Source organism: Schistocerca americana, chromosome 4 (assembly GCF_021461395.2).
Source record: "Schistocerca americana isolate TAMUIC-IGC-003095 chromosome 4, iqSchAmer2.1, whole genome shotgun sequence".
In the NCBI taxonomy this organism is placed as follows: domain Eukaryota; kingdom Metazoa; phylum Arthropoda; class Insecta; order Orthoptera; family Acrididae; genus Schistocerca; species Schistocerca americana.
This window is the reverse complement of record NC_060122.1, coordinates 345,383,927-345,896,235: the sequence shown is the minus strand read 5'-3', so window position 1 is coordinate 345,896,235 and position 512,309 is coordinate 345,383,927. Positions and strand designations below refer to the sequence as shown.

The following is a 512,309-nucleotide window of genomic DNA, read 5'->3' as shown; positions in this document are numbered from 1 at the left end:
ATTTCATACATGAGAAGAAAATATTTCTTTTTTTTGTTTGCTCTTATTGTGACAGGCACTTTCCTTGACACTTAACTACATTGTAAGGAGCCTAATATTTCGCAAGTCTTACAATTCACTCGGCTTTCTAATACATAAAATATTTGTAAATGTAATTACTTTTGTTTCCAAAGTGAGTTTGTTGTAGATTCCTGCAGTTTATGGCTCAGATGAAGCAACTATTATGGTATGGAACTGGTTTCTTGTGTGTTGGGAAACAGCTTTATTGCTTTCGTTCTTTTATTACCACAGCTATATGGTTTTTCCTTCAGCTGCTGCTGTGGTTGCCTATCTGCCACGTTAAATAATGGAGGTATTGCAACCCATACACGTTTCCTATATTCCTCAGTCACTGATTTCAATGGAAGTGTGGTGAAGAAAACGTTTCTGACTAGATATACGACGCCTTTCTCCAAAAGTTAGGTCTTCTGCTGTTAACTAGCAATTTTCTGTTCATAAAGAACACAGTATTCTGCAGTAAACACCTGTAGGTTACAAGAAAATCGTAAATGAACTTGCAATTAACTACATAGATACTCTCATGTGTAGGTACGTCATGTTTCCTAACACATGAAGCAACAAAAAAAGTTGAAAATAAAATAGTTGTACATGTCAAGTCATACTGATACACACTGCCACTGCGCTTGTTGATGTTATGTGAGCTGTACATTACTCTCCCCCGCAGTGTTAAGTATCTGAGGTTGAATCAGACATGATGTCCAGCATGCATTGTCACTGTTTTCTGGAAACCAGATTTTTTATTATGGAACTCTGTGGTACTAGCACAGTCTAATATATACAGTCGCAACACTCAATGCTGTGAAAGTTGTTAACATTTGACAGTTCAAGTGACACTAGCGCCCCTAGCGGCCAGAAAGCTCGACATCCTCTGACGACAAATGCGACGTAAAAATAATATTTGTGTATTTTTGCGTCACAAGTGTTAGGAGAACAGCGAGAGACGTAAATGATCGTGAAATATAGAGCACAAACTATTGAATGAAGTGACATAAGCTGCAACATATTCTTGAAGAAATACTTAAGCAGTAGCAAACAATCACACTTATTCCACTGTAAGTAAGAGAATACACACTGTATATCCCACAAATGAAGTATATAGATGCTCTTCCTTGTGTAAAAATGAAGCGACACATCACTTTTCATTATGTTCTGCTTTGCAGGAAGCTTGCTTCGAAAAATACAATTTCCATCTTATTCTTTGTGCTATCAGGCTATCTCAATAAAAAGTATGAATGTTTTAAAACTTTATTATATCCAATTGATACATTTAACGAAAATAAAATTAAATGAATGAGTCAGTCCTAACACTTTAACAACCCAAATGAGCCAGCTTCGTCACTTTTTTATTTCTTCTCTTGCTCCTACAGACTAAGTCTTGATTCCTGAATTTAATAATCTAAACGACCCTCACGTTCACAAACAGTCTTATTAACAGCAGCTTCGTTTCAGCACAGCACCCAGGTGGAAAATTGGGAATGTCCATCAGCATGTTCACAAAGAAAGCGCCACAATTACTTATGTGAGCATATTCATCAAAAGTAGAAGTCATCGTAGTCTCAAAGTGAGTTAAAAATTCTTTGACATCTTCTGTACAAATAAATAGGCTTCCAAAGTTGCCTTCATAACTTTTAAAATGACAATAAACATTGTCATTTGTATCTAAGTCTTGGCTGCCATCTACAAGTACTGTCCTACATTTATAACCGTCATAAATTGTAAGCAGTTTCTTTAATACATAACCAAACACATATCTCATACTGTTTGCCTCTCCGAAGTCTGTTTGGACTTCCACATTTGGTAGTCTGATCACTGAACTCCTGTCACTGATGCCCAACAGTGGTGAAACAAGTAATTTGGATGCTGCTTTCATATCCACTATTGTCTGACCCAAGTCGATGCCCTCACAATTGGAGGTAGTTACACTGTGTGTGTTCATTAATTTGCTTAAAGCACAATTATTAAATGCAGCACAAAACTGTCGTCGTGATGGGTTGCTATAAAAACCACCTTTATGCCTTATCACTGAGAAAACATTTTCCAGTGGATCTTGATTAATTTTGTGTGGTAATAAATATAACTTGGTTCCATCCAAAACATCACCAACAAACATGTTCAAAGCGCTTATATTACCCAGAAATCCTTTAACACTCTTAATCCTAAATGAAAAATCTTTCCCATCAACATCTACAAATTTCCATGACTGTATCCGTGGCTTCAGTGTCTTTAATATTTCCAAATGTCTTGAGGCACTTGTAATGCAGTTCCTTAAGGATACAGGCCCTTTGATACTATATGCATAAAATATGTCAAAAATATAGTTTACTTTTTGGCAAAAATCTGCAGTAGCAGATAATGATATGGTGCCACAAGTAACAAGTGTCTCAATGCCTGCTGTTACTGTATGACTCAACACACGAACTGCAGTGCTTACCTTCATTTTTGAAAATGCTGGCTGTTGGACAGTTCTTTTGGTGAGCTTGGGGACCAACTTGTACTTCCTTTCACAATCACTTGAGTACAACTGACAAATGTTCTTCCATGAAGCAGTGCCACTCCATCCTTCATCTGTTGTGTGGATAATGTTATACCTGAATAAATTATTACATATGTTTTTTTATCAAGTGTAGGGTGTCATAAAAACTTGGATCTTACTCCCTTCGTGTACTAAGCATAGACTAACTGGTGTGATACCCAGTCTGTGCCTCCTCTCCACAAAATTCATACCTTGGTCAGTTACACATGTTTTTACAACCAAACAAATCTCTGTGAGTTTTTTGACAATTTCAAAAAATATGCACATCAGATGGGTGGCTCCTACTGTTCCTTTGGAGAAATAATATGCTAATGGCTGTCTAAAATTTGAGAAGATGCTGTTAATTATTATAACTAATGCAGTATTGGCAACCACAGATGTACGTATGAAACCTATGTCTTCATATCCAATAAAACGATCCCTAGAGCTGTCATATATCAAATTTTCCATTAGTGACATCTCATCCATATACAAATTAACAATTATATCAGTTTCTGGTAACTGCTGCACTTTCTGCTTTAAAAGATGAAATATGTTATTATTTATCCCACAGTTTAATTGTATATCTTCCACATACCTTTGTAAGGTACATACTGATGGAAGGCTATACAGTGTGATAAAAAACTGTATGCCTGAGCACTATAATACAACAAATTAGGTGCAAATAATTTAGTTTCATCTTTCCATCTCGCACCACGTTTTACATTCAATGGTATACTGATTTGGCTTATCAATAAATCGGGAGCATCTTTTTTCAAGTATCTCGAACCAATACTTTTTGAAATGAGCTTCTTCTTTTATACTTGTGTCCTGTGACGTTGTGGTTGCAGTTTTTTCTTACGATGGGCACTTTCCTTGTCACATAGTAATTTTGTATGAAGTCTAATGATTTGCACGTTTTTACATTTCACACGATTTTCCAACACGCGAATAATTTCACGTAATCTAAGCATTTCATCTTCAAAAGATGTCTGTGTTGCAGATTCCGTTGTTAGTGATTTTATATATGTCTCTCGTATAGGTACACTTGTGGTAGCTGTTTCTTCTGTGTCAGGAGACAGTTTTAATGTTTTTGCAGTAACACATTCTCGTTTGTATGGAACTTTCTCTTCATCGTCACTAGTTGTGGCTTATTCGGCATGTCAAATAACGTACGAACTGCATTCCATATCAATCTCTCTTTTTCGCCCCCATGAACTTGTTTGACTCGAAATGTAACGCACAAAACTCCACGTTATTGTGCAAATAAAGGACATCTTTTTGCAGCAGGTCCTGTCTTCTACTATTTATTAACCATTGCTTGCTCCTAAAAATGAAAAACAAATTCAGTAATTCAATACAGTTTAGAAAAATATCGTAAATAAAGAGCGCTCTAATGTGATGTTTCATACCTCTCAGGGTCCTTATGAAATTCTGAAGAACGCCAAATGTGGTGTCTTCTTCCTATTATTACTGCAACTGACTGCGCTACATACGCTGCCGTTCGTAAAAACCATGTTAAAAATCAATATAAACGATACTGTTTACATTTACTGAATACTGTATTCAGCAGCATGGCTTCTCCACCACTTCGGACACTGTTGTCACGGTATATAACAAAAATCAGCGAGTGTCGCGACTGTATACATTAGACTGTGGTTCTAAAGTGCACGTCATTTATGTTGGCGCCGAGTTTAGGTTCGTTCTGCGCATTTGACGTCACAAAACAGTCAGCCAATGAACAGAGAACGACGTTGCCAGATTTCGACTGCAGAGCAGAGCAGGGACGAGTGTCTTCAGTTTTAGAAACATTCAGTCATAAAAAGAGTAATAGAACAAAAGCAATGTCTTGATAGCAGACTTTCTTTTATAGAAAGTTTGGAAAAAGCATTCTTTATAACAATTGCTTCATATTCTATTAATTAATTTAACCAAACAAGCAATAAGACTCCTTATTCAGGCGATAGCAAGGAAAGGTGTTTGTATCAATCTCACGAACTGCTTTTCCGCAATAAAGAACAGCGGTAATTGTTTATTTCCTATTGTACTTCGACGAAGTATGAGTAATTCATAGTCATACCAACAGTGTTTGTCAGTATTTTGCGAGACCTGTTAGAGTCCTCATGGAGTTACATTGTAGGACGAGCTGCGTTAGTGTAACGGTTAAGGCGTTACACAACCGGCAGGGTGGCTTAGTGCGTGTGGTGAGGGAGCTGGTTAACCTCTGTAATAAAAAACTGAGTGGAAGGATCAACAAAACGAACTTGACTGGATGTCGTGTGACGTCCGCAACGATCAAACACATCGATCAACAACGAACAAAATGCAAAAAAAAAAAAAAAAAAATAAAATAAAATAAAAATAAAATTAAAAAAAGGCATTGGGTTGGTAGGCGGAAGATGGAGGGTTCAAACCTTGTGCAGTGCTTAATATTTTCTTTATTTAAAAACAATATCGAAATGTCTTACTTCACGAATTTTATTCGTTAGAATGCAATTTTTTGAAATTTCTAGTGCTTTGTCTCATCATCAACCATTTTGCTGCTGCAGACACTTCCTCCTCGCATTCCGCACTGTGGGCGATTTTGTCATCACTGCACTGCTCGCCTGTGCAGACACATGGTGTTTCCACTGCTTTGACACACTTATCATTCGATTTCACAAAAACTATTTGGCCCAAAAATTAGATTTTTACACATCTTCTTGACTGATACCTTTCCCCCATAAATGACTTAATTTTGTTTCGATGTTCAACCTAGTTATTGTGCAGCATTAAACGTAGTAAACCATTGCACGAAATTTTGAAGAGTTTGCAGAGGTAAAAGTCCATAGAGTATACTTTCCGTATGGTCGATTTCAGTTGCCACAATGTTGAGAATGAAATTTGGACAAGATACCTAAATTTAATATAAAATTTACTGTATAACAATACCTCATTTAATTTAAGTACCACATAGGTGTCGTATGTAATATTGAGAAATATTCCGTCTTTCGCGACTGTAATAAAAGTTTTATTTACACCCAGCGCGTTTGGCTTTATTTGTTACGGGGGAGCACGTCTCTGTAGCAGCGAAAGGGTTAATGCGGCCGTGGTGGCTGTACTTCATGAACTGCGCGCTGCCCCCTAAACATAAGCTTGCGAACTATACTATACTATGGCGCTGCTTCTCTTGGCACGTGCGTCGTGTGCAACTGGCAACGCACCAATCTCCCGCGTCTGGGCGGGCATGAGCGAGCTGCCAAGATAAAAGAATTGAACTATAGCTTATCATGGGGAAATCTCGTTCAGCATCGCTTTCTACGTTACCATACCTGTTGGTTGTCATATGTTGTTGGCATCCTGTTGGACATGTGTAATTTCAGATACTGCATCCTTATCTTCATGGGGCCAGGCATCTTCATTGCATCTTGTATATTGTAGGATGCAGGTTTGAGTCTGTCAGTGGATATGGTGGTAGGCACACCTTTGATGTTTATCTTAAAAGTGTTCTTACTTCTAACAAGCACTTTACATGGCCCTTCATACAGCAGCTGCAACAGTTTGTGCACTTTGTCACTCCATGGAGAGGTCTTTGAATATGAATAGGTGCCATCCACCTTGCTCTCTAGGTGTTACTGGCCAGAGTTGTCGGATGATGTGAAATCGTAATTTGGCGACAGACTCTGACACATCAACTGTATCATCTTTTACGGTATGTGTGAACTCCCCTGGTATACATAGTGTTTGTCTGTACACTAATTCAGCTGCTGTAGCCTTCAGGTCACTCTCAAATGATATACAGAGCCCAAGGAGCACAGTGGATAACGTGTTAAGTGTAATTGGTTATGTGTAGTGTGACACCAAAGGGCTGATTTCAGTTGGCAATGAAGGTGTTATACTCTTCCATTTGGTACTGGATGACAAGCAGTAGTACAAATGTTCTTAGTGTCCAAGAAACTGGTCGCTTCGGGTGAAAGAAACTGGCCAGTGCTTTGAACAGGTACGTGTCAAACTGACGCCCTTGATCTGTTCTAATGCGAACTGGTAAGCCAAACTGGGCGACCCATCCACGAAAAAACGTTTGTGCTACTTTCTCGGCTGTAATGTCTTTCATAGCGAAAGCTTCAGGCCATCTTGAAAATCAGTTCACGACTGTGAGACAGTAGCTGTAGTTTTCTGATATTGGAAGAGGACCCACAATGTCTGTATGAAGATGAACAACGGCCGCGCGGTCTTATGGGCGCCTTGTCACAGTCCCCCCCCCCCCCCCCATTGGAGGTTTGAGTCCTCCCTTGGGAATGGGTATGTGACTTCAGCAGTTTGGTCCCATAAGACCTTGCCACAAATTTCCATTTTGACTTGGCGGCAGAAATTTACCTAATGGTGGCTTGACATGACGAGTTATCTTATTTTTCTGGCACTCCATGCAATTTCTGACAAATGTTTTACAGTCTGCATTCATTCCTGGCCAGACAAAATTCTGTTCGACTAATTTCTCCATGGCTCAGGCCTGGGATGAGCCAGGCTGTGAATTGACACAATTGCTTGTGAACGAAATTCGCGAGGTATGAACAGTCGTATTTTTGTGCCATGCCACAGTACAATACGACATTTATTTCTGGTACAGTCGTGCTTTGTAACTTTAATCCCGCTGGGTTTATCCAATAACATCCGTAGGTCATCATCGTCCTGCTGGGACTGAGCTAGGAACTTGTAATCAATAGCAGTGGTTATAGCTTCAACACATGACAGAGAGTCTACTGCCACTTTTGGCTTTCCTTGCACACAGAGTGTGTGAGTCATAAACTGGCTAATATTGTCCAAACGTCGAAGTTTTCTTGGTGATGCTTTCATATTGAAAGCATATGATAGTGGTTTGTGGTCCACGTATATATGGTAAAGTGTTGCCTTTTAATGAATACTGGAACTTCCTAACCGTGGCATAAGCAGTGTAAAGGTTTAGATCGTAAGTTGCCTAGCGTTGCTGTGACAGTGGCACCTCGTGACTCAAGAATGTGAGCGGCTCGCAAACGATGTTCTTCTTATTGCTGAAGTACAGCGCCAATTCCTGTAGATGATGCATCTACCATGAGTGCCAGTGGGTATCGTGATACTGGATGAGATAATTGTGTAGCCTCTGCTACCGTTGTTTTTACAGCTTGGAAAGCGGTATCCATTTCGCCTGTACAATACATTTTATTATTTGGCTTCAGTGCACCCTTCAGAAGTTCATTCAATGTAGCAGTTATTAGTGACGATTGCATATAAATCGATGATAGAAATTACTGATGCCAAGAAAACGACGTAGCTCCCTAATTGCAGCAGGATGGGAACTCTTGGCTATGGCACCCACCTTATCTTTAGGAGGTGTCGTTTTGTATCGGTTTCAAAATGGTGAACCCAGGGTTCATCACCTGTCACCATCCAGGACAAGAAGGCCTCCCGCTCAGCTTCAAAACGTTGCAACAAATCAAGATAAATGTCTTTTCTTTGCGATTTGTGATGCACTTTTAGACACCATGGGACCCATCTTGCACACAATTTTGAACACGCACGAGTGCAGATAATTACATGCACACTTCCTTTGCTAAGTGACAGATGCAGTGCCAACTGCCAAGTCGTAATGCGTCTGTCCTCGCGAATGACAACTTAGTTTGCTGCATCATGTCAGGTGTGACAACCCCGACCGATGCAAATCGTGGAGCTCCACTGAACTGCCTTCTGATGACCTCACCTTCCAAGCCCAGAGACTAATCGACTTCGGTCGACAGCAGATGCTCCTTAGACTTTGCACAAGCGTTTGTGAATATTCTCCACAGTTCCTTCCTCTCCAGTGAGATATTCAATGATGGCACATTGCTTGTAACGTACATCACCTCCAGACACCATTTTGTAACTGTCCTGCAGCTACACTGTCTGTCGGAAGTGATGGAAACTTGGCGCGCCTACCCAGGAGACTTCAAATTGTAGCACTGTTTTCGGCTGAGAATTAAAAAAATGCAGTGCATTACTTTCTGGACAACCCTCGTACTTTTGTGTCGCGGTCCATGACGAAAAGGCAACGTCTCCTATTGCCATGAGTGGCTGCTGCAGATATGCACTCTGCGTCATGTTTCCATTTGGATGGTGGCGTACATTTTCGTGCGTCGCTGCCGAACTTCTTATGGTACCATCAGATATTTGGCGTGGCAGATTATATTAGATTAGATTAATACTAGTTCCATGGATCACAAATTTGATATTTCGCAATGATGTGGAATGAGTCAAATTTTCCAATAGATGACATAATTAAGTTAATTTAACAACATACACTCCTGGAAATGGAAAAAAGAACACATTGACACCGGTGTGTCAGACCCACCATACTTGCTCCGGACACTGCGAGAGGGCTGTACAAGCAATGATCACACGCACGGCACAGCGGACACACCAGGAACCGCGGTGTTGGCCGTCGAATGGCGCCAGCTGCGCAGCATTTGTGCACCGCCGCCGTCAGTGTCAGCCAGTTTGCCGTGGCATACGGAGCTCCATCGCAGTCTTTTAACACTGGTAGCATGCCGCGACAGCGTGGACGTGAACCGTATGTGCAGTTGACAGACTTTGAGCGAGGGCGTATAGTGGGCATGCGGGAGGCCGGGTGGACGTACCGCCGAATTGCTCAACACGTGGGGCGTGAGGTCTCCACAGTACATCGATGTTGTCGCCAGTGGTCGGCGGAAGGTGCACGTGCCCGTCGACCTGGGACCGGACCGCAGCGACGCACGGATGCACGCCAAGACCGTAGGATCCTACGCAGTGCCATAGGGGACCGCACCGCCACTTCCCAGCAAATTAGGGACACTGTTGCTCCTGGGGTATCGGCGAGGACCATTCGCAACCGTCTCCATGAAGCTGGGCTACGGTCCCGCACACCGTTAGGCCGTCTTCCGCTCACGCCCCAACATCGTGCAGCCCGCCTCCAGTGGTGTCGCGACAGGCGTGAATGGAGGGACGAATGGAGACGTGTCGTCTTCAGCGATGAGAGTCGCTTCTGCCTTGGTGCCAATGATGGTCGTATGCGTGTTTGGCGCCGTGCAGGTGAGCGCCACAATCAGGACTGCATACGACCGAGGCACACAGGGCCAACACCCGGCATCATGGTGTGGGGAGCGATCTCCTACACTGGCCGTACACCACTGGTGATCGTCGAGGGGACACTGAATAGTGCACGGTACATCCAAACCGTCATCGAACCCATCGTTCTACCATTCCTAGACCGGCAAGGGAACTTGCTGTTCCAACAGGACAATGCACGTCCGCATGTATCCCGTGCCACCCAACGTGCTCTAGAAGGTGTAGGTCAACTACCCTGGCCAGCAAGATCTCCGGATCTGTCCCCCATTGAGCATGTTTGGGACTGGATGAAGCGTCGTCTCACGCGGTCTGCACGTCCAGCACGAACGCTGGTCCAACTGAGGCGCCAGGTGGAAATGGCATGGCAAGCCGTTCCACAGGACTACATCCAGCATCTCTACGATCGTCTCCATGGGAGAATAGCAGCCTGGATTGCTGCGAAAGGTGGATATACACTGTACTAGTGCCGACATTGTGCATGCTCTGTTGCCTGTGTCTATGTGCCTGTGGTTCTGTCAGTGTGATCATGTGATGTATCTGACCCCAGGAATGTGTCAATAAAGTTTCCCCTTCCTGGGACAATGAATTCATGGTGTTCTTATTTCAATTTCCAGGAGTGTAATTAAGTTAATATAAAAAGTTTTTTATTTTTTATTTTTTTTAATAATTTTTTGTTTGTTTTTTCTTTTTTTTCTTAATTTATATCTAAAAATTCCTCTATGGAGTAGAAGAAGTTGTCATTCAGAAATTCTTTTAATTTCTTCTTAAATACTTGTTGGTTATCTGTCAGACTTTTGATACTATTTGGTAAGTGATCAAAGGCTTTAGTGACAGTATAATTCACCCCTTTCTGTGCCAAAGTTAGATTTAATCTTGAATAGTGAAGATCATCCTTTCTCCTAGTATTGTAGTTATGCACACTGCTGTTACTTTCGAATTGGGTTTGGTTGTTAATAACAAATTTCATAAGAGAGTATATATACTGAGAAGCTACTGTGAATATACCTAGATCCTTAAATAAATGTCTGCAGGATGATCTTGGGTGGACTCCAGCTATTATTCTGATTACACGCTTTTGTGCAGTAAATACTTTATTCCTCAGTGATGAATTACCCCAAAATATGATGCCATATGCAAGAAATGAGTGAAAATAGGCGTAGTAAGCTAATTTACTAAGACGTTTATCACCAAAATTTGCAATGACCCTTATTGTATAAGTAGCTGAACTCAAGCGTTTCAGCAGATCATCAATGTGTTTCTTCCAATTTAATCTCTTATCAATGGACACACCTAAAAATTTTGAATATTCTACCTTAGCTGTATGCTTCTGATTAAGGTCTATATTTATTAACGGCATCATACCATTTACTGCACGGAATTGTATGTACTGTATCTTATCAAAATTCAGTGACAGTCCGTTTACAAGGAACCACATAGTAATTTTCTGAAAGACATTATTGACAATTTCATCAGTTAATTCTTGTTTGTCAGGTGTGATTACTATACTTGTATCATCAGCAAAGAGAACTAACTTTGCCTCTTCATGAATATAGAATGGCAAGTCATTAATATATATTAAGAACAACAAAGAACCCAAGACCGACCCTTGTGGAACCCCATTCTTGATAGTTCCCCAGTTTGAGGAATGTGCTGATCTTTGCATATTATGAGAACTGCTTATTTCAACTTTCTGCACTCTTCCAGTTAGGTACGAATTAAACCATTTGTGCACTGTCCCACTCATGCCACAATACTTGAGCTTGTCTAGCAGAATTTCATGATTTTCACAATCAAAAGCCTTTGAGCGATCACACAAAATCCCAATGGGTGGTGTTTGGTTATTCAGATCATTCAAAATTTGATTGGTGAAAGCATATATGGCATTTTCTGTTGAAAAACCTTTCTGGAAACCAAACTGACGTTTTGTTAGTACTTCATTTTTACAGATATGTGAAGCTACTCTTGAATACGTTACTTTCTCAAAAATTTTGGATAAAGCTGTTAGAAGGGAGATTGGACAGTAATTGTTGACATCAGATCTATCCACTTTTTTATGCAAAGGTATAAAAATAGCGTATTTCAGTCTATCAGGGAAAATGCCCTGTTCCAGTGAGCTATTACACAGGTGGCTGAGAATCTTACTTATCTGTTGAGAACAAGCTTCTAGTATTTTGCTGGATCTATTGCGGCTTCGCGGCGATAGACGACATAGCCGACGACGAGTGTGCGTAGTGTGTAGTGTAGCATTTGACTGCAGAGATGAAAAAGTCGCTGTGGACACGTTACCTTGTTGTAAAACTAATGTTAACATACTCGAAGACGGATACGTTTCCATTAATCTGTCTGCTGTCTGTGCTAGCGAAATCAAATCACCGACGCAAACTGTTATAATTTTCTGCGTATCGGAATGTAGGTGTGACAACCAGATGTTTCGTAGTACATCGTCAATGACTGTACCACTCACAAGCGTTCGTAGTCGTCGTATAAGCTGCGATCGCCGAGTTCTTCTGGTCACAGACGTTTTTCCAAATACTTCTCCTCTGACTGAGAGAGGCATGTCACTAAAACGTTTTAAATAGACGTTTTTCGTTCGGTGTTTGGCAGTTCAGTGAGGATGTTTTGCACTTCTGCAGCTAGATCTTCATTTAGTGCTGCAACAACATAACTTTATTTGGTTTCGTCTGACGATATCTGTGCTAAGAAGAAAAGGAGTTCCAGTTCAGCGAATCGTAATATGGGGTTATTTGTAATTTTTTTGTCCTGTAGATCATATATTGTGTGCAGACAAGCACATGATGGAACAGGACAAGTCAAAAGTGGAGATGATGCACGATTAAAATGATTATGACAGAGATATTATAATGATAAAAATGTTCATGTAATACATATGTAATGCCAAGAAACAGAAAAACATATATGTGGATATCCTGTAAAAAAAATCTGAATTGTACAGCATTTCTAAATATGATGACATAACATAAAAATTCGAAAGTACGCTATTCATTTAAAAATTCATTACTAAAGTAAACAGTAAAGGTGATACACTTCTGTACTAAAGTGTTCAGGCTTACATACAAAGTACAGAACATGGACAGAACAAGTATCATGGAAATTCAAAGGTATACATTTAAAAAAGCAAATAACATGAAAATACAAAAGACCACATATATTTAAAAATTCATAACTTAAGTAAGACAGTAAGGTGCTCGGGATTACATACAGAGTACAGAACAAACAACATGGAAATTCAAAAGTATATTTTGTACAGAGTTTCAGGGAGAGCATAAGGGAACAATAGACAAGAATGGGGGAAAGAAATACAGTAGAAGAAGAATGGGTAGCTTTGAGGAATGAAATAGTGAGGGCAGCAGAGGATCAAGTAGGTAAAAAGACGAGGGCTAGTAGAAATCCTTGGGTAACAGAAGAGATACTGAATTTAATTGATGAAAGTAGAAAATACAAAAATGCAGTAAATGAAGCAGGCAAAAAGGAATACAAACGTCTCAAAAATGAGATCGACAGGAAGTGCAAAATGGCTAAGCAGAGATGGCTAGAGAACAAATGTAAGGATGTAGAGGCTTATCTCACAAGGGGTAAGATAGATACTGCCTACAGGAAAATTAAAGAGACCTTTGGAGAAAAGAGAACCACTTGCATCAGTACCAAGAGCTCAGATGGAAACCCAGTTCTAAGCAAAGAAGGGAAAGCAGAAAGGTGGAAGGAGTATATAGAGGGTCTATACAGGGGCGATGTTCTTGAGGACAGTATTATGGAAATGGAAGAGGAGGTAGATGAAGATGAAATGGGAGATATGATACTGCGTGAAGAGTTTGACAGAGCACTGAAAGACCAAAGTCGAAACAAGGCCCTGGGAGTAGACAATATTCCATTAGAACTACTGACAGCCTTGGGAGAGCCAGGCCTAACAAAACTCTACCATCTGGTGAGCAAGATCTGTGAGACAGGCGAAATTCCCTCAGACTTCAAGAAGAATATAATAATTCCAATCCCAAAGAAAGCAGGTGTTGACAGATGTGAAAATTACCAAACTATCAGTTTAATAAGTCACAGCTGCAAAATACTAACACGAATTCTTTACAGACGAATGGAAAAACTGGTAGAAGCTGACCTCGGGGAAGATCAGTTTGGATTCCATAGAAATGTTGGAACACGTGAGGCAATATTGACCCTACGACTTATCTTAGAAGAAAGATTAAGGAAAGACAAACCTACGTTTCTAGCATTTGTAGACTTAGAGAAAGCTTTGTCAATGTTGACTGGAATATTCACTTGCAAATTTTGTAGGTGGCAGGGGTAAAATACAGGGAGCGAAAGGCTATTTACAATTTGTACAGAAACCAGATGGCGGTTATAAGAGTTGAGGGACATGAAAGGGAAGCAGTGGTTGGGAAGGGAATGAGACAGGGTTGTAGCCTCTCCCCAATGCTATTCAATCTGTATATTGAGCAAGCAGTAAGGAAACAAAAGAAAAATTCGGAGTAGGTATTACAATCCATGGAGAAGAAATAAAAACTTTGAGGCTTGCTGATGACATCGTAATTCTGTCAGAGACAGCAAAGGACTTGGAACAGCAGTTGAATGGAATGGACAGTGTCTTGAAAGGAGGGTATAAGATGAACATCAACAAAAACAAAACGAGGATAATGAAATGTAGTCGAATTAAGTCGGGTGATGCTGAGGGAATTAGATTAGGAAATGAGACACTTAAAGTAGTAAAGGAGTTTTGCTACTTGGGGAGCAAAATAACTGATGATGGTCGAAGTAGAGAGGATATAAAATGTAGACTGGCAATGGCAAGGAATGCGTTTCTGAAGAAGAGAAATTTGTTAACATCGAGTATAGATTTAAGTGTCAGGAAGTCGTTTCTGAAAGTATTTGTATGGAGTCTAGCCATGTATGGAAGTGAAACATGGACGATAAATAGTTTAGACAAGAAGAGAATAGAAGCTTTCGAAATGTAGTGCTACAGAAGAATGCTGAAGATTAGATGGGTAGATCACATAACTAATGAGGAGGATTGAATATAATTGGGGAGAAGAGGAGTTTGTGGCACAACTTGACTAGAAGAAGGGATCGGTTGGTAGGACATGTTCTGAGGCATCAAGGGACCACCAATTTGGTACTGGAGGGCAACGTGGCGGGTAAAAATCGTAGAGGGAGACCAAGAGATGAATACACTAAACAGATTCAGAAGGATGTAGGTTGCAGTAGGTACTGGGAGATGAAGAAGCTTGCACAGGATAGAGTAGCATGGAGAGCTGCATCAAACCAGTCTCAGGACTGAAGACCACAACAACAACAACATGTTAAAAATACATTACAAAGCAGAAGACTCACTTCCGTATTGCAAAGTTTAGGTTTGCATACAAATGCGTAGAGCATGGACAGAAAAAGTAACAATTTGAACAGAGTCACATTTTATACAAGAAGATGAGCTTTTAAGGAGAAATTAGAATTTTTCGCTAAGAAATGCAGTAACAGAGGAAAAACAGTGATTTAATAATTTTTTTTAGATTTTGTTTCCATTTTTTTCAGATTACTTATAGTCATGCTCTTTGATGGGAGATGCTTGTCAAATTTTATGTCCATATTTTTAACACTGTCAGTATAAAATTTGGTGCTGTGTGCTATAATTTTTAGCTGAGATTTGTTTTACAATGGTGTGTGTGGCGGTCTAGATTTCTGTGTAGGGTTACTACATGCTGAGCTACAAAACAAACCAGTTTTGTTATATAAAAGGCATAGCACTAGCAGGATTGTAATGCTTTAAACAGGGGTTTACAGTGTTCAGTTCTGTTTTTGATTGCACTATTCTGGCCACTTGTTTTTGTAATTTGAAAACTGTGTTGGTTTCAGAAGTATTTCTCCAGAAAATTAGGCCATACCTAATAATGGATTCAAATAGAGCATGATATATGAGTTTCAAAGTGTCAATGTTGGCTGAATTTTTATTGATCTGAGTAGGTAGCACATTTTGCTGAGTTTCTTTGCAACTATTTCTACATGCAGTTTAGTGTACTACTACTGGTTAGCCCAAGGAATTTGGTGTCCTGCACATTGACAGTTTCATGTTTGTCAATATGAATGTCTGCACTGAAGGGAGTAACATTCTGCTTTGTATGAAAGTTCATGCTTACAGTTTTCTGAGTGTTTATTAGTGTTTGCCTCAAACCAAGATTTTATGTCACAGGTAGTTTAACTGACTGTTTCTTGAAGTACATCTTCTCTGTTGGAAATTAAAATATTTGTACCATCAGCATACAAGAAAGAATTAGCATTAGGGGTATTTTCTTGGAGATCACTGATGAATCCATTGAAAAATGCTAGGCCAAGAACAGACTCTTGTGAGACACCACAAGTTATATTTTTGCTATCTGACCAGCAACAGGTAGAATCCTTGGGGCTTCTGATTTCTACTTATTGTCTCCTTTCACTTAGATAGCTACTGAGCCAACTGTGGGCAGTACCCCTGATAGCAAATTTCTCAAATTTTGTGAGGAGCAACTTCTGGCTGACCATATTAAAGGCTTTGGGTTGGTCAAGTAATATACCAACAACAGGCTGTTTATAATCAGTTAGACTTTAGCACTTCTCTAAAAATCATACAGTGCATTTATAGTTGATCTAGTTTTGCAAAAACTTTATTGAGAAAATATTATAGTGTTCTTAGTGTCTTAGCTTTCTAATCTTATGGAAACAAACTGTTCAATTTTTTTAAAAAATGCGTGTAATATTGCAGTAGGCATGCTCCTCTCCTTTCTTATGTTGCCAGAACAGTGGTGTTTGAACGCGATTCTACTGATCTCGCTACTTGCAGCTGGTTCTACATTTATTGTTGAGTATGTCATTTCGAGCGTGAAAATAAACGCAACGTGGCTGCCGCAAAAGAAACAAGCCTGTGTGCTGTGATACGATACGCTGAGTTGGAGCTGGTGCGGTTGTACTGACGTAATATCACTTCAACGTCACCAAAATATCTGGTTAACTTCTGAGAGTTAATGATTTATTTCCTCATATTAAATTGCATTAAAACTTGCATGGAAAAGCACATCTGATTCCCTAATATATGAAACGTGGAATACTAAAGTAGTTGAAAATAAAAGAATAACATAACACATTGAATTGTACATGTCACAGAGTATTTATGCGCACTGCCTCAGCGCTTGTCGTCGTGGTTCAATGCTGTACAAACCATTCTACAGACCAAAATGAACAATTACGATTTGCCTTCGTTTCCACAAGATCTCCCCCCCCCCCCCCCCCACCAAACTCAACAGTATAACTTCCTTGCCGCTTGCCATGTTGCAATCGAAGTGGATAACAAAAAAAGAGATGGAGTATTGCGACTGTTTATGTTAAGGTACGTTTAAGGTGCGTTTACACTGCGATTTATATTGGCACATGTATGAGATACATGTAAAGGTACGTTTACACTGGGATACATGTATCGCGACATGTATGAGCGACATGTCAATTTGACATGTCACAATACATCACCTCATACAAAAATTCACGGAACTTGTATGCGGACCCTCGAGCTCATTCATGTCGCGTATACAATTTGTGTATCGCTTTTTGGCCATATACGCGACATGTATGAGCGACATTTTAAGAACCCGCGCATGCGCAGTACTATCATTTCCTGTCGTCTTGTCGCCTGCCGCTTATTTTGACGATTAGCGCATGCGTAGTACCAGGCTCTTTGGCAGCTGTTTGAGTTTTGGAGGTGCCGACTGTCGTTTGTTGTGTAGTTATTTGTGTATTGTGTCGTGTGTTGTGCCCGCGTGTAATACTTTAAAATTTGCCATGACTTCTCGGTCCAAACAAAATTCACTGCATTTTATAGAGGCAGTGCGCAGGCATCCCTGTATATGGGATGTGAAACTACGAGACTATAAGAACACTCAGAAAAGGTACGATGAGTGGGAGGAAATTGCCAAGGCATTTAACGTGTCAAGGAAGGAATGTGAGGACAAGTGGCATAATTTAAAAAGCCAATATAGTCGCGAGTTAGCGAAAAGGAAGAGCAGCAAAGGAACTGGAAGTGCTACAAGCAATGTGTACCACACTTCATGGTATGCTTTTGAAAGTATGCAGGTCATAAGAGACAATTACAAACCACTCTCTCATAGGAGCACACATGAAGCAGTACTAGTAAGTAAATTTGTTATATTATTTTATTAATCATATATTTGGCAACATTTTTTCGTGCTAATGCTTTACATAATGTGAATATTTACAATTTCACTGAAAAACATGATTCTCCATACTGCTATGGTTTGAAGTCCTGAATACTGCAGAAGAATAGAGCAAATTACTTTATGTCATCATTTAACGATGATGTGGAACTTATTTTCCATACTGCCATGGGATGGAGCCCTGAATACTGCAGAAGTATTCAGCCTATTCTCTTCTGTTGCCATTCAGCAATGAAGTTCTTCGGCCAGTTCTGGGCAGTGGCTCCAGCACAGTAGGGGTGTCCCTCCAGGACCCAGGTATTACGTTGCCATCATCTCCCTCTCTGTCGTATGTTCCTGCTGGACAATAACTTTGAGATTTTCTGTTTTGAAGAAAATTATGTAAATAAACACAGGCTAGTGCCACCACTGTAGCCTCTTCCGGCCTGAGAAGCATTTGCTTCCTCAGCACTCTGTAAACAGCACTTATAATCCCAAATACATTTTCTATTACTCTTCTTGCCCTGCATGCTCTACAGTTAAAAATACGTTGCCAACAATTTTTTTCATGCAGACCTGGAGATGGTTTCACAATATTTTCCTCTAGGCCAAAGGCTTCGTCAGCAACGAAAACATATGGAACAGGCTTTCTCCTGCCAGGAAGAGGAGTTGATGGTGGTATATTAAGAGTTTTGGTTTCTAACATTTTGTAAAATGTGGTGTCTTTAAGGACACCACCATCTGAAATCCTCCCCTGCGTGCCAACATCAGCGTAAATTATTCTATAATTAGCATCAGCAATTGCTAGCAAAACAATGCTGAAGCGCTCTTTATAATTAAAATAAACTGTTCCACTGTTGGGTGGTGCCACAATGTCAATGTGCCTCCCATCTATAGCTCCCAAACACCTGGGGAAATTCCATTTTTTTCATATTCTTCGGCAATTTTCAGCCATTCCTCTGCAGTAGCAGGAAGCTGGAAAGAAAATTGTTACTCTTTTAATTTAATTTTCGCATGGACACTCAAAAAGTTCTAAATACATTAAGATACTTTGATTATAATGTATGTATAACATATAGCTCACTTTACCTTAGAAATGTGTTATGTATGGAAGCCCCAGCCACATAAGGAGATGGTGAAGGAGAAGGAGAAGGAAGCATTAGTTTCCCTTTCGATGTCACAGAAATGGAGGAGGTGACATTTGCCACGCCCCCAGAAGACATTGTGGAAGTGGAAACCACTCCAGTCATCTCTGTGCCTCCACATGAAAGTGGATGTGCAACCGTGTCACCCTGTACCACTCCAAGTCCAAGTGGAAGTGGTAGATCAAGTGCACTGAAGAGAGCCAGGAGAGACCTGGATGAAGACCGAGAAGGTCTTTTACAGACCTTAAGAAAAGTTGGCGACAATTTAGCAGGTAGAAAATTGGACCAGTTTACCCACTTGGGTGACTTGGTCGCCAATAAGCTCAGATTTCTTTATGAAAATGGCCATACTAGAATTATGGCAAGACTTGAGAACGGAATATACAGATGTTTGCAGGAGGCAAACGATGAACTAATAGATGCAAATGCATCATAATTTATGTATTCTTTAAAAACATGTATAAATGTTGAAATATGCATGTAATGTGCTGTCAATTACTACTTAATAAAACTAAATACAAATTAATGTTGTTGGATATCTTTACTGTGAAGAAAGTGTCCTCAGAAATTGTGATATTGTATTACTGAGTGAAACATGTCAGTCGATCCAAAGAACTAAAAACTAAACCATTTCAGCAAAATTTGAGAAATTTATGCTGCAAAATGTATGTGCCATTAAAATTTTAGTTCCTATTCCAGCATCCTGACGTGGTTATGTTGGCAACATCAACGGCGCAGTAGGAAATTTGTGATGCTGTTCCTGGTTGACAGTTACTTGTATGTACCCTCGTCCACTCGTTAAAAGTAATTGCCCTCGTAAAACGAAGATTTCATGACAAAACATTTGCATTGTCGCGCGATTGCCAATGCCAACGTCTCACACACGATTGTCGGCATTAGCATCCGTTGTCAACATAATCACTCGAGACCGCCGGAATAATAGCAAAAAACTGATATACGTGCCAGATGCATGAAAAAATTATATAATGTATTACATACTCTGATATATATAAATAAAACTTTTACCTTCACTTCTTGGGATAAAACTTGCACAATGGCCTCGCAAACACGAAAAATAATGTTGCATATGGCAGTTTTTGATATTCTATGCAGATACATTAACGTCGAAAAGGAATCCCCAGTGGCCAAAAAACGGAGTGTTACTGCCAACTGATCCTCTGGTGGAATCGCTTCCCGAAAGTTTGGGTTGGTTTTGGACACAAGAGGAGCAACAAGAGATAGCAAACAGCGGAAATCCTCCATACTCATCCTAACATAACTTCTAAAATATGCGCCATACTCTAGCGTCGCATATACATGTATCTCATACATGTGCCGATACAAATCGCAGTGTAAACGCACCTTAAAGCGACTTTGCGACATGTATCGCGACTTGTATGAGTTGACAAGTATCAATTTCATACATGTATGAGCGTGCGTTTACACTGGTTGATTTGTATCACTGTGCGATGGCTTCCGACGACGATTTGGAAGATTTCACATTTTTATGTGCTGGTACACTTGCTCTTTTGGAAGATGATAGGAAGAAAAGGCGGAGGATGCGTAGATGGTGGCAGAGAGAGTTTCTTCGCAAACGCACTACTCACGGAGCTTACGCAATGCTCGTTCAGGAATTAACGCTAGAGTATGGCGCATATTTTAGAAGTTATGTTAGGATGAGTATGGAGGATTTCCGCTGTTTGCTATCTCTTGTTGCTCCTCTCGTGTCCAAAACCAACCCAAACTTTCGGGAAGCGATTCCACCAGAGGATCAGTTGGCAGTAACACTCCGTTTTTTGGCCACTGGGGATTCCTTTTCGACGTTAATGTATCTGCATAGAATATCAAAAACTGCCATATGCAACATTATTCTTCGTGTTTGCGAGGCCATTGTGCAAGTTTTATCCCAAGAGGTGAAGGTAAAAGTTTTATTTATATATATCAGAGTATGTAATACATTATATAATTTTTTCATGCATCTGGCACGTATATCAGTTTTTTGCTATTATTCCGGCGGCCTCGAGTGATTATGTTGACAACGGATGCTAATGCCGACAATCGTGTGTGAGACGTTGGCGTTGGCAATTGCGCGACAATGCAAATGTTTTGTCATGAAATCTTCGTTTTACGAGGGCAATTACTTTTAACGAGTGGACGAGGGTACATACAAGTAACTGTCAACCAGGAACAGCATCACAAATTTCCTACTGCGCCGTTGATGTTGCCAACATAACCACGCGAGGATGCTGGAATAGGAACTAAAATTTTAATGGCACATACATTTTGCAGCATAAATTTCTAAAAATTTTGCTGAAATGGGTTAGCTTTTAGTTCTTTGGATCGACTGACATGTTTCACTCAGTAATACAATATCACAATTTCTGAGGACACTTTCTTCACAGTAAAGATATCCAACAACATTAATTTGTATTTAGTTTTATTAAGTAGTACTTGACAGCACATTACATGCATGTTTCTGCATTTATACATGTTTTTAAAGAATACATAAATTATGATGCATTTGCATCTATTAGTTCATCGTTTGCCTCCTGCAAACATCTGTATATTCCGTTCTCAAGTCTTGCCATAATTCCAGTATGGCCATTTTCATAAAGAAATCTGAGCTTATTGGCGACCAAGTCACCCAAATGGGTAAACTGGTCCCTTTTTCTGCCTGCTAAATTGTCGCCAACTTTTCTTAAGGTCTGTAAAAGACCTTCTCGGTCTTCATCCAGGTCTCTCCTGGCTCTCTTCAGTGCACTTGATCTACCACTTCCACTTGGACTTGGAGTGGTACAGGGTGACACGGTTGCACATCCACTTTCATGTGGAGGCACAGAGATGACTGGAGTGGTTTTCACTTCCACAATGTCTTCTGGGGACGTGGCAAATGTAACCTCCTCCATTTCTGTGACATCGAAAGGGAAACTAATGCTTCCTTCTCCTTCTCCTTCACCATCTCCTTATGTGGCTGGGGCTTCCATACATAACACATTTCTAAGGCAAAGTGAGCTATATGTTATACATACATTATAATCAAAGTATCTTAATGTATTTAGAACTTTTTTGAGTGTCCATGCGTAAATTAAATTAAAAGAGTAACAATTTTCTTTCCAGCTTCCTGCTACTGCAGAGGAATGGCTGAAAATTGCCAAAGAATATGAAAAAAATGGAATTTCCCCAGGGGTTTGGGAGCTATAGATTGGAGGCACATTGACATTGTGGCACCACCCAACAGTGGAACAGTTTATTTTAATTATAAAGAGCGCTTCAGCATTGTTTTGCTAGCAATTGCTGATGCTAATTATAGAATAATTTACGCTGATGTTGGCACGCAGGGGAGGATTTCAGATGGTGGTGTCCTTAAAGACACCACATTTTACAAAATGTTAGAAACCAAAACTCTTAATATACCACCATCAACTCCTCTTCCTGGCAGGAGAAAGCCTGTTCCATATGTTTTCGTTGCTGACGAAGCCTTTGGCCTAGAGGAAAATATTGTGAAACCATCTCCAGGTCTGCATGAAAAAAATTGTTGGCAACGTATTTTTAACTGTAGAGCATGCAGGGCAAGAAGAGTAATAGAAAATGTATTTGGGATTATAAGTGCTGTTTACAGAGTGCTGAGGAAGCAAATGCTTCTCAGGCTGGAAGAGGCTACAGTGGTGGCACTAGCCTGTGTTTATTTACATAATTTTCTTCAAAACAGAAAATCTCAAAGTTATTGTCCAGCAGGAACATACGACAGAGAGGGAGATGATGGCAACGTAATACCTGGGTCCTGGAGGGACACCCCTACTGTGCTGGAGCCACTGCCCAGAACTGGCCGAAGAACTTCATTGCTGAATGGCAACAGAAGAGAATATGCTGAATACTTCTGCAGTATTCAGGGCTCCATCCCATGGCAGTATGGAAAATAAGTTCAACATCATTGTTAAATGATGACATAAAGTAATATGCTCTATTCTTCTGCAGTATTCAGGACTTCAAACCATAGCAGTATGGAGAATCATGTTTTTCAGTGAAATTGTAAATATTCACATTATGTAAAGCATTAGCACGAAAAAATGTTGCCAAGTATGTGATCAATAAAATAATATAACTAATTTACTTACTGGTACTACTTCATGTGTGCTCCTATGAGAGAGTGGTTTGTAATTGTCTCTTATGAACTGCATACTTTCAAAAGCATACCATGAAGTGTGGTACACATTGCTTGTAGCACTTCCAGTTCCTTTGCTGCTCTTCCTTTTCGCTAACTCGCGACTATATTGGCTTTTTAAATTATGCCACTTGTCCTCACATTCCTTCCTTGACACGTTAAATGCCTTGGCAATTTCCTCCCACTCATCGTACCTTTTCTGAGTGTTCTTATAGTCTCGTAGTTTCACATCCCATATACAGGGATGCCGGCGCACTGCCTCTATAAAATGCAGTGTATTTTGTTTTGACCAAGAAGTCATGGCAAATTTTAAAGTATTACACGCGGGCACAACACATGACACAATACACAAATAACTACACAACAAACGACAGTCGGCACCTCCAAAACTCAATCAGCCGCCAAAGAGCCTGGTACTACGCATGCGCTAATCGACAAAATAAGCGGCAGACGACAAGACGACAGGAAATGATAGTACTGCGCATGCGCGAGTTCTTAAAATGTCGCTCATACATGTCGCGTATATGGTCAAAAATCGATATACAAAATGTATACGTGACATGTATGAGCTCGAGGGTCCGCATACAAGTTCTGTGAATTTTTGTATTAGATGATGTATTGCGACATGTCAAATTGACATGTCGCTCATACATGTCGCGATACATGTCTTTCAAATATTTTAGCACACTTACATGAGAAATACGTTTGCTCCAGTATCTCGTTTTATTAATATGTATGTTTTGAAATATTTTCGCAATCCCTCTTGTTTACTGTTCAACAGTTGTGGGTCGAATCATTCCTGAACACTCGTAAACCAAAACCTGTCTATAAAGATTTGCTCAGAGTGATATCATGTTTGAGATCATTGTGGCACATCCACTGCGCAGAGCAAGGCATCTCCTTGGACGATTCCTACCAACTAGCATATTTTCTTTTATGTGGACCAGCTACGCAGCATTGCATTATGGAACGCTCTTATAAAAAACTACTGGGTAGAGCTTCTTTGATTCTGTGTAAAACACCTGAAATGGCCAATGCTTTAGAACGCTTTCATTACCAATATTGATGAAAGGCAGAGTTCTGTCCACAGTGAGTGGGGTACTGACATGTGTGGCAAAGGCAGTAACACATTTGGTTTGTTATCAGCCTCAGCAATTGATTATACAAGTACATGCTGAAATCTCTTTCAGCGCTGTTTTGAACCTGTGGAGGTGAAAAAATATTTTCTCTTTCATTTGCTAAGCTCTCCAGCATGTTCCTGCATTAACAGTAGTCGATTCGTTGAAAGTAACTTTGTCAGTGTCCCGTTAAGAACGAATTCGTTGTACAGCTACTTTGATGTCCACATCTGCTTTGGTAACAATTTTACTTTTCTTTTTGGACATCAATTTTTCGACTTCGTCTACATGAGTTCGGCGCTGCAGCTCCAACTTTTCTGCGAGTATGGAGTTACTGTCAAACACACCAAAGTCTGAATCGTCATTCTTCTTCTGTACCTCAGTGTCAACAAATTTTTGTTCCAGTTCCAGACACCTAATGTCTTCCAACAGTTCTTTTCACTTCATCAGGGAGCTTGTTGCACACTGATTGTGGTTCTGAAACATCAGCCTGAACTGTAGATATGGTCATAGCTAGCTCGTCATATGCAGTTTGTAAATTGTTTTCCTTTTTTGTTTTGGTCAGCTCAACTAAACTACATGTAGTTTTCTTTTGTACTTCGAGTAATTGTGAAAATTTCTCATCAAAATCGTTTCACATATTTGTAAATTTTTGATCAAGTTTCTGATTTAAATCTTAAAAAAAATTGGATCATCTTTTTTATGTCGCCTGGCTCAGACGAAGTAGTGTTTCTTAACAGCATGATCAGTCATTCACATCGGTACCCACCACACATGTAGTCACCAGTTGTATAGATACATAAGGAAAAGCCCCAACACGGTGCGATAAAAGTTATTACCAATGACAATAAACACTGGTACGGCCACTGTAAGCGTCGGCAAAAATGTATTTTGCTACCCTGGAAGGCGAATGACAAATGATGGAAACTCCATTCAGTTTTTTTGGATGCACTCTGTCTTTAGTTCTCCTGGGGAGAAGACGTGTTCCTGTGACAACTGTGTGGTAGACATTGTGTTACCTGAATAATAAATATTATGAAAACATGAAGTGTGAGAGTTCTTTTTAGTGCAAAACATGGAAAGTTTTCTTTTCCTCCTTGCATTATGCTAATGTCATGTCACTATAGCTGCCTGCATCTGAAGAGGAAGTCTGATAAAAATCAGTATTGTATTCACGGTCAAAAATGAGAAGTAATTATGGTGGAAGAAGAAGCATATAACCAAACTGCGTAAATCACAACAGCATACAAATACACGAATCGATGTAAGTTTACCTCACCACCAACTTACAATGTATGAAAATTTGTGAATTAAAAGTGAAAGACAATGCATTAGCTGCAAAATCTATAAAAATCGCACATAACAATAGTATAATTAATTTGTTTAACTATATATATATATATATATATATATATATATATATATATATATATATATACAGGACATTGAGAAAGCCATGAAACCAGCTGCATAAATTGTTCAAAATTATTCATAACATTGTATTAAATTTATTGCATGTACTAATTATTTTTAAATCTTCATGTGCAACATCATGATTGGGAGCAAAATAACCAGAACCAAAAATTTTTATGGATAATGCAACCAATTAGAAAAGGAATCAAAAGTGAAACTGGAATTTACGGACAATTTTGGAAATACGTTTTTTTTACAGTGCAGCAAAGGTAGAACCACTATGCAATTGCTTGCTTAGCTATGCTTGGCAGTGTCAAATGGCTCTGAGCACTATGGTACTTAATATCTGAGGTCATCAGTCCCCTAGAACTTAGAACTACTTAAACCTAACTAACCTAAGACATCACACACGTCCATGACCGAGGCAGGATTCGAACCTGCAAACATAGCGGTGGCGCGGTTCCAGATTGTAGCGCCTAGAACCGCTCGGCCACTCCGGCCGGCTCGCACGGTTCCAGACTGAAGTCGCGCCCGGGTTCGATTCCCGGCAGGGTCAGGGATTTTCTCTGCCTCGTGATGACAGGCTGTTGTGTGCTGTCCCTAGGTTAGTTAGATTTAAGTAGTTCTAAGTTCTAGGGGACTGATGACCATAGATGTTAAGTCCCATAGTGCTCAAAGCCATTCAGACTGAAGCGCCTAGAACCGCTCGGCCACAGTGGCCGGCATGGTAGCGTCTCTTGTGTAGTAATTAGACATCCTTTTCCTTAATTTCCCTTCCAAAATGTAGTGTAATGAATTTTTCAAAAATGTTATGTAATGATTAGCGAGAGAAAAGTTTGAAATTTTTGTGTCATAACATTTCGAGCATCATAAAAGTAGCCAATTAACGCTTTATGACACGTAAATCGTATGTTCAAATTTCCAAAAATAATATATTTCAATTTCCTGTTTTTCAAAATTTTAATTTTATTATTCACTGGAAATGGCACTGAAATCGGATTCTATTATTGTTGAGAATGACGATAACACAATGAGCCAAGATGACATAAAACTGCACGACAGAACATCTGAAGTACCAGCGCCATGTCTTCCACATTCAGAAGTATTAAGTAGTTCAGAGATAAACATAACCGAAGTAAAAAGTGCTAGTGAGCTTTCACAGAGCTCTCACTTTGATGATACGTTGATGACAATAGATGAAACTACATCATGTATCTCTAGAAGCAACATTCTGATTGCACAAGAAAACATGGAAAGTGAGGATAATGTGATTCTTGACGACACTTTACCGTCACCCCTCATACGAAATCCAAATGTTGATTTACAAAGTACAGTTGTTAACAGCCAAACTACATTAGATAGCAACCAAAATAGCGCACTTTTCGCAATACTTCAAAAACTCGATAGCTTGAGCACTGTAATAAGAAATACGAACACCAAAAACACCAATTTGCGTGCAGACATAAATACAAAATTTGACAGTTTGTCACAAAACCTTACCATAGTCATACAAGACACAAACAACATAAAACAAGACCAGAAACAAGTTTTAAAATATTTTCAGGATACAGTCACACAACAGATCAGTGATTTGACTAAGGATTTTCATGAGGAAATGAGTGTAAAATTTAAAGACATGGAAAAACACCTAAGACAAGATGTACTTTGCGAAGTAAACAATGACATCACGGAAATAAAACAGAAATTAGACACTCTTAACGAGCAGAATGATACAGTAGAACAGCAAATAAAAGCGATTAAAGACACATACACAAACCTGGAAGCCACACAAACAGAATTAACTTCCAGAGTAAAGAACATCTCTACCGTAGTGAACAAACTGCATAAGGATAACGAAAATATACCAATAGCAATTGATGAACTCACTTTAAAAGTAGCATCACTTGAAATCGAATCAGTCTGTGCCTAAAAAGAAAGAGACAAATTAGTGAAAATTTATCTGATTTAATTTCACAAGCTGAAGCAGGTACTTTGGACAAAACCAGGACCACAGTAGGAAAGGTAGTGAAGGTTGTAAATTAATCAGTGATGTAGTTGAAAAAGTTATTCAGCAAAAGGAAAATGACATTATCGATAAAGTGAACACCAATTTGCAAGCTACAGAGCAGAGGATACGTAACTACTTAGGTGAAAGTGTTACAGAGACACAAGTTGTACACATAAACAAGGAGCCAGCCACAGCAAACCAAAGTAATACATGCACACAGATCATTGCAAACCCTACAAACAATGCCAGTAGTAATGACAGACTGCAGAGTGGAAGTTTACATGGCATAACACCAGAACCAGTACCTACGAGAAATGTAAATAATTATGCCAGTTATGTAAACACAGGACAAAGTGCAAACATCTTGTCCACTATATTTGTTGAGGAAGGTCTATTAAGACATCGTTAATTTCCAACGTTTACGAGTGAAGGTAAGAATATGAATCCTGATGTATTTATTAGTGCTTTTCGACATGTATTCCCTAGAAATTGGACAGAAGCACCGAAGATCAGGTTTGTTCTTGGGTACACGCAAGTCGATGTACTTTTGTAGGTGACCAAGGACGCTGAGCGTTGTGCCACATAGTTACAATTTGAACGGGCATTTCTTGACAAAAACTGGTCAGAAGCCATACAAGAGAGACTTTGGCGAGAGGTTTTTCAGCACCGCCCCTTTTAATAGTAAATATGGTAGCTTGCGAGGGTATTTTGAGAAGTGTCTCAATAGAACACGTTATTGGACGAATCTTATTTCTCATGTTGATGTTTTAAAAACTTTAAAAAGTCGTTTGCCATCACACATTCGTGAAAAATTAATTACTACACCTGAGCATGACACAAAATATTTTCTATCCATTTTAGATTCAATCAGCCTAATATATGAGAAGAAAGTAAAAAGAAATAGGGCGTCAGACAGCCAAACACCACAACAACATAACTTGAATGGTCAATATAAAACGCTAGATGTGAACATACAGCAAGGCTGGTACACACAACCGCAAGGATACATTAACTGTGGTAATGAACACGGGAATTGAAATGGCAAGAACAAAAGATTCAAACAAAACTTTTTATATAACAGGAATGGTTACCATCCACAAGCTAATTTCAATCCTGCCTCTCAAAACAATGCACTGCGTGTAAATAAAAACAGTCAGCCACACCAATGGCTAGCACGTGGCAACAACAATAACTTGCCATGCGCTGTACCGCAGCCAGCCTTTGCGCAACAAAATCACAATACGGCTACATTTCACAACAGCCATAAGAACATACGATGCATTACGTCAACAACTGGTAATGATTCAAACTGGAAAAACAGTCACACAGTACAACAGACAGAAAGTGTTCCATGCACTGAAGTAGATCAGACTACACTGCAGGAAAACCCGAATTGGTTATAGTTGAGCCCCACACTATAGATCTTACAAGTGATGGGGGCAAGCCAGATTTTCAAACATGTTTCTTACGATTCGATGAGCAAGGAGACATAAAAGACGATCTATACCAAAATGAACTATAATCGACGAAAAATACTCTAGAAGAACAAATTCAAGCAGTAATCAGGTAAGTAGTGTCATAGTTTTATAAGTAAAAAAATATTCTTGTGTGCATTTTTGAATGACATATGTATAGACTTAAGTAATTTCTTGTTTTGTAAGCAAAGACAAACATTTGAGAAGAAGGAAGTGTAAAAACACAACTTTACGCAAAGCAAAGTTCAAATTGGAGCAGTGTACGACTCAGCTGTGTGCACTCAACAATGCATTCTTACGTCAGTACTAGGGAAGAGACACTGACCTTTCCCAAGAGCAACAGGCTAACTCATGGCACAACCAAACAGGAATGCGAAGCTGCACAAATATCAAACTCAATTTCAAAATAAATAATAGCAAATAACAACTATATTTATTATCAGGGAATGAATAAATATAATATTACATCAACATGCAAAGTTGTGTCAATACTAAGATATACACATTGTAACCAGAATTAAAAGAAATCATTACAATGAAACATACAGGACGTGTTAGCTAACAAAAGATAAGATACCGTAGGAGATGTCACAGTAGCTTTCTTTCTAGGGTAAATGAACAAAATGAATGAAAGTGCAAGTGAATAAATATATAAACAAATAAGAATGAAATATGAAAAATGTCTGTGAACGAATGTGATGACCGAGTATATGAGTTGCCTATGCACTACGAAACACAATTAGTTTTTAAGTTAGTCATAAGTTTTTCTTTTACATACTGCAGCGAGTGCATCGACACGGTGTAGAAGGAGGGATTTACGATGGGTGTTATAAGTACCTAATGAAAACACGAGCCACACCTCAAAGAAATGATTTAGTTACTAGTATGTCTATGTGTATATTTTGGTCATCAAGCAAATGAAGAGCAAGAATCTACATCATCACAGTGCAACTACAAAACATTTACCCATACCTACTGACTACAAAGTGCACATAAACATGAAAGCATGTGACCCCCAATAAAACTAATCAATTCATATCGCGTCACATGTGAATGTAAACGATAGTATTTCCACGTAATTGTAAAGAGACAAGTATCAGATAATGCAAAATCTTATGCATTACAAACACAAAGCTACATGTAACCAAATATAAGCAATGCTATGGTATATAGTACCTGAGTCGTTAATATGTTTCGGTTCTATGAAAAAGGAGTTCCTTGATAAGTGATTTAAGAAAGGACGAATAACATTTCCTTAGTAATCCATAAACCAGTAGAATAGTAATTCCTTATTCCCTCCCCAACGCAGGAGGCGGCGCCAAAGTGTATTTAAGCCAGCTACACGTAATATACAATACTGATGTAAATGTGTTTCTCTATTTCTCCCTTGGAAAATATTAAACTCTCATAACTGATGTATGCATGACTGGAAAATAAAATGTGGATGCATTAAATGCATATAAAATAACACAATGTAATGATATGTAAGTAAGTTATTTGTATTTACGTGCAAAGGAATTTTTTTTGAAGTGAACAAACAAACTATGCTAACCAGTAACTGTAACTGAAGATTTAATTTTGCAATGTTCTAGTATTTAAGAATTTTCTACGTTTGATACAAATAATGGGTGGAATGTCAGCCTTAGATGTAATCCATTGTAATATGCATTGTTATGTCAAAATGTCTATGTGAATTTTTAAAGTATATCGAGCCATATGCAAAAGATAAACTTGAAAAACTAACAAAAAAGAACAAACTCAAGGACTAAAACGATTCTCCCGACAAAGTGAATGGCGTAATATATAGCATTATCCAAACAGATGCAATAGTGCAACAAATCAATTTTGGTAATGTTATTCTATGCAACATCTGATATACTAATCAGCAAACTACAGTCATGCAAGCATCACTTTCTTTGACGTTGGGAGTTGATGTGTGGTATTCATCCCACTGAAAATATGGATACGACAGAGAACATTTCTGCCTGGGCCATATCAAAGACGAATTATCTGCCACACCGCACTCAGTGTGAAAATGACACTAAAAGCGCGAGTGGAAGCGAGAACGACCATACACAATAATACGTGGAACATTAATGGCTCTTGCACAGCCAACAAAGATATTTTGTGCACATGCACAGAGACTGACAATGTTGCCAAAAGAACAAGTAGCTGCTCTCTCAGCACTCTCATGTAAATACTTAATGAATTATCATGCCATATGTAAGTTATATATTTCCTGTAAGACAATGTGTAAGCAAGACAAACTGACATCTCCAACCCAATACACAAAGAAAAATAAGCCCACAAATAAAGGTCATTGTACCCCTTTCAGCAAAATTTAAATTTAAGCTGTACGAGTGTATACAAAACACTGTCACTCCACAGTGCGGGGGCAATTGTATAGATACATAAGGAAAAGCCCCGACACGGTACGATAAAAGTTATTACAAATGACAATAAACATTAGCACGGCCATTGTAAGCGTCGGCAAAAATGTATTTTGCTACCCCGGAAGGCGAATGACAAATGATGGAAACTCCATTCAATTTTTTTGGATGCACTCTGTCTTTAGTTCTCCTGGGGAGAAGACGTGTCCTTGTGAGAACTGTGTGGTAGACATTGTGTTACCTGAATAATAAATATTATGAAAACATGAAGTGTGAAAGTTCTTTTTAGTGCAAAACAAGGAAAGTTTTCTTTTCTTCCTCGCATTATGCTAATATCATGTCACTGCAGCTGCCTGCATCTGAAGAGGAAGTCTGATAAAAATCAGTATTGTATTCACGGTCAGAAATGAGAAGTAATTATGGCGAAAGAAGAAGCATATACCAAAATTGCGTATATCCCAACAGCATAGAGAATACACGAATCGATGTAAGTTTACTCCACCACTGACTTACAATTTACGAGATTTGTGAATTAAAAGTGAAAGACAATGCATTAGCTGCAAAACCTATAAAAATCAAACATGACAATTAATTTATTTAAATTATATTTTTTATACATTTGCACACAGCCCCACTCTAGTCTTCCCTGCAGTGCTCTGAACTACTACTGCAGCAGGGCGGTGGGAGAAGGCGCTCTGTGGAAGCATCCACTGCGATACACATCACTGATGTATGATAAATAGAATATGTGTGACTTAACTGCAGACTATAGTGCGATCTCAGCTTCCAAGTAGAACAGATGTGTAGGTTTCGTAGTGTAAATATTTGCTCAAAAAAGCATTATTATCGTTCAGTACTTTGTCATACCCCATTTATGTCGTATCTGCACTATACTCTCCCCACAAGTATATTTCTTATTTAGTTATGTATTATAGATTATCAGAAATACAGTATATCTGTCGAAAAGAATCGTTTTGTTATTATTGTTTTAGCGTTTATTCTTTCAACAGCATTTGTAATTATTAATCAAAATTGGATTAGTTTGAGATGGTTTAGTATTCGTTTCTTATTGTTCACTTATTTACTAATAAAATTTAATGTCTTATAGAGCGGGTATATTGCTTATGTTATCTAATCGTACTGATGAAATTGATATTTCAATTTCTATTGCTTCTCTATAAAATTTTTGTATTTGAAATTATATTTATCACTAACATTTTATTTCTTATTTTCGGAAATAAACCTTACTCTTGAATCAGGTGTTTGGCTGATATAACTGAAAGAGTTCCTCATTGTCCCTAGCTACCTGCAGCTATGGCTGCTCCTATTCTTGTAACTACTCTGGTTCATTCATCTACCCAAATGACTGCTGGTATCTATTTATTAATTTATTTTGGCCTCTCACTTCATACTCTTAGTTATGGTCGATTTTTATTATTAACTAAGTGTGTTTTATTGTTTATGGCAGGTGTTAATTTTGAAACTGATTTTAGAACTTACTACCCTTTCAATTTTAAAACAACTTCGTTTAGTATTAATAATTTTATTTCTTCATGCACTTTTAAGGTGCCTTTATTTTTCTATGCAGGTTAAATAATTCAGGAGAATTCGTCGCCATTCTAAACAGACAGTGTATAAAACGACCGAGAACATCAAGCTCGCCACAACAGCTGGGGACAAGAAGAACCGCATCCCAGTTAAGAGTGTTGCTGCTACTGCACTTGTCGACGGACCTTGTGTTTTCTGTGGTTGTAGACTTAATTTTAGTATTGAGATTAATCATACTTTTGATCATGGTAATGGTTGGCTCACTGTAGCCATTGTACATGGAGGTACGGGAGTTCCTAATGTACCTGGACTTGAAAGTTTTGTCAGTAGAGATGTAATTGCCTATTGTACCGACCATATGGCAGAACATGCAAATAAAGACTTTGGTAAATCTGCTTACATGTCCTCTTCTGCATTGTCTTTGTATACTCGTAATAAGAGAAAAATTTCTGTAAATGAGTCTGTATTCATTTGGGTTAAAGGTAAAGGAGTATGTGAATATGTGAAGTTTATTGGTGACTGTACTTTGTATTTTCATAAATAAATTCATCTTTATGCAAACTGATCTGTAGCGTCAGCCATTAACTGGACAAGGGTACATCACGAACCGGGGGACTCAAGGATGCAACAGTTTTGTTCTATAAATAGACTTATTGCTTGACCTAGCTGACCTCCCGCAACAACGTCTGGCTGACGCAATCGTGGCGGCGCGCCAGCGGACGCGCAAATCTAGAATATATTCATTTTAAAAGGATGCTTGTTTAATTTATACAGATAACTTCTATTTGTTCTGATGTTTCTAAGTTGTTTTTATGTGGAGTATCGAATCTGTCTGGTTTTTATTCAGAAAATTCAATTCTAGAGATTAATTGTTTAAGGTACTGTAGTGAGTCAAGAATTTCTGTGTAAATTCTAGAACCTCTCAGCCATCTAGCATGTCGAAAAAGATATTCTGGATATGTGTGTGGGATGGTAGAATGCTTCCTACTGTGCGTCACATGTTTGTGTGCAGGTGTAAAATCAGTTGCGGGAAGAAAGTCGATGTGAAGGGCAGACGGCACTGACAAGTACCTGTCAGGAAATCCATAGATATTTTAGTGAGTGTGTAAGAAAGAACCATGGAGTTTATATGCAGTTATGTGCTTATTGCAACACTGACAATTGTTATTATAACAAGAACAGTTGAAAAACTACTCTTGTGGACTCTTGACGCAACCTTGTTACAGGCATGACTCATTTAATGATTCATATTAAGAAAGGTCATGGTATCCAAGCCAACTTTCTTTTAACTGCAATTCAATTTGTTTCTCAAGTCTGACTGTACGAGAGACTTGCAGGAAGCTACATATTCGTGTCGAAAGTGAGATTTTTATTGTCTATGGAGGTCAAATACATCGTTAGTTGACAATAAGTAAAGTTTGTATGTCTACTTAATTCATAAGTAGAAAGAGTAAAAAAATTCCTGTACCTAGCGTTACTCAACAGAGTAGAAGTGAAGAGGGTTTCCAGCAGCCGGCTATTCAGTAAAGAAGAGTGGCTGCAAGTTCCAAGTAAGTCATCTTGCAAGGAAGTGGAAGGTAGTTTGGGGGAACAAGCCGCTATAACCCAGATCCACACTCACACTTTAAGTCGTCAGAATGTTAGAATACAAATTGTTTAATCTTTTATTGTTTTCTCTGCTGGTTTAATAGAAACTTTTTCTTTTCATTTCATTTGCTATTCATTACCTGATGATAATATTGTTCTAGCCTACGTTTTAATGATACAAGATAATACGTTCCTCTTGGTATAATTGGTTTATTATTTTTTTGTGTCTCTGGAGGTAAAGTTTCATGTGGATTAACTTTATTACTTCAATTAATATAACAGGTTAATGGTACATTTACTAAACTTACAGATCTAAACTAACCAGTTCTTATTCAATGCAATGTAGACTGGTTAATATCAATACTTTTCTAATGCAACTCAGATGTTGTATTTAAATGCAATACTTTATTCTTCTCACTGAAGATACCCTTAATCTCATTCCCTCTTCCTGCAAGATGAATGAAAGATTTATGTTTCTGCCAAGTAATGATGTAATAAAAGCACCTGCTTGACCCGGAAGCAATAAAGGCAGAAGGAGTTTAATGGCCACCTTTCATACAAGCAGTGGTGTTTGGTCTATGTTACACTTTCTACTTTTATATTAATTATGCTTTAAAATAAAGCCAAACGCATCTGGTGTAAATAAAACTTTTATTACAGCCGCAAAAGACAGAATATTTCTCAATATTACATACGACACCTATGTGGTACTTAAATTAAATGAGATATTGTTATACAGTAAATTTTATATGAAATTTAGGTATCTTGTCCACATTTCATTCTCAACATTGTGGCAACTAAAATCGACCATATGGAAAGTATACGCTATGGACTTCTGCCTCTGCAAACTCTTCAAAATTTCGTGCAATGGTTTACTACATTTAATGCTGCATAATAACTGCGTTGAGCATCGAAACAAAATTAAGTCATTTATGGGGGGGAAGGTATCAGTCAAGAAGACGTGTAAAAATCAAATTTTTGGGCCAAATAGTTTTTGTGAAATCGAATGATAAGTGTGTCAAAGCAGTGGAAACACCATGTGTCTGCACAGGCGAGCAGTGCAGTGATGACAAAATGTGGGGAGCATGTGTCTGCAGCAGCGAAAGGGTTAATGAAGAGACAAAGCACTAGAAATTTCCAAAAATTGCATTCAAACTAATAGAATTTGAGAAGTAAGGCACTTCGATATTGTTTTTAATAAAATGAAAATATTAACACCGCACAAGGATTGAACTCATAACCATTTGCGTAGAAGCACAACACCTTAACCATTGCACTAACACAGCTCGTTAGAGTACAGAACGTCATGAGGACTGTAGTACGTCATGCAAAATACTGATAAACACTGTTAGTATGACTATGAATTACTCACGCTTCGTCGAAGTACAATAGAAAATAAACAATTACCGCTGTTCTTTATTGCGAAAAAGCGGTCCGTGAGATTGATACAAACACCTTTCCTTGCTATCGCCTGAATTAGGAGTCTTATAGCTTGTTTGGTTTAATTAATTAAGAGAATATGAAGCAATTGGTATAAAGAATGCTGTTTCCAAACTTTCTATAAAAGAAGGTCTGCTATCAAGACATTGCTTTTGTTCTATTACTTTATTTATGACTGAACGTTTCTAAAACTGAAGACACTCGTCCATGCTCTACACTGCAGTCGAGATCTGGCAACATCATTCTCTGTTCATTGGCTGACTGTGTTTTGTGACGTCAGATGCGCAGAACGAACCTAAACTCGGCCGCCAACATAAATGACGCGCACTTTAGTTAGTTTTCAGGGATTGACTAAGATTAGATTACATACGATTCTGCATCACTGGACACTGGTATGAAACATGTTGTAGGAATGTACCACAAAATTTGTATAATAAATTGTCTGACAGGAATTTAAGCTTCTATCAGACATTCTTTAAGTTGTTTTGTGCCATACTGATTTAGGTACACTCAGGTGGGGAGACTGCCCCACTGCACAGGTGGACGCTGTAAACAGGAAGCTTACACACATTCACATTAACCTGTTGCTTTTGACAAATTATTCATTCATGTATCACATACTATTTAGAGATGTGCTGTCCCCTTTTCTCTATCTTTTGCGTTGTGTTTGTAAAGGTGTGTGCTGTATTATTACTTAATACAAGTTTTCCACTCTGGATAGCTTCATGAAGTTATTGTTGGGGCGTTATATTTTCATTCTGCATATCAGTAAAATTATCAGGGTATATTTATCACTACCTATAAGAGTAATCAATGCTTCTTTACATATTTAGATGTACACCTTTTATATGTAAGAAGTGTTAATGATGGAGGTAAAAATCAAAAACTTATATTATTTATTCATAGAAATGCCATATCTAGTGCTCTACTTATTAATGATATAGATCAGTATCCAAATCAGCCAATTATAGTAGGTAATACTGTAAAGGAAATTATTATAAATGTATAGGCTGAAATAATTACATCATAAACTCAGTCATCTCCAATTACATAGAAAGGTTCTCCTAGCTCAAGATGTGTGGATATTGTAATTGTTTTTTCCTAATATTCCAGGCCTTGTTGCAAATAAAAAGTCTATTACACCAGTGTCCCAAAGTGTTCAAGACAATCGTTTTTGTGGTAAGGATGCTTAAAGGAATAGGTGGTGGACAGTAAATCTATTTATGAGAAATTTTCTCTCTTACCAAGATTAAGTCTTGTATTGAAATTAAGTCCTTAATGAAGGACATTAAAAATAATAGTAAGATTAATCCAGAAGCTGGAATAATAACTTTATTGCGAAAATAAAGTGACTTCCGTGATTTAATTTTAACTGCCCATGAGTTATTTGTATAAGGTATAATTAGACACCCTACTGAATCATGTTGCAAAATATGGGATTTGGCATCACATATTAATTTTTATCATCACAGAGATTGGCCTACAGTAGATTAATTACGTAAGACGTTGCATTAGACCAAACTTTTTGAATTCATCAAATCAGTGTTGCTATTGGTTCTATAGGAGAATTATTATAACATGCTAATGGTAAGTCCCACAAAGGTTAAGTTAGAATCCTGATATGGAGAATATTGTGAGTACAAATCTTGTCTGTTGTTAGAACATAAACTGTTACGTAATTTTAATTGCATTACATTTCCAAAAATAGTAACAGAGAAATAAATGTTGGTCATGTAATAGATGACAGAATTTTGGTAGGTACAACCATTTGCCATGTATTTAATATTAAAAAATTAATTCATTTTGAAGCTCCCATGTGTTCTGGAAATAAAAAGTAAAATTGAGCAGCTCCGATTTTTGTTAATAATCTTGATCTGAATTTATAGATTTAAATTTCCTATCCTACTGGATATTTTATTTAAATAAGTGTAATTGAAAGTAATGATATTATTGATGCTATTGCTTGAAAAATACATTGGTTAACTGATGATTCATTTATTATAATGTTTCTATTATTTGCAAAAACTGGGATAAATGAGAATTTGATCTCCAGTCATTCTCAAAATCTTAATCAGTAGTTTGATGAAATGGAGAGGAACATTCCTATCATTAATGTTGATATGAAGAAACGTTTTGTGTAGTAGTTGGTCATTAAAAAGGAGAGAATTTATGTCGGTATAAAATGGATATAAACTCAATAGTTAAACTGCCTTATCTTTTTATAGTTTTTCATTAAGGTATATGATACACATTAATTTTTGATACTTAAGGAGATAATCTCATTGTCTATTATGTAAATTTGATTGAGGTGATTTAATTTGTTTCATTTACTATATCAAGGAAATCATTTAATCATGAACTCCCTTATTTTTATTATTTAATTTCTTAATTACATTTTTTGTTTGTAGTTTTCTCTTACAGTGGTCCAACAGTTTTTTGGCAGTAAAGCACTGCAAAAATCAGAGGCAGCCATTTGGCACAGTATGCTGACATTCCACATGCAGCAACATAGCTGCTTACAGATTATGAGATGGGCCAGGCTCAGCATCGCATTCCTGGCACTACGACAGAAAAGGGTTGCCTTGGCAGACCAAGCCAGGCAATTACCACACTTTCAGACCACAAAATTGTTGTCCTGTATGAGGCCCAAAGTGGTACATCATCATAATAAATGAGCTACTGATTTGTGTATAAACTCGCAGATTTCAGTTAATGGAAGAGCAATCCAGCAGTGCCATTTGGGATGAGGGGGCTACGTTGGGGGACAAGGGGGCATGGACCAGCTATCAATTTGGGCCTTTGCCATCATGGAGTTATCTCCTGGTACTGTTCTCTCTCTTGGGATTTAGTACCATACCACTGGGGGGGGGGGGGCCTCTTCCTGGCCCACCCCACTGCAGGCTCCTGCCAAGAGGACAGTGGTTCGACTTCAGAGTGATGCCCCCTCCTACATATGTTTGCTGGTGCATGTGTTGTGGTGCCTCACACTACTGTTTATTGCGGTGGAACTTCTTATGGAGAGGCCCTGCAACTATTCTAGCCATCTGCAGCATCACTGATGACACTGTTTTGCCATGTGGTCTGCTATACTGGGTGATATGTTGCGAAGCTGGGCTTTGATACCAGCAATCCAGGGCTCATGTCACAGCCACAGGCCATGTTTCCACTGTCAACACACTGCAAGAAGCGACTGACCATGTGCTGAGAGGGGATTGGCCACTCCACCACAGTGACCATTTGTAGCTACATGATTTATAATAACGAACTTCTCATCTTATTACTGTTTCACAGAACCCTCCAGTGGTCAGTATCCTCACCTCGCCTCCCAACCGCCTTCCATCCCAGCACAAGTAGTACAACACCCCAGGTCTACTTCAGTTGGAGTCAAAGTGCTGGTTTCATCTCCAGTGGAAGTCAAACGATCTGATCTGCACACAGTACTATACTGCAAATGCAACAAACAGTGCTGTCACAGTGAGGTGAGCAAGAAGAATATTATTCTACTTAAGAATGTGGAAGAAATGGTGGTGTGGACGAGAAGCACATTGTAATTTGAGAGTTAGTTTGTTCAGGACAGAAGAACCAGCTGTTGTATTGCGGTTTACCGGTAACTGTAAGGAAGGTTACTTACAGCTTAATGGATACCACAGTGTAACATTACTAGGGCATAGCATCATGTGTCGAATCTATGTCAGTAATATGTGTGATATGCCACCATTATGGGCACATAGTCAGGCAGTGTACGGAGTCTAAGTGGTTGATGATTAGGAATAATTTAGGAGCAGGTTCTAAGTCGCAATGTGTGAATGGTTTTCGACGTGGAGGGTATATATTTCATTGGGAATAGTGGTTAAAGGCTTCACAATGACAGAGTCAGAGCCCCAGGGCATACCCAAATCAGAGGCAGTATGACTGTTACTAAGTGAATCTGAAACGTCCCCTTTGAACAATTATACAAGACTGTGCTTAAACTGACATACAATATTTTTAGCGCAACGCAATCTGGCTTTCAAAAATCCCTGCAAAAGAATGGCCCTGAGTAACATTAAACTATACCTTTCAGAAATCACTTACCTCACAAAAATCTTCATTACTCGAACTACTGCAGTGCAGCGAGCGCCACTACTGCCAGCTAAATAAAAGATTCAAACTACGGAAGGCACTAACTACTGATAGGGATAGTTAGCAAATGAAAGATATTAATAGAGAACAAACAATGTATTTACCTTAGTATCATCAAAAGTCATAATATATATAGCAGTTCATGACAAATTACAAAACTCCGCCATCTCTCTCCCCACATCCACCACTGCTGGCGGCTCACCTCCAACTGCACAGCGCTACGTGCTGTTCACATCCAGCTGCCCAACACTACAATGGCGAGTACTACAACAATGCAAAGCAGCCACAGACTGCACACAGCACAGCCAGTGATTTTCATACAGAGGTGGCGTTACCAATAAAAAAAACCTAAACAGCCTACTTACATAGCCCCCATGCTCCCCACAAAAAATTTTACAAATTGTTTTGGGCAGTGGCCGATAATGATTTGATAAAATTTTTCATAATTACAATAACAAAGATATCAAATGCACACACTTATTGATACAATGTTGGTCAAAAGCTAAAATTTTCTTACAGTCTATAAAGACAGTCCTGATTCATCACAGTAAAATTACAGTGTTTTTTTTTTTTTCAAAGTCTGAACAGTAAAAGAGAATGCACACAGAAGTAGTGGATTTCCATGCAGTCTTGAAGAAGTAGTGTTGTCCTTCAAAAGGAAAGACAGTGCTGACTCTTGACATGCAGACAGGTAATGGGCCACAACAGAGCAAACCCACAGCAGAGTCAGTCGAAGTTTTGAAGAATATTGGTAGGTAGGTCATCACAGAGTAGGCCCACTGTAGTCCTGGTAGAGAGTATGGTATTGGTGGGCCACCAGAGGTGCAGACCCACTGTAGTCCTTGTAGAAATAATGGTAACGATGGGCCATCAAAGATGCAGACCCACTGCAGTCCTTGTAGAGACGGCCAGCAGCCATCTGTTGCAACTGTGCAGGTACACAATCACCATTGAAGAGTCCTGCGGATAATGTAGCAAGTCCATAACCACCACTTGTGCACTCACAAAGATATTGGAATTGTCCTCAGAACCAGCAATGCTGTTATCCAGTCCCTTGCTGAATTATTAACACACATGCAAACACTATCAGTCCCTACTTCTCACATATTGTCCATATACTATGACCAACAGAAACGTGTGCAGTGAAATGTAACTTACAAGTTAATAATATGATGAACTGGTGTCAATTACAATTTTATAACATAAGAATAGAATTACAAAGGTACAAAATACATCATTAAAGAACATAACAATACAGATAACATTTGTAGTACAGGCTTTACAACAGAATAGAAATAAACATATACATCAATGTTACAGGAATTATGAGATAAGTAGATACATAAAAGATCAGAATAACTTTTGGAACATCAACTTTACGCATGAGCATTAAAACAAAACAGAATAAATAATGTCTAAGCATATTTACAAGGTAAATAACATATTATTAATGCCAATTATATTTGAGGATAACAGTATTCCTCATCATAGTGAATGTAGCTTAGTATTAGAAGAAGAAAAAATCCTATGAAACTACACAGAGACAGGAAGAAAACAAATACACAAGGGTACACAAACATATAGTGGGATAATACAAAAGGAAAGGACAGAGTTTGTTTTACTGCAGTATTTTGCAAACAAAACTTTCTTTACTTCTCGGAGATCTCCCTTCATTCTTCATTATTTCCAAAAGTCCTATCTATACCTGCTTTCTGTATTCTATTCATATTTCTTTTAAAATAATTATTTCTCAGTGTACAATACTCATTTTGGCCCAAATCTTTTTCATATAACTTCTCAATGCATTTTTTCCCTATTGTCCATAGTCAGTTTCTTATATAGTCTACCCCTGTTAAGCTAACTTAAATCTACTGAGCTCAGATACTAAACTAAGGAACGAGGCAATGCAGCAGCACAAAACAATTAACACAAACATCAATGACAAAAAATTTAAATAGGCAAAGCAATTGCAATATTACAACTAATGTAAGGCACTGTGCAGCAAACAAGAAAAATAAATGCGTAGTAAACTGGCTTAACAGCGTAATACAAAGTCAAATTCAGTAACATTATGCCTGGCAAACAACAACAGAAAATGAAATAACTTATACCTAAACATGACAAAGCTCAAGCAGAAAAAATAGTACACTAAAAATGGCCATGTCTAATACCTATGTCATATCTTAATACTAGAGTGATGCATCACGAGAACTTACACTAGCAGATAAGTTACCAAATCGTAAAGAAATTATTTATGCAATTCCTGTGAAGGGAAATGTCTATTTATGTGCCCTCGTTTTCTTGGAAGTAGATCATAAATTTCTTATTGACTGGACCTGTAGGCATAAAATAACTATATTAGTACATATAAATTTTATTTTAACCAATGCTGCAGTGCAGCTAGAAACTAGATATTAAGGAAAATGAGCAAATATGTACAAAGGACGGCATGAAACATCATTCATTAGCCATTAGGCATTTCATAAGTTAGTAGAAAAATCTCTCAACTAGAGAGACAGTAGTCATAATCAGGTGTATAGACATAAAAATATTTCTTGTCATTTCATTAGGCATTTCAGTAAATCATAAATTAAGAGCTCCACAGTGTTATCATATGTTTCCAAGTTTGAGCGTGTCGTATTTGCGATGCTTTCTACAAAAGAATGCCAATAGCGAGGATAATGGCCCCCCCTTTTTTTTTCACCTTTGCCTTTAAAGGCACTCACTAATGACTTCTTTCCAGACAACTGTCGCCCATCTGCGTGCCCACGACGCATTACGTGCAGGTGGTCACTTAACTTTCTTACGGAAATATTTACGACAGCAGTTTCCACTACAGTGACAGTCTCACATAAAAAATTTCAGAGGTCGAGAATTAGCGTTGCAAATGTTTAGATACAAAATCTTATGAACATAACAGTGTCCAAAAAATTTTCGCCGGCATTGTGATACATTCACGCATTTACACACATTTCATAACTCTTAAAGTACGATTCTTGGTTTCCAACATCCTTTTTCGCAAGTCAGAGTCCCTAACCACTATTCATTACTCCTTACCTTATTACACATATACATATTCGTCGTCGTAAAAATAACATCAAAACACCTCAGTCAACTCTCAAAATCGTCGTAGCTTCCTCCAATAATTTCAAAACCTAAAAAAATTCTCTGCTCATGTCAAAAGTGTCATCTGCCTCAAACGTACTTTAAAACTCATGATCTCATACCAAATACATCATTCAAAGCTCTCATAGTATCACAATGGTTCCGAAAAAATATGAACAGTTCACAAAGTACAAACAACATACAATTTTGTAAGTGTGAAGATATCCAACGGTGTAATTACGTAAACGTCTGTCACTGATGTAGTAAAATAAATGTTTGTCTCTCTCAGGTAAATAATCAGATAGCTGTGTAATTCTGTGTTAGAGAAATATGGTACCGATGTGTAAAGTTGTATAAGCAAATACCATATTAGCTAGGGCTCCTTGTGCTTGCCAAACACATGGTACACAAAGTAGGCGTGTACCCCCCTGAGGATTAATGTAATTATACCCTCAGGTGTTACAGATTACAGCAATGAAATGAAATGTATCACTGAAAACTTTCTTTGTAATTCAAAAACCTTTAAAAATAAATGTTTTAAGTATAAAATTAATCACTCAAATACATGTACTGTAGCGCTAAACTGTGCGTCTTGTTGTAAGATAATCTCTGTGGAAGTGTCGTAGTTGTCGTCCTCCAAAAGCTAAGTTCTGCAGAAGCCAATGTACTTACCTCATGATAAACAAAAGTGAAATGCTTTGCGTATAGATATCTTAGTTATTACGCTTATTGCCATGATGAAGAAAGTACTGTGCTGTAACGTATTGTTGTGCTACGGAAAAGGCAGTCTCATTGTAGCTATACCACAAACGTTACTACTAAAACATGTTTTACTTTCCAGAAGAATTCAGAAAAACTGTGCAGATATAAAGCAGATACAGCACAAAAGCAACAATGTAAATTGTGTCACACATTAGTAGCGTCGTGATATAATTGTGTAGCTGTCAAAGAAACCAAGTGCTAAGTCATCTTTAATCCCACAGAAAGTACTTCAAATAAAGAATGTCTTTTCAAGTAAACCAAAATGTTGCATGAAAATCTCATTAGCAGTGCCAGTATATGTTCTAAGTATGTGAGCCTTATAGTCGTTACGTAATCGTGCAACTAACAAGCAAGAATGTACAAATACAACACTGTGTCGTCTGTTCACTATAACAATGTAATCGTAATTTCTGTTTAAAAATGTTCCCTAGGTTCTAGACTGGATATTTAACTTCAAACATTGTTGCATGTTAACAGTTTCTTAAGTCTGACAAAGCATACTGGAAATGTAAAGTGAAAAGTTTTATGGCCAAGACAAAGTTAAAAAGCAGATTATCTCTCAATAAATGGTTTTACATGTGAAATGTGGTGTAAACCTTTACACTTCCTAGTACGCAGAGTTTCAACTTCAACGCAATTATCATGTGGTATACGTCGGATTCTGTATGGTCCATTGTAAACTAGAAAGAATTTGTGACTCAAGTGTTTCTTCTTATGTGACAATGAATGAGCTTTAATGAGAACTTTCTGACCAATATACAATTTCTTTGCATTTGCTTTACCGTGTAGTTTTCTCCTTTTGTCTGCTGCAGATTTTATATTTTTAAGAGCCAAATCAATTATGTCTTTGTGTCGAAGTTTACGTGTATTCGGGAAAGGTACAAGCTCTCTGATTCTGTTCGGTGGTTCTTCATTCTTCAGTACAAGAGTAGGTGGTAAAGCAGTGGAGTCGTGAGGCATTCCATTCAGCACGTTTTGAAATAAGTGTAAATATCTGTCCCAATGCTGATGCTTTCTGTGACAATAAAGTCTGCAAAGCTTATTGATTTCTTTCATAATCCGTTCAGACGGTTACAATGTGGTGAGTACAATGAAATAAAAACGGGTTTGATTTTATGATTCCGAAGCATGCGTGACCAAACAGCAGATCTGAATTGAGGTCCGTTATCTGAAATGACTTTGCTAACGTGTCCAACTTCACGTAAGAAATTTTTAACAAAGGCGTTGGATACAGACCGTCCAGTGGCTTTACGTAACGGTGTGAAAGAAACAAATTTTGAAGTAAGTTCAACAGCGACTAGAACGTACGAAAATCCATTAGATGTTCTGACAAGCGGTCCCAAGAGATCAACAGCAGCAAATTCTTCTAATTTAGAAGGAATGATAGGAAACAACGGAGCACGATGTGAGATAGTAGATGGTTTAGCCCTTTGACAAAGTTTACAAATAGACAGGACTCTTCGAATTCTCTTTTCCATATTGTTAAAATAACATGTCGTTCGAAGAATATGATAACATTTTCGTGGACCAAAATGTGCGTAGCTGAAATGAATGTACCAATTGACCTTATTAACAAAATCGTCTGGAATGCAAAGTACCCATAGCTTGTCATCAACAGTGCAGCGTTTTAAGAGTATGTTGTTTCTAACCAGGTAATAATGCCGAATCTGAGTGTGTGTCTTTTCATGCCATTTACTTTTGATGTCTTTCCAAATCGGATCTTTATCTGGTTCATGAGCAATGTCCTTTAAAGATGTGGTGATGAAGTTTTCAAAGGCGACTTTCTGAATGTAAAGAATACTGAAATTTTTCTCGAGGTTGCCTTCTGTGTTACTTTTCTCAAGCCCAGCCGGTGCGCGTGACAGTGCGTCCGCAACAATGTTCTCCTTGCCGGGAATGTATACTATTGTGAAGCGGAATTCTTGCAGAAACAATGCCCAACGTTTTAATCTGTCATGATTTAATTTTGAAGACATAAGAAATTGTAATGCACGATGATCACTGTATACTTTTACATGCTTACCAGAAAGAAAGAAACGGAATTTGTTAAATGCCCAAACGATAACTAAAGCTTCTAATTCAGTAACGGAATAATTTTTTTCAGATTTTGTTAGCTCTCGGCTAGCAAAAGCAATGGTTTTCTGAACGGTAGTGTCATTTTCTATGGCTTCTTGAAATAAATGGGCACCAAGACCAACTTTAGAAGAATCCGTGCTAAGGCAGAAATCTTGTGACAGATCTGGATGAGCTAGAATTGGCGCGTTAAGTAGCGATTCTTTCCAAGAATGGAATTCCAACTGTGCTTGTTCATCCCACTTCCAAATAGTATTTTTTCCAGTGAGAGAACAAAGTTTTGGTGTAACAAGAATTTGCATGTTCAGAAAACGACGGTAAAAATTTACGAGACCTAGAAAACTGCGGACTTGTCTTTTTGTGGATGGAACTGGAATGGCTCTGATTGCTTCTAACTTTTCAGGATCCGGCTGAATACCTTCAGAAGAAATAATATGTCCCAAAAACCTCACCTTTGACCTACCGAATTCAGACTTTTCCAAGTTAACTGTAATTCCAGATTCTGCAAAAATACGTAACAAACTGTTGAGGATGCGATTATGTTGCTCCCATGAAGCTTCCGCTATTAGAATATCGTCCACATATAAGGTGATGTGACGTTTTAAGAACTCAGGTAAAATGGAATTTAGCCCGCGAATGAATGCTGCCAAAGAAATGTTCAAACCAAAAGGAAGTTTCCGAAACTGATAACAAACGCCGAAACAAAGGAAAGCTGTGTATTTTCTACATTCTGGATGAAGTTCGATCTGATAAAAGCTGGATCTGAGATCAATAGAAGACAACACTTTTACGCCATTACAATTTTGAAGAAGTTCTTCCAACGTTTGCGGCCTGTCTGTTTCAGGAATGATGATAGTATTGATTTGTCTCGAATCTAAGACAAGCCTGATCGATCCATTTTTCTTCTCGACAACATGTAATGGATTGTTGTATGAGCTTACTGCAGGCTCAATAATGCCCTCATTAAGCATAGATTGTATTTCTGTTCTAACACGGTCCCTATAATGTGCTGGAATTACGTATGGTCTAACACAAAATTTAGTATGCTCACGAACACGAAATTGGTATTGAAATCCCTTGATTGTTCCTGTTTTGTGAGTAAAAACTAAGGAATGTGCTTGTAAAATCTCAAAAAGGTCCTGCCTATCAATGTCATTACAGTTCTCAATTGTTTGAATTTTATTTTGAATTAACTCATTAGTATCAAATATGTCGTTGATATCATCCCTGTCAGTACTTGTAGAGTGATTGTTAGTGTCTAGTTCCGTAGAAAACTCCGAACTGTTGTCTAACAGAAGGTAAAGCCGATTAATTTCCTCGTCATGGTTTGAGAGCCAATCTTCAAATTTCAAAGCTATTGACTTACCTTCTTTCTCTAAACTTATTTCAGCATCGTGAAAGTTTAAGATTGCTTTGTATTCATTCAAAAAGTCTACTCCCAATATAACTTCCGTCGACAGTAATGGAACAATAAGAAAGCTCATAGAGAAGCTGTGGCTTTGACAAAAGAATTCTAAGTTGGTTTGTTGGCGTACATCTACACTGTTTCCAAAGATTGCACCTTGTAATTTAATCTTACGTAACGGAAGTGTGGGGCAATCGTTCGATTTGTTACATTTGCTAAAGGCTGTTTCACTAATTACTGAAATGGGACTGCCAGAGTCAAGTACTGCCTTAAATTTTACGTCATTTACTGTAATGTGAATCACAGGATATGCAATGTTGTTATGTTTTACGTCGTGTTCCTGGAGTAAGATGTCCCTAATGTCTTCCATTTTTACGTAATTACTAGTTACGGCAGCTGCTTCGTCAGTTTCATACGTACGTTTCGTGGCTGCCAGCAGTATGAGTCATTGCCTATTGTTTCTTTGTTGGCGCGCGTCGTTATTGGGATTTGGAGACCTAACGTCAACAAATTCACCTCCTCGAGAGGGCCCTGCTCTGTTTGAATCCCGCCAATTCTGGTGCAATTCAGGTCTGTCGTTACGATCATATCGTCTGTCGTCATGTCGGTAGATGCCATAGTTTCTTTCTTGTCGGTCACGTGGTGGAGAATTTCTCCCTGAATCGTAACTGCGCGCTGGACCGTTGCGTCTAAAGTTATTTTGTCTCCCTTGATAATAATTATTTTGGTTCCCAAATTGTCTGTTTCTCTGATTGTCTCTGTGATAGTCACTACCGCGGAGAGGTGATCTTTCCCTGTAATTATTACTACTCTGCCAATGGTTGTCATACGGGTGGTGTCTGTTTCGTTCACGATTTATGTTGAAAGAATAGCCTTGTCATATATTATTTCTGTCATCGCGGAATTGTGACGGATGTGATCTGTAATTGTTGTGCTCCTGTTTCCGCGTTCCCCGATTGTCAGTGTCAATTTCCAGTTCTTGTAACAGTCCCTGTAAAGCCTCAATGTCTTCTTTGCAACGTCCTGCTAAAATAATATGTCGTAAATGTTCAGGTAATTTGATTAAGCAAATGCGGATGAGTTCTGAGGGGCTGTATGGGTTTGTCAGGTACTGATTCTTGTGCAACATGTCTTCAAAATATTTCACAAGACTGGAAAATTCAGATTGTTCGAAATGTTTCATCATTATGATGCTATGTTTTACTCGGTCTTGTGTAGCTTGAGACCAATATGCTGAGAGGAAGGCATGATAAAATTCTCCTTCACTGTGACAGTCGTGAATGACCGATCGCATTCTTACAGCTGGTTCATTCTCTAAATAGCCACACATAAATTCTAATCTGTGTTCTAACGACCAGTTGGGAGGAAAACAATGAGAGAATTGATGAAGCCATGCTTGTGGATGAATGTCGTTGCCAGAATTCTTAAATGTTTTGAATTTACGTGTAGTAATGAACAGCTTATAGTCAAAATCATCATGTCGGCGAGTCGCATATCGGTCATTGTTAGGTCGTGTCGGCCGTTCCATCTCAAAATTCGGTGCACATTGCCAATTTCTTTCATAACTTCCGAAATGCCCTGTGTTATTATTTTGCGGCTTTTCCGTATTTCTAAGTCCCTCTTCCCGTGTTAGAGCGCGAGTGCCCTCTGAAATTTGTAATTTTTGTATTACTTGTGCCAACTGATCTTGTACTTCCCGGATTTCTCTTTTGTACTGTATATTGATTTGATTTTGATTGAATTTCCTAATTTGTTCGCACTCTTCTGTGTCATTAAAGACTACCGGTTTTGTGTCATTCAGATTATCATCTACCTTCGTAGATAAATTAGTGAACTGATCCGAAAGTTCGGCTACCTTCTCCGATAGTGTACTTATTTCCTCAGTGTGTTTTTCTGAACAAAGTTTCAGAGTATCTACTGTGTCCTTTAAGTTTTCCTGAGCTTTTGCAAGTTGCGTAACCGAATCGGTAGATGTAAGTGAATCAAATTTAGCTTGCAAGGTCTCATGATTTTCATGAACAATAATTTGCAGTTCTTTTATGGCTGCTTCGTGATTCTGTAATGCCGCGAAAAAATAGGTTGGAAATGCTCACAAATTTGTGTTTTTACGTCATTACAAACTTTTTGACATTTCGATTCGATGTTATGTAGCTCAGTAGTTAAATCTTCACGCGTTTGTTCAAGAGTTTGTTCCAATGAGTCTAACTTTTGAAGCTGTTGCTGTGTTTGTCTCTGGTGTTGTTCCATTGTGTCTATCTTTTGAAGATTTTGTTCCATTGTGTCTAACTGTTGCTGTGTTTGTCTCTGGTGTTGTTCCATTGTGTCTAACTTTTGAAGCTTTTGTCCCATTTGTCTCTGATTTTGTTCCATTTGTTGCATTAATTGCAATAATAATGTATTAGTGTCTGGAATCTGTTTCTCTATGCTTTTTGGCAGTTCATTTTCACCGGCAACATTCACATTTTGACAAGCAGAATATGTGTCTTGACTCATTTGAGAAAACGGTGAGGACCCAAAACCTAAGTCTACAGTATTTGCAATATTGTGTTCTGTCATTTCGGATTCCTGAGGCGAGCTGTTGCCGACCGATCGATCGATAATGCTTCCCTGTTCACTAATTGTTTCACTGTCTACAGCATTGTTTGCAGCCCGCTCCATTTCCCTATGCACAATTACCAAATTACTACTTTGAACGTCTGTTAATTCATTATACAGTGGTGCTGGCAAGCTACGCTCGTCGTCACTATTATTTCTCAGTTTACTTTGGAGCCTAGTGTTACGTTTTTCACACGCCATAACTGTCACAATATTTCACACGATAACACAGAAAAGCACAATTTGAAGAGCAAAACTAAGAGAACACATTAACATAGTACTGAAAATAATATCTCGTTAATTGCAAGCGCAGCAGCGAAATACTTGGTGCAAATTAACATGCATGCCACAACAACAATGAAAGACTGCAACTACAAAGGAGATTCTCTCTACAGTTACGCGCTAGCAATAAACAATAGCTACTCTAATTACACAAACTACAAGAAAAAAATCAGAAGATTCCAGTTAGGTATCCTCGGCTAAGGGTCGACATATGAAACGTCCCCTTTGAACAATTATACAAGACTGTGCTTAAACTGACATACAATATTTTTAGCGCAACGCAATCTGGCTTTCAAAAATCCCTGCAAAAGAATGGCCCTGAGTAACATTAAACTATACCTTTCAGAAATCACTTACCTCACAAAAATCTTCATTACTCGAACTACTGCAGTACAGCGAGCGCCACTACTGCCAGCTAAATAAAAGATTCAAACTACGGAAGGCACTAACTACTGATAGGGATAGTTAGCAAATGAAAGATATTAATAGAGAACAAACAATGTATTTACCTTAGTATCATCAAAAGTCATAATATATATAGCAGTTCATGACAAATTACAAAACTCCGCCATCTCTCTCCCCACATCCACCACTGCTGGCGGCTCACCTCCAACTGCGCAGCGCTACGTGCTGTTCACATCCAGCTGCCCAACACTACAATGGCGAGTACTACAACAATGCAAAGCAGCCACAGACTGCACACAGCACAGCCAGTGATTTTCATCAGATAAGTCGGATTTATAGCGACAAGCTGCAGCTAAGGGTGAACGGTTAGCATCTGTCCTACTGTGATTCTTGAATTTTTTCTAATGTAAAAAGTATTCCATTCATTTTCAGGATTGCAGTGATATGCTCGATTCAGCAATTTTTTACTGAATAGGTTCATTGGAGATTGCTGGTTCATATCGCTAACTTCATACCAAAATTGGCATGGAGATGCATGCAGATAGGCTACAGCTACATGAGTGACCTCTGTCGACTTTTATGCCCCCTTCAAATATTGCTCTATCTATTGTGCGTAGGCGCACGGTATGCACGCTCTCTGTAAGAAAATGGGCTCACAGGGTCAAAATTCAGATGTTAGGTTAATAAAAGTAACTGTTATTGGCGGTGTCATTAGTCATAAAATGTTTTCTTTCTGAAAATATTAAAGATATTACAAGGTCAAGGACCTTATGCAGTTGAAAGACCGCGATCATGATTACTAAGATCTTCCATCAGACTTATTTCCACCGATTCCTTAATGACTGAATTCCAGAAGGATCTAATCAAGGCCAAGATTTCTGTGCAAAATATCCATGGAATGTCCTGTAGAGATGCAATGCTCGACTATGGCTGACTTACTGGGCTGTGAAAGGCGAGTGTGGCGATTATGTTCAACACACCTGTGGAAGATGCATTGAATATGATCAACACACTTGAACAATGTGCGTGTTATCTGACCAATGTCGACTTTGCCACACTGGCAAGGTATTCTATAGATGCCATCTATCTGCAATCCCAGATCGTCATTTGCTGAACCAAGAAGAGCACTTTCCGAAATATGGTGTGAACACCCTGGATTTGAACCACACCTTCTCATCTTGATCTTGTGGGTGTTCACGTTTCTTCTTCGTTAAAACCGTGTAGTTCTGATGTGGAGACTATCCATTATCTTTGAGCAAGATTGCAGATGTTCCAGCTCCTTTGCAAGGCCCCTCCATTAGATGCAATATATGCCTGGCATACCAAAATTCCAAGGACGCCCATAGTTCGAAGTGGATGTTGATAGCTAAATGCTTGCAAATACAGGTCTGTTTGTGTGGACGTACAATAATCAGAATGCCCCAGTGATCCATCCACTTTATTACTCACCAAAACATCCAGAAACGGCAGACGACCACCCTTCTCCACTTCCATCGTAAATTTGATGTTCTCATGGACTGAATTCAGGTGTTGCAGAAAGCGTGACAGTTCTTCTTCACCATGGGGCTGTGTTACAAAAGTAATATCTATATATCACCAGAAGACCTTTGGTTTAAATTCTGCCAAATCAAGTGACCTTTCCTTAACGTTTCCCCCCTGGTAACAAGCTTGGGTGTTCTTTTGCCGTTTCTGAATGTTTTGGTCAGTTGGAAGTGGATATGTCATTGGGGCATTCCGTTTACTGTAACCCCCACATACAGAACTGTATTTGCAGGTGTCTAGCTGCCGCCACCCATCACAAACTATGGGCATCCTTCAAATGTTGGTTCAACATGCACATCTTGTATCTGATGGAGACATCCTTGGAAAGGAGCTGGAACACATACAGTCTCTGTTCGAAGATAATGAGTACCACATGCATCACCTTTAACAAAGAAGAAAAGTGAATACCAATAAGGTCAAGAGAAGAACGAGCGGTTGAAGTCTAGAGTGTTCTACCCATATGCTGGCAATATTTCGTCGAAATTAGGCAGAATCTAAAGAAAACACCATGTCAATGTACTCCTCCACCCACCTACAAAGACTTGTGCCCTTCTTGGTTCAGCAAAGAACGATCTGGGATTGTGGAGAGCTGGACTCTACAGAATACCTTGCCAGTGTGGCAAAGCCTTCATTGGTCAGACAACACGCACAATGCGTGAAAGGTGCATTGTACATGATTGCCACACTCGCCTTTCACAGCTGAGGAAGTCGGCCCTAGCCAGCCATTGTATGTCCACAGGACATTCCATGGATTATCCCGCACAGAAATCTTGGCCTCGACGACACCCCATCTGGGATTCGTTTGCTAAGGAATCACTCGAAATACCTTTGGCAGAAGATCTTATTAATAATTATGATGGCTTTCAACTGGATAAGGCGTGGGACCTGGTCATTTCTTTAATATTTTCAGAAAGAAAACATTTTATGACTATTTTGTTAATTTGACGTATGAAGTTTAACTCTGAGAGCCCGCTTTCCAATAGAGAGCGTGTGTGCACTATCACCATTAAGCATGCACCTGTGTGTCATACATGGAGCTGACAGTCGACAGAGGCCACTCATGCAGCTGTTGCTTTTGCGTTGTGTCTGCAAACCAATTTTTGGTGTAAATTTAGTGATGTAAAGTAAATGTCATCGGCTGTAATTCTGAAACTTCCAGCTGTCTGAATCTAGCCTCTGCCACATTCATCATCCATTTTTCTGGTAGGACAACTGATGATGTGTCCCGTTGGAGGATCTGAAGATGTTGGCAGAGATGGATAGTTGGTCAGATAGCCAGTTACTACAGGTGAAAATATTGCCATTGGCAGGTGAGACAGAAACGTTTGTTAGATATATGGAGGTGTTAAAAAATGGAAAAACGTTTGAGCCATTGAGGCAGGGCCCCTTGAAATGCCAGAAAGCGAAAGAATGCAAGGTACTTTCAAGAACAGTTCAGCGCGTTTATGAATAAAAAGAGGGAAAGATAGACGAGTTTGCTAACAAAATACCTAATGTTAACATACAGACATATAAGTTTGAAAAGAATGTCGAAATGGACAAGATAATACTGCAGGAAACCGAACATAGATTGCTGGATGCATTACTGAGGGGCCTGTCACTGACAACTCGAGGCAAAAGTGGGCAGGTACCTCAGAAGATCTGTATTATCCTGTTAGATTAGCAATAGAATTGAAGGAAACTGGTATAGAAACTGGTGTACAAGATACACACAGGGTGTTCTCCAATAATGTGAAATGCTATAAGTGTGGTCAAACAGGACACATTCAGAGGCAGTTGTCAGCAGCCTCAGTGGTATGAAAGATGGTTACCACCAGCAAAATAATGGGAACAGCAGTAGGTGTCAACATGGAGGTAACAGGCAAATGTTAACCACCAAAGGGAATCCCAAGTCCGCTCAGCAGCATTCCCAGTAAATTCTGATGCAGCAAATATGAATGCAGATGCTGAATGTGCTATAATAGTGAGTGTGAAGGGCATCAAACTTAAGGTTTCGTTGGACTCAGAGACATACTTGTCGACAGCGAGTAGAGACCTTGTGGACCAAAAACGGTTGAACCCAGCGTATTATAGTTTGTGAGGTAGGAGATAGTGATATGAGATCATCAGATGGTTAAATTAAGTTTTGTAATCGGTATGGCTCAGTTTGAAGTGGGACCTCATGTAGGTGACAGCTTTTGTATGATCCTAGGGATGGACTTTTTGAATGAGCATCATTACAAAATTGACATTCAGTGACACATAGTGGAACTCAGTGGCAGAAGATTAGTCCTAGGGAAAACTGTCATCAATGGAATAGTATTGTAAGGATTGTCTACCTTAATGCTTTCATGGTTAAAATTTATTTTACATACATTTGAAAAGTAAAAGGTTGAAAACGTCTTCCTATGTGATAAATAATTCTCTTTCTCTTCAAACGAAAAAAATTAAGCTGACTAGTTTTGAAAATTGCTGAAGTCATATGCATGTGTCCCAGATCTAATTAGATCCATATTTTCTTGTGAACCTAGCATTTTCACAGCTAAATTTTTAATTTTAGAATTATTTTATCACGATGGCTGCTATAGAACAAAGTGTAAGAAATCTGTACCAAAACACATGTATTGTCCTGGCAATGAAAACATGAAATATTACACACAAGTTTTAATGATAACATTTGAAGATGACCTTGAAATACGACACACTAATGTTTTCTGCATCCTATGAAGTTTTCTGTAACATGTACGTCCCACCACACACAAATTATTTAAAAACCAGCAGAATTACTGAGATGTGTAGAAATGTTTCAAAACAACGTCGATGATGAATAAGAGAACACAACAGGCCACCTCAGACATTCTTGGAATATAGAGGATGATGTTTCGATCTGATATTCGTGAAACGAACGCAATTTCTTGTCTATAAATACACGCCATCCCATTTAATACCTCAAAGCCTTTTTTATATCCACCCATTGGCCCGTATTATTTTTTTCCAATTTACAAAGGCATCTCGCTATATGCTAACACCAGACAGATATTAGGTATAGATATCCTAACGCTCAAAACTTCGTATTACTTTAGTGGGGAAAAAGCATTCCATCAACCACGAAAGGATTACAGGAGAATCTGTCTAATCCATAATGTGTGTAATAGAACTACTGAAAGACTGGAGGTGTGTTAAAGCACAGTCGAGACACTGAAAAACCCATTAATACTATGTCTAGTTATAATATTACTAAACTATCAGATAGAGTTTGTACTATTATGTAACAAATCCAATCAGATATTGGGGTGCATGTTGAGCTGAGAGATCAATGGCGAGGAATGTCCAATAGCTTATGCTTCATGTCAACTGAACAAAGCAAAAAAAACCTATTCTATTATGGAAAAGAGATGCTCAATCTGACATTGGAATTACATATTTTCGGTGTTATTTATATGGGGAAAAATTTAAGGTAGTTACAGATCATGCAGCCTTAAAATGTTTACTAGGTCTCAAGGATCCAATCAGTAGGTTAACAAGGGGGACACTGTGTCTCACAAGGAGAGGCCATGACATCCGGATCACAGATTACATTCAAACTTTGTACATATAAATAGTCCATTAAGAAGTTATGTGAAAGTAATACGGCATACTTCATAAGTGATTTCGAGAAGAATCGTACTTTTTGTAGTCCCTAGGGCAACCTAATTTGCAAATAGTGGGATTTTGAAAAAATCGCAAGAGAAGTTTTACTTGCCAGTGATGTGCCAGTGCACTGTGGCCCTGAGCATCAGCTGGTCGCTGTCATGGGATTAGCACTCATGCTCCATAATCGGTGGATCACTGAACTGAGTCACACTTACTTTTTTTTTAATTTACATTTTTTCAACACTAGTCTTATTATTTCACACATATTACATTTGAAAGGTAATACATGTGTATTTACATGAACTTTTATTGAATTTCCAATGTTATTTGACTGTTTACTAATTTTTATTGCTATAGTAGTAGCAGTAATAGTTTATTCATCCAGCAACAATGTACATTGTATGGATTTCGTCAAAGAACATAGTATAACAGAAATAAGATAAGGCTGTAAAGTTTCCTACTTAATACAATGGTTCATTGTACCCATCACAATATTTTTGGGCGATACAGTTTTGATTACTGTAATAATATATAAGTATGAGAAGCATCTTTTACATGAAATACATTAAAATTAAATAATTCATTTAACACTTTTTTGGGGCCTTTTACATGGAATACAGTACAAGTAAATAATTGATTTAAGACTTTTGTTCAGAAAAATTAACATTGAGGCTGTGGCACACATTTGATTTATGGTACTATTACCACATAGTAAATGAATGTAGTTACTTGCTACAATGTTACTGCAGATATTGATTTATACTAAAATAGCAGCTGGTCATTAAGAATTTAAATATTGCTTCCTTGAATGTAGACAATGTTTTTATTTCTTTTAGCTGAGTTGGAAGTTCGTTGTACAAAATATTACCCAGGATGTGGGCTTGTTTTTGTGTTTGAGCCTTGATTACTATTTTTATGTGGATATCATTGCACATTCTTGTATTGTCGCAATGAAGATCTGAGTTGATTTTATTATTATCAATGTGCATTTTTATATTAACAACACTTTTTTATATAGGGTATGGTAAGGGTAGAATGTTTAGGTGTTGAAATAAATGTTTGGAAGGTGTTAGCCTTGTCTGTTTGAAATTATTCTAGCATCTCGTTTTTGTAAGGTAACGATTGTTTTCATGTTTGCCTTAATATGACCCCTGAAGGTTAGGCCATAGGTGATACCAGAGTGGATGTAAGCAAAGTAGACATTTCTGCTACACTCTCTACTACACACAGTACCAACTATCCATAACTCAAAGCAAGCAGAGCTTAGCTTGTTAGTGAGGTATAGAATGTGGGATTTCCAGTTAAAATTTCCATCAATTTCCACACCTTAGAATTTTGAGGCAGCTACCCTATCAATTGATTTATTTTGAAATTTGATCATGTGACTTCGTTTTCCTGTAATGTACGTAATTAGTTTTTGAAATATTTAATGTTAGCCTGTTCAGTTCAAACCAATTTTGTATGTATTCCAAAATTCTGGTTGCAGATGTTGGCAGTACCCTATTTATGCCTGTTACAACAATATTTATGTCATCAGCAAACAAAGTTATGTGAATACCACTGATTGAGATCTTGATATCATTAATATATATAAGAAAAAAGAGAGGACCTAGATCGCTGCCCTGAGGTACTCCATTTGGTACAGTCTGCATGTCCGATCTGTACACAATGCTTTCGTTTTATAGTTTGCTGAGGTAATTTCTACTACCTGTTTTCTATTGTGGAAACATGACTGAAACCATTTTAATACAACTCCTCATATACCTATAACTTCTAGTTTATGTAGCAAGATATCATGATCAATGGTATCAATTATCTTCAGTAAGTCCAAGTTTATTCCTACTGATCTGCTATTTCTGTCAAGTCCCATTACAATGTTTTCGATGGACTGGGTAATTGCTGTTTCTGTACTAATGCCTTTGCGAAAACCATGTTGATTTGCAGACAAGAGATTGTATTTTTCGAACTAATTTCTAATTATATTTTTCATGACAGTCTCATGACAGCTAACCAACCTATTGGTCTATAGTTTCCCGTGTCATATATATTTCCCTCTTTATACAAAGGTTTCATTTTTGAAATTTTTTATCTTTGTTGGGAACGTTCCTTCTGATAATGATATGTTTATGATTGTGAGAGTGGTTCTGCTACGACACTAGCGCATTTAATTATGACTGAACCTGGTATCTCATCAATTCCAGAGAACATTTTATTCTTCATTGTTTTTATTATCTTAAGAACTTCTAATTTATTTGTAGGACATAGTAATAATGAATTACCACTTTGCTCACTTTGAACTGTGGTACTTCTATTACTAGCAAATTTTTTACTCAGATTGACTGGAAGGTTTATGAAATAGTCATTTATGTAATTTGTTAGAGTACTATTTCTGAGTAAGACACCACGATCACCTTTTAATACAGTCATCTTACTTTTTAACATTTTTTTGTTTCCTTTTTTACTATATTCCATATTGCTTTTGACTTGTTTTCTGTCCCTATGATATCTTTTGCATCATGCATTGTCTTGTCTGTTTTAATTACTTTCTTATAAATTTTCTTATATGTCTTAACATATTCTGCAAAGTGTTCATTTTGGTTGTCTTTTTTCAGTTGATTGAAAAATTTTAGCTTTTGACTGGTTGCTTGATAGCAGGTCTTATCCACTGCCTGCTGTTCTTTGGCATGACATTGAATCTTGTCAGTTTTTTGGAAAACACATCTCAAATATGGACATGAAAGTTTTGTAAAATGTGTTGAATGATTCAACAGCTGATGATTTTGAGCATTCATCTTCCCAGGTTTCTTTTGCTAACGACTGAATAAAAATATTTTCTGGGTATAAGTGCCTTTTATTTTCCCAATTGTATTTAACCACCTGAGGTACAGAAGAATTTATGCATGTTACTAGTCTGTTGTGGTCTGAAAGACCTAAGTTTTCGTTTTTGCCTCAGTAAAATCATTTTCGATAATTGTAAAAGATATTATCTAATAGGGACGAAGATGACTCTGTTATTCCAATGGGATCCGTGTAGAGTGGTTTCATGTAAAAGCAGTTTAGGATACTCAAAAGCTGTCTTTTTTTCTTAATTTTCAATTAACAGGTTGATGTTAAAAAAACCCTCATAGTAATACATTCACTTCATTGTTACATAAAATGTTTAACACTACTTCTAAATTTTTAAGAAATATGTTCGTCACCTAGTGGTCACCTGTATATTGATATGAAAATTAGTTTTTCACACTTCTCCTTAGATTTTAGCTCTATGGCACATGATTAAAAATGTTTCTCGATATTTAGATGGTTTGTTTCAGATCTAACTTCATACTGTAGTCCATTCTCCACCATTTTTACAAACACTGCAGGAATACTGAAATGAGAATTCAAAATTGCTTATATTTATAAGACTTAATTCACTGACCCTACACCAATGTTCTGATAGACAAATATAAAAGATATGTACAAAGTTGTTTATGGCGACTTCTAATTCTAACACTTTATTCTTGACACATTGAATGTTTTGACCCATTATCTTGAATGTTTTGCAATTATTTGTTATTTTATCAATACCTGGTGAAGTGCTGGTTTGTTGCTGATTTTTGACACTTACCTGCAATTTTTCAGGCTGATTTCTCACAATCTCTTCTTTTTCTTAGTTTGGTGCCATAAAAAATCATCTCTAAGTGAAACAGCTGTGCCTAGCCTTTGGCTCCTCCTCAGGCAGTGTTGATCAGTTGCTACTGTTGTTGGAAGTTCAGTGGCTGCTGCTGCTGGTGCTGTGTGTGTCGTGGTTTCACGTACAGTGACAGTATTTCCTTTTTTTACTGACGCTTTTTGCTGAAAGTGGGGCTGCTGCCATAACTGTTGTTGGTTTTTCCTCAGCTACTGATGGTTCTTCTGGTTTTGATGTAGGTTTAGTTGTTATTGTTGTTTCTTGTGTTGTTGTTGTTGTCATTGTTTTTGATGATTATGTTGTTGGTGGCGGAGGGGGGGGGGGGGGTGGTACTGCTGCTGCTGTCATTGGGGTTGTACTTGCTACAACTGGTTTTGTGATTTTCTTTATACTGCGATTGGTGTTGCAAATATTTGCAGGTGCCTCTTGATTTATTCCAGTAATTTCTGGGTCACAATTCCCTGCACTGTTCAAGTGAACGCCATGTGATGTGTGAAAGCTGCACCCAATGTCGCTATTATCAACAATATAAACGTTTTTGAATTGCTTGCATATACCAGAAAGAAGGTCGTTGGCTGCTCTGATCTCGTTGTTTACACATGGCCAATGTGGCAATTCGTAATAGTGGGGAATGGTCACAAACAGAATGTTTGTGTGCGACATATGAACCAGTTGTTTCCTTAATTCTGAGCAATCTGTGGATGTTTAGTTTTTACATATATCTTTTGGGCCGCCAAACAGAGCTATAAAGTCGCTTGAAGAGAACTCCATAATTTCTTTGTAATGGATAGCATTCATTATTCTTGACAAAGCTCGTGACTTTAACAACTGCTGTCTCAATAACAAGTGAGGCGATTCCGCGTCCGTGGGTAGAATATAAAGTTTCATCAAGCGATCACGAATTTTTTTTTTGCGACATAGGTACATGTTGTCGTAGTTTGCGGGTCTTCAGGGGTGCCGTAACGGCTGGTTTAGGTATCTGAATGTTTGCAGTAGCATTTTCTGATGCAGAGTAGTCACTTACTGTACCTTGGACGTCATATCGGTTTTTTAAATGAATTGGTGAACTAGGTAACTCTCTGCTGTTACCTGTGTCTCGTTTCCATTCCGACATTGTTTTCGGTTGTTTTTTTTGCAACGGACTGAGCTTTTCGTACCATAAATTGAACTCCCTTTCGCGTACATTGCATATGACGACATTTTTGCCACCTCTTTCGTAGTTTTTTCACACGCTGTAACTTGTTTTAGTGTTGATACAAGTTCTTGTATCTGAGTGAAATTTACTTGCGTTCTGTTGGGTGCATTTGTTGCAGTTGTGTTTTAAAACCTTTATATCCTCGACTAACACTGAGATAATTTCGTTTGAACAGTTTTTTCGTTAAATCTGTGAACTAAATCATCTGTGGGATATTTTGAGCAGAACCATATCTTATGTTTTGGATATGTATTTACACATTTATAACGGAACAAAATTTTACATACCGCGCACGTTCCTCGCAGATGCAAAGTCCGAACGTATTATTTCACTTGATTCGTCGTATGACGATGTGGACGCTCCATATGTGAAGTTTTATTCATACTCTTTTCTTGCTTCATTGTCCTTTCCGTTACTTTTCTAATGACGGAGCACGAAAAACACAAATACTCGCGATACACATCGATATTATTACTCATTGAACACTTCCCATCGTTATTTTTGTACTTCTGTTCAGATCTTTATACTGCCAATCTACATTCAGCATCATGTTAACTGCAACAAATGCGAATTTATTTTCTATAGCAAATTAGAAACTTTATCCATCGCCTTCAAACTTGTTCATCTTTGATTGATAACAAACGAGATACCGCTTCTTGTGAAGATCTTGTACATCCAATCGCACATTGCCAATTTTTGGTCCAGATAGTTACGAAAATGTTGCGTTACGGTATGCATTGTTTGTATCCAATTCGTCGGAAGAAATAGAAATTTTTCAAAATGTCAACAAACTTTGTTTTTCCTTTGGAATTCAGACGATTCCTTGAGCATGTGGGAAAACTGCATTCATTCAAAATAGCAGCTGCCATTTTAATTTGTTTTCCATGTGAAAAATATCTTCCTGCAATTTGTAAAGTGGAAAGCACATTCGATTAATTGTACATTACCCTCATATTCTGGCATAATATAAGTCGTCGTATTATTGAATGAAGTTATTTACACCTTTATTTACCGTTTTTTCAGTTGGGCTTTCCAAGCCTCCTCCTTGAAACCTGTGTCTGCAGATTGTGGCATCTAGGTGCAAAGCAGTTCTGAGTTACCTGATTGCAGATATAAGGGATTTCGGAAATTACGACAGGCAAACATTTATGCTTTTGGTTATTTAATTCTCTATAAATAATTATAAATATAATATTTGTTATGATAATAAAAACTATGAAACAACCAAATAAATTGGAAATGCAATAAACATTCATGCAAATACATGTGTCTTTTCATCATATTACCTTTCAAATTAATATGTACGAAATGATATGACTAGTATTGAAACAAATATAAATAAGATAGAGGAAAATATGTGCGGGACTCGATACTCTGATCCACCAATTACGAAGCTTGAATGCTATCACATGATTACTGTCAACTCAGGCTCAATGTTGCAAACTGCCATTACATCACTGACACATAAAACTTCTCTTACGATTTTCTCGAAATCATCTAAGTAGTACCCTTTACTACTTGCACATTATGTTGTCTTAATGGACTATTTCGAATATACAAAGTTTGAAGTGAATCTATGTTCTGAACATCCTGGCTTAAACTTGTCAGTGAATTTGATTACGAAGTTGTACATAGGTCAGAAAAGAAACATGGGATTGTAGAAGGCTTGAGCAGAGGAGAGGCTGGAATACAAACACAACGACTGGGCCTTGATGTATGGCAATCGATGCAAAACTCTGATGCTGAATGCAAGCTGTGTAGGACACAGCCATAGTTCAGTATGTGTAATGGTCTGTTGTGTAAGGTAACGAGGTTCGGGCCACGTTTGGTGGTGCTGGCTGAACTCAGAGAGGAAATGCTAAAGGAAGCTCAAAGTACATGGAGATTGTAGGGCAAACAGTCGGAGGGTAGCAGAGAGGTATAGGTGGAGAGGTGGAAAGAAAAATGTAGATCAATATGTGAGGAATTGTGTGTAGTGCACATAGAGAGCAGGTATCAGTCATAGAGTAATGTTATTGCAGAGAAGGGGAGGGATGTGTACAGTCCTTTTAACTGGACGCCTGCAGCGAACCATTTGGTGTTGACAATTACTGGTCATTTTTCTAGACAGCTGGAAACGGGTGCAGTTCCTAACCAGCAAGCACCAACAGTGGCGCCAGCCATTGTCAACAGTTGGATAATGAAGTTTGATCCACCAGAGTCATAATTGTGTACCAGGAGACAAATTTATTGTTCAACTTAATGTAACAGTTATGTACTATGTTATAGATTCGGAAACTACGAACAAGTACACTACACTCACAGACAAATGGTAGAACAAAGAGGTTATATTGTGTTATTGAAAAGATGCTAAAACAAGATGTGAACTCACACCATATGATTGGACCATGTATTTTTCATTTGTAGTGAGAGCAAGCAACTCGAAATTTCACACTAGTACAGGACCATCCCCATACTATCCCCACACCAGGTAATATATGGAGTGAAAATACTATGGCCATTTGATATGATTAAAAAAAAGGGTGTCAGTGACAGACAGGGAGTCAAAGTGTAATTTTGCAAGAACATTGAGAGAATTGCAGAGGCGAGTGCAGGAGGCAAACACAAAGGTTTGTAGCACTGGAACACAAGGGAAGGTTAGCACACTATTGGGCAGGGCAATGGCTAACGTTATCTTACCTATATAATGCAAAGCGTAAATGAAAAGTTTGTGAGAAGTTACCAAGGACTGTATCAGGTGACAAAGATTTGTGTCCAGTCGAAATTAGTTTCCATTTCGCTCCACAAAGTCGTATCTCTAAGATCACAGATTGTAACTTGGCAAAAATAGAGTAAATGTCTTGTACCCACAAGTACTGCTTGTAGTTATAGATGCAGCAGAGTACCCCTTCTCATTGGTGAATGTCTTGCCTTGCTAAATACTAGATGAACATTGAAAATTATCTCAGGTTTGCGATTGGAGGCAAATGGCAACACACTGCATACATTCAGAAGCATCACAGAACATACGGAGTGGGTTAATTGTTGTAGATGAGTCGTGAAACAGTCAAGCTTGTGAACTTCGTGGAATTCTAGAAGTCTGCTAGGTTGTGGAACATTGAAAGATGTTCAGTTGTTGTTAGACTTTGAAATATATCTGACAATCATCGTGTGATTGCGTTGAGTAACTGATAAATGTAGTAACTGAAAAATGAAGTGGATTGATAATGCTAACTTATGCTATTGGACAGTGGAGACTACATGACACTTCGTCCTATGCATATACATGTTACAACATAATTGTATCAGAGGGCCTTACATAAGAACAAACTGAAAAGTAATACCTCCGAATTTTTTACTCTGTTCTCAATACTTGTTGAAGTATTAATGTCACACATTTTATTCAGTCGACATATTCACTTCTCTGACGCAACATGCAACACCTGCTGCTAGAGGGCTCTGAATTACAGCATATGCCATGACAGTGTGGCACATAACTACGTTGGTGTTTGAAATACAGCATGCTGTATTCGAGTTTATAACTGCAGAAAACATGCTTCCAATTGAAATTCATAGAAGAATGAATGCTGTGTACAGTGATGATTATATCAACATCAATAATATGAAATGTTGGGTTATTTATGCTGATAATGAAGAAAACGTTGATGCTAACAGCAACGTGTGTGACAGAGTATATAGTCGATGGCTACACATGGCAACCATTGAGATGTATTGGAATTACTCAAGAAATAAATATACCTAAGAGATCAGAGCAAAAGTTAGAAGAAGCAGAAAATGATGTGGCAGGAAAGAAGACACCATATAAGAAGAGAGAACTACTTGCAAAAAGAAGAATAGCAACTCAAGCTCAAGGAAAGAGAATGTCAACAGGTGGAATACAGAAGTCAACCTGAAGAAAGAAACCACAACCAAGGGACCAGGATTTTTTGTGGGATCAGCAGTGGTTTCACAGAAGAAAGCAGTTAACAAAGTGAGTCATCAAGTGGATGAACAGGTATGTGACTATCATAAGACAGATGATCACAGTGCATCAAAATTAAAGACATTAACTGAAACTACAACATCAAGTACAGAGTCAAACTGCTCTCAGAGGAATCCAGACAGAGACAAAGTATTTACTTTTCTACAAGTTAACATCCATTGTATTAGAAATAAGATTTTAGAATTAGAACATTTATGTAACAATGAGCATGTAGATGTTATATGTGTATCTGAGCACTGGTTAACCCAAGAACAAGTAAATATATCTGTTCCCCAAGGGTATGTTGTGGGAGCCATGATATGTAGAAAACAGAGAAAGAATGGTGGTGCTGGAATTTTGTCAAAGAAGGAATAAATTTTTCCAGAGTTGATACATCTATGTACTCCTCAGAACTAGATGGGGAGTTTAGTTGTGTAAAACTAATGAATGAAAATATAGTGGTAGTTAGTCTACATAGGTTGCCAGATGGTAAATTGGTTTATTGAAAATTGTGAATTAATAGCTAAAAAGATATTGAAGAGTAAAACAAGAATTGCTATATGTGGTGATTTCAACATAGAAGGCCAGTTGCTAGGACATTTTTGAATATGATAAGATCATTAGAGCTCTGTTGTACAAATAACCGTGCCACACGTAAGAATGCCTGCATAGACAATATTGTTGTGAATTTCCATAGGGAAGATTTTAGTCAGACTTGCAGGAATTGGACTTGCAGACCTTGAGCCACCACTACTTAAACTCTGTAAGAGGCAGCCAGTTAAAATGAAAGAACCTAAAGCAGTAATGGTACAAGGACAGAGGGAAGAATACATAAGTATGTTTGTTGATAGATTAGGAAGTCCAGATTGGGACTTTATATATAATTATCAATCTGGAAAAAGGGAAGCTGAAATTACCTTTGATAACTTCTTTAAAAAGTACACAGATTTATGGTATTCTTGTTCAACAGTTAAAAAAATTAGATATCCATGTGAAATTGAAAAGAAAAGTCTGGCCTGGTTTACAGAAGAGCTAGCAGAAATTAGAGGAAACAAGCATATGCTGTACCAGATGCATAAGCAAGCCGCTAACCAAGGAGCATAACAGAGTGTGAACATTCATAGGTCATATCTGAAATGCAAAAAATACTACAAAGCTAAACTTCTTCTGGCAAAAAAGCAAACAGTGGAAAACTGTATAGAAAGGGCTCTCAATTAATGCAAGGCAGTATGGCAGATAATAAAACAAGATAATAGACCAAAACGCACAGAAACAGCTCTGCCTGAACCTGAGAAATTAAATCATTTCTTTTTAAACTCTGTTAAAGAAATAAGTAACAGTATTAAAGCCACAAATTCATCTGCAATGGACCTTGTTGGAACACCACTGCCTTTTAACTTGGTATTTCAATGGAGGGCTGTCACACCTGCTGATGATATAAAAGCTGTATCCAAATTTTCAGGTTCTAAAAGTATGGACTGTTATTGGTTATCAAATAACGTAATTAAAAAGACAATACACCCAATAGCCAAATCATTAGCTTTTATTTTTGTTAAATGTGTATAATTTCGAGTTTTTCCAGATGCACTTAAGGTACTAAAAGTTGTCCCAGTTTCTAAAAAAGGGGACAAACAACTTCCCCAAAGCTACAAACCAGTCTCCATTGTTCCAATATTCTCAAAGATATTTTAGGCACTGATACACACATGGAGGTAAAAATAAGAGGAGTTGTCATGACGTCATAAACTTGAAGCCGACCCAAATGAAGATCCGCCATGTTAGTTACCCCAAAACATTCGCTTCCGGTAGTTTGATACCGTGTAGTGTTGAAGTGTTTTGATAAAAATACCGACTGGCGTCACTTACGGGTGTACTAATCGTTCTGATTGTAGTCTAAAGTTTAAACAAATAGCATTTCATTCGTAAGTGGACTTATTTAAGCGTTATTTTCTTATATATACTTGAAATTCTGATGCATTGTAAAGTTTTACAGTATGATTTTATTTCTGTGATTTGACTTTAGATTTCTTATCAATCCAACCGCGAAGAGCTCTCTGGAGGTAAGCAATACACTTGGTTTTCATTGTTTGGTTATTCCCAAGTAACTGAAAAGTCCTCACAAGAAATATCCTGGAAATGGGGACTAATGTTTTAAAATACAATAATTTAATATAAAAGTAATGTAACTACATGTAGTTAATTAAATCTTAAGTAAAATATGTGGAACACCTGTTACAGTGGTTAAATTATATTTGTTAAAGCAAAGTTCCCTATTTAAGTCCAGGCTTAGATCATTACATTAGTCATTGTGTTGTCGTGTTACCCTGTAAATTGCTGTTATTTGCCACACTGAATGTCATTTGGTAGGTACAATTTAAAAACAAAGCAGATGTGTAAACTACAGTGGGCCTGACAATCTTAAATTCAGTTCTTTTCCTTCGTACTTTAACGAATCTTTCACTTTGTTGACATGACAGCTGGCTTGTTTATATCATCTCTGCATACATCTACGGGACATCAAAGGAAATAAGGTAAGTTTCTTGCAACCTCGAACATTTAAAATTTGCATTTGACTTGAAAATGCAACGAATACAAATTGGTGCCTCTAAACTATCAACGATTGCATTCGGAGTTCTGGCTTTATCAGTTATCGACACAAACACAAGGAAAGTGAATAGAAATAGATTACGAAAGCACGCTTTTCATAGCACATACTTCTCTTCTCGGTTATTCGAAGTGTATAAACAAAAAGGAATTACAGTACTGAGGCCAGAAGCGTCATATTTTCGTGTCGTATTACTGTTTCGAATACGCATTTAAGACCAGAAAAACGTTTGAAGTTGCGTTCCTTATGCAGCGTTGTTTACTAAAATGGTGTAACATTTACTATATAAAACAAATATCACGTGCACACGACAGAGTTAACGAACAAGACGCAATTGTAAACACTCGTCTGCTAATGTTTTGGGGGATCCAAGATGGCGGCAGGCCCAGCCTACTGGCTTCAAAACAACGTACAGCAGAAGTCCGCAGCGTCATCTCCCCTTATTCTACCTCCATTGATACACATGCAAATAAGCAGCTTCTTTGAAAAACACAATATCCTATGTAGCAATCAGTTTGGTTTTCACAAAGGGAAAAACACAACATGGGCCATTTTGGAAATCATTGACCAAACCTTAACAGATTTAGAAAACAATAGCATGTTATCACTGCTATTATGTGACCTAAGCAAAGCTTTCGATTGCATTCCTGTTGACGTACTACTGGGGAAACTAGAGTTTTATGGGGTGAGAGGGAGCACTTTAGCAGTGATAAATTCTTATTTAAGTAACCGAAAACAATTTGTTTCAGTCAGAAATGTCTTTGGACCCTTCTTCTTCATTGTAGTTATTAATGATTTACCTAAAAACATCGCCCACCCTGCAGTGTGTTATGGTGACCATACAACACTACTTACCACACATCATAACATTTCAGATCTGAATAAACTAACAAAAGAAACACTTGTTAACGCCCTGGACTGGTTGCAGCCAATAAGCTCCTGTGCAATCGTGATAAAGCCCAACAAGTTTTAATGGGAACATCAAATGAAGTAAGCAGTAAGTCGGTAAAACTCTTAGGTATTCACATTGACTCTAAACTCTATTTAGAGGAACATGTCAATCGCATATGTGAAAAAATATCTCAGGTTGCATATCTTATCTTGAAACTAAAGGAGGTAGTGAGCTTAGAGTACCTTAGGGTGACATACTTTTGGCTATTCCAGTAACATATTTCATATGGTCTGATTAAATGGGGGCACTCACCTCATATGAAGAACATCTTGAAATTACGAAAAAAAGTCTTATGCATAATATGCAAAAGAGGTCATAGGGAGCACTGTCGTCCTCTTTTTTCCAGACTCAGAATATTCACAGTTATAAATTTATACATCTATGTGTCTGTACTCTATATTAAAAATAATCTTTCAGACTTTATTGCCAGAAGGGAAATACATGAACACAACACCAGGGCTGAGGGTAATTTAGACATACTGCGCCACAGATTAGCAAAAACAGGAAATTCCCACAAAGTTAACCCACTCAAAATGTTCAATAAACTGCCAATTCATGCTCAGTCTATGGATATAATTTTATTAAAAGTAAGTGTTACAGCTGGCTGTCAGATCATCCATTCTATGACATTAAAGAATTCTTTGAGGTGCCAGAGGAGGATATTAGCATTTAAAAGTTGTCTTTAGTTAAACATATTATTGTGTGCTGTGGTTAATCGTGTGTAATTACAAAGTGTATACAATAAACAAAACAATAGTATATTATATTAGATTATAGTATACTTATTGCATTGACTTTTAGAAGCTATCCTGATGTAATTTGGAACACTGCCATGCTTGAAAAGTATTCTATAATGTACTAACATTTCTTTATTTTATTATTCTGTATGTACTGGTACATCCTGTATGACTAAGCCAATATCATAGTAAAATGGTCTATGGTGAATAAAATTCTTGATTGGCTTGATGAACTAATCAGACAAAATCGTTGGATAACACAGACAAAGCTCTTAGGTAAGTGTGGCATATCATGACAATGCAAGACTGTCATTGCAGAACTGCAGTACAGGAAACAATGTTCACAGTGGATGCCCTGCATGCTCACTCCTGGCTTGAAACAGGGGAGACTGGACATTTGTCAATAATTTCTTTTGCGTTTTGATGTGAGGGTGACAGGTTCCTTACCAACACTGTGACAGGTGACAAAAACTAGTATCACGATTTTGACCCCAAAAACAAGAGTGCATCAATGCCACAAAGAACCAATGGCGCCAAAAAAGTTCAAGACTGTGCCATCAACAGGAAAATTCATACTCACAGCGTTCTGAAATGTTCAAGGTGTGGTGACTTTCTAATTCATGCCTAAAGGCACAACTATAGACCCTGAAAGATGTTGTGAGACCGTCAGAAAACTGACAATAAAATTAGAAGAGTTCATACGTGGAGCAACCTCCCCATCAGCATGACAATGCCGAGCCACACACAAGCGATGCAACATCTGCAACAATGCGATGCCTTTGGTTCACTGTCATTGGTCTTCTTCCATAAAGTTTCGGCTTGGTCTGATCTGATTTCCACCTATTTCCAAAATTTAAAGGACATCTAAAAGACTTAATTTTGATAGAGCTGAAGCAGCACAAACAGAGGTGAGATTGTAGCTGTCAACAAACCCAACTATGCTACAGTGACGGAATTAACAAACTCGTCTTTCGGTGGAAGAAATTTGTTCATCACCAGGGTGACTGAGAAATAAACATGTAGACATGAAGAATAAAGATGTAGATTGTTAATAAAGTTTGTTATATTTAAGAAGCTTAAACAAACTTCACATAGAAAGTTTGGAGGCATTACTTTACAGCGTATCCTTGTACATCATCATGTTACTGGAAAATGTAACAAGTTAACTCATGTCACAGAAAAAATGTAGCAAATAGTTCAGTGCCACAGCAAAATTGTAACAATACAGCAAAATTATAATTAATTGCCCATGCTGCAGTGAAGTTGTAATTAATTGCCATGTTGCAATGAAAGTGTAACAAATTGCCCATGTTACATCAACATCTATACTCTCCAAACCGTCGTGAGGTGCATGGCAGAGGGTATGTGCCATTGTACCAGATATTAGGGTTCTTCCTGTTCCATTCACGTATGGAGTGTGAGAAGAATGATTGTTTGAATGCCTCTGTACATGCAGTAATTATTCTAATTATATCCTCCTGATCCCTGTGTGAGTGATATGTAGGGGGTTGTAGTACATCCCTAGAGTAATGATTTAAAGCCAGTTCTTGAAAATTTGTTAATAGACTTCCTCGGGATAGTTTACATCTGTCTTAAAAAGTCTGGCGTTTCAGTTACTTCAGTATCTCTATGACACTCTACCATGAATTCAACACACCTGTGACAATTTGTGCTGCCCTTTTCTGTAGACGTATCAGTGTAACAAACTGACAATGCTACAATGAAATTGGAAGAAATTGCTTATATTACAGTGAAATCGTAACAAATTGCATCCATATTACAGCAAAATAGTAACAAATTACCAATTTTCGGCCGAAAGCAGTGAAATTTGCGTCGAGTCAGTGAATTTGGAGACGAAATGAGTGACTTTCACATCAAACTCTGTTTGCATAATACTTATGTTATTGGTTTGCATTTAGTTTGCCACTTTAGCAAATGAAAAATCATTAAATGTAGTGATCCCCTCAGTTTCAAACACTGAAATTCAAATATTTTAAATCAGAGAATTTGGTACAGAATCAGTGAATTTTGTGTCGAAATGAGTGAATTTTACATCGCAATCCTTTGTGCAATACTTACCTTGGAATCTGTGTTTTCGATTTTCGTATAGTTTACAGTAGATTTCACCATTTAACAAACAAATGATTGTCAAGTGTAGTTATTCCATTACTTTTAATCACTGAAATTTAAAAAAGCCAGGAAATTCAAAATCCAACTGAACTTGCACACGTCCAGTTGTGCGAAATGTAGAAGCGGAGATGATTCATCTGGCCTCTGGAGTGTAATTCTGATTACATGTTAGGTACAGACTTGTCCATGACAACTATCAATGCATCTGTTACCATTATGGTGATATTAATAAGTCATAATATCTGACCTAACAGTACCCATATGATGGCAAATACGAGACAGTCATTGCAAATCTACTTGATGTTGTGGGAGGTATTGAACTGTGGATCAGTAGATACCTGCAGTAATACATGTTATGTTATTTAGTATATCTCTTTATTCTTATAACAGCATCATCTACTACACAATGTCACTTCACTGTTTGTCGAAGACATTCCTCTCTGCACCATCAGTGAGGTTCCCATAGTGGTTGAGGTCAATATCTCCACAAAACCTCTGCTGGGAACGCAGAGTAGTCAGCAAACCACTTACAAATTTTCTAACCAAAATTTTACTTTCTGCCCACGAGCAATACACGAGAAAGGTCTGCTACAGTCCCCTACAGGTATGCCATTGCAAGGATAGGAATCGCCTAGATGCATATCTACATCTACATGGATACTCTGAAAATCACATTTAAGTGCCTGGCAGAGGGTTCATCGAACCACCTTCACAATTCTCCATATTACAATTCCGCATAGCGCACGGAAACAATGAACACCTATATCTTTCTGTATGAGCTCTGATTTCCCTTATTTTATCTTGGTGATCGTTCCTCCCTATGTAGGTCGGTGTCAACAAAATATTTTTGCATTCAGAGGAGAAAGTTGGTGATTGGAATTTCGTGAGAAGATTCCGTCGCAACGAAAAACGCCTGTCGTTTAATGATGTCCAGCCCAAATCCTGTATCATTTCTGTGACACTCTTCCCATATTTCGCGACAATACAAAACGTAGTGCCTCTTTCTTTGAACTTTTTCGATGTACTCTGTCAGTCCTATCTGGTAAGGATTCCACATCGCGCAGCAGTATTCTAAAAGAGGATGGACAAGCGTAGTGTAGGCAGTCTCCTTAGTAGGTCTGTTACATTTTCTAGGTGTCCTGCCAATAAAAGTCAGTCTTTCGTTAGCCTTCCCCACAACATTTTCTGTGTGTCCCTTCCAATTGAAGTTGTTTGTAATTGTAATATCTAGGTATTTAGTTGAATTTACGGCTTTTGGATTAGACTGATTTATCGTGTAACCGAAGTTTAACGAGTTCCTTTTAGCACTCATGTGGATGACCTCAGACTTTCGTTATTCAGGGTCAACTGCCACTTTTTGCACCATTCAGATATCTTTTCTAAATCGTTTTGCAGTTTGTTTTGATCTTCTGATGATTTTATTAGTCGATAAATGACAGTGTCATCTGACAACAACCGAAGACGGCTGCTCAGATTGTCTCCAAAATCGTTTATATAGATAAAGAACAACAAAGGGCCTATAACACTACCTTGGGGAACGCCAGAAATCACTTCTGTTTTATTCGATGACTTTCCGTCAATTACTACGAACTGTGACCTCTCTGACAGGAAATTACAAATTCAGTCACATAACTGAGACGATATTCCATTTCACTAGAGCCGCTTGTGTGGTACAGTGTCAAAATCCTTCCGGAAATCCACAAATACGGAATCGATCTGAAATCCCTTGTCAATAGCATGCAACACTTCATATGAATAAAGAGCTAGTTGTGTTTCACAGGAATGATGTTTTCTAAACCCATGTTAACTGTGCATCAATAGACAGTTTTCTTCGAGGTAATTCATAATGTTTGAACACAACATATGTTCCAAAATCCTGATGCATATCGACGTTAACGATATGGGCCTGTAATTTAGTGGGAGCCGGTCGAAGTGGCCGAGCGGTTCTAGGCGCTTCAGTCTGGAACCGCGCGACCGCTACGGTCGCAGGTTCGAATCCTGCCTCGGGCATGGATGTGTGTGATCTCCTTAGGTTAGTTAGGTTTAAGTAGTTCTAAGTTCTAGGGGACTGATGACCTAAGATGTTAAGTCCCATAGTGCTCAGAGCCATTTAAAACATTTTTGTAATTTAGTGGATTACTCCTACTACCTCTCTTGGATATTGGTGTGACCTGTGCAACTTTCTAGTCTTTGGGTACGGATCTTTCGCCGAGTTAACGGTTGTATATGATTGTTAAGCATGGAGCTAATGCATCAGCATACTCTGAAAGGAACCTAACTGGTATACAGTCTGGACCAGAAGACTTGCTTTTATTATGTGATTCAAGTCGTTTCACTACTCCGAGGGTATTTACTTCTATGTTTCTCATGTTGGCAGCTGCTCTCGATTCGATTTTTGGAATATTTTTTTCGTCTTCTTTTGTGAAGGCATTTTGGAAGGCTGTGTTAAGTAACTCTGCTTTGGTAGCAATAGCTTCGTATGAGCAGTTGCCAGCAGGCTCGTGCGCATGCGCATAGCCGAATTCGTGTATGAGCAGTGCCTTCCTCCCGCTTCTGGCTACTTGGAGCGTGGCTGTTTGGTGTATGAGCAGTAGCAGCAAGTAGCCAGAAGCTACCCGGAAAAATTTTCCTGGCGCGCCCAAGCTGCCAGATTCGCGCATGCGCAGAGCAAGCTGAGTTATAGTGGGGGGTCCTTCCCCACGTGACCCGTACCCGTATATATGTTTCGTGTCTTCAGCCCGGTCCACACGCAACGATCTGTCTGCGCAGACATCGGCGCAGATGTCTGTACATGCAAAAGATCGCTGCAAATGTGGTGTGTTCACACGACACAAACCCCAATCTACTACTCGCCCGCCATCTGTCGGTGTAGAAAAGAAATATCAGTGGCAAGCGACTACGCTCCCCGAAAACTTCAAAATTTAATTCAGTTATTTTGAAAAATAGAAATGGAGGAAGTTCTGTTGTGGTCTGTGTTCGCAACTTGTGTTGCAAAAAACATTCAGACCAACCGCAGGAAACAGAGAAAGCGGTCAAAATGGTGCAGACAGTGGCTGCTAAAGCGAAAGCAGTTTTGTCACGTAAATTTACTGCGAGAGTTGCAGGGCGAACCTGTTTTGTTTTACATAACCTCGTGTTCCATTTCCTCGCACATTGGCACTCCAATTTCATCTTCAATTGTACTCCTGCTTGGTCTTAGCGTTTCTTGATCACTAAGAAAGCCAAGTAGATCAAAATACCATAACGTTGGCTGGTATACTTGATCTACTCCTACACCAGATCTTCTAGATTTCTGAACTTTGGATAACTCTTTTCGGTAAACAGTTCGCTGACAGACTAATTTACTTGACTTGCCTTCATGAACTCATCTTTCAGGAAAGCGTAAATAGCTTCACATGTGTTGGGTATTATTTCACTCAATGCTTGTTTCGATATTGCAGATGAAAATTCCAAATCATTGTAGCTCCTTCCTGTTGCTAGGAATCTTAATGTTACTGCCTGGCGTTCATGAGGAGAAATTTCCCTTCTCATACAAGTATTTTTCTCATAATATGAGGGGTTACATGCTTTAAGAGATAATTATAAGTTTCGACATCCATCCGCAAATAATTTCGCCAGTTCGCAACGAAATTATTTTTTTATTACCGTTTCTCTGTTTGCCGAGGTGCCAACTGCCCGCAATTTTTCAATTAGAGCATTGTATGCTGCTGTCTTTTTGTCTCGGTCACTATATTCTTTACTTTTAATCTTCCACAAACATGGGTGGTTTCTGTATATTTCAATGAATTCACTTACAAACTCTCGAGAACACTGACGAGTATCAGCCATTTTAATGCCCTGTGCACACAAATACAAACACTAGACTGAGCAAACAGCTGTTTCGCGCCAGATTTGCGACGATCTCCTGTCCACACACTCTAACTTGTCTGCGCAGATGTGGTTTGAACCGACAGATTTGAGAGGTTTCACTCAAACCTCCAACTCCAACTTCCAGGTTTGCACACACCTCAGGTTGGTGCAAATCTTCTGTTCACACGCAACGATCTGTCTGCGCAGATGTGATGTGCGCAGACATTTGCGCAGACAGATCGTTGCGTGTGGACGGGCCTTTCGTTTACAGTTCCCACGTCAAATGAAAACAAAACAGATTTCTGTGGCCGGTAGCCATCAAGTGAATTAATATACATTCTCATAACCGTGAAAGACCAAAATAAGTTAGAAGTTTCAATTTTCTGATTTTATATTATTTCCACGTTATTAGCAATCAACCATTAATGTCTTAATGAAGCTATTTCTGTCTGTTTTATAGAGAAATTTGCTTCAGTTAATTTTTTTTGCGCTGAGGCAGTTAGTTTATTTGAAACGAAGTGTTTCATTCCGCGCTATTGGCTACTTTCAACCTGGTTCAGTTTAAAGTGCAAATTTTCATTTTCTGGGACGAATGATGTTATACCATAATAAAGAACCAAACATGAGAATACAGTACGGGACCTCCAAGAAAATTGGTCTCACGAGAACCACATGAAAAGCTGAATATCAGGTACTTCAGAGTCCATCTGGACATAGAAACGTGCAATTAGAGCGGAATGAAGTATTTTAGAATGGTTTATGAAATTCCGGTGCTGCTGGAGTAGTCTCTGATGTCCTGTTCCTTTTATGACACTGTAAGATCTCTTAATGCTATATACGTACGAACATACGTAAACATTGATTTGAAGCTAAGTAGGCAAATTTGGTCAGTATTTTTGAACTAAATATTTTGTTTCAAATATAACGACAGGTGTAGCAGAATTTTATAGATCTGCCTTCTGTGAAATTTTTTTTCGATCACAAGGCACTTGTCTAGTACTTCCTCTGGGCCTGAAGTTATTTCTTAATTTGTGTTTACGTCTTAAATTTGTAGAATGCCATTCTATGCTAAATTTTAGACTGGCAGCCTACCATGTTTTATCGTTCTAACTCCCCACATGGCTTCATATTTATTCCTAGGGTAGAATATAAACTGTCAGTTGTACAGTTTCTTTGCCTCACAAACAACCATGTTAATTTTTTCACATTTTAAAATAGTCATGAAATTTATTGTCCTTTATTCCGGTATAAGCTACACAAGAAACTGTCTCTTTTTTTGTTGCAAGTAACTTGTATTCCATACTAGTAGCTTTTTGCAATGCTGTGTAGATGCAAACCTGTTGGAAATGCTGCATAACATTATTGGAGAGCACGAATTAAAAAAAAAAAATATCTGTCAGTCACCCCTTAGCAAAATTTTATGGTGCTTCGAGCTGTGGAGTCTAATTTTGAAATGATATTTTGCCAATAACTGCTTCCTTATTTGCATCCTTTATCTGTGTGGGATATGATAAAACAATTGCTCTAAGTACAACTCAGTTGTCCTCTAGGTGCGTTTACACTGCGATTTGTATCGGCACATGTATGAGATACATACGACTTTGCGACATGTATCGCGACTTGTATGAGTTGACAAGTATCAACCTCATACATGTATGAGCGTGCGTTTACACTGGTTGATATGTATCACTGTGCGATAGCTTCCGACGACGATTTGGAAGTTCTCACATTTTTATGTGCTGATACACTTGCTCTTTTGGAAAATGATAGGAAGAAAAGGCGGAGGAAGCGTAGATGGTGGCACAGAGAGTTTCTCGCGAATTAACGCCATATTTTAGAAATTATGTTAGGATGAGTATGGAGGATTTCCGCGGTTTGTTATCACTTGTGGCTCTTCTTGTGTCCAAAACCAACACAAACTTTCGGGAAGCGATTCCACCAGAGGATCAGTTGGCAGTAACACTCCGTTTTTTAGCCACTGGGGATTCCTCGTAAAACGAAGATTTCATGACAAAACATTTGCATTGTCGCGCGATTGCTAATGCCGACGTCTCACACACGATTGTCGGCATCCGTTGTCAACATTATCACGCGAGGCCGCCGGAATAACAGCAAAACATTGATATACGTGCCAGATGCATGAAAAAATTATTTAATGTATGACATACTCTGATATATATAAAACTTTTACCTTCACTTCTTGGGATAAAACTTGCACAATGGCCTCGCAAACACGAAGAATAATGTTGCATATGGCACTTTTTGATATTTTATGCAGATACATTAACGTCGAAACGACAGTCGGCACCTTCAAAACTCAAACAGCCGCCAAAGAGCCTGGTACTACGCATACGCTAATCGTCGAAATAAGCGGCAGTCGACAAGACGACAGGAAATGATAGTACTGCGCATGCGCGAGTTCTTCAAATGTCGCTCATACATGTCGCGTATATGGCCAAAAAGCGATATACAAAATGTATACGCGACATGTATGAGCTCGAGGGTCCGCATACAAGTTCCGTGAATTTTTGTATGAGGTGATGTCAAATTGACATGTCGCTCATACATGTCGCGATACATGTATCCCAGTGTAAACGTACCTTCTCAACAACATGCCACACGGGCGGCACGGCTACACATGGTCACGTGATGCCCCACCAGAAATGCGACGAAAAGCGTATGAGCAGAGCAAGCACCAAGCACGGGCTGCCCACGTCATCGTAGCTGCGCATGCGCGGTACAGCCTGTTGTCTGGCGCTTTCTGGTAACTGCTCAAACGAACCTAATGTCTTCGGTAGTATCTCCATTGCTATCGTGCAGAAAAGGCATTGATTGTTTCTTGCCGCTAATATACTTCACATACGATGAGAATCTCTTTGGATTTTCTGCCAGATTTCGAGACAAAGTTTCGTTGTGGAAACTGTTATAGGCATCTCGCATTTCGAGCTTCTGTAAAAGATCGTCAATCTCGGGGATTTTGCGTCTGTTTAAATTTGGCATGTTTGTTTCGTTGTTTCTGCAACAGTGTTCTAGACCGTTTAGTGTACCAAGGAGGATGAGCTCCGTCGTTTGTTAATTAATTTGGTATAAATCTCTCAATTGTTGCCGATACTATGTCTTTGAATCTAAGCCACATCTGGTCTACACTTATATTATTAATTTGAAATGAGTGGTGATTGTCTCTCAGGAAGGAGTTAAGTGAATTTTTATCTGCTTTTTTGAATAGGTATATTTTTCGAGGATTTGGGGATTACAGTGTTCAATCTCGCTATGACAACTCTGTGTTCACTAATCCCTGAATCGGTTGTGATGCTCGTTATTAACTCAGGATTATTTGTTGTTGCTACTCGCGTGGGCTCATGAACTAACTGCTCGAAATGATTTTCAGAGAATGTGTTTAGCACAATTTCGGATGATATTTTATGTGTATCTCCGGAATTAAACATGTATTTTCGCCAACATATCTAGGGTAAATTAAAGTCATCACCAACTATTATCGTATGAGTCGGGTACGTGTTTGAAATCAGACTCAAGTTTTCTTTGAATCTTTCAGCAACTGTATCTTCTGAATTGGGAGGTCGGTAAAAGGATCCAATTATTATTTTATTCCGGTTGCCAACAATGACCTCTGCCCATGCTAACTCACAGGAAGTATCTACTTCAATTTCACGACAAGTTAAATTACTTCTGACAGCAACAAACACCCCACCGCCAACCGTGTTTATCCTATCCTTTCAGAACACCGTTAGGTTCTTCGGAAACATTTCGGCTGAGCTTATATCCGGCTTTAGCCAGCTTTCAGTGCGGCTCTGTACCAGAGGTCTGCAATCAGTCCTGTCAACTATGTTGCAAATGATCAGCTCTACTTTCATCTTGCAAGCAAGACTGGCAGCCTTTACCACTTCTGTTAGCCACTCGAAACCAGAGAGAATCTGTTCTGATCCAAACTGACACACATCATTGGTACCGATGTGCAGCTGGCTGCACCCTATGCTCTTCATGGCATTCGGGAGGACCCTTTCCACATCTGGAATGACTCCACCCGGTATGCACACGGAGTGCACATTGGATTTCTTACCCTTCTTGTCAGGGAAGTCCCTAAGGGGCCCCATAACACGCCTAACGTTGGAGCTCCCAACTACCAATAATCCCACCCTCTATGACTGCCCAGATCTTGCAGGCTGAGTGGTTTCCTCTGAAACAGGACAGGCGACACATCTGGATCTGGCTCAGCGACAGTGTCAGCCACAGACAGCACCTGGAATCTGTTTGTCAGACAAGCCGGGGAGGTCTTACGTGTAGCCGCCTGGGAAGTCTATCGCCATCTGCTTCACCCTGGGGCGATCTCCCACCCGACCACAGGTGAGCGGTCAGCGTCAGTGCGAGCAGTAACTGGGTTGGCCACCGGTGAGAGGACCGATCGGAGGACTCGGACGTGCTGGACGTCCGTTGGATCCCCACGGCCAGCCTACAACAGTGGTGTCCATTCACTGCAGCCTCAAGCTGTGTAACCGAAGCCATCGCAGCATGAAGCTGAGAGCAAAGTGTCACCAACTCAGCTCGCATCCGCACACAACAATCGCAGTCCCTATTCATACTAAAGGCCGTGGAAAACTAAATGATGCAGATAAACGGACTATCGGCGGGTGCTGCGCAACCTACTGTAGACCCTCACGAAAACGCACGAACTGTGTCTAGTAATACGCAGACATTCAGAAACCTATCTACCAAAGCACTCCGGTGAAACTAAATAATTTGCCCTTCTGCAGCTAATGTGAGCATCATATTAAAATAAGCCAGCCCAATCAGAATGTAGTTTTAATAAATAAATAAATTGATTAAAATTTTGTTTGATCAGTTGTGCTTTGTACCCCCACTTCTTCTGCTTGTCTCGCCAGTCAGTCATGGCATAGTATTAAAATGGCATATAAATATATCATCAGTTTTAAAGTTATGCAGAAAAGAAATTATGTAATTTTGCACATGTTAATGTCAAAGATATTTGCCTCTGAATTAGGTGCAGATGCAAACACACATGCATGCATGCATGCATGTAGCCACACATCTTCATAACCAGTACTACTACTGCATGCTGGATGGATTTGCTGGCATGTTCCTAAATGTAGAGTCCTGAAAGTAAGGGCAGTGTGCCTGGTATTCTTGTTTATTTTTACTGTTCTTTGTTGGTTCCCAACAAATATTGTATAGCAATGCAGTAACAATGTCAGTGTGTGAAAGACAAACAGTGCAGGTATTTGTGCTGAATTCTGACATAACTGATACATTAGAAAGCAATGAGGACACTAATGACACCATCAAATGCTCTCTATGTAAGAAACATATATCACCTTCAAGGAGGAGGAGAGATGCTGAAAAGTGAGGAATTTCTGGCAAAAAGTGAGGAGTAAGTACCATAGAAAAGAGCATGTAACACAGGCCAAAGTAGAGCACCATGCACCAATGAAAAAGCAAGAAAGAAATTTCTGGCAGAAATTCAGAACTATGTGGTATAACACGATACAATGTGTCAGTACACAACCTGAGGATAATACTGTACTACCTACAGAAGTAAAAGGAGATTGCCAATGCAGGATATGAATCTGGAAAGAAAACAGTATGAGCCTGACAGCCAGGTCCGACAGGAAACAAACACCTACTACAGAGACACAAACAATAAAACACAGATCTGAGACAGATTTAAGAAAGCATAGGGAACATGATGCAACACACTATGCTGGAAGAACAGATGGGGCTTACTACAGTGTTGAGACATCTGGTAAGGAATATGTATCCAGAAGGGGAGTATTTTCTTGCTTCAGTAACTGATTTCATAGCTAGAACTTGAGAGATCTCATATTGGATTTTGGTGTTTTTAGTTGAAGCTTGTCTTTGGTATGTTTTGTATTGTAATGTATTTTCTGTGAATGTGTACTGTTTCAAAACATCAGAACATTGAGCATGTCTTGAAAATGCACTAGTACTGGATTATTTTCCTGTAATAAAGTGACAAAAAAGTAATACTGATACTTACAGAATTTCTACATTTGATTGTTTTCGTATTATAGCTTGCTTACTATGAGCCATTTCAAGGCCACAAGTCACTGAATATTTATCACATCATTCTTGATATGGTTTCTTATAATTAAATATCATGGTTAAATCCTTCAGGAGATCTAAGACAGACGATAGCTGTCTCAAGTTGCACATGTTCACCACGGTGTATGGTTAGAGGTGTGGAGACTATCTTTCCTCTAATATATTCATTCCATGACTTTCATTTACAAACTGTAAACATTATAATCTCGTTTTATGTCTGTGGAAAGATTGCCTGTATTGCCTGAATGTAGTTATTAAGAATGAAGCAGTCTGTTGCAGAGGTATGTATAAGTGTGTACTGTGTGTCTGACTAAAAATTCTGTGACTTCGCTGTATGTATGACTGGAAACAGATCTCACATATTGTTTTATAAATCATTGATTTTATGCATGAACCATGGACCACTGGTGGGGAGGCTTGTGTGCCTCAGCAATACAGATGCGGTGCAACCAAAACATAGAGGTATCTGTTGAAAGGCCATACAAACAAGTAGTTCCAGAAGGTAGCAGCCTTTTCAGTAATTGTAGAAGCAGCATTACAGATGATTGACTGATTTGGCCTTATAACATCAACCAAAACAGTCTCGATGTGCTGGTACAATGGCTGAAAGCAAGGGGAAACCACAATATAATTTTTCCTGAGAGCATGCAGCTCTACAGTGTGCGCTGATATGAAACTTCCTGGCAGATTAAAACTGTGTGCCCGACCGAGACTCGAACTCGGGACCTTTGCCTCTCGCGGGCAAGTGCTCTACTGACTGAGCTACCGAAGCACGACTCACGCCTGGTACTCACAGCTTTACTTCTGCCAGTATCTCGTCTCCTACCTTCCAAACTTTACAGAAGCTGTCCTGCGAACCTTGCAGAACTAGCACTCCTGAAAGAAAGGATATAGCGGAGACATGGCTTAGCCACAGCCTGGGGGATGTTTCCAGAATGAGATTTTCACTCTGCAGCGGAGTGTGCGCTGATATGAAACTTCCTGGCAGATTAAAACTCCGCTGCAGAGTGAAAATCTCATTCTGGAAACATCCCCCAGGCTGTGGCTAAGCCATGTCTCCGCTATATCCTTTCTTTCAGGAGTGCTAGTTCTGCAAGGTTCGCAGGAGAGCTTCTGTAAAGTTTGGAAGGTAGGAGACGAGATACTGGCAGAAGTAAAGCTGTGAGTACCGGGCGTGAGTCGTGCATCGGTAGCTCAGTTGGTAGAGCACTTGCCCGCGAGAGGCAAAGGTCCCGAGTTCGAGTCTCAGTCGGGCACACAGTTTTAATCTGCCAGGAAGTTTCATATCAGCGCACACTCCGCTGCAGAGTGAAAATCTCATTCTGGAAACATTCTATGTTAACAGGTGGAGTGACGATCATCGATTCCTGAGTTGTTTTTGGTGTTTTCCTACACTGAATTCCCTTCAAATCTTCAACTATTCTGTAATCTATTAGTAATCTCTTAAACTATCCTATCATGTTAGTATTTAAGTGACCGAATATGACTACAACATAGTGACTAATTTAAGAGAATCACGAATAAACAGTGATCTGTAAACATAAAATGGAATGAACAGAATAATAATTTAGTGGAAAATTAGTATGATGGTACTAGGTGAGCAGAATGATATCGAGACGACGTGGACCGAAAATAGTATTTTATGTGGGTATAAAAGATAATATAAAGTGACGAACTAGATGACTAGTTTATATTATAGTGTATAATTTTCTATTTAGTATAGAATATTTTATACCTTTTATGAGATGTGATGTAAACGGGGAGGGTTTATATCGATTTTGAAAGGGGTGAGTAGTGTAGGTACAAACATGACTAACACTACACACACACACACACACACACACACACACACACACACACACACACACACCGCAGGCAAGTGTGACTGATTCTTCGCCATTTTACGTGCCATAGGGGTTGCTAAGATTCTTTCTTCAGGGACTTTGAAGGTGAAGGTGAGAATTTCCATTCTGCAGGAGACGTTTAAAATCGTACCTCCTCTAGCTTCTCACTCAAGTACTGGCAAAGTAGGGATCCTGGGGAAGGGGGGTGGGAAGGGTTTCCTGTCTTTGGGGCTATCTGCTTTCACTTCTTCAATCTTAGCAACAGTTTCTATTTTTTCCGTTCTTACTTCTCATCTGAGTACTGGTCTATCTATCCCTCTTTCCATATGCATATACTTCTATCGCTGAAGTCCTAATCATTCTTCATGGTTTCCTATAGCCTTCAACTTATTTCAAATAAGTAGACCGAAGAATGAGGCTGCATGAACACACATCGGCATATACACAAAATTACACATAGACACAAACATGAAAATTATGAGCTAGAAACTTAAAGCAATGTCAGAACTGCCAAGGGTTGTGGGGGAATAAAGACATATGTTCATCTGGGTAGATGCACATATTGTATGGTTGATATATGATGGTTCTGCATAGTCCCTTTTTTTTTATCACTTCTTATATATTTACACATAGGTATAAGAACAGAGACAGTTCTATATCGCACAAGGAAGTGTGAGAAATGAATAACTAATGAGCATAATCCAGGGAGGAACTAATGATGATAATTATTTAGGAATATCAGTTGAATCTTTGTTCTGATGATTTGTAGGATAGTGGGACAAGTCTAGAATAAAGAAAGGTATGGTATAGTGAATTATATATAAATATGAGGCCTACTGAAAGCGTAGAAGCTGAAAAATAGTGGAGGACTCTAGGGGATCGAATAAGGTACCAAGAAGTAAGAGAGAAGTGTGAAGTAGAATTGAATGTTGCCTGGTAATATTTAGTGACAGTATACATAAAGATGTATACTAGGGCAGTGAGCTATGAAGCCCTCTCAGGAAGGAGAAGGAGGCGCACCCAGCATTTATTGGAGGGAAAGGGTAGATAGGCAGATCCAAGAGAGGCTGACCTATACTGTGCGGGCAGGGGCATCAAGAAGGGGATTGACCTGTACCGTAGTAGATTAGGAGTTAAAAGGGGTGTACCTACCAAAACGGAAGGAGGAAGAGCATTCGTAATATCAACCCGTATGTAATGTATAGATACTGTGCCTAAAAGGAAAAGGGCAGTATCATGACAAAAGTCACACATTATGTAGAGATATTCTGGTTAGTTTGAATTCTCTATTCCACTAGCATAGTCATGTTTTAATATTTATAAGTGTCAGAAAGAACCTTTTCACTTGCCCAGAGTTCCTCCAGACTACGAGAAATGGTAGTTAATATGTACTAAAGAAAAAACAGTACAGAGGAGTAGAGTACAGAAAGACATAATTAAGTGTCTATGACACCTGGAGTCTGTGATCGAAGAGCTATGATGTCATGTGTGAACATATTACTCATCTCCATTTGTCTGCTGGTTGCCCAGTGTAAAGCCCTCTCCTACCATACATAAAAAGTATTAGATTGCCGGCTAGCTCTTTTAACAACAATGACAGTACACCTGTTTATGTGTCAGTGCTTGTAGCTATATGAGGAGTGGAATACATTTAATTTAAGAATCTGAATCTGGTACTTATCTAGTTGGTATGCCAATGTGTGCAAATGGCATAATTCTTACCCGCATTCCATGTCAGTGTTCTGTCACAGTTAGTTAAACATGTTTTTCCGCACCACCTTCCCAAGCTGCATTCCCTCAATGTGCAGGTGCTTCTATTGACTACAGGTGTACAAGGCCTAATGCCAGATGTGTGGTTTTGTCCTCCCTGTATCAGCACTTGGAATAATTTGTGCAGTGTAGTGTAATTAGTGCAGTGCAGTGCATGCCAAGAATACCAGGCCATTTATTACTATTCCATCCTGGCCAATTTGACACTCCTGTTGCCACCAAAATGCCTCTGAAGTGAGTTTTCCCATGTCACCAGATCACACCAAACATAGGCTGTAAGTCATTCATCATCCTCCCTGTTCAGAGACTCCACCCTGGGCGAGGGCCTCCTTGATTACGAGGTATTATCTCATTGAATATTACGGTAGTTGTTAGCTTTTAGGAATAGTATCTCAGAACCAGCCCACACAGCTGTGTCAGCATGGCCTGTTGTTTATTGTCATCTTCCATAATTAGTGCCCCACTTCGATATGTATGCCTCTTAGGAGTATAGAAGGGACTCTAAATCATTTCTTCAAAGGTTACCCCCTTAAAACAAGAGTGCTGAGTCCCATTACTGAAACATGCTGATTCTTCTTTCTTGTTATTCTGATTAGCACACCCCACGTGGTCGCGAAATCAGTTCCTGTTCCTATACCCCCCACACATGCCCTCCCTTCATGCACCCCACTGCTCCCTAGCCACACCCTCCCTGCACCCCTCCATGTATGCAATTCCTCCCACATGCACGACCTTGCCCCTCCGCTCCCCTGGCACAGCTGACAGCCATGCGTTCCGACAAGCCACAGTGTTACCATGCAGCGTACTGAACGCTCCTTCCCACAACAACACGTTGTGTTGTGTGGTCCATACTGTGTGTGACCCACCTACATTCTTCTCCGAAATATTTCCAGCACCACCCCACATACCATGACAAGCTGCCCGCACTGTTAAATCATAATGTCGCTGCCACATGTTCCCCCTATGGCAGTCACACCTGACAGGCTCTCTCTGGCCCAACGGGTTCTCTGGCCAGCAGCCCCCCCCCCCCCCCCCCCAGTTACCTCTCCCTCAACAGCATCACTTTGGAGGTGCTGGAACTCCACACGCAACTGTCAGCACTACAGAACCACTTGTCTCTTCTGATCAACAGAGCAGAGTGCCCACTACAAGCCAGCTCTGCATACCCTCCTCCCGCAGTCGCACTGCTGCTCACTTGCCCTCCTTCAACCCACGAGATGCATGCCTGTGGTTTGCTTCCAGTTTTCGCAGTTTGCTCTATCACGAGTGACGTAATGAAATTCGGGATGGTTGTCAGCCATCTTGACCTGACCACTAGCACCCAAGTCTGGGATGTTATTTCACACTCACACCCTTCTGGCAGCTACACTAAACTAAAAGAACACATCAGCTGCAGTTTTGCACCTTTGGAGCACAATGGGCATGTAATTTGTTATCATTCAAGCAGTGCGATGACATGCGCCTGTCCCTGTTGCTGGATCACATCTGAGCACTCGCTGAACCGCACGTCTTTCCCAAAGGCCTGCTCCTAAACTACTAGCTTATGCACCTTCCCAACCTCATAGAGGCTGATCAAGCCTCACACATGCATTTATTGTTAGGCAACAGAATGGTCTTGGCTGATAAACTGTTTGAAACCCTGAAGTCCTTGCCCGCCATGGCTGCAGTGCGGAACACTGGCCACCACCCCGTGGCTCTGGCTGGTTATTCACCCACCCCACCAAAAGCCACTGCATGCGCAGTGTCACTCGCACCATGTGCTGCTAAAAACCCTCTGCCAACATGCAGGCCCCAGACCTCTACAAGATTCTGACATGCCTGAGCTCCAATATGGCAGCACTTACTGCCAGCGTCACCTGCCTACACCTCATGCACCCACTGACAGGCACTGACTGCCCTCACATACGCGATGATGGCCCAGGCAAAAAAAGCCACCGCTGCCGGCGCGGTTCTAACTGCCCTGCTGACAACCACAGCCACCATGAACTAGGCACACCTTGCTGTTACCACCAGATATTTGATGAGAATGTGACTAACTGCAGATCTCTGTGCTTCTGGTCCCCAAACCCCAGCAGCCACCACCAGTAGGCACATAGGCAGATCCAGCTGCTGTACCACTTCACAGCACCTATTCATGTGGGATTTGAAAGACGCTAGTCCCCATGCCCACTACCTCATTGACACCAGCTCTGACTTACCCATATTACCCCACAAACTACTCCTAAATCCTATCCCTCCCATCCACATTACCACCAACAACAACTCAGCCATCCCTATTTATGGGGTGCATATCCGATCTCTCACTCTAGTCTTCCAGCATGAACTTCTGTGGACCTCCATAGTTGCAGATCTTACTGACCACATTTTGGGTGCCGACTTCTTCGGTCAGTACAGCCTACTGGCCGGTGTAGCGAAGTTCAGTTTAGTTGACCGCACTGTTGGTAGGACCATCCATTGTAGCTTTTTGCACCCTGCCAAATGATTTGCCATAAAATGGCTGCCAGTTTCAGGCCCATATGCTCAGCTTCTTGCACAAATCCCCTTCCTCGTCCAGCCACCCAGCACTCTGGAGTGTTCAGCACAACATTGCAACATTGTGCATTACATTGCCATTGCCCCTGGCCACTTGGATTTCTGTTGTGCTAGCCCCCTCTTCCCTTGCAAGTGCAAAATCGCACAAAATTAGGTTTAAGAGCTGCTTGCCACTGGCGTGCTTTGCCCTTCTATAGGCCCATGGGCTTCAGCTCTTCACCTCGTCCCCAAGAACAACGGTTCCTGGCAGAGCAGTTTCAGGCCCATATGTTCAGCTCCTTGCAGAAATCCCCCTTCCTCATCAAGCCACCCAGCACCTCGCTGAAAGTTCAGTGTGATACTATGCATTACATTGCCACTACTCCTGCCCCTCCCCCACCCACTCCCCCCTCACAAGCACAAAATCACACAAAAGGAATCTGAAGAGCTGCTTGCTGCCAGTATACTTTGCCCTTCCAAAAGCCCGCACCATCCCTAACCACTGGTCTCATTTCTCTGCACCTACAAAAACGCCATCTTAGGTGTTACTATCTTCTGTAAGATAGATTGCACTAAAGCCTACACACAAGTCCCAGTCACCCTGGAGAACATTGAGAAAACAGCCGTATTCACACCTTTTGGTCTGTTCAAGAGTGCATTCATGACGTTCGGCCCCTGCAGTGCCACACAAACGTGGCAGTAATTTTTGGACAATATCCTTCAGGGTACACTGGTGTCTTTCACCTACGTAGATGATAAACTCATCTACTCCAGAGATCCTGCTGAACATCACCAACACCTACATGAAATTTTTTCCCACCTATGGAAAGTTGGAGTGCTCCTCAACATGGCAAAACGCGTTTTTGGGGTGAGTGAGATCTGCCATTGGCCCCTATCCTCTCCTCAAGATAGTACAGGCAGTAGTGGACTTTCCACACCCTACGACCCTACTACCTACAAAGGCCTCCAGTGTTTCGTTGGTCAATTTTTTCCATCACCACCTTAAGGGTACCACTGCCACCCAAGAGGATGTCACTACAGCATTCCATGGCATAAAAACAAAGGCAACAAGTTGGGCATTTGGACCCAGGCCATGACGAGAGCTTTGAAAAAACAAAATGGGACTTCATGGGACCTCACCAGTATGGTCCTTTTGCCCCCCCCCCCCCCCCTCGCCACCACTCCCCCTGAATGCCACCCTCACAATAATGGCAGATGTGAGCCATATAGCTATCAGGGCCATCGTACAACAATAAGAGGACATCGTTTGGCAACTTGTTGCCTTCTTTTTGTCCAAGCTCTCTAATACACCATTGGGGCGCATATGAGCACAAGATGCTCGCAGTCCACGAAGCCGTCTGCTGTTTTCCATCTTCAGTCGAGGAACACGTCTTTATTATCTTCACAGACCACTGCCCCCTCTGCCCCTTCACCTCTGATTTTTGCAAGAAAGTCATAGACCAGATCTCACCTTGACCGTTAGGCTACAGGAGCATATTGCACAATTCACTACTGACATCTGGCATGTTGCTGGCACTGATAACATTGTGGCAGTTTGTCTTAGCCACTCCTGTGCCCTCACCCAACTCTTTAGACTACAGTGCCCTGGCCACTGCACAAGAGGGTGACCTGGACCTAGTTCACACCCTACGGAATGTGGGCTTTGGTCTCAACCTCCAGCTAAGATCTATTCCCGGGTTCTGACCATAAGATCTGGTGTGATGTCCTTGTGGATCCTCCACAACTTGATGGTTCCAATGATTGCTCCCACCCCTTTCTCCCTCCTGCTTTCTGAAAACTGGCATTTGACCCCATTCAATGCTTCGCACACCCAGGCATCCACACTTCTGCTACCCTCATGAAACAATGGTTCATATGGCCCGGCATCCAATATGACTCAAGCATCTCCCTGATTCTGTGTTTTGTGCCAGTGCGCCAAGGTCAGATGGCATGTTCTCTCCCCTGTGGCCCCCGTAACCACCCTCCCCCCCTCAACACTGGTCCACTCATATTCACCTCAACATTGTTGGTACAGTACCCTCCTCCAATGGATATCAATGTCTGCTGACAATTACTGACAGATTTACTCGCTGGCCAGAGGCCAACTCTATCCCCAACTTTTCAGCAGAAACTGTGGCTGTAGGTTTTGTTTGGACCTCAGTGTCCCACTTCAGTTGTCAACACGACAGTTTCCCTTGGCCCTATTTCAATTTTTGACAGCCACCTGTGGCTCCAATTTCCACCATACCACCAGCTACCACCCTTCAGCTAACGTCATGGTTGAGCGGTTTCACCACACACTTAAAGCTGCCCTCATGTGTTATTCTTTTGATGGTCTGCTGCCCTACCCCTGGTACTTCTAGGCCTGCAGACTGCACACCAAACTGCTTTGGAACTTCTGCTTCCAAGCTGATGTAGGGACAGCTGCTCAGTATTCTGGTGATTTTTTGGAAGCTACCCCACTCCCTCCTGATGCACCATCCCAGGTTTCGTGCAGTAGCTCCAGGGCTTCATAGCCCAGCTGACCAACACCTCTGCAATGTCATGTCGTACCTACATCCACCATGACTTCACAGCATGCACACATCATGCTTTGGGTAAATGCATAGCAGCTACCGCTCCACGCTAAGTATTCCAGCCTGCACTTTGAGTTGCAATGTGGGGACAGGATGATATCCTTTCATCTGAATGGGCTTTCAGCAACCATCTCCGTAGACTGGTGCAATCCGGCACAGCACCACTGACGTGGAGTTGCCACTGCCTACCACCAGCCCAAGTTGCAGCGCCATCAACACTGTAACCGATACAATGCAGGCCAACACCTTCCCCTCCACTGTTCCCAATGTGCCAGCAGCCGACGGCACCCCGAACACTGTGTCTGACACACCACCAGCCGACGCCGAACATCTCTGGTCCGCCACCAGCTGGCTACATGACCAAGTTCCCCCCCCCCCCCCCTCCCTCCCCTTCCCCACCTGCCTGGAACCCTGATGTCGCAAGCGCATACCCTTTTCGCAGTCTCCAGCCAATGCAGACAGTGCCCCGACGCTGTAGGCACCCATCACTCCCAGCAGAGTATTGTCACTGCAGCCACTAGCACCTGGCCCATTAAAGCAGCAATGCTGCTTCACATTCTCCCAACACCATGCACAGGAGTTGCCCATTACCCACCTTTCACCGGAAACCACAACATGAGCACAGTAGCGATAACTCATGCATGCTCCCCAGCAAGCATCCTCAATGAGCTTCAAACACTTCTCTGCATGGTTGGCACCAAAGTAAAGAATTTAGTCAGTTATGTGAAGGCATGGGCAATTTGAAGGCTGAAACTACAAAAGTAGAGAATTTTAAAAAAGATTTGAGGGAGGAGTTATCTAGTTTGTTAAGTAGTCATGCGAACCAACTGTTCAGTGACCTTAGTCAGACAGAGTAACCAATTTCAGGATTTGGCAAAGAAACTAGAATTTGATATTGAAGTTAAATGTAATAGTGTAGAGTCTGAATTGAGCGAAAAACTAGGATCATTTCAAAGTGTATGTAATGTTACATTTGATGAAGTAAAACAAATATTACATACTTTCCTTTTAAAGTGTTGAAAAGCAGGACAAACTAATTCCTATAGTCCAGTCACAAATTGCAGGTGTTAACACAGAAGTTGATAATGTGGAAAGAAATCTTAAAGAGAAACTGTCCACTTCAGATATAATAAATATCAGTAATCTGGAGGAACAGGTAGAAGAGATGATAGACAGAAAAGTTGCCGTGAGAGTAACCTCCAACAAAGTATCTCCAATCTTATCTTCCGAACTTAGTAATACCAAGAAGAACGTAGATGAACTGTGGAAGGAATTCAAACTTATGCAGGACAAAGTAGATAACAGAGTGACTTCTCCCAATGTAGTATTAACTAGTGAAGTGATGACAGATTCACAATGGGGAGCAAATTCGGGGTTATTTAGACAGTTCTGTAAGTTTAAGCCAGATGGGGAAGTACATCCAACCCATTTTCTGAAACGGTTTAACCAAGCCTTGCCAAAAAACTGGGGAGATTAAAAAAAGATCGAATTTGTGGTAGGATACCTTTTAGGAGAAGCTTCAGAGTGGGGCACAGTGAACATCGAGAACTTTTCATCTTGGGCACTCTTCCAGAAGAAGTTTAAGGAGAAGTATTGGTTAGCTAGTGCTCAGGTAAAATTAATATCTGATTTGTGGTATCCTAAGTATCATAACAGTATGTGGGGTATGATGAGAAAGTATTTCAACTGGCATTTAACATGTGCAAAGTACTTAGATAAGCCCATGGAGGAAGATGGGCTAGTTCGAATTCTAATAAGACGTTTATCCATTTACAAAAAAAAATGGTTCAAATGGCTCTGAGCACTATGGGACTTAACTACTGTGGTCATCTGTCCCCTAGAACTTAGAACTACTTAAACCTAACTAACCTAAGGACATCACACACATCCATGCCCGAGGCAGGATTCGAACCTGCGACCGTGGCAGTCGCGCGGTTCCGGACTGCGCGCCTAGAACCACTAGACCACTGCGGCCGGCTATCCATTTACACCAGAATAGATATACTGTGTAGTGGGTGGAAAACTGTAGAAGAATTGTTGTCTTTTGTAGATGTACTTGATGCCTTAAACAAAGACCTCAACGAAATTGTACATCAAAGTGAAAATCAGAATTACAGAAGAGGTAGTAATAGTAAAAGTAATTTTAAGAGACATGAGAGCAACTTAGCTAGAGTACACCAGTGTAACTGGAATAAGTGTAGTGAAAATTACCAAAAGAAGCACCCAAATTCGTGTATAGGCCCAGGGGCGTTGCAAGAATTTGAACCTAGCAGTAATAAAGGATAAAGTGGTAACGTAATACCCCGATTCAGTAACCAACCAGTGATTACCAATATTGAGAAAATGTAGTGCGATCTGGATCCAGGGCTGAGGCCCAGGTCGTAGAAATACATTAGGAAACCTAGTCCATAATAAGTATGTTAATTTCACGCATAAAATACCAACCAATGAATGGTTATTACTGGAAGAACTGAGCTTAAGTGGTTTCTTTAGCACATTAAGAACTAAACATCAGTTACTGCTATTACCAGTAACAGGGGTGTACATTGTCGGTATTACTGGAATGAAGAGCAAAGTCATAAAACACGAAACCCTGGTGAACTGCAACGTTGGGAATATCCCATTTCGTCAGACGCTGTCAGTAATAGAAAATATCAATAGGGATGTGTTGTTTGGCCTAGACTGACTGTCAGAATTTAACATCATATTGAATTTTGAGGTTTATCTTCTTTATTTTGGTAACTACAAATATTTGGTAAATATGAATATTGTGTACTATTTGCAACAGACAGCTATATTGGTAAACAAGCAACTGAGAGTTAATGTTTACGATTAACAGACAGCGCAATTGTCACGATATTGAAAAGGTAAGTCACGTGTCACATCGAGTTGACGTACAGGGCAAAGTAAATGAATCACCAATATTAGCCAGTGAGCAAAAACTGGATTTATATAAAAATGGGATATGAAGAAGTATTTTCCGATCATCCCAGTAGTATTAGTGATTATATATGTAAATTTAAAATCAAAGTTAGTACTCCATTTTTCTGTAGGCCATATCCAATACCAGTAAATCTAAAAGAAGCAGTTAAGGATGAAATTGACAAGATGATTGACAAAAACGTAACAGAACATAGCTCTAGTGTTGTGAATAATCCCTTGGTAGTAGTAAAAAAGGTTAGAGGAGGTGTGCGATTAGTGCTAGACGTGCGTACTTTGAATAAGCATATAGAGACAGAACAAGACAGACCAATTAACATCGATGAATTATTGTCCAAATTTGAGAAAGTGAAGTATTTTAGCACACTGGACCTGACTAAGGAATATTGGCAAATTAGGTTACATCCAGAATCAAAGAAATATACAGCATTTCTATTTGATGGGAAATCATATCATTTTAATGTGTAACCATTTGGACTAAATATCTCGGTATCCATGTTTATACGTGTGCTGGATGAGGTGTTAGGAAGGGAATTGTTAAATGATTTGATAATATATGTAGATGATGTACTTGTAATCTCATCTACCTGGGGAGAGAATTGCCTGACGTTGAGTAAAACCCTGAAAAGATTTAAAGAAAAAGGTATTACAGTAAAATAGTCCAAATCACACTTTGCAAGGCAAGAGGTTAATTTTTTGGAGCATATAGTAGGAGTGCAGGGAATTAAACCTGATCCAGAATGCATAAAAGCTATTAAGAAGTGTCAACCACCTAAAAAGTTAACACAAATGAAGGGATTCCATGGGATGGCCAGGTACTATAGACGATATATACATAGTCAAGAGCTGAACGACCTAAGACTTTTACATTTATTAAGGAAGGGTATACTGTGGGTTTGGGACCAAGAGGCCAATGATGCATTTGAAAATGTAAAAAGAGCACTGGTAGAATCACCTATATTACACCATCCGGTTATGGGTGAGCCATTTAAAATATCAACAGATGTGTCTGACTATGGTATAGCAGCAGAACTTTTCCAAGGAGAGTGGGGTGTAGAAAGTACAAATCACATATCTATAGCTTTTGCTAGCCGGAGTCTTAACAAACATGAATTAAACTACACAGCCACAGAAAAAAAACTATTAGCAGTAGTTTGGAGTTTCCAAAAATTCCAAACACTAGTATGGGGGTCATAGATCCATGTATATGCGGATCATCAAGCTCTGTCCTTTTTAGTGAGTGGCCAGTTATTACATAGTAGATTAATGTGGTGGATATTGTTCCTACAGGAATATGACATTAAAATACAGCATGTAAAAGGTTCTAAAAATATTGTACCTGACGCTTTGTCTAGGCATGAAAGGCATGAAAGAGTTAAAACTTACGGAAGGACCCAGCGTAATTTTTGTGGTTAATTTTATGACAGTAGAATATCTGCATAACAGGGTACAAGAAATGGCTCAAAGATTAACCGATAACATTCATCATGATTCCTACTTCACAGAAATATATGCAATGAGGGGCGTTTGAAAAGTCTGTGCAAAGTCCGAGAGATGGCATCACTGGAGAGTAATTGAGGTGATGTTTAGTTGGCAGCATCTTTGGAAAGAATGCACACCAAGTTTCAGCCATATTGGTCTATTGCTTTTGTTTGACATTCGTGAATCAAGGAAGTCGTGTGATTGTCAAAAAAAGGACGAAAAAGAATTTCCTGTGGTGACTAAACATTACTTTATGAAAGGCAAAACACCTCAGGAGACTGATGAGAAGCTATATAAACATTACAGTGACTTTGCACCTTCGATTAGAACAGTTTATAACTGGTTTCAAAATTTTCAGAGTGGCCACATGGGCACAAGTGATGCTGAACATTCTGGTCGCTCTGTGGATGTTACGACTCCAGAAATCATTTGTAAAATCCATGGTATGGTGATGGATGACAGAAGAGTTAAGGTGCGTGAGATTGCTAGTGCGGTGGGTATCTCGAATGAACGGGTACATCATATTTTGCATAAACATTTGGACACTAGAAAGCTATCCGCAAGATGGGTTCCGTGATTGCTCACGCTTGACCAAAAACAGAATCATGTGAAGTGTTGCAAGGATGGTTTGCATCTGTTCAGGAAGAATCCGCAGGACTTAAAGTGTCGTTTCATCACTGTGGATGAAACATGCGTACACTATACTCCTGAGACCCAACAGCAATCCAAACAATGGGTTTCCAAGGGAGAATCTGCACCAAAAAGGGGGAAAGACCGTTCCTTTGGCCGGAAAGGTTCTGGTGAGTGTCTTTTGGGATTCGCAGGGGATAATCCTCATCGACTATCTGGAAAAGAGTAAAACTATTACAGGTGCATATTATTCATCATAACTGGACTGTTTGAAAATGAACTACAAGAAACACGCTGGCGATTAGACTCCAAAAAAGTCCTTTCCCATCATGACAATGCATCAGCAGACACCTCAGCAGTTGTGCTCACAAAATTAATGGAAATAGGATTCCAACTCATTTCATGCCCTCCCCCCCCCCCCCCCCCCCTATTCTCCAGACTTTGCTCCCTCAGACTACTATTTGTTCCCCAATTTAATGAAACGGCTGGCAGGACAAAGATTTTATTCAAACGAGGAGGTGATTGCAGCAACTAATAGCTAATTTGCAGATTTGGACAATTCCTATTATTCAGAAGGTATAAACAAATTAGAACAGCATTGGACAAAGTGTATAAGTCTAAAAGGAGACTATGTCAAAAAATAAAAAAAGGTTTACCCCAAGCACGTAAGTAGTTTTTATTTTTGTACGGACTTTTCAAACGCCCCTCGTAAGTGTAACAAGAATTCCTTACCTCTTTATCAAGTAGGGAGGTAGAAAATTATAAGGCATAATTTATTTTGGAGAGACAGTATAACATCTCGACAGTGGCGTTTATGCATCCCGAAGTTGATGGAGGACGAAATTGTGTGGTATGTCCATACAGGATATGGACACTTCGGAACAAAAAAGTGTATAGCTCATATGAACAAGTTCTATTATTTTAATAAATTAGGATGCAAGGTAGCATCTTTAATTAGAACTTGTGAAACCTGTCAGAAAGTAAAAGAGAGTAACACTAATGTTAAATACAAAAGCTATCCAATCACTCCTAAGGCATTACACGATATTACAGCAGCAGATTTCTTCGGACCAATTTCGAAAGGGAAGGGAGGAGTATTGTACATTTTTGTCCTCATAGTGTTGGTCAAAGTATGTTGAATGACATCCTATTAAGAAATCAAATACTCCAACCGTGATTCACTGTCTGCAACAATATTTTCTCGCGGTCGGCAAAACAAAACGAATTTCTTACAGACAATGGGCCACAGTTTGTGTGTAATGAATTTAAAGAATTTTTAGCGTGGGGAGACGTTTGTCAAGTACTAATATCCAACTATAATCCGTCTTCCAATCTGTGTGAAAGGGTTATGAAAGAGATTGGAAAATTATGCCGCACCTATTGCCATGAAAAACATACATCACGGGCATCGAAAGTTAAAGACTTTGAGCTTATTTTAAATGAATTACCGCATTTATCAACTGGATTAACACCTTTGGAAGTAATAGGCAAACCCTTTGTGGGAGAATCTCTTATTAAATGTTCTACCTGGCCGGAGCAACCTATTGTTGATGACAAACTTAATCAAACAATAGTTTCTAAGAACTTGGTTGAAAGGGCACGACAACAAGTAAGTAGACAGAATGAGAAAGCTAACAAACCTCAATTCAAGGTCGATGATTGGTTCTAGTAAAACAGCATCTTCAGAGCTCTGCCTTGAAGGAGACACATAAATTTTTCCAAAAGTATGAAGGATCTTGCCAAGTACAAGTGGTGATATATCCCAAAGCCTTAGCTTTAGTAGATCCTATAACAGGATCAGAAAAAGGAAAATACAATGTTAAAGACATAAAGTTGTGTATCTCCCAGCGATGTTAACGTTCTGTGTTAACAGGCGGAGTGATGACCGTCGGATCCCTAGTTGTTTTCAGTGTTTCTTCTGTGCTTTTTTTCCTGCACCGAATTCCCTTCAAATCTTAAACTATTCTGTAATCTATTCTTGAATTCTTAAACTATCCTATAATTTTAATATGTAGAAAACTGGATATGACGGTAAAGTAGAAAACTTAAAGAGAATCACAGATGAACAGTGATCTCTAGACATGAAATGAAACGTATAAAATATTATTTGAGTGAAAGGTATAATATGATGATACGATTTAAACCAAGTGATGTCTAGATGACATAAACTGGACAGAGTATTTTATGTGTGTATAAAATATAGTGTAAAGTGATTAACTAAACAACTATTTGATTGTAGTGTATAATTTTCTATTTTTATAGAACATTTTATACCTTTTATGAGATGTTATGTAAAGGGGAGGGTTTGTACTAGTTTTGGAAAATGTAAAGGGGAGGGTTTGTATTAGTTTTGGAAGGGGTGGGTAGTGTAAGTACAAACATGGCTAACATAGAACACACACCACACCTTCCAAATGACCCTTGCAAACAAGTGTGACTTCTTCTTCACCATTTGCCGTACCATAGTGGTTGTTAAGATTTTCTTCGGGAACTTCAAAGGTGAAGGTGAGAAAGTCCGTTCTGTAGGAGACGTTTAACACCATGCCTCCTCCAGCTTCTCACTCAAGTACTGGCGAAGTAGGAATCCTGGGGAAGGGTTTCCCGTCTTTGGGGCTGTCTTCTTTCTCTTCTTCGATCTTAGCAACGATTTCTACTTTTTCCTTTCTCACTTCTCATCTGAGTACCAGTCTATCTTTCCCTCTTTACATATTCATATACTTATATTGCTGAAGTCCTTCTTATTGTCTGTGGTTTCCAATAACCTTCAACTTATTTCATATAAGAAGGTCGAAGAATCAGAATACATAGACACACTTACGCATACACACAACGAAACACGAAGATGCAAACAATGAAAGTACAAATAAAAATGATGTAAGGACCATCAAGTGTTTTAGGGGGAAAGAACGTGCACATAGAGAAATATGCACACATGGCTGTTTATTGTGACGGTTCTAAATTGCCTAGTTACTTGAGAAAACTATCAAATAGATATTTATTAACACGTATATATAGGAAATATATGTATAAGAACCATGATGATTCTACATCGCGCATGTACATAAGGATATAAAAATTATGAAATTTCATATCAGGGATACATAAGAAGGAAGTGTGAGTAAATACACAAGAAGGAAGTGTGAGTTGTTAAGGAGAGCATAAGTCAAGGAGGAACGAATGAGCATAAGCCAAGGAGGAACTAATGAGCATAAGCCAGGGAGGAACTAATTGTGATAATTACTCAGGAATGTTAGTTGAACATTTGTTATGACGATTTGTAGGATAGTGGGACAAGTATAGCATAAGTAAAGGTATGAATATAATAGAGGGAAACATTCCACGTGGGAAAAATATATCTAAAAACACAGATGGTGTGACTTACCGAACGAAAGTGCTGGCAGGTCGATAGACACACAAACAAACACAAACATACACACAAAATTCAAGCTTTCGCAACAAACTGTTGCCTCATCAGGAAAGAGGGAAGGAGAGGGAAAGACAAAAGGATGTGGGTTTTAAGGGAGAGGGTAAGGAGTTATTCCAATCCCGGGAGCGGAAAGACTTACCTTAGGGGGAAAAAGGGGTATACACTCGCGCGCACACACACACACACACACACACACACACACATCCATCCGCACATACACAGACACAAGCAGACACTTGTAAAGGCAAAGAGTTTGGGCAGAGATGTCAGTCGAGGCGAAAGTACAGAGGCAAAGATGTTGTTGAAAGACAGGTGAGGTATGAGTGGCGGCAAATTGAAATTATCGGAGATTGAGGCCTGGCAGATAACGAGAAGAGAGGATATACTGAAGGGCAAGTTCCCATCTCCGGAGTTCTGACAGGTTGGTGTTAGTGGGAAGTATCCAGATAACCCGGACGGTGTAACACTGTGACAAGATGTGCTGGCCGTGCACCAAGGCATGTTTAGCCACAGGGTGATCCTCATTACCTACAAACACTGTCTGCCTGTGTCCATTCATGCGGATGGGCAGTTTGTGGCTTGTCATTCCCACATAGAAAGCTTCACAGTGTAGGCAGGTCAGTTGGTAAATCACGTGGGTGCTTTCACACATGGCTCTGCCTTTGATCGTGTACACCTTCCGGGTTACAGGACTGGAGTAGGTGGTGGTGGGAGGGTGCAAGGGACAGGTTTTACACCGGGGGCGGTTACAAGGGTAGGAGCCAGAGGGTAGGGAAGGTGGTTTGGGGATTTCATAGGGATGAACTAAGAGGTTACGAATGTTAGGTGGACGGCGGAAAGACACTCTTGGTGGAGTGGGGAGGATTTCATGAAGGATGGATCTCATTTCAGGGCAGGATTTGAGGAAGTCGTATCCCTGCTGGAGAGCCACATTCAGAGTCTGATCCAGTCCCGGAAAGTATCCTGTCACAAGTGGGGCACTTTTGGGGTTCTTCTGTGGGAGGTTCTGGGTTTGAGGAGATGAGGAAGTGGCTCTGGTTATTTGCTTCTGTACCAGGTCGGGAGGGTAGTTGCGGACCAACAACCTGAAAACAGCTTTCGCATCCCGCAATGTACCATAGGAAAACAGGAATAAAGAGGGGCGTACCTACCGAAATGGAAGGAGGGAGTGCACTCATAGGGTCAAACCCATATGTAAGGAATAGGTACTGTTCCTAGAGGGGAAAGGACAGTATCATGACAAAAGTCACAAAATTTTGTGGAAATTATTCTGGTAAGTTTGGATTCTATATACCACTAGCTTTATTATGTTTTATGAGTGTCGGAAAGAATGCTTCCATTTTCCCAGAGTTCCTCCAGACTACAGGCTATGGTAGATAATGAAACTAATACGTACTAAAGAAAAAACAGTATAGAGAAGTAGAGTAAAGAATGACATAATTGTCTATGACACCTGAAGTTTGTGATTGGAAATTAAGAATGTTGTCCGCACAGTTCCTAGATATAAAAGTACTAACTCCAATAGTGGGTGAAATGCTCAGATAGTTATTATCAAAACGAAGAAAGAAGAGCTGGATATTAAGTACATGATTACTAGAAGAAATATAATATATACTGATTAAGATGTGAATTAGCATTATGGAAGATATTAATGTACATAATGAATATGTATAAAATATCATGTGTTCGAGCTAAGGGGAGGGATATGTAGTGCCTAGAGGATTTTTGGGTAAATTCTAGAGACACTCGGTCTTCCTCCATCTTCAACACTCGATATTTTAAGTATGGGTGTGGGAGAGTGGAGATGTGTCTACGGTACCATCGGTTTTTGTGTGTGCAGAATGGATGTGTATTGGGAGAATACTGCAATCGTGGCGGTCGATTGGCGCAGATGAGTGTTTGCCGCTCATGCCATAGAAGCTGTATGTGACATACAAGGAGCAAGCATGCATTATTTTTTGATGGTGTAATGATTGTAATTGTTATGAACAAATGAAATGTGATTTGACTAGAGACATTTAATTCGGGCGTTAGACTTGATAGAATCAAGAACTGTCTTTGAATTTCTGGTGGTTATTAAACTCACCACATTGTAAATATACTTAATTGTATTTGATGGTTAAAGATGCAATTGACTTGCAAGAATTTTTATACTTAAGTGAGATTCGTGGAAATGGAAATATACCAGAACTAAATTGAGAGTATTACGAGAGTACCCAGTTATTTCAAGAGCACAGAGAGAGAGAGAGAGAGAGTTTTTCTTTTAATTCCTCTAACCAGCATTATTTCTTTGGAGAAGAAGTTGTGGAGATCAACACAGCCGCATATCCAGAGAAGAGGATTGGCTGAACGTTTCAAGTAAGTCAATTGTAAATTGTAATAAGAGGAAAGGAGAGTGCGCAATCCAGTTTTGCACTGCTTCTCTTGTTGCCAAACCATTAGAAACTGTGCTTGCAATGTTAAGAGTTATGCTCCAACACCAACAACAATTTTAATCTTATGCATCTTCACTAACAAATTTTTCCCTCTCATAACATTAATTAGTCAATTGCAATTTTTTTCTGTTGTACAATAGCAACAATGCACTGTACAGCCTGGACCTTCCACAGTCCCTGATCCTTTGCCCGGGCCATCCATTGCCCAAGACTCTTTACCTGGAACTTCTAGTGCCCAAGAAACATTGGCAGGACAACCAACAGCCAAATGGGGACAAGTGAAAAGTGTGCACATGGCATCAGCATAGGTATTTCTTCATCATTGATAGTTCACTATACAACCTATCCGTCTTTTGTATCCACATTTTATCACTAAATGCCTTATTTCTTTTCCAGATGGAAAAAGTGATGACCCAATTGTGGGCTCCATATTCACTCATTTCTTGATGCTTGTACTGTACTACATACAGATTTCAAATTCATCTTTCTAAGTTGCACATATAATTTGTTAATGTTTTCATCAAACATGCTTTCCCATCAATTAACTCAAAACATCTTTTTAAGTGTAGTACACTGAAAGTATAGCACTGATGAGAGACAAACAAGTGAAATTTGTTTTATTCCTCTCATACTGTACAGATTTTCCGAACATGTCTAATGTACAGGAGTCATGTCAAGATTACAATTCGATTATTTGAAATTTTGTTCAAAGAGGTTTCAGGATTGCAGCTGGTCGTCATAAACTTCACTCCACAATATTTCAACTGGACGCTTGCCAGTCATTTTCAGGTGAGCCATCAAAGACTGATGAAGGCATTCTCCGTTCCGCCTTATATAGTGCACTGATAGTACTGCCGCACATGTGTCGGGCAGTTCCACCAGTGAGGGCACTGCCACTGGGTGGTGTGGTGCTTCTGTCAATGTGGCTCTGACACATGCACGACAGCTCTATCGGTGCGCTATAGAAGGCAGACGGGTGAATGTCTTCATCAGTTTTCGATGGCTTACCTGAAGATGATTGCAAGTGTCCGTTGGAAATATTGTGGAATGAAGTTTACGATGACCAGCTGCAATCCCAAAACCTCTTTGAACATTTAATTTGCTGGGAAAATTTTAAATTTTATGTTTGAAATTTTGTCATACTTCCTATATTACGTGGTGAAGAATTTACTTATTTAAAATTTGTCAGCTTGTAACGTTCCCTGGCAAACTCACACTATTAATAAACAAAAATTTAATTGTACCATATACACTGCTATGAAGCAATTTGTATATACTGTAATTATTTAACAAAAAATATTATTTAATTTTGTGTAAAAGACATTCGTTATTATTGTAATATTTTCTGTAGTAATATTCTCGATGTATTTATGATTGTAATATTTCTATACTCATAATGTAATTGCGAAATGTGTCAATATCTGCGATAACAAAAATGTAAAATTCAGCCACAGAGGAAAATAATGTTGTAAGATTACAAAGAGATGTTAATGGTCAGCAGTAATATAAAAACCACCATGTAGTGTGTATTCTTTGTCGTCTCCCGGTAGAGCTGAAAGCACAGTCTGGCTGAAAGTGAGAGCAAGCTGTGACGTAGCATTTTATGAACGGGGAGACTTCTTCTGTCTGTATCTAGATTTAGCCGCCATTAGAGGAGAAATTACAAACTAATGTAAGTTGAATTATTGTTGTGGTCTAAATATATTATAATTTTATCAAAAGTGTGTATTATTAATGTAAATTAGCTCGCCCATGTCATCTATAATATTTTTTAAAAGAATTTTCAGCGTTTTTAGCGGTGTTGCTGGGCTGTGCCGCGACCGAACGATTTGCAGCGGCGGCACATTTAAAAAATTGTTCCGCCAAGAAAAATTAACCAAACCCGTAAATCGGGAGCAGATAAAAATTAGCAGTGAATTAAGAAAATGTTTTTTCTTTTACAGCGATCCTGAGACTGACGGAATTATTTACTAGTTTCACATTTGTGCATTCATAGGCGGATAGTTAACGTTTGAATTTAACAATTTTGGTTCTTTCAAATAACTTAAATGTATAGTGAAGTGTGTAATTATCGATGATAATTAAACGTCGGCTTGGCAATATTTAACCATTTTCTGCTAATAGAGACAGTCTTGTGTTCCATAGCTAACGCCGGGAAAGAATTCAGTAAATATTTAAAAAAAAAAAAACCCACTGCATTTAGAAAATGTGTGCCGAGGCCGAGTTATATAAAGGATTTAATTCTCAACTAAATATTCTTAATCAGTTAATAAGAATTCACATAATTTTAAACGTACTTAATTCTGTGTAAATGAATTTTTATTACCACACGTAAATAAGAGGTCCTACAACAAAGTTCGTATGTACAGAAGGAAAGAAAAAAATAAAATCAAAAACGCTATTTTTTTTTAAAAAAAAGGTAATTAATAATTTTTTTTTATTTTTTTATTTTCATTAAATTGGCGCCCAACGTGGGGCTCGAATATGCAGTGGCCACAAAATACCCATGAGATAACTAGGGAATTATTGTAGTCGAACTTTGTTGGAGAACAACTAATATTTTTTCATGTATTGTATGTATTGCCTAACCAATATTGTGTGGTAATACCTATGTACCCAGAGGCAAGCTGAAGAAGAGAGCTCATTATATCGAAAAATTAATTACCTACCACAATACCAGGGGGTAGTTGTCCTGTGGGTAGTAAAGTAGCCTCAGTGCAGTGTTCTCGGATCATTAGTGGTGTGCCTGTTGTTAGTGTTTTTTTTTTAAATAACAGGACATTTGAGTAGTTAGTCATTGTAGTATATAATAAGTGTGTTTCAATAAATGACCATTTCTTGTGTGATTATGTCAGTGAAACCTGAGTGTTAGGATATTTAGTTCAGATTTTGTTTCTTTTCTTGACTATGGTTAGATTGCGTAGTCAGAAAGATATAAACATGGATAATGAACAACAGTTAGCAAACAGTGATACCGAGGTAGAAAGTGGGGCACAAAGTAATGTTAGTGGCGTAGTTCAGGAAGTACAATGTGAGAATCTGGGGGCAGAAGGGCAAGAAATGTTGCCACTGCCAGCCAGTGATTCAGTTGAAAGTAGAAATACTGTGCCACCCACAAGCACTAGACACGGGCCAGAGAGTGGTGAGGTGTCAGAAGTGCAATCATTCAGAGTTATGTTCGAACGCATGCTAAATTTCCAAGCTACGTTTGTGCATGAACAAGCAGAGCGTGACCAGAGATTGGTAGCTGAATTTGCACGTATGCAAGCAGAACGCGATAGAGAACGTGATACTAAACAAGCAGAGCGTGATCGATGCCAGCATGAGAGAGACTTGCAGTTAATGCAATCTTTGGAAGCCATGCAAAGTGAGATTGTTAGTTTGAGACAAAACTATGAAACCATACCCAAAGCGGTGCAAGAACTGAGCGAAAGAGTAGATAATATCCAAGTGGCTAACGCCAGTATCGTGGGTGAAATCGATGTACTGGCTAACAGGATGGAACAATTAGAAATTGTCACAAGTCAAGTAATTGAGCAGAAAATGTCCGAACAAGTGCACAAAATTGAAAACGAATTTATAAAAAAAATAGACGAGACGGTGCATGCCGCAATTGAAGCCAAAGACGTGGGCTCCAATGCGGAAGTGCAGGACCTAAAAAAGGTGGTGCACACTGACATTCCGCTGTGGCAGCGGAATGTCAACCATCGTCTTGCGGAGCTGGAAAACAGCTTGCTGCACGGCGACGCACAGGCGTGTGTCACGACAGCCAGGTCCAACAATGATAGGCATATAAATACAGCAGTGAAAAATTGCGACTGCGAGACAGAACGGGCAACCAATGTTAGCGAAACAAACAAATGTCACTCCAAAATAGTGATTGAAGAAAGCCTGATTAGAAACCGACAGTTTCAGATCTTTACAACGGAGAAGAAATCTGTTCACCCTGTAGTGTTTATCAAGGGATTTAGAAACATTTTGCCTAGCGTTTGGAGTCATACACAGAAAATACAGTTCGTTATGTCTTACATACAAGGAGATGCTGCATTATGGGCAACCGAAGCAGCTGACAGTTGCGACACATATGAGCAATTTGAAAAGGCATTCTTGGGCTAATATTGGTCAACATGTAGTCAGGAGAGATTACGGAAAGAGGTATATAATCCAGAGCCGTATTCTCCAAGATTAGGCAATTTGCGAAAATATTTTGAGAAATGTATTAATAAGACCCGTTACTGGGACGAGCAGATTTCATCCCGGGATTTGATCAGACTTTTGAAATCACACTTGCCGATACACGTAAAGGAAAAACTTATACACGTACCAGAGAACGACATGGAACATTTCTTGTCAGTTCTGGACTCAATTGACCTGATTCAGGAGGATGTTAAGGCAGCCTCTGAACAGGCTAGAAGTAACGGAAACGGTTACAGAAATTGTCGAAATAACACGCCTCCACCAAATAATGGAAACGGCGGAGGTAACAATAGGAGACAAGATTATGTACAAAACGGGAATAGATGTAGAGACCGGAACGGCAATAGCCGCCGGTGAATAATGACTGGAAAAGGAGGTCAGAGGACCGATATGAAACAGGCCCACCAAGCAATAGTAGGTGGAAAAATGCCAGGGGGCCGTGGAACACTAATACCTATAACGATGCAAACCGAACTTGGCCACAGAACCAGAGGCCCAGTCCGGACCGGCAAAACAGTGAAAGATATGACAATAACCGACCGCCACCACAAAATGCGCCAATTGCGCAACCGTGGCGGCCGACGCAACACAACTTACACATAGTGGAGGTCAGCAACACAGAGCAGCCACACCCATCCACCAGTAATAATCCAACAAACTAGATTCAGCCTAGATACGCTCTCCATCGTCGGCTGAGGTTTGGAGTGAGAGCAGCCCGACAGAGAACAAAATATCGGGAATCTGTATCCTCAGGTATAATGACGGGGTACAGATGGGACATGAATTAATAACTGAACCACCCACGTGCATAAAGGAACACAAAGACAAAGTACAAGCGATAATAGAGATCAAAATTAACAATATTGATGTACAAGCAATCGTAGACACAGGTGCTACTGTCAGTGTCATGAGTATGGACTTATTCAGAGTACTGGGGAAAGAAAAGCGTATGCTGACTTTTCCTGTAAACAATTGCAAAGTCACTGGAGCCATCAGTGCACAGCGACAAATAATTAAACTCCAAGTGCGGGTAGAGATGTATATAGGGGAAGAAGCCATAGCGTGCTCATTCCTGGTAGTAAAGGGTTTAAAGGTAGCCTGCATTTTGGGTGTAGATTTTTTGAGAGAAAGGGACGCAGTAATCGACCTTTCTCGGGGACAATTAAGTTTGATGAACGCGGGTAGGAGGATAGAATTGTCCATGCTCAGATCTGAAGAGGTACCTGTGCCTAATTGTAATGCAATTAACATAAAATGTAGGAATCAGTGGATACTACATTTAGACAATCATTCTCTAGGACAAAATCTCTATTATCCAGACGTACAAAGTGATCAATTAAAAGCAAATGTGGACGCACTTGTGAACAAAGTATCACAGTCCGAAAATTTGAACTCAATGCAACAGCAGGATTTGGTACAGTTATTATCTAAATATGCAGATGTATTTTCAGAACGAACAGGAATTGTTAACGGATATCAATACAATATCGAGGTGAAGCCTCACGAAACCTACTGTCGAGCCTCATACTCCATTCCTTAGTCCAAGAAGGAAATAGTAGCTATCTCTTAGCAGATCCCCACTCAGGGAGAGAACGGGGACTGTATCCGCGTAAGGATGTGAAAATATTCCTACAGTAAATGACTAATAGTCCTATGTGTTATGTGTAAGAAACGTACACCATTCTTTTGAAAATGAATGAACATTAATGATGTGTGATCTGTGGAGATAATGTACTAGTGTAGAAGTATTTAGTTATAAGAATGAGATTGACTTTCTCTTTTGTTTATGAATATTTGTGTTATGTCTTTTAATTAGTGTTAGCTTAAACATGCTCTAAATGTCTGCACAGATAACCTGATTAGTGCAGTTATTTGTAGTGTTAAATTGTGACAGAGATCAGTCAGGAGGAACATTTTAGTAGTGATTAGTTTGTGTACTGCATAATATTCTATATGTGTGTCAAACTTGAAATATTTCTTGGTACAATCTTTTCTATTATATATATATATATATATATATATATATATATATATATATATACACTCCTGGAAATGGAAAAAAGAACACATTGACACCGGTGTGTCAGACCCACCATACTTGCTCCGGACACTGCGAGAGGGCTGTACAAGCAATGATCACACGCACGGCACAGCGGACACACCAGGAACCGCGGTGTTGGCCGTCGAATGACGCTAGCTGCGCAGCATTTGTGCACCGCCGCCGTCAGTGTCAGCCAGTTTGCCGTGGCATAAGGAGCTCCATCGCAGTCTTTAACACTGGTAGCATGCCGCGACAACGTGGACGTGAACCGTATGTGCAGTTGACGGACTTTGAGCGAGGGCGTATAGTGGGCATGCGGGAGGCCGGGTGGACGTACCGCCGAATTGCTCAAGACGTGGGGCGTGAGGTCTCCACAGTACATTGATGTTGTCGCCAGTGGTCGGCGGAAGGTGCACGTGCCCGTCGACCTGGGACCGGACCGCAGCGACGCACGGATGCACGCCAAGACCGTAGGATCCTACGCAGTGCCGTAGGGGACCGCACCGCCACTTCCCAGCAAATTAGGGACACTGTTGCTCCTGGGGTATCGGCGAGGACCATTCGCAACCGTCTCCATGAAGCTGGGCTACGGTCCCGCACACCGTTAGGCCGTCTTCCGCTCACGCCCCAACTTCGTGCAGCCCGCCTCCAGTGGTGTCGCGACAGGCGTGAATGGAGGGACGAATGGAGACGTGTCGTCTTCAGCGATGAGAGTCGCTTCTGCCTTGGTGCCAATGATGGTCGTATGCGTGTTTGGCGCCGTGCAGGTGAGCGCCACAATCAGGACTGCATACGACCGAGGCACACAGGGCCAACACCCGGCATCATGGTGTGGGGAGCGATCTCCTACACTGGCCGTACACCACTGGTGATCGTCGAGGGGACACTGAATAGTGCACGGTACATCCAAACCGTCATCGAACCCATCGTTCTACCATTCCTAGACCGGCAAGGGAACTTGCTGTTCCAACAGGACAATGCACGTCCGCATGTATCCCGTGCCACCCAACGTGCTCTAGAAGGTGTAAGTCAACTACCCTGGCCAGCAAGATCTCCGGATCTGTCCCCCATTGAGCATGTTTGGGACTGGATGAAGCGTCGTCTCACGCGGTCTGCACGTCCAGCACGAACGCTGGTCCAACTGAGGCGCCAGGTGGAAATGGCATGGCAAGCCGTTCCACAGGACTACATCCAGCATCTCTACGATCGTCTCCATGGGAGAATAGCAGCCTGCATTGCTGCGAAAGGTGGATATACACTGTACTAGTGCCGACATTGTGCATGCTCTGTTGCCTGTGTCTATGTGCCTGTGGTTCTGTCAGTGTGATCATGTGATGTATCTGACCCCAGGAATGTGTCAATAAAGTTTCCCCTTCCTGGGACAATGAATTCACGGTGTTCTTATTTCAATTTCCAGGAGTGTATTTATATATGAGTAGCTGTCAGATTGACAGATTCGAACCCAGAATAATATCAATAATATGAGACCCTGAGAACTTTATTTTCAAACCAGTGTTATCAAAGAGAATAATGCACCCAGTAGTGACCCGAGGGCACCATGGGAGGCAAACTTATTGCAAATTTAAGTAACGCAAAGTTACGCACAAAGAAGCTTCAATTGAAGCATGTGCAGATCCAATCAGTTAAAAGAGCTAGCCTGATACAGTCCAAGTCAATTTTAGCCTACAGAGACTACACTGTAGTTACGTAGGACCTTGCAAGTAAACTGAGACATAATTTCAAAGGAGTTATTGAACAATATGCCTGAATCCGGCTGGAATGCACAAATAAAATCTACTCGAACATAAATATAGATGATTTTTGGGCAAACTAATACGAAATTTTAATATTTGTTACCATGTACTCAATTATCACACTCCTTGGTAAAGAGTGAACAAAGAAGTTACGAATGTGCTGTTACAAAAATTGCACAACGGACATTGCAAATGAAAAAACTTAAACAAAAGTGCAGTATTGTGTGGCAGAGACAGACAGTGACTGTTAAACCTGCAGCAATACGTCACGAGGTTGTTTTGATCAAGCAATAAGAAACTGTATCATCGCCATGTGTGCAAGTGGACAAGGAACTAGCACGACACGAACAGCAAGCCGATAACGGACGGTGGACCAAGTTAGTGTCAAACTATAACTCTTTGTGTGTCAAGGGACGCTAGGAAAGCGCATTGACTACAGAGATACATTCTGTCCTAAGGTGAAAACTTGCGTGTGATTAATGACAAGTCATGACATGGTGAAAAAATATTGTGTGCCCATAAAACATGTTACTGTGACAACGAAACATTGTGCAAACCAGACTAGTGAAGGCCTACTGAATAATAACTGCCAATAACTGTGTGCGTTCTTTCCCACAGCAGGAAAAATGCACATAAGGATAGTACACTGTTTGTGAACTTGTTGCATGTTTGCTGGAGCACTGCAAGAAGATGTCACACGGGCGAGCTGATATACAACGCGCATCCGGCTACCTCAGCCATGCAGCGGCCGCAGCAGCCCGTAGCAGATTTGACAGCCACACGCCTCTCCGTGCCGTAGCTGTCAACACCGGGGGCGGTGACCTACACGGAGCCGACGCGCCGCGCCGAGCGCCGCTCAACAATCACTCCGCACCGCTCACCAACTACAGCATTATTGACATATTCCAAAATATTTACACAACCTGCATAACATGTCAATGAACTCCATTTTTGATAAACATTGAACACTTATCATGTATACCCGTAAATTGACGAGAGAAAATGAACACTAACAAGTGTAGGAGATGGATTTGTAACACGTAGGTAGTGGGAACATTATGAAAAGTGACGTTGTGCTAAATGATTTAAAAAAAAACTAAGTGACATATCCCAGGACAAGTGACCTTGCAATATATCGCAAAATTAATAATAACGAGTTGTTAATCACACACAAAAAACTTTCGTTGAACTGTATGTGACTGCGATATTATGTAACCGTTGATGACAAACTGCTAAATCAATTCAAAAGTATGACTGTTAAAGAGACAAGATTAATCATGAACCAACTGGGATGGCTGGGCTCCGGCACAGTTTTGCCCAGGTTTCCTGTCTGCCTTCGCCCAAATGGGGGAGCCATGAACGTACATAACCCTGGGACTAATTAAAAGAGCCATTCCATAAAAAAAATACAGAATTGTAAAGAACGTTACTGGCACCATTGTGTCAAAGTATAGAAACTCTTTGCCAAATGCTGCCAAGGGGCAATGTAACGTTCCCTGGCAAACTCACACTATTAATAAACAAAAATTTAATTGTACCATATACACTGCTATGAAGCAATTTGTATATACTGTAATTATTTAACAAAAAATATTATTTAATTTTGTGTAAAAGACATTCGTTATTATTGTAATATTTTCTGTAGTAATATTCTCGATGTATTTATGATTGTAATATTTCTATACTCATAATGTAATTGCGAAATGTGTCAATATCTGTGATAACAAAAATGTAAAATTCAGCCACAGAGGAAAATAATGTTGTAAGATTACAAAGAGATGTTAATGGTCAGAAGTAATATAAAAACCACCACGTAGTGTGTATTCTTTGTCATCTCCCGGTAGAGCTGAAAGTGAGAGCAAGCTGTGACGTAGCATTTTATGAATGGGGAGACTTCTTCTGTCTGTATCTAGATTTAGCCGCCATTAGAGGAGAAATTACAAACTAATGTAAGTTGAATTATTGTTGTGGTCTAAATATATTATAATTTTATCAAAAGTGTGTATTATTAATGTAAATTAGCTTGCCCATGTCATCTATAATATTTTTTTAAAGAATTTTCAGCATTTTTAGCGGTGTTGCTGGGCTGTGCCGCGACCGAACGATTTGCAGCAGCGGCACATTTAAAAAAATTTTCCGCTAAGAAAAATTAACCAAACCCGTAAATCGGGAGCAGATAAAAATTAGCAGTGAATTAAGAAAATGTTTTTTCTTTTACAGCGATCCTGAGACTGACGGAATTATTTACTAGTTTCACATTTGTGCATTCATAGGCGGATAGTTAACGTTTGAATTTAACAATTTTGGTTCTTTCAAATAACTTAAATGTATAGTGAAGTGTGTAATTATCGATGATAATTAAACGTCGGCTTGGCAATATTTAACCATTTTCTGCTAATAGAGACAGTCTTGTGTTCCATAGCTAACGCCGGGAAAGAATTCAGTAAATATTAAAAAAAAAAAAAAACCACTGCATTTAGAAAATGTGTGCCGAGGCCGAGTTATATAAAGGATTTAATTCTCAACTAAATATTCTTAATCAGTTAATATGAATTCACATAATTTTAAACGTACTTAATTCTGTGTAAATGAATTTTTATTACCACACGTAAATAAGAGGTCCTACAACAAAGTTCGTACGTACAGAAGGAAAGAAAAAAATAAAATCAAAAACGCTATTTTTTTTAAAAAAAGGTAATTAATAATTATTTTTTTTTTTTTTTTTTTAATTTCATTAAAAGCTTTCCAATATTATATCCACTACAACTATCACAAATTTTTATTCCATTTTAGGGATCCAGCTCAAAATATCACTTCATCCCTCATGAAATCTTCCACTGATTAGCAGCATATTTCAATTAGAAAATCACAGAACTTTCTTTTTAAAATATCTATCTTTATATTCATTACGTCCCACTATTTTATTTTGTTGTGGATTTCATGGCTGTATACTGAGGAGTCTGAGCATACAGTTTTAAGTGATATGAGGTGTCTTGTGTTGTATGAGTGTTCAAAAAATTTTTTTTTTGCTTCATAGGAAAAGAGTCAACTCAAAGAGGGCACAGTTAATATTTTTAAGTCTTTAAATAATGGTCGACCTGATGCCCTTGGCTGTGCGGTGAACATGTTATGAATAATTCTTTTACGCGACTTTAAAATTTGTGTAACATTTCTCAAGTTTCTCCAAAAAATTATGCCATACCTAATTACAGATGCAAAGTAGGTATTGAATAGTGGCACATTGGGGGGGGGGGGGGGGGGGCAAAATAATGTAATGGAAACTGATTAGTATTTGCTACTTGAATAATTAAAAAAATTTAATTGGAAAGAATAACTGAACAAAATTGGAAGGTATAAATCTCCTGGGTGAACTTTAACTGGCGCTAATATCAACAGACCTTCAATGTTCAATACATTTAAGATCAACATTCAACATTTAGATTTATGAACTACTTCTTGTTATCGGCATGTAAGTTCCTCTTGTCTGCTTTGATCTTCTTGATTCAGAATTCTTGGTGCGGGCGAAATGATGAACAGATGGGGTTATTTATATAAATATCCATGTATAAAATTGGTCTTCCTAATAACTTGCATAACACTTTTTTAATGTACGGTTAGAATACACACACACACACACACACACACACACACACACACACACACACACACACACACACAGAGAGATATATATATATTTTTTTCGTAAGGTAAGTCACATCATCTTTGTTTTTAGATATATTTTTCCCATGTGGAATGTTTCCCTCTATTATATATATATAAATACAATAGAGGGAAACATTCCACGTGGGAAAAACACATCCAAAAACAAAGATGACGTGACCCACCAAAAGAAAGCGCTGGCTGCCAGCGCTTTCTTTTGGTGGGTCATGTCATCTTCGTTTTTGCAGATATATATATATACACAGACACAAGCAGACATTTCTTGTGTCTGTGTATGTGCGGATGGATATGTTTGTGTGTGCGAGTCTATATACCTGTCCTTTTTTCCCCCTAAGGTAAGTCTTTCCACTCCCGGGATTGGAATAACTCCTTACCCTCTCCCTTAAAACATACATCCTTTCATCTTTCCCTCTCCTTCCCTCTTTCCTGACGAAGCAACCGTTGGTTGCAAAAGCTTGAATTTTGTGTGTATGTTTGTGTTTGTTTGTGTGTCTATCGACCTGCCAGCACTTTCGTATGGTAAGTCACATCATCTTTGTTTTTAAATATATTTTTCCCGCGTGGAATATATATAATAGAGGGAAACATTCCACGCGGGAAAAATATATTTAAAATAAAGATGATGTGACTTACCATACGAAAGCGCTGGCAGGTCGATAGAAACACAAACAGACAGATATATGTGTGGATGGACATATGTGTGTGTGTGCGAGTGTATACCCGTCCTTTTTTCCCCCTAAGGTAAGTCTTTCCGCTCCCGGGATTGGAATGACTCCGTACCCTCTCCCTTAAAACCCACTTCCTTTCGTCTTTCCCTCTCCTTCCCTCTTTCCTGATGAGGCAACAGTTTGTTACAAAGGCTTGAATTTTGTGTGTATGTATGTGTCTGTTTGTGTTTCTATCGACCTGCCAGCGCTTTCGTATGTTACGTCACATCATCTTTGTTTTTAAATACACTCCTGGAAATTGAAATAAGAACACCGTGAATTCATTGTCCCAGGAAGGGGAAACTTTATTGACACATTCCTGGGGTCAGATACATAACATGATCACACTGACAGACCCACAGGCACATAGACACAGGCAACAGAGCATGCACAATGTCGGCACTAGTACAGTGTATATCCACCTTTCGCAGCAATGCAGGCCGCTATTCTCCCATGGAGACGATCGTAGAGATGCTGGATGTAGTCCTGTGGAACGGCTTGCCATGCCATTTCCACCTGGCGCCTCAGTTGGACCAGCGTTCGTGCTGGACGTGCAGACCACGTGAGACGACGCTTCATCCAGTCCCAAACATGCTCAATGGGGGACAGATCCGGAGATCTTGCTGGCCAGGGTAGTTGACTTACACCTTCTAGAGCACGTTGGGTGGCACGGGATACATGCGGACGTGCATTGTCCTGTTGGAACATCAAGTTCCCTTGCCGGTCTAGGAATGGTAGAACGATGGGTTCGATGACGGTTTGGATGTACCGTGCACTATTCAGTGTCCCCTCGACGATCACCAGTGGTGTACGGCCAGTGTAGGAGATCGCTCCCCACACCATGATGCCGGGTGTTGGCCCTGTGTGCCTCGGTCGTATGCAGTCCTGATTGTGGCTCTCACCTGCACGGCGCCAAACACGCATACGACCATCTTTGGCACCAAGGCAGAAGCGACTCTCATCGCTGAAGACGACACGTCTCCATTCGTCCCTCCATTCACGCCTGTCGCGACACCACTGGAGGCGGGCTGCACGATGTTGGGGCGTGAGCGGAAGACGGCCTAACGGTGTGCGGGACCGTAGCCCAGCTTCATGGAGACGGTTGCGAATGGTCCTCGCCGATACCCCAGGAGCAACAGTGTCCCTAATTTGCTGGGAAGTGGCGGTGCGGTCCCCTACGGCACTGCGTAGGATCCTACGGTCTCGGCGTGCATCCGTGCGTCGCTGCGGTCCGGTTCCAGGTCGACGGGCACGTGCACCTTCCGCCGACCACTGGCGACAACATCGATGTACTGTGGAGACCTCACGCCCCACGTGTTGAGCAATTCGGCGGTACGTCCACCCGGCCTCCCGCATGCCCACTATACGCCCTCGCTCAAAGTCCGTCAACTGCACATACGGTTCACGTCCACGCTGTCGCGGCATGCTACCAGTGTTAAAGACTGCGATGGAGCTCCGTATGCCACGGCAAACTGGCTGACACTGACGGCGGCGGTGCACAAATGCTCCGCAGCTAGCGCCATTCGACGGCCAACACCGCGGTTCCTGGTGTGTCCGCTGTGCCGTGCGTGTGATCATTGCTTGTACAGCCCTCTCGCAGTGTCCGGAGCAAGTATGGTGGGTCTGACACACCGGTGTCAATGTGTTCTTTTTTCCATTTCCAGGAGTGTATATTTTTCCCGCGTGGAATGTTTCTCAAAAATGACCAGTATATTTGAAACGGCAATAAAAACTAAACGAGCAGTGATAGAAATACACCGTTTGTTGCAATATGCTTGGGACAACAGTACATTTTCAGGCGGACAAACTTTCGAAATTACAGTAGTTACAATTTTCAACAACAGATGGCGCTGCAAGTGATGTGAAAGATGTAGAAGACAACGCAGTCTGTGGGTGCGCCATTCTGTACGTCGTCTTTCTGCTGTAAGCGTGTGCTGTTCACTACGTGCACGTGTGCTGTGGACAACATGGTTTATTCCTTAGAACAGAGGATTTTTCTAGTGTTGGAATTCCACCGCCTAGAACACAGTGTTGTTGCAACAAGACGAAGTTTTCAACGGAGGTTTAATGTAACCAAAGGACCGAAAAGCAATACAATAAAGGATCTGTTTGAAGGAAAAAAAAAAAAAAAAAAAAAAACAAACATTTCAGACGGCCGAAGTGGCCGTGCGGTTAAAGGCGCTAGAGTCTGGAACCGCAAGACCGCTACGGTCGCAAGTTCGAATCCTGCCTCGGGCATGGATGTTTGTGATGTCCTTAGGTTAGTTAGGTTTAACTAGTTCTAAGTTCTAGGGGACTAATGACCTCAGCAGTTGAGTCCCATAGTGCTCAGAGCCATTTGAACCATTTGAAAAATTTCAACGGACTGGGAACGTGACAGATGAATGTGCTGGAAAGGTAGGGCGACCGCGTATGGCAACCACAGAGGGCAACGCGCAGCTAGTGCAGCAGGTGATCCAACAGCGGCCTCGGGTTTCCGTTCGCCATGTTGCAGCTGCGGTCCAAATGACGCCAACATCCACGTATCGTCTCATGCGCCAGAGTTTACACCTCTATCCATACAAAATTCAAACGCGGCAACCCCTCAGCGCCGCTACCATTGCTGTGCGAGAAACATTCATTCACTAACGATATAGTGCACAGGATTGATGACGGCGATATGCATGTGGGCAGCATTTGGTTTACTGACGAAGCTTATTTTTACCTGGACGGCTTCGTCAATAAACAGAACTGGCGCATATGGGGAACCGAAAAGCCCCATGTTGGAGTCCCATCGTCCCTGCATCCTCAAAAAGTACTGGTCTGGGCCGCCATTTCTTCCAAAGGAATCATTGGCCCATTTTTTCAGATCCGAAACGATTACTGCATCACGCCATCTGGACATTCTTCGTGAATTTGTGGCAGTACAAACTGCCTTAGACGACACTGCGAACACCTTGTGGTTTATGCAAGATGGTGCCCGGCCACATCACACGGCCGACGTCTTTAATTTCCTGAATGAATATTTCGATGATCATGTGATTGCTTTGGGCTATCCGAAACATACAGGAGGCGGTGTGGATTGGCCTCCCTATTCGCCAGACATGAACCCCTGTGACTTCTTTTTGTGGGGACACTTGAAAGACCAGGTGTACCACCAGAATCCAGAAACAATTGAACAGCTGAAGCAGTACATCTCATCTGCATGTGAAGCCATTCCGCCAGACACGTTGTCAAAGGTTTCGGGTAATTTCATTCAGAGACTATGCCATATTATTGCTACGCATGGTGGATATGTGGAAAATAACGTACTATAGAGTTTCCCAGACCGCAGCGCCATCTGTTGTTGAAAATTGTAACTACTGTAATTTCGAAAGTTTGTCCGCCTGAAAATGTACTGTTGTCCCAAGCATATTGCAACAAACGGTGTATTTCTATTGCTGCTCGTTTAGTTTTTATTGCCGTTTCAAATATACCGGTCATTTTTGAAACACCCTGTATATATATATATTTCCACCTTCTAATACCATGTCACCCTCACAACACCCCCACAACAACCCCATTAAGTTTTATTTACATTCCCTCCGCAAACATGCCTTCACCCTAGCCAGATTACACTCGCATATTTTATTTTCTCAGGCTTGTCTGACATTTGGCATAACCCACAAAGGCCTCACACTTAAAGTTCCCATCTCTGGCTGCAACCCTTCTTTCCATCAGTCCCTATACCAGTTCCAAACTGAACAATCCATTGCCCTCACCCACCTAATCCTTCACCTACACATCAACTCAGCCAATGAACACACCCGTCAACTCCTATCCTTAATAAAAGTCCTCAATCTTTCCTCTCCCACATCCACACCGGCTATTCAGAGCATCCTCCTACAGGCCAACCGCAAATTAGAACAGCATGCCACCCTTCACCTCAAAAAACTATCCAATCTCCTGGTTTCCCACCTCCGGAAAGGCAATTCACTCACCCTTCACAACCTTTCCAGCAAACCTCAACCACCTCTCATTGCACACAAACCCAGTCTCTCCCATCTACTCAATCTCCCACTTCCAGCTCCACTCCCTCCAAAACCTCAAAATTCCAATCAACACAATCTGGCACCACAACGCCCTAATTCAGTAGTTAACCTTTCCTCCAAACCTCTCTCCCAATCCGAAACCTCTGTCCTATCCAAAGGCCTCACCTTCAGCCCCACTCCCAGATTCAACCAAACAGCCCTCGTCAAAGATTTACTGTCCTACACTCGTACTCTCTGCTGGAAGTATCACTTTGCCACGAAGAAAAATGATCCTAATCCTACCCCTAATGATCCAACTCCCCAAGACACTATCCAAATTGAACCCTGCCTGGAACAGTTCTGTCCTCCGTCACAGCGGGACCCACCTCCTCTTCCTCAAAATCACCCTCTCCAAACCTTCCACGAATTTCTGACTTCCAGCCTTGCCTCTCAATCCTTTTTAAAAAACCTTAATCCTACTCCCAACATCACCACTGCTGAAGCCCAGGCTATCTGTGATCTGAAGGCTGACCGGTCCATCGTCATTCTTCCGGCGGACAAGGGTTCCACGACCGTGGTACTTGATCGTCGGGAGTATGTGGCTGAGGGACTGCGTCAGCTTTCAGACAACACCACATACAAAATTTGCCAAGGTAATCCCATTCCTGATGTCCAGGCGGAGCTTCAAGGAATCCTCAGAACCTTAGGCCCCCTACAAAACCTTTCACCTGACTCCATCAACCTCCTGACCCCACCGACACCCCGCACCCCTACCTTCTACCTTCTTCCTAAAATTCACAAACCCAATCATCCCAGCCGCCCCATTGTAGCTGGTTACCAAGCCCCCACAGAACGTATCTCTGCCTACGTAGATCAACACCTTCAACCCATTACGTGCAGTCTCCCATCCTTCATCAAAGACACCAACCACTTTCTCGAACGCCTGGAATCCTTACCCAATCCATTACCCCCAGAAACCATCCTTGTAACCATTGATGCCACTTCCTTATACACAAATATCCCGCACGTCCAGGGCCTCGCTGCGATGGAGCACTTCCTTTCATGCCGATCACCTGCCACCCTACCTAAAACCTCTTTCCTCATTACCTTAGCCAGCTTCATCCTGACCCACAACTTCTTCACTTTTGAAGGCCAGACATACCAACAATTAAAGGGAATAGCCATGGGTACCAGGATGGCCCCTTCGTACGCCAACCTATTCATGGGTCGCTTAGAGGAAGCCTTCTTGGTTACCCAGGCCTGCCAACCCAAAGTTTGGTACAGATTTATTGATGACATCTTCATGATCTGGACTCACAGTGAAGAAGAACTCCAGAATTTCCTCTCCAACCTCCACTCCTTTGGTTCCATCAGATTCGCCTGGTCCTACTCCAAATCCTATGCCACTTTCCTTGATGTTGACCTCCACCTGTCCAATGGCCAGCTTCACACGTCCGTCCACATCAAACCCACCAACAAGCAACAGTACCTACATTATGACAGCTGCCACCCATTCCACATCAAACGGTCCCTTCCCTACAGCCTAGGTCTTCGTGGCAAACGAATCTGCTCCAGTCCGGAATCTATGAAGCATTACACCAACAACCTGACAACAGCTTTTACATCCCGCTACTACCCTCCCGACCTGGTACAGAAGCAAATAACCAGAGCCACTTCCTCATCCTCTCAAACCCAGAACCTCCCACAGAAGAACTACAAAAGTGCCCCACTTGTGACAGGATACTTTCCGGGACTGGATCAGATTCTGAATGTGGCTCTCCAGCAGGGATACGACTTCCTCAAATCCTGCCCTGAAATAAGATCAATCCTTCATGAAATCCTCCCCACTCCACCAAGAGTGTCTTTCTGCCGTCCACCTAACCTTCGTAACCTCCTAGTTCATCCCTATGAAATCCCCAAACCACCTTCCCTACCCTCTGGCTCCTACCCTTGTAACCGCCCCTGGTGTAAAACCTGTCCCATGCACCCTCCCACCACCACCTACTCCAGTCCTGTAACCCGGAAGGTGTACACGATCAAAGGCAGAGCCACGTGTGAAAGCACCCACGTGATCTACCAACTGACCTGCCTACACTGTGACGCATTCTATGTGGGAATGACCAGCAACAAGCTGTCCATTCGCATGAATGGACACAGGCAGACAGTGTTTGTAGGTAACGAGGATCACCCTGTGGCTAAACATGCCTTGGTGCACGGTCAGCACATCTTGGCACAGTGTTACGCCGTCCGGGTTATCTGGATACTTCCCACTAACACCAACCTATCCGAACTCCGGAGATGGGAACTTGCTCTTCAATATATCCTCTCTTCCCGTTATCCACCAGGCCTCAATCTCCGCTAATTTCAAGTTGCCGCCACTCATACCTCACCTGTCATTCAACAACATCTTTGCCCCTGCACTTCTGCCTCGACTGACATCTCTGCCCAAACTGTTTGTCTTTAAATATGTCTGCTTGTGTCTGTATATGTGTGGATGGATATGTGTGTGTGTGTGCGAGTGTATACCCGTCCTTTTTTCCCCCTAAGGTAAGTCTTTCCGCTCCCGGGATTGGAATGACTCCTTACCCTCTCCCTTAAAACCCACATCCTTTCGTCTTTCCCTCTCCTTCCTTCTTTCCTGATGAGGCAACAGTTTGTTGCGAAAGCTTGAATTTTGTTTGTATGTTTGTGTTTGTTTGTGTGTCTGTCGACCTGCCAGCACTTTCATTTGGTAAGTCACATCATCTTTGTTTTTTTATATATATATATATATATATATATATATATATATATATATATATATATATATATATATATATATATATAAAGATTTAAATATGTCTACTTGTGTGTGGATGGATATGTGTGTGTGTGTGCGAGTGTATACCTGTCTTTTTTTCCCCCTAAGGTAAGTCTTTCCGCTCCCGGGATTGGAATGACTCCTTACCCTCTCCCTTAAAACCCACATCCTTTCGTCTTTCCCTCTCCTTCCCTCTTTCCTGATGAGGCAACAGTTTGTTGCGAAAGCTTTAATTTTGTGTGTATGTATGTGTCTGTTTGTGTTTCTATCGACCTGCCAGCGCTTTCGTATGGTAAGTCACATCATCTTTGTTTTTAAATATATTTTTCCCGCGTGGAATGTTTCCCTCTATATATATATATATATATATATATATATATATATATATATATATATAAAAACAAAGATGAGGTGACTTACCGAACAAAAGCGCTGGCAGGTCGATAGACACACAAACAAACACAAACATACACACAAAATTCAAGCTTTCGCAACAAACTGTTGCCTCATCAGGAAAGAGGGAAGGAGAGGGGAAGACGAAAGGAAGTGGGTTTTAAGGGAGAGGGTAAGGAGTCATTCCAATCCCGGGAGCGGAAAGACTTACCTTAGGGGGAAAAAAGGACAGGTATACACTCGCACACACGCACATATCCATCCACACAATATATATATATATATATATATATGTCTACTTGTGTGTGGTGGTGTGTGGTATTGGAATGACTACTTACCCTCTCCCTTAAAACCCACTTCCTTTCCCTCTCCTTCCCTCTTTCCTGATGAGGCAACAGTTTGTTGCGAAAGCTTGAATTTGGTGTGTATGTATGTGTCTGTGTTTCTATCGACCTGCCAGCGCTTTCGTATGGTAAGTCACATCATCTTTGTTTTTAAAGATACTTTTCCCGCGTGGAATGTTTCCCTCTATATATATATATATATATATATATATATATATATATATATATATATATATATCTGCTTGTGTCTGTGTATGTGCGGATGGATGTGTGTGTGTGTGTGTGTGTGTGTGTGTGTGTGTGTGTGTGTGTGTGTGTGTGTGTGTGTGCGCGCGCGCGAGTGTATACCTGTCCTTTTTTCCCCCCTAAGGTAAGTCTTTCCACTCCCGGGATTGGAATGACTCCTTACCTTCTCCCTTAAAACCCACATCCTTTCGTCTTTCCCTCTCCTTCCCTCTTTCCTGATGAAGCAACCGTTGGTTGCCAAAGCTTGAATTTTGTGTGTATGTTTGTGTTTGTTTGCGTATCTATCAACCTGTCAGCGTTTTCGTTTGGTAAGTCACATCATCTTTGTGTTTAGATATATTTCTCCCACGTGGAATGTTTCCCTCTATAAGAAAAAATAATATGATCCATTACAAGTGGTCATCTTCAAAGAAACACATATTTTTCGAGACTTCAGTGAAAAACTGAAAAAAATGCAAAAATTTTGATGTTTTTTGCATTTTTCATTGTTAGCCTGACCTGCTATAAGGCAGCAACCTTAAAATTCGTATTAGGCACCACAAAGAAACGTATAGAACACTTGAGAAAAAAACTTCCACAATTTTGTTATGAAAATGTTTGTTTTTTGTAAGGCAGCAATGTGAAAAAGTCTATAGCAAGCATTTGTAATATGCGAGGTAAGAGATTATGACCTGTACTTTCAATGACAAAAAAAAAAAAATGATAAAAACATTCCAGCCAAACAGGTTCAAATTTACACAAACAAAAACAATGACACACATCAGTGCTTACCATGCCTTGGTACTGGTTAGCAATATATAACACTGTTTTTACAACTTTTGATGAAAGGATATATGCTTCGCGTGTTGTTGTTCTCATATCAGCCTTTGTAGGTATATCTTTCTTCTGCATGGTAAAGATGTCAGGTTTCTAGAGGTATTCAAATAAAGGTGATGGGTGATGAGGACGTAAGAAGCTAATGGCAAACACACTGGTATCTTCATGAAAATTCAAAATGCATGTAAGCCACCTACTACTGTAAATGCCTGTTTTACCAAGGTATTACTCTTGTTGAGTCCAATGTTAGATATTTATTTCTTATGTCTGGTTACTTGGAGAAAACTTTTGTTTGGATATTGTTATGGCCAGTGGGTATAACACAGTGTAACTAATGGATACCTGCAACTGGACAAATATGTGCAAACCACTCTTGAAAGAGAGACTCTTCTTCATCATACTCAATGTTATTTATATAATGAAAGTCAGAAGCTGTAATATTCTTGGAACACTAACCAAACAACTGTCAGCAGGACATTATGTGAGAGTTGCAGATACATTGCAGAGTGGCACAGGTATCAGTGATACAACAAGTTATACACGTACTTGGGTGTTCTATAGAAATGGGATATCATGGAATCAACCAAGTGGCACTGGAAAAGAGGAGCAACCACAATGTCACATTTAAGGCATTTTGATGCGTTACAAAATCAAATGTGATCAGTTGCATGGGTTTCTGAATTATATAATAAAAAACAAATTGATAAATGATGGCCTGCATATTGTTCCCATGAAACCCCTGGATCTTATCCTGCATGACAAATGCATTATTCGGTGCAAACTAACATATAACAAAGCATTCATTATCACAAAGTGTCCGTCGTGGATTTTGTAGAAATTCAGGTTGTTGGATGGCTATGAAAGAGTGCAGCAGGAGCTTTTTTACTTCGTTGATGAGGCTTTCCAAGAGGTCTTCCACAGAGTTGTCTCAATAGTTGTTCTAACACACACACACACACACACACACACACACACACACACACACACACACACTCTTTCATTCAATCACATGGCCACTATCTCTGGCTGCCAAGACCAGACTGTGAGCAACTGGGCATGATGGGAAAAGCAGTCTGGGTGGTGGGGTTAATGAGGAGGCTGGGGTGGGGATTGGAAGGGATAGCAGGGTAGGGGTGAAGTATGGTAAAGTGCTGCATATGGAATGCATAGAGGAACACAGTGGGCACACGGTAGGGTAGCTAGGTGTAGTTGGGAGGTTAGATGGACAAGGGGAGAAGGAAGTCAACAAAGCAGAGAAGTAACAAGACTGTGGCTGCATTGGTAGACTAGAAGACTGTGCAATGCTGGAATGGAAACAGGAAAGGGGACAGGTGGGTGAAGGACAGTGACTGACGAAGGCTGGGGCAAAGGGGAATTATGAGAATATAGGATATAATGCAGGGAGAATTTCCACCTGTACAGTTCAGAAAAGCTGGTGTTGGGCAGTGTGCTCAGCAGCTGAGTGGTCCAGCTTTTTCGTGACCACAGTTTATCAGTGGCAATTCATACAGACAGACAGCTTGTTGGTTGTCATGCCCGTGCAGAACACAGCACAGTGGTTGCAGCTTAGCTTGAACATCACATGACTGCTTTCACAGGTAGCCCTGCATTTGATGGAAGAGGTGATACTTGTGACGGGACTGGAGTATGTGGTGATGGGATGATGTATGGGACAGGTCTGGCATCTAAGTCTATTATGGGCATATTAGCCATGAGGTGAGGGGTGGGAGCAGGGTTGGAGTAGGGATGGATGAGGATATTATGTAGGTTCGGTGGATGGTTGAATATCACTATGGTAGGGGTGGGAAGGATAGTGGGTAGGACATTCCCAATTTCAGGGCATGGTGGGAGATAGTCGAAATCCTGGTAAAAGAATGTAATTCACTTGTTTGAGTCCTTGGTGGTACTGAATCATGAGGGGAATGCTCCTTTGTGTCCAGATGATGGGACTCTGGGATGTGGTGGGTGATTGGAGTGGATTGCTCATCACTACAGACGCGACAGTCACATGTAGCTAGAGTGTATTGAACAGACTTTTTGGTACGGAATGAGTGGCAGCTGTCAAAGTGGAGGTTTTGCTAGGGGTTAGTAGGTTTGATATGGATGGTGGTACTGATGTAGCCTTCTTTGCAGTGGATGTCAACATAGAGGAAGATGGTTTATTGGGCTGAGGAGGACCAGATGAAGCAGATAGGGGGAAGGTGTCAAGGCTCTGAAGAAATGTGGATAGGATGTCCTCACCCTCACCCTTGATCCAGATCAGGGAGACGTCATCAGTGAATCTGAACCAGATGACGGGGTTGGGATTCTGGGTGATTAGGAAGGATTCCTCTAGATGTTGCATGAATAGGTTGGCATAAGATGGTGCCACACATATATATATTGTCTTATAATGGATTTTTTTTATGGCTGATTGCTTCACAGGTGAAGTAATTGTGAGTGAGGTTATAGCTGGTCATGGTGGCCAGGAAGGTGGATGTAAGTATGGAATCTATTGGGCATTGGGAAGGGTAGAGTTTAATAGTGACGAAGGCCATGGGCATTAGAGATGCTAGTGTAAAGGGAGGTGGCAGCAGTAGTGACCAGCAGGGCACCGTGTGGCAAAGGAAGAGGAACTGAGGAGAGTTGGTGGGGGTAATAGGATGAACATGCTGGTCTGTGAGAGCAGAGATTCTCTCAGTGGGTGCACAGTAACTGGCCAAAATGGAGAGTGCTGGGTGGTTGGGTTTATGGTGGTAGTGGCAGATTGTAGTTCTCAGATGTAAGGTTAGCAATGTTGAGGGATTTGGGGAATGATGGTGAGGCAAGGTTGAGGTTAAGAAATTCTCAGGGGGGGGGGGGGGGTGATATGAAGGAGAGGTCTTCCCTACAGTAGAAATACTTTTTTTGGCACCACCAATACCAATAAGATCCCATTCACAATCAATGTTGAACCCTATTTGACTCAGTCTATTACTTCATCCAACTGTGATCTACCCCCATTGCCCCCAAATCACCCCATTAACTTTCCAGAATTTGTTAACCTTGAACCTTGCCTCACCAACATTCATAAAGGTATTGAAATATTTTGACAAACTTTGTAAACATTGATTACTCATCTAGGTATTGAGCACCTTCCATATATTGGGTTTTTCATAAGAAATTTAGTCCACTTTTAGCTGCTATTTCACGGAGTTTTTCAAGGGAACTAATGACCCTCTTCTCTGTCGTTTGAAAAGATCGCTAGAGCATCTGCATAATCCAAACATTGTAAATGAATTTTAGTTTCATGTAGTCTGTCAATGGTTATTCCTTCTACTTCTTTTCCGATGTCCTAATTACTATTTCTTGAACAAGACTGAACAGTAATGGGGATAGTCTGTCTCCCTCTCAAATCTGTGTTTTTATATCAAAAGGTTCATACACTTCATCTTGGAATTTAGCTTTTGCAGATATCAGTTAATGTTTGTTTAATCAACCGTCTTGGCTCTCTATCCACTTTAAACTCTTCTAGTACATTAAACAGCATATGTATCTCTATTGGGTCAAATGTCTTTTCAAAGTCTACGAAAGTGATAACCACTCATCCACCTTTGCGGATCTGTAATATCATCTTAAGACTGAGAACTTGTTCCACACGGGATCTACCTTTTCTAAAACCTCTTTGATATTGATAAATTAAATGGTCCCTTTGTGCTTTACACTTTTTAAGAATGATTTTTGACAGAATTTTGTAAATAACTGGCAGCAATGAAAATCCCCTATAGTTACAATTTCATCTCCTTTCTCATGTAGTGGGTGGACTACAGCACACACCATTCTTCAGAGATTGTCTCCTCCAGGCATATATCTGTAAGAACTTTATAAATATTCTGCATGAAGGTTTTCACAATTCTGCTATCAACCCATTTTCACTTCGAGCATGATGTCATTATTAACCAATGAGTAATAAGTCGAATTACACTTTAAAATTTCTTAGTTAAAAGAACATTGTCAAGAATTAGAAATAAATACACACTAAACTTAGCTTATTAAACAGCTAATGTCAATTAAGAAGCGTTAAAATGTTTAAATATGTAGGAAAATGAACTTCGGTTTGGCAGTACATGGGTTGCCCTCTCAAGGCCTATCAGCAAACCATTTGGAACCACTGGTTGCTATGGTGAAGTTAGACGCCGTTGCAAAGATGAAGCAGCAGGCTTTTTTCACTGAAGTTGTTGTAAAGTCGATAGTCGAACTAGTGGTTGCCATGGTGAGGACAAACGCCAGTGCAAAGATGTGGCAGCAGGCTTCTTTCCAACGAAGTTGTTGCGAAGTAGAATGGCAAAGACTGTGGCATCAGATGATGTATCCATTTGCAGTCAGAAGTGGGTGGAGCCTCCATTATATATAGTAAGATGTGCACTGGTTTCTCCAGTAGTGATTCTCCAACAGAAAGAGGTTCCTACTCAATGGTAATTCAACGTTTTATAGCTTTATAACTTTATGTATTTTGTTTAATGTATGTAGCCCTCTAATTAGAGCTTTGTATACAACTTATAGGTCTGAAGATGACCACAGTAGTGGTCGAAACTGGTCACCTTGTTAAATAAATCGTGATCAAGACTGTTTTTAATAGTAATTATTTATAAGACATTGATCACTGCTGTTCCCATAATGCATTCAAAAGTAATTTCCTTCTTTTGTTTTCATCAATCTGTCACAAGGCAAACAGAACTCCACAACTTATAAATGTTCTTTTCAGATCTGAATTCCAAATTGCAAGTCTGGACTTTTTGACTTCTGTTAACTAATTTATTTAAATCATATTGAAACTCCAGTTTTCATGTTGGGTAATATTTATTTGTATTTGTTCCACTAAAAATTGAAGTTACAAAGAGAGTTGTCTGCAGCAATATATTACTGAACTTGTTCACATGGACAACATCTACAGAGAAAATGTAGGCATTATGTCAGACTGTACTTATTTCTTATAAATACTTGCCACATGCAATCAGTTATTAGTAAAAATGGAAGAGGATATAAAGAAAAATACGTGAGGAGAGTGTTTTATTGCTTGTTTATGATTTGCATATAAAGCGAAATAAGTTGCATTTGCTGAAATAAAGTATTTTCACACAATAATTTAACAGTGTTCCACAGACATACCAATTCTTATACTGCCAATCCTAAAGTGTCACATTGGGAGCATTCCACTCAGATATTATGTGATCTGGTCATGGCCTTGTTGAAAGAATCGTTCTGACATTGGCTTGAAATGATTTAGGGAAACCACAGAAAACCTAAATTGGGATGGGTTGGTGGAGAGTGGAAATCTGCTCCACCTGAATTTGTAATTAAATATACGAATGGTCTTGGTCTATGCCTAATATTGTTATTGTGCAAGAGTCCTCCTTTAATAGCTACAATTTTTGAAGTTGATGTAGAGAAGTTATGGCCTCTGTTTTTTTCTGACATACTCAAATACTCTCTGCTCCTTATACTTTCTGTTTGCTGAAGCCATTGACTCCATTATTGGAAAATGAGGACCAGTTAATTCTCTTTCAGTTCTCCTTCCATGCTGAAAGATTGTTGTGTGAAGCTGACAGTTTTCTTTACGAACACTACTTATCATTTCTTTTAATAGAGTGATGGAAAAAAAATTCGCAACAACAAGGAGTTGAGTGGCATAAACGAAAGTTGGTAGGCATATTTGTACATCTAAAAGATGATGTCTATTCAAATTTCTTGCCAGTTGCATAAGGGTGGCACTAGTAGCATCACTATGAGGACGCAAATCAGGTGTGCTTTAAACACGTGCTATAATCGTCATGAGTGTTACTAACCTTTGAGATGGGGTATGGTGACTTGATGTTGGTCAAGAATGCCTTTAGGCAACAAAAGTGTCATTACCAACACCTCACTGAATTTGAACAAGGTGTGTAATAGGGCTACAAGAAACTGTATATGCCTCCTGAAATACTCCAGGAAGACTTGACAGGGATATAGACATTGTACATGACTGTTGGCAATGGTGGCCATGAGAATGTACGGACACAAGAAGACAGGGCTCCAGACGACTAAGTGGCACTAGCGAGAGGAAAGACCACCATGTTTGGTGTATGGCTCTGGCACATTGCATTGCATCTGTAGCAGCAACTTGAGCAGCAGTTGGTACACAATGACAGAACGAACTATAACAAATCAGTTACTTCGGTGACAGGCCCAAGCCAGATGCCCTGTAGCATGTATTCCACTGACTCCAAACCAACGCCATTTGCAACTTCAGAGATGTCAAGTGAGAGTTCACTGGAGGGCAGGATGGATGTCTGATGTGTTTTCTGATGACAGCTGGTTCAGCCTCAGTGCCAGTGATGGCTGTGTGTTGGTTAGGTGGTGGCTAGTTGAGAGCCTGCAACCAACCTGTCTGATTGCAAGACACACTGGACTTACACCTGGTGATATGGTCTAGGGAGGAATTTTGTACAACAGCAGGAGCACTCTCATGGTTATCCCATGCAGCCTGACTGCAAATTGGTGCATTAGGCTGGTGATTCGACCTGTGCTGTTATTCATGAACGGCATCCCAAGGGGTGTTCTCCAAAAGGATAACATTCGCCCACATAGCGCTGTTGTAACCCAACGTGCTCTACAGAGTGTCGACATGTTGGCTTGGCCTGCTCTATCACCAAATCTGTCTCCAATCGCACACGTATGGGACATCATCAGATGACAAGACCAGTGTCATCCACAAACAGCATTAATGGTCCCTTTATTGACTGACCAAGTGTAACAGACATGGCACTAAATCCCAAAAATTGACAACTGGCACCTCACCACGATGCGGGCATGTTTGCATGCTTGCATTCAACATTCTAGCGGATAAAATAGTTATTAATGTACCAGCATTTCATATCTGCTATGGATTATCTTGTCCTTACATTACCCTGTGATTTTGCAATGTTAATCACTTAAGTAGACAAATGTATTCCTGAAATTTCATTGCTCTACATTAATTATTTTTTTGGTGATGTGGTTTTTCTCCATTAGTGTATGTCAACACTATCCATCGGCTTCTTTTAATATATCACATCTGTCCCATGATGCAGCTTCCTACTTCGCAGTACTGGCAACTGATGATGGTTGCAGAGCTAAAGTCTGTTATCTCCTGCGGGTCTCTCACCCCGACAGTCTTGTGAAATGACCATTCCATTTCCTTTGTGCATCACTATGGCATGAATATGCTTGTAAAGAGTGTGACAATATTATGAAAAGTATAGGTTGCTACTCACAATACAAGCGGAGATGTCAAGTTGCAACTCAGTATCTCTGCTATGTGGTGAGTCGCAACCTCCTTTTCATAATATTGTCATTATTCCATCCTGGATTTTCCATTTTTTGGTCTTGCAAAGATTGTCTTTCACCACATTATCTGTGCAAGACTGTAAGTAGTTGTGCACACACAGCTGAAAAAAAGAAAACTAATTAATCATAAACATCTTTTATAATAAAGCGCACATACCAGTTTCACAAACTGTAACGGTAAGTGACAGGGTTTGAAGTTATATAGGTGGAAATAATTACATATGCCTTACATTCAGGACAAGACAGAGGACACAAGCTATCTGCAATAGCCTTAATAGTGGTTACATGATTTGAAGGTGACAGCGCCTCACACCTTTGATCTTCAACACATGATACCATTTTGTTCTTTATACTCAGACTCATTCTATGGCTCGCAGTTCTTTATGAAATGTGCCCTGATGTTAAATCCTTCAATCCTTCCTTACTGAGCCTTATAACCCTCTCAAATAAAAGGTCCCCTCATTCTATCAACTCTACAGTTCACATTTGATGCAAAATAACAATGCTTCAAAGTTCTATGAAGAGCCTCTAAGCACATATTAGTAGCGAGGCCAAGCAGCAACCTTTGGCAGAAAGCCCACATTTCTGCCCTCCCAGAAAACTGCTTTACAAAATAGACCACAAATATGTTGGTGCCTTGGCCCTCTGCACAACATCTAAGGAAAACTTTCAATAAATCTTGACTGTTGGTTGCTTGGTTTGTGGGGGTTGAAGGGACCAAATTACAAAGGCCATTGGTTCCTAATCTTAACAGTGTCTACATCTTTCTGTAGTTTTAAGGTTTTAACAACTTTGAAAATACTGTACGAGGGTTGGAATTTTAATAGTGGCAACTATTTATTTACAGTGCTTGTACAAAATATACATGTGTTTCAAAGTTTTACTAACCTTCAAAGTAGTCACCAGCATTGTGTATAACCCGTTGCCAGCAATGTGGAAGTCGTAAGATACTCTTAGCAGTGCCAGTTGTGCTGACAGTTCGTGTGGTGTGGTCTACTGCCTGATGAATTTGTAGCAGCTCTGAAGCGAATGCCATGAAGTGTTTCCTTCGGTTTAGAAATGGAGTGGAACACACGAGGGCTTAAGTCAGGGTAGTGCAGTAGGTGGTATAGTACTTAGCAGCCCCATCAGCCAAACAAAAATAACAGCTTGCACTGTATGTGCTTGAGAATTGTCCTGCAAAATAATGGTCAGGTCCTGCAGAAAGTGCCATCACTTACGTCTCTAAGCTGGTCGTAAGCTGTGTTCCAAAAATGAACAGCATTGAGACAGAAGTGATGACACTTTCTGCAGGACCTGACCATCATTTTGCAGTACAATGCTCAAGCATGTACAGTGCAAGCTGTTACTGATTTGTTTGGCTGATGGGGCTGTTAAGTGCTATAGTACCTACTGCACTCCCCTGACTTAAGCCCTCGTGAGTTCAACTTGATTTCCAAACTGAAGGAAACACTTCACGGCATTCGCTTCAGAACTCTACAATTCGTCAGGCAATAGACCACACCACTTGAACAGTCAACACAACTGGCACTGCTAAGAGTATCCTACAACTTCCACATCACTGACAACAGGTTGTACACAATGCTGGTGACTACTTTGAAGGTCAGTATAACTTTGAAACACGTATCTATTTTACACAAGCTGTAAATAAATAGTTTCCACTATTAAAGTTCAAACCCTTGTACTTCAGCATATCTACTTTCACCTTATTTCTCAAATTTCACCTCCATGACTGACAGACACACCCATTACTGCTCACCAAGCATTTTCTGCAAACATTTAAATTGCAAGTGGAAAAGCTATTGACATCCATGTCCATCAGTTCTGCACTGCTTTTCTTTTTATATTCTTGCTGGTCAACATGTATCTACGATTAGAGTCTGGTGGACATCTTGCAGGGGTACCCTCACATTATTTGCCAGAGCTGTAGCAGCTTCCATTTTTACAAGAAGAAGATGGTGTCCCTCTTGGGGACACACGTTCAAACATATATCTGGCTGGATACATGGCCCCATCACCACCCAGCGAGGCCACCAGCTTGTCCTGGTGGCCTCACCTTAAAGGCATCCTTCACCAGCACCAGAAACAGTTTCTTTGCCATATAAGGCAAATTTTACCTCTGGATCTGCCATACTAGTGGGAGCAGCTTGTGTTGCCCACCTCAAAGATCAACAACAGAAGATGTAGGGCCCAGTTGAAGGTCATCACAGGTAATGGGCACCTACCATTACCAGAGCTCCATCACCCTCTGGGCCTGGATGATACGCACGCAGGAGGCTCCCGAGTCTACACCAGGTCTAATGTCAGACTCACAATGTTCTCCAGAAACAACAGCAAGCTGTGAGTCCACACCAGTTGCCTCTAGCTGATTTGGCATTGAACCCAGGAATTACTCCCTAACACCACCACCATCCGAAGCTGCGTCCTAGCTTTCGCAGCAGGCCGCACATACCTCGTCCTCCCCTGGATCACTGAGGACAGTTCAGTCCCTATGGGACAGTTCAAGGGGGAGGGATCTATCATTTCGCACGTTTCAGCGAGTCATTAATTCTAATTATGCATACATACGATGACTTTGCTAGGCAAAGCACAGAAAGGTGCACTTGCCGGCACCAAGTCATGTAGGAAACCACACATGGCAGATTTAATGGATACTGTGGACCGCCACAACTTCGCTTGTTACAACAGGCCAATGTTTACAGCAAGCTATCATGTGTACCTATTGACAACAATCCTGCTCTACATGCCTTGTTCCTGGACTGTGATTTTGACTTTTTTGTTACGTACTGTCGACATTTGGCTACCATGCAGACAAGCCTTTCTGCCTAATGTGGAACTGTCTGCAATCACCATTCAACTGACTTGTGTTTTCAGTGTATGAACCGACTGCATAAGGCTGTTTTGAGACTGGTCAGTATTCCAGTACTTCCCAGTTGTACCTACAGTGTTCACCCACAGTAACATGTGAGTTATTCAACAAACTTTCAGATTAATGTAATGCCGAAAAAGTATCCACCTCCAACAGTATTTTTGTTTTCTGTATTTCCATAATAGTCAGGAACTGTTTACTTTCTGTGATTTATCTGTACATAATTTGTGTTTAATAAAATCCTTACTGAAGAAGCAGCCATACACCATGTTATACTGTCACCCTATTCCAAGAATCTGTAGAGAATGTAGCCAATATGTAAAGGTGAAGATGAAGCTGTTCAAGATGTAGCTGCTGCCTGGCATTTATCAGGTATCATGAAGCCTCCCCTGAACTAGTGCCAACCTTGCATGTGTTATTGTGGTTTATTTTTTATTTTTAGTGAATATAGGTACAACTAGTTCATCTTGGTAGGAAGTTCAGTACACTGCGAAGTCAACCTTCCGTTTGGTGGAGTTTATCGAGCTTGTGTACATTATGGAACATCTTCACCCTGTAGCACAACCTGCAGGGCCTGAAGATAATGACTTTGTTGGTCATCAAAATACTCACCATGAAATGGTATCCACAACTTGGCAACAGCCAAAAGCTCACCTTTAATTAATTAAGCAGAGAAACTTGAAGGATCATATTATATTTAATGTTTGCACAGTTAGAATCTAGTTTAAGTCCTCTGGCACAATTTGTTAACGTTACCCTTTATATTCTGTGGGTCACATACTTATCTATCCATGCAAGGGATAATATTTATTTTTGAAGAAACATTTTTTGATCAGCATAATTGGACATCTTAACAAGACCCATAACTGGATACCTTAATAAGACTACTGAAAATGCCAAAAGGGTATTTTTTCTAGTTTAACTCTGCAAAAATAATATTGAGACAACATGTACATTTTTCTCTGCAATGAGCATGTTGTCGTCAGAAGAGTGCTTGTCACAACATTTTGAGAATATGGGAATGAGGGGCATGGGTCTTTAGTACAGGTGACTTGTATATACCCACTTCTATAAATGGGTTTTATTGCTGCACATTTCAATCTAATGAATTTGTTGCTACATAATGTATAATGAAACCCAATAGGTTTGTTTGAGCAGCTACCAGAGAGCTACTTTCAAGCACCAGAGGAGAGGTGTTACTGCATATGCGCAGCTACCATGACATAGGAACCCTGTTCTTGATGTTTTCTCTCCTCAAACATGTCTCTTTTCATTTCTGTTTGGAATTACTTGTGTACTGGAGCATCACTGACCATGTGCAGCTCTGTGTTATGTTGTTCAGTGGTGGCATACAGAGTAGTTGTGCTTAGGACAATTATTTTACCATCTCCTATCCAGATAAGAAATGGAAAATAAGGAAGCATTTCTTGGCACAAAATGCCTACTTCAAGTAGTTCAATGCACATTTTGGATTTTGTGTGGATTTGTATCACACTGTAAGGAGGTGAAATACAAGACAGTGGTGACTGAAGGCTACGCTGGTTATGTATAAAAGCAGAAAACTTACCTCTACTCCCATCATGCAAGATGTGTGAATTTTATGTTCGCTTTTCTCTGCTGTGATATTGCTTTATTATAAATGTTAATTAACTGCCAACATGCCCAAACAATGCAAAATTGTGACAATGTTCTATAAATCTCGTGGGAAATTTTCCAAGCAGTCAATTTATTATGTCCAGCAACGCTACTTTATTTCATTATTGCACTGATTCTAAAAAAACTCCAAAATGCAGCTCCACCAGTAACAGAACTGCAAGTAGAAGTAATAGTTCCCTGTAATTATTCTCACACTTCAAATACTGTCTCTGGAATATATTAACCATACTACAGCTTCTTGCAGAATGAAAATTATTTGAATACTGTCTACTAATTGCACTACTATGGAACACGGTAGGCTTAAAAGTTGTTGCAGAATCCTATCATGATCTGACACACTGTGAAGGTTCGCACAGTAATAGGGCACCAACATTTATTTTTTTGAAGGTTCTAATTATTTTCCTGGTCTGAGGCTCAATTCAGGCATGTAAATAAAACTGAACTGATAATTGGACATCAATACCAATATAGAAAGTCAGCAGTGCATTTTCAAATAGGCCTACCAGTAATTTAGAAAACTAGCAAAAATATAAGTGAACTTGTTACAGGGGAATTGGGCTGGAAACAAATTATAACACAGTTATGGTAATTCATTACTTATTGTTGTTGTTGTGGTCTTCAGTCCAGCTCTCAATGCTGTTCTATCCTATGCAAGCTTCTTCATCTCCAAGTACCTACTGCAATCTACATCCTTCTGAATCTGCTCAGTGTATTCATCTCTTGGTCTCCCTCTACAACTTTTACCCTCCACACTGCCCTCCAATACTAAATTGGTGATCCCTTGATGCCTCAGAACATGTCCTACCAACCAATCCCTTCTTCTAGTTAAGTTGTGCCACAAATTCCTCTTCTCCCCAATTCTATTCAGTATCTCCTCATTAGTTACGTGATGTACCCATCTAATCTTCAGCATTCTTCTGTAGCACCATATTTCGAAAGCTTCTATTCTCTTCTTGTCTAAACTATTTATCATCCGTGTTTAACATCCATAAATGGCTATATTCCACACAAATACTTTTAGAAAAGTCCTCCTGACATTTAAATTTATAGTCGATGTTAACAAATTTCTCTTCTTCAGAAACGCTTTGCTTGCTATTGCCTGTCTACATTTTATATACTCTCTACTTCAACCATTGTGAGTTATTTTGCTCCCCAAATAGCAAAACTAATTTACTATGTTAAGTGTCCCATTTCCTAATCTAATTCCCTCAGCATCACCTGATTTAATTCGAATGGCTCTGAGCACTATGGGACTTAACATCTGTGGTCATCAGTCCCCTAGAACTTAGAACGACTTAAACCTAACTAACCTAAGGACATCACACACATCCATGCCTGAGGCAGGATTCGAACCTGCGACCGTAGCAGTCGCGCGGTTCCGGGCTGAGAGCCTAAAACCGCTAGACCACCGCGGCTGGCATTTAATTCGACTACATTCTATTATCCTCATTTTGATTTTGTCCACCCCCAGTAGATGAGTGGTCAGTACGACAGAATGTAGATCCTAAGGGCCCGGGTTCAATTCCCGGCTGGGTCGGGGTTTTCTCTGGTCAGGGACTTGGTGTTGTGTTGTCCTAATCATCATCATTTTATCCCCATTGACGCACAAGATGCCGAAGTGGTGTCAAATTGAAAGACATGCACCCGGCAAATTGTCTACCTGCGGGAGGCCCTAGTCACATGATATTTACATTTTGCTTTTGTTGATGTTCACCATATATCCTCCTTTCAAGACACTGTCCATTCGGTTAAACTGCTCTTCTAGGCCCTTTGCTGTCTCTGACAGAATTACAATGTCATTGGCAAACCTCAAAGTTTTTATTTCTTCTCCATGAATTTTAATTCCTACTCCATTTTTTTCTTTTGTTTCCTTTACTGCTAGCTCAATATATAGATGGAATAACATCAGGGATAGGCTACTACCCTGTCTGACTCCCTTCCCAACCACTGCTTCCCTTTCCACCCCTCGACTCTTATAAATGCCATCTGGTTTCTGTACAAATTGTAAATAGCCTTTCACTTCCTGTATTTGACCTCTGCCACCTTCAGAATTTGAAAGAGAGTATTCCAGTCAACATTGTCAAAAGTTTCCTCTAAGTCTACAAATGCCTGATCAATACTTCCTCACGTGTTCCAACATTTCTAAGGAATTCAAACTGATCTTCCCTGAGGTCGGCTTTTACCAGTTTTTCCACTCGTCTGTAAATAATTTGTGTTAGTTTTTTTGCAGCCGTGACTTATTACACTGATAGTTCAGTAATTTTCATACCTGTCAACACCTGCTTTCTTTGGAATTGGAATTATTATAGTCTTCTTGAAGTCTGAGGGTAGTTCACCTGTCTTGTACATCTTGCTAACCAGGTGGTAGAGTTTTCTCATGGCTGTCTCTCCCAAGGCTATCAGTAGTTCTAATGGAATGCTGTCTACTCCCGAGGCCTTGGGGCAGAAGCGGTACAAAGCTGTATCACTTTTCAACATAGTCTCCCCCATGCTCAATGCAAGACATCCAGTGCTTACAAAGTGCATAAATTCCTTTAGAAAAAAATTCTTTTGGTAGTCCACGCAACCACTCATGCACCGCATGGCGTACCTCTTCATCAGAACGGAACTTCTTTCCTCCAATTGCGTCTTTGAGTGCTCCAAACATATGGAAATCTCTTGGGGCAAGGTCTGGTGAGTATGGTGGATGAGGATGACACTTAAAATGCAGGTTGGTTGAAGTGAACCCAGGTTTAGTCCCCAGTAACGATTCTTGCAAGGAAGCCATCACCTTCTCGTTCAAAGTGCCGAAGAAGTTCTTCACAAGCATCAATATGTCGTTCTCTTAATTTCAGGAGTCCCAGTTGCAGACACTTTGTGAAACTGGAGCACATCATGCACAATGTGGTGTGCCGACCCATAACTAATCTGTAAACATGCTGCAGTGTCATTCAGTGTCACTCGGCAGTTTTCCTTCACTATGGCTTCAACTGCTGCAATGTTCTGTGGAGTCAGAACTCGCTGTGCCTGACCTGGACAAGGAGGATCTTCCACTGAAGTCATACCATTTGCGAACTTCCTACTCCAATCGTAGACTTGCTGCTGTAACAAACATGCATCACCGTACTGAACCTTCATTCGTCAATGAATTTCAATAGGTTTCACACCTTCACTACGCAAAAACCGAATAACAGAACTGTTCTTCCCTGGTGCAAATCGCAAGTGGGATGGCCATCTTTATACTGATACTGTGACGGTAAGTGTGCATCTGCACTATGCTGCCACCCACAGGCCATTCTGCACGCTGCTTGTAGCAAGCTTACCAACTTACAGGATAATGGCGCGAAATTTCAATTTGTTATTACAAATTTAAGGTTTCCATTTGTCTCACCCTCAAACATTGCCCTTACATAGATCCTCTACATACTCCTTCCACCTTTCTGCTTTCCCTTCTTTGCTTAGTAATGGTTTTCCATCTGAGCTCTTGACATTCATACAAGTGGTTCTTTTTTCTCCAAAGGTCTCTTTCATTTTCCTGTAGGCAGTATCTATTTTACCCCTAGTGATATGCGCCTCTACATCCTTACATTTGTTCTCTAGCCATCCCTGCTTAGCCATTTTGCACTTCCTGTCAATCTCATTTTTGAGACGTTTGTATTCCTTTTTGCCTGCTTCATTTACTGCATTTTTATATTTTTTCCTTTCATCAATAAAATTCAATATCTCGTCTGTTACCCAAGGATTTCTACTAGCCCTCATCTCTTTACCTAGTTGATCCTCTGCTGCCTTCACTATTTCACCTCTCAAAGCTACTCATTCTTCTTCTATTGTATTTCTTTTCCTCATTCTTGTCAATCTTCCCTAATGCTCTCTCTGAAACTCTCTGCAACCTCTGGTCCTTTCAGTTTATCCAGGTCCCATCTTCTTAAATTCCCACGTTTTTGCAGTTTCTTCAGTTTTAATCTACAGTTTATAACCAATATATTGTGGTCATAGTCCACACCTGCCCCTGGAAAGGACTTACAATTTAAAACCTGGTTCGCAAATCTCTGTCTTACCATTATATAAACAATCTGAAACCTTCCAGTGGCTCCAGGCCTCTTCCATGTACACAACCTCCTTTCATGATTACTTTTTATGGGCACAAAATGAAATACATGGTTGTTGGTGAGATACTGGTAGCTTTGTGATTAAAAACCTGTTCATTGTGTTTTATTTCAAGAAATAATATCTGTGAAAGTATCTTGAGGAGCCATTTGCTTGCTTTCTGTGTTGTTGATAATTACGGAATTACTATGTTTCATGTGAATGCAAACCACTAGAATTTATGAGTCTTACTCTCTTATGTAATACAATGAAAATAAATTACCAGTACTCAAAATATACACACACACAGAATATACAACATTTATTTGTGGTAAGACATTACAATTATTCAAAATAAAGCAATGGAAAATCCAGGATGGAATCATGACACTATTATGAAAATGATAGATTGCTACTCACCTTATAGTGGAGATGGTGAGTCGCAACTGAACTTCCTGGCTACATGGCGAGCAGCATTGTACCCTTTTCATAATATTACAGTTACACAATGAGATATGAAGTGTAAAAACAAAAATTCTGCAAACACAGCTACTGCAGCAGCTTTGAAAATGAAACAGCAAACACAAGTCATTTGGAGATTATCCCCACTACAACTTAAAACAGCTGTGCACATGCACAAATCTTGTAGCTTGTGAGCACTAGAAGAATTTCTCCAGGCAGTTTCTGATTCCTTGCTACTTACTCATCAAATAGCTAACAGTTACACTCCAAGTAGCCAGAATTGGGAGAAGGCACTGCTCAAATCCAACTTCAGCTCTGCACATGAGCCCTCTAGCAGCTGCTCAAATGAGTCTAATATTTTAACTAGTTGTATCTTAAGACTGCAACTCTAGAAAGACTATACTATATACAGTGCTTTGTAAATGATCATCTTCATCATCAGTATCACCTCCCTCATTATCATAACTTTTTGTAATGACAGTAAATGGACCCACAATTCAAATATTCTTCCAGAACAAAAAATCAGAAATTTAAATGTAGAATAAAAGCACTTTGTACTGAATTCGTTTTAAGTACTGCTAATCACTAGAAGGTGACCGACCATTTGTCAACACACTGGCACAAAATGTGCCACAGACATCTACATTAAGTGAGAAAAATAAAAGTGGAAAAAAGAAAATTATTGTGTATCTTATGAATATAAATATGGAAGACTGAGTAAAACACACAAAATGTGCAATTTGCTTTAATTAACATTAGGAATATAAAAAATAAATATTTATCTATCACAGACAGACAAGCACAGTTCTCGATCACACACTTGTTTCTCAAAGGCAGAGTTTTGTAAACATACAGTAATAAAAATAACAGTTATTGACTTAACATGTGAAACAATTCTTGTTTCAGTTTAATCACAGATTTTATCTGGCAAAATTATCAACGTGTATACACCCATATATTTACACAAATACACTCTTCACATGTTACAAAATTATTAAAATTTTATAAAACATTGAAAGTAAAACAGCAAAGCCTTTAAATAAATAATGAAGTAAGACTAGGCATGGCCATAAAAGAAAATTATGACAAGTAACATAAATAATTACGCAAGTGTAGCGGCTAGCTATCTTTCAGATTAAGCACTGCAGTAGGAATATAATACAGTAGCAGCACTACAGTCTCTCCATATATTTACTTCTTTAAAATAATCACTTCCCTGTAATACTCAGGGAGACACACACATTGTGAATATGTGAGAGCCAATATTCTTTTATGTGTACTTCTCCTGGTTTTAGCAAGATTTTTGTCATTAATGGTGAGAACACCCATTTTCTCTTATATTATAACTCCGAAATGTACTTTAATAAATACCCTCAAAATTAACACAAATAAAACAAAACATGATATATCCATAAATCTCTCATACATCAATTGTTGTTTCTATTTTATTGCAACTGTGGAGAGCCAATGGAGCACTAAGACTCTTGCAAGGATCATTTACACATTACAATTCACAAAAATTTGACTAAAAAGTATCATCAGTTTTACATCAGTAAATGGAACATACATTATGTAAATAAAATATGTGACCCAATATAATAAAAATACACAATAATATTGCATTATGTCACCTGCATAAGATACATGCTGCTGCGCGTGCGCACACGCGCACACGCGCACACGCACACACACACACACACACACACACACACACACACAAAATTAATAAAATGTTCAGAATTTGTAAAAAAGAAGTCACACATAATGTGTTAGAATTTTGTAATATAAAACTAAAAGCAAGCAGGATGTAACATAAAAAAATCTTAGGTATGAGGTATTTACATTGCGGTTAATTAATCTCTTGTTTACTTTAGGGGTGTGAAGAAGCTTGTTATACTCTTAACCTTTTTGGTGTCTGTTTTGTTATCCTGACTCTTTTTAACATTTCCACCCTTCTTTCTTTTGTTTAGATTTATTTTGGTTTTAGGTACTTGATTTGGCATACTTGTACTAGCTACACTGGTTGCACTGTTCAGTTCTTCATGGAGTTTCTCTGCTAAATGGAAGTCTAAATGTTCAGGATATTCACTTAAAAGCACTATGCTTTTGCAGTGGGGGCATACATCACTTGCTACATTACTGGACACTACATTATGATGTTTTACATTATTAGTCTGAGAAGAAAAGCCTGATACACCAACTTCAGTGGCTAGAAAATTGCTTCCAGTCTCCTGGTTTTGTCTCATACTTTCTGTATCTGAAGAACATTGTTTTTGAACTGGCATTGCATAATCCTCAGTAAATTGCTTGTCATGTACATCTGTGTTGGTTTTTCCAGGCATTTTTGAAGCTACAGCCTTATCTTTACAGTGATTTGAACTAGAAGTATCTGCAACACGTACTACATCACTATTAGAAGTTTTACAATTTGTTCCTATTGAGTGTCTTATTTTTCTTTGCATTGGTGATGGTAAAAGTGCTATTGTCTCTTCATCTGCTTCATCTAGACTTGGGAATATTTCATGAGGACTAATCCACTGTTCACTATTCTCAGCATGATTACTGTTTGATGACTCGCAACATTTATTAGAAGATTCAGTTTTACTTCTCTCTTCAGTGGTCACTAATGACTGTTTCCTATTTAGCTGATCATCACCTGGCAATAGTTCTGTCAGAGACTCAGTGCATCTTTCTGATTTGGTGTCCACAACATGCAAGCTTCCATGTGCCTTACTCAATTTGCTTTCATGTTTCCTTTTAAAATAAGCCATAAAAAAGGACTCTCCATCTCGATGATGGCCATGCAGTCTTTCAGTGTCATCTGAGTAACTGACAGAGGTGAGTGGTTCTGTTCTACCTTTCATTATATTATTAATTTCAGTATTAGCTTTAGATGTATTCTGTCCCTCGGCTTCTGTGTGTTGCTTTTTCTCACTTGATTTAAAAAATGAATTTATTGTCTTATTTTGTGTCCTGTCCTCATTGCTGAATTTCCCAGCAGATATTCCAAGGAAAGTAACAGCAGGATCCCTGTATTAAAAAAAAAAAAAAAAAGAATTACAAATATAATTTTCAGGCACATGAAATGATGTTTTGCGAATCATGATTATCATATTAAGCAGTATTATCAACCAAACATAAGAGCAGACTGTCAAATATCTCTATGCAGTCTTTGAATGTTGTCACAGATTTATTACAACTAATGAAAGGACATATGGTGCATAGATGTGTGTTATTGGAGTGAATAAGTTTTAAATATATTGTGGTTATCTCCAAAGAAAATATGTAATTGTAATAAAAATACAGGTTGCCACAAGGGAGACGGACGGTTTTTAATGAAATAATACTCAGCCAACTTTAAAATTAATGCATGTTTATTTACACAAAATCAAAGCTCATTATTTGCCATTTTCGTTGAAAAAGTTATTTGTGAAAAATAATGTCGTCAAGGTGACGTCCATCATTTTGAATGCAGGACTCAAGTCTCTTCTCAAAATCCTCCATCACACGTACTAAAATCTCTGCAGAGATGGCAGCGATTTCTTGAATGATTGCATTCCTCAACTCATCCAAATTTCGTGGTTTGTGGATATAGACACAGTTCTTATGGTACCCCTACAGAAAAAAGTCACATACTGACAAGTCAGGAGACATGGGAGCCCAAGGAACATTGCCAAAACGTGAGATAATCCAGCCAGGAAACATTCGTCTAAGAAATGTCATTGAAGTGTTTGTGGTGTGCGATGTTGCCCCATCCTGCTGGAACCAAACGCATTTTAAAGGGATTCGTCATCTTCTTAGTTCTGGTTTCAAGAACGTTTTAAGCATACGAATGTAACGAACCGAATTAACAGTAACTGTGGCCTCGTTCTCATATATAGATTATTAAAAAAAAGGTCCAATAATGCCAACAGAGCCAAGAGCACACCAGGCTGTTACTTTTCTGGTGGATAAGCTTCATCGCTAATCAATAAAATTTCATTTTCATTTGATTCCAAAATCACTTTACTTAAGTTGTTGGACAATGAGCATTTTGCAGGGATGGAATTTTAATTCTTTATGCAAAATTCGTCTAACCAATTCACGACTGATTCGTAACTCACTAGCATGACATCTAGCTGACCGTCCTGGGCTTCTAACTGCCGCTTGCCTTACCCTTTCAACATTTTCTGGTGTTGTTACTCTGTGTCTTGGGCCAGGATGCTTCTTATCCAGTATGTTTCCAGTTGATCTAATGCTTTCCACCCATCTGAGGATTGTGTTATGGCTCGGAACAGCTCCATGTCGACCGACATTAAACCGCACACGAAACAATTGGTGCGTAGCAATAATAGACTCACCACTTTTTACGAAACTGTCATAGACAAACACTCAATGTTGCAAGTCCCACTGCTCCATAGTGACTGAGTACATGAAATGGCGTCTTGTGTGGATCAGAACTATCCTCACCAAGACCACCTCCCACCACCACACCCTCAGTACTACGCAGTTCAAATCCGTCCGTCTCCTGTGTGTCACCCTGTACAATAAAAGTTTTTCCTGTTAAATGACGCTTCTTGTAGGGGTCTGATTCAATGCACTCTCCATGCTAGTCTATCCTATACAAGCCTCTTTTATCTCTGCATAACTACTTCACCCTACATCTATTTGAACCTTTTTACTGTAGCCATGCCTTGTGTTCCTCTATAATTTTGCTACCTCACACTTCCCTTTATTACCAAATTTACCATTCCTTTATGCCTCAAGATGTGTCCTATCAAACAATCCCTTCTTTTAATAGAGCTGTGCCATAATTTTTTCTCCCCAGGTCTTTGCTTTGTATTCAATATACCCATCTAATTTAACATTCTCCTGTAGCACCACACTTCAAAACCATCTATTCTTGTTTTGACTGCACTGTTTATCATCTATGTTTCACTTCCATGCAAGGCCACACTCCAGATAAATGCCTCCATAAAATGCTTCATAACACTTAAATTTACATGAATCATTAACATATTTCTCTTTTTCAGAAACGCTTTTGTTGCTATTGCAAATCTGTATTTTATATCGTCTCTACTTCGGCCATGGTCAGTATTTTGGTGCCCAAACAGCAAACCTCATACCGTACTTCCAGCACATAATTTCCTAATTTAAGTCCCTCGGAATCACCTAATTTAATTTGACATCATTTCATTACCCTGTTGTATCTTTGTACTTTTCTTCAAGATACTATCCACTTTGTGCAACTCTTTTTCCAAGGTCTTTTCCATCTATGACAGAATGACAACTGGTTTGTATTTCTTCTTCTTGAACATTAACCCTCTACTTAAATTTCTCCTAGGGCTCCTGCACTGCTTGCTCAATGTGCAGATTGAGTATCACTGTAGATAGGCTACAAAACCAATCTCTTTCCATTTTCAACTACAGCTTACCTTTCACATTCTTCAGTTGTAACAGCAGTCTGGTTTCTGTACAAGTTATAGATAACTTTTTTTCTTGTATTTTATCACTGGTGCCTTCAAAGAGTGTATTCCAGTCAACATTGTCAAAAGCTTTTTCTAAATTTACTTCAAGTCTGTTGTATGTTGCATACAAAAGCCGGCCGTTGTGGCTGAGCGGTTCTATGAGCTTCAGTCTGGAACTGCGCTGCTGCTATGGTCGCAGGTTCGAATCCTGCCTTGGGCATGGATGTGTGTTATGTCCTTAGGTTAGTTAGGTTTAAGTAGTTCTAAGTCTACGGGACTGATGACCTCAGATGTTAAGTCCCATCGTGCTTAGAGTCATTTGAACCATTTGCTTACAAAAAGCAACAGTATTTTCATTGTTGGTTATCGCAAGTATCTAAATTACTTTGAGAGAATATCCCTACTCCAGGTGTTTTGTTCTGAAAAAGATATTTCAGTGCTCTGTCAAAAATGAGTAACAGTGTCATCTCTTCGGTCTCATTTTCATCAACTTACTCTTTCATTTCTATAATATTGTCCTCAAGTTTGTTTCTTTTCTACAGCTCTTCTATACATTACTATTACCTTTCAGCATTCCCTTTATTGCTCACTAAGTTCTTGATATTCATACAGCTGCTTCTTTTCTGTACGCGCCATCCATCTTTTTCATAGCCATTCATGCTCCTACAGTTTTGCATTTCTCCTCTATCTTTATCATCTGACAATTTTGTCAATTTCATTTTTCAGAGGTTTGTATTCTCTTTTGCCTGCCACCTTTGATCCTTTTATATATTTTCTCCTTTAATCAATGAAATTTATTATTTTGCATGTTATCCAAGGATTTCTACTGGACTCATTTACTGCCTATTTGGCGTTCTGCTATTTTCATTATTTTGTCTCTCACATGTTCCCATTCATCTTCTACTATATTCACTTCCCTCATTTCAGCCAGTTATTGGCCAAAACTCTCTCTGAAACTTTCATCCACCTCTGGTTCCTTCAATTTCTCCAGGTTCCCCCTCCCTATCTCATTAATTTCCAACCTTTCTGCAATTTCTTCTGTTTTAATCTGCAGTTCATAATCTATAAATTATGGTTACAGTCAAAGACTGCTCCTCGAAAGGTGCTGCAGTTTCAAATCTGGCTGTAATAATATATAATTACCATAATAAATTCATCCAAATGTTAGCAATGATAAATTGTGCTCTGTGCAAAGTTCTACCCGGTATCTTCATCTTTCATTTCTTTTGAATGGTCTACATTCTCCTACTTCTTTTCTTTCTCGTACTGTTGAATTCAATCCACCATACCATTTAAATTGTCTCCATTAACTATCCAAAACATTTCTTTCATCTTATTATACATTCTTGATATATTACTTACATGAAGTGCTGCAACTCACTGTACAGCACTGTCTACAAAATACAAATAGCCATGTTTGCAAATAGCATTAATGTGTAACAGTCAGTACAACTAGTCAGTGGCCAAGATACTATTATCATTTACAGATGAAACACACAATGGAGGTTAAAAGTTAAGCAGATAAATAGATAGATAAAAACATGTAAGTGAAATATATAGGGGAAAAAAAGCAGCATAATTATTCAAATGTGAAATCTCTCTCCCCATTAAGCTAAGTGGTGGAGCCACATTCCAGGATAGATGTTCATCTGAGAACCAAAGCACACGAGACGAATAAACGTGTCAACAACAATTTATGTCTGAATTAATGATTGGTGGGAAAAAAAGTAGAATGATTAATGGAAAAAAAGTATATGTCATCCACATAAGTACAACTCCATTCTGAAGGAGAATAAACATGTGAAAATTACTAACAAAACAGAAAACCTAATTAAAAGGGAGGAAGAGGTATTAAAGTTTAACGTCTCATCAACGATGAAGGCCTTAGAGATGGAATACAGCCTCAGACTGTCAAAGGAGGGTGAAAAAAATTGCCCGTGTCCAAACTGAGCGTACTTACATCTGGATGGTTGAATGTGTATTGAACTGCTGGCTTCCCAAACGCGAATCCAGACTCTTAATTAATTAATCACCTCACACAGTAAAACAGTTAGCATTGTAACAGGTTGGGAGCAGTATTTAAAAATCCAAATAAGTTATTAAACAAGGAGTGCTTGGGTAAAGATGTGTTACACTAGAAAATGTTCAATCCAAAGTTTTAGCAACGTGTTTGGTGATAGGAGTGAAGTTATATATGATATGGGAAATTAACAAGTAGCAATGAAAACAATGTTAACAACAAAAGTGGTAAGAATTACATTTTATTTAATTATGAACAGTCACATGTAAAGAAAGAGTTAAGGGTTTAATGTCCTGTCGATGACAAGGTAATTGGGGACAGATCACGTGCTCAGACAAGGTATGGAAAACTGCCCTGTACTTTTGAAAGATACCACCCCAGCATTTGTCATAAGCGATTAAGGGAAACCATAGAAAACATACAGGGTGGCGCACGAAATGTATTACCATTTTGTTTTTGAATATAAACTTTTTTGTCAATACAATCTGTACAGAACATATACTACAATGAAGAGCTGTCCATGGAGATTTGTTCTAACTCAGCACAAGCTCAATATGTCCACTATTTCATTTCCTAACTTCCTTCAAACGAACACTGAAGTTAGTGATTACCCTATGGCACATGTCTTCCGTAATTTCACTGCAAGCTTGAAGAATAAGTCTTCTGAGCTCCAAAATCACATGGATGTTTTGGGTAAATTTTTTCCTTTAGGTACCCCCAAAGAAAAAAGCCATATGGACTGAGGTCTGGACTATTGGGGGGGCAATTTTGTCCGTCATTAAAGCGACCTGGAAACCTGAGTGAAATGATCCGCATGTGGAAATGCTTGTGTAAAAACTCCAACACAGTGTTTGCAGTATGTGGCCTTGCTCCATCTTGCATGAACCACTGTGTATTGAAGGGCAAGGCAGTAGCAAGAAGCTGTGGAATGAAGCTATTGCGAAGCATGCTCAAATAATGCTCGCTATTCACAGTTTCTTCAAAGAAAAAGGGTCCAATAAGTCCGTGACTAGAAATTGCTGCCCACCCTATAATCCTTGGAGCATAATGTTGTTGCTCATGAAGCACTTGTGGGTTTTCAGTGGCCCAAAAGCATACATTTTGTTTGTTAACCACACTGTCTAAATGAAAATGCGCCTCGTCTGAAAACCAAACGTTGTTGAGAGTTTCTTCCTTATCCTCCGCCCACTGGGCAAACAGTAGTCTCTGCTGCTTGTGTTCTTCAGTGAGCTTCTGTGCACAGGTCATCTTGTACGGGCACATACAGAGGTCACTTTTAAGAATGTGTTGGACGGAACGTCTGGATATTCCCAGTTGCACTGCTGCCTTTCTACATGATTTCTTGGGACTTCTCTGCACAGCAACTCGTACCACTTCAATATTCTCCAGTGAACAAACAGGCTTAGGCCGAGGTCGCTTCACTTCCAATACTGTTTTTTCCTGTACAAATTTATCATACAACCTGTGGATGTTCTTCTTGCAAGGGACCCATCGCATGTTAAACTGTTGTCAAAAACACCTCTGAGTCACAACAAGGCTTTTCGTTTCATGAAAAAGTAACACTATTGCCGATCGTTGCTGTGTCGTCAGTCTTCCATTGTCAGCCATTGCAGCTTACTGGTCTCCTAGTGGCAGTATCAAGAATTACACATCATTTTGTAACTCATTTGTTTTTCCAAGCTCTGCTGGTACTGCTGTAGAGATCCCATCGGGATATCTAACGTGTGTAATAAATTGTGAAAGAAACAATTGGTAACACATTTCATGCGCCACCCTGTATATTGGGACGGCCAGATGAGAATTTGAACTGCAGAAGGGAATTTGAATTTCTGTCCTCCTGACTGTGAGTTTAATGTCTTACCACAGTACTAGGCCACTTGGGTATGGTCAGATGTGACTCTAAATGCTGCTTTCCCATTTACAAGCCTAGTGTCTTAATCACTGTGCCACACCACTCATATGCTGAAATATCAATGGTCTAAATGATTATTTTTATAATAGCAAAAGGAGTAAAGTTGATGGATTATAAATTCTTCAGTCACAGTGTAAAAATATCTAAGTAACCTTTTGCAGTAAACATTCCCTTGCAGAAAGTAAAATTCTTAAGAAGATGGAGGGCAAGTTCATGAATATGACTTTAATCCAAAGTAAATAACAAAATGGTTGACGTATTATTATTTTGAGAGGTATGTGTATAGTTAGGGGTGAATATTTTGTAGTGGTTTTTATTTGATCTGAGGGATGTAAAAGGAACTTTTCTGGCTAAATTTCAATGACTTCTTCCAAAAAATAGGAAATAACATTTTTAAGCTGTAAAATGTATGTATAGGATACCCCCTTGCATTTTATGTACAATATATGTAAATAACAGACATCAAAAGACTTTTCAGGGACTTGTTTATTATCTAATGAAGGTCTATTATCTAATAAAAACCGCTGATGTAACTGGAACTGATAACTGTCTGGAAAGTAGGAACATTTGACTCATTTTCATATGTCATAATCAATGTTTTTGCAACCCTGCAGCTGTCATTCATTACTTAAATAATGAAATACTGAACTCGTTAAGTGTTTTTTCATGCTTAGCACGATGCATTTCGAGAATTTTTCAAGTTCTCTAGTGACACAGCATCTCCGAGGTACTGATGACGTGGGAATTTTCCTGTACGACCATTTCACGAGTGTACCACGAATATCAGGAATCCAGTACAACATGGGGTCACCGACATTTCTGCGGTTGGAAAAGGATCCTGCAAGAACGGGACCAACTACAACTGAACAGAATCGTTCAATGTGACAGAAGTGCAACCCTCCCACAAATTGCTGCAGATTTCAGTGCGGGGCCATCAACAAGAGTCAGTGTGCGAATCATTCAACATAATATCATCGATACGGGATTTTGGAGCCGAAGGCCCACTCGTGTACCCTAGATAACTGCATGACACAAAGCTTTACAGCTCACCTGTGCCTGTCAACACCGACACTGGACTGCTGATGTCTGGAAATATTTGCCTGGTTGGGTGAGTCTTTTTTCAAATTGTATCGAGCAGATGGACGTGTGCTGGTATGGAGACAACCTCATGACTCCATGGACCCCGCATGTTAGCAGGGAACTGTTCAAGCTGGTGGAGGCTCTGTAATTGTGTGGGGTGTGTGCAGCTGGAATGATATGGGACCCCTGATATGTCTAGATACAACTAGTGACAGATGACACATATTTAAGCATCCTGTCTGATCACCTGAATCCGTTCATGTCCATTGTGCATTCCGACAGACTTGGGCAATTGCAGCAGGACAATGTGACACCCCACACATCCAGAATTGGTACAGAGTAGCTCCAGGAACACTCTTCTGATTTTAAACACTTCTGCTGGCCACCAAATTCCCCAGACATGAACATTACTGAGAATGTCTGGAATGCCTTACAATGTGCTGTTCAGAAGAGATCTCCAACCCCTCATACTCTTACGGATTTATGGACAGCCCTGCAGGATTCATGGTGTCAGTTACCTCCAGCACTACTTCAGACATCAGTCAAATCCGTGCCACGTCATTTTGCGGCACTTCTACGTGCTTGCAGGGGCCCTACATGATATTAGGAAGGTGTACTAGTTTCTTTGGCTCTTCTGTGTGATACTATCTGCTACTTAGAAGACCTTGTAGAATCATCATCAGTTTCTTTCACATCATTAAGTTATTACAGACAGTTCTTCATCAGCTTTGGAATTAAGGGAATTTTCTACAGCAGTTGTTTTCTTTTTGCTCCCATCTATAGTTGAATTTTAGCTCCCATCTATAGTGGAATTTTATCTGTGGCTTTCAATGTTTCCATGAGGGATGGTCAATGTTCTTCTCTTCTTTATGGCCACTCTGTTCATCTGATATCTCTCCATTTTGTGGAGGACTTATACTTCTTTTCTGAGTGAGGAAGTACTATCCATCTACATTTGCGCACAGTACTGCATATAAAATGTATGGTACTTTGATTCCATAAAAACAGTAAGTTACTCAATAGAGACAGCAATTCTGTAATGGAACACTCCACAACCTCTGACTGAATGACACAAACATGTTGTTGGTGTAGACATCAGTCTGAGGAATAGTTTGATGCAGATCTCCTCACTAGTCTCCCGTGTGAAGGCCTCTTCATCTCTGAATAACTGCTGCAACCTACATTCATTTGAACGTGTTTACTGTGTTTATGCCTAGGTCTTCCTCTACAATTTTTACACCACACACTTCTGTTATCATCTGAACTTCTTGTCCACATTCCACTTCCAAACAAGGCTACATTATGAACAAGTACCTTCAGAAAATACTTTGTAACACTGGGATTTATACGAGATGTTAACAAGTTCCCCTTTTTCAGAAGAGCTTTTCTTGCTGTTGACAGCCCGCTTTTTATATCCTCTACTTCGGCCATCGTCAGTTACTTTGCTGCCCAAATAGCAAAATTCACCTACTACTTTTAGTGTCTCATTTTATAGCCAAATCCCTCAGCATCACCTGATGTCATTTGATTAAATTCCATTTACCTTGTTTTACCTTTGAAGATGTTATCCAAAATTTTCAGGACTGGTGCTGCCATCCGTTGAAAACCTTACCTTTGGACTAATGGTCACCATCACCCTTGAAGTAGTTCCCATCCGCATGTACACACCGGTCAAATGTTTTCTGGAAGTCCTGTTCTTTGAGGGTGTTTATCACCACCAGCGATGCTTCTTGAATCCTCTCTAGAGTGTCGAACCGAATGGCCTTTCAACTTGGGTTTCAGTTTTGGGGATAGTGTGAAGTCGCAAGGCACCAATCTGTTGAGTACTGTGGGTGGAGTACAACCGCCACGTAGTTTTTTGCCAAAAAGGTCCTGGTGAGCAAGGATGTGTGACAGGGCATGATGTCATGATGCAGCAGCCAGTTCCCTTGATGCCAAAGTTCGGGCCGTCATCGCCACACTATTTTAACAGAGCCATTGCAAAACGTCACAGTAGTATGTGGAATTCACTGTTTGGTTGGGCGGGACAAATTCTTTGTGCACAATTCCCTTGATATCAAAGAAAACAATGCCCATGCTCTTCACTTGTCTCGCTTTTTTGGGTGTTGGAGATCCCAGGCTCCTCCACTTGGACGATTGTTGCTTTGTCTCCGAGTAATTCTCTGTCCCTCAAACACTTGTTGAATCATTGCAAGGGTCCCGATAGCACTTTTCCTGAGATTTGAACAGAATTTGATACACACGCGCTGTTCTGTTTGCGGATCCATCGTAAAATCGCCACACACCAAACACAGAGTATTACGGAAATTACTGTGGACACACAACACGTCCTCCCAGCTGAATGCCACTCCGCACACGGACTCATCAGATATGCAGCTCTTGCCACCGAGTGGTGCAAAGATCTACTACCCCTACTTTCCAGATGACAGCGCCAGTCCTGAAAATTTTGGATTCCACCTCACATCTTATAGCTACTTTTCAAGACACTATCTATTCTATTCAAATGCTCTTCCAAGTCCTGTGCCATCTCTGACAGAATTACAATACCATTTACAAATCTAATTTTTTATTGCTTCTCCCTTACCAAACTTCTCCTTGGTTTTCTTTACTGCTTGCTTAATGTACAGATTAAATAACATCGGTGATAGGCTATGACCTTGTCTCATTCCTTTCTCAACTGTGGCTTCTGTTTTGTGTGCTTTGACTCTTAACTGCTGTCTGATTTCTGTACAAGTTGTAAATAACTTCTTTCTCCATGCATTTTATCCCTGCTGCCTTCAGGATTTGAAAGAATATAGTCCAGTCAACATTTTGAAATGTTGCCTCAAAATGTAAAAATTCTATAATCATAGATTTGCCTTTCTTTAACCTACCCATAGGATCAGTATTGCCTTGTATGTTCCTTTATTTCTCCAGAACCCAAACTCAACTTCCCCCAGATTTACTTCTCCCAGTTTTTCCATTCTTCTGTACAAAGTTTGTCGTCAGTATTTTTAAACCATGGCTATTAAACTGATGGTTTGTTTGTATTCACAGCTGTCAATACCTACCTTCTCTGGAATTGGAATTATTACATTCGTCTTGAAATTGGAGGTTATTTCACCTGATTTTGCACATCAGCTGGAATAGTGTAGTAATGGTTGGCTCTTCCAGAGATCTCCATAGGTCTGAAGGAATGGCATCTACTCCAAGGGTGGTGTTTTGAATTAGGTCTTTCAGTGCTCTGTCAAATTATTCTTGCAGTATCATATCTCCCATCTCATGTTCATTTGTTTCTTCTTCATTTTCTATAACATCCCTTAGAGTTCATTTCTTTTGCATAGTCCTTCTACATATTCCTTCAACCTCCCCCTTCTTTGCTTGCCATCTGCACTATTGATATTCCTACACCAGCATCTATCTTTCCCCTAGTTCATATTTTCGGGAGAGGTAGTATAGACCAAAACAAGAAAAAATATACAGTAAATATGGGCTCTAAAACACGTACCTTAAGAGCTATGCACACTTGTGCAGTAGAAGAGTCATGTTTCACAGTATGAAAGATTTACAAAGAGCTCATAGCACTTAAGCTATGCATTTTAGACACTTTTTCCTTGTTTTTGTCCATACGACCGCCTCTGAAAGTTGCCTACCCTACACTCTTAGCAACAATAGTATCGGTATGTTTATTCTACTGTCAGAGGTATCAGAGTGATTTTTGCTTATAATTCTTGACTTCCTTCCAGACCAGGACACTTACCTCCAGTTGAGACAGTTATCCTACTTCATCATCCCTGAAAGTTTGTAACACCATCTCAGGATCACTCTCTATATTCGAATTATCTTGATAAAACTACTTTTTCCAGCAAATTTTTATAAGGCTATTTTTCCATCTTGTTTTCAGCAGTTCAGTAAAAAAACAGACTAGATCATGATGGGTATTTTATTAAAATGATCAGTTTCGGCCTATCCATCTTTCGACAGCATTGTCAGCTGAAGTCGACGATGCATAGAACAGTCAGTTGATCTCAGTCAGTGATGATGGACAAAGGTAAATGTCTCAACTGGATGTAAGGGACCCTGGGGAAGAAACAAGTCTAGAGTTATAAGGAGCAGTTTCAGCGACTGAGGTCGACTGACTGTTCTATGCATCATCAACTTCAGCTGATGTTGCTGTCTGAAGATGGCCAAAGACTAGGCCAAAACTGGTCATTTTAATAAAATAACCATCACAATCTAGACTGTTTTTTCACTGATTTCATATAGCTTACAAGATTGCTGTTTCCCAAAAACTTTACCAAAAAGTTCACTGAATAATGCTGGGTTGGCAGATGTTCCTAAATCTAACAATGTAAGCAAACATGTATATATACCTCCAAAAATGTTATTTGTTACATATTACCAATACAGGTTGCTGACTGTAGTGTCCTTGAGAAGTAATTCAGACCCTTGCTTTATCAAGTTGTACAGCATAACTCCACTTTTACGATCCCGGAATTAACGTTTTCCTGCCGCTTACGACGTTTTTGATCGGTCCCGTCAAATTTCCTATGCCCACAATGTTAACTTGCACCCGATTTTGCATCAATATATTTATAATTTTCCCATGATTTACTGTTTATGGACAAAAAATGATGCTGGCATGATGTTGGCTGTCCAGTAGTGTTTACAAATATTATATGGTTAAGTTTCTTGATACCAGGGCACTCTACTCTGCAGGTTTGATTCGGTAAATGTGTAGAAGTTGGAACAATTTGAACCATATCTCCCGCTGCTGCCAAGTGCTGAGCTCTACTTGGCATGATGGCTGATGGGAGTAGCTACATTCATTCAAATGAAGCTATCGTGACAAGTGGCAACCATTTAAAAACTGTCTCTACTGCGCAAACGCAGTTTTGTGATTGTTGTGATCATCGTGACACCTTTGTCAAAGCGTATTTAGCATGTTTCGATGCGTGGCCACTTGGAGCATTGGTTAACACCGTCATTCACTTTGTGTTGCTCATATGTTTTTAGTTTAAACACAGCACTGGTTACGTATTTTATTCATGTCGAGCAAAACGTGTTTTGAGAATTTATTCTTGTTGTCAAGTGCAGTTTTTACGTATGTATTTTTTGTGATGTTACACAAACAAACAATGTGAGTGATAGTTTGTGTGTGTGTGTGTGTGTGTGTGTGTGTGTGTGTGTGGGTGGGCGCTGGCTATAGTACCATGTTCAAACTCACTTAAATCTAGATAACCTGCCACTGTACCAACAGTAACAACCAATCTAAGAACTGCGCTAGACACTTGTCTTATATAGGCACAATTTTCTGCCTTCACACACACACACACACACACACACACACACACACACACACACACACACAGAGAGAGAGAGAGAGAGAGAGAGAGAGAGAGAGAGAGAGAGAGAAACCACTTTATGTCACTGCTAATGAAGTGAAAATATTTTTCATAGATTTCCTTGTATCTGGTTATTGTCAGTTTCGTAGATTGAAGATGATTTTGGAAAAGAGTGGCAACTGCCAGAAGAAGGCTACTTACAATGCTATGGTCTGAAACATGTTCATATAAATTATTAGAAACATTCATGTTCCAGTTAATGATAGTGTGGATTTTAATATCTGGTCCCCATGGCAATCATTGAATAAATAATAGAAATAGTTTACTGCGGGAACATTTAGTTGTTGAGTGATGATACCATATGATGGAAGACATGCAACAAAATAACATATGTATAGTAAGCCAATTACATTTGGTTATGTGGGGTGGTGTTTCTGCTTTTGTCTTGGCTACTAAAAATGAGAAAGATGGAGTAATGTTTAAGAGGGGACTCAAATTCAGGAGGACTAGTGTTCTGTTCTGTATCTGTGGTTTCACTAAACTGACAAAGGTAAATACTGGGACAGTTTCTTTTAAAAAGTAAATGGCTGAAGCAATTTCATGGCATTGCTGTAGCTATATTATTTGAAACACATGTAGAAAAATTAATTTTTTTTTTTGCCATTGCAATCGTTCTATATCTGCTCCTCTTCTGATTCTGCAGATATCAAATTGAAAATAAAGTTCTTCATATGTCTGGCACAGTATTTCCCTATCAATCTCTTCAAAAGCACAGTTGATGCAAGTTCTGGTAGGTTTGTTGGTTTACTAAAATTTATTAAAATCATCAAAATGTTTTTACAATTGATATTTTGTGTGAGGTAATGTGAAAATTTTGTGCTAACACAACTTTCACACATTACGGGATAAACATTTATAGGATACATATCGTGTTAGGGGAAAGTAACAATAGTTGCTAGACATTTATAAATGACCAAGCATGTTTGTAGTTAATTATATTTTAAAAAAAGATTTTGATGTTTAGATATTACAGAAGTGTGTCACTTCTTTGTATATCACATGCTGTATCAGTTCAAATTTATGTTTTGCATGTTACAATTTCAAACAATGCAAAATCCAGAAAGGAATAATGACAGTATTACGAAAAAGATAGATTGCTACTGTCACCACATAGCGGAGATGTTCAGTCGCAAACAGACACAACAAAAAGTCCTAAACTTGTAAGTTTTTGGCCTGGAGGCCTTCTTCTGAAATAGACAACAGACACACACACATTCATGCAAATGCAGCTCATACGCACATTACCACTGTCTCCGGCTGCTGAGCCCAGGCTGTGAGCAACTGGGCATGATGGGAGCAGCAGACTGGGTGATATGGGTCAGGAGGAGACTGTCGTAGGGATGGGGAGGGTTAGCAGGGTAGGGGTGTGGGGAGGGTTAGCAGGGTAGGGGTGGGGGACAGTAAACTGCTACTTATGAAAGTTTACAGGGACATGGTGAGCAGACGGTAGGGCAGCTAGGTGCAGCTGGTAGGTTAGACAGACAGGAGGGGGAGGGGATGGGTGGAAAAGGAGAGAAGTAAAAAAGACTGTGGATGTGCTAGTAGAACAGAAGCTGTGCAGTGCTGGAATGGGAACAGGAAAGGGGATAGGTGGGTGAAGGACAGGGACTAATGAAAGTTGAGGCCAGGAGGGTTACGGGAACACAGGATATATTGCAGGGAGAATTCCACCTGCACAATTCAGAAAAGCTGGTGTTGGTAGGAAGGATCCAGATGGTAGAAATGGTGAGCAGTCATTAAAATGAAGAATGTTGTGTTGGGCAGTGTGCTCAGCAACTCAATGGTCCAGCTGTTTCTTGGTCACAGTTTGTCAGCGGCCATTTATGTGGACAGACAGCTTGTTAGTTGTCATGCCCACATTGAATGAAGTACAGTGGCTGCAACTTAGCTTGTAGATCACATGACTGGTTTCCCAAGTAGCTCTGTCTTTGATAGGATAGATGATGCTTATGACTGGACTGATGCAGGTGGTGGTTGGAGGATGTATGGGACAGGTCTTGCATCTAGGTCTACTACAGGGATATGAGTCATGAGGCAAGATGTTGGGAGCAGCGGTTGTGTAGGAATGGACCAGGATATTGTGTAGGTTTGGTGGGCAGCAGAATACCACTGTGTGAGCGGTGAGGAGGATGGCTGATACGACAGCCCTCATTTTGGGGCATGAAAAGAGGTAGTTGAAACACTGGCAGAGAATGTGATTCATTTGCTCCAGTCCTGGATGATACTGAGTCACAAGGGAATTGCTCCTCTATGGCCGGATGGTGGGAATGTGGAAGTTGGTGGGTGACTGGGGAAATAGGGCACAGAAGATCCTGTTTCTGTACATGGTTGGAAGCATATTACAGTTGGTGAAGTGCTCAGTGAGACCCTTGGCATATTTTGAGAGAGTCTGCTTGTCACAACAGATGTGATGACAGCTGTTGAAGTGGAGGTATTGTTGGTGGTTGGTACATTTGATATGGACGGAGGAACAGATGTAGCCATCTTTGAAGAAGGTGGCTTGTTGGGTTGAAGAGGACCAGGTGAAGTTAATGAGGGAGAAGGTGTCAAAGTTCTGGAGGAATGTGGATCGGGTATCCTCACCCTTGATCCAGATCAGGAAGATGTCATCAATGAATCTGAACTAGGTGAAAGGTTTGGGATTCTCGGTGGTTAGGAAAGATGATCCATGAATAGGTTGGCATAGGATGGTGCCATGCACAGGTGCCCATTGCCATACCACAGATTTGTTTGTAGGTGATGCCTTCAAAAGTGAGGTAATTGTGGGTGAGGCTATATTTGGTCATACTGATCAGGAAGAAGGTTGTAGGTTTGGAATCCATCATCAGTTGAGAAAGGTAGTGTTCAATAGCAGCAAGGGCATGGGCATTAGGGATGTCAGTGTACAGGGAGGTTGCATCAGTAGCGATGAGCAGGCACCATGTGGTAAAGGAACAGGAACTGTGGAGAGTCGGTGGAGGAAAAAGTTGGTATCTTTTATATAGGAGGTTAGGATGCGGGTAATTATGTTGTTATTTGTTTTAGATACTCCTTGGGCACTGGTTAGAGGTCATCACCAGACATCCTGTATCACAGCAAGTTCTGCATGGAGTTACCAACATCACATGGACTATCTAGGCGGGCCTTGGAATAACAAACTACAAGAGCCATCAGTGAATCTTCAAGGCAATAATATGAAACATTGATTTTAAAAATTTCTTAAATTCTGACTTAGTATGCAATTAGTATCTGCTAAATATACAATACTGTATGCAAGCACATAATAAATGATAATAGCTACACAAAATCACTGAAAGTAATTCTGAAAGAGAAAATAGAAGAATAAGTACTAATCAATACTTAATGAAGAAATTCATACAAAAAATTATAACATTTTTGTCACATGAAACCTTTCAAACCTGATACTTTCAATGAAATTCCTATTATAAGGTGTACAACTTTGCTTCCACCATTTGCCGATAGGTGGCGACTATGGTAAGTAGCGGTCGAAAGAAACAGATTGCAGACATCAGGCAGTTAGCTTGGACCTCGGTCAACATAATCTCATTCAAACATTAGTCGATTTGTGTCTGCATCATAAAGCTGTTCTTGATTGAAAATGTCAGTTTACGAGCCTAATTCTTTTCATTTGCGGGAGGTGTTACTGTTTTGTTTCAGTATGAAGAAAACAGCGGCTAAGTCTCATTGAATGCTCTCAAGTACGTATGGTATGGACACTATTAGTGAAAGAATTTGTCACGAGTGGTTTCAACGCTTCAAGAACAGTGATTTTAACGTCGTAGGCCGACATAGTGGTGGAAGAGAGAATGTTTTCGAAGATGCAGAATTGGAGACACTGCTGATTGAAGACTCGCGTCAAACTCAAGAAGAATTGGCATGATTAGTGGGAGTGACACAGCAACCCATTTCAAAATGTCTTAAGGCCATGGGCATGATTCAGAAAGAAGGATCTTGGGTCCCATGTGAGCTGAAACCAAGAGACATTGAACGGTGTTTGTGTATTTGTGAACAGTTGCTTCAGAGGCAAAAACGGAAGGGATTTCTGCATCGCATTGTGACCGGGGACAACAAATGGATTCATTACAATAACCCTAAATGCAAAAAATCATTTGGTGGGACCAGCTCGGCATCGTGTACTATAAGGTGTTAAAGTGAAACAAACACAGGTGTTTGTTAACAAACACAATGCATGCGTTTGAGCAGAGCATTAAAAGACAAACATCTGTACGACAACGCTCAACCCCATGTTGCAAAAGAGGTCAAAACATACTTGGAAACGTTAAAATGGGAAGTTCTACCCCACCCACCGTATTCTCCAGACAGAGCTCCCTCTGACTATCACCTGTTTAGATCAATGGCGCCTGGCCTGGTTGACCAACACTTCTGATCTCATGAAGAAGTCACAAATTGGATCAATTCGTGGATCACTTCAAAAGATGAACAATTTTTTGACTTGGGATTTGTACACTGCCCGAAAGATGGGAGAAAGTAGTAGCCAGCGATGGAAAATACTTTGAATGATACACGTGTAACCAATTTGTTTCATTAAAGCCTCAAATGTTGGGGAAAAACAGAGGAAGCAAAGTAGTACACCTTGTAGAATGCTTATTATATTTTAGTTTATTGTACAGTTATCCTTTTCCTAGGAACATTCGCTGAGTAACTGAGTCAGCTTGTCAATTTGTTATGGTTCAGATTCCGCATTAAACTGTAGGTCCCCTTTCCCTGGTTGCATTATAGATAGTGACCTGTCTGTGTTTCAAAAAATAATTTCTTTTGGTTGTTCCACTTACATCACTAACCCCTCTACAACCACTCATCAGTTTCTCAATTTCTTGTTTAACAATTCTTAATAATCATCATGGAAGTGGGGTGCAGCATCATTCACACTGTTGGTTTCCAGTTGTGGCACAAGCCAATTTTCCAGCATGTCCAAGTACATGTGTTCTGTATGGTCCTTTTTCAGAAGAAAAAGGGACCATAAACTTTAAACCATGAGATTGCACAGAACATACTAGCTTTGGTGAATCTTGAATGTGCTGCTACTGTGGGGATTCTCTGTCCCAAAATTACAAACATTGTGCTTGTCCACTGTGCCATTCACAAAAAAATGTTGCTTCATCACAGAAGATGAGTTTCTCACAAAACCCATCCTCTGCTGTTGCATTTGTGCTGAAAATTGGAAGTCTCTGACTTTGTTACTGGCAGTCAGGGCTTGTAACAATTGCAAGCAGTAAGGCAACAGCTTTAGTCATTTGCTTAAGGTTTTCAAAACGGTTGGTTGTGGTATGTTCGATTCTTGGCTTGCTCTATTTGTCGACTTCTGTGGATCGCATGCAGTCAACCGTTTCTTCATTCACTGCAGGTTGACTTTCCTATTTTCCAATACAGAGGCATCTTAAGGCTTTAAACTGCACATACTATTGCCAAATGGAGCTGCCAGTTTATGGATCTTTGTTGAACTATGTTCTGAAATGTTGGACAGTTATGGCAGAGTGATGCGAATGCATTTCAAGCACAACATAAGCTTTCTTGGTACCTGTCGCCATCTTGCCCACCCGCTCACTGCTGCACTCTCACGGCAGAAGCCTGAAGTGCAGCTGCAACAATACAAAACTTTTTGAGTCTGTCTATATGACTGTTGAGTTTTGTGACAATATGTCAATTGAGGTAGCTGCAGTTAGTTTATGAATCGCTTCAATCACTTATAATAACCTTGAACAGAGATGAGGGTATAGAACATTCCATACACTTACGGGAAATATCCTGAATTTAATTCGGCAAAATTCTGTACCCTAACACATGCTGCCTCTTATAAATGAGTAATTTTTCAAAGTAATCTAATACAAATGTGAAACATTACAATAATGTAAATGGATAGGTAAAAAATCAAACACATGCACAAAAGGATTTAACTTTTATAAGTTTTTGGGGCTAGTGGCTTCTCCTTCTGGCAGAAGAGTTGAAGGGGAAGAAAGAGTGCTGAAGGAAAAGGACTGGGGAGGTTTAGGGAAAGGGGTACAGTTCAGAAAAGTCACCCAGAACCCTGGGTCAGGGGAGGCTTACCGGACGGGATGAGAAGAAAAGACTGACTGTTGGGGACTGCAGTGGACGAGATTTGAACACCTGAGAGCTTAAAGGTGGAAGACAGGGTAATATGTAAGACAGACATTAATATGAAAACATTGGGCATGAGTTAACAAGAGTGGAAAACTTAGTGTATTGTAACAGAAGTGTGAGGGGGGATGGTGAAAAATAGACAAGTCAGAAAATGAAAGGTGTAGAAAACTAAAATGGATGGAAGAAAGGAACAGTTACAGTGAAGAAATGCTGAGACAAAAGGAATCAACGTAAATTAAGGCCAGGTGGGTGGCGAGAACCAGGGACATGTAGTGGTAGTGCTCACCTGTAGAGTTCTGAAAAACTGGTGTCTGAGGGAAGAACACAGATGGTGCATGTGGTGAAACAAGCACACCGAGATCATGACTGTCACACTGTACAGCATGCTCTGTGACAGGATATTGTGTGTTGCCTTATACACCCTCTGACTATGCCCATTCATCTGACTGATAACTGGGTGGCAGTCATGCCAATGTAAAGGGCCAAACAGTGTTTACATAACAGCTGGTATATGACATGTGTCATTTCACAGGTGGCTCTCTCTTTGATGATAATTTTTTGGTGATTGCAGGGCTTGAATAGGTGGTGGCAGGAGGGGGCATAGGGCAAGTCTTGCAGCAGGGATGGTCACAGGGGTCGGAGCCATATGGTGGGGAGATGGATGCAGAAGGAACATAGGGTCTAACAAGGATACTGCAGAGATTGGGAAAGTGATGAAAAGCTGTTCTAGGTGTGGTGGCCAAATCTCAGACAGAATGGATCTCATTTCAGGAAGTCATGGCCCTGTGAAAGTAGCTGACTGATACATTCAAGGCCAGGATAATGCTAGTTGACAAGTGGTGTGCTCCGAAATTGTTTTCTGGAGGGATCAGTGGTACAAGGATGGGAAGTGAGAGTGGTGGTGTATTACTGTAAAGTTGCACCCGAATGAATACATTTGCCTTGGATGCTAGGGTTGTGTGGGGGGAACGTTTGACATGGGTAGGATGGCAACTGTCAAAATGTAAGTACTGTTGTTGGTTGGTAGGTTTAATGTGGATGGAAGTGTGTAGCTGGCCTTCAGTGAGGATGAGCTCACCATCAAGGAAAATGCCATGGGATTCAGAACAGGACCATGTGAAATTTAATTGGGAGAAGGTATTTAGAGACTCCAGGAATTTTAACAGGTCAGCCTCATCATGAGTCCATATGGCAAAGATGTCATCAATGTATCTAAACCAAACCAACTTCAGCATTTCTGCTCTGTTTTTGGAACCTATTTAGTTATGCACACATCAAGTATGTGTACTTTTTATATAATTATCATTCTTTGTTATCATCATTATTACTATTACTATCATCCTTCTTTTCTTTCAAGACCATAGTATATGTGGACTTAAATCTAATCAGTCCAGTTCAAAAACGGTTCAAATGGCTCTGAGCACTATGGGACTCAACATCTTAGGTCATAAGTCCTCTAGAACTTAGAACTACTTAAACCTAACTAACCTAAGGACATCACACACATCCATGCCCGAGGCAGGATTCGAACCTGCGACCGTAGCGGTCCCGCGGTTCCGGACTGCAGCGCCAGAACCGCACGGCCACCGCGGCCGGCAATCAGTCCAGTTAAAGTCATAACATTTCTATTTGTTCATTTGTCATTATCTTTTCACCACAAATTGCATCTTTAAGCATTGTATAAGTAACTAGAGTCTATTTTAAAGGACCTGTGACACAGAGTATGTTACAGGTCTTTCATTCATTATAACAGTATGTTCTACTGGCTTTTCAATCACCATACCATACTGTATTTACATAATCCATTTTTTTTACAAATTTACATGAAATATTTAATCCATGTTTAGCATAAAAAAACCATAAATAACTTGACCAGAAGTTACTTGGACATCAATCCAAAGTAGCCACTGATATAATCCATTATTGCATTCCCTAACTAGGGCAAAATAAGAATAAGACTGATTGTCTATAATAAAGTTAGCTACACTAAAAACATTACACTAAGTGAACCACTCATCATTTTGAAAATTCAAAATAGAATGAATTCCCTTTCTACAAAAAGCACATCGATTAATATTACCACTGGTAAAAAAAATCGCACACAGTACAAATTCTTAGCAGATATTGTCAATTCATATGTTGAATCTACAAAATCCCCATATAAAATAAACTAAATTATATTCCAGAAATCTTAATCAGAAAACACTTCATTAGATTAACATAACCATCTTAATCTAGAAACTTTTCAGTGGATTGGCACAATCGCTAAATTAGAGCATGAGTTTTATTGTGGAAGATGCTCAGAGAATATTCTCTTTCTTCCAGCACTGTCAATACAGCATTACCTTTTCCTCATGGGCCTTCATATATGAATGAAATTCCAACCAGAGAATTGGCACTTCCCTGCAAGGATTAAAAAAAACTACTTCCCCGCACAGAGGATAATGGGTAATTATTACCACTAAACTGGTACATGTCCGTAGCAAGGAAAGGAAAGGTTCTTCCTAGCATAGACAACAAAGAGTACTAACAGCAATGCAATTACTGGCATACTCTCCTCAATTACCCCCTCATTCAGTATACAGCATTGCAGGAGTACACTGCTCAAAGGCTAAAGAAAACAAGAAGTGTGTAGTTGACACTAGGTAGGGGATGAGGTCAACATCAAGGAAAGTGGCGTGGGATTTGTAATAGGACCAAGTGAAAGTCTCTAAATACATTCTTCCAATTAAATTTCACATGGCCCGATTCCGAATCCCATGCCACTTTCCTTGATGTTGACCTCATCCTCACCAAGGGTCAGCTACAAATTTCTGTTCCCATCAAACCTACTAACACAAGCAACAGTACTTATATTCTGACAATTGCCACAGATTTCGTGTCAAACATTCCCTCCCGTACAGACTTAGCGTTCCAGGCAAACGTATTTGTTCAGATGCAGCCTCTTTGCAGGAATACACCAGCATCCTCACCTCAGCCTTTCCTACCCCACCAGCCCTAGTTCAAAAGCATATACATACTACCCCACAAAACAATTTAGAAGGCAGAAGGTTCATCAAACCAGCTCCACAATAACACTCTCAAACAGTGTGCAGAAAAAATGAACATCTGTACTTCTCCATGTGAGCTCTGATGTCCTTTATTTTATTATGATGATCATTTCTCCCTATGTAGGATGGTATCAGCAAAATATTTTCGCATTCTGAAGAGATTCTGCTGCAGCAAAAATGCCTTTGTTTAAACGATTTCCACCTCAAATCCGTTATCATGCTCATGTCACTCTCTCCCCTATTTCTCGATAATACAAAATGTGCTGCACTGTTCTGAACTTTCTCAATGTACTTTGTTAATCTTATCTGGTACGGATCCCCCACAGTGCAGCATTACTCCAATAAAGGACAGGCAAGCATAGTGTACACAGTCTCTTTAGTAGATCTGTTACATTTTCTAAGCGTCCTGCCAATAAAGTACAGTCTTTGGTTCAGCTTACCCAGAATATATCCTATGTGTTCTTTCCAACTTAAGCTGTTCTTAATTATAATTCCTAGGTATTTAGTTGAATTTATGGCCTTTAGATTTGATTGATTTATTGTGTAAGTGAAGTGTAATGGATTCCTTTTAGTACTCATGTGGATGACCTCACTGTTTTCATTATTAGGGTCAACTGCCAATTTTCACACACATAGCTTTTCTAAATTGTTTCGCAATTTGTTTTGATCTTCTGATGACTTTACTATGACTTTACTACGCAGTAAATGACCACATCATCTGCAAAAACAACCTAAGACAGTTGCTTAGGTTGTCTCCTAAATTGTTTATATAGAAAGGAATAGCAGGCAGCCTACACCCACCACCTTGTGGAACACCAGAAATCACTTCTATTTTACTCAATGACTTTCCATCAGTTATTACAAACTGTGACCTCACTGACACGAAATCACAAATCTGTTGCGTAACATCTGTTGGGTAACTGAGATGATATTCCATAAGCATGCAATTTGATTACAAGCCACATGTGAGGTTTTGTGTCAAAAGCCTTCTGGAAATATAGAAATAAGGAATCAATTTCAAATCCCTTGTTAATAGCACTCAACACTTTGTGTGAGTAAACAGCTAGTTGTAGTTTACGAGAACAATGTTTTCCAAATCTGTGTTGACTTTATGTCAATAGACCGTACTCTTCAAGGTAATTCATAAAAATCCTGCTGCATATCAATGATAATGATATGCGCTTGTAATTTAGTAGATTACTCCAATGTCATTGATAGTATTTCCATTGCTGTAACACAGAGAAGGCACTGACTGTCTCTTGCATTAAAACATCTTACATTGAAGTCTAGGCTAAATTTCAATTTTCTGTAAAAGATTGGTAATTTTGGGGATTTTGCATTCATTTAAATTTGGCATACTTTTTTTGTTGTTGTTTCTGCATTTGTTAATTTATTTGGTAGAAATCTCTCAAAGTATACCTCTTGTCACTCAATACTTTCCTGGTCTCGAATATATTTAAAATCAGCCCCTTCAACAAGGTTATTTACTTACTAAAATGTCTGAAATAAGGTCCATTCTGTCTGACATTTTGCTCACAACACCTAGAATAGCTTTCCAACCCCCCCCCCCCCCCCCCCCAACTCGGCAATATCCTGGTCAGACTCCAAGCTGCTTCTTCACTCATTTCCCTACCCCATGGCTCCTACACCTGTGACTGGCCCCACTGTAAGACTTGCACTATGGACTGTCCTACCATCACCTATACGAGTGCTTTAACTAGAAAAACATATTCTATCAAAGAGAGAGCCAGCTGTGAAATGACGCACACTGTTATTAACACTTTTGGCCTTCTACATTGGTGTGACTACTATCAAGTTACCAGTTAGGATGAATGGGCATACACAGAGGGTGTGTATTGGCAACACACAGTATTCTGTTGCAGAGAATGCTCGACAACATGACAGTTGTGCCCCAGTGCTTGTTTCACTACACATGCCCCCACCTGGATTAATTTTCAAAATGAACTTCTTAACTTCAGATTCATTTTTCAACACAAAGTCACCACATGAAAGATTTCCAGGTGACAAAACTGTAAAAATTCTTCATACGTGTTTCTTTATGAAATACTGATAAATAATTATTCTTCTACTATTACTTTTTCAGAAAGATTTTCAGCAATTTCATATAACTATTAACATTTCTTACACATTTGCATACAGTGTTTTATATCGAGCAGATACTAAGCATGCACTAATTCAGTGTTTACAACATTATTAAAATGATGTTAAACATTACTGTCTTAAGTGTTCTTTGGTGATTCTTGTAGTTTACTACTCTGAGGTCCTGCTAGGCTGTCCATGTGGTCTTGGTAGCTCCATGCAGCACCTGCTGTTTGTCACCTAAGGAGTACCCACATGAATAACAACACATTATAACAATAAATATTTGAACTAATACAGAGTATCACTTTCCGTGATATTTAAACATAATTACCTTTGTAATAAAATTGATTAGAGACATGCATACTCATTTATAAATGATGAGGGTACAGAACACTTTGCACCTCTAACACTTACGGGAAAAGTTCCAAATTTTACTCAACAAATTCCTTACACTCACAATATTACAAAATCATATTTGAAAAAATTGAAACGCAGATGCCAAATAAGTTTATTTCATCATACAAAGATCAGGCTGAAGCAGAGTTTGACACCATGAAATTTCAAGAAGAAGGTGACAAGTACAAACTTAGTTTTAATATCCACATTGACACTGGCATCTACCAGCAGTGTAACTGTCCATGTCAAAAGGCCAGATTTGTGCCACATTACTTTGAGGAGCATGGCGGGGAACTCACATTGATTGATGTCTTGACCACCACACTCCTCTGATCTCAACCCAGTGGAACACATCTGGGACACTATTGACCACCAACACCATGTCCACAAAGCACCAGACCATGATTTACAGAAAAATGCTTAAATGAATTACACATAAATGTTAAATGAATTACACATAAATGTAGTTGCAGATATCATTGTAGCAAATTATTAGTCTAAAGTAAATTGCCTTTGAACTACACCATGAATCTGAATAATTTACAAAAAAATATGGTAGTCAAGACATCAATCAATGTGAGTTCTCCACCATGCTGCTCAAAGCAGCGTGGCACAATTCTGGCATTTTGACATGGACAGTTATACTGCTGGTAGATGCCAGTGTCAATGTGGATGAAATCTTGCATGAAGTGAAACAAATAGTCCGCAGTAACATTCATGGTTTCTGTAGCTCTCATGGTGACTTCAATTGTTATTACAGGTGTCATGGAAACCCAGCTGAATGTCCTGCATAGTATAATATTGCCCCACTGGCCTGCATTGTATTTGTGGTGCAACAGGCAGCTGTTTAGCTGGATAGTGCCATATCCAGACACAACAGTCGACTGGTGTGACAAGAAAGGTGGGTAATCAGATGGGGTGACATGTTTCCTTTGGTCCACAGTCCAATTTCTATGTTACCATGCTCACTGCAATCAGAACTGTGATGCCACTGAGTCAACAAGGGAACATGTTGGGGCCATTTGCTATGGAGCTCAATGTTGAACAATGTGTGCTGAGTGGTGCACTCTGAAACATATGTGTCTGCAGCAGCATTTTATTCTGTCATCAGACCTGCCACATATCACTTTCCTGCTTTACAGAGACCTCCACACTCTGTGATGAGGTATGTAAATACAATACCCTGTCATCTGCTCAAGGTTTCACTGTTCTTCAACAACTTTCCTTAGATACTGACAACAGCAGCATCCAAGTTGCTTGTGTCAGTGGCTTTCTCCATTTGCAGCCCGTATCATCACTAGACTGATTCTTCATTCATCACTGCTCTGCTTTTCTACTGCATCACAAGCCTGCAGTGCCACCAGACAGCATTCAGACTCATGGTGGACAGTGATCATCATGTTTTGGTACACCAGTCTATGTGAATGAACTTCCACATGACGTACATCAAGCAGAGATAGTAACTTTCACAGAGGATGTAAGTGTTGACATTAATCATGTAAAAGACAAGACACTTACAGGCAAATAGTCAACAATATGTATAAAAAGACAGAAATTTCCATTCTATAGCATAAATCGAGTGACACCAATGGTAAACGTAGCACATGGATAGTAGCCAATGTATATGATCCAATGAACAGGAGTCTGTGAAAAGGGTGGACTGTTTCAAATATTTTAAAGTACATGTTTATGAATATCTGAAACAGAAAAAAATATATTTTTGAGGTTTTTGAAGTCCTAAGTTCAGAAACTTTTGATATTTGCATTACTGAACATTTATACTAAATGGTATTTTATGTCAAAGTGGTTTGGGTAATATGTCATTTTGGAAGATAGTATTGTGAGTGGTGTTTACATACAGTAATAAAAACAGTTGTATGCATACACTAAAGTTTCTTCTAATACAGAAACATTGCAATAAGCAGCTACAAAAATCTTTGACATTTAGTACAATAATATACTCTGACAAGTAACAATGTAAATTTTAACTCTAAACTGCATGTTATTTCCTCCTGACAACTACCTCTATTCTACTGATTGATTTTAATCCACATTAATTAGTACATTGATTTTAATTCAATTAAAATCTAGTACCTTGTGCAGAATAAAGTAAAAACCTTACTTTTGTTTTTTAGTTTAATTCTGTTCCCTCTGTAATATCAAAACTGGTAAAGTCAAATATGTACACCTTCTGTTGTTAAATTTAAGCTACTGTGATATTCTGCAACCTGTAAATGGGCATGCTGATGTACATGCAAACAAATCATGTGTAGGTATTCCGTAAATCACTCTCAATGGGGTCCACCATCAGTGGGTGGAAATGAGGTCTGTGTATGGGTGTGTGTGTGTGTGTGTGTGTGTGTGTGTGTGTGTGTGTGTGTGTGTGTGTGCGCGCGCGTGTGTGGGGTGAGGGTTGGGGCTGGGGGTGTCCAAAGCAAATTTAGGGGACACTGACTGCCACTTCCCACCCTCCATCCCGTGCAATACTTGCAAAAGCTATGTTCACAACATTATGTGTGATAATCTATGATTTTTGCAGCCAAATAAACAAAGCTTACATTATATGAGTCTGCACTGGTTTTGGCAAGATCGCAATTTAATAATAATAATAGTTATTATTATTATACAAAATTTCATTTGATATGAATTCAGTTACTTTTCTTTTGGCTCCTTTACAGCCCAGTTGTTGCTTTGCCAGCAAGGCCTTTAAATACCTAACGGTCCTAAGGAAACCACAGCAAATTATTGCTCAAGATTTTGTACAGTTTTCTACACTGGCACTGCTTTCTTGTATTCTAGTAACTAAGTTTCTGAATTCCTATTTGTGATAACCAGCACCTATTCTCAAAAACACACATTTTGAAGTATATGATATTTGGATGGGACTTTGGGAAGTGTTGCGCCAAAAGTTGAAGTATTACCTCCATAACCATATAATAGGTTTGAAAAAAAAAAAAAAAAAAAAAAAAAAAAAAAAAAAAAAAAAAAAAAAAAAAAAAAATCGATTATTGCTGACTAGTATTTTGTACTCCACCAATCTGCCTTATTGTGATAAATCTTGTATATGCACTCGAATATATAATTGTATCGTCCAAAAAAAGCACATACGGGAAATATTGTTCGCAAAGTGCAAAGATTTTTTATATTATGTCTGTGTTTGAAAACTGTAATAACAACACAAATCAAAATTTTATTTATATTTACATGTTGTTCTTGTTGTGGTCTTTAGTCCAGAGACTGGTTTGATGCAGCTCTCCATGCTACTCTATCCTGTGCAAGCTTCTTGATCGCCCAGTACTTACTGCAGCTTACATCCGTCTGTATCTGTTTAGTGTATTCATCTCTTGGTCTCCCTCTATGATTTTTACCCTCCACACTGCCCTCCAATACTAAATTGGCGATATCTTGATGCCTCAGAATATGCCCTAACAACCAATCCCTTCTTCTAGTCAAGTTGTGCCACAAATTTCTCTTCTCTCCAATTCTATTCAATACTTCCTTATTAGTTATGTGATCTACCCATCTAATCTTCAGCATTCTTCTGTAGCACCACATTTTGAAAGCTTCTATTCTCATCTTGTCCAAACTATTTATCGTCCATGTTTCACTTCCATACATGGCTACACTCCATACAAATACTTTCAGAAATGACTTCCTGACACTTAAATCTATACTCGATGTTAACAAACCTCTCTTCTTCAGAAACGCTTTCCTTGCCTTTGCCAGTATACATTTTATATCCTCTCTACTTCGACCATCATCAGTTACTTTGCTCCCCAAATAGCAAAACTTCTTTACTATTTTAAGTTTCTCATTTCCTAATCTAATTCCCTCAGCACCACCCGACTTAATTCGACTACATTCCATTATCCTAGTTTTGCTTTTGTTGATGTTCATTTTAATCCTCCTTTCAAGACACTGTCCATTCCGTTCAGCTGCTCTTCCAGGCCCTTTGCTGTCTCTGACACAATTACAATGTCGCCGGCGAACCTCAAAGTTTTTATTTCTTCTCCATGGATTTCAATTCCTACTCCAAATTTTTCTTTTGTTTCCTTTACTGCTTGCTCAATATACAGATTGAATAACATTGGGGATAGGCTACAACCATGTCACAGTCCATTCCCAACCACTGCTTCCCTTTCATGCCCCTTGACTCTTATAACTGCCATCTGGTTTCTGTACAAATTGTAAATAGGCTTTCGCTCCCTGTATTTTACCCTTGACACCTTCAGAATTTGAAAGAGAGTATTCCAGTCAACATTGTCAAAAGCTTTCTTTAAGTCTACAATTGCTAGAAACGTAGGTTTGCCTTTCCTTAATCTTTCTTCTAAGATAAGTCGTAGGGTCAGTATTGCCTCATGTGTTCCAACATTTCTACAGATCCAAACTAATCTTCCACGAGGTCGGCCTCTACCAGTTTCTCCATTCGCCTGTAAAGAATTTGTGTTAGTATTTTGCATCCGTGGCTTATTAAACTGATAGTTTGGTGATTTTCACATCTGTCAACACCTGCCTTCTTTGGGATTGGAATTATTATATTCTTGTTGAAGTCTGAGGTTATTTCGCCTGTTTCATACATCTTACTCACTAGATAGTAGAGTTTTGATAGGCCTGGCTCTCTCAAGACTTTCAGTAGTTCTAATGGAATGTTGTCTACTCCCGGGGCCTTGTTTCGACTTAGGTCTTTCAGTGCTCTGTCAAACTCTTCACAGAGTATCATATCTCCTATTTCATCTTAATCTACATCCACTTCCATTTCCATAATATTGTCCTCAAAAACATCGCCCTTGTATAGACCCTCTATATACTCTCCACCTTTCTGCTTTCCCTTCTTTGCTTAGAACTGGGTTTCCATCTGAGCTCTTGATATTCATGGAAGTGATTCTCTTTTCTCCAAAGGTCTCTTTAATTTTCCTGTAGGCAGTATCTATCTTACCCCTAGTGATGTGCGCCTCTACATCCTTACATTTGTCCTCTAGCCATCCCTGCTTAGCCATTTTGCACTTCCTGTCGATCTCATTTTTGAGACGTATGTATTCCTTTTTGCCCGCTTCATTTACTGCATTTTTATATTTTCTCCTCTCATCAATTAAATTCAATATCTCTTCTGTTACCCAAGGATTTCTATTAGCCCTCATCTTTTTACCTACTTGATCCTCTGCTACCTTCACTATTTCATCTCTCAAAGCTACCCATTCTTCTTCTACTGTATTTCTTTCCCCCATTCTTGTCAATCGTTCCCTAATGCTCTCCCTGAAGCTCTCTACAACCTCTGGTTCTTTCAGTTTATCCATGTCCCATCTCCTCAAATTCCCACCTTTTTTCTTCAATTTTAATCTACAGTTCATAACCAGTAGATTGTGGTCAGAGTCCACATCTGCCCCTGGAAATGTCTTACAATTTAAAACCTAGTTCTTAAATCTCTGTCTTACCATTATATAATCTATCTGAGACCTTCCAGTATCTCCAGGCTTCTTCCATGTATACAACCTTCTTTTATGATTCCTGAACCAAGTGTTAGCTATGATTAAGTTATGCCCTGTGCAAAATTCTACCAGGCGGCTTCCTCTTTCATTCCTTACTCCCATTCCATATTCACCTACTACGTTTCCTTCTCTTCCTTTTCCTACTATCGAGTTCCAGTCACCCACGACTATTAAATTTTCGTCTCCCTTCACTATCTGAATAATTTCTTTTATCTCATCATACATTTCATCAATATCTTCGTCATCTGCGGAGCTAGTTGGCATATAAACTTGTACTACAGTGGTTGGCGTGGGCTTCATGTCTATCTTAGTCACAATAATGCCTTCACTTGCTGTTTGTAGTAGCTTACCTGCATTCCTATTTTCCTATTCATTATTAAACCTACTCCTGCATTACCCCTATTTGATTTTGTATTTATAACCCTGTATTCACATGCCCAGAAGTCTTGTTCCTTCTGCCACTGAACTTCACTAATTAGCCACTATATCTAACTTTAACCTATCCATTTCCCTTTTTAAATTTTCTAACGTACTTGCCCGATTAAGGGATCTCACATTCCACGCTCCGATCTGTATAACGCCAGATTTCTTTCTCCTGATAACGACGTCTTCTTGAGTAGTCCCCGCCCGGAGATCCAAATGGGGGACTATTTTACCTCCAGAATTTTTTACCCAAGAGGATGCCATCAGCATTTAACCATACAGTAAAGCTGCATGCTCTTGGGAAAAATTACGCCTGTAGTTTCCCCTTGCTTTCAGCCGTTCGCAGTACCAGCACAGCAAGGCCGTTTTGGTTAGTGTTACAAGGCCAGTCAGTCAATCATCCAGACTGTTGCCCCTGCAACTACTGGAAAAGCTGCTGCCCCTCTCCAGGAGCCACACGTTTGTCTGGCCTCTCAACAGATACCCCTCCGTTGTGGTTGCACCTACGGTACGGCTATCTGTAACGCCGAGGCACGCAAGCCTCCCTACCAACGGCAAGGTCCATGGTTCATAATTATAATAATTAGTTGTATTGTGGTGGCTGAAGCAGTTTTTTTTTACAGACCTATGTCAGAACCAATGAAAAAAAGGAAACAATACAGTTTCAAATACTTGAAGAATGGCTTTATTCAGATGCCTGTAAATAAGGCATTAGCAGTGCATCTGCTCTGCCAAAGAGTATTCTCAAATGATGCAATGAGACCTTCCAAGTTAGAACATCTGGCAAAAGTAGATGCTAGTAAAAAAAAATTTGTCTTACTTTCAAAGCCTCAAGGAACAACATTCAAGGCATCAAAACCTGCTTAATATGTCTGGAATGGCATTAAATGAAGATGTGGATGGGTTACTTGCTTCTTACAAAATTTCTTTACATACTGCTAAATCAGAAAAATCCCACACTATTGGAGAGGAGTTGATACGCACAGTGAAGTTCTGCAAACCGTTCTGCACAAGCCACCATCTGATATCACGAAAGTCCCTTTGACCAATAGCATAGTATAGAGACGGAAAACACACACACACACACACACACACACACACACACACACAAATGCAACTCACACACACGACTGCAGTCTCAGGCCTAAGACTGCAGTCGTACATGTGTGAGTTCCATTTGTGTGTGTGTGTGTGTGTGTGTGTGTGTGTGTGTGTGAGAGAGAGAGAGAGAGAGAGAGAGAGAGAGAGAGAGAGAGTCTTTTTGTTGTGCCTATCTGCAACTCAGCATCTCTGCTATATGGTGAGTAGCAACTTTCCTTTTCATAATATTGTTACATTCCCATCCTGGATTTTCCATTGTTTGATAGTAGACACAAGCAGATGAAATGTCCAAGGATGTCAAAAACTCTCTAAAAAGTTTTTTGATGACTACTGAGTTATCTTAGCAGGTTGATGATATTATCAAAAAACAATTGTTTACATCTTGCTTATGATCATTCCATAAAATAAGGAAAAAATCTGTCAAGAACTATTATTTGTCTCAAAATTAGGAATAGATTCTAAAGTAAAATCTGGTATGCTGAACACTACCTTAAAGAAAAAGATATTCCTCCGAAAAATATTGTGTCAGTTGCTATAGATGGTGCTGCAGCAGTGGAAGGATGATACCATGGGCTAATTTCATATTTAAAAAGGGCAGTATCAAACAGAGTAACCATAATTGACATTTGGTAGCAAAAAACCTTAGCGATCACCTTCATAGCTCTTTATAGTTCATAATTGCTGCAGTTAACAAGATTTCAACTGTCTGCTCCTACACACAGAGGTTCACTGGCTGTCATAGTGTACCTGACTAAAAGGTTTTACAGCTTCTGCTACAGTTTTAACGTTTTTTGAAAACAAAGATCATTTGTTTAGGGTTAATTGACTGAAATTTAGGGGTCATATACCATATTTGACTGATCTGAACAGTAAATGTAATGAAATGAATCTACAGATACAAGGAGATGAGTTTAATTTAATCAAAACAAAGGCAACTGTTCCTTCTTTTGTGTCAAAACTTGCCTTGCACAGATACAATTTAGGTTGAAAACGATTTTATCAGTTTCCAAATCTTTCTTCTGTGAAAACAAATGATGACCATTTACTATTTTGTCAGCACATGGAGCCATTTAAAGATTTTACAAACAGATTTGAGGATGATGTTCAAATGACTATTCCAGATTGGGTACTGGAACCTTTTATCCACATATATCAAAATTATCCTTGCAGGAAAAGCTGATAGAATTTTCAAAACATGAAGAGTTAAAATTAAAATTCAACAATGCATGCCAAGAATTATGGCTAAAAAGATAAATTCCTATATTGTATCCAGCTTTATGGGCTGCAGCAAAGAGGTATTTCATCGCTTACCCATCTTCATATTTACTAGAAAGACGATTTAGCATGGTTAGCAAGATAGTTACCAAGAACAAAAACAGACTGTCAGTCTTAGAGTGCAGAAATTTGGGATTGTTGATGACAAAAGTGATACCAAATATTGTAAAATTATTGTCATTATACCAAGTTCAGATCTCTCATTAAAAATATTGTAAAATTTTAAAATATATATTTGCTACGCAACCTCTGAGAATGACACCAATATTGTTAATACCTTTCAATAAAAGTAATTTTGAAAAATGTAAACCAGCTGGAATTTGAACACAGATGCCTGCTTATTTAGAACAGTGCTCTTAGAAATTCAGCAGCTGGAGCACAACTCGGACAGTTCACACTTCAATCTTCCACTACTTATCTTCATATCTTTCCCACCTTCTGAATCACAGCATTGTTGGATTACCGTATTTACTCGAATCTAAGCCGCACTCGAATCCAAGCCGCACCTGAAAAATGAGACTCGAAATAAAGGGAAAAAAAATTTCCCGTAAGCCGCACCTGAAATCTGAGACTCGAAATTCAAGGGGAGAGAAAAGTTTTAGGCCGCACCTCCAAATCGAAACAAAGTTGGTCCATTCTAATAGGAGACACAATTTAGGTATAATGAATGATGATACAGCTACAGTAGTTTGGTTCGAGTCGTAAGCTTAGCAGTTAAGCTTTACCACGTAGCCATTGCTATGCGTCAGGCGCTCCGTCCGTATTTATACGGGTACCCTTCCTTTTTCACGTGCTTCGTCTGGTTTGGATCGATTGCTTATTTTGCTTTGATCTGATAAGTGCTGTTTTCTTTGTTATACGTGTTTACGTCACTCTAAGCTGAAAATGCAGTACTGCGCTGTGTCATACATTGTTTGTCGCATTCTGATAGTGCGTGTTTACGGCTTGTCGCCGCTCTCGGCATGGCTTACTTTTGTGCGCGCTACCGCCGCTTACAATTAAAAACAAGAGAGAGGAATCGTCTCATTAGCAAAACAATGGCAAGAGACTGCTATTTGTTGTTACTTACACTGCTGCTTTCTTTGATAATGATCAACAAGAACCAAATAATAGACTGCGTATGATAGAACATGTTCTGAACGAGAGTTGGGCGAAAATTTTTCCCCGTTTGAAAATCTTTGCGGCCGCTTCTTTAGTACGTCAAATTCTGCACAGAAATTAGAGTCGTCTTAGATTTAAAAATCTAGTCAGTTGCCGTGCTTCATTTCTGACTGTATCACTATTAGGCATAAGAATAATATATAAACATGACACGATACGTATATTCTTCCGCATTTGCTGTTGTCTCTAGTTTCGTAGTTTATTAGGCAGACAGGATTTAAATGAGATAGCAGGAAACACGAAAGAATACATGGTAAAATGTTTATGTTCGTATTACTCTTATGGTGAAGAGAATACTGCATGTGATTCACATTTCATCAGGTTCCTATTAGCAACCATCTCTTCTCACAGGTAGGAAAAAATTCAGAACTTAGAGTTGGCCATATTGACAAACATCTCAAATAGTTTTGCCAGTCGGATTTTCGTAGTACATTGAAATTCTGCTACATTCGAAGATGAACAATTCGGAATTTGTATTATTTCGTTGGATAATGTATGAAAATGCAGTGGTCGAAACTCGGGGCGGAGAAAAAAAGCTCGTCTTCCATCTTTTTTTTTTTTTTTTTTTTTTTTTTAAATTTATTTACTGACGCATTGGTTTTGGCGCCAGTATTTACCTTTGTGCCTACAAAGTATGCCTGTGTAGCGCTACATATATTCGACGGCAGAAGTTAGTTGTGGTGGCACCTACCAACATTTTTCAGAACTTCCGCTTGCTTTGCACTCGATTCTAAGCCACAGGCGGTTTTTTGGATTACAAAAACCGGAAAAAAGTGCGGCTTAGATTCGAGTAAATACGGTAATGTTTTTCTCCGAAAAGAGAGCATTGGGTCGGAAAAGGCTGAGAACCTATGCTGTAAATTGACCCATGACCATTCTGATAAAAATTGTGCAAATAATCTGTGACACATGGTATGAACTAAATAATTAACCTAACTAACTAGCTAACTAACTCACTGGTAGTACAGACCTCAAACCACTTATACATCAGATAAGTGGATTATACACTGTCTAGTCACACTGATGTGACCATCTGTCAAAAGCCTGAATAACCAACATTTGCAGTGCAGACCATTGCGAAATGTGCAGGAAGAGTGTCAGCGAGGTTCTGAAAGGTACCAACATGGATATGAAGGCATGATGACTCCAGTGCCATGACCAGCTGTACTAGGTTTTTCACTTGAGGATCCACGAAGCCTACAGCCCGACTGAGATGGTCCCTTAGATTCTCGATTGGGTTCAAATCCGGGGAGTTTGGTGGCCAGGGAAGTATGGTAAACTCATCCTGCTGCTCTTCAAGTCACACATGTAAACTGCGAGCTGTGTGACAGGTAGCACTATCCTTCTGCTATATGTCATTGTGCCAAAAACAAACTGCATGTATGGGTGGACAAGGTCCCCAAGGGTAGGTGGATACTTGGGTTGATCCACTGTGCCTTCAGGAATGACAAGATCATCCAAGGAATGTCACAAAACATTCCTCAGACCATAACGCTCTCTCCTCTGGCCTGGATGACAAATGACTGCATGTATTCCGCATCTTCTTGACACACTTTATATATCCTCCACTGCTAGTACTTCCACCTGCTGTCTATGGGTGGTTATTGCATATTGACATCAAACATATGTGGTGGTCACATTGATGTGACTGGAACATGTACTTTATCCAAAAACTGCAAGAAATTATCATCAGTGAACTATACAACAATATCAAACAGAAATAAACTTATCTGAATTGATGTTTCAGCAGAATGTGAATTTATTGGATCTTTTTTATGACATAGCAAAATATGTTTGCCCCCCTTCCTTTCTACCATGTACCTCCATCAGTCTAAAACTGAAACTGATCATCCTTTTCACCATAATCCAGTCATATGTAGAATCATTTTTATGCCTCCCTGATGGCTCATTTTCCTTATCTATGTAACAGCCAAGAAATTTTAAAGACCTTAATATAAAAACAGCAATTTTGGATGTATGTATTTTTTAAAAACTGGAAATGTGATGGATCTAAGCAATCTTATGTGGTTTTTGTCTCCTTGGTGTAGGATTACCATCCTTTACTCTGTACATGATAACTTGACAAGTGAGGCAAGATTTGGTATCAGCTGAAGCAGTGCTTTAACAGTTTTTCTGATACTCTGAACCTACAGACACATATATAAAAATCCACACTAGGTTGCCTGTGTTGTAGCTCCCATGTCAGTGTTGGATGTCACTGCATTAACGGTCTTTATCCTGGGCATCCAAGGTCTGCATGTGTGCCAGCTGTCTTGCTTTGTCAGTTCTGTTGATGTAATATTGGGCATCATCAAGCTGAAATGGAAACAAAGCATCCATTGCTGCTGCAGTGCTGCAGCCTTTAAATTGTGAATCAGGAAAAACTGTGAGAAAACTGCAGTGCAATGTTGTCCACGAATTTCATGATCCCACTTTCTCGTCAATATCTTATTAAAATATTCCATTTGTGAATGGTAGACAGTAGTCATCCTGTGGATGATGCTCAATTGTGTAATTACTTCTCATACTAGTCTCAACTGACACACTTTTCCACAATCAGAGCTCTTTATATGTGGTGTCTCATGCTTCAAAATTATATCTTTGACAAGAAACCCGGAAATTTCTGAAATTTTGAAAATTGATACAGGCTTTTAACAACTTAGCGGGTGAAATAGTCAGTGCACATTTTTTTCCATTTGCAATATTGCCATGTGTAAACTTGAAAAAATCTCCTCAAGAGACTAATTCCAATCCAATCCACTGCATTAGAACAACTGCTGGAGGAATTGGTACTGTATGTCCTAGAGTGACTAAGGCACATGTTTCCATAATTAGCATTCCCTACAAAGGATAAACGTAATGCCTGAGAGATCACTAGAAAAAATGGCCAATGATACATGCTTCTGATTCCATCAAGGGTATTTACAGATTCAATATGATCTGATGCTGGCATGTCATGAGAATACTTCAGTATGGCTGTCTGTAAAAGAGCTGAAATCACAAGCAACAATTTCTGTCCCACTGGATCATAATTAGTTTAATACAATGTTCCATCTATTAATGGTCCCCAATAGCTGAGTGGTCAGTGCGACAGGCTGTCATGCCATGGGGCCCGGGTTCAATTCCCAGCTCGGTCGGGGATTTTCTCCGCTCGCTCAGGGACTGGGTGTTGTGTTGTCTTCAACGAGGTGGTGATAGGAAGGGCATGAGCCCTCCTCTTGAATTAACCATGCCAAATCCGACCTTAACCATGCTGACCCTGCGTAAATGCGGGACAAAGGCACAAGTAAATGTTCCATCTATTAATGTGAATTTTTACAGCTTCTTCCTTCTCTAAGGCTTCTACAGTATTCAGTACTGCTGGATCTTCCATTTGTTCTGTTGTAATGTTTATTAGTTGAGCAGCGACTGGAACATCACCAGCACTGAAATCCTCCAATGGATTTCGTGAAAAAGAGTTGTCAGTTGGTATCCTTGTGTTTGCATCCATTTTTGTATACAACAACAATGTCCTATTCCCATGGCTTCAGAGTCCTTCTCACCAATTGTGCTGATGGATCCTTCAGGGTCGTCAGCCAGTATAAAGAATGACAGTCAGTCACAACAGTGAATGATCTGCTACACAAAAAGGGTCGGAGCTTAATGACTGCACAAACAACCGCAAGGCACTCTTTCCCAGTTGTAAAGAAGTACTTTCTGAACTTGGAGAAAACTACGGAGGCACAAGCAACCACTCTTCCAGTTGTTTCGTTGATTTGCACTAGAAATGTACCTCTCTCATGACCAGTAGAGTAGGCATTCTTGTAAAAAGTGCCAGGACTGGTAGAGATGACAGTACATCTTTAAAGGGTACAGGAAGATCTTTCTTGCTCCCTGATCCACGAAAAATTCGTGTCTTCCTGCTACAATTCTTGTTGTGGCCACATCTGACAACTGAATTCTTCATGAAGTGTCTATAGTAGGACCACATTCAGAGGAAACCTCTCAAAATCGCACATGTATTCAGAAGTCAAGAAATCTGTTACGGCTCTTATATTTTCTGGACCACAACAGACACTTTCTGTTATCTACATATTCAAAAAATTTTATTTCCTGCACGATGAAGAGGCAAACTTTTGCAATTGGATGAAGACTTGGCTCACGGACACATTTCAGCACTGTTGACAAGTGTCTTCGACACTCTACAAATGTATTCAAGAAACAACATTTGACCAAGTACTTACAACACTCATCCATTTAAGCTAAAGGATGCTAAAGGAGGTTGCCCAAAATGGTTTCAAGGTTGGCTGAAGTGATCCACAAACCAAACAGCATAACTTAGAACTTGTGTGTTATGAGAGCAATCTTTTCCTCATCAGTCTCATTTACTATGATCTGCCAGTAGTCAGTCATTATATCTGTAGTAGAGAAAGACTTTACTCCATTTAGTTAGTTCAAAGCATCATCGATTCATGAAATGAGTTCACATTTGTTTTAGTGATGTTCAGTCAGTTGCAATTTATGATGGAATGCCATTTGCCATCTTTCTTCTCATGAGGACTACAGGAAAGGACTAAGGACACACTGGCATCTTGCAGTACTGTCTCTGTTTCCTTCTGATTTATCTTCTGTTCAGCGGGGCACACACAATATTACGATTATTGGCAGGGGGATGATCCCAAATGTTCATATGGAGTTATACATTGAATCGTCTGATCTACGTTATCTCCATTCTGGATTGGTACATGAGCAATAAAATTGAAACAGGATGACCACTCACCGACACTGTTCCTTATTCCTGCTGGGACCTATTGATGGTTGGATAATAGATTCTTCTGAGGGGGAATTCTGTACCAATGGCATTCAGCTGATATTCATGGACAGCCTCCTCTTCACATACCTCAATAGGTATGGGAAGGAGAGGCTGGTGAAGCTTATAGGTGACGGTGGTAGTGGGATCACTCATGGAAAAATTCCTGTAGTAGTTGGTGTTACAGCTGCACCTTTTTTTAGATTGAAGTCAGCTGATAGGTATACCTGCTTAGAGGAAGTCCCTCTAACTAAGAGCTCACCTTCAGAGGACGTCATGTTCCGAGTAGAGAAGGAATTAGCACATTTCATCAAAATATAAAATTTAGAGATAAAGTTAGTGATCTGCTTATAGATGTTGACTCTGAAATTATTGGTATATCGGAACACCACTTAAATAATCTGACAATTCAGAGGCTCCCTTTATCAGTACACAGATTAGCTGGCTGTTTTTCAAGGAGCTCCTTGTGGGGTTGGGGAGTGGCTATGTTCGTAAAAAACAGTATTCCATTTGAGTCCATAGACGTATCGTGACACTGCACTGAACAGATATTTGAATGTTGTGCAGGGGCAGTTGAATTTAATGAAAGTAAACTTCTAATTGTTGCTGTTTATAGGTCCCCTAACTCTGACTTCAGAGCATTTTTGCTCAAGCTAGGGGGGCTTCTTGATTCACTTTGTAGGAAATACCAGAAATTAGTTATATGTGGTGACTTCAATATAAATTTTTTATATAATTGTGCAAGAAAAAGGATGTTGGTAGATCTCCTAAATTCATATGATCAGATGCAGACTGTATTTTTTCCAACTAGGGTGCAGGGGAACAGTAGCACAGCCATAGACAATACTTTTGTTCGTTCTTCATTACTAGGTGGGAATTCTGTTAGTAAAAGGGTAATTGGCCTTTCATACCATGATGCACAAATTTTAACACTAAAAGGCTTTTGTAATCAAACAGATGTCACATTTAATTACAAACTGTGTAGTAAAGTTAATCCAACAGCAACAGAGAGTTTTTTAAATCTTGTCAAAGAACAAGAGTGGCAGGGTGTTTCTAGTTCCTCATGTTCTTTGAGTGTTTCTTTCCATTAGAATGTTCTGAACGGGGTACTAGAGCAGTAAAAGGCAGGCTCAGTGGCTGACTAGTGGGATAAGGATGTCATGTAGAACAAAGCAGGAATTATATCAAAATATTAGAAGTTGTCACAGTCAAGCTACAGTAGGCCATTACAAACAGTATTGTAATAGTGTTTAAAAATGTCAAAAGGAAGGCAAAGAGTATGTGGTATGCAAATAGAATAGTTAATTTACAGGATAAAATTAAAATCATATGGTCAGTTGTGAAGGAAGTGTCTGGTCAGCAGCACAAGGTTAACGATATAAAGTCAGTTTGTAGTAAAAATATATCAGATATATGTACAGTATTTGACAATCATTTTTCTGAGCATCGCTGGTGAATTAAATAATTATTTAGTCTTTACAGGGAATCATTTAACTCTCTTGGCAAATGTCTTTCCAAGATTGATGTCTAAATACTCCTCTGTGATACAGACAAGTGGGAGATTGTGTTAATAATTAAATCACTGAAGACTAAGGACTCTCATGGATATGATGGAGTGTCTAGCAGAATATTGAAGTACTGTGCTGCAAATTTTAGCCTGGTATTTAGCCGTATTTGTAATTTTTCCTTTAGGAATGGTCAGTTTCCTGAACGACTGAAGTACTCAGTAGTGGAACTGCTTTATAAAAAGAGAGAATACAGTTTGGCTTTAGAAGTTGTTTAACAACTGAAAATGCTACATTCTCTTTTCTCTGTGAAGTACTGAATGGGTTAAACAAACGGTTTCGAACGCTAGGCATATTTTTTGACTGAACTAAGGCATTTGATTGCGTTGATCACAAAATATTGCTCCAGAAGTTGGTAGTAAGGGATGTCATGTGCAACATTGGCTAGGTTTCAAATAGTGCAGTTCATGACGTAAGTTCATGGCTTTTAGAAAATAAACTAACACTAAATCACAATAAGAATCAGTTTTTACAGTTTCTAACACACAAATCAACAAAACCCGACATTTTAAATTCACAGAATAGGCATATGATTAGTGTAACTTTAAATTCACAGAATAGGCATATGATTAGTGTAACTGAACAGTCAAATTTCTAGGTGTTCAGATAGATAGTAAACTGTCATGGACAGCCCATGTTCAGGATCTTGTTCAAAGACTTAGTGCTGCCATTTTTACTATTCGAACTGTATCTGAAGTGAGTGACCATTTGGCAGAAATCAACCATGCATTTGGATCAGACTTCCTTAACTTTTGTGCAGAAAGGTGTGCAGTATACTGCTGCATCCATTTTAATAAGCTACCACTCGAATTCAAAAATCTTAGCAGTAATCCACGCGCTTTTTCAAATCGAAACTGAAGAGTTTTCCTCGTGGGCCAATCCTTCTATTCTTTTGAGGAGTTGCTTCAAAAATTAAGCTGATTCTTGTTGTATTGTTGAGTGCATTTACTTAAACTTATGGATTGACTTTTTTTCGGGTTCATACACATTTTATTTTTATCTGTTATTACTTTTATGTTGTAATTTCATGTAGTGACATGTTCCATGACCTTGGAGATTTGCTCTTTAATTTGGTCCTACGGAACTTGATGTGTAAATAAATAAATGAAGTGATTGTATGGCATATATTGGCTTGGAAATCACCTTTGGGGTTTGGTTGCCGTATTGCAAGTCTTTTTAGTTGACACAGCTTCGGGGACTTGTATGTCAATGATGATGAATATGATGATGAAGGACACACAACACCCAGTAACCGGCCGGGAATCGAACCCAGGCCCACTTATGTGGTAGGCGGTAATGTGACTGCTGCACTACGGAGGCCGATAAATAAATAAATAAATGAATAAACACAGAGCTCTACTTGTTCACTTGTGATGGTTATGACTGTTGCTGGAATATAGATTTGTTTTGTGAGGCTGAGTATCTTTTTACATTTTGTTTGAAATTCACAGTTAAACTAAGCATTTAAACTGTTGACTAGAACACATTGAATTGATGGCAGTGAGAAAGTCAGTATTCAATTGTAGACAACAGTTCAGAACAATTGTTTCTGTATGAACTTGTTGGGATAGCTTCATCAATCTGGAGCTCCAGTCTCCCAAAGTCTATGACTGCTTGTGAAAACTGCAAGAAGTTTAATCCAGGAGACAATTACAGCTGCAATCTGGTAACATGGCAAAGTTCACTTTAAGTTTTCTCCCAATGCAATGGCCTTTGAATTTTGGAACACAATTTTCTTCAGTTTGTTATGTCATTGAAGATGACATCCATGTGACTCCCCAATACCTCTTCTTCCTTATGGATTTTTATCTGCAGGGGTTCATCTCTGCAAATGGTCCCTCATTAGTTTGGTAATGGGTTTCATCCTGCAGATTGGTTGGAGACATCAGCAGCTGCCTGGTGTGTATGGAATTGTCCTGTTGTTTGATGTCTTCAGGAGTAATAATCATTGAACACTATTCTTTTTCTTACTACATACTGTAATATTTTTTTTATTTGTGTGTGGTATTTTGGTGACAATGCTGCAGAGCAGGAGTTTCATTACTTTATGGAGTAATGAAATAATTAGGCCATAAAGTTAAAAAAAGGGAACACTGGCATCTCAGTAGCAGGAAGTTTGGAGAGGCAGCTTTAAATTTAAATTTTTATAGTACAAAAATAAAATATGTCGTTGAAATTTTGCTGTCTTAATATAATGTTAATATAAGGAATATCCTGTTGAATTATTTGTGTATATAAGAGCTGAGTACCAGTTTTGAGATGTAAAATACTGTGCAAATGTAGAACTGGAAAGGGCCAATCAGATTTGGGCAAACAGCAGGTTACAACATGACAGCGTTGAGCGAGGTCATGTGTAGAGTGGAACAACCAGAGTGTGGTGTTGGCCAGGTGGGTGTGATGCAATGTTGTGTCTAAGGGCTTACATTAAAAAATTTCCGACGGCATAAATAAGCTCCAAGGACAGTTGGCTGGTCATGAAATTTTACAAAATCACCAACATCGAGAGCCACCCCACATATAATTTTGTAATGCTGTGTCTAGAAAAAGAGTTAGTGGCAGCAGACTGGGAATTATTACAAACAGACTGACTGCCATCTGCTTATGTATATTAGCCATTGACACCGGACTTTACACTGAAAATAATACACAGTGTAAAATCCTAGTTCTAGTACTTAACAGTATCTACTGGCAACTGAAACACACATCAATCGCATTGTTGGTATTCTGCGAGTTCGTCTCAATGACCTAGAGTCCTGACATCATCACCGGCAAGTGTGATCCTACTCTTGTGTTCACAAATAGTAACAGGGTAATTGTGTTGTTTCCCTCTGGTATTGTTCTTCAGCTATGTGGACCTCTTGCTAATTCTCTCTGCGCGTTCTTGAACTTCCCATCATTGTTCTTAAATCACTGCTCATCTGTATCATCCAAATAAAAGCAGACATGGCAAAAACACATATCATGTCATCCCAACTATTGTATTTATTGACATGGTTGAATCCCTTTAACCATTTCAATATATCCTGGCCAGCACGTCCCGAAATCAGTGCTGGTTGCTTGATTGGAATCTGATCCATTGATGTTTCAGTACCTTTACAATGTGACCATAGAAGTAATGTGCTGTCTGTATTTGGGTTCCTGACTGCAAAAGTGACAGCTTTTGTGAAGCCTTATTGGAGCAATAATGATGGTGCTGGGAAAGTCCAAAACTACTTTGTGTCACTCTCAAAATATGCTATGTAGAATTAAAAATTGAGCACCAGCAGAGAGCTGTGTTAGCAAAAGAACTAAAACATCTCAATGAATGCAAGTTTACTGAGCACACATAAGAGTACAGACAGAGAATGCTTCTATTTTTACACACATGCTATAACAAACTACTGTATTCTTCAAATAAATTAGTCTCAGAAGCTGCCAAAAATAATGTATTTTACGCAACAGTTAATGGCAACAGGCAGGAACAGAAGATTTCTTATGATACTGAACTGCATGCAATTAATGCAGGTAAATAACTGTTGTCTGAAACAGATGGAAAACAAACCACCCCCCCCCCCCCCTCAACGACCCTGCACGCACACAGCAGTACCATAATTTTTTAAAATGTGTGTTACAACAAATAGGATGTAGTAGAGTGCATCATCTTTTGGGCAAGCATTCTTTCAATATTTTGGATAATAACTATTCAGATATCTTCAAGGTGAGTAGGTGACCGAATTAAAACAACTTGACTCAATATTGTGGAGTAAATGCCTCTATGTCACAGATAGCACACTCAGAAACAAGAGTGCCAGTCATAGACAAAAATTTATACATCTGAGAATAAAACATAGCATGTACTAAGTCAGCAAATCCACAGTGCTTACAAATTATGTGATTAACTATTAAAAATGGGTGGAATGTTTTGGAATGCCAGGTAGCGGAGACTCAGAACAATAATTCCTCTGAGACAATAAATGGGTGGCTTCCATTTGCCCAGGCTCTCAGAGGAAATATTGTTCTGAGTAAGGCAGTCCAAACATGCTATCCATTTTAATAATTAACCACATAATTTATAAGCACTGTGGATTTGTTGACTTGGTGGTTGCTTACACACATTCAGTTTTATTTATGACTGATGCTGTCCTGGATGCACACCCAAAAGGTGATGGAATACTCTATACAATGGGTAAACCTAAAAGAAATACAAAATGTGATGTGTCTAACATTAAATTATGATAAAAAAAACATACCATTTATCATCAGCTGGCGGACATGAATTACTGCTTTTAAGTAACTCATATGCTTCTTTTGCCATGTTATTCACATCATATGAAGACAGTGGTCCACAACGCGATGAAATAGATTTGGGATTATTTTTCTGCCTGTATGACACTGTAATCATTTTTGCACGTCGGTTATTCTGCAAACAAGAACATATTTTGTAGTTTCTTTCACAGTAATGAGTCAATTTACGTAACTGAGTAATGTTTGAATGGAATGGTAGGATTCACACACTGATGTGAAGTTCTGGCCACTGAATGACGCACAACCTCTGGACAAGGGATTCGGTGTAATATGCAAATATAACAGAGAATAATGTGTGTATATGGTACTCAAACATCATCCCTCCATCAGTGATATAATATGTAGCAAGTTTTCTGTTCAAATATTTCTGGTAAGAGGTTACCTTCACTGCTATTTGCCACAAGCAATCTATCAGACAAAAACAACATCTACATCTACACACATACTCTGCTAGCCACCGTATGGTGCATGGTGGAAGGTACCTTGAGCCACTACTAGCCATTTCCTTTCCTGTTCTACTTGCAAATAGAGTGATGGAGCAACGACAACCTATATGCCTCCACATGAGTCCTAATTTCTCTTATTTATCTTTGTGGACCTTATGCAAAATATACATTAGCAGCAGTAGAATCATTCTACAGTCAGCTTCAAATACCGGCTCTCTGGATTTTCTCAATAGTGTATTACAAAATGTTGCCTTCCCTCCAGGGATTCCCATTTGAGCTCGTGAAGCACCTCCGTAATACTTTTGTGTTGATGAACCCACCATTAACAAATCTAGCAGCTTGCCACTGAACTACTTCAATGTCTTCCTTTGTTGAGACCTGGTTGGGTTCCCAAACTCGAGAGTGGGTCATACTAATCTCCCTTTATAGGTGACAGTAATATATGGGCACTTTGAGCACAGTCACTTTTTTTATTTTCCACTTCATCCATCGGCTAGCGCCAGAGTGCACTAAATTTGTTGGATTTTTGTTTGCTAGTTAACCAAATATTTATATTCAGTCTGAACATCGAAAAAGCAACTAGGGCTGCACACAGCATGTAAATATACTATTTTGCCAACAAGTCATTACAGTATTTTCCCAGGATTTTTTCCGGATACGCTAAGCGCAAGCAAAGGTTGCTTAAGCCAGCTGCCATGTAGTAATTTGTTTGGAGTAGACCATTTGAGCTGGATGTCCTTCAAGTTTTCTGTTGTATTCATCAACATGACATGATTGAAAGCTGTAACTTACCCATTTACTGTTTTATTTTCAGTTTCGAGTGCAAGCGAAGCTTGCTTATGTCTGCAACATCACAATAGAATTTTTGGAAGTTTTTATGGTAAACTTATTCGGAGGATTTTTTTTTTACATTCAAAAATTTTTGTGTGCAAATCATGTGCCTGCTTACTATGAACTGAATGAATCAAATTTTTTAATAAGGAAAAATAAATTCATTCTCGAAAATAGTAAAACCTTCAGCACTGTTTGAAGGAAAGCCCTCCAGTTTTTTTTAGTGGTAGGTACTCCTTTATTCCAATTATCCAGAGGGCTCTTAATGGCAATTATAATGGATTGATTTAGTTAAATATGTAATTGATGAATATAATAATATGAAACATTCAATAATACAAATGAAGCCAAAAGATGTAAGCAAAGAAAATGAAAAAAGAAAAATGTTAGTGCAAACTGTTCATGTAATGAATTTGATAGGTACTGATGCTAAATATAAAACAGATGACAAAGTAAGAATTAGTAAATTCAAAAGCATCTTTGAGAAAGGATTCACAATCAATTGGTCAACGGAAATGTTTTAAACTGAAGACGTTATTTATTCTAACCCAATCAATATAAGTTAAAAGCTTAGACAGCGAAGAATTGAAAGGAAATTTTTATGAGCAAGAACTGCATGAAACAAATTATACAGATGTCTATCTTGTTTTGAGGCAGAAAGGTGACGAAGTGTATGTTATATGGTTAGGATTCAATAATTTGCACATCAGTTGGATGGATAAAACTAAAATTGTCTTATAAAAATTCTTTCATATAAATGAAACTCATTACTGAAAATTTAAACATGTTCAGTATTAAACACAACATTCATTCTGCTAATTGTTTTGTTACCGGTGACAGAGTGCATTTTGATATTAAAATAAAGGTTGACAAAAATGATTTAGGGTTGGAATTAACTGAGGTTTTTAAATCTGAGTTAATTGAATCAAATTGTTGTAATGAATTCCGTTTATTAGATGCATATAAAAATCGTTACCAGTGTCGTATAAAATTTAAATATGAAAAAAGCAGATGAATCTTCACTCTTATTGTTCAACAAATGAAATTTTTTTTTTGTATAAATGGAAGCACAACTGTCGAAGCAGCCTTCAGATTGCATCAAATCCAAATTCTGTAAATACTGTTAAACTGAGAAGCAAATTGATGATATTACTCCACAGAAATACACAAAAGATGAATATAGAAAAATATGTAGACAATTTGTGAATGAATATCAAATTAGAATTTACAATAGTAAATGAATTTCTTGTTTTCGCAGGGAAAAAACATTTCTGTATATTAGTATAAAAATCCCGTTCAGCAAATTTGGAGTCAAGAACATTCAAAAATATTATTGTCAATGAAAAAGGGTGAAAAATAAGAAAATGCCACAGCAGCAGTTGAAGCAGCTTCAGCGCTGCGCACAACAAAAAAAGGTATTGTTTGTAAAGAAGTTAAAAGTCTACATTGCTTTTATTCAAACCCATCACATAAAGATAAATATACTGACAAATGTAAAAAAAGGTATTTTAGAGTACATGAAAAGTAAAAAATTTAATGCTCTCAATTTGTTTTTATTTTAAATTATGACAAGTGGTGCAAATTTCCATGCGCACAACTTCGTGATTATTGTAGAAGAAATAATTTAACTAATTACAGTACATTAAGAATAGATGACTTAATTAATTTAATTACTTCAATAATTTACCTATTTCAACAAGAAATATTAATAATTTCGAAGTAACTGAACTCAGAGCTAAAGGAAAAAAAAATTTGTTACAAGAATTTCTGTTTCACCAAGATTTATTCGCAAGACTAGATCAGAATTAATTAATTCAAATTTGTTACAAGAATTCCCATTTAATCAATGATTATATGAAAAGACAAGAGCAAGACCAAAACGGGCTGATGAATCTATCAATCTAGAAGATAATACATTTCATATTGAAATGTTAACAATTCTAAGATGTGGTAGAGGGAAAAAAGTGTAACCAATGATTAAAAATGATGACAATTATGTTGTCCAATAGCGATAATAGTCATATTAACATATCACACAAATTTTATTTTAGACGGAGAACTAAGTGCTCCTGGAAGTAAGAAAATTAGGAAAGGTGATAAATATAAATTACAATAAGAACTACTGAAATTTTATGTTACCAGTTAGGTGAATACAACAAAGAAGAATTTACACTAGATGATATTAAAAAAGTTGAGTCATTATTGGATATTAAAACAAATGTGTGTCCCGAAAATTTCAATTTGGTTGTATATTGCGGGGCTGTGAAAGAAAAAAAAAAATATCTGTACAAAACTCACAACTATTTTGATGTAATTAACAGCATGACAGCTTTCTTAGGATCATCATATTTCTGTGAGAAATGCAATAAGTCATATAACAACAAAATGAAACATGAATGAAAAATAAAATAAAAAGTATGTATATTATGCAAAAGACTTGAACACAAAATAGTTTAAAATAAAATATATTGTGAAAACTGTAGTTGATTTTGTTATAATGATGAAAATCAGCAAAGAGTTTGTAATACAACATATAAATGTGAAGAAGGTAAAAAGATTTGTTTGAGATTGGAAGAACATGAAAAGTAGGTATTAAAAATTATAAAAGTCACATGCAATGCAAACTGCAAAAATGTGGTATTTGTGAGAGAGACTTTAATGAAGAAACTAGAAAAGACTATAAAGTCAAAGTTGTCCAAAATGTTGCAAAAACAGTTGTTATGTTAAAAGAGAATTTAAAAATTATTATGCATCCCAGTGTTCCAACTGCAACAGAATAATTAAACGTAAAGTGTATGAATCTTGTGCAGAATAAAAACCAATGAAACTTCCTTGTACATATACCAAGAAATATATGTTTTTTGATTATGATGCAAGAAACAGGAATACATATTCCGAATCTCAAAATTGTTCACAACGGTGATCTTTAAAACTAATGACAAATTCTGTAAGTGGTTGATATCTGAAGAAAACAAAAATTATACATTCGTTGCACACTATACTCAAGATTATGATTCACAAGTTGTTCGGAAACACTTTGTTGAAAACACAATAAAACCATATAGTATCTACTCAGGAACTAAATTAATGCTACTGGAGATAAGACAATTAGGTCAAAAATTATAGATAGTATCAATTTTCTACAAGCAAAACTTAGTAAATTCCCAAAAATATCTCATCTCAAATAACTGAAGAAAGGTTACTTCCCACATTTGTTCCATCCAAAAGAAAATGAAAATACATAGGGCCTGCAAAAGAAAATTAAATACATAGAGCCAATTTCCAATATCTAATATTATTACGCCAAAACACTGAAACACAAAGATAGAGAAGAAATTTCTTGATTGACATAGTCAAAAAGTTAAAGAAAATTATGTATTCAGTATGAAAAAAGAAACTGCCGAATATTGTAATTCTGATGTAGATATTTTGAGAAGTGGTAGTTAGAATTAAGAAAACAACTGCTAGAAATAGCAAATACTAACCCATTCTGTTATTTAACAATTGCTGGAGTTTGTATGTGAATGTACATATCCAAATATTTGCCTTAAAATACAATTGCCATATTGGATAAAGAACACTGTCAGATCATTTGTGTGTACAGAAAATAAGAGTGGTCCTACAACATTTCTCTGGGGCACTCCTGATGATAACGCTGATCTCTTATTAACACTCGCCGTCAAGGAAAACATACTGGGTTTTATTACATAAGAAGATTTGAGCCACTCACATATCCAGGAACCTAGCCCATAAGCCCAGACGTTAGTTAATAGCCTAGAATGGGGCACCATGTGAAATACTTTCAAAGTCTAGGAATATGGAACTGCCTGCTGTCCTTCATCCATCGTTCTTAGGATATCATGTGAGCAAAGAGAAAGCTGAGTTTCATATGAGTTATGATTTCTAAATCCAAGCTCATTTTGTGGACAGAAGTTTTTCCATCTCAAGGAAATTTATTATACTGCAACTCAGATCATGATGCTCAAGAACTCTGCCGCAAAACATACAAGGATTGGACAAAAATATGGAAACATCAAAAACAGAACACATTACCATGCCTAACATGGTGTAGGAATGCCATTTGCATTCAAAACAGCTTCCAGTCCCAGGTCCTATATGGTTTTCGAGGGAATCTTATATCATTCTTCCTGAAAAATTGTTGTGATTTTGTGTAACGATGAAGGAGGTAAATGCTGAGCACGCACTCTCCTCTCCAAGTAGACTGCAAAGGTTCAATAATATTGAGATCTGGTGACTGCGGTGGCCAGGAGAGATGCAAAAATTCATCCACACATTCTCAGAAACAGTCCTGGATGGTGCAAGCTATGTGAACAGAGGCCCTGTCATCTTGGAGGACAACATCACCATAGGGGAGCAAACACTGTATTATGAGATGGTTGCATAATCAATGGCTATAATGTGACCTTGGAGACTAACCATGGGGCCTACGGAATACCATAGGTGCCCATATCATCATCACTGAATCCCTGCCATGTTTTACTCTTGGCAGCAACAATCTGCACCATAGGCTTTGGATGATTTATGCCAGTCATTAACTCTGCCAAAAGTTGGAAACAGTGTCAAACAAGACTCACCCAACCAAATGACTTTCTTCAGTCCAGATTTTATGGCTTTGGCACCCTTCTTTCCTGTTACAGCCATGGTTTTTGAATTCTAGCTCAGCCTGTAGTTCCCTGCTTATTGAGCTCCCTTCCTGTTGTTTTGGTGCTGACAGGGCTCACAAGCGCAACGTTAAGTACTGCTGAGGCTTTTGCAGCTGTCGTTCTCTTATTTTTCATACTATCTTCCTCGATCACCATCTGTCTTGGTCACTCAACACACACTTTTATGCACATTGTCACTTAGCAGATAATGTTTTTCCACTTTCCCTGTATAAGGCATAAATCTTCTATATTGTGTCTTTTGGAAGACCAAACACTGCAGCTCCCTTAGTTAAGGAAGCAACCACCGTAAGAGTACTGACAATCGATTTCCCTCTGCTCAAATTCACTTGGCTCTGACATGATGTACTCATGACTACGCAGAATGCTGTTTTGACCATGAGTGACATCTGAACATATAAAGAATATTGCACAGGTACCATTTGTGGTCAGATACAACAATGCAACCTGCAGGCTTGGTGAGATCAGCAGTTATGTTAGAGCATGCATTTCTCTCAGTTTTTCCACATTTTTGTCCAACCCCTATACAGTCTCAATGACTAGTAGTGCTTTCACCAGGACTTTTTTATTTCTGAGTAAATTCTCCTGAGTTAACTTAGTTACAGTTGAATCAGTAGAAAAAGTAAATAACTACGGTTTGGACAATACCCATGGATAAAATATCTACCATCAAAATATAAGGACCTTCATAAGAATCAGCTTTTAGTAGCAACACAAGAAAGTGAAATGGCAAGTGGAATATCAACAGATGAATGAGGGGTACATTTTAAGTTTTTACAAATGACAATTAGATGGTGATATTTTTGGTGTGATATCTCTGTTGTCTAAAATTCATCATTTGTCATCATCAAAAATGTAGGCCATTTTACAGAAAGAAGAGAGAAATTAAAGAAAAATCATCTGAAGGTTTTCATTGGATAATGGTTTTTAATAATTTCCATAAATGCCTAATTTAACAAAAATTGTTCAAATAATTTCATTTCTTGGGAAAAGGATAGGTTGCTACTCACCATAAAGATGACCTGTTGTGTTGCAGACAGGCACAATGAGAAGACTGCCATCTGGATCCTCCCCTGCACCAACAGCAGACGGCAATTATTCTTACAACACATTTTCCACCCTGCTCCCTCTGTTCTATCACCTCCTCCCTTCTCGTATCTCCTTGCTTGTCCTTATTGTGTGGTGCCCTCTACCAATGCACCCACACATCCTTTCCCTTTCCTGCTCATCTTGTCACTCCCTTCCCCCCTCCCCCCTCCCCCTTCCCCCACACCTGACCTCCTGTTGCTGTGCCGCCACCTAGTACCTGCGCGCCCTGCCAGACATTCCCCTTCCTCGCCCCACTTCAGATTGCTATTTACATGGCAGTCGCATTCGGGTCGGAGATGCCAGTGGTAGCGATCATATATGCATGAGGTATACTTGCTTGTGTGAATGTGTGTGTGTGTGTTATCTCTGCTGAAGAAGGCTTTGACTGAAAGCTATAATGTGTAATAGCTTTTTCATTGTGCCTGCCAGAAACTCAACGAGTCATCTTTACAGTGAGTGACAATTTATCCTTTTCCTGATGTTGCTGATATTCCAACCTGTAATTTTGATTGATTCAATAATTTTCTTGGATAGATAAAAAATCTACTCACCAAATGGCAGCAGGAGAACACATATTATATAAACATATTTAAATTTGCACACTTTCAGAGCCAGTGGCTCCTTCTTCTGGCACAGGGTTTGAAGGAGAAGGATGAGGGCTAAAGGAAAAAGACTGGTGAAGTTTAGGAAATGGGGAGAATTCAGAAAAGTTGCCCAAGTTTACCACACGGGGTGAGAAGAATGGATTGATTGTTGGGGACTGCAGCAGATGAAATTTGAAAACCTGAGAGCTAAAAAGGTGGAAGACAGAGTAATACACAAGACGGAGATTACTACCAAAACAACAAAAGATTGTGCACAAACTAATAAGAGCATAAAGATAAGTGGATTGTATGTGATGATAGAGATATTTGGAGGGGGGAGGTGGGGGGGGGGGGGGGGCGGCAATAGACAGCCCAGAAAATGAAAGATATACAAAACTTAAAGGGAGTGAAAAAAGGAATAGTTACTGTGAAGAAATGCTGAGAGCAAAGAAATTAATGCAAATCGAGGCCAAATGGGTGGCAAGAACCAAATGTTGTGAGGCTAGTTCCCACAAGCGGAATTCTGAGAAACTGGTGCCTGGGAAAGAAACCAGATGGCATGTGTGGTGAAAAAGGCACAGAGCTCACAAATGTCATGTTGTAGAGCATCCTCTGCAACAGGATATTGTGTGTTGCCAGTAAACACCCTCTACCTATAACCATTTTTGTAACTAATAACTAGGTGGTACTCATGCTGATGTAAGAGGCCAAACAGTGTTTACGTAACAGTTATTATATTACTTAAGTTTTTCACAGGTAGCTCTCCCTTCATTAGTGTATGTTTTGCCAGTTACAGATCTGGTATAAGTGACAGTAGAAGGGTGCGTAGGGCAAGTCTTGCACCAGCGTCGGTCACAGGAGTACGAACCATAGGGCATGAAAATGGATGCAGAAGGAGCATAGGGGCTAACAAGAATATTGCTTGTGGATCTATACCAACATTCTCCACATATATGGTCTGTCTGGCTGAAAGCAAGGGGAAACTACAGCCGTAATTTTTCCCGAGGGCATGCAGCTTTACTGTATGATTAAATGATGATGGCGTCCTCTTGGGTAAAATATTCCGGAGGTAAAATAGTCCCCCATTCGGATCTCCGGGCGGGGACTACTCAGGAGGATATCGTTATCAGGAGAAAGAAAACTGGCGTTCTACGGATCGGATCGTGCAATGTCAGGTCCCTTAATCGGGTAGGTAGGTTAGAAAATTTAAAAAGGGAAATGGATAGGTTGAAGTTAGATATAGTGGGAATTAGTGAAGTTCGGTGGCAGGAGGAACAAGACATCTGGTCAGGTGACTACAGGGTTATAAACACAAAATAAAATAGGGGTAATGCAGGAGTAGGTTTAATAATGAATAGGAAAATAGGAATGCGGGTAAGCTACTACAAACAGCATAGTGAACGCATTATTGTGGCCAAGATAGATACGAAGCCCACACCTACTACAGTAGTACAAGTTTATATGCCAACTAGCTCTGCAGATGACGAAGAAATTGAAGAAATGTATGATGAAATAAAAGAAATTATTCAGATTGTGAAGGTAGACGAAAATTTAATAGTCATGGGTGACTGGAATTCGAGTGTAGGAAAAGGGAGAGAAGGAAACATAGTAGGTGAATATGGATTGGGGGAAAGAAATGAAAGAGGAAGCCGTCTGGTAGAATTTTGCACAGAGCACAACATAATCATAGCTAACACTTGGTTTAAGAATCATGAAAGAAGGTTGTATACATGGAAGAACCCTGGAGATACTAAAAGGTATCAGATAGATTATATAATGGTAAGACAGAGATTTAGGAACCAGGTTTTAAATTGTAAGACATTTCCAGGGGCAGATGTGGACTCTGACCACAATCTATTGGTTACGACCTGTAGATTAAAACTGAAGAAACTGCAAAAAGGTGGGAATTTAAGGAGATGGGACCTGGATAAACTGAAAGAACCAGAGGTTGTAGAGAGCTTCAGGGAGAGCATTAGGGAACGATTGACAAGAATGGGGGAAAGAAATACAGTAGAAGAAGAATGGGTAGCTTTGAGAGATGAAATAGTGAAGGTAGCAGAGGATCAAGTAGGTAAAAAGATGAGGGCTAATAGAAATCCTTGGGTAACAGAAGAGATATTGAATTTAATTGATGAGAGGAGAAAATATAAAAATGCAGTAAATGAAGCAGGCAAAAAGGAATACATACGTCTCAAAAATGAGATCGACAGGAAGTGCAAAATGGCTAAGCAGGGATGGCTAGAGGACAAATGTAAGGATGTAGAGGCGCATATCACTAGGGGTAAGATAGATACTGCCTACAGGAAAATTAAAGAGACCTTTGGAGAAAAGAGAATCACTTCCATGAATATCAAGAGCTCAGATGGAAACCCAGTTCTAAGCAAAGAAGGGAAAGCAGAAAGGTGGAGAGTATATAGAGGGTCTATACCACGGCGATGTACTTGAGGACAATATTATGGAAATGGAAGAGGATGTAGATGAAGATGAAACGGGAGATATGATACTGCGTGAAGAGTTTGACAGAGCAATGAAAGACCTGAGTCGAAACAAGGCCCCCGGAGTAGACAACATTCCATTGGAACTACTGACGGCCTTGGGAGAGCCAGTCCTGACAAAACTCTACCATCTGGTGAGCAAGATGTACGAAACAGGCGAAATACCCTCAGACTTCAAGAATATAATAATTCCAATCCCAAAGAAAGCAGGTGTTGACAGATGTGAAAATTACCGAACTATCAGTTTAATAAGTCACAGCTGCAAAATACTAACACGAATTCTTTACAGACGAATGGAAAAACTAGTAGAAGCCAACCTCGGTGAAGATCAGTTTCGATTCCGTAGAAACACTGGAACACGTGAGGCAATACTGACCTTACGACTTATCTTTGAAGAAAGATTAAGGAAAGGCAAACCTACGTTTCTAGCATTTGCAGACTTAGAGAAAGCTTTTGACAATGTTACTGGAATACTCTCTTTCAAATTCTAAAGGTGGCAGGGGTAAAATACAGGGAGCGAAAGGCTATTTACAATTTGTACAGAAACCAGATGGCAGTTATAAGAGTCGAGAGACATGAAAGGGAAGCAGTGGTTGGGAATGGACTGTGACATGGTTGTAGCCTATCCCCAATGTTATTCAATCTGTATATTGAGCAAGCAGTAAAGGAAACAAAAGAAAAATTCGGAGTAGGTATTAAAATTCATGGAGAAGAAATAAAAACTTTGAAGTTCGCCGATGACATTGTAATTCTGTCAGAGACAGCAAAGGACTTGGAAGAGCAGTTGAATGGAATGGACAGTGTCTTGAAAGGAGGATATAAGATGAACATCAACAAAAGCAAAACAAGGATAATGGAATGTAGTCTAATTAAGTCGGGTGATGCTGAGGGAATTAGATTAGGAAATGAGACACTTAAAGTAGTAAAGGAGTTTTGCTATTTGGGGAGCAAAATAACTGACGATGGTCGAAGTAGAAAGGATATAAAATGTAGACTGGCAATGGCAAGGAAAGCGTTTCTGAAGAAGAGAAATTTGTTAACATCGAGTATAGATTTAAGTGTCAGGAAGTCATTTCTGAAAGTATTTGTATGGAGTGTAGCCATGTATGGAAGTGAAACATGGACGATAAATAGTTTGGACAAGAAGAGAATAGAAGCTTTCGAAATGTGGTGCTACAGAAGAATGCTGAAGATTAGATGGGTAGATCACATAACTAATGAGGAAGTATTGAATAGGATTGGGGAGAAGAGAAGTTTGTGGCACAACTTGACCAGAAGAAGGGATCGGTTGGTAGGACATGTTCTGAGGCATCAAGGGATCACCAATTTAGTATTGGAGGGCAGCGTGGAGGGTAAAAATCGTAGAGGGAGACCAAGAGATGAATACACTAAGCAGATTCAGAAGGATGTAGGTTGCAGTAGGTACTGGGAGATGAAAAAGCTTGCACAGGATAGAGTAGCATGGAGAGCTGCATCAAACCAGTCTCAGGACTGAAGACCACAACAACAACAACATGGTCTGTCTGCTGCTGAACATATCCTCGGTCAGCACCCACCTGATTCCAAAACTAAGACATCCTTTCTGCTCACCTTACTCAACTTTATACTTACCAAAAACAACTTTATCTTTGAGGAGCAAACATACAAACAGATCAGATGCACAACCACGGGAACGAGAATATCTCCTTCCTATGCCAAATTTTTCATGGGTCACTTGGAGGAGACTTCCCTGGGATCCATAAGACTTTAGCCCCTGGTTTGGTTGAGATTAAGTGATAACATCTTTGCCCTATGGACTCATGGTGAGAGTGACCTGTTAAAATTGCTAGAATCTCCAAATACCTTCTCCCAACAAAATTTCACATGGTCCTATTCTGAATCCCAGGTCACTTTTCTCGATGTTGATTTCATCCTCACCGACGGCCAGCTACACATTTCTGTCCTCATTAAACCTACTAACAAACAACAGTACTTACATTTTCACAGTTGCCATCCTTTCCCTGTCAAACATTCCCTCCCACACAGCCTTGGCACTCAAGACAAACATATTTGTTCAATGCAGACTCTTTCCAGCAATACAACACCATTCTCACCTCAGCCTTCACTGGATTAATTACCACACCAGACTAGTTCATAACCAGATTTCTTTGGCCATCACAAACAATCGTGGTAGTGTTGAAATATCCAAAAAACGACTTAGGAGTACATCTCTTGTCAGTACTTTTCTGGTCTTGAATGTATTAACCAGCTCCTTCAACAACACTATTACTTCCTAAAATGATGCCTGAAATAAGGCCCTTTCTGTCCTACATTTTTCCCACCATACCACAAATAGCTTTTCATCACTGTTCCAATCTCCACACTATTCTTATTTGACGCTAAGCTCTTTCTGCATCCATTTCCCTGCCCCATGGCTACTGCCCCTGTCACTGCACTGCTGTAGGACTTGCTCTATGCCCCTACTACCAGTATATCAGCACTGAAACTGACAAAACATCAAAGTGAGAGCCACCTGTGGAATGACACATGTAATATACCAGCTGTTATGTAATGACTATTTGGCCTTTTGCACTGGCATGACTAGCAGCAAGTTATCAGTTAGAGTGAATGGACATAAACAGAGGGTGTATACTGGCAGCGCACAATACTCTGTTACAGAGTATGCTCTACAACATGACATGTGCTATCTGCATTCTCATGCAGACATCAACATTTCCTCACAGTAACTATTCTTTTCTTCAGTCCCTTTTAGTTTTCCATACCTTTCACTTTCTGACCTGTCTATCCCCCACAATTTCCCAGCTCCACCACATACAATGCACTTAGTTTTCTGCTCTTATTAACTCGTGCATGGTGCTTTGGCAGTAATCTTTGTCATGTGTATTGCCCCATGTTCCACTTTTTAAGCTCTCAGGTTTTCAAATCTCATTAAGTGCAGTCCCCAACAATCAGTCCCTTCTCATCTCATCCAGAAAATTTCCCCTGCCCTGGGATTTGGGCAATTTTTCAGAATTCTCAACATTTCCTAAATCTCACCACTCCTTTTCCTTCATCCCTCTTCCTTCTCCTTCAAACTTTCTGCCAGAAGAAGGAGCCACTAGCTCCAAAAGCTTGAAAATTTGAATACCTTTAGATGTGTGTGTTCCTGCTGACACTTAGTGAATAGACTTTTTATCTATCCAATTACATTATATTTCCAAAAACTAATTATTTTCATTCATTTGATGATATTCAATCTCCTTCAGAAAAGAGTGTTTCCAGAATTTTGCTGTGGTCTGTTTACATCAGTGAGGAACTACATAAGGTCGAGCAAATTTGATTGTTATTCCAAAAACAATGATGCTGTGCACAACATTACTTAAGAGGCTCATCATGTGACTTACTACAGACAGAAGCAACCTGAAGCATAGCAAAGAATATAGTATAATTTATTTTGCATAAACATTTAACTCTGACAAATATCTGTTCCCAATGGATTCTACACAATCTAATCAAAGTTCAAACGCAGCTTCATGTAAATGGTATATGAAAAAGCTCCAAAAATGTAACCAAGGAAATGCAAAATCCATGAACAACATCGCAACAGCAGACGATACCAGGGTGTATTTATACAAGTGTTCCAAGGACAGTGATTTTCACAACCTCATGAATCTCAAGAATCATTCCAAAGCTGTCCCTATAAAGTATTAACATAGGAGCAGAAGAAGATAATTATTTCGAGAATATTTTTAAATGCATACAAAAGTGTATTTAACTTAAGAGTCAATATTCTAAGAAACAATAAAATGTTTTGCGTCAAAAAATATTTTTCTTTCATTGATTTAGTAAAAACTTAAAATGCAGCCCTTGAATTATCCTTATTAAAATATGACGTGTAGAAGCCATCATAATTGGACAGGTACATCTAGGAAAAGATAACCTAATATCATACTGTTACAGGATCCTCTGCCCATATCAAGCACACAAACCACCAACAGTACCTGCATTATGACAGATGTCACCTATTCCCCACTACAATTTGATACCATTTAGCCTGACTACCTGTGGCTGGTAAACCTCCAGTGATGATTAGTCCCTTTCTCACTATGCTGAAGGTGTTGCAAAGGCCTTTACAGATAGGCATTATCCCCCTATCCTAGCCTGAAAAAGAGATTTACCCTAATCATTGCACCATCCCAAAGCACCAGCTGCAAAGGAGTGCCCCCTTTGTCATCTAATATCACCCTAGACTGGATCAGCTGAACAATGTCTTTCACCAGTACTTTAACTATCTACCATCAGTACCTTAACTATCTATCATCATGAAACTTCCTGGCAGATTAAAACTGTGTGCCTGTAAATGGACATCTTGTCCGTGATTCTTCCCACCTCTGCTTTGGTGGTATGTTGATCCCCTCTCAACCTACATGGCATCACGGTCCATTCCTATCCCGCTCCTACTCCAACTACTTATCACTTGGATCACGTCACTGTGGAAGACCCAGGTACAAGGAAGGCCTGCCCAATTCATCCACCCATCACATTTTATTCCAGTCCTGTCACAGACTTATCCTATCCCATCCGACATAGGACTACTTGTGAAAGAAGCAATGTCATATACCAGCTATGTTGCAATTTCTCCACAACATTTTATACGAGCATGACCTTCAACCAGCTGTCCACCAGAATGAATGGCCTTTGCCAAACTGTGGCCATGAATAGATTTGACCAACCAGTGATGGAGCAAGCTGCTAAGCACAACATGCTCAAGTTCAATGCCTGCTTCAGAACATGTGACCTTTATCTCCATCCCACAAGCATCTGTTTTTCTGAATTATGCACATGGGGGTTAAATGTGCAACACATCCTCCAATCTTGTAGTTCTTCTAGCCTCAACCTGATTTACTTCGAAGAGAGAGGTGAATGCCAGGTACAATCATGATACCATAGGCAACTGCAAACACTTCTCCATGAAGGCACTGTGCACCTTGTCTTTTTTACAGTGGGAAAAATTTATTAACAGTTATGGCAATTACTTTTGAAATAATTAACAGTTAACATACTTTTTCCAGGCGTCTGGTTTTCATTTGTCTTGTCACTCATGATTATCTCATCTGTTGGAGGCATTTCTTTGAATGTCATGCTGATACTTCCCAGTCTCCTACAGATATTGTTATCAGGAGTGGCTGAAGAGTCAACTAAAAAAATAAAAAAAATAAAAAATAAAAAAATAAAAAAAATTTCAACATTTGTGGCGCCACGCACAGAGTCAGCTACTTGAGTAGCAGCCTCCCGTGTGTAATGCACATCTCATCCATTTAGGGCCACCCTACAGTTCTCAACCCTATGGTACAAGTCCATGAAGTCACAGCCTAGCCTTTCACAGAGACTTCGAAGTCTCTGGTTCATGGGCTTTCACTCAGCCCAGAATCAGAGGGCCACAATCTATTCTAGAGACAATATTACAGATTGTGACCTTTGCCAAAACTCCACGAGCAAGGGTGGCATTCTTAACATTTTCTGCCAGTCCAAATATAATGTAAACCCAGAGCTTTCAATGACCAACACAATCCTCATCACCAATGGAAAAACACAATCAGATTTAACCCTCATGAAGATAAAATTGGTAAAAATGGTTTACCCACAGAGTATGATGACAATGATAATAATTGAAAAATGAAGTTGTGCATATGATTTGTTTTTCCTTAGGTAATGAGATGCTTTTACCTATGAACTTTATTAGACAAGGAATACCTAAACTTGTCAGTTTTTGTTAAGTATTCCACACAAGCTGTTTCTCTGCTTTTTGTCTTATAATAACATTGTTCAACTCAAGTGTAAAGAAATAATAATCTGAACTTTGTGTAGATGATATCTTTTTATTCTCATACGAACTCATCACGGGTAAGTACAAAATGTAATCCACCGTAACATCAAAGAAAAACTTCTTTAAACAAACTGCAGAGACTAAATGTTTCAAGGACAAATGTAAGTTACAGTGTTCATCATTTTTCAATGCATCAAGCATAGATTCTCATATCAATTTGGCAAGTTGTTCATTTAAAGTTCAATTATTACCTTAAAGCTACTTTCCAAACGGTCAAAGATTTGACCACAGTTTATTACATTTTGCTTTTTTATAAACTTTTATGAAATGCTTTCTAAACAAACACTAGAACTTAGAGTAAACAAAATTATAATGTTCAGTACCTGATCATAATCTTTGGCCAGTCGTTCCATGACCTCTGTAGATAGTACTTCAAGCCACTGTTTTACCTGATCACAGAAAATAACTTCATAAGTATATGACATTGAACAGACTTTAATAATTGATACTTGAGCTAAAGGTACTAACTTAGTCAAATGAAGACAGAAAACAATGACCACTGCTGTCATTACACTTCAAAATTCATTGTTCATAAATGGCCAAGAGAGTCTGCAACAGCAGATTATGCATTACACAATAAAATTTCCAAGGTTATAGTTTTTTAAATGAGATAATGCTTCTTTTGAAGTTTTTTTAAAAAAGAAAGGTCTAAGTTAGCAAAATGGATATAGAGAATGGAAAGTCTCAGGTCGTTTCTTCCAGATAACAACAAGTAAAACAGGAATGGAAAATCCATACACTACAAGCCTGCAAAAGACTTCTATCATAAGTTGAAATGCAACAATTTTCAAGACAGCTATCAGTCCAAAGTTGGGTTGAAGTTTATGAGAAAACCAATGTAAATTTGAAATTCTTGAAGTCTTCAACATTATTCAAACTGAATTTTGAAAAGATATTTTAAAACTACCTACATCAGTAGAAATGTCTCAAAAAACAAATGGAAAACAGCAGGTTTTAAATAGTACTCCCAGAACCTAATGCACTTCAGTTCAATGATAAGGATGCATAGTGAGTCACAGTTCTTAAATTTTTGTCACAGATACAAAAAGTTTTACAGAAAGTATTGACTACTTTAATAATTTCATTTAGTGATAAAATAATATGTACAGCAGAAAATAAAAGCAAAGCGATCTGGGATGTCATAAAAGAGGAAACAGGTGGAGACAAACAAAAGGATAACAACATACAAACAATGGCAACAGATAAAGAAATAGATGACCTGTGTTGGCTGGCAAACTTTGTGAATGAACCATTTTTCAAGTATTGCAGCGAAACCATATCAAAATTTCCCAAAAGCAGATATAATACCTCTAAATAATTACACACTAAGTACAATAATAATACTGCCAACCACAGACAATGAAGTCAGTAAAACTGTAAAAATGAAGAGGCACCAGGTTTTCATGAAGTAGCAATTCGTATGCTGAAACAATGCATACAGAGCACATAAGCTCCTTTACAGTACATAATAATGAGTAAAAACCTGAAAATGTAGTGTCTATTTTTGGCAAAATCTGCATTTTTTTTGTGTAAATGATTAGACGTACAAATTTTAAGGTTGTCTTGCTGTATGCGTGAAGACAAAGCCTTAGAGCTGTGAAACTGACAGTATAACAAAAAAAGTGGTGGTGGGGCGGGGAGGGGGGGGGGGGGGGGGGGGTGATTGGGTAGATTTTCAACTGGAATGTTTGTTTTTGCAAAAACTTGAATGGTCTTTGCTGTCTTCCATTGGCTGTATTTAAGCTTTCAGCAATGACGGTTTTTGTTGAAAAGCAGCAGTGTTTTTTCTATCAGTGAACTGAGTGGGTCTATGATTTAAGAAGTTTCTCGTCGTAATTTTTCTCTTTTGGCCAGTTCAATAATTGCAAAATCTGCAGAATATTAATTTCGACCTTTTGTGGGCATTCATAAGCCTTCAACCCATACTTGACAATGCTACAGATAAAACCATTAAGGCACTTAGCACTGAAGTACAAATGAAAATAACTTTATCCGCATGTTAAGGGAAATATTTTGGTGGGGTCAAAATACTCTGACAGATTTTTTTTTCTAGTCACTACAGTTCAAAGTGCGAACACTATAAACTAGCGGTCAGCTGAGAATTTAAAATATAAAATAAACTCTGATTAAAACTACTTTGTGAGTAACATTTCAGTGAGTCGAGTGGTAGGGTCCAGTCACCGAACAATTGTTAGTTATTGCTCATGAGCCACATGCTCGCTGTATTGCCAGTTTTGTAGGTACTTACAGAGCCTTGCCTAGCATGGGCCTTGCTTGCTGCATATCAGCAACACTTCCCACTACCACTGTTGTCTGTCAATTACAAAGATATTTTAATCAGAATATAATCAAAATTTTGACTGACAGAGCGAGAGCAATGATGTGGAGAAACAAGCTCTGCCTCCCTCTCTCGCCCATGTCCTGTATTTCTATGAAAGCAGAAATGACACATGATTACAGTGATAGCTGATCTTCTGGCCTTCTGGTGGTGAGATGGTCATAATAGAAATCAGTGCATGACAATGTATAATCAAAGCCCTGACGAAGGATGTGTTTAAGTCATCCAAACCTGACTGGTTTTGGGTGACCAAGGGGGCATTCCTTTGTAGCTGATTCTTCGGGGTGGTGGGAGGATTCCCTATACCACATCCCCACACACCCCCCAATCCCCACACCACCTCCACGAAACAGCCCCTTCATCACTCAATACCACTCTGGACTGGAACAACTGAACCATATCCCTTGTCAGAGCTTTGATTACCTATCATCATGCCCTGACATGAGGGAAATCCTACCCAAAATCATTGCCACCCCTCCTAAAGTGGTGTCTCATCATTCACCCAACCTCCACAACACCCTAGTCCATCCCTATGTCTCTCCCAACTCAACCCCTTATCATAGGGATCACCTCCCTGAGTAAGACCCAGGTGAAAGAAACATCCAATCCATCCACCCAGTGCTTCCTCATCAAGTCCAGTCACAGGCTTACCCTATCCCACCAAAGGTTAAGCCATCTGTGAAAGCAGCCATGTCATACAGCAGCTCTGCTGCAATATGCGGTCTGGGGCGCCATGTCACGGAGTGTGCGGCCCCTCCCAGCAGAGGTTCAAGTCCTCTCTCAGACATGGGTGTGTGTGTTGTTCTTAGCATAAGTTAGTTTAAGGAGTGTGTAAGACAAGGGACTGATGACCTCTGCAGTTTGGTCCCTTAGGAATTCACACACATTTGAACATTTGACTATCAACCAGCTGTCCACCCAGATGAATGGCTACTGCCAAACTGTGGCTAAGAGCAAAGTAGACCACCTTGTGGCACAACATGCAGTTTGTACATAACATGCTTGATTTCAATGGTTGCTTCACTACCCGAGCCATTTGGACTCTCCCCTGAACCACCGGTTTTCCTGAACTGCGCAAATGGGAGTTATCCTTACGACACATTCTCCACTCCCAAAATTACGCCAGCCTCAATCTATGGTAACCCACTGTCCCCACACAGTCCACTGAAGTTTCCACCCCCACTGTCCTAGCACCTCCATCCATTTCATGTCCCCTCATCCTCATTGTGTGCCGCTCTCTGCCAAAGCACCCAATTGCCTTTTCCCCTTATCCGCTCCTGCCCTTTTCTGATCCCTGTTTCTCCCCCCCCCCCCCCCCCCCCCCCCGCCCACCACACCCCACCACCTCCCAATACTGTGCCTGGCAGTCTTGTCCTGCTGCCATCTAGTACCTGCAACCCCTCCCCCCCTCTTAAATTTATTTTCCTGATTTCATCTCTCTTTCTAAATAACTGCCACTCTCTTTAAACCCTAAATGCTGATTTTCTTTTCCATTCATGTTATGTCCCTTACAGTTCTCTATGCCTATTCATTTCTTTTCCATTTCACTTCCTGGTGTGAGGACACAAATTTGTGCATATACATTATGTTGCAAATGCCACCACATTATGATGTCAGAATAATGTGTAAATGAGTGTGGCCTGAAGCAAATATGTTCAGAGTTACTGTGATTAATTGCATGTAGGATGATTTTCTGTTAAAACAGTTACTGCTGGTAGTTTGTTTGGATAATGTTTCAGTTGTTCCTGGGCATTGGAGTAGTGACAGTGTGCAATTAAGGAAGAAGTGACGGGCAGGCATACAATTACTGCAGCTTCTTAACACTGGACCAGTGGGCTACCAGCTATGGATACAACACTGAAGCACCAAAGAAAATGGTATAGGCTTATTTATTCAAATACAGATATATGGGAACAGGCAAACAGTGGCGCTGCAGTTGGCAGCTTGTATATAAGACAACAAGTATCTGCTGGCTTTTATATAAGACAACAAGTATCTGCTGCAGTTGTTGATTGGATACTGCTGCTACAATGGCATGTTATCAAGATTTAAATGAGTTTGAACGTAGTGTTATGGTCGGCGCATGAGTGATAGTACACAGTATCTCCGAGGTAGCAGTGAAGGGGGAATTTTCCCATATGACCATTTCATGAGTGTACCGTGAACACCAGGACTCTGGTAAAACATCAAATCTGCCACATCGCTGTGCCTGAAAAAAGATCCTACAAGAACGTGACAGAAGTGAACCCTTCCACAAGTTGCTGCAGATTTCAGTGCTGGGTCATCAAGTGTCAGTGTGTAAACCATGCAATGAAACATCATTGATATAAGCTTTCGGAGCTGAAGGTCCACTCGTGTACTCTTGATGACTGCATTACACAACGCTTTACGCCTTATCTGGGCCTGTCAGCACTGGCACTGGACTATTGAAGACTGGAAACATGTTGCCTGGTTGGATGAGACTCGTCTCAAATTTTGTTACGCAAATGGATGTATAGGGGTATGGAGACATCATGAATCCACAGACCCTGCACGTCAGCAGGCAACTGTTCAAGCTGGTGGAGACACTGTGAGGTGTGTACAGTTGGAGTGATATGGGACCCCTGATACGTCTAAATATGACTCTGACAGGTGACACACACGTAAGCATCCTGTCTGATCACTTGCACCCATTCATGTCCATTGTGCATTCCGACGGACTTGGGCAATTCCAACAGGACAATGCGACACCCCACATGTCCAGAACTGCTAAATACAGAGTGGTTCCAGGAACACTCTTCTGAGTTCACACACTTCCACTGGCCACAAAACTCTCCAGACATGAACGTTATTGAGTGTATCTGGGATGTCCCATAACGTGCTGTTCAGAAGAGATCCCCACCCCTTGTACTCTTAAGGATTTATGAACAGCCCTGCATGATTCACAGAGTCAATTCCCTCCTGCACTACTTCAGACATAAGACAAGTCCATGCCATGTCATGTTGTGGCACTTCTGTGTGCTCATGGGAGCCCTACACAATATTAGGCAGGTGTACCAGTTTTTTTGGTTCTTCAGTGTATACTCACAGAAGTTACTGCATGTAATGAGTTGGTATCAAAGATTGATCAAACATTACTGTAGTTACTTAGGTGAATAAACAAAGCAACATCACCTGGCACCAGGTTCTGATTGACAAACTTCAGCTGTATAAAGACTCAGTAAACTTAATGCAGTTTGGAGTAAGCTGTCAGCCTAAGAGCTTCAATTGATTTTAATTACTGCATGGGAAAGTGTGTTAGGGTGCTACTCTGATGTAGAGTTATTGGGCAAACGTTAGAAGAAGACTGATTTGATTAAACAATCTCTCATACATTGATGATCCTCCCTCCGATGTTCGGTCATTCCATTGTGCTTAATTAGGTATTTTCACATTTTCTTCTGTTACTATTGCCTGTACTTGAATTTTTTCACTCTTACATACAACCTTTTTCATTTATTTCTACAATCTTTTAAATTGAGCTTTTGACTTTGTCCTATAGTTTTAAATATAACAGCTACAAAAGAGTGACAAATAATCTATACATAATGAAGTATTATGAGACAGCGAAACAGATTGCACTATTTAAAAGTTGCTGAATGTTAAAACTTGTTAGTGAAAGACCTCTTTCCCTTGGAGAGAGGAAAGAAACTTCATAAACAGTTCTCGAATTGATATTGTCAGAAAAGCTGGCGGTGAAGAAAACGATCCAGAGGGCCCGGGCTTTGAAGCAGCCACTGAACTCAAGCGTGTTGTGCTCAGCTGTATGTTGTGGCACTGAGTGGTAAACTTTGTTCGTGACCACGGTTTGGCCTGTAGCAAGGTAGTGTGTGTGTGTGTGTGTGTGTGTGTGTGTGTGTGTGACATAGGGATGTTGTGTAGGATAGGAGGGTTGCAAAATACCACACTAGGAGGGACACACACACACACACACACACACACACACACACACACACACACACACCTTTGGTAGGGTGTCTGTCATTTCTGGGCTGGATGATATACAATCAAAGCCCTGGTGAAGGATGTAGTTTAGTTATATGAGCCCAGTACGATATTGGATGAGGGAGGAGGGGATGAAGGTTGTCTCATTTGTGGTTGATTCTTGGGGATGGTGGGAGATAAGGGGTTTTTAAGGATATGGCCCGGAAAGTCTGTTTGGGGGCTAGTAGCAGAAGCACAACTGTTCTCTCCACAAGATATTCTTACAGTGCAACCCTTAATACATGAACCACGTCTCCAAAAGTAAAACCCTTGCTCTCCAGCACCTGGAAGGACATTCCATACATCGTCTCCATGAATTGTCCAACCTGTTGATATCCTACTCCCACCTTGGAGCACAATTACCCATCAAAACCTATCCTACCCACAGTGAACCTCCTTATCAACCCATCATAGTACCCAGATCATGCCTAGCCGACCTTTTAGATTTGCCATATCCTCCAAAACTCCCTCCCAACACACCATGACATCCAGACAACAAACAAACCCAAAACACTGTTGTTAACCATTCCACCAATAATGTCAACACTATACAAGTTTCATTCATATCCAGTGGCCTCGCCCAAGTTTAACCATGTTGGACTTCTTGCCTCCAACTTGGCCTCAACATCCTTCCCCAGATCCCTTCCTAAGAACACTAACCTCTTAGCAAAAGAAAGGACAGCCACCCACAACCTCAAAACAGATCCTGACTTAATTATCCTCCTGCAGACAAAAGTTCCACCACTGTTGTTATGAATCACAGTGACTACCTGGAGGAAGGCTTCTGCCACCAATTATCTAACTACTCCCCCTAAAACTATCCCAGAGTGATCCCACCCAGGAGTTCAACACAATCTCCAACACCTGCTAAAAGCCTTAGGTACATCCAAGAATCTCTTCCCTGAGCCATCTCCATTCTCAACCCAACAACACCCTGCACATCAACGTTACACATACTCCCCAAAATCCACAGATGCAACAAACCTGGATGTCCTATTGTAGCCGATTATTGTGCCCCTATTGAAACAATTTCCACTGTGGTTAACCAATACCTCCAACTAACTGCCCGAAACCTAACCTTTCATATCAAAAATATTAACAATTCCCTTCACTGACACTACACCATTCTCAACCATTTACCTCTTGGACACCTACTCTTACCCACTATTCATGTAATCTTCCTATATACCACATCCCTCATGCCCACGGCCTTGCTGTTATCAAACAACACGTTTCCTAACATCCTTCAGACTCCAAATCCACTATGTCAACCCTCATACGTCTTACCACTACATCATTACCCACAATTACTTCTCTTTTGAGGGAAAGTTATATAAACAAGTAGTTTTACCCGGTACTCCATTTAAAGTGGCTTGTCACTGTTTTGAATATGTCCAGCTTATGTATACAGATCTGCTACTGTGTACTGTGTTTTTGTGACGGAACAAGCATCTGTGAGTGATATATACACTGAAGCACCAAAGAAACTGGTGCAGGTAAGTGTATCCAAATATAGGGATATGTAAACAGGCAGACTATGGCACTGCGATCGGAAACACCTATATACGACAACAAGGGCCTGGCGTAGTTGTTAGATTGATTACTGCTGCTACAATGTCAGGTTATCAAGATTTAAATGAGTTTGTACGTAGTGTTATAGTCGGTGCATGAGTGATGGGACACAGCATCTCCGAGGTAGTGATGAAGTGAGGATTTTCCCATATGAGCATTTCATGAATGTACTGATAATATCAGGAATCCAGTAAAACATCAAATCTCCTACTTCGCTGCGGCCAGAAAAAGACCCAGCAAGAACGGGACCAATGATGACTGAAGAGACTCATCAAACATAACAGAAGTGCAACCCTTCAGCAAACTGCTGTAGATTTCAATGCTAGGCCATCAACAAGTGTCAGCGTGTGAACCATTCAACGAAACATCATCAATATGGGATTTTGGAGCTGAAGGCCCACTCGTTTACCCTTCATGACTGTGTGTCGCAAAGCTTTACGTCTCACCTGGGCCCGTCGCCACTGACACTGGACTGTTGAAGACTGGAAACATGTTGCCTGCTCGGAGGAGTATCATTTCAAACTTTATCAAGTTGATGGACATGTACAGGTATGGAGACAACCTCATGAATCCATGGACCCTGCATGTCAGCAGGGGACAGTTCAAGATGGTGGAGGTTCTATAATAGCGTGAGGCAAGTGCAATTTGAGTGATACAGGACCCCGATATGTCTAGATATGACTCTGAGAGGTGACATGTACATAAGCATCCTGCCTGATCAACTACATCCATTCATGTCCATCGTGCATTCCAACAGACTTGGGCAATTCCAGCAGGACAATGCGACACCCCACTTGTCCAGAATTGCTACAGAGTGGCTCCAGGAACACTCTTCTGAGTTTAAAAACTTCTGCTAGCCACCAAACTCCCCAGACGTGAACATTATTGAGCATAGCTGGGATGACTTGCAACATACTATTCAGAACAGATCTTCAGCCACCCCCCTCCCCCCCCCCTGCTGCCTCCCTCGAAGCCGCTAACTACTCACCGATAACTCCTCTTCCTGCTTCTCTCTCCCCTACACTGCTCCACAACCTGACACAACCCCCTGCCCCACCCTTGACCACCTGCTAAAATGGAATCTTCTAGCATGTGACCAAACCAACTGGCACAATAAAGGTAGGTGTGTGTGGGTGTGTGTGTGTGTGTGTGTGTGTGTGTGTGTGTGTGTGTACTCTAGCTTGACAAAGGATTCATTCTGAAACCTAACAAGTTTGTTTGATGCCTTAATCGTGTCACCCAAAACCAACTTACCAACACTATGCTGGCCAATCTGAAGACATCTTGTATTAGGTGAAACATACAGCATGAATAAATACAGCAATATTACGCTTCTTCGAAAATGGCACACTTATATGTAACAAGGGGATTCACATTCCATAAGGAGAATAGATTCAGTGCATTTTTCTGAATTTCTGACCAACAGCATTTTCTATAAATCAAAATCCCAACCTAGCCAACTTTCTAAAGCATGATTAGTTTTCAAAATAACTGTTTGTTCTTACACCTGTCTATAAGTAGTTGGATTTCACCCAAAATTGGCAGTTTGCGATTTAAAAGCTCACGAGTAAGACCTGTGCTAGGTGCATTCCCAGTGTTGACTCACACCACTGCTATGCACTCAGTATGCAACATTGTGCTCAATAAAATCTGCAAAACTCAAGAACTTTTATCTTTAAAAACTTTCGAGTTATTTCTGTAGTTCAAGGTAAGGAATATTTTAATTGGACTGTGTTATGATTAACAAGCGCATGGAAAGTTACTGTCACTGAGACTAGTGATTGTTGGACAAGGTGAATCTAATTATGGACTGAATTACATGAACTACCAAAGTGTAAACCTCTCTAATAAACTACTAAGGGACAGTGTTAAGTGCAAACTGTTACACAATCACTCAATAGAAATCAATTAATTGTATGACTGGATTATAATAAGCTGCCCATAATACATAATAGCATATTTTTGCACATTCTTGCAAGAAAATTAAAATGTACTAGCTCTGGAATTGATCATTATAGTACATTATTGTAATGGTGTAAAAATTTACAACATATGAAGCATGGAGCCCGCAAACTTCTCACACAACTTAATGCACAGTGTTCTAGCATGTGAGACAGGGCAGTGATTAACAATCATTGGTTGGTGCACCAGCCACCTGAGTGAGATTGTTAGGTATTTTTCCACACTTGTTTAGACAAATGCTGTGCTGGCCCCAAACTCTGCATCAGATATAAAACGTGAGAAATTTTCATTATTTAAATTTTACAAAAAAGGCCTCCTTTTTTGTCCACATCACTTTTTTTGCTGACTTTACAAGGCATCGGCTCATGACAGAAGATGCTGAATCATCATCAGAAAAGTCAGCATACCAATCAAATCACACTGGAGAGTCACCTGACTTGTGAGACGGAGGTCTCTCGGAGCCGCAACCTCAAAACGGAATTCCTTTCTGTTCTCAGTCATTGTCTCTTGCCTCCTGCTCCCTGCCCACATTCCTGGCAAAACTAACCAAACAATTCCCGTAAGAAAATAAACTGATACAGTTTCTTTTTTTCTGAACATGACTATGTTATTTACAAGCCCACACCCCTTTCAAATACTGGCTACCCCTCCGCCAACTAGGTAGATGTACATAAAATAACTGTCAAATCATGAAAAACAGTGGACCCAACACAGACAGAGTAAATAGTAGGAAAGACAGAAAGACGAAACACAAAATCGATGTTACTCACATCAGTTTTTGTAGAGAGTGCCTGGTTGCCTGGAAAATTCTTGCAGCATCCAATTGATTTAGACACGAGACGTGGAGTGACTTGTTCTAGGTCTATACCCCTTGCTATATTGTATAACCAAGTCCTGTAAGGAAGCAAAACATGAAAATGTGATACATACTCGTGTCTTTTAAGGGGAGAGAAGAAATGATATGAAATATATTCACACAATACTCATCTTTTGTGGTCAAAGGTGCAGTCTCAACTACACTAACACATATGAAAATTTTGACAATATGAATGAATAATCAAAATAAATCAAATTTTCAAATGAAAATACAAACAGCTGTAACCAGTCACATTATGCCAGTTATAGGTTACTTTACACTATGCAATTAGGAGGATAATACCTCCATCACCAGGTGAATTTATGTCAAATTAGGGCATTGATAAATTGCACGTGTGACTTTCGGCTGACCTGTAGCAAACTGTACACGGTACATAATGTGATGTAAGTACATCTGGAAATGAAGCCAGTGATCATCGACTGACAGTGCCACATATTACTCAAAAGTTAGCCTTATTAACTGACATAAATTCACCTGATGATGGAGAAATAATCCACTGAATTGCATCATGGAGAATACTGTAGTTGGTCTAATGTGTCTAGTTACAGCAACTTGTATTTTCAATTCATATTCGTAATGGTCATGGACAAGCCTAATCTAAAATGTTTGCATTTAAAATCAAATTTTGTTCACACAAAACTTGTGCTGATACAAAGCAGAGATTAAACATATCAATATTCAACACATTGCCACATGTTTCGGAGCCTCTCAAATAATGAAATTTAATTAAACAGGTTTCGATTGTGTAACTGATGTATGAGATATCAAATATATTTATCTGAAAGTATAGCTATTCAAGATAACTAGATAATATCTGTCTGTCAATGAAACACTTAGCCAAAAATGTACTTTTTCTTCTTTTTTGCTCATTTTAGGATAACAGACTTTGCCAAACATTTTTTTCTGAGTGAATTCCATTCCTGAAATGAGATTCTAGAACGTATGCATAATACCACACCCCCTTCACTGGACTCCACATGTTTCTCAGTTACACAATTATTCCAATATCAGCTACCTAAATCTAGGCTCTTTTATTTAAGAAAGTATGGGTAAGTCAGAAATGAAGTTGTATTTCTTGTGTAGACAAGAAGACTGGAGTACGTGAATGAGCATTTGTTTTTGGAATAAAGCTCCAGGACGCTGTGTAACAACAATTCAACAACAAGTCCTATGATTTCCTTGATGTGGTGGCTACTATTTACAGTACACAGCATCCAGACCAGATGGAATTCCCTATGAGAGTGAATGGTTTCCCAGATAATCATCACACACTTTTGTCCAGTGTAATACCGGATAACAAACAACAGAGGATGCTGCTCACTTTTATCTCAACTCCTGCATACAGTCATTCATTCATCATGTTCCCTAGATCCCATCAAAAGGAGTATTTTTTAGAGATGTGGAACAAGCCAAGGTACACATTAAAAAATATGAGCAACATACAAAAAATTAACAACAATCTCTCCCCATATGACTTAATACTATTTGTGTTTCTTCCAGCTAAATATAAACTAGCAAATTAGAAAAAATATGTCACTTTGACAAAAGTTGCTGCTTTCTCAGCTACATTAAATCCTCTACCAGTCATTCAACATCACAAAGACACATGTATACTTGGCTATCAATGGAATTCAAGCTGTAATGAGGCTCACTGGAGAAGAGTTTGTTTACTAATTGCATTCAATGTGGTGTCATGCAACTGCTACTGTTTACAATACACATAAATGATCTAGTGCATAAGGTTGGAAGCTCTGTGAGGTTGTTCATCGACAGTGCTGTTGTAATCCAGAAGACATTGCACAGCACTTACTTGCTGCAGTTATGCCTTGAAAATGGTAGGGTGTGCTCCTGTCAAAATATCAGAGGTCATTGATGACATCACCTGGCTGCAGTCCATAAGTTACCTGAATGATTCGTATCTTGCTTTCCATTTTTGGTAAATTTCACTTCACTAGCTTGTTTACATCACAGTGTTATGAACAATACACACATAGGCAATAAATAGTAGTAGTAGTAGTAGTAGTAGTAGTAGTAGTAGTTGTTGTTATTGTAGCAGTAATAATTTATAATAATAATGATGACAATAAGGAAGGACATCTCACCCCTGCTTCTCATCAAACTTTTCTTGAAGCTTCGAAAGAGAGAACTTTGCAAGATCACTCATAACAGTGCACCCTAAAACTGTAGCTACATAATCGCCAAACTTTCCACCCAAGCTTCGAACTTTCTTGATTGGTAAGGTCTGATACAAGACTGGTACTTGAGACTGTGGTAAAATTGTTTGACGATTGGGTTTGTGAAGCCCACATGCTAATTTTGCAAGTATCTGAAACAATTTCATTACATCAAAACACATCATACAAAAGCAATTATTTGCAAAATACTTATAACCCATGATCAAAGTTGTCTTATTTGATAAAACAACCATAAGCACATGGAGAACTAGTTACCAAGACTACATTCGTTTAATGTTATCCACAATAGGAATAATTAAACTGTGACTGTGGCTTAAAGTTCAGTGGTGAATAAACTGCAGATGATTTTTACAGGCACAGTATAATCTTACATTAGTTTCTCGTCACCTCTGGTCTGTTCCAAAAGTATTCTCAAGTTAATCTTTTTCACATCTATTTCAAATATACTTAAAACATTTGAAAGTTTAAGGCTGAAATTACAGTGATGACACACATGGCTCATATTTATAGCTATATTTTTCACATGTTTACCTGCACTCATTTAAAAATGGCTCTGAGCACTATGGGACTTAACATCTGAGGTCATCAGCCCCCTAAAACTCAGAACTACTTAAACCTAACTAACCTAAGGACATCACACACATCCATGCCCGAGGCAGGATTCGAATCTGCGACCGTAGCGGTCACGCGGTTCCAGACTGAAGCGTCTAGAACTGCTGGGCCACACCGGCCGGGTTGCACTCATTTATATTAACAGATATACACCCATCGAAAACAGATGTACAATACAAAAAGACGGTATAAAGATTTTCAGTCACTATCAATTCAGAAGATCTTCAAAGAAAAAAAGAAAGAATGTCTGCATGTGTTAATTTGTGTGTTATTTGCAGAAAAATGTAGCTGTAATATTTATGGTAACTGTACTTTTAGCTACACATTCAAATATTTTTAAATAATTAACTTTATAAAATCTTCATAATAGGTTCAAAAATGACCTTAAACTAACATGAGGATGTGTCCCGACTATAAGCAGCACTAAGTAATCTTATTCTGCCCTAATCAACAGAGTACCCAGGCACTTGGGAGGCAAGATGAGCACTAATGGATCAATGTAATTTGCAATGTCAGTACCTAAGCAAAGTACTAGTAAGATTTCAGTAAGATTAAGACTTGATTATGGATTCTCAGCTTATCATTATGTATAATACAACTGTTGGAGAAAGAAAATTTTGATAATTAGAAATAAAAAGTAAACTAAGAATTATGTTTTATTTATGTTTTCTTCCCAAATGATTCAGTACAGGGAAATAATGATGATATCAAAGACAGAAATTTTTAATTTACACATATTACAAACTGATGTCCCCCACTGCATTTTTCTGTCTCAATGTGAAAGCGAATCTTAGAAACTACTGCAGCGATTTTAATATGGTTTTCACTAATAAACAGACTGATTCACATGGAAAGCTTGTGTACATAATTCACAATTACAGTTATGATGGGTGTGTAATATATCTAGTGCTATCTGTTCCATATTTAACTGGCATCTGGAGTGATGCTTTGTGGCAATGACGCAAGCTACGAGCTGGTCAGTTACAGGGAAGGCAGTATTTGATAGTAAAAGCGGTAAAGTAAGCAGCCCCCACAACTCCAGACAGCAGAAAAGCATTACAATAATCTATAAAAACCATCATCATCATCATCATCATCGACGTCGTCATCTTCATCTCCCTTTCAAGGATTAGGCCGTTGCCTGTTCTGAACTTACAAACAAACAAAATCATTCCCACCTTTCTTGAGGTCTTCTGATACCTCTTGTAGTTTAGGATCTTCTGAGAAATTGTGAGCTCTGGCACTCTCATGAGATGTTGTCTACAATCTTCATGATATTTCTGAATTTTTTAAAATTCATGTTGGAAACGTTTAATTATGTTCTAATATCTTCATTTATAATTATGTCTCTCCTTGCACAGCCCTTCGTCTTCCTTAGCAATCTTATCTCTGCTGTTTGGATTGTATTCCCTTGTTTTCTTTTTTATTCTTTTTTTGTGGTAACTCGTCTTTCACTTCCATAGGATAACAAAGGAAATGCCATAACTTTATGGAATTTCATGATGGTCTATTAATGGACTATAAGGCCCAAAGTTCTGCTACTGTACCACAGACAGCTTTGAATTTTTGTATTTTATCTTCAATAGTAGAGTCAAACTCAAAGCTTATAGCATAGACTAAATAAGAGATCTGGGAGACTTGTTCTAAAACTGAATTATCCAAAACAACTTTCAATCTGACTGCATATTTTCCTCAAAATGCCATGATTTTCGCTTTATTACTAGAAATTGTTAAGCTGTACTTTTTGCATATTTAATTCAGCTGTGTGCTTAGCTTTGGAGGGGGTCTTAATTCTTTTGAATAACAACAACATCATCTGTAAACAAAAGTACATTCTGGAATTTCTCATCATTACCTTAACTCCTTTCTTTACTTTACATTCCCATTTATGAAGAATGAAGTCAATGTAAATATTAAGAAGAGCAGGTGACAGTCTGCACCCTTGTCTAAAATACAGATTAATAATTATTTCTTCTAATCGGTTTCTACCTGCACTTATTACAATTTGTTTATTTTTGTAAAGACTTTTCACTACCTCTGTTAAGTGATAAGGATATCCACATTCAGACATAATCTTCCATAGGCTATCATGGTTCATACGGTCAAAAGCCTTCTCAAGGTTGATAAAGGCCATCAAGGTATGCAGAATATCAGAGATCCTATTTTTGAAGAACAAAATGGATTTAGCTCAGTCGTTCACGGACAGACAATGTGTTTGTAATTACAAACATGATAGAAAAACATACTGAATTTAATACAGAAACTCATCTATACAAATCTATTATTAAATGTTATAAATTGAAGTCCTCCACAACAATTTTCTGCCTGTATGTGAAAGCTGATCTCAGAAACTACTGTAGGGATTATAATGCATTTTTCACTAATAGAACAACAGACTCACAAGGGTTTGTGTATAAAACTTATAAATATTTTGAGCAAACTGGCTGAACTATGATGAAAAGTCCCCCGTCAATTTTTCTGTCTATATCTGGAGGAATTAATATAAGGCTTTTGATATGGTTTTCACTAACTGACATACTCATTCGTGAGGAAGGTTTGTGTATATAATTTATTACCGCTAAGTCAGATAAGTTGACTGACCACAGATTCTAGTGCTTCCTGTCAAAGTCAGGGTGGGTTGCTAGTCTATGCATAAAAATGATTCATCATATACTATACAAAATTTTACGCAATGCAAACAGCTCTCCTTAACTCTCTTGATTTAGAAAGAAACTAACTTTATTTTTTGGCACAAGTGTATCAAATGGTATCTGAGAAACGAAACCAATGAATTTTCGGTAGTAGTAATGGGGAAAATAGCATCTCTAGAATGTTACTGGTAACTCTGATGTATATTTGGTCCCACATAAAGAGTCAAAGAGTAATTATTGTTTGAAACACCAATTCAATGTAGAGGATGGGTATGACTGACTGAAATATTGGAGGTACGATATTTTTTCTTATTTTCACACATTCATAAACTAGGTGCTCTAATGTTCCCTACACCATAAACAACTGCAATAATTACTTTGTTATGGGCAATGCCTGCAGAGCATCTGAATCCAGTCTGTTCAAAAACAGCGGCTCTCATTTCTTCAACAATGACACCACCAACTGCAAGTCTTTCTTCAGCAGGCTCACCAAGTTCTGTTTCATCAAAGCTGGATAACCATGTTGATAAACCATCAACTCTATTATCTGAAACACAATACATTGTAATATAAAAGTATGACTTGGATACTACAAAAGCACAATGAAATAATAACAGCACTACTGATCTGTCCCTAAACTGCCAGTTTTTCTATTAATGATAAATGATAAGAAAGAATGTATAATATAAACAGTTTCATTTATCATGTCTGCCTAAGTTCCTGAACATCTACAACAGTAATCACTAAATTTGTTATACTTCTCAATTAATGATGATTTTTCTATCTGGTAAATGGTAATTTATTTCTGATTCAGTTAAGTGAACATGATGTTTTTCATTCCATTTGAGAAACAGCTGTTCCCTTTATTTGAACAAAAACAATCAATTACTGACAAAATTATTTAATTGGATAGATAAAAAATCTACTCACCAAGCGGCACCAGAACACATACACAAAAGAAGGTTTAACTGGCAAGCTTTTGGAGCCAGTGGCTCCTTCTTCAGGCAGAAGGGCTGAAGGGGAAAGAAGAGGGGAAAGGAAATGGTCTGTAGAGGTCTGGGAAAAGGAGTAGATTTCGGGAAAGTCACCCAAAAATATGGATATCTCTGCAATGGGTCAAGTTACAACATTGCAATTGACATAATTGTTTTTAGAAAAGTGTCCTCTACAACATTGTCTATTCAAAAATAACCAGTCAAAATGACCTCCTAAGTTTGGTACCCAAATTTTCAAAAATCCACTTTTTAGGCCCAAAAATAACAAACAAGGAGTGATTTAAAAGAGTCTATTTTTTTCCTATAGTTAAATATCTTACACTGCTAGCCTCATATAGAGCAAGAACACTTAAAAATGTTTTCTTAATTTTTTATGACTTTTTGAAATTTGAAAATTTTCATTTTTTTAAAGTTTCGGGTTAGTTATCTTAGGTGGGACTGAATATAAAAACATGATTTTTGCACAGTTTGTACACCTATATGATAGCAACATACTGTAAAAATTTCAACATTGATATCTGACTGTGGACAAAGACATGAATTTTTGAAAATGAGGAGATAATTCACATTACTCTACAACTAATCTTCTGGCTGTTCCCTATTCATGTGTGATATTGGCAGGATATAATCAATTATGATTGAAGTAAGGTACTGAATTATATACAAAAAGTGAAAACATAACTGAAATTAACATTTATGTTATTTTAACATACTTAAAGTAAATATTTTCAATTAATATCCTTCAAGATGTGACTGGTGCTAAACCTAGTGGTGAATGTTAAGAAAGGAATAAGACCTCCCAGTTGCTGTGGTAAATTCAAGCACTTAAAAGTTTCCTTAAAACATTTTTCATTGGTATCCAAACTTTGTCACAAGTAGATTTCGTGAATGATATTCTTGGCCCAGCAAGGTGGTAAAAATGCACAAAAACATCATTGTTTTCCAAACTTATTCTTTCAACCTCTGGAAGCCACCACTGTCCATCACACACACACGCTACTATGTCATTCAACATTAAAGACAGAGATGTAATTTTACTGACACAGTGATCCTCATAAATTTCCGTTTATGATATTACATAGCATCAAACTAAGTTTTCTGCTATGACAAGGAATTTGTGGAAATGCCTTGTTCCTTTTATTGCTATACAGTTTTCAAATCTGGTTTGAAGTGGTGTTTTCATATGCAGAACCACTTCTTCTTTCTTGTTCAGAAAATAGGTAATGCCTTTAATATTATCCTTACAAAAGACATGCATGTCCTGTACAGTGAAAATTTAGTCTATGGTTGGTCTTTGTATGCTGGCTTTACTTACTTCACATTTTGTTGTACCTCCTACTCCATCACTGTTATAACCTTTAATCACTAATAAATTGCATGGATATACCAAAGTAGAAACAATAGCGGGTTACATGCTACTAACTCCGTATCTGTCTTTTGACTGCCGTGCCGTAACATGCGGCCGGCGCCGTTCATAGCCAGGTGGCGCTCCTGCGCTTGGCCGAGCTGCGGATTGCCTCTATCGTCACGTTCGCGTACTGACGTAGCGGCACTTTTAAATCTCGTGGCACTGTCACAACACTTTTCCCCCTTTGGAAAAAAAACACTCACTTCCTTGGAGACACGGACAGTGCGGAGACATCCATGGCCTCTTGGGACGCCCCGAGAAGATCCGCGGAGAAACACGAGAGTATGGTCGAAAATGTCCAGGATGCAAGCTTGCGCGTGGAACGTGCCTCCTGGACGAGATGATGGGTGAAAACTCCGGAGCAGCATCCATAGGTGTCGTTGACCTGGGAGTGTGCTCCAGCGAGATGGGTCCTGGAGAAGGCGGCATCGCAATTGGGGCCGGTTCCGGCGTACTCGGAAGAGGGAGCAACGTCGGCTGCAGCAACACGCACGGAAGATCAGCAGCAGCGACAGGACTGGCTTCTCGGGCTGGTGGAGGCGAAAGAAGGGGCGGTGGCACCAGCGTGGCCACCACTCGTGGGCGCATCTGGTCGTAATGGCGAACAACCATGCCATCGTCCGTACGTATTTCACAAAGCCGACGGCCGCGAAGAGCCTGGACCACAACTGGAATCCATTTAGGGCGAGATCCATACCCTCGTGCCCACACGTCGGCGCCCACCGAGTATTTTCCCGCACGAGGGGACACAGTACAAGGCCTGACAGGGTGAAGCAGGTGCAATAGAGTGCGCGGTTGGCGGCCATGCAAGAGTTCAGCAGGGCTGCAATCACCCAGAGGCGTGAAGCGATAAGAACTCAGAAATTGCAACAGAGCATCATCTGTGGAAAAATCACTAAGGAATTTTTTCATCTGACTTTTGAAAGTGCGGACAAGGCGCTCGACCTCCCCATTCTATTGCTGATGGAAGGGCGGTGCTGTAACATGATGAATCCCTTGTCCAGTACAAAAATCACAGAAGGCCTGCGAAGAGAACTGAGGGCCATTGTCCGTGACAATCGTGGATGGAAGACCTTCTAGCGCAAAGATTTTGGACAAAGCCAGCGTCGTCGCCGCAGTGGTGGGCGACGGACATCGAACAACAAATGGAAACTTCGAGAAGGCGTCAATCAACAGTAGCCAATAAGTGCCGAGGAAGGGGCCGGCAAAGTCAGCGTGCACCCGTTCGCACGGCTGCGCCGGATCAGGCCACGGAGAGGGCATTGTACGGGGTGCAGCCAGTTGTTGAGCACACTGACCACACGCAGCAACCATGTGGGCGATGTCCGAATCAATACCGGGCCAATAAATGTGCCTGCGGGCCAGGGACTTAGTCAGAGAAATCCCCCAATGGCCTTCATGGAATAGTTTGAGAACATCTTTGCGAAGAGAGGCTGGCACCACGACCCGTGGAGATGCGCCATCCGTGGCCAGAAAACAACACCCTCACCAACAGGCAGACGAAGGCGTAAGGTATGGTAGTTGCGAAGGGGATCCGATGCCCGGCCCTTGGTCCTGTCTGGCCAACCCCGTTGAACAAAACCGATCACCTGACGCAGGACCGAGTCCCGCGCAGTAGCCGATGCGATCTGCGAACCTGTAAGTGGAAAACCCTCGACCGCACGACGTTCTTCCTCATCAATGTGGAAACAGAGTACTTCATCTCGATCGAAAACCGAGTTGGGGCCCATCGGCAAACGCGACAATGCGTCAGCGTTGGCGTGCTGGGCTGTGGAGCGATAGTGGATCTCATAGTCAAAACGAGACAAGTATAAGGCCCAACGTTGCAGGCGGTGAGCTGCCTTATCCGGAAGCAATGCCGAGGGGCTGAACAGAGAGACCAGCGGCTTGTGGTCGGTGATGAGGTGAAACTTAGAACCATACAAAAAAACGCTGAACTTTTTTAGAGCATACATGATGGCGAGCGCCTCCTTTTCGATTTGAGAGTAACGCCGTTGGGCATCGTTGAGGGTCTTGGAAGCGTAGGCGATGGGTCGTTCCGACCCATCCTCATACCGATGGGCGAGAACAGCCCCTAGGCCATACTGTCACGCGTCAGTCGCCAGAACCAAGTGCTGACCCGAATGGAATGTGGCAAGACAAGGCGCTGACTGCAAATGTGCCTTCAGGCGGACAAAAGCCTGCTCACTCTCTTCGGACCAACAGAAAGGAACGTTTTTGCGTAACAGCGGATGCAGAGGATGAGCTACCGCCGCCGCGGATGGAATGAATTTGTGACAATAAGCAATCTTGCCTAGAAACGCCTGAAGTTCTTTGACCGTAGACGGCCGGGGTAGAGCGGTAATGGCCGCAACGTGCTGTCGTAGAGGACGTATACCCTCACGGGACAAGTGGAAACCAAGATACACAATGGAGGGTTGGAAGAACTGTGACTTGTCCAGATTGCACTTCAACCCAGCCGAATGCAGAACCCGAAACAGTGAACGCAAATTGCTAAGGTGCTCCTCAGTGGAGGCCCCCGTGACAACAATGTCATCCAGGTAGTTGATGCAGCCAGGAACGGAAGCCGTGAGCTGTTCCAAAAACCGCTGAAAAATGGCCGGCACGCTAGCGATGCCAAATGGCAACCGCTGGTACTGATAAACCCACAAGGAGTGTTGATGACGAGAAATTCCTTGGAAGACGCATCCAACGGCAACTGATGGTATGCCTCCGATAAGTCAAGTTTGGAAAAGAACTGGCCCCCAGCGAGCTTGGTAAATAACTCCTCAGGACGGGGAAGAGGATAAGTGTCAATGAGGCTCTGAGCATTGACAGTGGCTTTAAAATCACCACACAATCACAGACTCCCGTTTGGTTTGGAAACCACCACGACTGGCGATGCCCATTCGCTGGAGGTAACAGGAAGGAGAATCCCCGAAGCTGTTAACCTGTCTATCTCAGCTTTGACAGGTGCACGCAACACCATCGGAATAGGGCATGCCCGGAAAAACTTAGGCCGAGCTGTAGGTTTAAGAGTAATGTGGGCTTCAAAATCCTTGGCACAACCCAGACCAGCACAGAACACGGACGAGAATTCAGAACACAATCCATCCAGCTGTTGATACGGAATATCCTCAGATATGAGGTGCACATCATCATCAATGGAGAACCCGAATAACTGGAAAGCATCATAACCCAACAGGTTTTCAGTGCCCGCATGATCCACCACATAAAACGTGAGGGGCCTAACAGCAGACTTGTAGGCAGTGGAAGCATCAAACTGGCCAACAATAGGAATTTTCTGCTTATTATAAGTTTGTAGATTTCGTGTAACTGGAGACAAGGGAGGGGAGCCCAACTCCAAATACGTGCAAGAATTAATGAGAGTTACTGCAGAGCCAGTGTCCACTTGCATGCGGATGTCTTTATCCAGAACACGAACAATAACAAACAACTTATTTGTTTGAGAAAGCACACAGTTAACATCCATGTCCGATGCCTCGTCCTCGTCGCCAGGAACTTTAGGGGACTGACACACAGAAGCAATGTGGCCTTTTTTCCTACATGAATTACACGTGGCCCAACGTTTTGGACACGCGGCCCTGTCATGCTGTACGAAACAACGTGGACAAGAAGGAAGTGCGGAACAAACCTGCTTCTGTGGTTGCTGTTTTCGCTGCGAGCGTGGCGGCCCAACGCGACGTTGTTGACGCGAGTGAACCGCCGCCACATCGTCATTCCCCTGTGAAACAGGCAAACTGTCCGCGTCGAAAGTGGCCTATACGGCACCTACATCACACCACGCGTCTATTTGCGCACCAGCAGCGTAAGACACTTCAAAAGATTGAGCGATGCTGAGAACTTCTGACGACGACGGGTTTGGCAGTTGTAAGGCACATTGCCGAACTTCTTTATCAGGAGCAAGCCGTAGAATAGCGTCCTGAACCATTGAATCAGCATAAGACTCATGATGAGTGTCCGTGACAAACTGACATTTCCTACTCAGACCGTGTAGTTCCGCCGCTCAAGCCCAGTAAGATTGATGGGGCTGTTTGCGACACCGGTAGAACGCCACGCGGGCGGCCACGACGTGGGTGTTTTTTCGGCAATAGTTAGACAATAAGTCACACATTTCCTGGAAGGACAGAGAGGCAGGTTCCCGCAGAGGGGCTAACTGAGATAGCAGCTGATAGATCCGTGGGGAAATCCAAGATAGAAATAACGACTTACACATAGGAGCGTCGACAACGCCGAAAGCTCTTCAGCGTCCTCGTCGTAAGGAGGGAACGGAGGCGGAGAAGAGGAAGACAGACGATGAGTAAGCGACGCCGACAACGCCTGAATAGCAGCCGTCAGCTGTGTATGTTGTTCAATGAGCGCTTGCAGAAGCTGTTCCATGTCTGCCCCGACACGAACACACAATCCCACAACACAGGAAAAAAAATATCCGATCCTCGTCGCCAACAAGTGTTATAACCTTTAATCACTAATAAATTGCATGGATATACAAAAGTAGAAACAATAGCAGGTTACATGCTACTAACTCCGTATCTGTCATTTGACTACCGTGCCGTGACATGCGGCCGGTGCCATTCATAGCCAGGTGGCGCTCCCGCACTCGGCCGAGCTGCGGAGCGCCTCTATCGCCGTGTTCGCGTACTGACGTAGCGGCACTTTTAAATCTCGTGGCACTGTCACAACAATCACATGCATCTTTACCGTGGCAAGATGCAAAAAAGTGCCATTCAGCCTCCAACCCAAAGTCTACTTTGTAGTTGCATAGATTTGAAAAATTCTTTTTGTTCTTATAGTGACTACCACTTCCATCTGAAAAGCATATCAGCTTCTCAACCTTGGGAAAACTTTCTTTGATTTAATTTATTACATACTTTTGAAACACATGTACAGCCAAAGTGTTGTGCTCCAAGTAGTTGCACTTAGAATGCAAACTGAAGAACTACAAACTTCATCTTTCTCATTTTTAAAGTAGAGAATAAATGATTGCACTGATGCCTGGTTGTTGACCCAGTGGTACCCTTGTTTTGCATCCTGAATCACAAATGTAAAATTTTCAGCAAAATCAGCTAGCATTCTGCATTCAGTTTCAAGAAGTTGTGCTTTTTTGTCCTTCAAAAACTTACTTTGGATTTTAGAAACATAGTGGTGACTCGAGTTTAAGTTATCAATTAAAGATTCCAAGTACTCTTCCTGAGATTTAACCACTATTATCATTTCTGCCCTGTCAGTTGTGACCCACTGTTTGAAGGTAATACTGTCTGGCATTTCCTCATCATATTCGTGAAACAATTCAATAGCAGTTTCCTTACTAGGGCATTTATTACACAAACTCATCATGCAGTCATAACTGTTAGTGTCACAGACCATTAAATCTAGTAACTCTTTGTAGTTAAGATCAGTGAGTTTTGCACCTGCAATCATCAGTTTGACATTTTGATGATATAAACAAACACATACAGAGTGTGTCCCTGAGGATCCAACCAAAATACACCACTTAGGGCGGAGGTCACAAAATTTTGACCTTCCAATTTTGCATTCAGGATGAGAATTTTTGAAAGTTGCATAAAGTTCACTTAAATTTTACAGCACTAGTCATTTATGCTTTGTTACTTTAACTCCATTTATAACAACTCTTTTGCTATCTTTGCAATCTGGTCACATTCTACTGTTTTCATCATCTTCAAAAAACTGCTGGATCTTTTTAATTGTTTCTTCACTTATATCTACTCCTTTCTTCTTTCCTAAAACTGGAAGAATGCCTTGCTCTTTCACTAATTTTTGGGTTAGTTTAACCAGACGATGAGAAATGGTGAATTCATGAACTATTTTTTCTCTTGACCTTGAGTCAGGCAGCAAACTTAAAATTTAACTTTTTTCTCTTTAGATGTCACTGAACACTTAATTTTTACTTTCTCTATTAAGTTCAAATATTCAGTGTCATATGACGCTGGTGGTAGGTTTTCTTCTTCTTAAGAAATAATGTTGGTATTTGTATTATTAAAGCATGATTCCAAGTCTTTTCTAATTTTGTACAAAATTTGTTGTACCTTACTTTCAATAGCTGCTTTCTTTTTCTGCAACTTAATTTTATTATTTGCGAAGCACGAGATGATACATATAGCTTAGAACAAGCAAAATCCAATATGCTAATAGCTCCCTCATTAGGAATATAAATGTTATTAACAAGGTTACATCATTCTGGTTCTGGATTAACAACAAATATTATTGAGTAACAATTTGGGCACAGAGAATTTCCAGGAATAACATTACGTTTCACTTGGGAAGCTGTTTCACTCCACATAGCAAGGACAAATGTTCAAGTTTTATTTCCCTCAAACCTTTAGTAATAGGCTTTTTATGAACTTTAAGTGGATCACAGCTCTTTATTCCAAAAATGTGGTTGTACTTTGAATATATTTCTTCTCAAGATACTCACACACTGAGATTACAGAAGAACTTACTCGAAATTTAAAAAAAAAAAAAAAGTTTTTCTAACTTCATCAAAGTCACTAACAGTTTACAAGTTTTTTTTTAAACTGAACTGTAAACTATTCTGTGACACACTTTACTTGCTATCTGTCCAACAGATCACTGTTCATCCATGTTATTGCATTCCAGTTAATCTCTTGAAATTAATTACAAATTACACACAGAACAAAGCACATAACACATTCTACACTCTCGATGAAGTATGTAAATCCACTCTTAACAGAGGTTTCAGAACAGACTGACTACAACAATGCCGCACCCAGCAATAATGTACTTCTTTATTGACAATAAACCTAAACGTAAATGGGCATTTTTATCACCATAGAACAAAAGCGAAAGCTCCTATTGTTTAATATTGCATTATTAAAAATAAATAAACTAAATGAATATTGGATGTTAACTAAATATATGTCACAATTAAATTTTATTACAATGAAACAATAAACCATTTAAATAGGCAACAGCCATAAGGTCGGTTGTACAGTAATGTGAATTATCTCCTCATTTTCAAAAATTCGTATCTTTGTTCACAGTCTGATATCAATGTTGAAATTTTTACAGTATGTTGCTATCATATAGGTGTAAAAACTGTGCAAAAATCATATTTTTATATTCAGTCCCACCTGAGATAACTAACCCCAAACTGTTCCAAAAACGAAAATTTTCAAATTTCAAAAATTCATAAAAAATTAAGGAAACATTTGTAAGTGTTCTTGCTCTATATGAGGCTAGTAGTGTATGATATCTAACTATAGGAAAAAATAGACTGTCATAAATCCCTCCTTGTTTGTTATTTTTGGGCCTAAAAAGTGGATTTTTGAAAATTTGGATACCAAACTTTGTAAGTCATTTTGACTGGTTATTTTTGAATTTAGGGGTATTTTGTGTAATAGACAATGTTGTAGAGGACACTTTTCTAAAAACATTCATGTCAATTGCAATGTTTTAACTTAACCCAGTGCAGAGATATACAAATTTTCGCTAATGTCTCCAGACTGAAAAATCATCGCACGCCTACAAATAAAAATGGCCACCATTCAGTAAAGGTGCAAGATAAATTATTTTAAAAAACTGTTTTGAACTTCTCAAATATAGGGCAGTCACATATAAAAAAAATTAAAATATTAAAAAATGGTCAAGCAATCATCACTGGACCACTTCATATGGATTGACCCAGTGGTAGTTCCCATGTGCGGAGTTCTGAGAAACTGGTGTCTGGTGGAAGAAACCAGATGGCATATGTGGTGAAACAGGTGCCAAGGTCACAAATGTCATGTTGTAGAGCATGCTCTGCAACAGGATATTGCGAGTTGCAAGTATACATCCTCTGCCTATGCCCATTCATCCTGACTGATAATTTGGTGGTAGTCATGCCGATGTAAGAAGGTCGAACTTTGTTTACGTAACAGCTGGTACATGACGTGTCATTTTGCAGGTGGCTCTCCCTTTGAGCCTACCACCACCTTTAACAGTCCTGTAACTGGCAAAACATGTACTATCAAAGGGAGAGCCACCCGCGAAACGACATGTTGTATACCAGCTGTTATGTAAACACTGTTCGGCCTTCTACATTGGCATGACTACCACCAAATTATCAATTAGGATGAATGGGCGTAGGCAGAGGGTGTATACTCACAACTCGCAATATCCTGCTGCGGAGAACACTCTACAACTTGACATTTGTGACATCGGTATCTGTTTCACCATACATGCAATCTGGATTCTGCCCCCAGACATCAGTGTCTGAGAACTCTACATGTGGGAACTAGCACTAACATGTCCTTGGTTCTCGCCGCCCACCTGGTCTTAATTTATGTTAGTTTCTTCCATCTAGGGATTTCTTCACTGTAACTACTCTTCGCTTCACTCTGTTTTAGTTTTCTACATCTTTCATTGTCTTTCCCATCTATTTTTCACCCCCACTCCCACCTTTGTTACATACAATGCACTTAGCTTTTAACTCTTATTAACCCTTTGTTTCTTGACATAAGAAAAAATTTACTTTTTAACATTTTCTTTGCAGAATTTATGCTATTGTGGCCTCAAATGACGGTAGGATTTATTGTAAAATTTTATCTTATTTTTCACAACTTTTTTCTCTCCTGGTACTCAGAAGTACCGTCTGACTCCGTGGACAGAATCACAATATGCGCAGAAAAATGATCCAATTTTTATAACTAGTACTTTATTCCACATAAACATTAAATATTTTTACATTAGAAAATTAATTAACAGAAATATGATATGATATTTCTGAATTTTTTTTTTAATTTCGCATAAATTTATTCTAGAGCAACTTCACAATACATAGTAACTTAGCTATACATATCACATATTTCGTGTTAGTGATACCTCATGAAATTGTAGGAAACAGTTCTTTTTCTCATTGGAGCACAAATACACATTACATGTACTACATTGTGAATGTGGTCTCGACTGAATTTTATTTTTCGCACACATTTCACATCATCCTCTTTTACAACTGAACACTGCAAAATGGTTTTCTCGGTTGCCAAGATGTACATTCTTCGGAACAGAAAAGTTATCCTTCCTTCTCTTTGGGGGAGTTATTTCATCTTTACCAGAGTTTCTCTTTTTGAGATTTGGCACTTGCTGTTCATTCATTAGCCCTAGTGCCACAGCACTCCAGAATTCCAGCAGTGGCAGTGCCCCATGTAGATCACTGAAAATGACGTAAGCATTGACAGAAGCAATTTCTATTGCTCCCCAGAAGAGACGGTGCCACCATTTCTTTGATCGCCTGTCAAGACCATAAGTTGAACGTAATCTGTCTGCATAATCCACACTACCCATGTGTTTATTGTAATCACATACAATAACCGGTCGTGGTACAGTCATACTAGTTCCATCTTTCTGTTTTCTTGTCACTACGCTCTGTTCAGTGCCATGGAAGTTTGACGCAAAATACACTACTTTATTTTCCCTCCATTGAAATACTGTTAGGTCTAAAGATGACTCTCTGTGATTTGATTCCCCACGGTTTAGGCATTTTTCTTTAGGTAAATTCCCTGGAAAACCTTTCCTGTTTGTTCTAATTGTTTCTGTGTGAGAAAAAGTGAACAGAACAACTAGTGAGAGGTAACGCATTGTTGCTACAATAAAGTGTTCGCACAACCTGACGGTACTAATAAGTCCGCCTTATATTTTCCACTTTATCTCATTCACTTGTAACGTAATGCTTCAAACTATTATAAAAAAACAAAGAAGGTAAGAACGTACAATGGAAAACTCAATGGAAGTTTCAATAAATTGCACACAAACTCAGGTAACACCATTGAAACAAGCACATACAATCTTCTGTTTTCACAGCAGCGCGCAAAAAACAATTTCAAGCTCTGACCGCCAGAGAGGTCTATGTATTGCACAATAACATCTATGAAACAGTAGAGCAGAGTTACTGTTACGTACCGACGGGCTCTCAGATCACAAAACTGCACCACGAGAAAATAATGAGAGTCAAAACTTACTGGTACTTTTAAGTACCGTCAGGCAACAAAGGGTTAACTCATGCATGATGTTTAAGCAGTAATCTCTGTCTGCATATTACCCTGCCTCTAGCTACACATTTCAGTCTACACTAAACTCTGTTTACATTAAACTCTGTCTACATTAAGCTCTCAGGTTTTCAAATCTCGTCTGAAGCAGTCCCCAACAATGAGTTTTTCCTTCTCATCCTGTATAGTAAGTCTCCCCTGACCTGCAGTTCTGGGTGACTTTCCTAGATCTCTCCAGTCCTTTTCCTTCACCCCTCTTCCTTCCCCTTCAACCCTTCTGCCTGAAGAAGGAGTCACCGGCTCTGAAAGCTTGCCAATTACAACCGTCTTTTATGCGTGTGTTCTGCCACCACTTGGTGAGTAGACTTTTATATCAATACAATTAAAAAATATTCCCTTTGTTTGGCTTCATACAACATTTTCATTCTCTGGGCACCTGTGTGTAGTGAGGCAATGAAAATTTAGTTCAGGCTACCAGGATCAGTACTTTCTATAGTTTATGGTCTGCAGTATTCCAAAAGCAATAAGCAGAAATCAAGATGCCTGCCTATGACACAAACTTGTAGACTGCATATGGGTGGAAGTTTTTTTGGAAATAAATTATTATTAAAGAACCACTAAAGTATTTTTAAAGCTACAGCTACGAAAATTGGTTTTTCACTTCTTGGTTACAAATAAAAAAAAAAGTGCGCTTCAGTGTTTTTGAAAATTCAACCCGTAATGAGATGAAATTTGGGATGAAATTTTTTATGAAATTATTTCATTATGCAATCATTTTTTAAGCTAAACTATGAAAATTGGTATTTCACTTCCCGGTTATAAATAAAGAAATATGTAGTGGTGGATGAAACTTTCTATGTAAATAACTCTACAAGAACGCAAAATGCATAGGGAGCAAAAGCTCTGAACTCCAGCAACTTGAATCGCTTTTTGGTCTGAAGTACATTCGGAAAAGTCCATGCTTCTATGGCCTTAATTAGTGTGGAAAGCTTAGAAGGTTTTGCAATTTGTGAATATAAAAATTTGATCAAGAAAAAACAAATCTTTGCAGACAACACAGTCTACATAAGAGAAGCAGTGTGCGTTAAGCTAGTCAGACTATATAAAAAACACCTGATAACATTGATATTATTATTACAAATGGAATTCATTCATACAGTAAAATGCCACAGTGAAGGAAGACTGGAAAAATGTGGAAATAGTGTTGGCTGAAAATAATTCAGCACGGTTTACGTGCAGCAGAGTCTATGATTGGCTAAGATACTGACATATCTGAGGTCATTAAAGATGAGTATGATCAGTTTGGGCAATGTGTGAGCAGTGGGACCATATCAGTAAATAATATGGTAATTATTTGTAATAAACTACTAATTACCTTGATTGAACTGACAACAAGGACAATTCAGAAAAGCAGTGGTACTGTCAACTTACCATCTGATACGCCAGTTTTCAGGTGTGTTAATCCCCATCCTTCCAAAGGGAACACACAGTATGTGCCTCACTTCAAACTTGTAAGTTTTTCTAACAGAAATGACAAGTCATGAGACCTCAAGCGACAGCTTGTAATAAACAGACCAAAACTCAATGAAAAAATTGACTACATACAGTAATGAGTCCCATTTTATTTCAAGAGTCCAATACAATGCCTTTTAACTTTAAAATGGATACCATTTTTGTGGTACTGTATGTGACTATTTGAAGTGGCTACCACAAAACTCAACAACTGAGTTTCTCTGACACTCATCAATTCCTAATAGATTGAAAGACAAGTCACAGATAGAAACACACCTCCATGGACACACTTGAGCAGTGGCGTTCGATGTGGGGGTAAGCTGCTTCGAAACCTGGAGGTGGAAAAATTTTCACTGCCAGAATCTGGCCATGAAGGGGAGGAGACATGGTGTTGTTGAGTTCCTAATCACCAGACGTTGCGCTAATGTCTTGGTTTGAATACTGAACCTCTGCACAAGGTCTCATGAAGTGAGGGCACATGACACCACTGTTGGTGATCCGTCTGTCAGATGGCGATGGTTAGCTTGGCAGCCCCCTTGGTGCTACTCACGAGGAGTAGGATGCAGAGCCAGCACTGGCTTTCACCCTCTCCCGTCTGTCATCATCATCATCAAACAACACAGACATTGTTGCACTACCCTACACTACATTAAACTACACCCCCCCCCCCCCCCCCCCCCCACACACACACACATGTAGTATAGCAAACATTGAAATGAAGCTTGCTGTAAATGAAAAACCCAAAACAATATTATGAAAAGGAAAGTTGCACTCACCATATAGTGGAGATGCTGAGTCACACATAGGCACAACAAAAAGCCCGTCACGAATAAAGCTTTCAGCTCATATGGCCTTCGTCAAAAATAGGCAAGACAGACAGACAAAAATAAACACACACACACACACACACACACACACACACACACAAATGCAACTAACACACACAAGACTGCTGTCTCAGGCAACTGTGGCCACACTGCGAGCAGCATGATGAGAGTTGGTACTGGGTGGGGCTAAGGAGGAGACTGGGGTGGGAAGGGGGAGGGATAATAGGGTAGGGGTGGCGGACAGAGCAGTGCTGCTGGAGAGTGTGCAGGGACAAGGTGGAGAGAGGGTACGGCAGCTATGTGCAGTCAGGAGGTTAGACAGAGGGCAGGGGAGAGATGGGGAGTGTAGCAGAAAAGGAGAGAACCAAAAAGACTGGGTGCGATGGAGGAATGAGGGCTGTATAATGCTGGAATGGGAACAGGGAGGCTGGATGGGTGAGGACAATGACTAATGAAGGCTGAGGATAGGATGGTTATGGGAACATAGGATATATTGCAGGGCAAGTTACAACCTAGCCACCCGTGGTTGTCGCATCTGCAGCAACAAGTGGTCTCTCTCGAAATATACCGAGTGTCTCACTGAAGCCTTCACAGACCGTAATTATCCTCTCAACATTGTACAAAAACAAATCTCCCGTGCCTTACCTTTCCAGTCTCCCACTTGTCGTGCCCTGAAATGAGAAATGTCCTGCCCACTGTCCTTCCCATCCCTCCCACAGTGGTATTGCGCCGTCCACCCAACCTACACAATATACTCGCCCATCCCTGCACAACCCCTGCTTCCAACCCTTTACATCATGGCTCATACCCCTGTAATAGACCTAGATTCAAGAACTGTCCCATACATCCTCCCATCACCACCTACTCCAGTCTGGTCACAAATATCACCTGTCCCTTCAAAGGGAGGGGATACCTGTGAAACCGGTTATGCGATCTACAAGCTAAGCTGCAACCACTGTGCAGCAGTCTATGTGGGCATGACAACCAACAAGCTGTCAGCCCACTTGAACAGCCACCGACAAATTGTGGCCACGAAACAAGTGGACGACACAATTCCTGAGCATGCTGCCAAACGTGACATCCTTCATTTCAATGACTGCTTCACAGCTTATGCCATATAGATCCTTCGCACCAACACCAGCTTTTCTGAATTGTGAAGGTGGGAACTTTCCCTGCAATATATCCTATGCTCCCATAACCCTCCTGGCCTCAATCTTCGTTAGTCATTGTCCTCACCTGTCCGGCCTCCCTGTTCCCATTCCAACACTATACAGCAGTCATCTTCCCCCGCCCCCTCTTCCCACCTCACCCCTGCCTTCCGTCTAACTTCCCAACTGCACGTAGCTGCCCTCCCCTCCCTCCACCTCGTTCCTGTGCGTTCCCCAGCAGCACTGCATTGTCCGCCACCCCTACCCTACAATCTGACCCCGTCCCCGCCCCAGCCTCCTCCTTACCCTCACCCAGTCGCCACTCACGGTGTATACGTGGATGAGGACAAAATAATTACCGGATAGAAACTTTCTCCTGAATGAAAATACACTTTTTCTGTGTTAAGTGACAGTACACTTTTCCTTGGAACGGTACAACTTACCAGCACTTTGAATGGTTATGGTTTTACACGCTGGCGTAGAATTTACTTTGAAAGTAACGCTTTTCCAACAACCATTCACAATATTTTCCTATGACCTGTTAAAAATAGATTCGTTTCAGCAGTTGCCAGAGAGCACCAGATAACAGGCATCACGGCGTTTGCACAGCTATGATGATGCAGGAAGCCCATAAATTTGTACGGTAAAACATGAAAAGATCTTACATTACGTCATAAAAGAAACAAGACATTAGAGGATACTCAAAGAGCATCGGAATTTTGTGAACTATACTAAAATGCAAGATTCGGCTTAAAGTGCACTTTCGTATGTCCAGATTGGAATGTAAATTTTCTTGGAGTACCAATACTGTATTATCTCATGTTTGGTTCTTTATCATGGCATAATGCTATATGTGCTAGAAGATGAAAACGTGCACTTAAATTGCAGCAAACAGTTGAAATTAGGCAATAGTGTGGAATTAAATGCTTTGTTTCAAATAAATTGACTGCCTCAGCAGAAAAAATTAATGAAAGCCAAATTTCTTTAGCAAACCAACCAAACTAACTGCAAGGCGATTAATGCTCGACTGTCAGAAAGGTGGAAATAAAACAAAATCTGAAACTAATAACATATTTTAGCCTTCTGTAATTATATGAATGTATTTTAATCCACTTGATAGCTCCCGGCCATAGAAATCTGTTTTGTTTTCATTTGACGTGAGAGCAATAAATGAAGAAGAAACAGCAAAATCAGTAAATGTAAACAAGGCCCACATGGAGACCACCCACCTTCCAATACAGCTCACTTTTCAAAAATATGTTCATTTTGTAGCACACCTCTTTCTGAAGAGTCTGATACATAAAATATATGTGTTTGAGGAAATATAAGACAGGCTATTTGGTCTTAAGTGTGCCAAAGTACAGTGTCACGCCTCTTCACACAGCATTTTTCTATTGCACATCACTGTATTTCGCTCTGTGAAATTCAAATGTGTAATATTTTGTAATAAGTGCCATCAAACTATATTCAGGACAGAGGAAATTAAAATGTTCTGTGGTGCCTCTCCTGCTCCCAGTTGGCCGGTTTGACATCCTTCTCCTCCTCTTTTTTTTTTAAAACGCTCACAATTAATACTGGATGGAATTATTTGTAACCGGGCACAATTAATACTGGGTGGAATTATTTGTAACCAGGAGAACAAAAACTCTTCAGAAAATTTGCACTCTTTATTGCCTATTAGCTAATAACTTGCTCTTTTGTGTGACATAAAATTAAATATAGGATACATAAAACCAGTAAAGTTAAGAGACAAGCAAGACAGTACACATTTCTTCAATCCTGAAGTGCTAGCATTTTTTTTTCTCTCTAATCATGCTACAGTTTGACATGGCATACTTTCCTTTTGGGGAAAGAATCTATTGCCTCAACAAAGTGTGTCAATGGTTTTGCTACATGAAGAAACGAAATGCTGTTGTCTAATATTGAAAAAGCTGTTAATACAAATAGTACCCAAGACTGGTGTGGTTTCTTGATCTGACGACGTGTATTTTGTCACTGTCTACTAAATAAAACGAAATAGGCCTGCATAATATTGCAGCAATCGTAACACACACCAAATAAACATGACTGCTTTGGCACAAATGGTCATTTTTTTGTCACACTACAGAATATAGTTCACGAAGTATCAATATCAAATGCCTATTAGCCCTATTAAAAGCAAAAAGTTTTATGTTAGGAAACAGATTCACATTTCATTCATACACCCTAGCTTCTGAACCATGAGATTGAAAAGTAGTAGTATGAAATTTTTATATAAATTTGGAATCGCGATATTCTTCCATAATTTGTGTGATGTTCCTGTTCCTCTCCTTCCTTGTTCTAACAAACAATCTTGTCATCACTAATGCTGTAACTATTCCCACTGCGACAAAACTTATTCTCCTGTTAACTTTCCACGCAACTCCCAAAACAGAACTTTAGCAGCTGCTAGACAGGGACTGTAAAACTGGCCCTTACTAGTGTCTGCCAAAATTTCATTTTCTTGGATATACCGAGAATAAAACATGTAATCTTTCTTACCTGTTATTCCTGTTAGTTGTTTATTTCCATTTTGGTAGTCTGAATCCATGGATTTCACTAGTAATTATAACAAAGCTAATCATTCGCAAACACCCATTTGGCTTTATTCTGCTCAGCTTGTATAGCCCTGCCCCTTTTGTCTGCAGGAAAATTTATTTCTAGATGTGATGGGGATTCCCCTGGCAGAGACATCACATACACTACGCACACATTCAAAAATCAACTTATTATTCATTCAAAAATCAACTTAGAATTTGTTAAAAAACTGCGTTCCAAAATCATATGAATAATCGATAAACCAGTGTGCACTGGATGCTAGGCGATTTGTGAAACAAGGTCTTTTTCATCAAGAATTTGAATTTGGCAACCCCCCCCTCGAAATTGCTGCCCAGGGCAGATCACATTTTATTCCACATACCTGATATTGTTAATACTTCAAACCCCCCCCCCCCCCCCCTCCCCCCACATACACACACAAAGTGCCGCACCAACCACCTCCTCTGCCACCTCACCACCAACACACTGCTCTGCTCTATTCCGCTTCACTGTCATCCCGTAGCAGCTCCCACGAGTCCTCAGTCAGCCATGAAGCAAGGTCATCTGCAGTCTAAAGTGAGACTGAAAAGTGCAGAGTAATATGTCTTAAGATATTTATTACTCGTTAGCTCAGTTAATTTCCATGTGAGATAGGACTCCCATGATTTCTTCTTGTAAACATGGTTAATGTCAGTTTGCCATTTCCATTTGTAATCAATATGTATTCCAAGCAGCTTTACAAATTTTGAGTCTACATTTTTAGCTATTCGCTCCTGCAGATGCTGAGTTCCTCTGGATTACACAGCAGTTTGTTAGATGAGAACCAGTTTAATGTTATGGAGAAAGCGTCCTTTGATTTCTGGTGTAGCCTTGACAAATGTCAATCTGTGGTGATTAATGTTGTATCGTCTATATAACTGACTAAATCCCAACATAATGTGGCAATTCATTTATTGCAACAATGTAGAAGAATGGTCGAAGGACAGGGCTATCAGGCCTTCCAGACATGACTTTCTCCAAGTTTGGCTGCTTACTTTGAACTGATACAAACTGTCTCCTGTTATTTGATATGAATTAATTATTATTTCTAATACCGTATTATTCATTCATTATACTCTAGTTTGGCTGGTAAGATGTCAAAGGAGATACAGTCAAACGCCTTACTCAAATTTCATAGATCAAATAAGACCATATTTTTATTTTCAAATGTAGTCGCTGTCTGATCAACAATTTCAAGGCCTGCAGAAGTGGTATATTTTCCTTGTTAAGAACCATTTTGTCCATATAAAGAAGTTATGAAGCTGTAGGTGAAAAATTGCTTCAAATATTTTGGAAAATATTGTAACAATACACACTGGTATTAAGTGCTTACGGAGATGCTTTTCCCCCTTTTTGTATACAGGCATAACTTATGAAATTTTGAGCTGGACAGGGAAAACTCCAACTTTAGGAATTTATTTATAATAAAAGCAATCAGTTTGCATATTAAGTGTATTGTCCTTTTTATTGCATAGTTAGATAGCCAGTAGCAGTCCATATTTTTTGAGTTAGAAAATGTTGAAACAGCATTCACTTAATCTGTGGGTGTGACAAGATCCCAATGGAGTTCATGCACTCTAGAAAGTTGATCAGCAAATATACTAGTTGCTGATGATTTTGACTGTTTAATTTTTAATCTTAATTCATTTACTACGGTAGTAAAATATCGATTGAGTTCTTCTGATTTGTTTTATTATATCCAAGAACACTTGAGAGTTTCTGCAGTGTTGTAGAGATACTGCAGTGGTGCTTAAGTTTGCTGTGGTCGAGCATATTTACGATCTGCTGGAGTCAAAAAGATTTTAAGAATACTAGACTAGCAATTGTTAAGGAGCGAATACTGCACACACAATGCAAATTGTATGTCAATACCCACAATTTATATAACTGCCATCTCTTTCTATCTACAGCCATCTAACCTTTCAACTGGGAATGAGTAGATATGACCACAGCAGCCCAAAAAAACAGCTGATCTCAGCAAAACTATGGAGAAACAAACAATTAAATTTGAGAACCTAGTGCGGGAAGAAGAATGAGTGTTACCTAGCAAGATAGCATACTCAGTGATCAACTTGTCAAACAAGAATCTTGACGAAGGAACCATCTTGGCACTGAACAGAGGTTTGAATTTTGGAACAGACAGTATGGCATCTCTCACAGAATGTTGCCAATGAGGTAAGCTCACTGCCAGTCCATATCAGCAATGACCAAGCTTCCTAAACTCAGATATTATAAGAACAGAAAGGAAAGGGCACTACACCTTGTGCAGAGATGAAGATCACATTGTGCTTCCCACTGAAAGGGGAATGCCACAGTCATCCTTCATATCACAGCTTATCATGATAAAGATATTACATACAAAACTATGAAATGTGATCCTGCTTTATCACTTAACAGAAAAAGGCAGAACTACTGAAGAATTCTGTCCTGCAGAACTACTGAAGAATTCTGTCCTACCAAATAATAAGATAAAAAATCTGAGGATACGAACAGCTTGGCCACAAAGGCTACATGTTTAGCCTGAAATCCACAAAGAAGGCATTCCACTGTGGCCTACTGTTGATGCTATAGAGTTACTTAAGTTTTTTAAGCCAACTGTTGGCTACTGTGAACATCATATTAAAAACTCTCAAATGTTTGCTGACATAATTAAGCAAATCCGAATCAATTCTGATAAAATTAAGGTCAGCTTGGATGGGGTCTCTCTATTAACAAAAGTGGCAGTAGAAGACACATTGAAATGACTAGAAGACCATGTCCCTGTTTTGCCATACATATGATTGAACACTTCAAAGAACACGAGTGAAAATAAGCTCCTCTTCATCCATCTTGTTTCTTTTGCTATGTTGACGACACCTTTATGCTCTTTATCCTTTCATTGATGATGTACCCCAATATCACTGTGATAGAAAGAGCAGGAAAATTACCATTTTTAGATTTTCTATTTAATCAAAATCCAATGGAAAATCCAGGATGGGATAATGACAATATTATGAAAAGCATATACTTCTACCACCCATATAGAGGAGATATTGAGTCGCAGACAGGCACACCAAAATGACTGCTATACATGTGATCTTTCAGCCAAAAGGTTGTCTTCTGTCTCACACACACACACACACACACACACACACACACACACACACACACACACGAGAGACCACTTTCCCTGGCCACTGAGGCCACACTACGAGCAACTGTGGCTCAAGGGAGAAGCAATCTGGGTGGTGGGGGTAAGGAGGAGATGGTGTGATGATGGTGAGTTATAACAGAGTAGGGGTGGAGGAGGGTGTAATACTGCTTTTGGGAGCATGCAAGGGCATTGTGGAGACAAGGTAGGGCTGCTACGTGTAGTCAGGAGGTTGTGTGTGTGTGTGTGTGTGGGGGGGGGGGGGGGGGGGGGGAAGGAGAGGAACAGAGGAGAGGCATTGGTGGAACAGAAGGCTGTGTTGTGCAAGAGTTGGAACAGGTAAGGGGACTAGCAAAGGTTGAGGTGAGGGGCATTATGGGATGGCACAAGATGTGTAGCAGCCATTGAAGAGAAGTACATTGTGTTGGGCAGTATTTTCAGTATTGGTTGGTCTAGCTGTCTCTTCATGCTGACAGACAGCTCATTGGTTATCATGCCCACATAGAATGCAGATCACATGACTGCTTTACAGGTAGTCCTGCCTTTGATGCTCATGACTGGACTGGAGTAGGTTGTGGTGTGAGGAAGTGTCAGATATCTCTTGCACCCAGGTCTATTGCAGGGATATGCACCATGAGGCAACAGGATCAGAGCAGGGATGGAGTAGGAATGGACATGGATATTGCATAGGTATGATGGGTGGCAGAATACCACTGTGGAAGGGTTGTGAAGGATTATGAGCAGGAAATTCCTCATTTCAGGGAAAGACAAGAGGTAGTCAAAACCAGAGAGGATAGTGTGATTCAGTTGCTGCAATCCCATGTGGTACTGAGTTACAAGGCAGTGCTCTTTTGTGTCCAGGTAGTGAGCATATCGGATGTAGTAGGTGACTGGGGAGACAAGACATGAAAGATCTGTTCCTGTACAAGGTTGGGACGGTATTTTCACTCCGTGAAGGCCTCAGTGAGACCCTTGGAACATTTGGAGAGGGACTGCTTGTCACTACAGATGCAACAGCCTTGGGTGGCTAGGCTGCGTGGAAGGGACTTTTTGACAGGGAATAGGTGGCAGCTGTCCGAGTGGAGATATTGCTGGTAGTTGGTAGGTTTGATATGGATGGAAGTACTGATGTAGTCATCGTTGAGGTGGAAGTCAACATCGAGAAAGGGGGCTTGTTAGGTTGAGGAGGACCTGGTGAAGCAAATGGGATACATGGCTCTGGAGGAATGTGGACAGTGTGTCCTTACCCAAGGTCCAGATCACGAAGATATCACCAACGTATCTGAACCAGATGAGAAGTTTGGGATTCACTGTGGATAGGAAGTATTCCTCTACAGAACACATGAATATATTGGCGTAGGATAGTGCCAAGTGGTTGCCTATTGTTATACCACAAGTTTGTTTGTAGGTGATGCCTTCAAAGGTGAAGTAATTGTGGGTAAGTATATAGTTGGTCATGGTGACCAGGTTGGAGGTTGTAGATTTGAAGTCAGTCGGGCATTAGGAAAGATAAGTGTTTGATAGCAGCAAAGCCATAGGTATTAGCACTATTAACATCGAGGGACGTAGTATCAATAGTGATGTACAGGGTGTCATGCTGTAAAGTAACACAAATTGTGGAGAGTTGATTGAGGAAATGGCTGGTGTCTTTTATATAGGAGGTAGGTTATGGGTAATACACTGGAGGTGTTGGTCAACAAGAGCAGGTATTCTCTCAGCAGGTGTACGGTAACCGCCAACAAAGGGGCACCCTGGGTGATTGGGTTTATGGACCTTAGGAAGCATGTAAAAGGTAGGAGAGCAGGAGAGGTAGGGGCGAGGAGAGAGACACTCAGGGAAGAGGTTCTGGAATGGGCCTAAGGATTTGAGGAAAGACAGGAGATCTTGTATTTTCTGAAATGGGATCTCTGGGGCAGGGTTTGTAGGTGGATGAATCTGACAGCTGACAGTCTTTACGCCAGGTAAATCCTGCACTTCAAAACCACAATGATGGAGCCTTTGCCCACAAGCAGGATTAGCTTCTACTTCTGCTTTGAGGGATTTCGAGAATGGTGGCGAGGCAAGGTTTGAAGTTAAGCAATTCTGGAATGTTAATAGGGGTGAATGGGGGCAGTGGGGGTGGATCATGGTTTGATGGATAAGTGAAATGAATCACGCAGGATTCAAAATTAGCTTTGGGTTGAATTTATTTGGTAGGGTGGATGGCGGAAAAGTATTTCCACTGTAGGGACTGGGGAAAGGAAAGAAGGTCTCAAGCCAAGCATGATAGAATTTTGGAGTGTGGCAAAAGCTAAGGATTTTGGAAAGGGCTCATACTTCTGTGGGACTAAGGCTTTTGGAGAAAAGGTTCATGACTGTTTCGGTTCTGTTTAGGGTCTGGATTCTGTGTGGTGGTGGGAGGAAATATCTGAGGGTGCGGTATGTACTAGGTCTGCAAGGCAGGGTATGTTGGCTGTGAGGGGATACGGGTGAGGTTTGGAAGCTGTTGTAGAGGTGGTGGACAGTGGTAGTCCAAGGCACGAGTAGGTGGTGGATGACCAGCGTGAAAAGCTTTTTGAGGTGTCATTGTGCAAGTAGCTCTAGTTCCTGGAGGGCAAGAGTGTCAGCATCAGAGACTGGATACAGGAATTTGGGATTGAAGAGCAGGAGAATTTTATGGGCAGAGAGAAGGTATCGCAAGAAGGGTTTGGCCTGAGTTACATGATTTTGCAGGGCTAGGTCGGTGACGGCCATCGACAGGAGGAATTTGAACAGATGGAGGTCATTGAGGAAAGGGGGTTGCAGGTGGAGATAGGTAATTTCATGGTAAGCAATTTTGGGTGATTCCATGAGTAGGGACAGGAAAAATTCGTTTAAACCATAACACGACGAATAACGCGAATTTGGTGGTTTTTTAGGAAATAATGCGAATTCAGCTGCTTTTAAGGAGGTAATGAGAATTCGGCGGTTTTTAGGGAAGTAATGCAAAATCGGAGTTTTTCAACAAAATTTCTCTGTGTCCTCGTAAGAAGTGTCGTATATCTAATGACGATTAATGTTGAAATGTTCTATGTTCAACTGTCGCACTACATTTTGCAGTCGTGACGTAACTAGTGGCCTTCCGACTATCGACTTTTGCGTGCGCGTACAAATGATCACTGTGTGAATTTCGATTATTTATTTGTTTTGCAGGGTATTTGCTGCAGTATGCCATTTCAATGCAATGGTGCAATGAAAATCTATCACAAACACCGCACCAATGTTTATTAAATGCCGTTAATAAAGCAGCGATGACATAAGGCTTGAAGAACTGTGATCACTGAGACGAGACAGTAGCTGAATGAGCAAGCCAAGACGTAACAGATAGTTTCGTGGTTTACGATATGAATGGACGTAAGTTTGAGTTCCACTGCGTGCTAATATATATTTTTTTCTATCGTAGCATTGTCAACACAGTCTCGGTCTTTTGTTATGAATGTAATGCAAGTATTTGGAAGGAGGGTGAGTGCGAACACTGCCAACACCATCATCAATCATTGAGCTTACAACTCTTCTGCTTTTCACAATAAAACTAAAGGAAAAAATCCGAAAGTGTAATACAAGTATGCTCTGCAATAAATGATGCATTTACGTCTGATTAGAGATCGAAGAATGAAGTAAATATTTCGGTGTTTATTTCTGAATATGTGATGAGTTCCGAATGGTTGGTGAGGCAGGTATTTTACAGGACAGCGTTAATTTCTACGATGGAAATGAGCAGCTATAAAACTCACTTTTTTGGATTTCCAGCATGCTGGGTTAATAACAGGACAGTGACTTTAGTTACTCAGTTTTATGTAGAAAACAGCCAAAGTTGCAAAATTCTGTTACTTTTGTTTAATTCATGATCGGTTTCATGTATCACAACCCTTTCTCAAATCATGCAAACAAAGAAATGAATCTCACGTTGACAGAAAACTAATACTAACAACATGTCTGGTTATAATTGCTTTCCTGAAATTTCTATCTTTTTTTAAAGAAATGGTGATACCATATATGTCAGATATTCAAAATCGCTAGATGATATCCAAGTGAAATTACGGAAACTACAGTTGTCTTCCAGACCCAGTTCCCATACACAGCTAGTTTTTCCCACCAGTTATTGCATAGTATGTTTTCTCTCACCAGACATGATGACTGTATGCAGACAAAAAGATCAATTTCTTACAACTAATCCAATTTTAACGACCATTATCAACTACTACACAAACTCTCCATCAAAATGATATCGTACCTTTAAAACCAATAACGAAATTTTTGATAAATGCAACCTTATTCTGTAAACCTACGAATCCCTGAGAGATGCTTACGGCCTTCAGGTCACAAGACACGATAAATAAATAAAAAAAGAATGAACAATAACATCATCTTTCACTGGGTTTGCATGAACCTTCAAGTATTAATAATGCAGCAGCACATATTACAGTTTCCTCATCTCTAGACATGATGTGGCAGAAACAATGGAATAAACAGCATTGCAGCCAAAACACTCAGAAATGTTCATTGCCAGTGTGGATGGAAACAGAGACAAGAAACAAAGTCAAAAACAGATGTGATACACTGTAGGAAATAGTATTTCCTACAGAAACATGTTTCCAGTGGCAGTGTGGATGCAGCTTCACACTACTTTCTGCCTTTTCGGCGTCACTAGTGGACTTTCAACTATTGACTTTTCTGAGCACTTGTCAACAACCCCTGTGTGAACTGTGTACATTTCGATTACTCATTTCCTTTGTAGTGTGTGATGTATGTGTGCAGTATACCGTTTCAAGGCAACAGTGCACTGAAAGTGTATCACAAACATGTCACATTTATCATTAAGTGCCAATTAAAAAGAATCATGATGTAAGGCTTCAAGAGATTTTATAATAACTAATGCACAATACTAAATACAGATGAGAAACCTGTAGCATAACGGGTAACATCATGGATAGCTGACTTAGAGATTATAGGTTTGCAGCTCGCTGCACGCCAATACTTTTTTCAGCTTAGTGTTGTCACATTCATTATGATCGTAATACAATATGTTCTACAATATTCAATGTTGTTAAACACTTTCGTCTAGTCAGACAACGAGGTATGAAATAAATATTTGGCTGTTTATTTCAGAATGTGTGGCTATTTCCTAGTGTGTGGTTAGGCAAGAACCTAGGAGGACAGCTTAATTCACTGTAAGTGAAACTGTGAGCAGTGACATTCATATTCTTCCTTGACACAAATATTTCATACGTTGCGCAACCACAAATATATTCCTCCAAAGAGTTCTTGTTGCAACTGAGATTCTCCTGTCACTAATTTATTCATAAAAGTCAACTTGATGCTATAACGATCGACAAATTGATAGCCTCGTTTCTGATCACCTACACACTGCCACCACATTATAATTACATCATTTCCTCCAAAAAGTAGTGTCCCGTACTTGACCCATCATCATTGCACGGTAAAGCCAAGCATTGCAAGTTGTGTTGGCAATAACGATAGTGGATTATGTCAGCATTTCCTATCTCACATGTTCCCTCTCTGCAATGACCTAAAACATTCCCTTAACTCTGACATCACCCACAGTGCAAACTGTTTCTTTCTTTCTTTTTTTCCGCTAATAATTCGTTTAGTAACTTCAAATGTCAATGTGAAGAAAATGGGATGAAGTCCAGTGAGATGTAAAGTACGAACATAGAATCGAGTAGATCTCATTAGGAAGAAACTTAAAAGCAGGGAATTTTTAGCATTGATCTTATAGGTTTTTCACAGGGGCTACGAATTTATTGTACAGAATCACGAAAAATATAAAATTAGATAATGTAAAATCGAAGTTTCACTGTATTAAGTTAATCATCTCTAACAAACAAGAACACAGAGACTCAACCATCAGAAGTTATCAGAGAATAGCACTACTTTATTTCTTCGGAGCTACAACAAATACAATAAATCATCTTGCAAAGACAATATATTCCTTCCATTTAGTGGGCACCCAAGAAAATTAGAGAGATATGCGCCTAGTAAAAGACAACTTTGATATTGGTGTTCTTGGAATTTAAAAAATACCTCGTAAATGAAGTAGCTGCTACATTGGTCCATCATGACCTATGATTTCAGAATGCTACAGAGACCACCAACATCACAGTAAATATTGTCATTTAGGAAAATCTGTTATTTCTGGAAACGGCCACATGAACAAATGTATGATTGTGTTTGATGAAAGGGAAATAACATCCCATGTACAGGGATTCTGTCATCACAGAAGTGTTGCAGTCCGAATGTGTAACAAAAAATTTAATCGCTCTATGGCTACAACTTTGATACTGCTTGGAAATGGGCATTTAATGCTGAAAGGCAGAAAAGAAATCAGCTGAGTCATCCACCAGTTAAGGAAATCAGTATATGACCAACTTTTTTCAGTCACAAACATCGACATAATCTCTGGTAACATACAAAAGCTCCACTGGTTCGTGATGTCTTCATAACATAATCCAACCAACTAAATAAAGTACCTAAGGGCCTACGGAAATTTCCTGATGACAATGGTGGAAGTCATCAACAGCTCAAGCCTGAAAAAGAGATCACCCTTGCACATGTAGTAGCAGGCGATTGACTTTAACAGGATGCAGCAAAAATAGCAATTCCATTGTTTCCTACCACTGAACAGCCCAACATGGTTTGGCCCAGATATTGATGTAGCTCCATAAGGACTAAGATGAAGGGTTAACTTCACTTTCATAAAAGTCTCACTGATCATCTTTGCCATTTGAGTCTTGAATGTTGGAACCAGTCACTCTGGTTCCCCATTACTTTCGGGTTGGAAACGACTCAAAGCTCAGCTGAGATACACTATGTGATCAAAAGTATCTGGAAACCCCCAAAAATATATGTTTTTCATATTAGGTGCATTGTGCTGCCACCTACTACCAGGTTCTCCATATCAGCAATCTCAGTAGTCATTAGACAACGTGAGAGAGCAGAATGGGGTGCTCCACAGAACTTACGAACTTCAAACGTGTTCAGGTGATCGGGTGTCACTAGTGTCATATGTCTGTTTGTTAGATTTCCACACTCCTAAATATTCCTAGGGCCACTGTTTCCAATGTGATAGTGAAGTGGAAATGCAAAGGGACACATACAGCACAAAAGTGTACAGGCTGACCACGTCTGTTGACTGACAGAGACCACCGACAGTGAAGAGTGTCGTAATGTGTAATAGGCAGACGTCTATCTAGACCACCACACAGGAATTCCAAACTGCATCAGGATTCACTGCAAGTACTATGACAGGTGGGAAGTGAGAAAACTTGGATTTTATGGTCGAACAGCTGCTCATAAGCCACACATCATGCCGGTAAATGCCAAACGACACCTTGCTTCGTGTAAGGAGCGTAAACATCGGACAATTGAACGCTTTGAAAAACATTGTGTGGAGTGATGAATCATGGCACACAATGTGGTGATCTGATGGGAGGGTGTGGGTATGGCAAATGCCCGGTGAATGTCATTTGCCAGCACGTGTAGTGCCAACAGTAAAATTCTGAGGTGGTGGTGTTATGGAATGGTCATGTTTTTCAAGAAGGGGGCTTGCATCCCTTGTGGTTTTGCATGGTACTATCACATCACAAGTCTACGTTGATAATTTAGCACCTTCTTGCTTCCCACTGTTGAAGAACAATTCAGGAATGGCGACTGCATCTTTCAACACAATTGAGCACCTGTTCATAATGCACAACACTATTGAGCACCTGTTCATAATGCACAACACTATTGAGCACCTGTTCATAATTCACGGCCTGTGGCAGAGTGGTTACATGACAATGGCATTCCTGTAATGGACTGGCCTCCAAAGAGTCCTGAGCTGAATCCTACAGAACACCTTTGGAATGAGTTGGAACGTCGACTTTGTGCCAGGCCTCACTGACCGACATCAATACCTCTCCTCAGTGCAGCACTCTGTGAAGAATGGGCTGCCATTCCCCAAGAAACCTTCCAGTACCTGATTGAACATATGCCTGCGGGAGTGGAAGCTGTCATCAAGGCTAAGGGTGGGCCAACACCATACTAAATTCCAGCATTACCAATGGAGGGCGCCATGAACTTGTAAGTCCTTTTAAGCCAGGTGTTCAGGTACTTTTGATCACATAGTGTATATAATTCTTTTAGTGGAAAGCTTGAAACAGCTGTAGTGTAAACTAAGGTCTATTGTTGAACAGGATTGATTGAGGGAGCACCTTGACTGCAAAGATTTTGGATAAGTAAGCCTCAGAGAATGAAAATACTGTAATATAGCAGAGATTTATCATGTGCATGATCACAGTGAGTCCAAAGAATAACTTAAGACAGAACTGGCAAAGTGCAGAAGTGTTCACCATTCAATCAAGATGGAAGCTGGTAGGAATTTTCATGCAAGAAAGAGATCGAGTGAATGAGTGAGTGTGTGATAACTGGCATGGGTTATTCACTGTCCAGGTAAGGCACCATTATAGCTAAGTGTGGAACACACATGACAAATTTAGTGCACCTTCATGCTCAGCTGTAATTTGTAGTGTGTGGCATCTACTCCAGATAGATAGTTTCAGTTGGTTAATCACCTAAATTAACATCCACAGGTATTGCCCATAGATCATATTTGAAACTAAAGACATGTTTATGTTGGCCATTTATTCCTGTTTGAGAGTTTGTAGTGTAACAGGGTGTTGTAAGGGTATAAAACCTCCCTTACATAAGTTGATTTTATATCCATGTTAGGTGGCTTCAAATAAATAACAAGCAGAATGAATTGAGAGTTAGATTGTTTCTTGTTAAGGAGATAATTATCTTCTTATAATTTTTAGAACTGTTTTGTTTTCATAGTCTGCAGCTGTATTCTTGTCTGAGATATTCCTTTCAAGTCAGGTGCAGCACCGAGTGCAGTTGAGCTGCTCGTGACATCATTGCAAGTAGCAGGAAAGAGACCACAGGCCTACCCAGCTCCCAAGGTATATGAAAGACTGGAATGTAGAGCTGACAAAAATGTCAATGGGAAATTCAATTGTTTCTGGTGTGAGACCAAGATTTGTCAGTCCTGCTAGTCTGTATTCATCTACGTTTATCAAGAAAGAATAAACTGTCAGTCTGTATTTGATGAATGGTGCTAATCTGTTAGCAGAGTAGTGCAATACAAAACAAAAAATGGATTTTGTCAAGAGTCAAGTGACATTTGCTTGCCTGAAGACTCAAGATAGTCTAAGACCCTCAGAGCATTTTATCACATGCAATGGATATTTGTTAAAAGTGTATAAGCAAGGAGCATAAACTGTACGCCCCAGTCTGCATTTGTATGGAGGGTGCATGTGCCGTAACAACAAGGGCAGTGGCAAGCAGTCATGTGATGCACAGCAGTCATTTGCTGTACGATGCTATACGTATGCTTTGGCACTCCGAGTTGACAGTGTTACAGACGGCTTGGAGTAAGAAGGCCAAAATAAATGTAAATGGGTCTGAAAAACAAACTCTTATATTAAAAGGAACTCTGATGTATGGCCCATGGGTCAAACATAAGGTATCAGAATGAGCTAAAATCATTGGATTCTGTCATTGTGAGACTTCAAGACTTTAACTACAGAGAAGTGCAAATGAGAGTTCAGAGTTTATTTAGTAGCTCAAAGTAGTTATCATAATCTAACATTTCAGCATCACCCAACAAAGATCAAAGTCCAAAAGAAAAGGAAGTTTGTACATAGTGGTGGGATGGAGTAGCTGGACCAGCAGAAAAATTTCTAAAGATGACTATTCATCAGCAAGATTTATACAGGCAACTGGCAAATCCAACATGGTGAAACCTTACCAAGTGCAGACAGCACCTGAAGTACACCACTGCAAACCCATCTTCTGCATCTGAAATTACTGTCAGGTTAAGAAGGATTTTCAAGGAGAAGCAATGAGCATTTGAGAATAATATTACTATCTGTCATACATTTTTGTTTTTTGAGTGGATTGCAAAAAGTTCTTTTTTTCCCCTCCTTCTGCAACATCCAGTACCGCTTTCCAAAAAATAGCTGCAGAGCATGGAGCAACAAGAAATGTAGGATAACCTATCCAGTACTAAGTGGCTTTGCTGTTTTTTTCCTTCTGATGTCTCATGCTCAAAATGATAGAAATTATGTGAAAGCAGACAGGACAACAGCCTACAGGGATGCAACAAAAGGAGGAGCTACCTACTGCCACAATACAACATGACACGACAACAGTGCTGCACTAAGTGGACTAGTTGAAATACTTTGAGTAACACTAGACAATTGACCGAACTTAAATATCAATGGAGAAAAGTAACTGTTTAATTTTTAAATATTGTAATACACAAATGTATTAAAGAAAAAAAGAATCTTGTTATTGTGTTTAAATGAAACATAATTTTGCTAAAAAAATTTGGTAAGATGTTTCGATATGATTGTATTATAGCAACAGTGCTGGGACAATTGCTCTCCCATTTTGCTGTTACATCTGTGATATAAAGAGTGTGTTTATTAGCACACACAAAATTCTGTAATTGGTGTGGTCATACTCTTTGTAAGTTGAGCTTTATTTTGAAAAGTAGTTGTTCATATTTGTTTAAAGAAATTTCATGTGAAGAGAGAAGTGATATTTAATACACTGATGTGAGATAGTGTTGCTGATTTCGGGCATATATTGAAGTCCTAGTTTCGCTTAAGTTGAAAAGGATATTAAAACAATCAGTTTGTATCACATTAGAAGTGAGATCAGTTATCACCATTATATGCCACAGATACAAGGGCCAGAAATACTGCAGGAACAAGTGCAAAAGTGCTATAGCATTGTTGCACTGAGATGTATATTTCATAACTTAGGCAAAGATAAGTACCTCAAGCTTCATTTACACATATAGTTTTTATCTCATACTAAGAAAAATACAAGTGTCAGTTCTGAATGGAACAAATAATACAAACTATGCTACATTATGTTACTGTTTTTGCAATACACACAACACTTTATAGTAATTTTCTGAATTACAAACAATCTATTATTTTATTGTCAATCACGTGAGATAAACAACATGAAAGAGATGAAAAGGAATAATGGAAACTTAAAGTAACTCACCTTCATCATTTGAATCTACATTAGAAAAACCAACAACAAAGGTATTTGGTAACTGTGTTGGTGTAACTTTCCCTTTTCCCAGTAAACACATTCTTTCTTCAACAGCTTTGGTGATGTCCAAATAAGCCTCATCAACACTTGCTCTTTCCACACAATCAGTGAACTGGCAAAATACTGCAGCTACTTCCCGCCCTGCATCGCGATATCTGTGCAGCATAAGAGAGTGACATCAGTTGCTGCTAACCAAACACAGTTGTGGTTTGACTAGCCCACAATTATGAAAATGCCTAATCAAGGGATAATTAAAGTACTAATTTATCATGATCTTCAATTCCTCTACATGCACTGGAGGCATATTGCTGCTTGCAATTCTCCTCCCATGATCCCTGCAATACTGACAGCACCACCCAAAGAAAACTGTAATTCATTTCCTACTCTACCTATAGAAAAGTCCTTTAATACACTTTATTGCTGCACATAGGAATCACAGTCTGTACTTAAATTATTTGCATTATATCGATTTTGCACATTTCAACTGTATTCTGGTTTCAATTATTGACGTGTTTCATGCTATAAAAACGATACCATTACTGAAACTTTTAGTACTGAATAACCTCTCATCTACCCTTACTTGATTTATAGTAAAAAAGTACTTAAAATTATTATTGTTAAACCCTATTTTAAATTTTTGTAGGCACTAAACAGTATTTACAAAAACGCAAAAGGCATTATACAATCAGCAACAAAAGTTTTTGACAAGTAATAAAAACAGGAATGAAAGATTAAAACTATAGTTATTTGATTTATCTGATGAAGAGAAAGCAATCAAGCTCAAGATGTAAAACTTTACAAAAATACTGAATAGTCTTTACTTTTTGTACACCACAGGTACTTCATCTGTGTGTTCACCAGAAGTTAATCAAACCCCGTACACAACAAACAAGGCATCACACAAAAAATGATATGATATACATTAGAAGATAACAGTAAGCATTTCCAGCATTATGACCAGACTGACTATAGATTTGATATTCAATACAACAGCTTTGCTGCATTATTTTCTGATAAGCAGGTGCAACGTAAATGATTAACATGTATGTGTACGAGTCTCTGCAAGTCACCACCTTTTAGTGCAAATGTCCATGCAGATGAAATACTGAAGTACGTATGTGGTACTCTACTCGATAGCACCTTCAAATTTCAGAGTAATGTTCAATCTTGTGTATTATGCATATCACGAATTCTTAAAAACAGCCAACAGTGCCGTAAAAATGAGACAAGTTTTTCAACATAAAAATACAAAATAAATACACGTATTTGAAAGTTGGGTATTTCATTTTAGTACATCATTAGGTTCCATAAAAGTAAAATAGTTCTAAGTTCCTTTGGACAATGGTGGTATTAAAACACAGTTCTGGTTCATTACAACTGTGATGAATGCAAATACAGCCTTCAGTCTCTGAAGCTTCAACTCTGACAACTTGTGGAGGCAAGGCAAGAAGAGGAGCAGTAAATCATAGACTTGCTTAGAAACAAAAGGTTTTCACTGGAATCTTCACAATGTGTTTCATGCAGTTTATAGCCTACATCTACATGGTTAGTCTGCAATTCACAATTAAGTGCCTGGCAGAGGGTTCATCGAAACATATTTAAGCCACTTGTCTAACATCCCATTCTCAAATAGCATGCAGGAAAAACAAACACTTAAAAATCTTTTCATGCGAGCTCTGATTAATCTTATTTTATTACGATAATCATTTGTCCCTATGTGGGTGGGCACCAACAAAATATTTTCACACTCTGAGGAGAAAGTTGGTGATTGAAATTTCATAAGTAGGTCCTGCCACTGCGAAAAACATCTTTATTTCAATTATTGCCACCCCAATCCATGGCACTCTCTCATCTATTTTACAATAATATAAAACAAGCTGTCCTTCTTTGATCTTTTTCAATGTCTTCTGTCAATCCTATTTGATGTGGATCCCATACTGTGCAGCACTACTCTAGAAGAGGATTGATAAGTGTAGTGTGTGTAATCTCTTTAGTAGACCTGTTGCATTTTCTAAGTGTTCTGCCAATAAATCACAGTCTTTAGTTCACTTTTGCCACAACATTATCTATGTGATCCTTCCACTTTAAGTTGTTCGTAATTGCAATCCCTAAGTACTTAGAGGGAGACCAAGAGATGAATATTCTAAGCAGATTCAGAAGGATGTAGGTTGCATTAGGTACTGGGAGATGAAGAAGCTTGCACAGGATAGAGTAGCATGGAGAGCTGCATCAAACCAGTCTCAGGACTGAAGACCATAACAACAACAAGTACTTATGAATTCACAGCCTTTAGATTGGTATGATTTATTATGTAACTGAAATTTAGCAACTCCTTTTAGTATTCATGTAGATGACTTCACACTTTTCATTGTTTTAAGAGTTAATTGCCACTCTTTGCACCACACAGATATTTTGTCTAAATAATTTTGCAATTTGGTTTGAACACCTGATCACTTTACTTGATGGTAAATAACTGCATTATCTGCGAACAATCTAAGAGGACTGCTCAGATTGTAGCCTACATCATTTATGAAGATCAGGAACACCAGAGGGCATATAAGACTTCTTTGGGGAACACCAGATGTTACTTCTGTTTTACTCCATGTCTTTCCATCAGTTATTACAAACTGTGACCTTTCTGACAGGAAATCACAAATCCAGCCACTCAACGGAGGCAATACTCCTTAGGTACACAATTTCATTACAAATCGTTTGGAGGAATGGTGCCAAAAGCCTTCCGAAAATCTAAAAATATGGAACCAATTTGATGGCTGCCGATAGCACTCATTACTTCCTGAGAATACAGAGCTAGTTGTGTTTCACAAGACTGATATTTTCTTAATCTGTGTTGGCTATTTGACAATAAATCATTTTCTTCGAGGTGATTCACAATGTTTGAGCACAGTATATGTTCCACAATCCTACTGCATATGGGCATTGGTGATTTGGGCCCATAATTCAGCAGGTTACTCCTATTTCTTTTCTGGGGTATTTGTGTGATTTGTGCAACTTTCCAGCCTCTGGATACAGATCTTTCCATGAGTGAGCAGTTGTAGACAATTGCTAAGTATGGAGCTATTTTATCAATATACTCTGAAAGGAACCTGACTAGTATAAAATCCAGACCAGAAGTCTTGCCTTCTTAAGCATTTCAAGTTCCTTTGCTACACCAAGCATACACTCGCCAGTCAGTTCAAAGCAAGGGAAGTCAAATGGCGTTCAGAATAAAAACACTTCGACTGTCACAATTTTATCAGTAAGCCATAGAAGTACTAGTAATAAAGTTCTCGAATTTACTGCCCTTCAGGGAAGTTCTCACTCTCAAGTTATTCCCAGGACTGAGAGCTCGCTGAAACCCGAAGTGGAAAGCTCTGAGATATTTACCAAGTTGTGGAACGTATATCGGAAAGACAGTTTAGAGGCCATAGGAGGGGGAGTTTTCATTGCAGTTGACAAACATACTGTCTCTGTTGAGGTTGAAGTTGAGTGTGACAGTGAAGTCATCTGGTCGCATATAGCCAGTGTAAGTGAAACTAAGTTAATTGTTGGATGTTTTTACTGACCACCCAATTCCGCTGTGGCAGCTCTAGTGTCATTCAAAGAAAGTCTATGGTCAATAGCATGTAAATACTCAGATCATGCAGTACTAGTTGAAGGTGACTTTAAACTGCTAAGTAAAGAGTGGGATGTCCATGGATTCATGGCGGGGGTACAGACAGACAGTCATGCGAAATACTTTTGAGCACATTTTCTGAAAATTGTCTTGAACAGCTACATGCAGTGGAAATATCTTAGCTCTTGTAGCTACAAATAGGCTGGACCTTATCAATGACGTCAGTGTGAAAAAGGTGGAGAAAAGGAAGATCGAAAATGTGACACATTGCCAAAAGAAAAGGGAACAGACTAAGGCTGAAATAGAATGTATGGAATTGTCCAAGAAGATGAATGAAACAAGGAAGTTCTTACAAAAGAAAAAATGCTAGAAGACAATTTGCTCCAATAACCAGCTTGATTAGAGATGAAGAAGGAAACATAATAAGTGAGAGTAAACTGACTCTGGAAAGATGGCAAAGATACTTTACTGATCCGCTGAATCGAGAGACAGAGCAAGCACAGGATATCTCTAGTGATTGTGAGCAAGGACTGAATGATGAACACCACTGGATGGCCTAGGGTTAGAGGATGTTAAAAAATCTTTAAGGAAGCTGAAGCAACTACGATTACAAAAGGTAATAAATCAGTCAAGAAGGCTAGAAAGTGTTTCTGCTAGACAGATCAGACAAGTAGTTATTAACATCTTACTTAGACAGTGAATTGCGTCATTTATACCAGTAAGATGGATGTAGAAGAATTATGGGCAGAGTTTAAGCAGATTGTAAATCGTGGTCTGGAGAGTTATGTGCTGTGGATGAAGGATGGAAAAGATCCACCATAGTTTAATAACAAAATTCGTAAGCTGTTGAGGAAGCAGAGGCTATTGCACTCTACGTTCAGAGGGGGATGCACAAATGACGACAAGTAGAGGTTAGAACAGACTCTTGCATCTGTGTAAAGATCTATGTGTGAAGCATACAACTACCACCATCACACCTTAGCAAGAGATATGGCAAAGAAACCAAGAAAATTCTGGTCATCCGTAATATCACCAAGCGAGTCTAAGGCTTCCATTCAGTCCCTTGTTGACCAGTCTGGTGTGGCAGCTGAAGATAGGAAAACGAAAGCTGAAGTTTTAAATTTCATGTTCAAGAAATTGTCCATACAGGAGAATTGTACAAACATACGATCATTTGATCATCGGGCAGACAACATAGAAAGAAGCATACCTGGCATAGAGAAGCAACTTAAAAAGATTTGAAAGCAAGTAAATCATCAGTTCCAGATGGAATCCTAGCATGAGCATGTGTGCGTGTGTGTGTGTGTGTGTGTGTGTGTGTGTGTGTGTGTGTGTGTGTGTGTGTGTGCGCGCGCGCGCGCGTGAGTGTAGGTGTGTCTACTTCTGACAAAGGCCTTAATGGCCAAAAGCTATGAGTATGTGGATCTTTTTATTGTGCCTATCAAGATTCAGCATCTCCACTATATGGTGTGTAGGAAGATACAAGATGACTTAGGAAAATTTCCAGTTGGTGTGATGAATGGCAGCTAGCCCTAAATGTCGAAAAATGTAAGATAATGTCGATGAGTAAGAAGAACAAACCTGTAATGTTTGGATACAGTATTACTAATGTTCAGCTTGACACAGCCAAGCCATTTAAATATCTGGACGTAATGTTGATAAGTGATATGAGGTGGAACGAGCATTTGAAAACTTTTGTAGGGAAGGTAAATGGTCAACCTTGGTTTATTGGGAAAACTTTAGGAAAGAGTGGTTCACCTGTGAAGGAGACCACGTATAGGACACTAGCGTGACCTATTCTTGAGTACTGCTCGAGTGTTTGGGATCCATATCAGGTCGGAATGAAGGAAGATTTCGAAGCAATTCAGAGGAGGGCTGTTAGATTTATTACTGGTAGGTTCAAACAAAATGTGTTACAGAGATGCTTCAGGAACTCAAATGGGGATCCCTGGTGGGATCTATTAAGAAAATTCAAAGCTGACTGCTGAACGATTCTGCTCCCACCAACATATATCCCACGTAAGGACCATAATGATAGGATACGAGAAATTAGGACTCATATGGTGGCTCTATTTGTGAGCGGAACACAAGGGGAAATGACAAGTACTGGTGGCTTGCAGAGTATTGATGAAGATGTAGATGTACTTCTAAGTTACTCATGTGGCAGTTCTACTGGATTCAAATTCTGGAGTATTTACTTTGACTTCTTTTGTGAAGGAATTTTGGAATATTGTGTTTGGTAACTCTGCTTTAGAGGCACTGGCATAAATAACATCACCATTGTTACCATCATCAATAACCTCGCCAGTTTTATAGCACAGTGAAGGTATTGATTGCATCTTTCTACTAGTGTGTTTACATACGACAAGAACCTCACTGGGTTTTCTGTCGGATTTTGAGACAGAGTTTTGCCACGGAAACTATTAAAAGCATCTCAGATTGAAGTTTGCATTATATTTCAAGCTTCTTTAAAATTTCACCGATCCTGGGGATTTTGAATTCTTTTAAATTTGGCATACTTTTTTCGGTGCTTCTGCAACAATGTATTGGCCTGTTTTGTTTACCATTGAGGATCAGCAGTATCTCTTATTAATTTATTTGGTATATATCCCTCAATTGATGTTAATACTATGTCTTTGAATTTAAACTACATCTGGTATATGTTTACAGTCAGATAGGAAGGACTGGAGACTCACTCTTAGGAAGGTATCAAGTGAACTTTAGCCTGCTTTTTTTAAAATGATTGGGTTTGGATGTTATGGCATTCAGTCTAGCTACAACAATCTTGTTGTCACTAATCTCGGTACCTGTTGTGATGCCCCTTATTTGGTCAGGATTATTTATTGCTAAGAGGTCAAGAATGTTTTCACAACTATTCACACTTCGAGTGGGCTCCTGAAATGGCTGTTCAAAATAATTTTCTGAGAAGGCATTCAGTACCATTTCGGACGATGTTTTGTGCCTACTACTGACTTTACACATTTATTTTCACCAACATATCAAGGTTAGATTGAAGTCACCAACAACTATAACGGTATGAGTGGGGTACCTATTTGAAATGACACTCAAACTTTCTCTGAACTGTTCAGCAGCTGTTATTCCTGTTGTCAAGTATAGCCTCTACCCATACTAACTCACAGGAACTATCTACTTCAATTTTATTACAAGGTAAACTACTTCTGACAGCAATAAACAGTCCACCACCAACTGTATTTAATGTCCCTCTCCGAACACAGTTAAATCCATTGTAAATATTTCAGCTGAACTTATTTCTGACTATAGTCATCTTTCTGTACTTACAACGATTTGAGACTCAGTGTTTTCTTTTAGCACTTGGAGCTCTCATTGTTTTCCAACACAGCTACAACAGTTTACAACTATAACATTCATTGTTCCTCTGTCTACTCTCTTCCTGCGTTCGTCCTGCACCCTTTGAAACTGAAGCCCTTTCTGCAATTTCCTCAGACCCTCTAACATAAAAAACTGCCCTGTCCCTTCCACACAGCCCCCACTATAGGCGTAGCCGCTTCCTGTGAGTAGTGGACTCTGAACCTATTAAGTGAAACTCGAGAAGATATAACCCTATCGAGCACAAGTCGAGGAACCTGCAACCTATAGTCACAGAACCATCCAAGCCTCTGATTCAGACACTTCACTGGGCACTGTACCAAAGGACCACAGTTGGTTCTGTTGATGAAGCTGCAGATGGTGAGTTTCACCCCCATCTCACAAGCAAGAGTAGCAGTCTTTACTACTTCAGCTAGCTGCAAACCAGAGAGAATCTCCTCTGCTCCAAAGCAATAAAAATCATAAGTACCAACACGAGCTACCACCTGCAGTTGACTGAACCCTGTGCTCTTTGTGGCATCCAGAAGCACCTGTTCCACATCTGGAATGACTCCTCTCCGTATGCACATTGGATTACTTCCTCTCCTTTGCAGTCATATCCCTAAGGAGCCCCACTATGCACCTAATGCTGGCGCCCTCAACTACCAGTAATTCCACCCTTTGTGAATGCCCAGACCTTGCAGGTCAAGAGGAACAGGGCAAGCAACTTCACCTGGCTCAGGGACCTCGTCAGCCACAGATATCACCCGAAACCTGTTCGGCAGATGAACCAGGAGGGCCCTCCGATTGGCCCCTTGGAAAATCTTTCACTGCTGGCCACAGCTTGGCCTGAGTTCCCACTTGACCACAGGTGAGGGATCAACCTCAGAGCGGGCAGTATCTGGAGCGGCCACAGTAGCAGATCAGGGGACACGTGGGTAATGCCGAACGTCCTTTGGGTCGCCCTGTCTGGCCCCCCACAGTTATGCCCATTGGCTACAGCCTTAAGCTGTGTGACCACAGCCAACACTGTCTGCAGCTGTGAATGTAGGGTCACCAACTCAGCTCGCATCTGAATACACCAATCACAGTTCCTATTCATACTAAAGATGTCCTGATAAATATACAGACACACATGAGATATAGGAGCTGAAGCTAAAGAATAATGATGAAATTTAAATTAAGTCACTTCTTATGAGAAGCTGTGTCAACTCTCAGTACTCTGATGTGGTGCTGCTGCTGCCGCTGCTGCTGCTAGGGCAGCTATCACTTGAGTGGGGGATCTAACTAGTACAAATGGCTCTTGAAACATAAAAACAAACACATAGTGCAATGCAAACAACAGTTCCATGCACTATATAGTTATTAAAGTGCAAAACAGTGCCTGATAAATAAATAAATATGCATGAAATATAGGTGTCAGAGCTGTAGTACACTGACAAAATTTAAATCAGTCACTTCTTAAGAGAAGCTCTGTCAACTCACAGTACTATGATGTGATACTCCTGCTGCTAGGACAGCTATCAGTCAACATGTCAAGAGGGTGACACTTAAAATGCTCACTTGAGGGACACCCATCTCTGATATAAAACTCCTTTAGAGTATGTCCTCTATTTGATAATGAAGCTGCTAACCTCCCAAGGGGACTCAGATATGAACATGGTTGCACATGTTGTACCTTCACATAGTTTCCTATGCTTTTATGGTGTCACAGAATATCCCTATATAAGGTTCTGTTTGTGCAGGAAAACTTTCGGTAGAGCCAACTATGGTTTAGGTTATATAGATGCCTAAAAAAAAGTGGAGCACACAGGACTTCGTCATTTTTTAGTGTTGCATTGCCTCTTGTAATGGAGACAGAGATTTGAGATTTGGCAGAGGAGTGGGGGAGGAGCGGAGGTGGGTGGAAGTGAACCATTTTCTGGAGTGTTTATTGATTTGTGTACCTTTAAGAAATGAGATCTCTTCGTTCAGTAATATAGCAGGCCATATCCATTGGGTATTTAATGTAGCAGACTATAATTAGGAGTTTCACATTTACAGTAATTCTGGTTATGAACCTCTTTCAACTGGATGCCACTTCGGTGAATTGTGCACCCTTAACCTAATACTACCATGGAAAGGGGACCTACAGTTTAATGTAGAATACAAACCATGTGTCGTTTCTTGCATAGCTTCACGTCACTGAGAGGTAAAGGCTAGTGTAAAGGCAGACTGAAAAATTTACTTGATCTAACAGGGATTCAATCCTGTGATCTCTCTGTTTCCAGTCATGCATGTTACTACTAGACTACCAGGCTGTGACTCATATGTATTTAGTGCTTTCAGTGGAATAGAGAATGATAGCCCAATAATGCGTGGTCCTAAAGGACATGTTTCAATTGCGTTTTTAATCTGTCGTTCCATATTTTTAAAAACTTGTGTGTGATAAATTTAAAACTGATAACCAGACTGCAAATGAAAGACAAAGGGAAAAACTGAAAAATTATCATGAACTGTTTATACAGACAGTAAGAACAGTAAGAGTGAGCCTCAACAAAGCTAAAGAAGCCCAATAAACTTCTTTCTTACGTAGCCTCTTTGTACCATGTCTTCTATGTGAATCTAATAGAGAGTATGAAGAAAATGCGGCATACAGTGCAGAAATGAGTAAACCAACGAATCCAGAGCTAGTAACAAAGGAACTGCTGGGGTTTCATAAATATCTGGGAATGCTGTCCTTACGGTGCATTTGCTTATAAACATTCTTGCAAATAAAATGTATAGTGTGGAAAATGACCAGTTTCCTTCAGTGTCCCAGATGCTCTACAATAAGAGCCAGAACTTTTTTCTGAGAAAGCAAACACTGTAATGCAAATAGCACTGTAATTATCATTTTCAAATGTTAATTATTCTAACAAATGTAATAAAACCATTTTTTCATGTACTCTGTTTGTATGATGGTTATTCATAAATTAACCTCCAATTGGATATTTAAAAAAAAAAAAAAAAAAAAAAATTTCATGGCACTTGCGTGGTCAGAAAAGGAGAATTTGTAGGTCATGTTGTGGCTGTCAGCTCTTTGTTCACATTCATCAGTGTGTGAGCAGCAAGTGACTGAAGAGGATAGTGTTATTGCATCTCCCATCAATTGCTAGGTACACTCATTTCCAGCAAGCACGAGGAGTCAGTCTTGCTGAGAGGCATGTGAATATTTCATGTGTATGAGGAAGGGGTTGAGAGTAATGATGTAAGGGAGCAATGTGAAAGATGCAATGCATGACAGAAGTGACCAAGGAAAACAATCAGATGTGACTGAGTCACTTGTGCAATATGTTGACAAAACTGTTGAGTGCAAGATGACTTCAGTTCACAATATCTGAATTTTCTGAATGTGTGCCTCAGATTACACACACAAGCTTCCTTAACATTGTTACAAAGAGATTAGCTTACCATCTTTTTTGTGCGTAATTGGTACCCAAATTGCCAACCAATGATCACAACACTGGAAGAATAGGTCCAGCCATGACTTTCCTTCACCACTATCAGGAGGAGGAGCAGGAATTTCTGAGCAAAATCATGACAGGGGCTGACATATGGACGCAGTTTGTTAACTCTAAAACCAAGGAACAGTCCAAACAATGGATGCACCTCATTCTCCCAGTAAGTCCAAAAACTTCAAACCACATTATCATAGCTATAGCTTTTTGGGATCACAAAGGAATTTTGACAACATATTTCATGACGGTAACACTTGGGGCGTTACTAAATCCAACCTTTTTAGACTTTGTAAAGATCCAGTATTATCCTTCTTGGACTATAGAGCCTGACCTATGGATTGTTAGCTGCAATGATGATATGCCTTTACTTCCACTTCATCAGTGTGGTATCAAACACACAACCAGTGCCTTTTGGATGAATCTTGATGATAGAATCCTGACGATAGCCTCCTGATTGTCACATCACAGGTTTCTCGTGGGACTCTTACAAATCTCTGAAGGTGAATCTAAATCAATTGGTACAGGTTGATCACCGAAAGAATCATTCTGCTTCATAATAATGCATGACCCCATACTTCGAATCAAATGATGGAAAAACTTAAAATAATAAAGGCGACCAGACATTAATTTATGAATACACTGTTATCAAAAGATAAAGAGAAGTACATAAATGTGTTTTTCTCCCAAGTCAGAATATGATCATTGCTCACACTTTTCCTAAAGTTTAAGGGTGGAGTTAGATGCACACCTTCCATGTCCAATCGGCAGGTCCACGAGTGTTATAAAAGAAGGTGACATAGTCATTAAGAGCAATAACTAACAACTTCAGATTAAAACACTGAGAAGCATAGAAGGATAAATGAATTTCAGGTGGGATCAAGGTAACACAAGAGCCAAGAGCAGCAAGAGGTCCTCCTAAGCTGAGACTGCAGCAGGAGGAGACCAGCCACCTCCAGCCAGTGGCCAACAAGGTCATATTGTACAAGCTTTAAGTAAGGTTATATATGTCGCACTCACTCAGATAAAGTGTAAAACTAGGTCTGGTGCTCTAATCAGCTAAAAATCAGTCAGCCAGCTTTAGTGTTTGCCTTATAATGATGAGCACATTATTAAAATTTGTCACACTGCAGCTTCAATAAGGTGGAGCAGGTTATTTAAAATTTTATTCTTGGGGCAGCCTAATGTGGCCAACATGGAGTTGTCAAAGAATTGTTGATTCTTGGCAAAATTTTCTAGATAAGACCTCCATGCTGCTGTTGATATTTTATGAGGAATAGCTTGTTAGTGGCAGCTACAGCACAGCACTTCCTACTCCATGATACTACAAGTTGATAAATGAGCATTCTTCATAAGTCAGAGTCTGGTGTCTATAATTCCAAGGTGACCTTTCTGGTAGTCCGCTTGGCCAAATGATGTGTGATTTTGGAGAAGGTAAGAGTTCAGAGAAATATGATTGATCCCTTAGTGTTTTAGGGCTCAGAGAGGAGGTTCAAGTTAAAAATGGACAACACCAATAGGTGTCAGAAGTAGTCGTGAGTTATAGTGTGCGAACTCTTGAGTCACTGGACAATATAAAAGACACTTGTGAGCAGTTGCAGATGTATCTAAAAGGACACATAACAGCTACTTTTTCTGCTCTAAAGACATAACATTTCTATATTAGCGAGTACTGTTTATTGCCATTTGTGTGAGAGAAGGTGTAGCCTGTTCAGCTATCAAACATGATTCACCAGTGTAAATGATTAGCCAACTCTGAAACACATTCATCGTTGCAAAAAAATATAATTGTAGAATAGAAGGATTTGTTATGTCTTTCTGCCTAATGGATAGATCTTGATGAAGTTGTCGGCACTAGGGTGATTATGAGAATGGATTCAGAAAGGTCACGTGTAGTTCAGAGAGGACGGATTGTAGACCGGTTGATATCTAGACACCAGACCAAATATATTTTGTGGAGGTTATATACTTATACCCGGATAGAGAATATGGTTATCTTGATGTTTCTTGACAATACATACATGGACAGCACAGTTAAGTAAGAGTTGGAGCCATCAAATCAATAAGGGAAGTACCCCATCTCTGTCAAGAGGATATCCAAGGGCTCTTCCGAAAGACACTGGTTACGTGTTTCATACCACAGTGATGAAATAGAATTAATGGCATAGCACACAAGAGTGCCAATATGGTAGTTTGCAGGGGGGGGGGGGGGGGGACAGAAGGGTGGAGGGGTGAAGTATTTCTAACATTTTGGAAGATGAATGGCAACTTACAAGTATCCCTAAAAAAGGTCCAATTCCAATCCTGTCTAATACCTGCATAATACAGTCTTTTAAACTTTTTCTTGGAAGAAAACCACCTGATTACACTGTTTTTCCCTGAGATCCATGGGGGGGGGGGGGGGGGGGGGGCAGTTGTGGCCTACACTTGCCCTTGGGTATGGGTACACTTGCATCATCCTCCATGGCATCAGGGTCAATCCATACCAAGTGGTCCAGCACAGGTTGCTTGACCATCTCAGAAAAATTTTATATTTGCTGGGTGAATTCCCCAATGTTTAGTAGTCACAAAAATATTTTTTTTTTTAAATTTATTGTTTATTATTTAGAAATGGCGGCCATATTTGTTCCAGGTCGCATGTGTTTTCTCGTATTTGCAAGCATCTACATTTTTTACAATTACTCAGTAGTGGATTGTCCTAAGCCGTTCAGATAAAATCCATTTAGTTCAATACACTTTGGGCTACAAATTAAAATCATTATCACCTAGCTGAATGTATTCTTTAGTATATTTTTAATAGTTCAAAATCATCAGCCACAAATTAAAACAACTCAGTTTTTGAACAGTAGTTTTCCAAAGAAAGATTAATTTCTCAGTTTTAATATTTTTTCTGCTATTACACTGTACAGTATAGTTACTTTTTATAGAGTATCAATGGTGAGTAGCTTACACTTAAAAAAATACACCACTTAAAAAAATGTTTGTTTTAATTTTTCCATTTTGTGGCCTGCAATATCTTTGTTGGGGGACCAAATAAAAATCTGAAAATTTCACAGTTAATAGACCTTTATGATATCAAACTTCAGTATAAATTTCAACTTTGAGATTCAATTGGAAGTTATGATCATATCTATGATTACTTAATTTTTTTTATTGAAAATAAGGCTACTAATTACATTATATTGTTCTTTTGTTATTTGTTTTTAGTACATCACCCATTGAACATTTGAGAAATTTGTTCACTTAGTTTGGGTGTTAGATTATAAGTTCACCCCGACACAGTTGTAAATTCCGTGGGAGACAGCTTCCTTAGTACATTTTTAAGTGGCATCCAAACTTACGATGAACAGTGGTGGATAGGCGAAGTTGATATTATTGACTGTCAAAACCAAGATGTACATGTTGTATTTTATCACCCTCCAGGATCAAGGACATCTTTTAAAAAAATTGAGAATTATCAAGTTTGGATGCCACTTAAAAATGTACTAAGGGAGGTGTCTCCCATGGAATTCACAACTGCGACTGGGCGAACGTATAATCTAACACCCAAACTGAGTGAACAAATTTCTCAAATTTTCAATGAACGATGTACTAAAAACAAATAACAAAAGAACAATATAATGTAATTAGTAGGCTTATTTTCAATAAAAAAGTAAGTAATCGTATATATGATTAAATTATATAATGTAACTGATATATTTTATTCTATAAGCCTAGATATCGCAGATGTTAAAAAACGTATTTTTGACTTGTGTTTGTAGCCTTTTTCCCATAACTTCCAATTGAATCTCAAAGTTGAAATTTATAATGAAGTTTGATATCATAAAGGTCTATTAACTGTGAAATTTTCAGATTTTTATTTGGCCCCCCAACAAAGATAATGCAGGCCACATAATGGAAAAATTTTAAAAACCATTTTTTTAAATAGTGTATTTTTTTTAAAGTGTAAGCTGCTCACCATTGATACTCTATAAAAAGTAACTATACTATAGAATGTAATAGCAGAAAAAATATTAAAGCTGAGAAATTAATCTTTCTTTGGAAAACTACTGTTCAAAAACTGAGTTATTTTAATTTGTGGCTGATAACTTTGAACTATTAAAAATATATTAAAGAATACATTCAGCTAAGTGATAATGATGTTAATGTGTAGCCCAGAGTGTGTTGAACTAAATGCATTTTATCTGAAAGGCTTAGGACAATACACTACTGAGTAATTATAAAAAATGCAGATGCTTGCAAATATGAGAAAACACATGCGACGTGGAACAAATATGGCCACCATTTCAAAATAATAAACAATAAATCATCATCATCATCATCATCATTTAAGACTGATTATGCCTTTCAGCGTTCAGTCTGGAGCATAGCCCCCCTTATACAGTTCCTCCATGATCCCCTATTCAGTGCTAACATTGGTGTTAAACCTATTACTTCAAAATCATTCTTAACCGAATCCAGGTACCTTCTCCTCGGTCTGCCCCGACTCCTCCTACCCTCTACTGCTGAATCCATGAGTCTCTTGGGTAACCTTGCGTCTCCCATGCGCGTAACATGACCCCACCATCTAAGCCTGTTCGCCCTGACTGCTACATCTATAGAGTTCATTCCCAGTTTTTCTTTGATTTCCTCATTGTGGACACCCTCCTGCCATTGTTCCCATCTACTAGTACCTGCAATCATCCTAGCTACTTTCATATCCGTAACCTCAACCTTGTTGATAAGGTAACCTGAATCCACCCAGCTTTCGCTCCCATACAACAAAGTTGGTCGAAAGATTGAACGGTGCACAGATAACTTAGTCTTGGTACTGACTTCCTTCTTGCAGAAGAGAGTAGATCGTAGCTGAGCGCTAACTGCATTAGCTTTGCTACACCTCGCTTCCAGTTCTTTCACTATGTTGCCATCCTGTGAGAATATGCATCCTAAGTACTTGAAACCGTCCACCTGTTCTAACTTTGTTCCTCCTATTTGGCACTCAATCCGTTTATATTTCTTTCCCACTGACATTACTTTCGTTTTGGAGATGCTAATCTTCATACCATAGTCCTTACATTTCTGATCTAGCTCTGAAATATTACTTTGCAAACTTTCAATCGAATCTGCCATCACAACTAAGTCATCCGCATATGCAAGACTGCTTATTTTGTGTTCACATATCTTAATCTCACCCAGCCAGTCTATTGTTTTCAACATATGATCCATAAATAATATGAACAACAGTGGAGACAGGTTGCAGCCTTGTCTTACCCCTGAAACTACTCTGAACCATGAACTCAATTTACCGTCAACTCTAACTGCTGCCTGACAATCTCTGTAAAGACCTTTAATTGCTTGCACAAGTTTGCCTCCTATTCCATAATCTTGTAGAACAGACAATAACTTCCTCCTCGGAACCCGGTCGTATGCCTTTTCTAGATCTATAAAGCATAGATACAATTCCCTGTTCCACTCATAAGACTTCTCCATTATTTGCCGTAAGCTAAAGATCTGGTCCCGACAACCTCTAAGAGGCCTAAACCCACACTGATTTTCATCCAATTGGTCCTCAACTAATACTCGCACTTTCCTTTCAACAATACCTGAGAAGATTTTACCCACAACGCTGATTAAAGAGATACCTCTGTAGTTGTTACAATCTTTTCTGTTTCCATGTTTAAAGATTGGTGTGATTACTGCTTTTGTCCAGTCTGATGGAACCTGTCCCGACTCCCAGGCCATTTCAATTATCCTGTGTAGCCATTTAAGACCTGACATTCCACTGTATTTGATGAGTTCCGACTTAATTTCATCCACCCCAGCCGCTTTATTGCACTGCAATCTATTGACCATTTTTTCCACTTCCTCAAATGTGATCCTATTTCCATCATCATTCCTATCCCATTCTACCTCGAAATCTGAAACATTACTGATCGTATTTTCACCTACATTGAGCAACTCTTCAGAATATTCCCTCCATCTGCCCAAGGCATCCACAGGATTCACCAGCAGTTTTCCTGACCTGTCCAAAATGCTTGTCATTTCCTTCTTACCTCCCTTTCGAAGACTGCTAATTACACTCCAGAATGGTTTTCCAGCAGCTTGACCCATAGTCTCCAACCTGTTTCCAAAGTCTTCCCACGATTTCTTCTTGGATGCTGCAATTATCTGTTTGGCTTTGTTTCTTTCTTCAACATAACTTTCTCTGTCTACCTGGGTTCTGGTATGTAGCCATTTTTGATACGCCTTCTTTTTCCTTTTACAGGCTGCCTTGACTGTATCATTCCACCAAGCTGTTTTCTTCATCCTACTTTTACACACTACTGTTCCAAGACATTCTTTAGCCACTTCTAGTACTGTGTCCCTGTACCTTGTCCATTCCTTTTCCAATGACTGTAATTGACTACATTCAACTAACTGGTACCTTTCTGAGATCGCTGTTATGTACTTGTGCCTGATTTCCTTATCCTGAAGTTTCTCCACTCTTATCCTCCTACATATGGACCTGACCTCTTGCACTTTTGGCCTCACAATCCCAATTTCACTGCAGATTAAATAATGATCAGTGTCATCAAAGAATCCCCTGAATACACGTGTGTCCCTCACAGCCTTCCTGAATTCCTGATCTGTTATTATATAGTCAATGACAGATCTGGTTCCCCTGCCTTCCCAAGTATACCGGTGAATGTTCTTATGTTTAAAAAGGGAGTTTGTGATTACTAAGCCCATACTGGCACAGAAATCCAAGAGTTGTTTCCCGTTCCTGTTGACCTCCATATCCTTTCCAAATTTACCCATAACCTTTTCATACCCTTCTGCTCGATTTCCAATCCTGGCGTTAAAATCACCCATGAGCAGAACACTGTCCTTGTCCTTTACTCTAACAACTACATCACTGAGTGCCTCATAAAAACTATCCATCTTATCTTGATCTGTCCCTTCACAATGCGAATATACTGACACAATCCTAATTTTCTTGCTAGACACTGTCAAATCTATCCACATCAGTCGTTCATTTACATACCTTATTGCAACTACGCTGGGTTCCATTTCTTTCCTGATGTAAAGCCCTACACCCCATTGTGCTATTCCTGCTTTGACTCCTGACAGGTAGACCTTGTATTCTCCCATTTCCTCTTCTTTCTCACCCCTTATCCGGATGTCACTAACAGCTAAAACGTCCAGCCCCATCTTACTTGCAGCCTCTGCCAGCTCTACCTTCTTCCCAGAGTAGCCCCCATTGATATTAATAGCTCCCCATCTAATTACCATTTGTTTTCCAAGTCGTATCTTAGGAGTCCCTGGTTTGTCAGTTAGAGGTGGGACTCCGTCACCTCCAAAGGTCCGAGGCATTTTGCTCTGATTGTTGCCAGCATCATATTTAAAGTACCAGGGAAGCAGGTTGCTAGCCTTACTTGCCCCGAGTCCCATTGTGTTTTACCCCTAACGGCTGAGGGACTAACCGGTGGATTTGATAGTCTTTGCCGTATGAGCACAAAGGTGACCACGACTCAGAATATGTCCGAGATGCCCAGCCTTATCCCAAAGTAACTGGTATCCCGACTGTCGTGACCACTTACTTGGCCACTCATACGTTGCCCGTGGTTCATGAACTAGGACATGACTACAGGAACCCACACCATGAACCACATAAACAATAAACAATAAATTTTTTAAAAAATATATTTTTGTGACTACTAAACATTGAGGAATTCACCCAGCAAATATAAAATTTTTCTGAGATGGTCAAGCAACCAATTATTTTTTCCTTGGACCATTTGGTATGGATTGACCCATCAATGTAGATACCAAACAATAGGCCATGCACATGAGCTTCAGCTGGCACATAAATGAGACAGTCATGTAGATTGGCATTAAAAAAGATTCATAAGAAATGGTATACTTCTAAAACCTTAGGTAATTCATCATGCAAACAAAGATTCAGTGATGACAGAAGTGCATTACATATCTTTGGAAGTATTGGACTGGAAGCCATGGGTGACGGCCCAGGACTGACTATTCTGTGACACTTAAAGTTTGAGAAACTGTAATAGATGCAGGAGTCAACAACATACAAGGAAGGTATGCCTCTGTAAGTTCAATAATTGCTATTAGGAAAAAGGTTACATTTGGAACAGAGTCTTGTGGGATTCAGTTTTTCTGTGGATGGGGGAGGTGCACTTCAACATAGAAGGACAAGGACAAATAAGATAATCTGGATAAAAACCAGGAGGGCACCTCTAAAGCCCCACTGATGTACAATAGTAACAATATGATGTTATCACATGTTGTTATAGGCTTATCACAGGATGAAAAAACAGCAATGGGAGTGATGGCTGTTCTGATAATGGATTCCAAGTAAGTTAGGTAGTCAATTGCAGAGCTGTCCTCCCAAAATCCACACTGAAATTTGGACAGAAGTCCCTTAGGCTCGACAGTTCATCATTCATTCAAACCACTTGCAAAAAACATATTGTAACTTAACAGAAAGAGCAGCAACTAGTATTGAACACAGTCGATACAATCAGTGTAGCAACTGATATATCACAAGTAATTATAACAACTTGTTACTTCCATTCATATTTTGTCACTTATGATTCAGAACTGTATGGTAGTGTAATTATTCAGATTTCATGACAACTATTTTTACATAAAATTACTATGAAGAACGTTCTAGAAAAAATGACAGGATCACATATAATCAGCTGAAATGTACATATGATAAAGTTATGAAACTAATTTCTTAAGCCTTCTTTATGAGATTGCATAAAAATGTTAGTAATTAAAATAATTATATAATTGTTTTCTATGGAAAAATGGACTCTTACCAAAATTGCAATTATATTTGTGTATTCTGAAAGACTTAATGCTACATCTGACCATTTGTAAACCGATAATTTTCGATTATAAATTAATTGCTGTAAAGTTTTCAATAATCAATTTATATCTTTACACTGTTAATATATTATCCATAGTACAACACTGCACCGATCATGAGTGGTTGTTTTACTCCCAGTTTGGTTACTTCTGCATATGAGTTTGTTAAAAATAACAAATGTTCATTACAATAAAATCACGGTAAGAAAGTTCGAATATGTCATTTTTTTATTGGAATACTGATGTTTTCCCATCAATTAAAATCAAGAATTTTGCAAGCTGCAACAAGCAGATACTGAAACCTGCTGTCAATACTGAACCCACGAGATATGTAGAATTTTATAACTTTATATCATTTTGCTGCTGCAGTCACATAATTTGAGAGATGCTTCATTTTTTAAGTTAAAGCAATGCACAAATAAAAATTATATTTGGAGTTGTACTCACGATAATAGGACAATTGCAATATGTAAGACAAGTAAGGTGAATTACTGGTTTCAAATTTGAGATAACTGCAGCTTCACTTCCCTTGGGAAGAATGTCACCCTTATACCTGATGTGATAAAAAATAACAAGGATATGACATTTGTATTATATGGGTAAAAGCTGTAGCATCTGGTTGGATATGTGGTCTTGGTCTGGAGGTGTGTTATGACATTGCACCTAGACACTAACAAATTTCCAGTTGACATATGGGTCACTGCAAGCTCCCGAGGATTAGGAATAGACAGGTAAATTGCATTGATAGTCATTCAGCAACAATGGTGGTGTAAGACTGAGTGGTGTGATCCTGATAAATGCTAAGGATATTAGGGGATGATTGGTGTCATGTGTAGTGTAGTTTGTACCATACTTGAGAGGAGAGAGTATGGGGTCAAACAGTAATTACAAAACTTTCTCAATATTCCTTCTAGTCTTTTTGTAATTACGTAGCAGGTCAGGTCTGCAGCCTTTAGAAGGTTATAAGTGTATCACTAGGTGGATGTTTTTTATGTTGCTTGAGTGCATGTTTGTGATTTTTAACTGCTTAGCAATTTCATGCTCCCACTGTCGCATGGGTTTCCAGTGATGGGCCACTGAAGAGAGAGGGAATGCTGCTTTTGCTGCCTGTAATATCAAAGTAGTGATGTGTTGATGGATAACTTCACTACTCCTTGGGCATGGAGTTCAGGATTGAGGAAGGTATGTCAACTGGCGTTCTTTAAGTTCCAGTGTCGAAAGACTTCTGATTGTTATCAATAAGTAGGGCCAGGAAAAAAAGTTTTATTTTATGGGCAATGTCTGTGTTAGTTTTTGCCAAATTTAGTGTTATTTTTTGTCCAATTCAGTGGTATTTTTGCCAAATTTAATGATTTTTTTGTCAAGAAGTTATTTTTTGCCCAATATGGCATTATTTCTTGGCAAATTCGGCATTACTGTTTTGCCAAATTTGGTGTTTTTTACCAAATTTGATACTTTTCATCAAACTGGATGTTATTTTATGCTAAATTTTGCTAAAATTGGTGTTTTTTGTCCTCAAAATTTGGTGCTATTTTCGTTGTCACATCAAAGTTTGTAATAGGGGAAATGAACTATTATTTTAAGGCTATACATGAACATCAGCTTGAGGAAATCATAAGACAGAATACAATTTTAATATTCAATAATTACCACTGACAAATATTAGTAAACTGCCATCCCCAGAATTATAATATTTTTATACAGCCAAAATATAGCTCTCGCACTATCTCTGAAAAATTGCTGATTTTGCATGATTTCACTAAGAAGCTATAATTTTGCATTATCCTTTCCTAGAAATTTTCCTGTCCCTATCTATAAGGCATAGGAAGAATGATTGGAAAATGATCACTGTCTTGTAAATCATCATAAATCTTCCAATAAATTGACAGTAGATGCTGGGGATCCAGACTAATAGTGGAGAAGGTACCATATGTTGGGTTAAAACGTGTGGGCAAGACAGAGTGTAAAACACAAAGATAAAAACAGAAAAAGATCTGTTCTAGTTTACTGCTCACTGAAAGATTTTGGAACAGACACACTAAAAAATGTGAGCATTAAAACCCCTAAGATGAAGACAGATGGGAATAGCTGCTATCAAGTCAGTGATCAGCTGGTGTGTGAACTTCCCATATGGAGGAAAGTAAATGTTACAGTGTGCAAGATCAATGTGTGTGGTGACAGAAACTTTAAGGATTTATCCTTGGCATGGAAACATTGCACAAGTTATACGAAAATGAGTCTGAAAATCCTTCATCAGAGAGCTATGAAAGGAATTCATGGTAGTGACTCTTCAGTCGTGTAATTTACTTCAGATATGCACATTTACTCACTTTCGCTTACAACAGAAAATCCAGGCAGGAATAATGACAATATTATGAGAAGAATAGATTGCTACTCACCATCTATGGGAGATGTCGAGCTGTATACAGGCACAACAAAAAGACTGTTATATGTTTGAGCTTTCGACCAAAAGGCCTTCTTTTAAAGTAGAAAACACGCACACATCTCACACTTCCATGACCACTGTCTCTGGCCCCTGAGGCTGGACTGAGTACAGGAAGTGCACCTGTGGGTGGTGGGGGTGTGCAGGAGACTGAAGTGGGAAGAGGGAGGAATAGCAAGGTATGGGTGGGGTAGGGTGTAGTGATGCTTAAGGAAGCATACAGGGATGTGGTGGGGAAAGGGAAGGCCTGCTGGGTGCAGCTGGGAGGTTTGATTGGTGGGAACAGTGTAGGACAGCTAGGTGCAGTCGAGAGTTTGAGTGGGATGGGGAAGAGAGAAAGAAGTAGTTATTATGTTTCAAAAGCAGTAAGGTTTGAGCATTCCAGTTCCCTATCATTATAGTTTTGGTAATCTTTGTTTCTGGCCTCATGAGGGGTGACCTGCTGGGTGTGGCTTCCAAGCCAGTTGAGTGTATGGCTACCACGTGCAGCCCATATTTTGTACAGCTTTCCCTATTCAGGGTGGGCAGCAGTGGCCCAAAACAGGTCTGCCAATACACCAGTGCAGGACTGCATCCCAGAGTAGTCACGGGGACCATCTGCTGCCAAGATGCAAGTCCACATTACAGGCTTCCCATCCCGAAAATCTGCCTCTATCATCACTGTTGGACTTGAGTTGAAGGTGTGACAACAGGAAAAGGTGTCACAAGTGTGATTTTGTTTACGATGGCTCTCAGTCTTCAAGGAAATGACCCACATTCTGTGGCTCAAATGAAATGAGATGTGCAAGTTCTAGTACCATGACTGCCACAGACTCAATATGCCATTGAGTTGCACATTAGGAAAAGGCTTTCTGGCATAACCTCGCCCACCTCCACGACTGCTGAGAATCAATAGAAGGAGGTTTATCCTCTATCTGTTTTGCTGTTAGGCCAAAAAACATAGGGCTGCTTCAATTGCAAGCTCTGGCATTCCAATGGTCTCCATCTTGGTATTCACTGCTGTTGAAGTCTTCACCATAATCTGGCAACTGGTACTCAGGAGGTATTATCATCTGGGTCAGGTGAACCAAGGCCTTTTAATGAGGTGTTACTCCTCCCCCTCCTTCTTCCTTAACCAGGCTTGGGACCAGCTATGGCAACAAAATAACCCACATCAGAAATGAAACATCAGAAATGAAACCCTTTACCAAAGAACTGAAAAACTCTCACACGCAATGAGGAAAAGAATTGGTTTTCATGGACACATCTTTAGAATGAACCCAAACAGACTAGCCAAAAAAATTTCTGATTGCTTATGTGAAAACATGGTTTAAGGGAATGGAGGACTGAAAAGAATTCTATGAGGGAGTACCCAAAAAAACACCAGAACTATGTTTTACAGGCCACATATTTTCAAACTGTTTGCCAAACAACCTTATCCCCTTCAAAATACTCTCCACTACAACTAATACATTCGTTCCACCTGTACCTCCACAGTTTGAAACATTTTTTTGTAGTCATCTTTAGAAATGTCCGACAGCTCTTCCATCTGTTTTTTCTCGGCTTCTTCAATGTTGTCAAATCAGTGTTGTTTCATGCCCCTTTTCATGTGTGGAAATAAGAAAAAGTCACATGGAACCACAGTGGAACCGTGCCATTTTTAGCCACAAACTGTCTAATAGAAATGGGTGTGTGTGCAGGTGCATTGTCGTGGTGGACGAACCAGTATCCCATCTGCCACAGTCGGGCTGAACTGAGCTCCAAGATAACATATGAGAGTCACTCCAAAAGAAATGCACACTATTTTTGTAAAAATACAGTTTTCATTCTGCATGTGTGAAAGTTTTACTGCGTGTAGGTACATCCTTCCCGCTTGTTTTCAAACTTAGTTCAACCTGTTCCTGTGAGTGGCGCCATCACAGCATGTCTTCAAGACGGCTGCTACACTTGACGTTTGTCAGAAGGAACATGCTGTCATAGAATACCTGTGCTGTGAAAACGAGACAGTGGGAAACATCCATAAGAGGTTGAAAAAGGTGTATGGAGGTGCTGCTGTCGATTGCAGTACAGTTAGTCGGTGGTCAAGCAGGTTACGTGACGAAAGCGGGCACAGGAATATTGAGGATTGTCCTCGCAGTGGCAGGCCTCGTACTGCACACACTCCAGACAATGTGCAGAGAGTTAACGAATTGGTGACTGCTGACAGACACATCACAGTGAACGAATTGTCACGCTACATGGGGGTAGGAGAAGGAAGTGTCTGCAGAATACTGAAAGTGTTGGCGTTAAAAAAGGTTTGTGCCAGGTGGGTTCCCAGGATGTTGACAGTGGCTCACAAAGAAACAAGAAAAACCGTATGCAGCAAACTTTTGGAACAGTACGAGAATGGTGGAATTGAATTTCTTGGAAGAACTGTGACAGGTGATGAAACATGGCTCCATCATTTTTCACCAGAGACGAAGAGGCAGTCAATGGAGCGGCATCATGCAAATTCACCCAAGGGGGGGGAAAAAAAAAAAAAAAAAAAAAAAGAAAAAAAAAAAAAAAAAAAATATATATATATATATATTCAAAACCACACCTTCTGCTGGAAAAGTTATGGCTATGGTGTTTTTCGATTCCGAAGGACTCTTGCTTGTGGACATCATGCCAAGTGGAACCACCATAAATTCTGATGTATATGTGACAACACTGACGAAACTTCAAGCTCAACTGAGTCGTGTTGACCACATCGGCAAAAGCAGGACGTTTTGCTGTTGCGTGACAATGCACGGCCACATGTCAGTCAAAAAACCATGGAAGCGATCACAAAACTCAGATGGACAACACAGAAACACTTGGCTTACAGTCCTGACCTGGCTCCCTGTGACTATCATCTCTTTGGGAAACTGAAAGACTCTCTTCATGGAACAAGCTTTGAAGATGATGATTCCCTTGTGCACGTTGCCAAACAGTGGCTCCAACATGTTGGTCCAGAATTTTACCATGCAGGTATACAGGTGCTAGTTCCAAGATGGCTTAAGGCAGTTGAGAGGGATGGAAATTATGTGAAGAAATGAAAATATTGTTCCTAAAGGATGTATCTACACACTGTAAAACTTTCAAAAATGTATAATAAAAGATGGATTAAAAAAAATAGTGTGCATTTCTTTTGGAGTGACCCTCATACTAATCGCTGACAGTTGATCAACTGTCTGTCAACTGTCTGTGAGCACAAGCTCTCGAATTTTTTCAAAATTTTCGTTGATGGACGTCCAGAACACGGTTTATCATCAATCAACATTTTTAAATCAAGCAAACCATTCATACACTTTGGGTTTTTCCCATAGCGCAATCTTGGTAGGCTGGTTTCAACATTAAAACAGTTTCAGCAGCATTTTTACTGAGTAGAAAACAAACTTTTACAGATGCTTCCCGAAACGAGTAAACCTCATACAAATCCTGGTCCTCCAAGCTGGGGTTGGGCAAGTGGCTAATAACCTCTTCCTGTAAAAAATGTTCTTGTTCAGAAAGCTCAAAGTAAAGCCAGATGGATTTATAGACGACAACATGGCCCTGTCACAGGCAAACAAAAACGAAAAAATGATGTGTTTATTGGAACCTGTCACGTAAAATCGCTTAACAGGGTGGGGGACCTGAGGTCACTGCTAGATCAACTCAATAAAACCAAGCCAGGCATAACTGCCCTCCAGGAAATGTGACCAACTGGACATGGAGTGCTTGATATGGGAATCTGGATAATTTTCCACCATGAATTTGGTACAGGATTTGCAGTAAGACAAAAATTTAAGCACATAGTGAGTGTATTCACTAGAATAACATCTAGAATCTCACATATGAGATTGAAGACCCACTTTCAAACTACTCATTGATCAATGTACATGCACCCACAGAAGTATCAGATGACCAGGATAAATATACCTTCTTTGAGAACCTCGTCAGAACTTATGACAGATGACCTGTGTATGGCACTAAAATAATTATTGGAGACCTCAGTGCACAGACTGGTAAAGAAGAACATAACATGGCTGTAGGTAGCACTGTGTTTCCACACAAAAGGAGTCATAAAGCAACATGGTGTAGCCCTGATCAGTGTACCTTCAACCAAATTGATCATGTAATTATTGATGGCAGGCATTCCTCAAATTTACTACATGTACATACTTACAGAGGAGTTCATGCAGATTCAGACCATTACCTTGTAATTGCAAAACTAAGAGCTCGAACATCCGGTGCAAGGAAAGTCAAAGAAACACCTCAGAGTAAGTATATGGTATCGAAACTAAAAGACGAAGACATCTCTAAAACGTACTCTGAGAAAGTTGCTGAGAATCTTGCACTGTACACCCCTAGTGTAAGTGATAATCTAGATCAAGAATGGAACACTTGCAGGGATAGAGTCATTAATGCAGTAGAAGAAGTGCTAGGGAAAGAAGGAAACCATCGAGGAATTCCTGGTTTGATGAAGAATGTTTGAGAATAAGTCAGGAGAGAGATCTGGCATACAGGAAAATGCTTGAGAAATCATATACTCGCCTAGTTGTAAGAAATTATCAAGATAAAAGGAAAGAAGAGAAGAAACTGCATTAGAGAAAGAAAAGGGAATGGGAAAGAAACCAGACTGAAGAACTGTAGACAATTAGAAAAACAAATTATGTCCAAAAATTTTATCAGAAAATTAAAACTGAACGGAGAGCATTTAAGCCACACATTAACCTGTGCCAAAGTAAAAATGGGACACTACTAACCGTTGATCAAGAGGTATTGGAGTGTTGGGTAGAGTTGGATGCTTCAGAGTAACCAAATATGATTTCCCACTCCCTCCAAAAGATTATGCCAGAATACCTCCCCCCTTCCAAGGAGAAGTGAACAAAGCAATTGCCCGACTGAACAACAATAAAGCACCAGGGACTGACAATATAACATCTGAATTATTGAAAGCTGGAGGAGCTGAGCTAATCAGGCATTCAGACAAGAGATACTATCTGCTATGAGTCTGTACAATTGCTGGGATATGCAGATGATTTGGATTTAAAGAGCAGAAAATGAAAGAGATCTACAAAGTGCATTTTCAGCTCTAAAACTGAGTGCAGAGAAGATGGACCTGAGAATTAATGAAGGAGAGATGAAGTATATGTATAATGGTACTAACCAACCCTATGTATAATGGCATTAACCCTTGATGGAATGTCATTTGAGCGAGTGGAATGTTTCACCTATCTGGGCTCAATGATAGAAGCAAATGGCATCACCTTTACTGAAATTATGGCTCGCATAAGTGCTTCTAACCAATGCTACTTTGGAATGTTGCAACATTTTAAATCCAAGCTTCTATTACGAGGGACTAAGTGCAGACTTTACAAAACACTGATACATCCAGTACTTACTTATGGCTCAGAAACACGGACAATTACAAAGTGGGGTGAAAATAAACTGAGATCACATGAAAGAATTATATTGGGGAGGATTTTTGACCTGTATATGAAAATAGGACCTGAAGAAGGCGAAGGAATGATGAACTTTATGACTGCTATATGGAGGCTGATGTGGTCAAGTTCATGAACCTGTGTAGACTGAGATGGGCTGGCCATGTAATGTGATTCGACGAGACAGATCCCTCAAGGAAAGCCTGCTGCAATGAACCTGGAGGAAGAAGGGCAAGAGGATGACCTATATTGAGATGGAGCGACGAGGTTGGAGAGGACGCTGCCTGAATTGGTTGCCGTAACTGGAGGTCCACGGTGAAGTCCAGAGACGAATGGCAGAAAATTATTGAGGAGCCCAAGTCCCACCCCAGGATGTAGTGCCAATGGAGGAAGAAGAAGAAGAAAATTTCACAGGTGCATGTTGTTCACTTAAACTTTTCAACACAAAAAACCAAACAAGAACAACAGCACTAGCAAAAACAATCATGCAGATAAACAGAACAAGCCAGATCGACAACACAGGTGGCACTGAACTGGCAAGGAGTTGTGCTATACACGTATGGTAGAGGAAATGCATACTACAAAAGCTCCACCCACAGCAATGTTAGTCCAGCGATTTTTTTTTTTTTTTTTTTTTTTTTTTGTACTCCCTCAAAGCCACAAAAAATGTGCTCACAGATAAAAATACAACTAAATAACAAGAGCAAGAAAGAGAGGATCCAAGGCAAAATCAGATCCTAATGAATGATGCAATCTCTAAAGAAGAAAGAAGAGCAAGATCAGAAAAAAACAATGTTAGTCTAACACAAAGGCATAGAACATTAAAAAGTGACTGATCAAATACACTCAAAAGTCAGGTGAAATGAAATAAGGATTCAAATAGAGAATTAAAACAGAAGATGGAAATAACAAATAAGATTTTTACTACAAGAATTTACTACTTTCATCACCAAATACTTTCTCACGTGCCAACCCTGGAATGAGGTATAGATATACTATGAAGAAGTTGGATTCAAAAGCTGAGGAAGAACAAGTGGTTTAGAAAAAGAATAATAAAATAGAATTTTCATCTGGACTTCAGTCCTACTACATGAATTACTGAAGAATAATTTCATTTACAATTTGGTTCTGAAGATTGAAGATAATTTCATTATGACAATTAAGATGATTAATGAGTACAAATGACATCTTAGCTGTGTGTTTTAATACAGTGAGCAAGTATAGGCAAGAAATGAAAGAAGCTGAAGACTTTGTGATAACTTCAAGACAAAAATACAACCAAATACTGGAATTAACATCTCATCTGAAGTGAATTAAGAGAGAGATTGACATTAATATTGAAAAACTGTGAGTATGTGGTACAATTTACATATACCTGTGGTCAAGTGGGAGGTCATTCCAAGGTGAGACAGGCAGTGAAAGACTTTCCAAGGGACCAATCGGTGAAAAACTGTGAGTATGTGGTACAATTTACATATACCTGTGGTCAAGTGGGAGGTCATTCCAAGGTGAGACAGGCAGTGAAAGACTTTCCAAGGGACCAATCGGATGGCCTCACCACTTCATCAGATGAACAGATTTCAGGTGCTGACTGTTTGATAAATATCTTTAGCCAGTTGCAGTCACTTGCTCTGTCTCAGGGGAAGCCTCTCGGCCTGCAAAATCTGGACTGTGACAGAGATCTGGATTATTGATAGCTGGGAGATCGAATGTTAGGCACCTCTAAGAGATATGGCTGCCAAGGAAGAGAAGGAACTCAGTGTGCACCCTGTGTGCATACTGGGAGGAGTCATTGCAGAGGTAGAACGTGTGTTTCCAGATGCCATAAAGTACATAGGGTGCAGCCAACTGCAGGTGGTGGTTCATGTCAGTATTAATGACATGTTTCGCTATGGATAAGAAAAAATTTTCTTTGTTTTTGCACGGGTAGCTGAAGTGGTCGTCTACCAGTCTTGCTTGAGAGATGAAGGTGAGCTCACCATCTGTATCAACGTCAGCACGACTGACTGTGGACTGTTGGTACAGGCCTGAATCAGAGGTTCAGACAGTTCTCCAACCATGTAAGCTGCAGATTCCTCGACATGTGCCTTAGGGCAGTGCATTTTCGGGTTACATTAATAGATCAGGGGTCCATTACACACACCACGTGGCTACATGGGTAGCGGGGCTGTGTGGATGAGAGCGGGCAGTTTTTTAGATTATACTGCCTCAGGGAAACTAAGAAAGGGCATCAGTCTAAAAAGGTGCTGGGCAAACACAGGAAAAGGGTACAGAGAACAACAATCAGTACCGTAGTTGTAAACTGTCATATCTGTGTTGGGAAAAATCAGAGCTCCAAGTTCGAAAACAAAGCATCAAATCAAGCTGGCTAAAGCCGGAAATAAGTTCATGTGAAATTTTTACAAAGGCCTAACTGTGTTCAGAAAGGATAGATCAAATACAGTTGATCATGGGAGTGTTTATTGCTGTCAGAATTAGTTTACCTTCTACATCTACATCTACATTTATACTCCGCAAGCCACCCAACGGTGTGTGGCGGAGGGCACTTTAGGCGCCACTGTCATTACCTCCCTTTCCTGTTCCAGTCGCATATGGTTCGCGGGAAGAACGACTGTCTGAAAGCCTCCGTGCGCGCTCTAATCTCTCTAATATTACATTCGTGATCTCCTCGGGAGGTATAAGTAGGGGGAAGCAATATATTCGATACCTCATCCAGAAACGCACCCTCTCGAAACCTGGCGAGCAATCTACACCGTGATGCAGAGCGCCTCTCTTGCAGAGTCTGCCACTTGAGTTTATTAAACATCTCCGTAACGCTATCACGGTTACCAAATAACCCTGTGACGAAACGCGCCGCTCTTCTTTGGATCTTCTCTACCTCCTCCGTCAAACCGATCTGGTACGGATCACTGATGAGCAATACTCAAGTATAGGTCGAACGAGTGTTTTGTAAGCCACCTCCTTTGTTGATGGACTTACATTTTCTAAGCACTCTCCCAATGAATCTCAACGTGGTGCCCGCCTTACCAACAATTAATTTTATATGATCATTCCACTTCAAATCGTCCTGCACGCATACTCCCAGATATTTTACAGAAGTAACTGCTACCAGTGTTTGTTCCGCTATCATATAATCATACAATAAAGGATCCTTCTTTCTATGTATTCGCAATACATTACATTTGTGGTGAAATTGAAGTAGATAGTTCCTTTGAGTTAGTATGGGTAGAGATTATACTTGAGAACTGGAATAAATTAATAATTGGTTTCTTTTACTGACCCCCTGATCCATATGATACAGCTGCTGGACAGTTCAAAGGAAACTTTAGTCTCATTTCAAGTAGGTACTCAATTCATACAATTATAATTGTTGGTGACTTCCATTTACCTGAGATATGTCAGCACAAATACAGGTTTAAAGTCAGTGTAGGCATAAAATGTTGTCCAAAATTGTTCTGAATACATTCTCAGAAAATCATTTTAACAATTAGTTCAGGAGACCAATACAAGTGTAAATGGTTGCAAAAACATACTTTACCTCAGGAACAAATAATCCTGAACAAATAGGGGGCAACACGACACATACAGGGATTATTAACCACAAGGTCATTGTAGCAAGACTGAACACTGCCACACCAAAATCCACCAAAAGTAAAAGCAACATATACACACATCAAAAAAAAGTTTTGCATCACCCCAGCTCCCAGAACTCCTGTAGACAGACACTGACTGTGAATACTGCATCACAGACACAGTTCCTATGACTGTTCAGAGATGTCACTAAACCTGCCCAAAGATGTAAACAAACATACATGAACAGCGCCTATTAAACGGAGGGCGCCTGACAGCCAATCAATTCCAGTCATTCCACCAGGAAGGAGGTAAAAGGCTCATGTTGTCTGTAGTTCAACCATGCCCAGACAGGTCAATACCGCAGTTTGATCACGTCCGCATTGTTACTTTGTGCCAGGAAGGGATCTCAACAATGGAAGTGTCCAGGCGTCTCGGAGTGAACCAAAGCGATGTTTTTTGGACATGGAGGAGATACAGAAACACAGGAACTGTCAATGACATGCCTCGCTCAGGCCACCCAAGGACTACTACTGCAGTGGATGACCTTTACCTACGGATTATGGCTTGGAGGAACCCTGACAGAAACACCACCATATTCAATAATCTATTTAAAAAAGCAGATGAAAATTTGCTTGACACCTTCCTAAGTGAAAGTCTCCACTCCTTCCACTATGACTATGTAAGTGTAGACCAGATGGATTTAAATTCAAAGAAATAGTACCAACAGCAATTGAGAAACATATACAAATTAAATTAATAAGAGCTGGTACTCATCCCCCATCATTCACAAAACATGTCAAAACTTTTCCTGAAGCCAAAAGCCCATTCTTCAATGTGAGATGCTTTTAATAGTTTCTATAATGAAATTCTGTCTAGAAATCTTGCAAAAAATATCTTTACTACATTATAACAAAGCTGTGTTACCAATGACTGTCACTAAAGCAGAGTTACTAGACATGGTTTTCCAAAATTCATTCACCAAAGAAGACAAAGTAAATATCCCACAATATGAATCAAGGCCAAGTGCCAACATGTGTAACTTAGAAGCAAATATTCCCAATGCACCGAAGCAGCTTGAATCACTTCATAAAGTAAAGGCCTCCAGTCCAGATTGTATACCCTCTAGGTTCCTTTCACAGTATGTTGATACAATAGTTCCATACTTTGCAATTGTGTGCATTTGCATGCTTGCCAAAAGATCCCTAACCCAGAGACCGGAAGAGAGGCCAACCCAATACCCAAGAAAGGAAATAGGAGTAATTCGCTGAATTACAAATCCGTATTACTAACATCGATTTGCAGTAGGATTTTGGAACATACACAGTGTTCAAAAATTATGAAGTACCAAATTATGAAATGAATTGCAAAAAACCGTCAAAGTTGCAATATTAATTTTCTATACTGATGACTAGTTTTGAGTGCTAAATTCATTATGAAATCATCCACTATGCTAGCAATACCATCCATTATGAAAGCCAGATGCTTGTTTGTTGTAGTTAAACAAATGTAAAGTGCAGCAGGAATGAGGTTCAGTCCTGCACTACTTTACATGTGTTTAATTAAAATGAACAAGCATATGGCTGTTGTAATTGATGGTATTGCGTAGCTTAGCGGATGATTTGATAATGAGCTTAGGGCTCAAAACTAGTCGTCAATAAAGAAAATTAATATAGCAACTTCAATGATTTATGCAATTTATTGCATAATTTGGTAAGGCATACAGTTGCTGATGTCTGCCTTGCACAATACCAGAAATTAGTAACTATTATGAAGTACCTCAAAGAAAATGATTTATTGACAAACAGCCAACATGGATTCAGAAAATATCATTCTTATGAAACACAACTAGCTCTTTATTCCCACAAATTAATGAGTGCTACTGACAGGGAATGGCAAACTGATTTCATATTTTTAGATTTTCAGAAGGCTATCAACACTGTTACTCACAAGTGTCTTCTAATACAGTTGGGTGCCTAGAGAGTACAGTCTCAGTTGTGTAATTGGATTCCCTGACAGAAAAGTCACAGTTTACAGTAACTGACGGAAAGTCATTGAGTGAAACGGAAGTAATATCTGGCATTCCCCAAGGAAGTCTTATAGGTCCTCTGATGTTCTTAATCTATGTAAATAAAAAATCTACTAACCAAGCAGCGGCAGAATACACACATAAAAGACTGTTGTAATTGACAAGCTTTCGGAGCCAGTGTCTCCTCCTCTTGACAGAAGGGTTGAAGGGGAATGAAGAAGAGTGAGGGAAAAGGACTGGAGAGGTCTAGGAAAAGGGGTTCACCCTTCTTTCCCCTTCAATCCTCCTGCCTGAAGAAAGAGCCACTGGCTCTGAAAGCTTGCCAATGACAATAGTCTTATATATGTGTGTTCTGCCACCACTTGGTGAGTAGATTTTTTATCCATCCAATTAAATAATTTTGTCAATAGTTGATTGTTTTCATTGCTGTAATCTATATAAGTGGTTTAAGAGACAATCTGAGCAGCCCTCTTAGACCATTTTTATATGACGCTGTCATTTACCGCTTTGTGAAGCCATCAAATGATCAAAACCAATTGCAAAATGATTTAGCCACAATATCTGTGTGGTGTGAAAAGTGGCAATTGACTCTAAACAATGAAAAGTGTGAAGATATCTACATGAGTACTAAAAAGAGTTGCTAAATTTCAGTTACACAATAATTCATACAAATCTAAAGGTTGTGAATTCAACTAAATACATAGGGATTGCAATTACGAACAACTTAAACTGGAATGATCATATAGATAACGTTGAGGCAAAAGTTAACTAAAAACTATGATTTACTGGCACAACACTTAGAAAATGCAACAGGTCTACTAAAGAGACTGCATACACTACACTTATCAACCCTGTTCTAGAGTACCGCTGCGCGGTAGAGGAGTCACATCAGATAGGATTGACAGAAGACATTGACAAAGATCAAAGAAGGGCAGCTTGTTTTGCATTATTGCAAAATAGGTGAGAGAGTGCCATGTATTGGGGTGGCAGTAATTAAAATAATATATGTTACCATTTTCTTATCCTCATCCTGTCCCTGCCTTGTCCTTTTTCCTACCATCCCTTGTCATAAGTAAAGAGTGGGGTGGACAGGGCTCCTTTGTCATAGTGAAGGCAACTTGTCTAGGTGTGACAACCCCAACTAATAAGCCCCTCAAGCTAACAACTTAGGTAGTATTCTGGACAGTGGCTCACCACTGTCTCATGAAGTATAATCTTTAACTGAGCATGGAGGGAAATTTCACTGAATGCACTAACCCAGATGGTAACCAATCCACCATCACCCAAGGTGACATTAGTGGACCTTTGGATTCTGGTGAGTCAACACCAACATGCTTTGAGGATGAGTTGGAGAACCCTGAAATTACCAGATGTAAACTCGGACCACGATAGCAAAGCTCCTTCGCAACATTTAATGCTAATTCACTACTCAAAGTGGGTAAATTGAAACACAACACAACACAACAAACCACAACATAGGACTGAAAGCAGTACAGGAAACCAGATTCACAGATCATCATGCCTTCGAGTCCCAAGAATACAGAATTCTCAAAGGAAAAGTGGGTCAGCGGGTAATAAAGAATGTACCCCTCTTAGATACAGGATTATAATCAGTTACAAGATATTGGATTCAGTGATTGCTTCGCCTCCCCAAGCAGTCGTGTATACATCCTCTCCTTCAAATGTACTAACAAGGGCTACAATGTTGTCAACGTACATGCCCCAACCAATGAGGGCAAAAGGAGCACTCCAGACAAAACTGACAAATTCTGGGAAGACTTACAAGGTATTATCTCCAAAGTTCCAGAGACACACATCATCATACTGCTTGGTAACTTCAATGCCCAACTGGAAAGAGAGAAAAAGTATAGAAATATAATGGACAACTATCCAGCACATATGAGAACCAACGGCAATGGGGAATGATTGGTGGATCTGTGTAGGACTTCTGTGTTGATCATTAGGTCTACAGCCTTCAAACACCTGCCACAGAAGGAGAAGACTTGGATTTCACCTAACAGCAACTTGGGTGAATTCCAGATAGATCACGTTACTATTTCAAGAAAATCTCAAAAATAAATACAAAACGTGAAGGTACTAAGAAGTACCAATCTGGACTCAGACCACTGCCTTGAAAAAAAATCTCACATTCCAAGTCCTCAATGCGTCTGTACTCAAGTCGAGCGGCAGCGAGGTCAGCGTCTGTCCATCTAGTAGGTGCGGCTGTATTATATGCTCCAGGAACTGACAATCCCTGGTTCTAAACACCCAGTGGAAACACTGGACCAAAACTAACAAGCTATCATGATTCGTGAGAGTAATGACAGAATTACACCAGGTGGTAACCAATCCACTCGTCGACAGACGACAACTGGGTTTTCGGATTCTCGGGAACCCGGGCCATCACGATCAGAGCTCTCAAGCAAACTTCGTCCCAAGGTTCCCATGTACATTGGTACCTTTAACATTCAGACCCTAATTCAACCTGGAAAATTACACAACTTAGTAACAGAGCTACACCAACAAAAAATTAAGATCTTAGCATTACAAGAAACTAGATTCACGGATGAAAATACAATAGACTATGGAAACTATCGCATCTTCAAGAGCAAGACTGACAAACGAATTGCCAATGGTACGCCACTCCTGGGCATGGCATTTGCGGTGCACAGAAATATATTAGGCTCAATTAGAGAGGTCTCTTCCATAAATAATCGCCTCATGACCATGCGTATCCAGTGCGCCAACAAGAAATACACATTGATAAATGTTCATGCACCCACAAACATAGACAACAAAAAATGCCAACTACAAACTGAAAAATTCTGGACTAAACTTGAAGATCTCATGGCCAAAATTCCCCGGGATGATATCAAAAGCTTAATGGGAGATTTCAATGCACAAATTGGCAGAGAGAAAGAACACCAAAAAACTGTAGGAAAATATCCAGCACACAGATTCACCAACAGAAACGGACTGAGATTTATTGAACTATGCCAACAAAATAATCTAAAAATAATGTCTACATCTTTGAGAAAAAAAACCTAGAAAACAAAAGAACTGGAGGTCCCCCATACAAGAGATCAGCGAATATCAGATTGACCACATTGCCATCTCCTATTTCGTACAGAAAGAGATCCATGATGTCCAAGTCCGCAGAGGGGCGAACATTGACTCAGACCACTACTTAACACGCATTAAAGTGAAATTCACCCCAAAAAAATTCTATCCGAAGAAAACACACATGATGAAATTTGACACACGAACAATCAAAGAAACCTATCTGAAGGAGGAGTGGGAAAAGGAACCAGCTGACTCTTGGGAAAAATTTCGAACAAAAATTACAAAGAAGGCAAAAGAACTGATCCCATTGAAAAAGAACACAAAACACCCCTGGTGGGACTCTGGATGTGAAAAAGCGCTGGAAGAAAGAAAGAAAGCCTTTCTGAAGTATAACAGTAAAAAATCCCCAGAAAATCTAGATCACTTCCACAACACCAGAAGACAAGTGGCAAAAACAATCAGACAAGTCAAGAGGAAGTACCTCAAGGAACAGTGTGAGTCTATTGAAGAAAATTTCCGTAACTATAATGTACGAGACTTCTATAAGACCTTTGCTGGGAGAATCAATGGATACGGCTCACGAAATCTATGTTTCAGAAAACCAGATGGAAAACTAGCGCTCACAAATCGGGAAAATTGTGAGGAGCTGGCAAGATACTTTTCCGGACTCCTCAATTGCCCTGAACCTTCTTCAAGATTCCCTCAAGAAACTGCTATCTACACAAACCCAGAATCCCCACCACCTACACTAGAGGAGATCCAAAGACATATTCATAGACTGAAAAACAACAAGGCATCCGGAGAAGATAATATCACTGCAGAACTACTTAAAAATCTTGGAACAAATTCCCTCAAAGAACTCACTCAAATCATCACAGACATTTGGCAGACAGAAAAACTACCAGAAGATTGGAAATGCCCCCTAATTCATCCACTGCATAAAAAGGGAGACATGGCAGATATAAACAACTATCGAGGAATCTCCCTTCTCCAAGTCACTTGTAAAATCCTCTCAGCTTGTCTTCTTCAACGAACACAAGAACAACTCGAACACAGTATTGGTGAATACCAAGCTGGCTTTCGCCCTCACCGATCCTGTGCAGAACAAATTTTCAATTTGAAGACAACACTAAAATACAAAGCAGTCAGAAACAGTCCGATCATTTGTTCCTTTGTTGATTTCGCAAAGGCTTATGATTCAATCGATAGGCAATCTCTCTTTATTATCCTTGAGGAGCTAGGACTCGATCCGAAAACCCTAAACCTTATCAAAGAAACGCTCACAAACACAACTTCTAAGATAAAATTCCTGGGTGAAATATCAGAGCCCTTCCTGATCAAAACCGGCGTCAGACAAGGTGACGGCTTGTCTCCACTCCTCTTCAACCTTGTCTTAGAAAAAGTCATCCGAGAATGGGAAAAAGAACTGAAGAATCAAAATTACTGGAAGCCTATACAACTAGGAAGATCTAAAGATGGTATTAAAATTTCATGCTTGGCATTTGCAGATGACGTGGCCATTCCAGCAGAAAACGAGACCACAGCAATTAAACAGATAGACATTCTCAAAGAATGCGCCGAAAAAGTTGGGCTACAAATTTCCTTCCAAAAAACCAAATTCATCTGCTCAAAATTTGAAACTCAAAAACTGACTACAAAATATGGACAAATTGAGAGAGTTCCATTCTTTAAATACTTAGGCGAGGTCCTAGAACCCACAGGGGGAGAGAAAACTGCACAAAAAGTTCGACTGCAAAAACTGAAAAGAGCATACTGGAAAACCCACAACATCTACAATAAAAAGTGTCTCTCCATTCACTCAAAAATACGACACTACAATACAGTAATCAAGCCCGAAGCACTATATGCCAGCGAAACACTCACACTCTATAGAAAAGGCGACCTGGAAGGCATCCTGAAAGAGGAATGCAAAATTATCAGAAAGATTCTTGGCCCAAAAAGAACGGAAGATGGATACAGGTTACAGTCTCGGAAAACTACAGAAAAATTATCGAACCTCGCCGCAGACATCCGGAAAAGAAGACTAAAATTTTACGGTCTTATCCACAGACTCCCAACACCCAGACTCTCCCACAAAATTTTAATATACATTGAAAAATTGAAAACCATACCCTGGATACAAGAAACCAAAACAGATCTAGCAAATGCACAAATAAATTCTTCAGAAGTTATAAACAGAAATGTATACAGGCAAAAAATCAATAGTTGGAAAGTACAACCCGAGAATGAAGTTTGCAAGAGACAGGGGACAAAATGGACAGAGGAAAGAAAGAGAATTAATGGGGAAAGAATAAGAGAAGTTTGGAGAATTAAAAAATTGAATCGGAAAAGCTTTGCGTGATCCGTATGGGTCCAATCACACATAATAATAATAATATAATACAAAACGTGAAGGTACTAAGAAGTACCAATCTGGACTCGGACCACTGCCTCTCAAAAATCAAAATGAGACTCCAGTCTAGAAACACTAGATTACACAGAATCACCAAGATGTTAAGATTTTACATAGAATGACTTAAGAACAGACAAGAAGGGACTACTGAACAGTACAGATTTCAACAGCTGGGACCAACTGAAGGAGACTCTTGTGAAGATGGCCAATGAAAACGTCTCCCCTCACGAGAAGGAAGCATCTGTGGTGGAATAAAGACTGTGACAATGCAATAGCCCAAAGACAGACATTCTGGGGGAAGTGGAATTGTAAGAAAACCAAGAAAAATTGGGAGAACTTTTTGGAACATAGAAGGCTTACAGCTAAGATAACTCAAGGAACCAAATGGACCTTCACACAAAACCAATTAACTCAAATCTAAGAGAGCTTTGCTACGAATAACTAGAGAGATCTCTATAGAACCTTCAAGCAGACACTCAGAAAATACAATCCGCCAAACCTCCACTTCAGAGACTCGCAGGGCAAACTGGCTTTTAACGACAAGGACAATTGCCACATCTTAGTTCAGTACTTTAAAAAGCTACTTAACTGTGATCCACCCAGCGAAGACTTTGACTATAAACAAACCAGACCAAATCTGGACTCACTGCCTCCTTTACTGGAAGAAGCTGGACAAGTCATTCAACTTCTAAAGAATAATACGGTAGCTAGAGACAACTATGTCATTGCTGAACTCTGAATATCTGCTGGAAGCAATGCCGTGGGCAAGCTCACTGAGATCATCCAGGACATCTGGGAAAGAGAGAAATTACCACCTGATTGGAAAATGGCTCTGATCCATCCTCTTCACAAAAAGGGAGATTTTGAACAACTACTGTGGAACTTCTCTTGTCCTGGTAGCATACAAGATTCTCTCCAAGGCCTCACTAACAAGGGCGGAAGATCAACTGGATAGTCGACTAGGAGAATATCAGGGAGGTTTCAGGAAGACCCAATCCTGTGCTGGATAGATCCTTAATCTTAAAACTGTATAGGCATACTCCAAGATGAAAAACTGCCAGGTCACCGTCACCTTTGATTTCAGGAAGGCCTACGACTCCGTTGATAGAGAAACGCTTAACAAAATATTCCAGGAACTAGGACTAGACAACAAAACCCGCACATTCATTCTAGAAACCTTGACCAACACTTATTCCAAGGTCAAATTTACAGGTGAGATTCCAGAAAGCTTCAAGATAAAAATTGGAGTGAGACGAGGGGATGGACTCTCCCCACTTCTCTTCAACTGTGTCCTTGAAGATGTTGTGAGAGAATGGAACAAGGAACTGACCAATTTGCGTGTTCAGAGTGGTGGCTACCTGGGCCATAAGAATGAAGGACTGATTGTAGATTGCCTGGCTTTTGCAAATGACATGGCACTGATTGCTGATTCTCTTGAAATGGCAACAATGCAGGTAAACTGCCTCAGAAAACAGGCAGCCAAAGTGGGTCTTTAAGTGTCGCTAGAGCAAACTGAGTTCTTCCCCAACATCAAAGAAGCTAACAGAAGTTTAAGTATCTTGGTGAATGGATTGAACTCAACTTAACAGAAAAAACGTCAATATCCAAAAGAGTCAACAAGTTGGAACTAGCCTATTGACTGACTATGAATACCTACAACAAAAAATGCCTGTCATGCAATCTGAAACTTGAGCACTACGCATCAGTCATACAACCAGAAGCCCTGTATGCTATGGAATGTCTTTCCATGAACTGGAGAGGTCTGATAGAGAAATTAGAAGTCAGAGAGAGGAGGATCCACAGAAAAATCCTAGGCTTGGTAGAAGAAGATGGGGAATTCAGAAGGAGACATTGCACGGAGCTATACAAACATATTGAGAGTCTCTCTGACTGTGCAAGAAAAAGAAGGGTAGCTTTCTATAGCCATGTTGTGAGATTGCCTCCAAAAAGACTGACCAACCGTCTGTTCATCTTCTGGCAAAATAAGAAGGTTCGCACCACTTGGCTGACAGAAACTGAAAAGGAAATTAAAGAACTGGGAAGAACACACCGACAGACAGACAGTTCGTGAGACACAACCTGAAGGAAGTCCGAGGATTTCAGGAAAAGCCCCAAAGGAAAGGTACCCCCTGTACAGAAGAGAGGAGGGAGTTACATTGGCAGAGGATGCAACAGTACCTTCTTATGAAATTTCAATCTCCAACTTTCTCCTCAGAGTGTGAAAATATTTTGTTGGTGTCCACCTACACAGTGAGGAATGATCAATGTAATAAAATAAGATAATTGAGAGTGCACATGGAAATATTTGCATGTTCATTTTTCCCACACACCATTTGAGAATGGAACATTAGACAAATAGCTTGAAGGGGGTTTGATGAATCCTCTGCCAAGCACTTAACTGTAAACTGCATAGTTATCATGTAGATGTAGATGCTTCACAAGATGGTTTATGTAGACATACAATATTTGTAGTCATACAATATTTCACCACACAAGAGCCAACAACAACTGAAAGTGATGCAAATGTTTATTTATTGCATCAAAAGGCTATTAAGTACTATATACCTGAACCGAAAACAATTTTCAAATATTTATTATCATCTACAAACAAGAAACAGAATGGAATTTTTCTTGACAACATTGATCAGTAAGCTGTTATAATGTCAGTCAATAAGAAGACAAATACACCTTAGACATTATCAAACGACTTCTGGCATAAAATAGCACTTATAAAGGAGATTTCAAATGCAATGAAGCAATTACAAATCATTCTCAAGAATAATTTATTCAAACACGGCACATGACAATCAAATACAGAAAATTCACTTGCATTATAAGTAACTTTTTTTTTGGAAATTTGTAGTTAGTTCCTATGGGACCAAACTGCTGAGGTCATTGGTCCCTAGGCTTACACACTACTTAATCTAACTTAATACTAACTTACACTAAGGACAACACACACACTCTTGCCCGAGGCAGGACTTGAACCTACGAGGGGCGGAACCGTGCGAACCATGGCAAGGTGCCCTACACCTTACAGTTATCGTGTGCGGCTGCATTATAAGTACATCAAACTTAAGCTGAATTTGTGAGAATATTAGTTCAAAAGAGCAAAGTTACAATACACAGAACACAGGCTCTACTAAATTAACTTTGGTTGACAGCTTGCTTCTACATGACGTGTAATTCAATAAGGCAGATGACACACTGCAACTGCAGGCAGGAGCACATTACAACAGCAGACAAAGTTAGTATTTGTTGGGAGATTGGCATAATAGTTCTCACAACTGCAAATACTACTTTAGAAATAACCAGTAAATCTCCAATTCTTTAAAGAATCAAACTCCCATGTATAAAACAACTTCAAATGTGTGCTTACTCTACAAATGAGTTAATGTATTAAATATTTGAAGTGAAGCATGTAAGTGAGAAAAAGTTTGAAGAATTTTGAAATTATGTTTAAAGTTTGCTGTAAGTCGCTAAGTGCTCTCTTTGTGAAACACTGGATGAATATACTCAGGGTAGTGTGTGCTCCGTTTTTAGCAAAAGCAAGTTTTGCACCACCTAAATGTTTCTTACATCATATCTCCTGAACTATCTGTCACAAAATGATATTTGTAGTATACATTCAGTGATATATGTAGATACTGTCTGCAAAGTTGTTGTAAATGAAGTTTGTAGTAAAGAAGTATTAAACTGAAACATCCTGCCTGATGTTGAAGTTTTAATGTAAACCATTGTATGCAGAAGCTAGTTTTTCAAGCATCTAAATGTCTATTAAGTTATATCTCCTAATCTGTGAGTCATGCAATGATATAAGTTTGCAGGTACATGCAGTGATATATTTGGATACTGTCTGCAAACTGTGTTGTGGATACCTTCAGCACTAAAAAAGTAATAAACTAAAATGTCATGTATCATGCTGATGTTTTACTACAAGAACAGTGAAAAATGTTATAAGCATTAAACTTTTTCCCTTTCATCATTTTATGGGGGGATGGGAGATGGGGGTGTGTCAGTGGGAGAAAGTTTCATAAGGTTTGAAATTATGCATTAAGTTTGATGGAAGTCACTAAGTGCTCTCATTCTCAAATACTGGATGAATAAAGTATCTGCTTGTTGTCAGTTACGCTGCCTCAAGAAAAACACACAGTTTCTAACTAGAATACTTGTCTTATTGTGTTACGACTTTTAATGTAAGATTACACCTCTTTATGAGTAGATTAAGGTAGCATTCTTAACTTTTAAATTTGGTCAATAATGAAGAGGAATATTGAAAATCAAAGCTTTGTTTTGTTGTCCACTGAAGTGTTTGATATGCAATCTGCAACTGGTACTGGGTTCTAGGATAGTCATTTAGTAATACAGATGACTGTACAGCAATCAACAGAATTACGACAGGCAGTTTTAAACCAGTCAACAGAAATTGAAGCAGAAATGAATGAAAGATTTTATCAAATGAATAACAGATTTTCTACCTTAATGGTGATCTGCGTAATTTATGCTCTCAATTAAGTGAAAGAGTACACAAATTAGAGCAAATAATATATTTAGGAAAAAAATCAAGGTACAAGAGTCCAATGATAATTTAGCTTTAAGGAAGAAACATTAGGTAGCAATGTTAAACATTTTGATAATATTAATTCAGTAATGGTTGTTCTTGTAAATGTGAAACAAGCCCTAGAAACAGAAAAATACTTTAGAATATGTATGAAACAAGCGAAATACCCTCAGACTTCAAGAAGAATATAATAATTCCAATCCCAAAGAAAGCAGGTGTTGACAGACGTGAAAATTACCGAACTATCAGTTTAATAAGTCACAGCTGCAAAATACTAACACGAATTCTTTACAGACGAATGGAAAAACTAGTAGAAGCCAACCTCGGTGAAGATCAGTTTGGATTCCGTAGAAACACTGGAACACGTGAGGCAATACTGACCTTACGACTTATCTTAGAAGAAAGATTAAGGAAAGGCAAACCTACGTTTCTAGCATTTGTAGACTTAGAGAAAGCTTTTGACAATGTTGACTGGAATACTCTCTTTGAAATTCTAAAGGTGGCATGGGTAAAATACAGGGAGCGAAAGGCTATTTACAGCTCGTACAGAAACCAGATGGCAGTTATAAGAGTCGAGGGACATGAAAGGGAAGCAGTAGTTGGGAAGGGAGTGAGACAGGGTTGTAGCCTCTCCCGGATGTTATTCAATCTGTACATTGAGCAAGTAGTAAAGGAAACGGAAGAAAAATTCGGAGTAGGTATTAAAGTCCATGGAGAAGAAATAAAAACTTTGAGGTTCGCCGATGACATTGTAATTCTGTCAGAGACAGCAAAGGACTTGGAAGAGCAGTTGAATGGAATGGACAGTGTCTTGAAAGGAGGATATAAGATGAACATCAACAAAAGCAAAACAAGGATAATGGAATGTAGTCTAATTAAGTCGGGTGATGCTGAGGGAATTAGATTAGGAAATGAGACACTTAAAAGTAGTAAAGGAGTTTGGCTATTTGGGGAGCAAAATAACTGATGATGGTCGAAGTAGAGAGGATATAAAATGTAGACTGGCAATGGCAAGGAAAGCGTTTCTGAAGAAGAGAAATTTGTTAACATCGAGTATAGATTTAAGTGTCAGGAAGTCATTTCTGAAAGTATTTGTATGGAGTGTAGCCATGTATGGAAGTGAAACATGGACGATAAATAGTTTGGACAAGGAGAGAATAGAAGCTTTCGAAATGTGGTGCTACAGAAGAATGCTGAAGATTAGATGGGTAGATCACATAACTAATGAGGAAGTATTGAATAGGATTGGGGAGAAGAGAAGTTTGTGGCACAACTTGACCAGAAGAAGGGATCGGTTGGTAGGACATGTTCTGAGGCATCAAGGGATCACCAATTTAGTATTGGAGGGCAGCTTTGAGGGTAAAAATCGTAGAGGGAGACCAAGAGGTGAATACACTAAGCAGATTCAGAAGGGTGTAGGTTGCAGTAGGTACTGGGAGATGAAAAAGCTTGCACAGGATAGAGTAGCATGGAGAGCTGCATCAAACCAGTCTCAAGACTGAAGACCACAACAACAACAACAGTTAAAAATGTAGAAACTGTTACACTGACTACAAATGAAAGGGAACCACATTTGGAATAATTACAAGTTATTTTGGTTTCCCCTGGTAGTGGAAAAACTTGTCATAGTGAACATTTACTATATGATAAGCCACTCTATTCTATTAACACTAATAAGTTAATAAGTTCAGTTACTACTGACAAATTATTACCATAAGTTCCTTCTGGGGACCTACTGTCAGCAATTACTACTGCAGACATGCTGCATTCAATTATTACTAAGAATGTAGCAGATCCTGCCACCACTGAACTTTTATCATCATCAGTTAATACCTTCTACTACTACCTTCTGTTATTTCTACGAATTTAACAGCATTTGCTAATACTAAGAATTTACTACCTTCAGTTATTACCAATAATAAGTAAGCAAGCAGTTACATAATTTATATTTTGGGCACAAAGAGTGAGTGCTCCACATCAGACAACATCACTACTTGTTAATTTGCTTTCAATAGCTTCCATAATAATATTATCCCAACAGCTGTAAGCGAATGTCAGAATCTCCATGTTGTTATATTGCATATGATGGCCAATGTCAAGACAATGTTCTGCAATGGCAGATTTGCTCGTCTGTTGTACATTTGTGTTCCATTTATTCTCAGTACACCAGCCCTCCACAGTCCAGGTAGTCTGATCAATATGTGTCACGCCACAACTGCATGGAATACAGTACACCCTCACCAGTCACAAGCCTAGATCAATATTTATGGAACCTAAAAGGTGCCTGATCTTAAATGATGGTCGGAAAACACACTTCACATCATATTTCCACAAGATATGACCAATCCTGTTCAAAATGCACCCTGTGTAAGGCAAAAAGGCCATAGATTTTGGGCCAGCTTGGAATTATCATTACTCCTGCAGTGCACAGTCAGCCGATAACGCAACACACATCTAATCTGTCTTTCACTATAACCATTCTGGAGAAAGGTGACTTTGAGATAGGCTAACTAAGCTAACAAATTCTCAGAGTCCACAGTGACATGCCCTACGAAGCAAGGTAAGAATAGGCTTCTTATAAACGGCATATGCCACCAATGTAACATCGGCCTTCCTCCTGACCAACACGTCACGGAAGGGATTACAGCCATCCATTTCCACCTCCGTCATAAAACAAATATTAGGTTAGATTGAATTCAGATGTTCTAAAAAGTCATTGAAACTCCCACTGCCATGAGGCCAATTAACAAAAACTCCTCTGGATATCTGATAAAACACACAGGTTTCAAAGACGCCGACTCCAAGGCATGTTCCTCAAAGTCCTCCTTAAAGAAATTGGCAATAAAAGGTGACAATAGGCTTCTCATTGCAATTCCATCTGTGTGCTCATAGTACTGGTAATTGAATAAAAAATAAATGAAAGTGAAACACACACTGAAATAGATTTATTGATCTGGCACCAAATATAATCTCAATCAACTGTAACAACTCAGGCTGTGGAACACCAGTGAAAAGAGAGACCACATCAAAACTTACTTGAATATCAGAGTTGTTTAAATGCATTTCCTCTAATCAACGAAAGAAATCTGCCAAGTTATTAACACTTTCCAATTCAAATTTTCCATTCACTGTATTCCCTTGAAATCTCATTTATTTTACACTAATGGAAACGTCTCCAAAATTGTCCAGCATCAGAGCTCTATAGGAGGAAAATCGTAACATTGGACATAGTGCAGCAGTGGATCCAAAAGGGTTTCAGTGTTGCTCACACTGACCTCTTTAGGACTCAACATCTAGCAAGGTGGTGTTTTGTTACACAGTATGTCGGCATTCCAATGTTACTCACATTCGGACTAAGCATCACACCCAAATCCTTCGCTAAGTGATAAAATGACTAGGCAATCTCACCTGTGGGGTCATTCTGCTCCATGACAATGCAAAGCCTCATATGGCCAACACAGTCGTGGCACCCCTGCAGAAATTCAAATGGGAGGTTCTCGACCACCCTGCATACAGTCCGGACCTATTTCCCTGTGACTTGTCCCCTTAAATTCACCTCAGATGACAACGTCCAGCTGTACGTGCTGAACTGGTTAACATTGCAGCCCTGGGAATTTTATGAGACAGCCATTCATCGCCTTTCGTCACAGTGGGACAAGTGTCTCAACAGCCAGGGTCAATACTTCTAACACAGAAGTACTTTTTCTGTAGTTATGTCTCCGGCTCGTTTATTTTTGAACACGCCTTATATAAACTATCGTGGATCCCTAGAACAAAAAACTGTGCCCAGTATTTGTAAGAAAGCACAGATAACATCCATCTACAACAGGGTAGTAAAAGTAATCCACAAAACTACAATTTACTATCTTTGACATCAATTAGTTGTAGACTCTTAGAACATATTCTGAACTCAAACATGATGAGGTATCTTGAACAGAATGATCTCCTCCACGCCAACCAGCAAGGATTGCGGAAACATCTATCACGTGAAACCCAACTCGCACTTCTCTTACAAGATACTGAAAGCTTTGGACAAGGCAGTCAAGTACATGCCATATTTCTAGATTTCCACATAAGCATTTGACTCAAAAATGGTTCAAATGGCTCTGAGCACTATGGGACTTAACATCAGAGGTCATCAGTCCCCATTTGACTCAGTACCACACCTCCACTTATTGTCCAAGTTTGATCATATGGGCCATGAAGTGAAATTTGTGACTGGTTTGAGGACTTTTTGGTAGGGAGGGCACAGCATGTTATCTTGGACGGAGAGTCCTTGTCAGATGTAGAAGTAACTTCAGGTATGCCCTACGGAAGTGTGTTGGGACCCTTGCTATTCATGTTTTATGTTAATGACCTTGCGGTCAATATTACTAGTAACTCAGACCTCCTGCAGATAATGCAGTTCTCTATAATGTTGTACAGTCTGAAAAAAGCTGTATAAATATTCGGTCAGCTCTTGATAAGATTTCAAAGTGGTGCAAAGATTGGCAACTTGCTTTAAATTTTCAGAAGTGTAAAACTGTGCACTTCACAAAATTAAAAAAAAAAAAAAAAAAGTAGTATCCTCCAATTACAATATCAGTGAGTCACAGCTGGAATTGGCCAACTCATACAAATACCTGGGTGTAGCACTTTGTAGGAATGTGAATGGAATGATCGTATAGGCTCAGTTGTGGGTAAAGAATGTGGTAGACTTTGGTTTATTGGTAGAATACTGGGGAAGTGCAATAAGTATACAAAGGAGACTGATAACAAATTACTTGTGCAAACCATTCTAGAATAATGCTCAACTGTATAGAACCCATACTAAATAGAACTAACAGGGGATACTAAACATATACGGAGAAGGGCAGCAAGAAAGGTTACAGTTTTGTTTGAGCTGCAGGAGAGTGTTACAGTAACACTGAAGAAACTGAATTGGCAGTCTCTTGAAGACAGATGTAGATTATCCTGAGGGAATCAACTAACAAAGTTTTAAGAACAGGCCTTAATGATGACTCTAGGAATATACTGCAGCCCCTACGTATCACTCGCAAAGGGATCGTGATGACAACATTCGAATAATTATTGATTATTATTTTTATTCAATTAACTGGTTTAAATGATTTTTTTTATATTTAATCCTTTGAATGTCATTTTCATCATTACACCGATTTTATAATTGCTTTAATTTTTTCTTTCTATAATTCTTTTTTCATTTGAACACTGCCTGTGCCACCTATAACCTGTAACCAAGTGCCAATAATGATTGCACATCAGTTGGTATCAAGTCTGCTCTTCTAGCCATGCAAGGATAGTTTCAGGTAAAGTTAAAAATTACTGTTCAGTTTTAGGGCTGAAATTGAAATTTTTTGTTTTGAGTTTGCTTGTAGCAGCCAGCTTCAACTGCTGTGGGCAAAGCAAGTGTGGTTAATAGTTCAGCGGCAGGTTGTTGACCACCACTTTCTCAGATACATTGCACTCCACAAGGTTGTAGTTATGTTAGGACATAAATGGAAATTCTGTGCCACAAAACACATCATCTGCTCCAATTCAAACACTGGTCATTTAAATCCAGCAGTGGACAGAGAAACTCATGTTCCTGTCATATCTGATACCAGCCACATTACATATAACAACACTCCACTTCAATCCAACATATGTAACAAGGAGTGGCTGCCCAATCCCATGATGTCTGGACATTGTTTCACCTTGGTTTTGCCTCATGTTGAGGACACTTACTACAGCACTCCTTGAACACCCGACAAGTTGTGCTGTTCCCAAAATGCTCGTTCTGACCCTATGGGCCATCATCACAATCTGCCCTCGTTCAAACGCAGATAGATTGTGCATCTTCCACATTTTACACATGGACAGCATGCTCACTGATACTACACACACTGTCGATGGGTCTGACTAGCAGTTATTCCCTGCCCGGTGACGCTGCTATCACCTGGACGGATTTATGCCAATAGTAGGTCAGTGGTCATAATGTTCTGGCTGATCAGTGTATGTAAGTATAAACATAATAGGCTCTGGTCCTGCATCTGTTTCCTCAGCAGCAGATAAGGCTTTTCCAATTTGACAGAGAGCATGGGCATTTATGAGACAAGTTGCCTCTTAAGGTGTTCCAAGATCTTTGATGTGGATGTCTCTGTGGCATGGTGGCTCACACTTGTAATACGATCCACTCAGTCCTGGACAATGTTTCTATGTTCAATGTTAATTAACTGACCATACAGCATTCAGTTTGCTGTGCATTACCAACATCCTTTGAAAACCGAATCCAAATAAGAAGAGAAGGTTAGTGTCCTCTTTCCACTCTACAAAATACATGCAACAGCAAATAAATAGAAAGAAAGGCAAATGGTCAAAAACGATCCTAAGGCTGAGTTGAAATGTAGTGCTTGACCTCTGTTCACAAAATACAATGAGATCTCGAGAACTTGAACATTCGGAGAGGCGCTGTTAAAACTCTAAAGCAAAAGATATGAACTAAAATCTGAAACAAGTACGAATGGCTCTGGTGTTGCTCAATTAGGTCCATGACAGCCACTTTGTGAAGTGGAGCTAAAAAATATTGTGTCCTTGTGACGACTTTCAATAACACATGGATGAGAACTGACTGTTACAGCTGGTGGTAAATGGGACAGACAAGGTATAGCACACATTACTACATGTCTACTCTAAGCCCTGTCACCACTGAGTTAATCTGCCCCAAGAAGTGAGCACAAGGACATAATAAGTTTTCAAGTGTTTCTCCTCCAGACACCAGCACAGTTGGTCTTTTCTGCACTAGGAGTTTCATCTTCGCCACATGGATCCTGAATCCATTTACGTATCATCGAATTAAACGAGGAGGGTTTTCTTTCTCATGGTGGTTTGGAGCAAATGGCATGGAAACAGTAGTCAGGCAGGCCTTTTTCTTGTTCCTCCATAGGGACATTGATGTCCACAACATTCCTTTTGCCTTGCATGATTTTCCTCATCTCTAGATTCTGCATTTTCTCTCACCTCAGCATAAATGCTACAATTTCTGACCCACAATGGACAATCACCTGAAAAATTTATATGCTTTGGTGGCCAATTTGTACCATTAATTTGCTTTTTGTGTCTGATCTTTTATCAATCACTTATAGCTTCACTGTTTACTTTACTTTATCCATCTAATGTAGTACACCTGACTACCCCATATTGTGATTATAATGCCGATCATTATATTCTATACATTTCAGTTTGACAATGAGTGTATACTATTCATATCTACAACTAACAGCTTCGCAATTAGGACCAAGAGGTTGTTCAAACTCTCAGACACATCTCATAGGGTTGGTGTAGAGGGTCTAATTGTAAGGGTTATAAACCCAATACAGGTTGGTTTAATATGAAAATAAATGCCACAGGTTCCTCTGGGGAACAATACTAACTATTGTTATTATTACTAATTTTTAATGGCCCTCTTTGATATGCACTTTTTCCCACTCCAAGAATTCTCTGTGATATGATAGCAGGCAACTATATGATAACAAAAAATTAAGGTGTTAGGTATTTCAGATATTATAGGGTAGGCAGGATATTTTGTGGATCCTATAAGCTTCGACATTTTCTGCAATGGAGCTGCCTTGACCAGCAGAGTGCCAATCTAAAATAATTTGGCTGCTTTCAAGTATCCAGCAATTATTTCCGAACATTTGTGAATGTAGAAAGTGGTGAAGCTTTCAAAGGATACCTTTCCTTTTTTGATTTCTACAAACAAATTTTGACAAGCTTGTGCCTTGTTGTTATATTTACCACAAACCTTGTGTGTCACCCCCTTCCCTCCCCCCTCCCCCTCCCCCTCCACCTCCACCTCTACCACTACTTCTATCTGAACCTCAACCTCCACCAAGAGGACAGTCCAGCTGAAATTCCTCTGTTGTTTGGGTGTCAATACTCCAACTTCCAGTGGCCAACCCTAGCCATTCACAGTCTAAGTAGTAAGAGTAATTTTGTACTATCGGGGTAATAACTATTATCTGACTCTTGGTAGTGGAAAGAATATGGTTGCCCTTTATATGCACATGCAGACATCACAGTAAAGAGAAACAGATTCTCGTGAGTCTGAGGCACTATCAGTGATGATCCATGAAGTGACATCAAAAAATTTTAGTTTTCCAGTGATCAGCACCCAGAAAAAATTTCTGAGATAGTAGTACAGAGATTTTACTCTGATAACATTCTTATGTGCTGCAACAAGACTTAGCATGGTTTTGAGAGTGCTTGTTTTAAGTTTATTCCAAGAACTATTCATACTTTCACAGTACTTTTGTGTCTTAGATTTCATTAGGAGACTGTGGTTTGAGGTGCTTGCTGCTTGGATTCAATCAATTTTACTCCCACCACAAAGGCATACCTTATAATGTTAATAGCTAATCTCGGTCTTCAAAGCTACCGAGTGAGGTGGCTCAGTGGTTAACACACTGGCTTCGAATTCGGGAGGACGACAGTTCAAACCCGTGTCCAGCCAACCTGGTTTAGGTTTTCTGTGATTCCCTCAATCGCATCAGGCAAATGCTGGGATGGTTCCTTTGAAAAGGCAGGGCCAACTTCCTTCCCCATCCTTCCTTAATCTGTTGGGACCAATGACCTCACTGTTTGGTCCCCTCCCCTGAATCAACCAAGCAACTTTCAAAGCTAAGTGTACACAGAGCTTTAAAGGAATATAGCAAATTAAAAAAAAAAAAAGGGGCGCAAGGGATGTCAGCAACAGCCGATCAAATTGATTATCGCTGAGCATAGAACATAATCACAAAATCAGGTACAACAACACTAGTATGGAGATGTAGGTTCCAAGTTTTGGGCTAGTGTAATTAAGGAGGCCATAAAAGTAGGGCTATTAACAAAAACATATAAACAGGAATAGTGGAGAAACCAAGTTAATCAGAGGGCTTATCATTCCTTGGGAGTTAAACTCTGCTATAAACATGAATGGAACACCAGCAATGCCTCTCTGTCTGGTTGGAATAGTTAGCCAATTTACTTAAGACCACTGCATACAATACTTAAAGAATGCACTTCGTCCATTCCTTCTAACTTAAATGGAATTATCCACTTTTCTAGGCGGAGAAAAGGAACACTAATTTAAGTGCAGCATACTTACTTGCTAATATCTGCCTTTCCTCTTACAGATGGAACCGAAACTAGAACGATATCAGGGCATTTCTTTCTGGCTTCTTTACCTCTCAAGTGACGAGTTACTCCAAAAGCTCTGGCCTCATAATTTACAGCTATTATTCTGTAAATAGCAACATATGATACAGTTTATTATTTGATTATATAAATACAGTAAATAGTAAATTCAAACAATTTATTTGGGTGTGATTATAGACTGCATGTGCACTTAGGGTCAGTTGAACTTAGCAGAATTGGACATCAGCTTTGACCCAAGGTACGATGATGATGATGTGGCGTGTTATGTCTTACATATAGAAACAGAAAGAGAACCGAACACTGACTATACTTGTTTCACAAATGTCTCAATTTTTGGAATGTAGACTGAGGTGACAGACTAATCTGTTGTGTGGCTCTAAGTCCAGCTCTAGACAGGATGGTTGTGAGGTGGCAAAGTGCTACTGAAGGTTTCAGTTAACCCTATATTTTAGTCTGGACAAGCAACAAAATGTATTGGAATGATTTCATACACATTTTTATATACTGTTCTGGAACTCAGACTGGATTATTAAGAAAAATATGTCCCACAATGGTCCCATCGCTTTGTCACCCAGTTTCTTCTCAAATCTATATCCATAATGCTCCTCTTCCAGCACTTCACATTACGACAACAATGCCAATTCACGTAAATGTGAGTTCCCATTTATCTCACTGTTATACAAGGCTCTATAAACAGATTAAATGCATTTGTTTGTAGCTACACTACAATGATGATTCACACACGTTGTCATACTTGTGCTGTGCAAGGTCCACAGAACATAGAAATTATGGATAAAAATTTAGGAGGAAAGTAACTGAGACAACGATGGAATCATAATGATGGATTTTTTTCTCTGTGAATGAGATAGTGAAATTTGAATTTCAGAAACAAATGGAAAAAGTGGTGCCATAATATGGTAGTGTTTTAATAAAATGATTTAAGTTAGAGAAAAAATAACACAAAACAGCTAGTGAAATGACTTACAGAAATATGTGGAATTGGGAAATGTTGTAATTGTGTTACTTCTGAACACGACACACACACACACACACACACACACACACACACACACACACACACAAAAAGCAGCTATATACCCATCAGTCAATGTAAAAGACATTTTCTAAAATTGTCATCACACACACAGTAGAAATCATACAAAAACTACCACAAAAATGAAGAAGCTTGTTTTAGAAATGGATACAATTCAACAGAACATTTGTAAGCAGTGAACAATACTGTACAATGGAGCAATCATTATTAATTATCTGTGCCTGGGACCAATACAGAGAGGTCCAAAAAAATGTATCCACTGTTAAAAAGTCTATAACTTGCAAACTAATTGATGAAGTTGTCTCATTTTTGGTGAAAGTGTAGCTTAAAGTCCAACTTAAAGCTATCATTGTAGGTGTTCGAAATGGTCACCATTAACATCCACACACAAACGATGCCGTCGAACTGCAGCACAAACTACCGACTGCAACATGTTTGGTTGGATATTTGTACACGAATTTACGATGGATTCTTGACGTTCATCCCATGTGCATGACTTTTGTTGATAAACGACGTCCTTTAGTGTTCCCCACAGATAAAAGTCCAGAAGAGGTAGGTCTGGGGAACGTGGTGGATACTCCACAGCACCTCTACGGCCTATCCATCTTCCTGGTACAGTTACTGGTGAGGTGTACCTTTAGAAGCTTCAGACATCCATTTTACCTGCCATCCGAGACTTGTATGGAGATGGAAGAGTTTACTTTCAACAAGATGGTGCCCCAGCCCACTACAAAAATAGTTTATGGTGTATCTCGACGAAAATCTACCAGGTAGGTGGATAGGCCGTAGAGGTGCTGTGGAGTATCCACCACGTTCCCCAGACCTAACTCCTCTGGACTTTTACCTGTGGGAATACTAAAGGACGTTGTTTATCGGCAAAAGCCACGCACATTGGATGAACTTCGAGAATCCATTGTACAATCATGCGGAAATATCCAACTGAGCACGTTGCAGTCAGTAGTTCGTGCTGCAGTTCGGCGGCATCGTTTGTGTGTAGATGTTAATGGTGACAATTTCAAACATCTACAGTAATATCTTTAAGTTGGACTTTAAGCTACACTTTCACCAAAAATGAGAAAACTCCGTCAATTAGTTTGCAAGTTATGGACTTTTAAACAGTGGATACATGTTTTTGGACCCCTCTGTATATTGAGAGAAAGCTTTTGTCTCAGTTCAAGAGAGCATTTACTACCAGACTATGAGATACATGGCACTGATTGAACGTATTTTGGCACAATGCATAACGTATCCATCACAGCTTCAAAACAGAATCCACTGGGAGAAGGAGAAATTCAGAATTGAAACAGGAGTCTAGCAAACAGGTTTTGTACCACCAAAACTATTTTCAGCATTCTACATCTACACCTATATTTCACAGACATTATGTGGGAGAGGGCACTTTTTGTACCACTACCTTTTCTCCCATTTCCTGTTACATTCATGAATGGTGTGAAGGGAAAATGATTGTTGGTAAAGCCACATATAAGCACTAATTTCTCTGATTTTCTTGTTCTGATCATTTTGGGGGGGGGGGGGGGGTAGTAATAAGTTGCCCAATTCTGCCTGGAAGGGACACATTCCAAATTTCAACAGTAAACCTCTTCATGATCCACAATGCCTCTCTTGTAACATCTGCAACTGGGGTTTGTTGATCACCTCAATAATACTCTCAGGGCAAGTAGATGATACCATAACAAAACATATAGTTTTCTGAAGTATATTCTCTCTCTCTCTCTCTCTCTCTCTCTCTCGTTTCTCTCTCTCTCGTTTCTCTTGTTAATTCAACCTGGATTCCAGACTTGATGAAAAATTCCCAAGAAGCAGTTGAACAAATATTATGTTAGCCATTCTTTCATTACCTTTGCTTAAGAAGCTCCAAAATGAATCTCAACCTGTCTTCTGCTTTTGCTAGTAATTTGCTTGTTTTATGTAGTCATTCCACTTTAGATCACTCTGGATAATTCCATCTACGTATTTTATGGTAGTTACTGTTACCAGTGATTTGTTGCCAATAGTATAATCAAACAGTAGTGGAGTTCTTCAAATATTTATTTTCAATTGTAACTGCCAGTCCCTGCACTAATCGTGAATCCCTCCGCAGGTCTTCCTGTATTTCACTACAAACTTCTGAGTTCCTATACAAAATAGCATCATCTGCAAATAGCCTCATGGAGTCTCCAATGTTATTCACCAGATTATTAACATAAATTGTAAACAGAAACTGAACTATAATACTTCCTGAAATTATATGCGTATGAATCAATTATATTCCATTAAGAATTACATGTTGCTATTTATCTAAAAGAAGCCCTGAATCCAATCACAAAGCTGGCTTGATACTTGGTAAGCTTGTATTTTGTTTACTAAACAGCAGTGCAGAACTGTATGAAGTGTCTTTTAGAAGTTATAGAACATAGCTTGAACCTGGACCACTTTTGGCTATGGTGGCACTGGATCTCGCTGAGAAACACAGTGAGCTGAGTAATTCAAATCTTGTAATAGCAGAATACGAAACAATATAATGAAGTTACCAATGCCATGACTAATGTACATCTCACTACACAAGTCACATATAGAAAACAAATTTTATAAATGAGAATCATTTATTCCACTTGAAAATAAGTTTATAATTATTTTGACTTGCTCTGGCTCTTAAATTATCACTGTTTTATGTAAATCTACTTTCACCATATTCCCACAATATCAGTTTCACATCAGTTCCTGAAATCACATTCCCAAATAATTTATTTCAGCAACATCAGATGTTTGTTAATAAATCAAGGTTCAGAGTAAATGTTAGTAATGAAAGTCACTTCATAATTAAAAAGTAAATTAATGTTTTCTGAAATTAATTGTTAATCTACCAGATTTAATAGAATTTCATACTGATAAACACATTTAATAAGATTCAGTTTATTTCAACAGTATTTCCGTTTTTGTAAAATGTATTTCCGTAACTGGATTTTTAAGTTTAATTGAACATGTTACAACAGTACTAAGTGAGACTGTGTTGGTTACATTTTATTTGTGTTCTGGCGGTTCATTTTGTAGCTGGGCAGTTTTGAGTTCAATCGAGCCAGTGTTGTGTCTTCAATTCAGTCTACTTTGCAATATGCCTGTCAACAATGATGTACATAATGAAGTTTGTTAATACAGTGGAAAAGAAACTAGAATCAAGTGTACATCAGAGTGCTATAAACTTAATTTCTTCATGTGAACTGAATCCAACAAAAATTTAATAGAGTGACACAACACCGACAACAATCAATTCTTTAACAACAAAGACAATGTAAGTCAAGTAGCAGTCCAATATGAACAGCTTCAATAATTTATAATATAATTCGAAAGTCCAATTAGCAGCCAAATACAAAATTTGGTATCTTTTGTCAGTATATTTAAATAACCGCAACAGAATGTTGCAAACTGTATTTGTAATATCCCTATTGGTTTTACAATGAGGATTTTCGTTCTCCATAAAATGTCAGAATGTGTGAGAGTTAAACATGTTCCATAATTCCACAACAAACTGATGTTAGTTATATAAGCCTAAAATTATGCGGATATGTCCAATTTCCCTTTATGAAAAGGGGGAATGTCTTACACTTTTTTCAATCACTATGTACACTTTGTCACTCCAGTGGCTTACTGTAGAAGAGGACAAGTTCTCTCACTTAGTCTCTGTAGAACCTCACACGTACCTCATTTGGTTCAGTTGTCTGTCCCACTGTTGAGAAGTTTTACTTGAGTTCTATTCTGCACTTGCTTTTCAAAACCTGCGATTTTGGCATTTGTGTGATGACTGAAATGAGAAACTGTATTCTGGATGACCAAATTCAATATTTCTTTGTTCTCTCTGTCATGTTCTGTTTTGGTACCAAGTATGGTCACTGAGTGACTCAATGCCTGGTTCTGAACTGTTTACTAATTTAGGGCCTACATGTAACCAAAACTTAGGATTTGTAGTTACATTATTTGGCCAAATTTTTCTGTCAAATTAACTGACTGCTTTTCAAATTGGTCTCTGTGTGCTCATTTTAGCTTCATTTAGCTTTTGTTTGTCAACTAGAATTTGACTTTGCTTAAATCAGAGATGAAACATTCTCTGCTTATCCAGTATCTTTCCAATGCAGCTATTGAACCACGCGAGACTTTTCCATCTCCCACAACCTTTCGCAGCAAATATTTGTCTAAGGTATATTGTACGATGCTTCTGAGTTTTATCTGTTTGTGCTTCATATCTACATCCTCAGAGCTGAATATTTGATTTCCTGAGGAAGTTTTCAGCTCTTCAAATCGGAGACAATGGAAGGAATATTTGTTAATGAAGCACAGCTGAATCACCTGTGTTTGGTTGAGGACAATGTACTGTTTGCCTTTGGTGCAAATAAACTTCAACAACAAATGGAACAACTAAATAGGGCACATTTGAAAATAGAGCTGACAATCATCCTCAATAATAATAATAATAATAACAATAATCACAATAATAAACTCACTCAATAGAAAGCAGTAAAAATTAACAGGAACATCATAGAAACCAGCCGAGATTTTGTATTATAAACACAGGCATATCCAGTGGTCACAGGCCCTGCAGACCAAGTGCTGCTTCCACAAACTGCCCCCATTCCTTTCTGTTTTGTGGTTGGTTCCTCCAGGTGTCATCAATCTCCAGGGCTGCCAGGTCATCCATCCAGTGCTGTCCACATCATCTTACGGGGCATCTCTCGTTTGGTTTCCCCTCAAATGTTTTCTTTGCCTGTTTTTCTTCTGCATACGGGCTACATGGCTGCCCACTGGATTCTTCTGTTCTTCAGCTTTTGTAGCATTGTTGTCTGTCTGTTGTATCAAGAAGTAGATTTCCTCATTTCTCCTCCTTCTCCATTCTCCTTTATCTAAAACTGGTATCCAAACCTTCCTCATTACTTTCCTTTCAAATATTAATAGTTTTTCCTTTTCATGTGTTATGATGCTCCAGATTTCTGAACTGTACATGACTGCTGGGCATATCACTGTGTTATACATTCTCATCTTAGTATTCGCTGATATAGATTTTGAGCTGAGCATTCTCTGACAGGATAAATGCATTTTATTTCCACTGCCACTCTTTCTTTGATGTCCATTTATATGCTGTTGCTGCTGGTAAATCAAGATTCCTAGTATTTGAACTCTTGAACTCTCTTGAACCTCGTACCATCAAGCTCCAGAAATTCTTGCTGCTCTTGTCTTCTTCACAATTGCACGAATTCTGTTTTGTCTTGATTCACCTTTAGCCCAACCTTCTATGCGTAGTTATCCATTTTCTGGAACAGTTCTTTCAACTCAAGGACTGATTCACTTAACAGTACCATATTATCTGCATATGCAAGACAATTGAAATTACCATCCATCTGCACTCCCGCCATTCTCACATCTAATGAAATAGGTTGGACTCTAAAATCTGCATTTGCAATTTTTGATGCATTGGAAAAATTGCGTTGAATTCACGTTGAGGCCCTCTCCCTCAACTAGTTCTAACACACTGGTTACATATATTCTCTTCCCTGTTCTCAGGATCCACTCTGTTTCCCTTCTGATGTTGAGAAAATGTTGCCTTTTCTGCCATTCTCCCTGTCAATCAGCTCTGTCATCTTCCTTCTCTTTTCTGTAGCCTTTTGGCATGTCTCATTGAACCATCCTCTCTTCTTTCTTTCCAACATATCCTCTACTATGCTTACTACTATGGCCTTTATTTCTTCCCACTTTTCCTCTATGTTCTCTCTTGTTTCTATGTTTTCTAGGGCCTCAAAACGGTTTCTAAAGCACATTGTTCTTTAGTTCCATCTTCCCTCAGTTTCCTGATATTCAAAGCAAGTTCTACTGCTTCCTTCTTCTTTCTATGCATGTAGGTGACCATCAGTTTAAGTTTATACAAAACAATGGAGTGGTCTGGTGCACAGTCGGCTCCTCCATATGACCTCATGTCCATGACAATATGCCTATACCACTGGTCAACCGAGAAGTGTGTTTCATAAGAAAGACCTTTTTATGGGATTGTGTTGTTAGCCCAATGCCCAACCCTCCTCCTTCATTGGGGCTTGGGACTGGCAGTGGCTGTTGCAATGCAACTGACCCCATACAGGGCAGCAACAAAAATAAACAGAAAACTAAAAATGGGATGGAAGTTTTGCAAGAGAAAGGAAGAATTAAACTGACTAGAGGTTTTTCATATAGATTTTGAAGTATCAGAAATTGAAGCTAAACAACTGGTGTATATAATCAGCTTTCGCTTATGGCAGTGAACTTGGACTTTTAATGTGAAAAATCATTCAAAACCTGAAAGTTGCTCAATGAGGAATGGAGATATGTGTGTTGTGAATTACATGATGGACAGGAAAGTTTACATGTGGATCACAGAAAACAGTGGAGTAGGAGACATACTTTCAAATGGTGGGCAGGATATGTATGGAAGATGGACAAGAAAGTTCCTAACTTCATTCCCAAAGGTAAGAAATGACTGAGACAAAGACCAATTGGAAGGTGGCTAAATTACACCAGAAGGTGTGCAAGGGCGTAGCTGAAGACCGTAACCCACGGAAGTTTTTCTACTTGCTACTGTGCTATCAGGTGAGGTATTGTAGGGCCCACTGTCAATAGGTCAGCATGTGTAAGAAGTGGCTACTTATATAGCAGAGTGTTTTTTCGTTTTTCTTTCTTCTTTTTTAAAAACCTCTCCAAAGGCTTGTTGATAAATTAGAAGCTGTAATTGGAGAAAGGAGTAGATGAGTCATGTTAATTATAGAGAACAACATTCATCTTATGAGAAATGAAAACTGTTAATGTGGTATTTGTTAACTGTAGGAGCACCACAAAAAGAATTATGCAACACTAACAATATACAACTAGCATACCAGAAATTAATAGTGGTAAAATCTTAAACTCAGACTGGACTATAATGTCACATAGTAACCACAATCCAGTCATAACCCAAAAGTAGCATTGTCAAAGAAGTACATCACTTAGCACTATAAGCGTGTCCATTAAGGACACCAAAGTATGTACAGAACAGACATGCTCCTCCTGAAGGATGCTGCTGTTTATACAGACACCAGATGTTCCAGAGTATGCAAACATCAGTAACATAAGAAATTTCTAGAATGATAAATACTAAATGACAAACATCTGCTGGTAGTCACACCTGAACCAGCAACCTGCAACATGCCAGCCAGCAATTCTAATAGCTACTCCACACTGTGTGCAGCGTAGCTCAGTGCATTGCTCCCTCTCCTAGAGAAACAGCGGACTATTGTTTCAGAAGTTTTCATTGGAGCCAACTACAGCATCCTTGATCTAGATTTTTTTTCAGTGGTCCTACATATGGTAGTGCTGAAGTATTCTTGCGTGTGGGTGGTGTTCTCATATCCTCTTCAGTACGGTGAACACTAAAGTTAGCCCCTCCCACTGAAGCTTCGCAGTCACTGAGCGGAACTTCAGTCTTCTTAAATGAGAAGCCCCCATCCTCAATCTGGGCCTCAAGTTCATACTGTGGCTTCATATGGGGACATGGTGGAAAATGTCTCCACACTTTTGTGTTCTTGAGATGAGCCATATGCTTGACTTCATATATGACATCCAACAAGTGATAAAATATACAATATGGCCCAAAGTATCATTTTAGTTACAGACCTGTTTCCCACATAGGCTTAATTATACATACTAAGTCTCCCACCCGTATCTCAATGGTCACTTGTTGACGTTATAGCACTCTCGATCCTTTTCCTGGGCATCCACGGACCGTGTGCGAGCCAGCTATCTTGTTTCCTCAGTCATTGTGATGAGGTGCTTCACATGGAGCAGAAAGAACAGTGTGAAGCCTGCAGTGTCTTGCTTCATTGTGTTATATGCTAATGTCATCATGGGCAAAACATACATTAATAGCATACCAAGACCATATCTGTCAATGTCTTATTAAAGCATTCTGCGAGGTCATTCTGTCTGTGGGTGGTACACAGTTGTCAACCTGATGGTGATGTCACAATATGAAATTACCTCCGATATTAATATCAACTGGAAAACTTTTCCACGATTCAGAAGTCATCACACAACATGCTCCATGCCTCCAAATGATGTCTCCTACAATGACCCTTTCAATTTCCAGATGTTCAGCAGTCGGCACTGCTTTGGTGAAAGCATAGCGGGTAAGACAGTCAGTGCAGACTATTATGCATCGATTCCAGCTTGTCGACTTAGAAAAACTTCCGATTCCAATCTGATGGAATGGCACTGCTGCAAGCACAATTGGTATCAGTGCCATGGAAGTAAGTTCTCCACATGCTTCTGTTGCTGGCATTCATTACAGTGGCTGAAATAGTGCCTGACAGATGACCAGATATTGAAGCACCATGGAAAATCTTCAGTGTTGCTGGCCACAGATGAGCCAAAGAGTATTCTACAGCAACGGGCCCTTACCTAGCTTGTATGTATCACGAGTCTCTCACCCAGTGCAAAGTCCCATGCGACTGCAAAAAAGTGCAGGTGACTCCTGTATATAAGGAGGTCAAAAGAATAGGCCTGCAAAATTACAGACCAATATCTCCAACATCGGTTTGCTGCAGAATCCTTGAACATATTCTCAGCTTCAATATAATAGATTTTCTTGAGACTGAGAAGCTTATGTCCATGAATCAGCATGCTTTTAGAAAGTATCACTTGTGCAAAACTTAGCTCGCCCTTTTGTCACATGATTTACTGCAAACTATGAATAAAGGGCAACAAGCAGATTCCTTATTTTTTGGTTTCCAGAAAATGTTTGACATGGTGCCTCATTGCAGGCTGTTAAAGGTACAAGCGCATGGAATAGGTTCACAGATATGTGAATGCCTCAAAGACTTCTTAAGCTATAGAACCCAGTATGTTGTCCTCAAGGGTGAGTGTTCGTTAGAGGCAAGGTTATTGTCAGGAGTGTCCCATGGAAGTGTGGCAGGACTGCTATGCTTCTCTACACTGATCAGCCAGAACATTATGACCACCTACCTAATAGCCAGTATGTCCACCTTGGTATAGATAACAGTGGCAACACGTTGTGGCATGGAAGCAACGAGGCCTTGGTAGGTAGCTGGAGGGAGTTAGCATCAAGTCTGTACACATAAGTCACCTAATTCCCGTAAATTCCGGGTAAGGGGGTGATGAGCTCTCATGCCACATTCATCACATCCCAGGCATGTTCGACTGAGTTCGGATATGGTGACTCGGGGAGCCAGCATATCAACTGGAACTCGCCACTGCGTTCCTCAAACCACACCATCACATTCCTGGCCTTGAGACATGGTGCATTATCTTAGTTAAAAATGCCACTGTTGTCGGGAAACATGATCATCTGCAACCAATGTGCGGTACTTTTCGACCATCACAGTGCCTTGCACGAGCTTCACTGAACTTATGGATGTTCACATGAATGTTCCACAGAGCATAACGGAGCCACTGGCAGCTTGTCTCCATCCCACAGTACAGGTTTCAACAAGCTGTTCCCCAGGAAAACAGGAAGATTGGGTTTAATGACCCGTTGACACTGAGATCATTAGAGATGGGGCACAAGCTCAGATTGTGTTAAGGATGGCGAAGGAAATCGGTCGTGCCATTTCAAAGGAACCATCCCAGCATTTGCCGGGAGCAATTTAGGGAAATCATGGAACACCTAAATCAGAAAGGTTTAGACCGTGTCCTCCCGAATGTGAGTCCAACCACTACGCCACCTCGCTAGGTTGTTCCCCTGGGAGATTACGGATTCACACCCTCCTATCAGCATGATGAAGAGGGTATTGGGATTCATCAAACCATGCAATGCTCTGCCACTGCGCCAACATCCAGTGCCGATGGTCACATGCCTATTTCAAATGTAGTTGCCGACACCGTGGCTTTAACACTGGCACATGCGTGGGTCACCAGCTGTAGAGGCGCATCGTTAGAAGTGTTCAGTGCACTGTGTGTTCAGACATACACTTGCACTCTGCCCAGCATTAATGTCTGATGTTAGTTTCACCACAGTTTGCTGCCTGTCCTATTTTACCAGTCTGCCCAGTCTATGACATTCAACATCTGTAATGAGGTGTGGCCCTCCAGTCTCACAACATCTGGACAAGGTTTCACCTTTGTTAAGTTACATGTTGAAGACACTCAGTACAGCACTCCTCTAACTCATGACAAGTCATTCAGTTTCCGAAATGCTCAAGCTAAGATTCCAGGTCATCACAAACTGCCCTCGGTCAAACTCAGACAGGCTATGCCTCCCCCGTTCTAGACACAGAAAACAAGCTCACTGATTATACATGCACTGTGCATGTGTCTGACTAGCAGTCATTCCTCATCAGGTGACACTGCTATCACGTGGATGGGTTTATATCGATAACAGCTGTCATCGTTTTCTTGCTGATCACTGTATATATATAAATGACTTGGTGGACAGAGTGGGCAGCAGTCTGCGATTATGTGCCGATGTTAGTGTGGTGTACAGTACATTGTCGAAGTTGACTGACTGTAGATAAAAGATGACTTAGACAAAACTTCTAGTTGGTGTGATGAATGGCAGCAAGCTCTAAAATACAGAAAAATGTAAATTAATATGGATAAGTAAGAAAAATAAATTCATAATGTTTGGATATAGCATTAGTAGTGTCAAGGCTTAAACAATCATGTCATTTAAATATCTGGGTGTAATGGTGCAAAGCAATATGAAATGGAAGGAGCATGTGAGGACTGTGGCAGGAAATGCGAATGGCAAACTTTGGTTTATTGGTAGAATTTTATGAAAGTGTGGTTCATCTGTAAAGGAGGCCGCATATAGGACACTGGTGTGAGTTACTCTTGAATACGGCTTGGGTTTTTGTGACCTATACCGACTGAACAAAAGCAAGACATCAAAGCAATTCAGAGGGGGACTGGTAGACTTGTTACTAGTAGATTCAAAAAACACACGTGTTACGGAGATGCTTTGGGAACTCAAGTGGGAATCCCTGGTGGGAAGGCAACATTCTTTTTGAGGAACACTATTGAGAAGATTTAGAAAACTGGCATTAGAAGCTGACTACAGAACAATTCTGCCACTTCCAACATACATTGTCCGTAAGGACCACGAAGATAAGACATGAGAAATTAGGGTTCACATGGAGGCATTACAGGCAGTCGTTTTTCCCTCGTTCTATTTACGAATGGGACAGGAAAGGAAACGACTAGTAGTAGTAAGGGGTACTCCCCACCATGCATTGTATGTTGGACTAATGGAGTATCAATGTACATGCAGACTGAATGACAAGCAACCACTTTTGCCCCATTTATTTATTTACATGTCAAGTTCCATAGGACCAAATTGGGGAGCAAATCTCCAAGATAATGGAACATGTCAATACATGAAATTACAACGTAAAATTACTAACAGATAAAAATAAAATGTTTACGAACCCAAAAAAGTCAAGCCATAAGTTTAAGTAAACACAATCATCAATACAACAGGAATCAGCTTAATTTTTCAAGGAACTCCTTGGCAGAATAGAAGGAGTGACCATGAGGAAACTCTTCAGTTTCGTTTAGAAAGTGTGTGGATTACTGCTAAGATTTTTGAATTCTTGTGGTAGCTTATTGACAATGGATGCAGCAAAATACTGCACATCTTTCTGCACAAGAGTTAAGGAAGTCTGATCCAAATGCAGGTTTGATTTCTACCGACTATTATCTGAGTGAAAGCTGCTTGTTTTTGGAAATAAGCTGATACTGTTAACAAAAAATGACAGTACAGAATATATATATTGAGAGGCCAATGTCAAATTACCTAGACTAGTGAAGCGGGCTCAACAAGAAGTTTGCGAACTTACACCACTTATTGCCTGAACTGCCCATTTCTGAGCCAAAAATATTCTTTTAGAATGGGAAGAGTTACCCCAAAATATAATACCATACGACATAAGCGAATGAAAACAAGCGAAGTAGACTAATTTTCATGTCGAATTACGCTTACTTCAGGTACCGTTTGGATAGTAAAAATGGCAGGATTAAGCCTTTGAAAAAGATCCTGAAAGTGGGCTTTCCACGACAGTTTACTATCTATCTGAACGCCTAGAAATTTGAAATGTCCAGTTTCACTAATCACATGCCCATAAAACGTTGGGTTTTGTTGAATTGTGTGTTAGAATCTGTAAAAACTGAGTCATACTGTGATTTAGCATAGTTTAGTTTCTACAAGCCATGAACTTATATCATGAACTGCACTATTTGAAACCGAGCCAATGTTGCACACAACATCCTTTACTACCAAGCTAGTGTCATCAGCAAACATAAATATTTTAGAGTTACCCGCAATACTAAAGGAGGGCATATCATTTATATAAATAAGGAACAGGAGTGGCACCAACACTGTTCCCTGGGCACCCCCCGCCCCCCATTTGACTGTACCCCACTCAGACCCAATATCACAGCCGTTCTCAACACTGTGAATAATGACTTTTTGCTGTCTGCTGCTAAAGTAAGAGGTGAACCAATTGTGAGTTACTCCCCGTATTCTGTAATGCTCCAACTTCTGTAGCAATATTTTATGATCAACAAAATCAAACACCTTAGTTAAATCAAGAAACATGCCTAGCGTTTGAAACCTTTTGTTTAACCCATCCAGTGCCTCACAGAGAAAAGAGAATATAGCATTTTCAGTTGTTAAATGACTTTTAAAGCCGAACTGTACATTTGATAGCAATTCATGTGATATAAAATGATCAACTATCCTTACATACACAGCCTTTTCAATAACTTTAGCAAACACTAATGGCATAGAAATAGGTCTAAAATAGTCTACATTATCCCTTCCTCCCTTTTTATAAAGCAGCTCCACTACTGAGTACTTCAACTGTTCAAGAAACTGACCATTCCTAAAAGAAAAATTACAAATATGGCTAAATACAGGGCTAACATGTGCAGCACAGTACTTTAATATACATGTGCAGCACAGTACTTTAATATTCTGCTAGCCACCCGGGCTCAGATGGATAGAGCGTCTGCCATGTAAGCAGGAGATCCCGGGTTCGAGTCCCGGTCGGGGCACACATTTTCAACATGTCCCCAATGAAGTGTATCAATGCCTGCTTGCAGCTAGGGTGTCTATTTAATTATCATTTCATTTCTAGCAAAGCTGCATGGTCATCCACGGTAACTGTTCTTTCGGGAACAGATACTACCGTCATATATATAGTTTAAAAAATATGGGTTCCCGGCCTTTGACCTTCTTGTGCGAACACACACGCTATGCCCGAACTCGTACGGGACTTGGTAGATTAATCTGCCACGAGTAATGAGTATGATGGGCAAACATCTATTAGGCGCACTACGAATGTAGTGTTGTGGACATGTTGGGAATGTGGATCTCACGGGGAGCGTGCAAGGGATAAGTCCCTGCAGACGCACTATCCTCTGTGCCCGCGGTGGCTCAGATGGATAGAGCGTCTGCCATGTAAGCAGGAGATCCCGGGTTCGAGTCCCGGTCGGGGCACACATTTTCAACATGTCCCCAATGAAGTGTATCAACGCCTGCTTGCAGCTAGGGTGTCTATTTAATTATCATTTCATTTCTAGCAAAGCTGCATGGTCATCCACGGTAACTGTTCTTTCGGGAACAGATACTACCGTCATATATATAGTGACTTTATATCGTTAACCTTGTGCTGCTGACCAGACACTTCCTTCACAACTGACCATATGGTTTTAATTTTATCCTGTGAATTAGCTATTCTATTTGCGTGCCACATACTCTTTGCCTTCCTAATAACATTTTAAGCACCTTACAGTACTGTCTGTAATGTGCTACTCTAGCTTGATTGTGACAACGTCTTGTTGTTGTGGTCTTCAGTCCTGAGACTGGTTTGATGCAGCTCTCCATGCTACTCTATCCTGTGCAAGCTTCTTGATCTCCCAGTACCTACTGCAGCCTACATCCTTCTGAATCTGCTTAGTGTATTCATCTCTTGGTCTCCCTCTTCGATTTTTACCCTCCACGCACGTCTTACATTTTGATATAATGCCTGCTTTGTTCTACATGATATCCTTATCCCACTAGTGAGTCACCCAGGCTGTCTTTTACTACTAGTACCTCGTCCAGAGCGTTCTAATAGGAAGCAACTCTCAAAACGCATGAGAAATGTGTTAAGGAAATCATTATATTACTCATCTATGTTATCGGCACTATGAACATCCTGCAACTCTTGTTCCTTGACGAGGTTTAAAAAACTCTCTATTGCCATTGGAGTAATGTTCCTACATAATTTGTAATTATGTGTGACATTTGTTTGAGTACAAAAGCCTTTTAGTGTTGAAATTTGTGCATCATGGTCTGAAATACCATTCACCCTTTTACTAACAGAATGCCCATCTAGTAATTGGATCATAGTTCCCAGTAAACAATGTCCCATTTATTAAATGGAATTCTCCTTTGGCCAGTTCCTCTTCTTCAAGGCTTTGCAGTGCTGTATCTTCCCTCTGTCATTTAGTGCAGCAATGACTATGATTTCACCCATGCTACTGCATTCTGCTGAGGAATTCCTTGAAACATAGCCGGCATTCTTTCGGTATTTGTGTCCGCTTTTGTACACCATTGTGACATTGTATGCATGAAGCCTCTATGACCATCTCGCTTGTCAACCCAACGGATCTTTCAGGTTAGTCAGTCAGCACAGAGAATGATGGTCCACCACAAAAGTAAATGGTTTGGCATCTAAATAAGGGTAGAACTTGCTCAAGCAACTGCAAGGCACTCTTTCTCAGTTGTCGAGTAGCTCATCTTGGACTTGAACAGCACTCAGGAAGTACTAGAACTGCACCTATCGCATAAGCGGTAGCATCGGTATGAAGCTCTGTCTCGGCATTTTTGTCACACAATGGTAGGACTGAAGAAATAATTAGCACCTCCATTAAGCCATGAATGTGTGGAGGAGTCTGAAAATCTCTGACTGCTCTTATTTATTCTGGATTAGGACAGAATCCATTACCATTAACTAAATGCCACAAGACTTTTATTTCTAGGGTGACGAAGATGAACTTTCTCAGGTTCAGGCAGATGCCTGCAGTCTGAATACTCTTCAACACAGTTATTACAGGGCTTAGAAGTTCTTCCAATGTTTTTTAAGAACTAACAGTTTCCTTCAGATAGCAAAGACTTACTGCCCATTTAAGGTGTCAAAACAGGTTGTTCATCGGATGTTAGAAGGTGGCTGGAGTGTTACACAGTCCAAACAGCATACCTTTAAACTCAAAGGCTATCATGTGTTATGAAAGCAGTCCTTTCCTAATCAGCCTGGTCAATCTTGATTTGTCAGTAGCCTGTCAACACGCCTGAAGCTGAGAAATAATTTGCTCCTTTTGAGCAATCTAGGGTATCATCATTGTGTGGCAATAAGTAGACACGTTTTTCGTGACTTTACTATAAAGTGTCAATCCATTACTGAAGATTTTTTTTAATTTCACTAGCAAAAAATTTGTATAAGGTATTAATCTTCTATACCATCTTGTTTCTCATTTATTCATCTCCGTAACAGAATTTTTTTGAATGTTCATAGGAAATAGGTGAGCTGAATTATTGTCTTATAAATGAGAATAATATTTATGTCTGAATTATGCCAGAAAGACTTTTTACACAAGTGTCATATATATATATATATATATATATATATATATATATATATATATTTTCTATGTAACTAAAGAAATATAATTTTCATATATATATATATATATATTATATATTATATATATATATTATATATATATATATATATTATATATAATTTTTCCCACGTGGAATGTTTCTTTCCATTATATATATATATATATATATATATATATATATATATATAAATGAAAATTATATTTCTTTAGTTGCATAGAAAATACAGCAAAAACATTTGTCCATTATAATGATTCCTGGTATTTTAATTTAACACTAACTGTCACTTAGTTAGTTGTGGAACTGCACTACAGCAATGGATAATAGCTACAGTGTGTTGCAGTGCAACCTCATCCATGATATGGTGATGGGCTTCATTCCACAGGTTGGCTATAATCATCTGCAATTGGCTGGCACGAACAGAACAGTTGTGATTGTTGACTCTGAACACTTGTCTTCTTTCTCTGCAGTAGCATACCAAGCATCTAGGGCATGCACAGAGGAAAAAATCACTGTGCTGACCTCCTTCCTCTGAATGTCTGTTCCTCTGAGCAGTACTTTACTTGGTGGAGAAGTTGGTTGTAAATGCAGTGGTCAGATATAGGGTTGTAGCTTGATAGCTGTGTTTTAAGTCCCAGTTGGCTGAATTCATTCTTCATGGCATATTTGACTGGTGGTGGAGATACAGCGTTCAAGATCGATAAACTTCTTCTTCAACATTCTGTATTATCTCCTGATGTATGGGGTCAACATTTCTGGCTCCCATAAACTGCTGTATCTTACTCTTACTACGTGGTGTACGAGAGGGGTCATGATGATCTTCCAGAACTGCCTAAGTGACTACATTTGGGAGTCAGTCACACTCTTTTGTCTTATTCTTTTCTGCTGCATTTCTTCAATGTGCTGGCGTCAGCTGACGAATTACTCTGTTGTCATTTCCCCATGATGTTGGGCGCTGTTTTTCCAATTGTTCTTCCACAAAATGGACTTGCTGCCAATTGCCACCAATATTTTCTTCAGTTCAGTCTCTAATTTGTCGCAAACCACTGCTGTGCTGTGCTATCCAAGTAAGTGTCTCTAGAAAACAGTGATGCTTGGGGCAGCCGACTTATTGCTGTTTCGGAATCCTTTGGTCTCCTGAATAAGCGGAGAAAAGGTGTATTGCTTGTACTCCGTTTCCTGTCCATGTAGGTGATGGCTTTTTTACATTCCCTATTTGAAGCCACAGCAACACAGATGTTTTGAAGTAACTGGCATCTGCACCAAACAATGTCACATTGTAACCACACTAAAGTCCAAATACAAAAGCAGGATCACCAATGAATGCAACACATAGCACTGGAAGTATATTCTTTACATGTAACACCAAACAGACAGAACAGAACAACTACCTCCTGAAAGAAGGATTGAGCTATTTATACAAGCACTGAATATTCCAGAATATTCAAAAACAAAAATTACAAGAACCTTCTATAGATGACATATACAAACTAAGAAATAATTACCAGTGATCAGATTTGAACTGGCAACTTACACCATGCCAACTTGAGATGTTAACTGCAACTCCATATCGCATGCAGCACAATATATATATATATATATATATATATTTTTTTTCCACGTGGGAAAAATTATATATAAAAACAAAGATGAGGTGACTTACCGAACAAAAGCGCTGGCAGGTCGATAGACACACAAACAAACACAAACATACACACAAAATTCAAGCTTTCGCAACAAACTGTTGCCTCATCAGGTAAGAGGGAAGGAGAGGGGAAGACGAAAGGAAGTGGGTTTTAAAGGAGAGAGTAAGGAGTCATTCCAATCCCGGGAGCGGAAAGACTTACCTTAGGGGGAAAAAGGACAGGTATACACTCGCACACACGCACATATCCATCCACACATACAGACACAAGCAGACATATTTAAAGACAAAGAGTTTGGGCAGAGATGTCAGTCGAGGCAGAAGTGTAGAGGCAAAGAAGTTGTTGAAAGACAGGTGAGGTATGAGTGGCGGCAACTTGAAATTAGCGGAGATTGAGGCCTGGCGGATGACGAGAAGAGAGGATATACTGAAGGGGAAGTTCCCATCTCCGGAGTTCGGATAGGTTGGTGTTGGTGGGAAGTATCCAGATAACCCGGACGGTGTAACACTGTGCCAAGATGTGCTGGCTGTGCACCAAGGCATGTTTAGCCACAGGGTGATCCTCATTACCAACAAACACTGTCTGCCTGTGTCCATTCATGCGAATGGACAGTTTGTTGCTGGTCATTCCCACATAGAATGCATCACAGTGTAGGCAGGTCAGTTGGTAAATCACGTGGGTGCTTTCACACGTGGCTCTGCCTCTGATCGTGTACACCTTCCATGCCACGTCCTTATACACAAATATTCCGCACGTCCAGGGCCTCGCTGCGATGGAGCATTTCCTTCCACGCCGATCACCTGCCACCCTACCTAAAACCTCTTTCCTCATCACCTTAGCCAGCTTCATCCTGACCCACAACTTCTTCACTTTTGAGGGCCAGACATACCAACAATTAAAGGGAACAGCCATGGGCACCAGGATGGCCCCCTCGTACGCCAACCTATTCATGGGTCGCTTAGAGGAAGCCTTCTTGGTTACCCAAGTCTGCCAACCCAAAGTTTGGTACAGATTTATTGATGACATCTTCATGATCTGGACTCACAGTGAAGAAGAACTCCAGAATTTCCTCTCCAACCTCAACTCCTTTGGTTCCATCAGTTTCACCTGGTCCTACTCCAAATCCCATGCCACTTTCCTTGACGTTGACCTCCACCTGTCCAATGGCCAACTTCACACGTCCGTCCACATCAAACCCACCAACAAGCAACAGTACATCCATTATGACAGCTGCCACCCATTCCACATCAAACGGTCCCTTCCCTACAGCCTAGGTCTTCGTGGCAAACGAATCTGCTCCAGTCCGGAATCCCTGAATCATTACACCAACAACCTGAAAACAGCTTTCGCATCCCGCAACTACCCTCCCGACCTGGTACAGAAGCAAATAACCAGAGCCACTTCCTCGTCCCCTCAAACCCAGAATCCCCCACAGAAGAACCACAAAAGTGCCCCACTTGTGACAGGATACTTTCCGGGACTGGACCAGACTCTGAATGTGGCTCTCCAGCAGGGATACGACTTCCTCAAATCCTGCCCTGAAATGAGATCCATCCTTCATGAAATCCTCCCCACTCCGCCAAGAGTGTCTTTCCGCCGTCCACCTAACCTTCGTAACCTGTTAGTTCATCCCTATGAAATCCCCAAACCACCTTCCCTACCCTCTGGCTCCTATCCTTGTAACCGCCCCCGATGCAAAACCTGTCCCATGCACCCTCCCACCACCACCTACTCCAGTCCTGTAACCCGGAAGGTGTACACGATCAGAGGCAGAGCCACGTGTGAAAGCACCCACGTGATTTACCAACTGACCTGCCTACACTGCGATGCATTCTATGTGGGAATGACCAGCAACAAACTGTCCATTCGCATGAATGGACACAGGCAGACAGTGTTTGTTGGTAATGAGGATCACCCTGTGGCTAAACATGCCTTGGTGCACAGCCAGCACATCTTGGCACAGTGTTACACCGTCCGGGTTATCTGGATACTTCCCACCAACACCAACCTATCCGAACTCCGGAGATGGGAACTTTCCCTTCAGTATATCCTCTCTTCTCGTCATCCGCCAGGCCTCAATCTCCGCTAATTTCAAGTTGCCGCCACTCATACCTCACCTGTCTTTCAACAACTTCTTTGCCTCTACACTTCTGCCTCGACTGACATCTCTGCCCAAACTCTTTGTCTTTAAATATGTCTGCTTGTGTCTGTATGTGTGGATGGATATGTGCGTGTGTGCGAGTGTATACCTGTCCTTTTTTCCCCCTAAGGTAAGTCTTTCCGCTCCCGGGATTGGAATGACTCCTTACCCTCTCCTTTAAAACCCACTTCCTTTCGTCTTCCCCTCTCCTTCCCTCTTTCCTGATGAGGCAACAGTTTGTTGCGAAAGCTTGAATTTTGTGTGTATGTTTGTGTTTGTTTGTGTGTCTATCGACCTGCCAGCGCTTTTGTTCGGTATATATATATATATATGATGTGACTTACCAAACGAAAGCGCTGGCACGTCGATAGACACACAAACAAACACAAACATACACACAAAATTCAAGCTTTCGCAACAAACGGTTGCTTCATCAGGAAAGAGGGAAGGAGAGGGAAAGACGAAAGGATGTGGGTTTTAAGGGAGAGGGTAAGGAGTCATTCCAATCCCGGGAGTGGAAAGACTTACCTTAGGAGGAAAAAAGGACAGGTATACACTCGCAAACACACACATATCCATCCGCACATACACAGACACAAGCAGACATTTGTAAAGGCAAAGAGTTTGGGCCAAACATCCTTTCGTCTTTCCCTCTCCTTCCCTCTTTCCTGATGAAGCAACCATTGGTTGCGAAAGCTAGAATTTTGTGTGTATGTTTGTGTGTCTATCAACCTGCCAGTGCTTTCGTTCGGTAAGTCACATCTTCTTTGTTTAAAAATTCCATATGCAGGCTTTCGGATCTGGTGGCTCCTTCTTCCACCAGAAGGACTGAGGGGGACAGACGGGCAGTGAAGGAAAAGGACTGGAGATGTTTATGAAAAGGGGCAGAGTTCAGAAAAGTCACCCAGAACCCCGCGTCAGGGGAGACTGACCCTCCTCCCCCTGTCTTCCTAAACCTTTCCTGGTCTTTTCCTTCAGCCCCCCCTCTTTCCCCTTCAACCCTTCCTGCCCGAAGATGAAGCGACCAGCTCTGAAAGCTTGCGCACATGAAACCTTTTTTTATATGTATGTTCTCCAGCCACTGCTTGGTGAGTAGATCATTTAACCATCCAGTTACATTACGTTGTAAAAAATTGATTGTCTTCATAGTTATAATATAAATGGATAGATAAAAATCTACTCAGCAAATGGCAGCACAAGAAAACACAGATAAAGGATATGAAAACGTTTAAGCTTTCAGACCCAGTCGCTCCTCCTTTTGGCAGAAGCTTTGAAGGGAAAGGAAGATGGATGAAGGAAAGCAACTGGCGAGGTTCAGGAAATGGGGAGAGAGATGGCAAAGTCACTGGAACCCCTGGTCACGGGAGACTTAGCGGACAGAATGAGAAGGAAAGCTACTTAAGAAGAGGTAATGAGTGGGGAAAAAGAGGCAAGCGATTCTTACAAGAAAACTAGAATATATGATAGGAAACAATTACAAGAATAAATCGAAATTGGGTAAGTCCTCTACCCAATTATTACATTTTCATACTGCATTCGAGAAGCAACTAAGATACCCAAGTAAGTAACTCCAAATTTTTGAATACAGTAATAGAGAAGAGAAAATCATTGATCATGAGGCTGTTATAGCATCAATAACTGTAGGTGGACATTAAGAAAGACTGTAGGATATTTTTACTTATAATTTGCAACAGGATACAGACTGCAGATTATCATCATACAACCAGATTAGTATCTGATGCGAAGAAAGTACAAATAGGTGTACCTCAGGGTAGTGTGTTAGGTTCCCTTCTGTTCCTTATTTATACACATGACATACACACCTCAGAAACTGCAGCAAAGATCATGTTGTCTGAAGATAAAATAGTTTAATGGTGACTGCTGTTGAGGAATTTCTGTCCACTACAACTGATCAAGTCTCCAAGTCCTTGCATTCATAGTTCAACACCAATAGGTAACCCTTAACGTGAAGAAAATGAACTACAAGCAATTAGAGAAGACGAATCAAAACCAAGCTCTACATCTTGTACTGGATGGAAAGTGTTAGAAAATGTACAAAGCACAAAACTTTTATGAATATGTTTTGAGCAACACTTAAACTTGAAAAACCATGCAATTAATCTCTCCCAGAAGCTCAGTTCTACTTGTTTTGCTCTGAGAATTATTTGTAAAGTTTGCTCCATAGATGGTGCTAGAATGGCTTATTTTAGCTATTTCAAATCTCTTGCACCTTATGGAGCAGTGTTCTGGGGTAAAATTAATAGTTGATTAAATGAAATTTTTACATGACATAAGAGGGCTATTCGAATCTTGTCACATAGCTTGGCTAAGGCGCATTGCATGTCACTATTTAAAAAGTTGTGTTGGCTTACTGTTCCCTCCTTGTACACGTATGATGTGTGTTGATGATGAGAGCTGGACTTGGTGTCCTGCTAACCAACTCTGATTACCACAGTTACAATACTGACAACCCACACTTGTCCACATATAAGAAGTTAGAACAACCTGCACTCAAAGGTGCGTGAGCCAATTTAGTCCCAGTCTTTGTAATGCACTGCTGACATATACAGATTGGTTGGAGATGGAAACAGCTTTTAGATCAGGGTTAAAATCAATTCTTATTGAAAAGTGTTTTTACAAAGTAAATGCATATGTTAGTTTATAAGATTACTATGCCCTCATTCATTAGTGGGTTCTTTGATTCTGTTAACTGATGCACCATTGGTGCTGTATTTGTCTTTGCAAAGAATGTTTCTGTTTCCTCTGTTTCAGATGCAGTGTGACACACCTCTGATGAGAAAGGATCTGGTGATAACCTAATTATGATGGCTACAGTATCGGCAGGTTTTTTGTGAGCTCATGCACTACACCCTTTAGCAGTGCTATGTAATGTACCCTTGTGTTTTATTTTTTGAGGGGTACCTATATCACAGATTGACTAATTGTGCATTTTGTACTTTTCTGCAGTGTTATGCAACTCGTTCATGTGTTTTCACTTTTTTAGTGGTGTTTTTATTTTCAAAATTCCTTGCTCAATTATTTACTTATTCTGCATGTTGCACCCACAATGATGAATTCTGTGGTGCCCCTTCCAGTCATGTACTGAGAGACGGTTACTCGAGTCTTAATGCACTGCACTCGCATTCAGGAGGACTGGGGTTTGTTCCCCATCCAGCCAGCCTGACTTGGGTTTCCCATGGCTTCCCCTAGTCACCAAGTTGAATGTTGCGATGGTTACTTTGATTAAGCCATGGTTGAATTCCTGCCCTATCCTCACCTTATCCTATCCTATTTCGTTAATGTTTTTATTTATATATATTTTCTGGGCACTTCAGACACGTCCAATAGTACTGTACAAAATAATCTATGGATGCATAAATACATAAATATAAATAATAAATCAGAGCAGTCAACATCAAAAATTCACCTTTAGCGTTGGAGATGAGGACAACAGTACAGAACACATTTCAGACATGTATGTGTCGAGCACAGTTTTTAGGGATGGATAAGTACCAAGATCGTTCAAAAACCACATTAAAAAGTTCGCAGATGTAAGTGCTGGAAAATGCCTCCTTGACAAACAAAAGTGAAAGAAGCCAATATCAGTGTAAGGGGAGCAGCAACAGACGTATTCATTAAATTCAAAAGTAAAGTTTTGTTCTTATTTAAAGTCAATAAACAGATTAAAATCACCAATTCAGTTACTGTAGTTAGTAAATGGTCAGACACCAAAAGGAAAGCTTACTGGCAGAGGGTCAAAACTTTGAATCTGGACTTCACTGTGAAAAAGTCTAACATTGTTCCTCCTTTCAATCGTCACACAATCACTAAAATTGCAGATACTGAGGTAAGTGACAACTGAATATAAAATCAAGTGAAATCATTCAACAGAGGAAAGGCATCTGGACCAGATGAAATTCTATGTAGATTATGTTTAAGAACTTGCTCCCCTTCTAATAACAACTTGTCGTAGATTGTTGGAGCAAAGATTGGAAAGATCTCTATTTTCACAAAGAGTCATTCAATAGATCCACATTATAGGACTATATCACTAAAATCAATTTGTTGTAGCAATAGAGAACATACATTACGCTTCATATTATGACCCCCCTGGAGAAATAAAATACCAATAAACATGGGTTCAGTAAACAGAGATGATATTAACTTAACCTCTCTCTGTTTGTCCATGGGATTCAAAGCACTACAGGCAATGTTGTCCAAGTTCATGTTGTTTTCCTGGACTTCTAAAAGTAGTAGTAGTAGTCGTCGTCGTCGTCGTCATCGTCATCATCATCATCTTGTGTATAGGAATTACCCACATGCATTTTCTGTCTTCACAAAGTTTATGGCCACCATTTCCTTAAACAACCTGCGTGTCTTCTTTCTTTTGGAATGCAGTTCACGATTTTCTTGGGTAATCTTTCACTCTATCCACATATTGTTTCCATTATCTCTGTATTCAGTTATCTGCTCATGTACATTCAGCTCATTTTAAACAACCCTATTATATATTAATGGATAGATAGTGACTTACCATAAAGATAACACACAAAGTTGCAGACAGGCACAATTAAAAGGCCCTCACACATAAGCTTTTGGCCACAACATTCACCAGAAAAAGAAAGAGAACTGAAGACTACTTATTCTCACAAGAAGCACACATGACCTCCAATATCATACACCAGTTGTACTCCAATCATTGCACAGCTTTTTATATTGGTATGACTACTAACCGGTTGTCCACCAGGATGAATGACCACCAACAAACTGTGGTCAAGAGCAAAGTTGATCACCATGTGGCACAACACGCAGCTGAACCATAACATGCTTGATTTTAACAGCTGCTTCACTACTTGAGCGATATGGATTATTCCCTCCAAACTGAACTGCAAAGATGGGACTTATTTTTACAGCACATTCTCCATTCCCCTAAATATCCCGGCTTCAACCTACAGTAACATACTCTCCCCATACCTTCCAACCCCTCTGTCCTATTACCTCCTCCTCTTTCTTGTCTCCCACCCTCTTTGTGTGCCGCCCTCTGCTAACACACTTGCCCATATTTCCCTGCTTCTCTCCTCTTTTGGTCCATTTTCCCCACCACTCCGCCCCACAACCTCCCGACATTTTGTCTGTTGGCAATCTAGTCCCTGCACACACTGCCAGAAATCGTTCCTCTCTCTCTCTCTCTCCCCACCTGTACGTTGGTATCCCTTCCCCGGCACCTGTAGACTGCTGCTTGTATTCCACATGACGGTTGCGTTCTAGTCCGAGCTGCCGCACATGGTGGTTGAGTGTGTGGGGGGCTTGTTCATGTGAATGACTGGTATATGTTTCTCATTATTTTTCTATTTCTGATGAAGGCTGTGGCTGAAAGCTTGTGTGTACATGTCAATTGTGCCTGTTTGCAACTTGGAATGTCTTTACAATAAATAGCAAACTATCTTTTCCTACATTGTTGATATTTCAACCAGGGTTTTCCACTGTCCCATTCCATATTAAACCTCTTCTTGTGCAGCTCTTTCCCCTCCTCAAGAATCTTATCACTGTTGCTGGTATTTTGCTGCCATCTTTCTGTTTGTTTATCCAACTCTCATTTGCACACAACAGTAATTGTACTGCTATAGTTTTATAAAATGTAATTTTTGTATCTTTTTAGGTTTGCAATCAAGTGTTCTGTTTATTGCCCACATATTGCTTGAAATTTGTGCAGCTTTTTACCCATATCGTCTTGCTATCTCAAGGGCCTAAATGTTAAATGTAATTTTAAGTAACTTCAGATGTACTCCAAAGGAGTATTATAAGACTGTTAACATTAACAATTTACACAGCCTGATAAAAGAAATGAAGCACACAGAAGGGGATGAGGACAAGAACTGAAACTTCATGGGTTGAGAAGGGGTGTGATGTAATTTCACAATTACAAAATCGAGTCAAATATATAAAGAATCTAGCCGTATACTTATCAGTATGACATTGCACGCCTTCTGTTCTGGATGTATGCTGTGATTCAGTTGGGGAAAGGTGTCATAAAGCTGTTATATCATCTCCTGAAGCAAGCTAGCTCATAACTGTTGTAACTAGTCTTTGGTATCCGGGATAACGGCATTGGAAAGCAGTTGTTGACTTGAGTTTATCTCACACATATTTTATTGGGGGACACATCTGGAGAGCTCATTGGCTACAAGGGAGAGACACATACCACATTTGCACAAGTGTTGTCCTACTGAAATAAGGTGCCCTGATACTGTCTCGTGAGCCGTAACACATGAGGATTCAGGACATCCATGACATGAAGTCATTCTCAATGGTTCCCCCTACCATGATGCCAGGAACAGGAATAATACCACTGTGCCCCTCAAAAGCACTGGAAGAATGGAACTTCTTCCAATGTCACCGACGCACTCGCTGGTAATGGCCACATGGGGCAGGGCACACTTGTGTTTCACCACTGAACACAATGTAACACCATTCATAAGCAGTCTATACTTCCATGTCATGGCACTATCCCAAACGCATAGTTTGTGTTATGTCATCTACAACCTAGCACGGGACAGTAAGTCCATACTCAAGCAGCTTCTAGTTTCCAATCAGATGTGCATGATGACACACAATGTTGCAGAGAACTCATTACTTGTTCTCCAATGACAGACACAGATGTCAAGGGTTTCTTCACGCAAAATACAGTGATCCTTCCTTAGGGTGATCAGATGTGGTTAACCAGAAATTTGATGAGGAATTGGCCTGCCCTCATGTTCCCATGTAGTCCAACATCAAGCCACTGTTACAGCCAAATGCCCCACAAATCTGGATATTTCATAGTTTGACCAAACAGCCAATGGAGACCCACAATGCGGTCATTTTCAATCTCTGTCTGAGGCTGATTACACTTTCTCACTATAAGTATGCATCATTTCCATGTCCTTCACAGCAGTCACTCAATGTTTGATGCTGTTCACATCCCTTATATACCCTTTCAAGTGTGGTAACAACACTAAATACAAACACTTGTGGCCTTTCTACCTGTAACAGAGAACTACAAGTCCAATCATTTACAAACTGTCTCACGATTTGAAGTTACATTGACATCCGACCATGTCTTCTGGATGCTTCACTTTTTTTGTCAGCCATCGTGCATAAATTATCTAGTGGGTAATGTAGGAAGCTCTGTTGTTATGTTTGTGAGTGATGCTACTGTGTACTCAAAAGTTGTGTCACTAGAAAAATGTAGTGTACTATACTGCAGAAAGACTTGCAGAGAATCAACAATTGGTGCTGCCCCTAAATAGTCGAGGAGAATGACTGCTGTTCAATTGCACTATTGGCAATAAACTATTGGAAACATTTAACAACTGTAAAATAGCTAGGTGCAACAGTCCTCAACCACCTAAAGTGGAACGACCCTATTGAAGTCATTGACTAAATGGGTGATGCACTCATTCAACTGATTCTTGAGTACTGCTTGTCAGTCCGAGGCAGTAAGCATATTTCACCATGGGCTCCCTCCGAAGGTGTGAAATATTATGGAGTTGCTTGTCAAAGTCCAGTGGCAGAAGGGACATGAGATGCCATGTGCATCAGCAGGATGGTTACTCAAACTTGGGGGGGAAAAAATCTTGAGAATTCTAGGTATGGGGAGCATGACGGTGCCATAAGAAGTCTCTGATAAATTAACGTAGAGTGGGGTGGGTGGAGCACTTTCGTTTCCTCTCAGTAGTTTAACTGCAGTTTATAAACATCAATAATTTATATGGAATACTATTCATATAATTAATACACTTTGAAATATCAAGTATTTTAAAATATGTGTTATATAAAACTTCGTAAAATAAAATTCTAATGCAAGATTAAAAACACAGAATTCCAAGAAATTTTATAAAATTCCCAAAATTCCCTGAGATTTCCGTGACTTTTCCACGTAAAACGTAGTTCCCTGAGAATTCCAGGTTTTCCAGATGAATTGTCACCCTGATCACAGAAAAGTTAACCATTAAATTTCTGAGAGCATGCATTTCAGAAGAGTCAGGCAACATCATAACACTTCCTCTCATACACAAGTAATGGAATGATCACAAAGAGAAAAATCAGATAAATTAGTAACTGACAGTTGTTCTTCCAAATTATTCTTATCAACTCAAACAAGAAAGAAGAGAAATGATACTGATACCATATGTAACCTCTGCCACACACTGCATGGTGGCTTGCAGGAAATACACATAGACATGCAACGAAAACCCTCAGAGCTGTACAACAAGTCAAGGTATACACCAACAAAAGACAAGTAAATCATAAAAACTTATTCAGTATACTGTATAAACAGTGAAGTATCAATATACAGATCATATTTGTGCTAATATCAATTAAATGTAGTCTAACCTAGTAAATTACCCCATTTCTTTGGAAAAAAATGTTGCTGCATCCTTAGTAATATTAGACAATAACTGATTATGATTTATTGGTAGTTGAATATTTACTTGATTACATTGGCACTTTCAAAGAATATGATTACCTACATCAGTAACAACAGAACAACCTTTACAATGAACACTGCTATTACTGCTATTTGCCATTATCTAACTGAATTTTTCAAGTCTTTACTCAAGGTAATCCAATAATTTTTAATGCACCTTTATAGTTTCCTTTTAAAATGGTAAGACTTCCCAAATTCTTGTTTTATGTTGGATGACAGCATGTTTAATATCTTTGTGCACGAATACACAGTAGTAAAGTGAACCCCACACAGGGAACCAAAGCCTTAAATTATTTTTGTGACTTTTAGCCTACTGGCAGATTAACTGAAGCCTTCAGTACTGCTTCACTAAACTAAAACTGTCAATTTTCAACATAAACTAGACCTCAAGCTGCAATACAGATCAGTATTTAAGAAGAATTAAGATTTTGTATTCACGTTTATTGGCTTCACCATCTTGCAACCAAACAGTCACCTTTCAACTTAACCTATAGCTTGTGCTACACTACAATCAATCTGTCAACACAACATACATTCTCAAAAAATAATATAGGGACAAAATATATTGTTAGCGTCCTGTTCCATTCCCGTACATGCATGTATGACATCACACACCACATCAGTACATCATGTGAGGAAGATAACATCTGGTATCAGTGCGTTCAGTTATACAATTCAGCTAAAACTTGATTTTATATCAGTAACAAAAACAATTAAGGTGTAGACGTGATGAGAAATAAGTCCAAGTAATATTAAAGTAGTTAAAAAGCGCTGTTTATAATGTGTGGCTATCTGCACAAAAATTTTAATGGTCACTTCTGCTGAGTCCTTTAAGTAAGGTATGTTGTCACAGAAAACAATCCCAATGAAAATATACAAAATATTTTTGTCAACACAGCGAGATATAGTTGTAAAATATGCTGTACGAGCGTCATTGTCGGCTACTAGCTACAGCTGGCGTTATACACCACATTAACTATTGTTGTTCCAAATATCTATAGCGTTCCTGTCAATGCATCTGAAAATGGTAATCAAAAGAGATAATGTGTTCTAACTGAAAAATATTACCTTTTTCACGCAAACTTACCCCCCTCCTTGCCATTGGTTATATTGCACAACAGCCATGGGTTTGCCTTTTAAGGCTGGATTTAATCGAGTTTCAACTTGACAGTAAAAACAATCCATATCAACTAAAACAACAATACGATCGCACATTTTAAAGATTTCCTCCGACGAATTTATATTCTTCTTTCCAAAAATCTAAACTTATCTTATTGATGGGCATTACATAACCGCAAAATATTCCATCTCAGAAACATAAATTCGCAATTAAATACGGTTTTTAGAAAAAAGAGAACACGACATGTAAATACATGACTCGTAATAAGGAAAATAGGTAGAGATCGGCATAAAAAAAATTGCTGCTAAACAAAACTACCCGCGCTTTGATAGCTTTAGCTTACAAAATGTCTAGTGTCAATAATCAGTCCAACCAACATGATAACATGACAACGTCTTTTGTCCGCTTGCTCGAATTCTTCTGCTTAAAACCCCGCAAAAGTAATTAACAATATTCAAGAGTTTTACTAAGTGTTTAACAGGACTGGCCGAAAGTTTTGTGTATTTTTTAATCTAGTGTTTGCAAAACATATCGGTGACTTTTGTTAGTTCTACGCAAAGATATTAGTTGTTGTAGTTCGTCAAAATATAAATAGTGTTCTACTGTTCTAGAATCTAGAAGTCTGTTGTCTTGATATTAAAGTGCTGAGTGTATAGCGTGAACTGTGTGAAGCAGACTTAATTTACTACTGCTGGGAAGTGATACAGCAGGGGTAATGGATACAAGTGAAAGCGGAGATGATTTGGGAAATAATTTCCTTGCCGTGGAAACTCAGAATTTCATGGTTCACGGCGAAGAACTGGACGGTGAATATTATGTATTCTAATGTATTAACGGTTCCTGTTTGTTAGATTAGTTATTTTCTCTAATAGTTAACAGCAAGTCTCGTAAAATATAAGTTGTGAAAATTTAATTATAGGTATTTTCATATGTTCGCTGGGTGTGTTTGTGAATACTGTTAAAGTCATCCGTATTCTTGTATCCATGAATTGTTTGTGTAACAGATTTCATATTCTAAAAGCAATCGACTACCATAAACAATCTGCATTTATGCTTTTGTTTGATTTGCTTGATATTAAATTGCCTTAAGTAAGTAACTGTGGATTCCAAAGTAGACGAAGCTCTTCTATTTGAAAGAAGTAGATATGTAGATTTTTTTTTTTTTTTTTCGTAAAGTGCAGCGCAGTAGAATGACTTAATTACGAAATATTATATAATTGCATTACTGATACGGATTAAAATCAAATATAGGAATGAATCCCTGTGAAGATACTCTTCAGTGGAGTGGAATTTTTCAACAAGTAATTTATTAAACTGCTCCATTCAACTCATAATAAATTTTGTTTCTGTAATCCTTACTGGGATTGTTGTAGGTCCAAATACTGAACCATGCTTTATATTACTTTCTGATAAAGAGAAATATCCTACGTATGTCAGAGACATACATAGGTGTACCGGTACAGTTAATGTTTCATATAGTTTTTGGCCAAAATTTGTCCTCTTCCAGTCCAGTTTTGTCACTTGATGGAGGTCTTCTGCAGCAGACTGTGGACACAATTGACACTGAAGCATGTGCTGGACAGTATAGAATTCTCCGCAGTCATAGTTAATATTGTTTTCTGTACTGTAGCTCCACCTTGGAAGATTAAAACTTTATCTACCCACTCCTGATCCTCAACTTATTCAAAGATTTCCAGGTCCTCCATTCCTTGTCGTGTCCTGGAGGCAATGTTTCTCAAACTGTTTTCCATTCAGAGGGAAGGGAAGTCTTATCCCTCTAAAGTTGCACCCCAGCATTTTCAACTCTGTTGCCAAGTATGTTTGATGTACTAAGGAAACTCTTCCTGGACTTCAGTCACTGTGAATGAGGTTTATGCCCATACACATGATGAGAGTTTGGGTTTGGTCCCGTATCTTTTGTTCTTTATTTGCCCCAATTTCTCTTCAAATGGGAGGTGCTACATTCCTGCCATGCAGTAAATCCATTAGACACTAGCAGATTTCAAACGACCTGTTGTAATTCTGCAGGTGTCATCGAGAGCTACATCTACCTGTTAACTGATGAAACATACTCAGTGGAGAAATAGGCTAATTCATGTGCAGATGTTTGGATGTTTTCAGGTTGTGTGCCCAACTGTGATCCAGGCAATTTTCTTAACAGATTGTTACTGGTGGAAACTTTCAACTTGTGATTCATGCTGTCTCCCTAGAAAGTAAGAGATCTGTCAAGTGTCACTCGTAGGTAATTTGAAATGTAGCAATGTTGTAACTCAACTCCTGACCATACTATGATCAACTTATAAGTAGCTTCCATGTTTCTCAGGTGAAAAGCACACACTTGAGGCTTTGAAATGTTTGGTTTAAGATGTGCTATAATATCTTGATAGATCTCGAAGGGCGTTCAAGAGGATGTTCTCCACTGATTCAAAGTCTGAGCGCTGAGTGGCAAGACAGAGGTCACCAGCATGCAGGAAACTGCTGTTGTTGGGGGCTGTAGTATGGTCATTTGTACACAGGTTGAATAGGATTGGAACACACACACTTCCTTTGGGAAGACTGTTTCTCTGTCTCCATTGACTGCACTGCCATTGAAAGGCACTGAAGAACCTGTGCTTTTGCAGAATTGCTGCTGTGAACTTCATTAGGCTAAAATCCATAGTCATATTGTATACCTTGCCTAGCACTAGCTGGTAGTTGACAGCGATATAGGCTGCTGATAAGTTGACAAATACTGCCCCTGTCATCTTAGGAGCTTCAGAACCATCTTCTGCGAACTGTGTAAGATTCAGCAGTTGTCCAGTGCAGCTTTTACCAGGATGAAATCTGGCTTGTTGAGGTAATAGCATGGAGTTGACTATAGCTAGGTGGTGATTAAAGAGTGTTATTTCCAGCTGTTTGTATAGATGACAAAATAATGAAATGGTCTAAAACTCTTTGGATTATTCCCTTCTGTACTAGGTGTCAGCAAAGCAATCACTTGGTTCTTCTGCCATATCTTCAGGATTTGACATTTGCTCACGGAAGTATTAGAGAGTTGCAGTATCCATTTCTTTGTTATTTTAAAGTGCTTAATTGCTTTGTTGGTATATCATCTAAGCCACCTCATTTTCCATTCTTACTTTGTTTAATAGCTTTATCTAATTCTTCCCTGCTGAATGATGAGGTAGGCAGATTGTTCTCTTTTCTTTGCAGTATTCTTTTTTGTGGGTTGTCATCCTGTTCAGCAATAACTGATGTACTATTTTATTGGCTGTAATGACAGTCTACAGCTGTTGTAGATGGATCATTACTTAAGTGTTTCGGGAGTCTCCGAGCTTTATGGCTGTCTCTTTTTCGATCCAAGTTTTCTGTGGCTTTAATCAATTGATTCCTTTTTATTTTCTGACATGGCCAAGGATACACCCTATTGATTTACTTTATACCTTCCTTGGCCTGATCATATGCCAATCGCAGTCTTCAAGGAGTCTCCTTTCTTGTACCACAGTATCTGTAATGGAAATGAGTGTGGTAGTAAACTAGCTGACAAAACTTTTTACTCTCTCTCTCTCTCTCTCTCTCTCTCTCTCTCTCTCTCTCTCTCTCTCTCTCTCTCTCTCTCTCTCTCTGTGTGTGTGTGTGTGTGTGTGTGTGTGTGTGTGTGTGTGTGTGTGTCACCACATATAATTCATATAACATACATCTATCTTCCTACAATGTTATTAGTATCCCATAAAAGAAGTCCATCACTCAGTATTGTATAGACACAAGGAAAACTAACTGATTTCTTCATTATTTGAAGAACCTGCAGCTGTAATCATGTAACGGATGCAAGGCACTTTATTATGGCAGTGTGCACACAAGGTGGTGGGTGGTGAGGTGAAGCACATTTACAAATGGCCGTGTAATGCTTCAACTGATAGTATCATTCTTCCACATCAGTATGTAGCATGCTATTTAGTGTATGTGTAAGATGTTTAATGTTCAGGAGTTTTTGAATTTTTTCATTCTTTGGCCTGTAATATCTATTTTAGGGGACCAGATAAAAATTTGACTATTACACACTCAATAGACCTTTATGATATCAAACTTCAGTATAAATTACAAATGTGGGTAAAAAATATGTTTCTTAGTATACGCAATATCTGGACCCGTGGAATAAAGTATATGAATTATGATTTAAACAGATAAAGAAACTCGTGAAATTAAAATAATGGGTGATCATTCATTGAAACAGTGCTCTGCAGAAAGTTTCAGCAGGCTAGCAGACAGCATCTGAAAGTCTGTACAGACTCACAGACAAGCCTGTAAAAGTCTGTGTGTCTTCCCCCTTCCACCACCATCTGTTCAGCCACACTCAGTTACTGAGCTCTTGAAGTATGTGGTTAACAATGGACTCTGTGTTCTACTGGTGTTCTTATTAATGAAGCTTGCCATAAAAGTGTGTAAGGATATTTCCTAAAGATATTACTTTAATTGAAGATTACAGTGAAGAAGAAAAAGTATTGTTTTACTTACAGGTTGGCTCAGAGGTTAACTCGACTTGCAAGTAGCACGAAATTAAATACTTAAATTTCACTATCTTTTTGGCCAATCTAACTTGCGCACCCTTTTAAGAAACAAAAGAAGCCAGCAACAAAAAGCCTGGGAGAAATATAGTTTGATCATTATTCTGAAAATAAAAACCCTTTTGTTGATACAATTCCAGGAAAGTCATTTTGCCCATCATGTTACTCTAAGATATTTGTAATGAACAAAGAAAGGTATTGTGGTAGTTCAGATAAACAATTTTGTGACTCATTAGATATTACAGAAAAAGAGGATTTAGCTTGTGAAATCCAAAATGTTTCTCCTGCTAGAAAATTAGAAAACTAAATGAAGAAAGACCTTTCCCATTGAATGCAAAAATTGAGAAAGTGGCAACTATTGTCAAAAAGAACTGGGAAGTTTCTTTTAACAAGAAATGTACTAAACCACATCGAAGCTCTAAAAATTTTCCAACTGAATATGATGATTTGATAGAAAAGCTAAAAACTGTCATATTTCAAACAAAGAGGGCAAAGTTAAGATTATCAGTCTACTACTAAATTCTTGGAGTCTAGCAAAAGAATTTAATGTGTCAGAATGTTTGGGTAAATTAACAAGGCAATTAGTGAAACAAAAGGGAATTTTACCTACATTACAAAAGGAAAAGTGCACCTAATTTCGTAGATGAAAACACAATTGAAAAGGTTATTAGGTTTTATGAAGATAACAATAACCAGCAGTTTATGCCTGGCAAAAATGATCATGTTTCTGTTAAAGAAAATGGTACTAAAGTTCAGAGACAAAAACATTAATATTGTGCGATTTAAATGCATTATTCATTGAATTCAAAAAATAAAATCCTGATGTTAAAATTGGAAGGTCAAAATTTTGCGACTTCAGGCCGAAATTTTGTGTTGTTGCTGGGGCATCTGGCACCCATAATATTTGCATCTGTTTGTACCACTGAATGTAAAGTACTTGACAGGTGGGGCCAGTCTTGGAGTTGAGTATAAAGACCTTTCAGAAGTTCTGCTTTGCACTACTGGCAATTACAATTGTATGATCATGGGAAAATGTCAAGACTGTCCAGGCAGACAAGCTTTACTTGACATGTGTGAAGAATCGGAAGATGATGATTTGTTGCCTGTCAATAGAAAATAGAAATGGTGACAGTTACAAAACCATGAAAAGAGTTTTATGAAGTGTTGGTAGCTAACCTTGGAAAACTGAAAATGCATCATTTTATGCCAAAGCTCAGGGCAAATTTCTGGAAGTTGATGAATGCTTAGTTCTTGCTGACGTTTCTGAAAACTATTCCTTTTTTGCTCAAGTTGAAGTACAAGGATACCACTGGGTAAACAAACAGGCCACAGTTCACCCATTTGTGTTCTATCATAAAGATCAAGTGCGCACTTTTCAATTGCAATTAACAAACTAGGCCTACATAGAACAGTACCACCGTTCCATAAACAAACTGCTCTGCTTCTCTGATGATGCTGCTGCAAGCCACACACACACACACACACACACACACACACACTCGTTCACAAAGAAGACTATGGACTTTATGCAGAATGGCATGGGAAGAATGCGTGTTTTGGTGTCTGGGGTACAACAAAGCGAGCTGTCTCAAAAGCTAGTCTTCAGCGGACCTATGAGTACTGGATCTTGGCATCTCAAGAAATATTTAAATTCTGTAAAGAATAGATAAAAAGGATTAGCTGTGATTGTGTAAAATGTGAGGAAATACAAGAACTCTACACAAATGTCATGGAAGAAGGATTCAACACTTGTCAGAATATCAAAGGCCTCTGATCTTGTCATTGTTTTGTATCTCAGTCGCACAACTTGCTCAAGTGTAAGATCACATCAACATCCCCAGGTAGTGAACGTAATCAGTACAGAAAACTTGTACCCCTGACACTTAAAAATAAGGATGTGGTGGCTTGTGTTTATGGTGAACAGTGACGGATTGCCGAAGTTGATAATATTGATTTTCAAAACCAAGATGTGCATGTTTCATTTTACCACCCATCAGGACCAAGAACCTCCTTTAAAAAAGTTTAAAAGGATCAAGTCTGAATGCCTGTTTAAAATGTACTGAAGGAGCTGTCTCCCCTGGAATTTACAACTGCAGCTGGGTGGATTTTTAACCTAACACCCAAACTAAGTGAAGCAATTTCTGTTGTTCAGTGAACACTGTATTAAAAGTAAATTATGTGAGAACAAGAAAATATAATTGGTTGGCTTTTTGTTTTCTAACTGTAAGCTTCTTACCAATGATACTTTATGAAAAGTAACTATAATGTATATTGTAATAGCACGGAACATTAAGGCTGAGAAAATACTCCTTCCTTGGAAAAATACTGTTCAAAAATTGTCTCTTTTAAATTTGCGACCAAAGAATTTGAGCTATTGAAACTATATTAAGGAATACATTCAGCTAGGTGATCATGATGAAATGTATGATGAGATGAAAGAAATTATTCAGGTAGTGAAGGGAGACAAAAATTTAAGTCATGGGTGACTGGAATTAGAGAATAGGAAAAGGGAGAGAAGGAAACATAGTGGGTGAATATGGATTGGTGGAGAGAAATGAAAGAGGAAGCCGTCTGGTAGAATTTTGCACAGAGCATGACTGAAGCATAGCTAACATTTGGTTCCAGAATCATAAAAGAAGGTTGTATACATGGAAGATTCCTGGAGATACTAGAAGGTGCCAGATAGATTGTATAATGGTAAGACAGAGATTTAGGAACCAGATTTTATATTGTAAGACATTTCCAGGGGAAGATGTGGACTCTGACCACAATCTATTGGTTATGAACTGTAGATTAAAACTGAAGAAACTGCAAAAAGGTGTGAATTTAAGGAGATGGGACCTGGATAAACTGACTAAACCAGAGGTTGTACAGAGTTTCAGGGAGAGCATAAGGCAACAATTGACAGGAATGGGGGAAAGAAATACAGTAGAAGAGTAATGAGTAGCTCTGAGGGATGAAGTAGTGAAGGCAGCAGGGGATCAAGTAGGTAAAAAGACGAGGGCTAGTAGAAATCCTTGGGTAACAGAAGAAATATTGAATTTAATTGATGAAAGGAGAAAATATAAAAATGCAGTAAATGAAGCAGGCAAAAAGGAATACAAACGTCTCAAAAATGAGATCAACAGGAAGTGCAAAATGGCTAAGCGGGGATGGCTAAAGGACAAATGTAAGGATGTAGAAGCTTATCTCACTAGGGGTAAGATAGATACTGCCCAGAGGAAAATTAGAGACCTTTGGAGAAAAGAGAACCACTTGTATGAATATCAAGAGCTCAGATGGAAACCCAGTTCTAAGCAAAGAGGGGAAAGCAGAAAGGTGGAAAGAGTGTATAGAAGGTCTATGCAAGGGCGATGTACTTGAGGACACCATTATGGAAATGGAAGATGAAGTGGGAGATAAGATACTGCGTGAAGAGTTTGACAGAGCACTGAAGGACCTGAGTCGAAACAAGGCCCCGGGAGTAGACAACATTTCATTGGAACTACTGACGGCCTTGGGAGAGCCAGTCCTGACAAAACTCTACCATCTGGTGAGCAACATGTATGAGACAGGCGAAATACCCTCAGACTTCAAGAAGAATATAATAATTCTAATCCCACAGAAAGCAGGTGCTGACAGATGTGAAAATTACCGAACTATCAGTTTAATAAGTCACAGCTGCAAAGTACTAATGCAGATTCTTTACAGACGAATGGAAAAACTGATAGAAGCCAACCTCAGGGAAGATTAGTTTGGATTCTGTAGAAATGTTGGAACACGTGAGGCAATACTGACCCTACAACTTATCTTAGAAGGAAGATTAAGGAAAGGCCAACCTACATTTCTAGCATTTGTAGACTTAGCTTTTGACAATGTTGACTGGAATACTCTCTTTCAAATTCTAAAGGTGGCATGGGTAAAATACAGGGAGCGAAAGGCTATTTACAGCTCGTACAGAAACCAGATGGCAGTTATAAGAGTCGAGGGACATGAAAGGGAAGCAGTAGTTGGGAAGGGAGTGAGACAGGGTTGTAGCCTCTCCCGGATGTTATTCAATCTGTACATTGAGCAAGTAGTAAAGGAAACGAAAGAAAAATTCGGAGTTGGTATTAAAGTCCATGGAGAAGAAATAAAAACTTTGAGGTTCGCCGATGACATTGTAATTCTGTCAGAGACAGCAAAGGACTTGGAAGAGCAGTTGAACGGAACGGACAGTGTCTTGAAAGGAGGATATAAGATGAACATCAACAAAAGCAAAACAAGGATAATGGAATGTAGTCAAATTAAATCGGGTGATGCTGAGGGGATTAGATTAGGAAATGAGACACTTAAAGTAGTAAAGAAGTTTTGCTATTTGGGGAGCAAAATAACTGATGATGGTCGAAGTGGGGAGGATATAAAATGTAGACTGGCAATGGCGAGGAAAGCGTTTCTGAAGAAGAGAAATTTGTTAACATCGAGTATAGATTTAAGTGTCAGGAAGTCATTTCTGAAAGTATTTGTATGGAGTGTAGCCATGTATGGAAGTGCAACATGGACGATAAATAGTTTGGACAAGAAGAGAATAGAAGCTTTCGAAATATTGTGCTACAGAAGAATGCTGAAGATTAGATGGGTAGATCACATATCTAATGAGGAGGTATTGAATAGAACTGGGGAGGAGTTTGTGGCACAACTTGACAAGAAGGGATCGGTTGGTAGGACATGTTCTGATGCATCAAGGGATCACAAATTTAGCATTGGAGGGCAGCGTGGAGGGTAAAAATCGTAGAGGGAGACCAAGAGGTGAATACACTAAGCAGATTCAGAAGGATGTAGGTTGCAGTAAGTACTGGGAGATGAAGGAAGCTTGCACAGGATAGAGTGGCATGGAGAGCTGCATCAAACCAGTCTCAGGACTGAAGACGACAACAACAACAGGTGATCATGGTTCTAATTTATAGTACAGTGTGTGCTGAACTAAATGGTTCTTATTTGAAATAATTTAAAAAATTGCAGATGATTGTGAATGTGAAAGAATGCTTGCGACCTGAATGAAAAATGGCCATTGTATCTAAATGATAACTGATAAAAAAAAAATTTAAAAATATTTTTGAGTCCCTGAAACATGAGAGAATTCACCTAGTGACTATCAATTTTTTGAGATGTCCAAACAACCAGTGCTTGGACCATTTGGTATGGATTGACCAGTTACTAGAAATTTAATGATAATTTTTAAGTCCAATACATATTCTTTTAACAAAAGAAAAAGTAATTTGTTATTGTGATACCTATATAATTTGTAAAAAAGGTAGTATTTACATTGTTAAACCAGTCTGGTCATGGACTTTCCTTGATATTCATTGATGATATCTCCATGATCAGGACCAAGAACAACAGGTCATAAGACATTCTCAGATGGGCAGTATTCTCAAAGTGTGACCCCAGCCAGATTTTATTTGTAAGTGGTCTAGAGGTTTCTGTAGGACCATTACAGACATTGCTAAAATTTTGTGCAAAAATTCACACATGTTCCCAATGAACATGGGTAAGTAAAGTTTTACTTTTGTCAATATAATGCTTAGAGAGCTGCAGTCATTTGTTTGACCCCATCGTACAACTATCAAAAAAGCACCCCCGAAATCGTGAGCAACTTTGAAACATATCGTCGCCAGCAATATTTTTTGAAAGAAACAAATCTTTACCATCGTGTAAAACTTTTTGGGCTCTCTTAAGCGAAATAATGAAAAAGATTTCTTGAGCAATTTTCATAAGGATAATTATAAGCAAAGTCGTGCAACAAAAAAAAAGATACTTGGAAAAAAAGGAGATGTTTAGCTTTTTATATCTTCAGAAGTAATTGCATGATAATCCTGAGACTTTGCATGTAATTACTTTCCAATACTAGGTTTTACAAAATAAAACTTCATTCTCGTGCTGCTTTCCATTAGTTTACAAATTGAGGTTAACAGTTTTTGTAAAAATGCCAGAAATTGCTATTTTTAGCTCACTTTTACAAAAAGTCTTCTGAACTCTTTTAAACAATTTTCATTAGAAAGGCAGTCTTCTAAACACCTAAAAAAAAATAGATTTGGTTTTGCAATGCGAGCGCAGAAGGTGCTAAAAAAACTAAAAGGTGGAGGTTCATTTGAAATGCACCCATATTTTGCTGGTACTAAATTTAAATCTGACATCTTTTATTATGTTCTGCAATTGTTAAGTATTTCCTGGGGATGGTAGTATCAAAAGTCTTAATGACTAAAAAATGAAATCGAGACAGAATAACTCGATAAACTGCAGAAAAATGGTGTCTTTCGTCATGACTTTTCATGACATACTCCAGTCTATTTTTCTTCTGTGATAAATACAGAATCAGACAGATTATTAACATCAAAATTTAACTCTGCAACACCAAGATACTGACCATGATGACAGTAAAATTGCTGCATTACAGTTGCAACACATATGGTATAAACTGCCTTCAAATTTTACATCAGCGTCACATTGTGTATGTTTTGGGGATGTTCATAGCAGTGATATAATTTTCCTCATGAAATTCTACACAAAGTTAATGAAACCTGCACTTTCACTTGGGAACCTGTCTTAAAGAAACCCATCAGTGGCTGCTGTTGCACAGCTATCAGGCATGGCCCTTATGGGGGTGGTGAAGCTGGTTTTCTGACTTTAAAAGAAACCAGTAGTGGTTAAGCCACCATGGGCCATAGCTACCCATTTACAGTTTTCACCACTTCACATAAATCACAGAATATGCTATACTTTAGAGAGCCCATAGCATTGCACATTAAGACACACTAAAAATTCTCAATAACATGAACCCCTTCCAAAAAAATGTCAGGCAGGTTGCTATGAACTTTCCAAAACTTACAATGTGACAATGGTGTAAAACCTGAAGGGGTGTGTGTGTGTGTGTGTGTGTGTGTGTGTGTGTGTGTGTGTGTGTGTGTGTGTGTGTGTGTGGTGTTTTAAATTATCCGTATGAAAATTGCTCAAGAAATTGTTTTTATTATTTTGCATAAGAGAGCACAAAAACTTGTGCAAGATGGTGTAGCTTTGTTTCTTCCAGGAAAATTTTTCTGAAAACTAAGGGGTGCACTTTTAATAGTTGTGCTGTGGGGTCAAACAAATGACTATAAATACCTACGGAAGTGGCGAAAAAAAATTATCAATGTGTATTGGGAATGTGTGAATATTTGCACAAAATTCCAACAAAATCTGTGATGGTCATGTGGGAACTTTTTACGAAATTAGACCACATAGCATGGAATGGCACAGGTTTATCTTAACCATATAAGTATTTTTGGCTGTTGCAGGTAGTATAACAGTGTTGTGACAAGCTTAGTTCAATTATTTGAAGCTAAATCTACAAATAGCTAGGAATACATGACTAATAAAAAATATTAACATGACTAACTGCCATGTGTACCAGCTATTATACCATAAAATATTCTAAGCGTCAATGTCAATATCTACATAACTAGGTATATAGTAAGTGCTGGTGGTGGGCGGGGGTGTGTCCCTGAATTTCTCCAAATAACTGGAGCCAGTAGAGGGCACTAAACATAGGGTGCATGACTAATCAGTATTGCAATTTCAGTAGGCAAAATGAGATACACACAGTTATTGATTAAAATTATTGCATATGACAAGGTGAGCCTCTTACAATAAAACATGAAGTGACATACAATATGTGAAAATAAAATCCATACTTAAAATCCATGTAAAACATGAAAAGGGTGACAATAGAAAGCTTGTATATGGCAAAATAAATAACACGTCATTGAGTAAAAATCAGAATGAAAGATCTAAATCTAACATCCAACCTATTATTAGAAATCTTTCAGCATTGCAAAACAATTAAATATAACCATAAGTCAAAGATTATTAATGAGACAAAGACCATTTAATGAAAAGTCTAGATAGTCAATAACGCATTTGGAGTGGAATCTAAGTGGCCCTGCCTTGGCCTCTCTATAGGGAGTTTTTGTTTTCCTTGCAGCAGAGCTTACTGAAAGACACCCGATCTCCTCACTGCTGGTGGTTGGTGTATGTGCCTGCACACCAAGCTGCTGCAGTGTGCAACACTGCTCAAACTAGTAAATTTCTGAATACATCACAATAAGCATTCAAATTAAACTCGCCCTGTCCGTACAGCAATAATCCCAACTGCCTTTTTATAGTTCGTAAATTTCCCCATCCTCCAATAGGTTCAATAATTGAGACATCTAGTATCAAAATTGGCCAAGTCACCAAAGGCATATTTTTGAGTATGGATGAAAAACCTCCAAAGACAAAATGGTGCTCAGACCTTTTTTCTTTCATAGTTACATCCTTAATGGTTCAATGTTTTAGCTACATTGTTTTATGAAATCTGATTAATAATGAACCCACATTTTTTGGTTAATTTAAGTTGTGACTTGGCCATTTTTTGTTGGAATTTTATATAATTTTACTGTTTCTTTTCTTTTTTCTGTTTTTTCTCCAATAAAACAGTACTCTTTTTAAATTCCAAAATCTTGTGAAAATAGCTATTGAATGAATAGTTCGTATTTCACTTTGACCCCGAACACAACAAAAAGAAAATAATCTGCAAATAATAAAGTATGGTTATAGAATCATTATTATAACACACTGTTAACACATACTGAGTAATATTGTTGTTTTAAGTATGCACTTTGCTCTCACTTAAATTCCAATATCAAATATTTCAGAGGACCCTTTGATGCAGGCTTTGGAGGCAGTGTTGTAACTCTCATTACCAACACAAGCTATTTCATTAGCTAATATTATCATTTTATAAAACTGCAAAGACTGAAAGTCTTCACATTTTGGGCTACAGTGTTTCTGCAGGAGAATTTTTATGTCATTTGTTTTACAGCCAGCCATTTTTGCGTCTTAGACTTCAGTGCTTCCCAATATCAGGAACTATGCTACCTACAGATACACTCACATTGTTGTGTAATCTGACGACCAGAGATTCCAGGCAAAAATGCTGTGATGTGAAAATTGTTGCTCGTTCCTTGACATGGCCAGTTATGAAGTCACTACCTACAAGACTTCACCCATTCTGTTGCACAACCAAGAATTCAGTGCTCCGTAGCACAAAGAGATGATCAATTTTTGAAACACATTCTTGTTTCACCTGCTGGTGCTGTATTTATAGAACAAATTGGTAATGTGGAGTGATTTTTGTAGCTTTTGTGATTTGGCCGGTTTTGATACTAGACACCTCAGTTTTCCTCTTGATGCCTTATGCAACACTTCCATATCTTGTATAGTTCATGCTACATGTTTTTCTTTATCCGAATGTGCTCTTATTTTGGTTGCACATATTTTCTGTAAAATAAGTCTTGAAATTCCTCCCATCTGATCAATATAAAACTTCCCATTGTTTTGGAAGTTGAATCTTTAGACACTGGATTCCAAATATTTGTTGCTGTTTTTGCCAACTTTATGGCATAGCCTACAGCTAATTGTACCTTTTTGCTTGAAATCAAATTTTTACTTTAAACTTTCTGAATGTTTGTGCAGTTCTGTCAGAAAGTGCACCATTGTATAATGATGTAACAACAAACCTCTTGTCATCTGGTCTTGTTGTCCCCTTCTTGTTATGTGTTTTTGACTTTGGCCTGTTATAAAGGTTCTTTAACAAGGGCAAACAGGTACTTAGTTGTGTAAATATTGGTATTGATACTTATATCAGAATACTTGTATGGTATGCATGGCTGGTATGGATATCTGGACTATCAATAATATAAAGAAAACGATAGATTATTGTTAGTAGCAATCTATCCTTTTGTTACAGTGTTGAACTTAGTTTGTCACGCCACTGTTTTTCTATTTCTAAGAGACGTGAAGATAATAGCTGAAACTGGTAATTATTAACTGTACGATTTAGGTGATTAGTGTGGACCTTTACTCATATACAGACTTTATCTTCAATTGATAAACCCAGACAGATTTCACATGCCATCTCCGTTCATGGCTGCTTCACAACCAGTGTCATTTGGAGCTTTCCACCAAACTCCAGCTTAATCTGAATTACGTAAATGGGGGTTGTCCTTGCAATATATCTTTCAATCCCATAATCCTCCTGCCCTCAACTTATGTAAGCCCTTGCTTCAGTATCCTAACTTCACTGATCTAGCACTCATGCCCACTTCCCTTTAGTCTTTCTCCCTTCTGTTTAGCCTCCCCCTTACAATCCTCTCCTCTTTACCTTCATTTACTGTGCACAACTCTTCCTGCCTGTTGCCAGAACAAGTTCACCACTACCACATTCTGTTTCCCATACCCTGCTACACCCCCCCCCCCCCCCCCCACCTCCCAGCTGTCAGCTGTCCTTCCCCAAGCGTCCCTTCTTCTTTTTTCTCCTCACCCACATCACCCTTCTCAGTCCATCACCCCAGTTTTGAGCTATAGTCAGGAGGAGGCAGGCACTACTTTTATTCTTATAGTTTCATCATCTGGAAGAAAAATTACTAAATTTGTATCTTCTGAAACTGAAATATACAAAAGTCAGTAACTGAAACAAGCAGAATGTGTTATATTCTTGGGAATGCCATTGGATAGAAATGTCATGGTCCACACAGAAAATATTTGCTATCTTTTGTGAGACTTTTCCGTAGTACGGCATCGTGATAATTTTCACTTTCTCTCCATCAGGTTTATTCTTTTTGCGCTTATTACTTTTAAGCCATACGATGTCAAAATAGCTTTTCAGACTAATAACCTAGTAAGGTATAGCCTTAAGCACGATATTGGCGAGAAGAGAAATAAGTTTGAAAGATCGGGAGTTTATAAGATTCAGTGCAGAACTTGTGATGCAAAATATATAGGACAGACAGGAAGATCATTCGCGATCCGGTATAAAGAACATAAAGATGCGTTCAGGTTAGGAAATTATGACAAATCAGCTGTTGCGAACCATATATATGAAACAGGCCATCCCCTTAATAGCATAGAAGACAACGTAGAAATATTACATGTAGAAAATAAAAGGAGGAAACTTGATTTACTAGAGGAATTCGAGATAGCTATCCATGAAAAGAAACAAAGCAATATCCTAAATGTACAAGGTAATTTTAAAGAAATGAGATTTTTTTAGCGGGTTTTTAGAATTATTTTAGGGCAGGCATGCGACTTTAAACTTGTAGCATGTCACTGACGGAGTTGCGAGAGGCTAACGATGGCAGACCAATGCAATAAGGAAATCGGGCGCCCAATAGCATAGTGTTACCATCAAGCACACGGCTGTAACCACGCCACAACACCTAGGCACGTCAGTCCACAACAGCTCCCGAGCCGGCGCACTGCGACAGCATATCTGGTAGCTATGGGACTGCCATTGACTTATCAACAACTTCAATGTAAGACGAGGACCCACAGTCCAATATACTTTTAATTCTGTTTTACTCTATGGCCTTCCCAGCTATTTGTGATGGTATTTTGTCTTTTTAGTCCGTTTAATTTCATGACATAGACTTTACAACCTGATGATGAGAGCATTGTCTCTTGAAACGCGTTGTTAAAATACGTATAAGAATCGCGGTTGAATGCTAACAGTGATAACCAGTATAACGACAACTGCTACCTCAACTCCATAATGGATTATATTAAGTGTCTCACAGAGTCATAGTGTTCCATGTACACTCGGTTCTTAGCTACGGGATTCTTTTCTGAGGAACTAATGCACTAAAAATTCACACAATAATCAAACTGCAGGAAAGAACCATAAGGCTAAAATCTAAAAGTAAAAAGTCAGGCATATTGTAAGAAAATATTTTTTTTATAAAACTGGGTAGTTTTAGTGCACAAAGTGAGTTCATCTACCAGTCTGTTGCACACATCAGGTAAAACATAAGTATGTCACAAATAGTTCTATATGTGTCGTCCTACAAGAAACGCATCTCATTGATGACTATTCCCCAGTGCTTGGTGGTTATTGTGTATATTGTCAGAACCATCCACGTCCCAAGCAGGCATCTGGAGCAGTGTGTACAGTGGTTTAGGCATCTGGAGGAGAGTGCGCAGTCGGTTGCACCAATGTTGTCAGAGAGTGGTTTCCTCTTTGTACTATGTTGGAAGCATTAGTGGTACCTGTGCAAACGTCCTTGGAGATCACCATTTGCTATGTTTACTTACATCAAGCTTATCTTAAGCTGAACAGCTCAAACCAACAATTTCCGCCTCTTTTCTCGTGCTTGGGGACTTCAGTGTGCACCATTCTGTGAGTGGTGTACTACTTTGTCTAGGAGGGGCCTTCTACTTGCCTAGCCTCATACCAACCATGCTATCTCTCTTCTAAATAATAGTACTCGTGCCCACTTCAACGTTGTCCAAGCCACCTTTTCAGCTATTGACCTAACAATCTCCTTCCCCAATTTCATGGCTATCCTATATTGGTCACTGTATGATGATCTTGGTGAAAGTGACCACTTTCGTGTGATCCTGTTGCTTCCATGATACTGTCTGATAGTGCCTACTGAAGTGGGTCCTTCAAAGAGCCAACTAGTAGTTGCATGCCTCTGCTGTTACTTTCACCCCATCTGTCAGATTGCATCAACAAGGCTCTGCAAGATAAGATGTAATCGTCTACACCACTGGAACTGGTCCTCTCCATTGCCGGCCGGTGCAGTGGTGGACAAGACAGTGCTGTAACTGTTGAGGATCACTGAAGAGCCTTGCAGTGTTTAAAGTGACATCCTTTGCAGACAAATCTTAGAAGTTTTAAGTGACTATGTGCTAAGGCTTGCAATCTAATTACAGTGTGCTAGGAAAGCTACATCTTTTCCTTGGGACTGTGTGCCTCTTCATCGCAAGGATGCAACAAGGTTCATAGTCTTCTGGGATGCCAAAGCTCCACAACTGTACCAGGTCACTGTTTTCAGGATGATTTATGTACTGATGCGTTGGCTTTTGCTGAACACCATGTGACCCACTTCGTGGCCCCCTGCAGGTCTGGGGGTTAGAATAGGCCCGAGGTATTCCTGCCTTTTGTAAGAGGCGGCTTAAATGAGTCTCTCACTTGTTGGCCCTATGAGTTCAGGCCCCATCCTATGGTTTGACCTGCCACTTTCTAAATTCTGCAGAAGTGCGGACCATACGGGGAAGGATGCCTTATGTGGTGCATGAGTTATCCATAGTGCCCTTTAGATTCAGTCTCCTGAATCTCTTGTCGTGGCTTTGCATCTCCACCTGCGATTCAACTATTTGGGCGAGGACACTTTCCGGGCTGTGTCATCGTCTTCCGTTGTCTCCTGTCCTCTTTCACCCCCATGACAATATTGGATTTCTCTGCACCCAGTATCCAGCACGGTAGCCAGTCCATCGTGGTGGGGCCATCATGTACCCATTTGGTGGTAGCTGCCTCACAACACAGGGATCGCACTGCTGATGCCTGAGCTGTAAACTCCCCACTTAAGCCAAGGAGTAGATGCCTGTTTTCCTGAGGCATCAGGTCTCCCAGCAACAGCAATCATGCCAGTTGGCCTTTGCTGCGGCTGGGTGGCACCCGTGGGGAGAGTCCCTGATTGGAGTGGGTGGCATCAGGGTGGATGACCTTAAATGAAGCGGACTGTTATCTCTTGCTGGTGACTGTACGGCACCAGCAGTCTCTAAGAAGGGCAAGACTGAATACAATGCCGACGGGTATGATCCTAAATTGTTTCCCTCCCGCGCTACACCACGGGAAGAACGTAGGGCTAAAGAACGGAGAGAGCCATATTCGCATCAATTTTTAATCTGTAACAGAACTGATGGGGACTCCTTTCTACCTTTGAAGCTTCAATTTTTCATTGAACACCTTGCGGATAAGTTTGGAGAAGTGACAGCGCTGTCCAAATTGCGAAACGGTGCAGTCTTGATTCAGACAGGTCCCCAAGCCCTATCCCAAGCGTTACTCACCTGTGACAAGCTAGGTGATACTCCTATTTCCGTCACTCCCCATAAAAGCCTCAACATGGTCCAGGGGATCATTTTCCATCACGATCTCATTGTGATCTTAGCATCCCCTGCAGAGCTAAATCTCACTGATGCCTCATCCACCATAGAAATGGCTACAAATACTCAATTGGTGGCAGCAGGTGACCCTGAGGCATAACCTGCTTCCTTGCGCGCTTCGTACCTTTCCAGCCTCGCGATAGTGTCATCCTCCAATGGAATTGCAGTGGATTTTTCCACCACCTGGCTGAGCTACGGCAACTCTTTAAACTTTACACCTGCTTTCTGCATTGCCTTTCAGGAAACCTGGTTCCTGGAAATGCGGACCCCTGCCCTCTATGGCTATAGGGGATAATACAAGAACAGTTGTGACTATTGTAGTGTCAGGTGGAGTTTGTGTCTGTCCTGAACTCAGTATGCAGTGAACCTGTGCTCCTTCAAACCCCTCTTGAAGCTGTGGCTGTCAGGATAAGGACGATGCAGGAAATAACTGTCTGCAATGTATATCTCCCTCTAGATGGTGCAGTACCCCTGAACACATTGGCTGCACAGATTGATCAACTCCCTAAACCTTTCCTACTTTTCCGAGATTTTGACATTCGGAACTCCTTGAGGGGTGGCACCATGCTTACTGGCCGAGGCAGAGATGTCAAAAATTCACTGTCACAACTCGACCTCTGCCTCTTAAATACAGATGCCTCCACACATTTCAGTGTGGCACATGGCACATATTCGGCCATTGATCTCCCAGTTCACAGTCCTGGCCGTCTTCCATCTATCCACTGGAGAGCACAGGACGACCTGTGTGGTAGTGACCACTTCCTCATCTTGCTGTCACTGCCCCAGTGTCGGGCCCACAGAAGCCTGCCCAGATGGGCTTTAAAGAAGGCAGACAGGATAGCCTTCACCTCTGCTGTCACCGTTGAATCTCCCCCCACAAGGTAACATTGATGTGGTGGTTGAGCAGGTGACTAGCACAATCGTTTCTGCAGCGGAAAACATGATCCCTCATTCTTTAGGGCGCCCCCAGTGAAAGACAGCCCCTTGGTGGTTGCCGGAAGTCGCTGAGGCAATTGAGGAGCATCAGCGAGCTCTACAGTGGCATAAACGGCACCCTTCCCTGGAGCACCTCGTAGCCTTTAAACAGCTCCGTGCCCGTGTTTGCCAGCTTTTCAAATGGTGGAAACAGGAGTGTTGGGAGAGATACGTCTCGACCATTGGGTGCCATACGTCACTGGCAAGTCTGGGCAAAGATAAAGAGTTTTTGGGTACCAGACCCCCAACAGGTGTCGTTAATGTTAACATAAATGGTGTGTTATCTACTGGCACAAACATGTTTGCCGAGCACTATGCTCCTGCCACTGCATCGGAGAATTAACCCTAGACTTTCGCACTCTCAAATGGCAGGTGGAAGGGAAAGTCCTCTCGTTCACTACACGCGACAGTGAACCCCATAACACACCATTTACAGAGTGGGAGCTCCTCAGTGCCCTTGCACATTGCCCCGACACAGCTCCTGGGCCAGATCAGATCCACAGTCAGATGATTAAACATCTCTCATCTGACTACAAGCAACATCTCCTCATGATCTTCAACTGGATCGGATGCGAAGGCGTCTTTCCATTGCACTGGCGGGAGAGCACCATCATACTAATACTCGAATCCAGCAAAAACCCGCTTGATGTGGATAGCTATCATCCCATCAGCCTCATCAACTTTCTTTGTAAGCTGCTGGAACATATGGTGTTGGCGGTTGGGTTGGGTCCTAGAGTCAAGTGGCCTACTTGCTCCATGCCATGGTGGTTTCTGCCTGGGTCGCTCTACTATGGATAATGTTGCGTCCTTCGCGTCTGCCATCTGAACAGCCTTTTCCAGACGCTAACAACTTGTTGTCGTCTTTTACGATTTATGAAAAGTGTATGACACCACCTGTTGACATCATATCCTTGCCACTTTATATGAGTGGGGTCTCCGAGGCACGCTCCAGATTTTTATCCAGAATTTCCTGTCGCTTCGTACGTTCAGTGTCCAAGTAGGTGCCTCCCATAGTTTGACACCTACATCTACTCTGGAATTCACACTTAAGTGCCTGGCAGAGGGTTCATCGAACCATTTTCATACTAGTTCTCTAAGATTCTACTCTCAAATGGCGCCTTGGAAAAAGGAACACTTAAATCTTTCTGTTAGAGCTCTGATTCCTCTTATTTTATTATGATTATTTCTCCATACGTAGGTGGGTGTCAACAAAATATTCACACATTTGGAAGAGAAAGTTGGTGACTGAAATTTCGTAAAAAGATTTTTCCGCAAAGAACACTGCCTTTGTTTCAGTGACTGCCACCCCAACTTGCGTATCATATCAGTGACGCTCTCACCCCTATTGCGCGATAACACGAAACGAGCTGCCCTTCTTTGCACTTTTTCGATGTCCTCTGTCAATCCTACCTGGTAAGGATTCAATACCGCGCAGCAATATTGCAGCAGAGGATGGACAATTGTAATGTGGGCTGTCTCCTTAGTGGGTTTGTCGCATCTTCTATGTGTTCTGCCAACAAAGTGTATTCATTGTTTCGCCTTCTCCACAATATTATCTGTGTGGTCTTTCAAATTTAAGTTGCTCGTAATTGTAATTCCTAGGTATTTGTAAATTTACAGCCCTTATATTTGTGCAATTTCTTGTATACCCAAAATTTATCAGATTTCTTTTAGTACCCATGTGCATGACCTCGCACTTTTCTTTGTTTAGTGCCAATTGCCACTTTTCGCACCATACAGAAATTCTGTCTAGATCATTTTGTAATTGGAATTGATCATCTGATGATTTTACTAGATGGTAAATTACCGCATCATCTGCAGACACTCTAAGGGGGCTGCTCAGATTATCACATAGATCATTTATGTAAATCAGGAACAGCAGAGGGCCTATGACACTACCTTGCGAAACGCCAGATATCACGTCTTTTCTACTTGATGATTTACCGTCTATCACTACGAACTGTGACCCTTCTGAGAAGAAATCACAAATCCAGTCACACAACTGAGACAATACTCCATATGCATGCAATTTCATTAATAGTTGCTTGTGAGGAACTGTGTCAAAAGCCTTCTGGAAATCTCAGAATATGGAATCAATCTGACGTCCTTCGTTGACAGCACTCATTACTTCATGGGAATAGAGAGATAGCTGTGTTGCACAATAACGATATTTTCTGAATCCGTGTTGGTTATGTATCAATCAGTCATTTTCTTCGAGGTGATTCATAATGTTAGAGTACAGTATATGCTCCAAAATCCTACTGCAAATTGAGGTCGGTGATATGGGTCTATAATTCAATGGGTCACTCCTATTTCCTTTCTTGAATATTGGTGTGACCTGTGCTACTTTCCAGTCTTCAGGAACAGACTTTTCACCAAGTGAGCAGTTGTATATGATTGCTAAGAAAGACACTATTGTGTCTGCATACTCTGAAAGGAACCTGATTGGTATACCATCTGGACTGAAAGACTTGCCGTTCTTAAGAGATTTGAGTTGTTTTGCAACACCTGAGATATCTACTTTTATGTCATTCATGCCAACAGCTGTTCTGGTTTCGAATTCTGGAAAATTTACTTAGTCTTCTTTCGTGAAGGAATTACGGAAAACTGTATTTAGTAACTCTGCTTTAGTGGCACCATCATCGGTAACATTTCCATCGCTATCACGCAGTGACGGTATTGACTGTTTTTTGCCGCTGGTGTACTTTACATATGACCAGAATCTCTTTGGGTTTTCTACCATATTTTGAGACAATGTTTCATTGTGGAAACTATTAAAAGCAACCCACATTGACGTCCGCACTAAATTTCGAGCTTCTGTGAAACTTGGGGATTTTGTATTCTTCTGAATGGTGGATTAGTCCCGTCTCTTACTAATTTATTTGATATGAATCTATATATTGCTGTCGATGCTGCACCTTTGAATTTGAGCCATATCTGGTCTACACTTGCATAATTAGCTTGGAAGGAATGGAGACTCACTCTTAGGAAGGCATCAAACAGAATTTTTATCTGCTGTTTTAAATATATATTTTGCATGTATTTCTAGTGGTTTTTGTTGATATGGTTTTGAGCCTCGCTGCAATGGCCTTGTGTTCATTAATCCCTGTATCCGTCATGACACACTCTATTAGATGAGGATTATTTGTGGCTAAGAGGTCAAATGTGTTTTCGCAGCCATTTAAAACTCTTGTGGACTCATGAACTAACTGTTCAAAGTAATTCTCAGAGAAAGCATTTAGTACAATTTTGGAAGATGTTTTCTGTCTTCCACCGGCTTTGAACGTGTATTTTCGCCAACAAATCAAGGGTAGATTGAAGTCTCCACTAATTATAACTGTATGAGTGGGTTACTTATTTGTAATGAGATCCAAGTTTTCTTTGAATCGTTCAGCTATTATGTCATCTGAGTCGGGGGTGGGGGGTATCAGTAGAAGGAGCCAATTATTATTTTGGTACTGCTGTTGAGTATAACCTCTACCCATAGTAATTTGCAGAATCTATCTGTTTAAACTTCAATGCAAGATAAACTACTATCAACAGACACACACACCACCACCACCTACTTTATTTAAACTATCCTTTCTGAACACTGTTTGTGCCTTTGTAAAAAATTTCGGCAGAATTTATCTCCGGCTTTAGCCAGTTCTCTGTTCCTATAATGATTTCAGCTTCAGTACTTTCCATCAGCGCTTGAAGCTCTGGTACTTTTCCAACACAGCTACGACAATTTACAACTACAATACTTGCTTGATCGATTCTCGTTGTTTATTTGCCTTTTACCCTTTGAGACTGGAGCCCTTTTTGATCTTTCCCAAGACTGTCTAACCTAAAAATCTTCCCAGTCCATGCCACACAGCCCCTGCTACCCGTGTACCCGCCTCCTGTTTGTAGTACACACATGACCAATTTAGCGGAACCCGAAACCCCACCACCTTATGGCACAAGTCGAGGAATCTGCAGCCTACACGGTCGCAGAACTGTCTGAGCCTCTGATTCAGACGCTCCACTCGACTCTGTACTAAAGGTTCGGAATCGGTCCTGCTGATGATGCTGCAGATGGTGAGCTCTGCCTTCATCTCACTAGCAAGACTGGCAGTCTTCACCAACTCAGATAGCCACTAGAAACAAGAGAGAATCTCTTCCGATCCATAGCGACCCACATCATTAGTGCCAACATGAGCCACCATCTGCAGTTTGCTGCACCCTGTATCCTTCATGGCATCCGGAAGGACCCTTTCCACATCTTGGAGGACCCCCCCCCCCCCCCTCCCCTCAGTATGCACACAGACTGCACATTGACTTTCTTCCCATCCTTAGCTGCCATATTCCTAAGGGGCTCCATCACCCACCTAACATTGTAGCTCCCAATGACAAGTAATCCCACCCTCTGCCCTTGACCAGACCTCTCAGGAAGACCGGCCACTGCCGCAACAGGTGAGGCCGCCCTTGCTGGCTCAGAATTACTTTCAGCAGTGGGCAGCACCTCAGACCTGTTACAGAGGTGTAAGGCCCCCCTGCGGGTCCAGAGGTTAGAATAGGCCCGAGGTATTCCTGCCTGTCGTAAGAGACGACTAAAAGGAGTCCCTCCCCCTCAAGGGGGTAGTTTGCGCCTGTGGTCGGAGACGGACGGTTCCACGACTTCTATTTGTGGTCATTTTGGTTTTTCACTTATTCTTGTTTCTTCCTTCCTTTGTTTGGTCCCTTTCTTTGTCCTTCTCCCGCTCACTGTCTTCCTTACTTTTCCCTTGCCTTCTTCTCCTTGCCTTCTTCTCCTTGCCTTCTCCACCCTCTGGTCTCCGCCTCGGCGTTTGAGGCAGTCTGTCCTTTCACTCCCTATCTCCCTCCTTTTTCCTCTTCTTCTTTCCTCCCTGTGCGTGCCTGAAGGCCGACCCACGCGTTCGCATGCGTAGCCGGTGACGGGGTAACATGTAATTCCCCGCTCTGGGTAGACAAGTAAGGCACGCACGTACCCCCTGGTAAAGGCCAGGCCCGGGGAGGGGTGATTGCCTGAGCAAGCACCTTCCGACCATGCCGATTGGTCCCTCCGTCGGTGTCTCGGGAGGTGTGACCTGAGGTGTAACCGTTCGCCTAAGGCAGGAGTGCCCTCTGAGAGGGTCCCCTCAAGGAAGGAGCGCGCCATCAGAGACGCTGGCAATCATGGGGGATTCCTCCACAATGGATTTCTCTTCTTCTTCTCTCTCGACTTCTGCCCAAAAATGGAAACTTGACCAGCCACCAATGACAGAAGTACTACCGCCTACCCCAAAGTTCCTCGTAGTTTCTCGATCTGAGGACGGAAAGGATTTTTCCTCTGTCAACCCTTTCGTTATCCAGAAGGGCGTAGATGCCATAGCCGGATCTGTCAAGTCTTACACCAGGATGCGTAACGGTACCTTGTTACTAGAAACTGAGAGAGCCTTTCAGGCACAAAAACTTATTCGGGCCACACTCCTGTACACGTTCCCTGTCCGCGTGGAGGCTCACCGCACTTTGGATTCATCGCGTGGTGCGGTATATACTAGAACACTCGACGGATTGACTGACGAGGAGATTCAGTCTTTCCTCATTGAGCAGGGCGTGACGGCTGTCCATAGGCTCATGAAAAAGGTAAACAGTGACCTTGTACTGACCCGGACACTTTTCTTGACCTTTGATAGTGTTCAGCTGCCGTCGCACATCAAAGCAGGCTACGAGGTTATTTCTGTGCGCCCCTATGTCCCAACACCTACGCGCTGCTACCAGTGTCAGCGTTTTAATCACATTCGCCAGTCTTGTTCTAATGTGGCTAAATGTGTCACTTGTGGCAGGGATGCCCATGAGGGTCACTGTCCACCTCCGTCTCCTCGTTGTGTGAACTGTCAGGGTGACCATGCAGCGTCCTCCCGCGACTGTCCCATCTACAAGGAAGAACGCTGTATACAGGAAACTCGGGGTCAAAGAGAAAGTGTCCACCTTGGCTTCTCACAAGCTATTTGCTAGTAGGAAGCCCACGCTGCTCCCAGCGGGGAAATACAGTACTGTCCTCGCCTCTCCTCGGACTACCTGGGACGTGGCGACGCAGACATGCAATCTGACCTTCAGCACTACGGTCGTCCATTTGGCCAGTGCTAAGATCACCTGGTCAACGTCTCCTCTTCCTCCTGCCACCCCTACGACACAAGCACCTTCATCAGCTTCTGCCAAGACAAAGACCCAGAAGTCAGATGCACGGGCCTTCAAGAAGGAACCGTCCCGTGCGGACTTCCTATGTACCTCGAACTCCCAGCCAACGACCAGTACTTCCACTAAACGACCTTCCAAGAAGGCCCATAGGAAGCAAAGTTCTCCTTCTCCACCACGGCGTGTTTCTTCTCCTGCGCCTCCCAGCGGTTGCCGCCCCAGGCCGTCATCCGTTTCACCTGGCCGCACCGCTGGTAGCCGAACATCTGGCTGTTCACCGGCAGAGAAAGCTCCCCCTCCCGGCCATCTTAACAAGATGGCCCATGAACCTATTGAACCAATGGACGATGACTCTCCGCTTATTGATAGCGGTGGCAGTGCTCGCTTGAAGCCAGGCCCTCAGCGGCCTTCGAGGTGACCCTTTCTTGCTTCTCCTTTTTCTTTTTCTTCTCCCAATGGCACTTCTTCATTGGAATATTCGCGGCATTCGCTCCAACTGAGAGGGCTTAGTTACTACTACGCTTGCACTGTCCGCTCCTCGTAGCCCTCCAGGAAACGAAGCTATGCATGCCCATGCGATCAAATTGACTTGGCACACTATGCCTCTGTGCGTTTTAACCAACCCCCTGTGGCAGGTATTCTGGCTCATGGAGGGGTTATGTTGCTGGTCCGGGATGATACTTACTACGATCCCATCACATTGCACACCGGCCTGCAGGCAGTTGCCTTTCGAATTACTCTCCCCACTTTTACATTTTCCATTTGTACCGTTTACACTCCATCGTCGTCTGCCGTTACCAGAGCAGACATGATGCAAATTATTGCTCAGCTACCTGCACCATTTTTGTTAACTGGAGACTTCAATGCCCACCATCCCCTTTGGGGCTCTCCAGCATCCTGCCTGAGGGGCTCCATGTAACAGACCTTTTCAACCAACTCAATCTTGTCTGCCTCAATACTGGCGCCCCTACTTTACTTTCGGACACATCTCACACCTATTCCCATTTAGTCCTCTCTATATGTACTCCCCAACTTGCACGCCGGTTTGAGTGGTATGCACTTTCTGATACGTATTCGAGTGACCACTTCCCGTGTGTTATCCATCTCCTGCATCATACCCCCACTCCGTGCTCAACTAGTTGGAACATCTACAAAGCAGACTGGGGGCTCTTCTCTTCCAGGGCGTCCTTTCAGGATCAAACCTTCGCAAGCTGCGATAGTCAGGTCGCACGCCTCACGGAAGTCATTCTCACTGCTACTGAATATTCCATCCCTCACACTACTTCTTCTCCACGTCGCGTATCGGTCCCCTGGTGGACCACAGCATGTAGAGACGCTTTGTGCGCTCGTCGACGTGCTTTACACACCTTTAAATGCCACCTTACGGTGGCGAATTGTATCAATTATAAACAATTACGTGCGCATTGTCATTGTGTTATTAAAGAAAGCAAGAAAGCCAGCTGGGCTGCTTTCACAAGCACCTTCAACAGTTTTACTCCTTCTTCTGTTGTCTGGGGTAGCCTGCGCCGGCTATCTGGCACTAAGGTCCACTCACCAGTTTCTGGCTTGCGGGTCGCGAATGACGTCCTTGTGGCCACTGAAAATGTCTCCAATGCCTTCGGCCGCTTTTTCGCAGAGGTTTCGAGCTCCGCTCATTACCACCCTGCCTTCCTCCCCTGAAAACAGGCAGAGGAGGCTAGGCCACCTAACTTCCGCTCCTCGAATCGTGAAAGTTATAATGCCCCATTCACCATGCGGGAACTCGAAAATGCACTTGGCCGATCACGGTCCTCCGCTCCAGGGCCTGATTCTATTCATATTCAGATGCTTAAGAACCTTTCACCTGCGGGTAAAGGTTTTCTTCTTCGTACTTATAATCGAATCTGGATTGAGTGTCATGTTCCCACATGCTGGCGCGAGTCTATTGTTGTCCCGATTCCTAAGCCGGGGAAGGACAAGCACTTGCCTTCCAGTTATCGATCCATCTCACTTACCAGCTGTGTCTTTAAGGTGATGGAGCGAATGGTTAACTCTAGTTTGGTTTGGCTGCTCGAATCTCGACTCCTACTTACCAATGTACAATGTGGATTTCGTAGGCGCCGCTCTGCTGTTGACCATCTGGTTACCTTGTCGACCTTCATTATGAATAACTTCTTGCGGAAGCGCCTGACCGCGGCTGTGTTCTTTGACTTGGAGAAGGCTTACGACACCTGTTGGAGGGCGGGCATTCTCCGCACCATGCATACATGGGGCTTTCGCAGTCACCTCCCTCTTTTTATTCATGCCTTTTTAATGGATCGACAGTTCAGGGTACGTGTGGGTTCTGTCCTGTCAGATGCCTTTCGCCAGGAGAATGGGGTGCCACAGGGCTCAGTTTTGAGCGTTGGTCTCTTCGCCATCGCGATCAATCCAATAATGGATTGCCTTCCAGCTGATGTATCAGGCTCCCTTTTCGTGGGCGATTTTACCATCTATTGCAGCACGCAGCGTACATGTTTCCTGGAGCGCTGTCTTCAGTGTTGTCTTGACTGTCTTTACTCCTGGAGTGTCGCCAATGGCTTCAGTTTTTGTGCCGAGAAGACGGTCTGTATTAACTTGTGGCGTTACAAAAGAGTTTCTCCCACTGTCCTTATGACTCGGTCTCGTTGCTCTCCCGTTTGTGGAGACAACAATAGTTTTAGGTCTTACATTTGACAGGAAACTTAGCTGGTCTCCACATGTGTCCTATTCGGCTGCCCGTTCTCTAAATGTCCTCCGTGTTCTCAGTGGTATGTCATGGGGAGCGGATCGAGCCGTCCTCCTTCGCCTATATCGATCGATCGTCTGCTCAAAGCTGGATTATGGGAGCTTCGTATACTCCTCTGCATGGCCGTCCATCTTACGCCGCCTCAACTCCATTCAACATCGGGGTTTACGTCTTGCGATCGGAGCGTTTTATACTAGTCCCGTAGAGTGTCTTCATGCCGAAGCCGGTGGTTTGCCACTAACCTACGGGCGCGATACGCTGCTTTGTCGGTATGCCTGTCGGCTGTTGTCAATGCCCGTCCACCAGTCTTATCGTTCCTTTTTTGACGACTCTCTCGACCGTCAATACGGGTTGTATGTCTCTGCCCTGCTAACCCCTGGAGCCCGCTTTCGTCGCCTCCTTCAGCGCCTTGATTTTTCACTCCCTGCTACCTTTCGAGTGGGCGAGAGCCAAACGCCACCTTGGCTCCAGGCTCAGGTTCGTGTTCACCTTGACCTCAGCTCGCTCCCGAAGTAGGTTACCCACGGTTCGGTATACCGCTCCCGTTTTGTCGAATTTTGTTTGAAGTTCATTAATATGACCTTCATTTGTACAGATGGCTCCAATGATGGTGTCGGGTGTTCTTTTATTGTCGGGGCACACAGTTTCAAATACCGGCTCCATGGCCATTGTTCGGTCTTCACAGCTGACCTATTTGCCCTCTACCAGGCTGTTCTTTATATCTGCCGCCACCAACATTCTGCTTATGTCATCTGCTCCGATTCCCTGAGTGCCATCCAGAGCCTCAGTGATCCGTATCCGATTCACCCTTTCGTGCACTGGATCCAACGCTCTCTTCAGCAGTAGGTGGACGACGGTTCTCTGGTTACCTTTATGTGGGTTCCTGGCCATGTCGGTATCCCTGGGAATGAAGCTGCGGATGCCACTGCCAAGGCTGCGGTCCTCCAGCCTCGGACAGCTTCTTGTTGTGTCCTTTCGTCGGATTGTAGCAGGGTAATTTGTCAGCGCATTTTATCGCTGTGGCATGCCGATTGGGCTGCACTTACGGACAACGAGCTTCAGGCCTTAAAACCTCTTCCCGCTGCTTGGACGACCTCTTCACGCCCTTCTCGGCGGGAGGAGGTCGTTTTGGCCCGGTTACAAATTGGACACTGCCAGTTCAGCCATCGCCATCTGCTGACAGCTGAGCCGGTGCCGTTCTGCTCATGTGGGCAATTGCTGACGGTACGCCACATTTTAACGTCCTGTCCGACTTTTAATAAACTGTGCGTTGATCTTGGCCTGCCATGTACTCTGGATGCCATTTTAGTGGATGACCCAGGAGCAGCTGCTCACGTTCTTCATTTATCAACTTGACAAACCTATGTAAGGACATTTGATATGCCGTTTTTTTGTTTTTTAATCCTATGCCTGTCTGTCTTTTATAGTATTGTCCCTTTTCGTTGCTGTTTTAACCTTGTGCCTCGCAGTGCATTCCTAATTTAGTCTGGGCGCTAATGACCATTGTAGTTGTGCGCCCTAAAACCACTAAAAGAGGTGTAAGGGTACAGCCTGGTGGACAGCACCAACTTTCGCCTTCTGCCCAGGGATTCGTGACCCCGCCACAGTTCGCCAGTCACTGTCAGGCAAGTGTCGACCATGAGGAATGTCTGAATCAGAGGGCACAGTGGCATCAGAGATCCCAGGTGATGCTACAGGTTCCAGAGGCGCCAAAGCGCTCACCTCGGGTGTCCCAATGTCACCGCGGCCCAGGGCAACAGCCTGGAGCCTGTCGACCACGGCTAACACAGCTCCCAGCTGTTCAGAGATGGTGGACAATTCCCCCTGAATCCATACACAACAGGCTCAGTCCCTATCCATCCCTAACAATTTTTTTTCCCTCTCTTTTATCACACAAACCATTCAAAACAGAAACAGATGACTGATGACTATGCGAATTTACACTATTCAGGTACTAAAACGCAATGCCACAACTCTCAAATACTATAATACGCCCGAAATTTGTGAGTTAAACTATGCAAGTACCCAAAAGCACGCAAAGAAATTAAGAATTAACCTATGAAACAAGAGAGCTCAGAGTAAGACTTGCTGCTGGCTGCTTCTTATCCGACGGCGGCAGGCAGCTCACTAGCTGTGACCAACTGACACTGGCCATTCCCCCATATCCAGGAAAATGGAGTCCCGCAGGGCACTGTATTGAGTGTACCTCTATTTTTAGTAGCCATTGATGGTCTAGCAGCAGCTGTAGGGCTGTCCGTCTCACCCTCTCTGTATACAGACGACTTTCGCATTTCGTACTGCTCCACCAGTACTGATGTTGCAGAGCAGCACCTACAGAGAGCCATCCAAAATGCACAGTCATGGGCTCTAGCCCATGGCTTCCAGTTTTCGGCTGCAAATTCGTGTGTTATGCACTTCTATTGGCATCGTAGCATTCATGCGGAACCAGAACTTTACCTTACTGGCGATCCGCTCACTGTAGTGGAGACATGTCAATTTTTAGGACTGGTCATTGACACCCAATTGACTTGGCTTCCTCACCTTCGTCAGCTTAAGCAGAAGTGCTGGCGGTACCTCAATGCCCTGCGTGTGCCTGAACAAGACGAACTGGGGTGCATATCGCTCTACACTGCTGCAGCTCTACAGAGCCCTTGTTCGATCCTGCCTTGACTATGGGAGTCTGATTTATGGTACGGCGGCGCCCTCCATATTGGGGTTTACTCCACCCAGTGCACCACTGTGGTGTTAGACTGGCGTCGGGAGCATTTAGGACGAGTCCAGTGACGAGTGTCCTGGTGGAGGCTGGAGTCCCTCTATTGCAGGTCAGGCGTGCACAACTGTTTGCCAGTTACGTTGTACATGTTTGTACTTCTCCTGTGCATCCCACTTACTGTCCGAACTGGAGCCCCTGCCTTTACCACCTCTACTTGAGGTCCATTGACATATACCTCCGTGGTGTACAACTTGGCTACGGCTTCACCTGGAACTTCCACATGGCCCAAAGGACTCGGTTCAACCTGCGTCTCTCTACTGTATCTTTCTCTAGATTCTTGACATGTGCTGAGGCCATGAAGTGGTTTGCACCTGTGGCTCGATGGCTGATGGTCACATCGGTTTCGCATATGTCCATGGAGTACATATTGAACAGCATTCCTTGCCCGATGGCTGCCGTGTTTTCACTGCAGATCTGGTGGCTTATCTCATGTTCTTGAGCATATCTGTTCATGCCCTGGGGAGTCATTTCTTCTGTGTACTGACTTCTTGAGCAGCCTACAAGCTATCAACCAGTGCTACCTCATCGTCCTTTGGTAGCGACCATCTGGGAGACCATATATGCTCTGGAACGGTCTGGTCGTTCAGTGCTGTTTGTGTGGACCCCAGAACACGTCGGGGGTCCATTTTTACACTACCAGGTTTTTCGGCTGTGAGAGACTGAATGGGATAGTCTGTGTAGGAGACTACGAATGTGTGGCAGTCCTCCATGTGGGCCTCTCGCAGAGACTCTGTGGTTCTCTGCCGGCTCAGCGTTGGCCATGCTTTGGTGACCCACGGCTACCTCTTGCTCTATGATGATCCGCCTCAGTGTCAATGCAGCGCCCAGTTGACACTGGCCCATATTCTGGTGCACTGTCCCACTTTGACTGCCCTGTGACGAAATCTTTGGTTACCAGACTCGTTGCCGCTAATTTTATCTGACAATGCCTCATCGGCTGATTTAGTTTTATGTTTTATTCCAGAGGGTGGATCTTATCATTTGATCTAAGTTTTAGTGCATGTCCTTTGTCCCTCTGTGTCCTCCACCCTAGTGCTTTCAGGGTGGAGGTTTTAATGTGTTGCATAGTTGCTGGCTTCTCCTTTTTATTCTCATGGTCAGCCAGCTGTGGTAATCTGTTTTGTCATTTTAATCTCTTCTACTTGTTTCTTGTTTGTTTTTCTTCTCCCATTTTGTCCATTTAAATATTTGTTGCCCTTCCGTTGTTCTTGTGGTTTTTCCTTTCCCTCTGTTTTGTGTTGTCAGTCTCACTTGTTTTATTCTCATCCTTGTGGCATTGTTTTATTCGGAACAAGGGACTGATAACCTAGCAGTTTTGTCCCTTCCCCCCTCCTTTTTTGAACCAACCAATCACTTTGCAATGGCATCAGTGTCCTTTTCTTATGTGGCTGCCTTTTGGGTGTGTAAGTGATGAATTGGAGATGTCCCCGTCTCCTTCACCTCTCGACGTGCCGAATTATACAATAAACTTTTCACTTGCTGAAAATTGCTTCAAGCTTTTGCCTCATCTCACAGTGTGGCACTGAACTCTGATTTCATTCAGAATCAGATGATACAACATCTGTTACTCAGTGGCTCCATCTCCTCAGTCTTCAACCTTATTTGCCTCAGCAGTGTCTTCCCTTCAAGTGGCAAAATGGATCATAGTTCCAGTCCTTAAAACTGGCAAAAGCTAAACATCCATCAGCAGCTGTCAGCTGGGCAAACTGCTCGAAAGGGCAGTTGCCTACTGATGCTAATGGGTTCTCCAATCCCAGGGGCTTTCATTCCTGTATCAATGTGGTTTCATTGAGGGACGGTACACGTCTGACCATTTGGTTAGGATGGAAACAGCAATCGGACAAGCTTTTTCTAAGCACAGACACCCAATTTAAGTCTTTTTGGACCTACATCAGGTGTACGACACTGCCTGGTGCCCTCAAATTTACTTCTGCTCCATGACTGAGGATTTTGAGGCTCCCCACAAATTTCTGATCATCAGTTTTTATCGCACTGGTTGTTCTGGGGTCGAGTTAATACTTCACTCAGTTCTCCACAGGTCCAAGAGAACACCGTCCCACAGGGATCCGTGCATACTGTCACACTCTTCTTCAATGCTACCAATGGGCTAGTGACCTCTATCTAGCCACTGGTCATCCCCATACTGTATGTCAATGACTTCTGCATTTGGTACAGCTTCCACTTTGTAGCCTTGTCTCAACAGTGACTCAAAGGCGCCATCCGATGGCTTCTGCTTGGGCTCTTTTCAATGGATTCCAGTTCTTGCCTGCAAAAACGTGGGTTGTGCATTTTTGTCATCTTACCACAGACCATCCTGACCCAGAAATCTACCTGGGTACCCAGCGTTTGGATGTTGTGCAGTCTTGATTTTTGGGACTCCTCTTTGACAAAAAGTTGACTTGGCTGACCCATATTTGACAGCTAAAGACTAGCTGCACATGGAAACTTAACATTCTCTGCTTCCTTGCCCACACATCTTTATGTGTAGATCACACCACACTTCGTACCTCCTGGGCTCTGATCGAGTCTCACTTGGATTATGGTTTCTTTCACTTGGATTATAGTTTTCAGTTTAATGGCTCAGAAATGCCTTTGACTTTGAATTATTAGACCCACTGTGGCATCATAGAGTTAGACTGGCAACTGGCACCTTATGGACTACTCATGTAGACAGTATCCTTTCTGAAGCAAGGAACTTCCTTTTTCAGTTCAGTTCAACTTTGCTTACCTATGCAATCGTCATTTGACAAGTTTGTGATCACCCAACACATTCAGTTCTTTTGAAACAATGGAAAATCCAGCTTGGAATAATGACAATATTATGAAAAGGATGGATCGCTACTAACAAAGAGTGATACTCCTCTTGTCAGGTAAAATTTATAAAGTATCTTAATTTACTGTCCTGTTCATGAAAACATGATCAAACCATAGTAGATGCTCCTGTGCCTACACAATCTAAATTGTTGAGACAGAGAAAAAGGTATTTTTAGTGAGGTAAGGTATTCTCATGAAAACAAAATGAGACCATATATTCAATTCCCTTTTAACCACTGTAGATCTTGGACTGATTAGTTAATTGCCATCTAGTCTGTGTTTTAGAATTAAGAAAGATTTTGAGTTACTTTGACTGAGACCTCAAATGATTTCAGTTAACTGTTGATAACATTCCTATGCTGCAAAGAAACATAAAACTGCTTGTCGTATTAAGGTGTCATCTTTGACCCCAAGAAGACTTGTAACACTTCTAGTAGGTGAAATATCACGTGGAAGCTTTATGAATTGAGTGTACATGACAACTTCATATTGTCTTTCCTCTTCTAATATTGTTTTAGATGATGATTTGTCCAATGTTGTTAGGTCTTCGTGAGTAAAAAATTACTGTAATTCAGCTCAGTGTTACTCTACTATTGCAGTTATTAACAAGTGACATATGTTTGTAATCCCTATTCATGAACAGCTTCTCAATTTTCTGTTTCTATTTTGATCTTACTATAGCTCTTTGATAAAAAATTTTTGTTTTGGGTCTTTGAAAACTAGGCAGATGCCAAAGAATTCATTCTTTTAAGCGTAGGCTGTTTGTGTTGTGTTTACTTGGTATTGTTGTAGTTTTGACTTCCTGAAATGGATGAGAGACATATGCCGAAGATTGAAAAATGAAGAGTCCACTAGAATCTGATTTTGTTGGCATTAGAGTTATTTAATATTAGCCCTTTTCCCAACTTCATGTAGAGGCTGTCCATCTCTTCCACAGATGCTGCTACTCCAAGCCATTGCCAAGACCCATGCACAACTCCTTTGTGGATACGTGCGTAGCGAGCACGGGACCCCGAGCTAATGTGGCCCTCCTTCCTTTCCGGGCTGCATACCTTCCCTTTCCGTATCCTTTCCCGTCCCCCATCTTCGCCCCCCCCCCCCCCCCCCCCACCTCTGGCTGGCTCTTTCCTTCCCTTTCTCCCCCTCTGGGAGTATGGTTTGTGCCTATGTCCGGAGATGGACGCCCAAAACTGTTACGAATTCCTTGCTTTCTACGCTTACAAGCCTTCGTCCTTCCTCTGTCCTTCTCTTTTCCTTACCTCTTCTCTTTGCCCTTTTCTCTGCTGCGGTGTTTGAGACCCCTCTTCTTTCCTTTCCCTTTCTCTTTTTTCCTCCCTGTGCGTGTCTGAAGGCCGACTCACGCATTTCCATGCGTAGCCGGTGACGGGGTAACGCGTAATTCCCCGCCCTGGGTAGACAGGTAGGACACGGCCGTACCGCCTGGTAACGGCTAGGCCCAGGGAGGGGTGATTACCCGAGCTGATACCTTCCGAAAGTGCCGATTGGTCCCTCCGTCCATTTGTTGGGAGGTGTGACCTGAGGTGTGAACAATCACCTAAGGCGGGAGTGCCCTCAGAGAGGAGCGCGCCAGTGGAGACGCCGGTAATCATGGGGGATTCTTCCGCAATGGTTTCCTCACCTTCCACTATGTCTGTTCACAAGCGTAAATTCACTGAGTCTCAGCCACAGACAGTTCTTTCATCATTGCCACAGTTCCTTGTTGTTTCTCGGTCTGACGAAGGTCACGACTTCTCCACGGTCTACCCTTTCATTATTCAGAAAGGTGTCGATGCAATTGCAGATCCTGTAAAGTCTTGTTCCAGATCACGCAATGGTACCTTGTTGTTAGAAACAGTCAGTACCCTCCAAGCACAAAAATTGCTGCGTACTTCACTGCTCCACACCTTCCCTGTCCGGGTTGAACCGCACCGCACTTTAAATTCCTCGCGTGGAGTCGTTTATACATGCTCCCTCGATGGATTGTCTGACGAAGAAATTCAGCTCTACCTGTCTGATCAGGGCGTAACGGTTGTTCATAGTTACGAAAAGGGTTGACATGAACATCATTCCAACCTGCACTGTCTTCTTGACATTTGACAAAGTTCAATTCCCATCGAAAATCAAAGCAGGCTATGAGATAATTTCCGTTCGCCCTTACGTCCCAAACCCTGCACGTTGCTATTGGTGTCAGCGGTTCAATCACACCAGCCAGTCCTGTTCCAAACCGGCCAAATGTGTTACGTGTGGCAAGGATGCCCATGAGGGTGCTTGTCCACCTCCATCGCCTCGCTGCATCAACTGTATGGGTGACCACCCTGCTTCCTCTAGAGATTGCCCCATTTTTAAAGACGAAAAGCTCATCCAGGAAATCAGAGTGAAGGAAAAGGTGTCAACCTTTGCTGCTCGAAAATTATTCGCCAGTCGACAGCCCACCGTGCCTCAGACAGGAAAATACAGCACTGTCCTTGCTTCTCCTCGGCCAACAAAGGAGGCGGCCACGCAGACTTGCGACCTCACCTTTAGTACCACAGTCGTCAGATCGGCCAGCGCAAAGATCGCCCGTTCAACCTCACCCCTTTTGCCTGCCCACTCTATGGCTCACCCTTCATCGGGTTCTGCTAAATCTCGAGCCCACAAGTCAGACACTAAGACTTCGAAAAAAGAGCATACTAGTGAAGATGTTTTACGTACCCCAACTTCACAACCATCGGTTCCTCCTTCATCTAAACATCGTATTTCCAAGAATGCTAATAAGAAACCCAGTTCATCTCCTTCTCCGCCAAGGCGTGTCACATCTACAGCACCACCTGGCGGAAATCGCCCTCGGCCGTCTTCTGTGTCGCCGAGGCACACTGTTGGCAGCCGATCAACAGACCGATCGCTGGTGGCAGGAGCTGCTTCTGACCAACCTATGGATCAGGATCTTCTGCTTTCGGCTGAATGCCATTCCGTGCTGTCGGTCGCAAGCTCTGAGCAGTCGTTGAGTTGACAGCGACCTTGGTCACATTCCTCCATTTTCTGTTCACCCTATGTCCATTATCCACTGGAATATCCACGGCAATTGACCCAATCGGGACGAATTGTCGATCCTACTCGCTGGTCATCTTCTGTCTTCAGGAAACAAAGCTGCATCCCCATGACCGCTTTGTTCTCCCCCATTTTCAGTCCGTCCGATTTGATCTCCCCTCTGTTGAAGGCACTCTGGCCCACGGAGGACTCATGATTCTTCTCCATGATACTCTCCATTATCACCCAATCCCCTTAAACACTTCCTTCCAAGCTGTCGCAGTCCATCTTTCCCTTTCTGGATATACTTTTTCTCTTTGTACTGTATACATTCCATCGTCCTCACCAATGGCACAAGCTGATCTCACTCATCTTCTTGGTCAGCTTCCACCCCCCTATTTGCTGGTTGGGGACTTCAATGCCCACCACCCGCTTTGGGGATCTCCACATCCTTGTCCACGTGGCTCACTATTGCTGGACGTCTTCCATCAAGCAGATATAGTTTGCCTCAACACTGTGGTCCCTACATCTTTGTCTGCCTCCACGACAAATTTCTCTCATTTGGACCTTTCGGTCGGTACTGTTCCGCTAGCTCGGCGCTTCGAATGGTTCGCCCTTGATGATACACACTCGAGTGACCACTTTCCATGTGTCCTTAGGCTGCAGCCTCAACTGCCACATATGCGCCCGCGACGCTGGAAGTTTGCCCAAGCCGATTGGACACTTTTTTCGTCTCTAGCGACATTCGATGACCGTCACTTTCCTAGTGTCGACGATGAGGTCACACATCTTACCGACGTTATTCTTACAGCTGCGGAACGTTCAATACCACGCACCTCCGAATTGCCCCGGTGCCCCCCAGTTCCTTGGTGGAACGAGGCATGCCGTGACGCAATACGTGAGCGGCGACGTGCTCTTCGCGTTTTCCGCCACCATCCTACTTTGGCCAACTGTATCTGCTATAAGCAGTTCCGTGCGCAATGCTGTCACGTCATCTGCGATAGCAAGAAGGCCAGCTGGAAATTCTTCACTAGCTCATTTAACAACTTCACTCCCTCCTCGGAAGTTTAGAGTCGAATTCGACGGTTATCTGGCGCGCCTAGTTTCTCCCCGGTCTCTGGGCTCACTGTCGCGCGTGATACGTTAGTGGACCCCGTCGCAATTTCTAACTCCTTGGGTAAACACTTTGCTGCGATTTCGAGCTCTTCAAATTACCTGCCAGTGTTTCTCCCAAAGAAACGTGCAGCGGAAGTGCAACCTCTTGCTTTCTTCTCTCAAAATCGCGAAAGCTATAACACTGTTTACTCCATGCAGGAACTCCAACATGCACTCTATTCTTCTCGCTCCTCTGCCCCAGGACTGGATGGTATCCACATCCAAATGTTGCTGCATTTATCAACCCATAGTCTGCGTTACCTCCTTCGCATTTATAATCGAATTTGGACCGACAGTACTTTTCCCAGACGATGGCGGGAAGCTATCGTCGTTCCTGTTCTGAAACCTGGAAAAGACAAACATCTCCCCTCTAGCTATCGCCCCATTTCTCTCACGAGTAGTGTATGTAAGGTTTTGGAGCGTATGGTGAATTGCCGTTTACCTTGGTGGCTGGAGTCCCACAGTCTTTTTAACACCTGCGCAATGTGGTTTCCGAAAGCATCGTTCTGCAGTTGACCATCTTGTTACTCTCTCCACTTAAATCGTGAACAATTTTCTCCGGAAACGCCAAACAGTAGGAATCTTTTTTGATCTGGAGAGAGCATACGATACCTGTTGGAGGACAGGCATCCTCCGCACACTGTTCTCTTGGGGCTTTCGAGGTCGGCTGCCCCTTTTTCTTCGCGAATTTATGGCAGAGCGCACATTTAGAGTGCAGGTGAACACTACTCTCTCCCGTACTTTCTCCCAAGAAAATGGGGTACCCCAGGGCTCCGTGCTAAGTGTTGTACTATTTGCCATTGCCATAAATCCAATTATGGATTGTCTCCTTCCTGATGTCTCGGGCTCCCTCTTTGTGGACGATTTTGTGATCTACTACAGCTCTCAATGGACCAGCCTTATTGAACGACGTCTTCAAGGATGTCTCGATCGCCTCTACTCTTGGAGCATCGAAACTGGCTTCCGTTTTTCTCCCAGTAAGACCATTTGTGTTAATTTTTGGCGACGTTAAGTTTCTTCCACCCTCCTTACATCAAGGACCTGTCAACCTTCCGTTTTCGGACATCGCTAAATTCTTGGGTCTTATGTTTGACAGAAAACTGTGCTGGTCCTCCCATGTTTCCTATCTTTCAGCTCGCTGTCAGCGATCCATCAGCACCCTCCGTATCCTGAATGGTACCTCCTGGGGAGCGGACCGAGTGGTCCTTCTCTGCCTGTATCGCACCTTAGTGCACTCGAAATTGGACTATGGAAGCATAGTTTACTCCTCTGCTCGGCCGTCTATTCTGCGGCATCTCGACTCTATCCACCACCGTGGATTACGTTTAGTGTCTGGAGCTTTTTACACCAGCCCTGTGGAAAGCCTTTATGCTGAGACTGCTGAACCTCCGCTGTCCAGTCGGCGAGCAGTCCTTCTGAGTCGTTATGCTAGCCATCTGTCTTCCATGCCTGCTAATCCAGCCCATGACATTTTTTTCGACGCCTCCTTTGATGTAGGGTACGTAGGCCGCCCCTCCTCCCTACTACCACCGGGAGTCCGCTTCCGTCAACTTCTCCATTCTCTTTCCTTTCGCTATCCTAAAACCTTCTTGACAACTTGGGGTACAGCACCGCCTTGGCTCCGTCCCCGGATCTGCCTGCTCAGTGACCTTTGTCAATTTCCCAAGGATGGTACCCCTTCACTTGTTTATCGTCGGGCATTTGCTGCTCTATGTGCACAAATGAAGGAAGCCACATTTATTTACACTGATGGCTCGAAAACATCGTTAGGTGTAGGGAGTACCTATATTGTTGGCGACACCCCAAATCAATTTCGGCTTCCCGACCAGTGTTCGGTTTATACTGCGGAGCTTTACGCTCTTCTCCAGGCTGTCCACTACATCCGCCGCCATCAGCGGATACAGTATGTTATCTGCTCAGATTCTCTCAGCTCTCTCCTCAGTCTCCAAGCTCTTTACCCTGTCCACCCTGTGGTCCACCGGATTCAGGACTGTCTGTGCTTGCTCCACCTGGGGGGCATCTCGGTGGCGTTCCTCTGGCTCCCAGGACACGTTGGTATCTGTGGAAATGAGGCGGCCGATATAGCGGCCAAGGCTGCAGTCTCTCTTCTTCGGCCAGCTATTCAATCGATTCCCTTCACCGATCTACAGAGTGTTTTATGTCGTCGAGTTGTTCTTTTAAGGCATGCCCATTGGTCGACACTTCCCCATAATAAATTGTGGGACGTGAAAGCTCTTCCTTGTGCTTGGGCCTCTTCCTCCTGAACGCGTCGTCGGGAGGAGGTAATTTTAACTAGACTCCGGGTAGGGCACTGTCGTTTTAGCCATAGACATCTTTTAAGCGGCGATCCTCCCCCACTCTGTCCCCACTGCTCTCAGCTATGGACGGTGAGACACCTTTTAATTGAGTGCCCCTATTTTACTCCGTTACGCGCCCGTCTACAGCTGTCGCCTGATATATCGTCCATTTTAGCAGATGACACGCGCTCAGCCGATCACGTTCTCGAGTTTATTAGTGCCAGTGAAATGACGTCAGTTATTCGAAGCTTTTTTTTGGGGACAGCCAACCACTTCCTGTAGTGGATTTTTAAGCCTTCCTTCTGCTTTTAGTTTCTCCAATTTTTTGAGTTTCGTTCCAATTTCTGCTGGTTTCCATTTTCGGTTTTTACTGTTTCGTAAGTCACGGACCGGGCGCTAATGACCATAGCAGTTTTGCGCCCTAAAACCAAAACAAAACAAAGATTCATGCAAAGCACTTGGTGTTAGCAAAAATTTGTTCAAAACACTTGGTGCTGATAAAAATGCTGTTTGAATCGGAGAAGTAACTCTTTTCCTGTGCACTTCCAAAACCCTAATTTGAATTTACTGGTGTAACCCAGAAAAAATATTTATATGTGCCTTTTATCGTAGTTTAAGTAATTATCACAGCTATAATATCTTAAACAGGCAGGTTGAAGAAAAGGAAGTGTATTGGTTGTTCTACAGTGTCAGTTTCCAACAAAATACCAAAACTACATAATGTATGTGAGAAAACAGAACACAACAGGGTTCTGTCTTCCATGCAGTCCTTTGTGTACTGCCATCAACACCATTTTATTTGAAATTCAGACCTTAGTGCATTACAAAATTTGTGTAATATTTCGCCAGTTATTTAATGCAAAAGTAGATAAACTTCATAGTAAACCATGCCAAGTACATCTGCAGATTGGTTGAAGCAGTTGTCTGCTCTTTATCAGCTACTCCCAGGGATAGGCTTAATTGTGAGAAATTTTTTGGCTGTGTTATGATTGCAATTTATATGACAAAAATTATGCAAACTCTCTGTAAGTATAAGATGATGTACACCATGGAGAGATGGTTGTTACAGGTCCGTACTGCACTAACACCATTTCTACTACATATGCTGATGAAGGTGAGCCACCAATTATGCTACTTCCCACACCTGATGTCTTGAATATAGAATGCAGCCGACAGTGCAGTCTTCAATACAGGTTTTGTTTCCCATTACACTTATTTAATTTATTAATTAGTGTATTAAACCAAACCAGAATGGAAGAGGGGGAAATGCTTATTGCTTCTGTAGCATCCAGTGAGCTCTTTGTGCCCTCTTGGATAATGATGATAAATACTTCAGGTTCTTTAGCTAGGAAATTATCAGTACCGCAAGCCTTCCTGTATAATAAACTTTGGAAGTATTTTAGTGACCACTGTTAAGTTTGTTGATGAACCATAAAGGTTTAACAACCCGAGTCCTGAAATCGGTAGATATAGCCGCCGCCTCCTCCTCCTCCTCCTCCTCCCCCCTCCCCCCCCCCCCCCTCTCTCTCTCTCTCTCTCTCTCTCTCTCTCTCTCTCTCTCTCTCTCTGCATGAAAACATAAAAATAAGTTTCTGTTAGTTATTACTTGACAAAGTGAACTTGTTACCCAACAGTAGCATAAATTAACTCTTGGTCATGAGGCTAGGTACAACCATAGGCCCCTGCTCCAGTTAAAGTAGTGCAAAAAGTTACCACACAGTATTAGCAAAACTGAATTTATTGGTAATGAGAAGGAGAAAATAAAGGCAGAGCCAACTGAAAAGGTGATGCAAAGTGCAACAAGTGTGAACAGAATGCTCCTCTAAAACTTCTTGTGATAATAACTTTCCTAATACCAAAGTTTAGTCCAAAGACTGCCATCATTTCCACAAGGAGAAGATGCCATAGGAGATTATAGTAGAAGTGAAAAATTCTTCTTTTACTCATTTTAGATCATCATGTGTTAAATTTTTTAAAATCTATCTCGGAACTAAGTGATGCTAAGTGTAAACATTATATTGCTCTTTGAGTGGTACAACACACATTGGTTAAAGCTTTCAGGGGACTGTGTTAATGTAGTATGGTCTGTAACTGTACACTTTTTGTAAGAGTTCACTTGCATGTTCAGTTTGTCAGAAGCACCCAATATTACTGAAATGGTATCCATCATATGCCAATTATTTCAAATGTATTAGGCAAAGGATAGATTGATATTCAGCATAAAGATGAGTTGGAGGTAGGTACAACCAAAAGACGGTTGTACATTATAGCTTTCGGCCAAAGCCTTCTTCTTTACCGAAGAAGGCTATGGCCAAAAGCTTCACTACTGGCTATTAAAATTGCTCCACTACAAAGATGACGTGCTACAGATCTGAAATTTAACAGACAGGAAGAAGATGCTGTGATTAGCTTTTCAGAGGATTCACACAAGGTTGGCGCTGGTGGCGACACCTACAATGTGCTGACAAGAGGAACGTTTCCAACCAACTTCTCATACACAAACAGCAGTTGACTGGCGTTGCCTGGTGAAACGTTGTTGTGATGCCTCGTGTAAGGAGGAGATATGCATACCATCACTTTTCCGACTTTGATAAAGGTCGGATTGTAGCCTATCGCGATTGCGGTTTATCGTATCGCGACATTGCTGCTCGCATTGGTAGAGATCCAATGACTGTTAGCAGACTATGAAATCAGTGGGTTCAGGAGGGTAATACGGAACGCCGTGTTGGATCCCAATGGCCTTGTATCACTAGCAGTCGAGATGACAGGCGTCTTATCCGCCTGGCTGTAACGGATCGTACAGCCACGTCTCGATCTCTGAGTCAACAGATGTGGATGTTTGCAAGACACCAACCATCTGCACGAACAGTTCGACGACGTTTGCAGCAGCATGGACTATCAGCTCTGAGACCATGGCTGCAGTTACACTTGAAGCTGCATCACAGAAAGGAGCGCCTGCGATGGTGTACTCAATGACGAACCTGGGTGCACGAATGGCAAAATGTCAATTTTTTTTTTTTCCGGATGAATCCAGGTTCTGTTTACATCACCATGATGGTCGCATCCGTGTTTGGCGACATCGCGGTGAATGCACATTGGAAGCGTGTATTCGTCATCGCCATACTAGCGTATCACCCAGCATGATGGTATGGGGTGCTATTGGTTGCACGTCTCGGTCACCTCTTGTTCGCATTGACGGCACGTTGGACAGTGGACGTTACATTTCAGATGTGTTATCACCTGTGACTCTACCCTTCATTTGGCCCCTGTGAAACCCTGCATTTCAGCAGGATAATGCACGACTGCATGTTGCAGGTCCTGTAGTGGCCTTTCTGGGTACAGAAAATGTTCGACTGCTACCCTGGCCAGCACATTCTCCAGATCTCTCACCAATTGAAAACGTCTGGTCAATGGTGGCCGAGCAACTGGCTCGTCACAAAAAGCCAATCACTACTCTTGATGAACTGTGGTATCGTGTTGAAGCTGCATGGGCAGCTGTACCTGTACACGCCATCTAAGCTCTGTTTGACTCAATGCCCAGGCGTATCAAGGCCATTGTTACGGCCAGAGGTGGTTGTTCTGGGTACTGATTTCTCATGATCTATGCACCCAAATTGCGTGAAAATGTAATCACATGTCAGTTCTAGTATATTATATTTGTCCAACGAATACCTGTTTATCATCTGCATTTCATCTTGGTGTAGCAATTTTAATGACCAGTAGTGTATAATAGATAAAGCCTTCTCATTGGGGTTGTTCGCAACTCAGTGGGTTATCTTTATGGTATCAATCTATACTTTTCCTAATATTTACCAAGAACATTACTAAAGAGCCGTAAGTTATGAGAAGTTATTTTATCTAGACAACCAGTTTTGACAGCTCTTAAATGCCACCTCAAAGCTCCTATGCACTCCATGACTGAAGAAGACATTAATGAAATGCTGAAACTGGTTGTCCAAATAAAATAATTTCTCAAAACATACAGTTGGTTGGTAATTTTTGTTGGGAAATATTTGTCAGGCTGCTGCTTGTATCCACAATGGATAAGCAGAGGTTTTCCCAATATTTTCGTTTAAGAACTATTAGCAAAGCAGTTTGGATAAGTTAGTGCTTTTCAGACATTACTTGACTCAGTGTTATCTCAAATTATAAACCTTAGAAGGAAAAAGTGAACCTCTGATTTCAATGTAGGAAAATTAAGACACATGGAATATTTCAGAACTGGTAAAAGGAAACAGAGTAACAAGATGTACAGTAACCAGTGTTAAGTTTCTGGCTTTGCAGGTTAGTAAATATTAAGTTGAACCAATCTTTGGTTAATTACAAAGGGGAAAGTCTGGCAGTACAGATATTTTACAAATCGCTAACAGGGGTACTGTAAGTTTCATTTGTAAGTTAGAATACAAATAATAAAATTGTGTACGAGTAACTAGAGGCTCATCATTTGTAATGATTGTAGTATTGATTTTCTGTCTGATTTTCAATGTTTGCTTATTGTATTTAACTGCTTGAATTAATGAGGAAGTCTTCCTGGACTTGAAGCTCTGTACTTGTGCTTGGATAATTAATAAGTTCTGTGTTCTAGCAAGAATGCAAACATTATTTTGTTTATTCTAAAAGGAGGACCCTGTTAATCATATTAAGTAAGTCACTTTTCAGTGTGAATAAATGACACAAAAGGTTTTTTATGCGAAATGGTATCACACATTAAGTTTGAAAAGATCTAGATTGTTTACTATTTACATTTCTGCAAAGTTTGATATACCTGAAGCCAGACACTAGAATGAATTCAAAGATTTTTGTTTGCATGTTTTGCAGGAAAGTACACTTTTTTTTTTTTTTCCCCCAAGCTGCATACAGTGCAGTTTTTTTCCAGCTTGTAAGGGAAAACAGCAACATAATGTTTCCTCACAACTTCACCAAGTTCCTCAATTGGAGTTTTCTTCTACTGGAGATGCAAACAGGTTGTAGACGTCTTAATTGTCTTGTCACTTCTTGTGTGTGATGTACTGTATAGCCATTTACCATGGACACTTAAAAAAAAAAAAAGCTTTTCAAAACTGTCCGTGTTTTTATGACAAAATCATAGTTCGTGATGGAATGATAGTCTTTTAACAGGTCCGATTCTGTTAGTGTATGTTGTGACTACTGTTGGCTTTTCAATTGTTACTTAGCCACTGAGGATTATATGCACCTATTCAGTGTCAGCACCATGATGTGTGTTAGTCAGTTTTTCTCATTCTTCAGTTCATTTGAGAAAATGATGGTTCTGTGAAACTATCCACAAATGCATGGGAAACTGAACCAAAAGAATAAATCAGTTCATCACATCAGTGTAAAACAGTTCATGTTGTGAATTGCAAGTCCAGCTTCATCTGTGCTTCAGTAGTACACAGCCAACAAAAGCTATGGCGCAATCGGTGAAAACAAGCACACCCAAGTACACCAGTATTTGCGTGTTGTGAAGCTAATGAGTCCATAGAGAGCTGCTATGCTGGGCTGGTGGCAACATCATCACCTGGAATAATATTCAAAGAATTTTCTCTTCATGTTCAGTACAGTATTTTGTGCCTTGCTCAGGTGACTTTTGAGGCCTGTTTTGAGTGTGTAACGGATGCCTTACATAAACATCTAAAAGATTTCCCTCAATTTGAGGCACAAAAGCACATCCAAATGACCCCCATGGAGCTCGCCGCTCTTTGGCGAGTTCGTATTTGGCTACCACGGGACCCCAGCCTTTGCAGCATCTTCTCCCTTTCGTGCTGCATGTCTGTCCTCTGGTTATTTTTTCACCTCCCTTGGGAAACATGTCTGGGGTGTTTTTGGCAATGAGTTCCACATTTTCAGTAGCTGACATAAGGACAGTCCCACCACTGTTTTTTTGTTCCTTTTTTCCTTTCTTCATTTCCTATCTCTTCTTGTTCCTCCACATCAGTGTTTAAGTCTCCTCTTTATCTTCTTCCTCCCTGTGCGCTCCTGAAGGCCAGTACACATGTCTGCTGCATAATAGGTGACTGGGTAATGCGTAATTTCCAGCCCTAAGTCTACTGGTAGGGTTCCCACTTAGCCTCTGGTACAGCCCAGGGAAGAGTGATTGACTGAGCTGCTACCTTCCCAGATTGCCATTTGGTCCCTCTGTCAGGTGTTTGGGAGGTGTGACCTAAGGTGTGAACAATCACCAAAGGGGGTGCACTACCTTGTTAAGGGGACCTCCAGTTGGAAGGAGGGCGCCATTAGAGATGATGGCAATCATGGGGATTTTCTCACAATGAGCCAATCTTAATCTTTGCAGTCCACGTCTCCAAATTCAAAGACTCTCCCAGCTGCATCACAGTTCCTTGTGGTTTCACATACTGAAGATGGTCAGTCCTTCGCAATGGTAAATCCATTTCTAATTTAGAAAGGTGTTCATGCCATTGCCAGCCCCGTGAAATCCTGTTCTCGTTTACGAATGGCACTTTGCTTTTGGAGACTACTAATTATTTTCAATCACAACAATTGCATACTGCTTCGCATTCCCATGGCTATCCTGTTCGTGTTGTAATGTTTGTGACAAGAATGTGTGAAGTTGGATTGCAACCTTCTCACTTCTTTTACACGCGTAGACTTACTTGGTATGCACAGCCGATCTTCTTCTCTGGATAGCGGGCTACATCAGTCTCCGAAAACTTTTTCTCCAAAGAATGGTGCTAGTTAAAGGAATATATATGTCTCTCTCTCTCTCTCTCTCTCTCTCTCTCTTTCTCTCTTTGTGAAATAATGAGGTACTCACAGAATACTTTTCAACAACTATCGGTATATTTGAACCCCAATAAAGAACAAAATTCACACTTCTCACATAAACAATTGACTTCTTGTTAAAGTCACCCGTGTCGTCTCACATTAAAAACAATTAAGTTACATATACAACACAGTTGGCTTGATAACCACAACTCTGTTATACAGGAATCATACACGTCTTGCCTCTAGCAAGTTCAGTTAAAAGTTACTAAAAATCTTTTTCCACTCAATTGTTCTTTCGTCAATAACAATAGTCACTGTTATAAAACAGTATGGAATAACACAGAAGTTCCTTGAATCTGCCGTGTTCTTTCATTAAACTTCCATGGAGCAACCGGCAAACACTTGTCGGTGCCATTCAACTGCTGTGTCTACAGTCTTCTTACTACACACTTTGGACCTACACACACACACACACACACACACACACACACACACACACACACACACACACAGGCAATGCACAGTAGATAGGCTCTGTCACACTTATATTTAAAATATCGTGGTTCTAGAATTTACGCGGAAATTCTCAAAACACTGCAGTGTCGAGGCCCATAGAACTCTGAATGCTTCCTGTGGTCTTATTTACAATAGGCTGCTCGACGGGCTGATTGAGGCTGAAATCCAAATATACCTCTCTGATCAGAGTGTTGTTGCTGTCCATCGGGTGATGATAAAGGCAGATGCGTCCTTAGTGCCCACATGCACTGTTTTTTTTTCCCCCTCACCTTCGATAGTGGTGCTTCCATCAAAGACCAAATCAGGCTATGAGGTTATCACAGTCCGACCATACATTCCGTATCTGATGCGCTACTACCAGTGTCGTCATTTCAATCACACTCGAATGTCTTGACACCTGGCCAAATGTGTAACCTGTGGTAGGGATGTGCATGAGGGCAAATGTCCGCCTCCTACTCCCCGCTGTACCAATTGCAGTGGCGACCATGCTGCCTCCGCTCGAGATTGTCCCATGAGTGGGCTGTCAAAGAGATCCGGGTAAAGAAAATAATACCTTAGTCGGTCATTAGCAAGTTTTTGGCAGAGTCACAAACCCTGCCTTCTACCGCATGGCACTTCCAGTACAGTTCTTGCTACATCTTACTCCAAGGAGGACATGGCCATGCAGACATGTAACCTCAAATTCAGCTCTGAGATTGTGAAACCGCCCAGTGTGATAGTAGCATCTCCACCTCCTTGTCCAGCAGTAACAAGCCACCAAACTTTCACCTCATGGGGCGAAGTCACCAGCTACACAGCCGGGAGGCTGGAAACGGCAGAAGGAATACTCCTGTGAAGACTTCCTACATCCCTCTAGCCAACCAACATCTGAGTCTTCCTCTGCCAACCAAAAAGGCTCCAAGAAGTCAAACAAAGGCAAACGGTTTTCTCCTTTGCTGACTTGAAGATCCTCTTCGATGGTGTCACCATGTGATACCCATGCCCAGTCGACCTCCATGTCGCCAGTGCGCACCACCAATGTTTTTCTGCAGCGGACTCCGCAGGCAGACAGCAGAAGAAAACTGATGCTTCTGTGGATCTCGTGGAGCAGGATCCTCATGCCTCTGTGCGCTGTAGCAGCGAGTCTTCGCAGGCTGCCACTCGGCAGCCGCCGAGGTGACACCCCTTCATTTTTTTTCTAATCGTGACCGCTCAAATGGAACATTGGCAGCCTTCAGTTCAATAAAGAGGATTTATGGTTGCTCTTACAATCACAGCGTCCACTTGATCTCTGCCTTCAGGAAACGAAATCGTGTTCTCGGATCGTTTTAAGGTCTCGCATTTCTTCCCAGTACATTTTGACCTTCCGCCCTGATGTTGGCATTCTATCTCATGGGGGGGTCATGCTGCTCAAACAGGGTGACGCTCACAGTCGACCCATCATTCTGACTACCTGTCTTAAAGCTATTGCAGTTCACCTTTCCTTTCCTCACTTAACCTCTTTTCCTTTGTACAGTTTATATCCGTCTGTTATTAGATGTCAGCTATCTCGCCCTTTTCTGCTGCTCGGTGACTCTAATGCGCACCATCCCCTATGGTGTTCTCCCAGAACGTATCTGGGAGGCCTCTTAGCTGACCTTCCTAATCAGCTTAACCTCTTCTGTCTTTACACAGGAGGACCCATATTCCTTTCAGGCTCCTCGAACACGTGTTCCCATTTGGACCTATCCTTCTGCATTCCCCAGCTTTCACAGCATCTGAGTGGTCCCTTCTCTCTGACAAATACTCGAGTGACCATTCCCCGCACACCCAAGGCTTTACTCATCTCTGGCAACCTTCAGTGAACAAGATTCCCCAGTTGTGATGACCAGCTGGAATATCTCAAAAACATTATCCTTACCGCTGCAGAACATTCCATTCCTCGCACTTCCTTGGTGGACTGAGGCAGGTCGTGACGCAATTCGCACGTGGAGAGACGCCCTCCGCACTTTTAACTGTCATCCTAAGATGGCAAATTGCATTCATTATAAACAGATGCGTGCACAGTGTAGTCGCGTTTTTGGATAGCAAAAAAGCTAGCTGGATTTCATTCACTAGTTGTTTTAACAGTTCCGCTCCCGTCGTATGTGCCAACCTCCAACAGCTCTCTGGGACCAAGATCCATTCCCCAATTTCCAGCCTGACAGTAGCAGACGATGTCATTGTGGACTCTGTTGCTATCTCCAACACCTTGGGCCACCATTTTGTGGAGATTTCGAGCTACTCTCACAATCACCCTGCCTTCCTCCATCGGAAACTAGCAGAGGCGGCTCAAGTGATAACCTTCTCTTCTCAGAATGGTGAATACTACAATGCTGCCTTTATTAGCTAGATCTTGCTCTAACTTCATCCTGATCCTCCACCCCAGGGCTACACGCTGTTAACATTCAGATGTTGCAGCACCTTTCTCCTGCAGGTAAACAATTTCTGCTTAATACATACAACTGCATCTAGGCAGATGACACGTTTCCCAGTCACTGGCATGAAGCCAGTGTCATACCCTTACCTACGCCCAGTAAGGACAAACGCCTTCCTCCTAGCCACTGCCCCATTTCTCTCACCAACTATGTTTACAAGTGATGGAACGTATGATTCTTGCCCGGCTGGTATGGTGGCGTGAGTCTTAACATTTACCAACCACTGCACAGTGTGGATTTCGAGCTCTCTGTTCTGCAGTTAACCATCTTGTCACTTTGTCCATCCATGACATGAATGGTTTTCTGCGCAAATCCCACACTATGGTAGAGTTTTTCAATTTGGAGAAAGCCTGCGATACCTGCTGGAGGACTGGTATCCTCCGTACTCTCTATACATGGGGCTTCCATGGCCACCTGCCCCGTTTCCTCCAGGAATTTCTAAAAAGACTGAGTTTTCAAGGTATGTGTTGGTTCTGCCTTGTGGTTCGCCTTTATCCAGGAAAATGGTGTGCCTGAGGATTCCGTCCTTAGCGTTGTCCTCTTTGCCGTCTCCATTAACCCTATAATGGCCTCTTCCCCCACCGTGCATCTCTGGCTCCCTTTTCGTTGACTATTTTGCCATCTCTTGCAGCTCTCCAAGGACCTCTCTAATTGAGCAGTGTCTTCAGTGGTGTCTTGATTATCTGTACTCATGGAGCCTCAAAAGTGTCTTTCGTTTTTCCACTGACAAAATTGTTTGTGTGAATTTCTGGTGGCAAAATTGGTTTCTTCCACCTTCTGTACATGATGGGCCTGTTGCTCTTCCGTTTCTTGAAACTAAAATTCCTGGGGCTCGTGCTGGATAGGAAACTTTCTGGGTCTTCCTGGCGATCCCTCAGTGTCCTGTGTGTCCTCAATGGTACTTTATGGAGTGCAGATTGAACCACAATCCTCCATTTGCACCAGTCCCTTGTCTGTTTGAAACTAGACTATGAATATTTTTTTAATGCATCTGCATGTATATTCCTCTTATGCCGTCTCAATACTATCCACCACCGTGGCATCCGTTTGGCCACTTACGCCTTTTACACTAGCCTGATTGAGAGTCTGCGTGCAGAAGCTACCAGACTACCACTGTCATACTGCCGTGACTTTCTCCTCAGTAGATATGCATGCTGTTTGCCTGCCATGAATGGCCATCCATCCTATGCCTCCTCCTTTGATGACTCATTTGGTCACCAGTATGGGGTGTGTCCATCTTCTCTGTTGCCTCCTGGAATTCTCTTTTGGCTCTCGCTCCGGGGGGTTAATTTCATGCTCCCTGCAACTTTCCCGGTGGGTGTGAACCCTTCACCACCTTGGCTTTGTGCAGCGGCCTGTGTTCACCTTGGCCTTCATCCGCTTCCTAAGGACACTACTCTAGCTTCTCTCTATTGCCTTCAGTTTCACAACCTTTGCACGGGACTCTGTGATAGTACTATTGTGTACACTGATGGCTCTCGAACTGACCGTGGCGTCAGGTGTGCCTTCGTCATTGGCATCAACATTTTTCAGTGTTGGTTTACGGAACACTGCTCAGTATTTATAGCAGAACTCTTCGCCCTGTGAGACCGATGTGACCAGGAACCAACAAACACAACAGTGGTGTTTGTGGGTTCCTGGTCACATCAGTCTCACAGGAAATGAGGCTGCAGTCCTTGTATCTCAGCCTGCTAGTTCTTGCATTCCTTCGGATGATCTCCGTATCGCCGTCTGTCAGCAGGTGGTGTCACTTTGATATCACCACTGGCCGTCTTTTTATGGGAATAAGCTTCAGGTTGTTAAGCCTCTCCTGGCAGCTTGGGCAACCTCCTCTCGGCCCTCTCGCTGTGAGGAGGTCATTTTAACTAGGTTGCATATTGGACACTGCCATTTTAGCCTTTGCCATTGGTTAAGTGGTGGGAGTGGATCCGAGGCGATTGGGATTGATGTGTAGTGATTTTTAACTCCTGTTTGTCTTCATGTTTTACAGTTTTGACATGAGTGCGTATTACCCTAGTTATTTGTGTGCCCTAAAGAATGGGGTGGAGGGGGGGTCAGATACAAAAAGCCTTAGATTTGAATATAGTTCGTCTGATTAGAAAGGGATGGTCACAATGATGTTTTAAGCCCTTTTACAAACATTCATGAGCACCTTAACTTAGCAGTGACAAAACAGTGAAATATTAAACAGACCAGGAAATGGTTTGTGATATTAAATGGAAAAATGTTAAGAATATGATTCCACAGAATAATAATGTGATGTACAACCAAAGGCTTATTCGTGTATTCAATTCTCACAAATATTTATTACGAATAGTGACCTCAAATTGGTTGTTACTGAGCATGATACAGAGATACAAGAAGCCAAAACAATTAATTTTGCAGTGCATTCATAGGCAGTAACAGATGTGAACTGAAGTCATGAAGCTGTGCATCAAATCACTTAAACAACATTGAAGTCTTGATGTTCAACCAGTGTGTATAAATCTTTATACAGTAATGAATTCACCACGGTTCAAATAGTCACTCGCTATTGCCCAGAGTTCTAAAATATTTCTTAAGCCCTGAACCAGTGCACATTGAAATATTTGTAAGTCCCGAATAACTCTCGGGCACAAGTGAATCATTGGCTGCACAAAACCTTATGAAAAACAACCTCACAGCCCAAGAGACAGACTAAATACTTCTGCATTCTGCTCTGCCTGCCTGTTTAAAAACTTGCTGGTGTAATCCACTGTCTTACTCGTCACAACAACTCTCAACTTTACCACCACTCAAGAGATTACACACATTATAGCATTTATCTATTTTAAATACATACAACACATATTCTTGGTTTATTAACAACCTCACCTCACATTATTCATTTGTAAACATAGCAAAATAACAGGCTTTATTCATGTTTATATGCCACAAACAGAACTGCAGGATACCAAGTGAACTTGACAACTTTATTCAGAGTTATTCTGCTGTCCTGTGTTAATCAGTGACAATCTTAGATACATAAGCTACCAAAATCATGTTAAAAATATAAGGATTGATAGTATAATGGCACAATTGCTTCATGCTACCGATAACCACTTGTTTAGGCATCCTTGTATGGATTACTCGATAGATAATTTATAACTATTTATGTATTTGCTTAACAGTAATTGAAATGTGGCCATTGCTTAGGAGACATCAAGATATACATTACTATGTGTCACACGCACTTATTGTGCATATGTATCACTTGTTAAGAACTTCACATAAAAATTTTTAGTATAAATGTTAGTAAAAATTTTAAAAATATAGTAAAAATTTTTAGTGAGCTTGTCTCTCTACTGTGAATTCGATGCTATCATTAGATTATTTGTATCATGCATGGAACTGTTTTCAATGAATATTTTAATAACCAGGAAGTCTGCTTCTATGTTCAGTGCGTACAGCCACGTGAAAATCTTTCTAACATTGGTTTGTCACCCTAGCCAACTTCATCCTTGCCCTTAACTACTTCACTTTCGAATGACAGACATACAGACAAATCATGGTATCAGCTACAGAAACCAGGATGGCTCTGCCCCACGCTAATTGTTCCATGGACTGCATGGCCATTTCTCAGTACCCTGAAGCTGGTCCCCCTGGTTCTGTACAAATGTGTTTCTTAGATCTGTGATCACAGTGAAGCTCCAGGAAACAAATCTGACCCACCACTGAATCCCTCGACACCTTCACCAACTTCCTCTCACAGTCTTTGCCTTTCTGCAACTGCCCCATAGATTTTATTCACAAGCAGATCTTCCATGCAGTATTCTCAACTCCCTCTAAGCTCAGCTTCCAAAAACCTTAGCAGCTTTCCACTTATGATGTACTCCCAGCCAGGTCTTGAATGTCTCAATACTTTAATTTGGTTTTTAACAGCAGTCTTAGCTCACTATTTGCCCACACTGAAACAAGGTTTATTGTGCGGTTTCATTTATGATTCTAGTAAAGCCAACCAGTATCCTTAAAGAGTAATAAGAGATCCTTTACTAGTTCTTTAACAGAAAGATTTCTTCAGGACATGATGAACAAAACATTCTGTGTCTTCAGATCTCCAATGTTTCATCACCCTCACCACACAGCCTACACACAACCTTACACATAGGGGCTTATTTTTCTATGCCCGTTGTGTGTAGGTGTCTCATAAAATTCCTCGCCCGTCATTAAGCCTACCATGAGTTTACACTATCTCTTGTTCAAGCCCAGTCTTACAAAACTCCCAATGCAACATGGCATTGAACGTCATTAACTCGCATGTTTCTGTTTTTGGATCATAGGCCAATATCCTACATGCTGTATTTCTGATCCAGTTTTGTAGTTTTGATTTAACCATCACTTTAGCGATGGTTGGAGAGATTCCACTCCAATAAATGGATTTGTCGCACCTGTCCTGGCCATCCTATTAGCTTGTTCATGGCCACTGATTCCTGAGTGATGGACAGTATGTTTGAGATTGGATGTGGTGAGTTGATTTTAGACAAGAACACTTGTAAGATGACAAAAACACCATAATCAACACCTCAATGAATTTGAATGAGGTCATGTAATAGGGCTACAAGAAGCTTCTGCGATATTGCAGAAAGACTTGGCAGGAATGTAGCCACTGTACATGATTGCTGGCAGCGGTGTCACAAGAATGTATGCTCAAGAAGGCTGGGCACCAGACAACCACATGGCACTACTGAGAGGGAAGACCATCGTGTTTGCTGTATTGCTTGGGCACACAATACTGCATCTGCAGCAGCAGTTGGCACCACAGTGACACAGTGAACTAGCGCTACCGAGAGGGAAGACCACTATTTTCTATGTATTGCCTGGGTACAAGATACTGCCTGCATCTGCAGCAGCAATTTGAGCAGCAGTTGGCACCCCAGTGACACAGAGAACTGTTACATATCAGTTACTTCAAGTACAGCGAGTCATTTGCCCTGTAGCACATATTCCGCTGACCCAAAACCATTGCCATTTGTGACTTCAATGGTCTCAAGTGAGAGCTCATTGGAGTGTTAAGTTTTGTGTTGAAAGCTGGTTCTGCCAGTGATGGCCATGGTTTGGTTAGTAGGAGGCCAGTAGAGGGCTTGAAACCAACCCGTCTGTGATCTAGACTCACTGTACCTACACCTGGGATGTGATAAGGACTCTTGTGGTCATTCCATGCACCCTGGCTTTAAAATTGTACATCAATCTGGTGATTCAACCTGTTCTGCCATTCATGAACAGCACTGCAGCAGGTGTTCTCCAACAGGACAGTACTCACCGACATACTGCTGTTGTAATCCGACATAGTCTGCTTAGTGTCAACATTTTGCCTTGGCCTGCTCAATCCCCAGATCTGTCTCAAATCGAACACATATGGGACATCATCGGACAACAACTCCAGCATCGGCATTAACTACTCCCGCATTGACTGACCAAATTCAAAAGGCATGGAAATCCATCCCACCAACTGGCATCTGGCAACTGCACAACACAATGCATGCACATTCGCGTGATTGCATTCTACATTTTGGCTGTTACACTGGTTAATAATGTATCTGCATTTCACATGTGCAGTCGCTTATCTCACACTTACATTAACCTTTGATCTTGCATTATTAATTGCGTAAATCACTTAAATATGTTACCCAGACAAATGTATTCCTGAAATTTTGTTACTTTATTATTTTTTGGTGCTTTAATTTTTTATCTGTCATTATGCATTCTTTATGCGAGGGGGTCAATAATAGTTTCACATCCAGGGCTACCCCTAGATGCTTCACAATCTCCATTACAGGTAGAGTTTCATAGAGAAGCTAAGATTCCAGTGCATGTCCTGTATGTTCTTCCTTGTAAATTGTATTACAAAGATTAGGATTGCTCCTTAGATGCTGTGTCATGCACCAATTTAACACAATGTTCAATGCACATTGTTCCATAGTTCTAACAGTACTAGCAGATTTGCCAAGTATTACTGTGACTAAGTTGTCCGCATATCCTTGACAAAAGCAGCATTTAGCATTCAGCTCTTAAATTAGTTAATTCACCAGTAGGTTACATAGTCGAGGGGACAAAACCCTCGCTCATTGACACCCTCTGGTAGTGTTGATCACCATTTTTTCATTAGTTACTGTAGTTTCAACATTCCTTCTGGTCAGCATGGTCCTACTCCGCTTACATATGGTGGTCTCAGTGCCATGCTCTTCTTCAGCTCTTAACTATGGATTTGAAGATCATATTGCTAGATATTCAGAAAGATACAGAAAGAAACGTTCTGAAAGTTTAGTGGTCTTCGATCTGAGGACGGAAAGGATTTTTCCTCTGTCAACCCTTTCGTTATCCAGAAGGGTGTAGATGCCATAGCCGGATCTGTCAAATCTTGTACCAGGTTGCGTAATGGTACCTTATTACTAGAAACTGAGAGCACCTTTCAGGCACAAAAACTGCTTCGGGCCACACTCCTGTACACGTTCCCTGTCCGGGTGGAGGCTCACCGAACTTTGAATTCGTCTCGTGGTGTAGTCTATACTAGCTCCCTTGACGGATCGACTGACGAGGAGATTCAGTCTTTCCTCGCTGAGCAGGGCGTGACGGCTGTCCGTAGGGTCATGAAAAAGTTCAACAATGACCTTGTACCGACCCGGACACTTTTCTTGACCTTCGATAGTGTTAAGCTGCCATCGCACATCAAGGCGGGCTACGAGGTTATTTCTGTTCGCCCCTATGTCCCGACACCTACGCGCTGCTACCAGTGTCAGTGTTTCAATCACACACGACAGTCTTGTTCCAATGCGGCTAAATGTGTCACTTGTGGCAGGGATGCCCATGAGGGTGACTGTCCACCTCCGTCTCCTCGTTGTGTGAACTGTGTGAACTGCCAGGGTGACCATGCCGCATCCTCCCGCGACTGTCCTGTCTATAAGGAAGAACGCTGTATCCAAGAAATTCGGGTCAAAGAGAAAGTGTCCACCTCGGCTGCTCGCAAGCTATTGGCTAGTAGGAAGCCCACGCTGCTCCCAGCGGGGAAATACAGTACTGTCCTCGCCTCTCCTCAGACTACCAGGGAGGTGGCAACCCAGACATGCGATCTGACCTTCAGCACTACGGTCGTCCATTTGGCCAGTGCTAAGATCACCTGGTCAACATCTCCTCTTCCTCCTGCCACCCCTACGACACAAGCACCTTCATCAGCTTCTGCCAAGACAAAGACCCAGAAGTCAGATGCACGGGCCTTCAAGAAGGAACCGTCCCGTGCCGACTTCCTTCGTACCTCGACCTCCCAGCCTTCGACCGGTACTTCCACCAAACGACCTTCCAAGAAGGCTCATAGGAAGCACAGTTCTCCTTCTCCGCCACGGCGCATTTCTTCTCCTGCGCCACCCAGCGGTTGCCGCCCCAGGCCGTCATCCGTTTCGCCTGGCCGCACCGCTGGTAGCCGAACATCTGGCCGTTCACCGGCGTAGGAAGCTCCCCCTCCCGCCATCTTACCAAGATGGCCGATGAACCTATAGACCCAATGGACGATGACTGTCTGCCTACTGATAGCGGCGGCAGTGCTCGCTCGAAGCCAGGTCCTCAGCGGCCTTCGAGGTGACCCCTTCTTTCATCTTCCTTTTCTTCTTACGATGGCACTTATTCACTGGAATATTCGCAGCATTCGCTCCAATCGAGAGGACTTGAAGTTGCTGCTCCGCTTGCACCGTATGCTCGTCGTAGCCCTCCAGGAAACGAAGCTACGCCCATGCGATCAAATTGCCTTGGCACACTACACCTCTGTGCGTATTGACCTACCCCCTGTGGTAGGTATCCCGGCTCATGGAGGGGTTATGTTGCTGGTCCGGGATGATATTCACTACGATCCCATCACCTTGCACACCGGCCTGCAGGCAGTTGCCATCCGCATTACTCTCCCCACTTTTACATTTTCCATTTGTACCGTTTACACTCCGTCATCTGCCATTATCAGGGCAGACATGATGCAACTTGTTGCTCAGCTACCTGCACCATTTTTGTTAACTAGAGACTTCAATACCCACCATCCCCTTTGGGGCTCTCCAACATCCTGCCCGAGGGGCCCCCTGTTGCTCTCCCAATCGTGGAGACAACATTTTTAGGTCTTACATTTGACAGGAAACTTAGCTGGTCTCCATATGTGTCATATTTGGCTGCCCGTTGTACCCGTTCTTTAAATGTCCTCCGTGTTCTCAGTCGTATGTCGTGGGGAGCGGATCGAACCGTCCTGCTTCGTCTATATCGGTCGATCGTCCGCTCCAAGCTGGATTATGGGAGCTTCGTATACTCCTCTGCACGGCCATCCATCTTACGCCGCCTCAACTCCATACAACATCGGGGTTTACGACTTGCGATCGGAGCGTTTAATACTAGTCCCGCAGAGAGTCTTCATGCTGACGCTGGCGAATTGCCACTCACCTACCGGCGCGATATACTGCTTTGTCGGTATGCCTGTCGGCTACTGTCAATGCCCGACCACCCGTCTTATCGTTCCTTTTTTGACGACTCTCTCGACCGTCTATACGGGTTGTATGTCTCTGCCCTGCTACCCCCTGGAGTTCGTTTTCGTCGCCTCCTTCAACACCTTAATTTTTCACTCCCTGCAACCTTTAGAGTGGGCGAGAGCCACACGCCACCTTGGCTCCAGGCTCAGGTTCACGTTCACCTTGACCTCAGCTCGCTCCCAACAGAGGTTACCCCCGGTTCGGTCTACCACTCCTGTTTTGTTGAACTTCGTTCGAAGTTCATCAATATGACCTTCATTTATACAGATGGCTCAAAGACCAATGACGGGGTCGGGTGTTCTTTTATTGTCGGGGCACAAAGTTTCAAATACCGGCTCCATGGCCATTGTTCGGTCTTCACAGCTGAGCTCTTTGCCCTCTACCAGGCTGTTCTTTACATCTGCCGCCACCGATATTCTGCTTATGTCATCTGCTCCGATTCCCTGAGCGCCATCCAGAGACTCAGTGATCCGTATCCGGTTCACCCTTTCGTGCACCGGATCTGACGCTCTCTTCAGCAGCCGGTGGACGTCGGTTCTCCGGTTAGCTTTATGTGGGTCCCTGGCTATGTCGGTATCCCTGGGAACGAAGCTGCAGATGCCGCGGCCAAGGCTGCGGTCCTCCAGCCTCGGACAGCTTCTTGTTGTGTCCCTTCGTCGGATTGTAGCAGGGTAATTTGTCAGCGCATTTTATTGCTGTGGCATGCCGATTGGGCTGCACTTACAGATAACAAGCTTCGGGCCTTGAAACCTCTTCACGCGGCTTGGACGTCCTCCTCCCGCCCTTCTCGGTGGGAGGAGGTCGTTTTGGCCCGGTTACGCATTGGACACTGCCAGTTCAGCCATCGCCATCTGCTGACGGCAGCGCCGGCGCCGTTCTGCCCATGTGGGCAACTGCTGACGGTCCGCCACATTTTAATGCCCTGTCCGGATTTTAACACACTGCGCCTTGATCTTAACCTGCCATGTACTCTAGATGCCGTTTTAGCGAATGACCCACGAGCAGCTGCTCGCGTTCTTCGTTTTATCAATTTGACAAACCTCTCTAAGGACATTTGATGATACAGCACATGACGACCTGTGTGGTAGTGACCACTTCCCCGTCTTCCTGTCACTGCCCAGCGTCAGGCACACAAACGCCTGCCCAGATGGGCTTTGAACACAGCGGACTGGGGAACTTTCACCTCTGCTGTCACAGCTGAATCTCCCCTACATGGTAACATCGATGTGATGGTTGAGCAGGTGACTAGCACAATTGTTTCCACAGCATAAAACGTGATCCCTCGCTCTTTAGGGTGCCCGAGGCATAAGGCAGTCTCTTGGTGGTCGCTGGAAGTTGCGGAAGCAATTAAGGAGCGTTGGCGAGCTCTACAGTGGCATAAGCAGCACCCTTCCCTGGAGCACCTCATAGCCTTTAAATGGCTCCGTGCCCGTGTTCGCTACCTTATCAAACAACAGGAGGAGGAGTGTTGGGAGAGGTTTGTCTCCACCATTGGGTGCCACACGTGACCTTCCCAAGTCGGGGCAAAGATGAAACGTCTTTTCGTGTACCAGGCGCCAACAGCTGTCCCCGTTGTTACCATAAATGGCGAGTTATGTACCACTGCAAACACGATTGCTGAGCACTTTGCTCGAGCCTCTGCATCAGAGAAGTACCCTGCAGCCTTTCGCACACTCAATCGGTGTCTGGAAGGGAAAGTTCTCTCATTCACTACACGCTGCAGTGAATCCTATAATACCCCGTTTGCAGAGTGGGAGCTCCTCATAGCCCTTGCTCATTGCCCCGACACAGCTCCTGGGTCTGATCGCATCCACAGCCAGATGATTAAACATCTCTAATCTGACTACAAGCGACATCTTCTCGTCATCTTCATCCGAATCTGGTGCTATGGCGTCTTTCCATCACAATGGTGGGAGATTACCATCATTCCGATGGTCAAACCCGGTAAAAACCCACTTCATGTGGATAGCTATCGGCCCATCAGCCTCACCGATGTTCTTTGTAAGCTGCTGGAACGTATGGTACGTCGGCGGTTGGGTTGGGTTGGGTCCTCGTGCCACGTGGCTTGCTGGCTCCATGTGAGGGCAGCTTCTGCCAGGGTCGCTCTACCACTGATAATCTTGTGTCCATTGAGTCTGCCATCCGAACAGCCTTTTCCAGACGGCAACACCTGATTGCTGTCTTTCTTGACTTGCGTAAAGCATACGACACAACTTGGCGACATCATAGCCTTGCCACATTATATGAGTGGGGTCTCCTGGGACCACTCCCAATTTTTATCCAAAAACTTCCTGTCGCTCCATACTTTCCATGTCCAAGTTGGTAACTCCCATAGTTCCATCCATATCCATATCCAGGAGAATGGAGTCCCACAGGGCTCTGTATTGAGTGTACCTCTATTTTTAGTGGTCATTAACGGTCTAGCAGCAGCTGTTGGGCCCTCCGTCTCACCTTCTCTGTATGCAGATGGCTTCTGCATTTCTAACTGCTGCTCCAGTACTGCTGTTGCTGAGCGGCACCTCCAGGGAGCCATCCACAAGGCTCAGTCATGGGCTCCAGCCCACGGCTTCCAGTTTTCAGCCGCAAAGTTGTGTGTCTTGCACTTCTGTCGGTGTCGTACCATTCACCTGGAACCCACGCTTTACCTTAATGACAATCCTCTCACTGTAATTGAGACATATCAATTCCTAGGAGTGGTTTTCAACGCTCGATTGACTTGGCTCCCTCATCTTCGTCAGCTTAAGCAGAAGTGCTGGCAGCACCTCAATGCCCTCCGTTGCCTGAGCAACACCAATTGGGGTGCAGATCACTGTACGCTGCTGCAGCTCTACAGAGCCCTTGTCCAATCCCGAATTGACTATGGGAGTGTGTTTCATGGTTTGGCAGCGCCTTCAGCATTTCGTTACTCGACTCTGTGCACCACTGTGGGGGTTTGATTAGCGACAGCAGCTTTCAAAATGAGTCCAGTGACCAGCGTACTGGTGGAGGCTGGTGTCCCTCCACTGCAGATCAGACGTGCGCAGCTGCTCAACAATTACACCACACACATTCATAGATCCCCTGAGCCTCCGAATTACCGTCTCCTTTTCCCGCCCGCGGCAGTCCATCTCCCACATCGGCGGCCCAGATCGGGGTTAACGATTGTGGTTTGCGTGCAGTCCCTTCTCTCCGAACTGGAGTCCTTCCCTTTACCACCTGTACTTGGTCCGTTCATGTACGCCTCCATCGTGGCTTCGTCTGGATCTTTTTCATGGCCCTAAGGACTCCATTAACCCCACCTCTCTCCGCTATCACTTCCTCTTGAATGTTGACGTGTTCCGGGGCTCTGAAGTGGTGTACACCGACGGCTCAATGGCTGATGGTCATGTAGGCTTTTGCATATGTTCATGGAGGATATGTTGAGCAGCAGTCCTTGCCGGTTGGCTGCAGTGTTTTCACTGCAGAGGTTGTGGCCATATCTCGTGCTCTTGAGTGCATCCACTCGTGCCCTGGCGAGTCATTTCTCGTGTGTACTGACTCATTGAACAGCCTACAAGCTATCAACCAGTGCTACCCTCGCCACCCTCTGGTAGCATCCATTCAGGAGTCCATCTATGCCCTGGAACAGTCCCGCCGTTCCGTGGTGTTTGTGTGGATCCCAGGACACATCGGAATCCCCCGGCAACCGACAGGCTGGCCAAACAGGAGACGCCAAAACCGCTTCTGGAGATAGGCTTCTCCGAAGCTGACCTGCATTCTGTCTTACACCGCAGGGTTTTCCAGCTTTGGGAGACTGAATGGCATAACAGCACGCACAGCAAACTGTGTGTCATTAAGGAGACTGTGAATGTGTGGGAGTCTTCCATGCAGGCCTCTCGCATGGAATCAGTTGTCTTCTGCCGACTCTGCATTGGCCATACATGGCTATCGCATGGTTACCTACTCCGTCGTGAGGACCCACCTCAGTGTCGCTGTGGCTCCCAAATGACAGTCATCCACCTCTTGCTGGACTGCCCACTTTTTGCCGCTCTGTGGTAGACTTTTAACTTTCCCAGCACCCTGCCTTCAGTGTTGGGCGACAATGCCTCCACAGCAGCTTTAGTTTTGCGTTTTAACTGTGAGAGTGGGTTTTATACGTCTAAGTTTTAGCGCATGTCCTTCGTCCCTCCATGTCCTCCACCATAGTGCTTTTAGGGTGAAGGTTTTAATGTGTTGCAGAGTGGCTGGCTTTCCCTTTTTATTCTCGTGGTTGACCAGCCACTGTAATCTGGTTTTATGTTTTACTCCCTTCTGTTTCTAGCATCTCTCTGTTGTTTTCTTGTCATCTTTTGTTCCTTTTAGTGTTTTTTGCCTTCCATTCGTTCTTGTGGATTTTCCTTCCTTTCCGTTTTGTGTTATATATTTCGTCCGTTGTATTCTCACCCTTGTGACATTGTTTTATTAGGAACAAGGGAACGATGACCTCGTAGTTTGGTCCCTACTCCTGCCTTTAAACCAACCTGCCTATAAGAACCCAAGGTACAATTTCAGGGCTTGGCAATCTGGTACAACCTTCAGATTGATTACCCTCCAATCCTCTGCTGAGACATTACAGTTCTGTGCCCCCTATCACCTACTCCAGCCATACCTGTGGAAGATACTAAAATATCAAACCAAGAGCAACCAATGGAACCACTTGTGTTGTTTATCAGCTAACTAGTGCCAGTTGAACAGCATTTCATGTAGACGTACCATCACTAAATTGAATGAGTACATAAGTAGGCTAGTAACTCTACACCTTGGGGAATACCCAGTTCGCCGTTGCTAAACATGCTCCTGAGGATGACGCAGGGGACCTGAGCGCTTGCTATAACACACTGGTTTTTGAGATCCTCTATCATGATACTAGTTTCCTTGAACTTCAGAGATGAAAACTTGTCCTCCAGTACATCCTTCCATCCCGACACCCTTCTGGACTTTATCTCATCACCCTGTGTTCCATCATCCACCTAGGGGCCCCACAGTTCTTTTTGTGGGTACAAACGTGGTGCACAGGGGACCCCAGGCTATTGCTGTCTTTCCGCTCTCCTGGGCTGCATCCCTTCCCCATATCCACTCCTTCCCATCCTAGCTCCTGCCCCCCTCCCCCATTCCCCCCCCCCCTCCTCCTCCACCACCACCACCCTCCTCCTCGCTCAGTGTTCCCCTTCATGACGATCTGATTATTCCCTCATTTCTGCTATACCTTCTCGATCTTGTGTTTTATTTTTCCACTCTCAGTTTTTTCAGCTTGTTGTGGTCTCCCTTGGGTTTGATCTCCGTTTCTAAATTTTGTTTCCCAAGTGTGAGCTATGTTGTTTTGTGGCATTGGAAATCCCAGCAACGACTGCTGTGCCAGGTGGCTCTTGCCATGGCTAGGTGGCTGTCACAGGGTGAGTCCCTGATTGGATTGTGTGGTACCAGGTTGTACAGTCTGCACGTGAAGCATACTATGGTCGATACTTTTGGATACTCTTCCTCGGGTGTTTCTTCAAAAAGGAACAGTTATCTCTCTGCTTCTACTTTTGCATCCTTGGCCCTGGCCACCCCCCTGGGATAACAGTCAGGCCTGTTGGCTTGGGGCGAAACCATTTCCTCATTACTTGGTTTGTTCCAGGACAGGCGATATGTCTTTTTGCAATTTACCAAACTACTTTTTTTTCTTAACATATCAAATATAATTTTGGTGAAATTAACTCGCTCAATAAGATACCATATGGTTCCTTACTGATTAAAACCTGTTCTACCAGACATTTGACTTATCTTTGTATTTGAGAGCACTTAGGAGACACCTCAGAGGGCATGAGTCCTCACCAGTCATTTAATATGATGGCGTGAGAGCGTTCATTTCGTCCAGAGAGGTCCTAAGGATAATCACGTTGATACCGGCACTTGCATCCTGACTCTGGAGTGAGAATACCCTTCTTGAAAAAGTGAGTTATGGTTTACTGCTGTGACATGAAGTCCTTATATCACCACCCACACGCTGCTTGTAGCACCTTATTGCAGTCCTCCCCTCCCCCCCCCCCCCCCCCCCAAATCTGCATAAAACTCATGATACCACATGGCACCATCATATCCTTGTCACCTTAATGAGTGAGGCCTCCGTGGTCTGCTCCCAGTTTTTATCTGGAAGAGAATGGGGTTCCGCTCACTTCTGTTTTGATTGTACGACAATCAAAACTTTCTATCAGTAGTCTTTTGGTGGCTGCAGGACCTACGGTGACCCCATCTTTGTATGTTGATGATTTTTGTACTTATTTTGTGTGTCCACAATCAACTTTGCTGAATGCAGTCTGCAGGGATCAATACACCATGTGCAGTCTTAAGCTCTCTCTCGTGGGTTCCATTTTTTGGCTGCCAAGACCTGCGTTTTGCTGTTTTTGTTGTCACTATACAGTACATCCGCATCCAAATCTGTAGCTTTATGGCCAGTCCCTCAATGTGGTGGACTTGCATCGTTTTTGGAGAGTGATTTCTGATGCCTGGTTGACATGGCTTCTCCCCTTCTATGGCAACTAAAGTTGGTGCGCTGGTCATACCTCAGTGCTCTTCGATGCCTCAGCAACACCAACTGGGATCTGGTCTGCTGTACTGATACAGCTCGACACAGCGTTGGTTTAGTCCTGTCTAGATTATTGGTATCATTGTTGACATTACAGATGCTCTACCTGATACACCATTGTGGTGTAAAACTGGCAACTGGTTCTTCTGGACTAACCTTATGATCACCTTCCTAGCAGAGGGATATGTTCAACGATTATGGGCTCTGCATCAACAACAGTTGATCACTTTTTTGTTACACATCTGCTGTCCCTGGAGCATCTGAACTACAGTTTCCTCTTTCCATATATGGAGATCCACCTCCTGCAGTGGCAGCCCAGGTCTAGTTATCACCATCTGCATCTGGTTGGTCTCTCTCTCTCTCTCTCTCTCTCTCTCTCTCCTGAGCCCCAGCTCTCCCCTCTACTAATTTTCTTTGGGCCCACTCGCGTACACCTCTGGGTGGTGCACCCCCGTCCACAGCACTGTCTCGACTTGTCACAGGTTCCGAAAGACTCGGCTTATCCTGAAGCCTGAAGCTCTCCACCATCAGTTCTTCTCTATTCTTGACACATTTTGGGGTTCAGAAGTAGCTTATACTCATGGCTTTATGGTTGCTGATGTTGCTGGCATCCCTGGTGCTCTTTACCCCATCTGTTCCTGCACCATGAGTCCTTCCTCTTGTGTAGTGGCTCTTTGAGCAGTTTACAAGATATCAGTCAGTTTTACCCCACCATCCCTTAGTCCTGACTGTCCATGGTTCCTCGTCCTCAATGTGGAAGCTCGGTGGTCTTTCTGTGGACCCCAGGTCACATTTAGTTCCTTGGGAATTAACTTGCTGACAGGCTGGCCACATTGACTATTGGCAAGCCACCTATTGAGATCAGTATTCTGGAATCAGACTTTTGAACGGTATTACACTGGCAAGTTCTAAGGATTTGGAATACAGAATGGCATACTCTGACTTTGCCGAACAAACGAAAGCACAAATTTGTGGAGATCCTCCGTGCAAGCCTCTCGCGAGGAGTACATTGTCCTTCGCCAGCTCTGCATCGCCAGCTCTGCATTGTCTTACTTGGCTGACTCATAGTCATCTCCTCCATAGCAAGGAGCCATCCCACTGTTTTAGCGCCCATTTGATGGTGGTCCACATCTTGCTGGACTGTCCTCACCTAGCCGCCCTGTGTTGGACTTACATTTAATGTTCCTGACTTGCTACCCTTGGCGTTAGCAGATGATGCCTCAGTGGCTGACACCTGAATTTATGTTTTATTCATGAAGAAAGTTTATTACCACTCTCTATAAGGGAGGCACCTCAGTGTTGGCAGCCCAATGATACATTGGCAGGATGCCCTGTTGCCTCCTCTGCTCCAAATGGCAGCAGCTGTCTGGGCTTGCTGGTCCGACCAAGCCCCCACCCCACACGCTCTTTTACTCTTCTTCCCCCTTCTCACATGTTTTATTTGACTTGGTGTCCTTCCTCTGTTTTCCTGTGCTCCTCGCACCCTGTTCATGTTGTTAGGGTTTTGGGTATTGGTGGGTGGGGTGCCTCTGGTGAGTGGTGGGGGGTTATGTTCCCCCTTGCATTTTCTGCCTTTAGGGACCTCTCTCTGCTCTCTGGATGGGACATCTTCCCCCCCCCTTTCCCCCCTCCTTGTCTTTATTCCTTTCTCTAGGCTTTGTTGACCTGTGGTAAACCTTGGATTTCATACACTAGGCCCTGATTTGCTGTTCCAGGTAAGGAGAGGGGACTGATGAGCTTGTAGTTTGGTCCCATTGATCATTAAACCAACCAACCTGTTTCATTACTGCTCTTGTGCATTTTTCTTCCCCTTAATCTGTCTTTACTTCCCACTCCGTTCTTGTAATCTTTGGGCTGAAGCTAGCACAGAGCTTATCTATGCTCTATCTCTGACCACCTCTCTCCAACACCTCCATTTCGTGTACCCTCGACCTCATTGCTGGTGGGTACATCTGTTCCTGAGGTATGAGTGACCTGCTCTTCCTTTTTAACCTTCCTCCTCCCCCCCCCCCCCCCCCCACCCCCCACCCCACCCCGATGGAATAACTATTAGTTCTAAAAAGCTAGGATGTGTATCACTTTTACATGTGTGTATTGACCGTGCTACACATTTCACCTCTTGATGATAAGAAGTGGCCAGAAATTCTCATAATTAATTAAACAAAGCATTGTTATACATTATTTAAATGGAAATAAAATTATTAAATAAGCCTTCACTTCAGATGCACCTACTGTAGTTAATAATATTTGAAAAGAATAATATTTAATTAACAATAGCAACAATTTTACACATTAAAGATTTATAAATGAATTAGGCCAATCTAAATCTAGTGAGCAGCCACTTGTTTGTTACCAGGGTGGAATGCAAACCTACCTAGTGGTAAAGGAAAGCTCTTTTCTCTAATGAAGTCTAGCGTGCACACTGAGGAACTTTTTTCTGGTACATTATCTCAAGTCACAAGGACTCATGAGGGCTGTAAATGCAAATGAAGCAGCTCTTGGCAGCTTGCAGTGTGTGGCACTGTAGGAACTTTGGTGATGTATCATCTACTACGATAAAGAACTGACACTCGCACTCATTACCTCCATCCCAGCTACTGGGAGAGGTTCCCCAGTAGGGAGAAGTGAAGTGCTGAACCAAGCTGTTTCTTGAAGAAAGCCTCAAGTTCACAAGTAAATCACATTGCTACATTTTAGTACAGTTACAAGCTTCCTCCTTCTGTGCTGTTGGTGGAACTTGCAGCAATTCCCTGTGTTGTTTTCCATTAGCACCTCAGCATTTGGCTGTCTTGTAGTGGAAGGTAGGGCCTGACATAGACAATATTGACGTCACCAGTTGCCGTTACCATCCACCAATTCCCTAATCATCCAAATTATGAGATACTTATTCATGCCAGTTGACACAGAGTGGGCTTCCAAATTGGTATTAGTTTAGAAATTCTTTGTAGGGACTTTCACCTCCCTCCTCTCAATTGTACACTTTGGACAACCGTATGTGTTCACTCCCTGGTGTGTACCCATACCACAGGTCCAGTTAGAGGTATTCCAGGGACCTGAAATAATTGCTGTCACTATAATTTTCCAATATAGATTTGTCTCAGTTCTCAACTGAACTCCGGAAATGACTGCGGAGAAGCCCTTGGATGTTAGTGCACCAGGTACATACAGTCTGCGGCCGCGAGCTCGGCTCCAGTTCACCACCAGCAATGGAGGGTGAAGCTTTGACAATGCAAGCCACTCGTGCTGACGAAACGTCAGTAAAATCATCAGACAAACGTCAGCTGAAGAACCCGAGACAGAAGCAAATAGGCAGTTTGTCAACAAGTGGCCATGAAAGCCTTAAAAATTTTGTGTAACTCATAATGTTCGAACACAGTATATGTTCCAAAATACTACTGGAAAACTGTGTTTTAACTCTGCTTTAATGGCACTGTAATCAGTAATACTACCATTGCTATCAGGCAGTGAAGGTATTCTCTTGCCGCTGGTGTACTTTACATACAAGTAGTGAGTTTGTGCACCATCTACCTCATTGTTGTTATGGGTTAACTTTTTAAATGAGCACTGTAATCAAAGAAATACATCTTATAGTCTGTATTGCAGAAATATTCCTGGGATAGTTTATTTTCACTCCGTTCAGTACTCAGTTATGTTCAGTTCATGTAAGATCATCCTTAGTAGTCCAGCAACAACTCACCACACCTAAAGAGCCTGAGAAGCAAGAATGTTTTCTTTTTTATTTTATGTCAAAACTGAAATTTATGGAAATTGAAACAAGAGTGAGGCAAAGCAGTTCCATGCTTCCAAAACTATTCACAGCAGGTCTGGAAGTGGTCTCCAGACCTATAACCTCAGAGCAGAATAAGTCAGTATATGGTGAAGGAACTCATCTGATCCATCTCCATTTTACTTATGAAGTTGTGTAATTTGCCTCTTGTGCAGGTATCTTGTATAATGGATGAGGAAACTTACTGTATGAAACTTGGAAATAGTTTTGAAAATCCATTATCATAAGAATAAAATAATTTGTAATTATCGTGCTGAAAATGGACAAAATTAGCAACAAAGGCACATAACCAGGTGTTGCTTTTGTGTTTAGGGTAGATGAGAACTGTAACTGGATGGACAGAAAAAGAAATAACCAGAAGACTACAAATGGCTTGGAGTTGTTTTGGTAAAATAGTTTTAAAAACTAAGCTACCAAAATTTTAAAATGTAAAATACGCAAATTGCATGTACTAGAAGTTTTTACATATAGCACTGAAACATGGGCCTCTTATGTAAAAACCATTCAAAAACTGAGAGCTGCACAGAGCTGTGATGAGATGCATATTGGGAATTAGGAGGATAAATAGGATAACAAAGAAAATGAATCCAGAAACAAACTGGAGTGCACGATGTGATTATAATCACAGCGAAAATGGAAGAGGGCAGGTAGTTATGCAAATGGATGGTAGCTGGACCAAGGGAGTTCTTTGCTGGATTCCAAGAGATAAGAAAAGTCTGAGATGACGAACTAAATGTGATTGTTGAGATGACAACATTTGCAAATTGACTTGTGGCAAGATATTAAATGTGATTTTTTTTTTTTTTTTTTTTTTTTTTTTTTTAACGCTTGAATTCATCGCTTACTGTGTTTAAAAAATACGCAAAATGTCAACAGTAAATGGATATGAGGGGAATAATCCTGGATGTAAGCTAGAAATTGATAATGTGAACATTAAGCTACCACTGCTTTGGATGGAGAAGCCAGACATCTGTTTTTGTCAAGCTGTAGTGCAATTTCAATAGCTGTTATAGGTACAGAGCAACTAAATTTAACTATTTGCTTACTCAGCTCGAGACAAAATCTGTTGAAAATATATGGTATCTAGTTAAAAGTGATGAGAACAAAAATATTCTCTTGTGAAAAATGAATTTTGACTATTTAAAGAAAGTGAAGAACAAAAACTTAAAAATCTCTTGAGGGGTTTAGAACTGGATGATACGAAGCTTAGCCTGTTATTAAGACAAATGCGGGGCTGTGCCGGTACTGATGTGTCGGACAAGATCTTAAAAACATTTTGGCTTGACAAACTTCCTAGTAGCATTCAAAATATTTTGGTTATATCTGACAAAACAGTGGATAAGACTGCTCAAATGGCATATCATATGGTTGAAATGCACTTTGTTGGGAGGTTAAAATTGCATCAGTTCAGTCCATTTCATCAACATCCCCATCCATGCCAGTTTACAAGAGCTCCTTTTAAGAATTGAAGAATTGGAAACTGAGATTAAGATGCTCTGAAAGCCAAGTAGCAATGATTGCACAGTAGAAGTAGAAACAGAACAAAATTCAATAAAAATGGTAAATATTGCTATTATCATTTTAAGTTTGACACATGTCTATAAGCCTGAAAAAATGTGGTCAGGCTTGTCAGCGGCCAAATAAGCAAAACTAGAAGGTTTAGACACAACAGCGGCTGAGTGTTCTACCCCAGTACCTGCAGTGAGCTGCCGATATTGCTTACTTGTTAAAGATTGAAATGGTAGAAGATACTTTCTGGTAGGTAGTGAAGCAGATGTGTGTGTTACACCAGCTTCAAAAGACTAGAAAGTTAAATCCTCAGACTTGAATCTGCAAATAGGTCAGAGATAAAAACTTGTGGTACAAAGCTGTTAGCCATTGATTCAGCACTCAAACACAATGTTAAATGGCTCTTTGTTGTAACAGATGTATCAAAAGATGTGTTGGAGGTTGATTTCCTTCATCATTACTTTATGGTCTCAAAAATAAAAAGTTGATAGATAACATCACCTTATTAAACACTTCAGCAGAAAATATCTTCCACTATTTTGATCTTTAACAAATGGGCAATATTGGCAACTTAGTGTGAGTACTGGGGTAGAACACTCAGCTGGTGGTGTATCTACCCTTTCTAGTTTTGCTTATTTGGCCACTGACAAGGCTGAACATATTTTTCAGGCTTACATCCATGTGCCAAATTTAAAAAATGGCAATAGCAATATTTACTGTTCTTGTCAAATTTTGTTCTGCTTCTACTTCTACTGTCGACGGTAAAAAGTCGGTAAGCTCACTCTGTGCAAGATGCCTGTTTTTGAAACTTAGGGCTCTATCACATGGGGACACCATGGCAGGTCTGCTTCCTCTCTGCTGGCAGCGCTCAGGTCTGGCTGTATGAGATGCCTGCAAAGATGCCAGAAAAGTACCTTCAGTATCCACTGAGTAGAAGAGCTGGTAGCTTTGTGTGCAAGTTCAAAGTAAAAAGGGAATTTAGAAAAACACATTCTGAGTACATCCCTTCATTGCTGGTTGTGACATAAACGAGTTGTTTTACATGCTGTATAATGATTTAACAAATTACAGTGCTACATTTTCCAATTTCTTGAGTGTGTCGGTACGTTCTTTTGACAAGTTAGTGGAAATCTCCCGAGTTTAACTGACGAAAAAGGGCACTGTTTTAATTAACGTAATCTCGCCAGAGAAAATAGATTTTTGTGACCTGTCTAATAGGTAGGTAATTATTTGTTGTCTGCAGTGATATTTACCATTTTCGTTTTAACTGTAAAGTATATATAGAATTTTTTTTCATTTTTGTTTGTAAAGTCTGTTATTATAAACCGAAATTCACTTTACAAATATTTTAGACAAAATGTAGGAAACTTGTCTCATTTGTTTACATATCTTATCTCTCAAAATACTTCTAGTGTGTCTGATGTTTCGGACCCTTTAGCATCACTTTCTGTGGCAGGAGATGTATCTGTGCTATTTCGATCTGGAATTAGGTTCTTCCATAGCCCCATAGTAAAATGTGCTTTGTCTGGTATCTTGTGATTGAAGTGGAGCATCAGGAACAGCCTATGAGGAAATTGAGGATCAATAATTTCCAAAAGCTCCAGCCAGTTGGAATCCTGGCTTCATTTGTGATGCTCATAATTCCAAAAACATTTTTTCCCAGTTCGCATTTTGAGTAGTCCTGAGATAGTGTCCCAAGTAGCTGATCTTATCTGACTCTCGCAGATAAAAGATTTGGTGTAAAAACCGTCCATAGCACTCACATGGGCAAATAACTAGGTATGGATGTGCGGCAGGTAGCACTAGGCAGGTCTGCTGGCGTCCTGGTGCAGGAGTGGCCATAAGCAGGTGTGTGTTTAACTGGCAGTGCTGCCAGGCCTGCCAGCAGAACGGCATGATAGCCACTCTGCCTACAGAGCTGCCACACTCAGGTAGGTGCCAGGTGTGGGAGGCTCCATTGTGTCCCAAGCTTCTGTCTGGCATCTGCCAGCAGAGCTGCTGTGGCATCCCAGTGCGATAGGGCCCTTTAGGAGAAATTTCCTGAACTAACAGAGCCATACATACCAAAGGTGTTGAAGCACGTAGTGCAGCATTACATCACTACGTCTAGTGGTCCACCGGTGTACAGTAAGGCTCATAGATTGGACCTACATAAATTGCAACTTGCTAAAAAAGTATTTCTGTTTCTGTTAAATAATGGTATTATACATCCATCACAAGCGCTATGGGCTAGTCCACTAAACCTTGTTAAGAAACCAAATGGTCAGTGGCGAGTTTGGGGAGATCGTCACCATCTGAATGACTGGACACTGTCAGACTGCTATCCAGTTCCACGAGTTGTTGATTTAAATTTCATGCTTCAAAAGGAAAAAAACATATCCTCAAAGATTAACCTACTGAAAGAGTTTTACCAAATTCCATTAGCCAATGATTAATAAACAAAAATTGGCTATTATTGTACCTTTTGTCTTTATGCATTTAATTATATGCCCTTCGGACTTCATAATGTACCTAGCACATTTCAGAGGTTTATACATGAAGTTTTAAGAGAATTAGATTTCTGCTTCCCGTATTTGGATGATATTTTGATAGTATCAGAATGTCCAGAGCAACATGTTGAGCAACTAAATTCACCCATTAAACAGATGAATTAGCATGGTTTTGTAATAGATATTGGAAACTCAGTATTTGGTGTAAAAAGGTCTAACATTCTCGGGATATTTAGCTACACCTGCAGGAATGAAGCCAGATCCAGAGAGGGTAGCAACAGTAACGAACTACAAATGATCAGGAGGAGGCACTGCTCATATGGAGTCAAGGTGATTTATTTTTAACTTCGAGCATTATTACGGATCATCAATTTCTGCTGTCGATGTTCGAAACATGCTGCTGAAAACCAAGCTTTGCTGAATTATTTACGTAAATGGTACAATTAAAAATCGCCAAAGGCATTTTTTGCCACAAATGCAAATATTTTGCAAATACAACACGTTTGACATTCCCCGGTTCATGTAATCAACCCACGTTATTTGTGGATGCATCAGATTTTGCATTAGGTACTGCACAGCAACATTGGCGAGATACAGTGGAGGACAATGTGAATTTTTCCCCAAAAAAGTTCACAATGACACTAAGTATTCCACATATGACAGAGCTGCTTATTATATACATGGCTGTCGAATATGTCGATGATGATGATGATGATGATGACCTTCATCAACTACAGTCCAGTCATCATACATCACTTGAATTAAAATACCATCGACAAATGGAGATACAAATTACTCGCCCTTATATTCCTGAAGCCTTTAGGTGTACTGTTTACCAACACTATCGCACTTTGTGTATCAGTACAAAAAAGGATGTCCAAAATTAGATGAAAACATGTACTGATTGTCAGAAAAACAAAGTATTACAACCTGTTAAAAGTGCTATTAGGAAACTTTCCCAGTAGTGATGAACGCTTCAAAATAAATTACCTTGACTTCATATGAGCAGTGCCTCCTTCTGATGGTGTAACAAGCATCAATATAGTTACAAATTGGCTAGATGTAGTATTTGTTAGGGACATAAAAGTCAAAGCAGTGGTGAGGGCATTTTTAAATTATTGAATAACTGGATTGGGAATGCCATACCAAGTATTGACTGACGATGGAAAACAGTTGACTTTGGTTTGATTGCATCCACATATTTTTGATAGTGCTTAGAATAGCTCAAACTACAGCATATCACCCTCAATCAAATGGAAAAATTGAAAGATTTTATCAAACACTTAAAGCAGTGATCCGTGCTATTGCAACTGCTAAATGGACTCGAATAATACTTTTAATCCTTTTCAGTCTTCAGTGCTCCATTAGAGAGAACACTAATGCTACAGCTCCAGAAATAGTTTACAGCCCACCCATCAGGATACCAGGTGATTTTTCTCTTCCCCTCCCAAGAGTATGGCACAGTAAGGGATGCAGACTTACTCAAATTGTGTCACAACTGAAACAGTATATGAATAATCTAAAACCTGTACAATATCCCCACAAAGCAAAAGAGACAGCATTCATACATACGGGCTTTAGCAACTCAGAGTACGTTTTTGTAAGGACTGATCAAGTGAAAAGGCACTAGAGCCTCCATATGAAGTGATTGAAAGGACCCCAAAGTTTTTTTTTAATTTTTAATTTACTTAAAGTGAAAGACCAGATAAAGAGTATCTTCATACCTGATGAACAAGAATAATAAGCACCACAAAGACATTTGAGTGGAATTGTCAGCCCAGGTCCAACAAGAAGACTCTAGAGAGGGGTAAAAAAAAAGGTGTGGTCATTAAATTCAATTTCCAACGAGATTAGTTGAAATCATAAACTGACTTCACTACTGATAAGGGGGTGGTATGCAAACATGACAAAGTACTTTGTTTTCATTTGTATGTGTTTGTGAAGTGTGTGCCTTGATAATGTTGACATAGTAGCGTTATTATTCTTTGGACTTTAACAAAAAAGAAGGTTGTTTCTCCATGGTTATTTCAATCAAAGTTTCATTGTGTGCAAAATAAGAAAATAAAATAAATGGAAAAATCTAAAGTGAGTCACTTACTGAACATAGTGCGCAATATATGCTTGAATATAACCTAAAGACCATAATCCAGTGAAAACTCTAGTGGTGCCCTTAATCAAGTAGTCGATGGCAAATAGCTAATCATCGTGATGTATGTATACAATAATGCTCATATTTTGCTTTATATAACCGTTTTAAATTACCAGCTTTTGAAACATTTAAGTGTTCATTATTTATTTAGTTGACTGTCACTGTTGCTTATAATTCTTAGTGGTGCTAGTTTAGAATGATTTCATCAATTTTCAATTTATTGCTTGCATTTCTAACATTTTACTGCAAAATAATTACAATGGAACATTCGAAAGACCAGGTCACACAGGTAAACTTAACAAATATTCAGTGCGTACATCTGGTAAAGTTTCAGTGGTTTAGAAAAGTGACCTAAGAATTTTTTGTATCAATGTGATCTTTGGAGAGAGTTTTTTTGCCTGCTACTTGCAACTTCTGTTGTGTCCTGCCTATTCATCCTATGGGGTGTCTAGGAAACCTGCTTTCCTGCTTTCTTAGATCACTAGAAGACTATTCAGGCAAATTGTATCAATGAAATTTTATTACAGTAAAATAAATAACAAGAACTTAACTTTGAGAATTTATGTTGGTGTGTCGCAAGCAATGGGTGACAGACAAAATAAGAAAATCTCTTCAGTATACAAAACTCCTAATACAAGTGAAACAATACAGTTTCTAAGTCGCTGCTGTAGAGCTTGTAGTATGGTCAGTCTTCAACTGGGCCGTGGCCAGGCGGCATGGCGCATGTGTTCTCTTCATCTAGAGGCCACTGCTGTCTTGGTGTCATCCTAGAGAGGGCTGGTCAGCGTACTATTGGCTGACGTCTTCTTCACAGCCCTCTCTGCTCTACCCTTCCTGACCGTCATGCCAGCACTTGACGTTTATGCTGGAACAACTTCTTTCGCCCCTGGCAATGTTTGTTAATGTGATGAATGCAGAGTTCCATCTTGCTTTGGAGTCAATATTAAATTGTAGATCCCATATAAATATCTGGGTAAATCATTTCATTGGCTGGAAAAACTTCAATGGAGATATGCCTAGTAAAGCACTCGGGTATTCAAACCTGCCTTTGGGCCATGTAGTACTCTTATCAGCAGGCCACTCAGTATGTAGCATTCATTAAATAAAATAAATGCGTGATAGCAGATAGAGATTTTTAACAGCTTTTTGGATTTATTTTATTGTAGGTGAATAGTTACAAGTAGTTAACCTTCCATGGAGGTAATAGCTAGAAGTTGGTAAAATAATATCTTTGGAAGTGTGAACACAAGCTGCTCTTACACAGGGATACCTCATATGAAGCAACTCCTACTTCCTCCAGACACTGCGACAAGCGTCAAGTGGACATTCTTGGTACCCACACTCACACTGTGAAGTTGCAGTGTGCGAAGTGGATAATTTTGTATAAGACGAGGACTCGTACTACAATGTGTTTTTTATTTCATTTAATGAATGCCACAAACTGAGTGACGTCAGAATGATGAGAGCCTTGCCTCGTGAAACACACAATTGAATTGTATAGAGTCCTATTTTAAAGTAATTGAAAGCATAATTACTGATAAATTATCTTTATATAAGTACACCTGTAAGATCATATGTTAATCCATTGTGTTGTAGTACTTCTTTTATAAATTTATTATTAGCTGATTAAATGTAAATGATTTTAATTATTTGATTACACTTTCAGATGATGGTGATGCAATTCTTACAGCTGAAAATACTGATGATTCAAATCAAGGAGGTGGAGATAAACCAGGATACCCATTGAGAGAGCAGGATCGTTTCTTACCAATTGCAAACATTGCAAAAATTATGAAAAGAGGAATACCAGAACCAGGAAAGATTGCTAAAGATGCAAGAGAATGTGTGCAGGAGTGTGTTTCAGAATTTATAAGTTTTATTACAAGTGAAGCAAGCGATCGTTGTCACATGGAGAAAAGAAAGACTATTAATGGTGAAGATATACTGTTTGCAATGACCACTTTAGGATTTGATAATTATGTTGAACCTCTGAAACTGTATCTGCAGAAATATAGAGAGGTAACATTTTATTAGTATCTCTGATTAAATTAGATGTACTCTTTTTCATTTTAACATAAAGATACCAATAAACTACAGTTTGTCTGCATTTGCTGATTGTCAAAGTGTAAATTGTAAATTAATTTTGTCGCATTATTACACATTTGTTTAGAGCAAACAGAATTAGTCATCAGTTTTGTGACACAGGAAAACTAAAGTGATGTTGTAAAGGACACACACAGTAATATTGCCTGATACTGCATTTATTATTTTTAAAAGTGATAACCAAAGTATGGTACATTGATAAAAGTTAGTAAGAACACTTCTCAAAATTATTACTTAAAAAAAAAATCTGTTTTTGACCCAGATAGCTGTCAGACCCCCACCCCCACCACCACAACCACAGCAAGATTCTTAAGTTTAGAAACGAGGGGAGAAATAATGACATAACTGACGCTGTCTGGTGTAAATAGCTCAGTTGGTAGAGCATTTTTTCCAGCCCCAGCCCAAAACCCTGTTTCCATGTGCTGGAATTTCAATTTTATCCTGAATGACTTGAATCTGCACATTATCTCTATTTGTAAGTGGCATTTTTGGACTGTCTTTAGTTTCTTTTTTTATGATGAAAAAGAAATAGGACTAGAAAGTATAACAGACGACAACACACACTGAAAACATTCTGAAAATCTGAAATATATGTGTATTGCCTGTTATATTTTCTAGTCGTATTTCTTTTTCATCATAAAAAATAAACTAGTAAGACAGTCCAAAAATGCCATTTACAAATAGTCAATCTGGAACCTTGCCTTGTGCAGCCAGTGCTCATAGCATCAGTTCTGTCATTATTTCTCCCCTAGTTTCCAAACTTAAAGAATCTTGCTGGGGGGCTGACAGCTATCTGGAACCAATCATAAACATCTGTCATTTAGTCATTTTGACTTTCATAAAAAAACTAAAATGTTCTTGGTGCTAGATTTAGCAAGTGAAATTGATGTGAACACATTACAATGGTTTCATAATTACTGCTCAAAATAAACAGTGAATAGTGTGTAGCATTGTCGTGGAAGTAATATTCATTGTTCATCAGAGTAGTCATGGATACACAACCAGGCAGCACTATTCGATAAGGAGGTGGTACATAATGTACCATACTTCCTCAGTTATGAAGAGAGGAAATTGTTTGTGAGAACCCCCCGAACATAGGGGTCAGAGTTGTGACGGGGATCGAGCTTTTACTTTCCATGGAGCTGTGCTGCCTGGAGAGGTACAGCTGTTTTAGTTATAGAAAACTCGTATATTGTTGCTTATCTTCATCAGAAAATTCATAGAAGAAACTTCATTCATAAGTCTCATCTTTAGAAACATTGTTGAAATGATTTTAATAGAGACATATGATGTTCAATTATCAGATGTCTTTGTGAACATCAATAACTTATTTACACACTTCGGTTCAATAAATATAATTTTTTTTAATAGCAAAAGACAACTCATTTAATTTTCCTCCATGACCATTAAGAACATGCTTGAATTGTCAAATTGTTTTGACACTTTAATTAATATTGTCATTTGTGCCAAAGTCTTCTCTTCGTGATGTCTGTTTTACATAAAATATTAAGTGATTTCTTTCAGTGTTTTCTGCATTGTCAGACAATTTTAGTTTCAAAAGTGAATGAGTACAACTAATTTTAAACTCTCTTAGTGATGAAGAAATATTATATCAACAAGGTTGAGGTTACGGATATGAAAGTAGCTAGGATGATTGCAGGTACTAGTAGATGGGAACAATGGCAGGATGGTGCCCACAATGAGGAAATCAAAGAAAAACTGGGAATGAACACTCTAGATGTAGCAGTCAGGGCGAACAGGCTTAGATGGTGGGGTCATGTTACACGCATGGGAGAAGCAAGGTTACCCAAGAGACTCATGGATTCAGCAGTAGAGGGTAAGAGGAGTCGGGGCAGACCGAGGAGAAGGTACCTGGATTCGGTTAAGAATGATTTTGAAGTAATAGGTTTAACATCAGAAGAGGCACCAATGTTAGCACTGAATAGGGGATCATGGAGGAACTGTATAAGGGGGGCTATGCTCCAGACTGAACGCTGAAAGGCATAATCAGTCGATGATGATGATGATGATGATGATGATGATGATGATGATGATGATGATGATGATGATTAATTTTAGTCTTACTCCAACAAAATTAATTTTATTTTTCAAAGTGTTAGGAAATCTCTTTTATATTTTTCATTTCCAAACCATCTTTTGTTGCAAAAAAAAAGATTTATAAGTACATAAAACAATATTGTGAAAAGGATAGTTCCTGCTCACCATATAGTGGAAATGCGAAGTCGCAGACAGACAAAATGAAAAGACTTCAGAAAGTGAGCTTTTGGCCAACAAGGCCTTTGTCGAAAATGGACAACATATGCACATCAGCTAGAGACACTGTGTGCGTGCATGTGGGACTAAAAGCTCACTTTCTGAGTCTTTTTCTTGTGCCTGTCTGTGACTTAGCATCTCCACTATATGGTAAGCAGCAACTAACCTTTTTCATAATATTGTTACATTCCATTCTGGATTTTCCATTGTTCGATAAGTACATGAAATGTATTTGTGGTTGCGAATATGAACAACCATCAGCTGTATACTGTTCATATTCACAACTGTGAATACATTTCACGTATTTCGTAAAGGCTGTCATTGCTGAAGTGCCTGTCGCTTCAGACGTGCATGCCTGTCTGAAAGAAGTTTGCTTTGTAGTCTGGATAAACTTGGGCACTGTAATGTCATATTGTATCAGATATATAAACATCTTTGCCAGTGAGACACCTAAGGTTCCTCCCTTCAACACATTCACCAACATAGATTGCAATTTCAGATAATCTTTATTCTGTAAACTTAACTCCCTTAAGCAAATTTGTGAAAATGATCTCCCTGTACCACACATTAGGCTCTTCACAGTATGCAAATGAATATGATCACACTGCTATGTATGATCTCTGACCGAGAATTCAGGATGGTATAAAACCCCAATGTGTTGCAGTCAGAGTATCTAAAAAGGTTAAGCATGTTATCTGAGAAGGTCATAATTCGCTTTCTTGAGAACCCTTTCTTCACAGTTTATATTATTCTACAAAGAATCCACTATGCTTGTTGGGGCACTATTGTGAACAAGTTGTGAACGACTCTAAGCCAGACATGTTTGCTGCACTACATGTCTTCTTAAGAACATGAAGGCCAGGGAAGCAACAATAGCCATTGTTCTTTTTAAGATGGCATGCACACTCCTAACAGTACATGGCTGGGCATTTTCATGTTGAAATTTATCCTGTTGAAATGGCTGAAGGACAGGCAATATGTCAACTTCTAAAATTTTCCTGATGTTACAGCCATTGTTCAAATTTACTTCAGAGCCTAGGTGTCTAATTTCATGTTGTGAAATACACACACTGTGGACACAGTTGACCATGCCACTCGGGCAGTGTACTACTTGCACCCATGTAATGGCTGCACGCAGCATGATGTAACGTCACTTAGTGCTGAACAGTGAAAGTGAGGATGCAAAAGGACTATCATTCTTATAGAAAGTAAAAATGTAGTAACAGCATTTAGGGACCGTAAATGATGGGTGGTATAGTTCATAAGTCTTCCACACTGCTTGGATCTAAATGATTATAAAAAGTGTCATTCTAACCTTTCAAAACACCCAATTTATTTGCCTGAGAAAGTGTATACAAACAAACATACAAAACAATATTTGGGAGGCAGTACATACAAATTTTTTTTTACTTTATTTGTTAAGCTGCTTCTGTCTAAGTGTTAAATAATGTGTAGAACTGTTATTGTCCATGAGCAGAGCTGATTTATTTTCTCCAACTGTTGAAACAGTTTTAAGAAAACTTTGGTATTTTCTATTTACATTATCTATGCACAGTGTAGGCTGTTTCTTCATGTGTTTTAAAACTTAAGTTTTTTTTTCCCATTCTTGTGGGAGAATGTTCATACGAAGAATGTTGCAGTGTCTCACAAAATAATGAAGCAAACTGTTAAACAAAGATCAAGAAAATAAAAATCCATTACTATAAGACGAGTGAGCATGAGTTAGTAGACTCCAGTGTTAGCAGTTGGCACTATTGCCCCGCAGTTCAGCCCATGTTCACTCTACACATACTCTTGATTTTAGAATTCTACACTTACCCAGCCAGCTGAACATTGTTGTTGCATACCCACTCCCACCACAAGTAGTCGGTTCAGAAAAAACATTGTTTGCGTAAAACTGGCTTTAGAACAACATCCTTGTATGTAATTCAGAGAAGCTTGTATTGGGGTGTGGCTGGGGAGGGGATGGAAACAGGTTTGGAAACCAGATTACAAGGATTGATGTGACATCAAGCGTGACAAGCCAACATGTGGGTGAAAATGACATGGGAACAGTGGAGAGGTAATGAAGAAAATAGTTGATATCATTGATTTTATAAATGAGGCCGCTGTTAATGCATTGGTTTCAGTCAAGTAGCACCATGATTGATTACATAGAAGCACAGTAACCAGCTGCAGTGGGGCGTTTAGGGTGGCTAGGTGATACGGAATATGGACGTATGGGTAGTAGGGGCATAGAGGGAGATTGATTGAGGAGACATTATCGGGCTTGGGTGTAGCAATTTGTGTAGTAATTAGTGGTTATGTTGGTTTTCTGGGATGTAATCAGTGTGTTAGGGCTTGTACACCATGTGATCAAAAGTATCCAGACACCTGGCTGAAAATAACTTAAAAGTTCATGGCGCCCTCCATCGGTAATGCTGGAATTTAATATGGTGTTTGCCCTCCCTTACCCTTGATGACAGCTTCCACTCTCACAGGCATACGTTCAGTCAGGTGCTGGATGGTTCCTTGGGGAATGGCAGCCCATTCGTCACAGAGTGCTGCACTGAGGGGAGGTGTCGATGTTGGTCGGTGAGATCTGGCATGAAGTCGGCATTCCAAAACATCCAAAAGGTGTTCTATAGGATGCAGGTCAGGACTCTGAGCAGGCCAGTCCATCACAAGGATGTTATTGTCATGTAACCACTCTGCCACAGGCCGTGCATTATGAACAGATGCTCGATAGTGTTGAAAGATGCAACCGCCATCCCCAAATTGCTCTTCAACAGTGGGAAGCAAGAAGGTGCTTAAACATCAATGTAGGTCTGTACTGTGATAGTCCATGCAAAACAATAAGGGGTGCAAGCCCCCTCCATGAAAAACACAACCACACCATAATACCACCGCCTCCAAATTTTAGTGTTGGCACTACACACACTGACAGATGTCCATACAATGTTTTACCATTGTTTAGTTGTCCAGTGTTTACACTCCTTACAACAAGTGAGGCGTCATTTGGTATTTACTGGTGTGTGTGTGTGTGTGTGTGTGTGTGTGTGTGTGTGTGTGTGTGTGTGTGTGTGGCTTACGAGCAGTCGCTCGACCATGAAATCCAAGGTTTGTCACCTCCCACCTAACTGTCATAGTACTTGCAGTGGATCCTGATGCAGTTTGGAATTCCTGTGTGATGGTCCAGATAGCTGTCTGCCTATTACACATGACCACCATCTTCAACTGTCGGCAGTCTCTCAGTCAACAGATGAAGTCGGCCTGTATAATTTTGTGCTGGGCGTGTCCTTTCACATTTCCACTTTACTATCACATCAAAAACAGCGGCCCTTGGAATGTTTAGGAGTGTGGAAGTCTCGCGTACAGCTGCATGACACAAGTGACACCCAATCACCTGACCACGTTTGAAGTCCGTGAGTTCCGTGGAGCACCCCATTCTGATCTCTCACAATGTCTCATGACTACTGAGGTTACTGGTATGGAGTACCTGGCAGTAGTTGGCAGCATAATGCACCTAATATGAAAAAGTATGTTTATGGTGCTGTCCGGATACTTTCGGTCACATAGTGTAGGTGAAAGAGTCAGACTGCTGGCATCTTCTTTGTCAGGTAATCACTGCATTTCATCATGAAAATATTCCAGTAGATAAAGACTGTGAGGATGATCAAAACAGGTACATTTTAAGGTTGTGTATGACTGTCCTTTCTTTCAGTTAGAGGATTATGTCCTTGAGAAAGGAAGATGACATCTGGAAGTAATTCTGGGATGATAACCAGAGGGTGGTTGGGTGGAAGTGGGGGAGGGTCATAATTGGATGGAGATATAGTCTGGAAGAGAGTGAATTCAATGTTACTTTTCTCAGTTTTGGTGGGAGGGATAGTTGGCAACAAAATCTTTTCATTATAGTAATCTTTGACCAGTCCAACATTAGGGACTTTTGATGTGCAACTAAAGATGGGGCCATAGGAAAGGACTGATGTTCCATGAGGTTGAGGTTCGTAGTGCATTTGTATTTATATAATCATGACCACCATTTAACTGTCCATGTGAATGTATGGATATTGTCCAACACACGATTGAACGGATATTGTCTGTGACCAAGAGCAGAGTTGACCACAGTGTGACAGGACTTGTTGCTGACCATAACATGCTCAATTCCATTGCCTGCCTTCACAGCCCATGCTGTTGTGCATCTCTCTGTCTCCCCCCCCCCCCCCCCCCCCCCCCCAAAAAAAAAGGTAATTAATTAATTACGGCCACCAACTGTTGCACCACAAATGCACAACAGACATTTCGTAAAGTCTGTAATGTTTACTTGCTGTTTCTTGGTTAGGAAGTTTTCACAGACGAAGGGGATGTTCTCGTGCGAATTAAGGCAACCTCTTAAAGCCAGTATTGCACAGTTACATAAATAGATCACTTATAGAATTATAAAAATAATATATATAATAGAGGAAAATATTCCATGTGGGAAAAAATATATGTTAATAGCAAATATGCTGTAACTTACCAAACGTGAAAGTGCTGGTAGATAGACACAATAAAAAAACATACAAACACAAATTTCAAGCTTTCGCAGCCCAAGGTTGCTTCATCAGGAAAGAGGGAAAGATGAAAGGATGTGGGTTTTAAGGGAGAGGGTAAGGAGTTATTCCAATCCTGGGAGCAGAAAGACTTACCTTAGGGGGAAAAAAGGACAGGTGTATACTTTGTGTGTGTGTGTGTGTGTGTGTGTGTGTGTGTGTGTGTGTGTGTGTGTGTGTTTTGAGATTAGCTCCCTCTTTTCCCTACATGGTTCTCTGTAGTAGACAATTCCTAAGTAATGTGTGTCCCATCCAAGAAGTTTTTGTCTTCTTTATCATCCTCCTGAATTTTCTCTCCTCTCTGACTCTCTCCAGCACCTCATTTCTCATTCTATTGGTCCATTGCACTTTCTCTGTTACCACATTTCAAAACTTTCTAAATATTTTTGTTCTTTCTGTGTGACTGTCCACATTTCGGAACCATAAGACATCACACTCAATACAAAATGTTTATCTAACCTCTTTCTAAGTAAATGGGGATACTTCTGGCTGTTAACAAACCTTTCTCTCTCCCTAAAGCTTTCTTTCCCATTGACATTCTGCATCTCGCTTCCTGTGTACAACTTCCACTGGAACTTATCAAGCTTTCCAAATACTGGAATGACTGAACCTCTTCTAATACCATCTGGGGTACACTAATTATGTTATCTTTTCTGATTCCCATTGCTTTGGCCTTGCCAATGGTCAATTTCATTCCAAACTCTTCACCCACACTTAACAATATTCTCCTTCATTGTGAGAAGCTCTACCTCCGTTTCTGCTAGCACAGTCATGTTATCAGCATACTTGATGGTTTTTATTCTTTCTCCTTTCACTACAAGTCCTTTTGGTTTTCCCAAGGCCTTATTGAATAGCTTTTCAGCACATATATCGAAAAGTGCTGGTGACATACAACCACCCTGACTCACATCTCTTCAGTTTCATCTTATACTCGAACTATCATTTTCTGCCCCATAAAGGGTTACTTTATCAAACTGCTATCCTTCCAATCTATCTTTTCAACAGCAGAGCCTAGTCAGTTTTGTCAAATGCATATTCCCAGTCAATGAAACAAATTTACGTTGCAAGACACCAAATTGCACCTCTGGACCCTGTTTCTTTTCTAACTCTGAACTGATATTCTCCTCTATTTTCCTTTCTATTCCTCTCAACACTGTTCTGGTCACAGCCCTGATAGCAAGGCATAGAAAACTAATTGTCCTATATAGTCTTTACATTAATTGCTATTTCATTTCTTTGTTACGGGAAACATTATGGTCTTATGGTGATATTGAAGCTAGACACCTGTGCCATATATTCTACTGACCAGATTTGTAATTCCAGTTACAGTATCATTCCCAAAGGCATCCAGCCCCGTGGATGGTATTTGATCGCTGTCCATTGCTTTTCATTCCTTTAGATCCTGGATCATTTTAATCACTTTGTCCGTTATTGGTCTCCAGTGATTTTTGTCACATTCTTGTTCATCGTCTAGGACTAATCCTTCATGCTGAGCACATAGAATCAAATAGACATTCTGCGTATGTCTTCAGTACATGTTTGTTTTTGTCAGTATTCATTGTTACCTTTTCCCGCTTGGTTAGCATTCCTTGTTTACTTATTTTTCCATTGTTATACACTTTGCAACTCTGTACCTTTCATCTATTTTTCCTCGAAAATGGTTCTATTTGCTCAAATTGCTTTTTCATCCAGTCTTCTGTTGCTTTGTCAGTAGTCCTCCGCAGATCGTTGTTCAGTTTCCTATATTGTCATTTACCTTCTTCTGAATAGTCATTTTCCATTTTCTCTGTTCATCCATTTTTCAATACATACTATGTGATCCATTCCTTTTTATTCCTCCTTTCTTCCACTTTTTCAAATTCTTTCTCTAAAGTTTTCTACATTGACTCTCTGCTAGTAACCCACTCCTCGGATATATCCAGGCTTAGTCTCACTATTCTCAATCTGTCTCCCATACTATGTGTAAAAGGCTTGGCACCTTCGTTCTTCAGTTTTGCCAGGTTCCACTTATTTACAAGTTGTCTCTTTTTAACATGTTTTGACCTAGTTATTGTGTCTGTTACAAGCAAGTTGTGATTTGTATTGGCATCTCCTCTTGAAAAAGTTATAGATGTACTGACGCTGTTTTTAAATCTTTGATTAGTTAAAAAGTAATCCTTCTGGTAGCTGGGTCTATAAACATTGCTTTTTCATGTATACAGTATTTTTTTATGATTCATGACCACATGTTGGCAATCCAAAAGCCAAGACTCTCTCAGACCCTGTCACTTTGTCTTCCCTTTAATTCCTTTGTCCTAGTCCATAATCTCCAACATCCTTTCCATGCCTACATATCCCCAATTTGCTATTCCAGTCTCCCATTATCACTGTTCTTATTTCATCTTTTCTATTTTTCTTCTTGTACAATAATCTTACTGCTCCTTCTCCTTTGTGGTCTCCTCCCTTGTAATTCACCTTACTCTCTCCTTCTCCTTCCCATCACACATTACAGTGTCCTAAAATGCTGCTATATCTCTTTATTTCCTTCTTCACATCTTCCAGTTTACCGTTCTCATTCATTGTTATATTATGGGCTCCAATCCTCAGTCCAGGAATTTGTCTTCTTCTTGTTTAATCTCTTAGCACACTTTTCCTGGGATAATGCCCATCTGGAGGTCGGATTGTGGACACATTACTCCAGAATATTCCTTCTCAGGAACAGCTATTCCTTAAAGTGTTTTGTCCAGTGGGGCTAGAGATACCATAACAGTCTTTAATGTGGTGGTTTTCCTGTGCCTTCCACACCCTATACTGTAGACCTTCAATAGATTCTTCCACGTTCAGAAGTGAATTTTCATTTCAAGGGCATGAGGCTTTTGGAACATGGTGGAGGGGAACCACTTATACTGGTGGTCACTTTGTGTATCGTCACAGTTGATCATGATGCCTGGGGATACAGTAACCCATTAAGTTAATTAGAGAAGGTGCTGACCATATGATGCATTGCTATAGGCAGATGACACAGTGCTCATCAAAGTGCTACCACACCTGAAAATGTGCATAGCATGGTGGTAGTGCTGGAAAGAATTACTTTTTTACATGCGTTGTTAAGGAGAAGCTGATTTGTATGCTTCCCCATAAGCCTGACATTATCAGTTTTTATTTAGAAGGGCTGATTTACTACTACTTACTACCACTTACTACTACTACTACTACTACTACTACTATGTGATCAGGCCCAGTGGACTGCACGCATCTACAAGTTTCCTCCTCCACTGTATTCTGTCCATTGCTGCTATCCACCGTCCGTTCACATATGTTGACACTTGGTTTAAATCTTCATGGAGTCCATCCCTCCAACGCTTCTTGTCTCTCTGGCGGTCTCTTTCCTGTATGTGTGAAATCCAGGAGCTTCCGAGGCCATCTGTGAGCCTCCATCCGGGCCACATGGCCGACCCACTGCATTCGTTTGACTTTACCAGCACCCCAGCATAGCAGGAACTGTTATAGTTCCTCAAGCTCTTGGTTGTATTTGATCCTCCATTCCCTGTATTTGCATCCAGAACTGGACTGAAGATCTCCCGAAGCACTTTTCTCTCAAAAACAAGGAGCTTATGGAAGTCCTGTTTCCGTATACTAGAGATATCTGGACCAAAGCAGTTGTGCTAGGCTGTGGTAAGGTCGGTTTCCTGCTTCACATGGAGTTTTCAGTGAAAAGTGCCCCTAGGTATTTGAATTCTTGCACTCACTTGTAGGATTGGTCCCCAACCTGCAGTGATTGTAGATGATCAGCAGTCTGATAATGACCACACATCATAACAAGGCACTCTCTTGCCTTCGTTTATGTTTAGCCCAAATTTGCTGGCAGCCTCCTTTAGTGCTTTGGTCATTTGCTCCTACTCCTCTTCCGACCTAGAGAGTAAAAAGATGTCGTCTGCATAGGCTATGTATGCCAGTCTCTTTCCTTTGATTTCAATCCCTTCGCTCTCTTGGGAGGTCTCGCGTATGATCTTCTCGGGGGCAAAGTTGAACAGAATAGGGGCAACCCATCTCCTTGCCTGAGTCCTGTCACAGTTTTAACCTCCTCAGTTACGCGATTTCCCATCTTCACCTTTGCACGTGTTTTGTTCAGACAGATCTTTATCAGATTGATGAGTTTCTCTGCTATGCCAAACTCCCTTAAACAGTTGAGCAGGCTCTTGCGATGTATACAGTCATAGGCCCTCTTAAAATCAACGAATAAAATATGCGCATCTTTACCATATTCACCCAGTTTCTCAGTGAGCTGCTGGAGATTGAAGATGTGATCTACTGTTGACCGTCCTGGCCGTAAACTTCCTTGGACTCGCCAATCACCGATTCTGCCACTGGCTGAATTCTGTGTATGAGGCAATTGGACAGCATCTTATAGCAGACGTTAAGCAGGATGATTCCTCGATAGTTGTCACATTTCAGTTTGTCGCTCTTCTTATGTATTGGACAAATCGGAGCTGTTTTCCATTCTCCTGGTAGTTCTTCTTTGGTCCATATTGCCTGTATCAGTCAGTGTATTTTTTCTGCAAGTTTCTCTCCTCCTGCCAGGATCATTTCAGCCTGTATTCCATCTTCACCTGTACTCTTATTCTGTTTAAGGTGTCTGATTATGGTTTTTATCTCATCCAGGGTAGGTGGGGGATAGTCTGCATCGGCTGTAATTGGGTACTGGAAATCAAACTGCAGTTCGGGTTCATCACAGTTTAGCAGCTGTCGAAAGTACTCTTTCCATCTCTCAGCTATGTCGCTATCGTTCATCAGGATCTTAACATGGGAATCTTTGACAAATTTCTGCTTGGCCTGGTGACCTTTGCAGAGTTACTTCACCTTCAGAAACATTTCCCTAGTCTTTTGTCCTCTGAAGTCTGTTTCTGCTTCAATGATGATATCCCTTATGTATTTCCTCTTTCCTCTTCTCAGAATTGCTTGTATAGTCTTTTGGACCACCTCAAATTGTGCTTTGCCCTGTGCCGGATTTGTCCCCTTTAGCCACTTGCTCCTGGCTTCCTTTCCCCTTACCAGGGCATCTGCACATTCCTTTCCAAACCAGTTCTTCTTGCCCACTGGGTTTCCCATGTGTGTGTGTTTCCTTTGCTGTATCCCTAACTGAGCTCTGGATGTTTCCCCACAACCCTAGAGCCTCACATTGTGTGGGTATACTTTACCACCCACACAAAAGCAAGCTACGCCTGTGAACCTTGCCTTTTTCAGATAGTCACGGTCATCGTAGATGCGACTCAGAATTTTGCTGCAAATGCTTTGCATTTTGGCCTGTAGTCAGACTGGAGTGCATGCAGCAGTTGCACCTTGTAGGTGTGAAGCTTCAGTCTCTTGTTGGCACCCTGTGCACTGTCGGAGGCAGTAGCTCCAACTGTTGAGAGGCTTGCTGGATTGATGTACTTAGGCTCCAGATAAACTCCTGTTGCACACATTCCACGTTCTTTGAACCGTACATAGGTCTATAACCTTCAGATGGTTGGATGTAATGGTGGTGTGCTTCTGTAACATGTCCAGAAATTCTGCTGGACCTAAGTGTTGGATTTGATCTCTATCAACCATTCCCACATTCTGCTATCTGCTGAGGGTGGCTGTTTTTGTCAGTAACCAATTGCAAAATAAATAAAAAAGAAATATCTTAAAGTGTGGGTGAACATTACACTGCAGACTGCACCTTTCTACCAATCCCCATTTCTTAAATATATGTAATAAAACTTGTAAAGATCAGTTTGGATCACCCTGTATTTCTGTTGCCTATTTGTGAGTTGTTGCCTTATTTGAAACTATCATCCATCTTTTTCAAGATTCCGTTTTCTGAATGTCCTACCTTTCTGTGTTTCTTTTTTAAAAAATCTGCAGTTCACAACCTTTTAAACAAAGTGTCTGTTGGCTTCCATTCATTTTGGAATAACCATATAATTGATTGCTGCTTCTACAGTTACATCCAAAATTCTTCTCCCTAGGCACTGTTGTTCACAGGTTTTGCATTTTACCAGTTGAACTTTTATGCATTTTATTTATACATGCATACGCTAGAATTTTGGTCAGATCATGTGGGATCCACAGTGAACAGACATTTTTTTTTTTTTTTTTTTTTTTTTTTTTTTACAACTAAATGTTTATGCAGAATAAAACTTCGTTGACATGCCTAAGAATGCCCCTATCTCACTGTTAGATCCTCTTCAGTCTTGTTGCACACAGCATCACTGTTTTTTGGCACAACAACTAGTTTTGTTCAACCTTCATGAAATTCGTTTCCGATGGAAGTGTGGCCACAATAAAATTCTGAAAACGAATTTCACGTAGCCTTTTCTAAAAATCATGATGTAGAAGTTTAAGAAAGTGGTTAGAGCCATTGTCGGTTAATGCTTTTAAGAAAATCATCAAAAGTCATCCAACAAAAACTTTCATATGTAATTTGTGGTTTTTGCAACTTTGCTTCTGTAAATATTCATTGCAAACAAATCACCTGTCTAATTTCTGAGCTGCAGTGTATAACTCAGATGACAAATTTTAAAACAATAATATAGTACCTTAGTAGTGCCATCTATGGTTGTTTCTAGAAACTTAATAGCAATACCCAGTGTAAATTCAGAATGTTCAGTCTCTTTTATTTCAATTTGTTTGTCCTGTCTGCTCATAAGGTAACTAGTTGCAGTTAAAGATATCAAAATGTTGTCAACTGTATATGTATGTTACTCTTTGTTTCATCTTTAATAGATACATATTCCCAACTTAGTGCAATTGCTAGTCAGTGATTTAATCTTTTACTGGTTGTATATTTACAACACACAGATAATATCATTAATTCTGCAATCAGTGTGATTTTTAACTTTTCTTTTATCTTCAAGAAATGTGGATTTAGGGAATTCTACATTTGCTATAAAAAGTTTGCCAACTTTTGGTCTTTGTTTCAGGCTACCAAGGTAGACAAGCCACTAGTAGCAGAAATGTATGAAGAGATGCCTGATGAAACATTTAGTAAGTATTTTTCTTTCTTCCTTTTTTATTTTGTGTAGTCAGAGAGAAACTAGAGAGAGAGAGAGAGAGAGAGAGAGAGAGAGAGAGAGAGAGTGTGTGTGTTATAAGCATGAAAGGTGTGCCACTGAATGCCCCTTGTGCATTAGTGAATGGATTTCTTGTTGATGCCATACTATGTGGTTAGAAACTGCTGTAGCTGAAGCATTAATTGGAAATAGTTTTAAACTGGAATTGTGCTGCTAATAAAAGGAGACAGAAATAAAGGAAAAAAAACATAAAATAAAACAATGGTTTGCAAACATTCACGTTGTAAGAGGACATAAGAGTATGAGACTTCATGGCAGATTAAAACTGTGTGTCGGACCAAGACTCAAACTCAGGAGTCAGTAAGTTTCATATCAGCACACTCTCTGCTGCAGAGTAAAAATTTCATTCTGGGCTTAAGAGTATGTTCTCCATAACGCATTCAGACCTGGACTCTGTAATACCACAGTCTAACATATGCAGTCACGACACTTACTGCAGTGAAAGTTGATGGTTAGATAAATGCTGTTGCCTCTAGTGGCAAGAAAGCTGGCCATAAGAACATTTGTTTTTTATTTTTTCTGCTTAATTAACAAAGTAGTTACTATATTTTTGTATTCCAAGCACTAGTAAATTAACAAGGGACATGAATAATTTTGAAATAGTTGTACAAACTGCCGGATCTTAGTGATTGTGACGTGAACTAAAATTTTTCATGTAGAAATACATTTATATACAGGTATAATTGCAGCTTACTTTGCTGAAAGCAAGAGAATATAAATAAATATTTCGTGCATGAAAAGCATAAGTGCAGTACCCACATCTGCTTGCTTGCTACTCTGATAATGTGAACATTGCCCCTCCACCAGCTATATGCATGCAGGAGAGACAGAACAGTCATCAGATTTATCAAGTCAGAGGGTGTATCAGGTGGTGACATTATCGGGGCTTTCAGTACAGTGTTCTGGTGTACAGTAGTGTGTATTGTGGAAGGAAGACACCTAAAATGGCTGACAGTGTTGCGCACTGAGGAGCAGCCTGATGTCCATTGACCTCCACTTATAAACTCTTCTTTCATTTGCGTCATCTGAATTTTTTTGGCCATAGCACATTAAGAATTTGTTTTAAATGTTTGTATTAAGATTATCATCTAAAAAACTTTGAATCTTGTTAAAAAGAAATGTACATCTTATAATGAAAAATACAATTTTTTACACCATTGCACAGTCAATGTAGATTATTTTGTCCTTTGTTTTTTAACCAATAGATCAAATTTTCAAATGTTTAAATATTATGATAGATAAGTATATATAATTAAATTCACATGCACAAAGATTGCAAGTGGAAAAAGGAGGATAGAAAGGAAATATGGGAGCAATTGAAAAAGTTAATACAGTGATTAAAATGGGACAAAGGAAAAGAAATTTAAAAAATGACCAAAGACATTTCAATACAGATTTAAAATTAAATTTTTAACCTTCTCAGGTAATCTGAACCCATAACCTATTGCAGTTGGGAACTCTACCTTAACCATTACTCTATGCAACCAGTCTGCATAAATTGCTTTTTTTAAGGCTGTAAAGAATCTCTTGAAATTCAGAAGCATTGTTAGTGTGTCATAATGATTTGGAAATGGTCTACATAAAAACAGTTTATCAGCAAAGGCATGTACGCTTGCTTAGTTCATGGGATTGGAGCTTTAGAAGTATTAATATATTCAAACTTAGAGTAAGACCAGAACGATGGAGTCATAGAGGTGTTACTACTTTTGCAAAATTTAGAAATATCTTCTCCCAAAATTTTAACAGAGTCATCAGATGCTCAGTGATGTCTGTGTTAGAAGAAAGCGAATGACTGACTCAAAGGTAGAAAGCTAGATTTGTAATCAGTGAATGTGTGCAGTTAGGTTTGAAGAAAACATGAGTCCTCAGATATTAAGGGACTGAATGTAGGGAGAGACTGTATTTAACAGCAATGGAGGATACACTGCTGAAGGCTGCTCGTCATGCCAAAGGGAACAATAGATAATGGATGACATAATAAAAGGATTTAGGAAACTATGAATAGGATGTAACATTACAATATGCGCAGAAAAGAGTTTGCTCTCACTTTAGTAGCTCTACTAAAGTATAGATTTAAGTGTCAGGAAGTCATTTCTGAAAGTATTTGTATGGAGTGTAGCCATGTATGGAAGTGAAACATGGACGATAAATAGTTTGGACAAGAAGAGAATAGAAGCTTTCGAAATGTGGTGCTACAGAAGAATGCTAAAGATTAGATGGGTGGATCACATAACTAATGAGGAAGTATTGAATAGGATTGGGGAGAAGAGAAGTTTGTGGCACAACGTGACTAGAAGAAGGAATCGATTCGTAGGACATGTCCTGAGACATCAATTTAGTTTTGGAGGGCAGTGTGGAGGGTAAAAATCGTAGAGGGAGACCAAGAGATGAATACACTAAGCAGATTCAGAAGGATGTAGGTTGCAGTAGGTACTGGGAGATGAAGAAGCTTGCACAGGATAGAGTAGCATAGAGAGCTGCATCAAACTAGTCTCAGGACTGAAGACAACAACAACAACAACAACAACAACAACAGTAGCTCTACTACAGTAACATTATTGGTGACTAACTTGCAGTTCACTGAGTACAAATTTAATGTTATTTAGACCATAAAATTCGTGCTTTTAAAGATAGCTAGTCTTTTGGTTAACAAATTGGTAGATTAAGTAGATTGGCTGCAGAGGTATAGACAGTAGCTTAACATTTGTTTCCATTAAATGGAGTAGAAACATTAGTGTTCTTTGCTAAGTGTGATTTATATGCTTTTAACAATAGGAGCACAAGTTTCATTGTGTACTATTGGAAATCGTTAACCATAAAGCTCCTGCAACTTCTTATCCACCTTTACCATAAGCAGACAAGGAAAAAAAATCCGTTTGATGGCAAATCTCTTTTCCAAATTATGGCTTTTATCATTCATTCGTATACAGTGTGGAAGAAACTACATAGAACTTTCTGTTTCAGGTACCCAGACCTTACAAGGTAACATCATTACATCTGAGCAAAATGGAGCTGGAGAAACAGTGATATACACATATCCTGAACAGATCCAACAATTTCAACTCCCATAAAGTATATTTGGCATCAGATAAAATCTGTAAAAACAGATATAAGCCTGTTGATATTTGTGAAGCCTTTTTAAGAAGGCAGACTTATATACTCCATTGTAAGGAATTTGAGAGTTGCTAAGGGGAAACTACTTGTATTATATTGTAATAAGTGTAATAATGGATTTATATAATATGATTTTGAATAAAATTTCATTGTATTTTTAATTACAAAGAAATGTTCCACTTTATTTCATTGTTTGGTATTGAAGGTCAAATTTGTGTTTATTAATAACCTTTTCTATCTTGCCTTTATGTGCATTGTTATTTACCAGAATGTATTTTTGTAGTAAGGGAATCATAATAATGCATTTAATTAAAAAATTAAAAATATCATATAGTTTTTATTAATAGTTGCTAAGGTTATATAATTCCATATGCCCCGTTTGTTCCTCTTTAACCTAAGCATGGTGACAGTGAAAAGTTCCTCTCATCCAGAGTGTTAAGTTATTATGGTATAAACTATACTGTATCAGAACAGTCTCCTCAGCAGACAACCCAAAAGACAAATTTATCAGTTTCATGTAAAGATGTAAAAAAATTTTTAAGAATTTAAGTAACAGAATAATTTATAATTTTCAAATGTGCCACTCTTCTAAAGCCAGGGAATATTATTGATAGCTTGTCACATTTTTTGTGTGTATGTATTAATTGCCAAGGTGTCTATTGAGTGCTGTTCTGTAATAAACAGAAGTCAATCTGGAGACCAATCAGTCTTGATCCTATAAAAAGTTTTGTTTTATTTTGTTATAATGGATCAGATTGAGTAAGATTGTCATGTTACTTATACCATTGTAGATTTAAACAATGGAAAATCCAGAACAGAATAATGACAGTATTATATTATTTCAATTATTTATGTGCTAAAATGGAAAGCTAAAACTGTATTAGTGTAAGAGTTAAATACTGGCATTGAGTTGAAGCACTGAGTTGTCAGCACCAAGCTTTTGTGATCTGCAGTGTGCCCTGCCACTGTTTGGCGATAGTCATTTGTTGTGGTGGACAAGTTGGTGGTCAGGCCCACATAAAACACTGTCCAGAACTGAAAATGGACTTGGTGTATGACATGGCTACTTTCACAGGTTGATACTTCTTTCACAAGGTGCCCTGTGTGTGATAGGGTAAGATATGCCTGTGGCAGGACAGACGTAGAATGTACTGGGTGAATGCGTCATACGTGTCTTGAACATTGAACTTCCACAGGGGTGTGTAACACAGGGTTGGGGAGCAGATGCAGCAAAAGGTTGGACTAAGAGTTTGATACACTGCGTGGTGGTGGAGGAATACAACTTGCGAGTTGTGGGTAAGATGTCCCTCATTTCTGGACTTCAGTGACCAAAACCGTGGCAAAGGTTATGGTTAAGTTGTTCCAGTATGGGGTTATATTTTGAGGATGATGGATGCTCCTTAGCAGCTAATTACAGGGATGATCGGATAGTTAGGAACACATGTGGATAAGGCATGGGAATTTCATTGGAGGGGGGGATCTTTTGGTACAGCTTGTCAGTGAGGGCTATAGTAGGACTTTCAGCATACTGGGCAAGGGGTTGCTCTTCAGTGAAGATTCACCATGCACAGGTGACATCTATATGGGAGAAGCATTTTGTAGAGGAACAGATGGCTCTGAAAATGCAAGTGCTGTTGTCGGTTATTGGATTTGATAAGGACAGGTTTTTATGGCTTCAGCAAGGCCGCAGGTCGGGCTGAGGAGAACCAGCTAATACGGGTGGGAGGTAAGTGATAATTCAGAAGAAAAATGAAGTTTTCACTTCTGGACCACATCTTCTATTAGGTCATCTACATGCTCGCCAATGCCCGAAGTCTAGGAAAAGCTTTAGACACTAACAAAGAGCTGACTGAGGCAGCCTAGCAGACCAGGCAGGGACTAAGGCAAGCATGCAACAATCATCTACTAAACTGAATTGCACATTCTGAAGAACCTCCAAGATGTGAAGAGATCAGGTTTGTGTGGGTATTGCTGAATGGACTTTTCTCATGAGTGGTTAAATTTAGAGCCACCATGTAATTCATTAATGTGTGAAGGTGAAAAATCAATGTTCCCGGGTTCGATTCCCGGCGGGGTCAGGGATTTTCTCTGCCTCGTGGTGGCTGGGTGTTGTGTGCTGTCCTTAGGTTAGTTAGGTTTAAGTAGTTCTAAGTTCTATGGGACTGATGACCATAGATGTTAAGTCCCATAGTGCTCAGAGCCATTTGAACCATTTTTTGAAAAATCAATGCATCTCGTGTACTGTCCATTCTGTCTGACAACATGCTCCTGTGAAGACCTATTATTTGTGTGCCAAGTGCTGTTGATGTAGCCAATTTCTGGAAAAAAATGATATAGATATATAAATGTATATTCTGTTTTTCTGCTATTGTTTATTCTCAATTTAATTTGTTTTGTTCTTATACTTTCTACTGTGTGCTTAGTATTCTGTTTTATGTTAGGAGTATGTTGTTTTGTCTTTTATGATGCTTATGACACCTTAATTTTTTTATGTTATTTGTGTCCTCAATGAACCTGAATCACACAGGGTGTTTGAGATTTTGAGTGACTCGGACAGTTTGCTCTCGACAGTCCATTAACACCTGAACATGGGCAGATGGCCTGCGGGTGCTTTAGGCCATGTCGGATTTGTTTGAGTATCTATCCATCAGAGGAGAAGTTGCTCATTCTCCTGAATTAGGTAAAGCTCTCTCTTCCAAGCACAAGATACTTAAATCCCAGGTGTGTCCACCCCCTATTCCTTTCTTCTGTTCAGGTTTCCTTTATTTGTTGTAGGGGAAAGCAAGGCTTAACTGTCTCCGCCATAAATTGCTTGACGGCAATCTTCCCACAATTTCTCAAAGCACTTTGACTGGGTCAATGTTTAAAATTCAGTGATACATCACTTTCGTTATATGTCTGTGCCTAACTGACTAGTAAATTTTAATTGTTAACATTTGACCACATTGATCAGACAAACCACTGACTAACAGTTTTACATGTAAATCATTGCAGCTTGTTGGCTCTAAAAACAAATTTCAAGTAGCTGTTGCACTATGCCCTTCAAATCTTGTAGGGAATTTATCATATTAATATATTCAAAATAAGGACACAATTACAGATGTCTTAAATCAGCACTGTATTGACAGTAAATTTCCGTTAAATTCTCCACAAACAAAGATTCTCCAGTTAAGTCTGCATTATTATACAAAAGCTGTTTCTATATGCTTCATGAAGCATAAGATTCGTCCTGGGTGGCCTGTAAACTGTTCCATAAGTAAGTGTGTTTTCTGATTACTGATAGACTTTTTTTGCTGTTAATGGTGAACTTTCCATGCTAGATGTAATGTGTTAGTATCCTTACAAAACACTGATGCAAACCATCTTAGAGTTTTGATCAGGTGTGTGGCAACATTAAAAAAAAACTGTAAGACTAGCAGGAGAGAATGGACATACACATAGATGGGCAGCACAAATGGTCAAAGGGTTTATTTGTCCAAGTAGCAGAATGGTATTGTAGAAAAGCTGAAAAACTAGAATTGGCCAACACTTGAACAGAGATGTAAATTATATGATGAAAACCTACTCCTGAAGTTTCAAGAACCAGTAATAAATGATCAGTCTAGGAATATATTACAGACCAATACCCATTGCTTCCATATGGAATGCAAAACAAGATTAGACTAATTGCTGCGTGCACAAAGAGGTTTAAGCAGTCTTTCTTCCCAGGCTCCGTGAACAAAAGGAATAGGAAAAAACACTAGTGGCACAACAGGAAATAACCTCTGCAATGCCCTTCAAGTGGTTTGAGGAGTATGAATATAGATGTAACTTTTCTGAAGTGAATCTAGATCACATGTTTGTTTTTGGTAGGGGCAATATTTGTTGCCACTGTGATAGGGAATCACTGAAGTTAGTGGTAAATTATTTTTATGAATCATCATTGCTGTAACTTACATTTTTTTTTTAGTGTGTAGTACATGCAGTACATATGTATGTACATATTTTTCATAACAGACTGTAGCATTTTCACTCTAGTCTACAACTTGTTTTCAGAATTAGAGATTTCTCATCCTGGCACAAGATATTGTAGTATTAAGTGTCCCTGTTTTTTATTTGATCATACCCTCTCAGAAATGTTAAATTGCACTGACCCTCACATAACCTTCACCTACACAGTGATCAGGAGTAACAGCAGTAATACTGACGAATACAGCATCGCAGAACAGGAAGTGATTCACCATCCAAAAGTTGAAAAACCATAAGGCTGCAGGCGAAGACCAGATATCAGCAGAACTCTTAAAATAGGGTGGAAACAAGCTACACAAACATTTAACCCATTCACAATGATCTGGAAAACAAACATTACCTGAAGACTGGAAAACTGCAATAATTTGCCCCATACACAAGAAAGGAAACAAAATGGAATGTGGAAATTACAGAGGAATCAGTTTCCTGAACATAAGTTGCAAAAGTTCTATCGATGATTATTCTCAACAAAATGAAGCCTCACACAGAAAACATTATTCAAGACTATCAGGCTGGGTTTCAACATTTTCAAGACTCAGGCTGGGTTTCAACAAAACAGTTCTACAATTGATAATCTGTTTACTCTATGGCAGATATTTGAGAAATACTGGGAATTTAACAGAAACATCCACTGCCTGTTCGTTGATTTCCAGTGAGTCTATGACAGCATCCACAAAAGTAGCCTCTATAACACACTAAGAGAATTTAAGATATCCAGTAAAATCATTAGGATGATACAACTGTGCATGGGTGGCTCACAGGCAGTAGTGAAGTTCAGAGGACCCATGTCCCCCCAACTTCCCAATCAGAACAGGCTTACGAGAGGGAGATTACCTTTCATGTGTTCTCTTCAACTTTGCCTTAGAGAAAGTGGTTCAAGAGAGTAATTTACTGCTACACAATGGACTCTGATTTGAACATAGTGAAGTAAAACTAGCATATGCAGATGATATAGTGTTACTCACTGAAACAGAAGGAAAGCTGAAGGACATGTGCAGATCTCTCAGGGCACAGTGCCAGCAAAACGGGACTTTTGATAAACCATGAAAAAACTGACTATATAGTAATAGGTCGAGTCATAAACACAAATCCACTCTTTGAAATTCACCGTCATTCTAGATTCAGAGAAGTTCATCTGTTTAAATATCTTGGATTGTGCTTCAGCAGTGGAAATATCATGACTCGATAAATGGTAGAATAACTTTGAGATCAAGATGTCTGTATGCTCTGAGCTGCCCGCTCGGAAGCAAAGCTTTGTCAGTCATCACTAAGACGAAGAAATATACCACCATCATCTGCCCAGTAGGACTGTATAGTTCAGAGACCTGCATGCTTACCTCAAAAGAAAAAGAAATAATGAATGTTTTCAAAAGAAAATGGGTTAGAAAGATCTGGGAACCTGTGTTGGAGAATGGCATATGGATAGTTCGAAAGAACACTGAAATTTATCAGTTAATGAAGCAGCCCCTATCGTGCAGAAATTAAAAAGTGGGAGAGTGCAATGGGCTGGGCATGTGGCTAGAATGGAAACCAACAGACTTCCTAAGTCATTTGAAGGCACTCTCCAAGCAACAAAACCACTGGGCAGATCTTGTACGTGGTGGAAAGATGACATAGCAAAGGATAGGAATCTCTGCAGGCTGGAGAGAGACAGTGAGAAATAGAAGTAGATGGAAGCAGATCGTTGATGTAGCGTGTGGTCTATAGAGCCTGTGATCGCTGAAAAGACAACGAAGAAGAATACCCTCCTAGTTTCTAAGGTTAAACAGGTTCAAAGCATTAAAGGAATATGTTTAAATTTTTATCAAATTGTTTGCTCTTTATAAATTCCTGGTGTTGTTATGCTGGCTGAAACAGTTGACTGCCAAGAGTGCAGTGCGAGGAGAAACCTTCGATCACTACTGTAGCAGATGAAATCCCGCAGTAATTCTGGTCATAAGTAAAGTCTGTCAGTAGTACGAAAGTTAGTGTTTAACACACATACGATACAGGAACTGAAACTGAGGAACACAAATCAAAAGCAGAAATACTTAACTGTGCCCTCAGAGTATGATATTTTAGTTATTTTTCATTTTATTTATATAAAGTCACTCACACTGAAATGTGGTAATTATTAGTTGTAATGGGTATGATGCTAAATTTTGCCTGTTGGGTGCTTACAATGACATTTAAGTTCGGGAGGTTCAGCAGTGGCAAGAAGTGGCTATAAGTTGTCATTGCTAAGTTGAGCTTCTGCTCCATACTTGTTACTGGTACATGTTGATACACTTTGTGTCAGCTGTCTTATGCTTATGACTGTTCACAGCTTCAGTGATCTAACAACTGTGGCACCATAGTAAGTTAAATGAATTCATGCTGTGTGTACTAACTGAAAAATAGTGTAATTAGTGTGTTTGAACATGAAAAACTATATGAAGGTCTTTCACACAACCTTGTTACTCCCATATGTAATTTACATCATAGGTGCTGACTATTGTGAATACACATGCCTGAAGTGGCATCATGCTGCAGCTGACACATAATATTCCCTCTCTTACATCCCTCCTCAACATGGTTACAAAAGTTCCCCTTCCTGCTTTCTCTGCACCTTGCACCCCAGTGAGGTCGAAGCTAAATTGCTACCAACAACTTTTATTTATATCTGGCATCTGCGACCATTATAACTGGTAATAAAAGAAACATGCCTTAAATAGCATAGTCATCACCACCATGACCATCATTATCTACATTTACATTCGTGGATTAGGTTTAAAGAACCTGTTCTGGCTTCAGAATCTTAGCTCCAACCCTTCCAGGGTTGACCGATGTCCTTACGCCTTTCTGTACATATTACAAAACTTTTAGGATCTCTATTTTATTGCATTCTGTCTACATGATGCTTTCATTTCTGCTTACATGTGTCTATTTATCTGTTACTGTAAGCTCATTTCTAATATGTTCATTTCTTATTCTATCTTCTCGTTCACATCCTTTAACTGCTCAGAGGTATTTCATTTCTAATGTCACAATTTTATTCATGCCTTCCTTGTGCTATCCAAGCCTCAGATCCATAAAGTAACACTGGAACAGCTAGTGTTTTATAGAATTTCAGTTGTGTTTCTTCAGTTGTCTTTTCATTTAATGTGGTTTTATTGTTACACAGATATATTGAAATTTTGCTGTTTTATTTTTTTATATCATCATCGACCTGCTAGGCTAGCTGAGAGCGCTAATGCGCTGATTCCTAGACTTGAGTAGGCACACGGGCCCTGGAGCAAATCAGCCCAGTGGATTAACAGTAAGGGCCGGTGTGCCAGCCAGCCTGGATGTGGTATTTAGGCAGTTTTCTACATCCCACTATGTGAATACCGGGCTGGTCTCCACATCCCATCTCAGTTACATGACACGCAGACATTTGAAACACATTTGCACAATTTCATGATTTACGCTAGATGCAGACAGCTGGGGTACACTGCTTCTGTCCCAGGGGGCGAGGGGGTGGGGGTATGGGGTCACGACAGGAAAGGCATCCAGCTACCCCTTCCATGAACCATGCCATGCCACATCCAATTGTAACCATGCTGACCCTGCGGAAACTGTGGGACAACAGCACAAGCAAAAGAAGAAGAAGAAGAAGAAGAAGATTCTTTATATCTTCATCATAATCAAAAGAAATGTCGTAGCCCAGGCAGTTAAAATGACCTCTTTGTCAGTGAGTTTGTTTTCTACCACTATTTTTGAGTGCACCTATTCTTGCCCTTAGAACGTCATTATGTTTGTCTTTTCCATAGATATTTTGAAGTTATAATTTCCCCCAATTTGTTTTAATTTAAGAATATTTCTTTGGAATTCTGCTTCTGAAATGGCTATTACAGTCTGGTCGTCAGCGTACATTAATGTTTTTATATAATGCTCTTTATCTAGTTTTATTCCTGTGTTCATGTCATTTATATATAAGCTGGAGAAAGACTGCAACCTTTATTAACTCCTTGATTAGTTAAAATACCATTCTTACTTATTTTGTTCCCTGTTTTTATTACAAATTTAGTTTCATTATATAAACTCCTTATGGTCCTTATCAAGTGTCTTGGAGCGGTGCTCTAGCGGTTCTAGGCGCGCAGTCCGGAACCGCGCGACTGCTACGGTCGCAGGTTCGAATCCTGCCTCGGGCATGGATGTGTGTGATGTCCTTAGGTTAGTTAGGTTTAAGTAGTTCTAAGTTATAGGGGACTGATGACCACAGATGTTAAGTCCCATAGTGCTCAGAGCCATTTGAACCAGCCAAGTGTCTTGGAATTCCATTTTTGTGTAATAGTTACCAGAGTTTTGTCCCACTTAATCTATCACATGCCTTGACATAGTCAATAAAAGCTATGTGAGTCTCATTATTAAATTCTCTTCTGTCATCAATATCTTGAAAGTAAATATATTATCCACTGTTGTTCATCCAATTATAAATCTGCTCTGGCCTTCATTTAAAATTATTTTAGCTATTGGTCTTAACCTTAGGGTTAAATTTTTTGCAAACATTTTTTGTCCAGCTTTAAAATACTTATTCCCCTATAATTATTACAGGCTTTTTGATTTCCTTTTTTAAAAATAGAATACTCAACAGCTGTTGACCAGATTTCTGGTGTTCTCACATTCTTCTAGCAGAATTCTTCCATATTTTAATAACTTGCTGTTAATGTCATTTATACCAGCTATCTTTCTGTTTTTAATGGCTTTTAAAGCTTCTTCTAATTCTGCTAATGTCAGTTCATCCACCCTAATACATTTCTGCTTGTTACATTAACTTTTGGTCATAACACAACTTTTTTTCTAATATTTTTCCCACTGCTTTTGTCGATTGTGTTAATGTTCACTGTACCTTTTTCTTGTCTGTTTAAAAGTTTGATTGCTTTATAGACAACCTATAGTTGTCCATGAATGTCATTTTCTTGGGTTACTTATATATATATCCCAACTTGCTCTGTGTCCTTCTTTCTTTCTCGTTTAGCAATTGCTCTTTTCTTATTATATTTTGCTGTTGATTCTGTCATTCTTCTTTGTCGATATTTTAGATATGCTTCCTTTTTCTACCTTACTACTTTTTCTAATTCCTCATTCCATATTCTTAATCCCTTGTTATTATGTCTTTTAAATCTTGTTCCCTGTGCTTCAAAAGCTGCCTTCTGAACACTAATACTTGTATTCTCCCATTCTTCATTAATATCTTCATTGGTGGGTTTCATTAGCAGCTGCCCATTAAATATCTTATTGTATAAGTTTTGTATGCTATTATCTTGTAATAAGTGTACTTTAAACGTTGCTTATTTCTGTAAGTGTTATTACTCCTTCTTGTTAAAATATTCACTTCAAAAATTTCTAAATAATGAGCAGAGTACATTTCGCTTCCTTGATATACTCTTGTATCGGTTATCAGTAATGATGCTTTTTTGTTAACTGTTACATAATCAGTTAATGACCTTTTAAATATTAGTAATTTTTAAATTATTAAAAATTTCAAATTGTCTTAATTCATGCGCATTTTTGTTTAAAATGTCTTCCCCTTGGGTGCAAATTACATAGGTTGGTTCTCTACTCTTGTGTTAAAGTCTCCAAGTAGATTCACGAAGTCATTTTTATTTTGCTTGTCTACTTCATTTTGCAAAATAGAATAAATTCTTTTGTTTTCTCCCCTTTTCCTTCTTCTAGTGCATATATAGCTACGACTACGACTGCCAAGTAGCCTCTGGTTTACTTTAATCTAGTAGTCATTGTTTGTTCATTAATAAAAGTATGCGAGTATACTTTAGATGCCCATTTTTTGTCCATAAGTTTGGCCACTTTGACTTGAACTCTGCTGTAAAACATCTTCACATGATTATTTATTTTTGATCCTTTTAACTTTATCTCCATTTCAGATAGTATATCTATTTTATTCTCTCTCATTTATTAAATTAATTCAGTTTCTTTATTCATGAGTCTCTGACATTCCAAGTTTCTATCTTTAAGGTGTCCTGTATTCTATAGCCTTTCGTCCTGTGCCTTTTCATGCTGTGGTCAACATCATGTTTATCCATCTTGCTATTTAACTGCGGAAGCTTATAAGTGGTTGATTTTTTTACAGGTAGATATTTCCGGCTGTCAATGGCCTTGCCACAGAGGTGACACCAGTTTCCATCAGATCACCAAATTTAAAACCTGTCAGGCTTGGCTAGCATTTGGATAGGTGACTCTCTGGGTGTGTGCTCAGCCCTTGTGAGGCCAATTGAGGAGTTACTTAACTGAGAAGTAGCGGCTCTGGTCACAGAAATTGACAACAGGGGGGAGATTGGTGTGCTGACCACATGCCCCTCCATATCTGCATCCAGTAACACCTGTTGGCTGTGGCTGATACTGCAGTCAGTTGTACTGTTGGACATGCCAAGTCCTGTTTGAACAGAGTGTTAGTTAGAGGTTACTGGCCTCCAACTAGACCTCTATTCCTGGAGGACAGGGAGCTGCTATCTCAGGTGTTCTTCTCCTAGAGAAGCTGTCTTCAGCACAGTTGATGAACCTTCTCTATACATTGTAGACCAGTCTTAGCTTCCCTTTACCTTTTCCCATCCAGCAAGCTAGTGAACTAGACTTCCTCGGGACTGACATCTGGATCACTGGGTAGTGAGCCCTCCTACCAACAACGAGGCCCACAGGAGGGTAAACAACATAGGATTAGCATAAACCTGAAGGTTTTTAATGCTTTAGACTTAAGAGTGTTTCAGAGTTTCATTCGTAGTTATGTAACAACAGTACACCTAATACATAAGTTGGACCTATTTCCAATGGCATAACCAATACCAGGTGGCTGTGTCATAGGGTCATTGATCAGTCACCAAGTGTGTGTGTGTGTGTGTGTGTGTGTGTGTGTGTGACAATATGAAATTTAAATGAGGAATAGAATCTGTGTAATGACTACCAACGGGAGCTGTAAGTGTGATTGAGATTGTGTTGATTGTCCAGCTCATTGTAAGTTTCTTTATTTATATTTTGAAAGAGTGAAGTGTTATTAAATAATTGTAATTTAATCATGCTAACATTACATGACATTAAATGTAGCTTTTGTGTCATTCATTTAGTATTAAGGTTAGGGGGTTAACATTTAAATAAACCATAAATAGCCTCCTCCAGAGGGCAGACCTGTTGGGATAAAAATGCTTTAAGAAAGGTAATATGATTTTATATGTACTGTAATATAACAAATAATGTTTGCAAATGACCAGAAAATATTTCATTATGCACTTAATTACAGGAAAATAATTACCATGCCCACAGGGCTTCCCATGTGGGAGAACAGGATAAAACACAAAGCCGTCCTATGGTTTTGTATAACTAAACGTACAGGGCGTCTCAAACCTTTTGGGTCAAATTGAAACAGGTGATAGTGAGTCTACAACCAACTATACTGAGATAGGGAACCAATTGTTGGAAATACATATTTATTGTGTTATGGATGTACACAATTTATACTGTTAACAACAACATAGCTCATAGTCATTGTTCAAAGTGACAACCGCCAGTCTCAATGCATGCATGGTAATGCTACATGTAGTTCTGCTGCGTTCTCACAAAGATCCCTGGTGAACACGTACTAGACGGCAGGCAGCTTGGACCCTAGCAAGCAGCTTTTCATCCATTTCTATACTGTTTCGTACACCAGTGTCTTGACATAACTCCAAAGGAAAAAGTCTAGAAATGTGAGATACGGCAGTCGTGCTGGCCAGGGAACAGGACCTCCTCTTCCAGTCCAACAATGTGGTTCTCATAGACATTAACACTGAGGTGGGCTGGTGCCTTGTCATGTTGAAACCACATCCTTTCACAAACAACAGATGGTACAGTCTCCAAGAACTGTGACAGCATACCTCACAGGAACACCGTATAACATGGACCAGTCAAACTCATATTAGGTATATTGGTCAATGCCCACCCATACATTGACAGATAACTGTTTCTGGCAGCCTCTGATGTGGGTAGTGTGGGGATTGTCCTCACTCCAGTGGGTGTTGCAACTGTTGAGAAACCATCACTGATAAATGAGGCCTCATCTGTGAACAATAGAAACAGTGCAAAGTTTGTCTCTACAGCACTGCCATGGATAATCCATTGATAGACATGAATGCAGGGCTCATAATCTGTTGGCACAGTACTTTCACACATTGTTAATACCTGATCCACCAGTACTCCCCACACTGTATCCTTTGAAGTGTGTGTATCACAGGAAAGTTGATGGGTACTTATGATCCAACAACATCTCCTCAAATTCTGGTGTTCAGACATGGCTTTGGTTGGGCCGGCTGTCTGTCTGTGGTGTGAATGAACAACTTCTCATGTAAGTTGGTATCCACGGAGATATATTCCTTCCAATTAGGATGACGTCTGTTGGGAAAGTATTCTCCACACATTTCTGCTGCATTGTGGGCACTACACCCTGCGACCGAGCGAGGTGGCGCAGTGGTTACACACTGGACTCGCATTCGGAAGGACGACGGTTCAATCCCGCGTCCGGCCATCCTGATTTAGGTTTTCCGTGATTTCCCTAAATCGCTCCAGGCAAATGCCGGGATGGTTCCTCTGAAAGGGCACGGCCGCCTTCCTTCCCCATCCTTCCCTAATCCGATGAGACCGATGACCACGCTGTCTGGTCTCCTTCCCCAAACCAACCAACCAACCAACCAACTACACCCTGCTGCACCATAGATTAAATGTATGTGTCCCAACAAATAGCATCCTATCTTTGACTAAGCATTGTGCACTATACACAGTAACACACCTCACCTCACCATGGACACATCACAAGCTGTCTAATGCAGTGGACAGGTGACACCAGGGATAGAGGTGTTCCTGCAGCACAGGTTAATGCACCAATGCAATACCTGTGGTTGTCACGTGACACACATGCTAAGCTAAGCTGTGTATAGTATGTCTGTCTGATGGTCGTCAGTGGTGTAAGCTGCTTATCACCAGCTGTCTGTTCCAATGTACAACAGGTACCCAGGATCTTTGTGAGGGTGCAGCAGAAGTGCATGCACTGTTGCAATACATGCATTGAGACTGGCAGTCATTGCTTTGAACAATAACTATGTGCTGTGTCATTGTTTTGCAGTTCCAATCTTTTCCCTGATGTCACACCAACAAATTATGCCTCAAAACATGCACTTTTGAGAGTATTTTCAATATATGTTCATGCAGAAAACATCAAAAATTGATAACAAGATGAAGCAAACTGAAATCTCAAATGGCAGAATTTGTTTATTTGCAATAAGACAATGGTGATATAGCTTGTTCAACTTTTCTTGTGTCACCTCAGTAGAGAGCGTGGGGAAGAAATTAGTAAGGACTTTGGCCTTTCACATTGAGGGTAATGCTGCAGGGGAAATCTCTCACACTGCTGAAAATATCTGTAGCTTGTACTACAGTCTGACTAATTGCTGTGATGGACATGATGCAAGGGACTAACAAGGTCTCATAAAAGCACATTACAGCTATGTTCATGTTCGCATGTTGTACTTATTTGTAGCTAAGATGTGAAATTAAATTAAATTAATACCATAGCTCAAGGTCAAGTAGTTCTCTGCGTAATGCTAGTGCAGTATCTCTTAGTGTGAGGTCATGTGGATTGGCTAACTCGGTGGTAAATGTCACAAAACTTCCAAATTCTATAGATGAGTTCCAAGCAGTATTAGGGGGCATAGTTTCAAGAAAAGTTGAACAAGCTGTATATCTCCTCTTTCTCTGTCTTCCTGTTCAAGCTGCTTCTTGCATCTCTCCCTCCTCTCCCGTCTCTCTGTCCGTCTCCTTCTCCCACTCTCTCTGTCCATCTCTTCGCTTCTCTCTCTGTACATCTCCTTGTCCCCCTGTCTCTCTTCATCCCCTCCTTGTCTCCTTCTCTGTCCATCACCTCCAACCCCCCTCTCTCTGCTCAATGCCTCACTCCTCCACACTCTCTGTCTATCTCCTCCTCCTCTTCTCTCTCTGCCCCCTCCCTCGTCCCTATTCTCTCTCTGTCTCTCTCTCTCTCTCTCTCTCTCTCTCTCTCTCTCTCTCTCTCTCTCTCTCTCTCTCTCTCCCCCCGTCCATCTCATTCTCCTCCCACTCTGCCTGTCTGTCACCTCCTGCCCCCCTTTCTCTGTCCACCTTATTCTTCCCCGCTCTCACACTCTGCTCAGCCATGTCCATCTCCACATGTAGCCCCTGCAAGGCATTCCCATAGCTGAGGCTGTCGGTAATCACTTGGCAAATAGGGAGGAGGTGGGGGGGGGGGGGGGGGGGGGGTCTGGGGAGCCTCCTCCAAAAAATTTTAAAAATTAGAAGCCTGATGAAGGCCTTTAAACATTGTGTTTAAGACAGTTTCTGACCCAAAATAAAGAAGATTTTCCAGGAATAAAAACAATTGCGAATGAAAAAATTGGATTAGGCGGAAAAGCCTAAAAATTAGTTTGGTAAACATAAAGGGTGCTTTAGAACCATTTCTGTAATTTTAAAATACTGCAAAATCAATACACATATATCTCATCTCAGCATAAGCTATCTTAATAAGTTGTGGTGAAGAAATCATTCGTAGACAGGCTTACTATGTGCTCAGGAAGAAAATTATTACAATTCATAAAACATTTTAGAAGCATATACTTACCAAAATGTAAACTACCTTTTCTGATTTTTATAAAACATCAAATTGTGAATGTCTATTTCTGTAATTTTTTAGTAACTTACCATAACTCTGCAATTAAGGTGATAAAACCATAACAATTACAGACAATGCAGTATCATTAGTGTGATCGCTACCTGTGTTCAGTGTCAATGTGCAATAACCATTCACATGCAGCAAGTGGCAGCACTAGCAGTGGAGGGTACATAAGGTATGTCAAGCAGCGCAGAAAACAGTGCAGTCGTCGCTGTAATGTGGAAAGAGAGCGATTTATCTGATGTGCAAAAGGACATGATCATTGGCTTTCGGACCAAAGGTGGAAACATTCCCAAAATGGTTAAGTATGCAAACTGTTCATGTGCCACCTTGTTTAAAGTATTCCATGTACAGCAAAATGGCGCTAAACAAAACAGGCGCCAACACAATGTGATGCCCCATGGGTCATAGACAAAAGGGATGAATGATGGCTGTGGAGATGTGTATGAGAAAAAAGATGTGCAACTATTGTGCAGCTGACCACCTGGATGAAACAAAGGGCTACCAACAGTGTCCCCTCAATGACTGTTCAGTGAACATTTCTGCCTTTGGGCCTCCACAGCAGGCACCTGGTTCATACACCTGTGCTGCCTGTTGTTCCTCGGCAAAAAAGACTGGAATTTGCACTCCAGTACCGTAACTGGACATCCATTGAGTGGTGACAGGTGCCCTTTTCAGATGATTCATGTTTATTCTCCATTGGACAGATGATCATTGGCACGTAGAGAGTGAAGTGTCTGAAAGCAAACAACTTGTAACAATTGTCAGAAGGGTCCAGGCTGGAGGATGGAGTGTTATGGGCTGGGGAATGTTTTCGTAGCATACCTTGGTTGAACTAGTTATTCTGGAAGGCACTGTGAGTCAAAGGAAGTTTGTAGCTATCCTTGGGGACCATGTCCACCCCTTTATGCAGTTAGTTTTCCCTCAGTACAATGGCATCTACCAGCAGGACAATGCAATGTTTCACACTGTTCACAGTGTGCATGCCTGGTTCGAAGAGCACCAAGTTTGCCATACCTACCTGGCCACAAAACTACCCAGATTTGAACTAAATTGAGACTCTGTGGGACCATTTCGATCGTGCTGTTCAAGCCATAGATCCCCAATCAAGAACAATGCACAGATGGCCACAGGACTGGAGTCAGCATGGCTCCAAATCCCTGTCTGTAAGTTCTAGAACCTCATTCATCATCTTCGTGCATGTCTCCCAGCAGCCTGCACTGTAAAACTGATTATTCAGGCTTTTGAGACGTGGTCACTTTTATGTGACTGGACTGTGTAGCTGGCAGGCATCCATGATGATTCTACCCGCACAACCTGCCTGTTGTGGAGGACAGAATACATGTTAGGAGTGAAAACCCCTCTTTCCCCTTACTCTGCTCCGCTGGAAGCTAGGAGTTTTTAACCCAAACATTTCTGATTCTCACATAGCAATTAGTATATGCACAAAATTTGGTTGAAATCGAACCAGTGGTTTAGGATGAATACTCTCTCTCTCTCTCTCTCTCTCTCTCTCTCTCTCTCTCTCTCTCTCTCGCTCCCCCCTCTCCCCCCTCCCCCCCCCCTCTCCCCCTCTTTAGCCTTTTCCTTGTGATTCTGCCTGTGTTTGTGTTCAACACGTATACTGCACACACCTCTAAATCCCTCCTCTCTATGTCTACCTCTCCCTCCCCCTGTCTCTTTGTCCACCTCATCCTCCCACCTCCATCTGTCTATACTCCTCCGAATCCTCTCTGTCTCTTTTTCTCCTCCCCCTTTCCTTTTCCATCTGCGCACTACCCACTTCTCATGCTTCCTGCATTTCCCCGTCCTGCTTCTTCCCTCAGTCTACCTCCTCTTCCTCTCTCTAACCATCTCCCCCTTCCAATCTTTCTGTCTATTTCCTCTGCCACTTCTTTCACTATCTATCCCCTCTTGTCTCCTCTCTCTGTCTATCCTCTCCTATATCCATCTCAGCCTTCACCCACTGTTCCCTTTTACATGTGCAGTCCTTCAAAGCAGGTTTGCCGGCCGAAGTGGCCGTGCGGTTAAAGGCGCTGCAGTCTGGAACCGCAAGACCGCTACGGTCGCAGGTTCGAATCCTGCCTCGGGCATGGATGTTTGTGATGTCCTTAGATTAGTTAGGTTTAACTAGTTCTAAGTTCTAGGGGACTAATGACCTCAGCAGTTGAGTCCCATAGTGCTCATAGCCATTTGAACCATTTTGAAAGCAGGTTGAAAAGTGGGCTGTTCCTACACCAAGCCTGTCGTGCAGAACAGCCCACATGTCATGAGATTGAAAAATCATTTGTTGACCCTGGCATATAGGCTGACATGCAGAGCAAGTCGAAGAAGCAGGCCAATACTGCCAATACTATATCCACACAAAATGTCTATGATGTAGTGCCAGCCTATATGCCACAGACTAAAAAAAACAAGTTATCTCCCGAATCTCCACTCTTATTGGAGCTAGGAGCTTAAAAATACTACAGTGCTGATACCCATGAAGTTTGCTGTTTGTGTGCCAAATTTGGTTAAATCGATCTGGGTGTTTGGGAGGAGATCCCAGTCATACACACACACACTGCTTATACAGGTTGAATCACTTAAAACTTTCACCAAAATATTGTGGAAATGGAAAGTGCTATTGATGTGTTGTTTTCACAGAATGGATTGGTAGTCAGGACCTCATATTGTTAGCCAATAAACACATGGTAATGATACTTAGAATGAATGTTTTTTGTGCAAACATACATTTTTTAAATGGGACTGTGCCTTTGACGTTAACAAACCACAAGTAGAGTAAATTAGAATGTCAGTGGTGCTTCTTGCTGTATTCTAGTGCGAGCCGTTTACAAGATATTGTATTTTGAAAAATTATCTCACCAATACTTGTGCAATACCTGTGGTAGCACACATTAAAGAACAATGTAAGTGTATACACTAGTTATGTGTATTCTGACCAGTAATGGGACAACTGATAATTGCAGGTTGCATTCAAAATGACCACTGGCAGCAGGAATACACACTTCGAGTTTGGTACAAAATGACTGCTGCAAACAGGCTTGCATTTCAGCGGAGATGTCCGAGCAGGCTGCAGTAATATGTCATTGTATATCATCGGGTATAATTGGTGTATCCTTGTATACAGTGTCTTTCAGCTTTCCCCACAGAAAAACGTCTACATGCACCAAATGCGGGGAACAGGCCAACCAAGATGCAGGTCCCCTGCATCCAATCTAACGATTTGGAAACAATTCATGAAGACAATGCTGTAGTACTTCGTGCACTACGGGTTGGACAGCCATCCTTTTGTTACCACAAGTTCCCCCCAGTCTGCAGAGGAACGTCTTCTAGCATCCATGAAAGAGGGTCTGTTAGAAGGCCGTGATTTCTGTGTGTGTTCAGTGTTCCAGATATGAAACACAGGCCTATGAGCTGATGGTTCACTATCCCATACCACACGTTTACACTCCGTGGATGTTGATGTTCCACTAGACAAAGCCAACAGGGATTGCCAATACACCAACAGAGCACAATTCAGTGGTTTACCTGGCCATGATTAGTAAATGTGGTTTCATCAGTAAAAAAGGGGCATGATTCATCTGAAGTATCCTGTGTTAATGCCTGTGTACAGAATTTAACATGATTCCCATAACTGTTTCCATGCGACCCTTAATGGAGAGAGATGTGATACGGATGGGACCTATGATGATGGAGAATGCGTAGCACACTTTCCTAACTCATGCCACTTCCTCATGTATTGTGTGTGAACTAACGTCCAGATCAACTGCAACAGCAACAACAGCATTAATTTCCCCCTCTTCTGTCATCACTTGTTTCCTTCTGCAACATTGTCTAGGTGTTATACTAGCACTTTCACTCAAGTGGTTGAAGAGATTGATAAATAATTGTCGAGATAGATATCTTGCAGCTTAGACCACACAAGAATGCAATGCATTCTTCCTGCACTCTTCAAATACCATGAGGATGTCGGATTTTTCTGTACTGGTTAATCACATTGTCCACTCATGATCTATCGCTTGGGCTGTCAGACACTAATGGCTAGCACATTGCAGTGCACTCACAGAACACACAAACACATTATAAGGAAACAAGACAACATCATACCTAGCAACTACACAGGCTGAATGGCGCAAATGAGTGTCGGAGTGAAACCTTTTCAAAATACAATACCTGATAAATGTCTTGCTATGAAATCCTGCAAGAAACATCACTAATGTACCCTACTTTTATAAGTTTGTAAGTGTCAATAGGCATTGTTCCAATTTAAAAAAGTGTATGTTTGGACAAAAAATACACTTTCTAAGTATTATTACAATCCATTCTGTGAGAACCGCACATCAATAGCATCATCCACTTCTGCTATATTTGCAATACAAATTTTGTGTGGTTCACTGTGTATGCACATATATATCTGTGTGTGTGGGGAGGGGGGGGGGGGGGGGGGGAAGGGGGTGTGGAGGGGGAAGGAATCTCCTCCCAAATCCCTGGATCAATTTCAATCAACCAAATTAGGCTCAGAAACAGCAAGCCTCACTAATATCAGTGATGTGGGGTTTATAACCTCCTAGCTCCAATAAGAGTGGAGACATCAGCAAAAATGTGTTTTTTTTCCAGTTCCTGACATATTGGCTGCCTTGTATGACAGACATGTTGTGTGGTAACAGTATCGGCCTACCAAACCAACCTGCTTTGGAGGCAGCCTACATGTCAGAGGCATGAAATGGTTTTCCGAAACCGACATGCAGGCAGGCTATTCTGCATGACAGATGTACTGCATTGGAGTAGCAGTGGCCTGTTTTATCGACCTGGTTTGTACGGCGGTCTATATATCAGGGTCAAAGAAATAATTTTCAATAACCTGAAGTGTAGCATGCCCTGCAAGACAGGCATGTTGTGAGAGTAGTATGATCTGCTTTGTTGAAATGTATTGCAAATGGCTCTGAGCACTATGTGACTGGACATCTGAGGTCATCAATCTCCTAGAACTTAGAACTGCTTAAATCTAACTAACCTAAGGACATCACACACATCCATGCCCGAGGCAGGATTCGAACCTGCGACCGTAGCCATTACACGGTTCCAGACTGAAGCGCCTAGAACCGCTCGGCCTAGCAGCCAGCCAAATGTATTGCAGGTGCTACATGAGTTGATGAGCAATCCTGGGGTAGGTTGAGCAGATAGAGGAGGGCATGGACAGAACGAGAGAGAGAAGTCAGTCAGGAAGCACAAGCAGCAGCCTGCCAGGACACAAGTAGCAACAGTGATGTAACTGATTTTGTGACATTTTATGAGTTCCTAACCATGAGCAAATTATATAGTTTCATCTGCGTGCTTTGGTAGTTTAGTTTCTTGAATTACTGTGTGTTAATTTAATATTTAATAGACAAAAGTTTAGCGTTTTCGACCATGTCAGAAAGTAAACCTTTTGTAACATATTGCAAGTTTCTAATCAGGAGTGAAATATTTAGTCTCTCCTGAGTACTTTGATAGTATAGTTTTTGAATCTCTGCATGTTAATTTAATTTATCAGAAACAGTTCTTGCTTTTTCATCAGTTTCTACTGTAGAATTCTGTAGCGCACCTTGATAGTCCTTTTTTGTGAAGTGTAGTTTTCCACAGTCTTTAGTATGGATAGGTCTCTGATCGTTGTGTTCAGATGCAAGTGAGTTGGTAACACTTTGCTCTCAGCTCCAGGTTGTGATGGCTTTGGTTGCACAGTTTGAGGCTGCAATGGGTTGGCATCACTGTTGTGGGCCAGCCATGGGGTCCAACAGACATCCATCACAACTAACGAGTCTGCTGATCAGTCTGCACTGGTGGCAAGACCAATTACTGCTCACACTGAGGTTGGCACCTCACCCATCATCGAGAGGGAGGTTGCCTCGGGGAGTGGCAGGCCGGGAGCCAAATGTAAGGCCTCCCCAATCAGTCTGACAAAGAGGTTCCATGTGCTGTCTGTGGCTGACACTATCCCTCAGCCAGCTATAGCCACTTGTCCTGTTTCAGAGGAAATCGTCCAGCCTGCAAGATCCGGGCAATTACAGAGAGTGGGTATTTTTGGTAGTTGAGAGCTCCAATGTTAGGTTCATTATGGGGTCACTTAGAGACTTGGCTGTCAAGGAGGGAAGATAGCCAATGCCCACTCTGTGTGCATACTGGGTAAAATCATTCCACACATGGAATGGGTGCAGGAAACTGTAGGTGGTGGCTCACATCAGTACCAATGATGTGTGTTGCTTTTGATCAGAAGAGATTCTCTCTGGTTTAGAGCAGTTACCAGAATTGGCACAGACTGCCAGTCTTGCTTGTGGGATGAAAGCAGAGCTCACCATTTGCAGCATAGTGGACAGGACTGATTGTGGACTTCTTGTATAGAGTCAAGTGGAGGGTCTGAACCAGAGGCTCAGACGGTTCTGTGACTGAGTAGGCTGCAGATTCCTCTATTTGTGCCATAGGGTGATGGGGTTTTGGGTTCCACTGAATAGGTCAGGAGTCCATTACATGCAGGAGATGGCTACAGGGGTACATCTACATCTACATAGATACTCTGCAAGCCACTATATGGCGCATATCGGAGGGTACCCTGTACCACTACTTGTCACACCCCCTCCTGATTCACTCGCAGACACAGTGAAGGAAAAATGACTGTCTGTACATCTCTGTATGAGCCCTATTTTCTTGTATCTTCGTGGTCCTTACGTGTGATGTATGTTGGTGGCAGCAGAATCGTTTGGCAGTCAGCTTCAAATGCCGGTTCTCTAAATTTTCTCAGTAGTGGTTCTTGGAAAGAACATTGTCTTCCCTCCAGGTATTCCCATTTGAATCCTCAAAGTATCTCCACAACACTTATGTGTAGTTCAAACCTACTGGTAACAAATCTAGCAACCCACCTCTGAATTGTCTCAATGTCTTCCTTCAATCGGACCTGGTATGGATCACAAACACTCAAGCAGTACTCAAGAATAGGTCGCACTAGCATCCTATATGCAGTTTCTTACACATGAAATACACTATCTTAAAATTCTGTCCATAAACCAAAGTTGACCATTTGCCTTCCCTAACAGTTTTCACATGCTCGTTCCACCTCATATCGTTTTGCAACATTACACCACGATATTTAAATGACTCGACTGTGTCAAGCAGGACACTAGTAATACTGAATACAAATGTTACAGGTTTTCTCTTCCTACTCATACACATTGACTTACATTTTTCCACATTTGGGGCTAGATACTATTCATCACACCAACTGGAATTTTTGTCAAAGTCGTCTTGTATCTTCTGACAGCCACCCAACTTTGACACCTTACCATACACCATGGCATCATCAGCAAACAACCACAGATTGCTGCGCACTCTGTCCGTTGTATGATTTATGTAGATAGAGAACAACAGCAGTCACATCGCACTTCCCTGGGGCACTCCTGACGATACGCTTGTCTCTGATGAACACTTGCCATCGAGGACAATATACTGGGTTCTATTATTTAATAAGTCTGTGAGCCACTCACATATCTGTGAACTTATTCCACGTGCTCATACTGTTGTTAACAGCCTGCAGCGTGACACAATGTCAAATGTTTTCTGGAAATCTAGAGGTATGGAATCTACCTGTTGCCTTTCGTCCATGGTTTTCAGTATATCATATGAGCAAAGTGCAAACTGAGTTTCTCATGAACTGTGTGGCATGGACTGGATGATTTTTTTAGGTTAGAGGGTCTTGCAGAAACCCAAAATGGGCTTCTGTGTCAAAAGGTGCAGGTCGAACACAGGAAGAACGTAGCTCTAACAACCATCGATGTAACATTTGAAAATTGCCGTAGTCGTGTTGGGAAAGTGTCAGAGATCCAAGTGCTAATAGAAAGCAGTGATAGTCAAATAGCTATAGGTACTGAAAGCTTTCTAAATCTGGAGATAAGTTCAGCCGAAATTTTTGTGAAGGGCCTAATGGTGTTTGGAAAGGACAGTTGGCGGTGGCGTGTTTGTTGCTGGTAGAAGTAGTTTATCTTGTAGCGAAATTGAAGTAGATAGTTCCTGTGAGTTAGTATGGGTAGAAGTCATTATTGGCAAATGAAATAAAATAATACTTGGATCCTTTTAGCGTTCATATGATACAATTGCTGAAAGGTTCAAAGAAAACTTTAGTCTAATTTCAAACATGTACCCGACTCATACAATTGTAGTTGGCGAAAATACATGTTTAAATTCGAATGTACACATGAAACATCATCCGAAATTGTGCTACACGCATTCTCTGAAAATTATTTCGACCCCCCCCCCCCCCCCCCTTTGCGTCCATGGGTTAGAATAGGCCCAAGGTATTCCTGCCTGCCATAAGAGGCGACTAAAAGGAGTCTTACACTTTTTGGCCTTTATGTGATGGTCCCCTGTAGGATTTGACCTCCATTTTTCACAATTTTCCGGAAGAGCGAGCCAATTGGGGAAGGGCGCCTTACATGGTGCATTGTGCCCATCTGCATTGACATCTCTAGGCCACATTCTCATTGTCGTATTGCAGTCCTGCCCATTCTCCATCTCTTGGGCGAGGACACCTTCCTGGGTGTGTTTTCCACCAAGCACTATGCAGAGTCACTTTCTGCGTCAATGATGGCCATGGACTTGTTTGCACCTGATATCCAGCATGGTAGCCAGTCTGTTGTGGTGGGGCCACCATGTACCCTGTTGGTTGTAGCCCCCTGGTCACACAGGGATCACTCTACTGATGCCTGCTCCATTAACTCCCCACGTATGCCAAGGGGTACTTTCCCATCCCCCTGGGGCATCAGGACTCCTGGCAATAGCCCTCCTGCCAGGTGGCCTTTGCTGCGGCTTGGTGGCACCCATGGGGAGGGCCCCGGGTCGAAGTGAGTGGCATCAGGGCAGAACACACACGATGAAGTGTAGTCCATCATCTCTTGCTGCTAGTGAAAGTTCACGAGCTCAATTCAATGCACAGATGTATGACCCCAAATCGTTCCCCTCCCTGGGCACACCATGGGAGGAGCGTCAGGCTAAGGATGGCACAGTGGATCTTATTTGCACCCAGTACCTTGTATGTTCGAGAGCTGATGGGGAATCTTTTATGACAACGAAGCCTCAATTTTTTGTTGAGCATTTAGAGGACAAGTTGGGGAGGTGGAGAGCTTCTCCAAAATGAGATATTGGTCAGTCTTGATCAAATCAGCATCCTCTGCCGAGTCACGGGCATTGCTTGTGACAAGCTGGGGGATGTTTCTGTAACCATCACGCCCCATAAGAGCTTAAATATGGTCCAGGGTATCATATTTCACAGGGTCCTTCTTTTGCAATCTGATGATAAGCTTTGCGCCAATTTAGAGTGGCGAGGTGTACATTTCATCTGGCGTGTCCACCGGGGTCCGAGGGATAATCAGGTTGCCAAGGTCTACCGCTGTGATGTAAAGCCCTATATTCCCCCCCCCCCCCCCCCCCCCCCGATGCGGTGCTTTAAGTGCTGGTAGTTCAGCCATATGTCTCCCCACTGTACTTCCAGCGTCCCATCTGTGTCAACTGCAGAGAGCACCATTCGCCTTGCTTGCCAGACTGCAGGATTCTCCAGAAAGAAAGGAAAATCATGGCGTACAAGACCCTGGACTGACTGACCTACACTGAGGCTAAGAGAAAATTTGAATGCCTGCATCCTGTGCATATGACATTGCATTACGCTGCTGCTACGACAGATCTGGCACCATCAGCTCAGCCAACCCCAGTCACCTCTCAGAGCCGGAAGACTACATCTGCCCTCTTGATGGTGGGGGGCACTTCCCTCCCTGTTGCTCCCGCACCAACTACACGGGAGCAACCCTCCCACCATCAGGGACGTCTGTCCTCGCTTCTAAGCCGGAGAAGAACAAGTCGTCTTCAGCTTCTGTCGCTAGGAAGGGGTCCTTTGGGTCAGTCCCTTTCCAGGTTTCTGCTAGTGGGAAAAATGACACCCACCAGTGACTGAAGAGCCCAAAAGCAGCTGGTTGTAGGGCTTCACTCTCATCCTCAGTCCCGGAGACAGCCAGTGAAGTCCTCCCAGCCTGGCAAATCCAAGGAACAGTGAGAGAAATCCAAAAAGATAGCCCCCAAGACCAAGGAAATTGCAGTGGCACCCTCACCAACACTACCTACAAGCTCTGCGTCTGAGGTTGGGGTGGGGATTTTGGCATCCGCTGAAGGCCTAGATCTCGCCAGACCGTCAGACACAATGGAATAGACTGCTCAGGTATGAAGCCAGTGTCAGCAGGTGACCCTGAGGCGTAAACTACCTCATTGAATGTTCCATGCCTTCCCAGTCTCACGAAGACATCATCCTCCAGTGGAATTGTGGCGGTTTTTTCCTCAGCCTGGCTGAGCTAAGGCAACTGTTAAGCTTTACACCTGCTATCTGTGTTGCCCTCCAGGAAACGTGGTTCCCGGCAATGCGGATCCCTGCCCTGCGGCTATAAGGGATATTACAGGAGCCATAGCAACTATATTGAGTGTCAGGTGGAGTTTGTGTGTGTGGCGTAAACTCAGCTGGTTGTAGGGCTTCACTCTCATCCTTAGTCCCGGAGACAGCCAGTGAAGTCCTCCCAGCCTGGCAAATCCAAGGAACAGTGAGAGAAATCCAAAAATGTAGCCCCCAAGACCAAGGAAATTGCAGTGGCACTCTCACCAACACTACCCACAAGCTCTGCGTCTGAGGTTGGGGTGGGGATTTTGGCATCCGCTGAAGGCCTAGATCTCGCCAGACCGTCAGACACAATGGAATAGACTGCTCAGATATGAAGTCAGTGTCAGCAGGTGACCCTGAGGCGTAAACTACCTCATTGAATGTTCCATGCCTTCCCAGTCTCACGAAGACATCATCCTCCAGTGGAATTGTGGCGGTTTTTTCCTCAGCCTGGCTGAGCTAAGGCAACTGTTAAGCTTTACACCTGCTATCTGTGTTGCCCTCCAGGAAACATGGTTCTCGGCAATGCGGATCCCTGCCCTGGGGCTATAAGGGATATTACAGGAGCCATAGCAACTATAATTGAGTGTCAGGTGGAGTTTGTGTGTGTGTGTCCTAAACTCAGTCTGTAGTGAAACTGTGACCCTCCAAACCCTCGTTGAAGCTGTGGCTGTCAGAATATGGATGATGCAAAAAATAACTGTCTGCAATGTAAACCTTCCTCCAGATGGTGCAGTACCCCTGAATGTATTAGCTGCACTGAGTGATCAAATCCATAAACCTTTCCTACTTTTGGGAGATTTTAACGCCCATAACCCCTTTGGGGTGGCACTGTGCTTACTGGCCGAGACAGAGATGACAAAACTTTACTGTCTCAGTTCGACCTCTGCCTCTTAAATACTGGGGCCGCCATGCATTTCATTGTGGCTCACAGTAGTTACTCGGGCATTGATTTATCAATTTGCAGCCCAGGACATCTCCCATCTATCCACTGGAGAGCACATGGCGACCTGTGTGGTAGCGGCCACTTCCCCATCTTCATGTCACTGCCCCAGCATCAGGCCCACGGACACCTACCCCAATGGGCTTTAAACAAGGCGGACTGGGAAACTTTCACCTATAATGTCACCATTGAATCTCCCCACATGGTAACATCGATATGGTGGTTGAGCAGGTGACTACAATTGTTTCTGTGACATAAAACGTGATCCCTCGCTCTTTAGGGTGCCTGTGGCGTAAGGCAGTCCCTTGGTGGTCGCCAGAAGTCGCTGAAGTAATTAAGGAAAATCAGCGAGCTCTACAGCGGTATAAGTGGCACCCTTACCTGGAGCACCTCATAGCCTTTAAACAGCTCCGTGCCCAACTTTGCAAACTTATCAAACGACGGAAGCAGGAGTGTTGGTAGAGATACATCTCGACCACTGGGTGCCATACATCAGCTTCCCAAGTGTGGGCAAAGATCAAACGTATTTTCAGGTACCAGATCCCAACAGGTGTTCCTGGTGTTATGATAAATGGCGTGTTATCTACTGACGCAAATGTGATTGCCGAGCACTTTGCTTGAGCCTCTGTGTCGGAGAATTAACCCCCCCCCCCCCCCCCCCCAGCTTTCCACACTCTCAAACGGCGTCTGGAAGGGAAGATCCTCTCATTCATTACATGCGCAGTGAATCCTATAACGCCCCATTTACAGAGTGGGAGCTCCTCAGTGTCCTTGCTCATTGCCCCGACACAACTCCTGGGGCTGATCAGATCCACAGCCAGAAGATTAAACATCTCTCACCTGACTCCAAACGACATCTTCTCGTCATCTTCATCCGCATCTGGTGTGATGGCGTCTTTCCATCGTAATGGCAGGAGAGCACCATTATTCCGGTGCTCAAACCCGGTAAAAACCCGCTTGAGGAGGATAACTATCGGCCCATCAGCCTCACCAACGTTCTTTGTAAGGTGTAGGAATGTACGGTATGTTGGCAGTTGGGTTGGAACCTTCAGCTACGTGGCCTACTGGCTCCACGTCTGGGCGGCTTCCGCCAGGGTCACTCTACCACTGATAATCTTGTGTCCCTCAAGTCTGCCATCCAAACAGCCTTTTCCAGACGGAAACACCTGATTGCTGTCTTTTTTTACTTATGTAAAGCATACGCCACGACCTGGCGACATCATATCCTTGCCACATTATATGAGTGGGGTCTCCAGGGCCCACTCCCGATTTTTATCCAATACTTCCTGTTGCTCCGTACTTTCCGTGTCCAAGTTGCTGCCTCCTATAGTTCCATTCATATCCAGAAGAATGGAGTCCCACAGGGCTCTATATTGAGTGTCACTCTATGTTTAGTGGCCATTGATGGTCTAGCAGCATGAGTCGGGCCCTCTATCCCACCTTCTCTGTATGCAGACGACTTCCGGTTTTCGTACCCGCTGCTCCAGTACTGGTGTTGCTGAGCATCACCTACAGGGAGCCATCCACAAGGCGCAGTCATGGGCTCTAGCCCACAGCTTCCAGTTTTCAGCCTCAAAGTCTTGTGTCATGCACTTCTGTCGGCATTGTACCGTTCATCCAAACCCATAACTTTATTGTCATGACAATCCACACAGTATAGTGGGGACATATCGAGTCTTAGGACTGGTTTTCGACACTTGGTTGACGTGGCTTCCTCATCTTCATCAGCTTAAGCAGAACTGCTGGCAGCAACTCAATGCCCTCCGTTGCCTGAGTAACAGCAGTTTGGGTGCAGATCACTCTACGCTGCTGCAGCTCTACAGAGCCCTTGTCCAATCCCGAATTGACTTTGGCAGTGTGTTTATGGTTCAGCAGCACCCTCAGCGTTGCATTTACTCAACCCTGCCTACCACCGTGAGGTTCGACTAGTGACAGAAGCTTTTAGGACGAGTCTGGTGACCAGCGTACTGGTGGAGGCTGGGGTCCCTCCATTGCATATCAGACGTGCACAACTTCTCGCCAGTTACGTTGCACATGTTCGTAGTTTTTCTGAGCATCCTAATTACCATCTCCTTTTCCCACCAGCAGCAGTCCATCTCCCACATCGACAGCCCAGGCCAGGGCTAACCATTGCAGTTCGCGTGCGGTCCATTCTCTCCAAACTGGAGTCCTTCCCTTTACCACCTCTACTTGTGGTCCAATCATGTACGCATCCACGGCATACGTCTCAGCCTCAGCTTTGTCTGGACCTTTCACGTGGTCCTAAGGACTCCATTAACCCTGCAGCTCTCCGCTGTCACCTCCTCTCAATTCTTGACATGTTCTCAGACTCTGAAGTGGTTTACACCGAAAGCTCGATGGCTGATGGTCACGTAGGCTTTGTGTATGTTCATGGAGGGAATATTGAACATCACTCCTAGCCAGATGGCTGCGATGTTTTCACTGCAGAGCTGATGGCCATATCTCGTGTTCTTGAGCACATCCGCTCATGCCCTGGTGCGTCATTTCTGCTGTGTACTGACTCATTGAGCAGCCTACAAACTATCGATCAGTGCTACCCTTGTCATCATCTGGTAGCGTCCATCCAGGAGTCCATCTATACCCTGGAACAGTCCTGTCGTTCAATAGTGTTTGTGTGGACCCCTGGACACGTTGGAATCTCAAGCAACGAACTTGCCGACAGGTTGGCCAAACAGGCGGCACTGAAACCGCTTCTGGAGAAGGGCATCTCCGAAGCTGACCTGCGTTCTGTCTTGCGCTGTAGGGTTTTCAGGCTTTGGGAGGCGGAATAGCATAACAGTATGCATAACAAGCTGCGTATCATTAAGGAGACTATTAATGTGTGGAAGCCTTCCATATGGTCCTCTCGCAGGGAATCAGTTGTCCTCTGCCAGCTCCGCATTGGCTGTACGTGGCTAACGCATGGTCACCTACTATGTTGCGAGGACCCACCTCTGTGTCGCTGTGACTCCCAAATGACAGTCGTCCCCCTCTTGCTGGACTGCCCACTTTTAGCTGCTCTTCGGCAGACTTTTAGCTTCCCCAGCTCCCTACTCGGTGTTGGGCGATGATGCCTCTGCAGCAGCTTTAGTGTTAAGTTTTATTCGAGAGGGTGGGTTTTATACTTCTATGTAGGTTTCAGCGCATGTCCTTTGTCCCTCTGTGTCCTCCACCCTAGTGCTTTTAGGGTGGAAGTTTTAATGTGTTGCAGACTGGCTGGCTTATCCTTTTTATTCTCGTGGTCAACCAGCCACTGTTATCTGCTTTCTTGTTTTTCTCTCTTCTGTTTCTAGCGTCTCTGTTGTTTTCTTGTCCTCTTTTGTTCCTTTTAGGGTTCATTGCCTTACCTTCGTTCGTGTGGTTTTTCCTTTCTTTCCGTTGTCTGTTACATGTATCGTCCGTTTCATTCTCACATTGTGGCATTGTTTTATTAGGAACAAGAGACCGATGACCTCGTAGTTTGGTCCCTTACCCCCTCTTTTAAACCAACCAAGCAACCAATTATTTCGAGCGGTTAGTTTATGAGCCTACTTGAATACAAAAAGGTTCTGAAAACACACTTGACCTCTTGGCAACAAATAATCCTGAGTTAATAACGAGCATCAAAACGTATACAGGATTAGTGAACACAAGATTGTCGCCGAGAGAGTGAATACCGTAATTCCCAGATCCTCCGAAAATAAACTAAAAATATGCGTATTCAAAAAATCAGATAAAAATTCGCTTGACGCCTTCCTAAGAGACAATCGTCACTCCTTCCAAATTAATAATGTAAATGTGGCTTGAATTTAGAGAAATAGTATCGACAGCAATTGACAGATTTATACCAAATAAATTAACAAACGATCCTGCGTAATACACAAAATAGGTCAGAACACTTGCAGGCACAACGAGAAAAACATACCATATTTAAACGACGTAGATTGCTGATCTTTTACAGAAGCTCGCAAGTTAGTGCGGATTCAATGCCAGATGTTTGTAACTTTGTCTCGAAATTCGGCAGAAAATCCAAAGAGAGTCTGTTCGCGTGTAAAACATGCTGGCGGCAAGATACAATCAATGCGACAGCAATGGAAATACTATCGATAACAGTGCTGCCCATGCTAGACTGTGGTGCTGCTAAGGCAGAGTTCACCAAAGTAGACGAAGTAAACATTTCAGAATTCGAATCAAGAACGGCTGCCAACATGAGTAACTTGGAAGTAGATTTCCTCTCAGCTGTACCGTAACGCTATTTAGATCACTTAAAAAGCAAGTCTTCCGGTCCAGATTGTATACCAATTACATTCCTTTCAGAGCCTGCTGATGCAATAGCTCCATACTTAACAATCATACACAACTACTCTCGCGACGAAAGATCTGTGCCCAAAGCCTGGAATGTTGCATAGTTCACACCAATATTCAAGAAAAGTCGACAAGAGTAATCCACTACATTATAGGCCCATATCATTAACGTCAATATCCAGCAGGATTTTGGTACATGTGTTCGACATTATGAGTTACCTCGAAGATAACGGTTTCACAGTCAACACGGAGGGAAAATACTTACACGAAGGGTTGAGTGCGATTAACAAGGGGCTTCAGATTGATTCTGCATTTCTAGATTTCCGGAAAGCTTTTGACACTACCTCACAAGCGGCTTGTAATCAAATTGCGTGCTTATTGAATATCGCCTCAGTTATGCGATCAGATTCGTGTCAGAGAGGTCTCAGTCCGGAGTAACTGATAGGAAGTCATCGAGTAAAACAGAATGGTGTTTCCCAGTGTAGTTTTATAGGCCCTATGCTATTCCTTGTCTATATTTGAACGATTTAGGAGGCAACCTGAGCAGCCGTCTTGTTTGCAGACGATTCTGTCATTTATAGTCTACAAAAGTCATCAGAAGATCAGAACAAATTGCGAAACGATTTAGAAAAGATATCTGTTTGGTGCGAAAATTGGCAATTGACCCTAAACAATGAAAAGTGTGAGGTCATCCACATGAGTGCTAAAAGGAATCCGTTAAACTTCGGTTAGACAATAACTCAATCGAATCCAAAGGCCGTAAATTCAACTAAATACCTAGAAATTGCAACTACGAACAACTTAAATTGATAAGAACACACAGAAACTGTTGTGGGGAAGGCGAATTAAAGACATCGATTTATTGGCAATACTCAGAAATGCTTTAGTTAAGCTGCATGTTAATTGACTTACATGAAGATACTTTCTCAGTAATTATTTCCTGCCTATGGGGTACTTTGTTTATGATCGTATTAAAAGTAGTGAAATCCCTTCTTTCAGGGGATATCTGCTGGAAAATAATCCACTTGTTCCGTAACAGAGGTCCAAATGAAAGGCAACGGATATGTATGCGTATGCAACAATGGATGCTATGCGTTGTAACTTAAGTAAAGATACGAAATGGAGAGTAAATCAAGCCAGGAGCGTGTAGTTGCTATAGTGACAACGTTGTTAATTCATCTTTGAAAACAAGTTTGGAGCAACCAATTGGAAGAGTGAAGTTCCAAACTCGTTTGACTACTTTTCGTCAATTTCGAAGGCAAGTGTGCTCCTATTTCCTTAATTGTAGCATATACCTATCTAACATAGGCATAGGCGTCCGCTGAAATTTTAAAGGAAGGGGAGGGGGGGCAAGACTCTAAAATTGCTTTTTTTTATATAAATGAATTCATCAGTTATCATACCACAGTAATAAATTGTATAGATGAGACAAAAACGTTGGTATACTCGAGAGAAATGATGGTTATACACTCAGTACATGAAAAAAAAGCTCCACGTTGTACGAGGGCGCGAGGGCGGGGAAGTGCCGCCTTAGCCCCCTTGCATACGCCTGTGAATTTAACCATTATATGTGTGTTCATTTCAGCTCGTAGTTGTTTTGAAATACTTCCATTAAGAGAAACCCTATCTTCATCCAACTTTTGTAAAGTTCCGGGATGCTATTATATTTGCGTATCATAATACTTGCATACACTTTTGCGAACAATAACAATTATTTTCAGTTATATGCATTTCATAACACTATTGATGAAAACGTACAGACTAGTATGAATCATTTAGTCGTGAGTTCTGGTCACTAGTGTACTTTTGTATGTAATCTAGTGATCTGTAATTGCGTTGTCATACGAACGGAAGGCAGCCAGTAGCGGTAGCCGGTTATTGTAATGCAAGTGGCGGAATCATTTGCCGCTAAAGCAATTGTTAATTTAAAAGCATTACTTCTTCACTTTGATGTTAGGATACTCCACTATTAATGTAGATTCCGATAGTCTAGACTCTGCTGAGAGTGAAACAAAATAGAAACATATGAAACAATAGTAGCGTACAAGTTCCTGGGTACAAACAGGGCAAAGGCAAGGCATAGAGTAAAAGTGAAATTCCGAAACTATTCGCCTTTCAGTATTTTTCATACAACTGGATCTGTAAAACTGTAAAATGCACTCGGGGTCAATTAAATATGTAGTTACACAGAGTACAGAGCTTATTTAGAAACAAAAAGAAGTTTTCTTTGTTGTAAAAAATAAACATTCTAACACCATAAACGTACTTGCACCCAAAGTTTAGACAATATGAACGAAACTTGGCAATGCCCTAAGTGACTTACGGAAAATATTAAGTGATGATGATCATTCCATATTTGAGTTTTGTTTCAATACCATTACTCCGAGGTGTTTTAATTATAGGACTCTCTCTCGTACAATATATTTTCAACCCAATGCTATTCATTTTTAATATCCCACACAGAAAAAATTAAAAATTTCTCGCAATAGCACCGACTTGTAGAAACTTAAATAATTTCCGCACCTTCAACTCTGAAATAATTTGCATTATCCTTTTATACGTATCGTATTAATTGTAGCCCTATCTCTTGATTTCTAAGGTGAAATAGAAATGTGGGCCCTAAGTTAGATGGTTGGTCTATATCAACGGAAAACGAATTTATTAATACACAAAAAATTCTCAGTGAAGTGTCTGCTGGAAGGATAAACGAAGAAACTGCATAAGTTACTCAGGACAGTAGATTTGAATGGCTGGAAGTGGTTAATGACGAACATTTTCCTCTCATCCTGAGGTAATACTGGCCTAGAAGGCAGAAAAACAGACGTATGGTAGCAAAACTGTAGGTTGTACAGATGTGTAGATTAGTGGAAATAATATTCAGTCTCAAATTGAAAAGCAGCCAGTTATATTTATGAAAGTATATGCTTTGTGAAAGCCCACCAGTAATGCTGTCAGCTCTATTCTTTTGGAACAAGAAAAAAAAGGATTTTCATAGAGAAGTACGTACTGAGATATGCATCCAAAAACTTGCTCTTTATCAACCAAAAATTATCTTTGTTGCATTAGCAAAGGAAATAAAAAGGGTAACAATTTTTTATGCTGCTATTTAAAAAAAGAACTAAAAATGGTAATTAGTGACGTTTTTATTGTATCAAAGAATACATAAATCTTCAACATTAAAAGTAGAACAGATTATTTCCTTCATTACAATGAAATGGAGTGCATGTTTTACAAATTATTATATTTGTAAAACTATAATTAATGTATTTTACTAATTTTATAATATACTAGTAGTCCTAATTGGCAAGTCAGAAGAAATTTACAAAAATAATAAAAAAAAACAGCATCAATTAATTTAAAATTTAAAAGTGTGCATTTGTCACCTTACACATAATGGTACCAATTTTTTTGATTTGCAATATGTCAAACAGATATGTTTCAGACAGTGCTAATATATAAATGGGATAAATATGTAACTTGTCCAAAGAAACTATCAACAGTGCACACTCGTCAGAACATATTAAAAGCTACAACAGGTAAGCAGACATTGGTGCAGGCACTAAGTCTCACAACTATGTTATTTTCTGGGGAAATTCTACTCAAATCGTAAAATGCATTATAATTCAACACACAACAGTGATGATAATTTGTATCCTTAATAAAATGGAATCTTGGAAACCTTATTTTGCTGGGCATGGCATTATAAATGTTCCATATTTGTTTATTCGTTAAACAATATTGCTCACAAGGAACTATTTCATGAAAACTGGTAAACTAATGCAGCCAAAAAAGATGTTCATAATTGTACTAATAGAGGACAGTTATATATCAAGTTTCCAGAATATTACCCTATCAAAAAAGTATAATCCACTGTGGTATCACATTAAACAGTACCATAAATAACTAGGAGAAATAGAAATTGCTCCAGAACCAGCATTTAAGAGGAAACCAGGGGACTCCTAATAAATCATTGTTTTGGTTCTGTAAAATAATTTCTAAATGTGCAAAAACATTAATTTTTTTATCAAATGTAGATCAGCCTGCTGAACTGCGAGTGTATGAATTTATATATATATTTTTTGTTTATGTTGGATGTTAAGTGATTTTGACCTGTCTAGTAACACTTGAACAACCCTTACTGTTTGCTAAAGCTGGATCAATAAAAATAGAATAAAAAACACAGTAAATGTATCATAGATGTTTGCATTCACTTCAGAAAGATTTAGATTAAGGGCAATAGTGTATTTGTAATACCTTTCACTCTGAGAATATTCATCTTGGAGAGGGCGGGGGTATGGCCAATCTTGTGTCAGAGTAGTGAGGTAACGATCACTTCTGAGAAGTTGGCCTTTAATTACCAATTTTGTAAGCTGAGTTTGATTTAAATAACCAACTAGATTCAGCTGAAAGATTTTCAGAATTACAGTCTTTACCAAATGGAATAAAATAAACTGCAGGGAAAAGCAGAAAATCTGTGGACAAATAGAGTTCTCATCAAATGTAAAGGAGCCAGCATTAGAAGTGTGGAGACCCAAGAAAATGTGCTCTTTGCGCGTGCAGGATGTGAAGCTTGAAGTGTGGCAGTAACTCAAGAGGTGGGACAGTTTTAGTTGAAAGCAAAGAAGAGTACACATACTGCTATTAGAACCACGACAACACTTGTAGTTGTATTATTCATAGTTGTGATCTTACAACATTATTTATCTCGGGATATGCTAGAACATTTGTTCTGCAGAAATTCGTCCTGTCTGCAATGTTATAAGTTTGTCCAATGAGTATAATATGGCAGGCTTCAAGGTGTTGCTTAGGAAAGTCGGGCTTTACACAGATATCACTTCTAACAGTTTTCCAGCCAATACAATGCAGGTTGTGATACATTGATTTTGGTTGTACCGGTGATTGTAACTGGAAGGTGAAACTGTGCTCCTGCTATATCACAAGTTGTATAGCTTATCTATATATCACTGTTCTGTAACTCTATTGTGTTATGCCCTTGGATTTTCTGTTCTCATAACAAAATTTTCTGGAAAATCTTGTTTGTCTTAGAGACCATTTGGTGCCCCTCTGCAAATGGTGCCAAGAGCATGATAGAGCTTCTTTTAACTGGTGACACCCACTTCTCAGGTCCCTCATTGAAAAATACTTACATTGACCTAAGTTTCCCAATGTCTCAGTAATATTTGGGTTTGGGTGGGGTATGCATCAGTGACAGATTTCGCATTCAGATACCAGCAATCCATTGACTACTGCTCCACCCTGTAGACTTTCACTACCATCTGTTATTCTCTCCTCTAGTTGCTGATCAATGAATCTTCCATTAGTGCCTGTAGACACCTCAGTGAACAGTATGGCTTCCTACAGACTGGAGTATTATTGCCTATGGGCATATGATGTTGTGTAACAGGCATCACTGGTTGGACTATTTGTATTAAACAGATCCTTGAATTGTAGTAACAAGGCTTCCATCACTTATTGATCACTATCTTGTAAGTGATTCATCTTTTTATGTAAGGTAAAAGTTTCTTTTGGCTTCGGTCAACACATGATCTACAGATATCTTCATCATCCAAACCATTTAATGCAGAGTGTGGGAATGTGGTCCAGTGGCACACCCTAGGTCATCAGTAAGTCAGTATTGGCCGTGAATACATTTGCTATCAGAATCTATACAATGAAAAATACCTTTGCCAGGGCTTTGACCGGTGGCAGACAGAGCAGCTTGCATGTTTGGAACTTGCTGACTTGTGAGGTTCAGCAGATGTTGAAGATGCTTGGTGGGGTTGAGGACCGCACACTTGGCAGGGGCGGCATTCTACGGGACACAGCCTGGAGGTCTGCAGGCATTCCTGATCCAGCTGTAATGCTGGCAGCTTGGCAAACCATTCGACCAAGGTGCTCTTGTGGTCATTGTAGTTTGCGCCATGCTTGGCAGCCAACAGCTCTGCACAGGGTGATGGTGGCCATGCAGAAGTATGGCCTGGCCTTCCAACAAGATATGGCCAGGACACAAGTAGCTGCTCTTATATACAGCCAGAGGGCAGCCGAATGCACCTCTCCCAGAAGGCGTGAGGTCGGCAGCTCTTGGGATCACCCACGATTGATCTGCAATAGGTCGTCATTAAAAGGCACCCAAGTCTTCACTTCATTGGGGCAGCGAGGATGGCAGCAGTGGCAACCCACGGTAGTGGAGTGCATCCGGCTTGTTGGCTGGTGTCATATATTTGAAGTCATCAGACAAATGATAAGCAGCTCTTCATGAAGCAGCTTTGATGTAAATTCATTGTAATACAAGACTCTCTTACTGACTGATCATGTGCTTCAGAAGTTCATGTATTTATACTGGTTAGCTCATGCTTATGAAGTTACCGAGCTGTGATGATGAGTGAATTTGGCCCCATTTTCTAATCTTGTTAGCTTTCTACACTGCACCACAAGGTCCCAACTGTTGCTTTCAGACTTCAGCTTGGGACTTTTCTGCAACATTTAGATATTATGGAGGTACTTGCGCTCAGTGAGCGATTGTGGAGGCACTTGCGCTCATTGAGCATGCAACATTTAGATATTGTGGAGGCACTTGCGCTCAGTGAGCGCGCGCGCGCGTGTGTGTGTGTGTGTGTGTGTGTGTGTGTGTGTGTGTGTGTGTGTTGTGTGGTCTTACTTCACGTTGCAGTGCTGTCAGAATGCCAATGTAGTGTGGAAATTCTGTGCTTCCTGCCCGAGTGTTGTGTGACAGTGCCCAAGTGGTGTGCCTTGCTATTTTGGAGCATTAACTTTTGTTCCTGGTTTACATTCCAATTGAGACACTGAATTCAAGCTGGTCTCAGTTTGGCTCTATTCTTGATAAACTTTAAAAAATTGTATGTTAACCTAGAATTCCATTGTATGAAACAACAGAAGCCCCATCAAACAATCACTCATAGAGGAGGAAGACAGCAGTCCAGATGGGAAAGAAACTGCCAAAAATAACACAGACAGCAGTATCATTTAGAAAAACTTCTCCAGATTCACTAATAACTGCGCATCCAAACACACAATGTATTAAAAATAATTCTTTGAACTACAGCTAGTTACAAAGGTAGTAGTACTGAATAAATAACATTATTTCTACATCTAACATTACATACATAGTCTGTAAGTCACTGTGTGGCATATGACAATTGGCATCTTGTACCAATATTAGTCATTTCTTTTCCTGTTCTGCTTGCAAGTAGAAGAAGGATAAATGGCTTTCTATATGCCTCCCGAGTTCGAGTCTCGGTCTGGCACACAGTTTTAATCTGCCAGGAAGTTTCATATCAGCGCACACTCTGCTGAAATCTCATTCAGTTTAAACTTTGCTCATGGTACCTCTATGTCCATCAGATTGGAACTAAATGATGCCTGTTCATTGTCTAAGTGGGATACTAACAATTGCTCTTATCTCTGCTGCTTCTAGCAAAAATACTCATCTAACCTTCTTGATGGCTTTATTAACTTTAGTAACCTTCGTCTCTGTGATGACAATTGTGCTCACTACTCCCTGTCTCTCTACTGGTACACTGTTAATGAGATTAAGCCTGTTTGTATCTACAAGAGTAAAGTATTAATATTGTGTGTGGGCTGTTGAACTAGCTACCCAAGACAGTCCTTGGAAAATGTGTTCAAAAGTACTTCACAAGATTGCGTGTCCTTACCGCCTGCAAACCACCCATAGATATCTCAGTCTATATGAGGTGGGTTACCTCCAACTAATATTGCATAATCTGGGTATTTCCATCCTACAGAGCATAGACTTTCTTTGAAAGATTCTAAAACTGTCATGGTGGAATCGGGTCTGATAATTAGTAGAAACAAACAATGGTAAGCCAAGTTTGAAATATCAACAATTACAGAAAGGATGGATTGCTACTCACTGTAAAGATGACATATTGAGTTGCAGACAGGCACAACAAAAGGACTGGTAGACATTAAATTTTTGGCGAATGCCTTCATCAGAAAAGAAAAACACACATGCACTCATACAAGCAAGCACACCTCACACACATGCATGACATCTATCTCTGGTTGCACAGGCCAAACTGAAATGTACCAGGCAGGAGGAACAACCCGTAATGGAGCGGCAAAGAGGAAGGGGGGGGGGGGGGGGGGGGGGGGGGGAAGAGGAAGCAGGGTACGAGTGGGAGAAGAGGAAACAGTGCTGTCTCTATTTTTCCTTTCCCTCCATCCCCACAGTCACCCGATGCTGCTCCAGGTAGTCTTGTCTGCCACCTCTATCTCCTCTCTGCTCCTGTTTTTTTTCCCTTACCTTCCTCCCCCAGATTCCCAATGCTGTACCATGTAGCCTTGTCTACCACCTTTAGTTCCTGCACACTCCGCCAGGGAGCACTGTTTCCTCTTCCCCAACCCTACTCTGCTATCCCTGCCCCTTCCCCACTCCACTATGGATTGTTGCTCCCATTCAATTTGTTTCAGTTTCACTCTGGCCTTAGCAGCCAGAGATAGTGCTGGGAGAGAGAGAGAGAGAGAGAGAGAGAGAGAGAGAGAGAGAGAGAGAGAGAGAGAGAGAGGGAGAGGTGTGCTTTTTTGTGTGAGTGCATGTGTTTTTTTTTCCTGATGAAGGCTTTGGCCGAAAGTTTAATGTGTACCAGCCCTTCAGTTGTGTCTGTCTACAGCTCAAAGTGTCATCTTTACGGTGAGTAGCAATCTATCCTTTTCATAATTGCTGATAATTAGTAGAGTCATCAAAGTGACTGCTAGAGTTGCAAATAATTTTATTGGTTCAAAATCATGATCGGTTTTGGGGCAGTTATATGCCCATCTTCAAGGTGTGCAAGACTGCAAAAGAGTAAATGATAATGGGGGTTCACTGACCAGTTATAAATGGGAGCCTGATACAGTCATGTTAGTCAGAATGAAAACATGGGTGTCGCACCAGACAGCCACAAAATAACCTAAGGAAAGTGATCAGTCAAAGGAACAAAAAGGGGGGGAAATACTAAGAGAACATAACTGAACAGTGGTGGTCACCTGCCCACAGCCTAGTGTTCACGGTGTGTGGTGGCCACGTGCCTCATGGCGTAAGCTACCTAACCTTGTTCAGTGACTTTCTTTCATTATTTCTCTCCCTTTTTATTTCTCTGACTGCCCACTTTCCTTAGGTTATTTTGTGACTATCTGGAGCGACATCTGTGCTTTCATGTAGACTAGCCTGACTGTATCAGCCTCATATTTATCATTGGACAGTGAATCCCCACTATTATTGTAATGAACAAGTTTTAAGTCTTACATAGTATCCTTCCATAGCTTTTATAGAAGATTTTTTTAGAAATGCTAAGTACAGTAATGTAAATATCAATATGTATTTTGTAATGTTAAGAAGTAAATGTGCTGACAAAGTCTATTGCACATGCAAATGCTGAATGACTAAGAATGTGAATCTCAATAATTTTCCCTTTTTGCAGTCTTGTGCATCTGAAGATGGGCTTAGAATTGCCTCACACTGGCCTTGATTTTGAACAAATAAAACTCTGTACAACTGAAGCAGTTACTTATCTGACTCTAGTATGAAGCTCAGTTGTGGGTGTCCTTCTAACCAATTCTATATTTAATTTGAGTTCGCCTTGACGTGTTACATGTGTCCAGGTAACTTCACATGCAGACTCAATTTTGACCTCAATAAACACAATATTTTTATTAACTGAAATGTACGTTCCCCCTCTTATGATGTCCAATCTGTCTTTTTGATGTAAATTCTATGCCTTGCTAAATATTTCAGAGCTCTCTATTTTCGGTTTCAGACAGCTCTTGGTCCTGAGAATAATTTGAGTGTGACAACTTTCCTGGAGGATAGTAAATTCAGGAACTTGGTTATGAATACTTCAAAATTTACTGTTAAGATTTTGACAGTTCAAGTGTCTTTATTTTGTATCCAGTCTGACCTCACCCTGTTAGCAGGGTAATCTATGGGTGGTTTTTGATTGTAACAATTTATTAGTACATGAAGCAAGCTACATCAATTACACACTTAAAGCTCAATACACGGAATAAAATAAATCATAGCATCCGTAGTTGCCCATAGCAACACAAAAGATATTCACACACCAGGGAGGCATAGATTCTAAAATCCCACACCCCCCACACTGGCCTCGCATTCTGGAGGTCGACAGCTCAATCCTGTGTCCGGCCACCCTGATTTAGGTTTTCTGTGATTTCCCTAAATCGCTTCAGGCAAATGCCGGGATGGTTCCTTAGAAAGGGCACGGCCAATTTCCTTACCCATCCTTCTCTAATCCGAGCTTGTGCTCCGTCTCTAATGACCTCGTTGTCGACGGGACATTAAACAGTAATCTCCTCCTCCTCCTCCCACACCCCCACTAGAATTATGCCTGCAAAAAAGACAAAGACACACACACACACACACACACACACACACACACACACACAACAAAAAACAACTTTCTCAGTCCAAAATCTTGCAGTAGCAGATGATAGTGTGCCTTCGTCAGAGATTTTGTCATCATATCTGCCAGCATTTGGCCTGAAGGTATGTGCTCCACAGTACTTTGTGCTGACTCTACTTTTTCCCTTATGAAGTGTTTTGTATCTGTATGTTTGGTTCGACTCTTATAGCTGCTAGTCTTAGACAGGTCAGTTGCTGCCTTGTTGTCACATAATAGTTTGAAAGGGTCTCTTTTGGGGTTTGGTGATATTTCATTGTGTAGCCTTTGAAGTAGTAGAACCTCCTGACATACTGTGGTCAGAGCCATATATTCTGCCTCAGTTGTAGATAAGGCCACTGTTGGCTGTTTCTTACACTGCCAAGATATCACTGCTCCTTGATATTTAATGAGATATCAAGTTGTTGACTTTCTGTCTTCAGAATCGCTGGCCGAATCTGCTTCACAGCAACCTACATGTGGCAGTCTTCTGATTTAGAAAACAAAAGTTTGATATCCTTAGTATTTTTAGATATCTGAAGATTCTTTTGACTGCTTGCCAGTGTGCTGTGCCTGGATTATTACAAAAATGGCTAACAATTCCTATAGGAAAGGCTAGGCCCAGCCTTGTTCCTAACTGAACATACATTAAACTACCTATTGCTTCGCGATAGGGTATGTTCTTCATAGCCTCTTGCTCTTGTTCTGTTTTCAGACACATATCATGAGTGAGCCTCTGATTACTGTCCAGTGGTGTACATATTGGGTTACACTCTTTCATATTAAATCTATTGAGAATTTGTTCCACATAGTGTGTCTGATCCATCCACAGATAACCTTCTTTGTGGTTCCTAGTAATTCAGATGCCTATACAGTTTGTAACTTCACCAAGATCTTTCAGCTTAAATTTTTCTCAGAGTTTGTTTTTAAAAGCATCTCTGTCTTGTAATTGTTACTAAAAATGAGCGTATCATCCACATAAACAGTAACTATTAAAATGTCTGAACCTTGATTTTTATAATAGACACAAGGATCAGCTGTTGACCTTTTGAAGTTTAGATTCAATTGTGTATCATCTAATTTCAAGTTCCAGCAGCCACCACCTTGCTTCAATCCATATACTGCCTTTTTCAGTCTTTTTACACCATTATCTTTCACTGTCTTTGTAACTGGATCTACTTATGGAACTTTCACATAAATCTCTTCATGTAAGTCACCTTGTAAGAAAGCTGTGACAACATCTAAGTGATCTATGTCAAGATCATATTTAGCAGCCATAGCAAAGAAATACCTTAACGAGTTATATCTTATGACTGGCGCATATGTTTCATCATAGTCCAGGCCTTGCTTCTGAGCACAACCTTTTATCACTAGCCATGCTTTATAGTGTACAATGAGACCTTTCATATCTTTCTTTCTTTTAAATACCCATTTTGCTTTTAATGGCTTTTTATTTGAAGGTAAACAGCAGACTCCCATGTGTGGTTCTCATTGTGAGATTGTAACTCGTCTTGTATTGCCTTCAGCCAGTTCTCAGCATTGTCTGACATCATTGCTTCTTCTAATGTCAAAGGATTGGAGTCAGTTGACCTTTTACACTGATAAGTTACAAAGTCATGCAGTTTCTTTGGCTTTGGAATTCTCGATGACCTTCATATTTACTGCAGTTGCTCATTATCATTAACTGGATTGTCTGTACTTGTTTCGTCATTGCTGCTAGTATTCATTGAACTACTACTGGCTGTTACACTCTCAGGTTCAGGTTCAGTTTCTTCTAATCCATTGTAGTTACTTCATCTTGCTTCTTCTCTGTCAGTCTGAGAAACAGTCGACTTGGTTCCTTTGACTCAGTTCCCTCTTTACACTGTTTCAAAGTATCTTCATCAAAAATCACATCTCTCGTTTTTATGATTCTCTTACAGATTGGTTCAAAAAGTCTGTATGCTTTTGAATCTTTGCAGTATCCTACCAAAATACACTCAGCACATTTTTTGTCCCATTTTTGTCTGTTGGTGCTTGGAATGTGAGCATATGCCTTACTTCCAAATATTCTAAGATGCTTAAGATTTGGCTTCTTGTTTGTACAAGCTTTCTCAGGGGTCTTGTTCTGTAGTGCATTAGTCGGGGACCTGTTAATTAAATAAACTGCAGTGGAGACTGCTTCTGCCCAGAATTTACTTGGCAAATTTGCTTCAAAGAGCAGGCATCTTGCTTTTTCTCCTATATGAAATTCCACTAGCTAGGCCATTATGAAGTGCATCCATAGCTTCAGAAAGCAGATGACCTAGTCTTTTATGCCATAAGTCTGCACTATTTGCCTGCAATACAGATTTTGCTTCAAAATTTCGATCATATGGTTGGTCTAGTTGGTACATACCGTCTACTAATGACGCACTAGCAACCACATTTTTGCATGTGTCGTAAATACGACAACCTTGTTTGTCAAATAAAATTAAAAGACCTTTTTCTACTATTTTACTAACAGACAGTAGATTTGTGCTTAGCTGAGGCACATACAGAGTATCCTCTACTTTGATTCTAGCTTTGTTGTTACCAGTGAGAACATCTACAAATGAAGATCCTATACCTTTTATGGGTAAATTTTCATTATTTGCTATTAAAACTTGCGAGCCTGTCAATGCTTGAACACTACTTTCATTACAGGGATATTTAGACATGTGCGCTGATACGCCTGAGTGTACGTACCATTCTGTCCATGTATCTTTACCTGCAGATTCTGTTGTGAGAAACGTCTGGTAGCTGGCTGTCTTGGCTGAAGTTTTTTCATTGTTTTTCTTCTTGCTGTGATAGTTTTTAGTCAGATGCCAATACTTGTTGCAGTTATAGCACCTGTGACTCTTTTTGAATATTACATCGCTCTTTTTCTTGTTGACTCACAGAGCAGCATCGCTAATTGATTGTTTATTACAAGCTTCATCGTTTATTTCTTACAGTAATTTATTTTTTATGGAGTCTCCTGCGATTGGCACGTTTGAATTTTCTAAGCTCATAACCATAGTCTTATATTTGTCTGGTAATCCTGCAAGCAGAACACACCTAACCCATTCTTCTTTAACTTCAAAATTCAAGCCATTTAATTTTTTGTGATGTGGAAATTATCTTTGACACATATTCTGGAATGTAAATGTTTGGTGCGGAGTAATTGGCGACTATCTCATTGGCCCTAACTTCATTGAAGGCACCCAAACAGCTGCAAAATACATTGAGTTTCTACAAAATGATCTGCCTACATTGTCAGAAAATGTCCCGCTGGAGATGCGTAGATGAATGTGGTATCAACATGGCGGTTCTCCTGCACATTCTGCAATGAACACTAGGCTGGCGCTTGACAGAATGTTCATAGGACATGGCAGATGCATAAACTGGCCAGCCCGTTCTCCTGATCTTACACCTTCAGACTTCTTTCTGTGGGGTACATTAAAGGAGAACGTGTACCGTGATGTGTATAACCCCAGAGGATATGAAACATTGTATTGAGGCAGCTTGTGGCAACATTACCCCAGATGTACTTCATCGGTAAGACATTCATTACGCAGTAGATTGCAAATGTATGCAGCAAATGATGGGGACTACTTAGAACATTTATTGGCCTGAAATGTCAGGACACTCTCTTTTACATTCTGTAATTGAAAACAAAAAACAAATTTGTAAGTTTAACTACATTCTCATGTTAATGTACAGTTTCTTCTAACAAATCAGTGCTGCGCAGTATCCTTCAGAGAAAAAGGTTAATGAAAATGTTAGCATGTGGACATAACATGCTGCTCATGTCTCTTCTGTACCTATGTTTCATCACCGTTCTTTTTGTATTCCTGATTAATTCGGTTCTCTCTGATACACATCATTGAACTGCTGAGGAGTAACTCAAGCATCAACTTTACCTTAAAAATTACTCTGGATGTAATAAACATTTTACAATGTAAGAAATGGCATTGATTAAGTTTTTTTTTTCTATTTTCAGTTGTGCTAAAAATAAAAAATGGTTTCCTTTGAAAAAAAAAACATAAGTATGTGTTGAAAATCATTCTTCCATGCATTTCTCAATAGTTTGAATTAACCAGTTACACCAGCCCCTCTCCTCACTTTTGATCTGTGGAATTCATTATTCAGTGTCTGTTGTGGTTTGGTGGTAATGATAGGTGACTCACCCGGTATAGAAAGCAGACTACATATGTCATGAATTTGTGCCTAGCACCCTTAGATCAGAGTGGCCATGTGTGTGTGAGTTGTGCATATATGAAAGAAAGTATGTGTGTTTTCCTACACCTGGGGAAGGACATATCCAGTAGCTTAGTCTACTTTTAAATATATATTAAATGCACCTGCCTGCTGCTTACTGTCTGTTCTGCATGGTGAGTAGCACTCTGCTGTATTTCATACCATCGTTTCTCCATCCTGGAATTTTCGTTGTTTGATTTACTCTAAATATAATTGTGTATAAGAAAAATATACTCTACTATGTTACAAACAGCTGTATATTTAAACTCAATACAAGAACTAGAGTTTACCTGGTAAGAAATTAAAAAATTATACCAAGCCTCAAACCATACAAAAATTTACCTAGAAAGATCAAGGAAATATTTCAAATGAATCAGATAATGTGATCAGTATGAAGTGACTGGTGGAAAACCAAAGCTGTGAGAGTGTGGGACAGTGTATTTAGTTTATGTTTCTATTGTTCATTACATTTGTCGTGTATATGAACTCTTGTTCTGTAACTTATTTTTAGCAGTTTTAGGGTAGAAACAGGTTGATCCAGAAATTTAAGATTGGCTGTCAGTTTTAATTTTGTTGTGTAAATTTCATAATAAGTCAATTTTAATTTGTTTACATGGGTAATATGCAAATATTTTGTTATAGTGTTATCTGTATTTGTGTAAATTTTTCTCTGTTTCAGATATAATCAACTATCATGGATGCAGAATCAAGACTATCTCCACAATCTAGAGACTCAGATGAATATAATCCTCTGGCTGAACGATTGTTGGAGAAAGTTCCTACAAAACCAAGGCGGTAATATTTTTGATATATTTGCATTTTAATTACATTAGTATGTTTTAATGCAACTGATGAAAGCTATCTCAGCAAATCCACATGACAGCAATAATACACTTAGGTTGACCAGACATAAAAAGCAATAGATATGGTCTGGAAATGAACATGATAGCCAATTTAAACATGGCAACAATTACAAAAAATTTTAGAGCTGCCTGAATAATAGTGTACGGAAATTCAAGAAAAGTCACAATAAATATTTCCAGTCATTTTTATGAGACCTTCAAGAATAAATCAAAGGCATGACAAGAACTAAATATTTACTTTGCAGTTAAATAATTAGAATTGGCTTGAATAATACTGAAAATTGTGAAATATTACAAATATTTTGGCAAGCTACCAAATTACACAGAACTGAATTTTCAGATTTCTGTGATAATTAGTAAGAAGATACATAGGCAACCATTGAAAAAAATCACAAAAGCATTTGAAACTATGAAGAATAACACATAGTTTTTGATTAAGTATGGAAAACAGAAAGATAACAGAAGAATGGAAATTTGTCTTAATGCACTTTCACATGAGAAAGGTTGCAAAGAAGATGTCACTAATTACGGAGGCTGAGTGATGTGGTACAGTGGTTAGCACACTGGACTTGCATTTGGGACGACTGTGGTTCAAATCCGTGTCTGGCCATCCAGATTTAGATTTTCTGTGATTTCCCTAAATGCCAGATGGTTCCTTTGAAAGAGCACTTCCAGTTTCCTTCCCCTGCCTTCACACAATCAGAGCTTGTGCTCCCTCACCAATGGACTCATTGCCAAGGGGATGTTAAACACAAATCTTCCTTCCTTAATTAACTCTATAGTAATTTCTCACCTACCAGTAGTTTACAAAATAAATTAGCTGCCGAAGAGAACTGAAAACCTCTAAACAGACACTTATGCTAATATCAGAGCAGATGTAGGAAAGCTCCTCTTTAGAACAAATATTTAATTTGAAGTTTATTATGTGTCAGACAGCTGAACTCTAAAATGCATAGTTCTAACATTTGGGGTTATCAAGAAGACATTTTTCTCTGTTGCGAGAGAACTTTGCACAAACGAATTCAAGTTTTTGATATTGTGTCAAAATTGGGAATGTTTGTTGTTGTTGTGGTCTTCAGTCCTGAGACTGGTTTGATGCAGCTCTCCATGCTACTCTATCCTGTGCAAGCTTCTTCATCTCCCAGTACCTACTGCAACCTACATCCTTCTGCATTTGCTTAGTGTATTCATCTCTTGGTCTCCCTCTACGATTTTTACCCTCCACGCTGCCCTGTAATACTAAATTAGTGATCCCTTGATGCCTCAGAACATGTCCTACCAACCGATCCCTTCTTCTGGTCAATTTGTGCCACAAACTTCTCTTCTCCCCAATCCTATTCAATACTTCCTCATTAGTTATGTAATCTACCCATCTAATCTTCAGCATTCTTCTGTAGACCACATTTCAAAAGCTTCTATTCTCTTCTTGTCCAAACTATTTATCGTCCATGTTTCACTTCCATACATGGCTACACTCCATACAAATACTTTCATAAATGACTTCCTGACACTTAAATCTATACTCAATGTTAACAAATTTCTCTTCTTCAGAAACGCTTTCCTTGCCATTGCCAGTCTACATTTTATATCCTCTCCACTTTGACCATCATCAGTTATTTTGCTCCCCAAATAGCAAAACTCCTTTACTATTTTAAGTGTCTCATTTCCTAATCTAATTCCCTCAGCATCACCCGACTTAATTCGACTACATTCCATTATCCTTGTTTTGCTTTTGTTGATGTCCATCTTATATCCTCCTTTCGAGACTCTATCCATTCCATTCAACTGCTCTTCCAAGTCCTTTGCTGTCTCTGACAGAATTACAATGTCATCGGCAAACCTCAAAGTTTTTATTTCTTCTCCGTGGATTTTAATACCTACTCCAAATTTTTCTTTTGTTTCCTTTACTGCTTGCTCAATATACAGATTGAATAACATCTGGGAGAGGCTACAACCCTGTCTTACTCACTTCCCAACCACTGCTTCCTTTTCATGTCCCTCAACTCTTAAAACTGCCATCTGGTTTCTGTACAAATTGTAAATAGCCTTTCGCTCCCTGTATTTTACCCCTGCCACCTTTAGAATTTGAAAGAGAGTATTCCAGTCAACATTGCCAAAAGCTTTCTCTAAGTCTACAAATGCTAGAAACATAGGCTTGCCTTTCCTAAATCTTTCTTCTAAGATAAGTCATAAGGTCAGTATTGCCTCACGTGTTCCAGTATTTCTACGGAATCCAAACTGATCTTCCCCGAGGTCGGCTTCTACTAGTTTTTCCGTTCGTCTGTAAAGAATTCGTGTTAGTATTTTGCAGCTGTGGCTTATTAAACTGATTGTTCGGTAATTTTCACGTCTGTCAACACCTGCTTTCTTTGGGATTGGAATTATTATATTCTTCTTGAAGTCTGAGGGTATTTCGCCTGTTTCATACATCTTGCTCACCAGATGGTAGAGTTTTGTCAGGACTGGCTCTCCCAAGGCCGTCAGTAGTTCCAATGGAATGTTGTGTACTCCGGGGGCCTTGTTTCGACTCAGGTCTTTCGGTGCTCTGTCAAACTCTTCACGCAGTATCGTATCTCCCATTTCATCTTCATCTACATCCTCTTCCATTTCCATAATATTGTCCTCAAGTACATCGCCCTTGTATAGACCCTCTATATACTCCTTCCACCTTTCTGCTTTCCCTTCTTTGCTTAGAACTGGGTTTGCATCCGAGCTCTTGATATTCATACAAGTGGTTCTCTTATCTCCAAAGGTCTCTTTAACTTTCCTGTAGGCAGTATCAATCTTACCCCTAGTGAGATAAGCCTCTACATCCTTACATTTGTCCTCTAGCCATCCCTGCTTAGCCATTTTGCACTTCCTGTTGATCTCATTTTTGAGACGTTTGTATTCCTTTTTGCCTGCTTCATTTACTGCATTTTTATATTTTCTCCTTTCATCAATTAAATTCAATATTTCTTCTGTTACCCAAGGATTTCTACTAGCTCTCGTCTTTTTACCTACTTGATCCTCTGCTGCCTTCACTACTTCATCCCTCAAAGCTACCCATTCTTCTTCTACTGTATTTCTTTCCCCCATTCCTGTCAATTGTTCCCTTATGCTCTCCCTGAAACTCTGTACAACCTCTGGTTTAGTCAGTTTATCCAGGTCCCATCTCCTTAAATTCCCACTTTTTTGCAGTTTCTTCAGTTTTAATCTACAGGTCATAACCAATAGATTGTGGTCTTTTGTGTGGGAATGTAATCAGTGATATTCTTACATATAGTCTGAGAAGTAAAGAGGTAAATAAATTCAGGTATAAGCCATGATGATGGCTAATCTCCTATCCTCTTTTACTGTGTTTTAGAGAAATTGTAAGAATCTGGAACAAAATATTGAAAGAATACCATCTCCAATAAATATCAGGAGAAGAAACAGTGGCTCGAAGTAAACTGCTGATGTACTATGATGGTTTTACTGTGCTATCTGAAAATCCAGAAGATGCAAATACATATTAATTTCTTAGAACATAGCAGACTTAAGAATCTCCAAAGAGAAAACTATTCTTTTATTAGCATAAAAAATTGGCCAGGTCCAAGTAGGCCTCACACATTAAAGGTTCTGTACAAACTTAATTATCTATGTAGGCAGCTCATCCCTTCCAGAAATCAAGGATCACAATTTTTCCTGTTATCAACATTGATGCTGGGAAGATATCAGTCCCATGGATACCAAGACTATCCAGAATATTTTAATTTCAAATTTGGAGTTAGATAACAAATGACAAAAGATTTTTCTTTTTTTGATATAATTACAGCTAAACAATTCTTGGATTTTTCCTTTACTTGTACAGTGAAACTTTACTTCTTACCAAATTCCATGATTCTAGGTCAACGAGAAATACCCCATAGGGTTTGATGAGTTTACGAGTATCAAAATATGTGACACAAATGGCCATATCTTTTGATTCCATTGACTTGGAAGTAAACAGGTGTATATTCTGTGGGTTAGAAAAACTGCCAAAAAAGAGAAAGAAAATGCTTAATTGAGAGATGATATTGAACAGCTAAGAAGATCCATAATAAAAATAAATATTGAGAAATGCAACAATAATATTCTGTAACAGGGTAGTGAATCCTGAATTGTATATCAGACTTGCTAAAAGTTTTAAGGAGGAGAATTAGGAGAAAAATAGTGGATCTAATGAGAAACAAAAAAGCCAGCAAATTAAGAAGTATATAACATGGAAAAAAAAATGATGAAGCAATAAAGGAAAGACCACTGATTTTTTTTTGGAAATTTTTACAAAATGAGTGACAGTATGCTAACAAAAGGCTGAATTTGCAAATTTGAAAACAGTTGGGAAACATACAACAAGAGAAAGGAGTAGAAAGAAGTATGTTCAAAAGAAAAGTATTAAAATTAGTAGGATTTTAATAAAATTAGAGAACTGTTGTGAAGTGGTCTGAGCAAAGAAAAAAATAGACCTAGTGAAAAAATTAAAGAATATTGGAGAAAAATAAATCAGTAAAAAATTATTGTTTATGAAAAAAACACTTTCTGTAATTTGTATTTTAAATATAAAGTTTGGTTTCTGCAATTAATTTTTTTAAAACAGCATTTTTGACATAAATTATAGTCATTCATGAAATAATTCTGATTATTATTTAATTCTCTACTAGATGCTTCTTTCCATTTGCTATGTTATGATACATAAATTATTTTTATAAGTAGTGGATGTACACATAAGAAATAGTGATGACTGTTAGTAGGTTTTTGAGCTATCCATTCATTTCGAAAGTCTGCAGTTAAAGCATACAGAGACTTAATCCCACAACTGTCTGTCCTGATTTGCCAAGGGCAATCTGATTTGTTTGCAAAATGCTTTCAGTGTGTGATAGACACAGAAATATTCCTGGGCTGTTCTCTGCCACGTATGTTTGGATTGATCATAGTTTCTATTCCATCAGATGCAGTTAAGGTGTAGATGCCAAAGCAGTGAATGTTAAGTCTATCTTTCTCTGTCTGGTACTAATTCATCAATATGTGCTTTATTGTACCGTTAAACTAAGAACGGTTCTGAGAATGAGATAACATTCAAAGACATCAGAGTGTGCTGCAATGTTGACTTTATTGAATGCAGAGAAAGAAAGAAATTATTCTTCTGAAAAGGGCAAAATTTTATAAAATCTTTACGAGGTCTGTCTAAAAAGTATCTGACCTTTGATTTGTCCACACAAAATAGAGATGATAGCATGGTGCCACTGTACACAGTAAAGGAAGAGAGCTTTATGCGCATGCGTGAATTTTCTTTCCACCTTCCAGCACCTCAGTTGATGCCTGTTGGTCACTGGGTGAGGTGCTACACAATGTGTGTGTCGGATTACGGATTCTCTCAAGATGACTGAAAGTGTTGAGCAAAGATAGTGCATCAAATTTTGTCGAAAGCTTGGTGATTCTCAAAGTGAAACAATTTGTAAGATTCAGCAGGTGTTTGGAGAAGATGCAATGAGTGTAACACAAATTAAGGAGTGGTTCAACCAATTCAAAAATGGCCGCACATCAGCAGAGAGTGACCAGTGTTCTGTCAGGCCCCAAACTGCTCGGAGTGCAGCTGTTGTTGAGAGGGTGCAAAATTTGGTGATGGCAGATCATTGTTTGACCATGCAGCAGATTGCCCCCCAAGAGGTTGGAATGAGTACCGTATTTACTTGAATCTAAGCCGCACTTTTTTTCCGGTTTTTGTAATCCAAAAAACCACCTGCGGCTTAGAATCGAGTGCAAAGTAAGCGGAAGTTCTGAAAAATTTTGGTAGGTGCCGCCACAACTAACTTCTGCCATCAAATATATGTAGCGCTACACAGGCATGCTTTGCAGGCACAAAGATAAATACTGGCGCAAAAACCTCTGCATCAGTAAATAATTTTTTTTTTTAAAAAAAAGGTGGAAGACGAGCTTTTTTTCCTCCGCCCAGAGTTTCGACCACTGCATTTTCATACATTATCGATCGAAGTAAATACAAATTCCATATTGTTCATCTTCGAATGTTGCAGCGTTTCAATGTACTACAAAAATCCGACTGGCAAGACTGTTAGGGATGTTTGTCAATATGGCCAACTCTACGTTCTGAATTTATTCCTACCTGTGAGAAGAGATGGTTGCTAATAGGAACTTTTATGAATTGTGAATCACATGCAGTATTCTCTTCACCATAAGAATAATACGAATATAAACATTTTGCCATGTATTCTTTCGTGTTTGCTGCTATCTCATTTAAATTTTGTCTGCCTAATAAACTACAAAACTAGAGTGAGACAACAACAAACGCGAAAGAATATACATATCATGTCATGTTTATATCATATTATTCTTATGCGTAATAGTGATACAGTCAGAAATGAAGCACGGCAATTGACTAGATTTTAAAATCTAAGATGACTCTAATTTCTGTGCAGAATGTAATGTACTAAAGAGGCGTCTGCAAAGATTTTCAAACGGAGAAAAATTTTCGCTAAACTCTCGTTCAGAACATCTTCTATCATACGTAGTCTATTATTTTGTTCTTGTTGATCATTATCAAAGAAAGCAGCAGTGTAAGTAACAACAAATAGCAGTCTCTCTCTTTCTCTCTCTCTCTCTCTCTCTCTCTCTCTCTCGGTAGCGCGCACAAAAGCAAGCCATGCCGCGAGCGGCGACAGGCCGTATACACTCATTATCAGAATGCAACGAACAATGCATTACACAGTACAGTAATGCATCTTCAGCTTAGAGTGACGCAAACACCTATAACAAAGAGAACGGCGCTTATCAGATAAAAAAAAAAACAAAACATAAGCAATCAATTCAAACCAGACAAAGCACATGAAAAAGGAAGGGTACCCGTATAAATACAGATGGAGCGCCTGACACGTAGCAATGGCTACCTGGTTAAAGCTTAACTGCTAAGCTTACATCTCGAACCAAACTACTGTAGCTGTATCATCATTCATTCGACCTAAATTGTGTCTCATATTACAATGGACCAACTTTGTTTCGATTTGGAGGTGTGGCCTAAAACTTTTCTTTCCCCTTGAATTTCTAGTCTCAAATTTCAGGTGCGGCTTAGATTCGGGAAATTTTTCTTTCCTTGATTTCGAGTCTCATTTTTCCGGTGCGGCTTAGATTCGAGTGCAGCTTAGATTCGAGTAAATATGGTAAAGCTTCTGCACGTGCAATTTTGCATGATTATTTCAACATGCACTGAGTGGCTGTGAAATTTGTGCCCAAGTTGTTGTCACCAGAACAAAAAGACCTCCATTTTGTCGTTGCACAGGACCTTCCGGATACCGTCAAAACTGATCTTGGGTTTCTGAACACCATGATAACTGGAGATGAGTCATGGGTGTACGGGCATGACCCAGAAACAAAAAGATAGTCATTGCAATGGAAGCACCTGAGTCTCCAAGGCCAAAGAAAGTGCAGCAGGTGCGACGCAAAATCAAGATGATGCCGACTGTCTTCTTTGATGTCTGTGTAATTGTGCATCATGAATACACACCAGAAGTACAAACAGTGACAAAGGAGTACTATCAAGATTTTCTCCAGCAACTTCATGATGCAGTTTGGCGCAAAAGACCTGACATGTGGATGGCGGCAAACTGGTAACTGCATCACGACAATGCCCCCACATATTGATCCCACTTGATCCAAAATTTCTTGGCCAAACATGGAATTATAGCCATTCACCAACCTCCCTACTCTCCAGACATGGCTCCTTGTGACTTCTGGTTGTTTCCAAAATTGAAAATGCCACTGAAAGGATCCCATTTTGAGAGTAGAGAAGAGAGGATGCGGAACACGACGACGAAGCTGAACACCATTCCAAAAGAAGACTTCCAGAGGTGTTTCTGGCAGTAGAAGGATCAGTGGGCTAAGTGTGTACAAGCACAAGGGGCCTACTTTGAAGGGATTAGGGTCCCAACCCTGTCAGGTATTCTAAATATTTTTTCTGACCAAAGGTCCGATACATTTTAGACAGGCCTCGTATATACCCCGTGAACCAAAAGGAATTTTGTCTGGTGATTCATAATCTACACTGGAGGAGGAACAAAGCTGGATTGGGACTTTGAGAACCTTCCAGTAGCTTCTCAGATTGTTACGACTCTAATAAAGCTATTTCTCAGTAAAATTTTAGATTTAGATTCTTTATTTACCACTGACCACCTGAGTTGGAATAAGCATTTTATAGTGATAGTACATTACATTTTCCTCCACTAGTACATAAAAACTAATTGAGCATTACATATTCCAATAGAAATGATAGATAAAGAACAAAATAATAATATACAGTCAGTGGCAAAATCTTAAAAATTAGTGCCAATGGAATTTTATAAATTCATACAGAGGGTTAATAAGTAACAAGTTTAACAGCTTTCTTCAAAAGCTAGTTATGTGGGCTGACTGAGCAGAAAATAGAAGTTTATTAAATATTCTTAATCTGTTTATTAGATAGGAAATCCCTGTTCTTGCCAGCCTGTGCCTTGGTATATTTAATTTTATTTATCATCTAGCTTTATGGTGGCGTATGTTTTCCGTCATTTCGAAATCTGTTATATTGTTTTTCACATGGAGTGATGAAATTAATGACTGTTAATATTTTGAGCTGTACGAATAGTGACCACCAGTGCTTTAATCTACCAGTATTCCTGATTGCGAGTTCCACATCCTTTTGAATTTTTGAATTTTACCAATGAGAGGAGAATGTCCCCACATCAGCAGTCCATACCCTTTATGTGCCTGAAAGAGTTCAGAATAAATAATTCTTAAATATTCCTTTGTACTAAGTCTCTCAGTTTTCATGTTAAGTAAGTAACTTGAGATAATTTTGTACACGTATGGTCGATGTGTGTTACCCAAGTTAACTTAGAGTCTACACGAATTCCTTGAATTTTAACTGCTTTTGCTTCTACCTCTTTTGACAATCCTAGTATAATCTGCTGGTTTTTATCAGGGTATCAAAGTAGTGTATTTGATGAGAACCAATTTAGTGCTGCTTCCATGCCATCTTGCATCACATCTTGCAGAACTAATGTGTTCTCATGCTGAGCTTGCAATGTTGTGTTATCAACATAACAAGTAATTGAGTTGGGAACACAGTGGGGTAAATCATTGACTGCAGTTATAAAAAAGAAGGGCCCAAGGACAGAACCTTGTTGGACCCCTGTTTTAACTTGTTGCAGCTATGAGTGCCTGTTTCTGACAGAAACAAACTGTTTCCTATTGTATAGGTATGATATAATAACTGCCATTGCAGGGTCTTGTACACTATAAAATTTGAATTTAGTAAGTAAGATATCATGAGCAATGCAGTCAAGTGCCTCACTCAAATCACAGAAAAGAAATGAAGCATTATTTTTATTCTCAAGGGCTGTTATTACTTTATTCACAGTTGAGAGAACAGCATTGGTAGTATTTCTTCTCTTGCAGAACCCCATTTGGCTATTAGAAAGTAGAGAATGCAACTCAAAGTATTTGTTTGGTTGGTTGTAAATAAGAAAGTCAAATGTTTTGGAGAAAATAGGAACTATTGAAACAGGTGAGTAATTTTTTAGATCATGTTGTCATCTCTTTTGTACACTGGAACGACTTTTGATATTTTTAGTACTGTAGGAAATATTCCAAACTCTAGACACCTGTTGAAAAGAAAGGCCAATGGTTCACTAATTGTATGTATTGTTTTTCTTATTTTATAATTAGTCAACCAAGAGCTCTTGGAGTTTGAGAACTTTGCCATTATTTTTGTAATCTCAATAAGTATGATTGTCCTCCATTTAAAGCTATAGCTCCCCCTTTGGTGTTGCTTAAGTAGATCAGCTGTACTAGTACTTGTAATTTTGTTCCTAATGTTGGTTACGGAATCCATGGGAAAAAGATTAACTTTATCCAGATCAATAACTATGTTACGTTCACAATATGCAATGCTCTTGCGCAGAAACATACCAAGCAGCTTTGCACGTATTAGGAGCACCTTGAATATGCCTTTCATAGACTGTTCTTTGTGCCATTCTAACCTTAGTTCTGTAGGTGCCCTTACACACAAGATAAACTTTGTACAATTCATCTTTCTCACTGTTCCGTATTTAGGAGAAGCTTTATACACACAGTACAAAGATAATACATTTTGCCTGATATTAGTAAGTTCATCTGTGTTCCACTTAATGTCCTTCTTTGTAGTTTTACTTTCATGACTGATTTTTGTTGTTGTTGTGGTGATATTCAGTTAAAGATTTGTTTATTGCAGCTCCCCATGCTGTTCTATCCTGTGCAAGCCTCTTTATCTCGCAATAACTACTGCAACTTACATACTTCTCAATCTCCTTACTATATTCATCTCTTGGTCTTCCTCTATGATTTTTATCCTACACACTTCTCACCAGTACCAAATTGGTGATCCCTGGATGCCTTAGAATGTGTTCTATCAATCAATCCCTTCTTCTTCTTTTCAGGTTGTGCCACAAATTTCTCTTCTCCCTAATTCTACTTAGTACCTCCTCATTAGTTACATGATCTACCCATCTACTCTTTGGCATTCTCGTGTAGCACCACTTCTCAAAACCTTCTATTCTCTTCTCGTCTAAACTGTTTATCGTCCATGGTTCACTTCTGCACATGGCTACACTCTATACAAATACTTTCAGAAAAGACTTCCTGACACTTAAATATATATTTTATGTTAACAAATTTATCTTCTTCAGAAACTCTTTTTTTGCCATTGCCAGTCTACATTTTATGCCCTCTCTACTTCAACTGTCATCACTTATTTTGCTGCCCAAATAACAAAACTCATCTACTACTTTAAATGTCTCATTTGCTAATATAATTCACCCAGAATCACCTGATTTAATTCAACTACTTTCCATTATCCTTGTTTTGCTTTTGTTGGTGTCCATATTATATCCTCCTTTCAAGACACTGTCCATTCAATTCGACTTCTCTTCCAAGTCATTTGCTGTATCTGACAGAATTACAGTGTCGTCGGTAAACCTCATAGTTTTTATTTCTTCTCCCTGGTCTTTAACTGCTACTCCAAATTTTTCTTTTGTTTCCTTTACTGCTTGCTCAGTACACAGACTGAAAAGCATTGGGGATGTCTCACCCACTTCTCAACCACTGCTTCCCTTTCGTGCCCCTCGGCTTTTATAACTGCCATCTAGTTTCTGTACAAAAAAATAGCCTTTCACTTCCTGTATTTTACTCCTACCATCTTTAGATTTAGAAAGAGAGTATTCCACTCAACATTGTCAAAAGCCATCTCTAAGTCTACAAATGCTATAAACGTAGGTTTACTTTTCCTTAACCTATATTCTATGAGAAGTTGCAGGGTCAGTATTGCCACACGTTTCCCTAAATTTCTCCAGAATTCAAACTGATCTTCCCCGAGGTCGGCTTCTACCTATTTTTCCATTCTTTTGTAGAGAATTTGTGTTTGCATTTTGCAACCGTGACATATTAAACTGATAGTTTTTACATCTGTCAGCACCTACTTTCATTCGAATCAGACTTCTTCTTGTAAGCTGAGGGTATTTTGCCTGTCTCATACATCTTGCTCACCAGATGGAAGAGTTATGTCATGGCTGGCTCTCCCAAGCCTTTAAGTAGGTCTAATGGAACTCTTGGGACTGTGTTTCAACTTAGGTCTTCCACTGCTGTTTCAAATTCTTCCCACAGTATTGTATCTCTCATCTCATCATCATCTTAAGTCCTCTTCCATTCCATAATATTGCCTTCAACTACATCTATGTACTCCTTCCACCTTTCTGCTTTCGCTTCTTTGCTTAGGACTAGTTTTCCATCTGAGCTCTTGATAATCATGGGGGTGGTTCTCTTTTCTCCAAAGGTCTCTTTAATTTTCCTGTAGCACCTATCTTACCCCTAGTGATATATGCTTTTACATCCTTACATTTGTCCTCTTGCCATTCCTGCTTAGCCATTTTGCACTTCCTGTCAATCTCATTTTCTATATGTTTGTATTCCCTTTTGCCTCCTTCATTTACTGCATTTTTGTGTTTTTCCTTTCATCAATTAAATTCAATATCTCTTGCGATACCCAAGGATTTCTACTACCCTTTGTCTTTGTACCCACTTGATCCTGTGCTGCCTTCACTATTTCATCTCTCAAAGCTACTCATTCTTCTTTTAGGGTATTCCTTTCCTTTCCTCTGTTCCCTAAAGCTCCCTCTGAAACTCTCTATAACCTCTGGTTCTTTCAGTTTATCCATGTCTTATCTCCTTAAATTCCTATCTTTTTGCAGTTTCTTCAGTTTTAAACTACAGTTCATAATCAGTAAATTGTTGTCAGAGTCCACATCTGCTCCCAGAAATGTCTTACAATTTAAAACCTGGTTCCAAAATCTCTGCCTTACCATTGTATAACCAATCTGAAACCTTCCAGTGTCTCCAGGGCTCTTCCACATATAAAGTCTTCTTTCTTGATTCTTGGACCAAGTGTTAGCTGTGATTAAATTATGCTCTGTGCAAAATTCTACCGGGCAGCTTCCTCTTTCATCCTTTTGCCCCAGCCCATATTCACCTCCAATTTTTCCTTCTCTTCCTTTTCCTACTGTTTAATTCCAGACCCCGATCACTATTAAATCATTGTTTCTTTTAACTAATTTCTTTTCTCTCATCGTACATTGAAGAAATCTCTTCATTGTCTGCAGAGCTAGTTGGCATACAAACATGTACTACTTTATTAGGTGTTGGCTTCATGTCTGTCTTGGCTATGATAATGCATTCACTATGCTGTCCAAGTAGCTAATCTGCATTCCTGTTTTCTTGTTCATTATTAAACCTACTCTTGCATTACACCTGTTTCATTTTGTGTTTATAACACTGAGTTCACCTGTCCTGAAGTCCTGTACATGCTCCCACCAAACTTCACTAATTCACACTATATCAGTCTTCAACCTATCCATTTATTTTTTTAAATTTTCTAACCTACGTACCGGAATAAGGGATCTAACATTCCATGATCCGATATGTAGAATGCCAGTTTTGTTTTTTCTGATGACATCCTCCTGAGTAGTCCTCTCCCAGAGAACCAAATGGGGGACTATTTTACCTCTGGAATACTTTCCCCAAAAGGATGCAATCAGTAGAGGTGCATGCCCTCAGGAAAAATTACAGTTGCACAGTGGAACCTCATGTAGCGAGCATACTTTGTTCCAGAATCTTATTCATAGGGCGAAACACTCGTTAAGCAAAACAGTTTATACCATATAAATTATTGTGAAATATGATAATCTGTTCCATGTGGAAAAAATACTAAAATTTTTAAAAGTTTTATCTTATTCACTCCATTTATAAAAAGAAAATTATATATATTACTTTATTATTCACGGTACATGACATATTCTTTTTCGCTAGGAAGCTATTTATAGTCATTCATTTCTGCCAATGCTTCAACACTTGGTGAAAATGCGACACTGCATTATCATCAAATAAATTGGTAGTGCGTGTAGCCACTGCTTTATTGGGGGGATGATTTTCAAAGTATGATGCGGTCAATTCCCAAGCTTTCAGCATTCCTCTTGTTGCACCAGAAGATTGCTGTTTTGCTGTTATCACATCCTCCTTTTCTGAAGAACTCTCCACAACTTCCTGCTGTGAAACACACTGCAACTGCATAAGCTCTTCTTCAGTGGTAATTTCTTGGCTGTGGTCTTTCACAAGCTCATCAAAATCATTGTTATCCACTTCTAGTCCCATGTTCTTGGCCAAAGACACAATCTTATTGACAGCAGGGTCCCCAGGTACTGACTAAAATGCCTCAGAGTCACAGTCAACAATGCACTCTGGCCAAAACTTCTTCCAAGCCAAAGTGAGGGTTTCCTTGGTAACCCCTTTCCACACCTTTTTGATCGTCTTGACACATGCAATCATGTGTGAGTGATATTTCCAAAACTCTCTTGAGAGTGAGGTTGGTAGCTTCAGTCAACTCAAAGCAATGCTCGAAGAGTGCTTTAGTGTAGAGCTTCCAAACTGTAGAAATAATCTGCTGGTCCATAGGCTGGAGTAACAGAGTGGTGTTGGGAGGCAGCAATTGGAACTTGATGAATTGAAATTCTTCAAGGAGGTGGTCTAGTAGGCCTGGAGAATGGGCAGGACCATTGTCCATAACAAGCAAGACATGGAATGGCAGACTCATTTCAAGCAAATACTTTTTGATCGGAAGACCAAACACTTCATTGATCCAATCGCAGAAAAGATCAAGTGTCACCCAAGCCTTATTGTGGGACCTACATATCATGTTTAACCTGCTCCTCTGAACTTTACACTCCTTGAAGGCTCAAAGAGTTTCTGAACAGTAAACAAGCAGCAATTTAATTTTCAAGTTGCTGCTTGCGTTGACACAGAAAAGCAGTGTGACACTGTCTTTTGTGGCCTTGCAACTAGCAATTCATTCTCCTCTGCTGTTATAAAGATACACTTTGGCATCTTTTTCCAAAACACACCCATATCGTCAAAATTAAAAACCTGTTGCAGCAGATAACCCTCAGAATCTATGAGCGTCTTGAAGTTACTGTTGAAGTTCTCTGCTGCCTTTGTGTTGGAGCTGTCTGTTTCATCATGCCTCACAATGATGTGGATGCCGGTTCTTCTTGAACCGCCCACGGCTTCTCTTAAATACTTATTTCGCTGCTGATAAACCTCATCATTCTTGCCTTCTCACAAATGATGTTCTAGTTAATAGTGTCACCTTGGAATTGATTTTCATCTATGCATATAAGTAGCAAGCTTTTGACATCATGCAGGATATGAAACCATTGTTTAGATACTCTTGTCACTCCCTTTGAAGCATCCCTCTCCTTAAACTTGTTCTTATTCTTGAGGAGAGTGCAAATAGTTGATGTAGACTGAGTGTATGTACATGCTGAAACAGCAATGCTCACACCATGTTCACATTTTTCAATGATTTTATGTTTCATTTCTAACCAAAAAGCAATGGATGCATGCAATCTGTGAAGTTGACAAGAATTGACATGCCACCTCATTTCAAAACAAAATAATTGGCAAAGTAGAAATATTTGCATGCAGAAGGAGAAAAGGGTTTGCAATAAAATGTGAGGATGAGAAGGATATTGCACTGCTGTAAATTAACCACAACAGTGACTTAAAAGAGATTACATATAATGGAAATATGTAGAATGGGAAAATTATCAGGAAAACTACAGTAGTCATTGATTACAACCGCAAATGAAAGAAGTTGATATAGCTGATCAGTGAATGTCAGCAAATCTGATACCATGAAAGAGACTATGAAAATATTTCTAGTCCAATTTTGTTTTCATTTGCTCCAGCTGGCTGCCTGAAATTCATTTGTAATTTACAATCAATCAGTTGGAGAGAAGACAAGTATGGCCTTCTTGATTAGCATCGCAGAAGACTCTGTAATTAAATACAAAGCAAGCATCATCTCTCCAACTTCTAGGCATTTGTCACACACCCTGCAAAATCTTCAGTTATCAGTGCAGCATTTCCTCAAAACAATTCCACCAAAAGACTGTGCTATGTCTGTTCCCATGCAAAAGGAGTTGACAGGACATGTATAAGGAAAGATATATCATATATTGTGAAGATTGATGCCCTTTTTTGTGTAACACATTGCTTCAGAAAACACCACACAGTAAAACCCTTGTACATGGTACATACATGAAAATAATGTAAATAAAACAAACCTCCATTGAGAAAACCAAATCTATGACAAACATTCCCTAGAACAAGATAATGAAAGTAAATATGAAAAAAATGAATGACCTAACAAATTAATCTAAAAGAACAAGATATTTCAGAGAAGGAACCCATTAGAACAGGAGTTAATAAGATGAAAACAGTGTACTACCTCACTAAGGATATATATAATAAGAAATCAAAATCTCTAGATGCTAAACTGAGGCACTATTCTTTAGTAATTCGCCAAGAGGCATTTTATAATGCAGAGTGTTTAACTCCAAACAAAAAGGTGATGATGGACTAGATATCCAGAAATAAAAACACTAAGGTAAATATTAGAACCATTTAAAGAGCAAACACAATGCAGAAAATGCCAAAATAGTGAAATAAGACAGATAGGATTAAAAAATATTACACATATGATTAGGGAAAGAAGAATAGCTTTCTATGGCTACATCCAGAGGATGAATCCCAACAGATTGACAAAAATACTGTTCAGCTATTTCAATAAATTGTAAGGGACATAGACAAACTTTGAATTACTCCACACATTTGGAGGAACGACTGCCCCTTTCAAAAAAAATTCAATATTCCAAAGGTTTCCTTAAAAACCCAAGAAGAAGACTAGGACTGCTTGGACAGAAGAAAGAAGAGAGATATTGAGAAATGATGATAGAAATGTGGAAGAAAAGGAAGGAAAAAGAAGGAAAAACAGTTGATATAAACATAGTCCATTGTGGCTCATGCATAAAAGAAGAAGAAAACAGATGGACATTTGTAACTTCTATGTGATATATTAAAAAAAAAATTAGTGCAAATAATCCAAAATTTAAACAGAAATCGAGGAATATAATTCAGTAAGATATATCATCATGAAAAGAATTTGTAAGTTTGTGTACAGTTTTCTTTCTAAAACTTTTTGGTTAAGAGATAAACATTTCTGTTGTCATTGCTTGACTTACACCATTCATGCTATAACATCAGAAATGTGTTTTTTTCTGTGTCTTCAGCCATAACTTTAAAGGAGAGCAAGATTCCAGGCAGTGAATAAGATTTCAGGTACTGCTTTTCATGTGCTTGTTCTCTGTTTGGGCTTTGTCTTTAAGTAAATTTTCTTTTCAATCATTATTTTTCTCCCAGGATTTTCTGTTATCATAATAATACACTAGTTTGAAATAAGAAAAGGAACACCTTAGAATAATGATGCCATGTTGATCAGGTTTGATTTATTATGTGGGTCCCCTAGTGCCTGTCAATGTATGCAAAGTCGTGAAGTGATGGAAAAATTGTTTTGAATGTGAAGTTCCATCTTTTGCGTGGCCCAAAATAGGTGAAATTCAGTATACATATGTCAACAATTTAATGTTTTGCACCATGTTGCACACAGTCTTGCACGCCGATGTCATGTTGGGAGATACTCTACTGTTTCCACCTGTTTTTACAACTGGTCAGGGGATGTTGACAGTCATGCAAATTAGACCAGACACTGTTTCACCATGTCCCCATGACCCACACATGCTCAGTGGAGTTCAGGTTGGTGATCATACTGTCCATGGGAATTGACAGTATCTTAGCAAGCATATATATAGTGCATAGGCATTGACATTTTGGTGGAACACATCAGTTCAGCATTATGAAATGGCAAATAAAAGTATTGGACAATGTTCTTAAGTTACATTGCATTGTTCATTATTCCCACAATAAATACCCAGGGTTTTCAGTCATTTTAGATTATGGGCTTTGAAGGCTGTTGTTGAGGTCTTCAATCCGAAGACTGGTTTGATGCAGGTCTCCATGCTACTCTGTCCTGTGCAAGTCCTTTCATCTCCGAATAACTACTGTGACCTGCATCCTTTTGAACATCTCTTGGTCTCCGTCTCCCTTTACAATTTTTACTTCCCCCCCCCCCCCCCCCGCCTCCTCGCCCCCCCCTCCGCCCCCCCCCCCTACACACACACACCTCTCTCCAGTACTAAAAGGTGATCTTTATGTTTCAGAATGTGTCCTATTAACTGATTGCATCTTTTAGTCAAGTTGTGCCACAAATTTCTTTTCTGCCCATGTCTACTCAATACCATTACTTGCTTTATTTGTGGCATGATTTGTTACTGCCTAGAATTAGTCAGTTATGAACTACAATTCCGTCATGAGTCAAATAAAATAATTTATGTCTCACCTTTCATCTGTCCTGTAGTCACAAAACACCCTGAAAACCTACACTTCTATGCACAGTCCCAGTAAACCTCCCCCCATACTCTTTTCCATACACCAATTTCATGCAGAAGTGGCATGGTGTGGATGTCTGGTGAAGACATGGCGCTGTATTTTGCCAGCTCCATGTTAACAAATGAAGAATGCACACAGTGGTGGCCTGGGCGAGATACATCGCTTTATGTTCCATACCATATTCATTTCTAGCAACGAGTGGTGCAGTGAAGCAACATGTGGTGAAGACGTTCAAATGGTGGGCTGCAGTTTCCATTAAGTTGAAGTGTCAAAATGTGAAACGATTTAGAATTATAATGAAAAGTTTAGTGAAATGGTAGAAGAATATACTCAGTTATGTTATCATAATTGTGCTGACTATTGCAATTGCAGTGTGCAAGACAAACCAGTGTTCAGTAAACAATAATTACAACACTTTCATATCTGAATTCAAGAACGTTTTCAATGAATGCTTTCCCCTCGTATCAACACGTAATAAATACAATAAAAGTAAGACATGGATTACAGAAGGTATCAGGATCTCTAGTATTAGAAAGAGGGAAATGCATAAGGAAGTGAAAACCAACCATGATGCTGAATTTATTAGGTACAAAATCAAATACAAAAAAATATTTGATCGGGTAGTTAAACAAGCAAAACAAATTGTAAACAGTAAATATATAGCTAATGCCTCAAATAAATCAAAAGTACTATGGCAGGTTGTCAAGAAAGAAACAGGTACTGAAGAAACAAAACATTTTAATTACAAACTAGAAATTGGTGGGAATACTGTTACTAACACTTGGCACATCAGTGAAGAATTTAATAAGTACTTCATAACCACAGACAAAATTCATAACTTCTTGCTTCCATAAATAAGACCTGATGCAGTACTGCAGTATCATGTAAGGAAGTAGCTAACATCATACAATCCCTAAAAAATCTTAAATCTGTGGGCTGGGATGAAATTCCAACAAATACAATAAAGGCAGGAAGTGACAGCATTGCACCTCAACTACGTAAAATAATAAACCTATCATTTAATAAGGGCTGCTTTCCAAACAGTCTGAAATATGCTGAAGTTTGTCCAATCTACAAAAAGGGAAAACAAGATGATTTAGTAAATTTCTGCCCAGTGTCTATACTCCCAGTTTTTTCTAAAATAGTTGAACAAATAGTATGTAATAAATTAGAAAAGTACAGTAAAGAAGGTAATATTATTCTCAATAACCAATATGGGTTTAGGAGGGGACAAAACACTTTACAAGCTGTAAATGAACTAATCTCTAAAGTAAGTAAATGCCTCAACAGCAAACAAAGTGTAGCTGATATTTTTTGTGATCTCTCAAAGGCGTTTGACACAGTAAACCATAAGCTACTGCTCCAAAAATTGGGTACCTATGGCTTCCATGGAAAATCTATAAGATGGTTTTCATCTTATCTAAAAAACAGACACCAAAGGGTGATGATACATCAAAAGGGAGAGAAAACTTTGACAGGAACTAATAGTAGACATTCATGCAAACCACTATTCGAAAGCCTGGACTTAATGATAATCTCTTCCATCTTCATATATGAAATACTTCTCTTTGAACAGAAAAACTCACATCTGTTTGGAGGAAATACATTCACACATGCCTATGAATCTAGACATAAATTGAAATGCTTGCTACCTTGTCACAGACTCACATTATATGAAAATACTCCATATTACATGGCTCTGAAGGTCAGGAATAAGATAAGGTCAATATTTGGGGAATCCACATTGGAGACTGGCACATACCTAAAAAGCAAATGTTATTATAGTCTAGAAGAATTTCTAAATGAATAAAAAGTAAATAGTTTAGAAAAACTTATAAATAAGAATAGGGAGTAAGGATACAAGTACAAATGGTATACTTTCGAAGCCATATAGATATGAAGTATACACGTTCACTGTATATTCATGTTTGTATATATAGAATTATAGTTTGAATGGCGGTTTGTATTCCGTTCAGTACATCCATACTTCGTATAGGTGTGTGAAGTCTATGGTAATGATTCGATGAGTTACAAAAAGATTTAAATTATAATGTTGTATTTTTATTATAATAAGCGATGTATGTATTACGTTTTTCCTGTTGTATATAAAATACTGTAACAACTTAGGTTAAAGACTGATGAGTCACCAATGTTCTCAGTCGAATGATTGTATAAAAACATGTTATGTGACAATAAAGTATCTTATCTTATCTAACAATGGTAGAGAACTTGACAAGATTGGTTAGCCAGTTTACTTATTCTTTTTCTTGTGCCTCTGTCCTGCATTGATGCAGGTTCGACACGGTTATTAACAGATTTGTCAGAGTTAGTGTGAAGTGTGGCCAGATGCCCTTTCTATCACCACTCCATTAGTCATCTCCCTGCCCCTGCTTCATCTGCCCCCTTTCCCTCCATCCCCCATGTGGGGACAAAATATGTGTACCCTAACTGTCTGCTCATGTGTAAGAGAGCAAAGTTTACGAAATTTTTGCAATTCATAAAACTGAAGTGGCACTTGAGTACAGCATTGTATTCATTGAGTAGGATGTGGGAAACCACCTAAAAGCCACTTCCAAGCTGGCCAGCACACTTACTCTTGTTGTTAATCCGCTGCTCAGATTCAGTCTAGGGGCTAGCACACCTACCTGCCCCAGAAGTGGAACTTCAACACGCACGGCTATCCAGTTGGATCAAGACAAGTTAGCCAGAAAATCTCATTATTAATAATACTCTATACAATGACGCATAACTGAATCGTTCAATCTGAACAACATTGTAACTAACAAAAAGTATGTTTTACAGGAGAACAAGAACACTGTGCTACTCTTACACATTTGGGCTTTCTTTATGCAGGCAATGTATGTGAGATAAAACACCATTCTGCATTTTTTTGGTAACAGTTACTACACAATTTCTTATGTCTCCTTTGAAAAAATAACACTATTTTTTTCATTATCCTGGAAAATTTATCTGGTATCAGTGCCATTACAATTCTGAGCTGTTTTTTGTGTGTTACTTTTTGCAGAAATAAAAAAGGTATTTTGAGGAAGTGCAACAACAAAGTTAAACAATGTTTATTGCACAAACAGTAGCAGAAGATATAGGAAAATTTAACACTACCCCTGTTGCATTTATATTAAACAAGTACAGTCACCATTACAATTTCTGCCTTCAATCAATGTATTTTGTGAGATGGAGATGCATATCCACTATTCACATGGTAATTTCTCAAAGAAATTCCATTTTTCACCTAGGATTTACTGCCACATGTCAAGTAAGGCTTTGTTCTTGGCTCCTTTTATAATACAAGATAGGGAAAACTGAAATGTGGCAGATTTCCTTCCCAGTAGCTCAGTTTTGTGTATTGCTTTGACAAACCCATGCTTGCCGGAAGTTCTTTTTCCCTTAGTGCATTAGGGTCATCTGCAGAAGTTTTTAGCTAGACATACTCATGTTTTGAATGAGCCTGTGTGCAGCCCTTGGTATAGTATGCTAAGATCCCTGAAATCCTTTGGTTTCATCTTTCAGACAGAGAATCTGTTGACCTTGGCATTTGTAAAGACTGAAATCCAATTCTCTGTGTGATATAAGGGAAACAATCTTTTGTTATTTTTATAAGAGTGAAATCTCTTCCACATGTGTGCCCTGTACCAAGGAATTTCTTCGCTATAGCAGTGAAATATGAATGAATGACCACATTTTGGAAAGGTGTCCAAATAAATTTGAACATTTCTCACAAAATTTGCAGTCTTTTGTTCATATGAAAAACGTATGAAAAATAAGAATCATGATGAAAACATTTCAATTGTGACTAGATGTTAAACTACTACATTAGAAATCCCAAATATTTAACATGCAGCTACTACTATTTGGCTACGATAATCATGAGAACCATATTTTCCATTGCGAGTTCCACTCACACTGTCAGATGGCAATTTTCAAGGAAAAAGACCATTTCTCCTTGATATATAAGTACATCCGCTACTGCTCAGTCCTTACATTTACATCCACTCACAAATGGTAACCGTACATTTCTTTATTTTATTCAAGCAATTTTTCGCTCCACTTGTTGTGTGCCACAACAAAGAATTTGGTTTGACAGTGGTAACATGACTATCTTGAAACTCTCTGACAGTACCCATTCAGTGGGCATTGCTTATGTCTCACCCATGCTGCAACTCTGCCTTGCCACCACCAGGTGACAGCACCAGCCACTTTTGTGTGAACTGGGTCTTAAGCATGTAACATAAGTAACATGGTCCATGACCCCTCCCTCCTCCCTCTCCCCATTCTGCCACCAAAGACAAGAGAGAGAAACCAAACAATCCAAAAAGTTAAATGTAACATTTTCTTATGCTTCCCTACAATAAACTGACACCTTCTTCCTATAAATATGGATTACTGATATCAGTAATATGCATGTTTCCTGTCTGTACTATCCAGGTCTTTCAAAGGCATATATAGCATCTAACATGCCCATTTCCCATTCTAAAACAATTCATGAAAAGCTTCTTAACTTTTATTTACTACACAGAAGTCTGCAGTCAGCCAAACGTTTTTGTTTAGCGATTACACTGGAATATCTTAACAACTGAAGACTGTTTTGTTGCAGCAGCAATACCTAATTGCTTACGTGTTTTGTCGGAAACCATACAAATTGCCTATCTCCTCCAGTTACAGAGCCACATTTGTATACCATTTTCTAATGAAAAGCTGTATCTTCCACATACATTCCCCAGCTGCAGGCAATTTTCTAATTTTTCTATATAAAATTGCATAAAATTTTTTTGATAGTATGGTAATTATAAGGATTTTATTAAAGGAATGTAACAAGAAGACCAAAAACTGAATTTAGAAGGGGTTTTTAATCAACATTTTATGTTCATAATGTTGGAAATGTGAAAATTGCATTGAACGATACAAACAGGAGAAACTTAGTGAATGTGGTATACCGTGATGCAAGGTTACATATACAAGCTCGCATAAGTGGTTGCAAAATTGCTGGCATGAGAAGGTATATATATAAGTGTGTGGGTGATACCTGAGAACAGGTAAAGGTATACTCTCAATGTTCCAGAGCAACACGAAAAGAGTTAATGGGAAAGTAGTGACTTTCTGTGTTGCAGATCAACAGAATAAGATTTGATTGGAAAATAACAACTTTCACTGTACAAATAGTCCAGAAATTATATCTGATGTGATAAGAGCTTTCCCAAAAAATATAGTGGTTAGGGAGAGACATAATCTGAATTGAATTGTTCAGATCTGACGTAGATATGCTAATGCGCATTAAGCCGCACCAGAAATTGTAAGTCCAGAAATGCATGCACTTGTGGATGCATTCAAGTTAAGAAATGCTGAGGCAGTTCTGGAACATAGGTTGAAGATTAATTACTTTGAGTATACATGTAAAGCTTGAGATTTACCTCGTCTCCCTAGTGATGTATGACAATGTCAGCCTTTCTACGTCAGCTGTTCTCTCTTCGAGTGGTCCATTTAAAAATGCAAGTCCTCATTGCATTGGGTTGTAGAGATTAGGATGTAGCTTGGTAGGAGAATGAAAACTTGTGACTTCTGCATATAATAACTTTTAATTGTCACAATATTGGGACAGTACAAGTACATGCGGCTTTACCACACCTGGTCAAAAGACCAACAGAGACAGAGATTGGTGAAAAAACCAAGTGAGGAAAGAAATTGATAGCATACCTTTCAGTTTTCTGTCAGCTTATGATATCATTGCCACACGGGGATGGAGCAAATAAGAATCATTACAAATAATGTAATGAAAAGGACAGTTACTACTCACCATGTAGCAGAGATGGTGAGAAAAAAAAAAAGAAGAAGAAGAAGAAAAAGGGAACTGTTGTAAAGTTAGCTTTCATCCAAAACACACACACACACACACACACACACACACACAAATGCAACTCACACACACGTGACCACAGTCTCTAGCAACCAGTCAGACTGCCAGAGGCTGTGGTCATGTGCATGTGAATTGTGTTTCTTTTTCACAAAAGCTAACTTTTCCGAAAGCCTTTTTTTGTGCCTTTCTGCAATTCAGCATGCCCACTACATGGTGAGGAGCAACTAGCCTTTTCATTATACATTATATTGTTAATTTCTGTCCTACATTTTCCATTGTTTAGTCGTTACAGATATTTATTTATATGTGTAGGCCATTTAAAGAACCTACACAACTGCCCTGCCACCCCCCCCCCCCCCCTCCCCCCGCCCGCACTATATACTACCGTGATCCATATCACTGGACGTCAGTATACAGTGGTGGTGCATCACACTATTTGCTATTTGCAGTTTTTTTGTACTTTAAACTCTTGGCCTTTCAGGGTAATGAGACCTGTATTCGTGGCCAAGTTTACCTTCTTTACTCCCAGAACATGTCATTACATAACATATATATCTAATTTTGTTTAGTGTACAGTTTAAAAGTTATTCTAATGCTATTTACAAAATTGTTTGAGGATTGCATCAACAGGCACATTTGATTCGAAGTCTGTAGTTTGATTATTGGAATTTAACTGCTGGGTCATTCCACGTGATGTGTCCTTGGGCTCCCAGCTTGACCTCTTCAATTTTGATGAAATTTGTACAGGATGTACCTGAGGGCCCTACATAAACTTATGTAAATTTTCAGGCTCACCTGTAGCTTGGTTGAGGTGCTAGAGCCATTTTTGTGAAGACTACTTTCACAGAGATGGAAAAGTCGTGAAGAAATTGTGAAGTTTGGCATTTCACTGTTCCTAATTTGAAAGAGCTAGACTTTTGCTTCTGGGTATAGTGGTACAACTTTGTGTGCTCTACACACAAATCTTGCAAGTAGAGTTCAGAAAGCAATGCATTTGGCATAATCTCAGTTCAAAGTGGGCAACAAATCATGTCGCGAGAAATTTGCCCCATAGTTTAACGAGGCATAAGTAGTGGAGAAAGTGCGCTATGGACCTGGTCTTTTGCCAAACTACTGTCTGTCTGGGTGTTTAGTATATCACAAATTTTGGCTTGGCTTGTGCGTTTAATTACTGTGCTACCATCCTGTAAATTTGCTAAAAAATGTATCAAAATATACTTGTGTTCAAAGTCACGTAACTGAAAATGGACACCTACCACATTACATTCATGAACACCATTCAACAGAGCACATTTCATTCTATTAGAAAAACTTATCTTCATTTTGGTGTCTCTTTGGGTAATTTGCAAAAAATTCGCCTAAACTATTGACTTGTTGTGGTAATTTGAAAAATCCTTGTCGAACTGTCGACCCTGATCGGTGGTGATAGTGGTCGGGCACCTGAAACGAGCGATCCATGAGCCAATGAAAGTCTTGGCTACCATCTAGGTAGTAATGTTATGGAGAGGAACAGCCTTGACCCAGCGAGACAAACGGTCAATTATTGATACGATGGATCTCTGGCCCTCTGATGGAGGAAGGGGTCCAATCAGATCAATATGTATGTAACAGAATCCTCTTGTGGGAATGTCGAACTTGTCCAGGGGCTTGGAGGTGTGGCAGCTGATGTTGTTGCGCTGGCAAGCGACACAGCTGCGTGCCCAGGTTTGACAGTCCCATTCCATATTCTTCCAAACAAAACATGACACGAGATGTGTGGTGGCTCGAATGCCCGGGTGGGCTAGTTTATGCAGGGCAGCCCAGGTGGGAACAAAGGGCATCGGGTGCCAGTCGAAGAATCACACCACATCTCATCGGAAACACCAGGAAATTTATCCTTTGTGAAAACAAGTGATGTTTGTGGGTCTCGAAGGAGAGCCTGAGAATCTTCGTCAGAAGCTTCGAGGGAGGACATATCGGAAAGATCAATGATGCGGGAAACAGTACTGATCCGTGAGAAGAAATCTGCAGTGACATTATCTGCACCCTTGATGTAATGGACGCCCATTGTGAATTTAGAAACCAGGTCAAAGTGGCAGTAATGTCGAGGGGGTGGGTCCTCGGGTGGGTTGCAGAACACTTCTGCCAGTGGTCAACGTCGGGACAGAAATGTTTGATTGCCTCGTAAACAGCAAGGAGCTCTCTATCAAATGCAGAATATTTTCTCTGAGCCATAGGTAGTTTCTTGGAGAAGAAATGGAGGGGAGAAACCGTGTCTCCCTTGCGTTGTTGCAACACTGCCCCCACCGCGATGTTGCTGGCGTCCGTAGTGATGAATAACTCGGCCGAGGGGTCAAGGTGGGCGAGTATTGCAGCGTAAGCTAAAGAAGTCTTCAGAGCCTTGAAGGCCTCTAGCATCAGAGCAGTCCAAGAGATAGGTTTGATACTGGAAGTTTGTTTGCCTGATAGCGCGTCTGTCAGGGGTGTCTGAACAGTGGCGGCAGAAGGCAGATGGCGATGATAGTTATTGATGATGCTGAGGAAACGTCGTAGTTCTTTGTAAGTAGCCAGGGGCGGCAGAGACATGATAGCCTGCACATGAGATTTGGGAGGCCGTATTCTGTCAGCAGAGACAGTGTAACCTAGGAAGGAGACTGACGCCTGGCGCAACTGAAACTTGTCTTTCTTGACCTCGACACCGTTGGTGTTCAAGGTCTGGTGGACCATTAACAGATGATTTTCATGTTCCTCGGTTGAGCTGCTGAAAATGAGAATGTCATCCAGATAAGCAAAGAAAAACTCGAACTGTCACAAGATAGAGTCAATGAAACATTGCCAAATTTGCACTGTGTTCTTTAGGTCAAATGGCATGAAGTGGTATTGGAATAAACTGAGCGGCGTGGTTAATAGCTGTCTTAGGTATGTCTTCCGGCGCCATGTGAATCTGGTGGTAGGTGCGTTTGCAGTCAATAACACTGAAAATTGTGACGCCCTATAACATATGAGTGAATCATTGATGTTCAGCACTGGGTAATTGTCCATGACAGTACGAGCATTTAAGCATCTGTTATCACCGCACATTCAATAAGCTCTGTCGTGTTTGGGGACGAAATGGATTGGTGAAGACCAGTTGTTGTCTGAAGGTTGTAGAACACCTGCCGCAAGAATTTCACTAATCTGCTGCCGGGCCGCGCGCAACTTCATAGGGTTGAGGTGTCGGACCTTATACCTAATAGGAGGGCCGGGAGTGGTAACTATCATGTGTGTCGTTCCATTAGTAATGGAAGAAACTGAGAACTGCACATGAGATTGGATAACGTCCTGGCAACGAGTGTTCAGATGAGTAGGGCGAAACGAGGCACAGCCGTTAGCGTGAGTGGGGAAAGGTAGCATGAAAGTCACATGTCTCTTATGGGAGCATGGTGTGTGCTTGTGTGGAGGGGGTGGGTGTATACACAGCACTGAGCGAAGGGGAAAGGGAGGCGACTGTCCGCTGTTAACCTTGCACTGGACAACAAGTGCGGGGGAGAGCGGCACTGGCATCGCACGTGGGGCCACAATGGCCGCTGGGTCATGTGGCTGGCGAGTGAGAGAGGGGGAATGTTTATCAACACGCGCGGTAGCTGTCCAATAGGTGGGTGTGGTCACAGCATGCATGCGACTATCATTAGCAGCACTGTTTGAAACACACGGCACTGGATGAGGCGAGCGCGACGGGGGGTTGAAACGTCACACTCAAGTAAAGTTTGTGGACTAACCTGGTGAGTGAGAGTTCGAGCTAGGCTTGGCCGAGCAGTCGTGTTTAGGTGGCGGTGTCATGGACTGCAGTTGCAGAAGCGAGGTACGAGCCGCGACGAGCTCACTGTAAGTGGATGCGATGCATTGTTTCAGCTTCTCGTTGTGCTGGTGGAGTTGCGTCACTGAGTCATATTCCGACAGTAGGTCGGTAACACAGGTCACAATGTTGCCCGCGAGGGCGGAGCACTCGCATATGATATCGTATGTTGCAGTGGAAACAGAGCGTTGGGCATAAAGTGAACGGTATGTGAGTGTTTGTAGGATCGTAGAGCACTGAACCCTGTATGATGTTAGGAGATAGTTCATAATGAGACAAAAAATCCATACCAAGTATCGGTTCATCGAAGTCGGCAATGTAGAATGTCCACAGAAAATGTAGAGAAGGAGATGGGGTCACCATAAACTTTACTGAGCCTGATGTAGGTAACGTTGACAATGTGTAAAAGAGACTTCGTCTGTGAAGAAGTGGGTGGAGCCATCAAAGTAGGTGTGATCAACACCCCAGCACCAGTGTCGACCAGAGAAGCTAGACCTGACACAATGTCAGTCATGTAGAGATGACCACTCAGCTGGGTGGATGAGTGAACGGAGTGTAATGTAAGAGGACATCTGTTAGGTTCCCCGCAGGACTCGGCGTCTCTTAGTTCCTGCGGTCGACGTTTGAGTGTTGGCATGGCAACCTGCACTTTTTGATGTCGTCACCGAACACTTTGTGGTACCAGCAGAAAGGGTGAGCAGGGTGAATAGTAGGTGGACACTGCGACAACAGGGTCGGCTTGTACTTGTTGATTTGTTCCGGTAGATAGAGCGGTACATAAGGTGCCTGGGCGGTCCTGGAGTGCTCAGACAGCGGAGAGAGTGAATCGATGCTGCCAGGAGAAGTAGACGAGGTGACGGCGGAGCAAGCCCTGCCTCTTCCGGCTGAAGGTCAGTATGCGGGGGCGGCTGTGCTGACGAATGGTGTACAATAAACTGGCTGATGTTTCCGCAGCAGCGAATACAACTGGTCAGCAATGAGTAGGGGGGAGCCGATGGACTCGAACTAGTGTGGTAACAGATGTATCTGTAGATTGGTAGGTAGTTTGGTAGACCACACAGCCCATAACGTGATGTCAGGCATAGTATGCTCGTTCATGAGCAATCAAAGGCAATGCGAGAGTTGTGAGGGGGTGCGTTCCCCTAGGTGCTCCTCATAGAGAATCTTGACTATTAACTCTTGTGGCGAGCAGCCAGGTTGTTCCATTATAATCTTCTTTGCAAACTCGTATTTTGGTGTAGGTGGCGGCGTGAGGAGTAGGTCACAAATCAAATCTGAGTGGTCATGGAGTTGTGTGATGAGGCAGAGAAACTTTGAGCTGTCATCAGACACATGATGTAACTCGAACAGATGCTTGATGAGCATGAACCACAATGCTGGGTTGTCCTCGTATAAGGGCGGTAGCTGCAGCAAGCGGTCAAGGAGGGGGTGATGACTGTGGGTTCGGTGTCTCCTGGGGTAGCGGCTGAACTGAGGTTAAGTCAGAGGCCGGCGTGGTAGGCCTGAATTTAAACCAGGTGAGCAAATCCTTAGTAGCAGCAGCTGGCATAGTTGACTGTGTGTCACGAAAACACGGCGAGGCAGACATGGGTGGAAACGGGCAGATGGATGGCACACGAGGGGGGCCCGGTAACTGGACCATGGGTGACGAGTGCTGGATGGAAACGACCCGCTTCCAGAACAGGGTGAGAGACCAGCATGGCAAACACAGGCAGTGCTGTGGGAGTGGTAGGCGGTTGAGCGACTGGAAACGGGGACCCCTGCAAGTGAGGTGGGGGGGTTGATAACACCATCCACAACTGGAATACCATGTGCGCGTAATGGATCCGGCGCAGTTTGTAGTAATGGCAGCAATGCACGCGGCCTGACAGTAACTGATGTAGCATGCTGGTGGGTGGCTAACACATGTTTGAATGGATATCATTTTGTTCTTGAAACGCTCGATTTGAAGAGACACAATTCGAAATATTGTTCAGTTCACATTTCACTGTCGGATGGGCATAATCCGGTGACGTGAAGCCTGAATCCATTGTTCGCTCTAACGGCGTAGTTATTGACCGTTGAAAATTAATGAGGTTAGCACATGGCATTGGTTGAGAACGTGAATCACTGTGCGTAAATGATGAATACGCCGTTGGTGCAGAAACGATGAAACTTGGTGATAAGAGTTGTGCTTCCACATCTTCGAACAAGGCATTGTTTGGTGTGGTCATTGCATAGTGCATGTAATCTGTTGCATAAACACCAGTGCAGAAGACGTGAAACACGAACGAACTGCGGGGTCACCACTATGGGAATGGGATCGGTAATCGGGATATAGAAAACTTAATTCCCATATATGTCGTAGCTTGTGTATATTTACGGTTGACACTGCGTCCATACAGAATGAAGTATAACAAAGAACTGACTAAAGTAGAGTTAAGATGGAGGCTCGACAGCACATATTAAGTTTCATGGTCGATATGAACTATCAACGCCACACCTCTATTAGAATTGTGCCTATGTACAAGTGTAAAACAATGCTGCAAATGTACTGTAACAGCTCTTGCTTGGCAATCACCTCAGTCACATGGACTTGTAACATTTCGTCTGACCTCTACCATTTCGTAGCACAAGACCTAAGTCCAACCTTTTTATACATTTAGTATAATGTAGCTTTTTCATACACACATTCATACCATCACACTCGCATAATTTTATGCATTATTTATTTTTGGTGTGTCTGTTGTGCTGTGGTACCAAACACCTAATTCACAGGATAAAATAAAACCATATGGTCAGTTGTGAAGGAAGTGTCTGGTCAGCAGCACAAGATCAATGATATAAAGTCAGTTCACAGTAAAAATATTTCTGTTACTGATAAATCATATATATGTACTGTATTTAACAGTCATTTTCTGAGCACTGCTGGTGAATTAAATAAATATTTAGTTTCTACAGGAAATCATATAACTCTCTTGACAAATGCCTTTCTGAGATTGATGTCTAAATACTCCTCTGTGATACAGACGAGGGGGAGATTTAGTCAATAATTAAATCACTGAAGACTACGGACTCTCATGGATGTGATGGAGTGCCTAGCAGAATATTAAAGTACTGTGCTGTATATGATTAGCCCTGTACTTAGCCATATTTGTAATTTTTCCTTTAGGAATGGTCAGTTTCTTGAACGATTAAAGCATTCAGTAGTAAAGCCGCTTTATAAAAAGGGAGAAAGGGATAATTTAGACAATTTTAGACCTATTTCTATGCCATCAGGGTTTGTTAAGTTTTTGAAAAGGCTGTGTATGTAAGGATAATTGATCATTTTATATCATATAATTTGCTATCAAATGTACAGTTCGGATTTATAAGTCATTTAACAACTGAAAATGATATATTGTCTTATCTCTGTGAGGTACTGGATGGGTTAAACAAAAGGTTTTGAATGCTAGGTATATTTTTTGATCTAACTAAGGCATTTTATTGTGTTGATCACAAAATATTGCTCCAGAAGTTGGACCATTATGGAATACGGGGAGTAGCTCACAATTGGTTCACCTCTTACTTTAACAACAGACAGCAAAAGGTCATTATTCACAGTGTTGAAAATGGCTGTGATGTGGGATCTGAGTGGGGTATGGTCAAATGAGGGGTGCCCCAGGGATCAGTGTTGGGGCCACTCCTGCTCCTTATTTATATAAATGTTTGGCCTCTAATATTACGGGTAACTCTAAAATATTTCTGTTTGCTGACGACACTAGCTTGGTAGTAAAGGATGTTGTGTGCAACATTGGCTTGGTTTCAAATAGTGTAGTTCATGATCTAAGTTCATGGTTTGTAGAAAACATATAATATGACATCCTCGAAGAAAACTTGGTATAGAGCAAAAACATATCTTACACTTCCATTCCCTTGTGGATACAGTTCAGCTGTGTCAAAGGAAACTATCTCCAAGGCTCTTTTAGGCAATAAGGGGTGTAATTCAGTTAGTTTTTTGACTTGTTTGTATGCTTAGCCTTCTGACACACAGCACATTTCTGTATTACCGGCAGAATTTTTTATCTTAAATTTGAATAGTAACAATAAGTACTTATCTTACTGAGGGATTTGGAGATGCCATAGTCTCCCCGACCATTGTGAATGTTTAATATAAAGTAATTATGGTGGTGTTTTAGTAAACGAACACACCACAGGCTCTGCCTTGGGTGGTGTTGTTGAAACAACATACATTGGTAAATCATAAAAAAATTTTCAACTTGTCATTCCTGTTCTGCATCAGTTTTAGCCTTACCTTTTGCCATCTGGTATCCTTCTGCTGTAGTTGCTCTATGCTTTTACACATCCTAATGTAATATGGCTGTTGTGTTTTATCTTTCAACAGCAAAACCATGATTTCTGAATTGTTCTCCATTAATTCCAAGAATTGGTCTAGACCTTGTGGAAGCCTTGCTAAGGCATGAGCAATTACATTTTGATTACCTTTCATATACGCAACTTCAAATTCCTGTAAACACAGACACCACTAATGATCCTTCTGTGTAAGAGTTTACAAGTGAGAAGGAAGACAATGACAAATGGTCATAATACACTTTGGTATGGTTTCCCCACAGATAATATTCGAACTTTTTGAAAGCCTTTATTACCACGAGAGCTTCCAATTCAGTTATGGAATATGCTTGTTCAGCTTCAGATAGGGTCCTGGTAGCAAAACTAATCACCTTGGGGGCAATCTCTCCATTTGTGTCAGTGATTTGGAATAAAGAAGCACCGAGCCCTTGGGAGGATGTGCCTGTACACAAACAAAGATCCTGGGTCATGTCAGGATGATGTAACATGTTGGAATTCAAAAGAGCCTCTTTAATGTTCTCAAAATCAGTTCGGTATTGCTTGGTCCATAACCAGGGGTTGTTCTTCCATAGAAGACTCAATAGAGCATCACTATTTAAAAGCTGCTGTGGTATAAATTTTCCGAAGAAAGATACTAATCCGAGATATCCCTTCAACTGTTTCCTATTTTAAGGTACAGAGCAGTGTCTGATAGCATTGCGCTTTTTCATGTCTGAAAGTATGCCTTTGGGGTGATATTATGTGTCCAAGGAATCTAACCTTTTCCTTACCAAAATGTAACTTCATTAGGTTGGCTGTGAATCCGTATTCTAAAAACCAAGACTAGATTTTAGCCAAGACCTTTCAGTGTTCCCACCACATGGGGGTAACAATCAGTAAATCATCAAATACATAGTGACTCTACTTAGCAATTCAGGTCATAAGACTTGATATAAATCAGAAATAAATAAGCCTGCACTGACATTTAAATCAAAACGGAGAACACAGAGCTCATAGCGTCTGCTCCCACATACAAAAGGCAGTGTACTTATGGATATTTTCATGTAGTGCAATTTGCCAGTACGAGGCTCGGAGAAATGTTATGGTGAGGCAATTAACATTAAGGAATTTTAGAAGTTGCTCTTCCAGGTTGTCAGACCATGTCCTGAGAGGCACAACAATTTTATTTATTCCTTGTGTGTTGAGCACAAGGTGGACACTACCATCTGATTTGCTAATGGCCAAAATGGGACTACAATATGGAAATAAGGATGGTTATATTATTTCCCAGTTTACACTCTATTGATCTCTTTCCTGGCACCCTTCTTCTTGGCCCGTGGAATGGAGTAAGATGAAAAGCAGAAGATTTCATGTAGGTACACCTCCATTTTGTATTTGTATCCTTTGATTATGCCGGAACTTTGTTCAAAAACATTAGCGTAACGTCTTAAAAACTCCTGCACTCCATCCTTTTGTTCTTCCGTAAGATGCACTGACTCACTCACATTGGTGTGCATGACCTCAGGGCCTATTTCGTCTTACTTTGATTTCCCAATTCCCTGTGTGTTTACGAAAATGACGGTAGGATAGAAGAATTGTATTTGAATGTCAGCTGTGTGTTTTGGCTTTCTCTGGCTTTTGACCTGACAAGGTCTACTGAATATTTCTGGCTGTTCACAACGAAATGACACTTCCCCTTACAAATGTCAGTTTGCCCTTGGTACTTTGTAAAGGTGTCCTTGCCAATGATGAAGTTTACTAGAAGCATTTCAACCACAAGAAAAATGCTTGGTAAAGAGAATCTGTGAATTTGAATAGGAATTCATGCCTGCAATTTTATGCCTTTAGACTTACCTCCTACAGCTGTTTCATTTTACAGTTCTGGACAGTACGTATCCTCTTTTTAGTAATTGGTCAAAAAAACCTTGCGAAATGATATTCATGGTTGCTCAAGTGCACATACTCTGAGTACCCTTAAACCAAGTAATTGTGCATTGCTTGCTGGTTGTATTGTGCCTTTATTTTCATCTACACAGTTGGTAATATCTTTCTGACACAGTTCATCTTTGCTATCACCACAGTTGTCATATCTAAGAAAATGGCTTTTAACTAGTTCCATGCCCCCCAATCCTATTACTGGTAATTGAATGGGGGCCTATTGAGACCGGTTGAAGTTTTCTGAACTACCCTGAGCACTGACCACCTCATTAGTGGTAACTTCAACTACGTGCACATTATGCGTCTGATTTCACCAGTTAGTACCTTGTGTGGCTCCTGATTCAAAATTTTATTGTCCCTGGCCTCTGTTCGAAATGTAATTTCAATGGTGCTTAGTATAGTCAGGTGGTGGTGCTGACCGATTAAATCCTTGGTTGTTTATATATCCTTGCATGAATTTTTGTCCCTTTCTGTTACCAAATTGCTTCCTGGTGGTATTGTTGTGAGGAGGATGTGGCTGCCAACCACATTGGTTGTTATTGCCATTCCCGCCATGTTGTACATTTTGTGTGGGGTCTGCCTGTGTGTTGTCACTTTGTGGTTGTGCAGGTCTGCCTTTGTAGATAAGATCAGTGGAACCAATAACTGAGAGGAAATTCTGTATATTGTTCTCAGGAGTAGTGATTAATTTCTCCCTTATGTTAGCCAGTAGTTGGCTTTTCAAAATTTTTAGGATACCTACGTGTGGGCTCGGGTTTGTCCAGAAGGAGTTTTATTTAGATACTACTTGATGTATCTTCTGAGCCCTGCTGAATGGCACCGAGTTAAACACTTCATGCCCCTGTCTCTCTTGCACTATGATGCACCAGAACTTGTCTAGGGATGCCCTTTCAAACTGTTCATAAATGTGACATTTTTCCACCATCTCAGATCACCTTGTGTATAACCTACCACAAAGCATATCTTCTGTGCTTCATTCCAGTTCCTAGGGAAAATGTTTTGGGAGGCTCTTATGAACATGACTGGGTTTGTTCATTTACCTTTGGATGAAAAAATCGGAAACTGCCTGTGTCATAATAAGCCTTCATCCATGAGCAAAGTAGAAAGACATGCAGCACTGTCCATTGCCAGCGTGGCATTGTTTTGATTTATCAGATCGTACTCCAAATACTTCTGCGTGACAGGGACAGAAGTTGGCAGTGCCTGCTGCTAGTTATAATTGTGATCTATTTCACCTAAAATGTTACGGTTCAAGTGGGGATAGATGTTTGGGTTATCTACCCTGTCTGTTGACTCCTGACAGCTTGGTGTTGAATGTTCCCTTTCCTTTTCATGGTTACTAATGATATTAGTCTGTGATTTTTTTCTCCACTGCTTTCAACCTTGGATATTTTTCAGCTCTTAATTCTGTCTTCTGTACTTACATAATCCTTGTGTTCCTGGACTACCTTCTGCACCGGGGTACTGCCTTGACCTAGCATCCCGGCCTCAGCTCCATCCTTTATTTCCTTAATGTCTTTATCTATCCTTTATTGCTCCTTTCTCATGAACTGAGTATTTAAACTTATGCTACCTATCTGCATTGACAGGTCTTGCACCTGTTCAAGTAATCCTTTCTATGCTGTTTGCAACCCACCAATGGTACCCATGAGTTTATTTACATTCTGGCACAACTGTGTCTGCTCGTGCTACATTTTTCTGAGCCTCAGGCACTTCCTTCATCTTTTCTGTGAACTGTTGTGTCTCGCCTACCAATGACACTTTTTGGCTTAAATTATGTGTATCTAGGGACAAATCGGGGAGCAGTTGTGTTTTTAGATCTTTCCCCATACTTACAAATTTATCCAATAATTCATTTGAAAGATCAGCACACAAATCTTTTGCCAAGGCATTGAATTGTTGTGTTATGTTGGTTTTGAAAGCATCAAGACTTTGCTTTTGCTGTTCAAGTAATTGCTTTTGTATACCGATACTTTGTTTGAGTGTGTCTTTGCTCTTCTTTGAACTCGTACTTGAAATCATTAAATTTTTGTTTAGATAACTGCTGTAACATTTGCGTTGTGCAGAGTGTACCCTGTCCAATCACTTGTGCATTAGGTGTAAGTGTGGCAGACAAAGAACGATTTAATAAGGCCATGCTGTCGCGTGTTACATTTTCACCAGGGGAAAAAATACTCCCTGGAGAAAATTGTGATGTTGTCTCATCTACTGTCATCATCATATCATTTTGAATGATAATGTTACTGTCATCTTTGTCCATGTTAAGTGAAAAGCGTAATTGGTCACCATCACTGTAATTGACATTTCCAGGTTCAATTTCATTTGTTGCAATGTCCATGTCAGTGATACCTAATGCCTGGCTATCTGGCAAGGGACTGGCAACAATGTGCCTATCTCGTGTACTCATTTTTTGATAGTTTTACAAAGTGACAAAATAAATGAATACTTTTGAAAATGAAATATTCTGTTTGTAGTAGTGAAGACAGCACTATGAAACCTATTCAGTCGTGCCTTGCTAACATGTATCAAAATATGTTGTCAGTGTAACTCAATTGTATGCACACATTTCTCTCTCTGAAATTAAGTTTTTGTCCAAATGTCTACGTATTTTATGAGAATGCTTCAATTCAGTAATTGGATTAGTAAAGGTACTACGATCACTATTGACAGAGACTCTACTAAGGGCAATAATGCACACAATGGATCATGAATTTTCCTACCTTTTCATTGGCTTTTTCACTCCTTCTGGAATGAATTCTCCAATTGATTACATTTAATCTTTTGCAGATGTGTGACTTCTATGATCGTTGCAATAATATAGTATCTCATTCATGAAACAGTGAAAGACAACAATTAGTGTAATAGAAAATTTAAAAAGTTATGCAATCGTTTTAAATTATTACAAACATGCTAAGTCTCTCCTGATGGTGACGTCCTAGTCTGGGTCATGAAACATAGTGGTTAGAGAGAGAAGTAATGTGAATTGTTCAGATCTTATGTGGTTAGGTAATGCGTTTTTAGACACACCAGAAATTGTAAGTCCAGAAACACTGTCAGGTATGGATGCATGCAGGTTAAGAAACGCTGTAGCAGTTCTGCAGCATAGGTTAAGGATCAATTCCTTTGAGTTTTGGTGTAAGGCATGGTAAGTACCTTGACTCCCCAATGATATACAACAATGCCGGCATGGCTATGTTGGCTATTCCCTCTTCGTGTTGAATTCTTCTCTGAAGAGATCTATTTGAAAATGCAAGTCTTCTTCTTCTTCTTCTTCTTCAGTAGTGCTACTGCCCTTGGTGAGCCTTAGCTTTGTCAATGATCTTCCTCCACACTTCTTGGTTATTTGCTGCTCTATTCCACCGCTGGTCTCCCATACTGGTGAGATCCATTATTATGTCATCAATCCATCTTCTTCTAAGTCTCCCTTTTTGCCTGGCTGAATAGATCACACCTTTCATCATTGTCTTGGGAATTCTATCCTCTGCCATTCTCTCCAAGTGTCCTAGCCATCATATTCACTGCAATTTCACATATTTTGCTATGTCCCTACCTTGTATTAACTCTTGTAATTTGGCATGTAGCATATTCTCCAGCCTTCTCCGCCCATTATTGGCTCATAGATTTTGCATAGTATTTTCTGCTCAATGGTTCTTAGTGGATTTTTATCATGTTTTATCAATGTCCATACCTCTGACTAGTATGTGATAACTGGGAAGACTAGGGAATTATATATTAGCAATTTTGTTTTTCTTGTAACAAGCCTATTTCTGAGCAATTGCCTATTTGCAAAGTAAGCTCTGTTTCCTGCTTGTATTCTTTCCCTTATAGCCTTTCCAATACTGTTATAATTTGTTATTAGGGCTCCCAAGTAGTTAAAAGAGGACCCTCTGTTGAAGCATTTCCCATTGATGTTTAGGTTTTCGGGGGTTCTTCTGGCCTCAAATTGTGACATTACTATATATTTTGTTTTGTTTTCATTTACTATGAGGCCAGTTTTTAAGGCTTCTGTGTCCATTGCCTGGTATGTTTCTTGGAGTGTATTGATATTTCTTCCTATATAGCAATGTGAGGGAATTAGATTAGGAAATGAGACACTTAAAGTAGTAAAGTAACTGATGATGGTCGAAGTAGAGAAGATATAAAATGTGGATTGGCAATGGCAAGGAAAGCATTTCTGTAGAAGAGAAATTTGTTAACATCGAGTATAGATTTAAGTGTAAGGAAGTCTTTTCTGAAAGTATTTGTATGGAGTGTAGCCATGTATGGAAGTGAAACATGGACGATAAATAGTTTGGACAGGAAGAGAATAGAAGCTTTCGAAATGTGGTGCTACAGAAGAATGCTGAAGATTAGATGGGTAGATCACATAACTAATGAGGAGGTATTGAATATAATTGGGGAGAAGAGGAGTTTGTGGCACAACTTGACTAGAAGAAGGGATCGGTTGGTAGAACATGTTCTGAGGCATCAAGGGATGACCAATTTAGTATTGGAGGGCAGTGTGGAGGGTAAAAATCGTAGAGGGAGACCAAGAGGTGAATACACTAAACAGATTCAGAAGGATGTAGGTTGCAGTAAGTACTGGGAGTTGAAGAAGCTTGCACAGGATAGAGTAGTGTGGAGAGCTGCATCAAACCAGTCTCAGGACTGAAGACCACAACAACAACAACAACATAGCAATGTCATCAGTGTATACACATATTTGGCTAGTTTTCATAAATATGGTGCCTCTTTTGTTGATTTTATTTACTACAATATGCAGGGTTATATTGAATTGGACAGTGGAGAGAATATCACCTTGCTTCACACCTTTATTAAAGTCAAAGCTTTCACTTGTTCTGCTAAGGACCTTTACTTTTGCTCTTGTCTCTGTCATTGTCATTCTGATTAGTTTTATTAGTTTAGTTCTTGCCAGTTTATGCTGTCAAAGGCTTGTTTGAAGTCAATGAATAGGTAATGCATATCTATATCATATTCATAGAACTTTTCCATCATTTGTCTTATCACAAATATTTGATCAGTTGTTCCTCTGTCTGGTCAAAAGCCACACTGGTATTCCCCTAGTATGCCTTCTGCACACTTCTGTATCCTTTTGTTTAATATACTTGTGAAGATCTTATAAGCTGTGCTCAGGAGTGCTATACTTCTATAGTTTTCGCATACTGTTCTTCCCCTTTCTTATAAAGGTGATTATTATTCCAGTTTTCTTAATTCACTCTGTTCGTTTAACTCTTCTAGTTCTTGAAATTTCTTCTTAGTGCACTCTCTTAATTCTTTCTCTTGCACAGTATATTAGCTCTTCTCCTTAATTCCCTATATTGTTCCACTTTATTTCTGATTTCTCTCTGTAGCACTTATGTTCTTGTCCTGTTCATTTCCTCTGTTGCTGACCTGCAATTTTCATCAAATCATTCCCGGGTTCTACTATTCCTTCTTATGCCTATTATATTCTGTGCAGCATCTTCCTTTCGTCTACTTGTACTGCAGTCTCTTCATTGCTCTCTTCTTATTG

General features: G+C 40.3%; 2 protein-coding genes and 1 non-coding gene across 4 annotated transcripts; 2 read left to right on the top strand and 1 right to left on the bottom strand.

Moving 5' to 3' along the window:
* Positions 1-138,936: 138,936 nt before the first annotated feature.
* Positions 138,937-333,138, bottom strand: LOC124613418 (DNA polymerase eta). Its single transcript, XM_047142120.1, has 9 exons — positions 332,764-333,138; positions 302,650-302,784; positions 250,722-250,927; positions 218,383-218,552; positions 214,650-214,873; positions 212,441-212,564; positions 202,120-202,185; positions 185,749-185,918; positions 138,937-141,237 (listed from the first exon to the last, which is right to left on the bottom strand). Exons 1-9 carry the CDS (start codon positions 332,889-332,891, stop codon positions 140,073-140,075), a joined length of 2,388 nt encoding a protein of 795 aa, XP_046998076.1. The 5' UTR covers positions 332,892-333,138; the 3' UTR covers positions 138,937-140,072.
* Trnat-ugu lies at positions 317,180-317,254 on the top strand. The gene has a single exon. It is a non-coding gene; the product is annotated as a tRNA-Thr (tRNA).
* Positions 333,139-333,358: 220 nt separating the features above from the next.
* LOC124613894 (nuclear transcription factor Y subunit beta) lies at positions 333,359-427,233 on the top strand. 2 transcript variants are annotated; one of them, XM_047142636.1, is made up of 5 exons: positions 333,359-333,602; positions 374,318-374,362; positions 409,598-409,950; positions 423,809-423,872; positions 426,923-427,233. In XM_047142636.1, the coding sequence occupies exons 1-5, from the start codon at positions 333,512-333,514 to the stop codon at positions 427,027-427,029; spliced, it is 660 nt and encodes a 219-aa protein (XP_046998592.1). In that variant the 5' UTR covers positions 333,359-333,511; the 3' UTR covers positions 427,030-427,233. The 2 variants fall into 2 exon arrangements, with proteins under 2 accessions (XP_046998592.1, XP_046998593.1); XM_047142637.1 differs by lacking the exon at positions 374,318-374,362 and having other exon boundaries at positions 333,361-333,602.
* Positions 427,234-512,309: the final 85,076 nt, after the last annotated feature.

Bases quoted from the DNA above. Each gene is read 5' to 3' on its own strand.
- LOC124613418 (XM_047142120.1), bottom strand. From the start codon at position 332,891: ATGTGCGATCGTATTGTTGTTTTAGTTGATATGGATTGTTTTTACTGT. The intron at 302,785-332,763 runs GTAAGTTTGCGT...TGCTATTTACAG, and splicing joins AACCAATGGCAAGGAGGGGG to AATAATAGCTGTAAATTATG. The intron at 202,186-212,440 runs GTGAGTAACATC...TTCTGTGATCAG, and splicing joins CACTCTCTACAAAAACTGAT to GTAAAACAGTGGCTTGAAGT.
- LOC124613894 (XM_047142636.1), top strand. From the start codon at position 333,512: ATGGATACAAGTGAAAGCGGAGATGATTTGGGAAATAATTTCCTTGCC. The intron at 333,603-374,317 runs GTGAATATTATG...TGGTTGTTACAG, and splicing joins TCACGGCGAAGAACTGGACG to GTCCGTACTGCACTAACACC. The intron at 374,363-409,597 runs GTGAGCCACCAA...TTACACTTTCAG, and splicing joins TACTACATATGCTGATGAAG to ATGATGGTGATGCAATTCTT.